At 37.6% G+C, this 576,716-nt stretch overlaps 6 protein-coding genes and 1 long non-coding RNA gene across 11 annotated transcripts; 3 read left to right on the top strand and 4 right to left on the bottom strand.

Moving 5' to 3' along the window:
* Positions 1–3,811: 3,811 nt before the first annotated feature.
* Positions 3,812–146,511, bottom strand: BTBD9 (BTB domain containing 9). Of its 4 annotated transcripts, XM_082756074.1 has the most exons (13): positions 146,480–146,511; positions 144,791–144,943; positions 138,548–138,758; positions 137,032–137,395; positions 134,977–135,241; positions 132,455–132,674; positions 128,687–128,806; positions 73,562–73,671; positions 64,850–65,039; positions 55,260–55,367; positions 34,058–34,136; positions 29,493–29,576; positions 3,812–3,922 (listed from the first exon to the last, which is right to left on the bottom strand). In XM_082756074.1, exons 2-13 carry the CDS (start codon positions 144,870–144,872, stop codon positions 3,911–3,913), a joined length of 1,845 nt encoding a protein of 614 aa, XP_082612200.1. In that variant the 5' UTR covers positions 144,873–144,943; positions 146,480–146,511; the 3' UTR covers positions 3,812–3,910. The 4 variants fall into 4 exon arrangements, with proteins under 4 accessions (XP_082612200.1, XP_082612197.1, XP_082612199.1 ...); XM_082756071.1 differs by lacking the exon at positions 3,812–3,922 and having other exon boundaries at positions 20,425–29,576; XM_082756073.1 differs by lacking the exons at positions 3,812–3,922; positions 146,480–146,511 and adding an exon at positions 146,301–146,320 and having other exon boundaries at positions 20,425–29,576.
* A 3,056-nt stretch (positions 146,512–149,567) lies between these two features.
* GLO1 (glyoxalase I) lies at positions 149,568–156,093 on the bottom strand. The gene is given in 7 exon segments (XM_082756585.1): positions 149,568–150,044; positions 150,047–150,115; positions 151,464–151,553; positions 152,624–152,691; positions 153,452–153,592; positions 155,151–155,233; positions 155,960–156,093. Coding segments are annotated over 7 exon segments (699 nt in total). The 5' UTR covers positions 156,041–156,093; the 3' UTR covers positions 149,568–149,877.
* A 9,983-nt stretch (positions 156,094–166,076) lies between these two features.
* Positions 166,077–297,894, top strand: DNAH8 (dynein axonemal heavy chain 8; the record flags this gene model as incomplete). The annotated part of the gene is made up of 89 exons (XM_082758173.1): positions 166,077–166,184; positions 166,842–167,031; positions 167,437–167,600; positions 168,764–168,940; positions 169,269–169,386; positions 173,765–173,868; positions 176,219–176,320; positions 177,694–177,840; positions 178,807–179,004; positions 179,893–179,969; positions 180,404–180,503; positions 182,611–182,730; positions 183,628–183,763; positions 184,745–184,932; positions 191,896–191,976; positions 192,603–192,719; positions 195,140–195,259; positions 196,045–196,186; positions 196,385–196,497; positions 196,777–196,883; positions 198,366–198,468; positions 200,880–201,075; positions 203,150–203,346; positions 205,010–205,136; positions 207,217–207,452; positions 209,337–209,441; positions 210,411–210,524; positions 211,154–211,216; positions 212,325–212,425; positions 214,328–214,465; positions 217,809–218,049; positions 218,977–219,176; positions 219,557–219,710; positions 219,812–219,975; positions 220,968–221,070; positions 221,755–221,859; positions 222,141–222,302; positions 224,281–224,505; positions 225,218–225,390; positions 227,217–227,395; positions 228,789–228,976; positions 230,955–231,041; positions 231,153–231,260; positions 232,065–232,199; positions 233,780–233,941; positions 235,381–235,627; positions 237,587–237,828; positions 237,908–238,048; positions 242,213–242,450; positions 243,283–243,425; positions 245,862–245,996; positions 248,071–248,193; positions 249,857–250,070; positions 250,600–250,709; positions 251,264–251,427; positions 253,508–253,697; positions 254,197–254,319; positions 255,951–256,081; positions 256,407–256,560; positions 257,039–257,203; positions 257,747–257,973; positions 258,373–258,491; positions 260,937–261,040; positions 262,751–262,927; positions 264,339–264,506; positions 265,817–266,029; positions 267,493–267,630; positions 267,955–268,082; positions 268,849–269,020; positions 269,809–269,964; positions 270,819–270,974; positions 271,649–271,831; positions 272,227–272,332; positions 273,223–273,475; positions 273,581–273,771; positions 278,200–278,321; positions 279,543–279,661; positions 281,417–281,619; positions 282,686–282,759; positions 284,968–285,120; positions 287,604–287,759; positions 289,862–289,978; positions 290,693–290,794; positions 291,160–291,320; positions 292,776–292,932; positions 293,360–293,512; positions 293,607–293,796; positions 297,019–297,140; positions 297,607–297,894. The coding sequence occupies 89 exons, from the start codon at positions 166,077–166,079 to the stop codon at positions 297,892–297,894; spliced, it is 13,503 nt and encodes a 4,500-aa protein (XP_082614299.1).
* A 9,262-nt stretch (positions 297,895–307,156) lies between these two features.
* On the top strand, positions 307,157–397,180 carry GLP1R (glucagon like peptide 1 receptor). The gene is made up of 13 exons (XM_082755567.1): positions 307,157–307,214; positions 338,011–338,107; positions 339,323–339,433; positions 363,310–363,419; positions 366,193–366,299; positions 369,864–370,017; positions 371,586–371,745; positions 380,771–380,831; positions 384,724–384,793; positions 385,493–385,581; positions 388,433–388,571; positions 389,459–389,500; positions 394,161–397,180. The coding sequence occupies exons 2-13, from the start codon at positions 338,038–338,040 to the stop codon at positions 394,326–394,328; spliced, it is 1,281 nt and encodes a 426-aa protein (XP_082611693.1). The 5' UTR covers positions 307,157–307,214; positions 338,011–338,037; the 3' UTR covers positions 394,329–397,180.
* A 193-nt stretch (positions 397,181–397,373) lies between these two features.
* On the bottom strand, positions 397,374–399,376 carry SAYSD1 (SAYSVFN motif domain containing 1). Its single transcript, XM_082755568.1, has 2 exons — positions 399,207–399,376; positions 397,374–399,126 (listed from the first exon to the last, which is right to left on the bottom strand). The coding sequence occupies exons 1-2, from the start codon at positions 399,354–399,356 to the stop codon at positions 398,830–398,832; spliced, it is 447 nt and encodes a 148-aa protein (XP_082611694.1). The 5' UTR covers positions 399,357–399,376; the 3' UTR covers positions 397,374–398,829.
* A 72,657-nt stretch (positions 399,377–472,033) lies between these two features.
* Positions 472,034–507,811, bottom strand: KCNK5 (potassium two pore domain channel subfamily K member 5). 2 transcript variants are annotated; one of them, XM_082757806.1, is made up of 5 exons: positions 507,341–507,811; positions 478,190–478,301; positions 476,617–476,783; positions 475,543–475,711; positions 472,034–474,803 (listed from the first exon to the last, which is right to left on the bottom strand). In XM_082757806.1, exons 1-5 carry the CDS (start codon positions 507,524–507,526, stop codon positions 473,983–473,985), a joined length of 1,455 nt encoding a protein of 484 aa, XP_082613932.1. In that variant the 5' UTR covers positions 507,527–507,811; the 3' UTR covers positions 472,034–473,982. The 2 variants fall into 2 exon arrangements, with proteins under 2 accessions (XP_082613932.1, XP_082613933.1); XM_082757807.1 differs by lacking the exon at positions 507,341–507,811 and adding an exon at positions 503,973–504,043.
* Positions 507,812–517,517: 9,706 nt separating this feature from the next.
* LOC309877216 lies at positions 517,518–533,635 on the top strand. Its single transcript, XR_014317334.1, has 3 exons — positions 517,518–517,634; positions 524,761–524,845; positions 533,522–533,635. It is a non-coding gene; the product is annotated as an uncharacterized lncRNA (long non-coding RNA).
* The last annotated feature ends 43,081 nt before the right edge of the window (positions 533,636–576,716 follow it).

The following is a 576,716-nucleotide window of genomic DNA, read 5'->3' on the forward strand; positions in this document are numbered from 1 at the left end:
CTACCCAAAAGTTTAGACCACGTGACTAAGTGCACGGTCCAATCGCTTCTTAAATTCAGACAGGCTTGGTGCAGTGACTAGTTCCCTGGGGAGCCTGTTCCAGTGTGCGACCACCCTCCTCTCGGTGAAGAACCTCTTGCTGATGTCCAGCCTAAACCTTCCCTGCCTCAGCTTAACACCGTTCCCGTGGGTCCTATCACTGGTGATTACGGAGAATAGGTCAGCACCTGCCTCTGCACTCCCCCACGCGGGGAAGTTGTACGCTGCAATGAGGTCCCCCCTCAGCCTCCTCTTCCCCAGGCTGAAGAGGCCCGGTGACCTCAGCCGCTCCTCATACGGCTTCCCCTCTAGGCCCTTCACTATCTTCGTCGCCCTCCTCTTGACACTCTCCAGCAGTTTAATGTCCTTCTTGTACTGTGGTGCCCAGAACTTCATGCAGTACTCGAAGTGAGGCTGCACCAGCGCAGAGTAGATCTTCCCTCGATCGACCGGCAATGCCGTGCTTGATGCACCCCAGGATATGGTTGGCCCTCCTGGCTGCTGGCTCATGTTCAACTTGCTGTCAACCACCACCCCCGGATCCCTCTCTGCGGGGCTGCTCTCCAGCATCTCGTCACCCAGTCGGTACGTATAGCCAGGGTGGCCCCGTCCCAGGTGCAGGACCCGGCACTTGCTCTTGTTAATCTTCATGCGGTTGGTGATCGCCCAGCTCTCCAGTCTGCCCAGATCTCTTTGCAAGGCCTTTCCACCCTCATCTGAGTCTACAACTCCTCCAAGTTTGGTGCCATCAGCAAATTTGCTCAAAACACCTTCTAGTCCTACATCTAAATCGTTTATAAAAACATTGAAGAGGACCAGCCCTAAATTGGAGCCTTGAGGGACCCCACTAGTGACCATGCGCCAGCCTGATGTGGCCCCATTTACCACAAGCCCTTGAGCCCTGCCTGTCAGCCAATTGCTCACCCACCGTATGATGTGTTTGTTATGTTGTATGCTGGACATTTTGTCCAGTAGGATCCCACAGGAAACCGTGTCAAAAGCTTTGCTCAAGTCCAAAAAGATCACGTCATCTGGTTTCCCTTGATCAGCTAGATGGGTGGTCTTATCATAAAAGGAATTCAGATTTGTTAGGCGGGACCTACCCCTCATGAACCCGTGTTGGCTGGGAACAATGACTGCATTGTCCCCCAGGTGCGCTTCAAGAACTTCAAGGATCATCTTCTCCAGAATTTTACTAGGCGCTGATGTGAGACTGACAGGCCTGTAGTTGCCATGGTCTATTTTCTTGCCCTTCTTGAAAATTGGTACGACATTTGCCAGCTACCAGTCCACTGGGACCTCTCCAGATTCACAAGATCGTTGAAAAATAATTGAGAGAGGTCCCGCGATGGCGTCAGCCAGCTCCTTAAGCACCCTGGGATGAATCCCACCCAGTCCCACAGACTTGTATAGATCCAGGTGGAGCAGCAAATCCCGCACATGTTCAGGGTTGGTTGGGAGTTGATCATTCCCACCATCGTGGTCCTCCAGCTCAGGGCACCTGGGGTGTATTTGCTTCGGCTGCGTAGAAGCTATCACGCATAAATGCCAGGCTCCGGATCCTCACTCACTATTCAGGTCAAGGACCGGGCTGCAAGTTTTGGCTTTAATTTGGTTATGTGCCTACATTGCTGTTTCCTGGCAGATCATGGGAAGGAGGTCGGCTGGCTTGCGGCAGCTTACGTGCACGTGGCTTTTAGGCTGCAGCCAAAGCGTTCCTCTAGATCTGGAAGTTTGAAGATGGTTGGAAAAGCCATCTGAGTGGTTAGAAAGCTGCCTGGCAGAGAAGGACCTGGGAGTACTGGTGGCTAGTCGACTGAATATGAGCCAGCAGTGTGCTCAGGTGGCCAAGAAGGCCAACAGCATCCTGGCTCGTACAAGAAACAGCGTGGCCAGCAGGACTAAGGAAGCCATTGTGCCCCTGTACTTGGCTCTGGTGAGGCCGCACCCCAAGTACTATGTTCAGTTCTGGGCCCCTCGCTACAAGAAGGATATTGAGGGGCTCCAGTGAGTCCAGGGAAGGGCAACAAAGCTGGTGAGGGATCTGGAGAACAAGTCTTATGAGGAGCGGCTGAGGGAGCTGGGATTGTTCGGTCTGGAGAAGAGGAGGCTCAGGGGCGACCTTATCGCACTCTACAGATACCTTAAAGGAGGCTGTAGTGAGGTGGGGGTTGGTCTGTTCTCCCACGTGCCTGGTGATAGGACGAGGGGGAATGGGCTAAAGTTGCACCAGGGGAGGTGTAGGCTGGATGTTAGGAAGAACTTCTTCACCAAAAGGGTCGTTAGGCATTGGAACGGGCTGCCCAGGGGAGTGGTGGAGTCACCATCCCTGGAGGTCTTTAAAAGACGTTTAGGTGTGGAGCTTAGGGATACAGCTTAGCGGAGGACTGGTTAGTGTTACATCAGAGGTTGGACTACGTGGTCTTGGAGGTTTCTTCCAACCTAGGTGATTCTGTGTTGCGGTCTCCAAGCTGGGATACAACCACCTGTTAGTTCGGCATAACTGAATTTTGTGTTCCTTGCACTAGCTGTTCCTTCACCTCCTCTTCAGAGACAAGGACATGCATCTCTTTCACGCTCCTTCATTAGTAAAGAAACCAGGATAGATTAAAGCCCCTTTCTTCACGTCAGTAAGATACCTGCCTTTGGTTTCAGTGAAAATTCAGGCCCTGGCACCTGAAGTTTCTTCTGGATGGTGTTTCTTCTATATAGGGTAATTTCATTTCCCTGTTGAAGACTTACAAGGACGTAGTAACAAAAGCAAAGGCATAAAACAGGCCAGGAGGCATAGGCTGCTTTTGAGCCTGCAGCAGACTATAGGTATGATATTATCATTTCAGACAAATACAGTCTACGTAACGTGAACAGTTTCAGCACGCTTGCACTCTGCCAAAAGCCAGAAAACGCGACCTTCATTTTATGACCAGATGGAAAAGAAAAACAACAACGACAAAAATTAAGAGAAGGAACTTTTCCTTCACCTAAATTTTATTATTTTGCAACTCCTTCAGGTGTCCACAAGGAATTATCAACACCCTCCTCTCCCCTCCCCACGCCCCCCCCCACCAAAAAAAAATAAAAAATAGAGGGACATTGTGGCATAGAGGTACAATTTCAGTTCACACCAGAAGACATTCTTCTCACTGAAGTACAGCTAAGCCCCACAAAGTATCAAAACAAAACAAAACAAAACAAAACAAAAAGAGATGTATTTATGAGTTAGTTTTATGTGCCGGCATTATTTCCTTGTCTGGTCTCGTATTCAGGGCAAGATCTATCTGGGGGGGAACGTGTAATGCTGTGCAAGGTTGTTTGGTGGTATGAGCGACAACATGACTTTAAAATTTTGAGCTGTTTGTATAGAAGCAAAGTACAGAAGAGTACACTATCCCCGAGGGCAATGTAGAAACTACCTGTTGCTTCTCAGGTTTAAAAGTTAAAAGGTGTAAGCAGCTGTTTGAGTACCATACTGACGTATACGTGAACATTTTCCTCTCCAATGTCCAAGTTGGAGTGCAACATTTTTCATCGTGCTCTCAGATCAGGATTCTGATTCTAACAATGGTTCCTAGTGCAAATTCCCAGAGAAGGGGGAAGCAAAGCAGTCCTGACTGCTTTGAATGAGATGGAGAGAGCAAACAAACGTAGACGAAGCAGATAAACCTGTAGGAATGTTTTCAGATAATTGCCACTGTCCAAAAGCTTTAGAGTGGTTGAATCCTTCAAAGTTCATTACTGAAAACTCCGGCAGCATCACTGAATTTGAAGGAGTTAGATAGACTTGCACCATTGCAGAGCCTCAGCCACAGTTTAAATGGGCACTGCCTCTAACTTCACAAGAATGAAAGATGTCATCTTTCTACCTTGTCAGCTACTGGCAGACCTAGAGAAAGAAAAAACAAGAGTTGTTAACATTAGGATTTAATGCTTTTTTTAGGACATCTCACCAAATGTGTAATATTGAGTAGTAACCGGACAACAAATGAAAGGGAAGAAGAAGGAGTAGAAGGTACTTGCATGGCCTTAATTTCCGTGGCAATTGACAACAACCACAATGCGCAATGATTTCTAAGTGCCTTACACCATTGACCCTTGAGGCACAAAAACGGGATTCCCACATTAGGTAAGGGGAGTAGATTCCCTCTCAAAACACGAGAGTCTGGGGACCGCGACTGAGTACTGAAAATCTTAAGGCTAGGATGTTCACGTACCAGAAAGGAAACTCACATTTTAGCACTAAACAACTACCTTTTGAGGCAGGCTGGGAACCGGTTCTTTTTAACCCAGGGTCCATTTCAGCATCTTCAAAGCTAAAGAAATGGTTGACTGCTCTGTTGAATTGTGCTCCAGGCAGAAAGACTCATGTTCCTATTAACAGAAAGAGCTTAATACCTTGCTTCCATCCTAAAGATGAGTTTTGGATTCAAACATACCCCATCCAAGATGAACAACTACCTTAACTTCGTGGGGTTTATATTCTGCATAAGAGATTTGTAACGTCAAGCTTCACAGCTTCTCCTCTGGATGCAGGAAGGAGGCTACAGATGTAGAAAAGGGCAAGACAACTTCCAAAACTAAATTGCATTGCCACAAAACTAATGTAAAGTATCCCTGCAAGCACAGAAACTCCTTTGCAAGCCACAACAGATTAGACATTAGGGCTAAAGAGTGCGGAAAAGATTGTTTAACAACTGTATGCATACTGCCAACTTTATGAGCCAGTCAAACGGAGATGAGAACTTGAGATGCCAACTGTGGCTTGGATATGCTGTGCACCATAGATTTGGAAGCGCCTCAATTCTGCGCCTCAATTCTGCGGTCCCCCGTCCCGGTCCCCTGTCCCGGTCCGTTGTGGCATCCCAAGCAAGCTGCTCCAATACCTTTCTATGGACAGCGGTGAGGCTTACTTGTAGTATCCTGGATCTTTCTTCCTGCGCTTCTTGAAGACAGGGGTGATATTGGCTATCCTCCTGTCTTATTGTCTTTATCCTCCTTATCTGGAGTCTTGTAGTAGACTCCCACCACTGTGTCTCCCATAGCAGCCTACCCTTTAATTTTTACTGACAAGTTCTCCAGCTGTCCATCACCCTCCCCCAGCTGGAGCTGGATAGACTCTAATTGCTCCCTCACATAAAGGGCAATCCCACCCCCTTGCTTCCCCAGTCTGTCTCTCCTAAAGAGGACATAGCCCTCAATGTCAGCATTCCAGTCATGTGAGGTGTCCCACCACGTCTCAGTGATCGCAACGAGATCGTGGCCCCGTGACCGAACACAGATCTTGAGCTCATCCTGATTATTTCCCGTGCTCCGTGCACTGGTGTACAGGCACTTTAGGGATGCAGCAGGTACAGTTACCCCGGGGGGATGCAAGAAGAAGATACTGGACGGGGGATTGGGAATGCTACCTTCTCTGAGGAGACCTCAGACAATCCTATGGGAGAGCTCAGAAGTTTTTCCCTGTCTTCAACAGTGGCAGTAGTGTGAAACGTGTTCATCTGATTCGTGTCAATATGGAACAATGCTAGGGCCGCAAGGTATGATGAATGTGACCTTCTGTCCTACAGACCCTTGTATAACCACAAGTCTAAGACAGACAGAGTGGTTAATGTATGTAGTTCTTGTACCTTGCAAAGGAATGTTTTAGCAATTCCTGTCAAGAGAGAGCTTGAAGGGAAATGCATTTGTAGGCTTTTCCTTGAAGTCTCTGGTATTTGGGGGAGGGGCGGGGGGGGTCAGAATAGCTGCTAATTATTACGACTATCGCATGGGACACTACGCAAGTCTCTGTTATCTGGCCAGGAGATTGAGACGGGGAAAGCTGAAGAACGACTGAAAGACAAAGCTTGCAGGGGATGCTGCACAAGTCTCTGATATACAGCCAAGTTGGACAAAGGAGAAGGACAAGAGGGAGGAAGACTATGAGCCTTCAGCATGAGAGACCCCCAGAGGGACCACCAGAGACTGATACGCATGCTCCAGTAGGAGGGTTTGGATTCTGGAAACTAATTATAATAACCCTGTTTTTATGGTTTTTGTTTGTTTGTTTGTTTTGTTTTGTTTTGTTTTAGAAGCAGTAATGAATATGTGTTAGCCTAGGAGCATAAAAATCAGCTGCTTGATGTAAGTGGTGTGCGTCTGGGTGGAACAGAGACTCCCGGTGCACGCAGCGCTGTTTGCTTACCTCTATTCCTTTTAATAAATTGTAAACTTTGATTATAGTCCTATTTTGAAGACTGAGCCATTTATAACAGTAGTGAGGACTTCCCCCACAGCCCTTCTTTGTCACCTTTAGCTTCCCCTCCCTTCCCCCATCAAACCTAGTTTAAAGCCCTGGTGATCAGCCCAGAGAGCTTGCTCCCCAACACACTTGCGCCCTACTTGCCCAGTCCTGGTCCCCAGATTTCTGCGCCAGGAACATGATTCCACAGACCCTTCAAGCCTTTCTGCATCTTTAAAGATGCTGAAATGGTCCCTGGCTTAAGAAGAACTAGTTCCCCGCCTGGCACTACGAATTGTTGCTTAGGGCTAAAAGCTGAGGCTCTTGCCTTTTATGTGAACAGCCAGGGAGACTCAGCCTTCCTTCTCTGTTGAGTTCGGTGCTGCCTAGCCTTAACATTTTCAGTACTCAGTAGTGTCCCCCAGGCTCTTGTATTTTGAGAGGGATTGCACTCCCCTTACATCATATGGGAATCCCAGTTTTCTGTCTCAAGGGTGAATGGTGTAAGGCACTTGTAAATCATTGCAGGTTGTTGTTGTCCACTGGCATGTAAATTAAGGCCAGGCAAGTACCTTCTACTGTTTCTTCTTCCCTTTCATTTGTTGTCTGGTTTCTACCAAATATTACGTATTTGGTGAAATGCCTTAAAACAACATTACTTTTTAATTAACAACTTATTTTTTTTTTCTCTCTAGGTCTGCCAGTAGCTGACAGAGTAGAAAGGTGCTTCTCTCTCTTTCTTGTATAGAGTTAGAGGCAATGCCTGATATGGGGATGCAGCTGGAGCTGGGAGGGGACAGACCCAGGACAGGTGACCCAAAGGGGCATTCCGTACTGTATGGGGTCATGCTGAGCAATATATAGGGGTGCCTAGCCGGGATGGGGGGGCCGGCTGCTCGGGGTTAGGCTGGGCATCAGTCAGCGGGTGGTGAGCTATTGTACTGTGCATCACTTATTCCGTACACATTAGTAGCAGCAGTACTATTCTCGTTATTGTTTGTGTTTTTTTTTTTTTTTTTTTTTTTCTTTTTTCTCCTGTCTTAATAAACTGTCTCTGTCTCAACCCACAGGCTTCGTTTTCCTATTTCTCTCCCCCATCCCAGAGAGCGAGGTGGGAGGGTGAGCGAACGGCTGTGTGGTGCTTAGCTGCCAGCTGGGGGAAACCACAACGACAGCAATGTAGGCATGTAACCAAATTAAAGCCAAAACTTTCAGCCCGGTCCTTGACCTGAATAGGGAGTGAGGACCCGGAGCCTGGCATTTACAAGTGATAGTTTATATGCAGCCAAAGTAAATACTGTAGTCGGAGGTCATGGCGCTACATTTTGAAAAGTCTGGCATAAAGAAGAGATCTCAGAAAAGCAAATTTAAGCAACATTAATGTCAATAAAAGTCTTTCTGATTGCTATATTCTTTATCTGTTGTGACTAGACAGATGAAAATCTATGATGGCAAGTTTGCCTTTAAGTTAATTTTCTTTTTTCTTTCTTTTTTTTTTATTTATTTTATTTATGTTTATTTATCTTATTTTAACAGGCTCTGTACTAATTTTCCTCACAGAATGACTAACAGAAATATGACCCTTGTGCACCTTTTGTAGTTAATTCATTAGGTCAACTCTAACCACTAAGCCCCTTGTCAGGTTATTGCTCTTAGTGATAAGGAGCAATTGACCTTAAAACATTGAAGCCAGGTAGATGAGCCTATTCCACAAGGTCTTTTGGCTCCACCTTTGATAAGTGAAATCTGCCAGGTGGGGATCATTTGGCCTTTGCTATATAGGAAGCATGAGGACTAATAGGAGTAATTGCCTCTTCAGGGGAGTTTGAGGCTCAGGTTACCTAGGGTGCTTTTCTACTGTCATGGTGAAAGGGACTCAGGGTTCCCCAGTAGGCTGCTTTTCCTCCATGTTTTCCACTGTCTCTGTGAAAGAGTTTTAGAGACTCTATGAGATAGCTATGCTGGTGGTGCCTTCTCAGTACAATAAAACCCTGGTGGTACTACTTCACTGGGCAGTGACTCAAGTTCAGAAGCTGGCAGGTAAGTGTTCCTGGGTTCTACAGTTGTTTCATGTTGGGGAGTTTGAGTACTTCCTTCACCTTGCCTGTTTCCATTGAAGTCACATGGATTCTAAGCTGCCTTCCCAGCCCTAAAAATAATAATAATAATGAAAAAAACTCAGAAGCTCAAGTGCATGCAGGTGAGGCTGACTTCAAAGAATATTTTTAAGTATTTGTTAAGATTGAACAACAGGCTGTATGGAAAAAGGTGCCTTACTGTGAATTCTTACCTTGCTTTGTGGTAAGAAGCTTCGTTGCCCTTCTCTGGACTCACTCGAGCACCTCGATGTCCTTCTTGTAGTGAGGGGCCCAAAACTGAACACAGTACTCGAGGTGCGGTCTCACCAGAGCCGGGTACAGGGGGACAATCACTTCCCTAGCCCTGCTGGCCACACTGCTTCTTATGCAAGCCAGGATGCTGTTGGCCTTCTTGGCCACCTGAGCACACTGCTGGCTCATATTCAGCCAGCTATCCACCTATACTCTCAGGTCCTTCTCTGCCTGGCAGCTTTCCAACCACTCATCTCCCAGCCTGTAGCTCTGCCTGGGGTTATTGCGCCCCAGGTGCAGGACCCGGCACTTGGCCTTGTTGAACTTCATACAGTTGACCTCAGCCCATCAGTCCAGCCCATCCAGATCCTCCTGCAGAGCCTTCCTACCTTTGAGCAGATCGACACACGCACCTAACTTGGTGTCATCTGTGAACTTACTGAGGGTGCACTCGATCCCCTCATCCAGATCATCAATAAAGATATTAAAGAGAACTGGCCCCCGTACTGAGCCCTGGGGAACGCCACTAGTGACTGGCCTCCAACTGGATTTGACTTCATTCACTATGACTCTTTGGGCCCAGCTATCCGGCCAGTTTTTAACCCAATGAAGCGTATGCCTGTCCAAGCAATGAGCAGCCAGTTGCTTGAGGAGAATGCTGTGGGAAAGGGTGTCAAAAGCCTTACTTTTAATAGTGTTTATTGAACATTTAGATTCCTTTGTCTCATGAAATCACCAGCTCTTGGGAAAAGACATTGCTTTCAAGCCAGGTACGCTCCACTGTTTCTGTGGATGCTTAATCTTGCCATTGCTGGGACACTGATATTTACTTCTGAATTTACAGTGTGTTTTATTTCGAGTTTTGTCTGTAATTCTACATGCAAGAAACAAATATTGATTCAGCCACAGAATTTAATGTTACCCTCCTAACTCACTGATCTAGCTAGACACATGCAATGCCCATTTTTTTGTTATCTGAATGCCTGGGCAGAAAATTCCACACCAGTTGTCATGAAGAGTAAATAGAGTAGCAACCAAACAACTGTGCAGTCATGAAATCAAGTTTCTCTCAGATGTGCTTAGAATCCACACTGGCTGTTCCACTCTTCTGATTGCTTTTTGCCAGAGTTCATTTTCTGGGTGACATGGGACAGCAAGAAGCAGAAAGAATTTCTGAGAAATGACTGCATCCTCAATCTCTGGGCAGTGACAAGAGCAGCACAAACTGACCTTATCTATCACTGATGAACGGTCCCCATAAATACAAACAATGCAGGAAAGCAGCTGATATTGCAGCTTCTTTGGTAAAACTCCATGATTTAGTGCGTAATACAGCGGCGCTTACTGTGTAACTTTACTACAGAAGTCCAGGATTTACGGCAGTTCACTCTGCAAGCACATTGCCGAACACTGAGATTGGTATGAGGGAGAATTCGAAGAGTAGAAAGCATGGGTAAATATAATACATGGTCTTTGCTCCTTTTAGCTGCTTTGTTTAATCTTTGATATGTATTTACCGGTTAGCTGAGAGACTTTTGAGGACCTAGATCAAACAAAGCTCTCACGTGTGTTTATTTTTAATACATGAGTACATATATTCACACATCTATGGCATAATTTATCTGGAAATGTGGATGAAGAGTTACAGGTTTGCTTGTACAGTGGTAGTTGTACAAGCAATATCTATAACCAGTTGATTATTCTTAGAAGAAACTCTGATAAGGATTTTTGTTTGGTTTTATTAGTCTACAATTCCTATTTTGTTTCATTAATGCTACTTTATATCTGATACTTCAGATGTCAGAAGCACTAATAGAATATAGGCAGTAACTATAAATACTGCTTGTGCCACAGATCTTAGAATACATCTTTTCCTGACTTACAGCCTTTGGTATTCACTGATCTGCCTGATTTTGCTTAACAGGGAGAGAAAAAAAGGAGAAGTGATATGGGGGTTGAGAGGCAGAACATGACAGCTGTTTGTGTATTTTCTGTTTTGAAACCATAAGGAAGACAATACAAAAGCAATTTAAGATAATACATTTCTCACATTAATGTTTTTTCTTACCATTAATTCATCTTTGTTGATGGTATGCACACACTGCTGCCTCTCAAAATCAGTGACATCTTTCTGTCTTGCTTTTTGACATCTGGCTGCATTGTAATAAGACATTGTATGGAATTCCTTTATGAATATGAATAGAAAAGTTGAATAGATACCTGAATGATGAACATTCATTGCAATAAACCATGCTATGCTGTGCCATAACATGTCTAGTAGGGACTGGAAAAAGCAGCATCTTCATTTGTTTATTTATTCAGCAATAGTCTGAACTTGTCTTTCTTCAGCACCAGAAAACACTGCAGTAAGCGTACTGCTAATATCCTGAGGAACCTCACTTAGTTTGCCTTTCTTTAGATGCTGCCTTAGGGTGTGTTGTCAGTGTGACTCAATAGCTTCATTGACTCCTGATGCCCTATGCAAGAGGAGCCTTAAGCAAGGCAAAGCACTTGCTCTCTTCCACCACAATCACTTCCAAAGATGTTCCCCCAGTGCAACACTGTGAAAAGCCATGGTTTTTAGGAAAGGATAAGTGAGACAGTGGGACAAGGAATCAGGCTTGTAAAGCGAATTTTTCATTGCTTTACTATGAAAAGTATGTTTTAAATTATTTTGTTCTTTAGTGGATGCCTTATGAGCGCTCAGATTTAACTTGGCAGCTTCATTGAGAAACTCCCATTTTCATATTGCATGGGTAGGACTATGGTATAGTACAACATTACTGTGACAGCTCAGCAAAGATCCTTGAGCATGTACCATGTTGTAAATCTGCTGTAATGGAAGAAAATGTTCCTGGTCACTTTAGGGGACATGGAGGTCTCTTTGCTGTCTTTCCCCTCATTTTGCAGTGGAAATCAAGGCATAGTCAGATGCAGGTCGTAGGATGTCAAGCTGCCTGTTAGTGACAGTTCCCATCTTAGCATGTTGCTATTTGGTATATGATGCCTTCTGCTCACTCTCTGGTGTCTATACAGCTTTCAGTATTCAGATATTCAACTTTAAAAGCTTTCCCCAATTTAACACAGAGTCCCTGATGCATCTTTAACTAGGGAGGATAATTAGATGAACCAGGCACACAATGATGTTCCACTAAGGATAGTCTCTGTGACAAACCTTTGAAAAGCAAAAGATAAACTCCCACTGGAATACATAAAGAAACAGTAACCATATGGGGATTGTGATGTTGAATATATCTGAGAAATCAAGAAAAAATATATATCAGGATAAGTCAACATATGGCAGGCATCAGCAAGGCTTAGGCATTCTCAGCTTGAACTGTGTGCTTCTTGCACAGGTCACAGAATAAATACTAATGCCAGGAAAAAAAAAAAAAAAAGAAAAAGATCAAAGTTTGCCCATGAGTTAAAAGTAACTCAACATGTGGGCACAGCAAGTAATTTGTGCAGCAAAATGAGCAGCGTAATATATCGCAAGCTGGTGCTTCTAACACCTGATTGCAACCACAGGGGTATAGCCACCTCAGTTCCCTCACCCTGCAGCTTGTTCCTCTGATCACCACTATTTGCATTTTGAAAAAAGAGTAATCAGACTTCATATCTCAGGGCAGTCAGTGATCATATGAAGGAATACTTAGAATTTTCCTTTGCTCAAATCTTATAAAATGCTGATCATCGTGGGTTCTGAAAAAGCACCTGAAACAAAAATTAAACCATTGTTTTTTTGTCCCATCATTTTTTAGGGATTGCTTCCTGACTCTTTATCATCTTCTGCTCAGGATTGTTCAACAGGTCAGGTATGTTTTAGAGAAGTCTTCCGTTCAATTGGAGCACCAGGCATCAGCCCCAGCCAGCAGTGTTGTAACTGATTTGACAAAGCAACAGTTGGGTGACATCATCTATGGTAGGAAGAGTTTCCTCTCTTTCTAGAGGCAGTTCATACATTCAGAACTGGTCAAATTTGTTTTGCAATGCACCAGTCTATCATTTGGTGAAAGTGAGTTAGCAATTTCCAAGGTAATTCCCCTATTTCCCTGCCAACAGCTCTGACAGGAGCCCCTGGGGAAATAACTATTAAGGAAACATCTGTGTGTGTCCTATCTGTCAGTATCTCAACAACTCCAGTAGTGGAGGCTGACATGAAGGACCTGCCAGCTTTAACAGAGCCCAAATTCTGAGGCAGCTGAGATTAGCACAAACTCTGACTCAAGAGTGATAAAGTCCTAGAGATATACTGAACAGTGCAAATTGCTGTTTTCCTAAATGTATTATGTTCACCTTGATACAATATATGTCAATTTTTACAATAAAAATCTCCCTTGAGAACTTACTGTAGGATTAGTATTGTCATCTGTCTAGTGTCATCTGTCTGGTGATGATACATCGTATTGTCATCTTGTCAAAATGATTAAGTGAGCTAAAAAGCCAGAATTTTAGCAGTTTCATGATAAATAAAATGCATGAAGTTCTTGTTTGTCGGCACCTGCTGTGTTTCAGTAATTTGGCTCTGAAGGGTGAGGGAAAAGAAAAAAGAGGGTGGAGAGAAAGACAGCTAAGGAAAACCACTAATCTTGAGAAAAATAAGATAGGCAGATTGCACAATCACCCTTAAAATTAAAATCACTCAACAAATGGGTAATTTTATTTATATTTGAGGATGAAAATGATAGAGCAACTTGCTACTTCACCTTCTTAGAAGTAAAATTTACATGACAGCTGTTACCTAATATCTTCTACAACATTTTCAGGGGAAGAGAATACATTAATATCCTCCTTGCCATAAAATGGACCAGTGAACAATTTCAAACTAAGCCTGAAATACAGCTTTGCATAATACCTAGGTCAGGACAGTTTCTTCAATTAGATCATGAGTACAACTGTGATCTGATGTCATCTTTAATATTTATTAAAAACAGGGAGATGTTGCAAGTGACATTAGTGACGGAGGCTATACTGTAGTTATCTTCTTATACAAACTTATAATCAAGTTGAAAACATTTGATATTTTGGATTTAGATATTACACAAGCATTTCCAATTGAATAAAATTCAACCATTAAATTTGATGTAGGACTGCTACAGGCAGTTGTGGGGCATACGTAATGACCTTCCATGGCATCTTAGATTTATATGCCTACTGCTATGTCACAACCTAAGAGAGCATGGCTGATTTGACCTGCTCACTACTGCAATCAGTGGGGAGAATCAGAAATCATATTTAGTCCACATAATATAGACACCTATTAATTTGGGTATTCAGCCTACTGCCCACTGACTGCATAGGATTTGGCAGCTTTGGAAAGCAGCTGTTACAGATATCAACCTTTCTTGTCAGTCCATTGGTCAATATGGTCCTAAATATTCATGTTTAATCTGCTCCTTTTTGTCTCATCTTCACACTATTAAAAACCCTTTCAAAATTACAAGAGCACCTCCTTGACTATGGATCATGATAGGCTAAAATGAAGGATCAGGCCTTTTCATGAGCTCCTTTAGGTCTGCCCAAAGGATGGTTTTCTGAAGATCATCTTTCTTCCCTTTTCCTTATCCTGCTGAAAGAATATATGAAACGTTAAACAGTTAAGCTTAGAAATCATTACAAAGAAGTTATTGTGAGAGTCATTTCCCTAAACTTCTACTACTGGGAGCAATTTTCAGAGTTGAAGCTTGAAAACACAAGAAAGAAAATGTCCTAGAATATAAGTAAACTTTCATTTTGCATTTTTAAGGTTGCAAGTATGAATAAGGACATGAGGGGAATAACAGCACCCTCTTTGAGAAGAAGTTTCAATCGTCCTACTCATGTACTGGAATGTCCAAATGCTGTTTCTCACCCAAAAAAGATTATGTGCAAGCATAATGAACCATGGAAGTTGTTAAACACACCATCAGTCACACCTGAGTCTTGCAAATGACAGAACGTTACAGGATTTCTTGCTCTCTGTCACGGGTAAGCTCTGCTCCTGCACTTGGCCTACGTCTTGCTCAGGCCTCAGTGCGATTGCTCCTCAAATAGGAGCAAGGGAGCCCCGGGCAGAGCTCATACCAGGACACAACCTGATAAGGAACCTGAGCTTGACTACAAATCAATCACTTTATCTAATAAACATGACAGGAAAAGCCTCATTCCTTTGTTATCTACAGAATGTGGTGAAGTCTGACACTGCCTCACTCCCTTGTTCAGGGTTAAGGGGGAGGAAGGGGGGGATTTTGCAACCTGATTCCTAATCCAAGTAGTGAAAGAACTGAATCCTGGAAAATTCCTGACCAAAAGACAATGGCCTTGCAATCCTATAAATAGGGATCCCAAACAAGAACCCATAGAGCTCTCCAGGGAGCACAGTGGGCTGCACCCTCAATCTCTCCCTGAGCTGGGATACCTCTCTGGGTACCCCTGAGGGGAAGCACATCACGGGGCTGACTCCTTGGGGAACAAGCTGATCTGAAGACAGATGCTGATGAGGGAGTAGGGCTAGTAATTCCTTCTGAAGGGGGATTTTGGAAGTGCATGACTGGATTCAGACCCCCAGGGACCCGCAGTAAGTCTTGGGTGAACCTTGCCATTCATGAATCTTTAACTAAGTCACTGTTTCTATTGTAGCAAATTCCTTTAGATCATGGCATTAATTGGCTGATACTTAGATACTGATTGAGTATAATCTAAACTTCTTATTTGTTATACAGGTATATAATAAATCTTTAATTGCTGCTACATTAGAATTGTGTAAAATCAAATTCTATGACACTGGCCTAGTCTAGTTTGCAACAGAAAGAAAGGTCAATCTAATGAAGAATTAGGAGCTCATAAACTGTCCAGGATGACCTATGCATATTTATACTATTGCTCCTGATTCCAGAAAAGTGGAAAGAATGCTGGAGCTGACTGGCTGTTCTAGTCAGGGGCTAATATTACAGTTGTGGGCTACAGCTATGGCAAAACTCTCCCCAGTTAGTTTTTAAGACTTTGAAGTTACCAATGCAGTATTCAGTGTTCTCTGCCGAAATATTTCTACACTTCTGCAGTTAGAGACATTACTTTTGACAATGGAGCTATCTATATTTCCCTGCATTTAAATAAATCTTTTCACCAGTTCAGTACAAGAACATGGACAAAGAAAGTGTTTGTATAGTAAGGACATGCTCCATTTCCCTCTCAACAGATTGAACTTGAGAGCCAGAGAACAGTGCTGTCGCTGATAGAAGCCCCTGCACGTTCAAGTTACAGTAACACAAAGAAAAGGAAAGCTGCTGGGAGCAGGCCAATGGAGCAGACCAAGAAATCAGTACCATTAAATATATGGGAAAGAGTTAAGTGTACATATCAACTGGAAAGCTGTTGACTGAGGATATTCATACACCACTACTGTTACGTCCTTCTGTGTTTTAAGCACATTTCTTCTAACAGCCTTAATCACAAAGGCTTTTCTTCCTTATGATCATACTAATAGATTTTAACCTAGACAATGCCATGACAGTGAGTAAACTATGCATTAATTCCTTTCCTCATTTCAGTCACTTACAAGGGTTGTTCTTTCTGTCTGATATTATCATTAATAACTACAGAAATTAAAATGTAACCATAATGTAAGCTTATGCATTTGCAGTGAACTTCTTCTGATGCCATACAGCTTAGAACATGGCTAAAAGCACCATGACACATTTTCCATTTATATCAATAAAAACCCATTTATCTGCTTATTAATAGTAAAACTATTAGCTTAAAAATACTTCTGTAAGAGAAAGTGCCACCTCCATTAAGTGATGCTGAAGTTTGGACAGTACAAGCAGCAATAAAATTACACTGTGTCAGCACCTTAGTAAAAATATCTTTTCACCCAGCAGTTGATAACAGAATGTGATAATGTCATGTCTGAATTAAAACAACAAGGATATTTATGCAGTGGTCTACCAAAGAGCACTCAGCATAAAGAACACACCTGTCAAATATATCTATTTGTTCTACATTCTCATTGCTTAAAAATACACATCTTACATGTCCATTTTCACGAAGACCTTTTGAGGTCCTTACAGTGGCATTGGTTTAATACATTGCAACAACGGATTGATAGCAAATTGCTTTGTTAAAATAGAATTGTAGAACTGCACCAGAGAGCTTCAGGCATTTCCTAAGCAACTTTCTAATACTCTTTTATTATACTCCTTATTGATATATTCAAGAGCACTTGTTTGTATATGATTTCTTCAGACATTTGTCTAAGGAAACCATGAAATCAGGCCACAAAATAGCTATTTCTCAAAAATGTATACTTCCAAATACAGCTCAGATTTGGTCTAACGCAGTCTCCAAGGCAAGGGCAATTAGGAATAGTTACTGCTAGAATCACTTTTACTTTCGTATGGTCATTAAGCAGAAATTTGAGAATCCTCAACAAAGATAATTAACTAAGAATACAATAGTCCACATTTTCAAAACTCACAATTTCTACAAATCAAATTAAGGCTCTCTCATTAGCCAAGCATGTGCATGTACATAACTCATTTGCTTGCAGCCATTTGCATACATCAGGTACGCAGAGATATGGGTGGATACATGACCTACAAGCAAAGAAATCTTTAGATTAAATGAACACATCTGTGTCTCAACCTATGTTGTTGCCCTGTGCATGAACTCCATGCAGCAAGGCACACAACTGGAGAATAAGGGAGGCGCAAGAAAGTAGCCACAAGCAGTCACTGGAAGCAGGTGCCTGGGAAAGCACTTGGCAGTGAATGAGGATGACCAAATTCCTGGGCTATCCCACAGCTACACTTCTTTGGCTGGGTGGTGGATTGATTTGCAGCACACAACACATGCACTCCCTGAGCAGTGGCGCATGTCTTCTAAAACCACACCACATGCAGTAGTGAATGAAACAGGGGACAGGTAAAAGCATATGATCCAACAGATCTGAAAGTGTAAAAACTCTTCCATAGGCCAAGAGATGAGCTGTGTTTCTGTGTTTCCCCTTTGGTAAACATATAAAAAACTCAAGATGTTTTGCAGAGGAAATAATTACCTCAGAAACTTGTTAGGTGCCTTGAAAAAGAAAACAAGTACAATAATGCATGTGATCAAGTTGGTATATTTAGGTTTCTTAAAAGCTTTAGATAAGGCTCTTCACGGCATCTCACTCTGCTATGGACTACTATTAGAGAAAGGATACCAGAGCACAGAGACTGTATCTCTCCAAAGGCTCAAAGCAGCAGAGCAGAACACAGAATGTCCTCTCTTAAATAATAACTATTTGAAAGATAGGAAGCCAAATATACCTTTTATATTCTAAAAATACCTCCTCTTGCCAGTTTGATTTTATCCTAGAGATGATGATAATTCAGTGCTAAGCGATACCACTATCTCCCCTACACACACACTGTGAATCTTAACATTCAAAACACACAGCGGTGTTTGATCAAACGGAATGACAGACGCTTGCATTTCCATGAATACATCGATAACAACTGGCCTGTGTCCTCTCTGCAAACCAGGAGAGAACCTGTGCATATATCTGTGAATATTTCAGTTCCCCCCCCCTAAGACTATACATCTTAGGGGGCAGAGAAATGATAATAAAAATAAAAGCTTAAATTTTTAAGCTTCAACCTCCAAGCTTAACATCTTAAAAACTAGACAGCAAAGCACAGTTGTTCATAAATGGGGCTAGAGTTACCACTCCACCATTGCATTGACTAGATGTAAAATTTCCCAATGACTCTGCTGCATTAAGGGATATTTTTGTGATGCACTCACTCTTGTTAAATGGGATACACTTTTTTCTTTGTTCTTCTGATGCTTCAGAGAGAAAAAACAAAACATAACACCAAACCACACTCCCTGGTATAGAAGCTTGGCATATTATTGGGAGAGAAAGAAGGGAAGAGAATGGGAAAGCACAGGAGTATAGAGAGTCAAGTAAGATATCTGATCCTCTCTCTTTTGCCTTAAGCTATAAGGAAACCATTGCCTACATACTTAACCTACTTTCCAGATTTACTTTGTTTAGTACAGCCTATGAGGATTTTTAAGTAGTAGTTTATAAAGGGAAAATTATAAAACGAGTAAGTAACAAAAATGTCAGTGATGTGTACTTTGCACCCTATTGTGAATACAAAACGACTGTGACTTGGTATATATCTGGTCTCTCCAACTCGTATTCAAATGATGTGACAATGTTTTAAGCTTAAATTGCTACTGCTCATTTACAAATGAGTCCATCCTTTAGAAACAAGTTAGAAATCAGTCCCCAGGCTGTGTAGCATACAACTGCCTCTGCTACTGTTTGGAAAAGTGTCTGCATTTCCATTTCAGTCTTCACTTCCTCACAATCCCTTCCTGTTAATAGATATTTTACCAGCCTAAGCACATAAACTGGATCCTTACCAAAGCAATGAGAAAGAATATTTCTTCCTAATTTTGAGTTCATCCAACCTTTTTCCTCTCCTATCCATGCTTTCTAAGTGTATTTTTCCTTCTAGTATAATATATCCAACACTCGCTATGAATTGCATTACCCCGAACATAACCAAAATTTTGCCTGCGGGCTGCAATGGAAATTTCTCCAAGCCCTCAAGAGGGCTTTGATTCCCCAGGATAGAGCAAAAAGCACTTACCTTCTTTTTAACTTGGCCACATAGCCTGGGAATGCAGATATTTTCAGCATGTACTACTTTTCACTGACTGGGTTATACAGCTTTCTGGCTTACATTTAGTCTATACTGTTTTAGGCAAACATCGTTTCCAAAGCATAAGTATCCCCATATGTTAAAAATGCCAAAATTTACTAAGTGAGGTGACAGGCACTTTATATTCCAACTTCTTTCTTAAAATAACTGGGCATCTACTCTCCAATCCTGACAACTGTCAAACTTCTTAACAATTATATGTCTAATCAGCATACAAAAGAAATCAGATCTAATTATATTACGCCATTGCATGGATTGCTACAGCACCTTGGTTTGATCTTACAATTTGTTATCATGATGCTTCTCTCTTTTGAGTTCGGCCTCTCCATTTTCTTGGTAACAAAGATCACACATTTCTGAAAGGAACAATGCTTAAAAGATTATACAGAAGAGGATTTGATTGTTGCTACTAGAGAACAGAACCTGCTTTGGGGCATGAGGTTCTGAAATTCAGGCAAAGCTTACAAAACTTCTGCTTAACAAGTGAAGTTGAAAAAACAGGTTGGCAAGGGCCTGTTTATGAGTCAAATGCTCAGCGTTCCCAACTTTCATGGGAGTCCAAAGGAAATCAAGTGCTAAACACTTCTGAAAATCAAACTTTTTGTTTGTTTGAAAACAAATAGATTCCCAAGTTTGCAAATAGTTTCCTTCCACCCCCCCCCCCCTTTTTTTTTTTGGTGAAATAAAGTAACGAAGTATCAATTCACACATGACTTTTTCCTGAGAGTACAGCAACACAGCCTGGTAGCAGCCTCCTGCAGCTGTTGTCCTCAACATTCGCCACAGCTTCAGGGAGTTCCATTAGACTGCAAGTCACTGTGAAAGTCACCATCATTTTCTATGTCATATTTAAGCTGCTGCATTATGAGTTCTACATCAATAATAGTCTTGCTGTGCTATGATGTGAGTCCAGTTCTGCCAGAAGTCTCCTATTCCTAAATGCAAAACACGAATGGCACCAGACTGGCTCTGCCATTACTTTAACAAAACTACAGACAAGTTGTTAAGCACAAAAGATCACTTTATTTCTCAAATCACACCTCTCTCATTCTTGAAAAGGTAGGCGTTTCTAATCATCACTATTTTAAATATATTCTTTTTTTTTTTTCTTTTTTTTCTTTTTTTTCTTTTTTTTCCTGTGAAGTTAAGTACTTTAAGGAAAAATCCACAAAGAAATAAATACAAAGCACAAGAGTTTCACTTGACGCTTTGCTTTGAGCATTGTCTGGTCCTGCATTCACTTTGGAGAATTTGGCTGCTCTTTGAACCTGTTAAATAAGAAATCCAGAGCTAGCTTTACTTGCTCTCCAGAAGCCTCTGCTTATCAGCTGTCAATACAAACTGTTAATACAACACTGGAGCATGCACAGAATAGCTTATAGCAGTTTAATAATTCTACAACTGTTACAAATACATGTTGTTACTATGAAGGATATAACTGTGATGCATCTTCTTCTAGATGTACATAGAAAATTTCATGATACAAAATGCTTGTTCGATGATGTGCATGTCTGCTGGTTAAAAGGAAATCAGTATGAACAAGGCTCACTGCCTTGCTGAGTGGATAACTTACAAAACCAGACAGTTCCCATAGTTATTGATTGGATCACTGCTGCACAATCTGCAACCAGCATTCTCCCTGAAACCTAATTAGCCCAAATGGTTGGCAATGCATATCCACTGCAGTATAAAATGTTACCAAGGTCATCAGAACATGCTGTGTGGGGGATTATTCTCATCTGATAAGCGCAGTCCAACACAACTGTGAAGTTCTTGCTAACAGCCAGAAATAGAGGTCTGACACCACAATTTTTATGATGGTTGTCACAGTAAAAGATAGGTAAAAGTAGTCCAGTGCAGGCAATATCACTTTTCTTCAAAGAGCTGAGACCAGAAAGTCAAAGCACTTCCCATATCAGAAGCTGTGCTCCTTAAATGTTTTCTGTGAAAGAGTTCTGAGTATGAACCTGAATGGGTGTGCCTCTGAATTCATCCCAGTTAAGTGTCTTACTCCAGGGAGATTGTGCTCCTGAAATGCAATTGCTGCCAGGCAGGCTGATTTAGCTACATATACGTGCATTTAGAGAACATTCAAAGGCCATGACAAAGTATTCACTGTAGCTGAAAATCTGTTCACAGCAAGGTCTGAGGTAGTTTAGAACCACGTTATGGGAAATCGATGTTTAGGAAACATGAGAAAGAAGGAAAGGGATTTAATGCACAAAACTGTCAAGATACAATGATAATTGCAACAGAAAAGGGGAATGTAACCATAGAGTTTTACACTCCTGTCTGCCACAAAAGAGGAGCACTGACAGAAATGAGTGGAAGAAGTTAATTAATAGCTGAAATTCTATTTAGCCTGGCTCCTAATATTTAATTTACAGTCTCTGAAGGAACAATATTAGCAGTCACTCCAAAAAGAAAACCAGTGATAATAATGAAATTGAGCAAAGAAAAAGGAAAGAAAATTTTACAATATATTGGACAAAGTTAATAGACATGGGCACCGAATTGTGAAGTAATGCTGTATTTCTCAAAATGAGCTCATGTACTCAGTGTGATGTTTGAATCCACAAGCAGCTGAAATACTTTCCTCACAGGTACTCTGAAAAGTTACAGATTCTTTCGAGGTTCATTTTGACAATGCAGTTTATTGAGAAAACAACACTTATATACAACTAACACAGTGAACAATGAAAAACTAACAAATTGAACATATATGAACATCATTTGAAAGAGAAACACGTACAATTATATTTGACTTAAATTGGATAAGCCTGCACAAAGCCTGACCTACAACTTAAGTCAACAGAAAACCTTTTAATGATTTTTCTCTTAACAGACTGCAGATTATAGAACTACAAGCTTGAAATGGGCTACTGTTTCCCATAGCCACAGCCAGCCAAATTTAAATTTTGCTCACTAGCACTTGACAGCCTAGCAGGAATCGACTTTAAAGTCTGATGTGAATGAACTGGGACTAGGATACTTTATACCACATAAGACAATAAAACAAACAAAACAAAATAAAAAACTTAATATATCACATTTTGGAGGAAAGTGCCAGGGTACATTGCAGCAACAGCAAAACAATTCTAGGTAGGGAGAAAAAGAAAAGGAGTAACAAGCAGACTGCAGGAATCCTGCAGGAAAAAGTAAGAGCTGTGAGGTCAGGAAACAAACAGAAGTAGCTCAGACTACAGGAATTGGACCTTCATGTTGCTCTTCCCATAAAACCTACTAAAGCCTTGCTGCCTACATTCTCTTCCTCTGATCAGTACTCATATTCAGCTAAATAATAGATTCCTTACCAAAACTCACTAAACTAAAAAAAGGCCATGTCAAAACACATCTCTTCAAAGTCACTTCAACTTATGAAACAGATACATTGTCTGAGCTATATATGCACAAATGCATACGAGTAACTACATAGCAGTTTTCTCCCCCAATTTTCTCCTCCTTGCAACTCCAACCCTTGCTCTAAGTGATATATTTCTAACCTAATCATTTAAGACCCACAAGCCTTCTACTACTGCATAAAAACATTTACTCAAAATATTTACCTCTCAAAATGAGTATGTTACCTCATTCCTGAAACAGACCCAATTCATGCAACATCACTGCATGTGCTGCTAAAAACAGCTCAAACTCCCAGAAGTATCCACATCGAATCCGGGACAGCAGAAGAAGCCCATTTCTGTGCTCCAGCAATGAACCCCTCTGAGATCGTTTCAAAACTGGTTTCTCAGTGTGAAAAATTAAGAGAAATTCTTGTGAAGAACTCTACAGTCTTTTAGCAGCTGAAAATAACAAAAATAAAATAAAAAAAAAAAATCCCCCACCAGATGAATATGGAAGATGCCAAAAAACAATTCAGGGGATTGACCGTGCTTCAAAAGCACAATCCAAAATCCTTCCTTAAAGACAGGACTTCTTCGTACCTGTTATTAAACACAGTTATTGGATTCTAGGCATTGACCATAATCCACCTAGCAATTATAGCTCAGTAGTAGAGAGACAACATATGTCTGATGCAGATGATACGAAGAAATATGAGGAAAATGAATGATTTCTGGAAGGCATGCAAGTTCCCTACTTCCTCTCCAGAAAGAAGCCACAAGCATTCACTCCAATTACATGGCACAGAGTTTTAGAGGTGCAAACCTTCTTCTCCACAATAATATAGCCTGGCTTACTAAGATGTTTCAGGTGTCACTTGATACTGTTTGGACAAACACTATTTGTTGTAAAACAGCACAGAGGTTAGTTTTGTAAGCTCCTTAGCATAGACAGTAGTGGTGATGCATCTGTTGGAGTCACTGGATAACCCAGAAGGTAGGTAACTTTCTTCTAACTGAGGGATGAGGATCTGCACAAAGAGAATGGATGCGTCAAGATGCTAAACACAGAACAGATGAGTAACAGTTCTAGTGAGAAAAAGTACTTAAATTTCACCAACAGTGCAGCTCTCCTTCCTCTAAGAAAGCCCAGGGCCCACCTGAAGGTGCAGGAGGAACTGGAGAGGCAGATTTGTACCTAGGCAGACTACCTCATCACTCATTCAGATATTTAGCTATAATAATGTAAATTCAATTCCCATAACATTTATGTAATGAATCAATTATATTTTTTTCTTTCAGAACACTGACCTGTGCTATTCTCTTGGGTAGAAGGAATGGGAAAATAAAGAATTCTGATGTCCTGGTGGGGTGATAATGTCTACAGCCAAGGGCATATTACTACCTAAGCACAGATCTGATTATTTCTTTATTTCCACCATTTGTATATATTACAGTAATTAAACACATATGGTATTACAAAACTGATACAAGTAGTTAATCTAGTTAATATTCAACAACAGATACTTGCAGTTTCCTCACATTAGACTACACCTGTTTATTTGGGCTTGCTTTATCTAAGAAAAGTTGCAGGATGATTTTTTAAACTATTTTTCCAGTAATCATTTGCAAAATCAAACATAGGCCCAGATTCTGTCATGGACTATTGGTGTGCCTTCTACATTACCTCAGTCAATGAAAGCAATGAAAGCTTGTAAAGGGCCAAAAGAATGCACGTGTGTTTTGAGCAGTTAACAAAACTCACCTAGAGGCTTGCTCTGTTAAGACTGCAGGCAATAGCATGCAGGTAGCTTGGAGGAATGTGCCTGTGTTCTTGGGACTGCACCTCCCTGAGATGAGCATTTGATTTGCTCCATTTTATTTACACCCTGCTACAGCCAAATTGCCAACTCCTAACAACTGGGCAAAAACAGCTTTGGACCTGCTCACCCATACCTTGTTTAGACATTTGCACATTTTAAGCAACAATAGAAGAGATTCTGCATCCTGCCATACCACATGGGTAACATTTCACATTTTATTTTATTGTTTGTTTTGTTTAGGAGCTTTAGAACCTGTTCTAAATTCAAGCTAAGTGATTAACCACTAGGTCAATTCAACACATAGATGAATATTTAGGTACTCCAATAAGACCTTGACCCAGGACTTCTATTACTTGTATCCTATACAAAGCTTCATAGAGCTTCTATATCTAATTTAACCAGCACAACCGATGACAATCAGTTCAGAGACAACTAAGGATTCTGACCTAAATACATCACTAATTAAGAGAAGGGGAAGGGAACCAGGCCTCAAGTGTCCTCTAGGATCTACAAGATATTGTTTTTAAAGCATAGTTTAGCCCTCTAGCAAGTGATCTGATGACATACAAACTTAAATATTTACTCTCAAACACATTAAGTATTACTGGCTCTGATATTTGCTGACTACTCCAGCCACAACAACAAAAATACCAATGCATTCATTTGCCCATTTGATGGTGCATTATTGACAGTTGTCAAAACACAAGCCATCAAAGACTTTCACAGAATAAAACAACATATAGCTTTTGTGCTTTCTGTTAAAACACAGCTACATTCTCATTCCATATTAGGTGTCTCTGAGTGGGCATCACTGTATAAGCAGAGCTAACACATAACAATCAGACAAAAATGGCATTAACTTTGCCTTCTAATCTTCACACTGATTCTAGATGTACAAAACATTGTTCAATAATGAGTAGATGTTACATGCATTTGGTTAGAAAACAAAGTGGAAAAACTACTGATATCATTGCCTGTCTTTTCTTTCACAGAAACTGACTCTTACCAAGTCAGATGGCAGACTGAAGACTCTCTAATTTGATGTTATGATTAGTAGAGATGAAGATGCATTAAGTTCATTTGATCTTTTCAGCAATGATGAGAAACACTGAGCTCCTTCATGAGTTATCATATTAAATAAGCAAAAGAGATTTGCACGGAAAAGGCATGAAATGGAGATGTAAAGGAAGGAAAGTGCAATGAAGAACAGATCCTTCCCTAAAAACACTGCTGATTCTTCCCTCTGTGCTCTCTTTTACATTAGTCTTGGATTACCTTCTCTTACTGTAATTCCTATTAATATACCATTCAATTTTGTTTAAGAGCTGCTTGACAATGGCTTGAAAACAGAGCTGTGCAATTTTTGCCCACTTCAGAAACTCATTTTCCCAGACAAATGAGTTTTACAAATACTGAATTTACTCTTGTTGAAGTTGATTTTGGGCCCTGGATTTCTGTGAATAAAAATATTTTAATTAATTTGAAGTTGGTTAATTAAAGAGACTTTAGAAAGAGCTTTGTTGAGCTCCGTGTGAGTTAGATCTAACTCTGAATTCAATCTATGGAAGAAAAACAAAGAAAAAGAAGCCTGGAGAATTTGAAGGTAACAATAACTATTGCTCAAGTAGTAAATAGAATTAATGGTTCAATGATGACAATACAGTTAGTTCTGTTACCTAGAAAATTAACAAGCAATCTATTTTATAGTTTCTGGCAAGAATATAATGAACACTCGGGCAGGTCTGCTCTACCTCTGTTGCAAATAAAATACAAGTTAAGTGATCATGCACTTCTGAATAATTATATTATTCCATGACCCTGATAGATCCTGATGCTGTAAATGCCCTGATGTTAATTCATGACAGCACAACTTACTTCCACTGAAAGCAAAAAAAAATTAATAAATAAATTTAAAAAGTCAGAAGAACATATAAGAGCTACATCTGATATTAAGAGTCAATAAATAAAGACAATAATTAGAAAGCATGAGAATACTCACACAAAAGCACAGATCAGTTCTGTGTGGTATCTTCCTTTGCCTCTAGTAATTATCTCTTGCTGCCACAATGTTTAAGGCAGGAAACTATACTAGGCAATAAAGATAGCAGGAGTGTCTGTAGGTGGATGATGTTAGAAGACCACGAAGAGTTCAGGTCCCTTACACATTTCAGGGACATTTAGGTCCCTTACACATTTCAGGTTTCATTACACATTTATTTCTTGGAATAAAAAGGTAAAGGATTCACTAGAAATTGTCAAGTTGTGGCAAGGCTTACCTTAAAGGCCTGAAAGCTCTGTGACACCTCAGACTCAGTCACAGGTTCTAAGAAAAACTTTAACAGACAAAAATAAAGATTGTAAGAAAGGCCAAATGTGACTGACAATACCTAATACTAAAATTTTTGATTTCTCCGTATGAAGGGACAATGCTAAACTGATTTTTGTTTTGATTTATTTTTGGGGGTGGGTAATGGAAATTCTGTAGGAGCTGATTTTTTCTGTTTGGGGAATCTCTCCTATCTGTTCATTCATATTCCTGGCAGAGAGCTAATGTCATGGGAATTACATAGACATTTCTCTTCAACAGTGAGTCACAGTACAAGATCAAAAAGGATTTGCAATAGCTTACGGTCTGTAAGGCTTATTAGTATCCTAAAAATTAATTGTGCACATCAAAGATTACAAACTGAAAATCCTGTTTTTTCGCTGAGTGCCTAAACTCAGAACAGCTGGCACAAACCTTCCCACACCCTTTTTTTCAAGCATTCCCTATAACAGTGACTATTAAAGGCTAACAGCTAGGAAGTTATGCCCTTTGCTTGCCCACAACTTGAGAAAAGCAAACTTGCTTGATCAAACTGCAAAGAAATACCACCACTGACAAGGAAGGACTTATCTACCAAAGACAAGACATGCTCCACGCATCTCAGTAGTTGCAGCATGGCTTACAACTAGAATAGAGGATTTCCTTATTTAACTTCTGAAATAATTAAAAAAAAAAAAATCCAACTTTTTGGACTTACACAAAAGAATTGCATCCCCAGTAGCTAGTCTCAATTTTTTCATGCTCCAAAGGCTGTTAGGCCATAAGGTAATCACAACCAAGACTAGGTGCTGGCTCATGAGCAACAAATATCCTGCCTCACAGCTCGGGGCTGTATGAGGCAGCCATGGCACATATTACAAGTGATATATAACGCAGTGTGCATGCATCTTCACTCACAGATATCACAAGTCAGAAACAGGCAGTGGCAAAGGAGGGGACTGCACGCAAATGTCTGAACCCAAAAGTAATTTGGCAATGAAAAATAGTGTAATACTATTGAGGAAGCCTAGCCAATTTTATTGGAAACAAGAAAGCAGAAGCATTTTTCCTTTGAAGTTTCTACTGATTCCTTGCTATTTTTTGTTATATTTCTTCCTGTTTTAAGCACAACCAGTCAGGAAATTCTTTAAAATTAAGTAGTGTGACAGATTAGCATACTATTTGCTGTATTGATATAACTCATTTTATCAGTATGGTTACTCAAAGGAAAACCATATTTATCCTGCACTAGCTTTCTTTTTCTCTGACAAGGTTATCTGTCACCAGAGGAGACTCCAAGTTTGTAAAACTGGTTAGCTGACATTTCCAACATAACATGCTTTATGAGGAGTATCAACCTCCTAAATAATTTTGCCAATTACATCACTGTCGCAATACAAAAACACTTCATCACATACTGAAAGACCAACACGGAGCTCTTCCTAAAAGTCACGTGGATCTGGAGAGTGAGAGGCTGTGTTCTCATCAATGTGGAAACACTCAGAACAAGCATAGTACACAATTTAATCCAGACATAGATCAATTCTGTGATGTAAAGTAGTAGCCAGATCCTTTACAATACTGTATAAAGGCATTGTATTTTTTGAAGATTATGAGAACAGTTTATGTGAGGCCTTTAAATTTTTAGCTCCAGAGTGTAAAGCATTTTGTCTTGGATACAAATAAGTTTCTTAAAATTCTTCTTTTAGTATTCAGAACAACTGCTTGTCAGTGACTAGATGCAGTTCCATTTTTCTAAGGCAAAAAAAAAAAAAAAAAAAAAAAAAAAGATCTGTTACAAGTTTTCTTAGAAACATAAGAAAATTTAAGTAATCATCTTCATGAGTGAAAAATAAGCTTTTCTCAAGACGAAAGTTTGATTTAGGGATTCTCTTTTTGAGTATAAGAAATGACAATTTTGTACTTTAAAAAGTTAACTAAGGTCAAGATTAACATAGCATCCATTAATTAGTTTGTTGATATCATGAAGGCTTTTCTTGTCATCCCACTGATGAATGAGGGAATTTGCATCTCAGCAGGTAAACATATTTGATACTTCCTTAATCTACTGCACAGCATTTGCTACAGCCAAAAATAAGAGAAAGTGGGATACAGAGTTAAAACAATTTAAAAAAGATTACATGATAAAAAGAAATATGAATGAAGAATAACTTTAAAAAATAACATATATTCTATACTGATGTGTTTCTTAAACATTTTATTTGCTAATGGAAGCCTTCAGGGAATAAATATTTGTTTCATATGCCTTCTATTCTGCTCAAGTCATTTTAGATTTTCATTGTAACTCTGTTTTTTTTTTTTTTTTTTCCTTCTGTTCTCCTTGCCTTGGTTAGATTAGAGAGGTAGGTGTTAGTGGGGTACTTGATGAAGATTGAAGACCTATTTTCTCCCCCCTTGAAGACCAGCCTGATTTGAACAAATTGAGGAGAGTGAAGCAGTCTCTTCATGTCCTTGGGAAAAGCCTTTGCCATTTCAGCATTTCCAGCTTTCAGACATGGTCCCCTTTGTTCACAGAGAAAAAGAAAGAAAAAGGTACCAGCACAAGAAAGTTCTGAATAATTTTATATAATGTCAATGGGGCTGCAAAAGCTCCCTTTTTCAACCTCCTTTATGGTTGGTGAGCATGTGAACGCGAGGTGGATCCAGGAGGGGAATGCAGGGAACTAGTGCTTGCAGCTCGAACAGGGCGAGAAACAAGCTGTTGTCCACCAGTGCCCACCTCTGTTGTTGCCACTTCCTTACAACCCTCATCCTTGTGGGTACCGTTTTGTGCTGGGCACTCAAAATGCACACAGTGAAAAACCTGGAGAGAACAAAAGATGAAGATAAAGCAAAACAATTAAATGCTGTCAAAAGCATGATCAAAATAAGATGAAATTTACTTGGAAGTACGCAGGCCAAATCAGTACTTGATCAAATTAGAATGTTTCAGCATGAGGTCAAAAACATCTTTCCATGTGTCATAAATATTGCAGTGACATAATAAGAGTGGAGCAAGAGAAGGCCTTCAAATTATACAAACCTTTACTTATGGCACCAAAATGCAGAAAAATGGTTCTATGGCAAATAGAGATATTTGTAAATGACTTTTTCCTTTGCCAAGTAGCATAAATATCTACTACATGCTATTGGAAAACAACAATTAAGTTAATTGTTTTAAACATATATTGTGATCTAATTACATCCTCCAAAGACTGAATGTTCATACACACGAGAAGTGAAATTTATATAATTACCAATATGATTCGATTTTCAAGATCTCCTTCTTCTATAATAGCAACGATAGTTCTACAGAGATATCCCAAAGTATGTAGAAATGTATTCAGACTGCCCAAGAAAGCTGTCGCTGTATCACATGAAATATGCCCTTTGAAACAGTGATCAGTTTCTGATATTTTAAGGCAACCTGCACCACTGTACAGGTGATTGTTTCTTGAGTAAGAAAGTCATCTGTTAAGTATTTTTTTTCAATATATTTTCTATTTTACTTTTACTTATACTTGTTCTTGAATTGCTTGGGAAGATAAAAGGGAGGAACACAAACTGTTACAAAACTTACTTCCACATCATTTCTCACTGCTATGAATTGCACAGCTTTGCCATATAGTAATTCAAGTATTTTCTTATATTGCTTTTAAAATTTTCTGTTTTGTCATTTATTGTAGTTTTATAGCTAAACTTTGATGAACATTTAAAACTGAATTTAAAAATGGTCTTAAGTTAATTATGTAACTTTGTAACTTTTGAATGACATCTCCTATCATTCATCTTGTAAGTAGTTCATATCTTTAAAGCTCTTCTCACAAACAAGGGTAATCTCTTATAATCCTAATTGCCCTTTCCCAGGCCCTTTCAAGTTAAAGTGGACAAAATCAAATACCATAAACAAAACACAGGTATACTACACATTCATAGAAGACTACAGACTATTGTATTTTCTAACCTTTCTTTAATACAACTGAAAATCCTATTATGCTTTTTGACCATCCTTGCACAAGTGTGTATAGCACAGATATCTACAATGACATGCCTAATGCCTGGGTCTTTTCTGAGGAGATAGCTGGTTTTTAATTCAAATACTGACAGCATGAATGGAATGAATAAAATATATTCTCATTCACTGTTTTTTGTATCCCCATTATATTTTCTTGTGCCTCTCAGCGTACAAGTTCTTGTAGTTTTTTATAGAGATACATAATGATGCATGTTTATATTTCCGCATATACACAGATGCTAACATAAAGATGTACTGCTATGTCTTCATATATATATATATATATATGTTCATATATATAATCTGTTCATATATATATGAACAGACTACAAATATATCTGCACCCATACCCCCCCACACACACACGTGCACAAAATGGCCTTTTCTCTGCATTGCTTCTGGTAAGCTTTTTCTGAAGCCAAACTAATTTCTACAGTGGCATGAATTCTCTCCATCTGTTACAGTTCTTGAGAAGCCAATTTTTGTGTTCAGCTACACTTCTTGAAAAGTCCCTTTTATACTCATCACACTCCTACGCTTTTAAAAGTAACAGCTATTGTCATTTTTCCAGCCACACTTATCAGCATCAGGATTTGCAGAAGAGAACAATATCTCATCATTGCATTTCTTTAATGCATTGCATTTCTTGAAAGGAAGTACAGTCTAATGAATAGGATGGAGATCCACAAGTCAGAAGATTCCATAACTACTGTACCTTACACCAATAAGGTTTTCCATATAAAATTTTGCTTTACATACTGATGCATGCTTTTTAAAATATATTACACTTACCACTGAAATTTAGCAGATACTAGCCTATAAAATCTGAAGTACCTGATTCTTAAATTATAGCTTTATTTTTTTACCATTTCTTTCATACTAAACTCTTAATGGTCATCTCAGCATCTGGAAAATTAACAGGCCTGTGAATTTACAGCATCATTTTCAGTTACTCTGCCACTTTAACATATAGAGAGTTCAGCTTATGAAAGAAGCAGAAGATAGAGAAGTACAATTGAGCTCATCTACTTAATCTAATATTGAAATTATGTATATAAGACCAGTATTACTAAAACAAACAATCCTGTATTTTTTACTTTAATAAGGCTGAGATCACAGTTCAGCATCATTCTCTAATGAATGTTATGTTATACTTCTCATGGATGTTTTAGGGAAGGTTTGACATACAAAGCAGGAAGGCCAAGTACACACACACTGGTGCAGTAATTTGTAAGACAAAGCTTTCGCGTTTGCAACTAGATGCTCTTTCCAGGTCAGTACTACTGAAGAGGAATAACAAGACAAAACTTATATAGTCAGTTAAAAGTATCAGGTGACCTGTTCTGACAAAGAAATGAACATAAGGACTAAGGAAAAATAAATCTTTTATTTATTAAAGTAGGATGTGTGTAAGTTCAAAAAAAAAACAGGTTACATTTTTATCGCGTTCTAACATATGAAAAAAACAGGTCAAGAAAATCTCTGTAGATTATGTCTTTCAATACATGAAAAATATGGTGGAGGAAAATACAAGTTTAAAAGATGAAAACATTCACAAAATGGAGAAATTTTACATTTTTGTTTGTTTTTGTAACTCCAAAAATCAGACTGTGCTTCAAAGTTAAAAGGTATGCTGCAGCTGTGTGCTCATAGAACAAATAGGGTATATAAAAAAATATAATAATATATGTATGTATATGCTAATAATCTTCCTCCAAGCTTTGGAAGGAATAAACTGTGTGAAAAATAAAATAAATTAGAATGGGGTACAATTTTTAAAGATAAAAGAGGGTAGGACTTAGAATGGCAACACGGGTTTATAGTTCCACTTACCCTTTACATGAATAGCCATAAACTCAATTTGCATATACAGATTTCACTATAGTTATGCACTGCTCCTTACAAATAACTACACAGGATATTAAATTCTTTGTAACAAGAACAAATTTGTAATTAGCATTATGTTTAAAAGCCCATAAACCTGTTACTCTTCAGGGCTTAAAGCTACCGTTAAGAATTACAAATTGGAGGTAATGTTTCTTATAGGCCAATTTGCTAAGTTTACACAATGTTCCTCATATTCTTTTTTTAATAAAGAGATGAGAAACTACAGAGATTGGCATGAGAGCAAATAGGACTGTCTATGCTGATCAGTAATGGAAAAGGCTTCTTCATGCATGCAGAACAACCCTGAAGGCAGTTTCTGATTACCTATTTCTGAGAACTCATTGATGAAGATTGAACCACACACTACAGGAGATGGTGCTTAGAAAGAAAAATGTTATATTTGGTTCCATGTACTGGTCAGCTTCTTTCTAATTGTCTGCTGAAAACTGATGTTGACATCTCGTATGTTGTCAATAGGAGCTCTAAAATTGGACATAATGCTATTTGACAATTCTGCCCATGCCTAAGAATTAGCTTTCCCTTATGCTAAATATGATCAGAAATACCAGAATGGTTAAGGTTAGATAGGACCTTTAGAGGTCATCATCTGGTCTCATCCTAACTTTTAATACTGCTGGAGCTGGCAACCTCTAATACCACTATCTACAGTTCATTGTAAAGGGTGAAAGTACAATGTTCTGAACTATGCATGTGGGCTGTAGACATGCATGCATAAAACACAGAAGCAGCTCTTGGTGCTTAATAATAAAAGACAGAAGCACAAGTAAACAGAAAGAGGATAATGTTGCACTGGGTTATTGTGAAACATTTTTTCTGTACAAAATTAATGGAAAAAATCTCTTTGGTCACTGTTAGTTAATTGATTTACTGGGTAAGATAATCAGTTATAAGAGAATCATATGCAAATAAGGTTTCTTATGAAGAATGAGATTTTTCTTATGTTTTCTTCATTAAAAATATAAAAGTCATAAAACCAAGTAATCAGAGCCTATACAACTTTCTCTAGTGCAGTAGAATTTTCATCATTCATCAAAATAAATAATAATTTAAATACTAATCAAACTTGACAGGAATGTTTGATGGCATTGTGCACAGGTCAAAACTAGAAACACTTTCCTGTACCTTGTGTGTAAAAACTAACCAAACAAATGTATTCTGCACACTAGCAACAGCCCTTCAACTCTGTAGAGTCTGGGAAGATGATAACAGTTCACTAATATTTAAATACAGAAAGCATTCATTCTTATTTTGCCAGATTGCCAGAGGAAGGGGGAAAAAAAGCACGTACACTTTAGCGAGCATCATTAATTTCATTGCAAGATATGAAAAACTATACGGTTATATATTCATGAAGAATACAGGCTGTCTTAGAAGTTCCTTACCTCATTAGCTGTGTTGTGAGTTCCAACTATTCTGATAAAAGATGCAGGCTGTTTATCAAAAGTGATTGTTTGCCAGGATCTACAAAAAATTCCAGAAAGACATACAAATATTAGATATGAACACAACAGCTTGAAGTAAAATTTACAGGGGATCCATTCAAATGACAGTACATAATCACTTAATAGGACAAACAGAAACACTTCTCATCACCTGAATTTCGAGTGCTATTTGTTCACATTTATTTTCAAGTGCCTTGACTCTGCTTATGTGTATTTATACATACCTTATACTACTATAATTTGTATGCGGGAATAACACATACTATTGCTGAAAGTTAAGAAAATGGTAATAGGAAAAAAATTAAAAAAAAAAAAACAATTCGAATGCAAAGTCTAAAATCCTTGACAGTGCTACTGGCTGTGTAAGATAAACAAAAGATCGGATAAATAAAAGTAAATGCATCTGTTAAGTACTCATGAGAAATCATCAATCATCAGAGCTCAGTTAAAGAAAATTACAGCTCTAGGAAAAACAAACAAGCAAACCTCTCCATTCCATTCTGTAACATGTAGTGGAGGCAGAGGATCCAAGCTTCCCTGGTATGGGCCACATTCTTCCAGGACACTAAGCATGACACAAAGCATTTTCCTCAGCTTGTGTTATGACAATTCACCATCCGGACACAAAGGCAGTGGGGAGACCAGACCACTCCTCCCAGAGCTAGAGTGTCACTTTTGGAGTGTAGGAACTACATCGGGAACACTATAATCTGCCTTCATTTGTACTTTTCTAATTTGGGTGAGATATGACACATCATATGGAGCCTCCTGAACAGCAGGCAAAGGACATCACTTCCCACCACAGCTTTGTGGCCACAGAACATACTAACAGTGCAACAGAGAAAAGAATGGGACCTGGAGGCTTCGGTTTGATGCCAGTCTTCCATTGCATTAGATTAGTGCCTAAACATATTAGAATGTAATGCTGTTTTTTTATTCATAAAACAGTAAATCTAGATATAGAATTTAACTGTTTAGAAAAACTAGACTCTACCAGGGAAGACTTCGGTGACAAAATGTACTTAAGTATAACTACATTAACTCACTGAAGAGGAAAAACATTGGATGAAATTTTCCTGAGTGTGTCCTAAATACCTTCAGAAATACTCACAGAAGAAATAAGGGACCAAAGCAAAACTGGAACAAAACACCACTCCCCATCAGTAGAGTGCACCAAAGCCTTGTAGTATTAACAGCTTTGCTGTCACGTACTAGAATTTTACCCTAGCAGAAAGCTATCATCATCTCTGACACAAACATAGCATTTCTGTGTCTAATTTAGTTGACTATTAGGTTTTCAATCCTGTCAGGTTATATTTGCTTAAAGAAGATTATGAGCCTGATTAAGACCTAATTTCACGTAGTTTACTGGTATTACTGCATGAAGTAATGGGTGTGATTATAGTTACTCATCGTAATAGAAGCACAAGGTCTGAATCAGGCCTCAGAGGTACAGCTGTTACCTTTCTGCGCTTCACAGTTTATTTATATCCCTTATGTGGCTATGTTCTCCTTATTTTAAAGCTCAGGCTGTTTCTTCAAGCTTTAAATTAAATATAAAGTGAGAACGGACTCCTCTTGACTGCTTCAAGATCTGAAAGGATGTCATGATTTAAGCATTTTTTTCCCTAAACAGAAGAACAATTCTTCTCAAGTTTCCTTCTCATATTTCTCTAGTACAGCCACTCAGTTAATCTTCATGGCCACATGTAGACTACATAGTCCCTTAGCTTTTAACCTTGAAATAGAGTCCCAAGATGAGTGGCTGTGACAATCAGACAATTACGACACTATTTCTCACAACAAAGTATTGCCACAGTTTACACAATGTATATGTTTTTACATTTACATGTGGACTCTGCAAGAAAAGTGATGATGTAAAAATCAGAACTCTCAATTCAGTGGTTTGTAAAATATTCTAAAGATGTTCTAAACAAAAAGGGTTTAAAACCCCAAGGAAGTTTCTGAGAACAGCCTATGCCTTCCTAGCCTCTAAGACAGAGCTTGTGTTCTGCGACAAGAAAAAAAGGTTAATTAGGGACCACGAAATAAAATATAAATGGGAATGTATTTTTTATAGCAATTCTGAGTGCTGGTCAAAAAGCACTGCTAGAGTTCAGTGCAGATTTTCTCAGGATGGCAGTAAATGACATTCTGTCATATGAAGTGACACCAAAGACAACACATCCATTCAGTAATAGAGAAGAACACGATGAATAGCAAGAGGTTGAGAAAAAGGCTTCTGAAAATCCTTTGACAACATTCATCTCGACCAGCAACTGCAGGAACCTCCTAAGTTCTTCCACTTCCCACTGCAAGTCCTTTCTTTTAGCTACACCGATCCAGATTATAAGTATTCTTTTAATAATACCAAAGCTTGATAAAAAATACTATAAATAAATAAAATTGAAAAAAAGAATGTGAGACTTGAAGGAGATAGGGTTTTCAATAAATTAGGTCCTAAGAATATTTAGTATTTTGGTGTGTGTCCATTTTATTCCCTTCCCATTGGAGAAAAAAAGACAAAATTATACACAGCTTGTAGAGGAGTTATTAAAATTCAAGAATATTGCCACTGGAGAATTAGTACTTGATGGGATAATGAGAACATCAGGTCTCTTAATTTATTTCCTTAGCAAAAAGGAAAAAGCAAAACAGAAAACAAGCCAAATGGATTTGGAAAAAGTCACTTTTGAAATAAGGAAGACAAACGTCCATCAGTAAAAATCTGCAACAATTTCATCTGTAACAGTATATTTGAGAACATCGATATATATGTATTTATAAAAAATACCTCTCCAGTACAAATATAATTGTGCAGCAGAAAGATAATTTATGCAGTATAACTATACCATATGGGAAGAAAGATTACTGACAACAAATTATCATGGCATATCTGCTTTCTTTGTATTTCTTTTTATTTTTTTGCTGATAAAATAAATTCACTAAGACTTCTATTGATGTATCAAACCATAACAATTGTTCAGTGGTGTTCCTCAATTAAACAAACGACATCTGAGGCAAGCTTTAAGTTTCCTTTAAATTTTCTTCTTTTGTTACAAGTTACCTCTTCTGGTACTCTTAAAATAATTTCAATTTCTCTGCAGAACTTTCATTTTGTAAAATGTTTTGCAAAGGTGTAGTCAAGCCATGTATATTTGCTTATTTTATTCTGTCCTAACAAGAGTCCTTCTACTCTCATAATTCCTTTTGATGGTCTTTACAAAAATTTTCTCCAAATTCTATGCATATCTCTGGTGTTGATGCATTCGTATGTCACTGTATAAAAGTAACAGTAGAATTAAAACATATCAAAAGCATCTTTTTTTTTTTTTTTTTTTTTTATCTGAGATTAGACACTTCTGTGTAGTAACTGTCTTTTCTTCACCTTTGCTTCCCTATACCCTTTCCAAGCATTTTCCCTATTCCCTTTCCAAGCAAATAAACCTTTCAAGCTAGTGGCAATGCTTTCATCGTTCTATACCTAGGACATGGCCATTACAAGGCTAACAGAACTTCTTTCTCCCATAAACAGACATTATCATCTGTGAACTTTTTACATCTCTGTATTCCTTATTAGTGACCCGTTATAGAATTGACTTTCACAGAATCTTAGAATGGCTCAGGTTGGAAGGAACCTTCAAGATCATCAAGTTCCAAGCCCCTTGCCATGGGCAGGAATGCCACCCAGGCTTTTCAGGGTTTAGCATTTTTTAATATTCAAGAAGTGTAGGTTGTTTTTTTTTCCTGATTTTGCATATGTCTTAGTGGTTGATTCAATTGGGATTTCCTGCTCAATCATCAACAGTTGTAGCTGTTACTTTGGGATGGTCATCTTTAAGAGAAGACTAGGGACTATCAGCCTATTCAGATTTATACTAGGGTCCTCAAACTGAAATGCAGAGCACTACATGTTGTTTGGCCAGCAAAGGCCTCCTGATAACACAGTTCAATTTTCCAAAAGAAATTAGCCTTGTTACAGCTCTATGGTGTTTTATTTAACACTCTACATCTCACCTCAGCCATCCGACTTCTAGCTCTCTTGTTCTGCATGACTCCCCTAAGGAGATGCAGTAATTGATGATTAGCATTCCAAAGCCATGCTTGCATCCTGTGAGCCTGTCATATTTAATTACATTTTAACTATATTCGTCTTCTATAATAGCCTGAACATAATTTAGATAATTATCTTTTGCTCTCTTATTCTCTGACTCTGCCCGTCTCACTTAGAGCTCCTTGCAATGAAAATCACTTTCTCTGCTCAAATGTATAAACAGGCTCTTGGGCCAAGTGCTTTCATTTCTCCAACAGCAACAGCTGTCACTGAAAACTCAATGGCTCTGTGCATCCCACAACCTATTCACCATATTATTCACAGGAAGAAAAAAAATCATTAGAAGCCCCTGCACTTTCATGTTTCTTCCTGTCTTTTTCTTTATTAGCCTATTGCAAGAAGAATGCAAAAAAAAAAAAAAAAAAGTCCACATAAATTATAACAATAGCTTGCTATTGCTTAAGCTATCTATAGCTCTAAAATAGCAATTCACTTCTTAGATAATTTAATGGCTTTTCTCAGCATTTTAAATTCTTGCCTAGTTATCTCTATGAAAACGTGCAATCTTTCTAAAGATTTATTATACACAATGGGATATAAAGAGTGACCCATCCCCTTTACCTTTATTTCCTCCTCTTCGAAAAGGAACAAATTAGGAAAGAATTGAAAGCTTATCTCTTACAGAGGTTTTCTAACAAGTCTCTGGCATTACAGAAATACTGCCACCAGAGCAGCTCTGATTATAGCTGACACCAAGCTCAGGCCAAAGACATAAGACCAAAGAGAAAGCTGTTATACAACATTCACGAAGATGTAATAACCATATCATATTCATATCATGGCTTGCTTTAGGCTAAACATGCGAGGTTCGTGTATGCATGCTGCAGCTTTGCATTTTCCAAAGTGACACACAAGCTCCGTTTTTTGTTCCTCACTCCAAGAAGAGAAGTGAAACAGTCGGGAAGCAAACGTGGAAATTAACCACACACCTTGAAAAATTCCAATTACCAGCAAGTAGCCTCCATCTTGTTTTCTAATGTTTGTCCACACATGCCTCAGTTTATCAGTGAAGAAGCTCTTCCTAGTTATTTGGATGTGGACTTTTTCATTTATGACTATCATTTTTTTTATTAATGAAATACAGCATTTGTTGTGATGAGCAAGGAGACGTTTGTAAAAGCAGATGAAAGCAAAAGGAAAGAGCAGTTGTGTTGTCTTTTCATGCATCAGTCTGATGACTACTGATGAAAACAAGACAGCAAGCTAGTAACTAGTAGGTGAAGCTGCCAAATAAAACATTTTGCGCACACAGAAGCAAGCCAACTGAGACTCGAGAAGTACCGTAGTATGTTCTGCGTGGTAAGTATTACACCTCCTGATTTGTTACCAACTATTATATTAACCTCTGCTATGGAGTACCTACGAAATAAAGACGGAAGCATGCACTAAAATTGCCCGTAACAGTTATTGTTACACAGATAATTTTTTCTTTATAAAATACCCCTAAGAAAGATCTACAGCTACCTCATAAATTGCCTATAAAAAACATGTTTTCCATTATAACAGTACTAAAAAACAAAGTGAAATAAAACTACCTCTCTGTTAAAGCTGTAATTTAACATATTAATTCAGAGGGTCAAATCCATAAAGCACAGAAGTCAGTCAAAGTTGGTATCTGGCACAGCCAACCCTTTTTCATCCTGCTTCCCAAGCCCCACCGAAGGGAAATGAGGACTATGAGAAAGCCTGTGAGGACTCAGAGGTCATCTACATTTTAGTTTTTAAGACAAATTAAGCACAGTTCTACCCCTTATCTTCTTCAACTAAAACCTGAGACCAAAAGCTGAGTTTCCATCTATCCTGCTGTCATCATGACAGCACACTCATAAAAGGCAGCTTTGAATACCTGATATTTCTAAGGATGCAAGGAAGGTGGAAGCTTGAAGTAACAGCTTGCTTTCTGCAGCTCTCTTAGAAACAAACTCACCTAATAATGCATCTTGATTATATTTGGTATCTCTTCCATGAACTATAACATACTTTATCCAGTGTCTACTAAGGGGAAAAAACACAAAGGACTTGCAATACTAACAGAAGAGATAATAAAATAAAAATAAAAAAATTTCTGTTGCAGTGTTTGTTACATAGCTGTGCTATATACTGACAAGAAAGTATGTAATGCCACCCACCCCCTTTGGGAAAACTCCCCAAAGTTTTATTCTAAATGTTTCCCATATTGAATAGACACAATTTAGAAACAATCTGAACAAAACTTGAGGTTACTTTTGTAGTTATGATTGGTCCCTCCACTGCTATGGCAAATCCAAACAAAATATCTATATATAGCTGTATACCTCACAGCTGTAAGAACACTTCACTAAACTGCGATAAACCTGTTATTGTACATGATTTATTCTAGAAACTAAATGTGGAGATTTATTGTTGAAAACAAATGTGGGCTTGATAAAGCAGACTTATTAAAAATTCTGACATAAATTAGATTTACTGAAGTCTATACTTAATTTCTGACTTCTTTAAGAGCCTTCTAATATAAAAGACTCCTTACAGAATTTCTGCTTTCACAGCTTCAGGGCTTACATTTTTGCTGTTTTAGAAACAATATTACATTAAAACCCACTAAAATATAGTCAAATTAAGCAACAGCAAAGCTAAATGTAGCAACTTTTGTCAAATATATCCACATGCCAATATAGGCATCAAGTAGCATTTTTATATTGCATAAGTTGTGTATTCATATAATATAGGTTGCTCAGATATTCTACAAATTTTAATGGGTTGTTTTTCTGTACTTCAAGAAATACACTTTATATTTCAAAATCCTACAAAAAAAAAAATTGATTAGCAATTTGCTGCTAACCTTCTGGCAAAACACGATGAGCTAAATTTTTATGCGGTGTCAGGAACTGTGTGTGTGGTATCTACACCTCCACCCTTGGTGGATGGCAGTGGTTGCATACAGAGGTTGTAGACTTGAGTATCTTGACCTAGGAATTCTTCTTATTTGCATACTTTTCTGTACACTATAGAGCATGCAAGCAGAAGACACACATGCACAATCCTAGAAGTTGAATTGGTTTTGTTGTGTTTCCTCATTACCGATATTTATTGCTCTTGATGTCCATTTAGATAGCAAAGATGAAGCACCATCCAACACATTAACATATCCAGTAATACAACGAGGTGGCTGTTTGTAACTTTGAGGGCTTCTTGCCCCTGTAATCCTATGACAGTCTGTAAGCTATTTTTATTATATAACTTCTTGTACAAATGGAATAGTTGATTAACAGCAAATACATAAAAATATTTTGAGAGATATGAGGCAGAATCATGCTCCCTATTAATCAGTTCCTTTGTAGCAAGTGGTGTAACGCTATTTATCGCTCTTCTCTCTTACATTCCCTTGGGCATGATTTCATGGACCACTCGTAAAAACTTCACATTTACAGCAACCACCCTTCTATTACTGTCGATAACATCTAATTGACATGTCAAACATCCAAGGAATGCAGTAAATTGAGCTGCAGCCTCTAAGAAGAATGAAACAGTGGAAAAAGTAAATCAGCATGTGCCTCCTCATAACAGCAATACAAATGGACCGAGGTTTGCTAATGGAAGGGAGGAAAACTGTAGCTCTTTATCCTACCACACTGAATTATCTATTAACCTCAAGGTCAGAAAACAAAGCCTGCTGACTTCAGGCTCAAACTTGCGTGGGTTGCCTAGAAAAAACTGTAACCTGCATCCAGGACTGCAGTCATTTTAGACATGAGACTAAAGTGAATTAAGACAAAATAGCAAGCACAACTTCTGCTTCTGTTATCATGTTATAGAACGGAAACAATGCAGCTGCCCTCCCTTGTGATTCTGATAAAACTACACTTAGTATTTCATTCCAAACTCTGTACCTTAACACTAAATATACAGAGACAAAGTAGAAGAAGTTGGGTAAGATTAATAAGCATCATTTTAAAAACTGAGGAAACAGACTTACGACAAATGAGCATGAAATAAAGTCAGGCAAAAATTGTTTAAGGAGCAAACAAGGTGACAGAAAAAAGGCAGAATGACTTTATAAATATATGGTTGAAGTGTATAAAAATCCATTAAGCAAGAAAAATTGCTTTATGGGGATAGAAACAAAATAATGGGATGAAATTAGGTAACACGATGTTCAGTACTAGCATCAAGAAAAAAAAAATTACTGTGGGAAATCAGTAGGAAAAGCAAAGAGCAGAATGGAAGCACTGTCTCTTAAAGTACAGGAAACAAACTGATGAAGTATTGCTGTAAAAAACACACCGCATGCCATATAGTACAGAAATCCCCAAAGGATGGGCCTAAAGACATTATAATTCTTCCTTTTTGTGATTCATGGATATAATCTGCCCAGGTACAAATACTACTGTGAATAAATCAATGGATTAATTCTGTATATATCTTTACACAAAATATTTGTAATGCTAACAACTATACTTGTTTTGGCCAGCAGAAGAAGACATGTACTTTTCAAAGTTTTAATGACATTAGATCCTGAATACCAACAATCTAATTAGTGCAAATCTTTAGAAAGAAAGCAGAATGCCACATTTAGCATATGATGCATTAACATCTGACTGACCTGACTATACAAGACATCAGCAGTTGCTATATTTAATGATTGTGCCTGCAAGAAAGGGAAACTGAAGACAGAATAGTAACTTAGCATCTAGTTCATGAACATTTGGGCATCTCCTATTCATTGGGTTGTCAGATGCAACAATCAACTTCGAAGTAAACAAACAGAAATGCAAAACAACAGTGGAAGTATTAGGCATCCCTTTTCAATCTCAAGCAGATAAATGAGCCAGTTTCATAGGAGATCTATTATCTGGATTACTTTTGTAGTGTTATTTATTTATAAAGGTACTGAGAGTGTATGTGTGTGTGGGCATGCGCATGCCTACAGGTATGTGTGTGCTCTGACTCACTGAGTGCAATCTGATGTACTGCCACAGGATCCTTCTGTAAAATAGAAGTGGTAATCAGCATCCTTGAGTTCTGACACAAAAGCTGAGAATTTGTGCTGATTGGAGGAAAAAACAAACAAACAAACAAAACTTTGCTTAACAGAATGCAAGAGAGGAGTAGTATTCTTCTCCTATTAAGAAAAATTGGATTTTTGTTACGTTGAGCAGAGTTGGCAATAGCTGGAGAAGAGCTGTTAAGACAACAGGCTTTTCCTGAATTGTCATAGGTCAAGAGGCTTTATGTCATAGGTTAAAGTGGGGCCCAGGTGCTTTATTGAGGGGAAATATTTAAGTCAATTTTCAGAGCCCATGCGAGCAAGCAACCACAGAAACAGGAGAGCAGGAATTTAAAATATCTGAGAGGGGCACAACACGCTGAGGTAAAGCTCAACCACAGTGTAAAAGAAAAAAGAGGAATAAACCTACTAAGATCAAGTTTTCTTACCCTATAAAATAGCTTTTCCATGGCAAACAGCAGAGTGTCAAATAGGCGAGACTGACCATCAAAAAACTGTAGTGCTTGTTTCAATACAGACTAACAGCCTAGATTCTGACTACAGTTTTTAATTTCATTTTAGAAGACACAATTAATGTTTACTTATAATTTCATCCTGGTAAATGACACAGTGATCATTTCCTATTATCTTCACATTTAGTCTGCACCTACTAAATAGTGTTATACAGTGAAAAAATATGCAATGTGTAACTCCCCATCTTACTGATATTCTTTAATATTAAAAAGTGACCACAGTGCAATCAGGCAAAATATATCCACGTATTCATGCTGTAACTCTCAAGGATACATTCATTTCTTGTACTTCTACGCTATACAGAATGTTTGCAGACCAGATACATTGCTTCAGAAAAGGGCTGCTCGGATCTCCATCTTAGTGTCTCAAAATCTTGCATTCATCAACATAAGCAAATATTTCTTTCAATTTAATTCTCTGCATTTCAGATTTTTTTTTTCTGTGCCCTTAGGCTTTCCAAAAGCATAGAGGTTTCATATTTCACTATTAAAAACAGTGCTTGTATCATTTGATTTATTTTTTCAGCCTGGCAGAAATGACAGATTAAGTCAAGAAGAAAAGGCACAAAGGGGAGAGGACAAAGTTTTGTGATTACATCTCAGGAGTATGAATACATAGACCAGGTCTCAGAGCTTCAGTATCCAGGAGCGTTCCCTACCTATAAAACACAAATCATCCTTGCGAACTTAGTATTGGTTCTGCCAATCCTGATTCATTAACACTGGTAATTAGCTGTTTTGGTGGCAGATACTGAAAACAGGCATGGTACCACATTCAAGTAAATGCAGAATAGAAGGAAAGTTGATAGTAAAGATGTTCCAAAATGGAAGGGGAGGAGCCCTTTCCCTCCTGCTGTAGAGTGGGATAAGGGCTCTTAACTTGGAGCACAAGAAGAGGGGAGGTCAAACTCCCTCTGCTTCCAAGCAGGAACTTGAAGCCAACTCTCCAATTGCCCAGGACAACAACCCACCCACTACACGGAGTGTGCTCCAGAATATGCATGCCAAATAGCTGAACATTCACTGAACTATTCACTGAGCTAAAAGGAAATATGAAGAAAAACATTGTCTTCCTTTTCTAGTGGGTTAGGTAGGTTGGAAGGAGGAAATTAAATCAGTACTTTAAGGGAAAAAATATATATTTTTAAAGGCACGGGGAAAGTGATGTCAGTAGTGGTAAGAACCTTCACTTCCTCTGAAAAAAAGCTTTCCCTTGCTCATACTGGTTTAATCTAGCACTTCTCTGCATAGAGAAGTTAATTTTCTGAAGGTGACAATATTCACACTGTTAAAATCTAAGTACTAGCTCTGCAACATCTATTCACCAAATATGATAAATATACAGAAACAGCCCCCCCCCCCCAACAAATATTCTGTCTATGAAGGAATGCTGTATCTCTGGCATTAAAGGAAAAATAAAATGGACTGAGAAAGACATTGACATTGAAGCATATTTGAATTTACCCAATGCACGTGAAAAATTAAACAAAAAGCCTGTGAGGTGGTTGATGTCTCAGAATGACAGATTTACCATAAAATGCCAAAGTGCATGTAATGAAAAGTGTACAGTAATGAAAAGGTGAAAGTGTAAAGTAAATTAATATAATCTTTGAAGAAAGAGGTAGAACTACAATCAAAAGTCCTACTGAAAAGCCCTAGAAACTGCTTGTTCAAACAAAAACTCAAACTGGTGTGCAACAGTCTTTCAACTATTGCTCAGTAGTGAGTTCGAAAAACTGCTGTGTCAGAATAGAAGGTGAAATTGCATTACCCAACCCATGACTTTGCATTGGTAAATTCTAATTTAAACGTCATCAATTTCTGCACATTTGAGAAATCATCTGGAACTGTATGTTGGATTAAAACTCACAGGCATCAAAAACAGGAGGCAAGGAATGTACAGGAAGGCCATGCTTCAGATAAATGACAGCACAGCAGCTTGTGATGAAAGCACCATGGCATGAAAGCATCGTGACCATTTAGATGGCAGCACAAAAATCAGCAACTCTGCCACCAGCTGGCCTTGCTCAAATTCAATAGGGATGAGTAGTCGCAAAGACGAACATATAAATGAAAGGATGGCTAGTGCAGAATATGCAAGAATAACAGCAGCCAGAAACCAGACAGATCTAATCTCATCCACATTCATAACACAGCAAACAAATCCCTAAGTGGCTAAACCAAACACACTATGCCTTATAAACAGGAGCCCAAAAATTTGAGAATCAGGAAAAGGAAAGAAAAGGAGAGAAAGAGCATATCTGATTATGAGGAAAAAAAAAATTGGGGTTCATAAAACAATTAAGACAGTCTCCCTCTCCCTTCTCTTAGGGAAGCACTTGCTTTTTTAAGTGCTTTCACCCTTCAAAGCAGAATGAAAATACACTTACTGAAAAACCCTGCTATATCCAGCCCTTGCAGTAAAGCAGCGGTTAACTGTAAAGAGTGAGAACTAGCTTATATTAAAATGTAATCTCTTACAGTAAGAATAACTTAAAAGTTTAATGTTCTATCACAAAACCATTAGAAAGCTATCTGGCAAGAATCAAAAAGGAAAAGACATTAGGAAGTTTAACTTCTACTGAAATGTCAGTGTAGTAAATAATAATTATTGCTATTTGATACAAATGAATAAAAATAAATAATTTGATTTCTATTTTAAATGTGAGACTATCTGGGAGATTATACAATAGATATTTTACATAAACTTAAACATTTTATTTGAAAAAACATTCAATAAAAAAGTGCTCACACATTCATTTTAAACTAAATTTCTTACTATGAAAATTGAACTTCCTTTTATTTATCAAAGAGAAGTAGAAAACTATTGCTTACTGCAAAGCATGATCAACAGAATATCATACTCATAAGTAGATTAAGCACTCATGGAGGAGTAAGGCCTATTCCTTTCTTCAGGATGTATCAGACTGTTTGAAATATTAAAAAAACAAACAAACAAACAAACAAAAAACAGTTAAAGTGAAAAGTAATTCAGCAACATAGGAATCAGGTTGCCCATTTCTAGTGAACACTAGGGGTTTGGAAAACTCCATGAGATTTCACTGTTGTAGGCTAAGGGTTTAAAGTCTTCTCTGTGCTTAGTCCCTCTAACCCAGAAAAGAACAAGAGTAATTTAGATCGGTCAGCACAGCTAGGCTCTCCATAGAGTTTCCTTTTATAAAGCTTTTTGTGTACATCAGTGACACACTTTGGGATAATAATTATTTAAAGTTTCCTTCTTCTCCCCTCATCAAAATGTATTTTTCCTAGATGATATATTATGAAATATTAAAACATACAATTATTTATATCAGTAGCTTGACAATTTTCAGAGGTCTCCAAAGACACACTCAAGGCTTTGATTGCATGGGAGAAAAACACCTAATAGAACTATCAGTATTATTGGTTATTGCTTGTTTTCTCTGAGGCGGAACTGAGCTGACATCCAAATTCATGACAGTGTTACCGTGATGTTTTCTGCTCCATCCTCACATTAACATCCTGAGAACATGGCAGTCACATGGCAAAGCAGAGCAAAGCAAAAAAGAGCTACACAAGCTTCAATGCCTATGGTGCATGCAGAGCTGCAGCGTGGTAAAGCATTCAATGACATGCACTGCAGTCTGCAACTCCTTATTGCTCTTTTCAAGGCTTGTTCAAAAAATCCAAGCATATTTGTGGCTGAAAAGCAACAAGGAACAGAAAATAACAGTGGAAAAAAAGCATAAGACACTAGCAATTTGAAAACCTTGTGGTCCCGAATCACTGTTAAGAAACAACTTAAAAGAAACCAGGCCTTTCTTAATCAAACTAGACTCAGCTAAAATAAAAGGCAGCAAATTAAATACTAGATGCAGAATTTTCACGCTTCCAAGAGCCTCCTAATGTTCTGAAATAGTATACAACTCCAGTTTGTGCCTGTGAAATCTTTGTGCTTAATAAGGCAGGTATGTGAAGCTGCAGCTTCTTTCTTCTTTTGCTTTATGAGAATCTTTCAAAATGCGAGCATATAAACACAAGGTAAAATACGTACTTCAGTGCCTCAATCGTTCAGGGCTTTTAAGCTCAATAATTACACAAAATGACCCTTTATATCTGTCTGACTTGCTTCAGTAGGCATTACTAGCAACATAATGAACAGATTAATGAGAAACCTCAGTTTATTTTTCTGAAGTGAGAATTGAAATTGAGCTTAACAATGTAGCAATTTCCCAGACATCTTGCTTAACTATATTTCATCTTTGTATTGTATGAATGTGGCTGCACCAAGACCTGGACTTAGAGAAGACATTCAGATTTCACAGAGTTGCTGTGAAATTAAACTTCATGTAAAATAGAATGAACTGTGGTCAAAATACACTCTGTTTGACATGAGGTACAAGAACATTTCTGCTGTGAAATTAACTCCGCGTACAATAGGATGAGCTGTGCTTTAAATACACTGCTTGACATAACAGGTACAAGAACAACTCTTTTTATCCTGTTCCACTCTGCCACTTGGGAGCTCAGGCATGAAACAGAACTAAGGACTAGACAAAAATTAGACAAAAATTTTATTTTCTCTTTCTTGGTATGGCAGGATAATAAATACATGCGAGACAAATGGGAAGCCACAGAAGAAACAATGTGAGCATATGGACAGTTGGAAGGGCAAAACAGTTAAGAAATGTTTAAGATATTTTATTATAAGAGAAGATGGTCGGATGAAAGTGGTTAAGGAGAAAGCAATGGAGGAAAGTGGGTATGAGTGAACTGCAGATGAGATCACAGAGGGGGACAAGATGAAAAAACTTCTATATTTGTGGTAAAGTATGAGGAGCTACATGTATGAGTACATAACTCTAAATCAAAAGAAATATCCATACTATGATAGAGTTTACTATGATTTCACATATGTATACGCAGGGGGAAAAAAAAAGAGTTTGTCACTAATATTTTGCAAACTGGAACTATTTTCTACCTTTAATTCCTCAAACAAAATGTAAAACACTTGTTGTGCATTAAAAAAGCTGTTTAGAGCAGTTAAATGCAATAGCTGTTTTTAGCCTTGGATCTCTCTAGAGTGTTCTTTACCTGCAACTTGATATCAAAGGAAATAAGCAGGGTCCGAAAACTCAAAAAGCACACAGGACATCATAGAATGAAAATTTGAAACACTGAACAAGAGCAATAAACCTCAAGGCTGAAAATTATTCTTGAAAAATTAACAGGACCAGTTAAAGAAAAATAAATTTTGTTAATGAAACTTGCATCCACATCCCAAAGGACTTTTCACAAGAAACTTCTAATTACATCCAGGCAAACTATAAAAAAAAAATGAGAGGAAACTGAGCTCGGAATTTAGGAATTGAAATACCTATTACATAATAAGATAATAAGATAATAAGCAATGGAAATAAGAAATTAAGTTTGGAAGTTATTAAACGTCTATCATAACAGCAGTATACTTTGCATAATTAACATGAGTCCAGCAGAAAAACAAGTTGATATAATGCAATATAGAATCACAGAATATCCTGAGTTGGAAGGGATCCACAAGGATCATCAAGTCCAACTCCTGGCTCCACTCAGGACCACCCAAAAATTCTGAGCATGTTATCTGAGAGCACTGTCCAAGTGCTTCTTGAACTCCTGCAGTCTTGTTGCCATGACCACTGCCCTGGGGAGCTTGTCCCAGTGTCTGACCACCCCCTGGGTGCAGAACTTTTCCCTAACCCCCAGCCTGACCCTCCCCTGTCCCAGCTCCATGCCATTCCCTCGGGTCCTGTTGCTGTCCCCAGAGAGCAGAGCTCAGCGCCTGCCCCTCCGCTCCCCTCGTGAGGGAGCTGCAGGCTGCCATGAGGCCTCCCCTCAGCCTGCTCTGCTCGGGGCTGAGCAAACCAAGGGACCTCAGACTCTCCTTAACATCTTCCCCTCCAGACCCCTCATCCTTGTAGCCCTCCTTTGGATGTTCTCTAATGGTTTTATGCCATTCTTAGATTGTGGTGCCCCAAACTGCACACAGTGAGCCTGCACCACCGTAGAGCAGGACAACTACTTCCCTTGATCAGCTGGCAATGCTCTGCTCAATGTACCCCAGGACATGATTGGCCCTGTTGGCTTCCAGGACATGCTGCTGATTCATACTCAGCTTGCTGTCTACTAAAACCTCCACATCCCTTTCCACGAGGCTGTTCTCCAGCCTCTTATCTCCCATTTATATTTATCCAGGGTCTCTGGTGCAGAATCAGGCACTTGCTCTTGTTAAACTTCATGCAATTGGTGATTGCCCAGCCCTTTAATTTGTCAATATCTCTCTGCAAGGCCTCCTGGGTAGTCTCAAGGGAGTCAACAGCCTCTCCCAATTTAGTGTCATCCACAAACCTAGTATAGCTCCAAGTCCTCCAACCAAGTCATTTATGAAAATATTAAAGAGAACAGGACCTAAAACAAGTCCAGCAGAACCCCACAAGTGTTATAAACCTTTTGAAAATGAAACCATGCCCTTCACCAGGAAAATGATGAATCTGTCCCTAGACAGCCATATAGACAGTTGATACCAATTGCCCTAGAACTGCTCATAAATAAACAATATTTATTGTCTCCCAAACTCTGTCAGAGTATTCAATTCCTTTTTTTTTTTCCTACAGGGAAACTTCACATTATACATCTACTATCATGGATTACATCCATTTTACAGTAACTATACAAGAGAACTTTAAAAATGATACTCTGTTGATAACCTTCATGATAGCCTGTTTCATATTTGTCTTCATGGGACTTATTTTATCAAAATAGTCGTTAACTCTGAGGTCTGACTCCTACTGGCCTTTGGTATCTTGGTTTTCATTTGACTTTCATCCCTTTTGTCAGCAAATTTTTTTAACAAGTGCACGACTATTATTCAACACTAACGTGCTCAAGCCAACTTATCATAAATGCTTAAAAAAATAGAACAAAACATGGCTGTTTTTCATTACTGTCATACTGTGTAGAGGAAAACAGTTTATTGTGGAAAAGAAAAAAAATGCCTACATAGGGCATTTTAAAATTGGCAATTAGACAACAACCAGTATGCATTAATTGGCTATCACTTAGGGGAGGTAAGGAAGCTTTCCCTGTGAAGATAACAGGCATCCAGTTTGTCATAAGCCTTTTTAAAAGGCTGTGAGAGATGAGGAGGTTAGAAGTAGTCTGTCAGGTTCTGTCTTTGAGCACTGAATTATTAATTTACACAAAATACTACATTGAAAATATCATTAGAACAACCCAAAGCAGCATACTGAGAGTTTAAAGGGAAACTTCATACTTCAGTAGACTGCCAAAATCAATATATGCTATTTAAGCAGAATTTGATTTTATTTTCTTTCTCATTGTTTTGTTTGCCACTTAAAAATCATCAGAGATGTCTGTTGAGGTTTGTGTTTGCTGCCTTTATGGGTCACTCTATCCCGCATGCCAGAGATGCAGCAAAATGATGTGGTGACCTCACAGATCACTTTGCAAGGCAGCACACTAATGACTTCAGCAAAGGACTGTAACTCCACTGAAAGAGTATGCAGACAGAAAGCCAGGCAGTGAAGAGCAAAGCAAACAGATCTTACCCACATGTCTTTGAAGACAGAAAAAGAGAATAGAGAATATAACTAGCAAAGTAAATTTTCTCATTGCAAGTATTCTATCTCTTTGAATATAGGCCCCTGTGAAATTCTCTTGAGTTCTAACTCCATCCACTTTCATTTGCTACTGCTGCATACTCTGCAGAGAAAAACAAGTGAGTTACTTTTCTAGAGTCTACTGCAGGATATTTACCACAGACCTAACGCCAGGAAGTGTAAGCCCAGGATTTCAAGATGTCATCAACCACCTAGAATTCACCCACATATCTAAAATTTTTAAAAGAAACAGAGATAATCTGGGGTATACTTTTTCAAAGAATTCGTATTTCAGCCTCACACAAATACACATATAATAATATTAAATAACAGATTCTCAGTAGACAGTTGCTCTGAGAGGTACCTGTAGTCAAACAGGCAATCATAATCCCAAGGACATACCTACATTTATTTATTTTTTTAACAAAGATATGCATAAAACTAAGTGATTAGAGTTCATATTTTTGAGTGCTAGGATGCCTAGCATTCACTAAAAAAATCAGGATTCAGATGAGACAAAAAATAGTTGCAAACTCCGAAGGAGAGAGAGAGGGCTGTTGCATTCATAAAAATAATGAAGACTGAAGAGACAAGGGTGTAGTTGCCTCTGTCCTATTATGCTGTAGTGTGGTTATGGCAAGTTGCTAAATGTGAGAATCCTTAACTGGTTCCTTAAACCCTAGGATAAGTCAGTCACAGCGCACAAACTGATTCTTGCTTGTCCTTGGGGAGTGCTTGAAATGCTTGACTAAAAGGCGTTCTGAGTCAAATTTCTCTCTTTTGGAACTGAGATGTTTGCATAATATACCAATGTATTCATGGTAAGGGGAAGGACAGAGACAGAATGAACTGTTAACTGTAAATGAAAAGTTAAAAGCCCTGTGGGAGGTGAGATGCCTGTACTCTGCACAAAAGTCCACAAACTACTTCATATAAGAACTCAATCTAGAACACATTAGATAAAGTGGCTTAAGTAAGAAACTAAAATCTCAGTACTAGAGAAAATAAATCTCTTGCATCTAACAGGAGTATTTTAACCATTACCCTATAATGGTAAAACAGACAAATTGCACCATTTCTGCCTTAATGCAGCATCTGTTAATCTTGGTTAAAATCCAGCTCTTCGTCTCCTCTGTAAAGCTAAAATAACTTGTTTGTTTTTCTTGTAGAAATAAATCCACATATTTCAATTATTATTATTTTTTAAGTACAGAAACTGAAAAATTGAAAGTGGTTCGATTTTCTCATCTTTATTAAGATGTCTCCTTCACCAAACTGAAACCTTGCCCAACAAGTATAAAGTGAGGGGCTTCATTCAGTGCATGAGTCACTGAATGATGATGTCTCTTCCACTCTACACTCCACCATTGTTGAACACCATAAAATGTTAGCTTTTTTTGGTCATAGTAACACCATTTTTCAATAAAATGGAAGTGGTCCATCTCTAACTGTAAGCAATTATGATCCTCTGTTCTTTACAAAAAAAGTCCTAATTTTTGTAGCCTTTGCCCTGTCTATAGTACTATTTATAAAGCTTTTTATTTTATGTATATGAATATGTAATGTATAAATTTATAAACATTTTATGTATGTGTATCTATGTACATATACATGTACTATTTAGATGTAGCAATCTGCTATTATAATCAAAGTAATTTTTGAGCCGAAGTCACTTCAGCATTTTTGAAAATCTAATGTATTTAAATAGTTTTCTTTGGTGAGGTGGCTGTAAAGATGTGATTTGCTGACCATAAAGTGCAAAAGATTTAAATTTAATAACAAAATGCTCTCAAATGCAAATAAATCACTTGAAAACCGCGGGATAGGGCTGGGGTGCATTCCACAAATCTTTTAACTTATCGCATTTACAGGTTATATAGTATTTAAATGTAGTTGCAGAGGATAAAAAGTTTTAAAATGACACATTTTTCAAATGAAAAAGATACATGAAAGATTTTTCAAATTGATCCTTTTTCTTTACAATTTTCTACTCTTTGCTAAATTGAATTGTTCTGGAGTTCACTGAGCTTTTGTAATTTTAAGTTTTAGGACAAGGGCATTATTTGTTGAGAACAGGTAGAGACAGTGTTACAACACTATAAATCAGTAGACTTTAAATTTAAGACAGTCATTTTGGAAGCTGGATGCATGTCTGTTAGAGCAAGAAATTAGGGAAAGTACAATTCTCTAATTCACATGAAAACAGTTCCTGCAGCCACTGCTTTGAGAACTGCCAGAGCACTTATGTTTTGAGTCAATAACTTGAAGTGTGTATCATGAGGCAACAGCTACCTGCAGTTCAGGAATGCACCTATATTTGTCCAAGGTTAAGGGTTTCAAAAACCCCTGGTTTGAACATTGTGAACAGATACTTGAACTGAGCAATCAACTGGCAATTCCAGCTGCACTGTGCATACTTAACAAAATGTTCCTTTTGGCTGGTCTAGGCTATTAGTATCAAAATGTACAAATATGAAGCGCAAAACATTTTTACTCTCTACTCCCACTGCTGGGACAAACAAAAAAAGAAAAAAGATTTATTTTTTTTTCCATCACACGGTGATATCTTTGAAAATGATTACATATTCTTCACACTTTCTCCAGAACTGAAGGCAGAACCCAGGATTTCTGCTCATCAATACCCTGTCTTTTACATACAGTGAAAGAATGTGTCAAGTTCTCCTTCACCCGCATGTCTAGCCTGCACTGTAAATGCATCTTTGAATTGGATACGTTAAGAGAAAGAACAAAAACTTTAGGAAATGTGCATCAGCAGTGTTGCTAGAAGAGGACTGAATAACTCAACCACTTGGCACTAATACAGGATGGGTGGCAGCTGTCACTACACAGCTGATGACTTCAGTTTTGTCCCACAAAAGAAAGAATGTCTTATCGAAAACTGACTGGGGAGAAAGAAGGAGAGAAATAAGATTTTTGTCAGTCTGAGCTTCCCTGGGGATCAGCCAGGAGATTATATCCTATCAACATTCACTGATTGCTGGGCATGCCTAGCTTCTGTATATGTAACATGTATAAATTTGCAGCCTATCTTTTCAGTCCCAGTTGGAATTAGAACTATCAAATTGTTTAAGTTTGCTATCAACACTGAATTATTCTTCCACATTAGAACAGGTTTTATCAGCAGACTCAATAATTACAGGAAAGCTGATAGAGAGTAAATATGTCGAGAGTATTCATACCTGAATTCTTCTGAGTGAAGCATAAAATAAAAAGGAAACTTTTTCTTCCCTTTTCTCTTTTTATGAAGCATTTTTTTTCCTCTCCCTATGGAAGGGGCGTGTTCAAAAGCAGAGTACGTGTCCTACGTGCACTGACCACATGGTCATCACTGAGAGAAGGCCAGGCTAGGTAACTGAGTTCAGTGGGTGATCTGTGATGGTTTTGTCCCAACCCTCACTTCCTCCATCCCTTTCAACTCTCTGTATCAAGCTTCTATGTGTTTTGGTAGGGGTGGGATACATTTGGTAAAGAAAATCCTTTACCAAGCTCTCTTCTCTCCCCTACCACGTTTCTCAACAAGGGGTGATTTAACCATAAAATTGAACTTTGGACAAACATGATTTAACTCACAGGGCTCACAAAACCAAATGTATGGAAGCCGGGCTGTTTCTGAGAATGAATGAAACTGGAAAACATAGTACTCATCTGGCTCTTCACAACTTGATCCTGGTTTGAGAGCCTAAATATTTAGCCAGATGAGAACCTACAACTTCCTGAAGTTGTACTTATACTAGTCTGGAATTTGTGATCTATACGTTATGCAGTGATCATTCTTTTCACAATCAAAAAGTCATCTATTTAAATACCAAACAAAAGGAAAATAAAAAGTTTTCAAGTTCCAGCTTTGTGCAAATAAGAGGAAAAAAGTTAAACTCACTTGCAGGAAATTTTTGTGCGATCAGCCACCATAGTCCATTGCTGCTGATTTGTTGAGACCTCAATATAGTAGCTGTAACTCCGATCATCACAGTCCCAAAGTAGCAACCTAAGTAAAGAAGTGGTTGAGTGATAAGTAAAATAAACATAAAGCCAAGTTGCTTAAGTTTTCTAATCCTGTATTTCCACCTCTTAAATCCTTTCTAAAATTACCTGTTTATTCTGGAAGGTGCCTCCAACACTCAGGAAGATCCTTACTGTTTCTGTCATCTCAAACTTGAGAATCTCTATTCTCATTATCCTAAGGCCAGTAACTGACTTACAATAACCACATTACTAACGTTATTCATGACATTCATCCCGTTACTTTTAATGTATTTGAAAGTCAATAAATGAGCTAGTCTATTTGGCATACAGCATTGCCTGCTTTAAACCTGCATCAAAGGTGTTTTGAAAGGACAATTTAAAAGGGGAAAGATAAAGAGATTTTAGTGACTGAAAAGATTGTACTGTATTGAGCTTAGGGATATGGTTGAGCTTAGGGATACGGTTTAGTGGGGACTGTTAGTGTTAGGTAAGAGGTTGGACTCGATGATCTTGAGGTCTCTTCCAACCTAGAAATTCTGTGATTCTGTGATTCTGTATTCTTAACTGTATTCTCTTGTTTTTGATAAAAACAGCAATTTTAAAAAGGAAAAGGCAAGTAAGAGAATTGGAATTCTCAGCACTGGTTCATCATAATATTAGGGAGAATTAGGGAGAATGCACTGAATTTTTTACCAAATTGGAAAAGTACAAACAAAAGAAGAAAAAAAATAGAGGTCTCAAGGATTCATTCCATACACATCCTCACAAATACTTTTATCTTCAGGAAGTGTGCTAAATGGTATAGAAAACAGTCTTCAAGTTCCATCCTTCTCTCACAGAGAAGAAGATCTAAAGCATCAGGGATGTGATTTTACCTGAGTATATAATTCTCAAAAAACACAACTGGCAAATGTTTTATCTTTTCTACTCCTTCCCTTTATATGGGGATTATCTCCCTCTTGTAACAGATGTTTGAAATGCCAAACCTTTATTTTATTTTTTTTCCTCCCCTAAATGAAACATCCACAAATGACAAGAGGGTATTTACACATCCTAAAGGGGCAACTGACTGGCCAAAGCAATGGCAGACACTGCTGCAATCTCTTCTTTAGAAGCACTTAAACATTCGCATTTTAATTATTATATGAACTTTTGCCTACATTTTACGTAAGTCCCTTAGCTGGCTTCATTCCATTGGCTAGCAGGGTACAACTTAGACCAAATAATTACCGTTTTCATACAAACTCAATGGCAAGCATGATATTAAAAACAAAATTTCAAAAATATTTTCTATTTTAGTTAGGTGGCAATATCAGTTTCTAAAATAATGTTTTCTCTTCAACAAATTTTTCAGATTGCAGTATTCTAAAGTGAACTATCCACATTATGCCTGCTACAGAAAATTAAATTTTGCTGATTATGTTGTTAAAACTCATATTCTCTGAACTCTTACTCAATACACATATGGAAAATAAATACCATAATACTGCAATGTACTGTACAACTGACAATCACCTCTTGATCCTCAGGTTCTCATCTTCAAAGCTAGCTAACACTTGCTAGCGTTGCTAAAATCCAACAGTTTGTTACAGAAGTCAATGAACAGGACTTCATGTCTACAGTGAATTTGTAGACCAATGAAAAAAGAGAAGCTAACCATCCAAAACAGCTACAACTGCATGGATGACCTGAATCATAGTAATTACAGCAACACACAACTAGAAAACTGTGAAAGCTGGGTGATACACCTAATCTGAGTTCGTTCTTCAGCTGTGAGGAAGAGCTACTGCAGACCCACACTTTTCAAAGTGCAATAGATAAGGATACAATAATGCAAATAGCTGAGACATTTGAAAAGAAAAGGAAATTGTGCCACACTACAGTCTTTCCCAGGCAGAGAGCTTCAGGCTGTCTCTATTTAATCATCTTACAGAAGAGTGTTCAAGTTTTATATTACGAATTCCCTTCTTCTAGTTGAGAAAATCTTCCTTGCTTTCAGCTGCTTCTTCTACTGGGAGAAATGTAACTGCAAACAATATTGCTCACTTTTAACATTGAAAAACAAGACTGCTAGAGGGGGAAAACAACCTTGCCATGTGCTGAACATAGAATCCTTTCTCTTATAGAGAAATGGTGTCCAAAGCAGAAGCTGGACTGTCTTTGGAATTAGTTAATTAAGGACATGTGTTTGTATCTTTGTCCTAAAAAAAAAAATAATAAAAAAATAAAATAAAAAATTGCTATTATCTTCTGTTCAAAGCAATCTGGTTTAGCTCTATTTCCCAGTTTGGAATCCCAGCATTTGAAGTGGAATTGGGTCTACAGGTCAAGCAGATTTAAAATAAACTCCCTAGATGCTCTCAACTAAATCCAGCACATTAATATTATGGAAAATAATAAGCTATCAAAAAAAGCTTTAGAAAGCTAAAATAAAACACTTACAGAGCCTTTTAGTACATATGAATACGGCCTATTTGCAAATTAAGAATTCAGAGCTGACATAGTAAAAAATAAAATAAAAGTAGTTGCCTACAGCATCGTATAAGACTTGGTTTAAAAGCAACAACAAAAACCTAACCCCTCTGTTTCATGAGATCTTCCCCATTCTGTTTTTCTACAGCTTGAGGGTGTTCAAATACTGAAGAGACTGAATGAAACACATTTCTAGGTAAAAAAAAAAAAAAAAAAAAAAAAAAAAAAAAAAAGGTTTATGGATTAAAATCCTGGATTTGGTAAATAAAAATAACAATAGATCCTGACTTAATACCCATGTTTAGACTAAACCTTCCAAATGATAAGAAGAGGGAAGAGCAAAAACATATGTAAACTTGTTTTCTTTTTAAAAAAGTTGTTAAAATGTAGCTAATTGTGGTTTTTAATAGGATCCTTTTCATCATGGGGGCTCGGTCCTGTTTCTTTGAACCAGGTTTTCAAAGCTATGATCAAGAGTTTGAATATCATAAGCACACTAGTGACTGTAATTACAATTAACAATGCAGTAATTAAAACACAACTGGCTTGGCTTTAGAGCAAAAGGCTAACAGGACATATGTATTATATGCATTCCTTTTAAGGACACATTTAATTGCTCTCTCCCAAAACAACCTAGCCCAAGTTAAATAGCTTGAAAAAGCATATGGCTTGGGATTATTACAAAACAAACAATGAGTCAATTAAAGTTAGAAGAATCTTTCCCAAAGCGATTTAGGGTGAACGTTAAAAGTAGATTTTTCTTGCTTTGGGATTCATGAAAGACAGAAAAATTCATACCTTATTTCATTATCTTTCATAAGACAGAAAACGGAAGGAGACTTGCCACAGAACCTATTTCAAATTTATTCTGCATGAAATGCCTTTCTGGATAAGTAGCAAAAAACTTTCAGATGATTTCATGAATATTCACCAGTGCACACTGGGCATAAGGACCACTTTTTATGCCAGTGCCAGGTACAATAATTTTTCAAACACATTCCAAGCAAACTACCAGGCTAAACTTTTGTAGAAAAACACTGTCATGCTATGATGGGTATTAAATTACTGGAAAGAGAATATTTCAGTGAAAAAGTCAAAACTATACTCATTGGATATGCATCTGTTTAAAACAAAATTGTCCACATTCCTAAGACCTTTGATATTAGAATAAAAAGCTAAATTAGCTCTTGTTTGTAAATCTAGCTCTCAAAATGGAGAAAGAAAAGCTGAATAAGCTTTATCCAGATCACTCCTGCAAGATCATGAGATTTAAATATATTTCTGATATGCCATTTCTTTGGGTATCTAAAGTGCAAGCCTGTTAATCATTTAACATAATACTGTTATTTACATAACATGCTGAAAACACCTCATTTTAAAAAATAAGAGCTTTTCAAATAGAAATAAAATTTCATGTTAGAGGTGTGGGAAATTGACTATATTGTCTGTTACATCAAAAGTGGCTGCAGTACTTTCTCAGCAGCATTTCCCTAAATGCCATGTGTTTCCCTGTGATTGATAGTTCTGCACATCCACAAACATTCTTGCTGTCTCTGCTTGCGTTTTATGTCAGAATTCTGAAAAAAAATGTCACTGTTTAGTTCAGACTGCTATATAACTATATAAACTGAAGGTGTTAGCAGAATACCAAACAGTAATAGTTGTGAACCTTACAGGATGATACCTAGTTCTTGAATACTATAAGGTCAGTAACACATACAGTATAACTATTTTGTAATACTATGTTCAGAAACTATATGCATGCTTATAGAAAGTTACAGAAAGCCAAAAGACTGTAGGAAATTAAAGCATGAGGTAACTACATTTGTTGAAAGATGGGGAAAAAAGAAAGAAATCCCACAGAATTAGTATTTTTATAAAATTTTCATTGCATTTTTGTCTCTGGTTGCCTATAATCCCTGTTCAGTTTCTGCAGTTACATATAGTTCAGTAATTACCTTGCAGAAAGTTAATCTTTTTTCTTCAGGATCCTGCAAAGGAGTCAAAATCGTGCATATTTCCTATATGCTTATATGATCTTATATGATGCTTTATTCTAAGTCATGATTTCATTCTCAGTTCAGGCAAGAATAGAAAATAAAAAGAATGAAAAACTTCATAAGCAGAAGTGGTATGGAAAATTAGAAAGTGTAAGAGATGTATAGGATGATGGCATAAGCAAACAGAAAACACATTAAAGCTGTCTGATATAACTTGTTAATTTAAGAATTATTCTGAATATGAAAAATACAAGTGTTGAGCCCAACGTATCCATGTTAATAATGAAGTCTTCAAAGAGATTAAACAGGGATTAGCGGCTAGTCTGCTTTTTACAGAGATGCAAAATATTTGTGTTTACTTCAGCTTGGAAATCACTACAGTACTGAAGAATTCTGTCTCCCTCTGTCACGTATTACTAAAGCAAGTCCCATTCTTTCAGGACTTTTCTTTCTTTTTGGAAATTCACAGAAAAAATAAACCTATAAGGTTATCAGCCAAAGATTGCAGTATAATAGTATTAGATTGCAGGATAATAGCACTATTTGTCTATTCAAGATAAATGCAGAGAGAGTTAGAGCTACTGGGATATGACAGTCTTTTCAATATTAAGGTATTAGCCATTTAAGAGTTAAATAAAAGGCACTTACATCATGTTTATAATGCTGTCTTTCTGTGTCTGGTTAAATATAACATTTTTTCTGTCATTGATAAGGACTTTTTCAGAGAGGAAAAAGTTTTTATGTTTTTGGTTTTTTTTTCCCTCTGTTCAGACATGCAACAATGTGGAAAAATAGCCAGTGAAGTAATGCACATGTATTTTCTCTGTCTACTGACTGATCCAAGTATCCTATAAGCTCTTGCAAGTAGAAGCGATAAACTTCTTAATTCATGTTTTATCTAAATTTTCATATGTTTTCACTAAAGACCTTATATAGTTAGAACTATTTTAAAATCATTTTCAGGTCTTTTCTAGTAGAATCTATTATTGAGCACTGGCTATTATTAACATTGTTTCAGAATTTCTGAGTAAAATTTGATGTGGAAGCCAAGAGCTCCAAATTTATACAAAAATATCTGAAAAAGTATTTGGTAATAACAAGGTTTCAACATGGTCTCCCATAGCATCCCCGTATCCTAGTTGGGATGTTACAGTTTAAATGGGTAGACTACAAAATGGGTGAAAATTGGCTAGATTGTTTAGTTGAATGTGTAGAGGTTAACAGTTTGTCTTTCTCCTGGAGGCTTGTTGCAAGAGTTCCTCCAGAGTCCATTCTGGGAAAGGGATTATTCTCCCTTTTATTCTTATATTCTCGTTATTACTTGGCACTCATTAGGTCCTAACTGGTATATTATATCCAGTTTTGGACCCCAGTACAACACTGATAAATCTAAGTGCCACAGAGGACCACCAAGATGCTCTGGAGGTTGGAGCACACAAACTGCAAAGAGGCTGAGGAAATTGGCTTGTACCTAGCAGCACTTTTCAATACCTGAGAGCATGTTATCAAAAAGGCTGAGCCAGGCTCTTCACCAAGGTGCAAAAGGGAAAAATAAAGACAATAGCCATAAATTAAAATAAGAAGTTCCAGGTGGCCTAGAAGCATGAGAAAACAGGAACCACATGAAAAGGAAAAACTGTATACTGCGTGAGGATAATTAAATATTGGAACAAGCTACTCAGAAAAGTTTTGGATTCTCTTTCCTTGAAGGTTTTCAAGACCTGACTGCATAGTCTTCAGTAGAATGGTCTTATGCCATAGACAACCCTGCTTTGATTAAGAGTCTGGACAAGATCACATCCTCAAGTCCCTTCCAACCTGAATGGTTCAAAGATACTAAGCAAACTGATAAGATTTTGCGGAAAACATGCAGACAAGATATACTCCAGAACCATTTAGCTCTATATGCATTTCTAATTCATATTCAAGTACCAATAGTTTTTGTTGTTGTTGTTTTGTTTTTTTTTTCATAATCAGAATTTAGTTACCATGAGAACACATTTTGACTTAGAGCCTCTCTTCAGTGGAATTCTGATTTCTATAGACTAAAAGTATATACTACCCCTCTTTACAAAGGAAAAGGAAAAGGAAAAGGAAAAGGAAAAGGAAAAGGAAAAGGAAAAGGAAAAGGAAAAGGAAAAGGAAAAGGAAAAGGAAAAGGAAAAGGAAAAAAGCTCATTTAATCTCTCTGACACAAATATATTCAATGGCACATTCATGCCTCTAAACTTAAAAGATGTATACTTTAATTTCTAATTATTAATTTAGGATCCAAACCCAGAGTTCTAATGACTCCGTTTCTTAGGGCAGAGCAACTCATGCCATTCTGCAGTGACTAGCCTACAGAAAATGCTCCTGGAGATGTTTTTCTCCTAGGTGGATGAATGAGATCAAGGGAGTTTTCAAGTGAGAACATGGCAAACAGGCAATGAACACAGTTCAATCAGCTGGGGAAGATCTGTTTAAAAAAAAACAAAATAAAATAAAAACCTACCACTTTCATTAAGATGAAATGTTAAGACTTTGCTTTGATCTGTGCTTACATGTAATTTGATCTCTGTACCAGCCATAGATTTCCTAGTGCTAAACACAGAGATCATTGTCACTGTCTTCCACGTTGCAGAGTAAAGGACATGTTCTAGACCCCTGCTAAAGCAGCAGCCGCTACATAGTGAAACCTTCCTTCCCCACTCAAAGGGGCATCTTTCCCTTGTCTGCCCATGTTCTCACATAGGCATGGAGGTAAGTCAAAACACTTGTTCTTCTAGGCAGAACGTGAAAAGGAAATGCTACAGTGCTAGCATTTCTGCCTCTAGGCAATGTGCAGGTCATCTCCTCTGTCACATCCCTTAGATGATGATGATGATGATGATGATGATGATTATTGTCATTTTTAAGGAAAGGTGTTCATCTTGCTTGTACTATACATGCATGAAAAAAACGTCAAAGAAAGATGAGATTCTCATCCCATATCTGTACAATGCAATACTACATAAATCATTAAGTGCCTATTAGTTTTAAAATATGCAATAATAATGTTTATTTTGTAATTTGCTTTACACACTTGCCAATTATACAATTATTATTTCCTGGCAACCAAAAATCTAGTTCACCTAAAACATTATTTAATAATAAGCCTTATTAAAAAAAATCCTCCTGCTCAAGAAGAATAAATGCTAGCATAGTATTTAATATAGGAAAGTCAATTTCTTACACTAACTTGAAGAGATGGTATGATTCATCAGTTGAGAGCAGAAAATTTTAAGACAGAGACAGAGGGACAATGAAGTGAAAACAAGACGTTTAGTTAATATATTCTTATCTTACTCCCTCACATAGGCAAGCCTTTGCTACTACTAAAAATTTAAGCTCAAAGTGGCATGAAAATGATGTAATTACATTTTCAATTACCTCTTTTAAGAAATCCAAGTACTGTGTCTTCCTGGTTTTCTACTTGAGATGCAATACTTAATTGAATAATAAAAACACCAAACTCAAAAGCGTAAAATATTCACTGTGGAAAGCTGCCAACTATACTTCTCATTCAATTTGTTTCACATAGTGAGAACAATGCTGGAATCCTGTTATGCATAGCTTCTGTAGCTGCTAAACAGACAAATTAGTACTTTTGCTATGGACAGAGATTTGTCTGGAAGTCTGATTTTAAACTTGACTTCAAAGTTTTATAACCATCGCAGCAATGCCAGAGGCTAAAACAAAAACACAGCCACAGCTTTGGAAGAAGGCAACAATTTATTTCCTTCAATTTTCATGATTTAGGGATATGGGAATTCTGTACTATTTTTTTTTCTCCCCGAACTCACTTTAAAAAGGCTACTTTTTAGAAATGCAAGCGTACAGTGAATTGATAGAGAAGAGGATCCAAGAAAACTAACCACACAGTCTCAGGCATTTCCTGATACCTCCCTACCAATACTCTCCTTCAGCCTGAACAGTTTCAGACTTCCTTTTTTCTTTGTTGGAGAACATAATTTGGCAATTTACAAAACCGACTTCAAATCTCACTTACTAATGGATTAATCCAGAAGCAACTCTAATAGGCAGATGGCACAGAAATAGATTCTAGCAATACATGCCTATGTATAGGGCCTCTACTGCTAGCCAGGACCTAACCTGAAGTTTCCACATTCACTCACTGGCATGGTAACTTCAGAAACCTTTCTCTTTTTTCATTGTTATGGAGAATACAAATTCAGTTCCCAGCAACACACTCTGAATTTACAGAGAATAGAGAGACATCAAGACAAGGTTCTGAATGTCTGATTTTGTGAAACAACATAATTTACAGTCAGAATCTGAAGTTGGCAAGAATATTTTCTTCACCTGTGAACAGTCCTGCTCTCCAATCTATATCCAAAGCACAAAAGAAAGGAAAACTGAAAAAGATTGAGTGTAAGAAGCTTCTGCACTAGTCAACAGCCTAGTCTTGTCATATATATATGTAACGCACACACACACTAACACATTCACTGGGGAAATGGCTCAATGAATTTCAATACAGATCTAAATACCTTCATTAATCCAACACTGTAAAGCAATATTCAAGTTCTCTGCCTTTATTATACACTCTGCGTTCAAGTTCATACTAATAGTGTATAGTGAAAAGGAAACCTAGATGACTTTGAGATGATGGCTTTCTTTAATAAATGTTTCTATTTTCACAATGAGATGCATATGAGGAACTGCACCTACTGTGATCACAAGTTAAGCTGCAATTGAATTTCTGTTCTAATATAAATATACATCTTTAATCTTACAATTTGACTATTACTATTATTATGCTTCTGAAATGCAATATTTTCTGGAATTGCACTGCTGTATCTTGACATACAATTCATACATTTAATTTTTAACATGCCTATTATACTGAAATAAAAAAGCCGAAGGACAATTAATAAATTGGTCCCCTAATTACCATCCTTTCTAAGTGTCCTATATTTTATAGAAAATAACTGTACTCAGCAAAAGTCTCATTGTTGCCCTTAGTTTGGAGAAAAATAAACCCTCTTACCGTATTGATCCAATCATGTAGGGCTGTGCTAGCTGTACTACAATAGCTCCACTCCCAAGCTGATGGCATGTGTACCCAGAATCCCAATCATAGTTTTTTGTGTCTCCATTCAACAAGGCATTGCGACTTCGACTTACACCCTCAATCACACTGGCACAATCTGCAATTGTTGCAACATTTTCAGCAGGAACTGCAAATTAAAACACAAAGAAGACAGACACAGTAATACAGTCAGAATACAGTTCAGATAATAATGGTCTTTATTTCTGGCAAAGAACTGAAAAAAAAAAAGGATGAAAGTATGATCAACACAAGGAAACATAACTCTTATTTAATATAAATTACAAAGCTCTGTTTTACAAGTACTTCAACACTTATTTTTTGAATTACATATTATTTTCCTCTGTTAGCATTTAACCAACCATGGAACCTTCTGTCTGCAATTCAGAGAGACTCACAAGCTTTTTGAATGTCACCTTTCAAGAAGATGATTGATGGACATAAAAAGAACACTATTCACGTCCAGCACTTTCTTTTAAAATATGATCTTTAGCTAACTTCCTTAACTTTTCAAACACGTCCATCACATACACCTTCTTTCTCCCTCTCTCAAAAAAAAATAAAATGAATAAGGTTGCAAAATGATGTTTTCTGAACATGCAAAAAAATCAAGGCTACCTGTTTAGCCATTTTATAGGGTACATAATATTGAAAACACAGTTTTTGCTAACTGATGACAAAAATTCTGTCTGCACAGGCTGTATAAAAAAAAGGTAAGATTTCCTATGTCAGCCTCTGATGAAGAATGACCAATTTGTATGTGGTAACACAATAAAAAAAGGAGAGGTAGAAATGTTACCAAATTATATGAAGGACAATGATCAATTCAACAAAATTTCCAAATTCACAGTATCTCATACCAAACAAATTAAAAAAATCAGAACAAGAACAATACCAGCCAAAACATGAAGTGCACAATTTTTTTTTTGTGGAATTTTTTTGTAGAAATATGTAAGATGTAAAACAAACACTGTAAATTTTCACACAAAAAATATGTATAGTATAAATGAAAATGGATTTATGCAACATTTTAAGTCCACTTTCAAATGATAACTTAATTGCAGACAATGATCGTCTCTAAAATATGTATTTAAACTACTACAACATCTGAAAATGGCTGAAATATAGTTATATGAAATCTCAGAGCCAAGTTCAAAAGTCTCCAGCATCCCAAAAAGAGCTAATTTTCCATGAGGAGGTAGGATTTCGGTACTTTAGGAAGGCCTACAAGAAAGATGGGGAGAGACTCTTTATGAGGGTAGTGATAGGAGAAACAGTAATGGTTTTAAACCAAAAGAGGATAGACTTAAATTAGACATTAGAAAGAAATTCTTTACTCTGAGGGTGGTGAGGCACTGGCACATGTTGCCCAGAGAAGCTGTGGATGCCCCATCCCTGGAAGTGTTCAAGGCCAAGCTGAATGGGGCCTTGGTCAACCTGGTCTGGTGGGAGGTGTCTCTACCCATGGCAGGGGGTTGGAGCCAGGTGATGTTTAAGGTCCCTTCCAACTCAAGCTATTTTATTCTATGACTATATGATTCTGCATTTTAAGTGTGCTAGTGGCGTTGGATGCAGAATCTTAAATGGTAAATGCTGAGGTGAAAAAAAAAAAAAAAAAGGAAATGTGTAAGTTCGTTGTCAAGTAATAATTCAAGGTAATGGAAAAGCAAGAGTTTCCTAAAGATCTACTGCACTATCAAATTTGATATCATCACTGTGTGCTCATCAAAAACTACTAATAGCACCGCATTGCTATCTTAGAAATGTCTTGATTCAGTATTACTAAAAAGAGGCAGACAGCAATTCCCGGATTCTTATGGGGGGAAAAGTATTGGACATGAGGTATACTTTGCTAGGAATGATCTGAATGAAACAAAGACCAACAATGCAAACTATGAGCACAGACATTAAAAAAAAGTTTGCTTTGGTTTTCTTTCCTTCCCCTTTTCCCTGGCAGTAAGGGAACTTCTTTGTGTATCCATTTTATACAGGCATTAAAGCATTTTTTATTTAGTGCCGCTTTTCGCAGGAAACAGAAGCTATGAATATCTAGGTTAAAAAAATATGTAAAAGATAAAATATCAAAATCAATTATCATATTAAGGTTCTGTGGCACATTCTAGACACCTTCTGAGCTATTTAAGGCATTAATTTAACATAATACTACTCAGTTCATCCAATATTGTACCTGCATGCCCTCTAAGCACCATCACGTTCTCTCACATTTAAATTTCTGCACTTATCCATGAACTCCTAAGACGATGTTATCCTGATTAGTCAAACTCCTTAACAACCACACAGAAATTGTCTTACTGTGCATTCAATACAATTCTGTGGTTTTCGCTCCAATGGTTAATTAGAAAGTGATTCTAACTAATTGAAGCATGCAGAAGGTGCCATACTGTTTCTTCTCTCTAGGGGGGTCTGCCACTCCCTATTTTGAATGTTTATCATCTTCTTTTATATCCGCTTGATAAATCTATTAAAAATGCCATCTGGTGGGGACTCTGATCTGTGCTGTATTTTCAAGTCCTCTGGTTCTCCTCCTTTTTCCCATTAGATTTTCTGCTACAATTTGGGTCACTTGTTTACAAAAATATACTGCCAAAAAAAAACAACAGTATTTTTTATTGTCGTTTTGCTTTGTTTCTTGATTTTATTTTTTTAAATCTACCAGCTATCCAGCTATTACAGTAACCAATGTTGTTCGAAAAAACAAAAGAGGAAATTACAAATATGGAAATTCTTCCTCCCTCTCCCCTTTGTTCATACTCTTGACAAATCTGATTCACTTTTATGGAACACAAAATATGTCTGTTAGCAAAGCATACACATTCCGTAAGCAAACAAAAGGAAAAGATGATTGAGGCTACAGTACAGCAGGAAAAAAACAGTTATTAAAACTTATTTTCTTGTTTCCTGGTCTTATGCTGAGGTATGGAGAGATGAATTGCTTGGCAGTATACTTAATTCCAGCAGTATTATTTTAAGGATTCAAGAAAGGGTTTGGATACTTTTTTTTTTTTTTTTTCTTATCTGTTCTTGTGGTAATAAGTACATCCACAAAGTTCTGACAAATCATCTGATTTAGTCAGTACTATTATCTACTACTAACATGTAAACACCAGGCTATGCCACAGATATTAGAACTGCTGAAAGATAAACATTGACTTATGCCACAGATACTACACTGGAACGTGAAGGTTTACATAGTCAAGTCTGCGATTTGGAAGAGAGGGCAAATTAGAATTTTGACCAATTTTAAAAGAAATTCCCACTATTATTCCTCAACTTGCAACTGTCAGTTTGGATTAAAATAATTGCAGAGAAGGCTGATTTTTGATTCCAAAAATCATACTAAAAGCATAAAAACCGTTAGAATTGAGCGCGTTTTTAATTGGCAACCAATTGGCTGACTACAGAGATCTTCAACTGAAATTTGTCTGAGGAAGACTTTAAGAAATAGCAGTCATTTCATAAAAGCCTTCAGAAGCAAGCATCCTTTGTTGCAGCACTGGAAATAAGGGGAAAAAAAAGTAACTGGCATCATATGAACAGATCTTTATTAAAGAACAGCGGTAACTAAACTGACCATGTGGCTGCCCTTTCCTGTAGAAAGAGGAAAAAAAAATCCCTTATTTATTTAGATGGTCTTAAAATTTTCATTACTTCCTAAGGCTATGCTTGCAATAGAGATGACTTGCATTGCTGGGGAAACTGCATGGCTTTGAAAGAAGACTAACATTTAAAAAGAGATGAAATAAAATAAATAACTTTGTGTGGAGTCAACATTAACTAGATGTGGAAATAGCACCTCTTGAGGCTTCCTTGGAGAGAGTCAGCAGTGTTTTACAATGCTGAACTACATACTAGGGAACTGATACAACTGGTTTCTCTTTGTTACACATTTAAGTGTTTTTTGTTGTTGTTTGTTTTTGCCTTTTAATAACTGCCAGTGAGTAAAAGACAAGTGAATGATTACATATTCATTTCATTTTTTCCTTTAAAAAAAGTACTCCTAAGGCATTGAACAGCACATAAATGAAGGTTCACAATGATTCATAAGTACTGAACAGCATTCCCCAGAGAGTGACCAAGGACATTCCAGTGTTTTATATCCATCTCTTGCTCTTCAGTCATTATTCACCGTTTCCCCTTTTGTTTGTAATCCACCAGCTTAAGGATAGTCTGAAAGACTGAGGCAGACCACAGATAAACACAACTTTGTGTAAAAGCCTTCCACGTTGCACTCCCTATGGCCCTCACCAGGCTCAAAGTAGGACTGTGGCCTAGTCAAACCCGTGTGCTTGCACAGTCCTTAACCGCACCTCAGCACTGGTTAAAGGTGTTTTTTAGCCACAGGACTTCGGGAAATTATCATTTTTTCCCCTGTGGCAGATAAACAGAATTGATTCCTATAAATACAAGGGAAAACAAAAAACAAGAGTGGCATTGCATAGGAGAAGCCCCTTGCCCAGGGCTGTAGCTTCTTGCCACTGGGCAGATTAGAAGCCATTATCAACAATTGCATCATGTTGGGTACTGCTTCTCCCTTGAGAGGAGCATGCCTCCTGCTTGTGAGAATCTTAATTTGTTTTGGATTGCAGATTAAATATTAACGACTACAGACCATTCAAATTTCAGAAGTTGAAAACACTGTTTTTGAGGTTTTAAAAATATTTGCATCCCTGTTAGGCAAAACAGCTATGTCAATCTAGGGAATCCAATACATAAAAAAAATGCAAACTTACAAACACATTTAGAGATAATATGCCAAAAGGAAAATTACATCTCAACCCTAACATCTGCGTTAGGGAATAATTTCCTATGATTGAATTCATTTCTGTCACTTACCTCATTTAACAAGACAACGAAGTGTAAACCAACACTAAAACATCAGACTGAAACATCAGTTCTAGAAAGAGCATATCCTGCTACTTTTACCTCAAAATTGCTAGTTAATTGCCACTGGGTCAATTCAGCATCACATCCAGTATTGTGTACTGGAACTACACAAATCTTCCATATTAGCTTTTAAATATAACATGTCAAGTTAATCATTTGTCATGAAAACCCTGTATGTAAAAAAAAAAAAAAAGACAACATAAAATTGCTGTTACCATGTGATGACACTTCACTTATATTATTTGTTTGGCAGCCTTCTAATCTTTGCTTTACAGTGACAGCCGTTAGATAGATACTATATATCAGTAATAATATACCCCTCTTTGTATATACAGCTTTCTGATCAAGCTGAATAGGTTTAATGAAATTAAATAATTACTTTTAAATCTCTGACTAAAATCACTAAACAGACACCTCAGTGGCCTTAATTCTTTGGAATGAGATTTGAGATGAGAAACTCCTTGTATACTATCTTTGGTGTTCTTTTTGTAAAAGTAAGGCTTTCTGAAAGGACCATACAGCCTTCAAGGGATGAGCACTTCTTTTCCTTAATAGAACGGATTATAGCAACAGCAGTAAAGGTATTAAATTAGGTTGGAACACATTTAATACCATACTGCATAAACAATGAACTCAATAATATTACCCAACACTGCTTTTCAAGGATAAGGATGAAAGCTTCTGTACTCAATCAAGCTTAGAAGCAACCTACTCTGATTATTGCACTTTCATATCCTTCACAGAGCTTTCCTAACTGCTTTCAGTTCACTTTACCACATCCTGTCACTAGAGAAATAGAAAGAAACATTATAAACCCTCATTAGAGCTATAAGATAAATCTGTGCTTATTATCCTATTGGTAGTCACACAAAATTTTTATGGAAGTAGAACTGGGACAGTCTGTTTGATAAAGGGAACCAGACAACACACCGTCTTATACAGGTATGTAAAACAAAGCACTAAATGCATATAAGGTCACTTTGCTGGATGAAGGCTTTTGAAGAGGTAACACTGTTAGCAATAAATTCTGGTGGAAGAGCCATTATACCCTTGCATTTCACAACTGCACTGCCCCCAACTTGTCTCAAAATGTTTCCATTTGTCCCTTCCTCTGCAAAGTCACATATTCAACTGTTGTTGCCTCATTTGCAATCAGAAATTGGTCCACATATTCCCTTTTTCATGGTACTCTGCCATTAGTCATCAATTTTCTCATCAGTTCACACCTCTAAACAATATCAAAAGCATCTCATAATGCAGTTCATTACACACACTGAAATTGCAATTCTACTTGTAGTTTAGGAGGGTAATCTGTTCTGAACAGGGAACAATATTTGTTTTTCAGTGACTTTGCATGCATCTGCATTACTGTTGGCAAGGCTAGTAGCACAATCTTATCTCTGATGCTAAGGTTTCTAGTAAAAAAGAGATGTGAAAATGATAAAGTGTTCTGTAGTGCTGGGAGGCAAGGAGCCTTTTCTGCAAGGGTGGCAGCTAAAATTGGAAACAAGCAGAAGGCTACCTACAAACATCTCCACAATTTAATAGACAGATGCACAAGGGGTATGGAGCACTGAAATATGAAACAGCAGGTGATATGCCTGTGGCATATGTTGGCGAGAATACCATACAGTTAAAGAATGGAAATTTGATCATAGAATACAGACGTATATTGGCAAGAGATGTAGCAATAAACTGACTTGGCTCGAACAGTCATACCCTAGCCTACATTTTGATTTACATAAGCATTTATAATATACAACTGATACTGAAGAATCTGAACTACAAAAAAAAAAAATCATGAACCAATACATTTTAAATAAAGCCACTTGAAGTCTCTATTCCCTAGATTAACCTTGAAAGTCATGATTTGAATTTGGAACCCAGTACCATGCAATGCTGAAGCAGATGGAATTGTTCACCTCACAAAAAAGCTCACTAAAAAACAAATGTCACTGAGTACCTGAAAGGCAAGTCAGCTATGGTACACACACACTCCAACAAGCCAACATGGATTCGCTACCTTGCCTATTGTTATGATAAAACAATCTTCAAGTTATTTAACATACACAAAAAAGGGGAAGGTATGTTATTTTGGTCCTAAATTATTTACTAAACAGAATTGATAATCTTAAAACAAATGTATAAAGATATATGCATCACTTACCTGCACAAAATAATTCTTATTTTGCATGAAGCTTTTAACAAATTCATAGCTAGCAGCAATACCTATGAGACTTAGCTCAAAGGTTTTTATCAAACTCGAAACATTTTGTCTCTCTGGTAACTAGCTTGCTACAGCTAAATGTTTCCTTTAAATTCTACCATTCATTACTGCTTGTTCTATTTTCTTGTCAGTAACAATTGCAGTACTACTTGCAAACTCACTAAAACAAAGGAAAAACTTTCTATTTGCATTATTTGACAGCCTATACATTTTCAGGCTGCATGATGTAAAAATCAGTAAAGTGTGATTTGTCAGGCAATTTTTTTATTCAATGATTCTACACAGATATCATGAAATCCCACAGCAAATCTCGTGAGACTGGGTTTAGTGATGTTATGCCTTTGTACAATGCATGGAGGAAGGGCTAAAGGAGTTGGGACCCATTTTTTTACAACCAGATATAGTTCTCCTCAGAAAAGAATTAAGAGAAGTATGTCTGACTATGTCTCACTAAAAATTTTCCATCTGATTCTTTTTCAAGAACTGTTTTTCCTTCTATCTACCATAAGTGCATGCTTAAAATTTAAATTCCTATTAAAAAAAAAAAAAAAAAAAAAAAAAAAGCATGAACTCTGACAATTTTGCTGAAACTTCTCAATTTCTTCCCAGAACAAGCAATAGTCTGTGGTACTAAATCATACACAACTGTAATAGGTGGTCTGAAAAATACAAAGAAGGACTAACTCAGAAGGACTGAATTAGACCAAAACTGCAAATTGGGGAAATCCCTCCTATAAGTACACAACAACTAAAAGGTATATAAAACTCTTTTTCCAATGAATTTCAAGATCTCACTCGTGAGCTTATACAGAAGAAAGTGCAGAGATCACCTTGTTTGAACTACTAAGAAATCTTTGACACGGTTTATCATTTTGTATTATTGATCTGTTTGGGATTTCTACCTTAAGTAATGCAATATTATGTAAATGTACTTAAATCACTGTAACACAAGCTGTCTGGAGCAGACAGCACCAGAAATAACAGAACATTAACACAGCATTCTGAGAATAAGGGTAGCCAATATGATGCTCTGTCATGGCTAGATGTGTCTATAATTCTTTGGTGGAAAATTAACACATTGGAGTTCACTTTCAGTAGTTGAAACTAGTCTGCATAAGAGGCCTTAAATGCCCAAACCCACCTTCAGTACAATAAATATCTCTGGTTACTCCATCCCAGTTACAGAGTTCAGGCTAACCTAGCTGGAGGCAAAAGCAACCCTACTATGACATGGAAACAAAAATCAGATTAGGAGCACAGAGTTATTCAATTACCAGTGGTTTTGTCAGCAGCAGTTAATTTAATTTGAACTTTAGCATTCCTGCAGCGTCACTAATTGATCCACAGCACTGGAATTTCAAAGCAGCCATGAGGACTACCCAACTAATTCTAAGCTTACAGCATGATTTAACTCAAGTTAGAGTGGAAGGGGAAGTACAGCAAAAGTGCAGTGATGGCCAGTCTTAAAAGGCAAGTGTTCACAGCAGTTCATATAAAAGGAAAACAGTTGCATCTCTTACCTATCAGACCCTTCTCAAGAGTAAAGGATTTGTTGGTAAACATGCATTCAAACGCAACAATGTGGAAAACTTTGTTCACCGTGTTGTGGGTCCCAACAATGCGAATATACCTATGGAGGGGAAAAAAAGACAAGCAGTACAAGTTAGGCATGATGAAATTCTATGCACCAAAACATAACTGATTCATTGGGACTGTATTGTGCAAAGCTGTAAGAACCAAGTAATTACTGGAAAAAAAAAAAAATTACGAAAAGAAACAAAAAGAGAGAAAATTCACAGCAAAACTTGCCAGGATGCTGGCTCCAGTACAATGTTGTAAAATTTAACAAAATCTTTCCAGGCTAATTTACCCAGAAAACCAACGTGAGACACCTTCTGTTTCAGAAGTAGACTGTTAGCACAAATGTGTGTTCATCAAAGCTTTAAAAGAAAATAAATGAATAAATAAATAAATAAATAAATATCCCCTAACCAACTGCCTTCTACCACAAAGAAAAACTTCATATAACCCGGACAAACCCAACAAATCTCCATGATTTCTCTGCAGAAGCCACTAATTATTTACCCTTTAACATGACTCTGTCAGTAATTCACTGGATGTGCAAAATACCAATGTCTTTGTTGGTGTATCTTTTATTAATAATAAGAAATATCTGAACAATCAAATATTTTGAAACAAAGCTAGTTCTGAGTTTCATTCCAGGTTGTATAATTTGTACTTTTAAACTCTAATTCAAAATCAAATAGAGCTGCTCTTAAACACCCTAACCTATTCACCTTTTATCGTACCCTGGAGGCTTCACTTTCTATAAACAGTCATTAATCTCAATTCAGCCTGATTCCTTCATTTTTCGGAAGAGACAACAGTTCTTATATAAGTTTTTATTTAAATGGAACATTGCACATCATTTTAATAAATGTTGAACAAACAACACAGAAAACAGTCTTGATCAAATACCATTATCTTACAAAATGGGTTACCCATGCTGCAGAAAACTTTGTATCAAATTCTTTTCAATTAAGAACTACCACAATATACAAATATTAAGCAATATCCTTTGTCTGCTATAAAAAAATAACCTTTCACTTATGCAATACAATTATAGTTCCAGCATAAAGACTGTTCACCAACAGAATCATTTTAGCTTGTGTTCTTTATCATACTGAGTTTGAAAGATACACAACTTTCAATCCTGACTTTTTAAAAAAACAAAACAAAAACACAATGTAAGAGCTCCTCGCTACATACCATCGTGATGGTATGTAGCTAGACTTATTACTGATATTACTTTGCCTTTAGTGTACATAGCAAGATATTTTAAAAATATTAAAAACCACTTATTACATGTAAATGACTGCAGGAGACAACTATGTTATCTGAATATCATAACATCACTAAAATTGACAGAGCTATTGACCTCTGATCCTTCTAGCTCATATAATCACTTCATTAAAACAAAAGAAAACAACAACAACAATCCCCCCTCAATTATTACATATTTCTTTTACATGTAGAAAATTGATATACAACATGGTCAAAATTTCAATTAATTGTTACATTTATTTTTATTATCACTGCTTGAAACAAAAAAGACTCGTGCTACGTGAAATGCCATATTTTGCTGCCAACAACATGATAATAAAACTGATACAAGCCTCAGTTTTTCTCATGCTAAAAATAACTTGCAGTGCAAGTGACACACATTTGGCCAGAGCAAAAGCACAACAAAGAAACAGAAGCAAGAGCCACCCAGCCCACTGCAGTGTGAGCTACCCTAAGGCTTCTTCTACTCACAGAGCTGATCTTCTGCAAAACAGGCACATACCTACTCAGTCTAGTCTTTTCAGGTTAGATTTTTTTTTTTTTATCAATTCATGAGTATAGCATGAACCCTAAATACATTGGCAATGACCAGCGTATTGCAATGCTTTATTTCTATTGAGCATTAGAAATGGAGAATTTAAGTGTTAAGACTAAGCACAGGAATAATCTTGGAACACTTTAAGATTATGTGGAAGGCTCATTTTACCCTAGAGACTCTTGCCTGTCTCAGGAAAGAAAGATATTGACTGAGTTGCCATGCTTGCACAAAACACACTTTAGGGTAACCAACAGAACATTACTACTTTGAAATACTTCAGTTATGTTTCCTTGCTTTAAAGAATTTCAGAGAATACACATAGTAAGAATACTAATAGGAACACAAGGAACTGCTTCACAACTGGCTTATTTATTTAGATTTTTTCATGTATTAGAAAACTGTAATACTTGGGCAAATATCTTTTTTTTTTTTTTTTTTTTTTTTAAATATATATACATCAAAAGGGTGAGAAACACACAAGACAGTTTGTCATTAGAAAAGTGTCTTTATCATACCACACACGAGTTAAGTAACGTTATCATTTACCAGTTAACACAGTTCTCTGTTCAACCAGTAGAAAGGCACACAATTTTTTTTTTGTACGCCAGATACTCTTATCAGTTATTTTGAATAATAGTTGACAGTATTGGTGGAAAGCTGGATTTTTGAAGTAATATAAAACAAAATCCCATCCATTAAAATAATTACATATAAACTAATCTTCTGAAATATATTATTTCAACGTGATGATATTATTGCAATGCAGAACATAATGATGAGGCAAACCTCATCCTTTTCACAATGACAATATATATATATCTTATTCCTTATTTCTCTCAAGGTGAATAATAAGCATGGTTTCCTGCCTGAACCTTATACACATCCACTTGGTGGAAAATAAAATTAGGAAATTTTTAATATTATGTTAAATACCTTAACTTCTAAAAACAAATTCTGAGATTTTAAATAAAAATTCTAATTTATTATTCCACTTGATGCAAGCTTGATGTAGAGATGTCCAGTACCTCTAGGTAAGCAAGTTGTATCTGAATTTTTAAATATCAGCAATGAAGATAGATATTGAAGATACATAACCTGTTTCAGAACATTAAACAATGGACTGAAAAGAATGGCTCAGAAATATGATGCTGATGAAAAACTGCAACGTGGGTGACTTTAATATGAACAATGAAGTCAATCAATTCAAAGCTTACAGATTTCAGAAATTTAAAATATCTATTATAGCTCATGATGTGCTTGAAAATTTGTAAATTTTCCTAAGCGCTTTCCTGACAGAAGAAAATGCAACATGATTAAAAATAAAAGGATCCTTCATGCAATCAGTGCCTGTGTATCACCTCATCATTTTGTTGGAACAATTTTTTAGATGGAATATGCAACTACAGGTAACAAAATTAGTATGTACAGTTATTCAGCACATGCACATTGACAAATGCTTAAAATGCACTGAATATGCTGTGTGTTCACTTCTAAAGGATACTTTCGAAATCAGCAATGTACATTACCAACATCACCAACACAAGTACAAAAGGAGTTTGAAATAGAGATTTTCTATTGAAGTGATGTATAGGTTATGGAATACACACTGACCTTGAAAACAAATCTCCCAACTTTCCTTTTGTTAGCTATATTTCCACAATCTCTAAAGACTTTACCATTGACTTCCACTGCTTACTCCAAGTCTTAAAAAACATTTGAATATTAGCTGTTGTTCTCCTCTTTATGTACATATTATTTATACAAAGCTGAACAAAATTATAAGAGCTGAAATTGAACTTATATATATATACATCAAAAGGGTGAGAAACACACAAGACAGTCTGTCATAAGAAGTGTCTTTATCATACTACACGAGTTAAGTAACGTTATCATTTACCAGTTAACACAGTTCTCTGTTCAACCAGTAGAAAGGTTTGTGTCATCATATATTAATATGATTATACAACAATATATTAATATGATTATACAACAGTATATTAATATGATGACACAAAAATCTTGCATTTCTTTACAATGAAGAAAACACGTATTTGTTCCTCAGTTGTCTTACACACACTTTTTTTTTTTAGGGGAGTATCACATTCCCCTAACAGAAACAAGAATGGTCTGGTAATAAAGTACTGTAAAATCTGTGTGGGTTTGAGGTTGCATATCCTGTGTGTGTGGACACCATGTTTCTGTAAACTATTAACCAGCTGCAACACAAGAATACAAGTAATAAAGTGCCATCAAACTGGGATGCTAATTCTGTGGCCAGATTGTCAGATCGCTCTCATCAATCATCAATCTCATCAATTGCTTACAGAAACACGGTGTTCACATGGGATACGCAACCTCAATCTGCAATGCAACAAAATGCAGAAATTCTGCGTTTTGGTTATGTCACTCATCTTGGTTGATGGTGTCATGGTCAAACTGAAAGCTGTATTGTATACCATAAATTTTAATGGATTTTTTTAACCAAATTTTTGGGGTTAATTCCCTACCCCTCCCCCCCCCCCCCCAAAAAAAAAAATAAAATAAAATACTGCTTTTGGGCTTTGAGTGGCAGTGCATCACCCGGTAAAACCTTCTGTATCTGTTAAGAGGTCTAAGGTACAGACAGCTGAGAATGAGACAGCATGAATTCTAAGAGCCTTCTGGTTGCCACAAGCGTATCTAGACCAAGTACCAAGAGTATAGCACCTGGAGATACTCAGTAATACGGACAGAGAGTAGCGTGCAACTGTCTACAGCAAACTAGGAAAAAAGTCCTTAGGGCAGAAGCATGTTAGAAAATCTGTCCTTCCCTCCACAAAGCGTAGGGAGTCTTCCATGAACTTGGAGGCCAAAGCTAAGAGCCTTTTCTGAGTAACTTCTGTGGGCACTGGCGCTGACAATCCTGCTTTGTACAGGAATCTGTTCCTAGACAACCACAAATAAAGGCTCCGATGAGCCCCTCTACCAGTGGACTTTGTACTCGACTGGTAGATTTGGCACAGGGAGAGAGACGGAAAGAGCACTGTCTCGTTATTCAGAAGAGAAAACCTTGATCACTTTGAGGGGTATTTTACTGGTAGGAAAACAGAACTGCAGCATGGGAGTTTTGTCGCTTTAGGAGACCTTTTACTTTGCTTTCTAGCCCTGTTTGAAAATAACGGATATTGATAGCATGGAAATGCTTTAAGAATTTCATCTACATATCACAGACTTCTCTAGTCACAGTTCGTCACGCTACCCTTGGCCTTGAGATCCCTTTGGCAGGAATACCAGAAAAGTCTGCACTCTCATTTTTATTATTATTATTTGCACTAACAAGAAAATTATTTTAACTAGAGGGGAACACTGTGTTCTGCTACATCTTTGTAGAAGCTTAAGGTATTAAAATTTGAATGAACTACCTAGCTTGACTAATTCGGCAGCTACATGGCAATGACCTCATCCATCCCCTTTTTTTCCCAGAGCAATCCTTCACCTCTACATGAAAATATGACTCGGGCACTTTGTTGCAACTACAAACACCCGTATTTCTGAACAACTACATTATGTTTTACTTCTGCTCTTTTCATTTGTACAGCTGACACATTTAATTCAGGTAACAGCTGCTGCTGAGCATACCATTGATTCAGCTACCCTGGAGGGCTACTAAAAACAAAACCAAGCTGCCTGTATCCAAACAGTACTTAGGACATGTGTGTCAAAGCATAAGAATATGCATACTCTAGGATCCTTTTTAATCCTTCATTATAATAGCACCAGTAAGATATAGGCAAAGTCTGGAATCTATTAAGCACGGAGTCTAATCCTGTAAGAATACTAAACAGAAGACTAAGTAAAGAGAGGTAAAGGAAATTAACAGATATTTTGCATTGATATCCCACTCTGAGTTACTGTCATTGCAAAACTGAACAGCAACAGGGAACTAAAATAAAGAACTAAATTCAACATGTACAAAACTACCTCCTCAGAACTTGGCCTTTTATTTACATTCATGGAGCATTTTGTATGAGACACCAGCGCTAACAATTCATATATCCTTTAACTGCTTAGAAACCATTAACATTTGTATTCTGATCATTGCCACAGTGATGTACGAGAAACAGCCCAGCACACAAGGGCATGAGAAGACATTTTGTTTGTCTTTTAGCGGAAAAGGAAACAGTGATATTCACAGCCATCTCAACCTCATTTATTCACAGTTCTTTAAAACATACAGTCCTGCACACATACACAGCTGAGTCAACAGGCTCATGGCAGAAGGATGGAAAAAAGAGGGGGGAGAAAAAAATCTGTTGCCAAAATTAAATTATGTGGAAAAGCAGTAGGCATAAATAAATAAATAAAATAAAGAATGAAGCCAGAACAAATGTGAAAAACATTCCTGTCTCCTAACGGGAAACAAGTTTTCCTGCATTTAGACAAGAAAGTCTAATAAAGTCTATTTTATACCAAAGGAAATCCCCACCGCAAATATACTAAACTAGGGTGACAGATCAAACCAAACACCTACAAGATCATTGAACTCTAGCAGGAAACATGTATGTAACATTTACAAAGCCTGTGCAGTAACAAACTTCCATCTGCATAACTGATGCAAAACAAACAACAATTACAAGGAGAAATGTGTTTTTAAAAATGTGTAGATAGTCTATGCTGCAGCATCCAAAAGGCTAAAAATATTGATATACAACAATTATGCAGGACACACAATTGTTTGTGTACTATATACAAGCAACACATGGACTAAGAACATCACCCAGTATTTCTGGGAATATTTAATCAAATTAATGCTGGCATTGATGGGAACAGAAGTAATATTTCCATGATGTGGAACATGTTTTGCATTCCACTTGTAAGAAAAGTGAGCTTGCAAAGCCGTATTTTTTCATTACTAGTTTCCAATTTTGCTTAGACAAACAAACGAACAAAGCAAAATTCGAAATCACTGAATGTGAGGTGACCTTGATTGAATCTGAATCTTCACATTGTGTGCATCTCTGGTTACGTTCAATTTCTGAACATGTCTCTGCAGGTTTTGTTTCAGGTCAGATCTCAACCCCAAATAGCTCTGTTTCCCAGAACCTGTCTGGTTATGGACAGGAATCCATAATTTCAGCTGATCTCTTAATAGACTTTCATTCATCATATAAATTCCACATCTGTTAGGAGAATACAATGAGATTTTGATGTCATGAAATCTGTCCTTAGATCCTATCCGTGATTCAGCTTTGCAGCCAAACCTTACTTAAACACCACCTTTGTTTGCCTTTGTGCTATCTCTGTTGAATACATAAAACAGGACTCTCAGAAATTAAATTTCAAGGACAACATTAGTTCTCTTAAATACAGAAGAAAGCAGCGGTCCTCAGGAAGCCTGGTTTTAACATCATGCACACATGGGATTTGGAGAAGAGATGTGGGATCCTGCTCTGCATCTCCTCCAGGCTGGTCTGACAGGGAGCCAGATTCCTTCCAAAAGGCTTTAACAGGACTTGTTTTCTTGAAATTGGCTATACCAATATGGTTTCATGGCTTTGGTACAATTTAGCTTAGACTACATTATACAGATCCATTGTAGAGTCCACATTCTAAACTTATTGAATGTACCAAAAGAAAATGTGTGAAAGTTCAGGGTGTTGAAATCTGAGTATGTTTTCCATTTTCCCCAGTTTCTCATGTTCCGTCAGCCTATGAATTTAACATGCAATAATAATTTCTTGCTCCAAGGGCACCTCAGCAATAGTTGTCTAGACTTAGACTGGAATCAGCCTATATAAGATATGACAAAGAGAAATATTTGGAAAGTATTAGAGCAAAGCGATCTACAAGTAAGCGGATAAAAAAATTAGATATCAACTTGCATTATGGAAGCTCAACAAAGAAGTAATTGTGTTTTTGACTTGTGTTTACAAAAGCAAGGAATTTGGAAATTCTTTGTGTAAATCTGTAGCGAAGGTACATAAAGAAAATTGTGTTTAGCTCGGGTGTCTCAATATCAGAAAGATGGTGGTAAAGAAGGGTGGATTTTCAAAAAAGGATGAAGATGATTAAAAAGGTAAGATGGCAATTGCTAAAATCCTTTTTATGTAATGGTTTTTTGGATGAACCATTACTAGGCAGAAGTATGGCAACTCTGTATTTGAGCACATAAGCAGAAGAGAATAAGAACTAGATGATCTTTAAGGTCCCTTACAACCCAAGCTATTCTATGATTCTATAAATAAGTGAAGACTTCCTGGACTCTTGAAGCAGGGAGGGTGGGGAGTCATAATTGTACACAAAGCTTGTAACATTAAAAAAGTAAATTAATAATAAATGAAAAAAGAAGCAGTAAAACATTTTATCTACTGATAAATAGGAGACCTGCCTATCACTATTTAAATTACAATGGAAATACGCTAAACAAAACTCTACTGGCAACAGCAAAGTACTGGTAAAAATGACTGGAAACATCTTTTCCATCATTATTTCTATGATTTGAAAATTATACATAAAGAGTCAACTCCACATACTTGGAGAAGATTAGAAAATAAATGCAAAGTATTGCTGGCTCAGTTTGTAATTTGCTGTGCAAACAGTTTTGGAATGCTGAAATGTGGTGCAATTCATTATCTTATGCTGAGTTTGTCTTATTTATTTTACACATTTATCATAAACCATTAATATTTAAATTGTTCAGATGTGAGGCTCTATTAATTGCTTCCTTGACTTAAGCTATTATCCATACAGTTGTTAATGAAACTGTTGTATATGAAAACCATTGTACTACCCACTGATTTACAGATAGAAGTGCCAACAGCAACTATGTCACTTAAAAGATTAACATGAATTCTTCAACAGTAGAGATTTTTTATGTTTGCAGGAGCTAATGCTCTAAACAAGAGGAACATCAGACCAGGCATTCTCCCTTACCACACTGCAAGGTCCTGCTTCCATGGAAGAACTGCAACAAACTTGAATCATAGCACCCCCCAAGCACCCCTCCACTAAAACAACTATTCATTATTTATGTATTTAACAGAAGCATTATGACAGACTTTATTCTGGACTCTCTTCTAAGCCAAAGTGCCCCTCTAACCATGAAGGTGTAAGAATTTTATTATTGAATTAGTTTTTCATTTCCATGCTTTGTCAATGTGTTACAAATACAGCAAATATATATTCATTTCAGCGAGCACTTACTCAAAAATATTTTATTAAATTCACAAAACTAAACTTTTCAAGTTTTAAGTCATGAAATGCAAACCTATGCACAATTTGTATGCATCTAAGAAGGAATTTTCTGTCAGATATCACACAGAAACCTTCTCTGTTATGAACAGTTGCACCTAAGAGGTGCAAAATGTATACAGAGCTGCACATAAAACCATTATTATAAAATAAAGCCTGACACAAGAGCATAACTTCTGCCAGGTGATATCTGCAGGGGATTTTTCATGTGTATACCTGCACAAATTTCATGCATGCAAGAGTCACACACAATACTTAGAATTTACAAGTAAAAATTTTATATGCAAGGCATTCAGCATATCACTACCAACTCTTGCTATAGACATTTTCATTTTATGATGAACAATGGCACAAACCAAAAAATTCAGATTCAATAAAGCTTTAACGCATTGCAACAATTAACAGGACACTGCTATAGTAAATTTTGAGCCTATATGAAGATGACTTTTTTTTTTTTTTTAAATAATGTAGTCTGGTGCACAAATAAGATTTAAATTCAAATTTAACATGGTACAATGCTCCATTTTAAGTGTCATACAAGTGCTATCTTGTCCAAAGTTTGTTCAACAGGGAGAGAACTGCAGATAGTTCCTTCTAGGTGGCACTTATCCATTGTAATAAATAAGCACCTGAAAATTAGTCATGAATTTCTGTTTCATTCTACAGAAACATAATTTAAGCATAAGAGCTGATATTGCTATGGTTTTAATAAAATTATAAAAAAATATAACTTTACTGGGAGCCAGTTTGGTTTTTGTCTTTGACTGGCACCTTATCTTTAAGGTGATCATACTCTGCACTGCAATACCAGCTAGTTGGTGATTCCAGGTAAAATGAAAGAAAACTGAACATCTTTACTAATAAATGCAGTAAAAAACAAGTTGCATTAAACCAAAATGTTGTGTGTAATCCTATATTAGGTAACTCTTTCAAGCATTTATCAACACATGACAATATATGCAGCCCAAACCATACAAAATCTGTTAGTGCCAGAGGTACCTTGAAAAAAGAGCTGAAGGAAAGAATGTTTTTATTATTTTTATTTTTGTCTCATGACATTAGACATATTTGCACTGAAAAACAAATAAGTTAGGGAGTATTTAAGTGCAAATAATGTTTCACAAAAGTTACTGAATCCTTCCAGGAAATCTGAAGAGTTAGACATTGTCACACATCTTCACTGGCGGAAGAAAGATCTGGCTGGGGCAAATGCAGCAATTTGTCATTTATACAATGCCTTCAGGCCACCACAGCTTCACATTAACAGGACACCAACAACACAATCACTCTGCATTGCAGTGAAGGGCATTACCATTGTGAACACTTCGAAGGAGAGAATTTTATGAAGGTAACTGAGGCCTGATAAAGAGAATCATATTGTATATTTTTATCAGTAACAACAACAAGTCTACCTTGATCTTCCTTAGTAATACATTTCAAATGCTTAATAACAGATCCCACAGAACACTGAAAGGACATGAAAGAGTCAGTATCTCCTTGTGCACAAGTATTTCTAGCAGTTGCAGGATGACTGCTTCTGCAGTGGAATAAATTTTATGGACATGGAAAAAAAAAAAGTATAACAACTTCCTTCACTAAAAACACTAGAAATGCAAACAAAAAGTGTGCACCCCTAACAAATCTTATGTGGCTGAAGATAATTTGGCAAGAGTTAATTTAAATATATTTCAAATTTATATAATGGTACATAACATTACATAGTATTATGAAATTAAAAATATTATGTACTATGAATTCTGTTGAGAGACGTTACTAAAATTAATAATGTTTAACACCTCTCAATACCAGAAACTGTTTTAAAATCCATTTTCAAAGAAAGATTACACCAATGTTTGGTTGAAAGAAGCTAAAACAAAAGGAGACTAGAAATACAGTGTTCTGCCTTGAGGTAGGAAAATATTTATTACTGAGATGATGCTGTTTCTAAATCCCTGAGCTAGATAACCTTAAACAAGAGGGGGAAGGTTGAAGGGCACTTTGAAGAAAAGTTAAGATTTACCTCACCTCTTTTATTTGGGAATCCAACAGAGCTCTGTCTGGATACCTACTTAAAGACAGAATGCATTAAACCATTATCCTTTTAGCTGTCTATATAACAAGTGCAAGAGAGGTGTTTCATCAACAGTTTCAAAAAGAGCAACATAAACTCACTGTATATAAAAATTGCAATGAAAATGCTGAGAAGTTGCAAAGATAGGCTTGGAATCAAGTTATGACAAAATAAAGTCTCTTTAAGTGATTTTAATAATCTACCTAGGATCCTATAATGTAACAAACTTACTTCTCCATATGCCTCTGCCTTCTTTAGTACAGAAGAGATGCAGTACTCAGAAAGGATAACCCTTTTTCCCAGTTTAATGGCATCACTGAAATGCTTTCATAACTGATGAAGCCCCCAGTTCAGGTAAATCTTCTTGATATTCTTCTCTATCATTACATGTGGTTCAATGCTCATGATGAAAACCACTAAAATGTAGCTCTAAATACCATTTTTTCCTCCCTCTAGAAAAAGAAAATGTGAAAGAGATCTTTAAGTGCTTTGATCAACCTAAACCTTTATCACAATTTCCCTGATATTGCCTTTTAAACTTAGGTGCCACATCTATGTTTTCACCTTGATAGCAGCCAGAAGAATCCTGCCCATCCTGCACATCTCTATCACTGACAAAGCAGAGCTCCTAAAACAAAAGCATGAAGGTTGTTTTAAGAGGAAATTGTTTTCTTTCACTTCTGTCTGCTTTTAAGTATTGCTGAATTTACTTAACTGAAAACACTTTAAGATGTGCCTACTCAATGAAGAAATAAGCCATTATATTTGAACCAAAGACAGAAATAAAATTAAAAAAAAAGAAGCAAATAAAAACCTTTTAGAATACAAACTGTTGTGGAACCTTACAATTGTAGTCTTTTCAATACTCCCTATCCTGCACATAGCAGATGAGAGGGTAAAAATGAAACTAGTGATTTAGGATATTAGCTCTAACCATTTTACAGTTGAGGCTATGCAAGCAAACAACCGACCAGCTTATGAGAAACCTGCAGTAATACATTTCTGTTGGAAGAAAAAGTGCTGAGCTAGTGTATTCATATGCTTGTTCAACCACACCTGTTCTGATATCTGATAGCTCTGCATTGTTACTACCTTGTATTTGGTCTTCCCAAAATGGCTATGTTCATAGAGAACTCTCTCATATTCAAAATACAATTAGACCATTACAACATCACCTTGGAACAACTGCCACTGAAGGGCATGAGCTTGTATTGTACCTTCTTCAAGAAGATTTTTTTCCTCTAAATAACATGACTTTTGCCTCAGCAGTGACAGCACTGGTCTGTGATAAAAAGCATCTTTTAAAGGAATCTTACCGTACACTAAAGTGAAACTTGACTCTACAGACATAACCTTCGTTAGTATATTTATTCAATTTACCTGATGTGCTGTATTACCTGCTAAACCATCCACTTCACTTTATTAAGCTGATAACGTGAACTCAGTAATGCATTATTTTGATATGCAGCTAGAAGATGAAGTTTATATATTGTATTCATATATATTTAAGTAGCAAAAACATGTTTCAGGAGGGAGCTTTTCATTGTTGTTCGATGTTTTATTCCTAGCTGTAATTGATGTCAGTTGAGACTAGGAGATTATTATCAGGCTAACGCTATCTCCAGACTATTATGGCTAACTCCATCGTATTATTATTCTAACTATAATGAAATAAATCTGTGTTTGGAAATAGAAGCAGTCAATATTATTTATTGCTGTATTTTGAGTAACTAGAAATTTACAGGGAATACAGGACTGTGCCTTAGTTTTGTCCTTCACAAAGTGGAACCTTTGAACTTCTAAACTAACTTTCCCTATTATGCCTTGTAACTTCCGTTACCTCCGCTCCAAATCAAATTTTCACACTTTTTTCAGAACTCTTACTGTACATGCTCACCTTCCTTTATCTTGGCAGCTTACTGCAGAGTTAGTGCTTCTGATTTCCCTACAAGATCATACGTCCTGAAGTAGATGATATATTCAGAATAAATCTTGATATACTTAGAATATAGCCTCCAAATTCAGACTGAAATTGATAACTGACCTGTTTACTTTTCACCATAAACTGTTTAAGAAGCTTACTGTATCCATGTGCAGCAGGCAATTGTGGTATTGATGTACTATTTGTTCTTTCCTGTATGTCTTACCCACCTACTTCAAATCCAGTCATAGAGCTTTCTTGACTTCGTACAACCCTCAACAGCTCAAACATGTCAAACACAAACTTCCTCCTTCTCATCATTATTATTTACATTATTTCACATTAGAAATCCTTACCTTCAACAGCACAAGTGTTGAGAACACATACAACTTCCTGGGCAGTTTAACATTCTCCCTCCTATTAATTTTTAAATAATTAGCATTAATACATTCCTCTTTGCATTACTACTAAATCTCCCTGCAGTTGCCTTGTAGCTTGGCATGTTGATGAACTGCAATCCAGTGCTTCACAAACTTTCTGCTGTATTTAACATCAGGAATGATGCGCACTGAGGTTCCAACTTTTCCATTTTTATTCTCAGCAGTGTATTTTCATGAAGATTGGAAAAAGTTACATTTACAAAAAAACTGCAATACAAGTTTATTTCAGGTTTCCAAGGAACCTACTCCATTTCATAAATTATTCTATAAATTATTCTACCATGCCTTTACCAGAACTATCTGAAAAGACAAAATCCACCCCCCTCCATGATCCCAAACCAACCGTTGTCTTTTATTAAACCTTTTTCGTAGCAATATTTAGAGTTCTTCAGGAAGAAAAACAAAAAACAAAACAAACAAAAAAACCAACTCTACTGCTATTCTAAAATATGGATACAGAATTGTCAAATTATGAAATAGCTATGATACTGTCCAAATCAAAATGGTGCTTTTTCAATGTTGTTCTTGTGGGAGAGGTCCCTGAACAAAACTCAATTACTTTTAGCATCCCAAGAGAAATTAAACTCTTCTATGCTCATTTTCTGTGGTAGTTTTTCCTTAAGCTGTAAATCATTGCAACTTTGGGGTAAAAGAAAATTATCAAAAGAGATTGCGAAGTATTAAGAAAGCTTTTTTTTTTTTTTTTTTTCCTTTTTTTTCCTCCAGCCATCAGTAGCTCAAGTGCTGGTCAAAGGTCTTTGTACTGACCAGGAAATCACAATTATCAGTTTAGTTACTCCCAGGAAGACTGGTCAGTGAGTCTACCTAAAGACACAGATAGCTCTCACTTTCAGTGTCAGCTCAGGAAAGGGGCAGATAATCCAAAGAAGTCAAGAGTCCCAAAATGTTTGTGAAACATTGGTTTATAGAAAAACTTTAAATTGATTTAAGGGAACAAGAGTCCGGGAACATGCTTGCTTAGCAAAGGTGAATGAACCACAGGGAAATGAAATCATGCTAATTTTAATGGCACATCATCATTGGTTTTACACTCTCTGATTTGTATTGAAGTGTATATAAGTCTTAAAAGAAACCACAGAGTTTAAATGGACGGAGGGTGCAACTTACCCACTGTTATTATCCATGCTAGCCAGGTTAAACTTAAGAAGTGCATGCCTAGCTCACGTTAGGATCACATTTTCATTTTACTATATACATGTACCATAGAAATGAGATTTCTAAGGGACCAAACAGCATTTATAATGATTTCTTATACTTAGGAATTCTACTGTATTTGCTGATTTTCCACAAATAAGTAAGTAAAACAAAAATAGAGTGGTTAGACCTGAACAAATTTCAGGTTCAATAAGTTTATATAGCTGGAATACTAAAATTAATTTGTCCAATGCTTGAATCTATCTTTATATGTAATGATAAAGTACACATATTAACCACTGTGTGAAAACTTTACAATGATATTATGTAAAGGTCCATGTCTAGGCTAGGAATGGCTAGGAATTTGGGAAACAGAAAGAGATAACAAAATGCATAATGCTCAGAGAAGATCAACTAGCATAAGAGACTTGGCATCTACTTCTGTTTCAGGAAAGGTATTGTTCAATACCTTAAATACAGGGTTTAAATACAGAGTTTTAGCCACCCCTCTCAAAACAAACAAAACCAACAACCAGAAAACAACCAACCAAACAAACAAAAAACAGCCTCCAAACATTAATATAGCTAGGGAAAGAAAAAGAAACAGTAAAAACTAATGAAGAGGCAACTCCACGTTATTCTACATTTATCTTATTTCAATGCATCCTTTTAAAGGAGATTGCTTTTTAGATAGTATTTTAACCTCATAGCAAAAAGTAACATTGTTACTTCATACAAATGAGATCTGATTTTACTGTGACTATTATTAGCATATTCAGACTTTAAAACATCCACCATGTTTTGTGAAGAAAAGACACTTTGGCAGAATTTATGTCCTCTAGCACAGCAACCTAATGCTCGAGTTTATCTGGTTAGAAACCTTCTGTTCCACATCACGCTATTAAGTAAACTGTAAAGGAGCATTACCAAGCTCCTTTAGTTCCTCATGATATAAAGCTTGGTCGTCCTGCACAAGTGCAATATAATTTTGAAATTATCTTATCAGGCGTGCATTGCCAATGTTAATTTGTAAGCATTTCAAAGATTACTTTTATTGCAAATAATATATTACTGTTGTAGGGTGTCAGTGCATGCATTTAGTTCCACTCCTACAGCTTCATCTATTCAATCTATTTCAAAGTAATAATAACATACACATATACAAAAAAGGACATCCACAACAAATAAATTAGATACGAAAGTATGTTTTATAACAGGGCAAATGGAGAGCACAGTTGCTGTATCTGAACTATGATTCCAGCCATGTTTTTGCTTGCATCATTGGTACACTATGAACGTGCCTATCCTACACCAAAAAATTTGACCTTGAAATGACTCTCATTCTCATAAATACTAATCCCAAAGGCCTGGGACACATTTAAATTAGAACTGAAAGTTAAACCTTCATGACTTTTGAAATATTAAACTATGATCATAAAAAATACATTTTTTTAAAGGCATTACCTAAATTTTATACTGTGATGTCCTTTCTCTAAAGTGAAATTCCAGACCTGCATTTCAATAACAGGCTTGGACTATAGACAGAACTTTATTTGAAAAAAGACTGAGACTGACAACCTGGTGAACCCTTTGCCCTGGAAATAACAGTCTTGCCTCTGAAGAAACATGTAGTTTCCTTATATTTGAAAGTGATTTCATACATGGCTGAGTTAGTCCTTTCCTTTTAAAAGAGAAAGATTGCTGGAAATACTCTGTTACCGATTTTCTTCTATATTTATACACACATTGTTAGTGCCATAGGATCATGATTAAAATCTGCTACAGTAGGGCTGATTCTTTTTGCTGTCAATGGATTGCTGCTCTTTGGCTTTAACTTTTTTTTTTCTTTTTTTAAAAAAGTAAAGATCTGCTCAAGACCTATATAACTTCAGCAGTTTCCACAGTATAGAGAATTTACTATATTATTTATAACCAACGTATGCTTAAATTCAGTGTTGTTACCCTATAACAAATTCAGCCTGAAAATTAATATTAAACCTGTCTCCACACTGTGTGAGCATGTAGTTAGTCAAAAAATACTTGATGTCAGTGCAGATTAGAATGATGATACATGCTAAAATCAAATACATTCAGGACAGAAGTCGCTAGCACCAGTCACCATCATCAGCTTCCTACACAGCTTCCTGGGCAGAAACATGTCAATTCTAACAATGACCTTTGGTGTCTCCACACTTGATATTTGGCATGAAGCAGAACATTTACTCAACACATTCAAACACACAGTTGTAGAAACTCTTTATCTGAAAAATAACCAATGGTGACCCCTAAAGAGTGCACAGTTACTTCAAAAATGTAGCACACCAAGAAGAGTCATAACATTTCCCACTCCCCCCACCCTTTATATAATGGATGATTATTTTCATTGGGGTTCCACAATGAAAATTAAATGGTATAAATACGTAAATATGTATGTACAAACACGTGTATATATATGCATACACTTAAAAATCAGCATAAAAGAAATCAGCATAAAGCCATGGTTAACAGCTAGAATAGTCATTACACACAAGGTTACGAGCATTGAATATCAAAATGAAGTGAATTTTGACATAGCGCTTTGTTACGAGGATCCAATCAAAAATGTTTTTAAAAGCTTGAAAGAATGGGATTATGCATCTCATCTGCTCAAGGGCAAACAAACTACAGGATGTTCATGTGATGAAGTTTAAAATGGTAACAAGCACCTGATGATAAAAAGGAACTTTGTATACATTTAGAAAAGTGCTCTTATACAGGTCTCTAATGTATTTGAGGTGGAAAGAGGGCAAGGCTAGCTTCCACAGACATGAGGGTAAATAAGACAGTAAAACTGAAAATATCAGATAAATCTTGCCTTATTGTGGCATAGGCATCCTACTTGGATATTACTATTTTGATGTTATACTTTACAAACATTTCTAAAGATTTTTGGCTTGCCTGCAGGGTTTTGTTGTTGGTAGTGTGTTGTGTTTGTTGTTTTGTTTTTTTTTTTTTTAAATAGAAACGTCTTGACTCAGACTTGAATGGATGAAACTTACACAGAACAATGCATTAGAATCTTTCAAGGAGGAAGGAGGCATAGAAGGGACCTTGAATTTAACATCAATAATACTGCCAGTACATGTCCACATTCAATTAATCTGTAAGTTAAAACATGGAGCAGGTAACCAGCTAACATTTGATTTTAGATGCAAGTTAATTCCAACCTGCAAAATATATTGGTTTTGACAAGGCCAAGACTCCTGTAGGAATCAAATCCATTCTATTTTAAGGACATCCACAGTAGGTAACATTAGACTTGCCAGAACCATAAAAAACATTTTATTAGAATCTCAAAATATTTGACAAACTTTCCAAAACTGTCACTAGACAAGACTCTTGTACTATAATCAGTTACAGAGGGGTTGGGCTCTTCTATTCCCCTCAATCGGAATGAATCATTTTATGAAGGGACACAGCCTCTGAGTTTAACAGAACAGAATATGAGGCAACAAGGGGGGAAGTTTTCAAATACCAATATGAAATTTCAAAACTGACTGCTTCCTTCAAATACATATGTTACATTTTGCAAAATCCCCAGTATCTGAAGCAGGACTAGTGATTAACAAATTTAAAGGACAAACAACAATGATTTTGTCATTCCCAATCTCACGAAAAGAGAACATGATAATGATTTAATTCTTTTCAACTATATTGGTTGTATTTCTTTTGCAACCTTAAAACATCAATGTAGCTCTTTTTCAATTCAAAGTCTCAGGCCTTTTTTTTTTTTTTTTTTTCCTCCTTTTTAATCCTTGCTCTGCTGAATTTAATTGCCTTGGCAATGCCAGAACAGTGTCTGATCCTAATAGGTCAGCATTGATCGCTCTAAACCAATTGGTTCCTTCATTACAGAGAAAATGAAGTAAAGAGAAAAGGCAGGTGTGCTCTCACACAGTCAGCTGGACTTCAGCTTCTCTTGCCCTTCTTCTCCCTCATTAACTAGCAACCAATCGATGAGGAACCTGCTCAGAACCCACAAAAACTATTCATCAGTTCTGACATCGAATGGTTTTAACAGGTCACTAAAGTAAAGAATATTTGAGGTATCTATCTTTAGAGCCTTTAGAGCCCATACAGTTTTTAAACTGATGTCCAAGAGAAAGGAAAAATCGAAATGTTACGTTCCTTATAAACTTCTAGTCTAAACCTTGAATCTAAAATAAAATTTCTATTAGTTATTTGCCCAAGCCGAGAATCCTTGCTGTAGCACAGATAATTTTAAATGTTCTTTATTGTGAAGATCTTTGATGATGGAGAACCAGGGAGACAGTAACCGGGAGAATGAGCACAGAGCCCCAGTCCCGGCATAGTGCTCATTCTCTCCTCTACTTCTGTAGGCTTTAGTTGATTGAATTCAAAATTCCTGTGAATCTTCAACCTTTACACAACATTTCTTCCTACAGCTCCACCTTTTTAAATATTTGAACAATGCTTGCATTTCCCATCACTTTTTCCTAATAGCCCTTTTTCCTATCATGCTCCTCACTGTTCCTCATTTGACCATACAACTACAACAGAAACCCTTTACCCTATTTGCCAAAAAACTAACTTTTCAAGTCACTCTTAAATTATTCTTCTTGGGATATTCAAAAATGTTTTCCCTGCTTTCTCTGACTGTAAATTCTATAGAACATGTTTTGTCCTTAAGGTTTGGTCACTAAAATGGGTTTGTTATTTTACATTACTATCAGCTCAAAATATTGCCACCAAGGCAACTCATGAGGAGAAGAAACCAAAGAGATGAAGTAATAAATATATAAGCAGGGAGCAAGATACTAGGAAGAAAAAAAGGCAAAAAACCCTCAAGAAGAGAGCTAAACATAGAATAGGGAAACAGGAAAAGAAAGGAAAGACAGCAGACAAACAAACAGACTGATGAAACAAACAGCACAGCTTTGAATAGGAAAAACAAAATTCCAATGAAAGAAAATAAAGCAAGCAGTCTGCAAAATCCTGAGGTAATGAGGAAGGAGGATAAAGAGATGGGGATGATAAGGTCAAAAAGAGAGAAATGGCTTAAAGAAGTTGTAATAAATCTTTTCCATAATAAGGCTGTGTCCCTTTTCACATTATGTTCTGTCTAATCAAAATCAAAACATCACATGGCCCTCTCAAGCAAAACAGAAGAGAGATCTTGTAACTCCTCAAAAACTACTTGCAAAGCCCAAGCACAGTGAGAATCTGTGGGACAAAAGAAAGAAAAAAAACCATTCATTCGCTTAAAAGTGAAATCTTGTGTCGGAGACAGCTGAGAGGCAGCATACACAAAGCACCTCACTTAACAGTATAATTATGTTGGTGATGGTATTCTATTGCAATTCTGGAAACCAGTCTATGCCACCATATTCCAGCAGTCCTGGGGATACAAGTGTGTTGATAAATGTTGATTCCCAACGCTGGCCTAGAAGCAGCTTTGCAGAATGAACCAGTCTGCTGCTGAATCCCAAACCCTGGCCAAAATATCCGTGGATTTAAACTGACTACAGAACCTGAAACCTCTTTTTTTTTCTGCAAGACAGTAAAGCAATAAAAAACAGACCTTGGAGAGAGAAACAAAACAAACAAACAAAAACAAAACAACAAAAACCTGAAAACTGAACATGCAATTGACAATTTCAAAGCTTCCTGTGCATTTTGCTTCCTGTACCCTGCCCCAGAGACCTTTCCAGAAGCACGCCACTGCAGCTGATGTGAGGAAACAAGTGCAGAGGTAGTGCCCAAACAACAGTGTGTTTTCATTAACAGTTTGATCTACCTTAGTTTTTTCTTCCCCCCTTGTATATCCAACGATGTGCAAAAACATTATAAAATGCACTACAGAAAGTACTCCAAGATTATAGCCACTTTAGCAAAACAAAGAGAAAACAGTGAGGGCCACAATTACAAGACAGGAAGGTGACCCTTAAAATACTAACCAAACCAAAATGAAATAACCTTATTACTTTTTCAAAAATGTTTTTACAGAAATGTGATTTTAAAAACCAACAATGCTGCCTACTATGCCTAAAAATTCAAGTTTTTGACAGTTTCTCAAGAATCTTTTATTTAGTTATTTACACTTAAAGGATAGTGCACAAAAATGTAACTTCTAGTAGAGAGAATTGGAAAACAGACAGAGAACCACCACATCACTTCATGGTACGATGAATTAAAGAGGAAAAAATTATAAGGGCAACAGCACATAGCAGTTTAATTCTTTTATGTGCAAATCACTGGAATAGCCATTTCTCTCGCAGTTGTGTCTGTTGTCTCACAAACTAGAAGAAAATGTTTAGGTTATTCTTATGAATAAAGCCATGGAACTGAACTGACTGAATCTCATGCAACCACATAAGAAAAAACAGGAGTTTCATCTGTGTTTTGTGTAATAGAAACATGATGTGAACAGAGAAACTCATTTCAGTTGGGAAAAATGTTATCAATCATATGCTATTTATCCCAGAGTGCTCTTACAACTGTTAATTATGCAGTACAATGAAATTACCAAGGACAAAGAACTTAACTAATTCTCTTGCTAAATTTTTCCTCTCTTCTAGTTGCATATTATTTACTTTGAAATACAATTTCCATTGTGAAAAAGAAAATAAGAAATAGCCCCTCTTCACCTCAAGTAATGGTAATATAAAGAATCAGTTTGCTTTTTGTTGTTGCAACCTTTATCCCTGTGTCATTCAAAAGCCTGGATTTCTGAAAAGTCGTATTGCTATTCAGGAACACAATCTCCTGGGAATCAAATCAAATTACCAATACAGTATACTACGAAGGGCTGTGTATATAGTACACATGACCTAAATTAGCAATTTAGATTCTACCTAAGTAACAGAGCTCCAGAGGGTGATTCAAGCTCCCCAAGTCTGGATTGTTTATCCTTTACCACTGAATCGATTTCTCTCTCTCACACACACTCATGAGTAGGTATCTAACTTAGACAGAAATGGGATGATTACACCAGCTGTGGTTGCCAAAGACTGCCTGCTATTTGGAAACAGACAGTCATACAGAAAAAAAAGGAAAAAGAAATATGGACATGCTAAACAATGATTTAAAAGCGTGAGTATGATGAGGGAACAAACTGATCTTTCCCATAACCAGTCAGAAATTATCTCCTAATGGTAAAAATACATTCCTGTGGATTTGTGACAATCCTACAAAAGAAAAAAAAATTATTTAAAAATGAATTTGACACAGCACTGCAGAAAATTATGCAGAAACACTTTTCCTTTGACATAAAAAAAATAAAAATACATATATCAATTAGACCAAAGGTTCCCAGTCTCTTTGGGCAAGATGACAGTGGCAATCCTACAAATTTGGTGACTGATTCTATCAAACCTGCAACAAATTCTCTTATGAGCACCAGAATATAAGGCCTGTTTTTCTACTGATGTGTGTCACATCTATTCTTTCACATTTTGACAGGCAAAAACCCCAAATTACCCCAGTTTTGGAGAAACTTATCTAAAAAGCTTTTTGCTTCCTCTGATTCCTTTCTCTAGAGAGACTCCATGATGTCTGATAATATTTAGGCCTTTTTTTTCTCAGCAGAAGTATTAACAACATCTCTTTCATACATTTGAGGTCTTTGTTGGAAAGAGAAGGGGGGACAAGGCATAAGGCCAGAGGGAATCATACAACCATAGATTATGGTGAGTTGGAAGGGACCCACAATCAAGTTGGATCATCGAGTCTAACTCCTGGGTCCACACAGGACCACCCCAAAATCAGACCATGTGTCTGAAAGCGTTGTCCAAATGCATCTTGAACTCAGAAATACTTTGGCTGCACCAGCGCAGAGAATAGCAGGACAAACACGAAAGGATACAGGCCAAAAATGATTGCACAGGCTTCATTTCGTCATGAAACCAGAGTACACACACAATAAAGGAAACGTGCTTCACCATACTATGTCTCCATGAACAGTAATCAATAAATCAAAGATTAGATACCACAGGGCTAGATTATCTCATGTATCACCTCCAAACTAACGAAACACATGCTGACAACCAGAAAGTAGAAGAAACACTAGGTTTTTAAGAAATAATGCCCTTGACCCTGCAGTCATTTTCATCCTGCTTTTAATCGAACTACCAATCTGAGTCATGTATAATCTAGAAATCAGAGACAAGTCACAGAAAAAAAGGCTTAGAAGAGAACTTAAGAGGTCATTTAGTCCATCACTCTTGTCACTCTGTCACAAAGAAAGTTTGAGCTACATTTATATTGTTCCAGACAGATAAACGCCTAACCCATTGCTAAAATCTTCCAGTCATGAAGCCTTCACAACCTTCACAGATAACCTATATTTAGCTATTGTGCATTTTCTTAGTGCCAAATACAACTTTTTCTTGCTATAACTTATCTAGTACCTTTCATCTTATTCCTTATGAAAATAAAGAATATGTTAGTCTCTTCTTTTGTACAAATTGATTTTTTTGTTTGTTTGTTTGCTAAGCAGCACTACAGGCTGGGAGATGAGTGGTTAAAAAGCTGCCTGTTGGAGAAGGACCTGGGAGTATTGGTTGACAGTGGGCTGAATATGAGCCAGCAGTGTGCTCAGGTGGCCTAGAATGCCAACAGCATCCTGGCTTGCATAAGAAGCAGTGTGGCCAGCAGGGCTAGGGAAGTGATTGTCCCCCTGTACTTGGCTCTGGTGAGGCCGCACCTCGAGTACTGTGTTCAGTTTTGGGCCCCTCACTACAAGAAGGACATCGAGGTGCTCGAGTGAGTCCAGAGAGGGGCAACAAAGCTGGTGAGGGGTCTGGAGAACAAGTCCTACGAGGAGCGGCTGAGGGAGCTGGGCTTATTCACCTGGAGAGGAGGCGGCACAGGGGCGACCTTATCGCACCCCGCAGGTACCTTAAAGGAGGCTGTAGTGAGGTGGGGTTGGTCTGTTTTCCCACGTGCCTGGTGACAGGATGAGGGGGAATGGGCTAAAGTTGCGACAGGAGAGGTTTAGGTTGGATGTTAGGAAGAACTTCTTTACTGAAAGGGTTGTGAGGCATTGGAATGGGCTGCCCAGGGAAGTGGTAGAATTTAGTGATAGTGACGTTTAGTGATATGGTTTAGTGGAGGACTTGTTAGTGTTAGGTCAGAGATTGGACTAGATGACCTTGGAGGTCTCTTCGAACCTAGATGATTCTGTGATTCTGATTTTAACCTCTTGAGAGGTTTGCCATGTCTCCCCTCAAACTTCTCTTCTTTAAACCAGTCAGACACAAGTTTTATCTTTTCCAGTAGGTCAAACTGTGCTGGGTTCTCGGTGGTCTCTTCTAGACTCTTCCCACATTTATTGAAATGTAAAATGGTAATCCCCTCAACAGTCCAAAATTAGTAATGTAGATATGACTGAATTGAATGATTGATGTCAGTTCATCTTACAAGCTATGCTCCTGTTTATATATTCAAATACATTTGTTTGTTTATTTTTGTTTGTTTTTATGCAGAAGTGCTGTTGAGCCATTTATTCCTCATCGTGCTTTTTAATTTTTTTTTTTACTTTTTTTTTTTTTTTTCCCTGCACAAGTATAGATTCTTGCATTTGTTCTTTGCAAACCGCATTCTACTTATTTCAGGTCATGAATCCAATTTGTCAAGATCCTTTTAAATTCTGATTTTGTCCTTTCACATAACTGAATATCCTCTCCATTTCATGCTATCCTCATATTTAAGAAAATATGTTTCTTTTTCACAATCCAAAGCATTAACTCTATATTGAGTAGTATGGAACATAGAAACGACTGCATAAAAAAAAATCCCACTTCTCCTACCTGTTTTCTATTTCGCTATAACTATGCTTAGAGGCGGCACTCTGGTTTTGTATTCGCTTTATAATATTTTCATCTAGACTGTTTCTCTTGCTTGCATACAGAAGTATCATGCTAGTGTCAAAAGCGTCACTGAAGACAAAATACAACATGTACTGATTTCTTATCCGTGCCCTGTTTTTCTGCCTCAGAAGAAAACTAAATTTACTATTTGTTTTTGAAAAATCCAGTTTAGCTGACAGTAATTTCCTTATCTTCTAGTGCTTACAATTTGGTTCAATTACTTGCTCCATTATTTTTCTGGGAACTGAAGTTGTGGTGCATGACAATTCCTTGGCTCCTTCCTCTTGCCCCTTTTAAAGATGGGAAAAGAACAAATTTTATCTTTTTTCTGTAAGTTCCAAAAAATTCATCAACTTTTCTAAGCTAGTAGATATAAATTATAACTACTAGTTCAAAAGCTGCTTTCTGAGGGTTTAGAATGAAAGGTTATATATTTATGTAATGAATAAATTAGGAATTAGTATACAAATTACAAGTGCTAGCACAACAACTTTATTTCTGTTTTTACTAATTGTTTTTTGCTATTATTACTGCCAGAAGATTGAGGGTTCACACATTGCAATTTTTCAAGGACATCTGATAGTTCAAGTTTAGATTATTAGTTTTATTTCCCAATTTACATAATATTTTATGAACAATAGAACAAGTACTTCCACCTCCCTAATACGATTATTTCTCCCTGCAGCTCAGCAGGAAAATAAGTATGAAATTTTACAATTAATTTTTACTTTCATACACAGTATGAAAGTAAACAAACTTCAAAAAGGAATTAGAAAAATATTCATCTAATGCTGTTCTCTAAAGCATATAAATCAATAACATATACAAAAAAAGGCAAACAGCATGACATACATTTATATATATACATATATATTTTACATATATATATACATATATATTTTTAATAGCATCTGAAAAGGTAGTTTGAAAGAAAGCATTCTGGTCTGAATATACAGCTCTAGTCATAAGGAGTGAACATAAGCCATAGATGACAATAGCTGTTCTGCTATGATGCAAGAGTGTTCTTTATGATACAAGACTGAGGACCTTTCAAGAGAGACCTCCAAGAGAAGGCAGAGGAGGGGAAAACTGAGATAGTGTCATATTATAATCTAACCTTCCTACAGAAAGAACCTAGACACAAAAAGATATAGGTCTCCTTGCTATAAAGTAAAAAAGACAACAACAAAAAAAGCTTGAGGACTTCTTGAGAAGATCCCATTTAGCAGGAAAAGCTCTGGAGGTAAGAGCTCATCTTACCTGAAAAGGACAGAAACTACAGCTCAATAAACACAATGACAGCAGCATCATAGCTTTAAAAAATAAGCTCACCTTGCTTTTGATTACAATGAGTGAAAGCCCTGAAAATATGATAACATATCTGATCTGTAGCTGATGGATTTGTAAAGTATCTATAATGATTATACATGTTCAAAAAAAAAAATTGGTAGAATTTTTCTCCAAAAAAACTTTGATTTAGCGCTATAGAAAAACATCTTTTAAAGTCCGTCTCATGGTACCATATACAGAGATTAAAATAAAATTAAGATGGGAAGTACCTAATTTTTTTCCTAAATGTAAATTGGTATCGGAAGGCATAAAAACCAATTAGCTATGTCTTGTTCTTTCAGTGTAAGTAAAAAGTAACAGTGTTGAAGTAAACAATGTGGAGATTGCTTTTGTTTATTTGAAATAGACATGTTATAAAACATGCCTAAATAGAAAGCAAAACAAAGAGGACAATACACTGTATTCGTTTCATGCAAATACCTGCCTGTTATTTATACTGTTGGTTTAAAATTCAGGGGCTCAAGAAAAGCAATTAACTAAAAATTCAGCTGTGTCAGTAACAACTCTTTTTATGCTTCACAACAGAGAACTGAGAACAGCCTTCCCCCTTTAAGTAAGTGGGGAAGAAAAGCTTACAATAGGCAACCACTTCAACAGCACCACCCTGTTATGTTGGTAACACGCATCAGCGTACTTCACATCAGCATTCTTGGCTTATTTACTTACAGAGATCTATGGCTTAAAGAGCAAAACCTCAAAACCTGTGAGACAAATTCTTATCCCAGTACCACTGGAAATCCATGCTCCAGGTAGATAGATACTTAAATTGTACTGGAGTAGCCGAAGTTACTGCCCCACAACCAGAAGTTGCATGCTGTTCATACAAAGCCACATGCACCTCGGTAGAGACACCAACCCTCCACCAGAGAAGAAATAAATAAGAATAAGATGAGAGATTTACAGCAGGAGATCAAAAGCTAGTTAGATGAGATTGAGATGATAATGTATGCACATACATTTGGCATATTACTAACAAAGCATATGTTTCAATGAAAAGCAGGAAAAGCTGTTTGCTCTTTTAGACATACAATACTGGTGAGGTATTTACTGACAAGAATAGACTCACAAATCTAGCAAGAAGCTACCTAAAATATACAGACTGAGATACCTCAGAAAAAAAGCTGAGCACTTCAGTAATTTCCATTTTCAAAATCATTATATCCTCCTTTTGTGGCCATGATCAGATAACAGAAGAATGCGCAGTATTCCTCAAGACAGATTCACTATCAGCTTTTCGCTTAAGAAGCTGTTATATAGCATTCCACATAACATGATTTTAACACCACATAACATGATTTTATAATACCATTTTAAAAATCAGCAGTCCAAAAAAAAACAAAAACAAACAAACAAACAAAAAAAGTAAAAATAAGTAAAATTAGAATTATGGGCTAAAGACTTGTATCTTCCAAACTCATGACCTCAAAGATACCTACAGTTTTCCTCTTTGCTTTGGGTGATGGGCCTACCAGAAAGACATTGCTTGGATATTTTTCTTGAGATATTCCAGTCCTCCTAATTAGAAGAGTTGTGAGGTGAGAGACAGCAACAGAACGATAGTGCAGGTTTTCAAAGATGACAGGAGTAGTCATAGTTTCCTACTGCAGTCAAATGAAGTACATAATCTCAAGTATCAATAAATATTCTGTATAAACGAAATTTGGTACTGTGCATCATATTGAACAAGTATTAAGCTAAGTCTTTCTAAAAATCTTCAAGCACTTCTAAGTTCTTTTTGAATATCTGATCCTTCAGAAGAGGACATATCTAGGAATTTCTATAAATACATAAATCGCAGAAAAATATTCAAATACTAAACATTTCTTTCTATTACTAAATTTTGCAACAGTAAACCATGATTTAGATATCAGACTAAAAATAGAATTATCCCTTTGAGGAATTTATGGAATCTATTTTTCATCTTATGAAGAACACTGAAATGAAACTCAAGATACTGGCCTGTAGTTAATTTTCACCCTGGGATCATACTTTCTTTTGGAGGAAATTTCTTCATTGAATTCAACTAAAATAGCAACATGTAGGTACTTACCTTACTATCCTATTAATAGCTCATTCTTTACTGATACAATCAATACATGATTTTTATCCAGCACACCATTAAAAATAAAAACCTCACATGCCACCATGCTAAAGAACAGTGTTAAGCATAATAACTATCCAAAATGCTGTATCATTCCAGGAAACAGAAAAGATGCTCTGCTCATTAATAACAACAAGGGACCTGTCTCAGTCTAAGATCAAACGGAGGGCACCAAGTCATACACAAAACAAAGATTTTGTTTTATACCAGATTTTTTTTTTTTCAGAATATGAACATGAAAACATGAATGTGTTCTTAACATTCAGTTATTGTCAACACATATGGTAGGACACTGAAGTATGGAACACCCTTAAAATATCTTCAAAAGTTAGATTAGCATAGTTCAGTTGAAAAGGATTGTACAAAGATCACCTAGTGCAACTGCCTGAGCACTTCGGGGCTAACCAGAAGTTAAAGCGTATGATTAAGGGCATTGTCCAAACGCCTCTTGAACACTGACAGGCCTGGGGCACCAACCACCTCACTGGGAAGCCTGTTCCAGTGTTTGACCACCCTCATGGTAAAGAATTATTTCCTCATGCCCATTCTGAAGCACTCCTGGTGCAGCCTTGTGCCATTCCTGCACATCCTGCCATTGGTAACCAGGAGGCAGAGCCCAGCACCTCCTTCTGTGCTTCCCCTCCCCAGGAGCTGCATGCAGGGAGCAGCAGGGTCACCTCTTGGCTTCCTTTGCTCCAGAGTGGACAACGCAGTGTCCTCCCCGGCCACTCAGCTCCTAGTTCACACCCGTGTCTGGCACTGCTCTGTCCCAGGTGCAACACCCAGCATTTTCCCTTGTTGATCATCATACCATTCATGATGGCCCAATTAGAAAATAAAATTCTCAGGGGTAAGACTGACCTGATATGTTGCCACCACCATTGTACATGAGCAGCTTTCCAGGCACATAAAACGTTCACAATATTGGGGAAATATGTAAGCCATGGACTTTGAATTGTAGTATGAATTAAGTACATTATGATGTACCTACTGTTATCTTATTAATGTATACATTTACAGGTTAGAAATGAATCCTAGCTTTTGGATAGCCTGGAGAAAGACTTAGTTCCTCCCAATTTTCTGCCAATAGATTACAGTCCTCTCTGATGAGCTCTTTTCTTTGATCACAGATTACTACAATCTGACAATCCAGATAACAAGAATTAAAATGAGACTGTCTAAATTCATCAAACTTGAATATTCAGTGCAGTCTGGCCATCACAAAAGGGTTCCAAAAATCAAAACTTCACCCTTGCTTCTTTGTTGAAGTTAATTTAGAAAAAGAAACAAAGAGAAAAAAAAAAAAAAAAAAAAAACCGGAAAAAATAAAACACCAAAATGAGCTAAGATTATAAAAATCACAAAAATAAAAATTGTGAGGTCATCTATGATTTCTTCTTTACTTACAGTTTTGTTTCATAAATGAACAAGAGATGGCAAACAAAAATCATCTTCTGAAAATGTATACACAGGCATATGCTAAGTTCTCAAAAAATCACATTTCAAAGTCAGTTAGATATTTTCACTTAAGATCTCCAATCAAAATATGTGTAATATGCCAAATAAAACATATTTAGGAATACAACCATTGAAGAAACTAAACAAAACCTTAGACATCTTCAAACAAACTGCTTGATAAAAAGTTTTGAGAAGACCCAGTCTGTAGCTTTGACATATTATAATTCTAATTAACATCAACAAATTCCACTTTTGAAAAAAAATAATTATAAGTCCACAAAAGGGTTTGAGAACTAGTTATATTAATTTTACCACTCTGAGATAGAGTAGAATAGACTTTCACTATTGATCCTTCTGCTTGCCCCACCACCTTTAAAGAGCAGTCAATAAAAAACGTTAGCAGTAGATTCAGTATTGTTTTGCTAGTTATAATATTGTCCTTGCATTTGAAACAGACACTGGCTTTGATATGATAAGAGACCACACAACAATTAATCTGTCCAACATTTGCCTATCTTAAAGATTTATCTATTCTACCCATTTATTGTCTTACTGATAATAAGGATGCAAGAATAAAATCAGAACTAACAAAACTCATTCTGGAGCTTCCAATAACAGTACTTCATCTCCACAGTTGCCGTTTCCAATTAGAGTATTTTTTTTCTGAAACAGTAGGAAAGAAATAGCTGGGCAGGGAAATTTTTCCAATCTAATTTATCCTTCAGTACTAAGACACCTTGATACATTTAATGTACTTCCAGACCCAAAAAAAACATGGCTTCCAAACTCATTAAATAGTACATTATCATTCCCTCTTTCAATATGTTCATTTTATCTCAAAGAGATAAGGGCCCAAAGCAATCACCTCAAATCCTTCACTTTCCTTATTATACAGTCCTCCGTCAGGGGTCAATGTTGGCAATGATATAAAAAAAAGATACTTTAACAGCTTCAAACACTATTGACTTTGCAGGAATAGCAATGACTCAAATACATTGGCCTCTCAGAGAAAGAAGGAGAAAGTTTTTGTTTTGTTTTGTTTTGTTTTGTTTTTAAGAAAAAAAAAAAGAAAAAAAGAAAACCCACCAAAGATGCAAAGAACACAGCATCATTACTAACATACTCAGAAAACCAAGATAGCTACAAAACTTGCAAACTAAGCATAAATGCCTAACTAATCAAACATGTTTAAATTACTTTTATTTTTAAGCTAAAATGGTCTATTTTCAATGGAATTCTCTATTCACTATATTGATTCAAAAACAGGAACGTCGCATAGGAAGAATTTTTCATAAAATACATTTGGCTCTGCAAGTATCAATTACAATTAAAAGCAAACAAACAAATAATCCCTTAAAAATGTTTCAGAACAGGCAGAACTTTGTTAAATAGATTTGTCTTTTTCCTAAGGGACTGCATACATCAGCAGTTATGGCAATGGCCTGCAATACCTACAAAAAAATCCCAAATTCACTAAATCACATTATCTACATATCTACATCATACCTACATTTCTGTTTTCTTAAGATTAGTAATGAGATAAGCCAAACTCTTGCTTTTCACCAAATTGTAAAGTTTAAAAATATGTTTCAAATACTTTCCAATCAACAACATAGTTTCTATGAAACTGTACAGCAAAAGGTCTCCATTTACAAGGAACTCAAGAAAAATAAAATTAAACTTCCAAAAGCAAATACAGGTACCCTTTGTTTGCTGTCATGCTAGCTTGACCAGCACTGTAATAATGAAAACCAATTATTTTGTGTAATCACACCTGTATGCAGAAAAATAAAATCAAAATCAAACTACACTTTTAAACAACATGTCTTTACCAGGTAGGAATTGTAGAATGGGTGTAAGTACAGCAGTGAAACTTTTTGTTAGGAAATTAGTATAATATATAGCAGAAAAATAATACTTCCTTTATGAAGGTTTGATAGGTGTTTTTCACCTGATATATTGCAAACTCTTTAAGACACAAACAAGCCATTAATATTTACTTGAGGGATTAAACAAGAGCAATCTAAGGCTTCTTTATTTCAGCAAGACAGAATCATCAAGATGATTTAAGATCCCTAATATATACTACTCTCTCACATTTACATTGATTACCGTCACAGTTCTCCCGGGCCATTCCCATGTGTGCAGCCTGAGCAGGAACTCTTTACACCTCTCATAAAGACTATTTCATTATACCACGTCCCACAAAGTATACTGTATTATAACACACTAAACCTGTGCCAGAAAGAGAAAATGCTGCTTACAAGCTACACACTACAGTAGATCAGTACTGACAAATTTCTAACAGGCAGAAAACAAACCACTCCACTAAAAAATGTAGCTTTATTCCTGAAAGAAATATTTATTTCCCTGTTAAAAATAATGGCAACAGCTACCTGTCACTTAACTCAAATTCTGGTAATTTTCCAGCGGACATGCATGCTCTTTTGCTCCTCTCTTGGATAGAAGAGTTGGTGACAGCCAAACCTTGTATTTCTAATATACTACTCATATTCTCCTGTCATTCATATTACAATTAAAATTATGAATACTACAGGTATTGGCAACGTTCAGTCATTTTATTTGATGTTTCTTCTAGATCAACAGATGCACAGTGAGCTCTTCCAATATGCCATATTTTATGAAAGTTAAAGATGTGACAAATTAGCAGTTAATCATTTTGTTATGCAAAATGTGCATAGGCCTGCTCTAAAGCTGTGAAAAAGTAACTTCTACTCTACTTACATGTAGTACCACCTTTGTCTGCAAATAATGGTGAATAGAAGCGTTAAAATCCCTGTATTCTGTACACAAGTCCAAAAAGTGCTGCATTTTAACCTGAAAGATAAGATTGCTGTTCATCAGATCCCTACACACCTCTATGCTAAAACAGATAATGCAATACTCTAAAGTTTAGACAGTGCTGTGAGTTCACCCCCATCTTTCTTTCTACATTTATTGTCCATACACCCTCCCACCAGAGATGGTAAAAATACATATGCATACACACACAAAATTCAGGAGAGCCTTTACAGAGCATTTCAAAGCACTGACTGACAGTAGCCAGTTGTTAGGGTATTAGTTAAGGTCTTCATTTTTGTCAACAGACTTCTCAATACAGTTTTCTATCCTTCTTCACTACGTATGTGTGTTTGTATATATATGTATATATTTGACTTTGCTGAAGACAGAATACTGATCGGATCAAGCACTAGATTTAAGCTCTAAATTCATAGGTATTTTCTTTTCCTTACGTTTAAATACTATTCATGTAACCAAACTTTTTACTGGTGACATTCTGAATTAATTTAGGAATTCCCATCATCTCTGGTTATCTGCTAGCCTCAAAATAAAACTGCTGGAGACAAATGAACTAGTCTAACAACTTCTCTACAAGTTGTAGAGAAGTTCTTAACTTCTTCTGCCAAGAAGTTCCACCTCTTTCCTTACAACACCTCTGGTGCCTATCAGATAGTGCTTATTCACTTAATCAATTCATTAGGAATTAGAAAACTACCTTGTCACATATCAGTGAGTTAAATCTGTTCATTAAGAGGCCAGACACACGTCAGAAAAAGTGCAATGAATAGAAGTGACTATGTTCTCCAAAGAATGGGGGAAAAGATGTTCCACTCTTTTCAACCTTCCCTATTGGGAAGCATCTAAGGATTTTACTTGCACTTACAGCTAACCACGCTTACAAACTAATTGGTTTCCTAAGTATCTTCAAAGTAGTAGTAAACAAACAGCTCCTCACAACTGAGAATTACTGTAAAACTGGAAGATCTCAGGAGATTGGAAGGGGAAATGCTATTCACCTAACAGAAACTTTGAACACTTCTCACAGCATTGTTTTGAAGCAGGGAATGAGCAAAATTCATGTGGTAAAGCTGTTGTACTGAGATACCTGAATGATAAATTACATACTTGAAACCATGAAAGAAATCTAAGGGAAAATAAAGAACTGTACTGAACAACTCCCATGTTAGCTCCTTAAGCAGAATACCCTGGCATCTTCCAAATAAACATGAAGGCAAAGGATCTCAATAGAGATCTGACAGATGCAACAACATGACATGATACATTTTGGCTGCAGCAAGCTTGAAATGGGTTTCTTTGGTTATCAAAGCCAGGCTGCTATACTTCCAAAAACACCTTACTCGCTCAAGTCACCAGGTCATATTATGCTGCAGAGCAACTGACCCAGATGGAGAACCACACACATGTTTCATGCTACCCTGTAAGAATGTGTAGAAATCACTAAAGTTGAGCCCATATAATCCTAACTACTGAAATGTAGTAAAATTATTTATGACTATTTATGAGCAGGAATTTCCTTTCAAATTGCTGAAATATGAGTGTAAGATAAATTGCAACATAAATATATCTGAATCAATGAAACAAATAGATAATATTAAAATATATTACTAAAGAGATCCATAACTAAGAGAATTTAGTAGCAACATTCATTAGTTCTTTCCTCATGACACAACTGCTCTTACTCATTCTATGCCATTTCAGTTCAGGCTAAAATAAAAAATCTCTTTAGGAAATGTTAAGACTACATTTTACTGCAATTTACAGCTTATCTGTCAAACTGTGGTAACGCTGCATTTCTTATCAAACAACCTACATGTCATCTATTACTATGTATGAAAACTTGCCCTAAAGTAACTTCACAGTTGTTTCAGATAATAGCAAAATTAAGAAAGCCCACGGTTAACTAAGACATGTACCAAGCTTTGTATCATGCACCTGTTTATGGAAAGACATTTGCAACATTCACTCCTATGTTCATTGCTCATTCTGTCTCGAGCTTTCTTAAATATTGTTTCTGCATGTGGCAGAAAAAAAAAAAAAAAAGAGACATGCTGAAGTGCCCTGAGCACCTGGAAAATTGGGTCTGGTGGCTGTACCATCACTGTTGTTCTTCATCTCTGACAAGAGCTTTAATGAAGGGAGAATTGAAAGAATCCTGGTTAACATAACTTTGACGGTAATTAAAACTGAAATAATAGACCCCATGCAAAGACTTATATGAATACTGAAAAAATGGCACACGGAACAATTATGAAGACAGAGTCAGTTTGATGATCTGGTTGGAGAGGCTAGAAAACAGAAAAGGACATAACTAAGTATTTGATCTCTCACAGAAATGTTTAAACTGGGGAGAATTGTGAGGGTTTTAGTATATATGAGACTTTCACTGCAGTAAAACACAACTAGTTTTCACTTTTATTCAGAGGTATCCCCAGATGACGCATCCTAAAGCTAACTAGACTGTAGCAATTAAAGAGTTATTCAACATGCCAATTTTTTTTTTTTCCTCTCTCAAAAGAAAATATATTTTTTTTTTCCAGGCTGTACTTTCATTGTTGATAATGAGGTTGGGAAACATTTTTTTCAACTGCTATAGCTATGGGCTTCTGGTAAGAAAATACTGTACTAGTGAGTTCTGACATAATGTAAGTTATTGAATTTCAAATAAGAAAAGTAGCCAAGCCAGTTACAACATTCAAGCAGTTGTCTAACTTCAGTAAATTTAAACTTTTAAAAACTGCATTATAAAAGTGCTTTTGCACACCTTTACTAGCTGAATCTCTACCAAATAGCAGAAACATTGCTCTGGGCTTGCACACTGAAGCATAACTTCAGCACTGGGAGACAGGAATGCAAGTACTACTGCTGTCAGCTAGGTCAACATTTTAGTCCCTTGTTTGAAAATTACCCTAAATTGTTATTTCACCAAACACAATATTCGCTTCTGATCAACAAGTGAATCACAGAGATTTTAAAAATCCTATACGATCAGTCTGAAAAACTAAGATTTAGTGGAAATGGCATCTACATCTAATCAAAGCTTGATTCAAATATTAGATATACATCTACCTAAAAAAAATGTAGAACATTACAGAACTGAAGAGATGACAGAAAATAACAGATTCAGTAAGAAAATATGATTTTTAAAAAAGAAAATCTTCAAAAATAAGTTTAGAGTCAAACTTTGTTTCCAAGTAACTTCTCATGAACCTGACTGCAGAATAAGAATTAGAAAGTCTTATTTTAGAGTTTTGGAGTTTTACTTTTTTTTTTTTTTTTTTTTTAAAGATGTAATCAAAAAATTAATGCTAAAAACAATGTCAGAAGCATTTTGTTTTGATCTAGTCAAATAAGGAATTACATGCATTTGAGTAAATTATAACATTAAACATTTAAATAACTTGCAGTAAAACCATTACTGTCATTCAACCAAGTTCCTACAGTTAAAGCCTGCATGTTAAGTGTAAACTAATCCGGCGTTTGAAGAATATCAATGGTTTATCCACTTAACATGAAGAAAAGATGCAATTGGAGATTTATTTTTTTTTTGGAGAGATAAAATTTTAGCGATTGTGTAGCACTCTCTAGTGGCAAACAGTATTTTAGTCATTTAAGTCTTTAGAACAGAATTTATCATTTAAGTTATATAATTATTTTATATGACAAAATACAGTAATTTTGGAAAAGGGATTGCATATGTGTTTTTTGTTTGTTTCACTACTTACAATCTCTCACACAACTTTTCTCTCTGCGATGTTTCAGATATCATATATGTCAATACTATTGATGCTGAATCTAATAACGTTTTAAAACTCTTTAAATAACGTGTTTTAATTCTTATCTTTGCAGGATATTACATGAACAAAAAAACAGAAAGCATTTGCTTACCTCTTCATTTACATTTCCTGTCTTCAAGTACAGTCCATAACTACAGAACACTGAACTCTGTGGAAACACTTTCTACAGTCTGCATGTATATTTCTTTCTGACACATATTTCCATAAATTAATCTGAAACTCAACCATATTTGAAAGGAAACAAATGAGCTTTTATTATTTAATGGGTCAGGACATGCTAGTTCCTAAGCTGTCAGTTTATGCTATAACTTCAGCCCAAACCCTTACTTTCTGAGAATAAGCATCTTTTCTGGCAGATTAGTAAAATTCTAACTTTAGTCTAGTGATAGAAAAAGCATAGGTGAGAAGATGAGCTAATCCATTTTCATAATAAAATTGTAAATCTTCTGGTAATAACTGTCTATACCAATTCTAAGCCACTGAAACTGAAGTTAAATTATATTAAAAAATCATTAAAAATAAATGTTATAAACCTCTGACTTCCAACAGTTTGTTATAAAAGAAACTGCAAAGCAAGATTAAAAACCTGAGCACAGATAAGCACTTTTTTTTTTTTTTTTTTTTAAGACATAAGAAAAGGATTAGAACTGCAGTCAGAGCACAGGAACTGTAGAAACTTGCCATAACTTTTAGTTCAATATTTTTAAAGGACTCACTCTTAACCATTATCACATGCAAAGTTTTTGTTTCTAAGCAGTTTCCCTACACAATAAACCTTGGATCAAGAAAGCAATCCAAAAGGTTTAGTAGTCCATCTAGTGCTGGACAAATTTAAAACTCATTGGAAACACCTCAGTGGGATTAATTTCTCTGTATGCATAAAATTTATGTGTACAACCTCTGAAGCATTACTGATTTCCAATACCTCTCTCCAGCCAATGTTACAACCCAGTTACTAACTAGAAGAGTCCTCATCCACCAGAAACAAAGCAGACCCTGGAGTTTCTAGTAGGTTTTGGATAAACACCTAGAATGCCAGAGAATTATCTTGAGCACAGCATCAGGACTGCTTTATGAACACTCAGTTTATGACAACTTTGGATGTACAGTTTCAGTTTATTCCTTTAACAAAAGTTTTATTATAAATATACTAATGGCTTGAAAAGTGTGGGTTTTTTGTGTGTTTTGTTGTTGTTTGTTTGTTTTTTTAATTTTAACGCCACAAGATAAAACACACATCACTGTAAAACTTCAACTTTATATGAGGGGAAGCACTTGCTTTAACTTTTCCTCCTATGTAGAAAGCCTCCACTAGAACAGTTTATACCATTTAGTTTTCATTTTTTAACAAATGAACTATACTTTGGAGGTTCCTAGCTGAAAAAGTGTTGTTTTTAATGCCATAAAAATCCATGTTAATCCTTTAAAAAATTTCACTTAAAAGATTTTTATAATCAGCCTGTAGTACTTTTACTCTAAATCAAAAGAGTTTCTGAAATATTTTTGATCTTTAAATTGAATTCATCTCATGGAGTGTGTAACAAGAAACATGCAGTTGTTTTGAGAAGTGAGGATTTAGGAAAGGAAGTTCATTACTAGTTTATTCTGAATTTCTTATTAAGTTTTTCATTAACAAACAAATTATAGTTCTCAAATATAGAGCTTTCTAGATAGGAAGAGCAATTTTAGTAAGTTATATTATAAAAGCAGATATTTTAAAACTATCATTACACGTGTTACCTCGCAAGCTAGATATTCAATATTCCCAGTTTGATTTCCATTGTGACTTAAGTTATATATTACAATTAAGAATAAGCTAAGTATTACCTTAGCATACAGTTACTAAAACAATCAATCACATTTGTAAAGGGTCTTTCCTTAATTTTCCTGACAGGAGCCTTCAAATCATTAAAGTGGGGCTGTGTGTGTTCATATAGATATATATGTATACACATCTATGTACGTGTAGGTGCTTTATAATGCCACTGAAAATACTGTTAAAAGATACAATCATTTCTACATTTGTTACACATTGTTTACTTACAAGACAATGCCAGAGAATAGCAAGGAAATCAACTGCTTATGTCATAAGAAAATCAGTTTTATTGAACTCCTACTTTATTTTGTTTCAGTAAAAAGACTTTAAATTAGAATTTAGTACCTACATGGGGTTAAATACATGAGATACATAGTTCTGCTTGCTAATCAAAAGATTTTACTGTGTACCTTTCATGTTAAACCTTATCTTACAGTAATTTTATTAATAGAATAAGTGGTTTCTCTCAAGCATATTGGCTTTTGCTGTGAAAATACATTGCACATACAAGATAGTTCTAATACACTTACTGCTCCAATATAATGTCTTGAACTACTGTGCAGAGTAAGAAGTCCAGTGTCTTGCTCCTAAGAGGTGCTCTAACAGTATTTTAATTGAAATAGGAATCTGAAATGCTAGCATTGTTTCTCAAACTGTGATTCAAAGTAATACTTTGCTGGCACCCTTCCTTACTGTCAAACAAATGGATATTCTACATATAAACTGTGAGAACAAAAATTATGAGACTTCCTTCTTACATTCCCATCTCAAAGCTACTTTGCTTCTGCACTGCAAATTTTACCATAACATTACAGCCTAAAGAGCAGCAGTTTTTTTGTTTTTGTTTTTGTTTTTAATTTGGTATCATCTTTTATTTTTTTTTTCTTTTAAACCAACAGGAATGCAATATAAATGTAACAGTTTTCATCCTCGAGACTCTGTACTCCTTTCCATCTAAGAATGCAAATGGCCCCAGTTCAACAGAAAGGCGTCCAACAGCAGAAACAGAAAACCCTTTTGGGGCCCTTAATGAGGTCTCCAGAGCCCAAGGCAAACCGATAACAAATTGTACTTTCCACATATTGGGAATGGGGGCTGTGAGGGGGGAGAGGAAGAAAACCCCTAGAGCCTGTCAACTGAAATTAATTGAACTTAGCCATGCCAAGAAAACACTGGTAATAAACCCTCCCCATCTAAATTAAGGTTTTACACCATAACAAAAAAATAGTAAAAATTTATGGCAGTAATTTCATCTTGGGTTTTTCAAGAAGAGCTTGCTGATTTTCTTGCACTCAATAGAAAAATCCCAGAGGAGCAATGCATGCAGCAATAAGGCAGACTTCTAAAAAGATGCCACTTAATTTCTCACTCTTTCCCTCGCACTATTGCTACTCTTCCACTTTTATTTAACTGAATATTAACTCTATCACTGCAATATGCTACCACCAGGTTTCTCACTGTACACAGGTAGTAACTCTCTTGCTTTGCTAGCCCCCTGAGAGGGCATTAGATCTCTGCAGGTTCATTAGTCATTCTATCATCCTAAAAGCAGTCAAGATTCTAGACAAGTTAGGATTAACAAAATGGAATCAAAGATCAAAACATAAAAGATTTTAAAATATTAAATCTCAATATGGGCCAGATGATAAACTTTCCATGCAGAAGTAACTGGCACTGTACTGCTTATCCCCTATATGCTGCAGAAATAAACTGATCCTGGATTTGACAGCTGCTGAATACATGTTTTGCTTCACCCACTTACAGACTACATCCTATTAAAAATCCAGCAACTAATACTCACTGCATCTATTTAATATAGAGTATCCGAACCCTTAACTGATGACTTTCTGGTTTTAGTTTGTTCTGCTAACAAAGGCAAATTAACATGTGTATTTTAGTTATACTGTCCTCATCTTCAAAAGGACATCCTTCCTTTGACTTCCTTTAACTTCAAGTTAAAGGATTTTTTCAAAAAAATAAAAATAAAAACTATAATCCATGCACTCTGTGAAACCTACAGAAATGATCAGTGACATCCTTTATTGCATCACTCTATCATCCAAACAGAAAGTGAAAATAACTATACAGCTCACATTTTTCTGCTGTGTCATTGAACAGCTTATACTGAAATGCTTTTGGCAGGTCAGAAAAATGACTCCCAAAGCTCCTCAAATCAATCATTTAACAAATTAAGTCTCACACAGAGAATTTTCACACTCTTTAAAATGCTTTGTTCAAGCCAACTGCAGCCAGACATTTCATGGACTTCACTGCCCCCATCTTAAGTCCGTTACCTCAAAGCTGTTCCGCACTGTCCGCAGAAGCACAGCAAAACCTCTCCTTCCTAATTCAGTCTTGAGATTATTCTAGCTTCACCATTCACCTGAAAATGGAAGCTAATATATTGTCTAGGCTGTTGAAGGGTTCGAACTATCCCTGGCATGATTTCAGTCCAGCCCAACTGGTCTTTCATTCTCAAGCACCGCTTCAGAGTCCACACAGCCCAGAAGCTATTCCCTGCCACAGGCAATGTGGACAGTTGATCAATTGTGGAAGCTGAAAGAGTTCAATAGGATGGAAGTGGCCAAATTAGGACACTTGTGACACTTCATTTCAGGACTAAAGACTGGTCCTTGACATTATTTAGTTCATCAACTTAGATGAAGTTGTAGACTATTTGAAAAGATTTCAAAAAGTCTATTATGACAGTTACTAGAAGCAAACGTTTTCTAGGCAGAACAATAAATTCTTCAGGATATTTCTTTGTTTAAGTTTCTTTTTTCTTTTTTTTCTAAGAATTCTCTATGCTTGTCTTGCACTGTCCTTGCACTTACCCACAAATATTTCTATATTTAACACGACACTTGTTCCAAATCAGTCCATCTTCCATATACAGCTTACTGCACCATTCAGCTAATGTGCTCAGTTTAAAAGGCTTTCTTTACGTTAAGAGCTTATCCTTCCATTTCCCTTTTCTGTCCAGGCTTTCTAAACCTCTGCAATCTCTTCTGAGACTCACAAGCTACACAATTCTTAAGATTTTATTTAATCCCCCTGATCGGGCTAATACCATATTTTTGAGGAAAGTCTGAAGAAAGCTGGCTGCTTTTATCTAGGTTGAACTAACTGTTTTGTTATTTCAAGTAAGAACCATAAAATTGGGATCACAAAAGGAAACTGTGTAGCATTTGTTTGCCTTTAAACACAGCAATTATCAGGCTGATTTTCTGATAGGAACTTTGAGAATAAATCAGTGACATTGAAACGAACCATATATCGTCCTGTATTTGTGTGTTAACACACTTGTATTATCCAATGATGCACAAAAATGCACTACAAATAATCTTAACTACCTGACATATATATATGCCATTTCATTTGCTGAAACAGTTCCAAATCCTACCTAGCAAAACCATCACAGTTTTCATGTCAACGGACATTTCTTCCCAATTCTTCTGATATCATTTGAACAATTTTACCTAAAGTTTCCACAGTGTCTACGAGCTGTTTTATGGAGGTTGACCACGCAATTCACCTAGCTGTCCAGATTTTTACAAGCATCTTCTGACTTGGGATAGCAATATGCTGCCACAATAACAGTCATTTCCAGAGAAGGATTAAGGCCTTTCCTAGGCCAAGTATGAAACTTTTCCTCTTAATTCTCCCTTCTGCTACCCCTGCAGCACAATCCAGCTCTCAGTTCTGTGAGAAATGAATGACAAGCTCTGGTTATCTCTACCACCTCTGTTTACATGTGGGAGTATATTTAAGCTACTAAGCCATACAGGGTAAACTAAAAACAAAGGAAAAGCAATAATGAGATTGCTTTAAACTATTACTACCTAGTGTTAGCTCAGCAGACAATTAAGATCATTAGAAATAGAAGAAAAAAGGTTGATGTGACAAGATACAGAAACCCTAACAAGAAGTGGCAGAGAAGATAGCAGCTCAGCGCAGTCAACTCTCTGTCCAAGAATAAGAGGTTAAGACAGGAGGGGGAGAGTCACCAGCTCAGCCTCAAAAACACCCATCTCAGCGCTAACCTTGAGCAAAGACCAGCAGGAACCACCCACCAAGTCCATTATGGCCTTCTGAAGGAACAGGACAAAGCGTTTTAGCAACTAGTCCAAGAAATCTGCTGTGTTTTAACATCTGATTTTCTGATACAAAGCAAATCACCTCCAGCTCAACCCTGGCCTGGAAAGGGGATGCAAATATTAAATATGGAATTAGGAATTAATAGCTTTTCTAAATATAAAGTTCTCCAGAAAGACAGAGGCATTGTAGGCATCAAGACATCACTAATGAATATGTGAACTGCTACATTTAACTTACTCAACAGAAAAATCCAAAAGAGGAAAGCAAGAGTCAAAATGAAAAAAAAAAAAAAAAGAAAAGAAAAAAGAGAAAAAACACTTTTTTGCTGATACAGCATGTCAGAAAGCAGGCACTTGTTTCATTTTCTATTTCTGGAAGTTGTGAGAAGTAGTATTCTAGAAAACAGGCCATAAAAATTACACCAGTGACCCTGAAGCATATTATTATTCATTAAAACTTTAACATTGCAATAACTATAAATGACTGGAAAATTATTCTAACACTGAAATGTGACCATAATTCTGCAGACAGTAAAATTTTCGACTTTATTTTTAAGGCCACCCTTCCCTAAAACTCCAATTGTGGCACAGCATATTCTAATTAGATTACAGCAATTAACTTCATAGAATTTCTTCCATATTCCCCTCCAAGATCTTAAAATTAAAAAATCTCTGATTCAAAGGAAAAAGCACAAATACATTTCAGGATATCAGGACAGGAATTCACTGTTTCATTTCTTGATATTGGTGGTTATAGCTTTATTTTTAGCTATCCACTGTAACTTCCATATAATACTTACATAGAACTACGAAAATATTTATCTGTAATTCTTATGGAAGAAGTCAACTCCAAAGCACCATGCATGAACACTTGAAACATCATGCACAAGAGAATATAAATTATTTAAAAAAACAAACAAACAACAACAACAACACTTTCTTACTCTACTGTGATACTAATTTGTTCGTACTCCTCTTTTATGACAAGTCTTGTCTTTGTGTTGTTAAGACGAGATGCATTAATTGATGCCATCTTCATGGAACTTTTGCTTGCTCAGTGTAAGAGTATTTTACTTGACTTCCATGAAGCCACTGTATGAATTGGACTAGAGCTTACTAATAACTCTAAAGCTGACATGTTTGTACATAGCCTGCTTGACCCATAAATCAAGATAACTATAATGCCAACATTCAAGTACTTCATAAAAGACTAGGTGGGTAAGAAAGCTCCATATTACTGTTAAGTCATTTCTGCTAGCCAATGTAGCTGAACTGATTCTGAAAACCAGATGCTACCAAGCGAAGGAGTAAAGTGTGGGAAGAAAAAAAAAAACTAAAGATATTCAGAGAACCCGAAAAAAAATACTATTCTCTCCTTTAAAAAATGTCAATACAAATAGGAGACTGCAGAGATAACCAAACAGCCCAATCCTGTCCTATCAGCCTGGTATGACGTGTGCTGTATAAAAGCACACTCCATTGTTTGTGACTTCTCCAGTGACCCCTGTTTTATCGTAAGTACTGCAACTACTTCAAGTAATTTCCATGGTAACTGTATATATGGTTCCTAATTTTAATACTCAACAAAAAATTATCTGAATGATTGAAATAAAATACATAATTTAGCTCCTTACTCAGATACAATTCACTAAAAGCTAAAATGAACAAAGATGTTCTGAAAATACATTCAAGGCCAGTTGTGCCTGAAGAAGAAAAGACTGTAGTTTTCTGGTTATGTAGCTGCTTTCAGAAGGATTACACTCTGCAGTTACTCATCTGCAAAATGTTACTTCTATTTCATAGATTTTGAATATGAACTATTAAATCTATTAGATCAACAGTGATTCCTCCCACCTGCACTTAAGACATTGATATAATGTCCATATCATTTCTGTATTGAAATATTTCCTTTTTAGGTAGCACAGGAGAAAACAAATATATTTAACTTTTTCAATTGTATCATGACAGTTGCATACAATGTAAGCTATGAAGCCACATAAAGATTAGATTATAAATTTCCAAATGACAATTTCAAACAATATACCGCTGGGCTTACTTTAAAAGAAAATGGGATAACAGATGGTTTTCGGTGTCTAGGTGCCTCCTTTCCCCCTGCTTTTTTCCCTGCCTTTTTTTTTTTTTTTTTTTTTTAATGTAATCATTAAATAAATTTGGTGGTTTGTTTCTGGGCAGCTCAAATACTGAGCAGCTCAAAAAAAGTAGAAATGTGAAAGAAAATGAGAAAAAGTGTCATATAAGTTCAAATGAAGTAAACATTTAGAGATCACCTCTGAATAAATATAAATATAATATATAGCATATATATATATATATAAATACATATATGTCACAAATATATATTATGTATTTTAGAAGCAGATAGCTCATTTTTAAATATTCATAAATGATACACCTGTGAAATCCTCCAAATACTCAAGGGGCTGGTCAAATCAGCACTCTCTCTCATTCTCTCTACCTCCCATAAAAAAACATTTTAAAAAAATCATCCTAAAATACACACAATAATGCATCACTAAGTGACATTTTAAACTAAGTTGCCACAGAGTTGAACCAACAGTTCCAAAGCTAATAGAGGAAACTGGCAAACGTGGGCTGACACTCTGTCTGCATTTCATGAATCACTTTAAGCAATTTTCCTTGTCAGATGATTTGGAAAATTCTTTAACTTTTTTTTTTTGGATGAAATACATGCTAAACAAGCAGAACAAAATGTTCAGTCAACTTCCAAGGTGCTAAATGCCTTTTTACATTATTTTAGACGCAAACTGATATTGTTAACCCAGATTAAAAAAAAATAATAATCTTTCCAAAATTCAAATGTCATTTCACTGGGTATCCCTATTTGAGATAATGACAAATACAACTAACAACAGAAACAAACACAGACATCCATTGCACCTTGAATAAACCTAGGCTCATCAACATTTGAAATATGAACTCCAGAGTCCTGCCTCATCCAGTTTGTCCAAACACAAGCCTAAACACTCTTCATTCACAGAACTCTTTTTCACACTTTTTTTCTTCACATTTGCTGTAACTAGTATTTGACATACAGAAATCCCAGGAGATTTCATAAACAGATTAGATAAGCAGACAAGCCATCCCACCCCCCTCTCTCTCCTACCAACATCCTTTCTACATCATTGGTACCATTTTTCCCCCTTTCAAAAGCTTTATCTAATTAAATTAGATTTAAATTAGAGCATTGTTCTCAACTTGTATTTAGCCATAAAGTTCCCTACTTCTATTTTAGCCCACAAAAGAGCTTGTTCTGAAAATATCTTCCAATACTTATTTTTCTCCCAATATCAATCAATATATCAGTATCAATAATTATTTCCTAAGCTTAGGCCTTACCTGCATCCTTTCCTTGCACTAACAGTCCTCCGAAGAAGCAGTATTACTCTCTTCCAACATGACTTCAAATCACTTGTGGAAATAAAGTATTCTAGATAGGCTGACCCCAAAGCTTATTCAATTCCAGACACCTGTGGTGAAGACCAGTTAGGAGCTGGATGTGATGGTACCAGCACAGGCCCATTGGTACTATGCTGGAAGACTGTACAGTATCTTCCTACAAATCAGATGATGCATAGCAACTCAGAGATAACTACAAGCCTTCCATAATACAAAGGACAAAAATGGTTTAAGAAGTCTGAAAAAAATAACTTTTCTAACAATGAACAGCAGCTTCTGTTAAAATGATGAATTACATGCTCTTCTGTGTAAATTTCACAGGAAAGTATGGTGAACCCCTCTTTCTTGACAGTACACACAAATGTGCCTGACTACTCTTGATGATATGAGGAGCACTGTCTTATTACTAATCTGCAGTATGTCAATTCACAACAAGAGGATAAAATAAATCTATAGTTTCTAGTTTCACCCCAGAGTGAATTATTTCAACTTCATTCATTTTCACTCAAAAGAAGTAATACAGATTTGCCATACTGAAACAATTTGTTTCCCTTTCATTTACACATTTATCTATGAAGACAATATAAAATATGGTATAGGAAGGCCTCTCTCTTTACATGTTACATATACTTTACAATTTCGTACAAACTGGGATCATCAGTGATAATGTCTTCTAGCCCTTCATTTTGTTTTGATCAACTGAAATTTTAAAATCAGTTTTCACCTAATTATACATTCCATCCTTAAAAATAAATAAATAAATAAAATAAGGCAGGGGGCGGGAATACAACCTGAATGGGAAGGATATCTATGCATATACATATAGTGTTCCACCTATCTTTAGTTTTCCTATGTATTAAATCAGAATTAATAATACTGTTACATTCCTTACAATGAAAAAACAAACCACACACTCCAAGCAAAACATTAACATCATTACTTAAACTGAAAAAAACAGTTTTCAGTTGTCTTATTTCAATTCAAGTGCTCATAAATACTCATTTTACACAGTAAATTGTCCTTCTACTGATACTTTAATAAAAATAATAATAATAACCAAAAAGCATACCTCAGCAGTTTTGAAAAGTGATTTTTATACATAATAAGCTTATTAATTCACACTGAAGAATATAACTGTAGCATGGAAATACCGTAAGACACAATTAAAATCAACTGTATGCCTTAATATTAGGTGCTTGTAAGTTACTCCTATTTTTTCAAATGTCCAAATGTGTGACATTTAAATTCTTAATTTCTAGACTCTAAAAAGCTTATTACAGAAACAGTAATATTACTATCTTTTGAAAAATAACTTTGCATTTAAAAGAAAAAATATTTCAAATCTTCCCAGTACCCAAATTTTTATCACATCAGAATAGAGAGGGTGTCTGATAAGTTAATGGGAAAATGAACTTGTAATGTCAAGTCACACAAAGTTATATAACTCCCTCCCTCCCACAAATCCTGCATGTTTGAAGAATCAACTTTCTCAAAGTTGAAGAAACCTCAAGTTGTTTAAATTCATAAGCGCTTTTCAAGATTTTTCCAGTTCTTAGCAACTTAAAAATACATCAGCAAATCAATCAAATTTCCCCACTCAACTCCAAATAGGAGGAGTTCGAAGAAAATAATGATTTTAACATCAGAATGTTTCACTTTTAAAAGTCTATATCCATAGAGCCAGAGAAATAGAATACTTTGGGTTGGAAAGGATCTTAAATATCATCTGGTTTCTTCAATTCATCAGGTTGCTCAAAACTCCACCTAACCTGAGATCAGTGTGGATAAATCCAAGGAAATAGATAATAATCTGAACAATGCTAAACTCAGACACTGAAAATTGCAAATTCAGGGAAGAGATTTTGAAGTAATCATTGTAAGTCTTGTAAATTAACAGTTCTTTGTGGAGTGACAGCCCAAGGGCCCAGGGTGGGGCGGAGTTCACTGCAATATTGCACACTATTAGGAAGGGTGTTGAGAACAAATAAGAGTGGTTTTCTGTCACTAATAGCTCAGTGTGCCCATATCTCAAATGCTTGTATGGAGTCCCAGTCTGCATACCTCAAGGTGTGACTTCTGTGACTCTACTGTGGCTCACAGTAGTGTCACAATACTGGGACTAGAAGACACCAAAAATAGTAAAAATAAAACCTCTAAATAGATAACTCCACTTTCTTCATGCAGTAGCTAATGGAGCTTTTGGAACATGTTACCACTGGAAAACGTGAATGCCAAATCAAAGATTGGTAACAGCCAATCAAAAATTGGTAACAGCCAAATCAAAGAAGGTTGCTAGATAAATGAATGGACAACAGATCTATAAACATATACTAACAAGATCAGGAAGAGTACAAGGAGAATGGAACATAGAAAATGGACAGGCTCATATGTTCTCCCTAAGCAGAATCTCCTGGTCTCAGGGTCAAAAATTGGATGCTGAGCTATCCAGCTCAGTTGGTCTGATTCAACAGGGCACTTACACTGTTAATGAGAATGCAGCTTGATTAACAAACTTTACAATTTTCAATTAAAAGAGACAGAGCAATTGAACTGAACAGAATACACATTTAGAAATCAATATTTAATACACCTTCCACCTACTGTTATTCCCCAATACAAAAAGAAAATTGTAGGAAGAAAAGTAACGTAGTCAGTACTGATCATTAATGATGTTACTTATACTATCTATACTTATATTTATACTTATCTAAGAATTCCAAGATCTTTGTTACACTTCAAGTGAAATATAGAAACATTTGTCCTAATCTTACAAGTTAACAACATGCATAGAAGTATAAACCTGTAAAAATTGCTTTATGGTGAAATTAAAACCCAAATGCAAAAACTGTTGTTTTACAAAGAACGCTTTCTCTCTTTTAGAGGACATAAGAAATAACAACCAACTGCTTCCATTATCAGCCTAAAAATGATAAATTGCACATAACTCTGCCTATTACTATTATCCCTACCGTAAAAAGCAATAGCATTTAAAAATATTTTTCATTTTGCTTTGAGATTTACTTTAAACCCATGCTGTATTTTCTGTGGTGTCTCTCTGTTCCGTTGCTTTCCTTCCTTTAATCATTCCTACTGTTGCAAATGCTTATGCAACCTTTCACAAATTGTCGTGTTCCCTAATAACTTGACTCTCTATTGCACCTGACTTGCTCAGTTTTATTTATCACTCTTTTCATCTCAATTTTTTTTTTTTTTTTTTTTGTTTCAACTGTTTGTGTCCTATCTTTTTGGCTTATGCTTCCCAACTCAAACTGAGATGAGAAACAGCAAGTACAGTCCAAGCTCAACAAACTCAAGTTTGACACAGGTTCTACAAGCTTTTTTAAAAGAGCAAAATGACACTGAATGAAGCACTTTACTTTATAGTTTTCTTATTTACACTGATTTATACCTTTAAAATGTGCTACACAGAAGATAACTTAAGGTTTGTGAATAGAGAAGCAAGTTTAATTACAGACGTGTTTGCTGTACTATGACATTCTTAATATCATCCAAATTATTCCACAGCAGAGCTTGGCCTAGTGTTGTTTGACAGATGGCTTTATAAACATAGAAAGTGAAAAGAGAATCCTTCTAAGCATATTATTTGGGTTCACATATACAATTTGAATATTAATAATGTGTGATTTTAAGTGTGGTAAAGTGTTTCAGACACATCAACAAACCATGCCCATTATCTGCTTAGAAATAGGGAAGAAGAGAAATGCTTTACACAATGACATCAAACAAATTTGACAGATGGCCACCATGGACAAACAAAAACAAACCAGAATGCTTACAAATATGGCAAAAACAAGATTTCCTCCTGTAAAAGTCTGTCTTCGGAAGCATATATAGCAAGGTTTCACAGTTAACCCTATCTCTTAGCATGCAACAGAAACCACAAAAGAGGATTTAAAGAGTGTTGAAGATACCTTTTTAAAAAAGGTTTGTCTCATGCAACAATAACTTTAAAACACAACTTGCTGCAGAATTATTATGAACAATTTTATAATTTAATTTATAATTTAAGGTGTATCTGCATATCGCTGTGAAGCTGAATGACTACTACTAATTTTCGCCTATGCTGGATTTCTTATGAGGTGAAACAGCTTGAAAATGGACCTAAAAACAATTTACAGTTTCTAAACTCAAAAGGAATACATAGAATTTTGAATACACAGAAATTCTAACCATATTACAAAAAAGCCTACTTAGGTCACACATAAAGAATATGTACTCAAGATATAAGTATATACACTTTTTCACTTTTTTTTTTTTTGAATTATATCCAACAAACTGAGCTGGCTCTTTCTCACAGTTCTCAGATATTTCTATACAAGCCATATTGACCCCTTTACACACACTTTCACAGAAACATTCGTTTTCAGAAGATGAGCTGTCTGGCAGATTGTCATCAACAGCTTAAATGCACACTAGATTTTTTGCTTTTTCCTCAAAGCTGAGTTGGGCTTTTTGGGCTGGGATAACTGAAACTGTTATGACAGACAGAGAAAGAATTAAGAAAAAAGCTGTCTTGATAAAGTTCTTGAAAAATGTTATTGATGATGCCTCTAGAGAAGTGAGCTTCTGTATCACTACGAATAAAAAGAACATATTTGGAGCCAAAATTAGAAGTGCAAGCTTCGGATCAAAAGAGTACATGAACTAAGATGAGAAAAAGAATATTTTAAATCAATAAGCATTCTGTCACGGACAGGCAATAGCTTTCTTGATCTCATGTAGAAGATCTATGCCATTTGAAAAGTCTGAGACGATCTCATTATCTTTGGAAAAGAAAAAAATACCAGACTGAACACATACTAGAAAAAATTGCTGGGAAAAAAATGAAAAAATGTGCAAAGATAGAAAGATAAGCAAGCAGCACCTAGCCACTAAAATGGAGATGTTAGAAAATAATTTCCATGCATTTCACAGGTATAAAAAGAAAGGTATTGGAAACATGCCAAGAACGATTCCTCAGTGTGATCACCTTCTACTAGAAAGAGTGCTTAGCTCTTCTCTCCACTCGCAGAACTCTCAGAAAAACAAGCAAAAGAAACAAACAATCAAAAAAAGAAAAAGGAAAAAAAACCTACACGCTTGCAGTAAAAGCTGATTTGTCAATCTAATAGCAGTGTAAACCCTCAAAGGTCTGGAGTGACATTTCAAAAGTATTTTCTTTTAATACTATTTTTTTGTAAAACAAAACAAAACAAAACAAAAAAACACAGCATATTTTAATTATCTCTGGACATTACATTATCACTGTACTGCATACGGTATTGAATTTGGAAAAGATTTTAAAAATTCAGTTATCCAGAGATGAAGAAAACCTTGTTTGTCTTGCCAAGCAAGATTTTTTTTTCTAAACTCTGAAATGTCAGCATATCTGCACAGTTAGAAATAAAATATTTTCACAGCAGTAAATGCTTCCCAAAGCACAGTGCAAATAAAATAACTAATCAAATTAACACGTTGCCTATGTAACCATTTATATTTCTCAAGTGCGGTAACTAAGGCAAAGATATTTCAGTCGGCCAAGATTAATCACTGCATTCACAAGAAGACATTTTATAAGGATATTAATGGCAGTCTTTTTTTTTTTTTTTTTCTCCTCTTCTTTTTCCAGATGTTTCTGGACATTCTGAATGCCTTACCAGAGCTCCTGCCAACAACTTTTGCTCTGTGTTTTTCAGTTAGGTCAGTGATATAGCAGAGTTGGATTTTAAGTTAAAACAATTGTTCAACAGTCCCTTTTGGATGTCTACATGCTTTTTGTAAACACCAGCCTTCTCTACCGGTAGATGTATAGGGAGGAGGAAGAATTACTTGCTTAAAAAAGCTAGTGCTGAATTTGAGTTGCAGATGATGTTTATTTTATGTACCCAGGAAAGTGTTTCAACTGCTTCTTCCTCAAGAGTTAACTTTTCTCTTGTTTCAGCATGCTCTTAAATTGAACCATATTCAGAATGTCATCTAGCAAGTTATTATCATTGCATTTCCATCAAGCAAAGGAACACTGCAAAATAGATACCTACTACAGATAGGGAATTCAGAGATCTACCGGTAAGGCTGGAAGTGAAACACTGCTGCTTAAGCAGTAGCTAACTTCAGCAAGTGAATCACAAAGCAGAAGAAAAAATGAAGCGACTGCACCATCACTATTATTAAGGACATGTATCTGAAGCTGTCTGGCCAAGAAGAGAATTAAGGGAAAAAAAACTAAAACTGTCTAACCTACACAAAGAGATGTTGTTTTCAAGCATGCCTCTACCTGCAAAACAAGTGGTCACGATTACCAACATTCCTTAGTTAAGAACTTTCCTACTGAAACTCACACTTTTTTATTAAAAAAAAAATAAATATATATATATATATATATAGGGCCTATATATATATAGGCCCCCTCCCTACCAAAAGCTCAGGAGACACAGGGCTTATAATTTTATTTGCCTGCACTCAGGCCGAGGATTACAAATGCTGTAATCACTAGTATTAAAAACTCTTGAGGCACTGAACAAAAAACACCCAGTATCATCATTGCTTAATAAAAGGAAAGGGAAGATATTCCCTCTGCACTGATAAATACATGTAATACACATCTTACCTTCTAAGGTAAAAGTATTTCTACGCTATAGTTTCTATAGCAGCTAAGTACTTCGAGGGAAACACAAAGTACTTAGATATATTCTAATACTAGCAGATTGAATTAGTACTGCTATAATAACAATTTTTTCAGTTTAAAATAAATTTTAAAGAGGCCAAAAAAGTGCAAAACATTTTCCACATTTACAGGGTTTTTCTACAGTCCTCTACCATTTTTTTTTTTGTTCTGTTTTTTAAACGTGTTTTAGGATAAAGAATTTATGTAGTAATAATTAATACTTCATTTTCATTAGTCACGTTATAATATCTCAAGAAGAAAAACAATTTCTATTTCAATAATTTCTACAATTAGTATTTCTCTAAGACAATAAAGAAATAGCAAATACAGATAAAATTTGACCTTTTCCCCCTTTCACAATCTTTTTCACATTCTGGTATTACTGACCAAATTTAAATTGGTCTGGTTGGACCATTACTCCCACAGTTAAAACTCAGCATCATCCAGTGGCAGATTAAATGTAAGAAAGCTAATGGAGAATTTCCTTCTGACTTGATCTCTGTACTGGTTCTCTCTACAGCTCAGAACAACAAACCGTAATGGTTCCAGAAACCTGGGAAGTTTAGGATAAAATCACAGCATACACTAGCAATAACACTTTCACTCAAGAGTTTACACACAGAAAAACTACGTATCTTAGACTTTTATGACAGTGACACCTTGTGGCTACATTTGATTTGGAATCTCTCAGAGGTTTCATTTTCTTGTAATTGCTTTAAAGAGGTTTTCAAAATTTGTGATCTAGGACAAAGAACAAAGATGAAACTGCAAAACAAAAATGAAAGGATGAAAAACTGAAAAGGCTAAAACACAAAACAGCACTGCCTATTCAAAGATCATTGGAGGTGTTAACATTCACTTGATGTACCAATGCCCCACAAATTATTTTTCATGGGAAGCACAGTAATGCCCCTAACTCTAAAAGCATTGCGGATACACGTTCACAATGCTTCATATATCAAAAATCAGTCATGGTAAGGGCTGCAATACACATAATGCAACGAATAACTTATCAAGCACACTAAATTGGCCTTAATTCATTGTGAAATAAATTGCGTGTATTTTATTCATCAACTAACTGCCAGAAAGTTGCATCTTTTTCATTCAGCTAGTGTGAAAGAGACATTGACTACAGATTTGAAAATAGATAATGACTCACCTAAGAGAAAAATGAAAGGTTTTCAAAAAACAAACAAAAATCCAACCCTGCATACATGCAAATAGAAAATACATTCACATTTTCTTCCTAATTAAATGCTTGAAGAGCTCCTTAAAACTCAGGTGAACACATTAATTCAGCTCTTGACAGCTCTCACCTTGCATAACTAATACTTATATGAAAGATGACTCAGAAAGGAAACTAATGTTGCCTAGCATTTCAGGGCTAATATCCTCTTTTTAATCTATGTTTGAACAATTGCCCTAGTGTAGCAGACAAAAACACACTGTCCTACAACAACACCTACAGAACCTGACACATTCCACTCCCTTCTTTTGAAAAACAATGTGTATATTAAAACCACAGTCAATAAACTTAGTTCTCCAGTTCTCCCTTACTCGTCAAAAAGTCATCCTATACAGTGATACTATAAAGAACTCTGCTTTATGACAAGCAGACAAACTAATGCTGAAATAGAAAATCAATTTTGGACAAGTCTTTGGATGAAGTCATAGAATGGCTGTCCTTTTGAAAGAAGATTAAGAAAAGTCCTGCCACACCACCTTAGATCTCTTCAAATTTTGTTAACATGATGGAATCAAAAATCACTGTCCTTAGTAACAAGCTGTCCACTTTGTACTAAGCTAAGGTCACAAGAAAAACAAAACCAGACAAAACAAAACACACCTATAAACTCCATGAGGCATTTCATCATTGATGGATGAATTAACAGAGACACCTTTAAGCAAGACTTATCAGACAGAGATACAAACTAGAGGACAGCTGCAATCTCAGAGTGAGAAAACAGTAAAATAAGAATCATAGAGCTTGCAGGGAAGAAGTGAAGATGCATTTGCCTGCATCAGGAAAAATACATTTGAAGCCAGTTACATTTAGTATGAGATTACTAAAGCAACAGGGAGGCTGAGAAAAAAGTTACCTGAGAAGGGGGCACACAAACGACCCACTAGAATTTTACCACATACGCTACAACAGTTTGTCTGCAATTCCATGTTGCAGAGCAGTGAAGGATCAGAGCAAGACGCCACTCTTTGAAGGAAAAAAAAAAGTGCTTCCCTTCCTTGGTGATTCCATTAATTGCTAAATGATTAAGACACCTGTGTCTACAGACTAATCACTACAACACTGGGTCTATGATACAAAGCATAGTGATCATAACATCTCTGGAATCTACAGATTACGGTTTCTCTGTTAACAAGTTCAATACAATTTTTGGATAGGAGAGCTTCAGTGTGATCACAAGCTTTTTCCAGAATTACCAGCACCTCCAACAAAAAGACATCATCACCTCAATAACGATTAAGCCCACCTAGCTGCTTTGTTTTACACATATCATTGCTCAAACCTCCTTAATCTTAACTTTCCTCTTTCTCGCTTTCATAACTTTCATACTCTTTCAGTGCAACAACAGAAAACATGTAAAATATAGAAAATACATTTCCAAGTTGTATAGCAAGCATTTAAAACCATAAAAAAAAAAAAAATGGTAGTAAACATCATTCCTTGACTGCCAAGTGAAAAAAAAAACCATCACTGTTGTCAGAATGCAGCTGCAAGAGGAAGAGAGTATGACTCAAAATAATAATTAAAAAAAAGAAGAGAGTAAGATGAAAAAATTGATACAAGGCCAGAGGTAGAAGAATCATAGTTTTCAAAACAGGATGCCTGTAATTTATCAACTATTTATATTAAAAAGCAAGACAGACAAGTGTTGGGATTTTTTTTTTGACAGCTTATGAAAGTTGTGTATACCATACACCATCAGAAATACATAATATAGCAACAAAATCCAGCAACTTATTCTGCTGTCTACATTATCGAATGACAGCCATGCAATGTTACATTGATGAACTAACCTGCAGACACGGGCAGGAAAATACAGGCTCTGCCAGGACCGACAGAGGTATTTAGAGTGATCGATAACTCGAATCCAGTCTAACTCGTCCATGGACACTTCAATGTAGTAGGAGTAAGACCTTTGGATTGTCAGGAGAAAAAAAAAATGGTTAGAATACAAGCAGTCACATATTAGGTATTAAATTCTACAATTTCTTCTCAATTTTTAATTGTGCTGAAAAGAAGGCTACCCACAGTCCTATGTCTAAAGTCTCTAAGAAAGATTCCTATTCCAAACTAGCTTTGAAAATAAATTCACATGCAGTTATATTTAGAGCTGTTTTCAGAATGACTTAAAACATCCCAACATCCACAATCTGCTGTAATCAAATAAGACCCTCACCTCTCAAAAAATGCAATCAAAACTTTCAAATTCAGTCATGTTTAGCCATAAAATACTAATTTGTATTCTTTCTTCACAGAATAAATCTAAAACACCAGTGATGAAGGTATTTCTATTGCCATATGAATGAAGAAAATCCAAAAAGATTTAGCAAATTGAAATGTTTTACTTGAAGAGGACTATTTTACTTTGTGGCATAATCTTTTTCTCACTCAAGCTCTTCTTGACCACTTTTGACCATCCCAGCTGTTTATGATACATTGTTAAGCCAGTGATGCATCATTTATACACCCCAAAATTACCTCATCAAAAATAAAAACAAAAAATATCTACAACACAATGTGTGTTCCTCTTGTTTATATTTACTCTCAATTACTAATCTTCCCCTCTCCTCCCCCCCCCCCCACGGGGGCTTAGAGTGGCGGTTGCCTCACGTATTATGTTTTAAACTCTCCTCTAGATAACATTTAGTTTCAATTTATGCACCTAGAAAGGTCTTTAAGATGTCAACTCATAATCAGCTTTCACATCCATAGTAATCAGATGCGTAATACTCACAACCCATATAAACACACTGTGTTTCAGCAACATGATTATTACCAGCCTGTGTATACTTGACCAAACTACGTTTCAGCATTTCAGAGTTTGAGCAGTGAGATCCAAAAGACTTTTCTACGTACTGTGTGATGAGAATTTAGAGTTCTCACACCACTATCACCAGAATAATGTACATTTGTAACCAATATACAAAATTTCTTTTTCTTTTTTTTTTTTTTTTTTGGGGGGGGGTCAAGGTTCTAAGCAAACAAAAATTATCTAAAAAATGCCTTATCTATTCTTAAAGATGGCTATTTTTTTTGCAGATAATTTGTACAGCTAGTCTCCTTTGCACATTTATATCTAAGATTCATCTGTTAATAACACCTCTAAATTATAGATGCAAAACATGCAAGTATGTATTTATTTTTATTACGAATGTACACTATATAAAGATATCCAATAGGCTAAAGCTTTACAGAGACAGTTGAAGTTAATGAGTAGTTTAAAAAGATGTTTAACAAGAAGCCACAGTAAACTTGTACAGTTGCTGAAACATCTCCTTAAGAAGGATATTTATGTATCCCATGAGAAAGATGTAGATGAGAGGCTGGCAATTCTCAAAAAAAAAAAAAAAAAAAAAAGGTTGGAAGGGATCTCTAGAATTTTTCCCAACCCTACAGCCAAAGCAATGCCAAACAGCGTGGGTTACTTACAGTCTTGGCTGGTTAATTTCTGCATACATGTAAGGACTGACATCCAGAACTTCTCTGTGCAAACCCTTCCCAAGTTTAACTACCCTCATTATGATTTTTTTTCCTAATGTTTAATAGGAATTTCCCTCACTGCTGCTCGTGTCCACTGCCTTTTCTCAGCACACAGTTGTGAGAAGAGCCTAGCCCTATATTCCTATATTAAAAAGGTGAAGACAGCAATAACATCCCTCCTCTTCTTCTCAAAATGGAAGAAGTTCTCTCAGGATCTCCTTGTACATAACATGCTCAAACCCTTATCATCTTGGTGCCCTTCTGCTGGACTCACTCCAGTATATTAACAATATACTGGACACAGCCCACAATTGGACACTACTATACATGCTTCCTTTTGCATTTATCTTAAGACAGTTGAGCTACTGGAAGAAAACAACAACAAACACACAAAAAAGACAATTCAGGTATCCTACCTAATAAGAAGCAAGAGAAAGCCCAATAAGAGATTTACCACAGGGGAAAAAAAAAAAAAAAAAAAAAAAAAAAAAAAAAAAAACGAACAACCACACAGGATAACACAAACTAGATATGAAATCAGTAAACCACTGTAGCCTCAGTATTTTATGAAGACAAAAAGAGGTTCATCTTGTCCAACTCTGCCACCAACAATGGTTTGCTCTACAAAGTTCAGAGGTGTCACGTGACACTAAGCAGCAGGGGAAAAAAAAAAAAAAAGCCACCCTTTATAAGTTTTCCAAATGCTTTTTCCTTTGTTTTATCAGCTGCTAGCTGATATATGCCTTGCAGATGAGGGGCATCTTACCAGTTACAAGCTTTCTGAAAATTGCAAGAGAACTACTCATTATTAATGGCTCTAATATTTTTTAAAATTTTATTAAATACTTGGTTTTCTTAGTTGATCTTCTGTGACAAATAGTTTAATATTGTGTGAAGTTGTACCTTGGGCCTTTGAAAGTTCAATTTTCAGTCTTTCCAAAAGGAAAAGAGAAGTGCAAGTTTCAGCTGAACTGAATCAGAACTTCAAATAAATAAATCGCTGTAAGTTAATGCAGCTTGTTTTGAATGATTAATAACTGTAATTCATATTTTAAATAAATTTTAATTTACAAAAAAAGTAAAAATAAAAATCTGTAGAATGCCTCCTGTTCTAAAATAACACAGCTTAGTTAAGAAAACAAAATATAACTGTTTTGCAATTCTAAACTGTTAATTTGAAATTACAAAAAAATCAACCTCTTATCAGAAAGGTGGTAAAGTATAGGTGGTAAAGTATAAATAGTTTCGGCTTTTGTTTTCATTTAAATAGAAAACTGCTTATAAATACCTGCATGAGATGTCTTCTAAATTGCAAAATTTTTGTGATGGCATGTTATAAAATGAATATATTGCTTTTGTGAGATAAAAAGAGCCTTGAAATATTCTTTTTGCTACTTAAATAGTCATTCATTTGTTGAAGTACACATAATTTGATCTTTCATGCGTCCCATAATAACCTAAAGAAGCTGAGCATAAATTGGCTAAGGCATCCATGATAATTCATACTTCACCAGTTCCACTACAAAGTGGCTTTTACTAACTACTGCAGTTAGCAGGCAAATTCTATTCTAAATAATTTTTTATTCTCTGATTTATTGTTGAAAATATGGTATTTCTTAACAATTTTGATATTGAAAAACTTTAAACAAATATTCTTTTAGTGTCTAGGACATAATATCTGAAAATATTCTGCAAAAGAATTAGAGTTAAGTGGCATGAATTAGAGCTAGTGGATATTAAATGGCAAATAGAAAAGCAAATTAAAGGTGTTAATTAAAGTATTATTAATTAAAACTATTTAAACAATGTAAGCTTTCAATAGTGATATAAAATATTTAATGAGAACACTGAGAACACACTGAAGTATTACGAGACACTTTAGTCTTGCAAAATAAAGTCTGTAGTGTAACTAAAACTCTATTTAAAAACCAGCCTTTTCAAATAAAACCTGTCACTGCCATCTCCAACACTGTATCATGCTGTTTCTATAAAACATTTATGAATAATTTGCATTTATATGTTATCAAAAAAAAAAAAAAAAAAAGCATCACCTTCCTTTTTTATGTTAGCTTGGCACCTACCGACTATCTCTGTCCCACAGCAGTATTCGTATGTGGTTGATTATTGATGGCTGGCCTAGTTTAATTTCAATACCAGAACGGCAGTCATCATCGATTGGGTGTCGAGAAAAGCCATGATCCAAGTCATAGTTCTGAGTGTCCCCATCTAATAAAGCAGACTTCAGCTCCCCTTTTACAACCTGGGCTCCATACTTCATTGTTGCGATATTTTCTCCTGGTACTAAGAAGAAACAGAAATAACTGCTTAGTACTTATACTCTCATCATGCAAATCAGATCTTCTGAACATCAACTGTATTAGGTCGGAATGAAGATTTATTGCCCGTATCGTTTCTCCAATGCTGGCTACAAACACATGCTCAAGGAAAGAAGAAAAAACCAGAGCCAGTGCAAAGTAAAACCTCCCCTGTAAATCCATTGCTTCCAGCACTCCACAGCTCAGTTTCCAGCCAAGAATAGTATACTTCACAAATTATTTTCACTGCCTTAATAAAAGCTGTTTTATTTTACAATCCTATAACGTAGAATTATGACCACAACGTAATTATACATTTTGAAAACACATTTTAGAATTTTTTGTTCTTCCATTTAATTTGATGCCACCTAGTCCTTGCATGGTAAAAGTAGTGATCATTTACTACTACATAGTCCCTATATGCTTAGTGCCTTTCATGATTTTACAGAATTCTTGCATGCGTTCCTTAGTCAACTGTCACTTTCCTTCTGGTTTGAAATTTTGGGTCTATTTAGCTTCTCTCATAGTAAGCCTTTCACTACACCTCTCATCACATTTGATCCCTTTTTTGATCCCCTTCTCTCTCTCTCTCTCTCTCTTTTTTTTTTTTTGGGGGGGGGGGGGAAGGGGAGAGGAAGAAGGGAGGACAGTAGGGGGAAAAGGAAACTAAAACCACATTAAAGACATGGAGGAATTATGAATGTGCAGAGAGGTATAGCTGATGGAATACGCAGAGTGGTATATAGAGTATATCTCAAGCTATTTTGGTATCTATATAAGCTCCCAGTACTCTGCAAAGCTAAATGAACCTGACCAAAAGACTAGTAAAGTTTATGTGAAATTTCCTACTGGCTTCTTAGGCTTTGAACTAACACATTAAAGCAAGCCTTTTATGCCTGCATTTCAGAGTAATAAACATGTTTATCCTAGAAACAAATCTCCCATCAAGACAACTGGGGATAACAATCCCTAACTCTACTACAAAACACCACACTGATGAAACACCCTGTTAAAAAGACATTGTTAACACTTTTGTTTCAGGACAGAACCTGGAAGCCAGGATCTCAGTGTTAAAAAATTAAATAAATGAAACTCTGCCCTGAACTTGAAGCACGTTGGGAAGAGAAGTATGAATTCTAACAGAATGTTATTTCTGTTATCTAAAGAACAGGATTTGAGGTGATAAAACTTTAACTGTATTTTATTACTACTACATAAAAACATCAAATGCACTAATATACAACTATGTAATTGCAAGTAACCATCAATGTTTCCACAAACAGAGAAAGTCCCAAGAGTTTGAACTAGTATTAAAACAACATAGAAATTCAATTCTTTATAAAGCTGTGATTTTGACAAAGCTAGAAATTCTGAGATTAGGAACACATTATTGAGATGTAAGGAAGCAGAAAAAGAAGTCAGAAGACACCATTTAACTTTATAAAATTTATCTAATAGACTGTCAACAGAACGTCCCATACCATAGGATTTTTACAGTATCCTAATATTAACTCAGATTTTTAAATATTAATATCTAACTTCTAAGGGAAGATGCAGTGCTAAAAAATCAGTTCTCTTTTTCAGGGCTCATCCTGAATGACTGACAGACTACAGTGCAGGCTGTCAAAGAATATTTAATGCTATTCTTTGTTGTGGGACAAATACTTTCTATACATCCCATGTTGTATGCAAAGTAATAGTACTTTTAAAAAGCTCAGCATCACATATTCCTGTTGAATTAATAGACAGCATGGATAAGAAGTCAAACAAAAGGCTTCTCATGGTTTTTATACTTCCCTTACACAATTTGGAAGACCTTTTTAGATTATTTGGGCAAATACATAAAAAATAACAGAAAAATCAAAAACACTGGAGAAAAGATGTATGAAAATTTTAATGACCTAGAAAACAAGTCAGCATCAACATAAAATCATTGAAATTCCATACAGCCCACAGCCAAAGCATTCTTGTTTATTGTTTTTGCAAAGGATTTTCTATTAAAATACTATTTCCTCAAGGAAAATACATTTTTATAACAATGTACATGTTTGAGCAATACCCAAGGCAAAAAAAAAAAAAAAAAGAAAATATGCTGACTAATGTTATTTCCTATTTGAGGAACAACAAAGTCAAGAATGTTACATAACAAGACATTTCATTACGCAAGCCTTTTAAAAACATACAGCAATAGGCAAAAACTCAAAGAACACATTAACCACATCATCCAGACAACTATAGTCCATCAATCACTAAATAAGAGAGAAGAAGAAAAAAAAAAAGATGCTTACTTAACATGCCCCTGTAGTTGAGGTCCATGTCCCGACTCTCAGAACGAATCTTAATGGCATCTAGGATGGCATCTGGTGACAACAGTCCAGAAGGTCTTACAACATTTAGCAGTTCTGTTAGACTCATTAGTGGCAAACGCACGGCTTGCATAATTTCAGCATGGTTTTCCTTGGGGTTATGTTTACACCAATTCATCAAGGCTTGGAAAATATCCTTCTCAGGAGCTGCAAAAGAGTCCCTCAATACAATACTTAGAAGAGCAGCCTGGAAAAGAAATCAAACAAAAAACAGCTGTATTTTAAGATACTTTATTTATTTATTTTTAAAATTTAATGGATCATTTATCTTGTACTTATTAAAAAGGCGTGACTACTTGAAACAGTAAGCCCACAATAGAACAATAAGTCCCTAAAAATTCCTGAATTTGAATCTTGTTTCTCAGATTCAAAATACACAAACACACAGACACAAAAACATTTTATTAGTCTACAGTAACTGCACTAACAGAACTCCTCAACTAGACTTAATCTTCAGTTTCAGTACTGCATTTATGGCTTGTTTTAGTTTCTTATGTATATATTAAGAAATAATACTAATCCACTATGAGAAATAAGACAAAGGAAAAACTATTCAAATCAATTTTATTCCAACTTAAATTAAGGTATATAATTTAATATATGATAATTAGGAATATAAGAACTCATTCGGGGGTTTAGTAGTATGGTTCAAAGCATTCCTTTAAGCTTAGGCTGACTAAGGTAACAGATGCAAAAAATCAGCTGTGGCTTGGAGTCACCTTTTTAAACTATTTTAACTACCTGAGCTTTTTTTTTTTCCCTGCCCCTCTCTCCTGGGACCAACTTGGTATCATCAAGTAAAAACCTGACTGACCCTTATTCATACAAATAACCAACAAATATGAGAATAATAATAATGAGAACAAAATATGAAGAACAAATGAGAACAAATAATGAGAACAAAAAGAACTGAATGGTTTTTGATTTTCATTTAGCAAGCACAATAATTAAGGAGTCTGCCTCAGAAAAGGACAAGTCTCTCTTACATCTCTTACATGCCAGGATTGGCTGTGATAAAGATTTTAGAAAGTACATGTTTCCTAATAAATGACATCTGCTTTTTTTTTTTTTTTTTTTTTTTTAATTGAAAATATACTCTCAGAGCTCAGATTTAATAAACTGCATGTGACAGAATACAGCAGGGGAAACGTATCTTTTCCCTACACAGCTAGTAAGTTAGTCAGCAGAGCAGAATGTCTTGTACTTGTTCAGGGAACAGACCCATCACAGCTTTTCCACTAATACTTATAACACTTTCTTCTTTTTAAAAATAAAATTAAACTATCATTCATTCAAGATGCTCTGCTGCTTCACCACTTGAAAACACTTTACCACTATTATATCCAGCTCAAAGGCTATTCCAGAGCAAGTGGAAAAATTCAGTAGCATAGGATCACCTGACTCCAGCAAATATTTATGCATCTAACAAGAATAAATACTACATATAAAAAACAACAGCAAAACCCACAGCCTACAACACCATCTTATTACATGATATCAGAACTTGACAATGATAAATCATACCAACCCCCATGAAACTCTAGCTTACACTGTAGGAAATCACCCATCACAGAGACTGCCTGTATCAAGAAATTAACAGAATGGAATACCTTCTGCTATCTTATCTTTACTTAATAACTACAAGATTATTCAGAAACCAAGTGATATTACTTCAAGGACTGATTAAAACCAAGAAGATAAGATTAAGTTACCTGTTCCCACTTAGTAAAATATTCTCATATTTAGCTATACTGACTTGTCAGAATTAAGTACCTAAAAAGTTCAGAAAAGGTCATCAGTATTTTCACCTCACCTTGCCTTGAATACTTCCAACTGCTTCAATTTCACTAGTATAACGTGTCACCTGTTATCAAACCTATAAGCTTGTATTTTATACCCCCATTAGTATTTTATCAAGAAGTGTATACAGATTAAAATTAACATTCCTGGGAAAAAAAATACGAACAAAAGATATACCTTAGAAAGTGACAGGAAGCCTTCACTGGAGAGCACCTCCTGGGCATTTCTATCCATGAACATACAGCACATAAAAGTTAATTTTGGAAGAGAATAAAGACTAGCAACATCAAACGTCATACAGACATTCTGAATATTAAGTATGGTGCAAAGATACTCAGATGTAGAATCTTCCAGTTCTGGAAACCCATATTTATGTGCCAGGCTTAGGAAGTCTAGGAGAACTTCCTCTTTCTCATCTCGTAGTGTAGCACGACCAGTGTAAATATACTTCAATAGCATGGTAAATGCTTCTGCAGTGGTGTCCTGAAGAGGAATTTCTGCTTCAGGCTGAGATTCTCTCATTCCACCATACAATAATGCTCTATAAGAAAGATAAAATTTGAGAAACTTATATCCTGATAATATCTGCATGACTAACAAAGAAAAAAAAAAGCAGATAAAAATAGAAAGAGAAAGAAAATGACAAGTTACAACAGAGGGGATGGAATGGAGATGCACATTAAGAAACTACAAAAGAAAAAGCCTTATGCTTGGCATTTAAAGTGCAGTTCTACTCTGAAAGCAGCTGCACAGGAACAGAATAATAGTCTAATGCATCATGCTTTTATCCTAGAGAACACTTGCTCTATCTCTGTTTTGAGCAATAGTTCACAAAGCAGAAATTCAGTTACCATTTAGCTAGAATTATTTTGTTGCAGATTTGTTTTTTTAATATAGTGCTATCAGTGTTAAAGAAAAAAAATGCAGAAAAAAACAAGTGAAACAATGAGTTCATCACCATAAAAACATTGACAGATTACAGTAAGGAATAAAGGATCAAAAATCCTAAGATTTGCTAAAACCAACACATGGCAACCCTGATGATGTCCTGAATCTTGAGAAAAATAAAAAAATAATAATAAAAAAAAAAAATGTGGGTATGCTGAATTGTTTTAAGTGTGATACACAGTTTGAAAACAATTTGCATTCAGTCTTGGTTTAGTTATTAACTTATCCCTCTGACAAAACTAACAGGAAAAAGATCATCAGGAAGTGTATCTAATTCCATTTAGATTGAAAAATGCCCAGCTCTTTAAAAAAGCTGGTTTAGTACTATTCCTAGTTTACAAATAAATATTCTAACCTGAATCAACCAGACCTTTTTAAATACTTAATTTAAATGTGTCAAAAGTAAACTTTCTAATTAATGTATTTCACAGAAGCATGCTATCCATGCTCTGAGAAATCAAAACAATTTTACCGTAGAATTTTCTGTTCCAGAAGTTACCTTTCTCTTGAATTTGTGAAAATAACTTCAAAGTCCAATTTAATGAAGGTCAAAAGAATAACATCATGACATGGTATTTATCTTTTTATATCTGGACACAATGATTTGAAGTGCTTGGAAACATTCACAGAGAAAAGGTCACACTCAATGGACAGATGATTACATGCTGAAAAGTTCATAGAGAAACAATGTTTATCTTATCTGCATGAAATTTTCCTGCGAGCCTGCCAAAAAGCTGTACTTCACCTGAAATAATGGCACCTAGCAGCCAGGATCACTCTGTGTGCTGGAAAACGTTTCTTTTCCACTATAAAGGTAACGTCGCTATATTCTTCCCCATTCATCAGAGCACCGATATGCTCTGACAGAATGTGAACATGGTCAATCTCACCCACAGCTGTGTAAGGACGAAGTGGATGGCTGTTACTCATCTTTGAGGGATGGGGATATTGGTAGCCTGAAGAGAAAAAGAAAACAACTAGGAATATAAAGAGCACAAATATTTAGAAATGGCAAAGACCAAGCTGCAATTATGAAAAAGTGTAAGTTCCCATTTATTACAATGAAAATGAAACAAAGAGGTTTTCAATTGAAGTTCATTTATGACAGGACTTAGTGCAGCTTGAATCAACAATTCTGTTCATAAAAAAAAAAATTAAAAAAAAATCAGAGAATTCCATCACCTTGCTCTTTTGTCAAGCCATTTACTTAAAAAAAAAAAACTTCCAAAAATGAATTAAAAATTAATTTAATTAAAAATTAAACAATTTTAATTGCAATTACCATTAGAAACCAATTTTTGTCTGAATTAAAATGCACATAATTAAAGAGAAATAAATTATTTGACCAATTAATCTTAGTCTTAACTCTGAAGTCTCTACTAAAATCAGTGAGTTTATAATAAGTAAAATTTATAAACTAGCAGTGTTTATAACCCATTCTTGCAGAACTGGGAGAAAATGAAGAATTGGGGATAACTTGTAACTATTAATGGATGAAGTCTGTCAAAAAGCAAAGCTTTACAATGTACATTTTTCTTATTCTTTCTACTCAGTTTTCTTGATGCCTTCTTGATCTCTTAAAGAAAATTAAACCAATTAAACCTCAAATACCTCTCAGTTATAAATGTAGGAAACTTTACTAATTTATAAAACAATACAATTCTATGGAATTATTTTGCTGCTACTTAATTCACAAGAGGTTTTAGTCTTGATGTTATTTTTGGCTTATTTCTGCAACCTTTCTGCAGGCTTTCCACAGACGCAATGGCAAGAGTATCCACAGGAGAATTTAGGTCTTAAATCAGCTTCTATTATTATACCTCAGATTCCTTTTAAATAAAAAGGTTACCTGTTTCAGGTAATAACCACCTGTATTTTCAGTGACACTTTCTGTGCTCCAGTGACTGACCACTTTTCAAAACGGGCATATACTTAGTGCTGAAGAAAGACAGTGTGCAGGAAAATGAACACATACCCTGAACACAGCTAACGCATTAAGTGAAAAACTCATGACAGGAATGCATTTTTAGCTGTATTTTAAAAGTATAATTAGAAAATACACATCTGTCCCCAGTCACTCCTATGGAAGAAGGAAAGGGAAATAGATGTACATGTATATAGGGTTAAATATTATTTGCACCTCCATAACACCTGGAAACACCTAACCCAAAATCAAGATACCATGGAAACACCATCCCGAAGAGCTCTAAACTAAACCAGAAAAAGCAGTAGAAAGTCAGACTGGAGAAAAATACAGCATACTAAATAGCTGATACAGATGACAGCCAGAGTGGGAGCAGACCTCAGCTTTCCTCAGGCTCCCTCTGCAATTTGAAGCTGCACGCCCATGGAGACATCACAGTGCAAAACCAGCACTGCACCTGAGAAGCCATCTAACCATGATAACACAACAACACTGCAGGAAGTTACTCTGCTATCTAACATACAAGTAAATTAGGTGGGATTTTTTAATTGTTTTGTGTGTTTGTTTTTTCTCCTGTCATAACAACAGATTGTCTGTACTGGTTTGCACTGATTTGCACTGGTTAAATTAGCTAAGGCAACACTGTAATGAACACATTTACACAACAGATCCACTTCCAGCAATGTTTGCTTGTATCAAGCAAGATTAATTTAATTCACATCAATCGAGCTGCAACTAGCAACAGCCTTTATCACAACATAATTATGTGAGAGTTTAGAGGCTACACTGAAATTTAAATGCCCTCAAAATGTAAAACCTTTTACTACAATAAAGGAGCAAACAAAAGAATACATTTGGTACTCAGTTGCAAATCTAAAGCCTCCATAGTCCTTCAAGACTTCTGTACCTTACAAGTCTGTAATTGCTGTTCTTGATCTTCATTGTTATGCACAATAGCCAGGCAATCCAATTACATGCGAGTTACATGCACATTATCAAGCAAAATGTACTCTCTCTCTTTTGCTAGTTCCACTTCTGATTAATTAGGGAAATTCATTTAAGACACTTAAGGTACATTTGGGTTTTAAAATCTATTTTACTTCCACTTACTCTACAGTCTAATTTATTGCTGTCTTCATTCACCCTTTTTTTTTTTTTCTGTAAAATTAAGACCAGATACTGTCTGAGAGACTACAAAAAATGCAGGAAAACCATTAGTTGCACACTAACTTTGCCTGCTGTAGCTGTGGATGTTGTCATGTGCCAAAAGGGTGAAAAGTTCAAGGGAAAACTGTTCCCATTTCAGGTAAACAAATAAATAAAATCAAAAGAACACTTCTCTCCCAAGAGTATATAACCCTACCTCTAAACAAAAATACACAAGAATAAGTGCGCCAAGTCTGAACCAGGGACACTTGCTAATAATCCCACGATGACAGTCTTTATGAACACGGAGACCTGGGACTAGATCAAGTGATGAAAGCAGAAATTGAGAAGTCCTTTTGTGTCAGCTGCAAGACAAGTTTGTTTCACAGATGTTCAACACTCTCCAAATTGCTGGTATTATTCTGAATTACCAGTTTCAAACTGGTCACTGGGAATATGGGACTCAAACAGTGGCTATGAGCCTCTGGCTGAGGAACCTTTCAAATGCTTGAGTGACCCAAACGGTTGAAAACTGGCAAGTCTATGAAAGCTGTGTACGTGACTTAGATGCTTTTGGTGGGTAACACTAGTATGAGGAAGAATTAAAATTCATTTACTCAGCCTACTACAAATTTCTATTGCAAGTTTCACCTGCAAAGCAAGCAACACTGTGAGAGCAGTCATGTCTTCAAAATGTAGAACTAAATAGTACATGACTCCAGAGCTTCCCAGCCTGGATTACTTAGCGGTATTAATTCAGTCAACTCTTGAAGCCATCTGCACAATTCTCATTTGAGGAAGTAAATAGTAATATACTGGTTTGGTTGTGGCAAATTGCTATGAGCTCATCGCTTACCTGTAGAGCTAAATATTACAACCAGCAATTCAAAGTTTTAAATAGAATAAAAAAAGGCAGAAGCTGCCTGCAGCTTAGCAAAACCCTTTATGATGATCTCTCTGGCATCTTCTATAATCATTTACACCCCAATCAGAGAATTCAGGTATTTGCTCTTCCCAGTGGTCAAAGAAGAACATTTAACTAACTGCAGATAAAAGGCTAAGCCATTTACAAATGTCCTGCCAGCACCATAACCTATTTCCAGTAGCTATTAAAAGCTAATCAGATGGTTCAGGAATCAGCTGCTGCAGCTTTGTTCATGCCACAGAAATAAGTATAGCATTCTCCTCGGTAAATCTGAGGAGCTATTAAATCTGCACCAATCTTAAATGGTGCCTGTGAAGTCAGTAAGGTATAACCTCTGCTATCCAAACCCAAATGGAAGAGCCTCTTCTTGGTTGCCATCTTCAATAGTAAGACTATGTAATAAATACTGGGCCACATTTTTCACAATGCAATATTATATACAGCGTGTCAACGTTAGAAAAAACTCTTTTCAGTAAATGATCTGTAACATGTTATAGCATACAATAACGTGAGCTACAAAATGCAGCAACGAAAAAAAACACAGTGACTTCTTTACTAAACTACTCTTGAACTAGAACTGCGATAAAGATCAGCACTAAGTCACTTTCCCGCCCCATTTGGGCTGTTACAAAAGACAGCCCTCTGCAACACAGTGCTGCTTTCATTGAAAAAAAAAAAAAAAAAAAAAAAAAAAAAAAGGGAAGAAATGATTTTATACAGCACAGAAAAGGGCATTTAAGAAATTGTCCATGAATAAGTTGGAATTTTTTATTTTATATATAAAACAGTAAAGAAATATATGTAAGTAATATACCTACTGGAAGTTTATAGAAAAAATCTACAGAAAACAAAATAGCAAGTAGACAGAAAAAATGACAGAATAGAAAGTGTTATGAAATAAATCTGGATTATAAACACAGAGAAAATAATTATACCCCTGAAAAACAATTCCTTTATCACCTATACCTACATAATACAGTTCTTGTTGGAATTACACAAAGGGATTTTTTTTTAAATATAAAACTCTTACACTGCTATTGTTTCTAGAAATAGGAATCGTGACAGTTCTGAGCTGATTCATTCCTTCATAAAGTACTCTGCTATGTTTTAACAAAGTTCCAGGGGGGGGGAAAAAAAAAACAACAAAAAAACCACACTATTTTAATCACAATTTCTACAAACTATTTTTGTTCTCAGTAGTTCAGGTGCAACAAACTAACATCTCAGGAAAAAGTTTGTTGTTGTTTGTACATATTACAATATAGAGTGAGGAAAACACAAGTAAATACTTAGACACTGTCAGAACCCTTGCTACAGAAGCTCCTTTGTACTTCTGAATAACAGTAACAATGGTGACCGAGTGAAAAATGTAACAAAAAGGGGAAAAAAAAAAGTTCTAAAAGTAAAACTGTTCTGGTTGAAGGACACAGAGGTTGGGAAGAATTCTAAGTTTGCTCTTGTGAAGTGTTCACAAGCACCAAGAGTAAAACAAAGTTTTATGGTTTGATGCAAACCCATAAAACCACGAAAGCCTGGTCACCATTTCCTTCAGCTTCACAACAGGTGAAAGGATTGATATGCAATAATGTTCAGCTACAACTGTTTGGGGGATTTTTTATAGTTTTTAATTTTAATCAAGACTTTTAAAAAAGAGAAGCATTGACATTTAGAATTTAGTTACAAATATCATTAATTTACTCTGTTTCATCAAGAAAAAAGCAATTCAGTACTGCAGCACAAGCCAAATTATACATCGGAGGAAAATAGTATTTGTTCTCTAACATTAATTTTCTATACTTTTAATCCTTTTACTTCTATATAATATTTCTAATAATATGGAAGTCTTTGTTCTACAGAGCTCTGGGATTGTCCATATGAGAGTCAAGCTACCATCTACAATATGAGGCACCAGAGAAAAAAAAAAGTTACTGGTTTTATATGAATGCCTCCCTAATGTAAAAAAAAAAAAAAAAAAAAAAAAAAAAGAGCACTGCAAAAAAAAAAGTTTTACTCAAGATGATCTTTAAGGAGAAAGTCTTCCTCTAATTTTGAACACCATCAATTAACTGATTCTCAAATGTCCCCAATTTTCTTGATTAGGCGTTTCATAAACATAGCTCCATGGTATTTCACAGAAAGTCTTACTTGTATGTAACAGTCATAGTAACACAGAAAGAAAGAAAGAAAAAAAAAGTTAAAATTTGACCTACAGCAATGCATTAGATCACATTGACTTATACATGAACAGCTCCCAGTGATAACTGCTTCAAAGCACTGAGAAAAAAAAAAAAAAAAAAAAAGATACTAACTAAATCAATATATCACACTAATGCTTTTACTGGAATTGCACGGTCTGTAGGAGACCTCCACAATGCATAGTCATTAAAAAAGTAAATTCTAACTTTAATCTAAAACCATCACCACCAACAAGCTTCTTGATGTCATATTAATAACTACCTCTGCATATCTGAGGAACTGATTTGTCCTATTTATCCAATATGCGCAAATACAATAATATAATCCACGTAGCATGAATTCACAGATACAAAATAAGAAAAAACAAGTACATGGAATTTTCATAACAGTTATCACCAACCCTTCTGTTGCGAAAGAACTTTAAAAAACAGAAAAACAAAACCGTCTGATGTTAACTCTATTTACCATGTAACTCAATGACAGCATTATAAATAAAAATGTAGTACTGAAAGTGTTGTGTCTTCAGACATACGTAAACTTACGCAGTAGTCATCTGCAAGCACATTCCCGTTCTTAAGCATTGTAGTGCTAATGTTTTACTTTCTGCTCAGAAAGGTATTCCTCTGACAGAACAGCAGGAATAAGTTTAGCTATGTACAAAGAACAATATACTAGGAATGGATGATTTATTAATACACATATGAAATCAATATTAATACACATGATGTGACAGTTAAAATAGCATGTAACTAAACCCTTAAACTAAAAATCTCAAGCAAATACATCAGTACGCTCACCAGTAAAAGTCTCTGAAGATCTACAGTGGACGTAGCCTGCTGGCAGATGACCAACTTCCTGAAAATTAGGGTTCTTTGCCATTCTGAACTGATAGATTGAACACCAAGCTCATAGAAATGCTGTTCAGAAACATCCAGCTGAATACCATATTCCTGTAACAACGCATAAAATATATACCATTAAAAACAGGTAGCACACGGCTACAGCAGAAATCGACTGAAATGCACATTTCTCAGTTGAAAATTTTGTGGAAATAAATTTTAAGAATCCCTCCATTCTATGGGAAGTGCTCTAATAACATTATATCGTTATATTAGAATTATTTTTTTTTATAAGTCATCATTTGATTTTTTTTTTCTTTTAACTGTCACCAAAAAAAAAGGTAAGAGTTGTCATTAATTTGTTCATTGTAACGCACAAATATTTCACTAAGGCTCTTGCTGAAACATCAGCATCCCTGAGCGCAGAGTTCTACCATGTGGGTGTCCTAATTAAACTGCATCTATACAAAGCGTATCATGCACGTTTCACTCCCTACACATCCAAATCTCTATAAGTGGTCTTGCCTAGCCTAAGGTGGTGGGCAGGCTTGTTTTTTTTGTTCGCTTGGTTGGTGTTTTACACTATTTTAGGCAGTGGCAGATCCTTCTCCTGGGCAAGCCTTTATTCTTATAAACAGGAAAACAAAACTGTAGAATGAGGAAATAAACAAATGAAGCCTGTATATTTCTGTAAACAAAAACTGACGCTGTAAACAAAAAAAAGTAAACAAAACTGACACAATGTTTTTATCTCAGCAGTATGAACTATTGCTGTTATTCTCATACCTGCCAGCAGGAAAGATGAACTGTATTTAAATTGCTAACTAGATGACACCTTGACCTATGAATTTTCACATAAGAGACAGCAATCTTCTCTAAAGCGTGTTTAAGGGGAACAAGGGAAGAGAAGGAAAAAGTATTTTTAGGTAGTCTCTTGAACAGGAAAGTAACCACACCTCCATCCAGCAACTTGAAAATAGGTATGACAAAGAAGTTCTCCTATTTTTGGAGAATAACAAGGCTATGTACATATTTATTCCCATAAGTATTGTGTATTAATGAAGTGTCTTGTATTGTCAAGACGTACTCAAGAGCAAATTATGAAAACTGGGGGGGTGGGGGGGGGTTAAAAACGTAAATATCGAGGCACAATCTCTGACAGAGCAGTACACTTCGTGCACCTGAGTTACGGACTTGTCCGAAGGGACATATCAAACGCATCCGCGCTGAGGGAAGGACCGGATTAAACCCTAAAACCCGCACCACAACACGGAGCCACGCCAGCGCAGGGCTTTGGGCAGGCTCTGCGCAGAGCGGGTAACACCCGGGTGGCCTCACTGCCTTTTGACGTGATAACGTGACAACAACCTCCCCGCCACAGGCACGGGCACGGCAGCGCCTGACCTGCCACAGGAGCCTCGCAGCACGACCCCGGCAACACCGCGCCGCGATACGCCGACCTAATTACCGAGGAGGGGGGAATAAAAAGCCAGAGCGGAGCCCTGGGAGGCGTGCGGCCGCCCGACGAGCCTCAGGGGGGGGCACGGCCCCAGCCTGCGCTCCGCGCGGCCCCAGCGCTCCGCACGCAGGAGGCGCCCCCGGGCCCCGACCCGGCCCCGCCGCCCCCTTCCCCCCCCCAGGACTCACCGGCCCCGGCACCGAGCGGGCCTCCACCCCGCCGCCGTCGTGACGCCACCGGGCGCCTTGACGTCACTTAGCAACAGCCGCCGGCCTCCTCCGTGCTGAGGCGGGGCCGCCCGCGGGGCGCATGCGCGGGGTTCGCCCGCCGCCGGGCCAGCGGGAGGGGCGCTCGGGAGACCCCCGGGCGCCTCAGGGCGCGGGCGGTAGGGTCGGGCTGCGCCCCAGAGCCTGAAGCGCCCAGATTCCACGCTTTGTTCCGTAAAAGTGAGCTTGGAAGATGTAAAAATGCCGCAGTCTGTCATCAGTGAGAGCCCCCAGCGTTTTCAGACGATTGCACGTTTAAAATCTGCACGTCGATTCTTTTCAGCCTGCTCCTGGTATTAAAGTGCACCTCCGTCTTGGCTTTCATAGCTGGCACCACTGCTTTTAAATAGTTCACAATATGTCAAGAAACAGTTGTTTTTTGTTTTTTCCCCTAATTAAAAAAAAAAAAAATGTACCTTGCCCACTTCATGCTATTTCTGCAATTACATCGGTTTTTGTGCTATCCTCTTTATTATTTCATTATCCATTGCATTGTTTATACTGACACATGCATATAAATTAAACTGAAGGGTCATCCCAAGATCAGCAGCCACAAGATCAGCAGCCACATCTGAAGCAAGCTTTAAGTGCTAAGCAGAGAACCTCCCTCCGACACAGCCTCCTGCTTCTCGTGGAGTTACTACTGAACTACATGTGCACACCCTTTGACTTATTCACGCAACTTACAACCTATCCCGCTTTTAATTACCGGATTCCATACAGTTTTGTCAATAGCATTTCCAGTCACACCTGCACTTTGAACTGTAATGACACAAGTCTGAGTGAAATACTTCATGTAGATAAAATATGAGCATGTAACTCCCAAGTTACACACTTGTAAAATGTAGGGATTTTCCTTGCCCAGACCTTTGTCACAAAGCTTTAGATGATATATCTGTATTGATTAAAATAAAACTAGTTTCAGACAACTTCACTTAGACTACTCTTAGCCTGTTTTATTCTACTCACCATCTAAAGCAAGATTCCGGATGGTAAGGAAATGCAGTTAGCCCTTGTGCTTCAAGTGAGTTTTACTTCATCTTAAGTTCCTATTTCAGCACACCAGCATGAGAAGGTACATACATAAGAAAGTTTAACCATCAGAGCAGATGTAAACTGCAGACAAGTGCATGCTTTGTCTCATCTCATTGCTGTAGCTCTCCTTCTCAGCAATATTCTCATCCAACTGGCTATTGACTTCAGAAGACACCTTATCATACTAAAACTACACTACCATAGTCTTCAAATTAAGAATTCTCTTAATTGCTGCTGTAAGATATCCTGCAATATCATGTACTTTTTTTTTTTTTTTTTTAAAGTAGGGTGAGGTTTCCTGAGTCACCAGAGCCAACCTAAATTTCTGCTAAAATGAACAGCCCGATTTAATTGTTCAGGAAACTACAGAGCCTTGAACTGGCTTCTCATTTCTGCTTAATAAACTTGGTATAAAAGTAACCCAGCATTTAAGCACATCAGTGCTAATTTATTATACTGAAGTAGCCTGCCTGGGGCTGGGCACAACATCAGACATGCCACATTTGTGAGGAAGATGACTGAGACAGCTATTATGACAGCTCAGTTTCTAAGATCTCACTGCAAGCAGTGGTAACTACATTGTCCCTATCAGAAGGGCCTAACATAAGAGAAAATGAAAGAAACAACACAGAAACAAGACAGTAAACAGTCTAGGTATTACCTCTGGAAATAAAGGAGTGCAGACAGCATAAGCTGTTTACTGTTTCAGAAAACAACTACTCGGCAAACATTCAAGAATGGAGAAGATTTGTGAACAACACTTATAGGGCACTACCTATAGTGCCCTATCTACTTAAGCAGAGACCATCCACAAAATATCATACAGAAGACAATTTGAAGTATTGGGGTTGCTTTATAAAATATAGGAAACATCTTTATAGAGTTGCTGTCTACTTTCCAATAAATTTGTAGGTTTTTTTGTACATCTGTAGGGGACAGTAAACAGGGCAATGCATTTCCCATTCTCTTTTCCAACAGCTATTAAAACTCAGATGAAGCATATAATGTTTTTTACTCATTTCCAAAGGTAAACAAAATATTGTAGACTACTCTTGGACAACGATGCTTTATATTTGTCATTAATATCTAGATTAGCATAGTAGAAATCAAATGCAGTACCTTCTATACTTTTTAACTGAAAGGACAGAGAGTTACTGAATAAGTTATCAACAACTCTGCACATCGCCATTATCCTGCTAATCAAGTTACACAGTTACCTTCATTGCTGTTCTCCCACTTATTCTTCTTTTATGACCAAGTCTCTCACCCCTCAAAAAAAAAAAAAAAAACAAACTAAAACAAAGAGCTTTTTGTTTATCTAGGATTCAAAAACTACCAAAGTAACTTGTCATACTGCTTTAAAAGTTGTTTTGTTATTTTCATCAATGCTTTATAGTTGGAAGTGAATGGAGATGCCATTGCACAGTTGAAGACTGAGTATGAGTTAAGTGCTACTCGAACCACAGTAAATGCAGAGAGATTTTCTTGGTTTTGTTAACAGGATTTCAGAAGTCAGTATGTTTTACGCTACTCATACCAGGTGAACCATGTGAAGTAAAATGATTTGTGTAACAGATATAAATAACAGGAAAATGTAGCATTTACAAGTATAATTTCAGTAACCATCACTCAGTTAGAGAGGGCAACCAAAATGCCTACTTATAGGAAGCCATTTCAAGTATTCTTCTTCATTGCACTCCTAATACAGGACTATACACAGCACGTAAAAAGAATATAGCCCCAGACTTGCATCAAAACAAGAACTATGAACAAGTTCCTTCTAGTGTTAAAAGACACTAGAAGGACTACTGTGAGACCTCTTATATTGTCTCCCAGTCAGCAGCCAGAAGTTTAAATACAGAATTCTTTCGGGTGAACTAATCTACAAAGTTTCTTGTTCCAGGCAAGGCTGCTTAACGGTGGCCAGACTTTTCCTTTGCATAATGTAAGATTAAGACTTCCATAAACATGCTACTAAAGCAAAAAGTTAGATACTTTATTTTCTAGCATACAAGATAGGGCATGAAGCCTTCAGGATCCTTTGACTTCATTAAATTTAAAGTTTCTTTTTCTCCTTGTTGAAGATCACCAGCAGTAATGCAAGATTTTATTTTTTCTTTTAGTTTAAATCTAAAGACTCTAAAGTGAAGTGAATTTCTGGTAATCTATCTTATGAGAGTGTTTAGTTAAATATTAACATAATCAATGTTCAAGAGCAGAGTACATATTAGTGCTCTTCCAAAAGACAGTTGAGGATTCCTAGTTGGAAGCAAATTGCAGGGGCATCACGGGAAAACAAGAGGGAATTCAAGTACATTGAGGTCCAAGGGGACAGTTTTAGAGGAGACTCTGAGCATAGTTGATTCCTCTCCATTAAGCAAGAAATTCCACAAATGCTGTTGCAGATTTTCTCCACGGAACTGAAAGTGTTCATCTAAGTGAGAGTCACCATGTGTTTAGGATTCAGAATTTCAATCCAGTAGCCATCAGGATCTTGAACAAATGCAAGTCCTTTCATTTTACCTATTTGAGAAAACAAAACACCAAAGAAACAAGGTAAGACTACATAACTAAGTCTTAAATACAAGAACTTCCACATTTTCTTTTTGTACTAGTTCAGAATTTGCTGTTTAAATTTGAAAACATCCAGATTAGTTTTTAATCAGTAAGATCTTTGAGTGCTGTGTTGTCAATCTGACACTCAATGAAGCTATAAAGTCACCTTGAAATCCATCTTCTGTTGACTTAAATCAATGTTCTTGCCCCTGTAAGTGTTCCTCTTTTCCTGAATTCCTTGCCCATGTAAATGTTCATATTTTCCTGAATGTATCAGGAAAACATTTTTGTGCTCTGAGATGTTTTGATACACTTTCTTGAACTGCCTTTGCTAGTAAAAAAAAATAAAAATAAAAAAAATCCTCTGTTCCTCTACCCTGCATTTTTCCCATGCCTGCCTCAACACTGAAGTTTTGTACAGTACTGTTTTTCAGTTGTTTGTTCCCCACACCTGACCTGGTTTACAGTACACACTTGCATCACTAGATAAGACAAATGCAGTAGTTTTAAACTGTTGGAAAAGAATACTACTCACAAAAACAGGGTCCCCAAAATCATTCTTTAACAGTTAATCAGGATAGCACAGCTTAACATGTTACCTTAGAGTGTTAAGTACCTGGTTTTAGTTATACTTCCTCTATTACCCTGTTCACTATAACAGAACCAACCTAATTCCTATTATATTCTAGTTAGAAAAACTGCTGAGAATAGGAGTTAGATTCAGTAACACAGGGAAAAAAAATAGCATTAACTCTCTCAGCCTGCCCCATAAACAGTGAATGTGAAGCCCCAAGCCTCTTCCTACTCTCTGGTACTTGCTGCATCAATTTTAATTTTTAATGTTAAAAACAGCTTTCTCTTTTTTTACCCTTATGCTTAGCTGATTCCAGGAGTTTACACCACTCACAGTCTAAGTTCCTTCTACATTCTTAGAGCTGTGAAGTGATAGAGCATTGAAGTAAAGAGCTTAAGTATCAACTCTCTCAAGGTTTATTAGGTGCTGAACAAGTAAGGGCTCTGAAACTTTAAAATCCTAGCAATATTGAGTTCAAATTTTCAAATAAGAAATCTACATTCAAGATACGGTTGCTACAGACAGACACAGAATAACATGCAAGAACAGACAAATGATATAATTCTGCACTGTCATTTTTGCCAATTGTATAAGAGGTAACGGGTAATTGGTTCCAGTACGTTTTAAGGAGTGACAACTACAGAGACAGATTGAGCTTTCCAGGAGGCAAAGCTACCAGACATAGTATTTTAAGAACAAGGAACAACAGCAAAATTACTTGCATTCCTGATTAAGTCTTACCATCATCTGGTTTCTTCACAAATTTCACTCCTAGTTCTTCAAACCTCTTACAAGCTTTATTGACATCAGGGACAGCAATTCCAATGTGTCCTGTGAAATGGGGTAAGAAGAGTCAGGTACACTCTCAGCATTGCTGGGTATTTGAGAAAAAAGTTTGCTCAGCATTTCATCCTGTGCAAGAAGTTCACTTCAGATGTGACATACCTAAGGAAATTATTGCTTCCAGAAAGAAGAGCATTTCAAATTTTAATAATATTCTCCTTCAGAAAATTAGCTTTCTGACAATGCTTTTAAAATAGGACATTTGAAGTAGCTCATGTTATTTAGATGAGAATATTATCTAGAGTAGGAAAGAAATAGGATACTCAAGCTATTTTGTGTATTGCTTTTCAAGAAGGCAACCACGTAACAGGATTTTGTTGCATTTGCTCAGTTCAACAATGCAAGGCATTTATCATTAATGCTGTATTTGTAGAGACTAACAGTAGCACCATGCAAGGCCTGAATTTACAAATCAGTTCAGAAGCTTTAAATGTCAAGTGGCTAGATTGAGTATGAGACTTATTTCACAAGCCAGTGACCTTTCAAGTGCTCAAAATAAAGTCAAGCCACATGAATACTACCCTCAGTGCTACATATGAACAGAATTCTCCTTCTAGCTCAAAAGGGGTGATCAGTGCATTACTGAATAGAAATCTGAATTTAAATCAGTCTGAACATCACAATCCAATATGCAGGAGCAATTATTGCACTTAATTGAGTAGTTACTATTCATGTGTTTGCTTGCCAAAAGATTAGACATATAAAAAGTGTAACTGTGGATCATTACTCTGAAACATGTTGACATATTTTCATCATCTTTCACAGTGTATCTTGCTTCTTCCAGCATGTAAAGGACAGGGATACAAGTTTCCTTATTTACCACTAGAAAAGTCTTCTCATCCACACAAGTTAAAATATTTTAAGATTTCTCAAAAAAAAAAAAAAAACAAAACAAAGCCTACTGCATAATTTTTGCACTTTAGTTATATAGATGTTTTCTAAAAAAAAAAAAAAAACAAAAAACTTTGAAACGCCATTCTTCTCCAATACACAAGAGTAAAAATATAATGACAATAAAACAAAACATGAAAATTACAAGCACTAAACAAAAGACCTACCAAATCCTCGAGGATCCGAATTACCATTGTGATAGGACTGATTTTCATCATTTTCAGTGCCCCAGTTGCTGTAAGAAGCAATTATTATACATTGAAGAAGACCATTGAAATCAACAAGTTCTGCATGTTCAGTTTCCATGGAAGTTGTCTCTTCTAAAAACCAGAAAATTTCAATTGCTGGCTGCATTCATTAAACTATCAAGATTTTCCCAAATCATAGGTCCTAGGGAGTCTTCAAAGCAGACAAAGGGCTAATTCAGTCAGGTTCATACCCCTCACTAATATTCAGGTTCTACATTTGGATGAGTTTGAGAGACACTCCTATCTCATTCCAATTACAAAGGAGAACAAGTCTCCCTGCACTTCTGTGCAATCATTAGTAGCATTAACATAATTGCCCTGTTCATGTAAAGTGTTTTTTTTCCATTTGTTTGTTTTGTTTTTTTTTTTTTGACTTAATACCTCTTTTGATTAGATTTCAGAAGCAATAGTTACCCAACTATCGGGATGCTTCAGATATCCCAGAAGTTCTAACCACATCATTTTTCCTCAGTTCCATGGTATCGCTCCCCAGGGAGTATGCATATTCAGAAGAGACAGCAAATACTATTTCATACTTACATACCACTGTTCATCCAGAAGTTTGGAAGAGCTCTATAAAGATGAAGACTAAGTCTCTAAGATCTCAGCCATATTTTAAGGCTATATAACAGTGAAGATGTTTCTACAGTAGTTACTGCATTTTCATTCAATCCAACAGGACTTACAGTCATCTGCTTCTGCAGAATCACCATTAATTAAATGTCATCTCTCACTATTAATACTTACTGTGTCAGTTCAAGTGTAGCTTTTCTAGAGAAGGTCCAAGGTGTTCTCTCAGCTTTATCTTTTGGGATATCATTTTTATCTTCGTATCCCAGGAAAAACAGCGAGAACTTCATAGTAGGGAAGTCAAATTTTTGAAGCAGTCTAAGTGGAAAAAAATATTTTGAAATAGTACCCAAAAAAGATAGTCGGGTAGCCTGCAAATAAACCAGTATTCTTCCCCCATGGAAGAATTACTGCCACGATTTTTGCCTGACTGCAATCCACACCTTAAAATAGCTGTTTTGAACTATCAAGTAAAAACATTCCAGAACACATCATAAACTTCCAAAGACTAGAAGAAACAGATGCTTAAAAGCCAAGCCATCAGTAACTGGATAGCAAAATCAATACAAAGGCTTAAGTCTGAGGCCACCACTGTTACTGGTATGTATTTCCTCAGGAAGATCCTTATGTTTATAAACCACATTACAGTATCACCACAGAGTAGAAAACATTTACTTTGAAATTTACTCATGCCATGGAACTTGCTGGCACCAGACCAAGTTTACAAACACAGGCAAGTTAAAAAAAAAAACAAACATATGGATGATTTTTTTATTATTATTATTTTATATATATATATATATTTTTTTTTTTTTTTTTTTTTTTACTATTTTCACAGATTGGTATAACCATAAAAGCCATTTCAGATGTGATAACTTAATCAACTACAAAATACCCTAGGTCGTAAAAAGCTGCTATATAAGCAGCTTATAAGGTTTATCCCTTTGCTAACAGCAAGAATTCACTCACTTTACTGTGACATATTTGATACATACACACCATTGTTCCATTGTTCTATAGAAAATTGCACAAGATAAGACTGCTAAGAGTGATCTCATATGATGCGTACAAAGTGTTGTAAGCTTCAAAGAACTTTAGACAAGACTCCGCTATTTTTCCCTTATTCCTAGAAATGTTGCATACTTCAAATCATTTTTACATAGGAAGTTTGATCAGAGCAAGCAAGCAAAACACACCTAATTTATTTTTCAGCTTACCATTTAATTACTTTTTAATTTCTATCACACACCTCTTCACTAAAGTTGAGGCATTTTATTTTACCTTAGTCTGGACTGATTTCAGGATGTTTAAAAATAAACTAGAATGTTGTTTTAAAATAAACTCTTTTCATATGACAAAAACGTGCACAGTCTTAGTACAAATACCTTAGGCTACTGCAGGGCATCTGCCTCCTCACAGCCTTCTCCAAAAGGAATTCAAACCTTGTCACCAGTTTGTGTCATCCTGGACTCTTACGTTTAGAGGTGGTTCTCAGCCAACTCTGAGAACTAGCAGAAAGTTTTAAGACTTATAGCAATGACTCCTGATTATAAGCACTGTCATACAAGTTAACTGGTAACTGCAGAATCAGTGAGGGGAAAATAAGCAAGCTGTATACTGATAATTAATGACCTACTTAAGAAAAAAAAAAAGTTCTAGCCAACACCAATTTTAGCTCATTTGTAACTTCGGCATTAATCGTGCTGTGGAAATTCTTGGAGATTGCCAGATTACCTAACTTGGCATTAGCTGATAGGCCAGCATTGTTGATGTAGTTAAAGCAATTAATATAATTACATCAAAATAACAGAAGTTTGTCTTTTCAAAAGGATAGTATGAACAAGCAAAGTTACTGTAGCATACAACTTCCACTCACGTCATTCCAAGAATTCTTGTATAAAAATCCAGCGACTTCTTAGGATCCTTTACTCTTAACATTGTCTGCTGAAACAAAAAGTCCTGGAGGGGGGAAAAAAAAGAAAAGAGTTTATATATGAAACAAATACATATTAACAAAGAAGTCAGTTAATAATTAAACTAAAAACAGCAGGTATAGAAGTAACAAATACAGTATTATATCCAGTGTAAATAAAATATTTGTTCTTGATACAACCGATGCATCTTCATATTAAATAAACATAGCTTTGTACTATAAGAAGACAAAAAAAATGCAGACATCATTAAATATGTAAATCAGAAATATCAAAAGTTTGTAGCATTCTTATTTTTATTATTTTTTTTATGGAGCTGTACTACACATGCTCTGTTCTGCACACAGGTACGCTAGCAGTTGGTACTGGGTCTCACTGCACGCTTACGCAGAACTTAATTGAAGCTAAACTGCTAAGCTCATGATTTCATTTCACAGTTGTTGAATCTCTGTCAAGCACAACGATATTTTGGCCTACCATTCTGTAAAGGTATTTTCTCAAGCCATAGCATTACTTTATATACCAAGGGCTACTGAACAGCTAGGTGGATGAAACGCAAGTTAGATATTTTCAACACATATTCCATGCAAGGGACAGACTTAGAAGCTAAGCTTAAATACTACTACCTATTCCCCCTAATAAAACAGCCCCCAATTCTCTCCCTTGCCGCTCCCCGCCACCCTCCAAAGGGGCAGGACGCCGCCGCTACCACAGCCCCGAGTTGCCCCCCACACTCCCCAGCCGCCCGCCCCACCTTGGTGCTGGGATCCGGCTCGGAGCAGGCGCCATAGGCTGCCTCATCGCTGAGGCCGCACGGCTCTGCCGGGGCCGCCATTTTACGGAGCTGGGAGAAGGGGAGGAGAAGGGAGGATGAAGGCTGCCCGGGGGAGGCAGCGCTCCGCCCCAGAGGTGTGGCGGGGGTTCGTGCTAGGGGGGTGTCCGCGAAAGGAGGACGGGCAGGGCTTTCCCCCGCCTTATTTATTTTATTTTGCTTTGTTTTGTTTTATTTACTTATTTATTTATTTGCTTGTTTATTTATTTATGTATTAAAAAATCCCACCAGTCCCGCTTTTGAGGTAGCGGGATTGGTGGCTCTGCCGTACTAATAAACGAGTGCTTTTAAATGTTAGTCAAATTTAACCTGCAGCGTGCGGCTGGTTAATTACCGCAAATGTGGAAGCACGGGTGTTCTGCGTGGCTGTGAAGGAGTGCCCCTCTCTGGATCGCAGGCAGAGGGGACCATAAAAGCCCCTGGGCAGGTTTACACATATAACTCCAATAAACAGTGCTTTATTCTGTAAACTCCTCCAACTGATGACACGTTAAGGTGGCTTGAAGATCTGACTTCATGCCTTTAGACTGTGAGCTTATAAATGTGTGGTTCACATATTTTAGTACTTACAGATGTCAGTTTCTGCTTTTACTGACAGAAGCTAAGGGAACATTTTGGATAGTAGTTGCTACCCGTTAGAGTTAGGTAGTACTGCTTTGGGCTAACCCGTTGACCCGTAGGTGTAAAAGATAAGAATATCCCATCTTTCAAAGCTAGGAATGGAAAACAGTTTTTTCCTTCCCGAACTGAATATTCAACATAAACTTCCACTTGTAATTAAGAAGGGGAAAAACAAACAAAGCAAAAAAACACGGCAGCACAAAAACTTTCTGTAAATCTTGTTACGTTTCTTGAGTTCAGTAAGTACACGTAGTGCATATGAAACAAATCCCTGATTTTATGATACCAAGCTGTGCAAGTCCCTTTACAGAGGCCTTTGGTGCTCTCCACAGGGAGAAGGCAGGGGCAAGGTTCAGCTCCTGGGAGCTGAGGTGCAGCTGGGGGCCCCTGAAGGGCGGCGGTGGCTGGAACCGAACCGAGCCGAGCCCGCAGCGGTTACGGGCGCCCGGTAACGGCCCGGCCCCATAACGGCCGGCCCCACAGAAGCCGCCGCCTTGCGCAGTACTGGCACGGTGGCTGGCAACGGCAGACGGGGCCGGGGGGAGCTCGCCGCGACGGGGCCGTTGTGCTGCCGGGGGGTCGCTCTCTCGGTCCCCGCGCTGTGAGGTATAGTTGGAGCCAGGCTGGTGAGGTGCTGCCTACATCTCTCTGCTGAAGCAGCAGTGCTGGTTTAGGCACCTCAGCTTGTCGAGAGAGATAGACATCAGGATCCCTGCTCCTCTACGCTTGGGGGGGTGGCTTCTCCTTCCCTTCCTCCTCCCCGCACCTTCTCAGATGTGCTCCTCTGGAGCAATATGGGGCTTTCCTGGCATCCCACTAACGGGTATCCCTGCTCCCAGCCATTTGGGCTGGCTCCGTTACCGTACTTGATTGCTGAAACTGGAAGGTTTAGAATTGCCCTTAGGCTGGTCCCCAAGGTGAGGCTGCCCCAAGGACTGTGGAAACCTTGGCAGCTATGGAGCAGCACTGAGACTTTGTTTCTTTCTTCCTCTCCCTAAGTCCTACTGTCAACTTGCTGCTGCTCTAAAGGGGTTGGGAGAGAAGTTGGGAGAATCACTTTTCAATGGACTGGTGCTAATGGTAAACAAGGTACCACCATTTTAATCTTATTATTTTATAAAGAACTAGTGCATTGGTCAACATTTTTCTACAGATTTGCTGGGATCATGTTGTTTGTTTATTTGTTTATTTATTTATTTATTTTAATGGCAAAACCTGTTATGAACCAAGCATTTGGGTTGGATCTTAGCTCTAGGATTAAGAACATAAGAAAATCAGAACTACCATACTATGTCAGACTAATGATCTTTCTCCCTTGTGTTCCCTCTCTAATAGTGGTCAGTAGTTGCTGGCTAATTTGGGAAAAAATGCAAGGACCAAGACACTATACAGACCAGGGGATATCTCCTGGTAGCCCCTTCAGATTCTGTCAAACAGAAGCTTGGGGACTACAAGTTTGCCTAGATTTCAGAGGCAGAGCAGTGCCTCATCTCTGAATCTCAGAGTTCAGAGGAGAGGCATAAACATTTTCTGCATAAAAATAAGAAAATTCAAATAACATTCTTCAAGCTGCTATCAAAACCAGAGAATGACTGCTATCCCTTTGCCAAAACTTTCGAGAAAGAGGGAGAGAAATACTGCCAGTGTTTGGAATGATGTAGAATAAAGGATACTAAATCTTGGATTTGAGTTCCAAGGAAAAGTGGAAAGATTGAATTTGTTGGTTTATGCTATACTTCAACTGTACGTAAAAGATGGTGCTGGAAACTAGGCTCACTATTCATTTGTTTTGCATGAATAGGCCCTGTAGACAAGGTTTAGGGCATCTGGAGAGTAGGAAAAGAAAGTTTGAACATAAAAGAACATCTACTGTTATAACTGGGATAAGTAGTCAGCTGGAGTTCATGCTGTTTTCATCTGAAGATCATGCTCTTCTCATGCTGAGATCTGAAAATCTCAGCCTAGACACCAGACAACTTGTGCATATATGTTTGGAGAGTGAGGGAGGATGCTGGTATACAATGTAGTCTTTGTTTCTAAAGAAAGCTGTGAGAACCCATCTCTCTAATCTTGAAGTTTAGGTTAAAGTATCAACATCATGGTACAATGATACATGTACAATGGTACAATGGCAAAAGGCAAAGAAATTAACATCCAACCTGAGTTTCAAAGACAAAAGTGCCACTGCTGACCTTATAGATGTCCAGCCCAGTCAGATTAATATAGAGGAAAATAAAGTTATTAATAAATTCAGACTTTACATCTTAAGGTTTTTTTCTGTTGTTGTTTGTTTGTTTGTTTTGTGTTTTGTTGGTGGTGGTGGTTTGGTTTGATTTGTTGGGTTTTTTTTTGGTGCGTGTGTGTGACTTTTGTGACTTTTCCTAAGATGTTTTTTCCTAGTACTTTTACTTCAGGAAAGATAATATTTTCTGTAAGAGATGATTACCTGGCCAAAGTCCACAGAACACTGGCTACTTTGCAAATCATGGGCAAAAATAAGGAGCTAGTAATGTAAAACCATCATTACTTTTCATGTCAGCCAAATTTTCTATTTCCTAAAGCTGGCAATGGTGTCTAAGAGCATTTAACACACAGTTATAACTGTGATTGGCTGTCTAAAGCCATCTGTAATATGAAATACTAGGTAATTTGTGATATTTATTTTAATCTTCATGGTAATAGTACACTGAGTAGAATGGCAATTTCCATGTTTTTCTTTTTCTCTGTTACCCTGGGTGTTTACACGGGTTCTGCAAAAATTTATCCATTATGACTTCCCCATGTGGCTGAACAAGCTATTTTTAGAGGACTAAACTAGCCACAAGATGATGACTTCAGGTGGAGCTCTACTGATGGTTACAATTCCTTAAAACTAGTTGTTGAATCCATGTGTAGAGTTGAGGGCACTGAACAAAACAATTATCTGTGTATTTAAGAATGTTAAGATTGACTGAAAAGGACTGATGACAGCTGGCAAATGCAAGCAGATGAGCATGCTTCCTAATAGGAAAACAGGTAAAGATGATTTAGATACTTCTTTGTAGCCATGAATTACAGGCTTGGGATTCACAAACCAAACCTTTATTGGGCTTTTGATGTAGTGGAGTAGAAAAAGGAAGAAAATGGCAGGGCCACCTTTGTATAGCAGCCAACTGCTTAGCTGTCATCCATGAATATATTTTGTTTTGGGCCGTTTTAGAAATCCTCATCTAAGAATGATTAACCTGCTAGTATTTTAGGCATCTGGGGTTAGTCACAGAATTAAGAGAAAGTCTGACTCTTGCACTGTGATGAAGTTTTCTTGATGTGTTCAGTGTTCTAGTAACTTTTAATGTACTGTGCAAAACTTTAAAAATGTCGTTGTGCAAAGAGGTTGCCAGTCGGTATATTTTTTTAGGACATTGCTGGTAACATTAGAAAACTGTGCAGTCTTGGGTGTTATTACTGTCTTGATAAGTTTTCAATGACAAAAAATCTTTTTTTCTTTTTTCTTGTACTAATTTAAATCAAGATAAAGCTTATAGTTTTACTATGTCTCTATTTAATAAAAATGCTTCTGCTGAAAAAAATACTACCCATACCCTCCATCTTAAATTATATCTGCAAACACTTAGATGTGTTAAGGATATTATGCATGGTGGGGCATATTTTATAAAAATACAGAGTAAATGCTTATGGGAGCAATGCTTTAAGACTTGATTTGGAAGTCTATACAAGCCTCTATGTAAGCTCATTTGCTGAGTATGTGTGCATATTTTACAACTTAACATATAAATAAAACATTTATATGTAAACCACTTCTAGTTCTCAGTAATCAGGTATTCAGTAAAAGTATTAATAGTTTGTTATTATGTTGCTACTTGCTCCTCAAGATGTAATTGTATGGTAAATTAATTTTAAAAATCTGTCTGTAATGATCTTCAGTATGACATTTGTGAACTATCAAAAAGCATATATATAAATCTTCTTAACAACTCAGAGAGGACTTGATGAAACTATTAAGTTTATATACCTGGCAAGTCAGTTTTGAGATGCTCTCATTTTCCTTTCTTTTATTCCCAGCATTTCCATTCCTCACAGTCCTCTTGAAAAGTTAGTCTTGAAAAATGTGAATTGTTACAAACACTCGCTTTTTGGCATATTTCAGAATGGAAGGTGTACAAGAAGGTAATAATGAAAATTCAAACACTGGGGAAGATGCTGGGCCCCATCCTGAGGCAGCAAAGAGTACTGTGGAAGACACCCTGTCTGTGCCTGCTGCACCAGAAAATGCTGGAGCCAAACCTGCTCGACAAATGGCCTTTTCCTCTTCCCAAGAGACTTTTTCTGCTGCCAGCCACAGGTTGCCTAAATTTTGTCGGAGCTCTAGTGGAGTTCTGTCCTTGCAAGAAGCTTTAAAAGAAAAACAGGTTTAGTATTCAACATTAGGTCTTGAAATATGTTTCTGGTTCTTTTCATAGACAATTAAACTCAGTATAAGTAAATTTTTTCTTTGTTGTTGTTGTTTCTTTGTTTATATTCAGTTTTTTTATTCCAGGTGAAAAGTTAATCTGTTCTTAGTGTTTTGTTTTGAAGTTATATTGGAAGGAAGCAGGAGATATTAACTGAGTAATTTACACTGAAGCAAAGCTTAGTAGGAACTGCTTAGTTCCTGCAAATATTTATCATCTCTAGATACTTTATTTTGAAGTTGCTAAATTTCTGTATTGATATAATAAAATGAAATATCGATTGTAGAAAAAAAACAAACAAACAAAAAAAACCAACTGGGTAATATGGCACACAAATATCTTGAAATCTACTGTAGTATATTTCATGTTTGCTTCTCCTTGTCATATTCTGAGTTGACTTTGTTTTATAATAATTCTTAGTATTTTGCTCTTTTTAGCTTCTGAAAACTCACATATTTTTTAAAAGATGGAGTAGTTATATATTCTTATAATACAAGACAGTAGCATTCAGCATTCGTTGCAAGTTAAGTAGCAAATTAGTGTTGCGATCAATTTCTGTATTTTTTTGTTTGAAAGATATTTTTAATGTTCTAGGCTCGATACAAAGAAGCAAGGGAATATCGAAGAACAAAAATTGATGCTTCATATAAATACGTGTTTGAAGTTCTCAGTGTCAGGCTAGGTTTAGACATAACAACTGTGGAAGAAATGATTTTGGATTCTCCTTCGGTGAGTCTGTTCTGTACGTTTGTTGAATTTTGGTTATTAGTCAAAATATGTAGCAGATTGCCCCCTTTGATATGAAATGTTATTCATCATTTAGATTGTTTCTACCAGAAAATGTGATTAATAAGGCACATGACTCATCTAAAATGATACCCGACTAAATCATTCAGCTGAGTTTCCTGGAAGATTTTCAAATATTCCCTGTGTTTTTGATAGCAGCTTTTTCATCTTTCTTACCTCAAGGAAAACATAATTATTGCTGTTATTTTGACCCAAGAGATTCTTGTCATATCCACCAGTTCCAACAAGTTTCATCCATCTCAGCCTGACATTATTATATTCTAAAAATAATAGATTTTGTTTGTAAAGCAAGTCTTGACTGAAATGTCAAGACTGCAAAAATACATGTAACTTCATAGAACCTTTTTGGAAAATATAGAATTTTATTTAGTGATGAGAGGAAGGATGAATAAACTTCATTAATGCTATTATATTTAGAAAGGACCCATTAAATAACTTCTGATTATGATTGCTTTAGTTTCTTTTAAATGTTTAAAAGAAGGAATAAAGTGAATTTATTGTGTGAAAAGGTTCCAAACTTGTGGGGCTTGTGAAAGCTCAACGTTTCAAAGTGCTTAAAAAATCAGGAGCAAACAGCTAAATTTCTCTTTTAGTAGAGCATCAAAATTCAATATAAATATATGTAAACTTACAGCCCTTGCCATCTCTGATTGCATGATTTTTTCGGCTGTTAGAGATTTGACTTAGCATTCAAAATTCAAACAGATACTGTCTCTTTTGATCAAATATATCACTTGTTAGAACTTCAGCTGTTCAGTTACAAGCTGAATGTAGTCCTGATCAAAATCATTGTTCATTGTTTCTTTATTGATATTTATACACCATAAAATGTTTTTAAAGTCCTTTTTTTTTTTTCCTAATGCTTACAGAATATAGAAGTACTTTAAGTTTTGTCAATCAACTAACATTTCCTTTCTTTGCATTTGCTAAATGGTACGTATTTTTTGATCATCCTGACTTCATATAAAATTGCTGTTCTACACTGATTAACTCAGACACATAAGAGTCTTTGGGTACTGTCTTTGATATATGTAAATTAAGTTTTATCCTTAAAACAGCAGCCTATATGGTGTATTCACACACCAAGTGTTTGTACTACATTCACTTGAACCAGAAGCTGTATTTGCAGAAGCAGTAGCCACAGAGATAGCTCACATCTTACCTCATTTATAAAATCATGCAAGCCCAGAAGTTACTGTTCACCTTTCTTTTGCTCTCAAGTTGGAGTACTTTTTGCTGTAGTGAATCTTTCTCTGATTTTCTCATTGACCTTTGAGCACTTTATCTATTTACTTTATATATAATATATATCTAACTATTTCAGGGGGGATTTTTCTTTTTTCTTTTTCTTTTTTTTTTCTTTCAGTTCCAACCCTGTTATCAACTATTGCCTATTAACCTAAGTGAAAGCACAGTGTACATTTCTTGATCTGCCTTGCCTTTAGTTCTTTTATTTTTGCACAGTGTTGTCTTCTCAGAAGAGTGGGTTTAAATTATGTCCATTTGGGTGTTACTTATTTTCCTACCTCACTTCTCATTCAAATTTTATATATATATATATATATGTATGTATATGTGTATATATATATATATATTTTATGGGAAGGAGGTAACTACCAAGTAGAGCCCTTTAGTTGGACAGTTTGAATGCCAAGCCATATCTTAGCGATTTCATCATCCTTGCAGATAAGTACAGAGGCTGTGAAAGAAGCTAGATTTTGACCAGATCAGTACCCATACTTACTCCATGCTCTGAGACCTTCTGATCTCCCCCAGGCCTTCTTTCAGTGCTTTTTAGAGCTCTGTTTCCTGTGAACCACATATTCACCAGGAGATTGCCTAGGACAGTTTGGAAATCCAGATTTTAGAAGCCTTGGTTATAATTTCAGGCATGTTTTTTGAAATGATTATCTGTATGCAAACAGTTTTCACTTCAAAGCTTTGCAATACAATTTGTACTTTCCAAAACACCTTGTATAACATGACAAAATCAAAACTGCTGTCCAGAGACTTGTAGGGTTTCAGAATAGTCACTTCATAGATAGGTACAGCAAGCTGATTATGGGTCACTATGGTTTCCCTCAGCTGAGATAATTGGCCGTCCAGAAGTCAGCAAAATCTTTGTTATCATGAAAAGGTTTTTGAGGAAATGTGACCAGTTAGTATCTCCAGGGTAAAATCCTAGTGTCTGATGTTATTTCAGTTTTACAAACAAATCTTTTACTTTTAAGGGAGTAGAGTTGCAACAGCAGGATATGTCAGGTCATGCAAGCCTGCTATATATGTTGCTAAGTGTCTTCATGACTAGTTACTTCCAGCTGATACTTGAGACTTGCAGATCTCTTAGAGTAACAGAATACCCTGTAGTTTCTCTGCATTACTTGTCAAGATCACAAATATTTGTTATACGATTATCGGGAACCTGTGTATGCAGGTTCAGTAATTGAAGGAAATAGTTGAATGGTCTATTATGTTGTTTTGCAACTTCTAATAACATGTTAAGTATAAATGCTAAATGCCATCAAAACCTTAAGCAGTGGCATGTTCAAATGATGCTGCACATCTTAAATCAACATAAAAATAATAATATTTTGAGTAACAAGTATTCACTTTTTGATTTAACAGTTGGATGCATTTGATTATTTTTTTGCCAAGGGAGGAAGTAAAGCATTGAAAATTTTCTATCAAGAAGGAGATGTACCAGGAATAGGTAACTTTTTAACAACATTAATACATTAAAGCAGATGTATACCATCTATATTGTATATCATCTATTGTTAAATGTGTTTAATATTACCAGAATAAAATCTGATTTTCAGTTGTTCATAATTTTGCAGGCTTTTGCTGTAAGGACTGAAAATGCATATTGTAAATGCTTGCTTTGTGAAATTGTCCAGAAAAAACAAACAAACAAACAAAACAAAAACAAACAAACAAACAAACAAACAAACAAAAAAACCACCAATTTCAGCCTTTCCTGAATGGAGGGCTATAAAAAGAGAAGTTATTTTGAAATGCTAAATTGTTTGCAACTATTTCTTCCAGGAATTTTGCCTTCAATTCATTAGAAACTTCTTTCATAAAACCTGTTTGAATTTGCATTTATTATGTTTTAAAATGTTTGATTTTCAAATGCTCAGTAGAGAATTAAAATTTGATGTCTAAAATGCATAATGATTTTCTAAGCTCTGAACATGCTGTTCCCTTACCTACTTATAAGAAACAATCAAATTGCAGAGGATTATATTCACAGAGGAACTGAGAGTATCTCACCCCCTTATCACCCTTTTGTATAGATGTATTATGCCCACTCATCTACTGCTAACCTTTATCAAAAATATAGAAGACTGTTGCAGCCAATTATTCCTCACCTACTGGCAGAAATGTGTGGTAAACCTGAAGGTTGAAAATCTAATGATGAATCTTATGTTAATAAGCTGTCACATGATAGAATTCGTCCTTTTTTTTTTTTTTTTTTTTTTTAGCATTGCATATTAGCTTATATTCAGATACTGAAATAATGCACAAGATGAAATATGAGCACTCAAAAATGAGGAAAAAATAGAATTCAGATTGCCAGAATAATTTTAATTAATTTTCTTTGAGTATATCAATATAATATGTTTTTGAGCAGGACATTAAAGACTGCCTCACTTTCTTCTACCATTTGCCTGTTTTCCATACACTGCTTTTTCTACCATTTCTGCTTCCTATGCCACTCCTCTCTAACTCCTTACTGCCTCCCTACTCATTTTTCCCTATTTTTTCACTTGGGTATGACATCTTTGATAGAGTGAATAAGAATCAGCCTATAAGGTATCTCAGCCACCAGCAAATTACCCCAGAAAGATGGACCTAAGTAAATTCCCTTTTCAGTGTAGTACAATAAACTGAAAGTGCTTTGTGAGGCATATATTGTAGGCTTGGTATAGATTTTTAATTGTGTGGATAACAACCATGGATTATTTACTTCTCTTACAAAAGAAGAAAATAAATAATTTATTTGTTGAATTTGATTTCACTATATTTCAAACAGTTTATAATACCTTACTTTAAGAAAAATAAATAAATAAATAAATAAATAAATAAATATAGTGATACCTGTGAAATTCTTTTCAGAATGTGGTCGGACATTTCCAGCAGTTGTAAAAGGAAGTAAAATGATGCAGTTGTATGTGGACAACACACCAGACAAATTTGTCGGGCTATGCTTATTTTTTGTTCGCTTTAAGAATGACAGTCCTATAAATGCAAAAACTATACATGAGGTATTCTTTCACATATTTTAAAAACTAGGAACTTAAGAAGTAGCTATTCTTGTTTCTTTATTTGTGTTATTGTTCTTACATACATAAAGTTACTGATTACTGCAGTTTTTCATTGTTAGCCTGTATGACACTCTGTGCTCCCCTCTTTGGGGAGACAATGATGCATTCAGCAAGTACTCAGAATATCCTGTGAATTCAGTGTCTTGCAGAGCTCTTGTTAAATGAGAAATCAACATTTAGATTAGTTTCTCATTCTCCTCCTTAACATTTTAGAAGAAGTTAATGACACTAAGTTCATTGTAGGTGTGAACAAAATCTCTAAACTATAAGGACTCACATTTACCTAGAAGACTTTATATACAGCAAACTCCAGGAAATAAAAAGTTTATTTGTACCTTTCTCTTTTATGTATCTTTGAATGTATGAAATGCAAGTTTATCCTAAATAAATCATGTGGCATGAGGTTTTCTGCTTTACAACTATATAAGACAAATTATTAGATTTGTATGGGATTCTCATAAATTATCAAGACTTTTATCCTTAAATTAAAGTTTTCATACACAAAAACAGAGTAACTTTATAAAAAATTGTTGGTTTTATAATACTGTTTACAGTATAAGTTATTGCATCACTAATGATCATTCTGTTACATTACAGGATATATTCTTTTGTGTTTTGGATGCTACTGAAGGACTTTTACGTGGTGTTAGGAATATGATAGAAAAGATTTTTCTCCCAGCTATCCTTGCAACAAATAATTGGGGTGTTTTAAGTCAGACCAAACAGGATACAAAAGACAAACAAAATTTTGTGGAAACAATTAACAGATACCTTTCATTTCTGGAAGGTAAGCTTTGCATTTAGGAAATGATCACATTAGAGAAATTCTATATAAGAATTTCCCTTTAAATGCAGTAGGACATAGGTAAGCAACTTACCCCATTCTTTTTCAAGGAAAAAAATAAAATGATCAATTAATTGCATACTAAATACATGGATAGATTATTTGCTTGAGAAAATTATCTAGTTATATGTTACTTCTAAGGAAGGACATACTGGATTTAAAAGAATTTTCTGTTTTATACAACTGCAGTGAAATGGCTGCTACATTAAAACTTTGGAAGTACATTTCTGTGATCAGTAAACTTAAATTGTTTACACTGGTAGAAACAAATTTTCAAGTTTTAATTGGTTCTGTATTGTAATCACTTTTTAATTTTGTATTAATGATTTTTTTATTTTTTTTTTTCAGGGGCTATAATAAGCATTGAAGGAACTGTTCAGTTGAAACAAGTAGATCATATTAACTTTTCTAAACTCCAGTCCTTTGAGGAAGTAACAGCAGCAGCAGATAATCCTGATATGGTTCACCAGCTAGAGGAAGTACTTATGATCTGGTATAGACAAATTGAAAGAGTAAGTTGTTTTAACACATCAGTCCAACACGAATGTGGATAGATACTTAAAAATGATATATGAAACTTGTCTGAAATTATTTTAAGGCTAAAACTGTGTCTTAGACATACTGTCATACTTACATGTAGACATGCTGATTGCTTCACTTCTATAGACAAATGAAGTTGAGAAGGCAGTCCTTTTCCATGGGTACTGGCAGTCTAGTAAGAATACAAGTTTCAGAACTGTTACTACACAAATAAGGAGGATATAATAAAGAGAATTATTATATAATATTAATAAAGAGGAAAGGACAGAGGGATGCAAAAGGAATAATGCTGATGCAGACTGCATACATGTATACCACACATATAAACATATATACATCTATACACACATATATACAGTGTGTGTAATATGTGATGACATATTAAGTTTCTGCTCCATTTGTGGCATGAGATATTGCTCTTGGAAGAGGCCCAGCATGGCATTTTTCATCTGGTGTTTCTGTGCAAATCTTAAATGGTGATGTCTCAGTTATCCAAGAAATTATTGTCTGAGATTTCCAGGATAAAGCACAGAACCCTTTGTTGTAATACTGAATCCGTATAAACTGGGCATGTAAATAAAAATATCAATGAAATGTAAACAGAGCTGTATGCATATTTATCTGTACAAAGATGAGTACATTTATGACTTTTACATCTGATATGCAACGCATTTATTAAATAGTTTTTCACTTTTTTATATATATATATATTTTTTTCTTCCCACCAAAACTGGATGCATTTCAAATTCTGATTACAGAAAAACAAAAATAAATAGAGGCGTATGCTGAGTTCCACCCAATTTTTGACAGCAGCTGAACATAATGCAGTTGTTGCTTTGACTTCAGTATAAGAATAGCATTAACTGCAATTCTGAATTAGGATTCTTTTACAAATCAGAACCATTTTCATGTGACACTAACGTGCTTGTTCCTGTTTAGTTAGTATCCTCAGAACATTCCTTCTCTTCTTTTTTTATGATTTGTCTATTCTCGACAATAGATTTTTATTTTATTTTATTTTATTTTATTTTATTTTATTTTATTTTATTTTATTTTATTTTATTTTATTTTATTTTATTTTATTTTATTTTATTTTATTTTATTTTATTTTATTTTATTTTCAAATTGTTTGCAGGTTCTGATTGAGAGTCAACAGATGAGGAAAGAAGCTGATGATTCAGGTCCACTGACTGAACTAGAGCACTGGAAATGCATGTCCGCTAAATTTAATTTCCTTATTGAGCAGATCAAAGGACGCAACTGCAAAGCTGTCATTAATATTCTGAATGTTGCACATTCTAGATTACTGAAGGTAATTCTTTTTTTTTTTCCTTTTTTATATTGGTTTTGACTATAGTGGACAAAGCTTGCAATATTATTTTTTTTTTATCACATTTAAGAGAGATTTCCTGAGGAGAATTAAGAGAAAAGTGCTAGTGTGTTTAATATATTGAGAGAACGAAGAAGATACTAGAGATCTAGGAAAAAAAAAATAATAATGAAAAAATAACTTTTTTTTTTTTTTTTTGTCAGGGCCTTTAAAATTCGATTTACCAAAGTTTGCTTCTGGAACATCAGTGCAAGCTAAAATAAGTAGTTCACTATATATAAAGTTTTTCACAGTCATGTTTTTCCTCTAGATGTGGCAAGAGCTAGATGCCAGAATAACAGATGCAGCAAACGAATCAAAAGATAATGTGAAATATTTATACACACTTGAGAACGTTTGTCAACCACTTTATAACTATGACCTTGTAAGTATGCCTTTCATTATTATTTAAGCATAGTTTAGATATTTACATAGAATGTCCATAAGACAAACTTCACAGCAAAAGAATACTTCTGTGTATTTGCTTAAAAGTACTGATTTTTCTAAACATCTGTCAAACTAAGTGTTAAATTAAAACATTTTATTATGTATTACATTGCAATATATTTAAAAATATGTATTTAAAAAAAATGTATGTGATTGCCAAGTTAGTCCTGCTGCCAATATTATTTTTAAATGAGCTGAAATATACATATTTTATAGTGCAATAATCTCAAAATACGTATTTAATTGAAAATTCCATATGTCAATGAATAATCACACAGCTGTAATCAAAATAACAAAATTTCAATTATATAAAAAATAATGAAACCTAATGAGGTCCCAAATGTTTCTCTCAGGGTAATACAATATTTTGGTGTTGAAAATTATATTAACTGTTTTTATTTGTAGAAGTAACAGCTAGTGAGAACTTAAATGAAAGATTGCCCATGTAGACTATTCAGCCCTAATTCAAAGCAAAATTTTAGGTTTAATTTTTAATACTTATTGTTATAACAAGGATTTGTTTCTAAAGGTTTTTGCAGAATAGGGTGGAAGGAGGAAATACCCTAGGAAAAACTGCTTGTTCCACCTTGTTTTCCAGTACTCTGTGTTTTGATCCTACCTGCCTCCTGTCTGCTGTCAGGGAGAGCTGCATTTTTTTTTTTCAATTTATTGCAGTTTAGGATCCTACTTCAAAGTTTTAACTGAGGGGAAGCAAAAAGACCGTGATAATCTATGATACAGAGATGATACTGGATGGAATAGAAGAAATGAGGACTCTAATACTAAGCAGTTTACCTTCAGTCCTTCAGCCTATCACTAGAGGGCGCCAGGAACCAGGGAATAAAAATCATAGTCAAGTGTGTACCAGACGAGCTATTTCATAGGAATTGATAGAATACTTTTTTTATTTTAAATAAATCTATCTGTGGGTAGAAACCCATTAAAGAGTTTGATTGTTAGTTTACTATTAGGGGAAAATGAACTTAGTTCTTTGTTTAATCTGGAACACTTTGGATAAATCTGAATTAGTTTAATCTCTTGGAGCATTGTTCCAGAGACCAAGATAATTTACGCAGGGTTTTCTGTTGTATCCAACATAAAAAATAACGACATCCAAGCTGAATATTCTCTCTTTTAAAAATAATTGCATTGTGGATTGAATTGAATTTAATATCTGGTACTTAAAATACATTAAATATTAAAAGACTAGGCATAGAATATATACAGATTTGATATTCAGCATGTGCATAAAATATGGTATTTGGTGTATGCAATGTCACATATCTATAGCTGAAGGAGACTACAACTAGCTGAAAATTTGGAATGAGTGTTTAATTCAGGGCTTTGAATAAGAGAAATCTCTATACAGTCCAGTATCCAGGGTTTTCTTTTTCATCGAGATGAAAAAGAGACTTTTCTCCCATGTGCAGATGCCTTCTCCATCTGTCCCCGGCATTAGTGTATTTCGAGTCTGCAGGCCAAAGTTAATTCCTGGATCTTGGCTTCTCTGTTAAGTAGTGACAGTCAAACTTACTTGCTCTTGATGATCTGAATTGCAGCTCTGCTAAGTTCCTAAAGAGGTTTTCAGCTATTTTAGAGCTAAATGGCTGAGCCAGACAAAACTGAAATTTTAATTTAATCCTCTAGTACAGTGTTTGTGATATCATTGTGATGTGCCACTGGTGCTACTTCTTCAAGCCTTACAGAAATTACAAGCAAGAGTTCAGCCTTTAGGGTATTTTGTGTAGGTGTGCAATGAAGGCTTCCTCCAACACTGGAACCATCAGTCATCCTTTGGCCAAAGTGAGTTATGCTCTGGTTCCTTTGGAGAGACTTTGGAGAAGGTTGTATTTCAGAGATCCTGGCTAAACACTCATCTGCTGTCTTACCTCTTGTGGTCTACAGAACTGAACTTTCCTAGGCCTGTGGCATTATGTTACCATTGTATTAGCTTCTCTCCTATTTGTTTAGACCAGTTGTTTGGTGACAAGTAAATCCTTGTCAACATTATTCAGGTAAAATGCTGGAAAGTCATGCCACTTACCTCTCTTCTAGCAACCTTCTGTTCAGTAGCTTTGGTTTCATTGCTGAATTCCTTGGTGTGGCTTTACTCCTGATCACAGGATCTTTTGGTTGGGGACATTGTTCTGCTCTTAACAATCCCTGCAGCACTAGAAGAGATGGAAATTCTGCACAAACTACCATTGGTCCTGAGGGCTGGCACCTGAAGTACACTGCTTCTGTAGCTTTGCATCCCTTCCTTAAACCTGAATTTGTCAGCAGCAGCACCAAGGTGCTGGGAGATGCAGTCACTCATTGAAGTTTGCCCTTTTAGCAGCACAATGAGATGAATCTTCTTCCTTACGCTTTATCAGAGCACGGTATCTCCACCAGAATGAGTTTGCAGTGGCACAGGTAACCAGCGGGCAACATTTTTCACTAGTATAGGGGTACTTAAAATGTCAGTTCTGGGCCTGTCTTTTTCTTTTCCAAAGTAGAACACAATCCCAGAGCTTTCTGGTTTTATAGTTAAAAAGTGCTGATTCTTGTGCTGATTCTTGACATTGAACCAAACCATCATATTGTCTTTTATTGTCTTTTTAGTCTGTGCAGGGTTGATCATCTGTGCCAGTCCTCTTCCTCATCCACGTTTTTGGTGGATGTGCCTTCTTTTACTTTGTGAGGAAGGGGAGGCCTACCCTCAGTATTTTCCAAATTCATATGAGATCTACTTGCCTAATTTAGAATAGACCACTTAGAGTGGTGAGTTTTTTCCCTTTTTCTTTTTTGCCTGTCACTCAAGACCAAAGGAATTGAGGAACTTCTGCTATCTGCATACCTCTTAAAATATTTGTATATTTAAGTACAAGGGCTCTTAAGTAACTATTCTCAATATTTGAATAATACGTTGGTTTCCCGGTTTTAGCTGGGATAGAGTTAATTTTTCTTCGTAGTAGCTGGTATAGTGCTGTGTTTTAGATTTATGAGGAAAATAATGTTGATAACACACCAACGCTTTTAACTGTTAAGCAGAGTAGTACTTATATGCTAAGTCAAGGACTTTTCAGCTTCTCACACTGCTCTGCCAACAAGGAGGCTGGGGAGCACAAGAAGCTGGGAGGGGATACAGCCAGGACAACTGACACAAACTGACTAGCAGGGTATTTCATACCATGAGTATGAAATTGTTGAGTACCAACAGTTGGTTGGGGGAGTTGGCTGGATGGATTACTATTGCCTGGGGACTGGTTAAGCATTGGTCAGCCGGTGGTGAGCAATTCCACTGTGTATCACTTTTGTGTATTTTTTCCCCTTTCCTTTCTTATTAAACTGTCTTTATCTCAACCCATGGCTTTTAACATCCAGTTTTCCCCCATTCCCACTGTAATGGGAGTGAGTGAAAAGCTGTGTCGTGCTTAGCTGCCTGCCAGGTTAAGCCACAACAATTGGAGATTATTTTTAAACCACACTTTTTGGTCATTTTTCTCAGTGTCACTATACCATGAAATTTTGTATCTGCATGAACGAACTACAAATAATTTGCTTCTAGTCTTGACTCATGACTGAAGAATGTTATGGACATAAAGAAATATTTTTAGACATTCCTTAAGCAGATACTATTCCTCCAGTGGTACCATATGCTTTGGATGCTTTCCATTTTTTTAGTGAAGTAACTTTTTTTGAACTAAGCCTTCTTTAGTAGTGATTATTTGACAAATGTGAAGGTCTTGTACAGTAACCTCTCTTACAAGACAGTGTCTCATGTATTATGTAATAAATGTAAGAACATCTTGGGAGTATTTGATATTTGCTTGGTAATTACAATTTCTATACAATTTCTGCATATTAGAACCACAGAACGGTTTGGGTTGGAAGGGACTTTAAAGGGAATTCTGGTTTCAACCCCCCCGCCATGGCCAGGGACACCTCCCACCATACCAGGTTGCCCAAAGTCCCATCCAGCCTGGCCTTAAACACTTCCACGGATGGGGCACCCACAGCTTCTCTGGGCAACCTGTGCCAGTGCCTCATCACACTCTGATGGAGAAATTACTTCCTAATGAATAATTTAAACCTACCCTCTTTAAGTTTGAAGTCATTACCCCTTGTCTTGTTATTACATGCCTTGGCATAGAGTCCCTCCCCAGCTTTCCTATAGCCCCCTTTAGGTACTGGAGGGCTGCTAAGAGGTCTCCCTGGTGCCTTCTCTTCTCCAGGCTGAACAACCCTAACAAATGCGATTTAGATATTGTCAATGTAATAAATACAGTTGCTAAGAATAGAAAGTAAAGTTTTTCTCAAAACTCTACTTTAAGGAAGCTATGACACGTGGAATACCGAACTTGATAAATGCTATACGGATGATTCACAGTGTTTCAAGATATTACAATACTTCTGAGAGAATGACATCATTGTTTATAAAGGTAAATATATTAAGTTTAATATTCATTATTAAAAAGCATATGATTTTTCTCTGAAAAAAGCATATTTTTTAAATTAGTAGGACACTTGCTAAAAACTGGTAACATAGTGCCTGTCTGTAAGAGAAAGGAAGAGAAGTATGTTGATCAAGAAAGGACTGAACTTGGAGTAGAGACTTGTCTGTTGGAAGGAACTTTATTATTCAGCAAAATTAAATTTTCTTATCTTATTGACAAATGATCTGTTATGATCTGTTGTTCTCTAAATCACCGCATTCCCCAGAATTCTCTTATTATCAGCCTTGGAGACTTGATTAAGCAGATGGCCCTCAGTCTGACTGTGTTATTCCTCAAAAAGATAAGAAAGACAAAAGTTTCCCGTTTTTAGAAGCAAGTCATACTTGAAAAGTTAACTGAATCTCAGGTCATAAACTCTTACACATTAAACAGAAAATTAAGACCAGCTAGATAATTACACTGTCTAGCTGGCAAAATCCAGGTATTCACTGTAGGAAAAGATGGTTTGTGTAATGGTTTTAGAACAAAGAAGTTCTTCATAACTAAAATACACTGTATGTATCTGCAATCTGGAAATGCAACGAATCAGTCTTCTAGAAACCTGCAGAAAGTAAAGTTTATCCAAAGGTGTTATCCTTGGCTCTCATTTTTGCAAAAGGAAATGGATGTTTAATTCTACTTTCTCCCTTTTTGAAAATATGTTTATTCTCCTAATAACTTTTTTTTTTTTTCCCCTCTATACATTAGGCTACCAGCTTCTGGCACTCTCTCATTCATGTTAGGTTTCTGTTAGTAGTTCATTTCTAATTCTGAAGAACAATTTTCACTCTAACTGAAGTTCAGAATCCTCTTAAATGTGGAGTTGTCTTAAACATGGATTTTCCTAGTTTCTTTCATTCTTAATTTCAGTTTGGATGAAAAGCAGAATTCCCACAAATATGGTGTTTTCATACCTCTTTTACACTTTGTGCTATGATATCGTACAGTGTTAATGGTCATTGCCCAGTTGACAAATTTCACTTTAGTCTTCTTATCTTTTCCTGTGGTTTTCAAAAAGGACCTAATGAGTGATTTTTTTATTTTATTTTCTCTCAAAAGGACAGGATTTAGAAGCAAAGAAACAAACACACACTAGATCTAATTTGATCATTTGATCATTCTCCTTTGGGCAAATGAAAATGAGAAGTTAGTGCTTTATTTATGATGCTGTATCACTGATTAAAATGCATAAAAGGGTTAAAGCTACAGATCCCACATTTTCACTTTGGGTCATGCAATATAAAACTGTTACGCTTTTTGAATCCATTTGAACTGTTTTTTCTGTGTTTTGTTTGTTTGTTTGTTTGTTTGTTTTGTTTTGTTTTTTACATTTTTGTATGTTGGCACGTGATAATATACTTAATAGTCTAAAAAATTGAGCATTTCACTGTAGAGGCTAGTTTACAGACAAGCTGGTTACATGAAACTGTAAACTGTTCTATGATGTAGCAAGAAATAATTGCATTTCAAGCTAAGCATTTTTCACCAAAGCTCAAGTGGCTTAACTGTCAGCCTTAGTGAGTACTTCCATTTAAAGATCATCAGAGGGGATACTGGAGGTCCTACCTACAGCCTCACCAGTAATTGTGTTACAGTGTGAGGCTGCTTGCAGTGGTTCAGTTTGCAGTCTTTATTTTTAAGGATTCTTAAGACGTGCTTACAGTACTCAAACATGAACTAATTTGAATTGTTCACAATATTTAACAGACAGAAAAGATTGTTTACCTGCTGCTGTTCTTCGAGATGTGTTTTTTTTTTTTTTTTTTTGTCTCTGCATTCATTCCTGTTCTCCTCTCTCTTTGTGTCACTATAAAACTTTGGATTTCAGTGGTTGAAAAGTAGAAGTGTATTCTCCCCTTTTCTTATTCATAGGAGACTAAGGCAAAGACATGCTGCTAATATAGAAAATTCTTTAAATGGCAGCATTTAAATAAGTATGCATTACAAAGTGTGAAGATGACAATGTAAGTGAAGAATAGTTAGGGTTAAATAACTTCTCCCTGTTCTTGTGTGATTGGTGATATTCTGTTTTTACGTATTGCTGTGCTTATAAATTACATGCAGTCATAAATACTTCTTGGGACTTGAGTACACTTCTGGGAAAGTTTTAAAACTTCTATGGATTTTTTTTCCCATGTATTACTTACATTATTTAGCCACTATTATTCCCATATATAAAATTTATTCAAACTCTGATAGTAATAATATATGCATGTGGAAATTTTGTCAGATTTTGTGAAACAGGTGAATTTCCATGTAAGCTTGAGACCTGTTTGTTTTCATTTGTTTGCTCTAGGTTACAAATCAAATGGTCACGACATGCAGAGCATATATTACAGATGGTGGCTTTTCTTGTGTATGGGAACAGGAGATACCAATAGTCATCGGAAAAATTAAGGTTTGTGTTTTAGTATTTTTGTTATTTACCTGTTAAACCTTTTGATTACGTATTGATATGCACAAAGAAGCACATACTTTCTTGAACTTACTTGTGCATTTCAATATGTATCAAGTATTTCACACCTCTTTCCTAATTTATTTCATGCTTCTGTAAGAATTTTTTCATTTCTTATCCCACTGACATTTGATGAAATTAGAATGGCTTCCTTTTCATCAATGTCGTCTGTCACTGATCTTGGAACTAGCATCTTCACCATATTTGCAAACAAGGAATTTCATTATCCTGCATAACCCACTGTCAGCGCTAAGAGTCCTCCTCTTTACCAGGTGATGGTGGTACATGAAGAACAAATTAAAGACATGAAATGTGCCATGACAAAATACCTCTAGCTGTGGGGTTACTGGTTGCCAATATTGACTCCGTTTGTACCTTCTCCTTTAGAAGACCTCAGCTACTGACTTCCTACCTTACACACAAAGACATATGTATGGGGTTTACATGGTAAGGTTTTGGTAGTGGTGGAGAGATGAAGGGGGGGCCTCTGTGAGAAGAGACCAGAAGCTGTCCTGTATTGGATAGAATGAGTTCCAGCTGGATCAGAAAGGGACCTACTACTGGCCAAAGTTGAGACAATGAGTGATCCTGGTTGCACCTCTGTGATAATCTTTAAGAAAGGATTGAAAACATGCATGGCAGCTGTGTGAGGCAGAGGAAGAAGAAAATGTGAGTGAAAAAACTACAGACACCAAGGTCAGTGAAGAAGGAAGGAGAGGAGGTGTTCCAGGTGCCAGAGCAGTGATTTCCCTGCAGTCTATGGAGAAGACTATGGTGGTGCAGATTGTCCTCTCCAGTCCATGGAGGATCAAAGTGGGGCAGACACAGTGCAGACTATCCACACTGCAGCCCATGGAGGAGAACATGTGGGAGCAGGCTCCTGGTAGGAACTGCTGACCACGGGGGAAGTGTGCTGGCACAGCCTGTTCTGGAAGGACTGCACCCTCTGGAATTCACCCATGCTGGAGCAGTTCCTGAACTGCAGCCAGTGGGAGGCCCACCTCTGTGCAGTTTGTGAAAGACTGTGTTGGTGTGGGAAGGACCCCACGTTGGGGCGGGGGAAGAGCATGAAGAGGAAGAAGTGGCAAAGACAAAGTATTATGACTGTCTTTCACTGGGTTGTGCAGTTGTATGTCAATATGCTGCAAGTGTTTGCTACAAATATTAAAAGAAAAGATTTCTACATAAGCCATTACTGCCTGTTGACTGAAGCTAGATTCTGTGATAATTACCCACTAACAGGGGGTTTGGATTCTCTAATCTCTTACCCGTGAGCATACCATAATGAATATGGTATTTATTTCTTCACTTTTTAGGAGTGCATGTTCCTATTGAAAGAGTATCAGAAATGCTTTCATGAAACAAAGCAAGAGATTTTGGAAACTCTAGGAGAAAAGTCATTTGAAGTATCAGAAATGTACATTTTTGGAAAGTCTGAAGCTTTTTGTAGGAGATTAGAAAAAGTGAGTATACTGTATGCTGTTAATATCAGTGGAGAAATAGGGTTCCTCCAGAGAACGTTTCACAAGGTGGACTCAACTATATGTGCTCTTAATTAACCTGTGAAGGAGCCTTTTATTGAGAGCAACTATGCACTTCCATAGAGTAAGTCATGGCAATATTTTAGGCAATTACCTTGCAACGTCCTATTGAATTTGCCAGTTTATCTCTGTTAATTAGCTGAATTCTCTCCATACTAATCTAGATGTACATTATGATTGTCAGAAGTTTAAAGTTATTTGAAAAAATATCACACCTTATCTTATTTGAAGCATGACTTAAGTCATTAAAATCTCCTGTTACTGCTGAACACAGTTATGCAGATGATTCCGCTGCTTGCTGTGGTCTTAACATTTAGCTAGCTAACTTAGCTGAAAGGATTTTAAACTAGCATTCATAGAGTTTGCATGGAAAAGATTACAGGTGCTCCTAGGTGCAGAATAAAGTCAGACAAGGGATGAAAGATAATTGGGCAGTCATCACAAGGTAGGAATTCTGTGATTGTTTGATGTTTTCCTTATGTGATGTATACATGCTAATCAATATGATTGTGGGTGTATTTTTTTTATTTTTTTTTTTTAATTCAGTGAAATATTATGTCACTAGTATGTATATGTCATGTTTGAACTATTTTTCCATATTACTCTATTCAACATAACAGTCAAATACAAAGAAGAAACCCTTCCCCATCAAGAAAAATGAAGATGGTTTTACATTGTATTTTGTTATGTTGAGAACTGATGTTGAAAACTGAGCTAGCTTGCTTTGTGTAAGGTATTTGACTTAAAAGTTGGAAGCAACACTTTTCTGAATACAGTAGTTAAATTGAGGGGACTGGCTGTTGTTTAGATTATTTTCCTCTGGTTTTAGTTAATACAGGAAGTAGCAAATTATTTCTTATGAGCATGAACATAACTTCTATATTTTAGATTACAGAGATGATAACTGTAGTCCAAACTTTTGGTGCACTGAGTATGTCTACTATTGAAGGGATAGATATTATGGCAATAAAATTCAAAAATATCTACCAAAGTGTTCAAAAGAAACAATATGACATCCTTGATCCACGAAAAACAGAATTTGATGTGGATTTTGTGGACTTCATGGCAAAAGTTGAAGCTTTACAGGTAAGTAATATTGCTGTCTGTAACTCACTTGAGGAATGATCTCATCATTACTTACTCTGTATCTTCCTGAATGTCAGTGAAATCTTGGACTGTGAAGAGAGCACATTATTATTTTTATGCTTTTAAAAGTTATTATAATGATATTTTACTTAACTCTTACATTGGTTGGTCATGAACATATTTAAAGAAAAGATCCTTACCTTCTGGAATATATATTTCTCCAATAATATTTAAATAATTCCCCATTTTCCTATCATTATACATACATAGTTCCCAAATTTACAAATCTGCCTTAATTTAGTGGGCATTCATGTCTAGCCATGGCCATGTCTGGAAAGAGAAGCATTAAGTCCCACTGTACTCCAGAGACCAAGTGGAAAAGTATTGGAACTCTTAATTCAAAAAGCATCTCAAGAGGATATATGTCTTCACAGCAAGTGGAACAGAAATAAATAGTCTGTAGTTGTCTGGAGGGAGGCACTCTCCACTCCTTCTTCCAAACAAAGCTGTAAGATATATCGTACAGTCCTCACTGAGATTTTGTCATTTTGCAGCCAAAATGACAAAAATTCTGAGATCTAAGAGAATGATCTAGATGGAGGTAATTTATTAGGCTGAAGACACATGGTTAGATTTTTCATGAGCAAAGCTCCTGTTTTTAATACATTGTTTTTGCTAAATATTCATTGTTTGCTAAATTGTTTGGCAATTTAAGAGATTGCTTGACTGACACTAGCTATTACCTTTATTAAGCATAGACCAGTGAAGGCTGCTGTTTTGTGTTTTAAGCAGTAACACTTTTAAATAGCACTATGTTAAGAAATGATCAGATGTAAAAATATTACAACATAACTAGAAAACAACTATACTAAATTACATATCCTTTAGGTACAGATACAGACATTTATGCGTACATGTTTTGGGAGAATATTGTCTTCACAGAATGCACTCCAGTTACTTCAAAGGTATTGGCAATTAAGCTTTAAAATATTTTAAAGCAACTTGAAATTACTGATTAGCACTATTTAAATAAATGTCTAATTTTAGAAAAAAGGGTCTAATAAGAATGTTTTTACTGTTGGTGTTATGAACGATGCAGTGTGTTTTAGCTTTCTAATACAAATCAACATACTTTTCTGTTTCTTTATTTCATTATGGTTTATTTTGTACATACCAAAAGTTACTAAAACAAGTCAAAGAAAAATATAAATAAATGAAGCCAGGGCATAACTTGTCAAATTGCTCAAAATAAACAAACAAAAAAAATTACACAGATTGAGAAGCATTTCCTAGATTTGTGCTGCTTTCATTTTATATAGTTTATGTACCCAAAGTGGAAGGGAGAAGAAAAAAACATGTGTTTTGGAAATGTCACTATACATACTCATTTTTAATACAGATTTCAAAATCTGAGAATGCCGTGCCTTCAAGAAGAAATAGTACATACAGTTTCTTGTATTCTTCAACATTATGTAGCAGAACTTGAAGCTACTAAAAAGGTATTTTATTTCTTTGCAGTAAATTAAAAACATTTTAAAATAAGAAAACAAATATTTTAATATGCTTAATTTGTATTTATTGTGCTGGTTTCACAAACTGATTGTAAATGTTTAAGTTATACTTCTGCTTTCCTGTTACAAGGAACACATCTGAGTGTGTAGGCAAATGATATACATGCTCTTCCAGGCAAATCTGTTAAAACACAAATTTTAATGTTAAAACAAAATCTTAGCTATTACTACTTCAGCAAGTAAATTATATGGTCTCTACTGACAAGCATACATCACTTGTATATAGTTTTTGTTTCGTTATTATATGGAGCCTCTGCAGTTAATTAGCCATTTACATATGGCTTTTATCTAAAGCTGCAACAGTATGTAATAGGCACAAAATTTTGGTAGATTGTATTTTTGTTCATTATAATGTCATTTATTATGGTTTGTGTAGTGTACTGTGACTGTGGTGTAAATGCAAATTAACTTTTGGGCACTGTTCCCATCATCTGACTTTTAAACATTTGGAGAGGAATTCATGTAATGTGATTTTGTATGTCTGCAAAGTAAACACCTGTGTCTGAGCTTGACATCCATACTCTCTACTCAAGAAAAAAAGTTCGTTCTGGAGTCAATTCATCTGATCTATTTCATATGCTAATTTGGAGACTAAAATAATTCACTTGAAATGGCCATTTTTCTTCAGTGAGAATAAAGGACATCTAGAAAACCAGACTAATATAAATATTTTTTGAGATGTTTAAAATTGGTCAGACAACTGACACGTTTACATGAGGTGACAAGTCTCTGTAACTGCACGTACTAGAAGATACTGAATTACTCCAGACAGTGACTTAAAAATGTAGCCTAACATAGCTGCTCTGAACCACTTTTGACGGTGTAGTTTCCCTGTCTACTAACTGTGTACAACACATCCTGAACCTCCAATTGATGTCTTAGTTTGATGAAGATATTTTCAGCAGCACTGACTGTTTAAGAAATCACTGCCTCCACCACTGACTTTTTCCAGTCCAAAAATAAATAAATAAATAAATAAATAAATAAATAAGTTTTCTGAGGGCTTTTCATCCAGATCAGTTCTTCTGTTAAGTTCACCATGAAGCTACTTGTATATTTTTGTTAGCAGCATGCAGGAGACAGTATTAGGGGTAAGAAGTGGTGCCAGGAAGTGAAGAGAGTAGTGGTTGCTTAAGCAGTATGTGTAATCACTGCATCAGTTTGTGTACCTAAATTTAAGTGGGTATAAATATTCCTCTTTTATCTGTTGAAGAAGCCGTCACCAATAAACTGGCTAGATATAATATTTTATTTGATAATACTGGATTACTTTTTATCTTTTCTAAACAAATTTTAATAGAAATAATGTACTTTAAGTGTACAAATAATTTGCCAATGCAAATTTAATATGTGATTCCAGGGCAAATTTTGCTTGACTGCAATGCAGGCATTCAGTGAGCAGAGCCTCCTTTTTTCTTAGGTTATGCAAAGATCACAGCATGGATTGTGTACGAAGAAGTCTCTACATGCAGATCAATGAGACGTTTGTAGAAAATAGCAGATATTAGCTATTAGTCAGATGAATACATCTGAAGAATATCTTGACGTTTTTACTCATGTAAAATCTCTCTTAACAATACTGGTTAGGCCATTTCTGTGGGCAATTCCCAAGGAGGAAAAGCCGCAGCAAGGCTTTTCATTTGAAAAGCCTTTATGACAAAGCTTCTTGACATAGCTTTTCTTTCACAGAAGGTGGCTCCACAGCTGTGCTATATCAGGCTTGGCCTTGAACACTGGTTGCTCAGCTCCTAGGTTTGCAAAACCTTTAGGTGTGCTTGGGGCTCTGAAATAAGTAAGATGAGCTAAGAAACAGCATAGAAAGAAGACAATGATAACAATGGTATCAATGGGTTCATCTCCAAAGCGTATCACATTGTCAACTATTAATTTTTTCTCTGTGGAGTGTCATGTCACTGCATACAAATCTAATCTGAGGGGAAGAAGAAATTGTGGTAGTAAAGAAAAAACAGTTTAACATTTTTCAACAGTTTAATTTCTTTAATTCATGTGTTTAGTGATATTGTTCTTATTGCAGCTTTACCAAATTCAGAAAGATGACCCTCCCCTTGCTCGGAACATGCCACCTGTTGCAGGAAAGATACTGTGGGTGAGACAGCTCTTTAGGAGGATAAATGAACCAATCGACTATTTCTATGTAAGTTGATGTGAGGAAAAATTAAGTGTTGTTTGTAACCATGACCTTACTTCAGTAGAGTGACCATACTGTTTCGGTTATGATGTAGTCACTTCTCATATGCTGGGCAACCTCTTTATTTGTATGTGAATTGCTATTTAAAACACACATGCTCCGTAATAACCACTATTGTACATCGAAGATGTAGCGTTTCTTTGACTTATTTCTGAACTAGCGCACCAAGCTGGAAATATGCACTGACTTGATCTGTTTTCACATCACCTGAAGAAATGTCTCACCATTCCAGCCAGCTGTGGATTTCTGCTTCTGTTTATAATGGAGCAGACTAAGGCCTGTAAATAAGACTTACTTATGTTCTGTATTTTAACTGAGTACCCACCCTTCTGTTCCTCTAGCCATGTAGGATTCTCCATGGAGAATCATGTGTGTTTACTAAGCCGTACTAAACCATTAGGAATAGCTTAAGGCATGAATGTGGACTATCTAACATCCTGGAATTGTCAATTGTGTATATTCTGGTACCCAAATCTACTCGAAAGAAAATAGACATAAGTATCGGTACTGATTACAAAAGGAGATTTTTTTTCTTTAAAAACGACATTTTTAGTTACTATTCATTTTTGATTTGAACTGAGCATCCATTTCACTGGTAATTACGTGTGTGTAACACAGTGTAATAAAGTAATTGTGTTATATATTTACTATTAATTACTCTACAAGTTCCTATTGACTTCACTCTCCTATAAACTTGATTAATAAATAATATTTTAAATAATTCTGTAACTGTAATTTTAATAACTTGCATACTGTATAATCAGTAGCTAAACTGAAGAAAAACCCAAATAGGATGTATTTCTTCTGATATGGTATTAATCAGAATGTTCTGTGTTTCACTAGAAAAATTCAAGTATCTTGTCAAGTCCAGAAGGTAAAGCAGTTGTTCGATTATACAACAGAATTGCCTATGTATTGGTGGAATTTGAGGTAGTCTATCATAATGTGTGGATGAAAGAAATTTCACAATTACAGTATCGTAAGTAATTGAATATGTAATTGTCTTCTTCTAACTGTTATTGAATGTTAAGATGATGCAAAACAGATAATTTTTAAGCCTTATTTATCATAAAAATGTGCAAATTAGATCAGGTTATGTTCTAATAAACAGGCCTGATAATGCAAATCTGTGTCTGTCCTTGAAACTTGGTTTTGATGCAGAGGATTGAAGTTTTGGTACAGTGTTTGACAGATAACTAGAAGAAATATACTGAAAAAAATTTAAGGCCCACAGTAGTTCATTTCTGAGTAATTCATATATACCATTTAAGAATTCTTTCTGTTTTCTTTCTGCTGTAAAAATTTATATAGTTACAGTGTAGAGTATCACGTTCCCTTTCAGGACCAGTATTACTTTATTACTAGGAAAAAAAAACTGTTAACGAAGTTCTAGCATTTTAAGATTAAATGGGAGTTGAAGATGATTATTTTGTTTGTTTGCTTTAAATAGATTTTTTAGCTTTAGCTTTAAATCTGCAAGGAGATCCATAAGAACAAAATTGTAATGGTGTCATCAGAGAGTCAACAAAGGTTTTAGTTTAGTGTTTATGCTTTTAATTTAGTTTGGTATTGTTGAAATATCACTATCTAAGCATTCATTTTCTGAACAAATTCCTTAAGATACTGAGCAGCTCTTCTATGTTTTATGTTTCTGGGTCCTTAGAAAATGATGTTGATAATTTTGTAACTCAATCTGAATATATATATATATATATACCAGAAATAATAATACTGGAACTAAGGCTTGTTTGGCTTACGAAGAGAGAGGCTATATGGCAGAAAACAAATATGGTGAAAATCAGTTGTATATTTTCTTTAACTCAAAACAGTATAAAACAATGTTGCAAGTAACCAAAAATGTAATCACTATATAATAACGTTAGAAATCTGTATTCCATGATAAGTTATATAACCAAAACAATAATTTGTCTTAGTTGCTGACATAAAAATATCTTTGCAGCCTTACAAGCTACAGTATTTGTGCGTCATCCTAAAACTGGAAAGTTCCTGGTTAATTTTGATCCTCAAATTCCAGAGACTGTCCGAGAGACCAAATGTATGATAAAGTTGGGCTTGGAAGTACCAGAGCAAGCCAAAAAGATAGTAAAATTAGAAAATAACTTGAAGTCAAACAAGTTGCGTTTAGAGGTAAATTAGAAATCATCATGATTACTTTAACCTTAGAAAAACAATCTTTTTTCTCCCAATGTTATTGATCCTTGTTCTCCTTTACATTTTACTTTTATCAATTATGCGGGTAGATTAAGATGAATCAGATGAAAAATTGTACCTTTTCCTTAGATCATCACCAGTGTTTGGGAATATGTAGATTTACACAAGAATTCAGCAGCTAATGCATCCTCAAGTAGGAGATGTGAAGTATTTGTTTAAAAAACAAAACAAAAACTTGTTAGACAATGTGAATGTTAAAGCTGGGTATAAGGTAGTGTCCTGGTTTCAGTTAGCACAGAATTAATTTTCTTCCTAGTAGCTGGTGGAATGCTGTGTTTTGGCTTAGAATGAGAAGAGTGCTGATAACACCCCGATGCTTTAATTGTTGCAGAGCAGTGCTTATACTAAGCCAAGGACATCTCAGCCTTTGCTCTGTCCTGCCAACGGGCAGGCTGGGGGGTGCAGTAAGAGCTGGGAGGGGACAGACCCAGGACAGGTGACCCAAACTAGCCAAAGGGGTATTCCATACCATCTGACGTCATGCTAAACAATATATAGGGGTGGCTAGCCGGGGGGAGGGGGCGGGACTGCTCGGGGTTAGGCTGGGCATCGGTCAGCGGGTGGTGAGCAATTGCATTGTGCATCACTTGTTTGTACATACTATTATTACTTTCGTATTATCACCATTGTATCATCATTATTATTATTGTTATTATTATTTTTGTTATTTTTTTTCCTGTCTTATTAAACTGTCTTTATCTCAACTCACGGGCTTCACTTTCCATTTCTCTCCCCCGTCCCAGAGAGGGAGGGGGGAGGGTGAGCGAACGGCTGCGTGGTGTTTAGCTGCCGGTCGGGTTAAACCACGACAGTCTTTTTGGCGCCCAACGTGGGGCCCGAAAGGTTGAGATAACGGCAGATCTGATCAGAGTGTGTTAAACTAAAATTGGTGGAAGGATTAGACCTGCTTAATAGTCACTTGTCATGATGCTGATTGCTTTAATCACAACTCTGCTGCGCCTGTTTTCCAAATTGAGTATTATAGTACATTATTTTCCGTATTTGCTCTCTGTAGTGTTGTTTCTCCTCTCCGGGCCCTGGTTTCAGACCATTATGGTACTAAGTGTTATAGCAATGGCTTATGAGACGATAAGATATCTGGTCATGACTCTAACTTGGTATTTATACTCAGTAACATCGTGGACTCTGTACTTTGGAAACAGCATCTTGGGAACTATTAGCAATTATACCTATTGTTTTTCTCCATTAGAGAGTCAATCTGTGGAGGGGAAAGGGGAGGATATTTTTCCTTACTTGCTTACTCTCCCTTTCTCCTTCACCACCCCTGTATCCTCCTGGGTCACTCTGCCTTCCTCCTTCACCACCCTCTTATCCCCTGAGCTTGTCACAATAGCTCTCCAAGATATTGAATATTTCTGGAATACTCAGAATACCATAGTCTTGTTGTTCTGCCTCATGAATGCACTTCAGATTCTGCTTAAAGTTAAACAACTACTTATGAAGCTCATCCGGAGATCTGCCCGGAGGCAATATAGTTGTGGGTGGCAGGGAGTATGGGTGGATATGGGCAGGCATCTAGAGCAGTTGGCACCCCCAGTGTGTTGGAAATTCACCCCTGAACAATGGCAAAATCCTCAAAAACTGGCAGAATGCTTGAAAAAAAGGTGTAATGATTCTGGCAGTTCCAAAGTAACACAAATCATTGTAACGTGCTGGGGCCTGGCTCATGCCTATCGAGCTGCCATTGATACTGCTGTCAACTTAGTGACAGACCCTGCGGCCACTCCAAACCCTGTGACAGATCCAACGGCCACTGTGACCCCTACGGTGGATTCTGCAGCCGCTCCAGTCCCAGCTCCTGCAGCCGCTCCAGTCCCAGCTCCTGCAGCCGCTCCAGTCCCAGCTCCTGCAGCCGCTCCAGCTCCAGCTCCTGCAGCCGCTCCAGTCCCAGCTCCTGCAGCCGCTCCAGTCCCAGCTCCTGCAGCTGCTCCAGTCCCAGTTCCTGCAGTCGCTCCAGTTCCAGCTCCGGCCGCTACTCCAGTCCCAGTTCCTGCAACTGCTCCAGTCCCAGCTCCTGAAGCTGCTCCAACTTCCAGCAGACAGTCCTTCAAACACAGAAACGAGGAAGATTCTGACCAGGATTAGGGGGGCCCTGCCTCCAGCCAGGGGGAGGAAAGGGACAATCGAGTTTATTGGACTGTGTGGATTCGATGGCCTGGCACATCACGCGCACAGAAGTATAAGGCTTTAGTAGACACCGGTGCACAATGTACTATAATGCCATCGAGCTATAAAGGACCAGAGCCCATCTATATTTGTGGAGTGACAGGGGGATCTCAGCAGTTGACTGTATTGGAGGCTGAAGTGAGTCTGACTGGGAATGAGTGGGAAAAGCACCGCATTGTGACTGGTCCGGATGCTCCATGTATCCTTGGCATAGACTATCTTAGAAGAGGATACTGCAAGGACCCAAAAGGGTTCCGGTGGGCTTTTGGTATTGCTGCCTTAGAGACAGAGGGCATTAAACAATTATCTACCTTGCCTGGTCTCTCAGAGGACTCCTCTGTTGTGGGGCTGCTGAGGGTCGAAGAACAGCAAGTGCCAATTGCTACCACAACTGTGCACCGGCGGCAATATCGCACCAACCGAGACTCCCTGATTCCCATCCATAAGCTAATTCGTCAATTGGAGAGCCAAGGAGTGATCAGCAAGACTCATTCACCTTTCAATAGTCCCATATGGCCAGTGCGAAAGTCTAATGGCGAGTGGAGACTAACAGTGGACTATCGCGGCCTGAACGAAGTCACGCCACCACTGAGTGCTGCAGTGCCGGACATGCTGGAACTTCAGTATGAACTTGAATCGAAGGCAGCCAAGTGGTACGCCACAATTGATATCGCTAATGCATTTTTCTCCATCCCTCTAGCAGCAGAGTGCAGGCCACAATTTGCCTTCACTTGGAGGGGAGTCCAATATACTTGGAATAGGCTGCCCCAGGGGTGGAAACACAGCCCTACCATTTGCCATGGGCTGATCCAGTCTGCACTAGAGCAGGGGGAAGCTCCTGAACACCTGCAGTACATCGATGACATTATTGTGTGGGGTGACACAGCAGAGGAAGTTTTCGAGAAAGGGAAGAAAATAGCCCAAATCCTTCTGAAAGCCGGTTTTGCCATAAAACAAAATAAAGTCAAAGGACCTGCACGGGAGATCCAGTTTTTAGGAATAAAATGGCAAGATGGACGTCGTCAAATCCCAATGGATGTGATCAACAAAATAACAGCTATGTCTCCACCAACTAACAAAAAAGAAACACAGACTTTCCTAGGTGTTGTGGGGTTTTGGAGAATGCACATCCCAAATTACAGTCTGATTGTAAACCCACTCTACCAAGTAACTCGTAAGAAGAATGAGTTTGAATGGGGCCCTGAACAACGACAAGCCTTTGAACAAATCAAGCAGGAAATAGTCCATGCAGTAGCCCTTGGGCCAGTTCGAACAGGACCAGATGTAAAGAATGTGCTCTACACTGCAGCCGGGGAGAACGGCCCCACCTGGAGCCTCTGGCAGAAAGAACCTGGGGAAACTCGAGGTCGGCCTCTGGGGTTTTGGAGTCGGGGATACAGAGGATCTGAGGCCCGCTATACTCCAACTGAAAAGGAGATATTGGCAGCATATGAAGGAGTTCGATCTGCTTCGGAGGTGGTCGGTACTGAAGCGCAGCTCCTCCTAGCACCCCGATTACCGGTACTAGGCTGGATGTTCAAGGGAAGGGTCCCCTCTACGCATCATGCAACTGATGCTACATGGAGCAAGTGGGTTGCACTGATTACTCAGCGGGCTCGAATAGGAAACCCCAGTCGCCCAGGAATATTGGAAGTGATCATGGACTGGCCAGAAGGCAAATACCTTGGGATATCATCAGAGGAGGAGGTGGGTCGTGCTGAAGAAGCCCCACTGTACAACCAGTTGCCAGAGAATGAAAAGAAATATGCCCTGTTCACTGATGGGTCCTGTCGTATTGTGGGGAAGCATCGGAGATGGAAGGCTGCTGTATGGAGTCCTACGCGACGAGTTGCAGAAGCTGCTGAGGGAGAAGGTGAATCGAGTCAGTTTGCAGAAGTGAAAGCCATTCAGCTGGCTTTAGACATTGCTGAACGAGAAAAATGGCCAGTTCTCTATCTCTACACCGATTCATGGATGGTAGCAAATGCCCTGTGGGGATGGTTACAGCAATGGAAGCAAAACAACTGGCAGCGTAGGGGCAAACCTATCTGGGCTGCTGCATTGTGGCAAGATATTGCTGCTCGGGTAGAGAACCTGGCTGTGAAAGTACGCCACGTAGATGCTCATGTGCCCAAGAATCGGGCTACTGAAGAACATCAAAACAACCAGCAGGTGGATCAGGCTGCTAAGATTGAAGTAGCTCAGGTGGACCTGGATTGGCAGCATAAAGGTGAATTATTTATAGCCCGATGGGCCCATGACACCTCAGGCCATCAAGGTAGAGATGCAACATACAGATGGGCTCGTGATCGAGGGGTGGACTTGACCATGGACGCTATAGCACAGGTTATTCATGACTGTGAAACATGTGCTGCAATCAAGCAAGCCAAACGGTCAAAGCCTCTTTGGTATGGAGGACGATGGCTGAAATATAAATATGGAGAGGCCTGGCAGATTGATTACATCACACTCCCTCAAACTCGCAATGGCAAGCGCCACGTACTTACAATGGTGGAAGCAACCACCGGATGGCTGGAAACATATCCTGTGCCTCATGCTACCGCCCGGAACACCATCCTGGGCCTTGAAAAGCAAGTCCTATGGCGACATGGCACCCCAGAAAGAATAGAATCAGACAATGGGACTCACTTCCGAAACAACCTTATAGACACTTGGGCCAAAGAACATGGTATTGAATGGGTGTATCACATCCCCTATCATGCACCAGCCTCCGGGAAAGTTGAACGATACAATGGCCTGTTAAAGACTACCTTGAAAGCAATGGGCGCTGGGACGTTCAAAAACTGGGATACGCATTTGGCAAAGGCCACCTGGTTAGTCAATACTAGGGGATCTACCAACCGAGCTGGACCTGCCCAATCAAACCTGTTACGTACTGTAGATGGGGATAAAGTTCCTGTAGTGCATGTAAAAAATATGCTGGGTAAAACAGTCTGGGCTACTCCTGCCTCAGGAAAAGGCAAACCTATTCGTGGAATTGTTTTCGCTCAGGGACCTGGATATACTTGGTGGGTGATGCAAAAGAACGGAGAGGTCCGGTGTGTACCTCAAGGAGATTTAATACTGGGTGAGAATAGCCCATGAACTGAATTGCACCATGTTAAATAGTATATTATACTGTATGTTATCACTACCATGATTACTATAGGTGACTAATTAGAATGTATGGAAAAGAGTGTAACCTGAGCATGACATAAATGGTATGGAATAAGGGGTGGATAGATGTCCTGGTTTCAGTTAGCACAGAATTAATTTTCTTCCTAGTAGCTGGTGGAATGCTGTGTTTTGGCTTAGAATGAGAAGAGTGCTGATAACACCCCGATGCTTTAATTGTTGCAGAGCAGTGCTTATACTAAGCCAAGGACATCTCAGCCTTTGCTCTGTCCTGCCAACGGGCAGGCTGGGGGGTGCAGTAAGAGCTGGGAGGGGACAGACCCAGGACAGGTGACCCAAACTAGCCAAAGGGGTATTCCATACCATCTGACGTCATGCTAAACAATATATAGGGGTGGCTAGCCGGGGGGAGGGGGCGGGACTGCTCGGGGTTAGGCTGGGCATCGGTCAGCGGGTGGTGAGCAATTGCATTGTGCATCACTTGTTTGTACATACTATTATTACTTTCGTATTATCACCATTGTATCATCATTATTATTATTGTTATTATTATTTTTGTTATTTTTTTTCCTGTCTTATTAAACTGTCTTTATCTCAACTCACGGGCTTCACTTTCCATTTCTCTCCCCCGTCCCAGAGAGGGAGGGGGGAGGGTGAGCGAACGGCTGCGTGGTGTTTAGCTGCCGGTCGGGTTAAACCACGACAGGTAGTTTAAGGTAAGTTTGTAGAATGGGGACATAGAGATTCTCATTTTACAAACCTGTAGTAACTGTAGTGTGTGCTATTCCATACTTAAAGTAGAAGCATTTATATTTCTCATACCTTGTGGTGTGTTAAATGTGTTCTGGTACTGAAACAATTAAAGCCATCCAAAATACATTCACTCTTTGAAAATCAGTAAAGAGTAGTTTTACATTGCTTCTGAGAAGTAAAGATTGGAATTCCTTATTTGGAAGATATGGTGAGCCACAAAAACATCAAGAACTTCACAGACTGTGCCAGAGAAGTCAGATTTCTGTTATCTGTTGTACCATTTGCCACAGATTTTTCAAGAAGCTTGTATTTTAGGGGTTAGGTATACTGTGTAAGATTTTGAGTGGATTCTTTCTGGTTTTGTTGTTGTTGTTTGTTTGTTTGTTTTTGTATGTGTATGTATATAAGACAAAAGACAAGAGGTTATTTTGAAACTGAGTTTATACATGATTTGAATTATCTAAAGCATTTAATAGTTTCAAGAGGGTATGGTCACTCTAGCCCAAGCTGCCTTGAGCTCTAGGGAAAGGCCATACTTTTTTGCCTATGGACTGGAAATGTGCTGTATGAAGGCTGCTTTTATTCTTAGTGGGTAGCATGATAAATCTATTACCTTCCAGGAATGGTGTACATAGGTATGTAATATCTGTAAAATACTACATGTTTTTCAAAAGTAGTTCTGTACTGTGTTTTTGGTTTTGTGATGATTTTTTTTTTTTTTTTTTATGTAGTAGTATGTTTGCATCAGTAAAGAAAGCACATAAGATACTCTTCTTGATATTACCCCTTCCTATTAATTAACAGGGTCTTCTTCAATGCTATGAAGATTTGTGTCAAGAAACACGAACCATTTTTCTAAATCTAATGGCACCAAAAATGCAGAAGGTTGGTATTGCTAAATGCACTTCAATACACTTCAGAAGGAATGTGGGTAATTTAATAATAGTTTATAATTTTAAAACACTTAATGGATCTGTACGTTATGGACTTAATGAGTTTTACTAATACCTTTAAGACCAAACATTTGCTCTTTGTATCCCACATATAACGCTCAAATAATGTGTATCAGAGTAGAATAATCTTAACGTCTTTGAGATATAAACCCAGTGGAACAAAGAATATGGACTTTGTGGGTGTATTTATCTACACAAGTCTCTACCTTTGATATGGAAGTAAATTATCACTTCTCTCAGTTTATAGGTTTTCACAGGAAATTGCATATTTAATTTAGCTCAAATACTAAAAGATACTATCCAAAAGAGCAGGAAGAGGAAGATCTTTGCTGAGTTTACAGTTATGGCTGTAGCATGCCCTACCCCTTCTCATCCAGTATTGCGTAAATTTCCTTGACATTTTTCTTGAAAATTTAAAAACTTCCTTACAAAACTTATACAACTCTTTCTCTCATCAATGACATCAGTGATTCTAATAACAATGGTATTTGTTTTAAATTACATTTCTATATATATATTTTTCTTTTTAATCTATGAAATAAATGTTTTTATGCTTAGATGGAAGCTGTGTTGAGGCAAGGACTTACCATGTTGACTTGGTCATCTGTGACACTGGACAGTTTCTTTCAAGAATCTGATGAAGTTCTGAATATGTTTAAACAGTTTTTGAAAAAGGTATAGTTTTGATGACTACTTAAATGCTAGTTTAGAAAAATTGCTCCAAGTAAACTGCTCTTCATATTGCAAATCAATCTGGGTTTACTTCTTGAAATATGTAGAAATTTTGCTTGCTTTTTCAAGTATCTGTTTTGTTTGTATGTTTGTTTTGTTTTGTTTTGTTTTGTTTTTCTTAGGAATGATGTACTTGGTGATTCTCTCCAATGAGTACCCTCATATGTTTGATCTTTGCTTCTGCTCTTGCAGTACAATATATTTCTGCCTGTTGTCCTCTTATTCTGTGACTATCACTCTGCCATGAGTGCAGTTGCCCAGAAGATACCTCCATGCAAATGTTATCCACTGGAGAAATTTTTAATGTTAACTGTATTCATAGCAGACATGCTGTGAAATTGTCTTCTGCTTGTACAGTCCACAAAATGATGAAGGGAAGCAAGTTTTTTCCCTCACATTTCTCTGCATGTTCACTGAGTCTGTGCTTTTTTCCTGTTGTAGTGATTGACACAGTTTAAGTTCCTCTGATTACATTAACATGCTTGAGGAACTGTAGTGGTGGTTCTCAAGCTCCTACTTCTCTGTGATATTCAGATCGTATTTCTTGCCTGATTATTTAACTGTATACTTACGATCTTTCTTACTTATATTATAAACATTGTTTTCTGTGGTAGAAAATTTCTGGTGAGTGTATCCAATTTGCTTTTTGTATGGCAGAAAAGCAATTGAAATCTTGTGCTTGGTTTGCTAAAGCTGGAAAAATGATTGATTGTGTAAGAAATTAATGATTGTGAGCCTGAGAATATCTGAAATAACCAGGTATTTTGTAGATACTCTCTATTTTCCTTAAATATGTAGGTTGTATATATTTCACATTTTTTTAGCCATCCCATATCAAAACAAAAAGATGTAAACTTGGTTAGACCTTTGTTTTCTGTGGATGGAGTATGGCAAACAAATAGAGAAAATGTGTTATAAAGCAAAGACTTGTGTGATATGCTGAAAAACAAGAGGGTATTACAGATATTGAATCTTTCAGTTAAAAAGTTAAAAATTGGACAGAAATCAGTTTTATTTGAAATCTGCCATGACAACTGAATCCTAAAAATGTTGTAAGTTGGAATCAAAAGCCTAGTGAAAAGCTATGTTGACTACAAGCTGGAGAAGCTTGTGGCCCCCTTGTCTTAAAACTGGAATCATGGCCAGCAAGATCATGAAAAAGAAGCTAATCATCCTATATTAGCATAGCTTGTTTGCTCTTGATCTAGTAGCCATGTAGGCTGTATAATTCCCATGGTTTGGGATGTAACTAACTGCTATTGCCTGTCTGCCTAAAACTGTTGTTAAAATCGCAAGGGTGCTTCAGGAATCTTTTCTTTATCGTGGCCACAAATTTCTCTGTAAGTCAAGCACAGGTAGCGTCATGGAGCAAAAGTTCTCATCTATTCCAGAAATTCCTGAACTTTAAGGACAGAAGAAAAACAAATTTAAAGAAGCTACTTTTAAGTCTCAGAGCCACTTTCTAATGATGTTCTTAGGGCACAGAAGGTAGTTCTTGGCATATTTGCTTATTAATCTACTCTCCAAAACTGACCAGCTCAAAGAGCTGTCAATGGAAACTCATGCAGAAATTAAATCATTGCTGTTATGCTGCAGAAGTAGTCTTAGCTTATCCTGTCTGAAGACAAATTTCAAAATATGATGCTGATAACTAGGAATCTGTGAGGAAATAGGTGGAAACATGCTTTCTCTAAAGATTTCACTTTCTCTGGGATTCATTTGTCTGATTCCCAACATAGAACCAGCAGATCTTATAAATTACAAGATTTTGTTTTTAATGAACTGTCTCAAATGAAACTGTGTACAGTATAATCCTTTTAAAACTGTGTTATCAAAGTGTGTAGGATTTAAATACATACACTCCTAGCAACCTAGTTTTGTTTTCTATGGCAATAGTAAACATATTTCCAGACTTATCTATCTGTTCTTTTTCATATTTCAGAATGTCTGCAGTGAACATGTTAACAAAGGCTGAACTTTTTTGTTGGGTACACATCTCCCTAAATTCTATCTGTACAAAATAGAGGATAATTCACAGTAAACACGACAATATTTAGCCACTGTAAATATTACCTAAGTTAACATAATTCAAGACATTGTTTTGCTTCCTTTTTTTGTCTGCTTCTGTCATCTTAATGTCTTGTGTGCTGATCCTTTTTCCTCCATTTTTTGTTGTTGCTTGTTTGTTTTTCTGTTACGATTCACTTTTTCAGAGGATTTTCTATAGTATAAAGCTTTTACGCTTTCACTGGGTAGAGACTGATTTTTCTTCTCTCTGCAAGACATTATATGTTAGAAGTCTCTAAAAGAATAGATTCTGCTTTACACAAATATATGGAGTTAATATGATTTTCTCTTTCTAGGTAAATGATTTAAGTGAAGTCCGAATTGATTTAATATTAAAGGAAATATCAAATACTCTTTTAATTGCCTTACCGGTAGATGGTCCTATCAAAGTAGAGGATATGTTGACACGGAATGAGGTATGTGCTGCTTTACATCCTTTAACTAGAATTCTTGAATGTGTTACAAGCAACCTCTTAGTACATTGATATAAATCTAAAAAAGAATTAATCTCACTGAAGGAATTCAAAAGACATTCATTTTGATTAACATATTTTGGGTAAAATATTTTGTGTTTAAATTGGCACTTAGGCATTTGAGGTACTTAAACTGTAGTATTTCAAACATATATTTATTTATTTAGCTGTTTTATAATCATATTAGATTTTTTTGCATGAAGATACTTGGGCATATACAGTCTTCTTTCATATTTTTTTTTTCTTAAACCTTTTTAAAGAAGAAGGTTAAAAAAGAAAACTTCCAAAAAGTATATTTGAGAATTTGAAAGTTTCCTCAACTTCAAATGAAATTAAATGTATTTTTTGCTTTATTTTATTATTTTTAAACTGAGTACAAGTAAATACATTCATTAAGGGTAGTTGAAGGACTTAATTTGGATAACTTCAGATTCAGATGATTACCTTCCTTCTGGACTTTAAAAATTTCATTGCATTTTGAAAATGGAAAAACAAACAAACATGAAAATATAATGTAATGTGTAATGGAACAGGAAATCCAGCAAATCTTAAAAACAGCAAAAAGATTTTGGTTTTGGTTTCCCAGTTTTCTTTTCAAAGAAAACTCCTTCAAACAGTCTCCATCTGAAGGATGGTATTCAGGTAAATTACTTGGTTCTCCGTGAAAGGGCAAGGTGATAAGATCATTAGTCGTACTAAGATGATTCCTTTTTATTTTTACTTAACAGACTTTCACTAAAGAATGTGCTGAGTTACTGAATCACAAAAGTATGCATATTGAAGATGCTGTTCAAGACTTAATATCTGTATTTGAAAATAATTATGAAATTAAACATTCTGAGAAAGCATCAAAAAAGCACACATCACCAGGTAGATAATTATAATTTAAATGGAAATTTCTGTCCCTATTTCTCTAGACTTAACTAGTACATATCAAAATTGAATTGTTTTAGCTAATTGCTGGAGCTAGCAATATCATTTTGAGTGTAAAGATGTCTGTAGCATGCTTCAAAGCAGAATATATCTCAGTTAACAAAAATGCATTCATTATTATTTTTTAATTTACAGTAAAAGAAAAACATGTATTGTTTGGAAATATTGAAGATGAGAGAGAAAATAATACTGGAGCTCCTCACTGTGATGATAGCAAAGGCAATGACAAAGAGGATGAGTTTAAAAAGGTATTTTGTGATCAGAAGGGAAACTTTTTTATTCTTTTTAGCTTTTTATATCCTCTCCGTGCAGCTTTTACTTCTTTACTCAAAAGCTGTTTTCCTCCCTGTCTCCCCTTGTGTTTCTCGTGTAGCTTTACAGCATAAATTTCTTCAGACTATTATGCTTGACGAATACACTTTGAAATAATCTTCATGTTCCTGTATGAATAAAACACTAAATAATGTTGTGGGTTTTATTGCTTGTTTTTTTTTTTATTTTTTTTATTTATTTTTTTTTTATTACAGAAATGTAAAGAGGTAGTTGCCTATTTCAGTCACCAGCTGCTAGATAGCCTCCAGAAAGCCACCCGTCTGTCTTTGGATAGTCTTAAAAAAAGAATACTTGTTTCAAAGTGAGTTGCAAATGGAAGATTTCTTCTATAGTATTACCAAAACAGTAATTATGTCTGTGTTAACATGATAATGCACTTATATTCATGTGGGGTGCATGTGTCATTAGTCATAGAGTTCCAGACCTTTTTTAGCTCAAGCAGAACCAGGAGAGTGCTCACTCTTTGTTGCAAGTGATGCCTTGGGCCCACACTTTCCTTTTATTCTTTACATCTTTACGTTGTTAGTTATATTCTATGCACTTTCTTTTGTGCAGAAAATGAAAGGTTTTTTTTTTCTACTTCTTTACCCTCAGCCTGTACCCTTTTACTTTTATTCTTATGTATTTCCCTTGGCATTACTTTCAAGATGTAAGTACAATTTATTGTTTGATGTGAATGATTAGAACTTAAGTGACTATTCTAGGTCATACGTGGCAGCATGCCAATATATTTGCCTTACTTCAGATTATTTGTGTAAACATGGCTGTTCACTCAGAATTGTTTCTCATGGGTTAAAGATCATTCAGGTATCGCTATTAATTTTATCTGATAACATCAAGATCCATACAGTTGTACCATTTTCTTCTATTCGTTCAGTTGTATCATTGTTTTCAGTATAATTTCAATAGATTGTTCTCTGCTGGATGAGGCATATACTTCAGAGACAGAATTTCTTCCATATAGTACATTGCATATAAAAAAGCTGTCCTACTTAGAATCCTATTAAGAATTTATTTTAAGCAGGTAAAGTTGACAATGTTTTGTTTTTAATATATGTGGAAGCTTGTGTTACTGTTTTGTTTTGTTATTTATTTATTTATTTTCTGGGGACATCTCTCATACAAAATGTTTTAAAAACATGGTCTTTTTTGGTTGTGTCCTTAACAGTTGTAATGATTAAATATCTTTTTCCTCTATTTTTGACTACAGTGTTTGCTATTGACTATGGTATTTACATTTGTTGAATGCTGCCTTTTTTGGTCTCTTTGTCATGACATAGCAACCAGAAATTGTATGTCACACTTTGTCTTTAGTGGACTCATTTTTATTTTGTCTATCATTTTGTACCAGCTTATCATCTTTGAAACTGTTCTGTTCAGTTGAACATTTACCTAAAATGTAATGAGGCAACTCTTACCCTTAATAGGTTGTTACATGAAATGGCCAATAAAACCTTTTTATGCCCTACTCATAACACTGGCAGAGTTCCATCATTCTTAAATTTGGAGATTAAAATCCCAAGTCGGAAAATACTCTAGATACAAAATTCCAAATTCAGTGCCTAGATCCAAAATAACCTTTGTCTGAGTGATGAAGTTCTGGCTATTGTTTTTACCCTTAAAACATAAAACTTCTGGAAGCTTTGTCAAATAGCTGGTACACTGATGTGAAAATTCTTCATGAAGGTTTCTCCATAGAAGGTACCTCAAACTGATGTTTCTAAGGTAATTTGAATGTGTTTCATGGTGAAGTACTTATGACATGTTTCAAAATTATTTTCAGCAAAACTACATTTGGGAGAACAATGTTTTCTGCTCACCCAAGCAAATCTGAAGAGATTGTGTCTTTTCTAAAAGCAGAAGTACACCTTGCAATTCCTAATGTGGTAAGTTATGTGTCATACAGATATGGTAAAATACACTATATTATGGTTATGTCTGCATTTGCCCAAGCACAGAATGCGGGCACTGTACTACTGCACCAGCACCCATTCAGGAAAACAGTTGCTCAGGCTCTTTAGTGCACTGGCAGTACAGATGAAATTTGCTAACATTACTAATGTTCCTTGTTTTTGTCTTAGTAATACTTGCAGAATCTGGCCTTTTATTGTTCTTGTGTATTTCAGAAAGTATATTGCAATCTATTCATCAGTGGTCTTTGTAGAATGTTCACCAATCTCCTTCACTTGTAGTGATTGAATTGTTGGTATAAATTTTTCATGGTTTCTGTATATTTATTTTAGCTGTTTTGTTCTTTGCATTTTTAAATCCTTTGTTGAGTAAAAATAATGAACATTATTTTTGTTCAGTTTGGTTTTAGTCACCTCAATAGGAAGTAAGATGACCTGAAAGAGGAAAACTCAACAAAAAATTAGAAGATTAAAAAGCAAGGAGTCAGCTGTGGATTTCTTTGTGCAGAGAACAAAAAGGCAACAAGATTGCAAAGAATTAATAGATGCATTTGTTTGCCTGCTGTACAGTAAGATAATTTTGTCAGCAATACGTATGTTGTTTTATTTTTTATGTGAGAAGATAATACTATCCAATTGTCTTACAAAAATTTAGTTTTACATTTGTGAAATGATAATGGAATAGAGGTTCTGTTCTAAGGTGATATTCCTTAGTTTGAACACAGTATCAATGTCAGACATTCTAATATACTTCACACTGTGTACACATTTACAAGGTCTGCAAAAGTGTGGAATTTTTACCTTATGAATATTTGCATAATGCTTCAGGCTTTGTCCTCTGCAAAGGGAAATGTACCTATCTTTCCTTCAACTCCTCTGAAATTCTTGGTTGATCCAGGGTAGCAATCAAGTAATGTTGGGTAAAACATACTGCTTTATGTTAACAAATAGGATTTTACAAGTTCCTTGCTTTTATGCATACAACTGTATGCATAAAATCTGTAAACTCAATCTGTAAAATTGATTTATAAAACATAAGAGTCACTTTTTAGTGTTTTTTTATCCAAGTTCTTTGTTCTGATGTTTAAAAACAAATGCTGTTTTTCTGTACTTTCCTGGATCACTCTCAGGTAGGTTCTTCCTCCTGGTAAGCATCCTGGAGGAACAGATGTTTGCATTTCCTCCACCTTATCCTATGTGGAATTCTTATCAGACAAGGACAGGATAAAGCTACAATTAACATTATTCTGACAATGCAGCTGTTTGTTCTGTGTTTGGGACTTTCTGTTTGTGTGCTACTAAATAAAAGTGGCTAAAGGCTGTTTTTTGACCTCAAAGTCAACTGACCTGAAATTTGTATTTGCATTTATTACTGTAAATACAACTGTTTGTATTTACAGTGGTAAATGCTTTTTCTCCTGAATCCAAGAGTTTGCATTCAAACTGGGTGTTAGGTTCAGCATTCATCATGTTTTATTCTCCGAATTGTGCCTGAATTTTGTCTGCTAGAATGCTATTTTGCATCACTTCAAACTATGCTAGGGAGCATAATAGCATTTATACATCATGGACAGCGTGGTTTGACCCTGTTCTGTTAGCTTGTTGTTTTTGTTCCAGATCAAGAATCCTCTTTTTACTCTGGTAAATGATAATGAATTCTCTACCCCTTCTGGCTTGTTACAAAATCCTTACCAAATATAGAATTTGAGGTCTTTAGGGCTACTGCATGGAGTTTCATTTATTTACTAAACACTGTGCTCTTGCAGAAGTTTGAAGTGCTGCTACTTTGGGGAGAAAAAATAAATATTTATTCAACTAGAACCTTCGGCACTTTGATCTAGATGACAGTTGCTTGTCTTATGTCCCATGGCATGAATGCATGAATAGATAAGCACTTAGAAGGTATATACTTGTAAATCTTCTTTGAAATGAGCTGTCCATATGTACTTTCATGACGAATACTCTCACAGTATTTACAATCCAGAGGTTAAGAGTAACAGAGAAGAGGAACTTGGCCTAACGTTTTTGATGCTTTGTGATTCTAGAATGTGGGAAATAAGGCTTGTAGTGTATTCCCTAGACTGTAAAAAAGTATTTGAAAAATGCTGTTAAAAATATTTTAGGAATTGTAAAAACAACTGTAAAAAAAGAACACAAAAACACACTACTAATACTTTCATGTCAGCTTGCCTACAATGTAAGTGTACAAATAGGTCAGTACAGTATATTTCATTTCTTTAGAGGCAATTCTGAGGGAGGCAAACTCTTAGTTACATTTTTCTCTTCTGGGGCATGCTCTCTATATTCACTATTAGAGTAAAACTGAAGTCTTGGAAAATGACAGTCACCTGCATTTGTTTCAACAATATTTCAACTATTTTGAATAGGTAATGGTTCCCAGTTTAGATGATATACAGCAAGCCATAAATCGTATGATTCAACTGATACTGGACGTAAGTCGTGGAGTTGCTCAGTGGGGACAAAGGCATTTGCAAAAATCTAATTTAAAAGCAGAACTAGACACACAGCAAGTATCTTCAGCAGGTTTTGGATTATCAAGAAAATTAACCAAAAAGGGGGAAAGTAAGTTTTTTTTTTTTTTTTAACTTACTTTAAACTTTGGATTTTAATAAAAATGCCATATATAAATATTTATGAATATATTTACTTTGTTTCAAAGAAGCCAACTGTGGATTCTTTTGAACTAATATGTTGTTCTTTTTTTTTTTTTTTTTAAATTAACTATATTTTTCAGAAATAGCTTTTCTGGTTTATGTAAGTATTAGAACCTTTAGAAACAATAATCAAAATTTTCTTTTTGAAAAATTGCTAAATTATGAATCTCCTATTTAATTGAGGCAAAGTAAACTCCTTAGGTCATCTTTTTTACTTACTTGTTATGTTATAGTTTTAGCCGTAAACAATTATGTAGACTAAATGTCATTGAAACATTGAGATAGAAAGAGTACAGTATAATCTGTATAGTATAGATTTCAGTGACAACGTTTATTTTCTGTCTGTATTCCCAAAATGGATTATAAAACGATTGAAGTGTTTGTTCATGTGAATATTCTCAATGTAGATAGACCTGCAGGCATTCTAGTCACATACTTTTTTTCCCTAATATTATTTTTATGCAGAAATTTCTGTTTCTACGATTAGATGTCCATGCTGTTTCTATGGTTAGATGTCCATATGAAGCAAGCACCCACTGAAACAACCAACCAAAGAAAAACAACAAACTTTTACTGTCAGGTCCTCTTTGTGATCTACACTGCAGTAACATCTTTGTTGTGATTCCTTTGGGAAATATTTAGTATCTTGGAAATTTTTTCTCTCGTAGTCCAGAGTTGGGATTTATAATCATTTGAAGCACAGACATAGAAAAATAATCTCTTAAGCAGGGTGACAGAAAATTACCAAGACTACTACTCATAAGACAGCCATAGCCTTTCCCTCTGCTGTGTCGAAATACAAAGTTAGTGAGTAATCTTTTTCATCACTTTAAAGCAACTCATCAGCAACACCCAGGAAAGGGTGTTGTGTGGAGGGGATATGTTATTACTTGGTCAGCTAGTTCTATGAAACAGATGGCACAGATGGATCAGTCTGAGACTCTGTTTTCAGTGACCAGATCCCTGAAAAAGTTTGCTGACCAGAAGAAAAGATGGCATTGCTTTAAATCCCCCCATTAAACAGCATGGATGGCAGGAAGAGATGGCAGAAGGATTTTCCTTCTCCATTCTCTTACATATGCTTCAAAATGCTCAGGCCCTTGTCATGGCAGATGGGCTCATTAGAACTTTAGGAACAGCAATGTCTACATTGATCTTGGTTGTATCAACAGCTCATCAGAGATGAAGTAGGGACATGATAGATTGTATTTTACTTACATTCTGTTTGAGTTTGTAGTTCTTAAAGGAGACTGGGATCCTGTTTCAAAATCAACAATATAACTGGAACAGCAGCTACGTTTGTGTAGCTTCTGTTTTCTTTCAAAATGCCTTTGGAAGCATATTCGGAAGTGAAAGGTTTAGCAGAATCTCTTTTCTCTCTCTCCCTCTCTCTCTCTCTCTTTTTTTTTTTCCTCTTCCTTCAGCTCTACCCTCTTTCAGACAAGACTCAAAAGACTTTGGTATCAACCGTTTTGAAGCTACATTTGTCTCACAAACTTTATTTTTGCTCTAATAAAAGATGCAACTTGGTAAAGTTTTATGTCTCTTTTGATATCACTAAAGATAGTTAATGAAGGGCTACTTAATTCAAGTATCTTAGAGTTCAAGAAATACTGTTTTAAGGGGTTTATATGATTTTAAAACCTTATTATATGAATTTAAAAAGAAAAAGCCTAAAATATTCATGAAGCCTTGTCATCTTCTAGTTGCAAGTAAACCAGAAAAAGGAAAATTAGTGAATAAAGAAGGATATTTTCTTTGCATTTTGAAACATCAATTCTAGGCTGAATTTGCCCTAACTGTATAGAGCTTAGACTGAACTAGTGCTTGGTGCCTTCATATTAAGCAGATAGACACGTAAAGAAGGTTATTCAGCCCTACTGAACAGCAACTGTGCTTAAGATAGCCTGCATAGGTTTAAAGAACTATAACTAACCAGACTTGTAATAGTTTATTAATTTATATATGATTTTATCTTACAGAAAGAATGAAAGAAGTTGTGATACAAAGAAAGCTACGAAATTTTTACTCAGGTGTTGCAGAACATGAAGATATTTCTAAATTAGTTGTGCTCCTCTCTTCTTCTGTGAATTATATTAGAGAAGTAGCTAGTGAAGCTTTGCAGGATTTTCAGAAATATAAAGAGCTGTGGACAGAAGATAGAGATGCCAAAGTTCAGGTGAGTTTAATGCTGATCTATAGGATTGTTTTTCATTAATCTAATCATTTGAAATTAGAAAACATTGATAAAAAAAAAAAAAAAAGATCAAGAAAAAGAATGTAGAAAAGATACTAGAAGCTCAAATTTTGATTCTGTCCATAAGTAGTCGTGGTGATAGTAGTAATATATTTCCTAGGCAGAAGGAATAGCATGCTACATATTTCTTACGTTGAAGGTTGGGTTTTTCTGTTTCTGTGCCTTTCTATATAATGATAAAGTGGTCCTAGGTTTTTTGTTTGTTTTGTTTTGCTTGTTTTTAATTTCTTTTTTTGTTTGTGGAACTCTGAATTTCAGGCCATAAGAAAGTACTCCAGTTTCGCACAGAACTTCTCACACTGTCAGTGTTGATACATGTGCATTTTTCTCTATGAAAAGTATTTAAGTTGTTATTTTGAGTTTAATACATATTTTTATTCACCACCTTTTCTTTAGTTAATTCGAGAAGGTGAGTTCTGCAACCTCTACACAACAACAACAACAAAAATCCTGTATTCCCTTCCTGGTTGTTTGAATTATTGTTAACAGGTTGTTTCCTGCAAGTTGAGTCCTCAGAAGCAGTAGAAAAATGTAGTTCCTTTTCGAACAGGAAAAAGCTCATTTCCAGTAATTAGAAGTCTCTGGGAATTAATCTTCAGAATATTCACACTGTTCTTCTACAACAGATTTTTAATTTAAAGCTTGAATTTGGAGGTTCAGTAGAAGAAAGTTGGCTACTATATATACTTCATTTAACTTTGGCTTAATTCAGCTTTCTATTACTTTCTATTTAACAGACTGCATTGTATGTAGATAAATCTGTGAATATCACATCACCTTGTTTGCTACAGGAGTACTAGGTCTCTTTTGGATATCACACTGCAACTTGCGCAATTTATGTGGGCTAAGAAATATACCTTATTTTGCTTGTAGTCTAATTAATTTTTTAGTTTAATCAAATAGTGTTAGCTTGGTCTAGTTAATGCTGAAGAAAAGTGTTACAGAAGAAGCCTCACTAATACTGCATTTCATTTTTATGCATGCATGCCCTTTTTTCCATCCCCCTTCTTCAGCACTGTACTAACTCTCCCACTGCCAGTCTGGGTGCTCTCACACAAAAGAAGAGGAAAATAACTTTCATCATTTATTGTTTATCCACGCAGTGTAGGTGTATTGAATACATATCTTGTGTAACATTTCCAAAATGTAGCTTTTCAGGATCACAAAACTTTTCTACACTTGAGTTCTTATGCTCATGGAACTCCTTACAAAATTTGTTTTACTGCAGTTGTTTTGTATGTTATTCTGCTAATGGTCTACCCTTACTGTAAGTGCAGACATATTTTTTGATCTGTTATGTCACATGTTTTTACAAAACTGGTAGGAACAATATGTCTTGGATGTCTGTTTCTCTGTTAAATTTGATCAGATTTTTCCAACAAGCTTGAGAATTACTGACGGAGAAATTCATAAATGTGAATGTCTACTCCTGTGCATTTTCCTAATTTAGCAAGGCCATGGAAGGCTAAATACAGGCATAATATCGATACGCATTTTCAGTAATTCCTGAATAAGTGTTGCCACCTTTTTTACCAAAAATATGAAAAAAGGATAATTGTTGATTGACATTTTAACCTTCATACAGCAATTTTTGGCTAGCTGTCCATCTCTGACTGAAATTAAGGAAGAAATACTTCACTATGCTATGTTTGAGCAAGAGATGGAAGATTTAAAACCCATTATTCTTCTTGGTCCAATTGAATTGCACACAGGTATGACATTTTCTTCTCTTTGTACATTGTAAGATAACGAATAAAATAGTCATAGGTTACTTGGCTTATTCTCTAAAATAAAATGCTTACAAATATGAATAGAAGTTATCAAGGACACTTCATTTTGTTTATATTGCTTCCCTGTGTAGTAGTGTTTGGATCCTAAGATACTTTTTATTTTTGTGCAGAATAGGAAGTTAGGCATGAAACTAATGAAAATACTACCATGACATTATGCAAGATAACGTCATGGTAGTTTGTTTCTTTAACAAAATATAGATCTTCAAAGATCAACAAACAAACAAAATCCCTTGAACCCTTGGGTTCTTGGTGAAGATTTTAAAAGACTTCTTCAAGTTTTTTTTTTTGTTTTTTTTTTTGTGTTTGTTTTTGTGTGTGTGTGTGTGTGTGTGTTTTTATTTAGGAGAACATGAATAAGGTGGTCAATGAGGCAGTATGAGAAAGGGTATATAAAAATTGAGTGAATTGTCTATATATATAAAATATATATAAAATGTATAGTTAATTACATGGAAAATAACAATTTGGAAAATAACAATTTTAACCCTAGTTAAAGGAAATAAGTTTCATAAAATGCATATTTTTGCTTAAGAAATCCACTGCTGCACAATCCTGTTTAGTGAAGACGCTGAAAGAATTAATAAGTATTGTAAGTATGCAAGTGCTTGTGCTTATGTTGTGTATGTGCCCATAGGAATTTACATAAATTCATATATACGAACAGTAGAGAGAGTATCACAGAATATTCAGAGTTAGAAGGGATCCACAAGGACAATTTTTAGATGATTAGCTCTGGATATCTAATGGCCTTTTGGAATCAGTATTTTAATACTGATAGCTGCATTACTAAAGAGGAAAGCATATCTTCTGTAAAATTTGTAACTAAAAGGGTTATATGGTGTTAGGACCTTTCAGCTTCTGTCACTAGAGTATAATATGTTGCTTATTAAAATCTGTCCTGGTTTCAGTTAGAACAGAATTAATTTTCTTCCTAGTAGCTGGTGGAATGCTGTGTTTTGGCTTAGGATGAGAAGAGTGCTGATAACACCCCGATGTTTTAATTGTTGCAGAGCAGTGCTTGTACCAAGCCAAGGACATCTCAGCCTTTTGCTCTGTCCTGCCAACAGGCAGGCTGGGGGTGCAGTAAGAGCTGGGAGGGGACAGATCCAGGACAGGTGACCCAAACTAGCCAAAGGGGTATTCCATACCATCTGACGTCATGCTAAACAATATATAGGGGTGGCTAGCCGGGGGAGGGGGCCGGACTGCTCGGGGATAGGCTGGGCATCGGTCAGCGGGTGGTGAGCAATTGCATTGTGCATCACTTGTTTGTACACATTATTATTACTTTCCTATTATCACCATTGTATTATTATTATTATTATTGTTATTATTATTTTTGTTATTATTATTTTCCTGTCTTAATAAACTGTCTTTATCTCAACTCATGGGCTTCACTTTCCATTTCTCTCCCCCGTCCCAGAGAGGGAGGGGGAAGGGTGAGCGAACGGCTGCGTGGTGTTTAGCTGCCGGCTGGGTTAAACCACGACAAAATCCTAACTTGTTCGCACAAGTTAAAGTGCCAACGATTGGCTTTTCTGTCTCTTCAGTGTCAGTTTGTGTTCATACATTAATTGTTCATGATCTGATTTGACACCTTGTAGCTTTAGTTACAAAGTGTTCCAAATCCCAGTATTGAAATCTCAAGATGTCATTTCTTCAACTGGTATAAGCCATTTAAATATCACCGATCTTCATGCACTTAGTTAATATATATTAATTAAAGATAATCTCTGAGAATGTAAATTAATAATTAGGTATTTTTCTTCTTTATTTATCATCTCTATATGTCGTATCAGATAAACTTAACAATGCATCTTACAGATGAAAATAGAAAAATACAAAAGTATTCAAGTATACTTGAAATTACTAAAAAAAATTTAAACTAGAGTAATTGGATTGCATTTCTGCTGATGTTATTCTAAATTGCTATAAAGAACCATATATGATGTGTGGATTTATATATTTTTATTTATTTATTTATTTATTTTTAAAACAGGACCCCTGAAAAAAGCTTTATCAGTTGAAGCCAAAGCCTGGAAGATGCTCCTCTGTCATTATTTAAATGAGGAATATAAAAAGAAAATGACAGATATGATGTCATTCATAACTACATATTTAAAGAAATTGTCTCGACCTCTGCGTGACCTAGATGATGTCAGACTGGCAATGGAAGCTTTATCTATCATACGTGATAATAAAATACAAATGGATATGACCCTGGGACCTATTGAAGTAAGATGACTTTAATTTTTTATTTTGATTAAAACAGTTAGTTTTATATATGAGGAGTCATAAAATAAACTGAGAACCCAAATAAGAAGTTTACTGTTATAAAAGGTCTACAATGAAGATAGGAAACAGAGCAGTATTTTTATTGCTATTTTTATTGTAAATTGTGAACCACTATTAGATAGTTTGGTAGGTACTGTATAAATTCAGAATAAAAAAAATAGATTCTCAAATAATTTACAACTTAAATACAATATAGGAGATGGCATGCAGAAATAAGCAGATGTGAGCACAAGAGACATGAACAATAATCTCCCTTTTGCTGTGTGCTTTTCCATTAGCCTTAATCTTTTTCCTAACTATTCTGTGTCCAAGAGAAAACATTGTTATAATCTAACCCCCTTGAATATAACCAGAATGCATTCACGGAGCCACACATCATTGTATGCTGTCAGAAATTTGCAGCATTCTTCCAGTTTCCCTGATTTAACTGGATAAAGAAGTTCATTAAGCTTTATATATACTTCGCTGTTTGTTTTTTTTTTTTTTATTATCATACTCAGAAATAGTCAGCTTAATATAACATCTGTTTTACATTTTTATCCACCTTTTGCAGAAGAAATTGTACTGCTCAATACTAACATTTTCCTTCTGGAAGACTGTTCTGTTAATGTGATACCAGAATGGACTTTCAGTGGATTGTTGATATTATTCCTAATATTAAGTTAAGGAAGTATTACTAAATGTTCTTTCTTAGGCTGAGTATCTTCAGACTACTTGTCAGGCAAAAGATAGGGATGTGATAATCACACACATAGATATTAAATAAAATAAGCAAGAGAAACTGAGTTTGGCACTGTTTCTTTCTCAGATATGTGGGAAAAGTGATGCAAAAATTGTAAATAATATAATAAAGATATTTTAATTTCTGAAGGAATAATATTTTTTACCAGTTTCTGGCACTTTGAGATGAATATTAGTCCAAAGATTCTTTCCCAAACCTCTCTACAAACCTTTCTACATCTTACATTCTATACAGTTACTCCTTTTCTTTACTAAAATAATGAGTTCCACTCTGTTCTTTCTTCATGAGCTTTCCTTAAATAAATAAGAGTTTATAGCTGATAAAATCAAGATCTGAATATAAAATAGTGTCACCTGATCAGTAATTTCAATTGAAAAAGTTCAATGTTTTGTCTTGTTTCCTTAGTGAGCTTAATTAGAACTTTTGGGGGTGATTAGGCATTTTATTTCTTGCTAGAACATGACTGAAGGAAGGAGGGCTTGATGTAAGGAAAAGACTGGATGTTTAAATAAGTTGTTCCCTTGGTCTGATAAGAGGGTCATAAAACAGAAGATGTGCAAACTCCATGGATGCAAACAAGTTACTAGTGTGAATAAATAATAAGAAAGGTTCATAATGAAATAGATACTTACGCAGACACTTGATAGCTTGAAAACATATAGTAAAGATTCTACGGGTCAGATGGCAAAATATTTCCAAAATCTGTGATTTAGTGAGAGTAATTCAGAGGTGGGAAAAAAAAAAATCAAAATATACATTCAGGTAATGTAATACAGATACCATTAAGATGATAAAATTTCATATATATTTAATATTCAATTTATTGTGTTTGTATATCTTTCTGTTATCTCATCCAAGAGAATTTTATTTAAAGAAACTCTTTTTTTGCTGTTTTGCTCTAGTTCTGATTTATTCAGCATCCTTTTTTTTTTCTTTTTTTTTTTTTTTTTAAGAACAAATGAATATTTTATGCCTAAATTACATGTGTAGATTTTCTTTGAAATGTTATTAACACATTGGATCTATATTTCTGCAAATGAACTTAAAATGGATTGTTACTAAGGTTTTCTTTTTTCGTCTAGGAAGCCTATGCCATTTTAAACACATTTGAAATTGAGGTTACAAAAGAAGAATCAGAAGGTGTTGATTCACTCAGATATTCTTTTAATAAATTACAGAAAAAAGCTGTAAGTATATAAAACTACAATTTAGGATATAAATGAGTGTGGGACAGGCTCTGGTTTGTATTCTGACTCTTGGTTTTAGTTGCTCACTAGTGTCTGTACCTTTGATTAGGACGTTCATTTTCTAATTTTATTTTTATAGAGAAGTTCTTTAATATTAAAATATTTATTATAGCTTTAATATATGTGCCTAAAATCTGCAAGAAAATGAGAAATTTATTTATTCTCTGATTTTTCTGGTGTCTTTCATTTACAGTTTTTGCTCCATTCTTGTCTGATCAAGATTACAGCTCTTAGGTTACATAATTTAAAAAATTGCATACTTTCTCACCGTCCTTCCCCTTAAATGATGACTGTACACGTCATTGTTTAGGACAGACATATCCCTCAAAAGCTCAGTGTCTGTTGGACCTTTTCCTGAAATGGGGAAGTTTTGGTGGAAATATGGAAATATTTTATTGTAATATTTACATCATATTCTGCAGAGTAATCACTGGCGTGAGTAATTTATATTTTGATTTCAGGCAGTTCTTGGTTCTCTCTCAAACTTTTGAACAAAGAATATTGACGTTTTTAAAGAAAATACTGAGCAATCCATGAGGACTTTGGGTTTTGATTATTTTTTTTTAGAGGGAGGAGAGGGATGGAGAGAAAAAGGATCTTTATTGTTCTGTTTTCTGTGTCCTTTTATTCCCTTCTCCCTTTTGTAAATATTCATTGTAAATATTCATTTGTTAGTAGATGGGAGAGAGTGTTGTTGCTGTTTGCACCTTTCATCTCAAAAATTGAACATGTAGCACCATGAAAGAAAATAATACCTGTTTAGTTTCAAATCATTCGTTTTTGTTCAAAACTTTAATACTTATGTATGTATGATTTTGGGTTATATATAGCTCAAATATCTGTTCCTGATTTAAAAAATAAAAAAATAAAGAAAATAATAATGTATTTCTTGTTATTCTTTTTTGTCAGACCAGAATTCAGGATGAGTTGGTTCAAGTTCAGCCCAAATTTAAAAGTAATTTACTGGAATCGGTTGCAGTTTTTCGGGAAGATGTGTCAAACTTCGAAACATCATATGAAACGGTAACTGTAATATTATTTTTTTAGTTATCTGAAAGACTTGTACTTGGCTTTTCAATATTTTTATTTGCATCAGTTGGATGCCAGAGTTTTATGCTGTTGAGCTACTGAATATGGTAAATATGTCATGGTTGTTAAGCAGTCATTGTTATAGGTCATCCTTTTCAGTCTGGAGAAACAGCAGTACAAACAACTCAGAGAAGAGAATCCCTGGTGGCATGATTTTTCATGAGATCTTAGTTTAGAAATTGCAGCACATTATGACATCTTTGATTGTATTCCCATGTTAAAGAAGTGTCGCAGGCCACACACTGGAGATATATGTATGTGTATATATATATATAATTTTTTTTAATTATTTTTTTATTATTTATTTCTTTCAAACAAACAAAATATGAGAAACGAAATCTATTGCTATTCAATTTAATAAAGCTAAAGACTTCTTAATCGTATAAGTGTTATCTTTTATTAGATTTACCACTGTAAATATTGCATTACCAACACATGTAACTTGATTGGATCTTGACTATCAAAAGGTTATGTATTTTGTGATGAGCTACTGTAAATATACAGTGGACTTCAGTCACTTTGAGAATTAGTATTGACGTTTTTGTTAATTGTTTCTTTAAAAGGAAGGACCTATGGTTCCAAATATTCCACCTCAGGAAGCTAGTAATAGGCTACAGATCTTTCAGGTAAGAAAATAAACAGTTACATTTTGAAATAATTAAATTTAGATCCACTGTTGCTTATCAAAGTGAGTTTAGAGAAAGACACACTTACCAAAGACTCAATCTCGGTGGGTATTTTGTTTAGTATTTAATCAGGCAATGTTTTCCTTTAAGTAGAAGGACTGGTAAGTAACCCTGCTCCACTTTTCATGTTTCTTGAGCAGAAATTATCTACCTAAAGAAATAAGAACAATAAAAAAAAAGGGAAGAGGCAAGTACAACTCGATAGTAGCTAAAAAGAAGCCAGATTATATATTGGTCACATAAACCAATCTTTCCCTCTTGTAAAGATCACATTTTCCATTAGAAACTTGCCTTTCAACTCAGTGTTTTGTTTTTGTTATGAACCTTAGTTCGTGGTTCCACAATGAGCTTTATTCCATTTTTTATCCTTCTTTTCTTCAAAAGTTGTAACTTGAAGATTCCGCCTCAGCCCCAACCCACACGACTATTGTTAGTATCTTATGTATTATATATTTATTCTGTAAAAAGTGAATTCAAAGTTCTTGAAAAGCACCAACAAAGTAACAAAAGCTTAAACTTCCACATGCATCTAATATATACTGAAAATGAAATGACTTTGTTTGAATTTCCTCTTCAAATAAATTTGTCAGATACATTTATACCGACAAGGTAATGCTTTTGTACCCAAACTGTTCTTTCACTTTCCCATGTTGATCCAATACTTTGGACAGCATTTACACTTTGTCTGAAAGTAGCTGTATTTTTGGCACTCTCTGATGTTTTTAATTCAGGACGTCTACTTTATCACCTAATACAAGTATTTACTTCTCTGTCTGCATGATATGGAATTAATTTCACATCCCATTTTTGTAGAATGTTTCTTCAAATTATTGCTTTATAAATATATTTACTAACTGAATTTAACATATGGAATTGATACTGCTTTACATGAAAACTGTTTAAAAAATTTAGATTAAATGTATTTTTCAGACGTTTATGCTTCTAATACAAGTGTTTTAAGACAAGTGTAGAACTGTAGATTTATTATGAGACTATTTTAAATTATATATATAATTTATTTTGTCTGTATGAATCTTAATGTCACCAGGCTAATTTTGATGAGCTTTGGAGAAAGTTTATCACATACTCATCTGGTGAGCAGTTGTTTGGATTGCCTGTCACAGACTATGCAGTTTTGCATAAAGTCAGGTAATTGTGGAAAGACAGCTGTCCTAGGTGTTTATTAAGTATATTAGAAAGGCTAAAGGTATACAAAAGGGGAATCATAGAATCATAGAATATCCTGAGTTGGAATGGACCTACAAGGATCATGAATTCCAACTTATGGCTCCACACAGGACCAACCAAAAAACCTGACCTGAGAGCACTGTCCAAGTGCTTCTTGAACTCCAGCTGGCTTGGTACTCTGACCACTGCTCTGGGGATCCTGTCCCAGTGCCTGACCACCCTCTGGGTACAGAACCTTTTCCCAACACCCAGACTGATGCTCCGCTGTCCCAGCTCCATGCCATTCCCTCAGGTCCTGCTTCTGTACCTAGAGAGCAGAGCTCAGCGCCTGCCCCTCCGCTCCCCTTGTGAGGGAGCTGCAGGCCTCCATGAGGCCTCCCCTCAGCCTCCTCTGCTCTGGGCTGAGCAAACAACATGGCCTCAGCTGCTCCTCATGTGTCTTCCCCTCTAGACCCTCCACCATCTTTGTAGTCCTCCTTTGGATGCTGTCTAATAGTTTTATGTCCTCTTTGCATAGTAACACCCAGACCTGCACATAGTACTTGAGGTGAGTCCAGAAGTTTTCCATCACCTTAAATTAAATACAAAAAAAGAAAAAAAAAATCAACACAAATTTTAGAGCTCTGAATAATTTGCTTATAATTGTTTGTGTGTGTGTGTGTGTGTGTATTTATTGTGGCAACCGAACAGATTATTTTACTCTGGGTATTGTACTATCCTAAGGAGCAGAATGCCCTGTCTTTGAAATATACTCGTATAAGTAAATATAGTTTTATGTAACAAGATACAGTACTAACAACTAGAAAAAGATGAGGAACAACCAATGTATGACCATATTTGACATATATTATTAGAGGTTTATCAAAGTCTAAATTTTTTTGAGCAGCTGTACTAATGAGCCTTTATGGCTGTTTTTGCATCAGCATTTTAGTTCAGATTCCTAGAGTTCTTCTGAAGTAAATTGAATAATCATCCTTGCTTGCCATTCCCTGCTTTGCACTACAGAGCCACCTCAAGGTGCATAAACTACCACAGAATCATAAAATATCCTTATTTGGAAGACACACAAAGATCACACAGTCTGGCTCTGGATTCCACACAGGGCAATTTAAGGGTGAAACCACATATCTATGGGGTTCATGTACTTGTTAAACACCAACAGGCTTTGGGCTGTGACTGCTTCCCTGAGGAACCTGTGCCAGTGCTTGAACACCCACCCTCTCAGTGAAGAACCTAATCCTAACATCCAATATACTTGTCCTAATATCCAGATCTTCCCCTGACTCAGCTTTAAGCCATGACCTATCACTAGTCACCAGAGAGAAGAGAACACCTCCCTCTCCACATCTCATTATGAGGAAGTTGTAGACAGTAGTGAAGTCACTCCTCAGTTTTCTCTAAGCTAAGCAAACCAAGTATCCTCACCCACTCCTCATAATTCATGCCCTGTAGTCCTTTCAACATCTTTGTTGCCCTCCTTTGAACATATCTTAATAGTTTTATATTCTTATATTGTGGACCACAAAATTTCACACAGTATTTGAGGGGAGGATGAAGATACTACTGAGTATTAGGGGGGCAATCATGTCTTTTGGATGAGTTGAAGTTTTATAGAAGTATACCAAAACAAAACTTTCCCCATATAAGTTTAGAGTAGTTAATAGGTCTTTAGCACCATCTGCTTCGTTGTTGTTGTTTGTTTCTTTGTTTGTTTGTATTAATGAACTGTTCTTTTCTAGATTAAGAAATAAAATCTAATTGATCTCAATTTTTGGTAGTAGTATTACAGATATCATGTATTTAAGTACTGAGAGATATCCAAATAGCTGATTGAAATTATTCGTATGACTTTTTTGGTTCCAGGAAGGAGTTAAACTTGCTTCAGAAATTGTATGGATTGTATGATACTGTAATAAGCAGCATCAATGGTTATTATGAGATACTTTGGACAGATGTAGACATTGAAAAAATTAATGCTGAGCTTCTGGATTTTCAAAACAGGTGTGTTCTTAATATGAACAGAAACTTACATTAAATTAATTAAGATTTAGGTAACTTTAGCGAAGCTATTTGATATATTTAAATACAAAACTTCCATGAATAAGGTTTATCATAAGGTGATCGGGTTCTTCAAGAAAGAGTGGGATAACGCTATACTTTTAGTTAACCAGTCTTTTATCTGTAGTTTTGATAACAGAATACCATATAATGAGTTGAAGTGTTGATCTCCTTTATTAAACCAACCAAACTGTTACGCTGAAAGTTTGTGAAAGGGAAATTAATCAACTAGGTGGATTAGCCTATTGACTTAAAGTGCTGGATACAATGATAACATTTCTGAGTCTTTTACAATATTTCATAGAGTCATAGAGTATCCTGAGTTGGAATGGACCCACAAGGATCATGAACTCCAACTCCTGGTTCCACACAGGACCAACCAAAAAATCTGACCCTGTGTCTGAGAGCATTGTCCAAGTGCTTCTTGAACTCCGGCAGGCTTGGTACTGTGACCACTGCTCTGAGGAACCTGTCCCCATGCCCAACCACCCTCTGGATGCAGAACCTTTTCCTAATATACAACCTAAGCCTCCTCTGCTGGAGCTCCATGCTGTGTCCCCAGAGAGCAGAGCTCAGCACCTGCCCTTCTGCTCTCCTTGTTAGGAAGCTACAGGCTGCCATGAGGCCTCCCCTCAGCCTCCTCTTCTGTAGGCTGAACAAACCAAGTGACTTCAGCCAGTCCTCATACGGCTTGCTCTCTAGACCCTTTTCCATCTTTGTAGCTTTCCTCTGGATGCTCTCTAATAGTTTTATGTCCTTTTTATATTGTGGCACCCAAACCTGCACACAGTACTTGAGGTGAGGCTGCACCAGCACAGACCAGAGTAAGAAAATCATTTCCCTTCTTTCATCCTTTTTTAAAACATTTCTTCCTTTTAAAATGCATTAACATGCATTAACAATAGCATCTAAATAGCATAGTTTTGAGGGGGAAAAAAAAAAGAAAGAAAAAGCAACAAACATTGCAGTAAGTTTGAAAGCTTAAAGTGGCTTTGTCATTGAGACTATTAAGATGTAATCAGATTGCTTCAGAAGTATTTTCTAACCTTTTCTAAAAAGTACATTTATTATTTTTGGAAGAAATACAGTATGGAAGAATAGGAGAAGAATAATTTACAACAGAGTAACTGCATCATTGAGACCTGTCCACCACTATCCTGCTACATAAGGCAATCCTGTGTCATGATAAGCTCTATTCTGAAACAACTCCAGCTTTCTTTGCACTTCTTTCCCCCAGTCCTCTTATTGGAGTAACATTCAAGAATCTGACTTTATTAATTTCCAAAATAAAGGCATAATGAATTGATGTGTATTTGTTCTTGTGCAAATATTTGGTGTTTTGGTTATATCTATACTATGATTATAGAGTAGAGCAGACCTACTAAGATAGCTTTACATCAATCTTAAATCTAGTTCCTGAAATGCAGAGTTTCTCAAAAGCTAAGTTATAATACTCTTTGAAATTCGTTGTTTAATGTAAAAGCGTATAAAAGGCCAATTACCTTTGTAGCTCCAGTGAAAAGTCTTCTGTATAAAAAGTTTTTCCTTAGCTTGTTAAGTACACGCCCCAATTATTGACTCATCAAATTCTTTAATCCTTTGCTTTGTCAACATATCTTACCACTTAGCATTGTTTTGAAAGTTTTTTTCATGCCTTATCTCACTGATGACTTCAAGTAATCCAAAAATAGTACCCAAACCTTCATAAACTAGACGGAGAAGATCTGTGCTACAAAGTGAGGATTTTTTTTTTTTTTAATGGGCATCAGGATGTCATGGTAGTCTAGAAAGTGTATGTTTTTGTGAAGCTTAACTGATGTATTATATCAAATATAGCATTATAATAGGTAAGTGAAAAATTTACATAGTTTTTTAACTGCACTTTTGACAGAGTGGAAGATTGGGTTTGAAATTTGTGTTAGTTCTGAATCTCTGAGTGGGAAACATTAACTGTGAACTGATAATTTTTCAAGGAAATATGTGCCAAAGGTAGTGGTTTTGTTTTTTGTTGGTGGTGGTTTTTTGTTTTGTTTTTCACAATTTTGAGGTTATATATACTGTTAGAATTTCAGAGATGAAGAGCCACTCAAAGAAGCAAACTCTTGACAGACACCTAATCTGTAGTATCTTGTCTTTGTGTAAAATGTCATCTTCTGATTTACAGGGCTCAGTAAGGATAACAAGGCTCACAGCTTTGGAACCTGCAGCATATTATTCAAAATATGCATCTTTGCCATATCTGATTCCTGTGCCCCAAATAACTGAACCTCATATGAATCCTTTATTAATGAATGAAAAGAAAGTCTGCAAACAGAGCAAATGATAAAATATTAATATGCTTTGTCCAGTTTCATAAGGAGAAATGTGATCTGTGATTTCACTGTCTGCCCAAGTCTATGCTCCTGAGTTTTTCTGCATTCTTGAATATATATATATATTTTTTTTTCATTATATAAAAGTCAAAATTTCACAAAAGTGCAAAAATGGACACAAAATACTGTCCTCCACTCAGGGAAAATCAGGCAGCTGTTCAACATTGTTTGACAACATCCAGGCAGCTAAACAATGTGCATGAATGTACTGACTAGCCAGAGTTCCAGCATAGCCCTAAACCAGACACAGAATGCTGTATCATAATTGATTATAGAATATTATTTACATTAGCAGATTTATGTGGTGGGTTGACTTCTGCTTAATTCCTAGCTCTGTGAGAGTGGGATAAAAGAAATGTTTATTTGTTTAACTGGTGATAGTGGTTGTTGTTTTCTTTCCCCCATTAGGAGTATTTAGTTTTCATTTTCCTTGCTAATACTTTCAGGACCACCAACCAAAATGAGAAGAGAAAGTGATCATATATTTCTAATTTCCATGAACTGTTTCTGAATTGATATGATAATGTGTATCGTGTATTACTGGTATTGAAATAAATATTGTATTTGTGCAAGGTTTACATATGTGAAGTTAACTAATTTGGCTTTGTTTTTTGGTCAATAAAAGTTTGTGATGATAAGCAGCTAATGAACTTATGTTTTAATGCAAGCTGCAATATTTCTGTTTATTAGCAAAGAATGCATCAGAGGTTAAAAATGTTAAGTACTATGTTTTGTTAAGAGGACTTATGGGTTTTTACCTAAAAAGATAGACTAATTTGACACAATTTTACATAAAAAATGTTGACCTCAATAGCAGCTATTTCATATTTCCTCATGTGTTTTTAGAATGTTTTTAAAATTTCCTATTTTGACAAAAGGACATTTACTACTGCATCATTTTAACTCAACTGCAGGTGTCGTAGGCTACCTAAAGGACTCCAAACCTGGCAAGCATTTTTAGATCTCAAGAAAAAAATTGATGATTTCAGTGAGTCTTGTCCTTTGTTGGAAATGATGACTGACAAAGCAATGAAGCAAAGACACTGGAATCGTATAGCTGAAACAACAGGACATCAATTTGATATAGAATCTGATACCTTTTGCCTTCGAAACATCATGGAAGCACCAATTCTTCAACATAAAGATGACATTGAGGTAGGTACATACATTTTTTTCTTCCTCCTTCATTTTATATTATCAGCAAAAATGCTATAAATTATAATTTATAAAATGTTTGTCTAATTATTTAATTATATTTCCTAGAGGAAAGGTAGGGAGGGACTCTTTTTCAGGGAGTGTAGTAACAGGACAAGGGGGGATGGCTTTAAACTAAAACTGGGTAAGTTTATATTAGATACTGGGAAGTTCTTTACTCTTAGGGTAGTGAGGCACTGGCACAGGTTGCCCAGAGAAGCTGTGTATGCCCCATCCCTGGGGCATACACAAGGCCAGTTTGGATGGGGCTTTGGGCAGTCTGGTCTGGTGGGAGGCGTCCCTGCCCATGGTAGCAGGGTGGAATTATAGATGGTCTTTAAGGTCCCTTCCAACCCAAACCATTCTATGATTCTATGAAATATACATGCAAATTATATCATTATATTCATACTTTCATCATACTTTGATTTATTTTTGATGTTGGACTTGATGAACTTCAGATATCCTTTCCAAGGTAAACTAATCTGAGATTCTATGATTCTATAAACTGAAATGTGATAAGATTAAGAGTTCCTATGAAAATGAGTCTGTCATTACCCAAAAATATATTGAAATAATGATTCAGAAATCTTATTGTGCAGAAATAATAAAACATGAAACTGTAGAAATGGAATGTAGAATGGAATAGAATGTAGAAATACTAATGCATTTACAATGGAGTATTTTTCAGTTATCTACATGTATATATTTAATTTTAGTGAGATTTCTGTAAAAATAGTACTGTGATTTCTGCATTTGTGACACAGCTGTACTATCTTATAAAATTTCATATATTGTTTTTAAATAGACCATTATTAGATGTATAATATCAGGAAGTGTTTAATTTATGAAGAACATAGATTCTAAAAAATTATTCTTTCTTTGCAGGATATATGTATATCTGCTACAAAGGAAAAGGATATAGAAGCCAAATTATCTCAAATAGTTGACAGTTGGGGAAACCAATTTTTGAGCTTCTCATCATTCAAAGGGAGAGGAGAGCTACTGCTAAAGGGAACGGAATCATCAGAAATTATAACTTTGATGGAGGACAGTTTAATGATTCTTGGCTCTTTACTGAGCAATAGGTACTTTTAAAATGAGTTTGTATGGTATTTTCAGTAATACACTGAGGTAGTAACTCAAACAGTATTAGCAGTAAGTTTGAATGGAGTGTAATGAAAAAAAGAATAAAAGCTAAAATTTCTGATTAAAAAACTTCAAGTGGCACACTTTCATGTATTAGCAGCAACCTATTGTCTTAATAGATTTGAATATAATCCAGTTGGTAGAAACTTCTTTTCAGGGAATTCTTCTTGCTCTCCAAGTTAAACAAGTGTGTTTTTTTTTTTTTCCACTGTTTTCACTGTTTTTTATTTTACTTTCTTATTTTATAATAGCTTTTTATTTTATTTTTATTTTATTTTTTAAGAATTAAATAATTTCTGTTTCTCTTCCATTATTTTAGATACAACGCACCATTTAAAAAAGATATTCAGAGTTGGATTTCTAAACTAAGTGGCTCTACAGATATAATTGAAGAATGGCTGGTTGTACAGAACCTCTGGGTTTATCTTGAAGCTGTTTTTGTAGGGGGAGATATTGCAAAACAGTTACCCCAGGTAAACTTATAGGTATTCGCCTATTATGTATTAATTGCTATCTGTGTAATGCTTTTCAACAGATGATGATATGAAAGCACTTATGTTTTTATAATATATAGGAAGCAAAGCGTTTTCAGAATATTGACAAATCATGGGTAAGAATAATGCAACGAGCTCATGAAAACCCAAATGTAATTACTTGCTGTGTTGGAGATGAGACTATGGAGCAACTTCTACCTCACTTACATGAGCAGCTGGAAGTATGTCAGAAATCACTTACAGGGTATGAATTTTAAACATGTATATGTGTGTTTGTATATATATATATATGTAATATTTTATTATTCTGTAAATAGTTTATACTAAATAGTCGGTCTCACTTCAGTTCCAAACTAAATATTTAAAATGTTTCAAAGAGCAAATCTGAAGAGTGAGTCTACTTTTTCTAGATTATACCTACACAGTTTCTGCTTACTTCTACTTTGCATCCTTCAGTGTCTAGCAACAGAAGTCATCCGAACTTTCTGTAATCAGGTTTCTTTAAAACTGCATGGGTAACTGGTGAAGATAATCTCTCCTGACTGGGAATTTGTATTGATAATACTTGAAAGGGAAGGCAGGAAGGCTTTATGACAGTTTTAGTTTTGTTGTTGTTGTTGTTGTTTTAAGATAAAACCAGATAGTAAATTTTCAGTTTCAGACATAGATTCAGCAGACAGAAAGGACTTTAGGGTAAACAAACAATGTCTGCTCATTGTTTACAATCTGCTAATTGTCTGCATATTCATTAAAATAGAAAATAGTATATATTTAAACAAACATAAAATAGCACAGAAATTTTATGTAACTGTGTTTCGAGAATTCTTTGTGGTAGGGAAGTTGATTCCAATGTCCATCATTCCAGCATTTGGCATATTTCTTAATTCAATTGTGCAAGATCATTTGCATCAAAATATGATAACCTGTAGGGAGATACTAAGGAAGTATCATTGCTGGTCAGCAAGTATTCTTTGTGTGTACAAGCAGGTAATGTTCTGTCACTGTGAAAAATGTTAAAATTTGATAGTCTTTAAAAAAAAAAAAAAGAATATTCAAAACTCCCCATTTTATCTTCTTAAAATGTTCACAGTTGAGATTTGCTTTAGCATCTGTCAAGTCTTCTTTTTTAAATTAAAGCTATATAGAATGAAATATAAATATTCCAGTCTTTTGTTTTTATGGAAAAAAAAAAAAAAAGATATAATATTCTAATGGAAATCTTGTTCAATTTTAAAGATATTTAGAGAAGAAGAGACTACTGTTTCCTAGATTTTTTTTTGTTTCTGATCCTGTACTTCTTGAAATTCTTGGACAAGCAAGTGATTCTCATACAATACAGGTACAGCCTTAGTGATTTTTTTTTCCCACTTATAACAAAAAGAAATTTAAAATATGTAAAAACACTCAATGAATGAAAACATTAACATTTTCTTCTTGCAATCTTTGGAGATTTGTTGTTGTTTTTGTTTCTTGCTCTTTAGTATTCAATAAAATATGAAATGAAAACAAAAATACGTAACTTAAAGGCAGTCTTCAGCATCCAGGACACTAAAATATGATTTAATATCCCATCACATGATTTAATATGATTTTTAATATGATTTAATATCTCATCACATGATTTTAATATGATTTAATATCCCATCACATGATTTAATGAAGGTTCCTTTCATGGCTAAACTGACAGAAGGGAACCTCTGAAACTGCTGATTTATGTAGTGCTAAATCAGTCCAACTAGTCTAGATTGTAACTGAGGGTTGAGATAAATAGTTGACTTAACAACTGACCTTTGTTCTGCTAGATTGCCTCTGGAAAATGTAAAACAAAAGAGAATTAACAAAAAATCTACCAGCAGATGGAGATATAATCCTACACAAGCATTTCAGCAATTTTTAACTTTAGATGGCCTGAAGCTTATCCGTAGGTTCAGACAAACCTTCACAAGATAACCTTACTTGAGATTTTGTTGTTGTTGTTTGCTACCATAATATATTTACTTTGACATTTTAATTGTCCTTACAGCCGCATCTTCCTTCCATTTCTGACAATATAAATGAAGTAGAATTTCATGCAAAGGATTATGATCGCATACTGGCAGTCATATCAAGAGAAGGAGAAAAAATACCAGTAAGACTTCGATTTTTTCCCCAGAAATTTTGTTAATAGAGAAATTGTTCAGTTATTGGACAGATAACAATAATTCAACTTAATGTATACTTAATTACACTGATGATTGAAATATTTATTTCTAATAAAATTGTCTTCATTAAATATTTTTCTACAATGGTTATAGAAATTAAATCTGTAATTGTGCATAAAAAATTAGGAACTATTTAGTAACTAATGGTGTTGAACAGAAGTTTAACTATGTCCTATTTTCTTCCTTTTGCTTTAATTAATTTTTTCAGTTGGACACTCCAGTGATTGCAAAAGGACCAGTAGAGCTTTGGTTGCAGGATTTATTGCGTGTGCAGCAGATTTCATTGCATGGTGTAATTAGGGCAGCATATTACCAAATTATTGACCCAGGATATAATTTGCTGAATTTTCTTAATCACTTCCCAGCACAGGTGAGAATACAGGATGTGGAAGATGTGTGTGTAGTCTAGGCTGTGTGTCCAGGGATATAAACAACATATAAGCTAAGGAGTTGTCTATATGAGGAAGTTTCAATAGAGGAAACAAAGATATAAAACTACCAGTAGCAGGCAACCTGTAATTATCTCAGTTTTGGTGTCCTATATGTAGCATGATATTTTTTCTCATAACACACTTTAAAATAATTTTGTCTTCTCTTGGAGAAGAAATAGAGCTTGTATTTTCTGTGATGGATATTGATATTGAACGTCTTTGATATGCAATGAAAATATCATATGCAGATAGATTTCTCTAAATTTATGCTTGCAAGAGCTATGATTATGATTATCTTATGTCATAATGATTTACAATCTCATGATGATTTATGAGTTTTTCTTCATAATTCCTGTATTTGTCATTAGGATAATGCACTCCTAGAAGAAGCCTATTTTGAAAGATTCTAGTTTGCCTAGATATTTCTCCATCTTACTGATTATTCATAAATTTCATTAACAAATAATGAATTGTTTCCCAGCCTTCCCAAATTCTGACCTGGTCATTCGCTAATCATTATAGCAGTGGGCATAACTGTTTAATAGAATTTATGCAAATATTAAAACTGGCCAGTACATTGCTAATTAAAAAAAATGTTGAGGACATTTAGATATTGAACAGAATTATCTTAAAGCTGTATTTATGATGCAATTATGCTGTATTTATTATTATTTATTAGCTGTGTTTATGATATAATTAAGCTGTATTTATGATATAATTATGTCTTACTTTAGTGGTATTTATTTTAAAGGTCTATTACTTTTCTTTAAAAAATAAGGACTGTCAGTCTTTTTTGCATGTCAAACATTTTGAAGTGGCTTTATTAGCATGTGCAAAGTAATGGTAATAATTGGGATCTTATTTCCCAATCCAAATGTGTTCATATTGAAAGAATTATTTGTGTTAAAACAGTGGACATAAGGGAAAAAAATAAGAAAATGGTCTTCTGTCAAGAAATTTAAAGTACAGAGAAAGAAATGCTTTTTTATAGAATAGAGAAGAAATTAGGCAAAATATTTGCAAATATTTGAAATATTTTCTTTCCTTCAAATTCCCTTCTTACTGTCTCAGATGCTTCTGTTATAGGCAGCATGAAAAAGTCACATCCAAATATATTTTTTTCTTTAACTGAGTTGTCATTCTAAAATAAAGTAATTTACACTCTATTGATGATAGCCAAATGATTTTAAAATGACAAGATACAGAGATTTTGTAGCAGGAAATAACCATGAACTCATTATAGGCATAGGGAGGCAAAAAAGTTGAAAGAGTTGATGAGTCAAATTTTTTGTCTTCTTGCATTGCAACGTGGGAAAGAAAGGTATTGTTACAGTTCTCATCTATCAGTTTTTGTCCTGGATGTGTCTGGTGTGGTAAATCGAAATCTGAGGCTGTAGGTTATACTCAATGTTTTTGTACCTTTCTAAATTAATTTGGAACCAAAATACCTTCTAGTTCAACGTGCTCTAATCATGGGAGCATGTTAGCGATATTGCAATGCATCCCATGTTCAGTAGTAAACACACACATTTTTAATGCTCTTTAATTAGCTGTGAACTGGCAGTGGAAAATTTCCAGCAGGACTTCTCCCCACAGTTGAATGTGTTTGTTTCTGATGCTGGAATACAGTAAGGGTTTGTAAGTGAAACTGAGGATTGTGCTTCGTTTGTATTTGTCTCAGTGTGTGACAAATTTTCGTAAAAGTTTTTAATATGTTTTCTAAGGAGTTTCAAATCCTACAACAGAGACAACTAATTTAGGCACAGTATTATGGTGAGATATTATCATAATGGGAGCAAGTGATAATTTGGAACTTTTTACCATTATTTTTTGTTCCTGTTATATCCAAGGCATTTAGAATAAAGCTAGTGTTTAACAAGTGATTCTTTTGTATTCGTTCACATAATAAATTTGCAGGTTGGATTACTGGGAATTCAAATGTTGTGGACACGTGATTCAGAAGAAGCTCTACAGAATGCTAAAGAGGACAGAAAAATCATGCAAGTGACCAATGGGAGATTTCTGGAGATCTTGAATATGTTGATTAGCCAGACCACACATGATCTTTCCAAGTTTGACAGAGTGAAATTTGAAACACTTATTACCATTCATGTACATCAGCGTGATATTTTTGATGATTTGGTAAAGTACAGACTTTGATTTAAGACAACTAAGCAGTATCTTCCATAACACCTATTTTTTTTCTAAATTTAATCTAATTTTAATCTAAATTTAATCTATTTTTTTTAAGAAGGTCCTGCTCCTTCTCTTTTGGGATTGTCTTTGTGGTTCCTAAGGGGCATACACAGAAGACAAACAAACCTACTAAAATCAACAGATTATGCCAATTCTTTCCCTGAACTTTTTAGACTCTAATAGATTATTTACACTCTTTTCTTTAGTGAGGAGTGCTATCCCTCAACACTATATCCTTCACATATTTTGATTGCTGATGGCACAAGCCTACTAGTTTCTGTGCAGCTTCCATGCCTCCCATGCCTCCATCAGATCTTTCCTGCATCGTGCCCTTTGTTCCAATGTGTTTGATGAACTCACATAATGTTTGCTAATTTCACTTGGCAGGTTAGCTGCACTACAAAAGCAATTTAAGCTGTATTTGATAACAAAGAGGTTATTATGATCATTTAATATGATTGGGACATTTGTTAATTGGCTTAATATACATTTATAAATATTACGCAAGACTTATATCTACTTCAGTTTACTTCTTAGGAACTTTAACTTGAGTAATCACTCATTATTCTCATGCAAATTAGGACTTTATCCTAGCTATCAAAGATAATAAACATGAATATTAAGTTATAACATATATATTTATTTACTTTCTTTTAAGGTAAAAATGCACATCAAATCACCAACTGATTTTGAATGGTTAAAGCAGTCTAGATTTTATTTCAAGGAGGATTTCGATCAAGTCTTTGTATCCATTACAGATGTAGATTTTATTTACCAAAATGAATTCCTGGGTTGCACTGATCGTCTGGTTATAACACCTCTTACAGACAGGTTAGAAACACGGTTATATGTCATAAATACTTTTTGTATATATATAGTGTTTATTTAACATAATATCTTCAAAGAGAGTCATTCTGAATTAAGTCCTGTGTGGGTTAGGTCACTGATGAAATTCTTTCATATATAACCTCACTAATCATGACATCTCACCTAGTCATTCCTAGAAGAGTTTTATCACTTCATAGTCTTAAAAGATTTAGTAACAGAACTGAATAATTTTAAGATTATATGGTAGATTATATTTTTGCAGTATTTCTATTCTGAAGATAAGATTAGGTCAAATATTTAAACCTCTGTAACAAAGGATTCTATAAGGGTTCCTGTCTGAAAGTCTAAGACAACCAGTCACTGCCTATCTTCTTATTAGTACTGGGAAACATTTTAAATTTGTCTGTAAGAATCTAGATTTTGACAAAGTCCCTGCTGAGCGTGCTTGCTATTATCGCTCTGTAACCAGGCAATCAAACAACAACCATTAATTTTGTTTTAAATAAATGTGGATTACTTTTTTTGTTGTTTGTTAAAATTCTTCCTCCACATTTTCCATTCTGGAGATGTTACTTTTGGCCAAATGAGAAACTAAACAGCCAAAAGATACTTCACTTGCAAAAAGATCCCCTCAAGAAGCAACAATAAATTCCACAATACCATTGCTATTATGTGGAATACCGGTCTGTACAGCTTTTTGGAGCATCTTTATTCTCCATCTTTATTTGCCCAGAAGCGGTAGGACTGCTATTGTGAAAACTCAGTCCATTTCTGCAGTAGACCACACTGCACCCAACAATCAAGTACTTTTTTTATGCAGAAAGATAAATTCTACCCTCATATTTGTCTCGACCCCAGTAGACCCTTAGGAGGAAAACCTTCATTCACTCGTGTTTCCTATCAGTTAACAGAATCACATAGAAAACATCAAGATCCTTACAGCGCAAATTTGGTGTAATATGTTGTGGTGATTCAAGCTAAATCATATCAACTAGTTATCTGTTAACCTCTATTTTCTACTCTATTTATTGCTAATTAAAGACAAAAATACATTTCACAGAATCACAGAATCAGAGAATTTCTAGGTTGGAAGAGACCTCAAGATCATCGAGTCCAACCTCTGACCTAACGCTAACAGTCCCCACTAAACCATATCTTGTTTGAGATGTACTCAAATTTGACTTTTTAGGGTTGATTTGACAGTGAAGATACCCCCTCATTTGTACAGAAACTTTGTCATTTTAATTCCTTGAGCATTACTCTGCTGTGACTTACTGTGACTGAAAATCATAGCTAAGGGTCACACACACAGCTAAAACAGCAATCTAAAAAAAAAATAAAAAATTGTCTTTTAAAATTTTAACCCATAATTATGGCAGGGGTCATGTAGACTTATTCTTTTATACTTCATGATTTAGACAAATGTAACCTAACCTAATGAATTATATAAAGATTAAGATACTGCCAAATATGATGAAGTAGCGCCATTCAACAGCAGAATCTATTTATTATAGCTTCAAAAAGAGTTAATTACAGTTAAATTCCTTTGTGGTGTGCATTAATGTGTTAACTTACTGAATATTCACTGTTTGTAATGAACTAGATAAAGACCAGATAAATACTTTTTGATTGCATATGTAATGTTTAAATGCCGTGTTTAATGACTTTTACCACTCTGATCTTCCTGAACTCAGTGAATTCAATGGAACTGCTTTATGAAGAAGTAATGCAAGAATATAGCACGTAGTTTGTTTTTTATGTTTGCATATGCATATATATGCGTAAACATATATATGATTTAATAAATCAATATGATTTAACATTTATAGGTGCTATATAACTTTAGCTCAGGCTTTGGGAATGAACATGGGAGGAGCTCCAGCAGGACCAGCTGGAACTGGTAAAACAGAAACGACGAAAGACATGGGAAAAGCTCTGGGAAAATACGTAGTAGTCTTTAACTGCTCTGATCAAATGGACTTCAGAGGTTTGGGTAGGATTTTCAAAGGTAAGATTTCATAGAATCTTATTAGGATGGAAGGGACCTCCACAGGTCATCTAGTCCCATCTCCTGCTCAGAGCAAGTGCCATTGTGGCAGGCTGAAAGAACCTTATTCCTGTTGGGCTTGAGTATCTCAAAGGATAACCAAAACGATTCAGGCCCCCTGTTCAAGTATTTGACCAACCTCATGGTAAAATTTTTTGTAAACATGTTGACTTGGAATTTTCCACATTGCAACATGTCCACTGGCTCTTCTTCCACTGTCCGTCTCACAATAGTTTGGCTCCAACTTTTTAGCTTTCAATTCGTGTGGACAGCAATAGACTTTCCCTTTAGCTTTTCTTTTCAGAATGAAGAAACTGTTCTCTTAGCCCCTCCTACTCTGTCATATCCTCCAATCCCCTAGCCATTAGGGCAGCCACCTGCTGGACTTGTGCTGCAGTGTCTTTCCTCTGATGGAAAGCTTCAGACTGGATATGCTACAACTGCTGTCTCTCAAGTGCAGAGTAGAGGCAAACACTGATTTCCTTCAACCTGCTGGATATAATCTTAATGCAACTGGGTTCATTTGTGACAAGTGCATAATTCCAATTCATGCTCTGTTGTTAAGCATGACACCCATTTCTTTTTTGCAAAACTACTTTGTAGCCAATGAGCACCAAGTTTGTGTTGTTGTAATGAGTTATTCTGTCCCAGATAAATGACTTTTTAAACTTCATGAAGTCTGTCAGCTCATTTTGCTAAGCTATGGTATTATACATGTATGTATTGAGAAGGGGTGAAACTATTCAAATTTTTGTTTTGTTGTTGTTGCTTGATTGTCAAAACAAGGAAATAATAGTGTCATAAAAGTGTCTAAAATAATGTGTTTCTAAGCTTGAAAGAAAAAACCTGAACCCTTTTCACTACGTGAAAGTAAAAACCCTTGAAAGTAAAAACCTGAATTAAAACAAAAACATACAAGCAAACATCAACAACAACAACAAAACAACAGGATTTTGTAATGTAACATTTTAGGGCTAGTCTTTTGAAATTGTGTGTCACTTATTTTTGATGTTTTTAGATGAACAGTGTTGCTTTTTGCAGAAGAATTGAATTGCTACTTTACAATAAAAGGCTTAATTTGTGGAAAGATCAGTACCAAAGATCCGCTGAATACTCCATGTTTTCAAAAATTTTTCTGATTTTGATTCACTATCAACCATTTTGTAGAAATCAACTAATATTAATTCAGTTTGAATATAAATATGAAAATAGGTAGACTGGAGGAATATAGGCCTTGGCCACAGGCCAATAAGATTAATTTTAATTATTTGAAGAAAAAAAAAAAGACGTAGTTCAGATATCTGAAATATGCATGAAGAAAAAAGAGGTAACAATTTTTCTGTCCCTATTTTAGGCCTTGCACAGTCTGGATCTTGGGGATGTTTCGATGAATTCAACCGAATTGAGTTGCCTGTCTTGTCCGTAGCAGCACAACAAATTTATATTATCTTAACAGCAAGAAAAGAAAGAAAAAAGCAATTCATTTTTTCTGATGGAGACTGTGTGGATTTAAATCCAGAGTTTGGAATTTTCCTAACAATGGTAAATGTCGCAATAATTCCCTAGAAGTAACAAATTATGCCATATACAAGTTAATAACATGACAAGGTGAAAATAACTTTTTTTTTTTTTTTTTTTTTTTTTTTTTTATGAATTAGGTGAAGCTGTTGCTGTAGAATTAGACTGAACTACCAGAACACAATATAAATAGTTGTTTGTGAATTGCTTGCCTTAATATTTGCTTTGATTATTCCTAAGGTTCAGTGCATTACATCCCCTTTACTGTGTTGCAATTCATTATGTAGCATACCTAAAAGTTTGGCCAAACTTCACAAATGCTCTGTAAATGAAAAGCTGTAACAGTATTAGTAAGAAAGCTACTGTAGGGGAAAAAAAGAGGACCTTCAATTAAGCCTGGAGATACAGGAAAGATTTTTCAAGGAGATATGTTTTGTCTAATGGGCATTTTATATGCATAAATAAAAATAAAATAAGAATTTTTAAAGCTGATTTACAGACCATAAGTACAATGATTCTGGAATAAACTACTCCCTTTGTACTGTGGAGACAACAGGTCTTTCCAAAACCTATGAAAAAATGATTGGACACTTTCATTTGCTGATACAGGATGTGTCAACACATCCACAATGCTAGATGTCCAGTTTTGGCCTTCAGTGGTAGAGGTGTCCATTCTGGTCTGTGTGTCAATCTGGGATTTAGCACAAGCATTATGACAGTACTGTGTCCTGCATTCTGGGTGGCATTTATGAGATGCATTGTTCCCTTTCTTATAATGACAACTTGTGAAAAATTCTTGCAATATATATCCATCAAAGATATGTTCTACATCTGAATGGATAATCTACAGAAAAAAAAAAAAAAAGACATGCAAGGTAGTATAATAGAATTTTAGACAAGCAGTTAGACAGGCAGTTACCAACCATTACTCCAAGGCTGAAACACAAACTCCTGGATTTAGATGAATTTTCAGGATATTCTGTCATGTTGCCACAGGATTCCTGAGGCTTTGCAGGTCCAATTCCTGTAATTTCATAGGCAGCAGGATATTTTCAAATGTATGTTTCCTAATGCCAAGGCAGATGGAAATTAAAATACTCATTTGCATGTTCAAGTGCAGGATAATAAGGAGGCCATAAATATGTTGACCACTTCTAATTTTGTAAATGTCACCTGTTTTATGTTAGAAGTATTCCTCATGTTTGCAGCAAGGTTCAGGAAAACCTCTATTAGTCAGAATTTCTTAGTCATTGATGCTGTATTCCATATGACTTTGTTGTGAAGTTTTCATGTTTTAATTTTGTTGAATGTGTTATTTTTACTGCTGTTACAAAATATTCTCTGCATATTCTTGAATTATTATTAAAATTAGTTCTATCACTAAAAGAATTCCAATTTTTATGTGATTCTTAAGCAGATGGATTCACTCACAATTAAACATTCAGTGAAAGTCTGTATTTTAAAAATAAACTTCAGACACAAGAAATATAGGAAAGAACACCCTTATATTTCTTCATTGTAGACTGCTTATTATTCTTTTTTCTTGACTCTTGCTAGTTACTGAATCTTAAACATGTCAGAAGATCTATAGAACTTCCTCTTCCCTGAATGCTTAAGGTTTGACCAGTGTCAGTCAAGCATGTATTTATTCTTCAGTTACCAGAAATTTCTCCATAATTACTGTTTTCCTTATGAACTATCATTTTATTAGAATTACCTTGCTACTGAGAGCTCAGTGTTTCTTCTGGAAATATAGTAGAAGCAATCAACCAAGTAGATTTTATTCCATAAAATTTTAAAATTATGTTTGCTGGCTGGCATTTGCAGTTATAACACCATTATGTATAAGGTATTTAATTCATAGTTCAGCTTAAGTTTATTATGACAAGGGTATTAACTGAACAGATCCAGGCATTTGTGCTTAAATTTACTTTTCTTGAACAGTAAGAAGAATGTTGTTTTGACTGTTGTAAATAATAATGCAGTGTGTCTTCCTATATAGAATCCTGGATATGCTGGACGTCAAGAACTTCCAGAAAATCTAAAAATTCAGTTTAGAACCGTTTCAATGATGGTTCCAGATAGACAGGTACAATTAATGAGTGAACTGAAAGAAAAAATGTTTTTATTTGACTCTTTTACTTTCCTTATCTATCTTCAGAAAAAATATTTTCTAAATATATATATATATTTATTTCAGATAATCATAAGAGTTAAGCTTGCAAGTTATGGATTTATTGACAATGTGGTATTGTCTCAGAAATTCTTTGTTCTTTATAAACTTTGTGAGGAGCAGCTCACTAAGCAGGTAATGTTATGCATTCTGTTCCTCTTTGTTTTTGTGTTTGTATATGTAAATATTTTTTACATAAAATACACACTTCAGTTTTGGTTTGTGCAGGTTTTTTTCCTGAATAATCACTTTTATGCTTCTAAAAAAATACTGAAGTAATTAAAATATAATCCAAGCATGTTTCTATTAAAATTTGTGAACAAATAACCATGTTAGTTCATGTATGTGTAGTCAGATACACTTATTTAATTGTTAAAAATGTTAGCATTCAGTTGCATATGTATGAAATTCTCTGCCTACACGTGGCAGTGAGGGAAAATTAACCTGGTGATGTCACTTTTCTGTAAGATTAGAGAAGTCTAGAGAAAGCATTGAGTTTGGAAACTGCAGGAGGAATGTCTGAAGTTTGATTTAAGTCGCAGTGCTGCTCTGCAGTGCACAGAACTGATTTCATCTGAGGTCCAGGGTTTAAGTTTCCTCAGTTGGAAAGTCCCAGTCTGCAATGGAACTATTGTTTTTTTTGAAAACTGAGACAAAGAGCTAAAAAATACTTGCTATATGGGTTTGAAAATGATGAAGTCAATGAAATTTGAAGTAGAAAACTTACACTCCCTCTCTTCCTGAAAATAATATTATTGTCCTTCATTTATTTTAATAGAATAATTCCTCAACAGCAACAATTCCTGTGTTAGCTACCTTTTCCAGGCAGGGTAACTACAATGTAGAAGGTGGTTAGTAAGGCAAGATTTGATATACTGATGAAATAAAGCTATAGAACTCATTACTGATACATAAGCCTTTTTCTTCACCCTCTTGTAGGTTCATTATGACTTTGGCCTGAGGAATATCCTGTCAGTACTTAGGACTCTTGGATCTCAAAAAAGGGCCAGACCAAATGAAAGTGAATTAAGCATTGTTATGAGAGGGCTAAGAGATACGAATCTTTCTAAGCTGGTAAGAATCTAACTTAAGATTTTAGCACCGTATTATGTGCAAGACTACTAGTAATTTCTTTTACTTTTTTTTTTTTTTTTTTTTTAATAGAGGTTGAGAAAAAAAAGCAAAAACACCCCTTTCTTTTAAAAAATGAAAAGTGATAAACATAATTAAATGCTAGTGAATGTTTATTGAACTTTAAAACAGTGTTTAGGGTGCAATGTTCAAGTAAGTTAATATTGGTTTAGCTGTGGGTATGACATTTCACATACTGACATCTGTATAGACTGATTACTGTACTATAAATAAACTGAATAGTTTGAATGTGAACTAAATTAATCTTTTAAAGTATTCCTGCTCAACAGTGTACATTGCTAGTTTATACAGTTGCCAGTAATGCAAGTCCTCAAGTAATGAAGTATGTAGTGTTCAGTCCAGTTAGCACATGCGTAACAACCATGTGCCAAAGATTTCTAGTTAATTGTCAGTCTGTTTCAATCAGGTTTTGCTTTATCAATTACTGCAAAAGCAATAGAAAATAAAAACAGAGTTAATATATAGACAAATTAATAGCGTGTATACATCTATCTGTGACTGACACCAAACAAACGTGTGAACAAAGGCTGACACCAAAACCAACCACACAAAAAAAAACGGTTGCTGCCTGTATGCCTTTAAATTGAAGACAGTATTATATGGAAACGGGAAAATGTATGTACTGAACATGGAGATTACTAGGAAGCAGAGATTCTAGTGTGTTGTAAATCCAATGTATGCATCAAATTTGTCAGTTTGATATCCAGCAGGTGTAAGAATTCTACCTTTAACACATTTTTTGAAAGGTTTTGGAGGTGTCCTTTAAGTATTAGGATTCAAAAATCATACATGCAGTGAATGTTTTAAATGTAGAATTTTGCTTTTTTTTTTTTTTTTTTTTTTTTTTTTCCAGTGATAGTGTGAGTTTTTTGGGTAGACAGGGTCTTGTTTAGTTCCACCAATATAGTTACCATAAGGACATTTGCATTGAATGGAGTGTTGTTTGTTGTAGGAATTGAAAGCACACAATCCTGGTATTTTTATGGTTCTATTACAGAGGTATTGAATTTAGTGGTAGTGGAAATGTCGTGACAAATTTAGCATTTTTTGCTCAGGTACAGACTAAATCTATTTTATGCTTTTTTGACTTCAGGGAGTTTGCTTCTGGTGGTGTTTGGTAATGCTGGGAGGAAAACTATTTAAGGCCTGGAAAAGGAAGTTATGGAAAGGTTTCTTTCCAGAAAGGATGTTCTGTCCAATATATGCTGTGACTGTTGGGGGATTTTACAGATAGATTCAGTGTGTACTCAGTGGGAAATTTCTTTCAGTTTTGAATTTATTTTTTTCATGGCATGGATGACAATATCAAAATGCTATCACCTTATTGACCTATCCTGTTGGTAGTACACATTTATGAACATAGGCATCTGTATTTAGAAAATATATTCTTACTGTTTATTATTACAGTAGAGATTAATTTTGGATTTTGGTTTGAGAAGTTTGGATAATCATTCTTTAAACACGTAATAACTTTTTTTTTTTTTTTTTTTCTTTCTTTCCAGATAGATGAAGATGAACCTTTGTTTCTCAGTCTTATCAATGATCTATTTCCGGGGTTGCAGTTGGACAGTAGTACATATACGGAGCTACAGGCTGCAGTAGCTAATCAGATTGAAGAGGCAGGATTGATTAACCATCCACCATGGAATCTTAAGCTTGTTCAGGTAAAACCTTTTTTTTTTTTTTTTTTTTTTTCCCCTAAAATCTTTTTAACAAACAGAAGTCAGAACACCATTTTAATGGTAAAATTTCTGTCTCATTTTAGGACCTGTGCTGCTAGTACTGGAATAAAATAAAGGTTGAGTGTAGACCACACTAAGGAATACTAAGGGTCATTTTTTTGTTATTATTATTACTTCGTTAAATTATTCAGAACAAACAAAAATGTTAAAGCATGCGTTAACCCAGCCTTTCCCAGATATGGTAGTGCATCTAAGCTATCTGAATGCAGAAACGAAGCACGTAAATGGCACCCTAAACACGAGTTTCTTAGGCTAGAGTAGGGATGGTAGGGTATAAGAATAGTTGGGAGGCATTTTGAAGGCCAAGGCAGAAAATAAATAGTGACAAGAAACAAAGCCAGGGCACAACTTCTGCTACATAGGGAATGAGAGCTAAAAGACCTATCATAGGGCAAAGTAGAAAAAAAAAAAAAAAAAAAGAGGTGTGTATTCATGACTGAAATACGTTTCTGTAATGAAGGATGGTCTTCATGACGGGTTTGAGCAGACATTATAGGAAATAAAGACTCAAACCTTATGTGAGAAAGAACCTGTATTGTTGGGTAATCATTCAGCTTAGCCATATTGGGTTAAAAGAGATAAAGTATGTGTAGAAGCCTCAGGCAGTCTTAGTGTATGCTAGGACAACCTTATTTAAAGCTATGACAAGGCTAAGTATACAAGTGAGCATGCAGGAAGTACTGTAAAATGAAAGAACCAAAAAACAGAAGATTGTTAAGGTGTTCTGAAAAATTAATTATTTTTGATTTTTGAAATATTTATAATACATTATGTTCAATAAACTAATGAATTAACGGTTAGACCATGATTTTGCATTATGGTAATTTTTTGTTTAGTGTGGGTTAATCGTATGGCATGTTGCTGATTAATGGGTATGTAGTTATTTAATAGGAAGGCCTTGAAGTGCTAGGTTTGTTCATAGGCTGTACAGTCTTCATATACAAAAACGTGCAGGAAGTGCTGCGCCTATGTTTATTTCATATACTCAAGATGTTTTAGCACTTTACTGCTTACTTATTTGTGTGTTAAATGTTTTGCTACTATTCTTTTTTTTTTTTTTTTTCCTTTTGAGTAATACAGAAAATCCTGTTTAAAATCTGGTTAAAAAAATAAAGTGTTGAGTTGCTTTGAATATGTTAGGCAAGATTTAGTTCGATAAACTGTTTCATAGTAAACTTGGTGCTTTAAATATTAGGACAATTCCACAACACACTACAAATTAACAAACACAGGCTGGTTTCAGTTCTGAGCACATAATGTTCTATGTCTAATATATTTATAATCACTGACTATCAAACATATTAAATGCAAGCCAAAATCTTCCAAAAGCTTATTTCTCAAAACATTTTAATTTTTAATAGTTGTATGAAACTTCTCTAGTACGTCATGGATTGATGACACTTGGACCTAGTGGATCTGGAAAAACAATGGTCATAACCATATTAATGAGAGCAATGACAGAATGTGGACAACCTCATAGAGAAATGCGAATGAATCCCAAAGCTATAACAGCTCCTCAGATGTTTGGGAAACTAGATGCTGCAACTAATGATTGGACAGATGGAATATTTTCTACACTGTGGAGGAAAACACTGAAAGCTAAAAAGGGTATGTAATTACTTTGTGAGGGGTGTCATAAAAATACCTCTTTAATTACATATTGAAAACAGAATCTTGAATTTGCAGATGTGGTTAAGTCCTTTCTTGAAAACAGCTATAGAGGACATAGCCAATGTTACAATTCATTTCTCAAGAAAGGGCAAGAGTTAAAAAAAAAATTATTGTTTCAGTATTATATCTATATGACAACTGTTTGTTTCCTTGCCACTCTAGTTCTATAGTGCAGATTGAGGCTGCAGATGGAGACTTGGAGGCTGATAAAATACAGTGAAGATTTACTTATAGAATCATAGAATCGTTAAGGTTGGAAAAGACCTTAAAGAAAGGGAATTCCTCTAGGGAACCTTCCCAAAAGGATGTTCTTTTCTAAAAAAGGAAATGTTGAACTGTTTGGTTTTTGGTCTTTGATGTTGAAATGGGTTTACATAGCAAGGTTTTAGTAGCAAGGGATCTGTAGGGCTGACCTATATGACAAGAAGCCAGGGACTGTACTGTGCTGGACGTGACCAGTTTTATCTGGAAAAGAACCACCACGGGACACGGCTGAGCCTATCAGTGAAAATAGTGGTGTCTTTGTGGTAACCCATATAAGAAAGGGCAAAACACTGCTCAGGCTGTGAGGAAGAAAAAGTAAGAGAAACAATCCTTTGAGCACCAAGGTCGGTGAAGGAGGGACAGACACCAGAGCAGATATTCTGTGCAGCGCAATGGAGAGGACAATGCCAGAGCACACTGCAAGTGGATATGCTCTGAAGGAACTGCAGCCCATGGAGAACCCATGTTGGAGTAGGCTTACCCTGACGGACTTCAGCCTGTGGAGAGGACCCATGCAGGAGCAAATTTTCTTGAAGAACAAGAAGGATCCATGGCAAGGATCCACATTGGAACGGGGTGAAAGTGTGAGGAGGAAGGAGTGGCAGAGAGGAGCTGTTATGAACTGATCACAACCCTCATGATCTGTATGGCATACATGCATGCCATACAGATGGTGGTGGAGGAAGGAAGAAGAGTTAAATGGGTTGGGAAGGAAGGAGTGAAGTTGAGCATGGACTAGAAAGAGGGTGGAGGGTCGGAGAAAAAGTTTTTTTCTTTGTTTGTTTTTTGTCTTTCTTTCTCATCATCCAATTCTATATTAATTGGCAATAAATTAGAATAGTTCAGCTGAAAGGGGCCTAGAAAGATTGAGTCCCACTGCCTGACCAATTCAGGGCTAAAAGGTGTTTAAACATTTTATTAAAGGTGCTTGAGCATCCTCATGGTAAAGACATTTTTCCTAATGTCCAGTCTGAACCTTCCCTAGCACAGCTCCGTGCAGTTCCTAAACATCCGGTCATTAGTTCCCAGAGAGAAGAGGCCGACACCTCTCTCTCCATTTCCCTTCCTCAGGAAGTTATAAAGAGCAATAAGGTTGCCTCTGAGCCTTCTTTTTTTCAAACCAAAGTGTCCTCAGCCCTTCCTCATATGACCTATCTTCTGGCCCTTCTAACAACTTTGTTGTCCTCCTCTAGATGCATTCGAGTATCTTAATATCCTTGCTATAAAGAGTAATTTTATAAATTAATTTTCCCCAAGTCACATCTATTTTTCATGATGGCAGTTGGCAAGTGATCTCTATCTTTACCTCAGCCCATGAGCATTTTCATCTTATTTTCCCCCCCTGTTCTGTTGAGGAGGGAGAGTGACAAAGTGGTTGGTTGGGTGTCCAGCAGCCAGAACAGGCAATCTCATCAGAGATGTACATTATAAAGATATAAAAAAGCCCTCATTTGCTTCTTTCAAAAATGGTATCTTAACTGGGTGTTCAACTCATATAGTAATGAGTATGTGTGGAGACAGCAGAATTTACAGTAAGCAAAATTTATTTTTATACATTATTTAAGTTCTGAGGTATTTTTCATGTTCTTTGAGCATGAGGATATGAACCATGTATTTTTATTTTTTTTCCAGGTGAAAATGTGTTTTTGATTTTAGATGGTCCTGTAGATGCAATCTGGATTGAGAATCTAAATTCAGTTTTGGATGATAATAAGACCCTCACTCTAGCAAATGGAGATCGAATTCCTATGTCCCCTACATGTAAGCTGTTATTTGAAGTCCACAACATTGAGAATGCCTCTCCAGCCACAGTTTCTCGAATGGGTATGGTCTATATCAGTTCCTCTGCCCTTAGCTGGAGACCGATATTGCAAGTAAGATTATCATTGCTGGCTACTCCTAATTTTACCTTGTTATATATTTATACAGAAGAATAATGTGGATGTTTTTCAGGCATGGCTGAAAAAACGTTCTCCTCAAGAAGCTGAAGTTTTACAAAGTTTGTATGATAGAATATTTGAACCAGCATATACATATATGAAACTAAACCTTAATCCCAAAATGGAGCTTCTGGAATGTAACTACATTATGCAGGTAAAACAAATACTGTGTAAGTCTGTATGAATTGACATAATAAGTGTGGAAAAATAGCAAAATGAACATTTGATTACAACAAAATTTTATTTGAAAAGATTGTTCCTGACGTAGGAAACCACAATCTCAGTATTTGTTTCTTAGGGAATACAAGAGGAACTGTTAGGGATGTGCAAAATAAACTTTTGCTTCTCATTGCTTTCTGTATAGGTTAGTCTTCTGTTGACTGAAATTTGCAAGCTTTAAAAGGTTTTCAGAAGTATGTGTTTTTTAAGCTTGTGGTCTCATTCCAATTCTTTAAATATCAAATATATTGCTGTAAGGATCAGACCAACCCTACTGGTACTGTCAGCAGAGACAGCAAAGAATAATTCTAATTAACTTTTTATCTAGATATGGTAGCTATGATTCTGTCAGTCAACGTTTCCAAGTTCAGCATAATAATTTTAACTTCTCCCTTCCTATTAATTGCAATTCTTCCTTGAGTGGGATCAAATCAGTTTTTATTATCAACAAGAATTATTTGCTTGGCAGATCTTGCAAAATTGCAAGTCCTATACTGCATGTCTCCAGCTGATTTGTTTATGAATCAGTTGTCATGTGCAGATTCTAAGTCTCCAGACTCTGCATTTGTCCATGTAATCTCAGCTTTATACTGACAGTCTCATATAAAAAATCAGTAGTGACTTTGAATAAGAGAGTAGACAAGGTAATATTTTGGCTAACACTACAATTAATATTAAAGTACCCAGTTAGAACCTGGTATATCTTTACTGTCTCCATAAATTTTCTACAGAGAGAGCATTTTTTTTCTTCTGCATTTTTTATCTGTGAGACCTTTGACTGAATTCATGTTGTATTCCTGGAAAACTTTTCCTGGGGCTAGAAGTTTCTATGTGATTTTTTTGTTTGTTTTGTGTTTTTTTTTTTTTTTTTTTTTTTTGTGTGTGTGTGTGTTTTGTTGTTGTTGTTGTTGTTGTTTTTTTAGTGTTAATTGCTTGCACTTCCTGAACAGGGAAATATTTCCCTGATTTAACCTGTATTCAATATTGCTTCCTGTGATGCAAATCTCTAGTTTCTTTCACAGGTGTCTTGGTAAATAACCCACACCAGATCTCCATGCTGGTGCTTACCTGAGATCTAGTGAGATCAGACCCTTTTACACTGCTTGATAACTTGATGCATTCAGACACTCATTTGCTTCCCCCCTCTAGTATTATGTTCAGTTCCTCTTCCCAGCAGGGATTTTGCCCTTGTTGTGGGAGGCTCCAGCAATAAGTCTCGTTAGTTCTGTGCTGAGCAGCCACTTGCAGCTACCAGGACTGGGCGTTACTTGACAAAGGTCCCCTGGCATTATTCAGCTTTTTCTCTCTGATCTCTACAGGATCTTCCCCGACTTCCAAGTTCTTTCCTCCAGCCATAATCTTAATTTCCTTCTTTCTGCATTCTCTTTTTCCAAGACTACTACTTCTTTTTGGGAACCGTTTTTTTTTTTTTTTTTTCTTCACCTACCACCTCTTCTTCCCCAAATTTCAAGGTCCTACTTTTCCCATAAATGGTCTAAGATGTACTGTACCTGATCAGCCTCCTGACTGGTGCATCTACCTCATGTCTTTTTACTAATTGCAGGATTCAGGATATTCCAATTTTATTTAGCCCAGATGTTATCAAAAATTACACCCCAGATCAGTTGTAGATAGCAGACTTGTACCTGAGAGTTCAGAAATCAAGTTTTGAATGTTCACCCACTCAAACATGTGTACCTGATTATCTGTTTTTTGTTAGCATTCACTGTTAAAGGTGTTTTTCATTCGTTTGCCCCAATCCTAACAGTATAATTACCTTATAATGGTATTATGTAAAAGTGATTCCACTGTTGCCTTCTTTCTTGTAATTTCCACTGTCTTTGATTTTCTAACTATATATATTCTACTGTTGATCCTAGATTTTTTTTTCTGCTGTTTTTACTTTTATATTTGAGTTTTGACTGTTCACCTTCCTCTGACCCACCTCATTACATTGACAAATAAAATTTACCTTAGAAGATTCATGTGGTTTTTGTTTAGGGATATCCTGTATTATAAGCCTATTGGAAAAGTCAATTAACTTGTAGCTAAGGATGGTCTGATTGATACTGTCTGCCTGAAGGAGCAAAGGTGTTCAGTGGAGTTCTTTACCAGATTTTCATGTAACTAAGCAGTCATAGCAGAAGACAGACAGTTATTTACAGCTAAATAATTGGTCACATGAAAGAAAATTATTTATTAAAGTAAAGGATCAGTTTTTACAAAGGAGAGACGTTACCACTGGTTCTGAGGTACCCGTGCAGGGATTAGTTCTGTTCAAAATGTTCATTAAAAACTTGGAAAAGTTGTAGGTGAAGAAGTTTACTGATGACACTAAATTATTGAGGGTGGTAAGGACAAAACAGCTAACCATGAAGAACTATAGACAGACTTTATGAGACTGAATAAATAGGTAATAAAATGGCAAATGAAATTCATGAAGGGGCTTGCACAGGATAAAACAAACTGTTCAATGCCATATATAGCACACCTATGGAACATCTTGCCAAAGGGTGTTATGGATGGTAAAAGTGTATGTACATTCAAGACCAATCCTGATCCTTTCATGGTAGAAAAATATATAGAGGACTAATAAACCTAGAAAAAGTGTATTTGGTACAGAAAGACATTGCACAGATTACCAGCAGGAAGTACCACTGTCAGTACTACTGCAACCCAAGTACCACTGGGATGTATCATATTTTTTGGTTTTTTTAGTCTTCAAAAAGTGTCCACTTGGTATTTTCATCTGACCTGTTACAACCATTTGTAGTATTTACAGTTTATCTTTATCTGTTTTCTTAATATATATATATATATATATATATATATATATATTGCTACAGAATACTGCTAAGAGCCAAAGCATCATGTAAAAATTTGCAATTGTTCATATATTTGAGGGGACAAACAGATTATGTTCAGATAAAGTGGGACAAAGCCTGTATCTGAAATAATTAGATAACAATCATCTATCATAATTAGATATCAATCATCTCCCAAAGAAAAGTTGTGGCATTATTTTAAAGTTATTAACTATAATTGATATTGGTTAATCATCTTTTTTTAAACTGAGTTTTAAATTAATCAAAAGTATTCTAACTACTTATGTCCTTAGGCTGTATTTTATATATATATTATATATGTGTATACATATGTATATGTATATATTACTACATTACTTCCTACTTCAGTATGAGATTGAGATCCAAGATAGCATAAAGAATACTAATTCCAGAAGCTGACTGAAAGTCTGATTCTCTGTTAGAAAGAAATATTTTGAAGCAATGTGTTTGATGCTGATTTGTACAGAAAGGGAATATGAGTGATGTTCTGTAAGACAGTCAAAATAAACATCTGGTTTTGTGAGTGATGACATAGATAGCAAGTTACTGGATTTCTGGAATCCAGTTACTTAAAAACAGAGGGTAGCAATCATAAAATTGGATATTTAGAAGGTTTTTTGTTTGTTTGTTTGTTTGTTTGTTTGTTTTTTACACAAAATGGAAGTTAATGTGCTATATGCAACATTTGAATATACTTTAAATGAATACATTGGAAAGTAACTGAAAATTCTTCCATGCTTGACAGAATTTTAATGTAAGAGATGCTTTGAGGAATTTTCAGAATTGAGGAGGCACATACATTATAATATTTAATTAAGGCCATCTAGTTTTGGAGTTCTGAATATCCCACTAGGTATTATAAATACCCTTAAAATGTTGTTCTGTTACTCTAGATCTTAACTTACATTATCAGGTAGGCATAATTTAAAAGGATATTTGACTAGCAAAGCACTTAAGTAATTTTGAAAATGTTGTCCAGGTTTATATAAATATAAACACATACATTAATAATAATGAATGATAATTGATAATAATAAATTAATAATTAATAATAGATTAAATATCCTTAATCTATTTTCTTGAGTTTGTAGTTCTGAATTTTTTATTATTCTTTGGTAAATCTGTATTTTCAATTTATAATTTAAAGTTTGAATACATATAGATAATGCATATAAAGGTAAGTATGTATGTATAAAAATAAAAAATGATTATGTAATATTTTCTTAATGCATAATATTTTAAAATATTTTCAGTCTATTAATCTTCTGGAGGGCTTGATTCCATCGAAGGAAGAAGGTGGTTTATCAACTATATCTCATCTGCATAAATTGTTCTCCTTTGGAATAATGTGGAGTTTAGGTGCCCTTTTGGAGTTGGATAGCAGAGATAAACTTGAAGCCTTCATTAGAGCTCATGATAACAAATTAGATTTGCCAGAAATTCCCCCTGGCACAAGTCAAACGATGTACGAATTTTATGTTACTGATTACGGTAAGAAAAAGCATTGGCAGTCGTTTTTTATACTGGCATTTTAAAACTGAATATAGCTCATTTGAAATTTAAAGTTACTTATTTAGACCAAGTTCTTTGGTAATTGAAGCACAGATTTTGACAGTACAGTAATAACACAGATTCTCCATGGCTTTTCAACAGCCATGGCTTTTTAATGGCTTTTCAGCTTTGTCAAGGTGAGATGTTAGAAACCAAGAATGAGTGTTCATTGGTAGTATTTTCTTCCTTTGTTTCTAGTTTCATTCGCACTTTTTTTTTTTTTTTTTTTTTTCTCATTAACTATAGTTAAACAGTCTACCATTTTTGGGGTAATTTCTGCTTAGGCTGTTCTAGCCTAAATTATTTTTATGTTTATATTTAATTTCCTCACAGCTAGATTTTTTTTTGTTATATTTTTAATCCAATTTAAATTCTACTTCATAATCATTGTTTATCCATGTCTGATGATCAGCAATAAATCTTAAATTTTATGGCTTCAAATAGTGTCATATTTTCCAGAAATAATTTATAGTTTAAATTACACACAAAACAAAATTTGCAAAGAACTTATTGTTCTTTCATATTATTTTCTCACATTAATGCATCTGCTTCTCATTTATCCAAATCTAGATTATTTTGCAAGCAATGTTGATTTAGTGTATACACACACAATCCATATTTTCACATTCTATACCTTTTCACCAATAAAGTAAAAACAAGTTTCCAGGTAAACATTATTTTGGCCTTTTTATTTAGGTAGCTACCTATAAATTTAAGTAGGACATATAGATTTTTTTTTTTAATTTATTTTATTCATTTTTTGTCATTTCAGGTGACTGGGAACACTGGAGTAAAAATGTTCAGGAATATGTTTATCCAACAGATAGTGTCCCAGACTATGCATCTATTCTGGTTCCAAATGTTGACAATGTCAGAACACAGTTTCTGATAAACACAATTGCAAAGCAAAACAAAGTAAGTGCAGGATTATATATTTATGTGTATATAAATAGAAATATAACGTAATTTGAGAATTGGAGTTGCAATCATCGTTCACATTCTCTGTCTGTAGTCGTGGCTTGCCAGCTGTATCATTATTACTCTATTTCTGTTTCCTTGACGTGAATTCTCTATACCTATTTCTGTTCTGAGAAAAAAAAAAAAAAAAGTGTTAAATATCCATTTAATAAGGTATTTTTTTCTCGTAGAAGTTTAACTCCAACAACACATCATTTTACTTGGAGAAAGACATAAAACCTTTTCCCTAGTCATTACACCATATTCCTCTTTCCAGTTTATGCTTTCTTGAATAGACAAATAAGGATAATAGACTTCACAAGTCAGTTTATGATAAACATGAAATTACTAACCTTTACTGTATTTGCTCCCTCTCAGTAGGAAAACTGTAGTTAATACCAACAGCCATGACTACAGAAAAGGAGACAATACTTCTTAGACAGATTATACCAGTAAGGTCCAATAATGGGCCACAGGCCACATCAAACAATAGTTATTTAATACATATATAGGCCTATTTGCCCAGTGGAAAATCTGCAAAAACAAACCAACCACCACCACTACCACCACCAAAACCGTTTGCATTACACAGTGCTGTTAAGAGCACTAGCAACCTTCCATGGAAACGTGCCAATCTGTGAGGTACAAGTCAGTATACTCCCATATTGGTATCTAGAACCAATATTAGAAATACCACAAGTGTATGAGCCAGTGCTGGAACTTGGCTTTTCTGTGAAATTAGGGGATTTGGACACAAAACCTTTTACTTGGGTTTGATGAAACTGTTCCAGAGGCCATAATTTGGCTCTCCCTTTGATCAGACTATAAAACCGCACAAAATCTTGATATTTAGAAACACGGTAAATCTCTGAAGGTCAATGCCTCAGAAGATACTTGTGGTGGTTTTACCCTACAGGGCAGCTGAGCTCCACCACAACTGCTCTCTCACTCCCCCTCTTCAAAGGAAAAAGGGGAGAAAATACAATGAAAAGGGCTCAAGGGTTGAGATAAGGACAGGGAGATCACTCGCCGATTGCTGTCATGGGCAAAACAGACTCAGCATAGGAAGATTAATATAATTTATTGCCTTTCACTAGAAGACAAGGCAGTAAGAACTAAATTAAACTAAAAACAGCTTCCCCCCATCCACCCTCTTCCACCTTCTTCCCCTGAGCAGTGCAGGGGAATGAGGAGTGGGGGGTGAGGTCAGTCCCTGGCTCTTCGTCTCCACCGCTCCTTCATGGTCACTCTGCCCCTGCTCCACTTGGGGTCCCTCCCGTGGGATGCCATCCTTCCCAAACTGAGCCTGTGGGGGCTGCCCACAGGCAGTAGCTCTTCAAGAACTGCGCACACATGGCTCCATACCACAGGGTCCATCCCCCAGGAGCAAACTGCTCCAGCACGGGTCCCCCACGGGCAGCAGCTCCCCCCAGACCCCTGTTCCTGTGTGGGCTCCTCTCCACGGGCTGCAGGTCCGGCCTGGGGCCTGCTCCTGCGGGGGCTCTCCATTGGCCACAGCCTCCTCCAGGCCACATCCACCTGCTCCACTGGGGGCTCCTCCACAGGCTGCGGTGTGGAGATCTGCTCCATGTGGGACCCATGGGCTGCAGGGGGACAGCCTGCTCCACCAGGGGCCTCTCCACAGGTGGCAGGGGAACTTCTGCTCCAGCACCTGGAGCACCTCCTGCCCACTTTTTCCACTGACCTTTCTGTCTTCAGGGTTGTTTCTCACTCCTCTCTTCCAGCTGTTGTTGTGAAGCAGACTTTTTTCCCCTTTCTTACATTTGCTCTCCCAGAGGTACAACCAACATCACTTACTGGCTCAGCTCTGGCCAGCAGCAGATCCCTTTTGGAGCCAACTGGAGCTGACTCTGATCTGACCTCTAAAATATCTGTTTTAAAGCATCTCTTTTAGCAATTGTTTAATTGGTTTCAGGACAATACCAGGAAGAAAGAATTATCCTATCACGAGCATGTGTCAAAAATGAACCAAAGATTACATTCAGATTAGACGTTCGAGACTGCTTCCCGTCATAAAAAGGCCTTCCAAGGGTCATACACTGCAAGAGATTGCTACAGCAGTCTGCAGTGAGTGTGTTAGAAAGTAGAAGGCACTAAGCTACAGAGAGGGAAAAAAAAAAATAAAGTAAACTCTCTAGTACATTCTCACTTTAATCCTTTCTATTTTGACTCAATACCTAATTTATGTTGGAGAATTGAGATGGGATGAAAGTACATACTGTATCACTGCATATGGAGACATAGCAAAACTACCAGAATAATATATCCTTCAAAATTAGGCACAGAAAGTATCCCTTTCTCTAAAATAATTCTGTTATGCATACTTAGTTAATAGTTTTGATGCTACTTATGCTATTCAAATGTCTGTTGCAGGCAGTTTTGCTCATAGGAGAACAGGGGACTGCAAAGACAGTCATGATTAAGGCATACTTGAAGAAGTATGATCCAGAAGAACATTTGTCAAAATGTCTGAACTTTTCATCTGCCACAGAACCATTTATGTTTCAGGTAAAAATATAACTTTTGCAAATCTTGTTTATTATGTCCTAGCTAAATATTTAAATGTACTTAATTCTGATGATAAAATAAGTGATGGAGAAATAAAGTTTAAAGGAACTTTTTTTCTCTACATCACTTAAAAACTTCAGAAAATTCTATTAAAATTATTTTTTTTTTCAGAGCAGAATAAAATGTGTTCACTCATATAGATGCATGATTACCGAGTGCTTTTTCTTTATGTAATTCTAAGAATCCATTTTTTAGTATTTTTATTTTTTTCTGAAAATTCTTAATTTCTCTTCAGACTAATGATTTTTTTATAATTCATCTTTTTTTTTTTTTTTTTTTTTTTCCGATTCAGTAGTTTTTAATCATATATATATAGTTTAATAAAAAAAAAAAGCAGATCATCTTATTTCTCCTCAGTTCAGGAGTGACTAGTACAATGACAGAGGGTTCTCTAGCACTGAAACTTTATAAAATTTCCCTTTCCTAAAAGAACTGCAAAAAATCCATATAAATATTCACAAATACTACAGATAGCTTTTCAAGTGGTAGAAAGGATGACGGTAGAAAAGATATACCACAGCACTATGATTCAATACTATTTTGCTAGGATGTGATCCTGTAAGTTTAGTTGGCTTCATTACCTCTTGAAAGCAATGAATTCATGGTGAGAATGCTCTGGTAGGAGAGTAATCATCGGGGAAGATTTTGTAATTGAAAAGCCTGCTCATGAAGCAGATTTTACAAATTCCATCCCCAAATCCAGTATTTGTTTTTAAGAAACTAATTCAAAATGGTATTAAGTAAACGGTGAGAAATCATAACTTCAATCACACTCTCTCACTGTCTCTTTTTTTTTTTTTTTTTTTTTTTTTTTAAATTGCAAACTCATAGAACACCTGCTGGGCTTTTCTGTTATGTGTAAGATGTCTGGCCATGGTGTATATATTAAACTATGAAGCAAAATAAGGCAGGCATCCTTTCATGCATGCAAGATTAATTGAACAGTCAGTATCTTTGTCTCAGTGTCCTTCACTTAGTATATTATGGGTTCCTCCTGTCTGGTACAAAGACACTATGAAAGGAACTTATTGTGCCTTGTCTCTGCTATAGTCCTGTGATACCTCAGAAGATATGCTTTTTGTTTTCAGCTAGCTAGCTCAGTACATAGTTCACTATACTGATTTCTAAGAGAGAAATGTAGCTGGGAAAAAAGAGAAAAAAAAAAAAACAGTTGAAATACTTCTAAACAGTTGAAAGAGCTGCATTCAAAATATTTTTTGAAGTTTGAGTTGTCATTCTGAGGCTATTTGAAAAACAAGTTGATTTTAGATATGATAGCTGTGAAACAAAATTTTTATTTTCTAATATAATCATTTTCTGTTTCTTAGCAGTTTCACTTTTATTAAATGTCTCCAAAATGATGTATTAATGCTAAGGATGTTCTATATGCAATTATCCTAGAACATGGAGCTAAATATTTTCCATGGTGAAAGACGCTGGATAAAACTTGTATCTGTTTTCTGTTTGCGATCTTTCCAAAAATGTTATTAATACTTCTATCTTTATCACAGTATATGCCATATTCCTCATATAGAACAACACTTATGCTTATAAAACCAAAACAATTATTTGTCTAAGGAAAGCATTTTCTACCATCTTTTAAGGTATTTTTCTGCCATTGTTTCTAAAAGTCCAAGTACCTTTAGAAAGACCATTGAGCTGAGAGCTTTGAAAATATATTCCAATTAAATATCCGTGTCTTACTTGTCTATCACATCCTGCTTCTTATTCAGTTCAAAACTCAGTGTAAAAGATTTTTGCTACCAAAATGTTAAAATACTGCTTTACTTAGTCTACAAGACATCTGGGAAATTATTGTAAAAGGAATCTAAGTTGCCTTTATATGGTCTGCTGTCATACTATAAATAGATGGATAGATTTCCTTCAAGATGAAAGCTGAAAGAGGAAAGATGAAATCATTGGTTAAGTAAAGTGACACTTTTTTTTTTTTTTAACAATACATTTTAAATATTGTCGCTTTAGATAAAAAACAAGGACTTTCTTTAATTTTTAGAGGACAATAGAGAGTTATGTGGACAAACGTGTTGGAAGTACTTATGGACCTCCTGGAGGCAGAAAAATGACTGTCTTTATTGATGATATCAATATGCCAATTATCAATGAATGGGGAGATCAGGTACATTGTTAACTAGTACAATTTATTATCATACTGTTGCTATTTTTGCATATATGTAGAAGTCTGTGGACATACTCAAAATTTTAATTTACTATTAATTGTTAATGCTTTCTAATTATGATGTATTTATGGAATGAAAAAAAAGAAGTAGGTTAAAAGTGTCATACCTTACATTATTCCACTTTCTCATATTTTTCTAAGACTAAATAAAAGCATTGCTGTACTAAAATACCATATTATTGTTAAAGTTTGACACTAATTTGATAGTACCAGTAAGCAAACTTCCTGCCAAACAGAAGTGTGATACCTTGCAAAAAGTAATAAAGGCTGTGTCCAACTTAAAAGGTAACAAATTGGCTTGCAAATTGATTAAACATTTTTGGCTTTTGATGAGCCATTGTCTACAGTTTGGGTTTGTAGCATTCGTATGCCTACACAGATCCCAAATCAGGCAAAACTATTCAATAGTTCCTTCCAATAGTAAGTCTGAAGTCTTTCTAGACCAAGATGCTAGGTTTTCTGGAATTACTATGATAATGTAAAGGGCCAGTATGCTTATCATTACTTTCTTCAATTTGCTCAAATGGGAGACCCATGTACAGATTTGAATCCTTTGGCTGTCTGGCTGTGAGGCTCTGAGCTTGGGTTAAGAGTAATTACAGCATTAAGCTTGTTTGTTTATAGTATGGGGAGTAGGTTTCTTTCTGAGAGTGGGCTTGAACAAATATTTAAGTGGCAGTAGGGATCTAAGTAAATTTGTATAGTCGAAATAGTTCCTTTTCTTCACTTTAGAAAGCTGTTTTTGTAAAAATTGAAGCCAAGTGTGTGTTTTTAGTCTCTCTGAACTGCAATTTGGCCTTTTACCTAAATGCTAGCCTATATCAATTATTTGGTTTGCATCATTTGCTCTCACTTAAGATCTTTTTTTTTTTAAATGATTATTATTATTATTATTTTAATTTAAAGTAGCATTACATAATCCACAACACTGACCTGCTTAACCGTAGTCTATAATGTGGGCAAGTGGCTGTGTTTGAGGCAAAATCCTTACAGGCCCAGGCATTACTCAGTAATAGGAAGAACCTCAGTTACGGAAGGATCTCTATCTTTGATCATGGTCCCAAGATATTTCTCCAATATTTTTTATGGGATGATGGTTTGTGATGAGTGCCCTGTTGCACTTCATGGCTTTGTTGGAGCACATAAGGCTTGCTAATTATTGTTGGAGCAGTTGCTATAGTGGTAACTCTATGGTGCCTCCAGATCCATACAGATGCTGTAGAGTAAAATACAAAGTGAATAGTCTTTTCAGAATAAGCAGATTTCTGTTTTAGAAAAGAATAAGGTGTTTTGCTTCTAAGGATTCCCAATGGAAGACTAAATGCACAATTTGAAACTCTGAAGCTGAACACCTGATAGCAAAATATGGAACTAATACGTGCACATTTTGTTTCATATTATGTGGTAGTCCGGTTCTGAAATAATATTTCTAGTTTTAGAATCACATAAACCAAGATCTTCCATATGACTAAGGAACATAATTTAGTCTGAGTTTAGATTAAAATTCTCTAGGGATTAATGGTAAAGTTACAAGAATAAACTAAATTATCACCGAGTACATTTTGGTTTGCCTTTCTAATGTGTATGTTACATAAACTTACAGATAACAAATGAAATTGTTCGTCAAATGATGGAAATGAAAGGAATGTACAGCCTGGATAAGCCTGGAGACTTCACTACAATTGTAGATGTACAATTAATAGCAGCAATGATACATCCTGGAGGAGGCCGTAATGATATTCCCCAGCGTTTAAAAAGACAGTTTTGTATATTCAATTGTACATTGCCATCCAATGCATCCATAGACAAAATTTTTGGTACTTATTTTTCTTGTTTTAGCATGGATTAAAAAAAAAAAAAAAAAAAAAAGATTTAAAACTTATAAAACTATGTTCTCTCTCTCTCATCATGCAAATGTAAAGTGCTTCCAGTGAAACAACTGAAGATATATTACAGCAAAATAATGCCATGGAACAGAAATGAACCCCTCTAACTGCTTATCTTTCTTATTAATGATTTTTCTTGTCTAAAATCAGAAAGTAATCGTGATTTCCTGGAAGATTATAAGCACTGCTGTTAACATGTAATACATCTGCATTGCCTGAAGAACCTTCTGTTGCTGGCGTTCTTTTAACTTTGTCACTATGGCATATTGTTAAATGTTAGCAGTCACCAACAGGTGTCCATGCTACCTGTTTAGAAAAGTCATGGATGAGAGAGACAATTATTTGATCTATAATTTAAAAGCAAATTAGTTTTAACTGTATTTTTGGAATATTGCTCACAACTTACTTTATTTTATCCTGCATCTTGAGATTAATTGTTTATTCCATTTTATCTTTTAAGGTGTTATTGGTTGTGGATACTTCCATTCATGTAGAAATTTCAGTCCTGAAGTATGTGATATGGTGAAAAAATTGATCCCGACGGGTAGAATATTGTGGCAGTGGACAAAGGTATAAATTATAGGGAAAATTTTATTATCAGTCTGAAAAGAGTGCCTGTTAGTCTAACTTAGGCACATATTCCTTAAGAACATATCTGTAGCAAGAAGAAAACAGGAGAAAGATGAGCTAAAAATTGTTGGAGAAAGAATCTGGAAAATACTAGATTTTAGTATATAAGGTAGATGAATGACCGTATCAGTTCATTCATTCCTATAGTTTTATTCATGTTACCCAAAGCTTTAATCACTACAACTTAGGAATAGGGTGTTTAATTCTTTATAATTGATCACTTTTAATTTATAAAGCCCAGAGTAACATATGAAATAATTACACATTCTAAGAGTTGGGTTTTTGCATTTAGTGCAAGATCATGCCTCCCAACAGATCAGATATTTTTGATGACTTCTTAGAAAGAGTTTGCCCAAACTATTATGTGTGAAAATTAGTGTTATTTTTTTTCTTATTTCAATAAGTAAATGTTTATTTATGAATGTACAAGTTTTGTTATTCTCATTTCTTTCTAAATGCTACTGATCTTGAATATTAACAATATTTTTCTTTAGACAAAGATGCTGCCTACACCATCTAAATTCCACTATATATTCAACCTTCGAGACCTTTCTAGAATCTGGCAAGGAATGTTAACTATAAAGTCAGAAGAATGCATGAACAGCACTGTCCTTCTAGCACTTTTTAAACATGAATGTACTAGAGTAATTGCTGACAGGTATCATTTTATATCGACTTAGTTTAACCATACATTTTATGCTCATACACATTACATTTGTTAACATGACAAATATTATTAGGCCAATATGAAACATGTTGTCTTATTCTGCATGTCTGCACTGTGGTATCGTCTCAACAAACATTATGTTATGTGCTGATAGATTAGACTAGTAACTGGTGGGAGAACTCTGAAACTTCAAATAACTGTTTAACTGAAACTCTTTTCAAAACTGTTTTTATTTTTTATTTTTATTTTTATTTTTTTTGGAAAACTTATCTTTGGCTACATGCAGTCAGTTCCTCTGTGAAAGAGAGGATTTTACAGTGTCCTAAATTTATACAGTGACCCATAGACTGCACTATAAAATTGCTCTGATCTCCTTACAGAAAAAATCATCACATCCATATGATTAAAAAAGTTTGTCATCAAAATCTGCCTTAAATGAGTGATAAAATCAGCACATTTGTCAGCTGTATGTTTTAAATATTCAGTAATGTTTTTGTCTACAGTTTCAATTTCTTGTGAAATTCCAGATAAAGTGATGTAGCTGTCAGTAAAAGTCAACATATATCCACAACTACTGTGGATTTTAACTAATACAATTATTTCTTATCTGAGGAAGGGCCTTCATATTTATTATAAAATTAATGTTTTAAAATTAAAACGGTAAAGCTAAATGTTTACTTAAAAATATGTATGTGTATTTCATTACACTGCATTTTCTTTTTAAAGTGAAAACAATGAAAAATATTTTGCCATAGATATAAAAAGGCATATTGTGCTGTTTTTGCTTTTAATTAAACCTAATGGCCTTGAAATATCAAGTGCTTAAGAATTGTCGTGAGTGGATATTTTTCAGTGCTGTAGAAGTCTAAAATGGGATTTATTTTAAGATGTCAAGTATATAAATATGTTCTGGTGCAAATAATTTGGCATTGTAGCTGTTAAGATTCATAATTGCATTGTATTTAAACACAGTCAGGCTTAGTCACTATTATTCCTGTAACCTGCAAACATAAAGGAAAGAGCAAAGGTACAAAAGAATTATCTCTTGAAAAAAAAGCTCCTTATAAAAGGACAAAGTGAAATCTTCATAAACATACTTTAGCATATGGACTTTTGCATGCACTCAATTGAAAGAGAAACAAAACAAGTAGGATACATAAAGCTTTGAGATATATTACACATACCTGAAACTAGTGGTTGAAAAACCAGCCCTTCATTACAGGTCAGTGTTAGAAAGAGTTCTAAGCAAAACTTAGGCCACTATCAAACAGTTTTAGTTACAATTTCTGCCAGTATCTTTTAGAATCCCTCATCTTCTTCCATGAAAGCTCTGAATCAGCTGGCAGGTGCCTTCTGATTTTTCATGGGAAGTTACATTAACAAATGGGAGTGAATACCAAGGAAGTAAAATTGCTTTTTATGAGTTCTAATATCCCAGAGGAATTCTATTTTGAAATTAGAAATTTCTAGTTTGAAATTTGAAAGCCCTACTCACTTTTTCCTCTTTCCTTAGATATGTTTGATGAGTTTACAAAATGAATGTAGCAAATCTAAAAGGAAATCTTATCCATCATTTTCCATCATTTAAAAATAAAGGCCAGAGTTTTCTGGTGATTGTCACCATTGCTTATCTCATTGCAATTTCAGAGGGAGCACTATAATAACATAAATTATGCTATTCCAGTGCTGGTCAAAAGGATAGAAGGGAAGCTTGGCCCTGGTTATTTGGGAAATCATTCAGCTTTTCTCATTCTTTTTCATCTGAGAAATTAAGTGTTTTGTCATTACCTACTTCTAGAGAAAAGCTGGAGATTAGTGTTTTGTTTTGTTTAGTTTTTCTCTGTTCTAGTGACTGGCTATGATACTTGCAGAACATTGAAAATATTTAATTTCTGTGAATATTGATTAATCATTTTTTGTAACTGTTGTCTGATATGTATTGCATATGTATTTTTTCAATGAAATGTTACAAAATTTGTTATTTTTTAAAGTATTTAATTATGTTTTCCTCCTTATATAACTAATATTTTAAAGCTATTTTTTTTTAATTATGCTAATCTATGATTTTTAGATTTATTACTCCTGAGGATACAGCATGGTTTGATAAAACTGTTACTAAAGCAATTGAAGAATATGTGGATACAGGTGTAACTGTTTTCCAAGAAGAGCGATATTTTGTAGATTTTCTGCGGGACATACCTGAACCAACTGGTGACGAACCAGAAGATTTTGTATTTGAAGCTCCAAAAATTTATGAGGAGGTATTTTCATTTTGCACCTAAAATACTCAGCACCGAAGTTTTCCTTTAATTATTAAGTACATTATATATAACTTACATCATATGGAAGCTTTGTTGAATACCTGCCACATTTTCTGTGAATCTGCTTATACATATTTTTGGGTTAGTATGCAATAAGTCATTTCAGCAACATTAAAATATATATATTAAAATATGTTTAAGTTAATGATGCTATACAAATGTACTTTATTCATTCCTTCTTTTTCCTTCACCTTTCCCCTTTTTTTACAGCATTAGCCAAAAAATTTCTGCTTACACACAGGTACAATCACTGAAGTGAATTAACAAGATAATTTCATGATGTGTGCCCCAAACAAGAACTCAAGTTTATGCATAAAGATGCCAGCAGCGTTTTAAGTTCTGAAGGGCTCTGCTAGCATTGTTGCTGATCTTTTCTTTTTTTTTTCTTTTTCTTTTCCTTTTTTTTTTTTTTTTTAATATATAATTTGTAATCTTTCAGGTTCCAAGCTTTGAATTTCTTTGTGAAAAATTGCAAATGTATCAGAGACAATACAATGAATGTATTAGAGGATCATTTCTTGATTTGGTGTTTTTCAAGGATGCAATGACACATCTTATTAAGGTTTGGGTTTTGTTACTTTTGTATTAGTTTAACTATTGCCATAGTGATCCTGAGTTGGACAACTTATGCTTGGGGTGCATAGTCTGAAAAGCAGCTCCTATCCCCAAATTTGTTTGCTTTCTTTCCCTAGCCATTTGAAGGAACTAGAAAAGGCCCACAGTCATTTTGCCTCTTTGCATATTTTGTAATAAATGCCTTATTTTAAATATTTTTTTAAACTTCTGGGTGTTCAGAAGTATACAGATTACCCTCAGTGGGAATGGTGAGGTCACAAAGAGGTACATTTGTCTTTTGTATATACATTTTTTTAATCTTTAAGAATTCAAAAGACACTTCAAAGGTAGCTGTACCTGACAAGTGACCAAAGCAGTGTGAGGTAGAATCTGACTGGATGAGAGACGAGAAGAGAGATAAATAAATAAGGAGTGTAGTGGAATGTTGTAGGGTATTCTCAGTTCACGATCAAATGAATCTTTTCAGAACAGAAGATACAAGGGAAGAATTCATACCAAGTCAAAATTGAATTTGGAGGGGAAAAAAAGGCTAAGTGTAGATTTTGTTTGAAGCAGTGTGCCTCTGGTTTAAGAAGATGTGTTAGTTACCTCAGAAATTTCTTAAACTTGGTAGTCTGTTTACTGAAAGACATGTAGAAGCTGTATGAAAACCAAAAAAGAAAAAGAGAGATGTTGTATTATTCACTGGTTAACCTAAAGTGAATTAAATTATTACATTTTCTTTGCATCTGAATGGGAAAAAAATATGTAATTCAGTTCAAGTGGTAGTAGGTGAAGCCCTGTTGTGACTGCAGTAATGATAAATTTTGCCACCCTTGTAACAATAATAAAATAGAAGTCTAAATATGAAATTGTCTAGGTAGGCTCAGAAGGAACTGCATGTAAAACCAAAATTAATTTACTTGAAGGAAAAAAATGAATATAATTCAAAGGCTTGATATAGGTGCCCATCTTTTCTTTTTGTACATAATTTATATGAGGAATGAAGCAAACTGTAGCATCCAACAGTAGTAGTGCACTAATAGTGCACTAATAAAACTGATAAAGCCAAGAAATGTGTCATGTCATATATATAGAGGAGTTCTGAGGAGGGGAAAAAAAAAAAAAAAAGCAATTAGATAATAAATTTGTAATCCAGCTTTTGTATCTGAGAGATTTATTAATGAAACTACTTCAAAGGAAATATTAAAAGTAAATAAAACAGAAAATCACAGTTAAACTATAATTTAGTGTTTCTTCAACTGAAAAATCCAAGTATTTCAAACTCTTAAAATTAATGTAGTATATTTCATTCTTCTACATTTTTTTAATTTATAGTTTTGAACATAGTCAGGATGTAGATGTAGATTACAGCTCAAAATGTCTGCCTTTATTGAAATCCTATTGATACCCTTAATTATAATCATTCTATAGTCTTACAAGAGAACTCTTTCATTTCAGTTACACAAAATTCCTAAAGAATGTTCCTCTGAGAAGTTGTCTTCAAAACTTAGTGTCTTTTTAATACTCTTTATGTTTAATTTGATTAAATTCAGTTGTTTTATAACAGAATTTTAATTTTGCTAATGAATATTTTTATTTTTTTCAATGTACTATTATTCTATTTTTCCAATACAGATATCCCGGATAATTCGGACAGCATATGGAAATGCTTTACTTGTTGGAGTTGGTGGTTCTGGAAAACAAAGTCTTTCAAGGTTGGCCTCCTATATTGCTGGCTATAAAATATTTCAGATCACTTTAACCAGGTAAGAAATGTGAGACGTGTATATAGGTGCAATTTATACTGCTGTTTTCTCTTTACACAATAATAATAGTATGTTTTTAACAGCTTGTCTTTTTCATTTTGTGACCAATTAAAAATGGAAATTGAAAAAAATAATTTATATCTGATTTGTGTACAATATTGGAGGAAGTTTGAGCTCTAAAAGATGAAACGTGTTAGCTATTCCCAAGACAAAATATGTGTATTTACAAAGGGGTCTTCCACTATCATTTGTAAAACACTAATCTGGAAATAGCAGTATTCTGTGTTATTTTGAACTACCACATCATGTTTCTTATTACTTGTAGATCCTATAATGTAAGCAATCTGTCAGATGATTTAAAACTTCTGTATAGAACAGCTGGAGCAGAAGGAAAAGGCATTACTTTTATTTTCACTGATAACGAAATAAAAGAGGAGTCATTTTTGGAATACGTGAATAATCTACTGTCTTCAGGAGAGGTAAGTCTCATTGTGACAGACAACGTACTTCACAAGCAGGAAACTGGAGAAACCATTCTCCTTAATTTCTATTTATTTTCATAATAAACTGTGGAATTGATAATGATTAACCCTAAAATGTGTCAACATTTAAGAGAAAGAGTGCTCTTGGTGTGGACTGCCTGTATCTGTATTTTAATACAAGGCAGGAAAAGACCAGAAAAGCATTACCTTGAGTATTTCAGTAGCTTTTGTTAAATGAAGATTCACTGGCCAGTCAAGATCTGTATTCTTTCTGAGTTAGAATTTTTAGATTTTAATGGAGTTAAATGAAGTATAAATCAGGAACAAATTTGTTTTTAATATGTCTAAACTGTGGAGTTTATATAGGCATATATGTTCATATATGCAGAGAGATATACAGGTGTAAACAGAAGAGTATTTACAAACTCTATATCCATGCAATTTATTTTCTTATCAATTTTAATTTTATATAAAGATTTCTAATTTATTTGCTCGGGATGAACTGGATGAAATCACTCAAGGACTAATACCAGTGATGAAAAAAGAGATGCCTCGGTGTCCTCCTACATTTGATAATCTTTATGAGTATTTTTTAACTCGGGCAAAGAAGAACTTGCACATTGTCCTCTGCTTTTCTCCGGTAAGTTTTTATATCTGTCTTCCTTGCTTCCATTAGCAAACTATCCTGTAAATTGTGAAATAATTATTTCAAGTTTGTATTTCTGAGGAGATATAAAGACACATTGAAAGACTACCAAAATCTGGGGTATAATTGCTGGTATAATAAAAGTAATAGTATAATTGTTAGAACTTAAAAGCAAAATACTTTAAAGATGAATCACTCTCTTCATGTTAGCTTGATTTTCATTTTTTTCCTCCTGCTGTATTCTTGCCTAATTAAAATCAATGTATGCAGATTTCTGAAATTCTTGCTTGCAACTTGAAAGAAGAATTTCATTTTGAAATATTAAGAAAGATTCATTTTTGTCATTAGCTTCTTCAAAATTGGTAAAATATTGAATGTAGCAAATGTAACAAAATATTTAACAGAAAAGCCTATGCAGGGTGTTCTAAATAGAAAATTAGCAAGAAAAAAAATAGATTACTAGTTTATATGCATTAAATATTTTGATCAACCTAATTTAGATATTGCATCCTAAATTAATAGTGTTACTCTCTTTAGGTTGGTGAGAAGTTCCGTGCACGTTCATTGAAATTTCCTGGGCTCATATCTGGATGCACCATGGATTGGTTCAGTCGATGGCCTAAGGAAGCTCTTGTAGCTGTAGCCAGTTATTTTCTTTCAGAATTTAATATGGTCTGCTCTGTATCAGTTAAAACACAAATTGTAGAAACCATGGGTCTCTTTCATGATATAGTTTCAGAAAGCTGTGAGAATTATTTCCAAAGGTAATATATTTATATAAATATAATAATCCCCCTAATATTGCTACTGATAGTGTTTTTGAATTCAATGTGTTGTATGAACCAGTAAGTCTCTTTTAAGGCTAATATGAAAATGAAAGTGCTATATCAATATATTCAAAGGCCATAAAAATAATTACTATCAAATCGCAGATTTGTTATCTTCCTTCCTACTATTCCTCATCTTTAAATTTGCTTATGTGGATAAAAGTAATACAACTGAATGTGAGGCTTTGCATTATGAAGAACATTGATTCTGACTGATTTAAGTGCTTGTTTTATATTACCATCTATTGCCAGATTGGCAACATATTAGAAGTAACCAAATTGCTGTATAATTGAATATATGTACAAAGTTGACGTTGCCAATATACCATGTTTTAGGTATCGAAGAAGAGCCTATGTAACACCTAAATCTTATCTCTCTTTCATCAATGGATACAAAGACGTTTATAGTGAAAAGTTAGCAAGTATTAATGAACAAGCTGAACGTATGCAAATTGGTAAGCAAAATATGGATAAAGATATGTCTAGGGAAATATGGATTTGTCTATGGATATCCTTGCTATACAATCTGAATGCCTCATTACAGATTTCTGTTGAGCAATGAGCTATTTTTACATGTGGTCATTTTATAAATGGGGATCTTAAATACAGAAAAGTATGGTTCATATTTCTTATAATTTTGAATATCTGTTTGAAATGATGTAATTTTTACATTTAGAATAGTACTTAATGGGTTCAGAGTATAGTTGCAGTTTTCTGCAATTTGCATCTAGACATATTTTTATAAATTGAAAAAACAGTAGAACAGCTCAGGAAACCTGATTTTTATGGGGGAAAAAAAAAAAAAAGATACGGTTTTTCAATTTAACAGCATAGAGAAACATCTACATGATAAGATTTTTCATAGAAAGGCAAAAATATATACTTTTTAGATAACGATTAATGATGCAACTGATACACTTCACATGAAGAAAAGAATAAGAATGTGATTGTGTTTGTCTTCTGCAGCACTGATGCTCAGAAAAATCACATCTGTCAGTTTATGGGCAACCATTACAAAATCACAAGAACACTTGGTCATCCCTGACTCCAAATGTGCTCCAGTTTACTACATTTTACAGAATGATCTCAAAAAGTTTGTTATTAATTATTTAGCTATTTCACGTGTCCGTACTTTAATCCTTAGTCTTTCATAACTTAATGTCAAATAGATTTAGAGGGTTAGAAAGATTAACCTTGAAAGTTGTTTCAAGCTGTTAGGAGATTATCCTGATAGGGAATTTAAATGTTATGTTGTCAAAGTCAGTTGAGATAACATTGCTTGTTGCATCTCCTTATTGAGATGTCGTTGCTGTACGTAATAATGTCAGGGCCAATTCAAGGTGCTTGTAAAACAGCAAAAAATGTGAGAAATTCCATGATCAGTACTGCTTTCTAGAAAAAACCTGGTTTGAGTACACTGAATGAGTGCTCATCAGCCCAAGCAACACATTTTGAAAGATATAAATAACTCTTTTCTTCTGCTTTGTCACTTTGGATGAACAATCTTGTAACACACATGAGGAAAAAAATATGTCTGGGGAAAGGAATGTTTTAAACAACTTTGTTGTTGTTTCACAGTGAGTGTCTTTAGTGAATATACCTTTTGACTTTATTGTTGAAAGTGGCAAAGTAGTGGCTCTTTTGTTAAGGAATAATAAAGAGCCCGTGGAATGGCAGTAGCTTGATTGTGAGGCAGCTGTGACAGAGAACAGGAGATGTCCTAGGAGAGAGTGCTTTTCTGTGTAAAATGTGGTAACAGAAGTGGAGAGAGAGAACAGAAAAAACACCACACATGAGATGCATCAAAGGTGTAATTGCAAGAGTGCTTGGACTCTAGTCTTTAAGGAGAAAGGATGCTGAGGAAATTGCTTCCAGGCAAGATGTAAGATTTTTAAGATTCAGTTGTGAAGAGGAGAGAAGAAGCTAGAGAGGATTCAGCATGCAGTGTGGAACTCAGCCAAAAATCAGTGCTCATATCTATGAGCAACAGAGGAGAGAAAATAGAGATGCGTGGGACAGACTGAATATGTAATAAGACTAGAGGAGCAAACACCTCTCTTTTTGAGCAGCTGCGTAAGGCTAAAAGGCCTCTATGGATTGTTGCTTCAGCATATATGGGAGTATTATTGGACTGGCCCTGAACTATGTGGACATAGGGTTTTTTTTTTTTTTTTTTTTTTTTTTTTTGTTTTGTTTTGTTTTGTTTTGTTTTGTTTTTCTGTGCTTTCTGTCACCAGAGATAAGAAAAGCTCCAATATGCACAAGCTGGAGGCTGTAATCTTGCAGTGACTTTTGAGCCTACTTTTGGTGACTCTGCTTTGGGGATTCGGTCATCTGTGCCTTCACAAAAGCTGCGTGAGATTCAACAGGTTGAATCTCACATTTCATGCTGAATTCCATATTGATGAAACTAGCATCCAGTCTAACTATAAAATTATCTCTGAAGATGGGCCATGTAACTTCTCACTTTCTGGAAAGAACTCCCAGTCAGAAGGCAATCATGGATCCAAATACTGATGTCATTTTCTAATTCAATGTTACAAGTGCAGTATAAGTCTGATTTTCTGATCATTTTGTGTCTTTTTGAAACAACATATCCTCAGCACACCACTTTTAGGTACCATTTACATCTATAACAAACCAAAACTAAAAATTTTCCGATTTCTTTTTGAAGACTCAAGCTTGTTTATTATCATTTGGTACCCCATGAAATTATTTATATCTATGAAAAATGAATTTAAAGCACAATCAAGTTAGTATGACTTTTATGCACTTTCTTTGTCAAGAAAATTTGAAGAAGAGCAAAAGATACAAGTTATTTGGTATCCAGAACTAGATTATATTATGTAATTAGGAAAAAATAGTTTTCATTTTTCTGATTTTTATCTTTTAATTAATAGGTCTGTCTAAACTGATGGAGGCCAGTGAATCTGTTGCTAAGCTCTCTCAGGAACTTGCTATTAAGGAGAAGGAACTGGCTGTGGCATCTGTAAAGGCAGATGAAGTAAGGATTAAAGTGCTAAATAGCAAAAGGCAGTGGATAGCATTAGGATATATAGTGGGGTAAAGTGGTATGGCAGAAGTCTCTCATAATTTGTATAAGTCAATAAATGTGCATTGTGGTCTAAATAGAGGTTTTGCCCCTGTGCCAGCAGTCAGTAAAGCACATACTTTTGAAACAACAGAGGCTGGGATTATACTGGCTGGGTGGGAGTTCATAAACATATTCAAAGACTGTGTTTCTTCCTTGTTTTCCTCTCATTTATTTCCACTCCTATAAGCATCGGGCTTAATTTTTTGCTTCACATGTTGTTTATTTCTCTGCGCGTTTGACTAAAGTTTATTAAATTTGGTGTTATAAGTGCACTTATTTGCCGATGAGTTAATGAATGGCAATGGCACTTCAGTATTTCAAAATTGCTTTTCATAATTCATCCAGCTTTAGTTCAGTTTCGTATTTTGTTTTTACATTACCAAGGTGTCCATATATTCATGAGACTGGTGGTCTGGCATATATCAAATATTACTTTAGGCATTCTGTTTTCTGAAAGATACCATAATATTCTGATGGTGCATATATAATATGCACTAGAGAGCAAACCTTTTGCCAGTGATTGCTAAGGGACAACCTGCATTCTTCATAAGATAGAAAATGACAGAAAAGGGATGAATTCACACTGCTCACAATTGAAGCGTATGATAGATATTTGTATTTGATATGCATTTTGGAATATCTGTCTGACAATAATTGTTTACATAGCCTCTGGGATGTCAACTTTTTAAATAGGGTACTGCCTATGAGTCATCATAAGTAGAAGATATATGGACAAAATAAAAGAACAGTTATTTATTTAAATTAAGTGTGATATTATTTATATGCCATATATTTTTTTCTTTCCACTTAGTATTGAGCCTGTAGAAATCAGAATTAGATTTGACCAAAAAAAAAAAAAAAAAAAAAGAGGGATTTTGTTTTTTATCTATTATTTCTTTTCACAGCTATTTGAGAACATTATTTATGTCTGGTAAATGCACTCAGAATGCTGGTCTAATGCTGACCCTACAGATAATCCTGAAAAAAAAAAATATATTCTGACACCAACTCTATGTCACATGTACAATAGAACTAAAAATACATGTACTGAAGAATAAAGACACAAATGGATAACAATTCTGTGGATTCACTGGGTTTTTCTTTCAATAGACTAGTTAAAAATGAGTTGTCTTAGACTAGAGAAGTAAAAGGAAGGCTGAATGTTCATGAAGACAGTTTGCCATCCTCCATTAGTTCGATTAGCTATTTTATTTTTATCTTTATTTGCAGAATTATTGTGGAAAAAAAAAAGCAAATAGTTATTGTATTGGAAAAGTATAGATTCAAATCAGATGAAAATCCATCATAGAATAAAAAGAAACAAACAAAAAACAAGCTTTGAAAGCCACTGAAAGGTCTTTTATCCATTTAAAAAAAAAAAATCAATTTTACCGTCTAACTCCTGCTGAGAGACTACTCCAATTTTTCTTTGTGAGGATTCTGTAAATGATAATCATTTTGATTCCATGCTTTATAGGATTAGGATTTATCAGATTTCTGGGGTTAGCCTTATATATATATATTTTTAAAATATCCTTATATATCTCTTGTAGCTGATATCTTAATCACTCGTTCCACCATTTTGATGCATGCTTTTCATGTGTTTATTAACAACTCCAGGTACTAGCAGAAGTCACAGCAAGTGCTGAAGCTGCATCTAAAGTAAAAAATGAAGTCCAAGGTGTGAAAGATAAAGCACAAAAAATTGTCGATGAAATCGATTTAGAAAAAGTGAAAGCAGAAAGTAAACTGGAGGCAGCTAAACCAGCATTAGAAGAAGCAGAAGCTGCATTGAATGTGAATAAATTTCTTACATTTTCATTGGCTTTGTGCTATTTGAGTCACCAGTGAAAGAAAGGCTAGTTTCACCAATGTGCAGTTGTCAGTTGTTTTTGACTGCTGACACCAGTTTATCACTGTAGGTGGTGATGTCTCTGAATGTTTATGGAGTGTGCAATTTCTTTCTAAAAACATAGAGATTATTTTGTAGTGATTGTCCCGTTTTTACCTTACTAATTGATCTTTGTCAGGCATAAATCTTTCCCAAAGTTACAGATGCATTTAGAATTTAGAATCTTGATATTCTGAATTAAAAAGAATAATTCTTGTTCTATTTTTTTTTAATTATTATTTTTTTTCGTACTTAACTAGTTGTATATTCCTTTTAAGAAAGAGGTGTATAAGGCTGTGTCAGCCTTCACTAAAAAATCATTAAAACTGGAGAGAAAGAAAAAACAAAGAGGATCCAGGGAATCAGAATCAGAGTTAAGGAATTTTGAGGCACTGCTGCACTCTATAATTTAATTTCATTATTCTCCTTTGAACAGGAGAAAAAACTTTAAAAACTTAAACTTTGAACTTAATAACTTAAGAGCTCTGAAATCAAAAATCAGTAATGTATTGCATGGTTAAGGACTTCTGTTCCACTTACCAGAACCTATGTGACAAAACCATAATGAGTGGAAAAAGTAAGGAAAAGTGAGTGTTGTTTACTCTTATACTGATAGATAACAATATAAATAAAACTTTCAAAACCACTCACAAAATGCACTTTTATAAAATATGTGTACTCCTGCGCTATCCTGTGGATTCTATATTTTATCTGTAACTACTCTTTCCAGACAGTGGCATGCATGTATTTTGCAGACACAAATTAATTCCTTAGTTTAGAAGTTTTAATCATTTATTATTTTTGTTTGAAATATTATTAAACTAAGCAAAGTGTCAGTGATGCTACTAGGAAATGAATTTAAAATAACAATATGTCATACCTATAATAGCTTAGAAAGCAACAAAATAGATCGAATTTATCTCAGAATAAATGATGACAACCCTTAAAAATCCAAAATATTGTTATACCAAGGAAAGTGTTTGTACTTAAGTACTCTGCAATTTATTATACTCTTCTTCAGTCAAGTAGATTGCCAAGTTAATGCTGTAGTTCTGTTTATTTAAAATTTAATTTTGAGTGCTATCTTTAACACTGAGAAAATATTCACATCTAATATGTATTTGTTAAAAGTATTTATGTTTTATATAACTATAACATTCAGTAAAGTAAGCCCAGTAACTCATATTTTGTATGTTCTTAATATAACTTACCTCAGAGAAAAGTATGACAAATAATATTAAAATCAAGATATTTAATAGGAAAATATGGCAATGGTATTGAGGTATACAATGTATTGTTACATTTTTCTTGAAATAGACGATCAAACCAGTGGATATTGCTACTGTTAGAAAACTTGCAAAACCTCCTCACCTAATTATGAGGATCATGGACTGTTGTCTGTTACTGTTCCAAAAGCCAGTAGATCCAGTTACCATGGATCCGGAAAAGCCTTGCTGCAAGCCATCATGGGGAGAATCATTAAAAGTAAGTGGAGTTTTCAAATTGTGTTTCTTAAAAATCAGAAGTAGCATCGTACATATCAGAGGATTTATGATGTCATTTACTCAAAGCAGGAAATAAGTTTGTAAAAATGCAAATGTGGTTTTAAGATGCATATAGAATACAAATAGAATTTGTTAGCAGTTAGTAAGAGAGTTGCTTAGAGGATTGTGTTGGTCCAGTTCCATGTGACCTTATACCTGAAAAAGAATTATTGTTGTCAGTAGTACTTCCTTCTAATGTTCTCATAAAATGTGTTTGTCTCTCATTCTATGTATATTTACCATGCATAAGGTACGGCTATTCTGGAACATCCCTCTTTCTCTTTGTGAATTTGCAGGCTCAGAATTAAACATTTTTTTTTCTGTTCTCCAGACTTCTTGATTGTTTGACTAAGAGATATAAGGTGTTTTTTTTTTTTTTTGCTTGTTTGTTGTTTTGTTTTGTTTTGTTTTGTTTTGTTTTTCCCCCATTCTGCATTTCAGTATTTTTGGCCCAGATTCCTTGAGCAGATGGCCATATCTTCTAGCCTTTATCTCTCTCTTCTCTTACGCTCTTCTTTCCACGCCTTTTCCTGCCATTCTTTAATTTTTCTTCTACCTCTATTAGTATATTAATTTGCAGTTATTGCTGCCCCAAAGTTGTCATGCAAATGAAGAAAAATTGCATACCTTGGATATGAATAGAGCTCTCACTTTTTGTTTAAGCTTGCCCAGACACTAAGAAATCACCAATCCTTTTCATTTTCCATGGACATAATGAAATGGGATAATCAGTTATTCCATGACTTGGTTTTAACATGTTAAGCATTTGTTAGAAATTTTTAAAACCAATGGTTTCCCTTTCCTGAACTTAGATCACATTTCAAAAATGCATAAGCTGGTTTTATTGGCATTCTTTAGGTAAATTACAAGTGTATTTTTGAGGCTGTATCTTGGCTGAAATTTTTACGAAATGCTGCTTTTTAAATGCTTCCTAAATGGCAAAGCAGCAATATGATATAGAAACTACATTCACTGAAGTATAATTTCTTAAAACTTTAGAATTGTTGAAGCATGTGGTAGGAGATAGAACTGAATAGAACACCCTTGTAATAATAACTGCATGAATTACCTCCTTTTTCAGAAGAATTTTGGGAACTCCCTTCCATCCTACATTCATTCCATCCATCCATCCATCCATCCATCCATCCATCCATCCATCCATCCATCCATCTGACATACTCACCTATAATCAACCTTTTGGTAATAAAATGAGTAAAGAGACTACAAACATCCTGCCTTCTTTTTTTGCAGCTTATGAGTGGCCCATTCCTGCAGAGTCTCCAGCAGTTTCCTAAGGACTCAATCAATGAAGAAACAGTAGAATTACTTCAACCTTACTTTAACATGGAAGACTATACACTGGAGAGTGGTAAAAAGGTGTGTGGTAACGTAGCGGGACTCCTGTCTTGGACACAAGCCATGGCGATATTTTATGGTGTTAATAGAGAAGTCTTACCTCTTAAGGTAACACATCACCTCTATCTTTGTGTTTTATTTCCATGTAATTTAATTTCATTTACTTTAATCATCATAATATTTATTTATTTTTAAATATGTAAATAAATTGATTCAGACATAACTGCCTGCAGAATGTAGTGGCTATGGATGATATGAGTAGGAAAAAAACAAACAAACAAACAGTATCCTCCTCTTGATTCTAGACACAACACAGAACAATTTAGTTTAAATGAAATTTAGGAGAGATTAACTATACGATGAAAAGTAGTATTCTTACTGTTCCATTGTCTTTCCAAGAGATCCCAAATATCTGTATCACACAGGAAAACAGAATTTTCTTAATGGCAGAGTGATCTCTTAAATTCACTTAGTCAGACAGATGCTCTGGTTTACTGTGTGCAGTGAAAACTATTTTCTTTGTTTTTATTGTGTTAGAATTGTTTTCATAAGGTTGTACTAGGATACAATCTTCATTGATTCTCAAGAGTCCTGCAAACAGATCTTTCATGCTGAAACTAATAGAGGGTTACCAGCTATTTTACTTTCTCTGCTTTCATGCAATAACTTAGAGCAAGTGGAGGGCTGATTTCCTGGCCAGATGTCGGCATTGTTGAGAGATTTGGGGCTCACATGAGTAAAGGAGTTATGTCCCAATGTATTTTAGGAGTAATTTTCACTTTTGTGTGGGTGTTCTTTTACATGTACATGAACATTTGAACATAATTTTTTTATCAGAGGTAAAGATAATATAGGAGCTCAAATACAGTGTTTGTTGTTTTTTGGATTATAAAACAAGTATTTAATGCCTATAGATCCCAAAGGGGAACAAATATGAGTGCTGATTCCAAATCTTATTAGGTCACAGGTATAAATGTAATTTAAAAAGCAACAGTGATGCAGGTTATGATTCAATAAATAAATAAATTAGAATCTAATGAATATCCTATATTTAGTATAAATATATGCTTATGGAGGATTCACTGTTTTAGGATCATGATTTTGCAGTGGATGAAAACTGTATTGTTAGCTGATCAAGGACAAATCTGTTGTAATTGTTGATCACTGTAGAATGCACAAATTAAAAAGAGAGACTAAAGTGTATAGTCAAGCAAGAAGATTATGAGTGGTTGTTTTTTTTTAGGCTAATCAATATTTACAGATCAGAAACCTTAATACCTTAACCAGCTTCCTTAAATGTAATTTTTTACTAAAACAAATATATATATATAGTTGATAGTAGTACTCAAGGCTCCTACTAGATATTTAACACAAAAGTAATATCTGAAGTATATATACATGTATATTGCACAGTTTTCAAAGGAAATAATTAATATTTATTCAAATACTAATATAAATATATTTCTGTGCATTATTGGCTGTTAATTTCCAACTAAGCAGGCAGAAAATAAATCCTCAAAGTATATTCAAATCCTGTACCATTATTGTTTTAATATTCATTTTCTTTGTAGGCTAACTTGGCAAAACAGGAAGGCCGCCTGAAAGTCGCTAATGCAGAATTAGCAAAGGCTCAGGAAGCGTTAGATGAAAAGCAAGCTGAACTGGATAAAGTGCAGGCGAAGTTTGATGCAGCAATGAAGGAGAAAATGGTGAGATACAAGTATTTCTATTATGAAAATGCTTATATGCAAAACTTACACTATCAGGAATTGATACAGACATTCACTTAGTACCTACCACCTTGAATGTCATGGATGAGGCTCATGCATAAAAATTAAAGAGATTTAAATCTGTTCTCTCATATTTTGTTTTCCTATGAATAGGCACATATTAGACAATAGATGCACTTACAGATCTCCAGAATGACCTCTAAATCGATTAACCATCATAAGGTGTTGAACTAATATATAAAATAACTCTTAAGATTTTTGCATTCTATTATTAAACGAAATAGGACATTCTTTCATTCTTAGGACTTACTGAATGATGCAGAAACATGCAGAAGAAAGATGCAAGCAGCCTCTGCACTTATAGATGGACTGAGTGGAGAGAAAGTTAGGTGGACTGAGCAAAGGAAAGAATTTAAATCTCAGATTAACAGGTATCAAATTCATCAGAGAAAATAAAATGTAAAAAATGAAGATCCAGCAAGCAATTTAATAACTTTAATAGTTGTACTTCATTTTCCTCCTAGAAATCTTAATATAATTGCACAATTAAGTGAATTGTCCTGAAATTTGAATTTCCGTCCCATAATTATTTGTAACTGAATGCTTGTATTTCACTTCAGAACAATACCGCACATTCCATAATTCATTGGACTTAATTCATTTTTAATTCATTCAAAAGGGATTATTCGAGTGCAGTTATGTACTTATGTTACAGCTGTCTCTCCTGTCCCCTTAACACTCTTGTTCTAATGTTACTGGGAGAGTGAAACCCTCAGATAGGTGGGAGATAGGAATGATCTAAGGTGACTATGTGAAGGAAGAGGAGAACGAATTCTTCCTATGAGGAAGAATTCCTAACCTGATACTAGTTAGGAAAAAAGCATCCCTTTTGATATTTGTTATGGTATATTTGAATGAAACAGGGAGTAGTAGAAACTGGACATTAGCCCTTGTCCTATAGCTGGTGTGTTGAAACACATGTAGGATATAGTAGGCCTTGCTCTGAGAAATTCAGAAACTTTGGAGCCCCCACAGTGTACCACTCCAAATGCAAAAATGTTGAGCACCAGTTCTTTCCTTAAATAGCCCTAAGAACAGAAATTTTCTAAGTATGTTTTAAAAGCTGCTTATCTAAATCAATAGAAAATGAAATTGCACATCACCTTTTATTTTTATTTTTTATTTTTATTTTTCCAGACTTGTGGGAGATGTACTGCTTTGCACAGGTTTTCTTTCCTACTGTGGACCTTTTAATCAAAACTTCAGGAAGCTTTTGCTTAAAGACTTATGGGAAGCAGAGATGAGAGCACATAAAATCCCCTTTACTGAAAACTTGAACCTGATTTCTATGTTGGTAGATCCCCCAACAGTAAGTTCTTGGTGATCAGTGGGTTTCATTTTAATTTCAGTGAACATATTTTTTTGCTGTTAGACAGCATTATGCTTACAACAGGACCATTATCCACAATATTGCTGTCCAGTGTAGTTCTGTGGTTTCCCAAAGTTCTTGGCAATTTCCACTAAACATCTGAGTACTGAGAATGTTTAGAATGTTTAGATAGATAAACAAGTTATGTATGATAAACAAGTTATATATTATACATGTACAATTGCATAATTGCCAGTAACATCGTGTAATTTCATGCATCTTATTTTGGGAATCCATAACCACATCTGTAGGATACATATCTACTAGGACAGTGTTGCTTGTTGATAGCTTTTGTTTCTGTCAATGTTATCTGGGTATAGTCTGAAAAAAGAAAAACAGATTTTATATCAAAGAGTTTTATATCAAAGATTTTATATCAATTTTTTTTAATATCAAAAAGACATTTAGCAAAGAATGTATGAAATATTTTCATGGAAGTCAGAAAGAGGATAATGTCTTTCCAGAGTATTCAAGTACTGTTCTTCAGATATTAAGTCCAAAACTCTCAGTCTGGTTTTCTCTTAATTAACCCCAGTGCTTAATTTGGCTGTCAAGTTTTCTTAGACTATAAATATTTTCTGTCCATATTAGTCATTTTTCAGGAGCTTCAGATATGCATCCCCTTTTGCTTGATGTCTCCATTGTTCCTTATAATAATCTTGATTGAAAGGTAATAGTTCCAGTGAGATTCTATTCCAAACTTTTTTATTTTTATTATTATTATTCAGATTAGCGAGTGGAATCTTCAAGGACTGCCTGGAGATGATCTCTCAATTCAGAATGGTATCATTGTCACTAAGGCAACTAGATACCCCCTTTTGGTAGACCCACAAACTCAAGGAAAAACATGGATTAAAAAGAAAGAACAGGATAATGAATTACAGGTGAACAATGTTTTAAAAACATAATGTGCTACATTATATTCCTTTAAATGTTATAGCCCAGCACTGGACTGCTCAGATGTTTCTTTCCAGTAATGAGCAGAGGAGAAGGATCACCTTCCTCAGCCTTCTGGTGATGCTCTTACTAAAGCAGCCCAGAATGCTGTTACTGTTTGCTGCAAAAGCAGCTTGCAAGTTCATGTTCGTATAGTCCACCAAGACTCCAGAGTGCTTTTGTGCAAAGCTCTTTTCCAATAGGATGGCCCTATTTCATAGCTGAAGCTAAAATCTTGAAAAAAAAAATGAGAGGTTTCTAAATTTTAAAATAATAAATACAAACAAACAAACAAATGTAGTGTTTTATTTACTTATTTTTATGGTTTCACATACTACAAGTTCCTTTTTTGTGCTATTTCAAATATCTGAGTTCATGGTATTGTAACAGTGATTCATCTATTAGACTGAATTCAGAAAGAATTTCTCAAGATTTAAAAACAAAATTAGGAAATCTTATCTGTGGACGTAGAATAGAAAATCAGAAGCTAGACGTGTGACTTCAAAAATGCACGTAACATTTTCAACTTTCAATAAGTTGTGCCAGTTTTCCTTGTGTTCTGATAATGAAGTTTTGCAGACTCCATTACAGCTGATCTTTTACTTCACCATTTACATTTCATTGTATACACAAGGAGTATTTTTTTCTGGATAAATTGCTGCATGGCCAACATTTGTTACTGCCTTTAAAATGCAACTAACAAAACCAATGAAAAAAATTTTTGTTGTGAGATCTGTGGTTTTCATGGAAGACTTTGAAGAAATGCTTTGTCCTTATATCAATATATAATTTATTTTTTGAGGTAACAACTTTGAATCACAAGTATTTCCGTACACACCTAGAAGATAGTCTTTCATTGGGACGATCACTTGTAATTGAAGATATAGGTGAAGAGTTGGATCCAGTCCTTGATAATATATTAGAAAAGAATTTCATGAAATCTGGAACTTCTTTTAAGGTTAGTAATTGAATGAAAGACCTGGAATAAGTAGTTAGTTTTGTGATGAATGATATTTTGCCCATTTATTCCAAACCTCTACTGCATCAGGTAAACTTTGTATTCAGTAGGGCAGTGTGAAAAATGAAACTGAACTAATAAAAAACAAGAGGCAGATCCTCGGCAGAGTAGTAAGTTGATGAGTCTAAAATTTAACTACTGAAGTTATTTCTGAAGTTTACAAACCAGAACCAATTATGTTTAATCTTTTGAATGCTTAGAATACTTTCTATTGATTTTCAAGCAATTTCATTTTACACCCTTTAACAGAGCTATCTAGGTTTGAAAAGATATTTCTGTTTCTAGGGTGGAATGCTGATGGGTAAGCAACCATGGAATATTTAGTCTGGAATATAACTGTTTTCTGAAGCAACAAGCCAAAAGTTTTATTAATAATATTAAGTATATTCCCAACCTTGAAAAATCATGAAAGTTTCTGACCTCCAATAGATGAAGAAATAACTTGCAAATTCTTAAACATCCCCTCTTCAAATACTCTGAACTTTCAAAGAGTTTCAGAATTCCTCTCTTTGGTATTTCAAATATTCATTTACTTATTTATTGCTTGTACATATAATTGATGTGAATAAAGTTCATTTTCCTCTGCTTAACATTATCATATACTTACTCCACAGGTGAAAGTTGGTGATAAAGAAGTAGATGTAATGAGTTCCTTTAGACTATACATTACCACAAAGCTACCGAATCCTGCTTTCACACCTGAAATTAATGCAAAAACATCAATTATTGATTTTACTGTTACAATGAAAGGACTTGAGAATCAGTTACTGAGAAGAGTAATTCTTACTGAAAAACAGGTAACCTAACAGTGCACGTAAACCATAGTGATGCTTAATTTTAAAGTGGAAGAAAAAGTCATCCATTCTCTAATTTTATTTTATTTTTTTTTTATGGAGATTCAGTATGAAAATTTTAAAATGGCAATAATATACACCGGTGATTTTCTACAGATGTCAATATGATAAAAAACTAAGCAGAAGTATTTGGCATTCATAAGATACTTCCAACTAAGTAAAAATGCTTTAAAAAAAAGATGCTACAGTAACATATTTTAGATAGCAGAAAAAAACAAAATGCACATTCCATGAACTTGAAAAATCAGCACCTGAATTTCAAGTATTATTCATAGTGTTCATTATTCATAGTATTCATATACATAGTGTCATGCCATTTCCTTGTCTTTTAATAACAGGAACTAGAGGCAGAACGAATTAAACTCATGGAAGATGTAATGTTTAATAAAAGGAAGATGAAAGAACTGGAGGACAATCTTCTGTACAAACTAAGTGCAACTAGAGGTTCTGTATCAAAGAGTACAATAACTATGATTTTAAAGGGCAAATTAGGCTGCTGTACAATACAGCCTTTCCATACAGAAATTGATTTATTTATTTAAAACACAATACATGAACATACAATGGTAGAGATTTGAAGTATGTGATTTACCGGAACATGAGGAATTTGGTACGATAGCAAGCCATTATATAGCTATTCCAGACACTAAATATTTTAAGCACCTACGCAAGTTTTGTGAAATAAACCAAATTCTTCATAGCTTTCTGCCCCTCAGATGAGGTAAAATATCTGATCATGGGCAAATCCTTAATCCACTGAAAATGCAGAGTTAAATGGGCTAGTTAAAATAGTGTTGAAAGTCTTTTGCATTACATTAGGAGCCTGCACATATTCAATTTTTTTTTTTTTGGGGGGGGGGAGGGAGGGGTGCAGGGGAGGATAAAAATAAAAAGATGATGACTTCCAGCAGATTGATTAAAAAGTACTTGAGATGGATAAATACTATTGTGTGTGTGATCATTGTCTTTAGGACTCTAAGTCTCTTTGACTTTGAATGTGACAATCAACAGACTAACAAAAATTGCATAACTCTGTATGAATATCATGTTATATGCCTGGAAGAGGTGACGTCTCTAGTAAATGGTGCAAAACTCTTGGTACACATACCTTCAACTTGACATAAATTGAATGCATTTGTTTTGCTTATTGAGTATAAAAATAAGTTTTAGTCTTATGTACACTGTCTGGTCTCCATTTTAAAATGGTTTCTGCAGTTCAGTAAAACATTTATATTAGGTATAAATAATTGTAACTTAGTCTTTTGATTTTTACATATATGAAGGTTTAAAAATGTTATAAAAATACCCTAAACATCCAATATTTGGCTTTTTAGGTTCACTAGTAGATGATGAATCCTTGATTGGTGTTCTGCAAACAACTAAACAAACAGCTGCTGAAGTAGCTGTAAAGTTGTCTGTGGCAGCAGAAACTGAAGTGAAGATTAACTCTGCTCAGGAAGAATATCGACCTGCTGCTACACGTGGAAGCATTCTTTATTTTCTTATAACAGAAATGAGCATGGTCAATAATATGTATCAAACTTCACTGGCTCAGTTCTTAAAGTTATTTGATCAATCCATGGCCAAGTAGGAAGACAGATTTTTCTAATATTCAAATGTTTGTCTTTCTTATGTGTTTCTTTTCAAGATGTTATTAACATGCTTTTCTTGTGTTTTGTTTTCATGATTCAGATCTGAGAAATCTCCTGTACCCCATAAAAGAATCTCAAATATTATTGAGTATCTTACCTATGAAATTTATACATACTCTGTTAGAGGCTTGTATGAAAACCACAAATTTCTCTTTACCCTCCTTCTGACATTAAAAATTGATCTTGAGAGAGGACATGTGAAAACTAGAGAGTTCCATGCACTCATTAGAGGTAAGTTTAAAAGTTTGTGTTATATATAGAGGTAATTTCAACCTTTTAAAGTTTTATACCATTTCAATGTATGTTTTGTGTATTATTTTTATTTTGGCTGCATGGTTTCTGCCAATAGTTCTGTTGGAGCTGGCTCTGTCTTATCCATGTTGTGGTCCGATGAAGTTAAAAGTGGTTTCACATCTCAGTTCAGTCTCTGCATTTTATCCAGGCTGTGTTCTTTCCTGAGAACATGGTGATAGTTCTGGTTCTCTGATTTAATTATTGGTTATTTTTGTATTACATTTGCATGTTTATTTTTATAAATTAGATGACTTCTTTTTCTTTTGCTGCTCACATTTCAAGGAGCTGAATAAAGCTATCTACTAAGGTACCATAATATCTCTACACATGGTCTGGAAGGTGCTACAGTCTTCTATGGGTTTCAGCTTAAGCTTTTTCTGACTCTTGCCAATCAACTAACAATCATTTTTACAGAACCTAACGTGCTTCTGTGGCCCAACTGGCCAGGTCTACCTCTGTACTCTGAATTTATGACTCTGCTGAAAAATGTGACCACAATTACTTATGCAGAGGTCCTTATAAAACCTGCTTGAATCTTATGATGATCAAATGAATTTTGCAAACATCTAATGTCAAAGTAGTGACCATGCTTTTGGAACTTCATTAGCTGCCTTTAATGAATAAAATGGATAGGAGAAAAAAAAGATTATTCACATACTATTTTGCTTTCCAGTTTGTCATAGTAGCTTTATCTTTTGAGAAAGGAATCCAGCTACCATTTTGCCACTGATGTCAGGCAGGGTATGCTTTGAAATGCTTTCAAACTGAACTATCTTCTCTAGTAAAGTATTAGACAAGGAACCTTATTTCTTTCCTCCCTAGCTCATGGATTTTTGTTTTGCTGGAAGAAGATATACCTTGACCATCTAAAGCAGAAAGTGGATGCTTATCACTTTGTTACTAATGAATATTAATATTATTCTATAATAAAATACAGGAATACTTTTAACATTTTTTTTTGTCTAAAATGTAAGAACACAGTTTCCCACCTGTGTTTATGACAGCTGATTTGATAATGAGAAATTCTTCTAGTGCACAAATGCCACCAGAAAAAATAATAACAGATTTTATTTCTATTATTTCCAATGATTATTTCTATAATTATTTGTATGCTCTTGAATCAGATGGAAAGTGGGCGGATGCCTTGCCAAATTGTCCTGGATGCTTAGGTATCTTCTGCAATGATTGTATTGTTCAAGTTTTTCCTCCTTGCATGAGCAGTTTGTTGGTGCAAAATGAATGCCATGTTACCAAATGTCATGAGGCAGCTGAAGAAAGCTTTCTCCTTTTTTTATTTTATTTATTTTTTTTTTAAATCCCTCTATCCCTCTACCTCCTTTTTTTTTTTTTTTTTTTTTTTTTTTTTTTTTTTTTTTTTTTTTTCCAGCAGGAGAGCTTTCATGGCTTATCATCAGCCATATTATCAGGGGATGTCTCAGTGAAAAATCATTTCTATTTGAAATTGAATGGTCCCTAGAACACATTATTCCACTGGTCTCAGAAGATTAGCAAGTCTAAATCTTTCCTCCTGCTGAAGTACATAAATTGAATTCCATTCTGCTTTTCTGTATTCCATTAAAGCCAAACAGGACCTTCCTGAATACTTTAGTGCTATAGCTTAAAGGTATCCCAAAGTCATCAAAACATAGAAAACAGGTCTCAAAATTGAGGGAAAATAGCCTCCATTCAAAATGTGTATAAATACATGTATATATGTACTTGCTCTGTTTTTCTGCCATGAGAATGGCATAGATTATCTATGGAAATTGTAGAAAGAAACAAAATCTGAAATATAAAAGAAAATCTAAGTTCGTTGACACTGCAGTCTGCTACGTTCTTTTCTATTAAAAAGTGAAGAACTAATGCAAATGAAGATAGATCTTTTCTAGCATAAAGTCTATTTTACTAAGAAGCTCCATAGATATAAAAGAGTGTATTACAGAACTGCAAAACATCTTTAGTTTTGACTTAAATAAAAACCAGAAATATTGCCAAGTATCTACTTTGTGAAAAACTAATGATTACATCTGATAAGTAAGAAAAGGCTTTTTGTCTAAAGTGATTGTGATAGTCACAGAATTCAATAATTTGCCCCCCCCAAAAAAAAAAAAAAAATCCAGTTGGACTATTGTATTAAATTTGTGAAAGATATGATTCTGGAAAAATATATTATATTGTAATAATGCTAATGCTAATAATGGATTACAGATTTGTGTAAAATCTTTTAGTTATCTTCTATTTGATTTCCATTATTTCAGTTTGCTGCGATTATGAAGTTCTGGGTTCCATGTGTGGATCCCAGTGTCATTTCAAGCCATATATCCTAATGCCAAGGACATGAGTAAGAGGATGCTTGAAGGAAACTTTAACAAGTACTTACTGGAAAAGCAAAAAAGACATTATTTTCACCCCAGATTTCATGAAATAGACTTTTCTTTGAGGTTACTGAAGCTTGCCTTCCATAGGGAAAAAGGAAGGAAAAAAAGTTCAATAGCAGGAAAGGTTCATAATAAAAGATCATGAAGGAGCTTAACACTTTTGTATGACAGAAATAATTTGGATTTTTATGTAGAAACTTCACATTCTTGAAGAAGAGTTTGCCCTTTAATCAACCCTGTTTCCTTATGTAAACATTCAAATCACATGTGATCTAATTCTGTTTCTTGATTATATCTAAATGTCTCCATATGTGGATGAAAGGCTTGCATACTTTTTTTAATAGATGCTGGAACTTTTGACTTATCCCTATGTATGGCTAAATGAAAACTAATAAAAGGAAATATGTTTCTAGGCATTGCACAATTAATAACATAACAAACCACTAACCATAAGACCTTAGCAGGATTTAGGAAAAGATTAAGTATGTATATTAACAGCAAGAATACCAAGCATTACAATGAGAAACACATTTTTTACATTTTTGGAATTCATATTCTTCATTGAAAATGCCTGCCTCTAAAACTAAGGTTTAAAAGAATACTTTCCCCAAAACAAAAACTTCCCTAAAATCTGTTTGATAGCCACTCATTGGAACTTGCATTTTAATTTGATGGTAATTGTTCCTGTTGACATACTATTGCCCGGATTCAGCAAAGTAATTCTTCCATTTATACTTAGGGAATATAGAAATAACTAGGAAAATACCTAGTCTTTCTGAACCTTCTGTTTATTTATCTCAATCTTTTAAAAGTGGAGTTACTGTTTCCTGAAAATAATCACTAATAATATAAATAAAATTCTTACATCCTGGAAGCCTGCATGAAAACCTTTCAAAAATCTTTCTCTGTAAAGTCTATAATGTAAGCAAAAAGAGACTTCATGCAATTCAGAAAGTATTTGTTGCATTATAATATTTGAAACACCATAATGTTTCTTATAAATTTGTCAGAACTTAAAGCTTTTTTTTTTTTTAAGCTTTATGAGAAATGCTATAAATAATTCCAATAATTTCTGAAATTAAAAAAGTGTTTTGTTTGTTTGTTTGTTTGTTTGTAAAGAATTAATGTTATGATCTCCTTTCACTCCAGTGGTAGGATTGTCTTCTGTTCTTTTTCTTCTTGCCTTTATGATACATTTTCTCTATATTCTATTCATGGAGAATTTGGGGATGAAATGGATGCAGAGTCAAGAAGAGTTAAATCTTCTTCAGAATTTATGGAATAATTAAAAACAGTTTGTAAAAGTATGAATATTTGAACTGAAAATGGATCAACATATATATTTATGTATGTATATTTTATAAGCATGTATGTATAATTTGAAAGTATTAATCAAAGCTTGTGTATGTAGGCTATGTTATACACACACAGGAGCTCACATACATATAGCTGCTTAAAAATAATAGTTATTATTCCAATATGCTTTTTTAGTCTGTTTGTAGCAAACTGGTGAAATTCATTATAACACTGTCTTAAATAAATAAATAGTCTTAGATCTGAGACCCCTAGAATAACAATGTCCAGTTTTCCTGAAAGGTAGCACTAATTAATTTGCAGAGGACTGGAGAAGATGCAGCTACAAGATGAAGAAAATGATAACTATAATACAAAACTAATTTGGAGTCTTTCTATGTCTTTTAGTCTGTTTAAAGCCAGGTTTCAATCTTACCCCAAGAGTATTACTTAGTCTTCTCTCCGGGTGCATATCGGAGGATGTAAAATGTGTGTGATCTCCTGGCTATCTGGCTTTACATCTACTACTTAAGATGATATATGCTCAATATTTAAAATGATTTGTACACAAGAGTGCAAATAGTATCCCAGTGAAAGTGACGTGGTCCAGAAAACATAATTTAAAAATCAATACCAAAAATATCTTGATCTTTGGACTGTCATGTATATTTCATCCAAATGTTTTTATCTGCAGGAGGTGCAGCACTGGATTTAAAGGCTTGCCCACCCAAACCATTTCGCTGGATTCTTGACATGATGTGGCTAAACTTAGTGGAATTAAGTAAACTTCCACAGTTTGCAGAAATTTTGAATCAGGTGATATTTATTAATTATGTTCATAGGCAGTTTCCTAATCATAATCATGCTCCTGTATTTCACATTGGGAGTGCACATGAGAGATGTCGTTAAAAGCAAAGAAAAAAAGAGTATAAAATTATAAAGGCATAGAAATGAACAGTTAGGCAAAGTCCTCCACTCCTACATATCTAGTTTAATTTAATATAGACATATTCCTCTTCAAACATTTAGATGACCCTGTTGCTTTTCACACTGTTACTGCCACCAGCTGTGATTGAGGGAGAGATGACATAAAGAGATAAGTAATAAAACCTTAGTAATTTTACTGAGTCAACAGAAGTCCCTTTTGTACAATAATCTATCTTTGGCTGTGGCCTTCAGCAGGTGCTTTGAGAAGGTAACTCCTCTGAATACTCTCCTAGCATGTGCTCAGGTTGGTGTTAATGTATATAGAACTGTTGTTTCTTTTTGTTTTCTCAGACTTGGATTGAAGTTCTAAAAGGGACATTTGTGTTGTTTCTTAATCTGAGATTATAGGAGATACATGGCTGGAAGAGGTTCTTGTATGTTCATTTCTCACTCCTTTCCCAGTCTATTCTTGATCTGTGTTGTTCTGAAATATCTTTCATGTAAGTCAACCAGCCAGAGCTTTGTAGTATATAACAGGCATATGGTGCTGTATTTCAGAATAGATGGCATCAGTGTGTTCCTCATTTTCATTCCAGTAATCTGAGAATATTGTATCTGATTCCCCTCACTCAACTGCATAGTAATTTTCACAATGTGGCATCCACCGTTATCCCTTGTCCTGTTAGGTCATATGTTCTAAGAGGTGCCTAAATAGCGGTCATATTTATGGTCAGATTTATTCTTTCTTAAATCAAAAGCTTTCTAGAGCCTGTTACTATTAATTTGTGATTCTTTGACTGTCTAGACTATACTGGGACAGAAAGCTTTTTCTCTTGTAGAAGAAATAAATCAGTCATGGTATGTTTTTTTTTTTGTAATATAGAGTCCTCCTGCTAATTACTGATATTTAAGTTGCTGCACCTTAATACTAAAACTTTTAATTGTAACATCTTAATAGCAATTCACATGGTGTATGTCTTAAATGTTAGTCTGTTAATGTTACTTGTAATATATTCTAATATAATAACAGAATCTTATTAAAGTATACATTTCCAAGGAGATTTTACTACAGCTGAAATATATTTGTGTGCATTAACATAATAAATTTAGATAACCAGTAATGAAAAGGGGTGGAAAAATTGGTTTGATAAAGATGCTCCAGAGGAAGAGATTATACCAGATGGATATAATGATTCACTTGATACCTGTCGCAAGCTTTTACTCATCAGGTGAGCATCTTCAGAAATTTGGGAAATGACATACATTATTGCACCATGTATCTCAGTTTATCTGTATGCAATTATTATATTAGCATAACTTTAATTGATTTCTGGGTGACATTAAATATAATTTAATTCACTCACATGTTATATTATTAAATTTACTTACCTCAGAGCTATTCTCTGAAGAATCTAAAAAAAACTTTTTCTAGAAAACAGTCTTCTGACTTCATAGAATCATAGAATTGTATAATAGTTTGGGTTTAAAGGAACCTTAAAGACCACCAAATTCCAATGCCCCTTCCTTGGGCAGGGACACCTCCCACTAGAACAGGTTGCTCAAAGCCCCATCCAGACTGGCCTTGAAGTCTTCCAGGGATGGGAGTCATTTCTGAGCAGCCTGTGACTCATGACCCTCAGAGTAAAGAACTTCCATAATGCCTAATCTAAACCTACCCTTTTTTAGTTTAAAGTCATTACTCCCTCTCCTACCACCACACTCCCTGACAAACGGTCCCTCCACAGCTTTCCCGAAGGTCCTCGTAAGGTACTTACAAGGCTGGTAAAAGGAATCCCTGGAGCCTTCTTTTCTCCAGGCTGAACAACCCTAGGTCTCTCAGCCTGTCTTCATAGGAGAGGTGCTCTAGCACCTTTATCATCTTTGTGGCCCTCCTCTGGACTCATTTAAATACTTCCATGTCCTTCTTGACTTTGCTTTTATGTCATGACCAAAGGAAACTGGAAATCACATTGCAGCCTTCTCCATCCAAAAAGACAGAAAAAGTAGAATCATCCAGATGGTTTTCAAAATGATTTTTCTTACTTCTTTTTAAATGAGCTATTTTAAATAACTTAAGTAATTAGAAATATTTAAAAAACTAGAAAGAGTTGTGAAAATGCAAAACAGGTATTCAGAAGTCCCATGTATAAAATGTGGCATATATGATTTTATTGCATCACCTAGGATATTTGTGGCAGGGCTTGGGATAGAATGGATTTCCCCAAAGCAGCATTTAGCTGCCTTATACATGAGACCATGCTTTTCTTTCTCATATCTTTCTGTATTCATTGTATAGGTTCCAAGTTCTGCAACAAATAAATCAAAGACTCTACTGAAAATAACATTAATTATTAGACATGACTTGTCTTTGGAATGGATTCAACCTGTTCAGTAAAAGACCTGATTCAGACGGAAGAAGTGCTACATGCTATACACCCTGAAGAGGGAGGGGTAGTCTATAAGTAATAAGCATATAAATTGAAATTTTGCATATCGTTTGGTCCAAAAGAAGGTTTTTGTTTGCTTTCCATGGGAGCAATAGACTCATCCCAAACATAAAAGCAATCCAGTGCAGGAACTGCATGCCCTAAAACACTAACATACCCAACGAAACATCTCTAGGATTATACCGAAGGGCTAATCTATCTAACATTTCCCTATCTGGGTTCTCAGATACAAAAGTTCTGTTTAAAATGAAGAATGCCCCACTGTGAGTACTCAGAACAGAAAATTCCAGTGCAAATAATTTACTTATGGCAAAATTCTAAGAAACTGGAAAGTATTGGACAGTAATAAATAGAGGGAAGACTACCAGCTCTGTCTATTATTATATTTGTAAAGACAAACAAACAGACATAAATATGAATGTGTATATATATAAAACAAAAGTATCTTTGATTAAAATGGAATTTATGATTTAAGTCTGGTCTTTGCAATGGGAAGCATCACTGAATTTGTATCTTGGTATAATTTTTTATTTGTAGGTCTTGGTGTCCAGACCGAACTCTTTCTCAAGCCAGGAAGTATATTGCAGATTCCTTGCATGAGAAATATACAGAACCAGTCATTTTGAATTTAAAAAAAACATGGGAGGAAAGTGACCAACGAACACCTCTCATCTGTTTCTTGTCAATGGGATCTGATCCAACTATTCAGATTGATTCCTTGGCTAGGAAGCTTAAATTGGGTAGGAAAATAATTATTCATTGTCTTGATTTGTTTAACATACAGAAGAGTAACATAAGTAACTTCAGATTTTTTTTTTTCTGAAAAGTATTTTTAAAATTCTTTTGTAACATTATTGTTCCTGAACAATTGTCTTAGAGATAAAACAATATTTCTATTACATGAGACAATATCTCTAGTACATCTCAAAAACAATATCTCTATTACATCTATCATATCTTTTACATGAAAGATGTTATGCTGAGGACTATTCAGTATGCAGTTGAACAGTAATGTCAGTTCTTTTTTGAGTTATCTAAGAGATGGCATTTTTTAGTCTGTAGCTACAAGACATATTTTTATTAAGTCTGGCATGATGGCAATATTGTTGCCTTGTTTAAAATATTAATATTGATAATAATATCAACAATAAATATCAATGTGCTTAAATTATACATTAATATAGGTTTAATATAATAAATATCAATAAACATTAAGTTCAGGTAGAGAAATCAGCAATCTGCTTACAAGCTTACTTTGTAACAAAAAACACCCACAAGATCTGCATTTCTATATTCTGGACTTTATATCTACATTATATGACAACATGAAAACTAGAAAATTGTGCATACAAACTGAGTTAGATGTAAATGCATTCATTCCTGATAAAAGTCACATTAAGATGTTCACAATTCAATTTTACACTTATGAATTTTGTTCATTTACATGGCTTCATTACCTACACTTAAAGAGAAATCTGGGTTCTTATTTCAAACTAAGCTGTGGCTTACTTTATTAAAATTTGGCTTAAATTCCCTTTGACAATAACATTAGTCACAGACTTTCACTTCTGCAAACACTGTAAACATTATGGATGTATATTTAAATGCTATTTTACAAAGTTTCAATGCTAAGAAAATATAATACATAGCATAATGTTTTAACAAAGGGATTTGACTTTAATAAGTATATTTTTTATAAATATGTACTTAATTGTGCTGAATTTATATCGCTTTTTTGACTGAATTGGAATTCTTACTTATTTATCAAGAATGTATGTTCATTGCTCATTATCAAACCTGTTACAGAATGTAGGACCATCTCTATGGGTCAGGGACAAGAAGTTCATGCACGCAAGATCATACAGATGTCAATGCAACAGGTGCGAAAAACTAATGCAATATAAATTGATTTTCTGTTTTAGCATTCTTTTAAAGCTTTTCCTGCATGTAATCTTTAATATTTTGCATTTTCACCTTACTATGAAGCATATAGTAAACAAGTCTCCTTGAGAGCCTAAGCCTGAAAACATTCCACTGTGGGATACATATGTGATAATGGAGTCCAAGTGAATACCTTTGCCAGCAGTATTGTTGAGCACTGTTTCAAAAGTGGCACATTCCCTTCTTATCACTGCATAGTTATCCAAGGTTACAGAACAAAAGTTTCAGAACCCACTTCTTTACTGGAGTTCCTTTTTTTTTTTTTCCCACTTACCTATGTTAGCTACCGAGAAGTTGCATAGATTATATTAGATAAAATGGAGAGTGTAAACACAGCTTAAAACTGTAGATATAGAATTCTGTGCTGGCTCCACACATATGTGTTATACAGATCCTCTTGCTCCCCAGCAATTGTTCCCCAGCATTTGATTTTGGTTCTTTGTTTCTTTAATTGTCAATTCTTTTGATTTTGAGTCTCAAGGATATCAGAATGTATTTTAAGGATATTCTCCGACATGTTGTAGTGTTTTTTGTTGTTGTTCTTTTTGCTTGTTTCTTTGTTTGTTTCTTTTATGGCATATAATATTCCCAGCAGTAAAAACATGAGAAGTCTAAGCAACAGCTCTGAAAAGATGGTAATTGAAAGCTCAGATACAAAATGAAAATTATAGTGCAAAAGCAGCACTGTCCAGTCAGCTGAATGCTTCAAAGAGCTGTGGACACTGTTCCACATGAAGACATACATACAGCCATAGTTGCCTGTAAACTCAAAATATCAGGAATTCTGAAGGACTAGAATATCTTTACTAGTTGAAAACAGAAGACTGAAAGAACTAGATTGAAACATGAAACAGTTTTTGTATGACCATAAGCAACCATTAGTCCTTACTAAACCAAGAGTACAGCACTGCTTGTAATATTCACCTAAAGTGACTTGAAGTGACTTCACCTGAAGTGACTTGTGTTCAGTAAAAGCTTTAATTGGTGCCATATTCCCTATCCATTATCCAGTATATGAACATGACAATCAAATTTGAAAGTAAAAAAAAAAAATGGAGTTTCTGAACATGGAGACAAATATCTTTGTTGTTTTTGTTTTGGTTTTGTCTTTGTTTTTCTCTTCTTCTGACCAAGCATATATAATATGATTAAAGCAAGCTGCTGTACTGTGAACTGATCCTGATTCATCTGGAAATGAGAGAAATTGATTAAAAAAAAAAAAAAAGTGGATACACATAAAAGAAGAAAAAAACCCTTCTATTCCTCTATTTACTCTTAAAAATATCATATTCATTAGTTCTCCATAAATATTTCAATTAGATTCAGTTACAAAATGTTATTTATTTGTTTCTAAATGGGTTAAACCAAAATTGCCAATATGAAATTACAAGCTGTAATGAAATCCACACATCACTGTTTAGAACTGATTAAATAATGCCAATTTTAATATCAGGCTTCTGATTCACTAGGCTTCTAAAGTGATGCTAGAAAAGCTGATTGAATTTAAATTCATGAGCAGACGTGCAGAGAGATAATAACAAAAATAGAGCTTTGATGCAACGGAGAGATGAATAAGATCAAAACTAATACGCAAGAGGTTGAATTTCATAAAAATGTATTCATTACAGATAAACTTATTATAGTTGAAAAGTTTGGATTCTTGTTACAACCTCTCTACCTTTATTTCAGATTATGTTATTAACAAGGTTTTTTTTTGTTTGTTTGTTTTGTGTTTAAAGATGTATTTCTTAGATTTCATATGTTAATTTTCACTCATGTTCTTTTGGATCTGTTTCTTTTGGATTGTTAATCACAGTTTTTTTCTGGATGATAGGAATTACTACTTTTTGCCACTAGGTAGCGCTGATACTTTACTTAGAACATTGGCTCTGGTTATGCTATTTTCATTGTGAATTTATAGGATGTGAAAATAACCCTTACACTAAATTTTCAATTAATTAATTTATTGGCTTTAACTGTGCCAATATCAAATCAAATGATGTTGCATATTTAGGAACCTACTAAAAGTCATACAACTAAAAAATTACATGCAAGACCAAATGTGATTCTAATACAGCTATTTGTTTTGAATGTTATAAATAAATCGTTATAAATTTTATGTGGTAATTGTCGATATTGTTATTTAGGGAGGCTGGGTGTTACTTCAGAATTGTCATCTTGGATTGGATTTCATGGATGAACTACTGGAGACACTTCTTACTGCTGAGATACAGAATGAGACATTTCGAGTTTGGATAACTACTGAACCACATCCTAAATTCCCAATTACACTGCTACAGGTTTGTTCAAATGTTTAGTTCAAGAACCTCAAGACATTGAGTTTCATTGAATTTATTTAGGGTAAGCATGTAAATGAAAAAGAAACTGTGAGTGGGGTGGGTGAATGAATAAATGAGCTTACTTTACAATACAAATGACACCAAACAGGAATGTTATTTACCAGTAACTGGAAGTTTTTCTCAATTAAAGATGTATTGTGTATGTGTGAATTTACACTAATTCTGTACACACACATTTTTAAGGCTTTAACTGTATCCTTTTTGCTCAGCTAGGTGCCTTGTGCACAGGGTAATGCCTACAGCTACTTTTAGACTCTTATATTTCCCTGACTGAAACAAAGGATAAAGAGAACAGAAAGCATATCGACAGTGCATCTCAAAGACCATCAGCTGACAAGTGACCTGTTTTTCTTTAGCTAAATTATAAATGGTTGTTCTGTAGATCTTAAGGAGATATCAATCAGTACCAGGAAAATTGCCTAAACTCTTACAAAGTGCATTTAAGTTACTTATGATGGTTCCTAGCACTCACAGCAGATCGTATCTAATATCTAGTGTAATGGCCATGTGCTGACACTTCTGTGTTCACTGGCACCTTTCTTCTTAAAAACAGTGGGAGTCTTCTCAGTGGTTCCAATTCTCTCTAATTAAAAACAGATACTGTGGATGATATCTAAGATATGAAGTGATATCTAAGATATGAAGGGGAACATTAGCCTAGATGTGTATGATTTAAGGCAGCGTGAAAGGGGAAAGGAGAAATTCCTTTCTGGAATGAATCTAGGAGATGACCTTCATCAAGAAATGTATGTCATCATGGGAAAACACTGTGTATGGAAGGTAGCTCTCAATAAAAAAGGAAATCTTTCTAAGTCTTCAAGTTTGAGAAGTGGTATATAAATATATAGCTCGCTAAACGTCACAATAAAGATCTGAGAGGGCTGCTAGATGAATCTTCACTGCATTTATTTCAAATGTTTCATTTGTGATATTTCAGTCTATAGTGACACGTTACCTGTTAATATTTTAACATGTTCACGGATACCAGAAAATGAGTAACTGACAAACTAAAGGTCATCTCTTTCTCAGAAGAAAGGAGAAAATCATTTGCGTTGTTGTTGTTGTTGTTGTTGTTATTATTATTATTATTATTATTATTATTTCATTTAAGCAATGTTCATACATAATTGAACAAGATAGCCTTTGAAATGTGTAAACACTGGTTAGTAAGTGTTCTCATTCAATCCAAAATTCTAGTGTTCATATGCAGATAGGTCCTTGCAAAAGCTCATGTCTCTGAGACAGCTTGCCTGGGCTCTGCAGCCCAGAAATACGACTCTGTGAGATGGAAGTTGAAAAGTCATCCCTTAAAAATAATTTAATTTATTTGCCACAAATATGGAGATAGTAAAACTGCCAGGAGAAGTACGTGTTCATGAGTGTATTCATTTAAGATTCTCTCAGAGGCAGAAATAGTTTGCAAACATGCTTGCATTCAAACCTAGGGCAGCCTGGCATTGACTATCCTTTCAAGTGAATGCTGCAATGTTATGCAGGCTAGTCAGACAAGTACTTACCGTTGGAGCAGAAAAATGTTTAGTTTTTGAGTTCCTCCAGCATTTGAAAGTGTCTCATAGAATAGAAATCTGATTATGGTAAGGCCAGTCTGTGTCTGAACTAATAGAATGTCCATGACCGTTACCCAGCACTAGAATGCAATCGTCCATAGGAGTACATAGTTAGAACATTCTCTAAAATGAAAACCTGTGGTATTAGCACTCTTTTAAAGATTTTTCAGGCATGGTTTGACAATTAAAATTTTCTAGAAACTATCCCTATTAGGAAGTTTGCATGAAGTTTCATGCAAAAAGGGGCTGTAGCCAAAGGAACTTTGGCAGCATACTACCACAAATGTAGATTTCATGCCTGCTGACCAGTGTGCCCAGAAACATTCTTGGGCAATCCTAATTTACTGCTGCAGACATAGCCACAGAATCCAGAGTGAACACAAAGATCTGAACTGAGGAGAGTTAAGATTTCTTTGTATTTATAGTGAGGTCTTGGGAACAGAAATATAACAAAGTTGTCATCCCTTCTGCATAGTTCTCTTCCACCGTTCAGTCATTGAATTGGAGATAGAGATATGACAGCCATATGATGCTTTTTGAAAAGCATGGAAAGTGCTTCCATGTTGTTGATCAAAAATCTTAGAACCATGGATGTCTGAGAGTGATGACTCTGAATGACATAAACAGAAAGTCCATGTTCAAAATCTTAAAGTATATCACAGGGTTTTGAGGACTAATGTAATGTGTACTCCTTTTATGTGGTAAAACTGTCAAATTGATTCAACTATTTCTGTTGTATCTTTTATTTATAACTAATAGCTGTGACATTTTTATATGTTGCAGTTTTTGTTTCAGGAAATAAATCCAATTCCTTTATTTATTTATTTATTTATTTTATTTTTTTTTACATAACAGATTGCTCTAAAGTTCACAAATGAACCTCCTCAAGGTGTACGTGCCGGTTTAAAAAGAACATTTTCTGGAATTAATCAGGATCTGTTAGATGTTAGCAATTTGCCTATGTGGAAACCTTTACTTTATACTGTAGCTTTTCTGCACTCTACTGTTCAGGTATTTCTTATAAGGTTTGCAAATAAAGGTGTGATTTAGGGATTCACTTTAACAAGTTTTCTCTATGGAAAATGTGCATTCTGATATTTATTGTAGCAGCATGTTGCAGGGCTAGACCTTTAATTTCTATCATCTGTATTTTGAGATAATTTATTCTCTTAATTGTCTTTTAAATTTTATGTAATTTTCATACTATGGGCATTTAGAATAAGGATTTTTCTTATCTAATTTTAACTATCCAAAAGTTAGTCATCTAAGTGAATAAGCTCTCTCTGTAGGTAATAGAAATAGATAAGCACCCAAAGCAGCAAATCAGCTTATCTCTCTTTGGTGGCTGTCTATAAAAATGTGAATAATTTTCTGGAGATATATCACTTTTTTCAGTCTATTGATTTTAAAGGCAGTTCATAGGCCTAGCTTAGGTTAGCTCTCTACCTTCTAGATGCCTAACATTAAATAAAATTCTCTTACTGTCTTGTTTTTATTTTTTTTGTGACATTTTCTACACTAATATGAAAGTGAGCACCATGGTGTGCATATTTAGTATGTTAAAGATATATAACTTTTCACAATAAATACCAAACGTCTGAGCATTCTGAATATACCTTATTTTAAGCAAAGATCTCAAAATAGATTTAAACAGTATTTAATCCTAAGACTCTATTTAGCTGCCTGTTTTTTTCAGTGCAGCAAAGACTGAAAGAGAATGGCCTTTTGTAAGAGGATCCCTATTAAGATACAATGTACTGCATTATTTTCTTCTTTCTACCTTTTATAAACACCAAGAACGTTGTTCTGTGTATCATCTCCTAATTATAGTGTTTTTGTGGAAGGAGAAGTTTATTCAGTCATCAATACTTTCAAAAAATATTATAGCTATTCTTCTGCTCTGAACATTTATTTTGGATTGTTAATCAGTAAGCAATATATACATTGTCCTGACTTAAACTGACCAGTTCCTAATATCCTTTGGTGACAAGATTGCTATGATAAATAGAGGTTACGAAGCTATTCAGAGAATTTGGCAGAAAATTGTTATACCTTTCTGCACGGTATTATTGGTTAAAGCTGTCTCATTTGCTTATAAACAATACTTGATTTAGGAAAAATACAAGGTCTTTTTTATTTCTTTCCCATTCTAGTTCTTTTTCAAATACTGTAATTAAATGCTACTTAACAATAGTATTGACTGTAAGTCATTGTTGACCTGGTTATTTAAAATCTAATAAATATGCTATCACTCTAGTTAATTTTAGAATATTAGTATTACACTGTTTATTCATTTAATAAATGTCAGCACTATTCATCAATTTAATTCTTAACTTAATGGAGTAATTTTTTCTACATTCTGAAAAAATTCATTGAGTGAGGTAACTTGTGTGATTATAAATAATTTGACAAATCTAGTAGCATTGGTTGTTCAAAATGTCTTTGAGCTGCAGATTACATTCACATTCTTTTATAGCCAACTTTTTCTGTTGCTACTAGCATTATAATTTTGAATTCAAATATGTACATAATGACAAATGCAGTGGTGGCAGCTTTAGTAAAGTAAATAAAGTTTTGAATTTCGAAAGACATATTAAAACTATACAATGAACCAATGAAAACAAAAAGGGCAACCTAGAAACCTTTCTAGCTGAGATGAGCATTAATAGATGAATTTGAACACTATCATTAGTAGAAAATATATATAGAAAAAAAAAAAGACAGTAGAGAAGATAAAATTGTTGAATGTGCTGAAAATGCAGAGATTCAGTGTTTTCTTTAGTTAATTACTTAGTATAAAAATCTTAGTATAAAAATTACATAGTATAAAAAACCCACATAGACGAGACATTTCAAACCTATGACTTATATATTGATTAGTAAAGGTAATTTACATTGAAAGTAAATAAATCACTCTTGCTTTTTCTATAAATTTTTAGTGCTAAGGTGTAACTCAATATCATGAATATCATGTTGTTTATTACTGATAGTTGTTTCCTAGGCTCTTTCTTCAGTTCAATTTTTTATTCCAATTGAACTTTGATAATGAAACTAATGATACATTAATGATACATTGTTTCATAAACATATTTGCTTTTAAATATATTCCTAAGGAACGACGAAAGTTTGGGCCTTTGGGTTGGAACATTCCCTATGAATTTAACTCAGCAGACTTTACAGCCAGCGTTCAGTTTATTCAAAATCACCTAGATGAATGTGACATCAAGAAGGTGAATACTACACTTTGCATAAATCTTATTTAATTGCTTTATACAGCCTCTGTAATTATTTTTCTTACTGTTTCTGTTCATTTCCATTCTTTCAGCACAGCTAGGAGTGATCAGAATTTCTTTTTTTTTTTTTTGTATCATCCATGTTAAAACAAATGTAATAGTTAAGAACTTCAGAATCTGATCTTGTGTTTTCATTACTATATCCAAAATAACAGTAAGTCCATACAAGATCTGTTTTGGAAAGGGAGCTGAAGTATTCACAGATTTTAACAAAGCCACTCAAACTTCTTTGTGGCTGCCAATTGAGCTTCTACTGTTTCACAGGAATAGTGTAGAAGAATAGCCATCTCTTGCAAAGTAGCACTTTGATGATAAAGTAACATAAGAAACTGGTGGGAGGGTGCGCATGTATGGAAAGGAGGAACAGAGAAGAAGAAAAGTAGCAGCTGAGAGTGATTTCACGTCACACGAGAAATAGTGGGATATATTTCCTGTAGCAGGATCAAGCCCAACTCTAGTTTAAAATTTCAGAGCTGAACTCAGGAAATACATTAGAAATCAAGGTTTATTTCTTCTTCCAAATATAATTTTTTCATTTTATATTTTAGAGCCAGATGAACTCCAGATGATATCCAAATTACAGATGATATCCAAATCACTATTACTTACATGTTGTAACTACAGTCTTTTATTTACTTTTCTTGCATCCAGGGAATATCATGGAGCACAGTACGCTACATGATTGGAGAAGTGCAATATGGAGGCCGAGTCACAGACGACTTTGATAAGCGTCTTCTTAATTGCTTTGCAAGGGTAAGAGGCCTTGAAAATACAGCTATTTGTCATTTTTATTGGTAGTTGCAATACAGAAATCAGAAGACTGTCTTTCTGCTGAATACACGCTTCTTCACCAGCATATAAGACCCTTCAGAGTAAAATGAATTTTTCAAAACATCATTCATTGCCAATGAAATTCTTCCCCTTGATTTCTCCTTAGTGTGTAGCAGAAATTATTAAAAAGACATAACTAGAACTCAGAAGACGTAACGTGTTTTACTCACATATTCAAGTAAAGATGGATGTAGCAGCTAAAGCAAGAACAGTTATTCTCCAAAACTGAGATTAGAAACTCTAAACGATAAAGTAATTTTGTGCTTTTTTCTCTGGATTTTGTGCAGGTGTGGTTTAGTGAAAAGATGTTTGACAGCACTTTCTGTTTTTACACTGGATATAAAATTCCCGTGTGTAAAACCCTGGGCCAGTATTTTGAATACATCCAGTCACTTCCTGCCATGGATAGCCCAAAGGTCTTTGGTCTGCATCCTAATGCGGATATTACGTAAGTAGCTCTCAATACATTGAAACCAATGACTCTTTATTTTAGAGCTATTTGGAAAAAAATCCCTCTGAAATATGTATGTATATTTTTCATAGCAAATATACAATCCATGTGAATTTCATTGTTGAGATGGAACAATTTATGTGCATGCACATGATTAAGAATGCAGTATCTTCAGCTGCATTTTATATGTTCTTTGAAAGTAGTCATTCTTATTACTTACTCATGGTTTTAGTGGTACGTATTTTTGTTTTTAAATATGAAAACATTATAAAACATTTATAATGCCTCATCATTCTTACATTCAGAAGCAGAAATTATATCTTCTGAGAAGAAAACTGACAGTAGGGTTTCTTCTATTTTTTTGATTTATAGTATTATAATTGCATTCACAACTTATGTTGTGAACGCAGTATCTGGTTTGTGTAGTCTTATGATACTGTCTCCAAAGCTAAGATACTGTAGGAGTTCACATGTTCTACCCTGTGGAATAAACCTTGGTTTCCTGTCTTATACAATCATATATTACAAAGTAATTGGAGGAGATGGGTGTCAGATGAAGGTTGAAAAATAAAAGTGGCATGTAAAATTATGTTTTGAGTCAGAATAGATTTATGTTCTGAGTCAAACTAGGGCTGTATGTTCCTAACATAGTTGATTCCATAGGGCAAAAGTAGGCAATGCCATCACTGCAATACCAACACATATGCTTTGTTTTCTTTCTTACTGCATCTCAGATCTGTGCCACTAGATAGCAGTACTTTTGTTATAATGGTATAATTCTGCTTTTGTTGAAGGACTGGCATGGTCTACTATCTTTTACCATCTTTTTTTACCTTTTACCAACACTTTTTTTGTGTTGACTCAGAACATAAATTTACATTAGCACTGCCCATACTGTACTATGAAATAGAAGGTTTTAATCTCCGATGTTGTAAATCTAGCAGGTTTACCATTAATCCTGAAATACCTCAAGGCCGAATGAATTTTCTAATTAACGAAGGGGGAGCTTGTAGAGTTATGCCTGCACCTTTTCCTTCTTTTGCATTCCACTTTTAAGAAGTAACTAAACGAAGGTAATAATCTTCCTTTTTACAGAACCAGAATCCCTAGAAATCATATGATAAGTTGTTCTGATGTCTCATTTTCTCAGAGGTTGAGAAGCAGCCTGTGGAACTCACTCTTTTTCTAATTCAGAGCTAAGCAGAAAGAAAAGATTATAACATGGGTAGACAGCAGATCGCATTTTTTATGATCACACAAAGCCAAATGTTATTCACAATGTGTTTGGCTTGGTGCAAGAAACAAAGGAAAACAATTCTTGTTGGGAGTTTCAAATTAAGCTGGTGACACTGTATTATTTCTCTGCACTTTAAGTTTTTGTGTTCTACCAAATATACATTTTAACTATTAAAAACCCCTCTGTAATTTATAACATATATCTTGTCCTCTTAGATATCAAAGTAACACAGCAGCTGATGTTCTAGATACTATTACCAATATTCAGCCTAAAGAAAGTGGTGCAGGACCTGGAGAAACTCGTGAAGCTATTGTCTATCGTTTAGCTGAAGATATGCTAGAGAAACTTCCTCCAGATTACATACCTTATGAGGCAAGCTAATCACTTTTATCTCTATCACTGTGAACAGATATGAAGCTTTTTTAATTATTTATTTATTTTAAAACAAGACATCTAGCACTGATGGTGGAGATATGTCTGGAGACTGTTCTTGCCACAGTTGTATGTGAAAATACAAAAAAAAAAAAAAAATCAGTCTTGTGATGGCAGTCTCCTGGGCCTTCTGGGTGAAATCTTACTCTATCACAATCATGAATAATCAGGTAATATCAGACAAAAAATACAAATAAAAATATAAACTACAACAGTTTGAAGGCGGAAAATTTTATGTGAATAATTCAAATTACAAGTCTACAATTTGCTTATCTCAAGCAAAGTTAGTTAAGCTGTTATATATGAGAACGGTATTTCAGCATATCATATTTAACTAATTTCATTGTTCTGGGATCCTATATTTTAGGTAAAAGCTCGTTTAATTAAAATGGGACACCTCAACTCAATGAATATTTTTCTTCGGCAAGAAATTGACCGAATGCAAAAAGTGATCACAATACTCCGCAACAGTTTGAGTGATCTTAAGCTAGCCATAGAAGGGACTATTATTATGAGTGAGGCAAGTATCAACTTATTTACTATGTATTGCATACTTTATTTTAAACTATTACCTTGATGTATTTAGGTCATTTATTATAATTTCACTCCTTCAGAATTTGAGAGATGCATTGGATAACATGTATGATGCTCGAATTCCTCAAATATGGAAAAGAGTATCTTGGGATTCTTCAACACTTGGCTTCTGGTTTACTGAACTTTTGGAAAGAAATACCCAATTCTCTACTTGGATATTTGAAGGCAGACCAAATGTGTTTTGGATGACTGGATTCTTTAATCCACAAGGTAGGGTACTAAAAGGACTTGAGTAATAATTTATTGTATTTTATCATAACTTAATGGTTTTTACTACATATCTAATTTAATGTTAGACCTAGAAAAAAAATGTTTTCATCACTGTCAGAATATGTTATAGAAGCCAAGATGATAAATGGGTTCAAAAAAGAGATTAGACAAAGTCATAGGAAAATGGTCTGATGGTAGATATAAACATGATTGTCCAAACTTAACCTTCAAACTGGGAGGTCCCAAAGCTCCAAATTGCCAGAATCTAGAAGAACACAGAAGGGAAAGGATTTGTGTGCCATTTTGCCTGCTCTAATAATATTTCATTAAGCATCCTGTTTTGTCTAGAGTCAGAGACAGGATGCTTGTATAGATGGTCTTCTGGGCTAACCCATAAACACAGTTTTTATATTACAAGACGAAAAACTATAGTTAACAAATGAAGTGCCTTATCTTGTTGGCATATAGTAGCAAATGATGATATGGCTTCTAATGAAAACACAATTTTCCTGCTTTTTCTGTGGCTTCAAACTGTTTTTCCAATTCCGAACTGCAAGTTTCGAGCATGGAAGAGCATCGTGGTGTTTATATACATGCATATGTACATATACATGTACAATAACAACATGCAACTATACCAGAATTATCTCTTTCACAGAGAATCATCAACCTGTCATTTTCACAGTGTCTTTGTTTAATGAAAGATCTGTTCAAATTCTTTGAAGGTCTACTGCAAAGTACAAGTAAACATGATCTATCATCTGTTATAGCTTGATATATTTATTGTTTTATTGGGAGGAAGAAAAATTATAACCATCTCCATTGTTAATAAAGAACGCTACCTTATTGGATGTATGTTTGTAGAAGAGTCTCATTTAGCCTACGCAGGTACCCATACAAATTCTCATGGGAAACTTTTCCCATGTAACAGATATGATTTTATATATATATATGTATATATATATATGTATGTATTAGGATTAATCTCTGAAATCCTTGACTATTTTATGAGTTTTCTTCACTTTGGAGTGTTTCTATTCTATAACTTTCCTATGACTAGCACTGTAAAAATACTATTATTCAAGCAACTCTTATTTTTCTCTCAGAAACAGTTGAGGTGCCTGGAGGGCATCTGAATTATTGTTAAAAGATGGTTTCAAGGCACTAGTCAAAACATCATTCCATTTGTATCATATATAACGTAGCTGGTAACGGTACTGATCTCCAGTGGTCCAAGAGTACCACTCATAGTGCTATAAAAGATGATAATGCAAGAGATTATTTTGATCAAAGAAAATATTTAACCTAAGAGCAAAGAAATCTGAAACACGAATAGTCTTGAACTTGACAATTGCTTAAACTTCAGCGATCTGAGAAACTAGTCCTGTAAATGTAGAAAGTAGTCCACTAAGCATAAAAGGAGCAGGATAGGATAAGGGGGGGTGTGGGGGGACGTAAATATACTTACTGTGTTAATAATAATGCTCACCGGGAAATTCTGAGTAAATCAAATCACAAAGTTTACAAATTGACTAGTGTGAGGCAATTCAGCAAATGGACTACCTTGTGCTGCCATTGCAGGTAAATCTAGACTGATTGCACTGGTGAATCAAGATCTAAATCTACCATGGTATTGGCAAATACATTAAAATGTTAAATTTAATATATTTGCGCTGATAAAATATATTTTATCAGTTTATTGGAAAAATCTCTCTATATGGTATTATGAAGTATCACTAATAATTGTATTTAAAATCTGTTGTGATGTTTTAGCAAGTATTAGCTTTTGTCTTCTATAAATTACAATTATTAGGAGAGAGCAGATGTTTCTAGTGATGCAATATTCCATTTAATAAACATGGCACTTGAACAGGCTTATAAATGATCATTTTTCATATATTAGTATAGATATTATTAATTTTAGTGAAATTTAGAAGCCTAGATCAAACTGTTTTATTTGTATAAGAATATATAGCAGTTGAATAAATGAATACATGTTCATTTCACATACTACATTAATGATGTTTACAACACATGAATATCAGTTGTGACACAGCTGCTATTTGACTTTATCCTAATTAGCATGTTAAACCACCTCTTACATCTGGAAATGCTGTCTTCCCCTGTATGACCCTGTCCTTTCATGATTTTCGTTCTGGCTTGTCAGTATTTCATTCAGTGGTTTCTTCCCTATTTATATACTCATCAGCCCACAAAACGCTGGTTTTCCTTTCCTTTATGCACAATCAAGGAGGAACTGATGACATTTCATCTTTAAGTCTTTATAATAATCACTCTCAAGTATGCAGTTCTCTGTTGTTAACTTTTTTCCCTTTCCCTCAGTCTCTGACAACTCCTAGTACTACTTCATCCAGTAGCATAAAATAGCAGCTTTTTTTTTTTGTAGCTGCATTGTCGTCTTCTGAGACACTTGTAACAAATACCTCGACACCCAAAGTTCCTTGCTGCCCATTTATGTCATCTTGTGCTTATACTATTCAGTCCTTCACCTCTCAAACCTTTTTCATCACAAAACTCTGTAAAGTCTATTCAAAACAATACATTGAAAATCACTTTACTGCTTATGCCATCTTCTACCTTAATTTCCGCCAAAGACTACCTTTTCTTCACTTCTTAAAAAAAAAAAAAAAAAAAAAAAAAAACTCCTTTATAAACCCGGTCTTGTTTAAATTCCCTAAGCATAGTCATTTTTATTATCACTTCGGACACACCTTCTGTGAACACACCATCATTGAAATTTTGCATCAGTAAAGTTTATCATCCTACTTCTTCTATAAAAAAAAGCCTTTTTCCTAAGTTGCTTTTGCATAAATACCAGCTCACGTAATTAATACCTCACTTGCCTTCAGCTTCTTTCTTGAAGCACAGATCTACTATGTATCCTGTAGTTGATTGTGTAATAATATATAAGCCAGTATCCTGAAAAAACTTTTAAGCCACTTAGTTGTTCAGTTAACAACAAAATATATTTGATGTGTCATTTAAAAAAATACTTCTCAGTGCAATGCCTTCTATGGGGCCAAAATAGGAACAAGAAAGTAGCAAAGCAAAGTTTGCTATTGTTAGTCAAGGCACGGGGTGTCATGAGAACTCTGAATATCTGCCTAGTAATGTTGAGTGCAGAACTATGCAGATAATGAGCAAGATTTTTATTTTTTCATCATGGGAGTATATACTAAATCCATGGCTTAATTTTTCAAGGATTCCTGACAGCAATGAGACAAGAAGCAACTCGAGCACATAAAGGCTGGGCTTTAGATACAGTTACTATACATAATGAAGTGCTAAAGCAAAACAAAGAAGAAATCACAGCACCTCCTTCTGTATGTATGACATGTGAAGATATTTTAGTATTCATTTCAGTATTTAATTTGTCATTTGGTCATTTGGGATTGCTAGAGGAAAAAGTCACTATTGTCTTCAGCTCATTTTTTTTTACTCAGCTTAGAAGATAATTATAGAAATTTTGTTTTGTATTTTGCATTTATAAAATTATTTTAAGAACCATTTCTAATCTTCATCCATGGAAAAATATACATGGATTTACTGAATACATAATAAACTTTAAATCAAATTACGTAATGTATAGGCTTTATTAAACAAGTTTTATAGTCATGAAGAGTAGCATTACCTTCTGAAAAAGATCGATATAATTTTACAGGTTGGAAAGATCCAACATCAGATACTTTATTGTAAAGGTTATATTAATTTTAATGGCTTAAGCCAGTTAATCATTTTACAAAGCAGATGTTTTCTTTTGTATAACATATCTGCTTACTCTCCCTACAGGAAGGAGTATACATTTATGGGCTATACTTGGAAGGAGCAGGCTGGGACAGAAGAAATAGTAAACTCATTGAGTCTACACCAAAGATTCTTTTTGTTCAGCTGCCCGTGGTACATATATTTGCAATTAATACAACTGGTCCTAAGGATCCCAAGCTTTACGTTTGTCCTGTTTACAAGAAGCCCAGCAGGACAGATCTGAACTATATTACAGTGATCTATTTGAGAACAGTAGTATCTCCAGACCATTGGATATTGAGGGGAGTGGCTCTCCTATGTGACATCAAGTAAACTGTTTTTCATAGTCTAACAGAAACAAAACATACAGCATATGTAGCCAGTTATATGTGTAATTCTGCTTTTTTATTTCATGGCCATTAGTCATTATATTAAAAGTTTCAGCATTGGTTTATGGTGTTTTGTTTTTTTTCCCTCTTTGATAGTTCTAAAATAAGTAAGTTAAGTGATTGTAATCTTTGATGTTTCCATTATATTACTTAAAAAGAAATAACTGGCTTAAATAATACACAATGTAAAATAAGACATTGTTAAACTTCAATAGAGAAAATCTTAGCTTCTTTGCATCTTCTTATATACAGTTTTTAGCTTGCATTTCAAGAAAATATAATGACAACAGAAGACAGTGTAAGGCATAATAAAATTTAGCTTCTCCCAGATACAAGTCCTTAAGTATTTCTGGATTGAGCATGGCACACAGATGATTTTCTCTGACTCATGTTTTTTGTTTGGGATTTTTCAGAGTTCACTTGTTTTCGTTAACCTATATAGATTATGCAAAACTACACCAAGAATGTTCATCTCTGCAATATCTCACACAAACCAGGAAGATCTGTCCAATTTAGCAGTGTGGGAATATAGTTATAGAAATAGAACAGTACTATTTAATTTGATGCCTTTGTAATTAGAACAGTGAAACAATTTATATATAAATATATATATATTTTTTGCTTTCCTGCATTTCATCTTAGCTCTTAAACATAGGCTTGAAATCCTTAGAGTGACTATCACAACATTATTTACTGATAGACATGAATTTTCTATACGTGATTAGTATTAAATTAATTCTGTGCACATAATTGTAAATAAGATAAGCACTCTACACTGTCTCTCTAATAATCTGTATCAAAATTGTTCCTCCTTCAGTTACGTCTGTTTGGCAACACAGTTTTTTCACTAACACCCCATCACAGAGGTATGTTCTTCCTTTTGCAATTTAGGAGTGATCAAAAGCATCTTCTGTGAAAAAGTGCAGCTACTGTTACTTGTTGAAGGCCTTGGGCATCCAGTGGGATGATAAAAGGCTCTTTCTTGAGCTGGAACTCAATTGCTTGCTGTTGGATGGACATCCTCTTGCAGAAAGTTAGTGGGATATAGGCTATTAAAATACACAGATACAAAATGATTATCAGAATAGTAAAAATGAAGATCTCCAAATGAATTCAAGAAGCTTCTTCTCCCTCTCTCATCTGTACACTCTAGATCCAAATATAACAATGAGATAGTGTTAGGTCACAAATACACAGAGATAGAAAGTTACAAGTTGTAACATTAAACTACATCTGTACAGAGAATAAACTATAATAATAAAAAGACTATGCAACTACAAGATATTCAAATCATAACAAAAATAAAAGCTAGTACTTGTGGTGAGTTGAACCTCACCCATAGCTCATACCCACCCAGTTGTTCACTCAATTCTCCTGCCCCAGCAGGATGGTTGAAAGAACTGGAAGAGCAGAAGAAAAAAAAAATACCTCATGGGTTGAAATAATGAGAGTTTAATAAGTGAAGTACATCTTCTACACAATCAAAGCAAAATAAGGAATTTGTTTACTGCTTCCCATCATCAGGCAGATGTTCATCCACTTCCTGGAAAACAGGGCCTCAGCATGCATTCCATTACTTGGGAAGACAGATAATGTAACCATAAATATCCTTGTTCCTTCTCCTTTCCCTGAGCTTTCAGTGTTGACCTTAACAAGGCTATGGAATATTCCTTTGGTTGATTTGTCCCAGTTTTTTTCTGTCCAACCCTTTTGCATACCCTACTCACTGCAGGGACAGAGCAGAATAAAGAAAACCTCAAAACCTCAGGATTCAGCAACAGCCAAAACACTGGTATGGTATCAACACCATTCTAGTCACAATCAAAACCACAGCACCATACAGCTACTGTGAAGAAAATCATTTCCATCCCAGTACAGCATTCTACCCCAAAATCTTGGTAACAACCTCTTTACACCAGCTCATTTATTAATATTTGGAAATATGTCTTATTTGGCAATGGACTGGGTGTTGGGGGGAAAGAAAAAATCTTGTTTGGAGTACAAAACATCTTAGTTCACATCAAAATGAAAAAGCACAACTTACTTTATTAATTTCTAAAGTTTCTTTCCTGGTCTGCCCTTTCAGCTTCATTACAGCGGGGACACTATGTGCAACCATGTGAACATTGCCAAAGGTGGAAGGTGTGCATTGCCTCATTTATAATAGTCTACATGGGAAAATATCAGGGAACATGTAGGCTAATAATGTGCTGTTTTGTAACTTACACTGAAGAGGGTTTCATTCTCCAACCTGTATAATATCAAGAACAGAGATTAATAATATATTGTTGATCTCTATTTCATATATTACATCAGATTTTTGACAGCATCTGCTTCTTCAGTTTGTCAGAGTCCATTCACCCTTGCCCATCTTTTGTGAGACTGTCTGGGGCTTTGTTTAATCATGTTGTTCTATTCCCTTAATAACATACATTAGTTCAATGCTTCCAGTTTACTCCCAGCAAAACATTCTTTACAATCAATGTTTATTTCCATATAGCTTTTCAGCTAGTTTGTGGAAATAATGTTTTGTAATAGTAACAGTCTACTGTCATTTGGAAGACTCCCTTTTTAATCTCTGAATGCTTTAAGAATATGCAAGAGATATTTCTGTCCTCATATGCGGGAGAGTAAATACTTACACTTTATTTGGTTACAGCCAGCTTTTCAAACTGCTAACAAGGTACAATTATTTGATTCTTTCTCTCCTAAGCCTCACTCATTCATCACAAGTCATTTCTCCTAGTTGACATAATCTATAAGAGCTCAAGGCCTCAGTAGAAGACCCTTCACTCCCAGGAATGCTTTATACGTCCAAAACAGATAACAAGCATTCAATTTCATAAATTAACCTGGACATGTTTTTTCTCTAGTTACTGAACAAGTTGCTATTTATTTTTTTATTTTTTATTTTTTAAATGGACAATTGGTATTCAGGATACTCCTGTTCAAGATGTGAGACAGTATACCAGTGATTGTATTGACAAAGACAAGAATGCCATATCAGAAAAACACAAATACTTAACAGATAACGTAAACAACAATAACTCTCTGAAAGCAAGGGCTTACCTCATGAATGTGTTTGAGAATTTGTAGCAGAATTAGTCCAGAGTTACTTTAGAGTGTGCATCCACAGTCTGTCAGATTCCTTCCTTGATCACTGGAACTGTCTCCCAGGAAGATTTTCCTATCCATTTCCTCCAATTTTCAGAGGCAAGTTTAAGCAAGTGAGACAACGTAAGGCACACACTCCTACTGTCTTAGACTGGAAACATTAATGGGGGTTCTTTGATCTGCTAAGTATGTCAAGATGATCACCTTGCACAGGAGTGAGCATTCTTCAGTGATGATTCACAAAAAGTCTGGAGCATGGCTGTATGGTGAGCTTTTATATAGCAGTGGATAGAATCAGATAGAATTAATGAAAACAAGAAATATAATGTGCAAGGGGATTCTGTAGGAGGCTGTAGTTAGGTGAGGGTTGGTCTATTCTCCCACGTGCCTGGTAACAGGATGAGGGTGAATGGGCTAAAGTTGCACCAGGGGTGGTTTAGGCTGGATATTAGGAAGAACTTCTTTACTGAAAGGGTTGTTAGGCATTGGAATGGGCTGCCCAGGAAAGTGGTGGAGTCACCATCCCTGGAGGTCTTTAAAAGACATTTAGACGTAGAGCTTAGGGATATGGTTTTAGTGTTAGGTCAGAGGTTAGGTCAGATCTTGAGGTCTCTTCCAACCTAGACAATTCTGTGATTCTGGGAGGGGAGATGTTTTCATCTCAGGTTGTTAAATCTCACAAAACCACTGACTGGTACAAGCTTGTTCCAAAAATATAACATTTTGGCTAAGCTTTCATTTAAAAGATTTATTATTTACAGAGAAACATTTTTCTTCCATTTCTGCCTTGAGATTCTGGTTAGTTTAACTAACATTTTTTTTAACAAAGATTCAGAATATTCACTTCTAAAGTGAAATATTTTATGGAAAAAAACTGTCATTTTCCTGTACTGTTCAGTAATCTTATTTGCTGACTATATCTGTTCTTAATATTGTTCATTTTTTTTGGGTGGTCTGGAAGAACATTTAGCAGCAGTATTTAACTGTAATTCTTTGAGGCAAGTAGTAAAAATAAAAAAAATAAAAAAGAGGTATAGAATGTGCAAGTTGCAGTTTTAAGTACCTTGATGTTTCTGCTGCTTTTTAAATATTGGAATGTAATTGTAGAGTTATGACAGATCTCCAGATCCAATTTCTTCAGAAGTCTGATGTTTTATTCCTAGCATAGACATCACATGGACTAAAGCAAGCACTGTAAGAAGTGATACATGCGTCTGCACCACACAAGCAGGGTATCCCTGAGACAAAGCTAGTTGTAGAAAAGGTATGTTTTTTTTTTTTTTCCGTTTGTTTTTTAAATTGTGATTAATACTGCTTTCAAAGCACAAAAGAAACATGCAGAGATTAATTCTTACAAAGTCAGTTAAAAAAAAATACTTAAATTTAGCAGGATTCCACTATCAAGATCAAATCCAGAAGGAACCCTTAGAAATTGAAACACCACAATTCTTTACATAGCAAAGATTAGGATGGAGAAAATGCTTGTCTCAGCATTTGGAAAGCTTTTTCCTGTGGAAGTCTGGGTCCTGTCTGCTCAGCATCTAGCAGCAGAGTGGACAGAAGTCCTCTCTACCTCTTTGGCAAAGACCAGTATTATGATCATTGCACAAGGTGCATCAAGATATACAAGGCAGTTCTCCTTTTCCATATCAGTTTCCCTTAGTGCAAAGATATTGAAAGGATTAACTTCTAAATAATTCCCTCACAGAAAAAGCTACTACTCTATAGTAAAAGGAGAGAGAAGACTAGTATTTCCATCAATGTTACTCCAATAAATAATAGTTTGACTTTCCTCCCTTGTTCTGTGATTCACAGCTTCCTGTGAAAAAACAAAGAGAGAAACTGAAAGCAGTACAGAATACTTCTTACTATTCTTTCCCTTGTGCTAGCATATTTTCATTTTGTTCACCCTAGCAATCTTCTATAGACCAAAATAGAGTTCTTAACAAAGCATTCTTGAAAATGAGATCTTAAACTAGGAAATCTGAATTAGGACTCAGGGACTGTGGTAAGAAATTCATACAATAATAGAAAAAAAAGTTATTTCCTATTGCACAACTAGACAGCTTTTACATCTTTGTACTTCTAAAATGTCAAGATGTAGAAACGCCTAGGACTGATTCACAGATTCCACAGCACAGGGCCACATAAGTCCTCTGACAACATTTTAAGGAAATGACTTGAAGCAATTTCTTCTTTAATAAGACAGAGAATGTATGCTTTGTATCGAAATTAAGCCTCGACCTGTATCATTTTATGTAACAGCTATAGGGAGGGAATAAATTCCACACAGCAGCTAGACCTCAAAAAGTAGATACAGCTATTTCCAGTCATTATGTATTTTACACAACTTAAGTAACAATAAATCTTTGTATTCGTTTCTCTGCTGTCATCAAAAACATATATATAGCCAAAAAAGAACAACCTATACTAAATGACAGCTGAAAAATTGATTTCTTTTGGTCAAGCAGTACTTGTACCTTTTATCTATTTACATCCAACCAGGCATTTAAGACTGGAACTACAAATTACCAGTAATTTCTGTTCATTCATTTGGAGTCTATATCTGCAGTACTGTACTTCACATTATAGGAAACCAGGAGATTTCAACCCCTGCTGCGTAGCTAATACAAGACATTTCATGTCCCGATCCCATTCTCCTACATGTGAACAGGAATCTGAACAGAATAATTAGTACTTACAAGAATAAAACTAAAAATAATTAGATTTAATGCATAAATGTGTACTATAGCCAGTAACCAAAAGAAATTATTCTGCTTTCTAATGCACTACTCTCCCAAAAGTTTTGTACATTAATCTGCTATATAGTTATTTGCTGTAGGCATGTTCTGATATAGTGTACTTTAAGATCATTTTGAATGTTACTGAAATACTTAAGTTTAATGCTTTCCAGTGTCCAGGTTTCAAGACACAATTCAGACAATTTAGTTTCTCTGAAGATATCGAAGTGCATATAGCTTCAAGACAAGACGACCTCTTCTAAGTACCTACATGCTTGTAATCATAACTATAGATTATTTGTTTGTAACATACATTTGCATAATACTGTTCAGTTACTTCCCTCCCCCTCCCCCCCGTCCTGGGAAGCATAAAGAAGGATTTGGCTTAGCTGAGTTTTATTTCAGTTAAGCAGGTATCTAATGAATTCAGATTCTCCAGACACATCCATATTCAATGATTCAATACTAGAATTCTTCTGCTTCATTTCTTAAACACCTATTTCAAGTTTGAGACATTTCTTTGAATAGCTTCATAGGTACTGATCCTCACCTCAGAAGTTTAAGCTTTCACTGAGCTTGCAAAGACCTGTACTGACAGTTCCTCTCAGCCTTTTTTTTTTTCTGCTACACTCTACAGTTACAAACCACAAGATTAAGCCAACAGCCTTTCAGGCACATAGGCAACACTTACAGAACCATCATACAGGGCAGCAAGGGCAGCAGCTACCTCTACTCTTCTTATAAATCCTGAGTTTAGGTGAAATGCTTAGTTCTCAAAGTTGCAGCAACCTCTTACCTTAAAATATCACATATACATATGTGAGCTAGAAGGAATTGAAGGAAGGAAAGAAAAGTTACATAAGTCCTACACTTTAAACATCATCTGCAGTTGTTCAGCTACACACACACACAAAAGAAAAGTCTCTTTTTTAAGAGAGCAGCTCAAAGCTTTCTCAACACATGCTGTGTTTTTCAAACTGAAAGGATCTCAGGTTCTTTTAAAGTTAGATCATATCATTTGAATACTTCACTTTGCTCTCTATTTTCAAATTGCCCTTCTCTAATGTTAACACCCATAAAAGATTAAATTGGGTTTCAATGTTAATAAAACCACCAATAAACATAACAAAAATTCAACAGATGCAGGTTTTAGAAACAACTTTTGTCATTATTTCCCCCCCAGAAATATTTGGATTTGCGTAACAAATACCTTCCTATTTCTGGGAAAGCGGCCTTTCTTTTAACACAATGATATAAGTCAACAGGTCATTTTCAGTCATCTGAAATGACATAATAGCTTCCAAATGGGCATAATAAAAACATACCTGTTTAGAGTTTATTGTTTACAAATAATCCTCTTGAGTTAAGTCAATCAAGGAGACAACAAAACAAATTAATAAAAATACTTATTTGAATATACCTACAGTTAAAAATGAAACATTTAGATCCTCCAGAAACATTCACATAGGTAACACCAGCGTAAAATTCATCACGTCTAAAAAAAATAGATCTGATTATTTCTGGAAAGTAGGATTAGCCTAAAGTAATACTTCTATTTCCAAAGGGACATACCTCACCCTCATAGGCTGATGAGGCTCTTAAACAGAGATATTCACTTATTAAATTCCTGTGAAAGCAGCTGGCCACCTAATAAGCACAGGTGCTGGGAGTCATTTTGGCAGCAGAAGTCCGAACTGGGAAACTTAATAAGTCTGCTGCAGAATCAGGAATGGAAAGTAGTGGAGACATGCATGTGAAGTAGATGCACCCTGATAAGGCTGGTGGTGCTATCTAGGTGGAGGAGATTTCTTTCCCTGTATTAAGGCATTCTGTTGCCTGGCCTGAATGAAACCGGAGAGTATTTTGCTCAGTTGCCTGGTGGTTTTATTGGTTTACTGAAAACACCTGTAACATATTTGGTCCTCATAGGCACTTCAAAATGGAGTCAGGTGTTGGACTTCAAGTCAAATATTCCTGTGAGGTGTAACCAGGCTTCGGGCTAGAGTTTGGGCTAGAGTCTTCTCTCAGCCTTTCAGGGAAGTAAGACCACATAAAACTATAGCAAATGCTTGTTTTTCCTAGTCGTGCTTCTCAGTAGTCTGGCATAATAGATGCTCTCTCTGTTTGCTTCCTTCAAGGATGTGTGATAATTGCAGGTAACAGAAATGCAGTTTTTTGCAGGAATTTCTTGTAGTTATGTGTAACTTATCTTAACACAAATGGATACATATGCCTTTAAGGCAAATATTAGATATGGGCTTGAAGCAAAGGGATCACCGATTTCCATAAAAACCAGCTTCTTCATTGGTCTAGGCCACATGGCTGTGCTTGAACAGGATTTCATAATTTTATAATTTTATAATTTCATAATTTTATTGTTTATATATATATTATTATTTTTAATTCCTCACTGTTCTTTAAGTTAAGTTCTCAGCAATGTCTGTGACAGAAATATTACTTCTATGGCAATGGAGAATCTCTTACTGGGACAGTGAAAAATTAATCTCAAGATAAAAAGCATCACCTGAAGCAGACATTCGGGAATTTCAACTAACTTGAGGTGTTTGAAGGTCATCTCTCTTAACCCAAATTACATGCTCTTTCTTCTTTGGGAGCAATTTTTCCAATCTTTGTTTTTTTCTCTCACTTCAGAGAAGTTGAAGGAAATACCCTTTTTGGCTTCAGTTAACCAAGTCACTTCAGTTAATGCTGCCTGGAGTTAGCTGTTGAGGTGTAACTGCTGTCCTGGCTATACTCATGCTACGGAATTTCATGATCCCATGACATGGATGCTCTGGATAGTCACGTTCCCAAAGCATCAGCCTGTGGTGTGTTTGAAATTAATGCACATCATTAATATTTGGCTCCTTCACATTCTAATAGTATGTAACAGTCCAATCCGAATTCTTTTCCCCTGTTCTCACTTCAATTTTGAGATTTCCTTCCAGACCTGTCAGGTCTTCAGTGCTTTCTTCTTACCAGAAGACTTTAGCTCAGAAACCTGCACCGGATCTAGCATCCAGCTCTGAAAATTCACGTTATCTACGGCTGACCGCACTCACTTCCTAAAAACTAATAAAACTTAGAAAACCGCCTGGGCGGGGGCTATCTTTCCCAGCCCTCCCCAGGCAGCAGAGCAGAGGGCCGGGACCCCCTAGGGGCGCTTCCCCGCTCCCCCTTCTCCTCCTTTTGCTCCCCTCCGGGCCGCACCTGGGCCGGCCCCGGCCCGGCTCCGCCTCCGCCGCGGCTACAAAAGCGGCCGCCGGAGCCCCGCCGGGAGCGGGCCCCTCGCTCCGCCGCGCCCCGCGCATGGGGGCCGGCCCCGGCCATGCCCCCCGCCACCCTCCTCTTCCTCCTCCTCCTCCTCCTCCTCCTGCTGGCGGCGGCCGGAGCTGCCCCCGTGAGGCGGGTGAGTGCCCCCCGGGTCCCCACCCGCGCGGCTGTCCCGGCTCCGGGGCGATGCTGGCAGCGGGACGTCCTGGGGCTGCGGGTGGGGAGCGGGTGCTGCTGCCTCCCCCCGTGCCCTGTCCCTCTGTGGGGCGCGGGGGATCCGCTAGGGGAGGGTCCCGGTTGACAGCCAGCAGCCAGCGGAGGCAGCGGCAGGGTTGTGGCACGGTCCTCAAGGTAACTCTGCTTCCCCGCGACCCTGGGGATGCGCTGGAGTGGGTGTGTGGGCACAGCTCGGGGTGGAGAGGTGGGTTTTAGGGCAGGCTGAGAGAGGGAGGGAGGGCGGCAGCAGCCTGGGACACAGCCTGAGGGGGAGTGGGTGAGAACACCCGTCCCTGATGCTGAGCTCGTGGCTTGAGTTTTCCTAGATCTTCAGTCAGCCTTGTCTCTGAAATGCCTGTCGGATTACTCGAATGCTTCTTCTGGCAGAAGCAACTGAGGCTGTTGGGGTTTCCCTCTTCTGCGGGTCTTGTGGGTGATTTGGGGCTGCTGGAACCAGAGGAGCCTGAAGCAGTGTCTGTCTCAAGGAAAAGGCCGCCCAGGCGGGAGTTGTGCAGTGCACACATGGCCTGGGGATGGGGAGACAGTGGGTGGTTTGAGAAGAGCAGTGGGAGGTGATGGGGAAGAGGGTGACAGGTGAAGAAGTGTAATCCCATTTCTGTGGGGATGGGGAGGGAGAGAGAGGCTGGCTGTGGGCTGTAGAAGGGAGGGATGGTGAAGCTGACTGAGCCTGCTAGCTGTGCAGCTGCTTTTCTTCCAGTTGCTGAAAGTTTATGGGGGTTACTGACTTACAGAACACTACTCAGAATGATCCGTTTAGTTCCCAGCTAATCAAGGGGGTTGTCGTAGCTACTGGTTTCTGGGATTTCTGGTTGTCTTATGTCTTCCTTCTTTTTGACATCAGGGCCTTGTTAGAGGAGTAGCAGGCGCAAGTTGCACCTGGATAAAAATCCAGTCAGGAAAACCTCTTCACCCTGAAGGTGGTTGAACACTGGCACAGGGACCGGGGAACCTCTGTCCTTGGAAGTGTTTGCTGCTTGATAATGCACTGAGCAGCCTGAGCTGCTATCAAAGTTGGCTTGGCATTGGCTGAACCAGATGTCCTCCAGGAGTCCCTTCCACCCTGAGCTATCCTGTGGTTATGTTAGTGATGGAGATCAGTAGCATTTGCTTGTAGTCTGTTGGAGTGCTAGAAATGTCTGAATTTTCAGGCTGTGCGTTGCTGCAGTTCATGGATGAGTTTGGGGTGAGCAAGGGATTAGCATCACTGAGGTGTGCTGCTAGGTAGAGCTGTGAAGCCAGCGTGTGGCTGGGTACTCTTGGGATCGGGCTGCCAGAGGCTGAGAAACAAGGTGAAGTACTCTTCCTAGCAAAGGGGGCTCCTTTGGCTGGATGTAGGACTGGGGGAAGATGAGAGGGAAGAAGTTTATCTGGTCTCAACACTGATTTCCCTCTGACTTTAGTGTCACAATATGTTGTGTGCTTTTTAGCCTCTTCTGACACTAGAGGGTCTTATCTGACAACTTGTCTCGAGCAGTGATTGTGTCTGTTCTGTGCTGGCAAAATGTACAAAGTACTCTGCTCGATGCTAAGCATGCAGAAGTGTGGGACTTTTGCTGTCAGGAGTCTTTTCAGATTCAGTTCAGAATGGTGCTAAAGGTAAAATCTAGGTGATAATCTGCTACTGCTTAAGCAGTGTCAATTTCAGTTTAAATACTCTTGGCTGCAAGATCTTGGCTTTTCTGGTTTAAAGAGGCATGACAGATGTGAGGGGAAGGTAGGATAATGTGATAGGGAGCTGGGGGAGAAAATGTTTTACTGATGTTGTGACTATTGTTTTACTTTGAACTTCCGCATCTCCTCAGTCCCTCACATGAGTGAGAAAGGGGATTGGGAACAAGACAGGAAAGGCAGAAGAGGAAGTTGAAGATGTATGTGGAAGGAAGAAAAAAGTCTGGAGTTTGAGTTTGCGCTGCAAACTTGACACCATCTTAAACACAGGATGACTGGCAATTGCTTAAGTGTTTAGATTGTTTTTGCTGCATTGAGGGTGGTAAAATGACCAAGAGCTGGTAGTACACGGCTGCAATGCAGAATCTTATTAGTCATGACAAGCCTGTGTCCTTTCCCTGCTTGGCCTTGAGCAGCGATGTCCCGCTGCTGACGGAGCTGACACACAGCTGCTTGCTGGTTCTCAGCCATCTGGTTGTATCCTGGGTTTGGATTTTAGACCCCAGTTTTCTGTGTAGTGTAAATGTTCAAAGCTTTGATAGGATAGTCTTGTAGAAAGTCATTTAAATACCACTGAAGAGAAGGCAGGAGCTTTACCCCAGCTCTTAATTGGCTTTCTGTTCTTCAAACTACCCCCGGTGCTTTTGTTCCTCAGGCTAAAATGTGATTAACACAGCTCCTGGGTAGAAGTACAAACAACTGAATCCAGTGGAAAGGTTACAGATCTTTTGCTGTCCTCAGCTCTTAGTTCTGAAGTGCTTTTGCTTGGAAATAGACAAGTATTCACATCAATATCAGCACTTTTGTTAATTAGAGTGTATGGATGTTTGTGTATGTGCGTGTTGTTGGCACTCAATTACTATTGGGTTATTTAGGCTTCTTCAGATACAGTTGCTAATCTGTTCTCCCACAGTCAGCATGGCTCCCTAGGCTGCAGGCATTAGGGTCTTGTATAGTTCCTGCTACTTTCTCCCCCTTTGGAAGGCTGTCACAGCTGCTTCTAGTTCTGCAGCCCCCACTTCCTCAATGGATATCTAGGGTCCTGTAGTGGTCTAAGAGTGCTAGCTTTGAGCTTTGAAGAACCACAAGTGGGAAATGCAGCTTAGGGAGTGGTTTCAAATGTCGTAGTCTGTTAGATTCTGGCCTGGACAGCACAGAGGTCTGTGTCTGATTGAATGTCTGAACACAGGCTTGCAGGGCTGTGACTGTTTTTGACTTGTCTTCTGCTGCGTGTCCTGATGCTGAAAGAACTGACCTAAGGCTTCCAGTTACTGCTGTCCTCTAGACCTGTGTTCCTTAGAAGTCATTATGGTGGGGAAAATGGCTATAGAACTTGGCTGAGAAATGGAAGAGTGCTCTGGAGGCTAGTGGCTCCAAGCATGGAAGCAAGCATGGAAGCATGCACATCGAACTGCATCTTGACTTAGAATCATAGAATCATTAGGGTTGGAAAAGACCTCCAAGACCATCTGGTCTAACCATCCCCCTACCATCAATGTCACCCACTAAACCATGTCCCTAAGCACCACATCCAACCTTTCCTTGAACACCCCCAGGGCTGGTGACTCCACCACCTCTCTAGACAACCCATTCCAATGCCTAACTGCTCTTTCTGAGAAGAAATGTCTCCTAATTTCCAACCTCACCCTCCCCCTGGTACATCTTGAGGCCATTCCCTGTAGTCCTATCACTAGATACCTGTGAGATGAGGCCAACCCCTGTCTCCCCACACCTTTCTTTCAGGTAGTTGCAGAAAGCAATAAGGTCTCCCCTGAGCCTCCTCTTCTCCAGACTAAACAACCCCAGTTCCCTCAGCCACTCCTCACAGGACTTGTGCTCCAGGCCCTTCACCAGCTTTGTAGCCCTTCTCTGGACTTGTTCCAGGGTCTCGATGTCCTTTGTGTGTGGAGGGGCCCAAACCTGAACACAGTACTTGAGGTATGGCCTCAGTAGGGTCGTCTCCTGAGCAAATTCCCCTCTCTACTTACACTGACTGGAAATTCTTTCTGAGGCTTTTGTTCTCCTGCTCCTCAGAGCTCACATAGCACTGGTTTTCTTTGTTGCCTGCACTTTCAAAATCAAAATGTTCTAGACAAGTCTCGGCTTATTAATGCTCTGCCTGTTATTAGCAGCACATACTGGCGGTGGTATAGAATGTAATTGAGAAAAGGATGATCGGACAAGGTCTGACACTGTGCCACCTTGCTATAGCTGTTATCAGAGGACACTTTGCCAGCTTCTAGGTAATGGGCTCCTTTCCTGGGAACGTGGCCAGGTTTTTCAAAAACTTAATACTTGCAGTCCACATAAATTCATGCCTGTATTAATATGGTATAAAACTTCAGATTGCTTAATAGTAGATGAAATCAGTGTCCCAAATGAAGGCTGACTAAAACACCTGTTATGTATTCAGAAAATGTATTTTTCAGAAAAAATTCTTATTTTCTGTAAATTCTATAATGCTAGTAATAGCACATGTGCAACAAAATCAGATGCCCTAATGCAGCAAATATGCGTATATGAGCTAAAAAGAAGATACTTAATTGCTTGTTATAATATTGTAAATGTACCTGTATGTGAGTGTGTGTGTGCAGACATTTCAGGCTTAAGGAGCTTAGGATATCAGATATCCAAAGAAAAGGACTGTGTTTAACACAGCAAGACAATGAATTGGCCTTTGGCATTGAATTTTAAAGCTCTGATGTCTGGTCAAAGCAAGTTAAACTTAGTGAAAGGGTTGTCAAATCTTCCAACTTTCCCTGCATTTCTAATGCCATTACTGCACCCTCCACCCAACTCCCAAACTGGGCAGCAGTCTGAAACAGTTTAGCCAAAAGTATTTGAAGTGAAGTGTAGGCAGAGTACAGCTGGGCATGGTAGGCTGTGTGTTATGGCTATATCAGTGGTGAAGCATGTGTAGTTCTCTTCTCTTGTGAGGAAAAAAAAACGTACTCTGAAAGTGACAGAAGCAGGGCTAGAATAACAACTAAAGCTTTTGCCCTCCAAAAGTTGTAGCTCTATAGATGCAATAAAATTCAGTGAAAGTGGACCTGGTATACAAAGCATAAATGGTTGCCTGCTGGTTGTCAAGTGGATTTTTCTGAGGTATTACATTACAGTCTGTTTCTGTAGGCCTGTCACACTAAATGGAGCTTTAATTTGCTTTGCTGATTGATTGCCAGTTACTTGAGAGGACGTACCAGCAGGAGCTGTTGCTTCTGACATCAGAAGGCCTTCACTAGCTTATAACTTGGAGCACTCCTTTGGAAAACTGCTTGTTTCCTTCTGCAATGCTGTAGGAAAATTATCTTAGTGTTCAGCTTCTTTTGTTAAAGGCTTTTGTATTTCTTATTCTGTGATAAACCAGTGCATGTACTATTAGCCAGGGCTGCTAAAGTTTCCTTGGCACATTGCATCAGTTTTATTAGTTTGTGCCTTAACAAAGGTAACTTTACACAATGCAGATGTGTCTTTGCTATTGAAAAAGTTTTTGGTAGATAAGAGACCTTCTATTTAAGCCTTACAGTGTTGTTTTCTTGTGAGGCTGAATTAAAGCATTGGGCAGGAGCTCCTTTAATTAAAGCAAATCTTCCTAACCGAGCTACTGAAGAAAAGACAAAACTTAATGTTTTCAGCCAGTGCTTTCTATCAGAAGAGGGATAGGTAAACAGTGTCTAGGGATCTCCAGCCTCCCAAGTGGAAGGTAGCTCACTCAGGTGTTAATGGTATGTATAAATGCAGAGAATTTGAAATTATGGTATGTTCATATAGGTTTGCGGCTGGTGGCTGAGTATTGTTCTTCATCATTTGGTTCAGTGCTGAAAACTGATATTTATAAACTGCAACCACGTTGACCTGTGATCTGCTATATTCCAGTTATCATTTGGTATGAACATGAAGGAGCTTATGAAAAGTGTCAGTCTTCATGGACAGTAGGAGAATCTGTAGGCAACGCAAGTGTCATCTGCGTTTTGTAAGCATAAACATGGAAGGTCCTCCTCTTCTACTTCTGAAGGAAAGCAGATGGTTCTAACTGCAATGAATATAGACCCATGCAAAAACTCCCTGCAGTTTTAGTTTCAGGGATTTAGTAAGCCCTGCAGTAGTGTTTCTGGGGTCCAGCATGGCAGATCTCCTGATGACAGAGAACAAGAGTGGCTATCCACGAAGTACTGTCCTGTTAAGAATACTTAAGGTCTTACCATCTTAAAGAAACAACCAATCCCATGCTTGGGTGTAAGTGAATGCATCATTAGAGTTTTATATGTGCAGACACAATATTGTAAGGATCTTTCTCAAATTCTTACATGAAAGGCTTGTGAGGAACACCCCATACCCCAAGCTCAAGCGTGACTTTAACAGTCTCGTAAATATTGCAGCTATGTATAGAATGAACGCATCTTAATTGAATGAACAATTAAAAATGGCAAGTAGGTAGAAGAAAATTGTAGTTTACGTATGTGGAAAAGAATAGTTTCTTCAGCTGGCCATTGTACTGCCTACATCTTATTGCTGTTTCACTATAATTGACTGTTAATGGATTGCCATCCGAGTGCTGTCTGGTATCGACTGTTACTTTTCTTGCAACTGATTGCTTTTTATTGTTAGTTCACCCTCTTGCCATCTTTTTCCTTAATTGTTTTATGGTAGCTTTCCCAATTCCAATATTTTCGTATTGTCTTCAGTTGTCTTTTCTGTTCTTTGAGTTCATCTGTATTCTCCTGTTCTGTTCTTGCCTTGTCTCACTTCTGTGCTTACTCCCCCCCCCCTCCTTTAATGCCTTTAGGACTCTTAAAAACTTGCATTCTTGTAAGATGTGATGTATAGGTCTAGGTGTTGTTTGCTGCTGCCCTTTTCCTTGCTCTGTTGCTGCTCCTAAGTTCTCTTCTGTGCTAAGGGAGAGGTTCAGGAAAGTGAACCTACTTTCTGATTGCATCTTGGAAGTAGATAAAGATTCAAGATCTGTGTAGAAGAACCCTCTGCAAATGGTAGAAGATGAATTCCTTGAGCACAGTTGAGAGGCCTGAGGCTGTTTTGGTCTCCTGCCTTCTTCAGCACCCTCTTTTCTTAAAGGACAAGTGTACATGAATTAGCATGTCATCCAAATTTTGTTATACTTAAGGCATGTTGTCTGTTCACTCACTGAAACCTCTCACCATTATTTGTATTGATTTTTCTCCTCCTTGCTCTGCAAAACTGTACTACTTTGTTGTAATTATTATTTCCAGGAAATACTGTTCTTGCCAATTTGTTAGACCTGTTGTCTTCAGGACAAACAGATGTGTGTAAGGATGTATCTGCATGGGACAATCTATGAAGCTTGCATGTGGACAGTCTCTGAAATCCTGCTCTGATTAAGAGCTGCAGTTCTGGCTAGCACATTTTGGTCTCCGCCTGACATGCAGTTCTAGTGCTGCTGAGCATATCAGTCTGAAAACTGAGCCATGCTGGATACCATAACTTCAGGTTAACCAAAATACTTGTGATGAGCCTGAGGGAAAAGTTGGAGGAGAAACAGTGCTCTCCCATGTACCCTTTTCTAAATGGGAGGAATGACAGTCACTGAGATTTTTGTATTAAGTAGGTCTCTGGTATTTGGCAGAAGATTATGGCAACAATCCTCATTGTCCTTAGCAGAGTTTTTGTGGTAACATGAGCAGTTCAGACTCTGGCTTGTCCACATGTAGGAGCAAGTCAAATGCAGACAGAAACAAGGGAAGTTACCAGAAAAGGTGCTTCAGGAGTTCTCTGGCTCTGTTCATAATGGGTGTTTCTTTGGCTTGTAAGGTGGTCCAGCTGCTTTTGAGTGTGTGCTGAGACAAGCTGCAGAAATGCAGTTGACCCTGTAACAAGCTTTATGACTGTCTGCTGAGCTGTGATAATAAAGGGAGATGTACTCCTTTGGAAGGAGTTTTGTATGGGAATTGCACCCCTTAAAAACAGGCTCAGGATGTGTAGCATCAGTCTTCCTTTCCTATTGAATTATGTTAACACCAAACTTCTACATATTTCTTTCCCACAGGAAACACCTGCCTTATTCTTCCTAATGTTTCTACTTCCTTTCAGCTCTGTAGATATATTGCTTGTGGTATCAACCACAGTCTCCTGGATTCTGCATTCAACCTTAGAGCAAATAAATTGGAGAATTAACTTTTTACCCTAATGGGTCTTGAGCCCCCCCTCCCCCTTCAAAAATACTGAAATTCAACTTCTGTAGCATTGTAGAATGTCCCTTTTCTTCTTTGAAATTTGCTGTTACTGTATAGTACATTAGGTGGAACAGCAGGTGAGAGGGTACGGTATGTCCCAGAAACTGCAGAGATCTCATTGATGATTCTCTTCTTTTTCACGATGCCATAGTTCTTAATGCAGGGGAAAAAGGACCAAGTATGTGCTCAAATATATGGGGAGGTGCTGTTCTTAAGCTAGTTGCTAGCTTTGAAGCTAAGCGTGCACACAGCATACTGGAAGGCACTTCATGGGGTGGGTTGTGTGTTAGCAGGAACCTTGGTGGATGTTGCTGAAGACTGTTCTAGGCTACATTTCATCTCTAAAGCCATATCAGTGGGGAGGAATTGGAGAATTATACTGGCTGTCTTTGGCTTCTGGACCATTTTTCTGCTTTTGCAGGTGCCTGGTAGAAGTTCTGGTTAATGCAACTACTAAGTTGTGGTGTGAATAAGTAATAAATTTTTTTTTTTTTTTTCAAACCTTCTGGGAGAAACTGACATGGTTGGTATCCAAGGGCTTCTATCATAAGATACACTTCCTAACACACAGGGATTCCAGACCTCTCTAGAGTGCTGTAAAGGAGCTGCTGAAGAGTTATTGTAAGACATTTTGACATACCAAAAAGGGTTACATGTACAGAAACATCGACAAGCTCTCTAAAATGTCAGGTGCCTTACTTCATGCTGACTTGGATGGGAAAAACAAAACGATTTCAAAAGACTTGGTTTATAAGTTAGTGCTCTATTGAAGTTACTGCGTCATGAAATGAATGAATTTACTCAACCTGATTTGATCTTTGTGGTGTTCAGAGACTGTCACAGTGAGCCATGCGGGACCCGAGATGGGGTGGCAGGGCAAGGTACAGGTCTGGTTTGGGAAGTCCAGAAGCCTGTTACCTTTATGGCTGGCTGTGATGTGACTCATCTACAGACCAATCACTGTTGAGGAGTTTTGTACACAAAATCCAAATTCTTCTCCTTTTTGTTAGAGGGAGAATCTGGGCGTCAGCATATTTTTCCATTTGTTTCAGTAGGTGAGGTGAGTAGGAAGTGCAAGGCTTAAAAGGAGCACCAGCATCTAGGAATGTAACAGCCTACCTCATATACTCCAATGTAACCAGGGGGCTCCAGTGCTGTTTTTGGAAAAATCCAGATCCTGAAAATCCTGCAAGTTCCACATACTTCCTCTGCAGAAATGCTGTGGCTATTGGTACTACTGTGTGTGGGTTACAAATAACAGATACAGCATTATATAACTGGATCAATGATGCTCAGTTAGGTCAGTCTTCATCTTCCTTCTTTAGTCCTATTCCTCCAGAATAAAAAAATATATATTCTGCTGTACAATGCTAGCTATACATAATGGATGAGGCTTTTGTCCTCAATATGTGAAAATTAAAGGTGGAGCATTTAATCTGAATGATTTGAAATAGCCATTGGTCTCTGCTGTTGTCAGATGTCTGCTGTTCTCTAATTTATTGCCCTTTTCATTTACAAACCATTAATAAAGGATTCATCAGGTACTGTTTGAAATGTAGCATTCTAAGAATGAAGAAGATCCTATTCCTTTTAAACTCAGTGACACTGCAAACAGTGCTCTCTTGAAAAACGAAAATTGACAGGAAGTTATATGCTATTTACAATGTCACTGTGTGGTTATAAGCTGTACATCAAATAAATGAAGCTGTATTCATAGTGTACTTCTTTCAAAAGCCCCAAATTCTTCCTACATACAATTTCTCTAGCAGAAATGTGAAGCATCACGGAAATGGTAGAGAAGGCACTCGGGCATAAAGGTGGTCAGAAACATTCTGTTCAAATAGTACTTCAGAAAACTAGCATCCAACATATTTAGTGTTGTAATAGATGCACTTTAAGTCTACATCTCAGTACTCCTGTGTTAGTTGAATCTAGCTAAGAGTTGACACATACTTTTAAAAATTCCATTCAGTATCACACAACTTAATTCCCTACGGACTTCTAGGGCCAACTAACATTAGCTAAAGGATAAACCTCCATAAGATATCTTCTGTCTGTAGAATAATTCAGTATGTTCTGAATTTGTTCATCGCTCTTTGGGGATTAAGACACCTGGTGGTAATGAATGAGGCTATTAAAGCTCTCCAGAATAAAGCTGATTCTATTACTAATGAGATGTAAGGGTAAAAGAATGTGAGCTTTATAATCTGAACTCTTAATGGCCTTGCAAAGGTAGACATGGTTGTAAATCACAAGAAAGTAAACTGTAGTTTGAAACCGTATTTCTTGATTTCTTACTTGTTTTGGTGTCTGAGCTACACTGGTGTCTCAGTGCTGGAATGTGACGAAGTTTTATGTATTTGCTTGTATAGTTAGATAGCATCCATGTGGATGGGTCATTGAGCAGCCAAAGATTTCTTCATTTCCTAATCCATTTTTCTATTTTCTTGCTGTTTAAAGTAACTGAGTAATGGGAAATCATTTAACACTTCAGGGAAGCTTTCATCTTTGTCATAATTCCTATGTTCTTTCCCACTTTGCCACCCTACGTTCTCATTAATTAATTGTGAGACTGAATTTAGATACTGCATTTCATCAGTCAACACCTATTTTTTTGAGATGCAAACCTCTATGTATCTACTGACAACTGATTTATAATCAGCTGATTAGACCCAGGCACTTTATGTAATCACAGTAGAGATGAAATATTATATCAGTAGCAAAGTGGGCAATTACATGGATTAATTTATTTCCCCACATATTAATTCTAGAGGAAATTGTTACAGTAGTGGACTGTTAGTTTTCTGGAAAAAAGAAAAAAATCAACCCATGAGTTAGGGCAGCTTTAACTACTTTAACTACTTCTACTTAGTGGTGTGTGTGTGTTTTTTTTTTTTTTTTTTTTTTTTTTGTTTGTTTGTTTTTCAAAAAAATGTTACAGGCTTTCAAAATGGAAAAAAATGTTCTCTTGATATTTCTTTTCCAAGAAAGAAGATGATATTCAGGTATTTTTCTGTGTGTGTATTGTGGGCAAACTCTCCAGACCTGTTCTACATAAAATGTTTCCCGTTTTCAACAATGACAAGAAAAAAAAAGTTTATGGGTGGGAATTGCTGGGAAGAATCTGCCTTCAGCTACAAAGAGTAACTGGGGTCCTATATGGGAGCAAGACATTTGTGTACATGGGAACTGAAGGAGGAGAAGATGGGGAACAAACTGTACATGCTGTTGCTGTAGTATTCATGGTTAGTCTGGGTGATCAAAGGAGATGTGCCATTCAAGATAGAGGTTGTTGAAGCCAAATTGAAAGTTGTGGCTCACTCACTAACCGTTCTCTCTTTTTGAGTTTTGTTTTAAATGGTTTTAATCAGTGTCTGCTCTTGCAGATAAAGGCTTTCTCCTAGGATTAAGGGTGGAATTGTTAGGTAAGAGAAGCAGGAGTAGCTCAGTTTGTTAGATGCATCTCTGTGACTACTACATAAGTCTGAGGGAACATCTAGTGGCTGATAGATGACAAGAAACATTCAGGTTTGTGCTTGAGTGGGTTCACTCTGTTCTTTTTAGATTTTTCTGTGCAAGATAGTGAATTTCAAACTTTTAATAGCATTCTCTCTTCCATTTAGGGAAACTGAGTTAGGTGATAACTCATTAAGTGTATGGAATGTTAAAATAGGAAGATGGATTAGTGTTGTCTTGCACTTTCTATAGAAAGTAAGAATGGTTGTTACTACTACTTAACAAGATAGGATGGCCATGTATGTATACATGCACATCACCATAATCCATGAAGAAAAACGACCCTTTCCAAATTCCTGGTTTGGAGAAGAAATGATGGTAATTGGCTTCCTCCTGCGTGCACTTAATTCAATAAGACTGGGTGCTTGGATACTAATGCAACAGGTATGTTGGAAATATCTGTAATGGCTACAGAAATCAGAGTACTGAGCCCTTTCTGTAATAGAGTCAGGGCTGAAGGTCTATGTTTTTCTGAAAATGGTTTTTAGTTACTGTGTAATTGATTTGGAGGGTGAGGGGAGGAGGGCTTACAGCTGCACAGTAGACATCTTGATCAATGAGACTATTTGTACTGTTAAACAGTATACTCTTTAAAGCTGGGCACTTAACGATGAACTAAGCTGTCAGTTGTTGCTACACATACTATTTAGTGAGCTTAAATGCTGACATATTGAGAGAACAAATCTAATATAAACATCCTTTAAAGTTCATGAGGTTAACTTTCTCCTTGTTCAAGCTTTCAATAATTAGTTCCCTTCATGTCTCTACTTTGTATTGCCCCTTGCCTGAACCTCATCAGGTTCCCCTTTTCAGGTCCAGCAACTTGGTTTTAACAGCCTGACTTTAATCTTCGCAGTGTGTTGTCCCCTGTTGTTTTTGAAAATACTCAATAGTTTATCTTCAGTAGAAGGACTTAGAGTTGTCTTTAATCTCGGCTTTGCCAATCTGTCTGAGCTGCTTGGCATAATGCTTAAAATAAACTTTAAAGAAAATTCATACCTTCAAGTATTTCATGAATATGATTACTTCAGAGAAGAGGAGGGAGAGGATGCCTTGTGTTCTAGCTAATCAAAAGAAACTAGGCTTTCAGTTAATGTGCTGAAAAGAACTTACATAAAAATCCTGTATTCCAAATGCTTTCTCTTGTCCACAAATTTCATCAAAGGCAATGATCTTTATGTTAATGCTACTTAATGGCCTCTGCTTTTTTATTGTTTTTTTTTTGTTGTTGTTGTTTTGTTTTGTTTTTTTTTTTTTTTTTTAAATTTATAGCTGTTCTTATTCCTTACTCTTTCTTTATTTTTGTCATGCTGGAAATATTTGGAGCAAAATCAAGCTCTGGAAATAAACAGATTTATTACGCTGTTCAAAGTGTCTGTATCCTGCTCAATGGACAGCTGGGATCAGCAAAGGAGAAAAGTGTTTCTTGAAAGGCAACATGTGCAGCAGATTCACTGGGAAATGAGAAGATCATTTCATAGCAAATTTGTAGCAAACTTGGAATACCATCAAGTATGGAGTGATAGGCATCTGACAGAAGAATATTCAACTTCAGTACTATTATGAGCTAGCTGTTTTGTACTTGTTTTGCAATGCTTGTCTTTTGCTTAGTTTTATGACACAAACTGGTATCTATTTGAATAGTTAGGAATGGAAAGTGTCAGCCTACTTTGGTCTTGACTAAGTCTTTTTCTTTAGGCTTCTTTTCCCTCCCATCTGTCTTTTCCTCCACCCTAGTGCTGCCTTTAATTTTTTTCACCATTTCTGGTCCAAGTAATCTGACAAGAGAAATGTTCTGTGGGTTAGTGTTCTTTCCACTGAAAGTTCTGCTAGAAACTAAGCAGACAAGCTGGCCAGTCTGCTGTGTGTTTGTCCAGCTGCCCAGGCTGCTTATCTAATGGGCTCCTCTAGAGATCATGTCCCAGCTCTGGCCAGAGTCGTCTTACTGTCCTCCATATATTGAGTTACTGTTTTTTTAGGTTGTGTTGTTTTTCCAGTTGAATTCCATAAAATAAACCCTTCTGAACAATTCCTGTTTAGGCTGTGGCTCTTTCAGGCAAGGCAAAAAAAAAAAAACCATGAAACATTTATATAGTGGTCAGTCTAGTGAGATCCTGTACTGAGCTGGGGCCTCTCAGGGTTTTAATGAGTGTCTGTCTCTTTTGTTTTTGAACAGCTAATAAAATTGCACCTCCTCCTGCCCTTTTAAAAAGTCTATATAGCTAAAAGACTCTCCTTTTAGGAGAAAGGAAGTACAAAGGATGAATCTTTAATGAATTCATGATGCATTCATTTTAATAATTGGAAACTGTTATGTAAAGAATGTTGAGAGAGATTTGCATGCACAAAGGCTTATCATGAGGTCTAAATAAACCCTGGTTGCTGTAGGAGTGGAGGAGGATGTACCCAACAGTGACCTGAACATGCAGGTTGTTGGAGCACAAGGTTTTCCTGTACCTACAATTTCTATTCTGATCTTTGTGGCTTTTAATGTAATCAACACTTTTTTTTTTTCCTCTGTGCACTTATTCTTTCCACCAACGTAGAATTATGCTTATCTCACTTAGATCTCTTGTAAATTAAGATTTCATCCGTATACTTCATGTCAATCTTGGATATCTCTGTTAGCTACTGGCTGGAACTTCACAGAGTTTAAAATTTGCAATTCTAGTACTTAGTGAAAACGAACTTGTTTGTTTGATCAGTTTCAGCCTGTTGAAAGCTCTGTGACGTGAAGAGAGAAGTTGTGGTAGTGGGTTTCTTTTTAAAAGGAACACTTCTAACAAAATTGCAAGAGTGTCATGGACATCTTAATATATTAATCTTAAAGTGGAGATTTGCTTTGTTTCCATAAGATTTTATATTAAAATATATATATATTTATGGATGTATATGTATGAATGGAGGATAATAAGGATGACAAATTTGGGTAGAACCCAATAATTAAAGCCAGGAAGTGAATGGTAACTACTAATGCTTTCAAACTGGATCCTAGTAAGGTCTTGTGCTTTGAATCTTGTTTTATACTCCACATATGAGTGGTAGAAGGGAGAAGAAGAATACAGGAAGTCAGAGGAAAAAGTCACGTGAGTTCTAATGCTGTGTTCTCTGGGTTCTTTGGAAGGATGTAAGAGGGGGTTGCATGGGTGTACACGTGCACGTGTATGACTGGTGACATTTGTACAGAACTTTAACATACGGTGAATAACGTACCTATTTTAAACTTATGTAAGTAAACTTTCCGTTCTCAAAATTTATGCTACTAAGGCAAGAAGGATACCAGAGGTGACAGAGGCATTGCATCTGTACAGTATACAAAGTATCCTGCTTTGTTAGCTGTGAAAGCATGAAAGCTTTTACTGATCTCTAGAAGCAGGTGTGATGCACAGCCCTGGTAGCATAGCACTTCCATCTGCATATTTTTATTTGTTCATTCAATAAATTCCTTCTTCTCTATGGAAAAGTAGAAAGAAATGTGAACTACCATCTGAAGCACAAGGCTGGAAAAGTAAAAATGATGAGAAAAGAAAATATAAAAGCACAAATACTACTAACTTTGAGGTGTTCAAGATGTTGATGATGTACCCAAATCCATTCTTTTAAGAAATGGAAGGGACAGCCAAATTAAGTCCAGGAATGACCAACAAAAATGACCGACAAAAAGAAAAAAAAAAAAAAAGGTAAAGCTGATATCAACAAGTACAAATCAATCAACAATTAAAAAATGCTATTTGAGATTAGAGTATCTGAAAAATCTATGGGTAATGGTGCTAAGGACAACTATGTCAGAAACCAAATAAATCCTAACAGTGATGGGAAGTAGAAATCAGGTCTTCCCTCCCTAGGGCACCAGGGCAGAACATTATCATGGTACTGCATGGTAGCAATATTATAAAAAACTTAACTTATGTTTGCCTTCACTAGTAATTAATATCTTTTTAATCTGATACTCGCACCACTATATTGTGAAAAGGCTGAAAAATAATCTAACATAACTAATACTAACCAGCTTATTATTTAGAGGAAAAAATATGTGTATTTTCATGACATTAGCCCCATTCTGATGAACAAAATTGCTGATATACTTCATGTTTTGTGAAGTCATTCCTTTTAAGGAAACTTATTTGCATGATTGAGTCTACTCAGACCAGAAACAAGCCCCAGAAATAATTCAGTAGTGAGTGTAATTAGCCATAGTAGCAGATTGCCTAAGAGTGCAATGTATTCTCTATCACTTTAAGTCTTTGAACCAAGATTAGATGTGTATGAATAGTATTTTCTGGTTAATATAGCATGTGTGAAGCTCTAAAAGGTGCTACAAAGGAGGGCAATGAAATTTTCATCAGCTGTGAGATTATCATGGTTTCTTCTGGTCTCAAGGTCCCTGTGATTGCCATGTACTGTTCCTGGTAGAAAACAAAATGTGAAAAATCATCAGTGCTCTATTTAGTAATGGGTATCAACAAAGAAATGTGAAGGGCTACTTCTTCAATAACTGAAGTCTTCAAGTCTTTGTTTCCTTGTGAGTAATAAATACTTGACTCCTAGCATAAACATTTTTATACAGGGAGTGGGCTTTGTTTTAGGCTCCTCTTAGTTCCAAGACTGTGAGTAAGATTATTCTTACATTTCCCTGTGAGCTATACTGCTGTTGCTTGCTTCTGCTTTGCAGCAACTCTTATCCTCTTGAATATTTTGCCTATTTAATTTTACCCTGGAGAGCTTGCCTGTCCAGCTCAGTGCAATGGCATGGATACTTATGCTGGCACAAGGAAAAGAGAGGAGTAGAGGGGGGTGGAAATAGCAGCCACTTTTTGGGAACAGAGAAATAACTTATTTCAACAGCAGTGCTGGTTTATGCTGTTTTAAATGCTGAGAGAGTTATACTGCAAGATGACTCTGTGCTCCAGAAGTGTATCTTAAGGATGAACTGAAATCTAAAACAAAAATACTTTGCAGAGTTAGTTCAGAGAACAAATTCTGTCTTGGGAAAGACGTCACATACAGCCACTGCTATTTAAGTTCTCAAGTGTTTTCTCTAGCCCCTTCTCAGTGGATCTGTTCTGTTCCTACAAGTGCTGCTTGATTTAAGGTTAGTGTCAAATAGGAAATATGTGGCCGTGAAACTACTAACATGGAACTAATGGAATGATTTTAATTCCTTTAAGTGACCTATCTATTTTCAGCTGTGAGTGGTTATTACTGCATGGTCACTGCTTCCATTGGTGCTTTGAAAATTGGAGGTGGAGGAGGGGAAGCTTTGTGTATAAGTTAAAATATTCACTTTGGCAAAAGTTAGGGACTTGACCGTAGGGGCAGCTCTTTCTTCTGTGTTTCTATTTGTTCAGGCTGGACAGTTTTCTTGAGAAGAAGCTCTCCGCGTGTTTTTTCTTTTTTTTTTTTTTTTTTCGGTTGGCTTTTGAAGTTGTTTCACCCTGCTCTTGGGCTTTATCACATCTGCTTTTTGAGAACCAATGTGCTTGTTTGCTGTCTGAACAGAAGTCTTCATCTTGCTGACCTCTCCCTCCTTTTTAAGGTCTCCCCACACAAAGGTGAGGAGAAATCTGTCCATTCAGTTTTAACATCAACACAATCACAATTCATTTCTGTAACTTAAGCCACAAATGTCTTTAGCTCCATATACTCCTACAAGAGTATGGTAAGAAAAGAACCACCAAGGGGGAAGCAGGCAAGGATGGAGATAAAAACCTGCTAGAAGTGGTCTGAGGATAGGGTGTGGGGGAAAACTTGTGTTGTAACCTCCAGTTCTACTTGTATCTGACTTCCTCTGTGCTATTTACGGGAGGAAGGAGTGTAGTAGCATGTGGGATTGACTTGCAGGAATAATGCACAGAGCCCTGGCTGCTGAATCTGTGTGCAGGTTCTCTGCACAGAACAGGGACTGAGTATTAGTATCTCAACATAGCGTGCACAAGGTTAATGTGCAACTACGTGGATGTAACTGAGGTAAGAATGTAGACAAGGTGGGAGAACATAGAGTAGATTTATGCGTTATACTGAAATGGCATGAAGGCTGCCAATTCATTTCCTTATCCAAATACTGGGAGAGGGAATTGAGGAAACTTGCTGTTTGAGAGGGTTGCAGAGGAGAGAATTGTAGGGGAGAATAACTTATAAACTGGCCCAATATTGGCTACTAACAAATGCTGGAGGGTTGTTTTTCTTTTTTTTTTTTATTAAAACTCAAATTTATAAAAACCCTCTGAGCTCAAAGGAGGGGATTACTAAAGCAAGATCTCAGGATTAAGCATATAGAAAGGTTTTTAATTTAACTTCATAAACCTCTATATCATCAACAGATTCAGCTGTACTGTTAGTAACTTCAGAGAACTGATATTGTTGTCTCTCTGGGGAACCAAGGCCAAAATTCCTCAGGTCTACTTCTTGGTCACCCATTTGCTTCCACCCAAGTGTTATATGCTTGGCATCTCCCTTAATGTCTTTATTTCGCTGTGATTCCAAAATAAAAACACTACAGTCATCCTTTTGAAAGAGGTTTTGTGGTAACCTAATTCCGATTTGAGGAAAAGTTTGATCTGATTCCTGTGGTTCATAACTTGCTTTGCAGCTCTAATTTAAGAAAAAAAACGTGATCCAACTTGGCTTGCTTGCATTTCTGTACTTCCTTGGCAGAGAAGGGCTGTAGGGAAAAACTGAGACAAAAACTCATTCTGGGTAATCTGATAGGTATTTTTACCTGGGTGAAAGGGTGATTTGGATCCTGCTGAATCATTTGAGTCAAGGGTAATAACATAACATTGTTGCAATGGATTAGCGAACAGTTAGCTAAGCACTATTTGGAATTTTGTGATTTTGGAGTCTTCAGCCTGCTCCTACACAAAGCCTTAAATAAAAGCATCAACTTTTATTTAGGTTATTCCTGTATTTAGGATACAGGAAAAATAAAGAGGTAAAAGCTAATATCACGTAGTGGATTAATGCAACCTTTTTAAAAATTGATTTAACTCCTGTGTCCTGTAACTAGCTGAAGAGTGTCTTTAAATACTGTTGAAGATAGTGGCCACTGTTCATGGAGAATGGAAAAGATTAAAAAAACACAAGATACAGTTTTGGTTTTCTTATTTTTATTTGTTTTCATTCAAAGAAGCTGAATTGGTCTCTGCAAATAAAACAAAGGTAGAACTACAAAGAGGTAAAACCAAACGTGTCTCTCACATCTGCTTTTGATTCATGCTTGTAATAACGCTTGTGAAGGAAGACTACCATACAGTCAGCTAACAAGACCTCACAAATACAACAGACTGTTGTCAAGTTAAGGTGATGCTTTAAATTGGTGCTCTCATTAGAGTCTTTCAGGAGTGTAGCAAAAACCAGCCCTACGTAGGAATGCCAAAATTTTCTGTGCCTTGTCTAAAAAGAAGGTAGAAGGAAAAGGATGCAAGAGGTGGCACAAACATGGGAATGTAAATTTCATGTTGGATGGTTTCAAAATGATAACACCACCTGGTTCCCTCCACACCAGGAACATGGCTCTGAGGATGCTGCTGCAGTCCTGCTGCAGTGTGTTGTGCTAGATTTCTTCTTCTAGCTTGTATTCCCTATTGACTCTGGTGTCAAGGACTGCAAGATATTTCCATCACACTTTGGATAAAGTAATGTGAAGATCATCCAGTATGAAGTTAACTTTAGGCATGCTGATTTGGTCCTTGGTTGTGGACCTGTGTTACTTCTGTTTCATATGATCAGAGTACAGTCCCTGGGTAGCATCTCAGTACACCTTTTTCATTTGTCTCATGACTTTTTTTCTTACTTCAGTGTTTCTCTGTATTGGGATGAGTTAAGACCAGCCTTTATGCAGCATTGCTCCTGTCTTGTTTTTGACAAATCAAGCCCTTGGACTATAATGTTTGGCAGCTATGTGGGTTGAATGCTGGAAATCATAAGATTATATGCTGGCTATAAAACACAATGCTGCATCCAACCAAATAAATGTGAACACCATTGTATATGCCGTGATATCACAAAGATACTGTTGTAGGAGTTCTGGTCTGTCTAGGTGTGATAGACCCATGTCATTGTGTTATACAGAAGTGTACCTCTGCATTATCTTCTACGTGACGTTTGGAAAAAAGACGGGTGACGTCTGGAGAATGAGCTTCACTGGCAGAATTTCCTCTTGTATGGTCTGTTCGCAAATGCGTTGTAACTGTTGATGAAAACACTAGCAATTTGCAAAGGCACTACATATAATTGTCTTGGCAGAGGGGTGGGTAGGAGGGAAGGAGCAATATGGCAGATAATGGGACAATGGACCTCGAGCCACTGTGACAATGAGCTGCTGAGGGAGTTAAGTTGGCATTAGTTAAAACTGAAATAAACTGATGTCCTCAGCTAGAACTGTAAAAGCCATACAAATTTGATTGCTAAAGAAGAAAGCAATCTCTGAACAACAGTAGATGCGCAGAACCCATGAAATTATGTACTGGAGGTTGTTTTTTGTTTTGTTCTAATAGCTTTCTGGTGATTGTTTTATACCTTTTTTTTTTTTTTTTTTTTTTTTTGCGGGGGGAGGGGAGAACCAAACTTATTTTAAAAATATTAAAAAGAAATGAGAAGGTGCTCAGTGAGAAAAAGGTCTTTGAAGGTTAGTATGTGTACTTTTTTTTTTTTTTTCTTTTTCCTTGCTATTGAGCCTATCAGAGAGGTCATAATGATGGGCTGGCAAGCTAGGGAAAAGCCTTATATTGCTATATAGGATTGGTAATCCTGGGGAAAAACAACTAAATGTCTACCCGTTGCCTTCTGATCCTGTACCATAGCTCTGAAAAAGAGTGAGAGACTGGTAGTCATTTCAAAAGCTGTGGATCCCTTGGGACACTTCAGTGTGAAAGGTGAAAAGACTTGGTGTGTTTCTTGCGCAGTGAAAATACAGGTTTTATACAACCCAGTGATGTTGTCTTAGTCCCTAGGGTTGTGATGTAGATTATTGCTTCTGTTTTCTAGTGAAATCCTCTTTGTGCTTGGAAACTCAAATGTTGTGATTTCCCAGCTCTGCAAGACTGCAGGCTCTGTCCATCTCTTTGCTCAGCCAGCTCTGGGATTGGACTGTTGCTGGCTGTTGCAGAGAAACCAGTCAGTTACCATCTTAAACAGATTTATTTTTTTATTCTTTTAGAATGCACTTGGTTCAGTATGTCACAAAGAACCAGCTTAGCTAATTGCATTTTGAACCACAGTAAGAAGAGCCAGAAGTCCAACTTTGACAGATGTTCTTTGCTTTGTTTTGCTTCAGCAGCTCAGACATTCGGGATGAGTCAGCTGCCCAAATGCAGGCATCTAGTGCTGCTGAAAACGTCCTACAGTATTCAGGGCCATGTGTAGGACAAGCAGGTGTGTGGTGCAGGTTGTAGGGGAAACATGAACTTCTGCAACTTCAGCAGAAGCCAAAGACAATTATGCTTACTGGGAGGAATAGTAGGTGACCATGATTAAGTATCTGAATTCCACCTTAAGTCTCTTCCTACTTTTTCAGTATATTTCTGTATATTTCTCTGTATATTTTTCTGTATATTTCTCACTGCCCATTGTGATAGTAGGCATTATTGTAATATTTTTAATGGAAGGCTGCTATTCTTCCAATACCACAGGCTACACTTTAATCTCTAAAACTGTGAGGGTAGACTGAAGAACTCCTCTCGTTTTCTACTTTGTAGTTTCCCGTACTCCCATAACATTGCTTAGCTTTGTCATCATTCCTTCCATAGTGTTCTTAGTGCTACGCATTTGTATCTGTCTCAAAATGAAATTTCAACTCTACAACAGAGCAAGCAAAACAGAGTATAACCGCATCCATAAATGTCTTCTATAGAGCACTTCACAAGCCATGTTCCTAGGTTTGCAATGCATAGTAAAATCTCTTTGTGCAGGAGTTCTATAATTTAATTCTCATGAGTGTTGGCACATAGTTCCTTCAACTAAAATTGTGGGATTGTTTTCTGCTGTCCAAGAGTTTGGTAGTTTCTTCTGAGTTTTTGCATTTTTCTTCTCTCTGCGTAGTTGCTCAGTATTTTCTTCTGTCATTTTTATGACTGGCTCATGTAGTAAGTCCTTGACAGCAACATTTACCAGAACAGATGAAAGAAGTAGTAATGAAAATAACATTTTTCTGGAATCAATGACGGTCAAAGTAAATATGTATCTGTTTCAAATGTGTAAGCATGTGGATTCATGGGTCCTACAGTAATCAAAGAAGAAACCTCTATCTGGGCTGGGAGAAATTCTTTGTGGGGCAGAGAACCTTTGTGGGTAAGTCGTCTTCCGAAGTATGTCCATCAATGAAGACAAATGATAGAATAATCTTTTGAAGGTAGGTTAGTACCAAATTTTCAGGCTGCCCTACCTGACCTAAGGGAAGTTTTTTGTTTGGTTGTTTTTTTTTTGTTTTTTTTTTTTTAACATCTCTAGAACATAATGCTTTATTTTGTAGCATGCTGAAATATTAGGCTCCACTTTATACCCTTGATTTTATTACAGTATACTATGAAAGTTGATTTAGGTATTAAAGCAGTTTGCTTTGACATCTGTGCCTTTGAATGCCAAATACTTTGCCTTGATCCAGAAAATAATGGGAGCCAGGAGATATTATTCTTACTGAAATATGCCTTGTCAAAACAAAATTTGAGGATAGGAAGAGAGGACTGGTAGGTTTCAAAACATGATTGAAGCATCGTAGGACAGACCTGAGATGTTTGGTCCTGGAGAGGAAACCACTGTGGTCAGGGCTGAATCCTCCCACCTGTTCAGACAGTGTATGTATTTGGAAGAATTTGTGCAATGATAAGTCAGTTGAACTGGGAGCTGCCCCTGCCTAGCCACCAGAAGTACTGAAAACAAGAATATGTCTCAAATAGGGTTTTTTTGGGTGTGTGGGGGGGTGTCTTTAAAATGGCTGACCCAAATCTCCGCACAGATGCTTTCTACATTTGGAAACCCGCAGTTCCTAACCTTCTTTGGGAGGTGTATATGCTTATCCTCTTTTGTAATTCAGCAAGAATTGGCCTGAAGAAAATGGGGATGAGGAGCAGAGGGGGAAAGTGCTCTGTGCTGTTTGCCTTATAGGCTCCCATGGGAGCACATTCCGCCCTTCCTTTTGAAGCTGTGCCAGGATGCATACAGGCAGGATGACGTGCAGACACTATTTTCAACTGGGAGAGAGGAATGCCTTGAGATTATGCCTCTGATTTTAAATAAATTATATGTATTTTTGTCCTTGACTGGGGTGCTGTTTGCACTCTGAATGCTGTTTGGATGGGATGTTTTGAAGCTGCTTGGGTGGAGGATGAAATGGAACTGTTGGGGGGAGGGGGTGCTATTTTGTGTGTCTTTATTGAAAGCCCAGTGTTACTGTTCACACCAGAGGTGTGCTGTCAAATTCAGGTGAGTACCTCTGAAGAGAAAGGTTAAAGCAGTGTCTCTTCTGTGCATTGATAAGCTTTAAGTGGTGGTTGAGTTTGCTTTTGAAGCTTTGAGTTCTAAAGGTTGATATCATAAAATCTAAGAGGGGTGGAATAGAGAGAAGGGTCTCCAGGGTTAGACAGCTGGTGAACATTGTACTCAAGATTTCTGTTTATCCAAGTCCTGGGACTTCTCCTTCTTGAAGGTCTCATTGTAAGTGTAATGCTGTTGCAGCTTAGGAGGAAGGTCAGCTCCTTATGGTCAGGGAGTTTCTTGCTGAATTCAGTAGCACGTTTTGTGAGGAGCTCATAATTTGCTGCATTTGCTATCAGAGGATGTTGAAAGGGTGTTTTTTCTGTGGTGCTCTTGAGCTACTGAAGTCATTGGCTCAATTAGTAACCAAGGAACAGAAGTGTTTACAGGAAAAGCTCCTAGAAGCTGGCAATAGACTCTTCTCTGAAAGAAAAGCTGTTTTGACCCACTGCTTGTTTTTTTCTGAAGAATGAGGGACTTGTGCAGAGTGATCCAACTGCTGACAAAGTATCTTGTAAAATATGACTTGGGAAGAATAATGAATGTTATATTATCTGGTCAGTCAAGCAGCTCTAAAGAAGGGGCTAAGCATAATGTCTTTATCTCAAAAGTGTCACTTAGTCTTCCATAATGTCAGATAATTACATTAAACTCAAAATTGGGTGATGTAATATGTGAAGAGAAAGTGATGAGTATGGAAATCTGGGGGATATCAGATGTTCTGAAGTGTGATCTCATTTTATGATCTCTGGTAAAGGTATTGCAGAGGTATCGAATGATACTTCTCTGGTACTGTATGTAATACAGGTAGCACTGGTGTTGTTTTATGCACCTCCCCTTTGACATGCCTTCAGTCTTTAAAGGGAGTGGACTGTTAGTGGTGTTGTCAATAATGGATTCATTAATCTCTTTATAAATCATTCAATGTCTGTGCAGTGGATTAAGTAGTTACAAAATCAAGTTAAATTGTGTATATGTGGGGTATTTGTGGCAAACCATAAAGCCTCCTACTATGCTTACATATTTCTAGACTCTTGTTTTTCAAGAAGCATTGCACTGGAAGGACTGATCTAGAAGGTTGATTTCTCATGTCATGAACAGTGGGGCAAAGCACTCTAATAAGGAGAAATTAGGTATTTTTGCTGTTGCTGCAACTGCTGAAAAACTGTAACTTATTCAAATAGGCAGTTGAGCATCAATACTCGCAGGACTTCTCTAACAGGTGTATAATAACAGAAGTTGGGTCTTGACCAATGTGTTTAGGGAGCTAGTAAGAACATCCTGCCATTCATGTGCTTTCGTATTTGCTGTAAATTAGAAGTGGAGAAAAATTATGATAAATTGCAGGGGGAGCAACTTTGTCCTCTGATTAGATTGCCCTGTTACAGAATTTTGCTGTGCTACAGTCACTTGTTTTTTTTTTTAAACTTCTGCTCCCAGAGGTACTGTTGAAGGAAAGTGTTTTCCCAAAGCTTGACTGTATTTAACCTCTACAGAAATTAATTTTCTCTGACATTGATGAAATGTGTAAATCATTCTTTCTGATGGGGGAGACTGATCTGTGGCAGCTTACTTCCTTCCCCCACCCACCTTTCACCTGTGACCTTGGTTGGGCAATAACCATCGGTGGTGGCAGTGATGAATGTGTCTGGTTGTGATAGCTGAACATGGCTCAAGGCTCATTTGGGAGAGATGGATCCAAGGAGCATGCTAATGGAGCATGCACCAACCAAATATGGCTGGTATGTGAATATGACAAATGTTCAGACATCTTGCCCCACAAATTCTGGACAGCCTGGAGCCTGTTGAGCTCTCCTGTATGGCAGATCAGGCGGGCTGCATACCAGGATTTGCATACCAGGATCTTCTTGAGCAGGGGATGCCTTCCAAGGTTACTCCTTGAGGTTGAGAGATTCCTTGCCTGTGACAGATGTTCGGTAAGTGACTAATAGCTAGCTTGTTGAAACTTTGCAAGTAATTTTCTAAGCATGCTGAAACTTTGTTATCTTAGCGAAGTGATATAAAGGATTGATAGTGCATATAGTCCTTCAGGCATAAATTGTTAGCTCTGTGATTGGCATAGGATGTGGCTGTATCTAGACTTCTTGGAGTTTGGATGGCCAAATGGACTTCATTATGAAACTCGTGACTCACCATGAGGGTCTTTCTGATGTTTTTAGTCTGACCCTGTCCCCTATGCAGTAAATAATAGGTGACCTTGCCATCGTGGATCTAGTTAATGTCACATTTAGGACTTCTGTTAAATTGATGTCTGAAAATTAAACCCTGTTAAATCACCATTTTCATCAAGATATTGATTATCTCTTATCTGTTACAAGTCAAGTGTGTATACTTCCTTTTGTGACATAATCACCTTGAATTTTCTGGGATGAAATGTCACAACAAATATTTCTGGAATTGCAGTGTTGTGCTCTCCCCAGTTTGGGCTGTGAGTTGAGGACAAAACTGTTGTAAATCCAAGCCTATGTCTATGCTAGGAGTTAGAATAAAGCTGCGAGATGACTAGCTTGCTTCCAATTTGCCTTTCATTGCAGCAGATGCACAGTTTATACTGACACAACAGGCAATGCAAAATGATTCTTATTATACAAGAAGGAATGTCAAATCGGAATGAACACAAAGCTAGCAATGTGCAGTCTTCAGGTATCCTGGACTCTGCTGTGCTGATCCTGAGTGGTAAAGCCTTGAATTAATGTTGTATTGGATGTTTTATTGGCCTCTTCTTAAAATAAATAAAATGTTAAAAGTAACTCAACAGTATTTCCAGGATAAAAGGAAGTGTTGCCATTTAGAAGATAATAATTGAAGAAAACAAATACAAACATGAAGAGGTATTTTGCTTTCTATCTCCTGTAAGATGTTTTATATGGTGATGGGTGAAGAGGAAAGATGGTAATCCTGGGAGTTGCTAGCTGTATCTGAAACTGAGAAGTTTCCCTTCCACACTGAAATTTCATGGTGTATTTTATCCAGTCTCAGCCCCTTCAAGCCTTATATCCTGTGCTCAGATTTCACTATATTAAAGTAGTGCTTTTGTAGCATGGCTTTCCTGGGATCTCCATGGATGCTTTTTCTGTCAGAGCAGGAGTAGTTTCAAAGATGTTAGAAAGTGATTAAAATGCTTTCTGTTACAGTAGGGTCTATGAAGATAAATGATGGCTACAGAAAGAGGATTTTCTATAAAAGTGTTAAGGCTTTGTAAATAATTCTGTCTTCAGACTATTGAGTGAGCTAATTTATCACTAAAGATTAATTACGCTTAATTATATACCTACACTGAAAGCCTCACAGTCTGTGTGCTCTTGCCTGTCTTAATTTTCCTGCATCCACTTTATGCTACGTAGGCTGTGCCATTACTCACCTCCTTAATGTCCTTCATCCATTCTTGCTTTCTGACTCCTCCACCTGAACTAGTCAGCCATGTTTCCATCCTCTTCCAGAGACTCTCTTTGATATATCCTCATCCAGCAAAACTACTGGTAATGCTTTTCTTCCTGTGGCTAAGTATAACTGGAGGGTGAGGAGAGATGACACAAACAAAATACAATGAAGTGGCACTTTTACCAACAAAAATAAGTCCTATGATTAATAATGCGATATTGCATTTGCTCCAGATTCTGTGTACTGACCCAAGGGGTCTTGCCTTCATATCAGCATGTTTAGTACTTTGATATTGCAGGAGGAGTTAAATCACTTACCAAGATAATATAGTACCTCTTAGTTGAACAACAGCTCTCACTGTAAATCTGTGTGTAAGTGACAGTTCGTGTTCATGTGAGACAAAATCTTTGGGAATGGGGGATTAGGATATAATAAAATCAAATTTAAACTAATTTGGTAACAAAATGTGGCATGTAGTTGAAGCAAAGTAACCTGTTCAATAGAGAGTTCAACCTATGTATTCCTGAGACTTATATTTGGTTGTCTTAATATTACCAACTACAGATAATAGGAACTTATCTACCAAATCAGTCATCTTCACAAAAAGGCATTTCTAATTATTTTACTCTTATAGTTTACTAATCGCCTTCTTAGAGTTGTCTTCTCCCATTATGAGAAACCCCTCTAAATAGAATATTTCTACTTTTTCATTAAATGAAGGAATAGAGGCTTGCTTTTTTTCCTAAACTGTAATTAAAACTGGTTATTCCTGTGCTCATGAAGACAATAGATGAAAACTTGATTTAGAAGAAGGTATTTTGTTTCAAAGCTTTTCTGACTCCAAAGAGCTAGTTTTCTCTTAGCTAATAGTTTTAGGTTTATGGCAGTATTTTAAAAAGTAGTCTCTAAATTAAATCTGTATGCATCTTTCTTTTAATAATTTAAAAAGCAAAAAGCAGAACTTGGATTAACTTGATATAGTCATTTGTGTGCACAATCAACAGCTATCTTTGGGGAAGATGTGTGACACTGAATAGATTGAGAAATTATTCTGAGTCATAATTTAAGAGTTCGTTCTGAATTATGATCTTGAAAAATTAGCATGGTGATGAGAGGGTGGTAAAACAGTCTTGTTCAACTTCAATATCTACCCTTGTAAGATGAAGCATTGAACAATACATAACCTGAAAGTTACTTTTAAAATCCTATCTGGGACAAACCTGGGTTTGAAAGTTCTTCTGTCTCTCCATACCAGTCATTCATTTGTTATTCAGCCTGTGTAGATTTGTAGATGGAATTTTAGTTCTGGAGTTCTTGGTTGTATGTTTTTCCATGTGCATCCCTAACCCTAATTTAGATAATGTTCTCTTTGCCCTTCAGGTATGTTGAGCATAAATCACTATGCTGCAATTTCTTTCATTCTGTACACACATGGGGTTAACATTTGTTAGGATGCATTCATTTTTATACTGAGAACTTTATTACAGACAAACTTTGGCAGTGTTTATTGGCGTAGATAAGATGTGACCAGGATGATTTAAATCGGGGAGACAAGGGTCAGAGTTTGAAAGATCCACAGGCTTATACTTGTTTTGACTTCAGTGGGAGTTGGCTAAATTCTTCAAAAATTATGGCCATAAGGCCCTAGTTACAGTTAAAAGTTGCTTGTAATTGCAGGCAGCTACCATTCTTCAAACGCAACACAGATATCTACTACATGTTGTACTTCTCATCACATGTCCAAGAACATCTTTGTAATTAGATGTTGTGGCTTAATCCAGGCAGAAGCATGATGCATGCGGTGGCGGGGCTGTTTGCTTTTTTTTTTTTTTTCCTCCAAGCTTTTTAACTGGAAATACACAAGAAAAGAATAACGGATTTGAAGTCTATCATCCAAAAATGCTGCTTTTACTTCTTTTGTATCAGAGTGATTACACTGCCATCTTTTAAAGTCACATTAGTTGTAGTGGACAGCGTTCAGTTTGCCTTTCCTAAAATGTGGTGTAAGTTTAAAACGACAACATGGTTTTAAGCAACCCTTCCCATGCCCTGTTTTTTCTAACCATCTGAAAAAAAAAAAAAGTTCAGGAGCACAAAGGAAAACAAAAATTAACAGTTGAAGCTATGAGAATAGAATTACAAGGATTATCAACCCTCACGCTTCACTTCATAAACTGATCAACAGCTGGGATTAAATGACTTTTCCTCCAGTCACTATTAGTGTTGTACCATTTGGTTCATGCCGTTAGACTTATGTCTGAGACATCCATGCTGGGCTTTTCTCTGGGATAGGAATGCTGAGTTAGCTGCTTTATCGATTGTGGACAGCCCAGTAATCCTTACGTTTGTAATTCAGTTTGCATAAATATAGGCAGGGGAGAGCTGCTGTCTTTTTCCTTAAATGCAGTGGATGAGCTTGGGCCTCTGTGAGCCAGGTGAGGCATCTGTTAGGGTTCAGTGAGCAACCAGCACTATGTTCTGTAGTTTAAAAACAGCTGGTTTCACTTGTGCTCGTGCAGAAAATGTTTCTACTGCTCCTGCCCCTTGGTACTTGGGGAATGCGACACTGCAGTCTGCAGCCTGCCACACTGTGCCAAAAGGAGGTCCTTGCTCTCTGTGCCTTCAGGAAAATACGCTGGGTATATGGAAAGCTGTTGTTCATGGGAGGAAAACTGAGCTGGAAAAGCTTTCTTTCGTGTTCTGGAATAGTGCTTGGGGAATATCAGCTGAATATAGTGAATTTTCTTGGTCTCATTTATAGGATAGCAGAAGTATTGCTTTTGGAAAGAAATCTTTTTCTAAGAGGACTTGCTTCTGTCCCCGTCTTTTCATGAGGCAATAAATCTCACAGTTGGGGCACATCTAGGAAAGCTAAAGCCCAGATAGAATTAAGTCTGGCCAAGGATGTCAAAAGCAACAAGAAATGCTTCTACAAGTATATCAGTGATTAAAAAGAAGACTAGGGGAAGCATGGGGCCCCTCTGCTGAAGAAATGAGAGACCCGGTTACCTGGAATGCAGAGAAGGCTCAGTTACTCAATGACTTTTTTGCCTCAATTTTCACCAGAAAGTGCTCTAGCCACACCGTTCAATTCACAAAATCCAAAGGTGGGGACTCGGAGGATGAAGAAACACCCATGGTAGAAGAAGATCAGGTTTGAGACTAAGGAACCTGAAAGTGCAGAAGTCTATGGGACCTAATATGAATCTGAAGGTCCTGAGTGAACTATCAGAAGAAGTTGTTAAGCTGCTGTCCATCATATCTGAAAAGTTGTGGTAGTCTGGTGAAGTTCCCACTGACTAGAAAAGGGGAAACAGCTCCAGTTTTTAAAAAGGGAGGAAAGGAAGATAGAACTACAGGCCAGTTAGTCCTACCCTCTTACTTGGTAAAATCCAGGATCAGAACCTCTTGGAAGCTATGCTAAGGTACACAGAGAACAAAGGTGACAGCCAGCATGGTTTCACTAAGGGCAAATCATGCCTGACAAATTTGGTGGCCTTCTATAATAGGGTTACAGTGCTTGTGTGTAAGGGAAGAGCAACTAATGTAATCTGCCTGGACTTGTGCAAGAATTTGACACTGTCCTGCACAATCCTTCTCTCTAAATTGGAGAGACATGGATTTGATGGATGGACCACCTGGGTAAGGAATTGGCTGGATGGTCACACTCAAAGTTGTGGTCAGTGGCTTGATGCCCAAGTGGAGATCAGTGATAAATTGTGTTTCTCAGAGGTCTGTATTGGGACTGGTATTATTTAACATGTTTGTAAGTGGCATGGACAGTGAAATTTAAGTGCACCCTCAGCAAGTTTTTGGGTGACACCAAGTTGAGTGATGCGGTTGACATGCTGAAGGGAAGAGAGACCATCCAGAGGAACTTTGACAGGCTTAAGACATTGAACCCATGTGTACCTCAAGAAATTCAACAAGACCAAGTGCAAGGACCTGAGTCAAGGCAATTTCAAGCATTGGTGAGGCACTGGCACAGGTCGCCCAGAAAAGCTGTGGATGCCCCATCCTTGCAGGTGTTCAAGGCCAGGTTGGATGGGGCTTTAGGCAACCCGGTGTAATGGAAGGGGGACTGGAACTAGGTGATCTCTGAGGTTCCTTCAAATTCAAACCATTCTGTGTTTTGAAATGCCAAACCTAACTTAAAGATGGCAAAGCTAACTTAATTTGGTCTTGCTGAGTGCACAGCACAGCTGGTTGTGTTTTTTTCTTTTTTCTTTTGTTGTTGTTGGTGTGTTTTTTTTTTTCAGTTCTGTGTGGTACAAATAGAAAGTGACTTTATTTGCAATTAAACACATAACAGCATCTTGCAACATTTATCATAAGCAGTGCTGTTTTGGTGTCTTCACAATGACCTACTTAGGCTACATAAAAAATGGTATGTAAATCCCTACAATGTCAGACTCATGATTTCTCTTTCAGAGTTCTGATGGATCCCTCTCTGGTGTTATGCAGAAGTGGAGGGAGTACCAGCGCCAATGCCTGAAATATTTGTATGAGGCACCCCCCATTGCAGCAGGTGAGCTTCCTTGGTAGGATAGGATGTGTTATTAAAATTCATGCTAACAGTAGCAAGGGAGTGATTGTGAACCTGAAAAGACTTCTCCAGCTTATTGTCCAGTCTCTTCTTTATCCCGTTTGCTTCAGCCTGATCTCTTCCCTCTCCTGAGAGGAAGCATTTTGTAGAAAGAGTTTCATTGTGAAGAGTGTCTTGCAAGAGTGGCAAATGGTGGTTGTAGTGTGTCAAAGTAGCACACTAATACAATTCTGCAACTTTTGTAGAGGGTCAGGGTTGGAAGAGTATAAGTGTTAGGAAACCCAGGACCATGTTGATCTCGCTGTATAAATTATGCTGAGCACTGAAAAATGTTGAAATGGATTTTAAAACAAAAAAATAAGATACTTTAGAGCAAATGAGAATGCAGCATGTCTTAGCAGTTGAATTCCTGTAATGTGCCGAGAGCAGCTGTGGCGTGCCAGCACTGTAGTGTTTAGAGGACACTGGTGTCTTGTCAGTGATGCTCACAACTGGGCACAGTACAGGCATTTCTATGCTTCAGTGCTTTTGTGACACACTGGAAGAGATGAATGGGTCTGAAGTTATGTCTGTGAAGAATTATTTCAAAACTGTTAATTTTCCTTCTCTTAACTATATTATTATGGCAGAGTGAGAGCAGTAGCTGATGACAACAGTGGCCAGGAAACATTTATCTCCCTCTGCTCCATTATCCTGCTGAGCGGTTGAATGCTGCCCTCTAAGAATGACAGTTTAATAAATCTGAAGTTGAAGTATTCTCATGTTGATTAAGCTGTAATGCAAAGTTATGGTTGTGTGTGGCTATTTTGTTGATGGATCTATGTATTAGGCTAGACTTTCCAACTGCATGACTCTGAGCCAGTTCTCAGGAATGGTTATCTACAATATTCACAGCAAAAATGATTTTAAATCCAACTGAGACATAGGAGAGTGCAAAAGAGAAAAGATAGGAATGGACCAATATTGATCTGCCTTTCTTGTCCTTCAATTTAGTCAACTAATTTTTTCAACTTTCCTGTTGTATAGGGCTAAGTGAGACACATTTGTCCAAAATTTTTTTTAACTCCAAAGTTTAATTGTGTAATACTATTATGGCTTAAATGCACATGCTCATTTTATCTCTTGCTCTTCAGCCTTTTCCTCATTGCACTATTAAAGCAAGGCCGTGACATAATCCTCTCTTCCATCTCTCTGCAGAAGGCAAGTTCTGCAACAGAACATTTGACAACTATGCCTGCTGGCCTGATGGATTACCTGGCACTTATGTGAATGTCAGCTGCCCCTCATATTTACCCTGGGCTAACACAGGTAAGAGCCCTCCCTTATAAACACAGCTTTAAATCAACCCTGCTTTACTTACTCAGTGTTTGAAAGGATAAAATTAGCTTTAGCAGCCATGAGTGTAGTCAGTTCTCTGTAATACAAAGATAGGAATGGGGCTCAGTAAAATACATTCTTTATCTCCATCTAACAGGAGGAAATGAGATAAGAGGCAGTTTTTAAGGGCTGAATTTAGCACAGAAATCCAAGCTATCATCTGCTTTTGTTGTTTGAGTGGTAGTGACTATTAATAAAATAATACCAGGATGCTTGTTGGTGAAGAATAGATAACAATAATAATGGTACAGTTTGAAAACTGAGATAACAGCAAAGCTGTTAGGTCTTCCTCTAGTAGGTATAGACAAAAAGGTTTAAAGTGAAAGGTGTTTCATGTTGCTTCCAGAGAGTTTTTTTTTTTTCTCAGAATATCGTAAGGTGAAAGTATAGATGATGGCAGAGACTTTCTCTACAAGACAATGTTAAATACTAAGGAATAAGGCATGGAGACTGCACTGTGTCTGGCTGGGTTGGAGGAAATTTTCTTCATAGCAGTCTGCATGGTGCTTTTATTTGCATCTGTGGCTGAAATAGCATAGATAATGCACCAGTGTTTTAGCTATTGTAGAACAGGATTTGCACAATATTGAGGCTTTCTCTCTTCCCCTGCACCTGCTCTGCTGACCTTGGTGAGGGGGAAGAGGTTGGGAGGTGAAAAAGCCAGGCCAGCTGAACTTGATGTGACCAAAGGGATACCTTGTGTCATATAGCAGTGTGCTCAGCCAAAAAAACTTGGGGAAAAAGAGAGGAGGGAGGAAGGGGAACACTCGTGGTTATAACATTAGTCTTTCTAAGTAACTGTTTTGTGTGCTGGGGCCCTGCTTTCCAGGAAGTGACTGGACATCTGCCTGCCAATGTGAAGAATTGAATAAATTCCTTATTTTGCTTTGCTTACATGCACAGCTTTTGCTTTTCTCATTAAGATGTTAGCTTGAAAGGGAAGGAAAAATCCTCACTCCAAAATCAAAATATTATGATACCAGAAAGGTGGACAACTTGCATGCACAGAAGATCTCCACTCTTCGTCCCGTTACCACTTTACCACAACAAGAGGTGGTTTTTTTGTTGTTGTTTTTTTTTTTTCAGTTTTTTCTACTCTGTTAGTGTCCAGTCCCAGTTTTGGCTCTTACCTCTCCCAGTTACTGTCTTGATCTTGAGTCATGAGCTTTTCCATCTTTATTTTCTCCCCCTGTCCTGTTGAGGAGGGGGAATGAGAGAGCAACTGGATGTGTGTCTGACAGCCAGCCAAGGTCAACCCACCACATCTACTGTGATGGATCCACAGGCTCCAGGGGAATCTCCAGGGGAATCTCCAGGGGAATCTCTGCTCCAATGCCCGAACACCTTTTCCCCCTGCATCTCCTCAGACTTCGATGTTTACAGGGTTGGTTCCCTCACTCTTTCCCTCAGTCTACATTGCCAGTGCAGTGTTTTGCCCTTTCTTAAACACATGTTCACAGAGATGCCACCAGCTTGGTGGCTTGGCAGAGCTGTTGGAAACATCTGTGTCCAGCATGCGGTGGCACTGGCCTCTCCTCATTGAGACCTCTGTAGTCTTCTCTCTGCTGACACCTGCCATGGATGCCCTCTATGCTTGATGATCTGTTGTAATGCTTTTTGTGGATTAGGAGAGATGTTTAAATCCAGGGGTGTGGGGGAGGGTGTGAAGTGTCAGGCCAACTGTTGTGACCCCTTAATTTCCTGGCTGGTTTCAAGCTTGTCTCAGAGGTAATCTCTAAAACAAAATTGCTGAGTCTGGATTCACATTTTCATTTTGAATTGCTGTATCTTTTCTATTAGGGCCTCAAGGGAAGACATGGAAACCACCATTGTGTGGTTAGGGATCCTTGTGGTGTGGGACAAAGAGTGGAGATCATCTCTTCCCTGCACACCATGGGTCCTACTGCCATGTAGTTGCCACTTTTTTCCTGCCTGCTTTCTGACATGACCTTTTGACAGTTTTGCTCCTGTCTCGTTCCTGCTAAACATCTGTGGTGAGGTGATGTTGTTTTTTTTCTAGGTGCATTAATCTGTAATTTCCTAGGTGAGCATTATGGTCTGTATTTCAAATTTCTGAGTATCTTTTGTATTGTATCTCAGCTGTAGTGGTAGTAACTGCTAATTTGATAACCTCTGATGTAAAAATGCTGTTTGCTTACCCTTTTCAAACTCGTAGTAAAGATGCTGCATGTTTAGAATGGGTAAACGTGTTTTATAAATTATGGAATCAATATTTACCTCACAATTAATTGACATAAAAGTATGTGCTGAAGAACTCTTTCCAATAAATCTAATCTTTCTGGATATCTAAAACTCTTTACAGGATTAAACTCTTTTCCTCTAAACCTGTTTACTTGCAATCTTTAAGACCCTGGACACAGTTATTTGACTTGCAACTGCTCTTGAAATATCAATGCTGGAGGTTTCATAGAATCATAGAATCATAGAATATCCTGAGTTGGAAGGGACCCTTAAGGATCATCAAGTCCAACTCTCGACACCGCACGGGTCTACCCAAAAGTTCAGACCATGTGCCTAAGTTCACAGTCCAATCTCTTCTTAAATTCAGACAGGCTCGGTGCAGTGACCACTTCCCTGGGGAGCCTGTTCCAGTGTGCAACCACCCTCTCTGTGAAGAACCCCCTCCTGACGTCCAGCCTAAATTTCCCCTGCCTCAGCTTAACCCCGTTCCCGCGGGTCCTGTCACTAGTGTTAATGGAGAAAAGGTCTCCTGCCTCTTGACAACCCCTTACGAGGAAGTTGTAGACTGCGATGAGGTCTCCCCTCAGCCTCCTCTTCTCCAGGCTGAACAGGCCCAGTGACCTCAGCCGTTCCTCGTACGTCTTCCCCTCAAGGCCTTTCACCATCTTCGTAGCCCTCCTCTGGACACTTTCCAACAGTTTCATGTCCTTTTTATACTGTGGTGCCCAGAACTGCACACAGTACTCGAGGTGAGGCCGCACCAGCGCAGAGTAGAGCGGGACAATCACCTCCCTTGACCTACTAGCGATGCCGTGCTTGATGCACCCCAGGATACGATTGGCCCTCCTGGCTGCCAGGGCACACTGCTGGCTCATATTCAACTTGCTGTCTATCACGACCCCCAGATCCCTCTCTTCTAGGCTGCTCTCCAGCGTCTCATCGCCCAGTCTGTACATGCCGCCAGGGTTTCCCCGTCCCAGGTGCAGGACCCGGCACTTGCTCTTATTGAACTTCATGCGGTTGGTGATCGCCCAGCTCTCCAACCTGTCCAGATCCCTCTGCAAGGCCTTTACGCCCTCATTTGAGTCCACAACTCCTCCAAGTTTGGTGTCATCAGCAAACTTGCTCAAAATACCCTCTATTCCTACATCCAGATCATTTATAAAAATATTGAAAAGTACCGGCCCTAAAATGGAGCCTTGAGGGACCCCACTGGTGACCGCCCGCCAGCCTGACGCAGCCCCATTTACCATAACCCTTTGGGCCCTGCCCGTTAGCCAATTGCTCACCCATCGTATGATGTTTTTATTTAGCTGTATGGTGGACATTTTGTCCAGTAGGATCCTATGGGAAACCGTGTCAAAAGCCTTGCTGAAGTCCAAAACATAGCAATACAGATACATAGCAATACAGTTTAACATAGCAATGCAGATTAGTAAATTATTGGGAAGTGCAATATCTCTCATATTTTGAAAATAAGTTTATTTTCATGATAATGAATTTGTTTTAGTGTTTTGTTTCAATCAAAGACTAGCATCATTTGGAAAAAAACATAGAGCTTGGTAGGGAGCATTGTAAAAGTACTTCAGAAAGTACCTTTGGCTGCAGTTCCCTTTTGTGTATACTGTATGTGTGCCTCAATCTCTTTTATTATGGAGAAATAAGAATGGAACAGAGGTCTTTTGTCCAATACAAAACAAGAAGGTTGGTATCAGTGCCAGATAGGCAATTTAGGAGCCTGATTACTGTGACCTGATACTTTTTTTTCATGACATCTTGTGGAATCATGTTCAGAGTGAATGCTAATGGACAGCCATAATGGAGGGGTAACATCTTTATAATGGAAGATCTGGAGCCATAGAAAATTTAACACCCTGTGACTTCCAGTAATCACTGAAGCATGCTTATTACTTGTTCTTGCTTAGCCCCCTACCTTGAAAGTAAAACTGACTGCAGGGGTTCTTTCTCTTCACATGATGAAAATGGTGAAAATGTATAGATGAGACCTTGTTTTGAAAGTACCTTCAAAACATGTTCAGTAATCGTCGTCATTAAGCATGAAGAGCTTTCAATTAAGCTTGCTTTAAGATTATTCTTCCTTTGATTCAGAGTCAGTTTTTCAAATGCATAAAAAGCCTGCTGTGGAACTTTATGCTATACCACCTAGAAGATCCCCTGGGTGCTAAACTGAAACACATAATGCTGAATATTGTTTATGATAGGGTTCTGAGATGGAGGAAGTGTTGAATGCTCCTCTCTTATGACTTACCAGCTTCCATAAAAGGGGTAGGAGAGTTGGAAACAGAGACAGGTGACGTAGGAGGGCAGCTAGCCAGTGAGCATTTATGGTGAAGTTTACGAAAGCCAAAGCCTATCCAGAATCTGTTGAGCAACAAAAAAGGTCTTCTAAAGCACTGGCAACAGCAAGGGGACAATAAGAGGAAATGTGAGTCCACTGTGTACATTGTGGCAAAGGACATGGAAGTGGCTGAGCTACTTGTTGCCTTCTTCACCATGGCTTTTACAGATAAGACTTGTCTGCAGCAATCCCAGCCGCCCTTCAAAATCAGTAGTATAGAGCAATGAGGAAGATCAGATTAGGTGACACTTAAAATGGATATATGCAAGTCTATGGGACATGGTGGGATGAACCCACACATGCTAAGCAAGCTGGCTGATGTCATTGTAAGGCTACTCTTGATTATCTTTGAAAAGTTGTGGCAATTAGGGGAAGTTCCTGCAGACTGGTAGAAAGCAATTTTTACTGCTGTTTTCAAGAAGTGTAATAATCTGGGGAGATATAGGTGGTCACCCTGGGAAGGTGATGGAGCAGATAATCCTGGAAATTGTTCCCAAACGCATAAAGGACAGGAAGATGATTGGATATAGTATGGATTTATGAAAGTGAAATCATGCTTGATGAACCTGATAGCTTTCTGTGATGAGATGACTAGCTCAGTAGATGAGGGGAGAGCAGTGGATGTTGTTTATCTTGACTTTAGCAAGGCTTTTGGCACCATCTCCCATAACATCCTCATTGGAAAACTGATGAAGTGTGAACTACACAAGTGAACAATGAGATGGGAATGAAAACTGTGCTACCAGGCTCAAGGGTTGGGCTCAGCTGCATAAGGTCCTGTTGAAGACAACTGTCTAGTGGTACACTCTGGGGACTGAGAGAAGGGCCAATACATACATCTCTATTGATGATCTGGATGATGAAACTGAATGCATCTTTAGCAAGTTTGCAGATGACAAAACTGGGAGGGACAGTTTCATGCACCGCACAATTGTGCTTGCTATTCACAAGGACCTGGAGAGGCTGGAGAAATGTGCTGACAGGGATCCTGTGAAGTTCCACTAAAGGAAATGCAAGGTACTTCTTCCAGCACAAGAAATAACTGCCTGTGCTGTCTGGAAAGCAGATCTACAGAAATGGCCCTGAAAGTCCTGGTGGACACCAAACTGGACATTAGCCAACAATGTGCCCTTGAGGCAAAGAGGGCCGACAGTTTCCTGGGCTGTGTTAGGAAGACCACCACTGACTGTTCGAGGGCGTGTTCTATCCCCTAATCTCTAGGGGGTGAGACACAGTTGGAGTGCTCTGTGCAATTCTGGGTTCCACATTATGGAGGAGACATGGACAATACTGAGGTGAGTCCAGCAGTTGTAATTGAAGGTGATTATGGGTTAAAATGTCTCTCATATGAGTAGAGGTTGAAAGAGCTTGGATTCTTCATCCTGGAGAAGAGAAGGCTCCGGGGTGTGTGTGTGGAAATCTTATCAGTTTGTATGAGCACAAATTGAAATACAGGAAATTTCCTTTAAACATAATTATTTTACTGACCACCCGGTCAAACACTAGGACAGAGAGATATTGGATTGTAACCTTGGAGACAGTCCAAGCCTGACTGGATGTGGCCCTGAGCAGCCTGCTCTAATTCATCCTGCTGTGAGCAAGGGGTCATGCTATGAGATCTCCAGAGGCCCCTTCCAATGTTGGTTATTCTGTGATTCTTTCTGTTGAATTTTTTATAATGATGAGATTCTGTACTTATTTACTGTCAAGTGTTACAAGTTTCCATTGGTATGAGCCGGAGTAGGAGCTTGGGAGAAGAATTCGCATGGGAAGTTTGTAACACTGGAACTCTCTTTGATCAATTTCAAATTTTGCAAACCTTGTCCTTTAACAGCTTTTGTTCTTGTTCCTGTCCCTCTCTTTATCTTGTCCTAGTGGTTGTCAGTCTTCAGACTACCCTTCTGCAAACCTCAACAACAGATGCAGCTCAGCAGGTTGCCTAATAGGGTTGAAAGCTGCAAATGATTTGGAGAATGTTGTTTGGTTAGTTTTGTTTTGGTTTGTTGTTGTTTTTTTTTTTTTTTTTGTTACCTACTTAGCAGATATGTGCTGTGTCACTAGTCCAGCCCTCCATGATGTTAGCAGGTTCTCATCTCTACCTGCTGCTGCAGAGCTGCTCTCCAAGGTTCAACTTTCTTCTTGCGTAGTTGGTGTGGCAGCATCTGAATCACTGCCCACTTTGTGGGGGTGGGTTCAGCAGTAATGCTTTGTTCAGATGTGGTCTTCAGATTGCTTGTTAATTTCAAGAGAGAAAAGCAATCATAGGGAGGATCTGGTTAATGAAAGACTAGAGGTGGAGAAAAAAAAAAAAAAAAAGATATTTTCAGACCTCTGCATCCATTCAGACTTGTGTGCATATGGAGCCTCAAGAGCAGTCTTTCTAAAGACAAACCTGTGGATGATGGGCCTGCATTTCTGTTGTGCTAAGCAATGCCTGCAGTTGTAAGGTTTTGTCTCACAGCATCACTCACCTTGTGGTTACAACTTTTGTCTTCTGCCCCTTATTGAAAGTGCTGCTTGTAAAGGCAGCCTATAAAACACAGCAGAGAAAATCAATACTGTCCCACTTGTTTGTCAGATCTCTTTAGAAGTGCTGAGCCTGACTTTTTCCTGTTGTGTTACCCAGTGTGTGTGTCAGCACCCCTACCAAATTCAGTACTGGCACAGTGTCTGCAAGGATGGAGTCTGAAGGCTCAGAATATGCTGGTGATGATTGGATAGAAGAAAGATCACAACATTAGACCAAGATTTTATGCTTGAACCCATGTATCTCTGTACTGCTATGGACTTGCTTTGTGACAGGCAAGTAAATTAAATCTGAATCCTTAGAGGAATTCATTTTGTAGCTCCCAGTGAAATACTGGGCATTGAATTGTTAATGAACTTAATAGTATGTGACCTGCATATGCTACATGTTTCTCCAGTGGTGCTTCACTACTTTATTTTGTACGTCTAGTTGCTAAACAATCTCATCTATTTGTGTGGCTGTGCAGCAAACTAGATTGGGAATTCTACTCAAATGAAATGTTGTGGGCTTTTTTCCCGCAGTCTTTGAGTCATGTTTTCCCATGCAGGTCAGTTTCCTGACTGATGTGATTGCAATTGTATTAGCATTTATCTCCTTCAGGTAAATTGGTCATTATAGTATTGTCCTAACTCACCAAGGAATTGTGAAATAAGGATATTAAAAGTATCTGGATACTCAATATTGTACTGAAGCCGAAAGAACTGATGTTTAGAGTAGCCTCTGCTTCAATGCAGGTTAAGCTATTGTCACTGGAATGAGAAATAGGTGGCTAATATTTCTCACAGCACAGTGCAGGGGTTTGGTGGTATAGCAAATGTGGAGCCCAGTTACTGCTGGGCTGTACTACTACATAGTAGGAATTCATAAGTCACATGTTCCTCTAGAGCCATACAAAACAGCTTTGTGTGTGTTGGGGAGAAACCCTTTGGAACAATGAGGAACAGTGACATTGGGGAGGGGAACAAGGTGGAGTGACAAGGTGGAGGGGAAGCTACCTGCAGTCAAACAGTATTCTGTTCAGGACTCCGGAGGTGAAATTCTAAAGCTTTATCTTTAAGAAGACTTCTTCTATTCTGAAGTAGTATTTTGAAATGCTTTGAAAATATTAAATGAAAATATGTGAATTATCAAAACAAACACATACTTACTTTCTTCTATGTGTTATGTCCCTCCTCCTCCACCAGAAAAGCTTTTGGCAAGACAAGATTATATTAGCACTTCTAATAACCTGCTTATGTGTCTTTGAAACAGTAGACTTTAGAGCAATTTCATACCTGTATGGGCTATTACACTCCAGATCTTTGTTTTGCTTCTCTTTGTGCTTACGCAACTCCTGCTGTTGGGCAGGTCATCATGGGGAGATGCTAAAGTAGCAGGAGGGAAAGGTTATTGCTAAAAGGATTTGTTCTGTGAAGTCTCCAGCACAGATTTTGGACCCTCTCCAAAGCTTGTTGAAACTAAATTTTACGCACTTCTGACTGCCCAGGTCAGAACTTTTTTTTCCCCATATTTGCATTTGTCTTGGGCCAGATCTTGCCTTTAGTGAAAATGCAAGAAGTCTACTCAGTTTCTGATAGCACTGAAGTTTAATTGGATAAAATTTGCACATCTTACTATCCACACTGTAGTCATCAAGACTGCCAAGTTATGCTTGGGCTGTGGCTGTCTCAAAGGCCAAAGCTCCCAGGGGAGCAGTATTCCTTTAAGGGATGGAGGGCACTGCAACTTGCTGTCAGTGGCTGTGTACTTTTTCTTGTTACCTTTCTGTAATTGAAGGCTAGCTGCCAATAACACTGTGTGGATTTGGAAACCTTGGAGCTGCACAATTCATTTTACAATTATACCTCCTTTGGGGTTCTAATATATTATTGTTTAATAGTACTAAATCCTTCTTAATTAAAAACCTTCCAGGGGTACAAGTTTCAGATGAGTTTTGTGAACAGTAGCCACATTAGTTGCTCCTATATGCCCTGGGCTGCACAAAGGCTGGCCATAAACTTGTGTAACACAGATGTAGCTTAGTCCATAGCAGTAGCAAATATTACTAATTTACCGTTATTTGCATAGATGAGGTGGTGAATGTATGTGTGATGTGTGGGTATTGACTGTATGGAAACTTAAACCTTGGGTAACCTATACTGAAATGCAAGATTAAAGATGCTGTAGATATGAAATGGTATACATTCAGGTGACCAGTACCCATAAATAAAATACATTAATAAATGTTATTCAGATCTCTGCTCAAAATCTTCTCTCTCTCTCTCTTTTTTTTTTTTTTTTGTTTTTGTTTGTTTGTTTTTAGAACATGTCTCTAGTTATGAGACATCTGACATCTGAACTGGCTTGACTGCTGGGCTGTATTTTGGTCTGGCACAAGTGAATTTTGAAGCAACCCCTTTATGGTCTTTCTTTTGTCCTGTCGTGACTAAGTTCAGTTTGAGCAGTTGTGGGGTGTGTTTCTTTGTAGAAAATTAAACCAGAATCAGTGCCCCAGGTATCCATTGAATGTTCTTCAACCTTTGATGGAGACATAAGAGCTGATGATTTGTCTATAGTACAATGAAGTTCACCAGCATGACCACACAGGAGCTATTAGAAAACTACTGAGTTACCAACCTTTCATTAAATTCTGAACTTCTCTTGTGCCAGAGAAATGACCAAATGGCTCATATACTTTTAATTGGCATTGGCCATGTGGCCTCAATGCTTTGTAATTCCCATGTGCTCTGTAGATCCACCTTTCTTAGTTTTAAATCCTTTCCTTTTATCTAATAACTTCTGTTGTCATTAACCTCTGTTTGAATCACTTCTCTCCCATAATTCACTTTTATTTCTATGTTATCCTCCCTTTACTAGGTTATGTGTCGCAATAGTGTTACCTATTCCTTTGCTCTCCCAAAAGATCAGGCAAAGTACACCTCAGGGAGCTTTGTAAACAGCATAGCTTTTCAGTCTGTGCCATGAAAGAGCTAAAAGTCTCTCAGGCAGAAGAATAACCTAGCAGTAATACTGGAAGATCTCTGCTAGTAACCTCGTGTCTGCCTCTGGCTACTAGAGACACAGTCAGATGACAGCTGTACTTTGCACAACAGCTTTACCCAGTCACAAAGATATCATGAACCGAGCTTTGTGTAGAGGTGTGGCAGCAAATCTGTTGCTGGTGAGTTTGTTTGGGTGCCTGGGCTCTGGGCCTCAGTATCACTGTGTATAGGAGACCAGAGTACTGGTTTGCTGCTCTGAGTTACCTTTAGGTGCAAGGACACATCCAGGTCAGCTCTTTCCCATTTCCCTTCCTCCCATAACTTACATCTGAGATCATTCCTCCAGCGCTCACCTTTACCTCTCTGGTGTCAGAACTGCGTTTCTTGGTGTGTCTTTAGGTAAGTGCAAGCTGTGCGTGAGGCTTTGGGTGGAAGTAGGGCATTGCCTCAGAACTGCCAAGTGCCATAAGTTACCAGTCCAACCATAAGGCCTGTTATGCTTTTACATGAAGGGCTGGAAGGTATAGGCAACGCTTCTTCTGGTACAGAAGTGATGATGGGTATTGTCTGCACAGTCCCAGCCCTGTACTAGTGTCTAGCTTAGTCCTGGCTACTACTTTTAAACAATGAATGCAGCAAGCCCTAATACTTTCCTCCTGTGTGGTGTCTTACCCAAAAGCTGTGACTGTAGACTTACACAGCTGTAATGGCATCATGCACAGCAATACTGCAGATCCTATTCCCTGCTTCCTGAACAGTAGAAAAATAACTGTTGAAAAGTATTGTTTTGTAAACTGAGGGATTCACCTGTGGATCTTGGGGCCGCGTAGGAGAAGGGCTGAAAAAGGAGAGAGGAGCCTTGTCACTGCTGTGCTGCAGGAGTAAATCCACTGCCCTGGTCACTTTCCCTGGGGTGCCTCTGTTTGGGCATTGTTCAGACGTGGGGGGAGCTTGGGATCTTAGTGCCATAGTGCCCTAAACAAGAAGCAGAATGAAAAATGATGTTTGCTTTTGTCTGAGATCTCACAGCGGTAATGATGCTGGGGGAGTGACACGCTGCTGTTGTCTGTGCAAGGCAGACCAAAGGAAACTATATATATTGCTTTCTAGAGCGGTCTGCAGAAAGCTGTACAACTGAGGAAGGAGGAGTTTGTGTGAGAGACCTCCTTCAGACAGTTTTGCCGTATGTGTTCATGGCTTGAACATTTAGTTCAAGGGACCAGATTAAACCTTGTCTGGTTTAATCTCCCTTACTTTTTGTTTAATCATGCAGTTTCCTAGTTTGAGATCTTCTTAAAATCAAGATAGTTAGCAGATGGCTACGTGAGCATATAGCTAAACTGCCTGTTTGCCTTTTAATGTAGAAGGAAATAAATTTCACTTCAAATATTGGGTACAGTAAAGATGATTAGACATTTATTACATTTCTTCTTTTCTTTGCTCCAATAAAACCGAGTTTCCAGAAAACTCCATAATGCTGGAAAGGGGTGTGACCTTTTTTCAGTGAAAAAGATGCTGCTCTGAATTTGCTAACCCTTAAGCAACTCAAAATTTATACTTCCTTTCTTGCAGTAAAAACTGTCTCAAGCTAATTGGCAATCTCAGTTTGCTAAATTAAAAAAAAAAAAAAAAAAAAGTCTCAAGTTCACCTCTGCTTCTGTTTGCTAGTCTCCATCTGGTAGTAAACCAGAAAACTCTAGAACATATGCTGCTCATCTCAAGGGTATATATAGGAACTGTTGGGAAAAATAACTTTATAAATAATTTACAGATAGATATTATTGGCATGTGTCTGTTGTGTACTGTGTAGCAATGCTGTTCTACATTTTATGTATTTAAAAATATGAAGTTTATTTTTAGATAAATTGATGTTTAACTTTTAGATTGAGGTGCATGCAAATAGAGCACGAACTGTCAGCTGGGATGAGTTATATGACTTCATTTAGGGACTGTGAAAAGGTATACACTCTGATTCCTCTTCTACCACAACCAAAACGTGTGTCCCCCTTCAAACGTGTGATGGGAACAGGAGACTTTTGATATGGCTGAATGTTGAAGTGCACCTACCAGAAGATAGGGACAGCTGCGTGTTGTTCATATGGCAGGTACAAACCTGATCACCTCTAGGAAGAATGTGCTTTTCTGCGCTACTGAACTGAACATAAAGGCTGGACACCCTTGCTGTAAGTGTGACTGCATCTTTGAGATGTAACGTAGCTGGCAAGAAACTGCAGGATTTCCAGCATTTTCTTTTTCTTATAACTGTATAATGTTTTTGTTTTGTTAAAGTAATTGCTTGAGATGTGTCAAGGATATCAAGGCACATCTCTGCATAACTGGGCCTTATTCAGCATCTGCTTGAGAAGTTGCCTCTAGCTGATGTGACTGCAAACAGGTCCTTTAAGTGAGAAAAAAACATCACATCCAGCTGCAAGGAAGCTATTAGACTACCTCTGTGCTTTGCCCATGCAACTCTAGCAGATTGCTTAACTAAGCAGACAGGTTTAAGCTCACGAATTTCTTTAACTTCATCTATGCTGTCATTACAGGTCTTGTGTAATTGAAGTATGTAGTATCTCCACACTTTCATTTGTTCACAGCACCAGTATACTCTAAAGGAAGAGACCTCAAACCCTTCTTCCCATTACTTTTGTTTTAAAACTGATTATCTTACACTTAAGCAGTTGCAGTTTTTAATTATAGTGGTCAAAGAGTAAACTGAAATAGTTAAGGGTCTGAATAAACATGGTACTTATGTATGCTAAGTAATTACATGCCTTGCTGAGAACAGGTTACTATCATTCTGGTTTACTTAAACATTGCTAATTAGTCAAAGTATTTATTTTATTTTTTTTTTTTTCAAGTCAAAAAAAGGGATAAACCATGAATACCTGATCCTACCTGGATAAGTTGAGAACATCTTGCTAGATGAGCCACGTGACCTACAGCCTCCTTTTTCTGTGATTCCTGGCATTTTACCTTTGTGTGATGGGAAATGCTCATCTTACATCCAATGTGTACACGTTCTCTCACATAACAAATGTATTTCTGGTAGTGAACTTGAGGGGCTACTTGCTAGTCCCATGAACCTTAGCTGAATTCAGGTGAAGATGCTTATGTAGTTCAATCTGCTTAAATATTACAAATGTAAATATCTTATGTAGAAGGCAATCATGCTGTCTGCCTCTTGAAGTTATTAACTATGTTTGTATTTTTTCATATTTTTGATCGGCAAAGTAGTCAAGCAAAAATGTAGACTGACTTAAAAGGTGTCTGCATGTGAGTAGCTTAATTATAGAACATCCTTCCTTTCACGCCAGATTCACAAATGCAGCTTTTAACTTGAAAATGTTCTAAGCTGTACAATGATTGCACTTGTTAATTATGTACACAGCTTTACTTATTTGCTCTATTACCCTTTTCCATTTGAATGTCTTGCTGGTAACTTTCCCCTTGAGAGTTTTCTGTGGTAGACTAGATTTTCCCTCAGAGAACCTGGTCCCTGCTATGAATTTCGAAAGGACGCCAAATCCTCCTCAAGCATGCTCCAAATGTTAACTGTTAGTATTCCCATATATCACTTTAAATTTTCCGTGAATAAGAATGAAGTTTTTCTGGACAGCATGTTTATGAGAGAACCTGGGTACTTGAATAGTTCAATGACAATAATAATGATAGTGGTGTCTGGTGTCTGGCCAGATTCATCTGACCTTTCTGGAACTAATTTACTTTCTGACAATTGGAAAAAGCAGAAGGCAAGAGAAGGATCAAGCACTCATCAGCATATTTCCTCTGAAAGCAAAAAACTGGCTTCCACACGCGAAACCTGCCTGATGATTGCCCTGGAGCCTAATGAAGCAAGGTATCAGTAATTTCCTTTAAACAGAACTGGAGCATGGGCAAAAATGTGGAAAATACTGGTGTTATGTGGATGATGAATGACAGTGAGCCTCTCTAAGCTTTTAAAAATGTGAGGTAGCATTTGCAGTGGATGCTCCAAGACAGGATTGCACGTTGGCATGAAAATAAAAATTTAAGTCAAAAAGATTGTATGTCCATCCAAATACTTTTCAAGCAATGAAAATTTAGTGGAAATAAAAATGGAATATGAAACTTAAGGAAGATTACTAATGGAAAGGTGTAAGAATTCCCAATTTTTAGATCAGGGTAGATCTCAACTTTGGGATAGAGAGATTGGTATAAAGATTAGTTGTAAAGGAAAGGTAAATCCAGACATAACACTAAAGTTTTAGTGACCTTCAGTAACTGTTGACAAGAGCAACGGTGATTTCTATAATGAAATCACTTGGTACTTTTGTGTTTTGTTTTGCTTATTTGCTTTTTCCTTTAGAAGGTTGGTTTTACTAAAAAGTTTTTGCAAAACTTTGCTTGAATGAGATTTAACACAATAGAATAGACTTCTCATGCCCTTGCTGGCCATAGTAGGCTCCAGAATGGAGTGCAAAGGAGTATCTTGATTGCATTCCTCATCACTGTTTATCTGGGGTAGGAGAAGCTGCTTGGATATGATGAGGAGGGCTGGGGAACAGGTTGATGAGAAAGGAGATGTGGGAAAAGGTAAGAGGAGAGAGGCTGGAATCAGTGTGCTATTTGATTCATCTCCATTGTTTATGGAGGACAACAAACCAAAGAGCTGAGAGGAACAGGAAAATGCAGAATGAAGGGAGAGGATCAGCAACAGGTGTGTTGATCAGTAGTGCATGGGTAAGCATTGCAGTAGTAGGGAGGGTTGGAGGAATAAAGCTGAAGAGGAGAATCAAGGAGAGGAACAGGGGAATGCGAGTGGAGGAGAAAGAGGAATGGTGTGACAGCAGCTGAAAGGAGATGGGCAAAGAAGGCAGAGGGAAGAGGGTTGGGGAGGAAGGCAGACAAGTGTTGGTGTTAGGGTATGTCTGCTACAGAGTCTGAAACAAAACATCAGTATCCTCATGTTGTGTAACAGAGAAACCCAATGGCAAAATGTGTGAATATACTGATGACACGGGGCAGTGTCCTGAGCTGAAAAATCAAGGGCTGTGTTTCTTCATACACCTGAACTAGTTGATTGTTGGTGTTTTTTTGTTTGTTTTGTTTATTTGTTTTTTTTTGTTTGTTTGTTTTGTTTTGCCTAGTACTACCTCCTATAATGGTCACACAGCCTGCATCTGTATAATTCCAGGTCTGCAGAGTGTAAGAGCTATTTCCATAGGAAAGCAAGCTTTTACCAGTTGATACAGTTTTTCTTTACAGCTTCATGCTCAGTTATACAGAGGTAAAACCTTTAACCAATGTGAGAGTGGACAGCTTGTTAAATAAAAATGTCTCCACTCTTTGAAATGCACAAGATGCTTCATTTTATTTGTTCTGATTTTAAGTATCCAGTTCCTTTGCTTCCTGTAGGTAGTGGGTAATACTTGTGGAATTATAGTTGTCTCTAAACGAAGTTTGATTCAATCCAGGTTTGGATTCCCGTTTTTTGTTTGTGTATCTTTATCAACGTCCATTGAGAGGTGATAGCCAGTGATTCAATAAACCTAACTTATGCTGTTGTTTTTGAGGATAATTAAATACCAGTGATTTTCCTATTGACAAGAATTGGCAGCTTGTTTGCAGTGCTTGGCACTGGTTTCAGCCTGTGTCTTCTGGAGCTTCATGTTTTGCTCAGCAGCTTCATCAAACAACTGTTTACTTGCACGCCTACTCACCTTTCCCTCCTAGCTATGCATATTTAACATACTAGTTATCTGTTGGTTTTTCTCAAAATTGCTTCTTGCTCACCACACATCATGCTAATGACTTGCCTAGTTGTTTCTTTTTCTTTTAGCTTATTTTTCTTTCACTGTATGCAAGTTTTGTTTGTTAGTTTTTCTTATTTTTTTATAAATTCTTGGAACATGGACATAGCAGAGGAAGAGATCCATTTTACTCTGCAAAGCCTTTAGTTTTGTTGTACAGCCTTTTAAGATAACTTTTTATTGCATTTTTTTGCTTTATTTTAACATACTTTAATGAGATGTTTTATATTAATTACATTAACTTACTGATCCAATACCTTTAAAATGCAGAACCTCTTAGCAGTGTTTTTACAAGTTTATTTTACATTAAACTTCCAATCACGTTTGCTGGTGCAATAAATTTATTTCAACCCACTTTTATTTATTCTGAGAAACTTTTAATGGTGCTTTTTGGTATCTTACCAAACCTTCACAAAGCTGTACCATTATCATAAAGATTTGTTTTTCATAAACAGCCTTCTTTTATTACATTAATTCATATATCTTTTATAGTTCATAAACACTCTCCATTATTAAACCTAATGCACACATACATGGGTGCATTTTTATGACTTGGTTTTTAAAGTATATTTCAAAAGGTTATGTTAGGTTTCAGTGTGGTCTTGCATAGTCAATACAGCTCTTTCTCAATACAAGTTACTCAGCTGAAATGCTTAGAGAGTATAATTGCTCTTAGGGTAATATTCTGTGTTGTTTTTTAGGATGGTATGGTTTGTTTGTTTTTTTAAGATATTAATTCCTACCTAATGATATATAGGGTTACAACGTAATGAATACTTCATGATTTAGTGCAGTCTACTTTGCTCACACAACATTTATTGGCAACCAGTATGGAAATAGTTCTTAATTATGAAGCTATATTCCATCATTTCTCCACAGATTTCTTATTCCTTCACTATACAGAATGGATCTGTTTGTGAGATATGCAGTAAAAAGAACTCTTCTCTGAAAGATCATTGCCTCATTAACTGTGAGAGTTTATGTTGAGTGAGGCAAGATATTGCAGAGATGGCAAGGATGATCCCTTCACTAAGAGAACTGAATGTCCATGGAGAACAGATTTTGTGGCTGCATAATTTTCTTTGTTGTATAAATCTGGCTTTTATATATGACTAGAATATGCACTTCATTTTTGGAACTCTGGGAACAAATATGAGAAACCAGCACTCTGTGTTCATTAGGAAGCCGAATTGGTGGTTTAAGAAAACAATGAATTTGTTGGCAGTATGTTTAAATACAACTTGATGTCTCACAGTGGTAAAGAGGACTAATCTCTTGTTAAATGACCCCCCTCTATTATTCTTCACCCTGAAGAAAAAAAGTGGGGAGAGGGAGAGAGTATCAGTGGATTCTGGGGAAAAAAAAAAAAAAAGCATGACTGCATACATAGAAACAGTTTTATTGTCTGGAATTAAAAAAAATGCATAAATAGGTTTAGGTTAGCATTTCTTAATTCTTGAGTGATTAATCTTGTAACATTAATATAATTTCAATTTGAATATTTTAAAATGAGAATTTGTGTGCAGGCAGTATCCCTTGGGTGATGCAAGACATCACCTCCATGAGCAGAGTCTCTGATTCTTCACTTTTGGTAGCACAGCACAAAATTCATGCACTGAGGTCTTACTGGGCATGCAGGGTGGCCTTGTACAGTCCATGGCATAGCCTGCACTTGCTTAATTGGATGTCCCCTTGCAGCATTTAGGGGTATCTGTTAGGTCTATGTAAGCTTGCATCCATCTCTTGGTAGCATGGTGGGTACATGACTCTCTTTTCATTGCAGTATTTTTATTTTATTTTATTTATTATATTAGATTTACACTGAAAGAGGCTGGAGGGGTTCTTGGATCTCTTGGGTTAGGAGCTAGTGATGTTATATTCAGGTCTGTTTCCCCACTTACCCAAACTGTAGAATATAATTGAAAATGAGTTTCTTCCTGCTGCAAGAACTTGCAATGACCACCAGCTTTCTGCCTCCAAGACAAAATGCAAGACATATCTGTTTGTCATTGCTTTATCATCACTGAAACGAAGAAGTTGAGATGACTAATACTCTATGAGGGAGCAGGAGGAGTGGGAAGGGGTACTAAATAAAGTACTTGTAGTTAAACTGCTTGTTGAGGTAATATAATTTCAGACGTTGTGGCAGCAAGCCCAGCATAAATGGACATTTAGATGAATGTGGTTCTTGGACAGTCGTGCAGGCTGGAGCTCCTCCTGCTCCCTAGAGGCTTTGTGTTCAGGCTGCTCCTTCGTGTCGTATTTCCAGCTGCATGCTCACAGGCAAGTGCATGAATCTTGGTTTTAGGATGTGTTCGCTGTACAAGACACCAAGGAGTGTCTTGTACATGTGTGCCTACACGACACACAACTTTTTCACACAACAGTGACTCCTTTGAGGTGAGTAGTGCCTAGGTCAACCCTTTGAGAACTGAACAGGGCTGTTGGGAGGTGCAAACTCCTATGTTCAGGTAAGCTGCTGTCCCCATCAAAGGGCATTTCTCTCACTTCAAGAAAAAAACAGTCTGCTGGAAGACTTGTGGTGCTCGTATACTGCAGAGTCCCCTTTTTATGGAGAAAATTGTTATCTTCTCCTAAACATTTACTCCTGCTTGAAATAGAGAACAGCTATTAACAGAGGAGGGTTCTATAACACTTTATACACAGCAGCTAGGTGAAACTCTTGGTCTCTTGTCCTTTTTCCAATCTCTTTTCTCTCTGCCTGAATAAATGCGATTGGATAGGACATGCTGTAATTTGTTTTTAAAATGAATAATGTTCCAGTTTATCCTCAGGGACAGTTAGGTGAGTAATCTCACACTGACCTTGACACATTGATGTTATAAAAGGCAGATCAGGTTGGTCATTTTAAGCAGAGAAATCATTTAATTTGTTTTTATTTCTAGTAAAAGGAGGCTAGTAAGGAAATGTTTGTGAGCCTTTTGAGATGTGATAACGTATTTCCCCCATGTGTAAAAGTGTTTAGCTAGACATTATGTTTGATTTGATTTGAAAACTCATCAGAGAGCAAGGTAGATGATGATATTAACTTCAGTGCTAACTCTTGGCCTCTCCTCTCTGTCTTTTATCATTCTACAGAGCCTGTTTTAGGTATCAATCCATATTTTAACATGTAATTTTAATGAGGTGTGATTGACACTGTTCAAATAAACTGGCTTCATTAAGCTCCTGTTCCAAAGGTTGTGCAATTTTGTCAGTGAATGCATTAATTTACAAGTTAAATAAAATCATACTCCCCATACGGTGGCTGTAGCTTTTATTTATTTTTGTTGCGGAAGATGATAGCCAATTCTAGAATGTGATAATTAGTGTGAGTTGAAACATTGACTGTATGATAATGAAAAGCATTATGATACTGGAAAGGGGTATTGTAGGATAGCAAGGAGGCAGTAACCCCCCAAACATTCTAAAAATGTTATTCATTACGCTAATCTGTTCAAACTGAAGCTGGTTGTTGTACATTTGGTATTTGCACTTCATGAAAGGTAAGAGGGCTTGAGTCACTGCAGAATTCAGGCATGGACAAGTGTGAATCACCTCTGACTAAACCACCTGCAAGCAAGAAACTAAAACTGCTCAGTGACTGACCTGGAAGCTGTGTGCATGCCTCTCTTCTGTCACGGCACACAGGCATTTTCTAGCAAGTCGTCGTCGGTTTGCTTCTGAATGTATTATTAACTGATCTTTTGCAGTAAAGGCTCTATATGAAGGCTAAAGGACAAGAGACTCCTGCTGACTTTAGAGCTTTGGATCAGGCCCACGCAAAAAGAAGATACATACACATAGTGTCCTTTTATCAGTGTAGGAGATTGAAGATAGGACAAGGAGTAATGGTTTTAAACTTTGAAAAGGTAAATTTAGATTATATATTAGAAATAAATTCTTTACTATGAGAGTCGCGAAGCACTGGAACATGTTGCCCAGAGAAGCTGTGGATGCCCCATCCCTGGAGGTGTTCAAGGCCAGGCTGGATGGGGCTTTGGGCAACCTCGTCTGATGGGAGGTGTCCCTGCCCATGGCAGGGTGTGGAACCAAATGGTCTTTAAGGTCCCTTTCAACCCAAACCATTCTATGATTCTAACATCTCTGTCATCTAAAGCCACAGTCAGCTGTGCAGAGGGGCAATCATAATAAACCCACATGAAAAATTGTTGTAAGAATACTGTATTTGTATATACTTACAACCATAAACATAAGTACCTTTAATACAAACCATTTGCTTTCCTTAAGATAGTATCTTGAATCAAAATGCCCGTGATTCCTTCAAAATTAGTTGGAACTGCTTTCACTAAGCAAAGGTGAGAACTTAGCTTGTATGTTATTAGTTTTAATCAAAATTTCATTTAATAACAAGATCTGAAATCTCCACTTAGGGTTTTTATCAGTTGCTATGCAGACATAGCAGAACAGTTTTCGGCACTGAGACCCTTCTCTGCCCCTCCCTTCAGTGAGGCATGACCAGGGAAGAGCATCAAGTTAAGGCAGCATCTCTTCTGAGCTGTCAGTCACACATACAAAGCTTTTTTTCATGTTTATGAGCAGTAGAAGGTGGCAGCTTGTGATGGAGTCTGTTGACAGGTGGATCAGTTGACACTGACTGGTTGCCCTGTTCTTCTAGGAAACTGAGAGAAACCTGGGTGGGACCAGGAAGGGCCTGCCCTGAAGGTGCGCCCTGCAGCAGCCGTGATGCATGGAAGCTGGGGCTTGTGAGGCTATGGCCCCTCCTTTTTGGGGGACCCCTGCAGCTGATCATGTGGCATGTGAAGACACCAGTGTCCCATTGGCTGGGTTTGTCTCCTAGGTCCTGCATAGTGCTGGTGCTGGATGAAGGGTCTTGTGTGCAGTGCGTACCCAGTGCCAAACCCTTCAGGGCCCTTACAGTCAACCTGCGCTAATGTCATGCGAGGTCATTGGTGTTTTGCAACAACTGAAAATAATATGTGTCCATAGTGGAGAGACTTGATTTCCCATTCCTGAGGGTAGCTTTTTGCCTCCAATACATCACCCCTGTACCCTCTTTATGTCATGGATTGCATAGTCTCTCAGCTCTTTCATGAGCATCTCTCCATAAATCAACCAGAATCCTAATGCTGTCTTAAAGACTCAGTTGCCTTCCCCTTCCTTTCCTTTCCTTCACTTCCTTTCTCATAAATGATTCCTGAGACAAAACATACATACACTCTCACATTCATGCGTGTGGTCTCATCTATTTAGGATTTTTGATTTGATTGAATCTTTTTGCTTCTTAAGACTCTTCCTGAATATAGACAGATCTTTAGTTGATTTGGGTCCTGTACTGACCACTGCTGTCTTGGCAAGCAGTGAGGCTAGAACAGCCTGGTGCAACTGGCTTGCTGCTACCCAGAAGACCGTAGCAGCCCTCAGTCCCATTTGTTCTTGACTCCTAAATATGGCAAGAGCTCTCCTTGCCAGTGTAACAGGGCTAGTCTCCAATTATCAAATGAAAGAATGTGATTGGTTTTCTTAGGTGAAAGAAATCTTGTACAAAAAGATCCAATAGCATAGTAAAAAATAGTCACTTCAACATAATCAAAATGCTTTTTTTTTTATATCCAGGGACGTCATTATTCTTTTTCCTTAACTGACTGCTTTTCAGTCTTTAATTTTAAGCTACATGACATAATTAGAAAAATTTCAATTCAAATACTTAAGTTACAAGATAATCCAATCTATATAAGATGGTGATAACTGACATTTGTTTCTCTTCATAACTGAAGGAATTGCCTTGTCTTTCTGTCTGATGGCAAATTTCATGTTCCATTTGCTTTTCTATTCACTAAACTTTTCTGTTCTCCAATAGGTGCCAGGCTTCAGCATACAATACATTTTCCTCTATATTTTTCAAGAGAATTGATATCAATAAAAAGAAAAATAGAATTAAAGTGTGTCACAGATTGATTTGGAGAAAAAATAAATGCACCAAGGCCAAAGCTTTCATTTTAATTAGACCCTGACAGTAAGAAATAATTAAAAAGAAAAAAAAAGTTTCACAGCTTCAGAGAATGTGAGATAATGTTTAGGGGAAAAAAAAAAATCAATTTTCATCTAGCAAGTTTTCTCTCTTCAGGAATATAGTGAAATTTGTTTTTGTGTGAGATTGTTCTTGTAGTAATTTTGTCTTATAATACTTGGTTACAGCTTATTGCATTGGCAGTCAGACTGAGTTTTGAAGTCCTATCACCATCCAGACTTTTAACTCCCTGGTTTTCAACTTCACTGGCTTCTGTAATAGAATATTTGCTGATTCCTGATTCCTAGAGCTGTCTTTGCATAGAAGTTTTAGATGGATTGCTTCAATTTGATGTCCATTAAATCTTAAATGGAAAAAAATGTTGGTTTCCAATTTGCTATCCTCCATCACACGAGATATCCTTAACATTGTTAATAGTTGTCAATGTGTAAGTGCACTGGCCCAGTCCCTCCTTCTGTTTGTGTTTAAACATATGCAAACAGAAATGCTGAAAAGGAAAGAAAATCCTCCACCAGGCATAACTTTATTTTTACGTTATCTCAAAATACATTCAATACAGTAATTACAAAAGCAAATAGACTATGCTTATCAAAACTGTTGTCAGTTGCCATTTAGTATACTAATTAGAAACAGCCCATTAGAATATCAAAGTCTAGATTATTTTTAACACATCATTCTTTACTTACAGCGCCTACTACTAATATACCACTGACAAATAATTATTGAACAAATTACAAGCTGTCAGCTAGTATAACAACCCAGTAGGTTATTTTCGTAATTACAAATAAATTTTAATATTTGAACTTTTGTTAAATGCCAGAACTTTCCATTGAAGAGAACAGCCAAGCTCTAGAGAGTTCCAGCTGGAAGTAAGGATGGGGCTGCCAAGAGGAGGCTGTTTCAGCAGGCAAAGATGGAATTGAGCAAAAGCTGAAATCCAGAGGTGTTTGGTTACCCATGTCAAGTTGAATTTAAACTCAGCTCCTCATACCTCAAAATATAGTGTCTGCTTCACAACATTGCCCTGGTTGAGACTAACGCTGGTGAAGGGATTGACCCAGCACTATTTATTGAGGTGTAGCTTCATAACCCAGAATATGTCAGTTTGCTGGGTCAGAACTGTAATTAGCAAGGAACTTCATTTGCAAAGCCTCAAGCACCGTTACCCTTAACTATGCACTGATATTGGGGCAGCTCCAGGTTGCTTGTGTGCAGCAGTAAGAGTTGTTAGGCTTCCCCAATACTTCTAGCACCAGAGAGAGGGTTTCCTTTTATATGCTATGGTTGAGTTCTCCTCACCTCTTGTACTCCCATTTTGGTGCCTCAGTCTGGTGTAATTTTATTATGAGCCATTTTGTCATTCCTGCTTTTACAAGATCAAGCTGCTAACAGCTTTTGAAAGGCATTTTATTTATTGCTGATTTTGTTATCCAAACATGTAGACAGAAGGAGTAAAAAGACTGCATGGGTAGTTTAGGCAGAGATTTATGGCTTTGTTTTATAGCACAGGTGTTTGCGTAGGCATTTACATTTTGGGGAGCTAGTGTTAGTATACTTTCTCTGAGGTTTCTTTATTCATCATTCTGCATGATTTCAGAAAAGAATCAGCACTTTTACTCTTTCCACGCTTTCTCTTCCCTTTGAATTTTGTAGCTGAGGCTCAAAATTTCCAAAATTTGTGAGTCTTAAACTCTGATATTTCAGAGAACTGGAATGTACACCTGTTGTGAAACACATACAAAGAGAGCATCAACTGCTTGAGATCATTGTTGGTTAGTGTTTGTCCAGGCACATGTGCCACTCATTGCCCTTGCAGCCACATCCTTGCAGGCTGCTCTTGTTCCTGGGAGGAAGGAAAGTTGCACCAGCTTGCTTCCCTGTGTTCAGGCTCCCCTCCAGCCAACCCTATGGCCCCTTTTGTTTCTGGCAGTGCTGCATGGGCAGGTATACCGGTTTTGCACCTCTGAGGGGACGTGGCTACTGAAGGAGAACTCGACCCTGCCCTGGAGGAACCTATCGGAGTGTGAGGCCTCAGACCAGGTAAGAGTTTCTGACGCTGGCTGCTGCTGTTGATTCGAACCAAACAGAAAAGGACAAAATTATTCATTGATGCCCACACATTTTTAACCAGTCAAAGAAATCTTTTTTTGACTTATTCTGGGTGCCTCGTTTCAATGGGCCTGGTAATATGGGACCACGCATCTCCTCTTCAGCAAAGACAATGTATGAGGTAGATGAGCCCAGGTTCAAATGTAGGTGGAACAACCAGGAGATGCAAACTGGATGGTCCTTGCCATGGTGCAGGGAAGCCTGGCCAAATGCTGTGCTCAGCCAAGCCAGGCTCTCTCCCTACAGTGCTCCTGAGGAAGACAGAGGTCTTATCCACAACAGGGTAAACTCAAATTGGAGAAGTCATCCAGTATTGTTCCATTGCCTTTCTTTCTGTCGGTGGAATGTTGCAAGGATAAAATTACTGTTTGTCTTCTCTGTCCTGTAAGCAGCTATTAAGATGAATCGAACTGAAGGATATTGTTTTTCAGCTTTGGATAGGAGACAGTTCCTGCTTTTGTGTGGGTGGGTGGGTTGGGGGAGAGTGTTTTGTGGCTTTTTTTTTTTTTTTTTTTTTTTAATTAATTTGACGTGGGCTATGAAATTAGGCTTGTCAGTTTATTTTCGTGCCCTAGTGGAATTAGCCTTGTCAGTTTATTTTCTTGCCCTAGTGCTTTATACTCTGCAGGGAGCTGAGACACCTGGCATCAAATAAATGAGAGCAAAGGGATTTTGGTCAGCCATTGGCGTCAGCTAGTGCCCTGCATGTGTTCCCATGACGTGATATCATCACAACTATAAGCCTCCAAGGGTGATCCTTTTCATTGTATAAATTGGGTGTACGCTCTCCACCCCAGCATGCTGGGGACTATTACATACCTAGCCAAAACTGTTCAAGTATATGAAATTCCCAAGTGCCACGTCCCAAGAGGGTGTGTCCTCTGGAGTACGTGGAACTCAGTGTCTCATTCTTCAGGAGGAATAGATGGCTGCAAGCTAGGAGGAAATGGGAAGAGATAATTTCTAGTTATCCAAATACATAAGATTTAATTTTTCCCTTTAATTCACAGTCTTATTCCATGTCCATAGCACATTCTGAGGTACCCAAGCAGAGAACATTATCATACTAGCTAGTATAAGCCTGATCAATTAACTTTTCCTGGTTTGCCATTATGCTTTCTTCCAGGGCTTTTTTGGGTCATACCAAGGAGACAGATACCTAATGATAACGCTTGGTCATTTGGAACCTACCTCCAAATTTCTATGAGCTGATCTGGATTTTGAAAACCTGCATGCATGGTTTCAGTTCCCAAATATGAATAGCTGTGTTTGCTTTTCTAGCTAATGTATATAGAGCCCCCAATAACCTACTTTACTATACCTCTTGTGCACAAAGACGATTTTTTTTTTTATAAGTTTACTGCATATTATAACAGTAGCTAAAACAGTCCCAAGGGTTTATGAGCGAATACTTATAAAATAACGTGATTTTCTTTAGGTATGAGATGTGTTTTTGATCTGTGTATGAGATGTTTTAAATTGTCAGGCCTCAGTAGTTTGCCTAAGCTTCTTTTTGTTGAGCTTTGACACTGAAGAGATATTTCTTTTCTCTTCGTAAGACAGCTCTCATATCATTCCTTTTAAAACATTAACCTATCAAATCCCTGAAGAACAGCTTGTATGTTCACATTAAATTCTCCTAGCTGTGCAAAATGCATCTGAATAGCTGTACTTATTCTTGAAGTACAAGGAATATATTCCTTTGTACGGCACAAATCTTGGGAGTCATCTGCTTATTCAGTAGCTTGAAGTAGGGAAGTAAAATGCTTGAATCTCTTCAGACAAAGATATGTGCTTAGAAATGGGCTAGAATAAGAGAACATTAGTGTCTTGGAGTCAAAGCAACAAGCCTGTGTTGTATTTCAGATGTGCCCATAGCTTTTCAGACAGTTCTCTCCCTAAAGATTTTGTCCAGAGCTTTCAAGCTAGGGCTGAAGTGGATGCATCTTCAACAGGAAATCCAAAGAGAGCTGCAGCCTGAGACTGGGACTGTCGGGAGGGTGCAAGCATCCCCGCTGCTCTGGCTTGCATCAGTTCATTTACTCTCAGGCAGTGCTGTAACGTGTAGTTCATGAGTCCCTTCCCAGGAGGTGGTATAGTTGAGGAAGAAGAGGGATAATCTGGGGGCAGAGAAGAGTTTAGTTATATGAATGCAAGGCACACTTTGCCTCAGAGCCAGCAAATGGGACCTGGCTTGTTTTATTTCTAAATATAACTGAAAGAACACCTCCATTACAGCGGTAAGGTGACTGGCTCAATGTGTGCAAGTCTGAAAACATAAGCTTTGCCATTTTTACTGCAGAATTGAGTTGTGTCTGTTCTTCCTGCCATCTGTTTAACACCTGCTTGTCTGTTAAGTCATGCTTCTCCAACTTTATTATCAAATAATATCACATGATCTATTTTCTAGCCTGGCTGCAAAGTCCAACTGTTTGACTGAACACCTGGGAGCATCTGGGGAATTCAGATTAAATTTTTATTTCCTTAGAACATAGGAAAAATGGAAGACTTATTTGATGAATGCATTTAAACTTGAAAGTAGGAGAATGACTTCTGGGTGTCATTAAGAAAAGTTAGAAAGCAACTGGGAGGAAAGAACTGAAGCCCATGAGCTCTGTCTCTCCCCTCAAATCCCCCTCACTTTTTTTTTTTTTTTTTTTATATATACTTTTCTCCTTTACTTTTCTCCTTTATATGCTCTCAGGATGCACCAGAAGAACAGCTCCTGAATTTGTCCATCATATACACCATTGGATATGCTCTTTCCTTCTCTGCCCTTGTAATTGCAACTGCCATTCTTCTTGGATTCAGGTAACTGTCGAAGCTCTGAACAGAGTGGAGAAAGGTGTTATGTTTTTCTATATGATAGTATCAGACTGACAGAAACTTTTGAGTTTTCCGTTCTTCTATCACCTTATTTCTCTATCTTGTGTTGCCTCTGTGTGCTTTCCTACCATCATTTCTTCTCAAAATGCAAGAAAAATTCCTAAGCTTTTGTAGTGTTACTAGTATGTCTGTGGATATGCTTTTTTTAGTTGGATTTTTTTAATATACATATTTTTGATTCTAATTAAATTGCCATTGGAAGAGATGGGAAAAGAGAGATTCCAGCATTCCCTCATGTTGTCACCTTGGACGTGGGGCACTGGTATGGAATGTGAGAGGTCATTCGGGACAGAGGTTAACATCTTGCTTTATGTGGAATTACCCAGAACATAAATCTCAGTCTCAGTCATTTCTCAACAACCATGTGTATGGTGTATTTCAGTACAGAAATGGATTTTTTACACAATTTCTCTTTTTGGAGAACTTTCAGAAATTATTTCTTTTGCAGTATGGAAGGGAAACTAATTACGAAATTTGAAAATTTTCTATGAAATACGTTGCTGTCACCTGGTCAGTTTGGCATGCTGGATTCGTCCTGGTATGCACCAATGAATTGCACGAGGTACCTCAAAATTAAGAGGTTGCTGGTTGCACAGCCTTCCCAAGTTGGATACGTACTGATGCTACATTGTGTAGGTTTGGTTAAAAAACAAACAAACAAAAAACCCTTTGGGCTCCAACAGAACAATCTCTCTTTTTCCTTCTCTAAATGCAATAGATATCTCATTTATTTCAGCCCAAAATTCCTATGGTGTGGGGATGCTGAGCACAGGAGACTGATATTTAGAAAACACAAAGACGTGAAACTAATCTGGTGTGGAAGGAAAAACTATTTGTCATGCAGTCCTGCTCCTTGCTGCTGTGTGCATCCAGGTCCCATCATCCCTCTTACAGGCTGGATGAGGCTGCCTCTGAAGAAGTATATTTCCCCATCTTTTGGTTACTCTTTCTTGAAATCAGGTCTGGAACTTATGTGTCCTGGTCCTTAAGAAACTTTTTTCCCTGACTAAATATTTCTCATTGCCAGTTAATGATCATTTGCCCTGGAGGCAGCACTCTGTTAGCAAGGCAGTCCCTCTCCTTTCCTCCCTCCGAAGTGTATGTACCCCTCATGTATTTGAAAAGATCAGTTGTACCTTCAGCTTCTAATTTCCAAAACTAAAATAACCCAAGTTTTATACTACTGCACAACACCTTTTAGCATTGTATTATCCCTCCTTCCAGTGGAGAATTGTAAGGCTATCTCAAAGATTTAAAATGACTGCAGGAATGTAGAGACATGCTCACCCTCTGAGTGCTGTGTGATGATAATTATGATTTGTTCATGTAGTAGCTGTGCAACTTTGGGACTCATCCGACTGAACAGCATATGGTCTTGAATTCTCCAAATGTCTCCCAGGATAAGAGCTTTCTCCTTGTTTCACCCATCAATGACACTTTTTGAATAATCTTAGCAGCCAAAATGTAAAGGTCACAGAGCACAACCATATACATACTGAAGGAAGGTTTGTGCATGTTTTTGGCAGGAAACAAGGAGCAACTCTGTTGCAGATGACTGGTAAAAGAGAGAAATTTAGATGCTCTGACTGTTTGTGGAGAGATCCATTAGCATTTTTTCCTTTAACTGTGAAGTGAGGACTGGAAGAAATGTGCACAAGTGTGCATTTCTGATTTTGAAAATGAGTTTTCAGAGATGTTAATGGGGCTCAGAGTCTTATTACAACTATGCCATCAAACCATTTTGTGTTTTCCTGTCTAAATCATCAATCTGGAAACAACTTCTTCCTGGATCCCATAAAATACTTAAGAATTTACCCCTATTTGGGTAAATGCTTGTGGCCCCAGTAGTTGTGCAACCTCACCAAATAAGGATAGAAATTTAATTCGGTGGCACCAAAAGACTGATGTTATCCACTTCTGCAATAGAAGGAGTTAATGAGTTCTTAGACTACAAAATAACCTTTATATTTGCTTTTAATAATGATTCAAGAGAGGAAGCAATATATCTCTAGTGTCCAATTTTGTATCTTCTGAAAGAAATGAAAGAAAAATCTGTAATTTCAGTGAAGCTGAATTAGCCCCATAACTTAATGACTGAAACAATTTGAATAACTTGCATTGCCTGCAGCAGAAATAGTCTGTAACTACTTGCAAACTATTTTCTTCAATTGGCTAATTTACATAAATTTGTCAATTGGATTTAAATGCATGGCAATTCTGAAGGGCAGCAGCAAATAAGTTTTAAATTAAAGGAAAATAAACATTTATCATAGGTAAGTTTTGAAATAGGCTGTGACCTTAAAGTGATGCAAAAAATTATATTTAAACTATACACACAAACACACATATATATATATGTTCTCCTTTGTCTTAGTTTAAAACTGATAGCTTTGAGACCAAGTAAATAGACGTGGACTGTCTTACCCAAATTTATAGAGCAATAAAATCAAACATCTAAAGCAGAAGTTCACTGAAACTTCTTAAACTTCTTCTAGAACAATTTTTCTTGTTTTTTCTTGTTGTTTTGTTTGTTGGGTTGTTTTTTTGTTTTGTTTTGTTTTGTTTTTTGTTTTGTTTTTTGTTTTGGTTGGTTTATTTGCTATCTGAATTTTTTAGCATCAAAAAAAGAATTATATCCAGTGTAGCTTCCTTTGAAGCAAAGTGTGTATCCTTACAATGCTGGAAGAAAAACGTTTGTGGGTGAAGCTGGTAAAACACTGACAGCACTCTGCAGCTGGGTGCCATTTACATGACTGCAGTTTCCTTTGCTATCCCTTGATGTGCTCTTCTCAACAAGTAGCAATTTTGTTGTCTTTGCAGCTAGCTGATGAAATTCAAGAGGATTTTTTTTTTCTGTTTTGTTTTCAATTCTGAATGCAGAGGTGAAAATTGTGTTCCTTTTAGTTCCACAGAAGATACTTCCAATTCCCCTGGGAGGCAATTTGAATACAGGTTTTTCTCTTGTCACATTGGTAATTTACAGGTGGATTTTTAATTAATTAATTAATTCATTATTTTTTTCATTGTGGGAAGGGATGCTTGAACACAGCCAGAAGCTCTGCTGCACATTTCCTGAGCTTTGCCAAGGTAAACCTGTGCAGTGACATCAGGGTCAATTCAAAGAGGTTAGATACAGCATTATGTGAAGTTTGATATTATTATTTTTTTTTTAGTCCTTTCAGATATTTCTTCTGAAAATTACTTTAATTTTACACTTTTGAAACCTTTTAAATAGTTTTTCCTAATGTGGTGATCTTTTCCCTTCCCTCACTCACCCTTAGGGCTTAAAGTTTTGAATATCTTTTCCTTTATAGTGATTTCTTCCCAAAGACAGTTTGAAATACCCTCAGCCATTCTTAAGTTACAGGATTTCCTCAGGTACCTCATGATTTTCAACAGGGTCCATTGTTCCCTTCCTCACTCCTACCCGTGATATTGCAGTTTTTACACCACTTGTGGATCATGACTGATTCTTCCTTTTTTTTACAGACATCTGCATTGCACAAGGAATTACATTCACCTGAACCTCTTCACCTCTTTTATCCTCCGTGCTATATCCGTCTTCATTAAAGACTCAGTGGTGAAGTGGATGTACAGCACAGCCACACAAGAACACCAGTGGGAAGGACTTATCTCCTTCCAGGTAGGGGCAGACACTGTGGTGGTTCTGAGGATATTGGAGTCATCACGGTGGTGTGTCTGCATCACAGCAGGTAATTTCAATTTGTACACTGAGGCTTGTCCAAAATGCTGTTTTCTTCAGTCCATAGAGTTTCTCTGAATCTTGTATCATAATGTATGTGGCTGTGCAAGCTGGGGCTAGTTAGAGAGTAGTTGGTGCCATGACATGTTTGCCTGTGATAGGTTTTCCCCTTCTAGATGGAACAAACACAAAGAGGTGGATTTTTGGCATATATACAAATGACCATTTCTTCTTCCCAAGCTGCAGGTTCTGTTCTTCAATAGTGACAAGAAGGTAGTCATTTTCCTAAACCAACACCTTTTGTGATAAGACTGTCCCTCTGGTATAATGACCAAATTAGTTGGTCATTCTTGGAGATCTTTATAATCTTTTAATGATGAAAAAAGGGATGCATCTGATTTAAATGCAAATTTAATTTTAGAAAAGCTTTGGAGCAACAAACTAATTAAATACTTCTAATCAAATGGAGAGGATATGCAACTCTTTTGTGAATATGATGAAAGCATGCCTTTCCCTCTTCAGATCTGGAATACAAAATGTAATTGAATCTTTAAAGAAAGGGATTTCCATTACATGTATAACTCTTGTGATTCTAGAACATGGGTGCAGTGGTTGCTGCTGGAATACAGGGTTGAGGTCATAAAATGTATGTATTCTAATACATACTTAGTGCCCATCCACCCATCCTTTTCTGGCCTAAGGCTTAAGTGCCAATACAACGAGTGAATCTCTAATGACGGTTGATTTCTTTGCATCTGCAACGTATTGGCTGGCAGAAAATAACACTGTAATGCTAATAATAACTAAATGCAGGGTTTGGAAATGTTCACAATAAATTGTCAGTCATTTCCTCCTTTCAATAAAATAAAAAATAAAAAACCTATGTACTTTCACACATGGTTCATCCAATAGTGGTTTCATCAGATCTGATGGATATATTAATTAGGTAATCAAGTTTCATCCTTATCTAAAGCCTGGCTGCCCACTTCTCTGTAATTTACCAGCCAAGAGATTTTGCACTTAAATGTGATGCGCTGGACAGTATTGTGCTTCTATCAATTTTACTTTTTTTTTTTTTTTTTTTTTTTTTTGCTTTGGAAGATAGTTAACATTATGGAATGCACTATTTGCTCTTAAATAGAGAAATTCTCAGCTGCAGAAAAGAATATTTGGGGAAGTGAAAAGGTTCACTGATTGCAGTTGATATGGACACTACCTTTCATTTGTGATTCTTTTCATCTTTCTGTGCTGCTTTTCAAATTATAATCCAATGCATATTGAAGGAAAATACGGATTTTTTATTTTTTTTAAGGAGCAATGCTGTCTATCTGCTCTGTATAGCACACAGTGCTGGCCTCTGTCCTTTCAGTACTCAAATGTGATGAATTTAGCAAGTGTTGTTTTGAGGGGGAAGTAAGAGTAGGAGACCAAAAACAACTTTTGGGTTAGTCTGTTTTTTCTTGTAGCCCCTGTTGCATTCATTTGGGCTGTGCTTTCTTCCATCACAGGAATCCCTCATCTGCCGCTTGGTCTTTGTGATGATGCAGTATTGTGTGGCTGCAAACTACTACTGGTTGCTGGTGGAAGGCATGTACCTGTACACGCTGCTGGTACTTTCAGTGTTTTCTGAGCAAAGAATTTTTCGTCTTTATCTCTGCATTGGCTGGGGTAAGTTGATCTTTCCTTATGTCCACCACTGGCTGTGTGTACCAGCAGATTGTATGACAGGAAAAAATACTGTGTGTCTATTGTAGCAGTGCCCAGTTCAAGTCCCACACTCCATTCCCTTTTTATTCCGGATCCTTGATCTTGCTTAGGCTGGGCCAGCACAGCTCCTGGATGCTTGCAGTGTAGAGTCTGTAGGTTCATAATGCTGGGGCTGTGCTGTACCACAGAAACAGCCCAAGCCAGTGACAGGCTCATGATACTTTTCCAGCAATACATCAACTTCCCAATACATGAGGTGTGTGGGTGATTTCAGGTGAGCAAAGGCTGTTCTGAACTGCCCTGCTTCAGTTCCTGGCAGTTTCTCATTACATTCAATGACATGTTAGCTACTTGTGGTGCAAAATTGCGGTGATATTGTATATCTTGTCAGGAACAAAGGTAGAGATGTGCTGGCAGCATGAGCAGAGGGATGCAATAGGGTTGACAAACAAGAGGCTGCTAGCAGGGTGTATTCAGGTTGCTTTTGTGGGAAGAGCAGGGCAAATAACAAATGTCAAGTGAAAGAGTTGTCAGGGTGCATATACCGTGCGACATGTGTGTCTGAGATTAAGGACTGTGATAGTGTGAAGTCCGTTCCTTAAGCCAGAGCTGCCTTCTGTAGAAATTCTAAAGTTCTGGTTCTTCCACTCTCTGGTTATATGTAATTGTATTAGTGTTCAAGACTGATCTTATTTTTGAAATTATCTCCAAAAGTTTTTATTGCTTTCACTTTATTCCCCTTTTCCTGCCTCCCCTCACTCTGGCTTAAAGTAAATCCAGGTAAATACTGCAAGTGCTTTCATAGATACTAGTTTAAGCATCTAAATTGTTTTGACTGTCCTGTTTATATGGGTTTGCTAACTGTGAATATTTATTAGTGAAGTAATCCACTGGTAAAATACATATAAATGGCTTACTGTGAATTGTTCGACCAATTATACTGAACAGAGATATATGAAGAGTAAGGGCTTTCTGACATACTGATGGGAATAACTAATTGCAAGTAATAGCAAGTTCCTGCTGGAGAGTATTAGTTAAAAAAATTCCTTTTCTTCCATTGTTGTTTAATATAGGGCATACAGCAAAAGCATTTTATATAACCAAAGAATCATAGAATGGTTTGGGTTGGAAGCGACCTTAAAGACTGTCTAATTTCACATCCCCTGTCATTGGCAGGGACACCTCCCATCAGACCAGGTTGCCCAAAGCCCCATCCAGCCTGGCCTTGAACAGTTCCAGGGTTGGGGCATCCACAGCTTCTCTGGGCAACCTGTGCCAGTGCCTCACCACCCTCATAGTTAAGAATTTATTCTTTATATCTAATCTAAATGTATCCTTTTTCAGTTTAAAACCATTCCCCCTTGTCTTATTACTACACTTTCTGATAAAGAGTCCCTCTCCAGCTTTCTTATTGGCTCACTTTATTGAACTAGGTATGTTTTAATCACTCTACCCTTGATATTTTTTTCTTATTATTATTTTTAAAGAAGGGGGAGTATCCTGAAACTTTGAAGTCATGAGAGTAGATAAAAAAAAAGAAATGGGAAAAAAAAATCAGTGCAAAATTTTATCCAGCCAAATCCTGAGGGTACTGTGTTGTTTTATAAGCAAAGGATAGGATGGTTTTGATCTGAATCATTTCTAATTACAGTTTGTCTCTTTCAAAAGCAGAGGGAAGAAACAGAAGACACCATTTTGATTTTGTTCTTCCTTTAGAGTGGAAGTTTTGCTACTGTAAGCAGAATTTCTGTATGAATTTGTGGAAATAAGTGGCAGTGTCAGAAATTGACACTGGTTATATGGTCTTCATCCAGACTTCCTAGAATAGCTTTGCCAGTGCCATTCAATCCTCTTCTGAGTAGTTTCTTGCTACTCCAGCCATGGCTGTATGTGCAAACCTTGCCACTAATTCTCTGTCTTCAAATGCAGAAATATCTGCTATTGCAGTCCTGTGAAGCTCTCAGTGCTCCCAGATCAGTTATAACAGGTAACAGTTCAGTCTTTAACAACTTCTGGGAACAGATGAAGATGTTTTTTTCTGTTTTCTTGCTTCTTCACTGGTGTTTCCAGTTTTTGGGTGCCCAGGTCCCTCACCAGGTCCCTTTCTGCTGTGAATTCTTAGGTATTTTTTGAGCAGTATGACAGCCTCAGCATAATGATTTGCTTCAAAGAGACAGTAGATTCCTGTTTGAGTTGAGAGCGTCCTGCTCTTTGTAGTTCATCAACTGTAAAAATATCTATTTGATTGTGTCAGAGCTGATTTGATACCCCGACCTGTTAATGAAGTGTCTTCAGGATGATTTTTTTTTTTAATTTGTTCATTACTCATCTTTTGATGAATATTTATGTGTTAAGATTTCATATCTGTATTGTTCACAAACGTAGTGGGTGTTACTCATATCGTGTTATTTCTTCTAATTGAACTTACAGACATGAGCACTCACAGACAATATGGTGTTCTGCTGTCTGAGTAATTTCTGTAATCCCCCGTGTGATAAAATATGGTTGCACTTGTACTTCTCTCAAAAGTATGTATGAATAAACTGTGTATTCTCTCCGAGGTTTCTGTCTGTCTGAATGTTTGTGCATACTCTTGGCCATGATATTAGCCCTGTTGTACTACTTTTGAGGAACAGCAGGTCTCAGAACAAACAAGAAGCTAGAACTAATTCTCTGGGTAACCCCAAGCAAAACTGTAATACGTGGACCAGCTTTCAAGCATGCAGAAATGTCCCAATACGTATTTCTCTTCAAGCTTTTCAATTATCATGTTAGACGGTGTTATGGTTTGTCATTGACAGTGGAACAAAGTCCACGTAGCTGTGTAACTAAAAAAAATGTACTTTTCCCATTTCCTGTCTAACATGAACATTTAATTTCAATTCAAAACACAGGAAGGGTAAAACTGCTTTTCAAATAGAAATAAGTAAAAGATACCATACTTACTCTGTGTTTTCCTAGGAAATGTTAACAGACAGTGAAAGGTGTTACAAAAATTAATAAATATTTCCCAAATCTATTTTTGCTATATGATAATGTTTTTAACATTTCAGGTCAGTTCTTAATGTTATTAGATGGAACTCCATTTATTACCAGTTCAAATGAGTAATTGTCTTTGCTATTAGAAGTTTTTTATGAGGGGAAAATATATCTGTTTACCTCATGTGACTGTACTTTGCAAAAGCTAGGGAAGTTATACAATCTTGATAGACCAAAGCAAACTATAATGTTTTATAAATTGCGAGTCATTTATTTTGATATCATATATACTGGTAAGATTCTTTAAACATTCCTGATTGCTTGTGAGGTAACTGTATTCCTGTAATGACCACTTCCTTGTCAAGATTTCATGCAATAGTTGGCTTTAAGGTAGCCATGTTATGTTTTTCCTAATTCATTTAATGTGGAAAATTACTTGCTTGACTTCTTATCCTTTGAAAAAAAGACTTTCATACATTTGTTTTGACCCTGAGTCCCACACATCTTACTGCAAAAACAATGGCTTATGGCATTTTCACAGCTGAGGGAAGGGGGAAGAAAACAGAAACAGTAACAGCATTAACAAACAGAATTCTGTAAAGTGTCTTAATAAGCTAATGGCAGAGCAGGTAGATGAGTTGTTTCCTTCGGTCTGGAGGTCAGCACAATGGTAGCTAAGCAGGATGTTGATTCAGATAGTCATTATCACTTGCGGGGAAAAATAATCTGTTGCTATGCAGTGCTGGTACCCAGTGCTTCCTTCCTCTAGCATAAGAGAAACCCACGGATCTCCCCTTCTAGAGAGAACAAAATTGTAGAAGAAAGGCGGAAAGAAAACAAAACTAAGGAGGTCAAGATGATTACTCTTTTCTGTTTTGTTTGTTTCTTGGGATGTTCAGACTGCTCTTAATCAGGATGTCCAGAACACCAACTCATTGTTCTTCTTGTCTGAGCCCAAGCGAAGAGTCACTGAGCTAGACATTGACTTCAAGCAGTTGTGTCAGTGCTGTGTGGTCTCTGGAAAAAAGCAGCAATGCCATAATGCCACTGTATGCATCTTTCAGCAGCTACTGAAGACAGGAGCTCTTTACACTTAGAGCCAGGGAGGAGGGAAGAATAGGAAAACAATGTCAACCTCCCATAGTGACTATGCACGACTTCCAGGCTGGAAGAATGACAGGAGGAGACAATTTTCAGCACTAAAGACTAAGAAGAAAACGTTAATAAAAAGCTAAACATCCTCCAAACTTCTATGGTAATTTTACACCCAGCTGCACTTGCAGCAGGGAAACTGCCATAAAAAATAAATAACTCCCCTCCTTCCAACTCTTGGTAATCTAGACTTGCTCTGAGGAAGAATATGCTGAAGGAATGAAGCTATTAAAAGCAGGTAGCCTGGCTAGGGTGTCACAATCTATATTCTGATTGCAAGGAAGACAGGATGCATGCATTATACTAGCCTTCTCTTACCAATTTTGAGTGAAAAATGTTTCAGACAAGGATGTGAAAATGGGCTTTGTGTCCAGACTGAGATTGGTAGGAAATTAATCAGTCAGGAGTTTCTCTTAATTCTCTTTGCACTTGGTCTTCTGCATTAAACTCTTTCATGACTTTTCTTTTTTTAGGAAGAAAAATATTTCATTGTTTCTTCTCACATCTTCCATATTGAGACTCTTTGTACATCTGGTCATGTTTATTTATCCCTAATTTCACTTCACTGATCTCGTATTTCTTGCATTCACACATTAACCAGCTGGTAAAGTCAGACTGTCCTGGATGGGTTCTGAGAGAAAGAAAGGGGTCTGGAGTTCTGACAGCAGTAGTGCCCTTCTGGTTTGTGTGCCTGGTTGTCTCAGAAGCTGAACTTCTCACCAAGTGGAAGCCAGTGATACCAGGTTACATAGAACAGAAACGTAGAATCACTTAGGATGGAAAAGAACTCCAAGATCATCATGTCCAACTGTTGACCTAGCCCTGCCAAGTCTACCACGAAACCATGTCCCTAAGCACCACATCTACATATCTTCTGAATGCCTCTGGGGATGGTGATTCAACCTCTTATCTGGGCAGCCTATTCCAACGCATCACAACCTTTTCAATGAAGAAATTTTTCCTAATATCCAACCTAAATCTGCCCTGGTGCAACTTGGGTCCATTTCCTCTTGTCCTATCACTTGTTGCTTGGGAGAAGAAATATGAAACATCTGAAATTTGAGCTTATAAACAAATTCATCAGTCATAAAATGCTCTGTGCAGAATATGTCCTTATTTAATGGTCTCAGCAGGAGGGCAGTGCTCTGGTCCTACAGAGACAAATTTCCATCAAGAAGAATCTCTAATCAGCGAGTGAAGATGAAGGAAGCCTCTCTTGCTCCTCACACTTTTCTCTCCCTTGAAATTGTTTTTGCATAAAATGTTATACAACGCAAAGCTAGCTATAGCATGTGTCTGCAAGAATGAAAACTTGCTTGCATATCGAGGTGGGGGAAGAAGGAAAGATGGCATGGAACATACCTGGTGTCACCTTTCATAGTAACTGCTACTTCATGGACTTCATGACTGCCTGAGTTTTTCTGTTCTATTACCAAAATATCTCCGACCCACTAAAGAAGAGACTGTTGTTACCAGGACATGGTAGCTTCCATTTGCAGCCCCACTAGTGATTCTTCTCTCTGCTTATTAGGGACAGTGAACACTGTGAAAATGTGAACCAAATGGTGGATTCCTGAGCAGAATTTCTCACAGCTTTCTTCTCTTACCTAACCCATCCTGATATTGTTCTGTATAAAACTGCTGAGATTTTTTGGGTTGGATAATGTCTATTTTTCATTTTTCCTTTCCTTTTTTTTTTTTTTTTTTTTTTTAATTACAGTTGTACAGACACCTGGGCAGGTGCAGAATGTTGTAAGCTAGGGTGAAAATAGATCCTGCTGCTTAATTATGCAGTAGGGTGTTAAGATGTTGACTTGGCAGATCCATTACTTTCTCATCATCTATAATATATATAATTATTGCAGCCTATTATTTAGAAGCCCCATCCCTGTCATTTGAAGTTGAACTTTATTAGCTGAACTGTCAGCATGCGTATTTCATAATACACTTGATAGGTTTCATAATCACAATGTGGTGTTCAAAGACTTTTGGTCAGTTATGCTGTAAACAATAATATGGCAGAATTTATTTTGAGCAGATTTTTGCAGTCTCTGGCATCTTCAGCACTGCTTCAGTACAGACAGAAGTAGACATTAACATTTCCAGAATTCAGAAACCTTTTTGTAGCCAGTTAATCTGGAAAAAAAGATTTTTTGTGTGAGGACAAGCAAAGTCAGAAAGAGTTCAGCTTGTGTCTTAAATAAGCATACCCTATAAGTGAGTGCACTTTCTTGTCAGATACCTGATCTTCTTTGAATAGCTGCAGGAGAAAGAGTTATAAGACTGAAATTCAGATGTGCCAAAAGAGCTGCATGTTGGGAGTCTAGGACTGGAATACAGTGTTGATTCTGTTAATAAATAATTCGTCTGTATATTTTATTCAAGGAGCTGTATAGAATTTGCTTCTTCTGCCTTCTCAAGCTAGCCAAATTTCCCCTGAGTAAAGTAACTGTAATGACATTTACATTTGTGCCTGTTAACTGAGGTTAATTAGGTGTCAAGATTATAAAGCAATCTATGGAGAACCTCAGTGATCCTTGCAAGCCATAATTACTGCAGAGATGCTGCAAACTTGCTCTTTTGCTGTTTAAATATCTATAGATTCGAGGTGGATTAGGGAAGGATGTTGTGGCATTCTCCTGTTTAGATCTTGATTAGGGCTTTGGAAAACTGGATGCAATCCCATCTGCTGAGATTGTCCCCCAGATATTTTTCAGAGCCACCATTTTCTTAGGATAGGACTTTATGAATTAGGTAGATGTCAGATGGTGTTATCCATGTAGTATTTGCACTGATGTTCAAAGCTCACAACTATGCATTGCACTGTTACGTCTTGGTGTCTCATGTGAAAAGTATGTTGCTGGAATCTAATGTCTATAATGTGACTGGCAGTGTTGCAACAGAAAGGCACCACAGGTCTGTGTCACAGGTGGGAGGGGCAGACGATGTTGTACATGTCACCATACTATCTATTAGTTTGTATATTTGTATGGTAGAATGCTGATGTGGTTCAGTAACACCAGCCTTGAGGTAGACCCTTTTAAAACATAATAATAACAGATTCTCACTTAATGCAAATGTCAAGTAATGCAATTAAATCTGGAAAGATTTCTGATTTATCAAGAAGATGGAGATATCCACAAATACTTGTCATTATCACTCAGAATATCTGTTCCCTTCACTGACACGCAGCCTTTGTGCTCTTGGTGGTTGTGCGTTGTCCTGCAAATTTCATATTAAAGTGTCTTAATTCTCAGCAAAGTCAAGAAAGGAATAATTCAAACTATAATTAGTTTCTATGAATCAAAGGCTCATTTGTGTTTGGAAATGATTTGCAATGAGTCTGTTCTTAATCTCTTATACCAGTATCAAAGCAACACTGAGTTCTCAGTAATTTTGCTCCCAAAATATTGTGCGTGCTCAGTATCAGGTATGTCTGTGGAATGTGATTCAACTGCCTGCCCAATAATCTCTACTCAATTTATTATCTTTGCTATTCTAATTTTTGGTATTGTTCTGTGATTTTATATTGCTGCTCTTTATTCTTTTTTTTCCTTTTTTTTTTTTTTTTTTTTTTTAATGGATTGAGTAGAATAACAGGTCTTTTACAGCTATAGTATTTAGCTGTTCTAATAGTAGAGAAGTAATACAGTACAACAAAAGAGTAGGTTTTTACTGATAATGTATGCCCACTACAGATACTGCTTGAAGATTTTCAGTTTGCAAGAGATCACTGATTTCCCTGTAACTACTTTTGTCAGGAACTGTGTATCTACTCTGTGCAATGCTCAGTGTTGCACACTGATATTCTTATGATCTGTTACCAATTGGCTCTAAAGAATGTAATAAGTATATTAAATATTGCTCTTCCCATATAATATATGTACAGCATCTGATACAGTCCAATGAGGTACACAGAGGAATTGTAGACCATGTCAACCCGTCCTTAGGCAGAAAGTCTTCATCCTTCTTCATGAGTCTCAACCTGCTCTCATTCCTTGCATTATTTTTTTGGCTTTCCCTGTACTGAATATTGGTTGGTAGATGCACCTTAAAATTACTTTTCAGGACCTAGGAATTTAATACGTGGAATAAATTTGAGAGTCCTTGACATAAAGCAAATAATCACTGCCAGCTTATTTGGCTTTTCTCTCTTCCCCTTACACCCCAGATAAACCATGAGCATCTGTAACACATACTCTGTCAGGTAAGCATAGGATCAAGCCCCTTCTCAAGACCAGATGCATTTGCTTTGTGGCAACCCCTCAAGTCCTTGCCAGCACTACAGCCTAAACTCTGGACTTCTCTCTGAGGGAGGCCTGAGCACACTTGCTATGTGTGGTATGCCCATTCTTTCATTTATCATTAGGGTATGTGGAATTGAGTGTACTCAAACCCTGATCCCAATAGACAGCCTGTGCTTGGTGCTACCTTATTGCAACATATAGCAGACCTGCAAAGAGAAATATGGATGCAAAAGGTTTGGTTCTGAGAACTCTGCATTCCTCCTCTCTAGCTTGAATACAGAGGCTGATGGAGACTCCATAAATTTAGTTCTTTTGGTTCCTCCATGAAAATCTCTACAGAAAAGCTGTTATATTCCAAGTATAAGGCCAACGGTCTGTTGTTTATTGCTTGTGCTCACTAAGTGGAGGCCCAGGCAAAACACACTACGTGTATTAATTACTTGCAGGTTAGATTCCTCTTCCCACCATTCAAAGCCACCTACACTGGACAGAAGCTGCAACCTTGCTACCGGACAATTATGTTGCTCATCATTATGTGGGGGTTTTTGTCCTTTTCTATTTCCCCTGTCCACTAATTTCAGTGCCAACCTTGTCTCCTCTCTTCCCAGGTGTGCCAATGCTGTTTGTTATCCTCTGGGGAACTGTCAAGTACCTTTATGAAGATGAGGGGTTGGTTTAGTTCTGATTTTCTAGCTCTCTCATTTGTGCTGCGTGTGTGCACTGGCAGGTCATTGTTTGCTTTCTGTTCAGTGTGGTTTGCTTTGGCAGTGTGCTGAAACCTCAAAAAATTGCTTCTGTTTTGTCTGAAGGTCTTGCATGACATTTGAAGAAAGAGCTTATGTTTCTTTCTGATAAAAATTTTCTGCATGTCTGAATGAATCTATTCTTTTGCAGGTCAAGGAAAGGTACATTTTGTTTTTCTGTAGTTACAATATCAGCAGTAGAAGTCATCATACCCAACCAAGACCTCGCCTGACATTGTGCCTTTGGCAGTAGCCTTTACAGTTACGCTTCAGAGGAAGGCAAAAACTTCCCACAGGATTCTGCCTGTGATTCGTAGCGGTTAGCTTATGCCTTGCAGCAGAGATGTGATTGCCTGTTCTTGTTTAAGCTTCCATTATTTAGGTCTTCATAAAATAAAAACACAGTCTTTCTGAAGTCAAGTATAGCACAAACAAAACTGCTGCAAAACACAAAATACATTTTGTCCACTTTTACTATTGTGGCTGTTCTGAAAAAAAAAAAAAAAAAAATTGCCTTTGATACACTTTATGTACCAAATAGCATTGTAGTTTAGTATTTGTTTTTCTTTAAAAAAATAAAAAATAAAAACTAGAGTGAGGAAAATGACTTCCTTTTTAAACTTTATGCCGTTTTCTTTTTATTCTAAACGAACTATTTATCAGGTATCTTACTTAATTTCCAAACAGCCCAGCCAGCGTTTTTGTAGAGATTGTGGGTTTTTTCTTCAAACACAATCCTTGCTGGAGAGATGCTGCAGTGTGAAAATTCAGCATAGTCAATCATCCTCAGAGGGTTTTCTGGTGCTCATGAGTATTAAGAACCGTCTTTTTTTCAGTGTCTTTTGTAATACTGAAATAATTCAGTCAAGTTGCCTCTTCTGGCTGAAGTAATGCTGGGATTTTCTGACTTTCCTTTTCAAGGTTGACTTGGTATTATTCTGTAAGAAGATCGTGGTCACGGTGATGTATTGCTAGTTTTGTTGAAATTATCAAAATAGGTGTAGAGAGCATATAGCATCTGAACAGGCAGTAGTCCATGGACATATCTTGCCATTGATGTAGAAAATGTATTCAAAGTACTCATGCTGAGCCTCCTACGTTATGCGATGCTCAAACCTGATTTATGTTTTCTATTATGGAAAACTGTCATTCACTGCCTTTAGCGGACCTTAAAAGGGACAATTTCGCACCTTATTGAATTTTCTAAATCTTGTATAAATATTTGTAAAATACGACAATAAATAAACACATGCAGTAGCCTCTCTGAAAGGCAAGATTTCTGCGCCTTGGGCAGACATTTGTTGGAGCAGCTAGGGATATCTTTCATGCTGTTTGCCACAGCACTGTCACCACGGATGTGCAGCAGGCTGTAAATTTCATTTGTGACTCAACTACTTCCCTGGTTATGAGGAATAACTGGAAGTAGATGTGGTCAGGGCTGGGAGTTTGAGGCAGTCCTACAGATGTAGCCGTTTCGATGAAGGGCTGAAGAGACCTATTGAGCTATTGCTCAATATCAAAGATATATCAAATATCAAGACCTATTTGCAGACTGGCTCCTTCTTTCTTTAAATGTGCTTGTGTGAACTCCTTTATAAATCAGTTGCTGTTATAAAAAGTGTGCTATTGAAAAACACTTTGTCTAGATTACAAATCAAATTAAAAGCAAGCTGTGCTTGCTTAATCATTAGACTGTGCCTAAAGACCTGATACTTACACATCTTTATTTCTGCCTGCAATTAATTATGGGAGGAAGACAGCCAGCCTACAGATTTATTTATTTATTTATGTATTTTAATGGAGCTATTCAGCTACGCTTCTTTAAGGAAAAAAATCAGTGTTTTCATTTTTAGAAAAAGACTACCAGGTCGGTAAATAAAGGCAGAAACTTCCCAGTAGCATCTGTTTCACTGGACCAATTCCCCATTCACGGTTCTGATGCTATTTAGTTGTCGAGCACCTTCTAACAAACTGCAAGGATAGATTCCAAACACAACAGCTGTTGGTGTACTTACCACTGTGACAATCCCAGAAAGCACAAATTTACAAGAAATCATGTACATATCTATCAGTTTCATTTTCTGTACTCTTTAATAGCTGTGACACTTTAATTGGACTCTAGTGGTCTTTTTATTGCACATATTTGTATAAATTTAAAAGTAACTAAATCTCCTCTGTGCCACAGGAAGCAAATTAATACACACAGAAATGCAGCAGGGTTAATGTAAAGAACCATTTCTCAACCTCTGTCATTATCAGGAAGTTTTAAAATTGCCTCTGCTTTCACTGCAGCTAGTCAGAAAATTAGAACTCCACTCCTAGCCATGTCTATTACCCAGCCTGTCTTGAGGGGTTCAAGTAAAATTATTTTTAAAGGCAACACGAAGCCAGTTTCTAGTCACACATAGCAATTAAGAAGTTCTTCTGTTATTCAGATTCCAGCTCAGGTACACTGTCTGCACACAGTACCTTTTTTCTGCAGTACCTAAAATACAGTTGAATGTAGTCAGGGATTGGAGCTGGTGGTATGCATCAAAATGAAATTGAAAACAAAATGGAAATCCCTAGCCCTTCTTGGGCTTCCAGTACAACCAAGGGAATATGGAATTGCTGCAGCTAAGCTGCTTCACTCTCCTCTGTAGTATGCATAGAGTGTGTGTAAGTGTTATTGTAGCATGGACCCCCAATATGTTTTCTACAGTTTGCTAGTTTCTCTCAAGTTGACTATTCCACAACAAGGTTGGGTGGGTTTACTCTCCACCAACATCACCCGTGCTGAAGTTTCACAGGCCTATTAAGAAAACTTAAGGAAAATTGAGTATACATATGTTTTGGCAGCAAGTGAAGTGGTATGTGAAGACTGCCCAAACAATGGAGTTGTTGTGTACACAGCTGTTGTGTTGGGGGACCCAAAAGAACTAGATGTATTTGTCAAGTTCACTTCAAACCAGTGATCTCAATCTGTGGCTTTCAAACATCACATTCCTTGTGATTGCTCTCCAGTATAGCTCAAGGACACAAGAATTTAAAAAGCTAAAATGAGGCTTATGGGGAGAATAAAGTATTATATTGCCTGCAGCATGTTACCTTCTTGGCAGAGGGCTCAGTTGGCCAACAAAAGTTAGGAACTATTGCTCCAGTCTATGATTTTGCTTTCTTACAACTTAACACTTCCTTTGAGCCTGAAACTTGTACGTATACAGTGGTGGAACCTTAATTGCTTAATTGCCTTAATTGCTTTCTCCTGGTTGAAATTAGTAGGTCATTTTTGAAAATAATAGCAAATAAAATAGATGATTGATCTAAATATTGATAGGAAAAAAGTGATGGTAGGTAATGTGAAAAAGAACTAATGAGCAGCTAAGTAATATGACCTAACATTGGAGACTGCAGAGTAATAAAAAATAGTACAAAAAGAGTAAGATAGGAACTACTCAGGAAAGATCTAACTCGAATAGATTCATCCTAACCCTCCAGCAAAGTGACATATTTGGACCTTGGTTTTAATGGAGTAAGTCTTTACAATTAACCAATGATAATTCATAGCAAACTGTGGAGGAGAGCTAGCCATTAGTGGGCAAGAAAGGCAGACAAGTAGTATCCAGTTGTATTATGATAGCTGCAATTGCACAAAGCATTCAGCATTTCTAAGAATCAAGCCACTGCATCTGTTTCTATGTCAGCATGATGTGCTTTCCTGGTATCTAGTCATCAGTATTGTTTTCCATCTGCATTGCTGTGACAGAATGAGAAATGGGAGAATTTAGTAATGTACTGAAACTTTTTTTCTTGTCTTCCTCTTTTTGCCATCTGCCTAGCTGCTGGAGCAGAAACTATAACATGAATTACTGGTTGATCATCAGACTGCCCATTCTAATCGCCATTGGGGTGAGTATAGAGTACATGCAGTACTGCATGATGTACTAGAAAGAGCGGAAGTGCACATGGCTATTGTGCATGTCCAAGGGCTAATAACATTTGGGGGTACTGAAATTTTGATTCAGAAATGAAATTTTATGAAACTGAATTGTTTTCTGTCACTGGAATTCCTGACTGGCATACTGCTTGTTTTGGCCATGCTGTCATGTTGTAGTGGCAGTGCATGATAACAAAACAGCATGCCACAGTAATCCGGTTAGGTGCTGCATGGGAAAACCTGCAGCAGGTAGCACAGAGAGCCAGATGGTAATATTCCAAATACTGGTCTCCAGAAAAGAAGTAAATTTTGTGGCATTGCGGAGAAATGCTGTGTTCTGCAGCTGCAATACTGTGATGATGTCAGACCTCCAGCTAAGGCAGACGGGTCAGCCCCCACACCTTGACTGTGCCTCATTCCCAGGAGATGTAGGTATGCTCCTCTACTTTGTTTAGTGAACTTCCTGCATTTTCAAAGGTGACTTGTGCGTTCACTGAGGTATATTTTAAAGCATGATAGCTTAGCAAAGAACTGAAATCATTGGCAAATGCTGCAGCTGCAGAATAGCAGGATGCACAGGGATCTACAAATGTATACACAAACCAACTTTTTGAATACTTATGCATATGTATTTTTTGATGATGACATAAATCCTTCTTTCATCTCTCCAGGTAAATTTCCTGATCTTTATCAGAGTTATATGCATCATCATCTCCAAACTACAGGCTAATTTGATGTGCAAAACTGACATAAAATGCAGGTATGTCATTTGTTGGTCTGACGCTTTTTTTACCTCTCAAAATGGAAGTAGACAAAGAGGTATATGAAAAGGAGTGGACTGACAGTAGCAGTTAAAGATCACAGACCCTGGGCATAGATTATGGTGTACATTGGTATGACTCTTGGACAGTCAGTCTCCAGAGAAGCCTCCTGGTGAAGCCAGCGCAGGTGTTGTACCTTCATTCTCATTTTCGGCATCCTGGCTTGTATAAGAAGCAGTGTGGCCAGCAGGGCTAGGGTAGTGATCGTCCCCCTGTACTCGGCTCTGGTGAGGCTGCACCTTGAGTACTGTGTTCAGTTTTGGGCCCCTCGCTACAAGAAGGACATCGAGGTGCTCAAGAGTCCAGAGAAGGGTGATGAAGCTGGTGAGGGGTCTGGAGAACAAGTCCTACGAGGAGCGGCTGAGGGAGCTGGGCTTGTTCAGCCTGGAGAAAAGGAGGCTCAGGGGTGACCTTATTGCTCTCTACAGGTACCTTAAAGGAGGCTGTAGCGAGGTGGGGGGTTGGTCTGTTCTCCCACATGCCTGGTGACAGGATGAGGGGGAATGGGCTCAAGTTGCGCCAGGGGAGTTTTAGGTTGGATGTTAGGAAGAACTTCTTTAGCGAAAGGGTTGTTAGACATTGGAACAGGCTGCCCAGGGAAGTGGTGGAGTCACCATCCCTGGAGGTCTTTAAAAGATGTTTAGATGTAGAGCTTAGGGATATGGTTTAGTGGAGGACTGTTAGTGTTAGGTCAGAGGTTGGACTCGATGATCTTGAGGTCTCTTCCAACCTAGAAATTCTGTGATTCTGTGATTATAGAGAAACAGAAGGCTTGATCTCTTTGCTCATGACATTAAACTGGAAGAATATTAAGTAAGTAGATATTTTCTAAATACTTTAAGCATATGCAGGTACTTACATAATTTGAAAAAAAAAATATATGAGAGAAAAAATAAAACCTTTAACTTCAATGAATATCAAGGTGTGGGTCATTTTGAGTACTGCTCCTTATTCTCCTTGCCAGTTGTTACTAGGACAAACTTTTGATCTTGGATTTACTAAGAATGTATATGATGTTTCAAGAGAGATGTTTCAAGATGTCAAAAGTTATCACTGAAGCATTCACTTCTTATTTTGCAGGCTTTGCCCTGTCTGTGTCTGTGTTACTCCTGTTATTTTATTATCTTGATAAGATTCTTAGTCACATCCTTCATGTCTACATCTTGGAGAATATTTCTGTATTGCAGTCTGAAAAATACAGTAGAAAGAACAAGTCTGCAGCAGGGTGAATTAACGAATGTGGAGCTACAAACTGTGGTAGCTGTTCTACTACAGTTCTACTAGAGTTAGCTGATTTTGCTGGCTTGAAGTTGGATATTTCTACATTACAGCCTGCTAAGCTAGACACACCATGTATTTTTGTGTCTTCTCATCTGACTGTAGAGTTGACTTGTATGTTACCTGCCTTCATTACCTCATGTGAAATTTTGGAAATCCTTTTGTGTGTTTGGAGCTAAAAGCAGAGAAAAGTACTCCTTCTAATGTGCTGCGTGGTTTGCTTTTGTTCATGTTGAATATATATGACTTTCATTTGACAGAGTAAAATTTGCAGGGTAGAGTGTGTGTGGGGGGCAGAAGCAGTTCCGTTGGCATGGGGCCATTTAAAAGTCTGACTGTAAAATTATCTTGCCCTTGCCCTCAGGACTTCTGTAAGCAGCACGTAGGTTTGATACACTTGAACCATTTCTTAGAGGTGCATGTTAATTCTGTTATTCATACTACATGTTCAAGAATCTGCTAATAAAGCAGAGAGAATTTAGCAAGAAAGCTTGGCTGGACGCAGCCTTGAGTAACCTGCTGTGAACTAGAACTGGACTAGGGGCTTCCAGAGATCTTTTCCAACCTGAGCGTTTATGTGATTCAGAGTAAACAATCTAGGGCACACAAGATTTGCTGACAACCCTGCTGGTCAAGTGATTCTGCATCTACCAGTGTCTCATGGCAGGTTGTCGGGAGACACTGGCAGTGTCGTCTGGTTCTGTGGCCCATGATAGTCCTATAACCTCCCACGTGGGGTTCAGGCCCTTTTCATTATCCTGTTGGGTGATTTAGTGTGTATACCTATCAAAAGAGAGTTAAAGACCATTCTTGTCAATATTTTTTCTGTAGTTGTAACCCTGAGCATTGCTCTCCCACTGATGAAAAATATTTTACTTCAGATTAGTGTTTTTTTTCGTTTGCTAGCTGTGTCTTTGAACTTGCCATTTAAATCAGGGAGTCATCAGTCACTCTAAGACAGTTTAACTGCTTTTACGAAGCGTTGTGCAGTGACAGTTAGTTACAGTGTTTTGAAGATTTAACACACCACGGAGGTGGGAAGGAATACTCCTCCCTTTGCCAAGGTATTTTTAAAAGATTCCAGACACTGATAGACTGTTTCTTTCACTGTTTCTATCAACAAAGTAGGTTTTGATCATATTTCCCACTTATAGACGGGGAAGAGGGTACATGGGAAGGCATCTTGGGGTACAAGGAAGCATGTGACCTGCTCCTGAGTTTGGCAGGCTTTCTAGGTGAAATACAGCCAGGAGCTGAACAGATAGCATTGGTGAGAGCAGAGAGTGGTCTGCAGTGGAATGGCAATTAAAACATACTGAAACCTACTATGGTTCTGTTTTGAGGATTTTTTTTTTGTATTATTATTATTTTTCTGCAGCTTCTGGAAGAGGACACTGCAACATAAAGTGGTGCAGTGACCAAAGTTCACAGTGTGTCAGAAACAGTGGTGATCACTGGGATCAACAATGATCTATTCAGTGGCATTGTTTTTTTCTTTCTTTGTGATCTTAGGCTGGCCAAGTCTACGCTGACGCTGATCCCACTTCTGGGGACCCACGAGGTCATCTTTGCCTTTATTACTGATGAGCATGCCAGAGGGATGCTGCGCTTTGTGAAGCTTTTTACTGAACTCTCCTTTGCTTCTTTCCAGGTAGCACTCACACTCTGCACCTGTGGATAAGATATTTTGTAACTGCTGCTTGGGGAGCTGCTTGCTCTCTCAATCATTGCACGCTCCCTGTTCTTCATATTTCTCAATTTAGCACTGGATCTTACAGGTTTATGACAGTGGAAGTGAAAGCATGAGAAGTAATTTTTAATAGCTAGTTTAGATGTTAGTGTCACTTATTTTCAATAAGTCTTACATTTCTCACAATAAACTGGTATTGCTATCCTTGTATTAATCTCTGCTTCCTATGGGACACCTCAAGGCAATAACAAAATTATCTGTGATTTCCTGTAATTGTATAATGGCATTGCTGAAAGCAAATTTTGTGCCTCCTCTCGTGTTTTTGATACTCCTTTGAAAATCTGTGCTGTGAGAGGTAGTTGTCTACAGCTGCAATTGCATGCGAGGTGAATGTAGATTTACAGTGATTTTTATTTAGCCGTTGCCTTAGGTAAAGCCATTTTAAAAGAATCTCCTTGTCTAAAGGAATCATTATTCTTCAAGTTTCCCTGCTCACCCACTCAATCCTTGTTTATCAAGCACAGAGCTGTACTTGAGCTCACTGTGAATTGTTCATATATGAAGTGTATATGGCTAGAAACGAGGTAAGGAAAAAGAAGGGGAAAGAATGGTTTGGAAAAAATGACAGAGCCTGAAGAAAACTGCAACTTACTTTTCCTAAGACTGTGTGCTTTAAGACTTTGTCTGGTCAAACTTCTCTGCCGTCAGATTGTCTCCATCTTTCAGTCTTGTTTTTCTCTAACCATGGAACATGCTGGTATGAAGCTCACCCCTCTGCAGGCTTGCTTGGCAAAGTGGGACAACTGCTCTGCTCTACTCACTCCTCTTCTGTTTTTTGTTGATTTCAGGGGCTGATGGTTGCAATTCTTTACTGTTTCATCAATAATGAGGTAAGAGAGACACTAGGAGCTGTTCCAATTTGCCTTATCAGCATCCACTGTAGAAAAAGGAAATTGAAAATGGTCTTGAACTGCTAAATGGTCTTAAACTGCTAAAAGTTGTGTTCAGAGCTTTTTTTATTATTATTTTTATTTTACTTTTTCTGCAGATCCTCCTCTGTACAATTACACAGAATAACTCTTCAGACAAATGTTGGAAGGAATTCAGGCAGTATAATTTAGGGACACTATTTGTAGACATGAAATCTTGCAAGTCTCTTGCTCACAGTTGTATAGTTTTCACTGCTAGAACTTTCCTTTTATTGAGAATTAGAGCTGCTCTCCTTAATCCATCTCAAAGTGCTTCTGATTTGCTTGTTTTGATGAATGTGGGAGTAGAGCCCTTTTTATTTTGAGAACTCATCATCTAGCTGGTTAGGTTGTAGTCCTCACGGCGAATGTATAGTTTGGTTTAGTTTGGTTTCTGTGTGGCCCAGCTACTGACGATATCATGAAGCCCTCATTGAAATGGAGCACTGAACTTCAAGAAGTAGTGAGCCCTCCCAAAGGCTCAGAAGAAATAAAATCAGGGCTTTGAGTTAATTTGAATGAGTACTATCTTCTAGGGCATCTGCTGAATCCCAGCCCTGTTAGGGTAGAATATTGTTCAGTTTCTGTATTGCAGGAACCTCTCATGTTACCTTGTAAGTGATTATTATTATTCATTCACTCAGCAGCCAAGTTTGCAAGGGATGCAAACACCAGTAATTTGGCAGCACATTATTAATTCTAACGTACATCAGTGTGTTTTGCATTCATGCTAAACCTACTTTTAAATATGACACTGTAATCTAAGATCATCCATTGGGAGACAGGCTTCATCAAAAAACTGGAATCAATAGAAAAATATTCTAATTGTGTCATCATGGCCTGGCTGGAGTCAACAAAAAAGCAGCAGGCATCTTGAATGAAGGCCTGCAGGAGACTGTTCACTTTTGTAGCTGTGGGTTAATTTGGTTTAAGTCAATGTGTTCATTGTACTGTTTACAAAAATCAGAAGTGGGTAGCAGCAGGATTTGATCAAGTATGAGTTGGAGAATATTTGTTTAAAATTCCTTGCACAGCTTTACAGGTGTAAATCTTGAAATGAAGCACCGTCTGTTGCTGCATCATGCATTTATTTTGATTCACTTTAGCCTTTGCTGATACATCCCCTGTGCAGCTGCAGCCAGGTCTCTAGTGAGTAATACTGAATAATTTCCTCCATGAAATTTCATTCCTACAAGGGCAAAGTTACATCATAGCCCAATTGAATACAAACAAATTACCCGATACCAGGTACGCTTGCTTCTTTTGATGGACCTTTCTGTGAAGTAGCCTTCCTATGTTTCTAAGGGATCCTCCAAATCTCATGTTGTTCTACTTCTCTTGGGTTTGTAAAGTAACTAAAATGTAATCATAATGTGTTCAGCTTCACAGAAAGCTGAACAACGATCTAGGTTGAATTCTTTTGTTTGTTCCAGCTCTTGTTAAAAGAAGGGAAAAGAATTTTGTCAAGCTCAATCATCAACCCCCATAAAATAAATCCATGCAAAGAGTTTGATTATATTAAGTCTTTTCTATTACTTTCTTAAACTATATGCGAAATTCTTGGTTTTCAAACTATTATTCTTCTGACAGACTGTTTGTGCCTGAAGCCAATCCCCATTTGCAGTATGGACTGTATTTTTATTTTTGTTTGTGACTCAATGAGAGCTTTTTCCTTAACTATACTTCCTAAGGTTTTTGCAATTGCTGGTACCAGATCAGGGGTAGAAATAAAGCTAGAAGTTTTATTAGTTTCCTTTCATAGTATCTACTTAAAGAAAAACATTAAAATATGTTCATATTTCAGTCACATTTTAGCTGAAAGAATGGTAGTATTGCTCTGAAACAAACTGCAGGATCTCATCAGATTGCCTGTTATCACCAGTGTTATTTTGAAAATGAGCTGGGTTTAATATGATCAGTTTTTCTGCAGTTAGTGTTGCTTTCTATAAGAAATATTCTACCCAGAGAGATGCTGTGTTTTTCCACCAGAGTTAGTTTAAGCTGATTCGGGTTGCGTTCTCTATAGTCTTGCTTCTCTTTTTTGCCTTCTTCCTGTTGCAGTGGAAGTACACTCGAGTCTCTTCCACATTAAAATAACCTGTCCTAACTCTAGGACTCCTGACTTTTTTATTTACTGCCAACTTTTTCTTTTCATTGAGTATTCTCTATAGAGACTATCTATTGAACTCCTCCACCAGCTCCATTCCCTGTCATTTCAGATCAACTTTCCTTTCACTGTGATTTATTGACATGTTTTTTGCCAAAGTTTAACTTCTCTGCAATCACATTCCAGGCTCATTGCCACACTCAACATCCTTGCCCAGCAGCTGCATTAGTCTCAATCAGCTGCTCTCTGTGAGATACCTTTCCATCTTTAATCTCCATGACCGCCTTTTCCAGGTTCTGATACCTCTTCCCTTTCTCTTAAAAAAATTCTTCTTCCTCTTTCTTGTGTGAACTTTGCTCTTAGTTCCATTTTCCCTATATAGCTAATTTATGGGGAATCTCATCCATGCACAGAAGCTACTAGGCTATGATTTTTTTGCTGAAAGATTTGTACATCAGCTTCTGTGCTTAAGATCTACAAAATAAATCTTAACCTATGCTGCTGGTCACATCTTCACAGCCACTGAGGCAAAAATTCAGTTCAACGCTGACACCAAAGCTGCTCTTTACCCTTTTCCTAACCTCTGGAGAGAAAATTAATGTTGTCATCCACAGCCATTCCTAAGACATCATCTCTGATATGGTCTTTTATTCAGGTCTTTCCATTCACTTTATCTCAATCTTGCAGGCTATTTGTATCATAGCTCTAGGATACAACCTGTCACGTCCAGCCGGACTGAAGACTCATTTCCTTCCTTTGTCTGACTCTAAATACCCACTTGTATTGCTCATTGACTTAATCTGTCAGTAAGTACATTCATGTGCTCTTTCAGGGTCTACCTGTCAATGTCCAAAACTGCTTATTCCCAATGCTACCTATTAAATCAGAGGTTCTCCATGCCAACAACAGCGGTGGTAGTATGATCAATTATTATCCTACAGACAATATAGTCCTTGCATTTCACTGTTTTCTGTTCTGTCTTTATCAAGATGTTCTTCCCAATTCTTATACGGCAAGGTATCTCTCACACACTATATTTTTCCTCGTGTCTTTGTGTAGCTTTTGACACAACCACCACCCACAGTAATCATGGTACAATACAAGTTTTTATCTCAGCACCTTTCCTTCTGTCCCATTTGGTTGTGATACCAGAGGGACAGATTCCACCCTCAGTAACACAGAAATGCGGTTGGTTTACAAACGCCTGTGTCAGGATAGTGCTTGTTAAAAGGGCTGTGGGTCAAAGTTGACAAGCACTGCTGGAGGTAACCATCAAAGGAAGACAATTGCCTGTGTAAGACCTTGCTTCTTTTTCTAGGGCTGCTTCCCAGTTTTAGTACTTGAAAATAAGCAGAGAAGAAAGCTTTACAGTAACTGGTTCCCTAGGAAGTTTCCCTCAGAGTATGAAGGTTTCAGCAGCCTGCATAGGATGACAGGCCTGTGTTGGAACTGCCAGCATTTAGTTAGTCTCTTAGTGGTCAGCACCAGACCCTAAAAGGAAGATAACAAAAAGGAACTCTCCAGAGAAGGCTCGCTTAAGTAACCTGCCCATATTGAACTTACTTCCAGGCTGAAGTACACACCCTAATGAATTGATTACTGTAGTTACACTCCTGCCTTTTTCTAAATAGAGTAAAAAATGTTCAATTTTATGTCCTCTGCCTTATGTGTTAAAAGCTAATGGAAGTTCTTACTTCAGTCAAGTGGCAAGAGCTTTGCCCATGGAACAGGAAGATCTAAATTCTGTTCTTGTTTGTGAAGTACAAAAAGCTGAAACCATGACAGTTGCAAAACCCTTGGTAAACTTCCATGTGAGTACAGCAGTTACACAGTTTAACCCAGAACCTATACCAGCTAGGTATGTAACTTTAAAAAAAACAGTACCTGCAAAAATACTCTAATTGTTATTTTAAAGGGGAAAGAATATACAGACTTCAATGAGCTAGTTTGTTGGTGTTTCAATTCTGAATAATCTTTGTAAAACAAACAAACAAAACCCCTAAATATTCAAAGAGTAAAAATAATCCCACACGATACTGTTCAAATGAAAACAGAAATTAAAGCAGAATTCTAGGAATACCTCTGGTGGCAGTACTAAGCTGGAAGCCAATCTTGTCAGTCATTTCATGACTGATATGCAGAATCAACTTAATTGTTAGTAGTGGTAGGGCATAGAGTACATTCACTATTGCAGCTGAATACTATTTAGAATAAAATACTGAAGATAACATTTCCTGGGACAATGTAGCTTTATGCAAGTGAATACCATCATTATCTTAAATATGGAATATCTTATGATGGACTAATGAGATAATTAGCTAATTTAAAACAGTAATATTTCAGATTTAAAGCATTGTCAGCTTTTCCGATCAGTGTGGTATGCTTATTTTTAACTTGCCCTTTTCTAATGGAATCATATAAAGGTCTGATTATTTCTACATTCATTCTTTTTATTTCCTTCTTTGGACCTATTAGGTTCAGATGGAGTTTCGGAAAAGCTGGGAGCGCTGGAGATTGGAACATTTGTATGTCCAGAGAGACAGCAGTATGAAACCTCTGAAGTGTCCAGCCAACAGCATCAGTAGCGGAGGCACAGTAGGCAGTAGTGTCTATGCTGCCACTTGCCAGGCCACATTCAGCTAAGATTTCTGAAGGTGAATCAGACTGAGAACAATGAACTGTATAATATACCTGAAAACCCTTAAATACCCAAGCAAGTGGCTTAAGTGTGTCATCTCCAGCAAGAAACTTAAGTATATGCTGCTCATTGCCTGCAGGCTGTTGGACAAAGGTTTCTAGGGAAAGCAATCTGCTAATATAATCAACACATCAGAGGAAAAATCGATCATGTCTAAAGTAAGTTAAAAGAGTTTCTTCCTATTTGCATGCAAGGCCTCCAGGTGTCCAAAACTTAAGCATAGCATTGATCCAGGCTGAAACCACGGGGTCAATGGCTTATTACTGTTGAGTGGGCGAGCTGAGTGATCAACTGATTAAATTACAAGGATACAGAATATGATTATTGCCAAAAAAAAATTTAGACTTTTATGGGGATAGGGTAAGGTGCTATTACCAGTTTTAGAAAGAACTTAGTGGGACACAACATGTGTTTCAGGGGAGAATCAGTTTTGTAATACGCTTTCCAAATCTAAAGTTCAAAATATGCTTACCTGTTTTACTAGGTAGGTGAAGAACAGCATCCTGAAGATCCGTAACTGCAGCAGGTAGTGTGGTGTATGTTCCCGAGTGCTCTTTTTAAGCTTCACTTGAAAACCAAAACCAGTATCTAGTGGGGGGGCTCTTTTTTATTAATAGGTCTCTGTTGACACTGATATAAATATCCCCTGTATGCACGGTCCTTCAGCTTTTACATGGCACTCTGCCTCTCCAGTTGGGTGCAGAAGTCAACCTGCAGTCACAATTGGTCTTACCAGAGATCACCTGCTTGGGACAGATTTGGCACTTCGCATGGGCTCACTCTTCTCTGTTTTCTTCCCTAGCCCCCGTCTGATTTCTGCAGGCCCACGAGCTACCTGTCAGGTGCCCTACCCGGGGTGGCAGGCAAGTGGGTGTGTTTCACCGGGCACGTCAAGGGCTGTGCTTTCAGCACAGCGGACAGCTCTGGCTGCACACCACCTCCCCAGCTTGCCCTCAGTGGGGTTTGGGAAGCCCCCATGGTGCAGCAGCCCGAGCTCAATGGGCTTGTGTCGCCTGCTAGAATCTGTGAGGGCTCTCGCAGAATATGCATCTACACTGCTAATTAGCGGTTACCCTTGCTGCTGTTTACATGAGTTGCTGGAGAAAAAAATGAGGTACCTTTACAAGCAGACCTCGGTCCATTGTATCACTTAATAACAGACATTACGTATCTTTACTCAGCTTAGATATTCAGGCTCCCTTTACAACAGAGACAAGGTGCGAGATACGAGGTCAGAGAATATCCCTGCCCATAGCCTTACTGTAATGAGTAACTGTTATAGCCTAGCAGTTACACTGCTCAGCAGAGAGAAAAAGAAAGTATTTTCAAGTCCCTCTTTGCACTTGGGTTCACATCCCCCAATGCCAAGAAAATTAACTGGATATGCTGGGATGTAATTCAGCATCTTCCCTGCCTGAAGCTAGATTGCTTTGCATGGAATTATTTAATCATTGTATTAGAATTCAAATTGCCAACAGGGTGGATTAGTTTTGTAATCAGCAGGTTAGAATCAAATTACAGAGGATAGGTTACCTTCTTCTGCTATAATGCTTATAATTTTGCTCCAGGGAAAAAGCCAGACACATTTGTAGAAATCCACCACAGTTCTCAGGCTGGTTTCTGGCTGCTTAGCATGCTGGCTTCTATGCAGGCCATTCCCAGGCTGTCCCTTCATAACTTCAGCTGCAGAGCTGACCTTGGAATGAAGCACCTCAGGTTCGTCTGTAAATTTAATACCTAGTTTCTACATTGACACCATTAATACAATGCCTGACTACTACATATGTAACCTAATTGCTGTCCTGAAATTTAATTAATTAGCTTCTTGTATGTTGAGCATACCTGATGTTTCTACTTAACATCTACCATTAAGTGCTTTGATAGGAAAAGTGGTAAAATTAGTTATTGGTAGGTGAAAAGGTGGTAACAGATTAAATAAATATCTGTGTGATAATGCACACTGAAGGGACTGATTTCACCCATGAATAGTCAAGATAGGGTGCTAGTTTTCCAGGGCCCTGCTTGGTTGTGTGCAAACCCAGAAAAAATGTTCCTGCTACTTGCACAGCTGTTAGCAAAATTAATTTTGCTATAGCAATAGGAAGTTATAGATGCATTGTAACACACTATTTTGCTGGGAAAAAAAAGTATATATACCAAATGAAAGCGAATAGACAGGAATAGACAGCAAAGTCCTTACAGGTGTGGCACCAAATCTGTACTTAGTTGCCGTCACAAAACTTGACATGCTTTTGAGCTACTAGGCTCCTTTTACCCCTCCCAGTGTCACTTAAAAACTGAGGGCTTTGGGCCTATTGGAATAACTCCGGCACCAGCTGTCAAACTTACCTTCTTACATTATGACTTGTTAGAAACCAGGAGGGAAAAAAAAGGGTATGTTAGATGACCAGAGTTTTGATGTTTTTGTTTTTTTTTTTCCTCTCCAATTAAGCTCTTGTTTCTTCAAGCCCTTTAATATCCCCTTGACACAACAGTGAAACAACTCAGTGAAAGGAATTGCCACCAAAGCAGCGTAACAGTAATATATTTTGAGAAATACTTCCAGCAAGGCCTAAACAATGATTTCTACATCACACTTTATCTACTTCAGTAAAATCTTTTACAAGCCTATGTTGTTATTCATGACATCTCCATTTCAGAATTTATAACATGCATTTATTTGAGTAGCATGAAATAAGCAAAGCAGCACAAAGCACTGGAACAGATGAATTGTATTTTTATTCCTTGTGCCTTTCAGCTTCATGCTCATTTACTGTGGTAACGTGTTTCATAAAGTATTAAATAGAACAGTCTATAAATTCACCTGGACATTATGTAATTAGTTTATAGCAAATGAAAACTTTATTTCCATTATTGCTGCTATAAAGTTTCATAATTTCATGGATGTTACCTTATTTTTAATATTTATTTGCATGTCTTTCCTTGTTTAAAAGAACACCCACAGGATCTGTGAAACATGTCAGATTACCAACTTCCCATAAACATGTTTATTTTTATCCTTGTGAATAAAGATTCAACTCACAAAATTCCGTCACTTACTGGTGTATTTATTTTTTTTTGTCATGTGACTATTTCTTACTTCTTAATTACTATAACATTTTCTAAGAACGTAAAGGCTTACACTTCATGGAAGCAAAGGTTTTATTTGTACCACCATGTCCAGTACAACTGCTCTTTACCTGCAAAAGCTGTATTAATTAAGAACAAAATGCAGCACATTATCTGTACAGAGTCAGAAGGAATCATCAGAAAGAGTGAGAATTCCGCAGGTTTTTGCATCTCAGCTAGAGGATGGCAGAACATGTGGAAATGAGAAAATTCTGTGCTTGGCTTTAAGAAGCGGCATTTGGAATTTATACAACAGACCAGTACTAGAAGTACTGCGGAGAGGTATTGAAAGATGCTTGGCATTGTTAAACATATTATTTGTACTTTAATCTATTACTCTCCGGTTCAACTGAACTTGACAAATGCTTCCTTTTGTTTCCTTAACAAATGACAGAACCTGTAGTAACTCAATCCTTAACACTGTAAATCACTGTTAAAATACAAAAGGCATAATAAAACAGGATTTGAAAGAGCAAGCTGTGATTTTTGTTCTTGACTCAGTACTCAGAGGCATAAACTCTATTAGCTGCTCTTCACTATAGCAATATAAATGATTTGTTTCAATGTTTTGTTCCTATATTTTAGAAATACCAGTGGATCACACAGAAAGTGTATGGAGTGATTGGAAGAGGCATCACCAGCTGTGCTATGGTGTCAAAAAAAAAAAAAAAGACAATCCAGTGACAGGGGAAATCCCTTTCTATTTGAGGGCTTCCTGCATTTCCACATCTGCTGCAAGTTGACCCTAAATTTAAAAAATGATGAATAAAAAAAAATACATTATCTGTCAGGAATAATAATCAAACCTTTTGCCCTACACTGCAGATGATAAAAGCTGTCACTTGAAGTGAACAGGGAACTTGCATCAAAATCAGATGTGTTAGATGAAACTCACGAGTGTGAACAGAAGCACCAGCCTCAGTTGTACTTATACTGCCTCATGTCTTCAACAAGTGGGTTCCAGACAGAGCTGGGAAAGAAGAGGAGTTAATCACTTTATTAAAGCTGTTGTCGAGCAGCAGCCTTCCTGCCACCACTGTTAAGGCTTCCAGGTGCAGAAACTGACCAGCTTCCAAGCTGTCGGCCAGCTGCGCGAGGCCGTGCCCCTCGCAGCCCTTCCAGCACCGCTCAGACCAGCTGCCTGCCGCTTCGCTGCCTGCCAGCCGGGCCCGGGGCCACCCCCCAGGAAAGGAGACCAGAGCTACGCTTTGCTACGGCTTTATTCGAGTCCGCGCCGCGCTCGGGGTCGGCCCCTTCCCTCCTCGTCCCGCAGCCTGTCGGTGCGGAGGCGAGGGGGCCGTGCCCGCCGGCCAGGCGCTACCTCCCGGCGGCCGGCCGGTAGTGCAGCTCCCGCTCCAGCTGCTCGGCCGTCAGCGTCCCGGCGATGGGGGTGCAGCCGGGGTTGAACACGGAGTAGGCGCTCAGCTCGCCCGGCCGCCGCTCGCCGGGGCCGCGGGTGCCGGCGTACATCCAGTAGAGGAGGGAGACGACGAAGAAGGGCAGCCCCAGCTCCAGCTCGGCGAACAGCGCCAGCAGCACGGCCCACAGCAGCACCTTCAGCGCCAGCACCAGCAGCGGCCGCGCCGGCTCCGTCGCCGCCGGGACGGGACGGGGCTGTGGAGGCAGCAGCGAGGAGCGGGGTCAGGCACCAACCCTCCGCCGCACGCCCCCTACCCGCACACCGCTGCGCTCACCTGGCCGCCGCGATCCGGGCCCTCCGAGGCCTCCCGAGCCGCGGCCTTTCCCGGCGGCTCCTCGGAGCGCGGCGGGAGGCGGGCGGCGGCAGAGCTGGTGCCGCGGGCGGCCCGAAAGCGGGCGAGGCGCTGCTCCACGGCAGCCGACATGGCCGCCCCGCGGCTGCGCAAGGGCGGGGCAGCGGCCGCGCCTGTGACGCCTCAGCGGAGGGCGGGCGGGGCACGGGGGCAGGGTCGTGCGCGCCGCCCTGCGGGCCGGCCGGAGCAGGGAGACAAATTGCGGGGGCTCCCAGCGCTGTCAAAACCGAATTTCGGAGGTTTTGGGCCTCTGAAAACACGGGGAGACGGACAGATGGGTCGTCGCGTCTTTCCGTGCAGAATGGGTAGCAGAGCCCACCACGTAGCTCTGAAAAAAAGTTGGAAGTGACTGAAAGCCTCCCCTTTTTCTTTCCTTTTTTTTATTTTTAAACCTTAAAGACTAATGTCAACACCAAAAAGAAGAGGAAACAGAGGGAAGAAAGCACGGGGTGACCAAAGGACGCACAGGGAGAATGAGGGGTCAGCTGCTGTGGTGACTCCAGCATTTGTATTGACGCCTGGGCGGCCATTTTGTGAAAACGCCGGGCAGCACCAGAAGGGGCAGCAACATGGCGGGCACACGTGTTGGGCCCTGCACAAAGTCCTGGTCATTTGGCTTCTCCTAGGTGGCTGCTCCTCTCAGGAAGGCTGAGAGGCACCAGGGATGACCCAGCACCACCCTGCTCCCGGCCATGGAGAAAAAGACATGATGGCCAAGCCAGCAGGGCCCCACAGAAGTAGGCTCTGCACGGTAGCACATACAGACAGGCCCATCCTTCTCTCTGTTTAACCAAAAAAATTAAACTCAGGAGAAGCAGCCCTGTCACATTGTCTTTCAGCTATCATTACAGCTGAGAAATAGAAAATTATTTACAGGAGCTTGCTCTTAGCCTCCAGAGTAAAGCATTTATCACTTTCCAGCAGTAATAGTTACCAATGAGACATCATTTCATCCTGCAGTGCTGTTTCCAGTCACTTATAGCTTTCTCAGAAGTGACCTTTAGGGCTGAATATCTCATGCATGTGTCAGCCTAGAAGTAAACATGAGAAGTCTAATAAAAACAATTTGGGTGTTCTTAAGTTATCTTAATGTGGAAAATTTTATTATTATTTTTTTTTCCAACTAAATCATTTTTCAAATGCCTATTTTATGCTTGGTTACAAAATAACTTCTCTTTCAACCTTCAGATTTTGAAAAACGTGCCACAGTGAATGACATTTTTCTCTTTATTTGTGGAAATTTGATTTTGAAATCACAATCCAAAAAAAAAAAATGCGTTAGGATATTCTGCACATGACATTATTCGATTTTGATTTTTTTTTCTTCCTCTTACACTACTGCTCATGAAAACAATGCCTCCAAGTGATGGATAATTCCATACTTTATGCTCTGCATGTGTCATTAGTCAAACTAATAGTTAAAGCTGAGTTTAATTTTACTCAAAATTTACTGTTTTAGCATGTTTTTGCTCGCATGCAAATACCTATTTTATGGCTTTGTTGAGCTACCTATATTACCATGTATTGTTAGAAAACACATAAAAGAGTGCCATTAATCATGCCTTTGAAGTGTAAGTGCACTACAGTAACATCATCCATAAATGAGTTTTACACAGGAAATACCTGAACAAATTTTATACATTGGGTCTTAATGACTTCAGCAGATCATCTTTGTAAATGAACAGCTTCATTTAATAGATAGGGTTTTTTTGTTTGTTTAACAAACCATCTGGACAATTTATTCCCAACTCCAATGCTTACAAGGGTTCTGGACATTTCAGCAAGCCCTATCTTTGTATCCTCTGCTAGTGACTGGAAGGGCAGGAGAGTGCATTGAGAATTGGAGGAACAATTCTTTGCGATGTTCGAATTGCTTAGTGCCTTTCTCCCTGTGTATAAGAAAAACAAGTTAACCATAGGTTTTTGTAGTGTGTAGTGTTTAGGCAAGCTAGACGCCTGGAAGTCTCTGGGCCCCAATGGGATGCACCAGAGGGTGCTGGGGGAGTTGGCGGATGTGATTGCTGGGCCACTTTCCATCATCTATCAGCAGTCATGGTCATAGAGATTGGTCCCGGATGACTGGAGACTTCCTAATGTGACACCCATCTATTAAAAGGGTCATAAGGAGGACCTGAGGAACTACAGGCCTGTCAGCCTTACCTCAGTGCCAGGAAAGGTGATGGAATAGGTCATCTTGAATGCAACCACAGAGCATATGTGGGACAACTGGGGGATCAGGCCCAGTCAGCATGGGTTCATGAAAGGCAAGTCCTGCCTGACCAACCTCATCTTCTTCTATGACCAGGTGACCTTGCTGGTGGATGAGGGAAAGGCTGTTGACGTAGTCTACCTAGACTTCAGCAAGGCCTTTGACATGGTATCCCATAGTATTCTAGAGAATCTGGAGGCCCATGGCTCAGACAGGCACACTCTTTGCTGGGTTAGAAAGTGGCTGGACAGCCACGCCCAGGCAGTAGAGGTGAACGGAGTGAAATCCAGCTGGCGACAGGTCACCAGTGGTGTTCCCCAGGGGTCAGTGTTGAGGCCCGTTCCCTTTAATATCTTTATTGATGACTTGGATGAGGGAATTGAGGGCACCTTCAGTAAGTTTGCAGACAACACCAAGTTGGGGGGAAATGTTGATCTTCCGGAGGGTAGAAAGGTCCTGCATAGGGACTGGAACAGGACAGGTTGATGGGCAGAGGCCAATGGGATAAGGTTCAACAAGGCTAAGTGCCGGGTCCTGCACACTGGCCACAACAACCCCATGAAACGCTACAGGCTTGGGGTAGAGTGGCTGGAAAGCTTTGCAGAGGAAATGGATCTGGGGGTATTGGTCAACACTTGCCTGAACATGAGCCGGCAGTGTGAATAGTGTGGCTGGCAGGACCAGGGAGGTGATCGTCCCCCTGTACTCTGCTCTGGTAAGGCCGCACCTTGAGTACTGTGTTCAGTTTTGGGACCCTCACTTCAAGAAAGACATTTAGGCCCCGGAACATGTCCAGGGAAGGGCTACAAAGCTGGTGTAGGGCCTGGAACACAAGTGCCATGAGGAGCAGTTGAGGGAACTGGGGTTGTTTCGTCTGGAGAAGAGGAGGCTCAGGAGACACCTTCTTTCTCTCTATCTACAATACCTGAAAGGAAGTTGTGGGGAGCTGGGGGTCAGCCTCTTCTCACAGGTAACTAGTGATAGGACTAGAAGGAATGGCCTCAAGTTGCGCCAGGGGAGGTTTAGGTTGGACATTAGGAGACATTTCTTCTCAGAAGGAGCAGTCAGGCATTGGAACGGGTTGCCCAGGGAGGTGGTGAAGTCACTGTCCCTGGGGGTGTTCAAGGAGAAGTTGGACCTGGTGCTTAGGGACATGGTTTAGTGGGTGACATTGGTCATAGGGCAATGGTTGGACCAGATAATCTTGAAGGTCTTTTCCAACCTTAATGATTCTATGATACTAATATTGTGGGACAAGTCTTGCACCCATATGCTGCAGCTAAGTAAATGTTTAATCAAAAAATTGGGGTGCTATTGATAGACCTCTAATGCTTTATTCTTGATAACTGAAATTCTAGAACTTCCCATAAGCTTCTAGGAGGCAGCATTAAGATCATCTCAAAAATGTGCAGTTCTTTTGGCTTGGTTTTATGCTAAATCATAATCGCCATATCTTGTGCAATATTTGTCAGGAGAAAAAAAAATGTTATTCTTTATAAATTTCCAACACAACAGTTCTGCCTTTTCCTTTACTCCAGCTACCGACTTTTCATTACTTTTTAATATTTATGGTGTAAAAGAATCTGCCAATTCAACGTCTTCCTCTCAGCCAATTAGCAGCAGCTTAAGGGATCACCTTTTTGATAGTTGGGAACTGCCAAACCATTAGCAACTGTGGACATTGCAAGATTGACTGCAAGTCAGCAAAAGAACAGGAGATGAAGCAGCTGGTGAAAAAAGTGACACAACTAGAAAACTGCCAAAGCTGTGTCCAGAGTACACTGACTTTATTTTTGCATGGGGCAACTGCATACTTCTTCTGAATTAATATTCAAGCTTCTCTGCTCCTTCTAGCTCCTTCAGAAAGCAAGAAAACCGAAAACTAATTTGGGGAAATATTTTACATGACAGAAGGCATTAGAACTCTTTGTGGCAAAATATAAAACCAATGGAGTTGATAAGAGCTAAGTGTTGATAGCAATGTTTGGATCCTGTGGCAGCCTTTGCTTTTGTCACAGCAGCAGCCTATCACCAGCACATCTTGGCATCAGCAACCTGTTTATTCAACATTACAGGCTCAGGGCCTTTGCCTAATGTTGCTTCTTACTTCCTACAGCTGCAGTTATCTCTTTGAGTCAAGTTCATGCACGCCAGCTTTTTCAGATATATCAACAGTAATCAAGTGACATTAATTCTCTTGATGGATTAATATAATTCATTGACAGGAGCTTTCTCCTTCATGATATAAGCATCCACACAACACACTGGCTTGCTAAGTGCCATAAATGCAGACAGAAGGGCAACCCATTATTAATATAATGACCTAACTTAATTAGTTCATTGGAGCTGAGGGAGCATTAGCTTTGGTTGTTGAGGACTTGGGGAACATGTATAAAGTAGATTGGAGTGCACAGACTCATACTTGTCTAATTCCATACAGAGCTTTCTGCATATCCATTTACTAATCATTTCTAAGCTGCAGATTAGAGATGTTTCCTTTGTAAAAAATAGAAACTAATTTTACTTCCTAAAATAGCAGTATGAGGGTACTTTGCATTTAGACTTAAAGGAAATATTTTGTCTGTCTTTTTATTTAATCAGTTTAGGTTCTGAATTGCAGATTTCCACATCTGCATGGTTTCAAAATGTGTGCACTTGTGTATTCAACAGTGCATACTAAAAGGAGCTATTAGCACTTGCATTCCTGCTTTATATGCCAAAATGCTTTATATTTAAACACATTAAAATATGGGCATAGCAGAGTTATTAATGTTTCCATCACAACTATCTGAAATGTTCCTTATCATTTCGTGGGAAGCTTCCATTTGAAGAAATGAACACAGTAAATATCCCTTACTATTACAATGTCAACTGTAGATTGGAGACGTTTAGTAAAGTTGTTTTAACAGAAAAGGGAGAAAAACTATTTTATCATTTTTTGTGAGGACTGCCTCATTATATTCACAACGTGAATATAAAAAGGCAAAAAAGGCAAAAGGCAAAGTTTTGAAAATTTGTATAAAGCTTCAAAAGATCATAATGCAGCCTTTTGATTTTTATCATATAACAGATAGATTGGGGAAAAAATGCAGCTGCTGCCTGAAGTTCCTATTACTCAGTTAAGTGAAAGGAACCCAAATTTACGTCATCTGTCTGTCAATATTGATATGTCGGCTTTAACCACTGCACTCTTCTCAAGGCTTCTTTAAACAACAACCACCACAAAACTTTGTAAATTAACTATCAAAGAAATATATCAGACTTTCACTTTGGAGGGGAGGGTGATTTTTTTGTTTTGTTTATTTTTTTATGTTACCACAATGGTCCATAATGAGAACTCCTGGACGTTGCCTCAGTCCAGTTAACTAGCAGCATTATCCTCACATTACAGACAAGGAAAATAAAGTAAGAGAACCTCAGATAACTTCTTAAAACCAGTTCTAGCCCTGAGTTCTGGTTCAACACCTGTTTCCTTCAAGTCCATTGGAGTTGAAAGCATAGAAAATGCTATACAGCAGAAGATGGATAAAGACTGAGGAAGGCAAAAATGTAATACATTACCTCCCTAAACACGTACACACTGAGTCTCCAGGAGTCTTTCATTAAGAATACACCATAAACTTTAACGGTCGCATTGGCTGCTTGTTTCATATAGCCACTTCCATGAAAGCACGAAGAGCAGCAGAGCACTGACAGATTTGATTTTTAGAGGATCAGAATGCTCAGAAATTCTTTGCAGCATTTTCTCCTGCCTTCCCATCACTGCCTTGTATGATCAGGCAGATCATCATCATCCAAAACAGATGTTCTGTCATCACATTTGGCAATGTACATTCCAGTCAGCTGGTTGGAGCCTCAGGCTCTTGCTGACAGATTTACCTATAAGCAATCCAAATGTGGGTGAGGCTGCACCTGCAACCCTGAGATAGGTATACCAGGCATTAGGGCTTAATGCTGTTTCTTAATTCCCACAAATTATTCAGCACAACACAAGATGAAGGAGGAAGACATCATGGCAATCCTATTCTTCCTTGGCTCTAAATGAAAGAAATTATCTTACTTAAACCAAAATAGTTGTATGTGTACATCTCACACAACCTACAGGACATAAATCCAAACTATTACATCTGACAAACTATCAGATTGTTGGGAAATACTATCACTTTACTCTTCTTGCCAATTTCTACTTATTGTCAACTCATCTTAGCCCCAACACTTGCACTGGATTTTGGAATATTTACAATGATTACCATCAGAAGTGAAACTCCTTTGTAAGATGACACCTAGTAGATGACAAAAGGTTAGCGGTAAAGCGTTCCCTATTCTTTTCAAAAATAGGAATAAACTAGCAAATCCACCAAGAGAACAGTATGACCTAAGAAAACACGTTTCCAAGTTGCTATTTAAATGCATGATATATATTTTATTCCAAAATATGCTAGAGAATAGTCTGTTATTTACAGTATTTTTCATATCAGTATTTGTTCTAACAAATGGAATGAAGGTTTAGAAGGAGACCTATGTGAGACAAATTGGAAAAAGAAAAGCAAGAACTAAATAAGTCTTAATTCCATGAAAGACAAAGGGAGTCTTTACTAAATGCTGAAAGCTAGTAAAAGGCAATTTTACCTATTGATACAGATTAATAACTGTTTGAATTAAATACATTGCCAACCCTGTATTGAAAAAAAAATAATAATAATCACCACACACACACACAGAAAAAATAAAAAAGCCATATTCCAGAATCCAGTGTGTAATGCCGGAGCCTACCTTCAACATCTTCAGAAATGCAAAAAGCCTCAGCACGCCACCAGTTACCACTTTCTCTTCCATGCCTTGCGCTGGAAACAATACAGTTGTCCTCAGGACCATAACAAGTACCACATCAAGCAGAGATGCAGTAGCGATTGCCACTGGTTAGTGATCAGGACTCAAAATCTCAGGCATAAAGCCAAGTAAGGTGGACAAGGTAGAAGGGGAAGAACAAGGGAATGTGTGTGGGAACTGCAGAGGCAAGAATAGAGACACTCCAGTGGGTCTGAGAGAAATGGAGACACCAAATGAGACCTTCAGATTTCCTGAATTGATGAGGCCCTGTGATGTGTAATCCTGACCCCACTGAAGTCAATGGGAACTTTGCCAGGGCTACACTAGGGTTAAGATTAAATCTCCTGACAGACTGAAGTCATACCTCACCTTCTGCTTGATGAGACCTGCGGGCATCCCACAAACTTGCTTCACTCTAATTTTATTTCCCTTAAATAAATAGATAAATAGATAGATAAATAAATATAAGACATTAATATTTTTTGTTTGTTTGTTTTAACACGATGGATACAGCCAATTTACTTATTGTACTATAAGTATTCCCCACAAATCTTGTGCCTTATGCATGCGCAGTTTTAATAAGATAAATGACACGGCAAAGATAATTGACTAAATTAAATTATATTAACTAGACACAAGCAAAATTCTCTACATTTTATTTCTGTAAAATCAAAGTGCTTGTTGCAGAGCCTTCACATTTATAAGTTGTGTTATGGCCTTAAATACATACTAGTGTGTATTTTCATTCTCCATCGGTGGTCTGTAACTCCATTATTCAAGGTGCTTGAGAGTAACTACACAAGGGGTAAGAGATCCATGGACTCGATGATGGCACCATAAAACAAAGAAGAAAAATAGCACCCTCTGCTGTCATTTTATGTGATTACTTTGAAGATATCTGTACTAAACTTAGCAGTTTTATTTTGTCTTTAGAAAAGCAGACAGAATATTTGGTTCAATATTTTCATTCATGTTAGAAAAACTGTGGCTGGCTTGTGATTTATTTCTCTTTTATTGTTTTGTAAATGTGCAATATTTCACAATCCAGATTAGTCTATCATTTGGGATCTAAATAGAACAGGAATTTTAAATCCATGCCATCTGCTTATGTGAGATAAGATTCACCTTTCAAAATATACCGATTCCTTCAATAAATATGTTTTTTCTCACATACACACTGAATTTCAACCTGCATTTTTTAAAACCCAACCTCTGATTGACAACCTGAAGAGCTAGACAACTTTAATCTTCACTTCTTTATTTCATATATCTAACATCGGTAAGCTGCAAAATACGAGTTTAGATTACCTCTCTCTTTTCCCTGTTGCAGTCAAATCTAATTCTGAGTCTGATCTTCCAAATACATATTTTTTGGGGGGTTGACTAGAGAAGCCTGAAGGGATTTAACTCCAGGATTAGGGACTGAAATACAATTTACATTACATGAATACTCGCTGTGTTTGTCTCTCTCATTCTGGTTTCCTTTCTGGGGTGGACAGATACTTGTGGTTCTAGGGTAAATAAATTGAGAATAAAACCACATATATAAAGATTCTTCCTTTATGCCTTTATGGAGATGTACTTTTTTGTTGTTGTTGTTGTTTTTTGTTTTCCTGCAGAACTGATCTGATAGATCTCAATTCCTTTAATTCATTCACATGTGTGAACAGAGGGAAATATATTGGGTTTATGTTACTGAGATCTGCACAAAGCATCTGTGTCTGTAGACCGTGGGATCGAAAGGGAGCTCTGGACCATTACCAAGAAAGTCCTTTTCTTTCGGAACTTTGTGCAGTGCATTGAGCCAAAAACAGATCGAGTCTTCCTGCATATTTAATGTCTCTTTCATTAAATGGATTTCAGAGTTCAATTTCATGTTTTCCAACTATTGCTTTCCCTTTTTAGAGGACATCTGGTATTGACCTCTCTCTTTTTTATTTATTTATTTTTTTCATGTTCAGTATCAACATTTAAATTGAACTTCAAGGGGAGATTCTCCTGTCTGCATTAAAACAAACTATTCTGCTTGTTTTGGTTTTAAAACACTGGGTATCGGTACTCTGAATCAGTACTCTGAATTAAACCTTCAACAAACGTGGTTTTAAGTACTGATCATACACTTGAAACAGACTAGTGACATTCTTTAATAGTGGACTTGGCAGTTCTAGATTGAAGGTTGGACTAGATGATTTTAGATACCTTTTCCAGCTTAAATGATTCCATGATTCTAATAGAGCAAACATAATTATCCCAGTGTTGCTTTTACTTTGTGGCGTTGTTGCCCAGATTTGTTAACATGCAACACCAGTGGTTAAAACAGGAAAACCGATGGGAGTCAACTGGAGAGAACCAACTAGGTTCTCAGTGGGCATCAGCTCATGCGCAGAAGTCTCTACAGCTGTAGTAACATGGCAGGCCGGCTCCCAGGTGAGGGCATGCCACAGCCCTGCCTTGGCCTCCCTGTGCTGCACTGTGGACCAACAGTAAGAGCAGCAGGATCAGGGCCTGGGAACAACAAAGGCAAATCCAAGAAATTCTGGGGAAATTTCTGTAGACAGCTCTCCATGTTCTTTGTTGCTAACATCCACCTCTCTACGTCTTTGTGCTATCACAGCTGTCGATGACCACTAGATGGTAGCAAAAAGGCGCTATTGGGAGAGGAAGGATTTCCCGTGCGCCTCTCTCCAGCCAGGTGAACGCTCCCTGTCCCTGCTCCCTCAGCACCCCTGGCTATCTGCAAAGCAGACGTGCAGTCAAGCTCCTGCTGCTGGTGGCTAGGGGGAGGAGCTGCCCCGAGGAACTTCACTTGTGGTCCTGGACTAGGCCCTTGCTAAGACTAAATGCCTCTCAAACTTCAGGAAGGCGAGTTTTAGCAAAGGTTTTGCTTTTTCAGAATTACATGACAGGGAGAAGGGCATGCTTGAGGACTTTCTCATAGAAAGCATCACCAGAACTTGCAGAGATATTCTCTGGTGCTGTTTTCCTCCAGCAGTACTGTCCAACACACCAGTTGTCAAATGCGTGAAGGTTTCCATGCTCAGCTCATTTCTCCAGGGTCCTCTACATATGGTAAGGCCATACCTAGAGAAAGCCCTAGAAAAGGCCGAAGAGGAAAGTAAAGTAAAAGCAATTCATGGTGTTCTGATGGCATCATTACTTCATTTTAAAACTGAATAATTGATAAATTAACTGAACTATCTGGTAGGATAAAAGTCCAGGCAAAAGCTTAAAGATCCAAATAATGGCCTCCTTCTGTTCCACATATGTACTACTGCTAGCACTAGAGCTTAGTAAAGAAAAAAAAAAAAAAAAAAAAAAACTTCTCATTCCGTAGCAGTTTTCCATATGGGGACAAACTCAGTATTTTTGAAATGGAAGGTATGTGTTGTGGTGCGTGGTGTTTTTGTGAGGGGGAAACAAACAGAGAAAAAGAATTGCCTCAAACTAAGTAGGACATTTGCATGGGAAATAAAATAAAATATAGAACAATATAATACAATAAATAAAACAAAACAAAACAAAACAAGAAAGGTCTCCCACTCAGATCATACTACTGAATCATACATACATCAGATCATACATACTGAATCAAGTCCTACTTGATTCAGGGCAGGTGTTGATTTCAATGGGCAGCTTTACCAGAGACACTGCCGTCTACATCAGTGCTATTGGGTCACATCATGGCACATGATAAAGCAGTCTCTCTACCCAGACTCTGCTTATTTGCAGGTCTCCCTCAGCTTACTGATCTAAATTACCAGGCTACTGGAAACTTCTTCTGTTGAAACATTCTTGCAAGAAATTTGGATTCCAAAAAAGTGTCTTTTATTTGGAAAATTGCTTCAGGAACTCCTGACCATCTCTGTTCAATGGAGCAGGAAGGTCATGATTTCAGAGGAAAAAAGGCAAAGCTCAGCAAACTGCCTGACCTCCTCTTATGCACGTACAACATCCCAGCTCCTGCTGGAGTCCAGCAGAAAGGGTGGCAGCATGACCGTGCACTCATTTGGTACCAACCAAGAGGCACTGGGAAGGATGCAATTTGCTGTTTTTTGTTTGTTTGTTTGTTTGTTTTGTTTTGTTTTGTTTTGTTTATTTGTTTGTCTGTTTTGTTGTGTTTTTTTTTTTTTTTCCAGTCCCTCCTTGTTTAATCCTCACCAGACTGCAACTTAGTTGAGTTCTTATTGTTCCATAACAGAAAAGCAGAGCAAGGAAAGAAAAACACACACATACACCAAAAATGAAATGAAATGAAATGAAATGAAATAAAATAAAATAAAATAAAATAAAATAAAATAAAATAAAATAAAATAAAATAAAATAAAACAACAACAACAACAAAACAGTAACTCTTTATTAAAGTGAATTTAAAGTGAATTGTTTCAAAAGCAAAAATTTGGAAAATGTCTTAAGTCAGACAGGACCAACTATATTAGATCTTCATTCTGGCATTACTGCAGGTTTGATTCACAGGCAAGGTACATATTTTTCCTGATGTTAGCAACATCCTAGAGGTAGTACTTTCACAAGGATAAATTGTTCAGCAATTTCTTCAATATATTAATCATAAAAAAAACCTTTCTTCAATGTCAGGCAGTCTTGGACTTCTGCTATTTATCTTTTCATTTTTTTTTTTATTATTATTTTTTAACAGGCAATAAAAAAAATCCCTGGTTTCTTTGCCCATTACTTAGCTTCATATCCTTTTCATATGACAAGTGTACCTCAGGACCCTGTGGCACTTCCATTTCCTCATATAAATAGTTATTTGTCATAGTTCCTGCATTTAAGTTATTGCCCAGTCTTGTTCCATTTTTAGATTTCACCATAAAAAACTGCTTTAAATCAAGGTGAATACATTTCTGTAACTGTAGTGGACTTCACAAAGGCTTTTCCTGGTGTCAGATCTTCCCTAGTCTCTTGACAAATACCATTGCTTTTTGTAGATGAAAGTTTTCCCACTAACAGGATATGTAGCCTTTCACCTCTAAGATGCTGTTTTGAATCCTGCCCTTCTCAGTTGCCAAACAAGTGTCAAAGAGCAGCAATTTAGATTACAAGAGCTGAAGGATCTTGATCTATTTTCCAGGGAAAAGATGTTTGCAAAACATAGAAGGAATGAATTTGTCCCCTTTCTTTTGAGACTGACCTTGCTAACCAAAGAGTTAACAGTCAGAAACTAAAAGATCGGCTCAGTTATGAACTGAAGTGGACATTGTCAGTAACTCATGCAATGAAGGGGCTTACAGATGTAGCAGAACCTTTTCTAACTTTTACGACTTGATAGAGAATTAAAATAACATCTATCCTTCCAGGAAAAAAAGCTATGGGATATATGGTCAGGGAGAGGGGCCAGAGTCCCGTGACCAGAAGCATGCACTGCACCAACTATGCTAGCAGAAGCTTTGATACCTGCTTTTTCACTCTAGTCAGCAAGAAGGGGCTTGAAACAGTTGCTTCTAACTTCCAAACTGTTTGCTGCCATGCTGGTGACAGTCAGTATTTTCTCCAAATTAGGGTTTGCATACAAGCAGAAGAAAAGGTTCCCTTTCTGCATGCCCTTGTCATACCTATTCCATGGCTAGAGATTCCTGTTTTTCATGGATGATGGTCCAGGAGCAGCAGTAGCAATAAACTCTCTTGCTCAGTATAATTGCATTAACCTTGCTCAGTCTATGACTGTGAGTTTGGCAACCCCAGCTGTCCATTTTTTCCCATCGGATGGACAAATTTTTATTCACAAATGTAACATAATCTTGTTCGTTGGATTCCCAGGGCTTTGGGGTGAGCACAAAGTCTAGACAAATAGGCATGATGGTCCTGAGTGTAAAATCCAACATTTTTTGAGCACAGTGTGCTGCCTGAGTAAGAGCAAGCAAACATCCTAAACAGAAGGGAGACCATAACGAAAGGAAGGAGGACTTAATTAAAGTTTAATCCAAAGGTTTTGCACACAGAAAGAATTAAAACCAAAACCAAAACCCATACACACCATGAATGCAACCTGTACTGTGCTGGGGCGATGCAGACACTGCAGCTTGCTCTTGACAGTCCTCCTGTTTCTGCTTGCAATTTCTACCTATTTTGGGGTGTAACAGAAGATGCCAGCTCTCCGGGACCACTCTGCTGAGCCATGATATTGTTCTGTCATCTTCAGTGGGCAGACTCAGTTTTCAGTCATTTTCCATATTTTGCTCTAAAAAAAAAAAAAAAAAAAGTAATTTTGGTTCTGGCAGGTTTCTCCCTTTTCTTCCTGGTGAACAGTGAGGCAAAGAAACTGCTCTGTTTCCCAGAACTGTCTAGCACTGTCATGAACAACTTCCCCTTGGCTTACACAGTCCCTCACAGACCTTTTGTTCCTGACATACTTACAAAAAAACTGCTTTGTCTTCACAGACAGACTTTAACACTTGTTTGTCGCATCTTTGTCGCCTTCCTGATATTTCTGGTTTTCGTGACCTTTTTTCCATCATTTTCCCACTTTTTTTTTGGCTTTGTGATGTTGCCTTGATCCTGCTGATTTATATTCTTTACTGTATCTTTATCTATCCCTCGCCCCAACATTTAGATAACTGGCCATTTGTTGCTCGTCAAATACTTCTGACTTGGTAATAAATATCTTGAAGTCCCTATTAGTTATTTAACTTTCCCACTCTAAGCCCATGCTATTCTTTGCTGTGCTAAGTGAAGTGCATAGCCCTCCCTCCAAAGGTCAATCAAAGTCATGTTTGTGCATATGACAGAATTTGGCAAAAAAAGCTTCAGTTTTCCCATGTTTTACTTTGCGGAAACTTAAAAATAGAAATATAAAAAGACGTGAAGATTTTGCCCAAGTCACATTCCTAACCATATCAGGGATGTTTATTACTGTATAGATGTGCATATTCTCTTGTATTCACTATCCTGAAAGCTCCAGCTAGGTATTTCTCACTGGAGCAGGACGCATGAAGTCAGTGAGCATTTTTCTGGGCTCTGAGCATTCAGTTATCTGAAAACCTGAGCATGGTTGCCTTGAAAATAGTTGGAAGCTAAAGGGAACAATATGTGTTTGGGTAGATATTTGCATATAAACACACAGTAATTTTACTATAGAACAGAGTTGAATTGAGAGCTTCAGTCCCTTGTTCTGTATTCCAGCAACAGCTTACTGTGAGACACTTGAAACACTGGAAATGTAGAAGATTGCTATTCTAACATGAAGGACTGCAAGATCTTGAATTGAAAGATCCTATAAGAAGACAACAGGTGATTGATTAGCACTATGTTATCCTACTGCTTCTGGGTTTAATGCAAGGAATAGGTATAGTACAAACCAAGGTCTTGAATGTAGCTTTAGACAAGTAAATGTTTGGAGCTGCCATTCAGTCCAAACTTTCCTTCCTCTACTCACAAAAAAATGTGGTATCTACAGTATTCTAAGCCTGCTGGTGTTCTGTTCTAGAAAATTTGCCCATTGAACAAGGTCAGCTACTTCATCTCTTAAAGCAACCTTAGCTGCTGCTGCAAAGGTTAGTCTTTAAATGAGAGAGCTGTTAGCAGCTTTGAGCACATAAAAATAGTAATAAATTCTATTGCCTAGTCATAAACAAAAAAGTACAGGATGAAATGGTTGCTCACCATGCAAACATATATATTGGCATCCTAAACTGTGCCTTAAAAAAAGTAGCCTGCTGGATAGAACAAGATGTACACGGGAAACAGAAAGGTATTCACTGAAGCAAGTCTTGAAATTCATCTTCAGGGGAAATTGTTTGATTTTCTTATTTTTAATTACCACTGCATCAAGTAGATAAGTTTTCCATTTTAAACAACATAACATCCATTGTTTTGCTTTTTACTCTAATTCAAAACAAAACAAAACAGTAGGCATCTTGCCTGAATTGCTTAGGAAATTAAATACATCATAGATACAATACCAACTGCAATTTTTTTCAATACTGGATGCCATTTTTCTTAACAGAACAGTGGTTAGGGCAAATAATTAAGGCCAAGAGGATATGAGAGCCTTAACAGTTGGTTAAAATGTTGTAAGATCAACAAGATAGACCTCAGGCTGCTGGATTAATTGAGTCCCATTGGAGAGTTTCTTACTCCATATCCAGTAATCACATACCATCTGAAGGCAAACCTTTATTTTTGTGCTCTGGGCCATGGAAAAATAAAAAGTTTGCAATATTTTTTGAATTACTTTACCTGCAGATGTGCTTTGCTGAGGTCACATACATGAATCTCAGTAATTTTTCATCAACATTCTGCCCAGGAGTCTGTACAGGATCCTTTATACAACACCAACAGCTCCCAAACTGGTTACTACAGGGTACATACACAGGCTAACCTTCTCAGATAAAAGATTTCCTGTTTTGTTCACTTTCTTGCTCTACTTTTACAAATGGTCTGTTTTAAATTGCCAGCATTGAAATGCAGAACGTAGTTGAAACAAACAGAGATATAAAGAACAGGCTAATGATAAAGAAGGCCTCCTCCTACAGTCACTGCAATGTCTGTAGGTGCAGCCTACGTGGGAACTACCCAGTGCCCTGCCAAGAGAAATACATTGTTTTCGAGAAGAGCTTATACTTGCTGGAGCGTGCACCACACAGGCATTTCTTCCTATCCAGATTTTAGTAAATGCTTCTAACAAACCACCCTACTGCAAAAGAACACAGATTAATTTTAAACAATGCACAGTATCTTGTTGTATCATGCACATTTAAAAAAAAAAAAAGAGTTAAAAAACATATTAATATTTTTTTCAAGGCCATAGTGATACTCTCTCACATGACCTGATAGCAAGTTAGCAGGCCACATTTTTGCAATTATTGCATTTCATACAGAGTTTAGTAACTTCTGTAAAATTCATTTTAAAGACTCACTAAAGCACACTCAGACTTTACTAACAAGAAGTATTTAATCTGTTAGTGAAAGTGTAGTGCTTTTTGCACCTGCAATAATGAAAAATGATATGGGAGTGTACAGAAACCTGGATGAAATTGTTCTTATCTCCTGCTACCATGGTTTATATTTAGAAACACACATACACACAAATCATGATCAGGGCCATTGTTATAATTCTGAACTGTGCTCTGCATGTTTGAACACGTGTTCAAAGACCAAGTTTACCTAAAAGAAGCAGTCAACCAAAGATCAAACATTCCCTTGTAGGGAACGGGAAGCACTGAGAACTTTGGACTCGGTGAGTTTGAGTTTCTGCTGGGTTGCTTGGTGTGCCACCTCCACAGCATGAGCGAAGCAGAGGATGGTGAGAGGGTTTTTCAGGTGACTCCTGATGGTCTGAGCAAGTGGAAGGGGCAGAGAGGAGATGCAAAGAGGTGGGTCTAGATGCCTCTTGTCCCTGAGTCATCCCTGAGTTCTGCTTGTGCCTAAGTGCAAAGAGTGGATGAGGAGGGACAAGAATTGCCCATTGGTAATCACAGTCTGTCCTAAGCCAAAGGTCCCCATTAAATCCTTCTGTTTCAAATTCTTAGCTGTGACCTCAAAACCCACCCTAGAACCTTTTACCACCACCTTCTTGCTCTCCCCCACAAACTTCAGAGTCCTCTGTCCTGCTCCCAGATTCTTTTCCAGATAGCCCCACCCCATACACACATTTGCCCTTATCTGCAATTCCTCTTCCACTTATGTCCCTGCCTCTCATGACACAAAACCCACTGCAGCTTTTTCATTCTTCCTGCTCAGCTTTGGTGATATCTCCATCTCTGCCATGCTCTTCCCCAGTAGCTGGGTGGTCAGCAAAAGCCTCTCCCATTCTTGGCTGACCTTGCAGGAGAAAAGGAAGGGATCAGATCTCCTCCTTTAGCCATGATTTCAAAATCTGAGCCTGCACTTATCAGACATCAATGAAAACAAAACAGTATTCAGAAGAAAACACTAGGGTGAGGAAGAGGATGTACGGGTGGTCATATTGATCAAGAAAGGTATTTTCAGCACAGGTCTCTGCCCTAATTTGTTATGGGAGTGGAGGGTGGATAAGGGAATTCACCTAGAGGAAGAAGAAGAGCAGAAATCTTCAGAGGTCAGAGGTCTCATAAGGCAGTCCCTGGAACAACTTAAGGGCACCAGATCAGAACTTTCTCCTCAGATCTGCATTACACCTGTGGTCTCCTTCACATCCAGAGAAGCACAGCCCAAGCTGTCCCACAAGTGGCACATTTGAGCTCCATCTCTAGATAGAAAGAAATGGGGCCCTAGACCCCCAAGTTCTTGGGAACAGAATGAAGCAAGCCATCAGAGACCTAACTGAACCAACAGGGAAAAATTCCTGGTTTGGATTTTGAGAAGATTGCAAAACAGGCAATAAAATTTTCCCCAGAGCTATGTATGAACAACTGTACTGCAGCAGCACAGTGTTATTTGCAGGACATTAGGATATTATGATAGATAGTAACAGGAAAATTCTTTCACATATATTGTTGCAAAATGGCACTGAGCACGAACATATCCTTGAACATTTTTCCACCGCTGACAGTGACTAATCCTGCGCAGTTTTAGCCAAACTTTATCAGAATACCAAGCAGTGCAGAAGAGCAAAGCAGAGGGACCATTGCATGAATTACTGGGTGGTTGTTACCAAGGACAGTTGGCATGAGAGTCTAAAACCCAGTCTCTTTGCTGCTTGAACAGAATTTCTTGACAATGTAAAATTCTTTCCTTAGAGAATACAGAAGCTATTCAGGATGGCTGAAGAAGTGTTGGTTTTGCTGACAACAGCTATCCAAATTGTGGAGGAAGAACAAAACAACTCCCTTATCAAAATATTGTAAAGAGCACTACTTTAACACATATGTCTACTTAGATGCTGCAGACATTGCTTACTTGGGCACTGGAGCGCTGCTGATTTATTTTATTTATTTTTTTTTTTTGTGTGTGTAAACTGATAATTTTTCTCCATTATTCCTGAATACCTGAATCTTCCTCCTGGTTCCTTGCTTCCCTGTTCTGCTGAAGAAAGCAAACACAGGATGCAAAGCAAAATGTCAATATCTGAATATAGTAGCCCTTTGGAAAATTTCAAGTCCCTACTCAAATCCAGGGATTGTTAACCTGTCTCATAAAGCTCTATCAGAGTTTGCAATGAAAACAGCAGCAATAAAGATAACCATTATCAGCACTGTAATTCATCTTTTTTAAACATACTGTTTGCAGTGCGCATAATGTGTGCATACAAACTACTGTGTATGTAATGTGTACATACCATTGTCCAAAATGCTACCATTTTGGAAGGTATCAGAGAGTTGGGACTGGCAGGTTGGTGCGGTCATGTAGCTCCTTCAGACAGAGAAAAAGGAAAATGTTCAACAGGGCCTTTTGTAAGCACAACATTTCTTAAGTAGAAACAATCTCGCATAATGTACATGTTTCTTGGGTTGCAAACCTGCTACACACCATGCCCAAATGGAACTGTGAACCGGGTAGAGCTACTGTGAGCAAAAGTATCAGAAATCAAAATCTCTCAAAAACTTACATATTTACAGTATTTGCAGCTAGGACATGCTCAGTCACTTCAGATTCTTTCTTATACATGTCACATGCACAGACACTACTCTCATTATTACACATGTGATTTACAAATTCCTCTTCTGGTATTGCTGAAATATCAGTTTTAAAACAACAACAAAAAAATTCTTTTCCATGCCAAAGGAAACAGGAATTTTAACATCTTAAGCCTTCCCTAGAGATGGCAGGATTCCCTTGGTTTGTGTGTCACTCCAGAGTGCATGTTGTGCCCGTGTGAGGGAGGGATGAGTACTCTGTTTTTTTCCACTATTTCCCAGACAGGAGCTATTTGTCCACAGGCTCCAATGATCTCCTTGTTTCCCAGCTGTGCTCACCATTCACTTTCAAATCTGCTAGGTGGGGTGGTGTTGTACAGAAATCTAAGTAATTTCTTCTGCACGGAGTCTTGTGGCAAACAGCAGCCTTGAAAGGAGGAGGCATGACGGGGGCGGCTACTTGGGTCTCCCACAGTTTTTATTCTCCTTTAAGAATCCTTCTTCTTCCTTTGAGGTAAATGTTCCTCCTCATCTGCTCCATGTAGTCTCTGGTTTCCTTCTGTCACTGAAATCTGTGTGTGGGCTGCTTCTCATGAAGGCCTGAGTCTGACTCAGAAAATGCTGGGGGGCCCTTCTACCCTTGGCACTTGGCTCCTCTTGCCCCAGGTTTGTCTCCCATCACACGATGCCATACTTGGCTGCCAAGTATTCCACTTAGGTAACACTTGGCATTTCCAGCCCCAGGGCCTCAGCACTGATGCAATTTCCAAAATTATTTTTGAAAAAGCCACAAATATTTTGAATTCCTAGCAACTGAGAAACCCCAGAAGCAACATTCTTCTGCCAGGAAGCAAAGAAGAAAGGCTACAACAGGGAGAAGAATGATAGATTGAGAACTCTCCTTCTGCTCCTTCCTTCTCTTTAAACTGGCGGGTCATGTAAGGTGAGGGGAGAGGGGAGAAGGAGAAGGATGAAAAACTTAGGTAGGAGGAAATCTATTCTGGACTCATCTGTCCAGGAGTGGAGATGGAAAAGATCACAGAAAGCAATGGCTGTGTCTTTCCCTCCTCTAGCTTCCCATCTCCATAAAACCCATATATGAATACAGGTGAGAAACAGATGTTATCTGTTTCCCCTTTTCTTCTTTCATTAAAAATAAACAAACAGTGTCATAGTTAATGATAAGTGCTGCTAAGTTCATGGAACAAACAGTTTTATTTTCCTATCTTGCCCATAGCTTAATTATGAACTTAAGCTGCCTTCAGGCTACAAATGGCAGGAAAGCAGAGAATACATACACAGAAACGCAGTCAGTGTTTGATGTCCCTGATCTAAAAATAAAAATTTAAAAATAAAGAGAAGTGGATAATAAAAGCAATATGCAAACCACAGAGCTTTTTTGGATTTAAGAGGAGGACAGGGGAGGGAAGCAAAAAACAGGTCTGAAGACAGGTGAGAAACATGCAACACAGAGGACTTTCATATTCAGCAGTCATACTAGAAAGTTGTTGCTGTGAAGGCTGTTGGTGAATAATCTTCAAAGTAGTCACAGATGGGAAAAAAAAAAGAAAGAAAATAAAAGGATAAAAAAAAAGAATGAGCTGTGGTTACTATTCCAGCTATGCCAGCACTGAGCAAGCAAGGCAGGAGGACAAAAATCAAGTCCCCCAAGGAAAGAAAAAGGAGGATGACAGAGAAACCAGAAACCCATGGAACTTTTCTGTTCTGGAAGCACAGAAGATCCGGGTGTAGTGTTGTATCCCTGCTGTCCTACAAAACACAAGGGTAGCCATGGAGCATGTGTAGCCGCAGAGCATGTGGTACTCTGAAAGCCAAAGCTGAGTATTTATCTGTCAGGGAGGTGAAAGCAGGCTGGATAATGATGCTAGCACAAAGCCAACGTGTGGCAGTGCCATAAGTAGTCACGGTACATCTCCATAGCCACAGAGACCAGGCTCCAATTCATGATGCTGAAAGAAGGAGATGACAGCTTTCTGTCTGGGCTAATTCATGGTAGAAGAGGACAGAGTTTGCAGATTTGAAGCTTTACTGCAAATCAAAACTAGGCCCCCAAATATTTCCCTTAAGCTTGATCCACATTTTTCTATGGCCCAAAGTGAATTAGATGTCTTGATCTTCATATCACTGCTAAACACCGGAGATCAAGGAGCTGATCAAAGTTCAATAAGCATCAGGGAAATGAAATGGCCTGGTCTTTGGATACTATAAAAACCAGGTGACTGTACTGTATTTATAAGGAATAAAAGGCATACGCAAACAAACTGACTTTGTGAATCATATAAGGTCACTATTATTTACAGAAGTCATAAAATATAGTCAATAATATAGATATGCTAAAATGGTTAGGAATGCAAAATTAATAATTATAAACACTGATAACACACGGAGAGCTCACTTTTCAAAAGTTAGGCAGGCAGGTAGTCAGGCCAGTCCCTAGGAAAACTCCAGGGAATATCTCCCATAGTTTAGCACTAAAAGAATAAGATACCCCAGACTGCTGCTAGAAATACAGTGCTACAGCCTACAGACTGCAGGCTCTGAAAATGTCCAGCTGACACAGAGTTAAAAAAAAGATACTCTAATTTTAACCAGCTTGTAGAACTGAGAGAGCTGTCTTCCTGGTCTAAGTTTTTTTTCTTATATCACCTAGTGAAATCCCCTTGTTAATCGCCACATGACATTTATGAAATAACTATTTGATGAACACTCTCTATAGGAAGGATACTATTTTGAGAGGAATAATAATAATAATTAAAAAAAGACACAAACAACAACATAAAATAATATTTAAGTTTAGATTCTGGTGTTCAGATTACAGGCACTAATATTTGCATATGTATCCCAAAACCTAAGTTGTATACAGGAAGGGTCAGGAAGGGTTGTTAGGCAACACCAGGAAAAAAAAAAAAAGGAAACTCATGGCTCAGCACCTCATCACCTCTGATAGGTGACATACATTTAAAACTAAGACTGAGCAATAAGGAAAAAAAAAAAAAAAAGCTTTCAGTGCTGTTAGAAGAATATACCTTGTTGGTATAGAATAACTCTCCATTTTTAAACAGGAGCCAAAGAAGACTATTCAAGCCCCACTGCACATTGATGGTTTAGGAAATAAAACCAAAAACACTACTGTGAAACAAGATGGAGATAATATGTACTCCTTTCTTTGATTTTGAAACCATTAGTACAGATGATCAGATTATGATTGGGATGAATTAGCTGGGAAAAAAGGAAAACCATAATGTAAAAAGTGCATAAAGTAAAGCATACTAATGCATGGTCAAACCATAACATGTCATTAATCTAATGATATCCTTATTATACCACTAATTGAAATACCTTATTTAATTCAATAAAAATATAATATTTTTCCTGTATGTAAGCTGACTATTGAGATTGTTGTAATAGCTGCTGTGATTTACATGTATTTTTATTAAAATGATTATCTTTTTTTTTTTTTTTTTTTTTTGGTCAGAATACCAAATTTCATCTCTTTGAAGAATCTGACCACTAGTTGGCAGTGTTACTTCACTCAAATAAATAGCTTTTGAACACCTTCAGCTTCAAGAATAGAGCTCTGCTTTCTTGAGCTGTAGGTTTCATTCAGTAACATCTGGGAAAGCTGGTGAGGGATACATTGAGGAAAAAGTAATAAATGATCAGAAAATTATTTCCCTCTCTCCATCCCATAGTTCTCCATCAATTTTTTAGTTCTGCCTAGAATTCTGAAAATAATAATAATAAAACAAACAACAACAAAAACCATAGCCATAGCCACATGCACTTAAGCATATATCCATGCAGTGAATGTTGACCCAGTGGTATTCTCAGGATGTCAGGCTTAAATAACAGAAACAACTGTTAACTGCAAACATGAAATAAAAGGACCTTATATCACAGTGAGCTGCTACTTCTAACACAAACTTTAAGGCAGTGCTTTATGCTCTGACTACCTGCTATGAACTGCTGATGATACAGCAAGTGACACTTTTTGGGGATGGGGTGGTTTTTCTGTCATTTTTAGAATTAAAGGAGAGATTTTTTCCTCATCTTCCCAGAAAGAATGGGGTGCTACCTTTGGGGGTTGGAGTGCCAGCAGGCCCTTTGGGCAGTGTCTGCCTGTTCTCACCCCAAGAGGCTGCTCAGCCCCAACTGCTCACACGAGAGCTCATTAAAATAACGATTCCGAGGCTCTGAGGCTGCATTTACACACACTAGACACGATGTCAGATGCGTCCTAGCTGTGCTGCCCTTAGCCCTGCCTTGCAGGGCTGGTGCACATCACTGGGATTCAGCAGCACAAGTTGCTTCAGTTATTCCCTGCAGACAGGGAAGTGGAAATGAGAACAGATTGTCTCTCTGCTCTGAGTGGGAGACGGAGAGGGGATTTTCACCTTATGGAATCTAACTTCTAGTGCTGACACTGAAATAATTAATATTTTGCTTTACCTGTAAATCAGGTTTCCTTTCAAGCAAAGTTACTATTTCAGTGATCTAGAAGCAACCTTTTAAAAATATCCACTTCTCAAAGGAAAAATGAACACAACCTGAAAGAGCTGTTTTAGAACAATAAGAAAGATGTAATCTCTATAATATTGCAAATCCTGGCTCATACACAAAGCCCACAGACTGACACTAGCACATTAACTACAGTGACTCATAGAAGATTCTCAAATTAAATCCTCATCTACACTACTGACACACTTCATGGCCTTAGGTATGTCTCATCAACACTCCTGAGCTCTAAAATACACATAACACTCCCTGAGCATTAGGGAGATTAATTCATTAGTAACTGCAAAGTGCTAAGTAAATGTTTACAACAATTAAGAACCAAGTAGGATGTTTTCCTCACCAAAACAAGAGGAAATTTAAAATGCTAGCAACACCAATGTGAATGGTGGAAAATAAAATTAAAGCAAAACTCCCTTTCCTTCTAATGATCCCTAAAGACTTATTTGAAAGCCAGAAAAACAAAAAACAGTCAACCAACCAGACTGTGGTTTTGAGTAACTTGACATCACCTCTTGAAGTAAGCGCTGTAGGCTGATACACAAGAAAATTAAAATAGTTAAAATTAAAATTAAACCACTCACTAGGTTATGCTGTGCCACAAGGCAATGCACAGATGATCACAGACATAGTATTAAACAATCGCCAAATTTCTCACTATCAAATATCTTAGCAATTGTTTTCTTTTGAAAATGCTGTACATTAGAAACACTCAATGGGTTGGAGTTAGCAGATGTGATGCTGCTTAAAACACCCATGTATATGCATGTAATCTCACTCATCTCAGTGAGAAGCAACTGAACTATGCATGGTGTCTCCCAGTTTACAACACAGACTGGAGACTGATATCCAATTGTACTCATTACCAAAATCTATATAAATTTTGTCTAAAGTATTTAGTGTTAAAAGCTTCCATCCTTTGAAGATAAACAGGTTAACAAGCTTTAAAATCATTAATGAAGTAAGGCTTGAAGAATATCCTTCTGTGCAGCATAAACATTGGCTCAGCTAATATCTCATGCCATCAACAAGGAAAGATCACTAGCAGACCCAGGCCAAGATGCTGTGGGAAATAAGTGGAAGGCAACAACAGCTGGAAATATTTGGCTCATACAATAACGTTTTGAAACCCTTTGGATACTAGGTTTCCAAGCTTCTTTAAAAAAAAAAAAAAAAAAAAAAGTGCATATATATATATATCATTAACATTAACATTTGCATGCGAAACAAGGTCAACAGCACCCAGGCATGCTAGGACATTATTATCTGCCATGAGATGGCAGGCACGAACATCCCTATCCTTCCTCCTTGTCCCCCTCCAGCTATCTATTTGCAGAATGCATGAAGCAGCACATCTTCAAAGTTAAGATTATATATCTGGCTAGGAATAGATACATGACTCTGTATTACACTTGGTGAAAGTGAAAAAAGTGAAATGGCAAACAGTTGTGTATTGCAATACAGGAGCCCCAGGCACTGCAAGGACCTGGCTGTGTTCTATCCACAAATGTAAACAGAAAAGATGATTCATGTCCTAAAAAAATTGACATAAATATTTTCCTGTCTGCCCTAAAATAGTTAAACCCAAACTAAACATAGACAAACCACCCTCTCTAATGGTGATTATAGTCTTGCTGGGTTCTCTGCACAATAACAACAGTTTGACTGTATGAAACATTGCAAGGAAAAGTACAGCAGCAAGACCTTGTAGTTGGCAGTGGGTTTTTGTTCCTCAGCTTAAAGCATGCACAGCAGCTGGCTGCATAACAAATGATTTTAAACAACAATCTCTACAGAAAGAAAAGAAAAAAAAAAAAAGAATTAACTATGCATTATCGAGCAATGTAAACTGGTAGATAAAGGTATGACTGATACTCTTTGAAGTTTCATAGCTATTTCACCTGGGCAAAAGTCGAAGTACAAAAGCTACAAGAGAAGAAAAGTAATCAGCTTTGTTCCTTGCATATCCTGAGGTAGGGGGTCCCTCCTGCTGTCCTCAGGCAGCTCTGCCAGAACTGGGATACAATGAGCATGTAAGGAATCCAGAGAGTACTCCTCTCCCATGATACAATTTATTATTTTTTTTTTCCACCGGAAAGGAGGAATAACTGAGGCAAAATAAATTTGGATTCAATCAGTACAGCACGACAAGGACTAAGTTGTACTCCAGGCCTTTGCTTGAGTAAACAGTGATGTGTCTTGTGAAATGTTCAAAACAACAAAATAAATAGCCTTTAAAGACACAAGCTGTCTGTATAAACACAGGGTGGGGGAGCACTACTGGGTGACTAGCACCTTTTGAGGGAAAAAGAAACCAGCATTTCTCCCTCTTAGCAGGAGTGGAGAACTGGGCCACATGTTCTGTAGTGAGACTTCCTGCAATCCCAAGACAGCACTCAACAGACATCCAGTTACTGACTTCCACACACTACCTGCCTGATATTTGTAACCAAAGCCTCGAACACCAGCTCAGCTGTAGACCAGAGACAGCCAAAGAAAGACTGAAGGCACTACTGATGTGCTAGATCCCTGCAATATGCAAGAAATCCCTTAAACAGAGTTTAAGAAACCATTTGAGGGGAACAAATCTCTGCTGATCCCTACAAGAAAGGGGCAGCAGTCTTAGCATAGGATTACCAAAAATAAATACAGTGCAAGCAGTGATCTGGTTTCCTTTTGAACCTAGCAGAGACACATGGATTCTTATCTCCAGGAGTTCTCAAAATCAGTTACACAATCCCTTCCATAGGCATATCGTGCTCGATCTTCCAGAAATTTGAGCTCCTTCTTCCTCTGGTCCTGCTTGGAACACCTCTCTGGAAGTCTTTAGGAACCTTCCAGTTTCTAGCCTAAATGTATTCATGACCAGATAATGAACCAGAATATGATCTAGGGTTCATATTATCCTCTCATACAGGATTTTTCCCTCCAATCCATTTACAAATACTTGCCTTATCCTCTTTTAAGTTTCTGCCTGCTAGGCTAAACACATCAAGGCCTTTCTATCTCCTTATAAGGAGTAACAGGAAAATGCTTAGTCCACTCCTTTCTTCTAAGTAGCCTGCTAATCCTCATCTACACCTGTCTGAATTCATATTAAGCTTTTGTCAAGCTAGGTGATCTCATTTGAAACTTTATTGTTGCCACAAACAATGGCTTGGATACGTCCCTATCTCAACTAAAAATACCCTGCTTAGTGTGTTGTATAAGCACATTAGGCTTCTCACTGCCACTTCAATTGGCAGTTTTGGGCAGAATTGGCAGAATTACTCAAAGGCATCTAAAATTTTTATTAAGCATTGTGTTCTCTCTCTTTTCTCCTACACTCTTGTTTGTTTCAAAGACCCAGCAGTAAGAATAAGCAAGGCAGTTCAATGCAGAAGATGGTGGCTATGCTCCGCCTGTCAGGCCACAGGGCCTGAGGTACATCTTTTATTCTGTGCCACTTTCCTAAATCAAATGATGAGGTTAGCATGCTTGGTGAATAGCTTATTTCACAAGATGTAGGTATTGAAGAAGTACAATACTGCCCTGCAGTAAGAGATTTAAATTTCTCAATGTTTCTCCAACAGCAGATATTTGTGGTTGCATGTAAATTGAGAGGGAAAGCAGCAAAGAACCGCCAAAAAGAACTTTTGCTTCCATGTAAGAAATTTATTGAACTACACTAGAAAGTGTACACTTGCTTATAGATTTAAATAGGTAAAAAATAAATAAATAATATAAATAAATTAAAAAAAAAAAAAAAAAAAGCAAACAGAACACTGTCAAGATACTGCTGAATGCTTTGACAGTCAGTAGCCTTGAAATCATGGCACAGGTAGAAAGTTCATCCAAAGCTCTACCTCAAGTAGCAGAAGAAAGCCAAAGAAACAGAGCAATGCCTTTTTTAGGCCAGCCTCAAGAGTGGTCACTGTATTTATTACAAAGTGTTCGAAAGGTGACAGGCGTCAAGAACAAAGGCATGTTTTTACTGCTATTGAGGGAACATATTTGGTCCATCCCAAAAAAGACCCCCCCCCAAAAAAAAAAAAAAAAAAATATATATATATATATATATATATATATATATATATATATATATATATATATATATATAAAATAAAACAACAGAAAAAACAGCTTTGTGCAGTGGTATTTGGCATTGGCTATCTCCACCTGAGGTTTAGCAGGCCGGTGGTGTGATCAGAGCTGGAGGTAATAGCGTCACTGGAACTGTGCAACTGGAAAAAAAACCAACAAACAGCAAAAACCAACAGCCCGCTCCGAGAAGCCTAAAATCCCTAATCCTTAAGAGGAATTCTGCAAGACAATTTCAGGAACGGGTAAAATTAGATTAGTACCACTTCATGTCAGATGAAGCATTTATTTTGGTAAAGTTGTATCAGTTCCTTCTAATACAGGATTATGGTTCATGGCTTGAAAGGCTCAAGGAGAAAGCTCAAGCCCATTACCAACAGTGGTGAGGGAGGTAAAATGCAAAGTGTCTGATCCCAGAGATCTTATAATCTTTAATGAGACCCACAGGGATGTGAAGCAACAGATGGAACAAGTGCCTGATAACAGAGAAGACACGAAGAGCAGGAGAAGCAGAAAAATTGAAAGTCATAGTAATCTACAGGAATGTGAAGGTCAATGTCTAATGACATCTTTCGAAAAGACGTTTAAAAGTGCCAAATACAAAATGAGTGAAAGTTAAAAAAAAGGGGGGCAGAAAAACACTCACTGTATTGAAAATCAGCCTGCCAGCTGCACTGCCCACATATTTCATGGCTGCTGAATGCCACCAGAAAGCTCTCAGCCATGACTAACGGTGCAGTAGTAAGAACAAGATTAATTGCACAATTTATTTTTAGATTTTTTTTTTATTTGCTAAGTATTCAAATATGTAAAGTTGAAGTGACACATTTCCTGCAAAACTGTTTCATTTACTTTCAATTCGCATGCTCAGAATGGTCTCAGGGAAAAGTACAACTTTTTACCCTTCAGGGAGGTCAAGAACATACCAAAAAATTATTAAAGAAAATGAAGTAAAAGTTGAGAAGAGACAGAGGTAAGGTTTTAGGTTCTTCTTAAATCTGAAATACTTCCTGCTTCTAGATTGTATGGCATCACAGGGGAAAAACGATAGATAAAACCATTGCTTTCAAATGGGTTTAGACACCTAGCTCTTGATGACCTGCAGACAATTGGCTATGAGAAGTGATTTGCTGTAACTTTTGCCAGAAATTGCTTTACTCACAATACAGCACTACACATCTAGGAGCCTAGGAAAGCAGAATGCCTTCCTGGACACCTTGCTTATCGGAGGAATGCACTAAAAATGCACCCTACTACTTCCCTGTCAATTAGCTAGAAAAAAGTGGTTTATGTTTCCCTGTGTTTGTGCAGATCTTATACTGCTACTAGCTTCCCATCTTTCTACCTTTGCATTTATTGACAGAGTACTTAGGCAGAGCACTAGAGGAAGCACTTTGCTCTTACTGCCAAGCTTTCTTCCAGCTTGCAGCTGAACCCTGAGAACTCTTTATCCTCCTGTCTTCATGCTTCAAATAAGTCTGCGTGATGCTTCTGCAGGCTTACCTTGGCTGCTGCTCTCCCAGACCATTTCTTTTCTAGGAAGGCCAGCATTGGCTTTGGTTTTATTCAGCTTCTCATAAGCTGTCCACGCAGCTCACATCATCACTGAGCTGTCTGAGACCTACACTTTCGGACAGTGATGCTCATCATTTAAATCTCTCACCACTGATTTTTCCACAGACTCTATTTATACCTTCCCCCAAGTTACAGACCATTTCTGATGGCCAATTAAAAGACAAGGCTAGGAAGGACTAGCCATTTTTCACCTTTGCTTGCTGCTGTGATTATTTTCTGCAAAGGAATCAAAAGTGACAAACCCGAACTTGGGTTTGAATTTAGAGCCAAGGCAAGCTCTGTGTTCCTTTTCTTTGAAAAGGGATGATCTGCACAGAGACCAGATGCCAGAACTACTAAGAGCAATGGAGTTAGGCAGGTCTGAATTAATTCCCCTTCCAGGCCCTCCACCCCGTCAATAAAAACCTTGGGAAACCTCAAATCCAGGCTTGATCTTTAGGTACAATTTGTTTCAAGGCCACAGTGTGAAAGGTTGCAACTTAAGGTGCTTTGAATACACAACAGATTTACCACATGGGAATTTCCTACATTATTATTTTTAATTTTCCATTTCCTAACATTCAAATACCAAAGAATACATCCAAACGTATTCAGCTTTGAAGAAAGCAGTTAAGCAAGGACTAAACTAGGAAAGAACACTTGGCTGTCTGCAGCATGGCCATTACATTAAGTCCTCTGAGAGCTGGTCTTTTGAATCCAAACACAGATTGTTTTTTTAAAGTCACTGGTGATTATCAGAGGAAAAAAAATAATTGTTGGGAAAAGCTTGGTTTATTCACTGACCAACATAACATTTAACTCCATCCCAAGTTCTCTTCAGCATGATACATTGCAAGATGATGGCATGTAGCGCTCTGAGGTCAGCTTCAAGGGCCAGGAAAAAACAGTCACCCATAACTTGAGTTCAAAGGAAAGGCACGATTTGTTTTTGGAATGGAATGACTGGTGGGCACACAGCATTGGGATTAACCTCTGGCAATAGAAAGAGATTTATTTTTGTATATAAACTAATTTTATGTGCACGTTTGAATAAAAAAAATGTCTCTTCAGGCTGTTCTGTGGGTTCCAGTTTTTAGAGTAGTATTGTAAAAAAAAAAAAAAAAAAAAAAAACTATTCAAGAAACCCTAAAGATTTACAGATAAAACCTTAAATTAACATTAAGCTATCTCAGAGTCTCCTATTTCTTGCCTGTGTTATCTCTAAACACCAGGCAGGATAAAAAGAAGAGGGATAAACAAAAACACAAACACAAACAAACAAACAAAATCAGACAGAAAACTTTATCAGCACAAGTTGAATGACAGCAGATCAGGACTGTTGTGGATCAAGCTGTATACACAAACTGAGGGCTTCCAAGACTTCCTCCTTTAAGCTGAGGTTGTTCCAGTTCAAAACTTTCTACAATCTCCAGTTAGATCAGAAAGATATGGCAAAGAAGCAACCTCCAATATAATGCAAACCTAAAGATAACTTGAGGTTTTGCTAGTCAGACCTGTCTTTCTTTTTTTTTTTTTTTTTTTTCCCCTGAAAGGACAAGCACATCAGTGTCAGCAAAGTCTAAGCTTTCAGGTTAACTTCATATGTAACTCTTCTCCACCCAAACTGAGGTGTAAGCAATGAATGAGGCTATGGAGTAAATGTTTGGCAGCCCAGGAGAGGAAGCCAAGCTCTTCTAGGCCCACAAATCTAGAAGTTTTATCAAGTCCCATATTTTATGGGAAGTCCCAAATTTTATGAAGTCCCATAGCCTTCAAAAAATGCAAAAATGTTACATGGAAATGTAAACCCAGCTGTTTGCCTGAACGTATCTCCATGGTAAAATGCACTTATAAGCAGAAAACTTGATCCCATATTGGGAGATGTTAAGAACATTGCAATAACAGGATGCTTCTACAATTCTAGGGCCATATTTAATCAGATTTACCAACCATGTTTTACAAAATGGCCAAGGAGTGTTGAAAGGGATTCTCTTCCACTTCATGTGCCTCTGCCAGCATAACACTTATTGCTGCACAGCTAGGAACTGCAAAATATGGTGATAGGAAGAAGCTCTCTCAATCTGCATGAACGAAAGGAAGGAAAACAGGTGAATCTGCTCGGAAGTACTATTAGAGAGGAAAAAGGATTTCCTCTCCTTGGAGTATTTCTTGTTTTTGTATTTTTATTATAGTTCAGTTTGTTTTAAATAGCAGAAAATGTCATTCCCAGGGTGAAGTGAAACTGAAATCCTGAAGAGTTCCTCTGATCTTGGCCCATCAGTGAAAGCAGTTTGAAATGTCTGCTTCTACTAAATGTTTTGTTTGGGTAACTTCCACTAGGGATTAAGTCTTAATGCTTTATTTCCATTAGAATGTCCTTTGAACAGGATTTTATAAAAGCTTAAACAAAATGAGAAAACACTTAGGTCAGAACTTGTTCATAGCAATGTTTCTTCAGGGCTTTAATAGCCTGGGATTGAATGAACTGTATTGTATCAGCCGACAATCAGTAAATAAAAGTCTGGGTAATTCTTTTTTTTTTTTTTTTTTTTTTAGTTCAGTGACCCTTTCACAGCAACGCTGGCAAGAGGGCTTGGTAAGCAAGAATGCAATGTCATTCATTGAGAGACAACCTGAAAGGGCACATTTGCTTGGTGGTAGATCTACCGCCATGCATACACAGTACCTCAGCAAACAGGCATCTGAAAACAAGTGCAGCAGATATTGCAGTTTATGGGACAGATTTTGTTCACATTTAGACAGGTCCATATCCAGGTCATGTTTATAATTGCACTGAATTTAAAAACACAGCTAATCTTTAAAGCATTGTCTGGGAGTCTGAATCCAGTAGAGAGAATGAAAAGGTGTTTTGAAGTGTTTGAAAAGAAAATCCTCCTACTTTAGCACTTCATTGAATGGATTAACAAATAAATTAACAAAAATTTAATGAAACTGACAGTAGGGAAGTGTGAGAGAATTTCACTTTCGCTGTCTCATACACTTAGTCTTAATCCAATCTCTAGCTGCCAGCAATTGTGGTAAATCCTGGGTATAATGTCTACTACCCTCCCCCAACTGCTGCTTGTATTATTTCTTATGCCTCCTCTGGTACCTTTTTTCCTTTACATTGTGGGCTGTAAAGAAGTAAAGTATGCAAACATTCCAGTGGCCACAGCAGACTTTAAAAAGCACCTTGTACAGAGCATTTCATTGTAGGATGCTCCAGCTGTTTTACACTCTATGAATGAGATAGATGACCAAAGTGGTAATGTCTAAAAGGGGGAATATTGTCATGAGAAATTTGTTGCTAGAGTGCACGTGCTTTATAACAGCACTGAAGAGGTTAATCATAATGGCATAGGAGTGTGCGACTCCATGGTTACAGCCCTGAAAAGTCATCCTGCTATAAAAGCGTCTCTGTATTTCTTGTAACGGTCTAATCTTTGGAGGAAAAATGTTACTCCCCTGATTTGCAGTAAATTACAGCTCCAGGCAAAACTTCACCAGAAGAGAAATGTTTCTGTCCATCCACTTTTATCTATGCACAAGATACAATCAGCTGCTGTTGCAGAGAGTCTCCAGAACATCCAGTTATAATTTCAGCCAAGGTTAACTTGCAGCCCCTAACCCCCCCCCGCCCCAAACCCTGGACTTGCTCTGGAGGTGCAGTGTTGCTCTGGAACATGCCAGTGATTTTCCACTTGCTATGCAATACACATACTCTCTGATGTTTCTCAGGTGTCTTAGCTACATGGCTCGGGATTTTCTAACAGCACAAACATACTTCTTCATGAAGGACCGTGCTTAAAACTCTGGCACCTACAGAGAAAGCTGCAGGTCCTCACTTCTGAATTTGTCCTACTTATTTGTTCATTTTTTTCCCAAGAAAATAAGTTACAAAGTTATTAAAATAGCCCCCCCCACCCCCCTTCCTCACTAGTATTGCTTTTTTGTTGATAATCTTCCATGATCATCTGAATTCTTCTTAAAATCTCTGCTTTTTGCTTCTAGTTGCATGTCGGGGGCATAGGGAAAATATTAAATATTTTGTAGGGCTACAAGTGAGGGCTACAGAGGTGGCTCAGTTTTGCAGTGCGGTAAGAAAGGCAAGAGAAAGACATGAGAAATTTGAGACTGTTTTCTTGGGGGAAGGGAGAGGGGAAATGGAATTAAATAGAGGCCCTCACCTAATAGCCCCCTCCTCCCCGTGTTTGCCCTTCTCTCCCCCAAACAGCCTTCAGCAACTCCAGAAGTGCAACCTACCCTTAAGAAAGTGAACCAAAAAAGTGTCATTTCAGCTTGTCCTTTCCTTTTCCGTCGCATCCTGACACCACTATTTTTTCCAGCCTTGTTTCCCTCTCTCATCCAGCACAGTTCCTCTGCTTGACCATGAAACGTTACAAGCAGCCTCAATCTTCCTGATTGCGGGTGAAGATAGAAGAGATTAGCTCAAAAACAGTGTCACATCCCCAGTCTGAATACTGTCCTAACAGTATGAGGTACATAAATGACCTTGGTTGTCATTGTCTTTTACCTGTGCTGTTCCCAGTGCCTGCAAAGCACCTCCAGAAACTCACATGGAAGGCAGAAAGACCTGTTGGAGATAGTTCAGTGAAGTTTTCCCTGATCCTTGAAAAGGTCTTGTAACCTCTGACCCATACTAGTCCCCTAGTATGGATTAGGAGGAAGGTACCTGACCTGCGTCCCAACGTTTTGCCATATTTGACTGACGGGCTCACAGGACCTAAACTTATCTGGAGATGTACGCATTCAGAAACATTTAACTGTTCTGAGTTCAGAGTCAAAATCTTAAGGCATAGTTTGTTTATTAAACAGCATTACGATGTCCTGGGAAACTTTTAAAGTTGCTTATATCCTATGAAGTGACATCACTGAAATGAAACAGTGGGTCACAGTGTCACAGCTGGAAACCTTGAATCCATCATAACAAGATCTCCAAGTTTCCAATTCAAAAGCTCTGGGGTGCTAAAGTATTTTTCCTCCTAAGGGTATTTAGCTTAGGGTTCTGCTTTCCCTGGTTCATTGTGAATAGGATTTGATGTTCATTGAGGCAGAGAATGAGGCCACGCAGACAAGTGCTTGGAAGAATATAGAAACATACAGAAACATATATGTTATGTTCTTATACAGAAACATCTTACATTCACCTTTCTCCTGTTTTACCAATGGATTTCAACATCTTGCATGTTTATGAGGTTACAAACAAGAAGAGTGGTAGAAGAATTATGCTGAAGTAATTTGGATAGACCTAGGGATTCAAGCCTTCAGGTTTTCCAGAAAATAGGTAAACTCAAACAATGGTGCATGCACTTCAGAAATGCCATTTCCTGTGAGTGCTTCTGGATGAGGTCATCTGCAGGGAAGGAAGTTTAGTCTGTCTAGCATGAGTTGTCTAAATATTCTCTTCTGTACTGAGACTGCTAACGGGGACAATGCTTCTGTTAATAGAACTATCATTTAGCTGATGTGGAAGCCCAAATCCAGCAGCAGTTTTAATCCCACACCTCAAAGGTACAAAATCCCGTGTCTCTTGCCAATCACAGAATGGTCAGGTTTCCCTCAATCCCTTCAGCTAACTACAGTTCACTTCTGAGATTAACATTGTCTTGAAAGTCTACACATGCATCTGTTGAGGGGATAAAAAGTAAATATGGGTTTCACACAAAAGAAGTTATGGAAAGATGACAAAGATGCACAGCAGAGTATTTCTTACATGGATTAACGGGACAGCTAGGATTAATCTGACTAACCAGAAAGATTGTTAAACACTGTTAAACCACAAAAACTACCTGTGAAATTTCCGTGTGATCTGGAGGAAGAAAAGTTAAGCAATGAGTATTCTTGCCCTTGCATATAAGATAAAAATAATTATTTCTTAAAAGCCACAAGAAGAATTATTTTAGTGCCAGCTGTTGCTGCAAGGAGAACAAGGAGTAACTTGATACAATCTCAAGTAAATCTGATACAGTCAGATATCCATATACTGTGGCCACTTGTTATTTTTCAGACCTGCAGGCTATGTCCCAGGGAAACAAAAAGAAGAGGGAGATAGTGAGAATTGAAAGTGTCCTGCAAAGAAGGAAAATGAACATGAAGCAGTCAGGTGAGTCACTAGGAATCACCTTTTGGGCAGAAAGAAGGAATGAAGTCAGTTCTGATCTCAACAGACAGACTGAGACAGAAAACAGTGATCTCTTTCCTCTCGGCATTCTGTATCTGAAATCCTGGCACCAGGACCCACCACTATGTACTGGCAGAGAATTCTGCCTATAGAAAACTCCAGAGGGAAAAATAGTTGAACACTCCATTTCCCAATACGTTAGGGTAAAATTAATATCAAAAGATAATTTTACTTCTTGAAAAATGAGAAAGATGACTTTATCCTTCAATACAGTACAATCCTGAATTAATAATAACAATAATAGAATAAAAAAGAGAAAAATATGAGGCCCTCTCTCTGCATAGTTCTGAAAGAAAATTTCTTCAAGAACTGCATGACATTTACCTCTCTAAAAGCTATCAAGAGGATATGAAATAAAATCTCCTCCCATCAATTCATGCTGTTTTGTATAAGACATTTAAAGAGAAACAAACAAGTTGTATGGGATATCAATGAGCCCCCAAATAATCTCTCTTTTCATCAGGATCCAAACTGGGTTTCAAAAGCTGCTTGGGACATGCCTAGCTATTTCTGTTCTTCAGCAATACAGTCATGGAAAGTTTTCCATGTACCACAGCAAGGCCACAGAGCAAACAGTTTATCACTGGAGTGCCTGAGCTTGCGCAATAAAAAACAAACAGGGAGAAATATGTGACAAAACCTTGAAAGCCGAATTTTGGACTCTAATTACCTGTTCAGAGGCTCTTTTGAATGGCTTGTATGGACTAATAAATTTGCTTAGAGAACAAGAACAGTTCTACTTTGTCTGGACTCTAATCTTGGTTTTATAGCAAATTGTTATCAGTGCTTTTTCCCTGGAATTTAGTTTCTCTGCACAGATTTAAAAAGAACAAGTCTTTTTCTATTCCTTCAAGGCAATAGCACATTATGTAGCTGCTCCTGGATGTTTTTTTCCCATATTTGGGGTGAAAGGCAACTGGCTTGATTCTCAGCTATGCTATGGTTTCCTTCAGTTCTCTGGCAAGAAGACCCTGCAGAACACCCACAGAAAGCCTGTGTCAGCACCACTGAATTTCCATTGTGGTGCTTCAGTGTTTTGTTCCTTTCCTCTTCTCCTGTGCCCCCTGCCCTAGGGCACAAGCGTGCGATATTGCAGTCCCTTGAGGTGCTGCAATGGTGAGAAGTTACAGGCCAAACAGATTTTGGTGGAGAGCCACTATACCCCATGCCCTGTATCTCCAGTAGCTGGCAGAGGGGATCTCAGAGTAGATCACGGGCAGACTGTGATGGGGCTTCTTGTGGTTCAGAGACATTTCTCAATGGGATCAGCAGGCAGCTGTGTTAAACAGCAAATGAGCAATGTCAAGCTCAGTGGGTCCTGCTGTGCTGTATCTCACAGCTGAGAACCTGCAAAACTCACAATTGCCCGCTGGTATACCTTTGCTAGTCAGATGCCAGTGTGGGAACAACATTGCCTAAGAGCTATGGGTTTGACTGTTCCCAGGACATAATGATTTTGAAGCATAAAAAAAATGGTAAGAATCAGGACATGGGATTTATCTAATTTTAATTAAGTCCAGTACAAATCCAGAGGAAAAATCGCAGAAAAGCGGGGATGACTTGTCACACTTCCTTATCCACATTAAAGATCTATGGAATCAAGAGGATCAATGGCCTCAGGTTTTCATACATCTCATTAAAGTCATTCCATTTCTTCCCCCTGTTTGACTTCCTATGACAACTTACTAAAGTACTTTGGGAAGCTCCACTTTACCATTTTGTGACCATGTTATCACAGATGTAAGACTTCTCCAAAAAAACAGATGTGCCAAACCAGCCCGAGGATGCTGAGCTGAATGGAAAGTACACACTGATCAAATATTTACTATTGTTACTGGGGAGGGAGCTGAGAGGTGGTGTTTCCATGACATTTTGTTCCTGTAAAGCCAAGAACTGTTCTGTAAACTCTGAATGTCATTTGTAATTGTTCATCTCACATGAGAAGCAAGTGGAGAGATTCAGAAAGGTTGAGATTACTTATTCTGAGGGAATCAAGCAGAAATAATACTTACTAGTGACTGTCATTAACAAATCAATCCTCATTATGACTGCAAGAAGTAAGTGATCATAACAAAAGAATTTACAGCATAAGAGCGGGGTGACATGGAGACTCAGTGTAAGGTTATCTTGCTCTGTTTTGTTATAATAGGTGCATGTGCTTAGCTGAAAGTTTATTTTAAAAAGAATATTCATATTCCAAAAATCTGCTAAGAATATTAGTCTGTAAATCCTAGGTGTTTCCATATCATCCATTAGCCAGAGCTCCCAGAACACTCTATAATTATCAGTGAATTAAATAGTTTTTACTACCTCCAGCCTGAATCAGGTTGTTTCTCATCATCCCTTTCAAAAGCCACTGTTAGAGACATAGCCTGAGGTATAGGCTATTGGACCTGCATAAAGAGCAAACAGGGACAAGAAATATGAAATATATGCCACGTTCAAGGTGAGATTCAAAATACAGATAAAATGTTCAGTGCAAGAGACTAAAATAATTCCAGCAACAGATTTTTCTGGCAGAATGAAGTCCAAATTATTTCTTTTCAAAAATGTATGTACAGCCTCCTTCTGAAGCAGCCACCTTCACCCTCTTTTCTATTCCTTTGTACCCCTTATGGGATGCAGTAGACATATATACACACCTTCTTTATCCAGCATCACAAAATACCTCAATTCTATCTAGTTCTTCTCGCTGGGAAAATTGCAAGACTGCTACGTACCCTACATTTATTTATATTTTGTCTGATGCAGTTTGGGGTTGTGCCAAGTCATTTAAAACAATAACAAGAGCTGTCATGGACAAGAACACAGTGCATTCAGTAAATGCAGGTCTTGTGTAATTGAATAACAGTGTAATTTTACTAAAGGGATAGATCTGTTATGGAAGGAGAACCCTCCACCTCCTGCCCCTACCCCTGAAACCTCTCTCCCAAAAGAAAAAAACACACATGACAAAGAAAAAAAAAAATTTCTGCACAGAGCCTAGTAAGTTGCACCTGCAGTGCAACTACAGCTACAGGTTAAACTGTGCTTAGTTTTGTGGTAGATGGAGATTTCACTTATCCTTTTATACATGAATTTATACACAACCTACATTTCATTATCACAAGCATCACAAGTGTTATAACACAGAAAAGAAAGTCAGGATTGTTGGGATGGCTTTATACAACTGTTTCTACTCTGTCTCCGCAGAGATGCATAATTTTTCAGAGTGGGCAAAGTACTTTTAAAATTGCTGTTAACAAAGTGCAAGTCCTACACTGTGATTTACCTGAGTCTGAGCCTCCTCCAGAACAACTTCAAAACTGAGAAATTACATAAAATTGCTTTCATTCTGCAGAACAGGAGATAGCAACAAGACTAATACAAGAGAAAGATCTTAGATCACAACTTAATTGTAGATGCTGCCTACTTATCACAGCAGCCCAGCCCACCTACAGCTAGCGAACATCACCAAGTTGTTTTAGAAGAGCACATGTACCTCATCATTATATTCCAGTAAAAGTAAAAAATAAAGTAAAAAAGAAAAAAGAGTAGATACAATGAAGTATTTCTCTTGTATTAACCTAACCACAGAGCACCTGTTTTACTTGAACATTTTCCAGACAAGCCTATATATTCATCCAAACTCATGCATATAAATAAATTTAGCTGTTTTCACTAACATCTGATTTAAATGTGACCATTAACTTCTGGAGGCTACTTTAAAAAGCAGACTAGAAAATCCCTTCTTGTTGTTGTTATGTTTAAAGACTCTTCCCTCTGGGAATTTGCTGTGGTCTGAACTCTTCATCACAAACTCACAATAGTACATTTGCTGTAAAAACAAGAAGACTGTGCCTTCTCCATTTCATTTTCAAGAACTGTGTTTTATTATGTTTTAATTATTCTCATTTTAGCTTAACAATTTAACAACTAAATTGAACATGTTTTCATTGCTTTGTTACCACAAGTTCAAAGTCCCAGTAGCTGGTTATAGCTACATAAGTCTGGATGCTCATTACATATCCCTAGATGGATTCATTTCTGGATGTATCATGCAACGACCTCTTTTTCTTCCTTAAGATGCTCCTGTAACACACAGATCCTTAAATTTTAACAAGCATTGAAAGACTAGAAATTTCTCTATCTGCATCATAAGATCCTGGGGACTCCAAATAAAATAAAAGCAATTCAGACTCTACCATACAATAAAAATTATTTGTTTCAAAACCAATGGTGAGACAGCTTTAATACTTTCAAGGGTTGACTTAAGTTGTAAACCTTACAGTGGTAACAAGGCTGTAAGATTGCCCAGAATTCATAGCATTGGCAAAGCTCAAGAACAAATGGGAAAGAGAAGGTAGCATTTCAGATAAGAGTGAGAAACATAAAGCAACAAATCCAACTGCAAAATCTGGTAGCAGAGTAACTGAAGGGTGAGAGGAAGCCTTCCACTTTTTCAGTCTCCCAAGAATCAGAAGTATTTTGGCAGATGCTTGAGACAGGAAACAAATAAGTTTTATTTGAGGCCTCAAACATTATATATAAAAAAGTCAGCTTATAGTAATCTTCCATGAAAACCTCATACTATCACAGTTGTAAATGTGTATTTTAAGACAAGACTTTGGCATATCAGAGTTGCCTAACATATCTACATCTCTAACTGTCTCTCATATGTATGCATATCTATAAATGTGTATGCACATATATATGTATTTATAAAGCATTTTTTTTCTTTTAAAATATATTACTGTTAAGTCAAAACATCCTCCTGATTGCACTAAATTGTTTGGTTTAAGCATTGATCTCTAGAGCACTGACAAACATTATTTTTGTGGTTTTGGAGGAGCTGCAAATATTTGCATTTCAAAAATCCCATATTGCAAAAAAGCAATGTTTCAGCAGCTAAGCACATGGCCATTCTCTGAGCGTGATTCACTTTAGCTGAGCCCCCAAAGAAGCAGAGCTGGTGGATGGCTGCCAGCAGCAGCATATTCTGGAAAGGTTAAAAACAAGCCCTGAAAACAAAAATAGGTGCTGTTCAAAACAAGTTGTGCACCAGCAACAGCAACATGAAAGACTGGCACTCAGTGTTACACCGTCGTCCAGATACAGATTAAGTTTCCTCCCAGCAAACAGGAGCGCTCCTGTTAGATGTTCTCAGCCAAAGCAACAAAAACAAATCGGGGCTTGATATAAAGTGTGGTATGGCCTTGGCGATGTGTAATCTCTTTTGGGGACCACATCCTGCAAGTGCCTTGTCCTGTTTGCTCCCACAAGCAGCAGGGGAAGAGCAGAGACCGGCCACCTGCACAGGACCTACAGCTGGCCAAAGGAGGATGCTTGCTTGGCTAATACTGGCCACCTCAGGCACTTGCTGATGCAGGAGGGATTTTGGCAGCACTTTTGCACATCTGAGGGCTGGCTGTTTAACAGCTGTGACTCCCAGCTACCTACCTCCTTTTGGCCCAGGCTCAGCACAGTTCAGTGCAGCCTCAGCAAACAGCACTTGATATACAGCCATGCAAGAACACGGCACCTGAAGGTTTTTACCATAAGCCGTATGCCAAGAGACGCACTACAGAAACTGAGGAGCCATATAAGGCACAATCCTGGCCCCAAGCTGCTTTTCTCTCTTAAGTCTCCCACACCTCAAACTGCTGCAGCATGGTTTCTTCCCGTACAGACTCCCACATACTTTTTTGTTACACAAGCCTGGGTTTAAGAACAGGAGCAGATGAACCTCATAACCCAAAGACCAGTTCAACAATCTGAAATTAAACAAACAAGAAACATAAATTAAAAAAAATAATAATAATGAAAAAATAAGAAGCCCCTCAGTAGGTGCTTCACTGTCAGCCCCAGTGCATTTGCACCAGACACTCCTAAAGCCATGGCAAGGCCTGGTTTTTCCACAGTCCTCAAACGAAGTGAGCCTATTGCTCCCCTCTCATCACTGGAGCAGCGGGGGCTCCAGCACTGCTGTGCCTGTGGAGCAGAAGGGCTCCAGGCTGAGATCAGCCTGGGCTGAAGCTGCCTTTGTGTAACCCTTCCTGTCCCAACCTGCCCAGAAAAACAGGTCCTGAAGAGCTTGTTCCTCTGCTCCATTTTCATATGAGAGGAGAGCTAGTTTTGGAAAACAGACTTGACCAGGAAGGATTCTACCCTGCCTGCATAGCACCTGTAGAAAAGTGTGGATTATAGAGATGACCAATATGTTCAAGGAAATATTTCCTGCCTTGTTTGTAGGCACTCCCACACCTCACATTTCTGTAAGGAGAGCACCAGCTTTTTCCTGCACTCTAGAACATCTGGGGCAAAAGGCAAGAGCAAATAACCACTTACAGCACAGCTTTGTTGGTCTCAGGAGTCTTCCAAGTCAGTGCAATACAATGCGATGGAGCTGAAACTTGCCTGCTCTCTCTTGGTCTCTTTGACAAACCATTGCAGCTCCTACAGCTCACCATCAACAAAATTAAGTATTGAAAAACAAACAAACAAACAAACAAACAAAGCAGACCTACCTCTGTGCATCCAGAACTAAAAATTTGGTTGGACTGAGGAAGAAACAGGTTTCTCACCATTGAGTAGAAAGTATGACAACCTGTAGAAGAAATAGGTTATTTATGTGGTCCATTGGCAAAATGCCAGTTTGAAACCTGGCTGTAAGCAAGAGTAGGTAAGTAGATGCCCAGTTAGCAGGAATCAAAGCACACAGCACAGTTAAGCCTGGCCAGCCTGATACCTGGCCTTAAGCCAGGCAGTCAAAGTCCCTGCAAACCTGGCATCCCTTGTTCAATCCCTCCTGGGAATGACCAAACTAGCAACGACAGCACGGCTACAAGGGGCAGGCCAGGAGAGGTTAGCATTGCTCACTAGAGAAGAATAGCAGCAATTGTATCTGTACCCAGTCAGGCTATTTGTGTGGGCACAGACATTGTGTAACTCTCAGCAAAGATGAATTTGTCCTCCTCTGGACCACTGTGCAGTGAGGTGAACCTCTGTGCCCATCCTGGGGTGAATATTGCTGAGAAAGTACAAGTGAATGAGTTTTGCCATGGACTAAAGAATATAGAAAGTGCTTCTACCAGGGGAAACACAACTCTACTTACATTTTAAACAAGCAGCCAAATGGTCTTTATCTCCCATATGAGAGGCAGACAAGGAAGAACTTGTTTATTTAAACTACAAAATTTTATAGACGGCCTGAAGTTGGGATGAAGCATTTTAACCAGCTGAAGCCGGAGCTGCTCTAGGGCTGGGAAAATACTTTATCTTCCATGTTTGATCTGGGTCACCCTAAAAGAATGGGAAGGTCTGATTTTGCAATGCATCTAGGCAATCTTGTTGTGAGTGTCCCAACACCAAAAAAAAATTTAGTCTGCAAGTTTTCCTTCCCATTGACCAGTTTTCATTCTCATATATTCATAAACCTAGTTGTCCATTTCCTTCCAAAGTCAGATTTTGATGAACTAAAATAAAGCCACTCCACATTTTTATGTGTCCCAAAAGATGCTCTCTCTACTTCCAGCCTATCTTACCTGGACAGATGCATGGCTTATCCCGTTCTAAGTCCAGCAAACTCAAAGGGTGCATGTGAGCTAATGCACATCTTATCTGAGACACTCTGTTCAAATATTTCACTCATGAACTGTCTGCTCCTAGAGGCTGAGGTCTGTCATGTGTTCGTATCATCTTACTAAACTATTGCCAGCAATATCTCTGAGATCGTTTTTATCATTTGTTCCCTCCATCATATTTGCATACTTTTCTTTCAAACCTCCTTGTCTTCTCAAACTTGACAGCCTTACACATAGTTCCAGTGCATGATATCATCAGTAAAGTAAATCTTCAGGTGAAGGAAAACCTCACCAATATTATCCTTTTTGATCAGAAAGCAAAGTGGTACATGACTTTCTTTTACCCTAACTACAGTAAATATCTGATAATGTTAGGTATTTTCAGCAGCTCTAGAGAAATGCACCATGTTTTTCCTTGAATTTATCAGTAAACATTAAAAAAGCTCACTCATAAACAGATGAAGAGATTTTTGTACTCTCTATTCATGTTTTTCTCTTTGACTCCTCTTATTTTCTTATTTTATGAGTCCATCAAAAATAAATATAAAAAATAAAATGAAAAATAGTTTAAAAAAGCAACAACAAGAAAAGCCACCTGAAAGGCTTCTTAGACTCTGCCAAGATTTGAGGCTTATATGTTCAAGGCATGAATTTCAAATAATTCAGATGTCTCTACAGTTCCTTTAATTGTATCTACTGGATACACGTGCCTTTCAGCTAGCAAACTTCCCTCCTATGTGTTAGCTGTGGAAGAGACTGGATAAAGCATGTGCCACTTGAGATGGTATAGCTTTACCAGGTAAAAAGAAAACTTGAGAGGGAAAAGCTCCTTACAGTCTTTTATTGCAGGTCCCTTTGTGTATTCATGTTCTGTGCAAAAAGGGCAAAATTATGTACAACGGGGAGAGGCTCATGGCAAAGCCTTTGGTCCCATGGCAAAGCCCTCTGATCCCATCCCTTGCTAAGTAGCCCATCTGAGACAAAAATCCTTTGCAGTATTTCTTTGTTACCGACACTTGAATTTAAAAATAATTTTATTGTGTGTATAGCTTGGCATGCTGTGATTCACCGTTACCACCAAAGACTTTAGAAAACATTTTCAATGAAAGTGTTGTGCCTAAGGAGCTTTCCTCTGTGCTGCTGTCTTAGACAGGAGGTGTTAAGAAGAGTTAGCCTACTGGGAAAGGTTTCCTGTTGAAGTACACACATGGACAGATGGGTATGGATTGGGTGAAAACTAAAGAAGACAAAATTCTGAAGCTACCAGAAGAAAACGGGGCAAGAAGAAGAAACTATTGAGTTTGTATAAAGGAATATAAAGACAATGAAAATATTTAGGATGCCAATATACCTACTGATACACTTTCTAGGGTCCAATATTCTTTGCACTGTCTTTACTTCTGACAGCTACTCCCATCTCTGTCCTCTGGCACTAAACCTATATATGCTAGGGGTGTTTAAACTCTCTCCATAAATGACTCGTAAGCTTCCAGTCTAGCTATTTCCTCTGCCCATTCCACAAGAGATTGTGACTTACCCTAAAACATTCCCCCAAATCTCACACCTACTCATCAAGGAAAAGCCTGACAGACACATTTTTATTTTTATTTTTATTTTTAATTAGTGCTCCTCTTCATAACAACTTTTAAGAAAATATGTTGTTCAGAGATGCTGGATTGGTCACCTTGGACACAGAAAGCCTGTGCAGAATCAGGAGGTATGCGGCTGTCTGTTTTGGTGGAGGTTCCTTAGGAGCTAAAAGCATGGAGCATTGAAATATGTTTGCATTTTTGTAGGAATGATAGTACAGAAAGGAATGAATAAAATGAATAAGCCTTTTTGTTGTTGTTGTTTGCTTGTGTTTTTTTGTTTGTTTGTTTGTTTGTTTTGTTTTTGTTTGTTTGTTTGTTTTTAGGTTTTGTAAGAATTCTCTGCTTCCAAGCATGTTAAATGACATTTAAAAAAAAGCGATACTTTTCTCAGTTTATCTTTTTAATTTTTTTTAACCCATTAAGTTTCAAACATTCTGCTAGCTTCATTTTTTTAGTTCAATACAAGAAAACATCCCCAGTCCTTTGTTGACAACTACCTGTGCCCCAGTTTAAAAAAAGGAATTGGTCCACAGGGATTCAAGAAGAGGCTTTCTCCCTGTCTCTCTCTTCTCTTACTTCTACCATACCCACACATTTATAAAAAAAAACATAGTTTTGACTTTTTTTTTTTTTTTTTTAAATTATTGTTTACTGTCATGTGGTTGGATGGTGCCATTTCCAAATTTGTAAGCTGACCTGGCTCATTACCAATATTCCTAATAGTGCTGCTGCACTGGGGAGAAAAGCTTCCCCATAAACCACCTACACGCACAAAAATTCTCTTTGGAGAAGAAGCAAAGAACTGAGTTGGGAAAGGATAAAGGTCAAATCCGTAGCACATAATTGCTCAGCAAAATCATTTGAGGTTTTGTGTTATGAAAGTGACAGTACTCTTTTTTTTATAATACAATGGTGCACTGATGCTGCTGTAGCTTTAGAGATTATTCTTCTTCTTGACTCAGCACTGACAAATGACCCAGAAAGCAACCTCTAAAGGAAAAAGCAAGATCCGTGTTAACTTAATAGTGGATGACAACTATTTGAGCAATCTGAGACACGCAGTGTCCCTGCCACAAGGCTGCCACCAAATGCCATTTCTTGTCACCCCATGACTCACTTAAGAGTCAGCTATGAAAACTATAAAGCTCTCTTACCCCTGAAGCTTGGATCCATTTATAGAGAACTTGGATGATAGAAGAACTAATATTAAGTGGTTTATAGCATCAGACTACTTAGGAAATGTAAACTAATGCTAGCTTCCTCTGTTCAAAGACATTATGATAAAAGTTTTAACGTAAACCTCATTAAAGCTAGAGTTGTTCCATGAACAAGAGGGACTGGGCATACCAGCAGTTTCATGCTTGCTATGTGTGGGACTTGCAAAGTTAGTGCCCAGTTTCCAAAACATGCTGTATTTCACATCTTGTTTTTCTACAAAGAAAAGAAAGGAACAAAGATTTTTTGTTGTTGTTGCCTTTTTTTTTTTTCTTTGTTTGGTTGGTTTCTGAAATGAAGCAGTCGGTGTTTCAACAGAGGATGAAGCACTTGCAGAAATATGGGGATGTACACAGTATCAGGAAATAATATTCAGGTTGTTGAATTGCCTGGTGTGGACCTGCTGCTGGATTCTAGGCCATCTCATCCTGAGGGATGCTGCTCTTACTGAAAGCTTGTACATTAAGAAAAGACTTGTATGACTGTCTTGTAACTTGTTTTGGGAGGTTAATGAGATCAGATAAACCTCTCTGCAAGCAAGAGCAGCTGCTGCAAACACTGTCTACAATAAGAAGAGAACAAGGCACGAAAGTCACTGGACTGGGGGCTTTAAATGCTCAGGTCCTGCAAATTGCACTGAACCATGCATGACAAGAACAGGTAAACACCAAATGGAAGAAATGTTCCTTTTGTCTGGTCTAGTCAAGAGCTGAGGCAAAAGTCAACACAAGGACCTTGTTTTAGTCATAAAACCCCTCAGTCTGTCTCAATGGTTTGTTTGTTTTTGTTTTTGTTTTCCTCTTTCCTGTATAATGTTGTTATTACATGCAACAAAGAAAGATTTCATGCAGTTTTCTTAAATATTAACTACTTACGATTTGAGGAAAAATCACCAACCATGGGCTTTGAATAAATAACCTGCTGCTATAAGCCAATGAATGACACATACTCTATCTTCTGCAAGGACATCACAATTATCCTTTTTTATTACCATGCAGAAAGTCACAGCTCCTTGGTGGATTGGAAGAATCACTTTGTATTCCTACTAAGAGAGGAACTAGAAAATTACGGAAACATGGTATGCTAAAATATAATATAATGGACAAAAATAAATGAAAAAGAAAACACAACACTGAGAACAAGAACATTAATGTCTCTGTGGGGAAAAATAAAAAATAAAAAGCTTGCAGATTGTATGCAGTGTACATTGAAAATAGTGAAGCATCATAGAAAGAAGATGAATCTCATCTAAACTTCCTTGGGAAGCAAGAAAATACATTTCAGACAGTTCTGACATGGAAGTCAGGAGAAGACATCTGAAATTATGAAAAATATCTGTGCTATGCCATTTTCTTTACTCTTTTCAAACTGCAGTAAGGGTTTCTCCTTTGGGCAGTTCATCTAATTCTGCACTTGCGAAACATGAATGAGCATAATTGAAGTGACCTGGTTTTTCATTATATTACCACATTTGCAATTGTGTGAGCAGTCAGTTAAGGCACCAGTTCAGGGTCCTTTCTCTCCAACTAAGTCCACCTCTGGTGGTTCAGACTACAAAGGCTACAGTGGATACAGAGAATTACCTCCTCCCAGGCGCAGAACAACTGCGGTGCTTCCCACTCAGTATTTGCTCCCTGACCCCAGTGATGGAGGCGGGCCCAAAGCACGCACTGCATTTTTTATGACCATCAATTTGAGCTTAAAGCCATATGGAAATTAAAACAACCCACCCAGAGTTCCCATAATGTACACAGGAGTGAGTGGGTGAGTGGGTCCATGGGGAGCCACGGCTGTAGGTAGCTCAGAAACAACATCATTGCTCTTTCCTTGGGCTACATCTTTTGTGCACAGTAAAACTGCCTGAACTTGAAGTAAAATAGCTTAAAGACTACCACATTATGGTGTCCAATCATAGCTATATAAATGTAATTAATGAATATTATTTAACTATTACATTCATCATGAACATATTATATGACCACATTATTGCATGCTTCGGTTTTTGCTTACGTCCTTGCTGTTTCAATACCATGACTCAGCAGTAAATAATTCTTAGCTTCTTTTCCAACTTCTTTGTGGTCTTACTCATTGATGCATGTACAGCAACATAGAGAAAAGACAGCAATGAAAGAGCTCAGACCCTGCCACCATACACAGATCTGAAAGCCAAATCTTTGGTCATTTTTGTACCAAACGTCATTCACTGATGGGAACTGTGGTGCTAAGAGTTTGGCCCTGGTCTCTCTTTAAGGTCTGCCAGAAGTGGAAAACTGGAGGCATTATCAGGCACAGATGCTAGAAGAGTACTCAGAGTATCCTGGACAAATCTCTACATGTTCTCCTAACGTCAAAATCTAGTGGCACATTTGAGCTGTGTCAACAGCTCTGTGAACTATCAAGAATGAAGTGACATGTCTTTCCCAGGCTTTGTATGTTCACCAGATGTAGTGTCTCCATGAGAGAGACCTCAGGATATGATGCACCCTTCCTCACACAGACTTTGACTTGGACATCCTTACCCAACCAACCCCTGATCAAGTATTACTTCTCCTGAGTCAAGTCCCTGATGATTAACCCCTTCCTGGACCACCACGCTGACTGGTGAGTTTTACTCCTTCCTCCATACCCACCAGCTTCATGGTGGATTCTCATATGCTGGGAGTAAATGGTGCAGAGTGCATGCAGCTCACCATGGGCACTGGCTTTGCCATCTACAGAAGGTGGTGACTTGGATGCCACAGACGTTGAGAACAGTAGATATAAATCATTCCTGGATCTCTGATTTTTATTGAAAGATTGAATCAAGCCTTTGTGCATTTTTCATTACAAGATTTCCCCAGCGGTGAGCTTCTTGAATCAGGCCAATGCACCATGTAATCCCATTTCTTCAGAGCTGTCAGCTGGGTCACTGAGACTCCTCTACAAACAAGCATTTTTGAGAAGATATGTGTGTGCTTGAGATAGCTATCAAGCTGTACAGTCCTAGGTGTCACTGACGACAGGGAGAAATGGACAACAGCTTTCTGGGCATTTTGATAAGAGACGCCTCTTCTTTTTGGTATGATTGGAACTAATTTAACAAGCAAGGCAATTAAAGATAATTCCCTCCTTTCGGATTGCTTCAGCTTTCACATATTGCCAGACAGCTACACCATTTTCAGTAAATTTAATAGTATCACACATACCCTAATCCTTGAGGTTTTAAAGTCATTCAGACAACTGCCTCAGGTATGAAGACTAAGAAAGAATTTATTGCAGCAATGCTCTTCAAGGGTTTTACAACCTGCTTGGTTTCAAGTCATTTACTTGGAGCACATTTTGGACATATTTCCTCCATCTGTGATGGCTAGACTAAATATTAGGTTGTACACTAACAGGAGCTATGAGTGGAGCGCAGGAAAAAAGAGCAGCTGGAGTGACTACTGCTGCTGAGCAGCCATCCAGCTGCACTTGCTGGAGGCTTCTGTAGCCTTCCGCCTGGGGAGCAGCAACCACAATCAAACTAGACTCACTTCCTGCTTACGGAGAAACCTCACAGCAATATTTTCTATGCTTCCCTCATGCCAAAAAAACATGAAGACAATAGGAGGCCATTTTATATGGCTTTTAAAAATATATATTTGATTGTTAGTGAAAAAAAGTCAGAAAATTGCAAATATTGAAACTGAAACTTGAGAAGAGCATCTGGGAATCACAGAGGTTTAAGTCATAGAATCATAGAATGGTTTGGGGTTGAAGCAACTGTAAAGATCACTTAATTACAACTCTCCTGACATGGGCAGGGACACCTCCCACCAGACCAGGTTGCCCAAAGCCCCATCCAGCCTGGCCTTGAACACCTCCATGGATGGGGCATCCACAGCTTTTCTGGGCAACCTGTTCCAGAACTTCACCACCCTTAGAATAAAGAACTTCTTCCTAATATCTAATCTAAACCTCCCTTCTTTTATATTAAAGACCTTCCCCCTTCTCCTGTCACTATACCCCCTGAAAAGAATCCCTCCCCAGCTTTCCTGTAGGCCCTCTTTAGGTACAGGAAGGCATCTCTGAAGGTATTTCTGAAGCCTTCTCTTCTCCAGGCTGAATAATTCCAACTCCCTAGCCTATCTTTGTAAGAGAGGTTCTCCAGCCCTTTGATCTACCTCATGGCCCTCCTCTGGACTCACTCTAACAGGTTCCTGTCCTTCTTGTGCTGGGGGCCCCAGAGCTAATCACAGGGCTCCAGCAGGGGCCTCACAAGAGCAGAGCAGAGGGAGAGAATCCCCTCCCTCACCCTGCTGGCCACGCTGCTTTTGATGAAGCCCAGGACATGGATGGCTTTCTGGGCTGCAAGCTCGCATTGCTGGCTCATGTTGAGCTTCTTGTCAACCAACAAGGACTACAAGATATTGCCAACATCTTGTTTGATCTGGATGAGAACAACTGTACCCTGGTACATATCTCAGCTGGTTTAAGAGAGAGATACAGAGAGAGAGAAGTCTCCAAAACCTGCTACATAGTTTATTCCAGAATTTATGAAGTTCTTGCCCAATCTGCAGATGTATCTTGATCTCTACACATATATGTCCTGCCCATAAGGACATAGAGGACAATTTATCAATCTTATCTTTGCAAAATCTTTTTCATGTGTTCAAAATCTGTTACCAGACAACTTCATTTCTTTCACATAGGCTAAATTTGTTTCTTCAAACTTTTTTCATTTTCTATGTAAATCTTATAATCTGTCTTTATCATTCCAATTCATTTATCTTCACTAAGTGTGGTGCCTTTGTCAGGAGATGTTTGGAAGCATATGACTCTGTGGATGCATTTTTATAATGTCTTCATTTTGTTAAAATTTGAGACCGCAATTTGGGGATACTCTGTTTATCGATGAGGAATATTATTTCTCATCTAACTGCAGATTTGAGTTTCTTTATAAGCCCATCTAACATTAGAGTCTCTAATAATATAGTTATTTTTGTTACTTCAGGTTGAAATTACTTTTCTTCTTAACAGAATACATAGCTGTCTGTGTAGAAAGGCTGATATGCCCAGCAAGATCTTAACTACACCAAATTTCACATCAATTTTGTTTGCTCAACACAACACAAGTCAGCAGAGAGATATCACAGATTAATGTTTCCACTATTTAAGGTGTCTAAGTTGTACATCAGCGGACTGGGTGTTTATGTGATGTTTATTTGTGGTGCTATTACTGAGTTGCTGTCCACAGCAGCGGCAATTCCTTGATTTTCCATACCTCTATCTAACATGGAGTGAAACGGGACTAATAATACAGGCATGTTGCAGAGATTTGCTAATGATTATGAGTATTTCTTTCATCCTCATTCTTACACAGCATTTGGGCATCTGTCAGTTGAAAATATTGTGCAAGTGTTTGGCAACACTGTGTTAACCATCCCCTCATGCAGTAAGAGCTATTGGCATTCTCAGTTGTAGTCTCTGTTTGTTTAATGTAGTGATCAAAAGGCACATTGTATTGCCACCAAACTCTGAGTCACCCTCCCCAAGGAACAATCGCCCTTTCTTTCCGTTTGGGTGGAGATAATATATTTCTTAGGGAGTGGTGCTCTCAATCCCAAATTTCTTGATAATATTTAGTAAGCTGAAGCAGGCTAATTTATATTGAGGAGACAGAGAAAAGGAGGCTTATTGCATACATGCTGGTAAGCTTTTGTCATTTCACTACTATGATGACAGCAGCAGTTAGTGTGTCTTATTTTTATTTATTAATTTTAATGGAGGGAGAGGGAAGGAATTTCAATATAGGTGATGTAGTGAACTCTGCAGAAACATCTGGCAGACCCTGGCTTTAGTAAAGGGATAGAAACATTTCTCAGTCTTTTGCAGATGTGTTGCCTGTGTGTTACCTCACTTTCTAATGGGGACATTTTTCTGTGCCGTCTTCTTACTTTTTAATGTTAAGAAGATACGGTGATATCAGGGTAACTTCCCTGATAGTGGCTGTGTGCCCACTGTGGACCTGGTAGCTGAGGGAAAGCGTGTGTGGGGGAGTGGGGGACGACGGACCATGCTGCCTGTGCTGGACTAGGAGGCAGGGTTTGAGCATGGGTTATCCTCTGGTAGAGAAGGTCAAGCAAGACTTTGCAGCTAGACGCCACTTTCTTATGCCCCAAGATCAAAAGGAGGAGGGAGGGAGGAAGGGGTGGAAAGGAAAGGTTCAGAGCCAAGGTTTTGACAGAAAAAAAAACTGCTAGCTCCCCATTTCTGTCCCATAACTACCATAACTCTCTCAGCACACTGGACAGGCAGGAAAGGGAAGAGAAGAGAATCTGAAGGAGAGCACAGGGGAATGTAGTGTGGCATATTAGAAATTTGCTGGAATAGGTCAGTTGGACAGGAACATGCCTGGGCTCTGGAGAGTTAGTCATGATACGAAGTTTCGAAATATGTACAACTCATACTCAAAAAAATGGCTTGTGTCTGAGGGTGGGGAATGTTTTTCCCACCCCTTGCTTGCAGGACAAATAGGAAACTGATGGAAAAAATACTGCCACTGGAGTAAACTGTTTAAGTAAAGATAATTGTACTGAAGTTTACTCAGGTAAGGATCATTCTTACTGTGTGCATCCTAGAACCTATCCTGGACAGGTACCTGACAGCATGTCTGGGTGCTAGTGGAGCATAGGCACAGAGTAATATGCTTGAATGCTTGAGACTAAATTTTGTAAGGCCAATGGTGAATTTATTTTTTTTTGTTTGTTTGTTTTTTATATGAATCAGGAAAAGTGGCACTTAGTACCAAAAAATGCTTTGCAGTTGGCTGCAGTCAGAAAGACTGCAGACAGTTAATTGATTTTAGCTACCCGGGGACAGGAGCTGGTAGCTGATAGCCTTTAGCATATATTTTTTTCTTAGATGAATTTTCAGTTTTGTTTCTGAACCACATAAAAACATGAATCTCCTTATACACACACTTCTGTACTATCTATATCAAAAAAAAAAAAATAATAATAATAATAATAATAATTACTTAGATCAATAGCAGTAAAGTCTTCTGATGTCCCATATCCAACTTCCTTTAAAAAAAATCATTGAATTTTACAGCTGGTCCAAATGCCTGTCTGTGCTAAACTGAGTACCAGTGCCAGTGTTTTACCATCACTGACCCAAAGTGATCCTCTCAGAGCCATTTCTGAATAGACACCTCTTGGGGACTGCAGATAATTTACTTGTGACAATTGTTGCATGAGTGTGGTGTGACTGAGAGCCACCAGTTACCTGGATTTCTTGTGGTTGCAGGAGACAAATGACAGAATCGTGTTTAAGCCTGATGGGAGGAAAGCTTCTTCCCAGCTGGTCTAACTATAAAAAGGTCTTTGCTTTTCTCAGCTGCGTATTAAGTCACTCTGACCTGCTACATTTACATAAATAAAATCTAAGAAGGGAAATATTTGCTCTAGCTAATGCTGTGGGAAATTACAGGTCAATTAATTTATCGTACTCATCAGTAAAATAGAACCCTTGGTGTGCACACTATTCCTTTGATTATTCTGAGCATTGTCCTAAATCACATAGTACTCAGGACACATTCCTACAGATAGCAAGAACCAGCAAGTTCAGGCTAAATAAGGGACTTTAAATTTACTGTCTCTGTCAGTTACACTGGCAGCTGTGAGGAAGCCTAAGCTATGGTGAAATGGGCTCTAGTATTCTCATCAGTGTAAAACTAACCTCCAGGTAACATCCAGATTAGACACATGCCAGGAACCACTGCAGGCTAATCTCATCTGAAGTGGAGATGCAAAGTAGTGAAGTGTTTTTGCCCCCTGTGTCTGTCTCTCTCCCTTCTATTTCTTTCTACCTTCACCTGAAACCACTGACAAGATTTGTGGTACCTGCATTGCCTTTTCTGTGGTTGCCACCCTGGGAAGAAAGGGATAAGAAGCAATCAGAAATTAACACCATATACAAGGAGTTTGCATCTGGCCTACACAGCAGAGTAACTAAGAGAAAGTTGAATAATAACATAGCCAGACACATCTTTATATGTTTTTTATGTGTTTACAAAGATTAGTTGTAGTGAACATTTTGGTGGAGAGAAAGAATTTCTGATGTTTTTTAGACTTTTCACTCTAGAGCCCTATGAATTTCTGTACAGTCTATGCACTGGCTGAGGTCAAATTTAAAAAAAAAAATCCTAAAAAACTATTTAATCTATTTGCCACCAAAACCCTGTCTTTGTCTCAGTGAGGCAAAAAGCCTTTGCTACAGAGATCCTGACAGTGCACTCATGCTGGATACTTACTTAGATCAACAATTCTTTAGCAAATTAGACTCATTTTTAAGAGCATGGTGTCTAGCTGCAGGAACATATCAAATTGAAAGAGAATATTCAACTGCTGATTGATTAAAAGTGTACTTATATACTGACATAAGCATGTAATGGAGAAAACTAGTAAAATGTTGCATAAATAACATTTGTTTTAGATGTCCTCCACACTTTCAAAATTTCAGTGCACTGCAAAACTGAGTTGCAAACTTGTAGCTATATTGCAGAATTATCAGGAGGGGAAAGAACAGGAATAAGGACAGCTGCTATGAAGGCATGGGAGGCAGCACTGAACGGGGGTGATAAACAAGCTACTTGGTTCCTCTTCCTGAGATCTACCAGTATTTCGTTGTCATCACAAGGCACTAACACCTGTATATTGCTAAGGTGAGCAGAGTAGATCAGAGTGCCATTTTTCAGATAATAAATACCAATGTGTCAGCTTTCGTTCAGGTTTCCTTGCAATCACAGGGATTAGAAACTAATTTTTAAATAAATTAAGGCTTATTTCTAGAACAGATTTTGCACCAAACATGAACGCCATATTTTGGGGTCAAAAACATTGAGCAGCATGCACAGGTCTTGCATGAGAAGCCTGGCTGATTTGTTTCTGAGCTTTTTTTGAGATTAAGAAAAACACACTCAGTGTGTGGGATGAGGGACCGGTCACCAGAGCTGCAAATCTTGGCAGGGAGTCCTGCTATCAGTGGCACAAAGCATCACAGGGAAAGCAGTTTCTCTCTGTGTTCCAGTGACAGCATTCCTGTTTATAAGGTATTTTCAGAGCTCCTTAGGAAAGGTATTTCAGGTGCGCCAAGCTTTTTTGGGCCTGCTTTTTGTCCCCAGCTCCCACTGTAATCCCAAGTATTGTTACTCTGTTTTAGGTCTTTTCTTCAGACATAGGATTTTATTAGTGACTTCCATCCATGAAAGAAGGCACAGCACTGCAGTTCGTTGCTGATACAGCTCCAGTCAATTCCCCATGCAATGTAAGCTATACCAGAGACACTTCATTGCTAGTACAACTCTGCATCAACATTTTTGCAGCCATAGTTACCCCAGCTTTCCCTCCTGCATTTCTAATTGAGACATGAAACAAAATTTTGGCAAAGTAGATCAAGTCTTGCTTTCAACCTCTCTTCTTTGGTACCTTGTTGGACTGTCCCCTGACATGCCTTGAGTTTGGTTTTGTCCCCCAAGAGAAGCTCAAGCAAGTTCAGCTAGATTCTGAGTTAAAGTTGACCTAAAACATGATGCCATCTCTCGTACACTGAAGTGTGTTAAATACACTGTTAAGCATTAAGAAAGAAGTGGCTCCAGTTCTGGGATATGGAAAAATGAGAGCCAAAAAACTAAGGCCTCACAACAATACTACAAACTTGATGCATTTTCAGGGCACATTGCAAAGAAAGAACTAAACGCATTAATTGATTACAGTATGAACAGGAGATACTGTATAGTTTATTACTGTTCATATAATAGCAATAGCATTAATAGCAATAGTATCAAGGGTTTGTTGCCATAGTATAGTTTCCCTTGTTCAATTTCCTGGAGTGAAAAGGGTATTTTCAAGATGATGAGGCTTAGTCAAGGTTTAATCTCTAAAAGTATCTCTTAATCTAGATACTCCTATGCACACAGGAGAGGAACACAAAAAAGACAAATATGCTAGCTAAGAAGAAAATAAAGGAAATCAGCTTGTTTAGTCTAGAAAAATAAAGACAAATTAGTGCAGCAGAAATACAGTAACTATGAGTAAATATGTTGGAACATAACATGAGGAAAGGAAGAGAACACTTCAGCTATCAGACAATGTTATCACAATAAAAATAGGTAAGAACTAGCCAAGAATAAAGCTGTGCTGGACATCAGGTTTCCCAACCCTAGAGGAATGAGAATTTAGAGCAGCTTTCTCCTAGGGGCAAACTCCTAACTACTTATAAAAGAAGCTAGATATATTTGCAAAAAGGATACCTGTGATGCACATGGAATATGCCTGATCACATAGGTGATACCCTCTGCTCTCACATTTTATTTTCATCCCTTCTTTTTGGACACAACATGAAAATATTTCAGAAAGAGTACAGTTCAATGTATGCCCTGGGATGTCTTTGCTACATGGTTATAGGGCAGCATGTAAGCATGTCTTCCATATCCAACAGTTTCAATGTGGCCTTACTCAAGCTCAGAGCACTGAAGCCATTTTTCTGCATTTTCAATGCTTTGAGCTTTAGTTCAGATGTAGAATCAGCAGCCTTTCCATTCTGGATGTTATCAGCCAAACTGAGAAAAAAACAAATTTTCAGCAAGTGAAAAAAAAAGTCACTTGTTTCTCTCCATGTTGTATTTTGTTTTCAAAGGAGAGAAATCAGGAATGCACTCCCACAGGAGGAAGGATAAAAAGGAAAAACTTTATTGCTTTGAAAATGACCTTGATGAGTTCCTCCAAGATAGTATTGTTTTACTTTATTTTATTCTTTTATCTATTGGAAAGGTTAAATTATTAATACACATTTATAGGAGCATAAACAATCCTCCCTAGCATGCCTGGGCAGCAAGGAGATAGAGGAAAAACAACTTAATTTTAACTGAAGCTGGTGAATCTGAATGGCAGAAGAGTCAGTCGGAAATCAGGCCTGCCAAACCTTTGCTACACCAGACTGTTGAGGTAAACTGTCTTTTCCATTTTTCTGCTGCCAACATGATTCCCCAGGCATCAGCTCTGGTGAGATTAGTAGCCTGAACAAGGTATCTGTCTCAGCAGAATTAAGTAACAATCCCCCAGACATTCAGAAATAATGAGTCAGGACTCTTAATGGCACAAGACTTACCTTTAAAAGGCCTTAGATTTGTTAAATACATGTCAGTCTAATCTGATAAAACTTTAAATGCCATTTTACCAGTCTTTTGCATAAAAGATCAGGATAGATTAGGATATGCCTAATCCTTAATGTGAAATTCTGACCATGCTGCAGGCAATGGGAGTTCTGCTGATGACTTCAATGGACTGACCAGATGCTTCTTTTACTTTCATCTCAGGACCTCTCACTACTGGTGAATAAAAGACTTGTCTGTGAATTACAGAGGAAAAAGTAGTTCTCTTCCTTTGTAATTGAAGAAATTGGTGACCCAAGGGTCAGTTTGAAAGAAATTGTTACTCTGCACAAAAACAGAAATAAAAACTTCCAGCTTCCCAGCTGCTATTAAAATTAAATTAAGCCACCTCAGACATAATTTCTTAGATCCTATGGAAGCAGGGAACATTTGGAGCATATTATAGGCAAACAAAGAAGCAATCCAGGAGATGTTTCTTGATAAATAAGATGATTGTGATTCATTTTTATGCCTATTGGACTACCTTACTCTCTAATTCGTTGGCCAGTGGGCTGCCTCTCCCATGGAAGTTCAGGTAATTAATGCAAGTCTACCAAAAGACTTAGATATTTCCTGTGGTGAATCTTGATTTTAATGTGAACATTCATATCCCTGAATGGGGAACTTCTCCACTACTTCAATGCTGCAAAGAAGCCAGGATAAAAGAAACATTTCAGTGCAGTAGGATCTTGAGTGAAAGGTCTCAAAATTGGAAAGAGTGGAAGATTATAAGCTGAAGATAAGTATCAAGGTGAAATAAGTGATGTAAGTAGCTGAGTACCTACACCCATAGCTCTCAGCTGTATGTATTTGTCTCTTTCTTGGTATTTCTGAAAGTCTGTATAAGTAAGACATGGCCTTTTGGGTAGCTGGTTTGAGTATCTCAGATACTTGTGTTTGTAGTTGAGAGATACCATCATATCTAAAGGGTACAAGGACTGTAGTGGAGTGATTTTGGTAGTAATTCAGTTTCAAAAATTCTTTATGATCTGCAAATGGAAAATTAATGACAGAAAATAAGCAGCTTTTGAAGCTTATGCCAAGGTCTGAGCTCTTGATGTATATGATCTTCCTGTGAATCACCAGAGCATTAGAGATCCCAAGGGCAAAGCCATTTGGGAATGATGTCTGGGATGCAAAATTAAACAGTGTGGCTCTGCCAAAATGTGTTCCAAAGACTAGTATCTGTCACTGTAGACTGAAGAGAGTTTCCAAGGAGAGTGGGGAATACAGGTTTCCAATAGTTTCTAGTAGGACCCAACAAGTTCTTATCACAACTGTCTCAAACCCAAATTTGGGTGACAAGATGATAAGGGTTAGAGAATCCAATGTAACTGCAGAGTCAGATAAATCAAGGTAGTTTCGAGGTAAATGCTTGTGCTGCAGTTAAGTCACTGTGGTAGTAAGCAGGAAAAAAAAAAAATACATTCTCCCAGGCTGAGCAGAGAAACCTTTTGCTTTAATGCTGGAGAAGAATCCAACGGCACCTTTGATCTTCTCTCTCTGGCTTAGGATTGTAAAGCACCTCAATTGGCTGTAAAAAGCTAAAGCTGAAGGCAAGATTTTGTTGCCTCTGAGGTTGAGAAATGTTTTTAAGCTTTTTAGGTCAACTTGTGGCTGCAAAAAGCAGAAGTAGAAGGAAAAGATGGAGACGAAGTCCATCCTGAGTGTGGAGGCTGAAGACTGATCAAAATGGGTTGCAGAAAAGCAAACTTGAAGGTGCCTGAGAGAAACTGAAGAATGGAGAGTCTGGACTACCCTTCCTGTCTTCAGGGCTTAAGGAGCTGCTATACATGTTCTTTAAGGCGAAAAGTCTGAGCTTGGCACATGGTGTGCACATATATACACAGTACTGTGCGCATTGACATTGACAGGTTTTCCATTTGCTGCTTTAAGCTATGATTAGTTATTCTGATTGCTTTGTTTTTAACATAGACAGCTGAAGCACAAACAGCATCACAGGTTGTGAATTACAGATGACATTTGAACATTCCTTCTCAGATAAAACAATTGATGTTCTTTGTTCAAACTATTTGTGTCATTTCTTGTGTTGTCCCTCACTAGTTATCACTGACATGCTAATTAAGGGAAAGAAACAACTATATACATTTTCTGAAAATTGTTACTCATATACAGTTTCATATTTTAATCTGATATGTGGAATATTAAAACATTTAAAAATATTACAATGACTGACTTTTGCTTGTTTAGAATTAGCTACCTGGTTATTGCAAGCTATTTTATGTTAACAAGCTCTCCTGTGTTTTCATAGTGTATCTTAATAGAAACATGAGGTTATTGGATTTTATAGCTAGGGATAATATGGAAGATCCCTCAAAACCTTGCAAGACAGGAATAAGTCAGCCTAAATTATAAGACTGTGATATAGATTTTCAGAAGTGTTGGTGTTCTGGCTCCATTTATTCAGTAAGCTGCTGCCAAACTGTAATGTCCACATATTTTCAAGTGAATGAAGGACTCTTTGCTTTGTCTGAAAAGTTCACATACTGATGAGCAGTCACTGCATCCCACCCTGAAGTTAGCTCTTCAGTAGGTTTAACTGCAATGTTTCAAGCCTCTGCTCTGTTCAAGCACTGCTTGATCCTTCATGACTGAATTGGCAATTTGAGGTTATCATCATCCTACTCTCGCTTTCATGATAACCATTCAACTCATTTTCTTAGACCACTTGCTTCCATTCCCCAACTTGCAAACCAGTTGGAATGAATTATACCTAGAAATGAGAGAAAGAAACATGATGAAGAAAAATTGGCAGAGCCAATTCCTAGACTGGCTTGTTCATAAAGATCCTAAGATCAAAAACCACTTGAAAACATGACAGATTTTGACTCAGTAAATATCTGGAGAGTGGGAGGAAGGGCTTGCCATGCCCCATCTCTCCAAGAGGTTATTGCATGAGGAGCTGTAGGCAGCTGTGTGCTCAGCTTTCACACAAGGTTTGCTGCTCCCACCCCAAGTGTACGGTCCCACCACTGACTGCATGTCGTCTCTGGGTACCCTGTTTCTCTGCCTGGCGAATTTGAATAGCTGAAGTGATGGAGCTTTAGCCTGACGTGCTCCTGTATTTCTACAGGATGCCAGTAGAGGGCAAAGGTGACTTTAGGCTTGATGTCTTGATGTGAGAAATAACACGAGTTGCCCTGTAGAGCCGAAAAATTGCATGAGTTAGGAGAAAATGCAAAAATAAGTGGGAGTTTGTCCCACTTAAGAAGTGTCCCAGGACTGCTTTCTTAGCACTTTAACTTGCCTTACAGCCACAAGTTTCCATGCGACAGAGGGAGGCACTCCACAACCTGGGCTTCAGCCTTGGCCAGGAGTGGTGGTGGGCAGCCAATGAGCCCCAGGCTGACAGGACACCAGAGGCCCCAAAGGCCATCATCCCCAGGCCCCAAGCATCCTGTCGTCTCTCAGCATGCCATGCACATGGATGGAACAGGCTCTGCTGAGAACAGAGCAGCTCTGTTACGCTGCTCCAGCTCTCGCTTCTCCATCAACTTTCTCTTTGCCTTTCCTGAGCAGCCTGCTTAAAATGGAATACAAGGAAGGGTCTCCCAGCAGTAGCACGTGGTGGCTTGTGGCAGCTGAACAGTTACCCCCCTCCCTTTTCTTTAACAGGGAAGCTTACATACAAGAGTAAAATTATTTATTTATTTATTTATTTTTGGCTCTAGTCCAGGGAAATGCAATTTGCTGTAATATCAACAATCTTTAAAGGTCTCATAATCCAAAGAACTCAAGAAATTAAGACTCAGAAATGTAGATCTTATTTAAATCCTTTCCTCAAGCTGAATAGAACATAGTTTAAGTCACAAAGTATTTCAGATAGTCTCTAACATACCTAAGTAAAGCAATTTTTTTTCTCTTTTCCCTGAAAATCCATGTCCATTGATTTGTTACTTCATTATAATATGTTACTCTTATATACAATCAAATCCTAGGTTTCTGAGAGGACTTTTTGTTCTTCTGCTTCAGAAACAGAAATAGCTTAACATGTTGTAAAATTGTAGAAGTCTCTCTCAGGAACTGATGTAAAACTTTTCACACACAAAAATAAAAAAAAAAAAAAAAAAGGGATAAAATTGGAATTGAATTGTAAATAAGCTCCTTGTTCTTTTTCCTGAGAGAACTGCTTTTATAAAACTCCCCAACAGTCAGAAGTTTTGCCAGTTCTCTCACCCACTAAGAGAGTGACGTTCTTTTCAGATACCAGTTGCTACTTTTTAGCTGTGGCTGTGCAAAGCATCTGTGCTATGCCAGAGTGCCAAGCCTTTCACAGGATTTGTTACCTCTTTATCCTTCCCTTCTGTTAAACAGTGGCGTAAATGAATAGAGACCTGCCACACAGCAGTGGAAGGATACCGAATTCAGAATCCAGAGGACTGTAATCAAGACACAACATTTATACAGGCACGATAACTGACGTACAGTACAAACATTTCATCCAACTCACAAAAATAGATACATGTGGTTGAAAAGCAATGGAAGCTGAATAAGGACTGAGAAGAAAAGCTAGGCAAGGAGGACAAATTGTTCAAGGAGAAGCTGCATGAAGAGAAAAATCCTTGTTTCTTTTCAAGAAGAGAAACATCTGGAATACACTGGCCTAGGCACAGCAAACTTAGCCTTAACACTATGATAACCAAACACTCAGCAATGGAAAGGGGAGCCAGGCAATGAACTAGAAAATCCCATACAACATCATTTTCCAGGGGCCTTCATTACAAATGAAGCTTGGGAAGTAGAACTGTAATGATGTGAATTACCCCCATTTTCTCATTATTTACCAGGTTTTATTCTTTTTTATTTGAGTACACTTGAACCATGTTAGAGCAGCCAGTTAATCTTGGTAAGTGGACAAGAACACTTTATTTCTTAGACACATATGAAATATTACAGACATCCAGTGTACTGGCTAACACTAATTATAGAATATAGGAATAATGTTACAGAAAGATAAAAGTATAACAGACCTTTTAGAATGGAACTAAAACCCAGAAATGTAAAACTGAACGAGATTACTGAGTCTGTCCTTCTATACCAGGCTCAGTAAATATAGCAAGACCATCCCTGACAGCTGGGTGCCTAAACTGCTCTCAAATTCTCCAATAGTTTGAAGTCTACATCTAGAGAATTTTATTGCTCTTGCAGTTAGAAAATATTTTGTAGTTCCAAGCTCAGTCTTGTTTATTGCAGTGTAGAGTGATTTCTAATGTTGTCTTTCTCCAGAGTCTTCAGGAAACAATGTGGTCCCCCCTTAGCACTCTTACACAGCCTTTTACCTGTCAGAAAATTTATATATGTCCTTTGTTTTTTTCTTTCTCTCTCTCTCTCTTTTTTTTTTTTTTGTTGTTGTTGTTTCCTAGTCCAAATGAACATTTTCAGCCTTTTCTAACAGTTTTCTCAAAGATCACATTTTTTAAAAACTTTCTTTTTGTTGCTGTGATATGGACTTCTCTCATTTTATCTAAATTTCCCTTAGAATCTGATGACCTGAGCCCATATTATATTCTCCCTGTCCTACAGAGTGAATAATACCTCCCATTTTTTACATATGCTAATTCTGCTTATATATTCCAGGATAGCTCTCATCCTTTTTGAAGTCCTGTTTGGTATTGGATCTCTTATACCTCCCAGGTCATTCCCTGTATTAGTAATTCCAAGCCAGATCTTTTATTTGATTTAATTATCTTTGTAGAGTTTGGGATGACTTTCTTGAGGTAGGAGGGTTAGATTTTAAAAATCTCCTTATCTGGGTTCTATCCTGACTCATACTGCTTTTTTCTAATTAATTCTGTTTTTAGTTTCTTCATATTTTGCTGTCCAGAGGCCTCTGCACCCAGGGCAGTAAAAAATTAAAAATAAGATGAGAACAGGAACTAATTATTTCTACTTGCTAATGAGAAAAGAAAAAGATCATGAAATTAGACTTCAGAGTATTGCATATTGCATATAATAATAATTAAACTAACTGGAAAATAAACCTGTCAGTGGAGGTAGTGGAAGCATCACCAGTAGATCTCTCCAAGGCTAAGGCTAACTGGCTACTTGTTGTCAGCACACAGTTGTATGGGTTTGCAAAAAGTTCTGAGTTACAGAGGAAAGAGATCTGCCCATGCTCTTTGGCCTTCCAAGGCTATAAATAGTACTGAATAGGTGAGGAAAACTATGTTTTGTTAAGATCCTTCTGTGAAGGAGACCTGACTAGGTTCTGGTCTCATCCTGAGGGAACCAATACCACTGTCTCCTGTGAGAAGGTGGGTGAGTGGAGAAGCAGCAACAAGAGATGAGACACCTCATCATCTGGAGCAACAAGGAACAGGCCATCTCCTCAAGTAAATCTCAGCTGCCCTCTTGAAGACAATCTTCTCAAAAAAAAAAAAAAAAAAAAAAAAAGAAAAGATTGTATGCTTCTTATGAAGAATATGCACATCAGTTTTGATTTAAGTTTCACATAGTGAAGACCTTCATTAAGAAGGTGTAGGTTTAGCTCCTTTTAACCCTTGAAGATCACTGTGCTGATTGAGTGAAAGAGAGGGAACATTTCTCCCTACTGCTTGCTCTTAGTAAGTAGATACTAATTTTTGCTCCCCAAACTCCTTTCCCACCAGGTGGCATATGGCAGGATGTGCTCTGTCCTCCTCCCTTGCCTATTTGTCTTTACATAGCATGACACATCCTTTGTGCAGAAAACCTAGAGTGTATAGATGCTCAGAAGGAAGGGTCATTCCCCTGTTCTCCTCCTTCTCAGAGCCCTAAATGACTTTTACCATCTAGCCCTTCTTCTCATTCCCAGGGTTACAGTTTTGTATACAAATACAATTGTCTTTGCTAGTGCTACCTATCCCTAGTACTTAAATATGACTCCTCTCCTGTTTGTGACTAGCCAGCCAAGAGGTATGCAAACTGAGTCGATGCCACGGGTTACTCTTCTGGGTGCCAAAGGTCCCAGATATTCATGACTTCTTCTTCCACGTCTGTAGTGAGTTGACTGGCCCTATCTAAAAATGTTCCATTTTCACTTCATGGCTCCAAATGCACTTGAATTAAGCTATGGTACAAGGTTTCAGCCACACCCATGCTATGTGCTTGTGCTTTCATGCATGACTACTTTTCCATAAAGTCCTTAATAAGACAGATGGTAAATCTATTGATGGGGGCTTCTGTGCAGATGTGACATGAGGGCCCATTCTTGCTCTTGCCCTCTCACTAGCATTTGTGGGCCTTTTACATTCAGGTGTTATGAAATACACAAACTGTTCCTGACATTGATCTATGATATTTCTAAAGTTGAAGTTTTGGCATTTATTGGGAATAACTGTAATTGGAAAAGTAGCACATATGGATTTCTGTAGTGTTCAAAAAAATTCCACCGTGGGAGTTTTCTGTACCCTAAAGACTCAAAACGTAGGCTGTCTAGGTTATATTGGTTGCCATCTGGCTGAATCCCACTCTTTGTTTTCAGTCTCCAGGCCATTATGTCTTTAGTAAATAATCAAACATATTTTGTTCTATTCAATATCTTTTCTTCAGTTGAATTGTTGGTTAGGAGCCAAAGGTTTATTTAAACAGGTGATAACTTTGCTGCTTACTTGGTATTACTGGAATATAGTTTTAGGTCACATCTGCATGACAAATGCAGTCATGTCAAGTAATCTGAACACACAGCAATGAAGTGAAGTGTTTCTAAGGTTTTGAGAGCCTCCTGGAGAGTTCCAGTGAAAGAGGGCCAAGATTTCACTGTGCAGAGAGGCTCACAGTTCGTGGTCATGAAGTGGGATGGGGAAGTTTAGGTGTAGTGGTAAAAGGGAAACAGGGTGGGAAGAAGGAGCAGGGCAACACAGAGCTGAAAAGGGTGCAAGTACAACAGCTCACATGAGGCACAACCTCTCTCTGAAAACTTTCAAATTGCAGCCTTATTAACAAGTCTCTGCAAGTGTTTAGATAGGCTTGCCTAGCCCACTCGGTGGCCCACTTGGTGCCCTGTGGTGGAGCTCTACCCTTGCTCTTCCCAAACCACATCACTGCAAGGCTAAATCCACATCAGATGATATAAATAACACAGCTGAAAAAGTGCAAAAGCATGAGCTTCTTCACTGAAGCAAGCCATGATCACTCAGCTGGGTGCCTTGGTTGTTCAATTGCTAGCTGTCTCTAGCTTGAGCAGCTTGGGCCAGCACTCTTTGAGCCGGGGAAGCAAGATCCATCTCTCGGCTGTCAGCCTGGAATGCCAAGTGGCTGCCGTGTCCTGCCTGCAGGCAGCCGTGACGTTCCTAGGGGCCACAGGAATTGTATGGGGTGGATGCAACCAAGCAGAGGAAAGGGAAAATTAAGACATATAAGCAAGGAGGAAAGTGGTGGGAGCCAGAGGAGGCAAACAAAAGAGGTGGAAGTTATTGTATCCTTCCATGAAAAATGAATTTGGTCATTATTGCGTAGATTGGAGTAGAAGATTCACGCTGAATCTTGTTGTTGTAAAGAATGGTCGCTTTGCAGTAAATAAACTGCAATAACCCCAAAGCCTTTGCCTCCCTGTCTGTGCCAGAGGAAGCTAAGTTTATCCCAAGTGTTTCCAAAACCACATAGCATTTGAAGGCACAGAAATATATCGTGTCAGAAACTTTTAAATGAAAGTCAGTTAGAGCTTCAATGCCTTTCTACCTTATTTTTTATTTTTGTTGCATTCTCTGAAAGAAAAAGTCTGTCTCAAGCCTACACATTTTAACAGGCTGCCAGTTCTTTCCTGCAGCTTTTTCAGCTTTCAAGTATTCATGCCCCCATAACATTATATTTCTTAGTTACTGATAAACATCATAGAACTAAACTGCTTCAGAAAATTCAGCATCACTTAGCCAGACAACATCTTCAGAAAAGTGTTTAAAACAATCTGTCTGAAAACTTATTTCCTAGTGTTTTAGAGCAGGTCTCTGAATTCATCCTGCACTTGATATGGATTGTGTCTTTTGCCCTAAAAAATTGTTCCCAATTCAAAACCCTCTCTTTAATTTTGCTTGAACATGTGCTGGAGTTATCAGAGTGGATGCTGAATACCGGGCTCTCTCTTCCACTTAAGCTGCTGTAAATGGTGAAGAACTTGCACCGCAGAACTACAGAGAACTGAGCTTGAAGTTTAAAAATAGGTGTTCACTTTATTTTGCCTTCATCTGATACCTATCTTAGAGACTAGCCTGATATTTTACATTAATTTAAAGACTTGGGAGCTTCAGATTCTGAAAAAATGCAGCATGGAAAAAAAAATCTTAAAGCCTGTCCTGCTTTCCTTTTGTAAATGCCCTCCTTGTAAGCCTTTCTCGCTTTGAGTTAAGCCACCAGATTTCTACTGCTTATCTAAAAACTGACAGCCAAGAAAAACAGCCAAAGAGGGCACTGTCCCCCCTCAAATGTCCACAGCAAGCGGCATACTCCTGCTCTTGTGTTCATTTCCCATTCTAATCAGCAATTAAAAAGCAGACCAATTAGCTTGCTATTTTTCCTTCCTTTCCCATTGTGCCAGAGATGGGGTTGGCAAGAGTCCCAGGCTGAGAGGAATAGAAAGTATCAAAAGAGGTTGTCTGTGCCTCAAGTCTTGATTTGTTCCTTTACTTTTCACTAACTGCCAGTGTACCACAGGTAAGAAGCAAATATGAAGGCTGACAGGAAAGGACAGCACAGCTTTATGAATAAACACTTATCCGCCAGCTTCAGACGTTTGTGGTTTCTATTTCAACCTGAACATGGATGAATCGTCCCCCTGTACTCAGCTCTGGTGAGGCCGCACCTCGAGTACTGTGTTCAGTTTTGGGCCCCTCTCTACAAGAAGGACATGGAGGTGCTTGAGCGGGTGCAGAGAAGGGCGACAAAGCTGGTGAGGGGCCTGGAGAACAAGTCCTACGAGGAGCGGCTGAGGGAGCTGGGCTTGTTCAGCCTGGAGAAGAGGAGGCTCAGGGGCGACCTTATCGCTCTTTATAGGTACCTCAAGGGAGGCTGTAGCGAGGTGGGGGTTGGCCTGTTCTCCCACGTGCCTGGTGACAGGACGAGGGGGAATGGGCTTAAGTTGAGCCAGGGGAGTTTTAGGTTAGATGTTAGGAAGAACTTCTTTACTGAAAGGGTTGTGAGGCACTGGAACAGGCTGCCCAGGGAAGTGGTGGAGTCACCACCCCTGGAGGTCTTTAAAAGATGTTTAGATGTAGAGCTTAGGGAAATGGTTTAGTGGGGACTGTTAGCGTTAGGTCAGAGGTTGGACTCGATGACCTTGAGGTCTCTTCCAACCTAGAAAATTCTGTGATTCTGTGAATTTCACATTAAGGGATGCACAAATTTTTCACTTGTGCTCAGCAACCAGGATTACTTAGGAACAAGTGCTCCCCTGCACCCAGTTTATTTCGATCAGCGTTAAGTAGGGCCCAACCCACAAACAAGCACACAAAGGGATTTTCGTCTCTGATCTTAACAACATTAGGAATTAATTATGATACTTCCTTATACACCCAGAAACTTAACTAGATGATAAACAAGAATGTGATCAGCAAGAACCCAAAGCTGTAAGTCCATAAACCAGTGCAAAGCCTTCAACAGGATTTTTGTTTTCAGTGCAGGACAATGTTCATTCATACTGTGTGGTCATTCACCTGAAAAGGCGTAGCATGGTGCCACGTGCCACTCTTACATTCCAGAAAGATTAAAAGTGTGTGAAAGGACTTGCTTTTTCCTGAATAACTGGTGCTTAGATCTAATTGGAAAACGCAAGTGCTTCTGTTCAGCATATTTAGGGAAACATCAAAAAGAATCTTCCTACAGTTTAGTATGGGAAATTTCAAAAAATGTCTATGGGGAAAAGAAAAAGTTAAGTTTGACATCAGATTCCTTGTGTTTTAAACCCCTCACTCCAATTTCAAAATTAGTGTACTCAGATTTTTTGATCTTCTGTTGCTATCATTCAGAGTCTTACCCTAACTTGGAAGAAAAGGGGGACAAAGCATATTTGCCACAACTTTATCCTTATATAAAAAGAAAAAAAATAAAGGTAACATGCAAAAGATGTGAGTTGTCAACACATCTCCTCTTATAAGCAGCTAGGAGAAACAATAGGGAGGCAAATCCTGGCACCCCATAAAAATAATTCTAAAAATAAAATCTGAAAATATTCTGTTCATGGTTGCTTCAGTTCAGTTTGTAAATTTTAAGTGCGGTGTTTTTTTGTTTGTTTGTTTGTTTGTTTGTTTGTTTTTTTAAAGTATTTCCATCAGAATATTTATCATATATGAAAAATCTTTTTCATATGTATATATATACACGTATATATACTTAATAAGAAGGAATTCTGGCTACAGGCTGTACTTGGAAACAAGGAGATGAGAGGAAGCCCTTCTTGCTAGGATGTGTTACCTGTTTTTCAGAGCCCTTGTGATTTGAAATGGCAAATTTCCTTGGCCAGTGAGCTGAAACTTTGTGTGCATTTTGTTTTGGACCTCTGCTCTCCACTCAGTCCTGGTACTGTTCTCTATTGTAGGATGGCTGTATAATCCTAAAATATCACTATGTGAATTTGGTTTCATTCCAGGACACAAAGCACCTGCACACATCACTGTGTTCTGACAGAACATCATCCCCCCGCATCACCCCTATCAGTCCAGTTTTTTTTGGAACCAGGGCACAAATCAGGGCAATAAAGGTTGACAACACACTTCTGAGCCCTTGCCTGCATGGTGAGAGCTAGCAGACATTGCATTAGCTGCATCTCAGCAGAAGGTATCTACCAACATTAAAGTGAAAAGCAATCCTTTAGCAAGCTCTGTATTTCATGCTGTGCAAGAACTATAGGTGAAAAACACATCTGAGCTGAGAGGTAAACAAGGCATTGGCCTGCCAGAAAAAGGCAAGGCTGAGTGCTCACTATGAGGACATCGGTGAGGTGTGCTGGGAAGAACAACAAATCCTACTCCTCAACACCCACAGGCTCACTAAGCCTCACTCCTTATAGGTGCCCCTTTTCTTCCAGCTATCTCCGTTCCCTTCCCACTCTTACTCCTGCTCTTTTTTTACCCCTCACCCTGCAAGGAGACATGTAATAGGACTGGTAATAGGACTGCCTGAAAGTTTGCTGTGGGGAGCGCGGGGCCACATAGATGCAATGTTGGGTGCTGCAGCAGGGCTGGGGTTGCTTCCACCCACCTGCTCCCTGCTCCCCCTTGTTCCTCAGGCATGGAATACAAATAAAGCCACAGCCTGCTATAGGGCTGCAAAGCTCTGCAGGCTATGTGAAGGAAGCATGTCCTCTCTGCTTGCAGGTCAGGATAATTCTCCATATTTTTTATTTTTTGAACAAAAAGAAGCCAACATCTAATGAAAACTTTACTCAGCCCAACCTGTTATTCCTAGCTATATAGGAATAGAGTATTAGTTATATTACCAAGGATAGGTTGAAGCTAAAAAAGGTTAAAAACAAAAGCACAAAAGACCCTTTCTGAAAGGCACAAGGTATAAGTCATGAATTTAAAAGACAATTCTTCCTGCTCAAGCTGCAGAGCAACAGTCCTCCCCCGCCGCCCACTAGATCCTTGCATAAGTGTTGAAAAAGAGATTTTACAGAGTCTTCAGGATTTAAGTCTAGCTACGGGAAGCTGCCCTGAAGAGACTGAAGTAGCATTTTCCTGTATAAAATGGCCCCAAACAGAAGCTCTCTACCTACTGTGCCACTGTCTTCATCTCCCAGAACTAAAGGTTCAAGTTCTGCATTTCCTTCAGCTACAGATTGCTGGTATCACGTTGCACCACATATGCTAAAAACTAAATTATAAATAAGTGTTCAGATTTCAATTTTTCTAAGTGTCAGCTGGTCTGCGATTACATCTATTAAGCTATTGTGTTCAGAGGAACCCACAGCCAGGCATGGACTATAGAACAGGCTCATAACAGATACAGGTTTATCCTGTTTTCCTACTTCTTGCTACCCTACCCCCTTGAAATTACTCTCTACTAAAATACCGAGGGCAGTCAGTGAACAATACAATAGTCTGGGGACTCCAGCCTGCTGGGAGCTGATAGAAATATTAACGGGTGCTTACCAGACTCAGTTATGTCCTACCACCATGAGGGGACACCACTTCCCTCGCTTTGGCTGTTGCAGGCAGCAGCCACCAGCCAGGCACCTCTTCCTCCTCCACCACTTCTGTGAACTCTTCTGGGGATGGAAGGAGACTGGCTAGCCTTACTCAAAGCATGTCAGCCTCCACCTTTCCATCCTGTGCCTCACGCATCGTCCAGTTTTCCTAGCTCACACCTCAGGGATTTCACTCAGGTGCCCAGAAGCCAAGGTTCAGTCTGCACTCCCCCAGGTTGAGGCCATTCCAGATGTCTCCACCTCTATCGTGGGCATCGCTGACTCACATTTTGCTACCCATTAAGGCAGGCGGTTATGTATTTTCTAAGGCATTTTAAAGCAACTTCTGTAGTTGAAAGACTGTAAATACTTCTAGACCTCCAGACTATGAGCACTGCTGCTAAAAATCCTGTGAAAATTCATTAGCAGCCACTCAGATATTTCAATAGCTCTGGCATGAGATGCAGACATCAGCTATAAACATCTCTTATTTTATCATAGTACTGATCAATTCTAACACTTCCTGTCTCACTGCATCTTATTTAAAAATAAACAGCCCCTTGAAAAGACACTGTTGTAAAATAAACTTTTCTACCCCCTTCAACAGCTGTCCCAAATCCTTGCTGCATAATATTTTGCTATGCTGTATTTAACTGCAGACTACATGCTGCTGGTCACCAATGCTCCACACAAGTGTTGGCATCTGCTTGCATAAAACTGCTTTATCATCTCCTTACACCTTCAAGCTCTTTGGAACAGGACCAGTCTCATCTGTGAGATGCCTTACAACTATAGGGAGCTGTAAAAAAATTTCATTTCTTGACTGAGAGGGTAAATTGTAAAATTTTTATTGCAAAATATTAAAATAAATTACATTTTACAAAGACTTAGCAAATATTTACATACAGTGTGATTCCAGTGACGATCAGCAACAAAGAATAGACAGACAGGCATATTATGGAGTGATAGAGTCAGAACTGTACAAACTTCAAAAGCAATTATGAAAGACAAGCTAATTTTCTAAAAGGTAAATCCATCACAAGTGGAATGAATCCAATGAGGCACAAAAATCACAAGTCTAAAACAGAACTCTTGGTTTTCTGTTTAGGTCAACAGACTTGTGTATTGCTTTTTGCTCTCCTCATCAGCAACGCTTGTCTGTCTCTACTTGTACTCTCCAAGCTCAACTGGAGAAAAATATCTCAATATATACAGCTGTGTCACCACGGATCTGTTATCAGTCTCTATGGTTTTATTTCTGCATGTTTTGTGACATCTATCGCCAGCAACAGATTCACAAATCATTAGGTTCAGAAAAATTTAACACATCGCTTCTTGTATTCCCTCAGTGATTTCGTACCAGTGTATCAGATGTGTTAGATTGCCTGCCATGAGATATGTATTTGAAAATGATGCCCTTCTGGTAAAAACAGGTTTCGATAGCACAAGAAAAAAGCAAGAAGTGTCACAATCATGTCATAAAGGATGGGGTCACCTAGTCTATAACATTTAAAAGGGCCTTTATAGGAACAGATTTTTGTCACATTTCAAGGTTTATTTTTCTATTTTTTTAAAGTATTGGCTCATCTTGGCAAAATTACTAAGTTACTATTGTGAAGCATAGGTCTGCATTCACATCATGTGACTGGAAATACAAGCTACTTATAGGCAATAGATAGAAAGAAGAGTTTTCACTTCTACTCCATCTTTTCCTTACATGTGCTTTTAAAGATTAAAACAATAAAAAAGACTTCCCTTTCCTCTCTTTCCAGTAAGAGATCTGCCTCACCTATAAAAACTAATTACACAGGAGTAAGGGAGCTCCTAACATCACTAGTTAGCCAAAAGAGATCTTACATGGCATCCAAAGAAAATGTTTCCAGGTTGACCAGATAATTGAAATGACTACAAAACCTTACCTAATAGCACTAGGGAATTCATTCAAATTAATTGGAGGCACTTTTGAGGCTGAAAAGCTCAAAATCCAGCCTGGACACCCCTCTAACTCACTTTTCTCAAGACATGGAAGACAGGAAGACAAAAAGCTGTCTTGCTTAGCACTTCGGTACTTCTGAGATGGCACCATAATATTAAAACCCTTGGGAAATGGTACAATTTTTTGGAGAGCCAGCATGAAAATCATGTGCCAACCAAATCCCTCCAGAACACTGAAAACAAGTAGGGCTTAATTAGACCAATTATGTTGGCCCCTGTATAAAGATTATTTTTCCACCCAGTATTAGAACTGCATTAAGGCACATGGTGGGGATGTCTTGAGAACAGTTTTGTGAGGTGTGATCATGGTTCCCCAAAAAGTGAGATTTTTTTTTAAACTATTACTTTAAATCCCATGATGATGATTATACATACTCATAGTCTATGCTGACTACACTGGGAAAGGCCAAAGAGCTGCATCTAACATGATAATATGAAACAGATCCCGTCCATTCTCAGCTCTGGCATACAAGTGCACTTCATAACGGAGAATGGAGAATCTGGGTTCCAGTGTGCAACAACCCTCCAAATCAAAGGAGTCCAGCCAAGTATCTGGGTCATATTATTTCTGTCTTAAAGAGAAATTTATTTACTTATTATTTTGCAATTTAGATCAGACTTTGACTATGCTTTTCCATTTCATACAATTTCAGCAAGCATTTTGTCTCCTTACTGTCCTGTAGCTTCTTAACTGTTGGTAAAACTTTTGATCTTTGCATCAATAATGGAAGACAAGTCGGAGGACAACAAAAGCTATATGGAGTGCTTTTTCATTTTCTTTCAAGCTAATATAAACATTTTTAAATTAAAAAAAAAATGCAGGCCAGACTTGTTATAAAAACACCCTGTGTATCAGGTATGCCAACTTACCTAAAATTTCTTAGGGCTACAAGGTACAGCTGTCAACCACAACCCTTCAGATACAAAGAAGTAGTTGAAGAAGGGCTCGGAGTCATTTTAAAACAATGCAGGTGTGTGTGTGTGTGCATGGTGGGGGAGTCATTTAAAAGTAAGTCAGAATCTTCTTGATAGTCCATCTCCCTCTTTTACTTCAGATGCAATAACATAAAGCAATTGAATTTGAAATTAGAATCTCCCCATAGCAATATTATCAAATACATATTAACTACTGATTCTAATGATGTTGGTTTCACATTTTTGTCAGTATAACAGACTTGGCCGTAGTTCACTTTCTATTTGAAAAATCTCATACGTGGAAGATGCTGAAAAGAAATCAATACAGACAATCTCGTATTTCACAGTAGGCAACTTCAAAACTTCTTGTCAAGAGGACATCCAACCAGACTGCCAGTTTCCAAAGAAGAGACCGGCAATTGAAGCTGCAACCCGTATTTGCAGTTATTACAAAAATGCAGTAATTCAAGATTAGCACTGTAAAATTCCATAAGCTCATTTTACAGAACTAGTGAGTCGGCCAGCTTTACACTGAAAATAAGAATGAAACAACTTAACTGTTCACTGAACTTTGGAAACTTGAGGACATACTGGAATGACTTAAATACAGTGAAACTATACAAAACAACAGAACTTGAGATGTTAAGGTTCAAAGGTCTTGGCTATTTTCTGTTCCAAGTAAATTAGATACAACCAAAGTCAGTACTTTTTGCTGATGCATAATCAACAGCCTCATTTGAAAGAATTGTCCAGGTTAATGCAAGGATACGGAAAAAGAAAAATCATGGTATAATTTTCTTTGTAGCCAAAATGTCTTGGGATTAAACTTTATGAAAAAGACATATTTCCTTCTCAGTGAGAAGCCCATTTCCAAGCCACATATAATACTTTCAGGAGCTTACAGCCAAAGTCCCTTTTAGAAAGTGCTTTATGGCCTTAAGTCACTTGATCACATCTCAGCTTTGCACAAGATTTGACATTGTTCAGCCTTCTTGAAAGTGGGATATAATAACCATTATGTATGCACATAGATCAGGCTTTAAAACAAAACAGACAAGCAAAGTATAATCAACTGTTTCAAAAATCATCTCTCATTCAAGTCTAGTCTGAAGTACCAAGGCAGGGAGGAACATCAAACAACAATACTGACTAACACACTGCACAGGTTAGCAGCAGTGCTGCAAGTCTCTTCTGACAGGCATTAGGGCATTTAGAGAATATCTGTGTCTCCAAATGAATTTTTTTTCCCCTCAGAAGAGCAGTGTCACTAAAACTTCACCTGTACATAGATACTGTATAAGATTCATTCAAGTATTTCCTCTAGGAAATGGACAGTGGAAGGACACTTTCAGCATTAAAAAAGTTTGTTGCATCCTGCTTGTGCTCGTACATGCTTTGATCAATAGGTTTTTCAGTCACCTTAATCTTCAGCAGTTCTGGGGATAACGTGCAGTTTAGCAGCCCAATTGGTGAGCTTCATCCCAGAGGATTTTTGCCTTCTCAATCCATTCCTTGGAATTTTTAATTTGAATATTTTGTTCACAAAGCTACAATTATAATTTGACAAGCACTGACATATTCCAGACAGATGTTTTAAAAGCTTCCTCCTCTCCTCAGTCTGCCAGTGCACCTCAGCTCATATCTGTGTCCCTGGTATTCCATCTAAAGTTTCTCATTAAGAACCACTAGTGGTTGCACAATTTTTTGTGGTACAAACTTAACAATGGGTAGTAAAACAATCAAAAAAAAACAAACAAGCAACCCTTGCTTTCATTTTTGATCAAAGCAGGATTCAAATCCAGGTTTTCAGAAAGGCTAGTGGAGTAACCGAACACATTTGATGCCCAAACCAGTCTCTTTGCAACAGTATAGTTACACTCCCAAACTAATTCCTCAATGAAATGCATAAATGCAGAGCAGGTCCAGTGTATTAACTAGTCTTTTTCTTGTCTACTTTGTTCAAGAACCATAAAATCCCAAGACGGAGCAGGACTCCTGATTCAACTGTTATTTTACAAGTCTCTTCAGATAAGCAAAGCTGATGGGCTCAGAAACCAACTTAGGATAGGAAAAAGACACTGGAGGTCATTAGTTTGGGTCTTGCTTTTGTTTTCAAAGAAATAGGAGAAGTTGCAAAAACATGCTTTTCTCCTTGCTCTATTAATTTGTTCAATATGCACTGACCATTTTCAGAAAACCACTGTCAAGCATGCTTCACGTTGCAGCCTTCACATTGCTTACTGTATTATATTCATTCATCAGTTGTTCATAAGGCACAGAAAGTTCTAGCTCGTTGTTGGTAAAGGTAGATTCATCAGAGGATGGGAATTTTACCAGTTTTTTTTCAGTTTCAGGTTCCTCTACAAGATTATCATCCATGGATGATTTTGAAGTTTCTTCATCATCTGAGATATCTTCCTCTTCATCATCATCCTCATTTACAAACGTTATATTGGCATTCTCAAATATTAAGGGTCGATAGTCTCTGGAATCCCATACTTCACCTTCTTCTTCACTTATCCTGTCTAGCTGGTTTACAAACATGGTTCCTTCTAGAGGGCTGTCTCCAATACGTTTATCATGGAGGTGCCTGAGTACATGACCATTTTGAATGTCCAGGGAAGACTCATCATACTCAAATGACTCTGTCTTTGTGTAAGTCACCTGAGCATCTTTACTGGCATTCTGCATATTTTGTTTGGTATTTTCTACTTTGATTATCTTGTCATTGTTTGTCTTCAGGGCCTTCTTCCCAATTTGTTTAATAAGATCATTGTAGGTCTCTTCCTTCTTTGAAAGGAAGCTGAAAATGTTCACATCCTTTGAGGTACCCATTTGAAGGGGTTTTTTAGACCTAGGATGGTTGTCAAATGACTCTTTTCTTTTTTTCCTCCGTTTCTTGATTGCTTTGTGAACTTCCACAAACATACTGACCTTCCAGTTGACAAAGAGTGAAAGCCAAGCTAGTCCCAGATAGATCCATAACTCCACAAAGTATCTGTAAAGGGCATGATAGTTTGCATCTGGATTTACGCCTAGAAAGAATTAAAAACAAGAACATTACTGAAAGAGGACTCTCAGATGAGAAATCTTAAGTTATTACCCTGAGAGGTACTCCATTCTGTATAGTCTGACCACTGGGCTACAACATAAAATGGCAGCACGTGCTCCTTGTAAGCTATAAAAGTAGTTTCTTCTTTTTGAAAAAAAATATATAAGCATTCTATTCTCCCAGCCCTTAAAGTATAGATATAGGTACTTTCTTTGAGATAAGGATCAGCCTCAGAATTCCACTTACCAAGGACCATCTCCAAAGCCCCAAATAACATAGCAGATTTTAGAGAAAGACAGGATTTATGAGGTAGACACCAGTATGGTCAGCATTTCCTGTTGACAAGTTCTAGACAGCTGCACAGAGAGTATCACACAGCGCTGATGCACTCTGCTTAAGTTATGTGATCTCCTTTAAAGATGCTAAACTGTCATGGTGGATAGGAAAGCTCCATGCCTGAAATAGGGACCTGGGGCAGCTGGAAGGATGACCAACGCCAGAATTCAGCTCCAGACTAAGTCCAGTAAAGGTCTTAGGTATCTAAACTAAGATAGAAGAGCCAGATGCAGTCCATTGGAGCAGTACTCAGATTTTATTAAACCTTATATTCAGAAAAATGTTTTTAAAAAGCTTAGAAAATAGTTTTTAGAATTAGAATTTAGAAACAGAATTGCCACACATTGTGCATGTAGCAAAATAATACATAAAATATAATTACTTACCAGCAACAAAATCTCCAAACCCTATGGTGGTGATAGTGATGAATGAGAAATAGAGACCTTCAATGTAATCCCATCCTTCAGTCACCATAAAGACAAAAGGAGGAATAACTAGATGGACTAAGACACCCCAAACGATGAAAATAGCTGTGCATGTAATTTGTGCTTTCCTCTGGAAAAAAAAAAAAAAAAAAAAAAAAAATGTCAGGGAAAAAAAGATGATTTTCTTTTCCTTCCATGGCATAGAGTATCATTGGAGAGTATCAGTCATTTCGGAGTTTTGTACTAACAGTTTATCAGCTGTAACTGATAGTCACTGACTGAAGTGAACACAACTATTTCTTACAACGGTTCATTTGTGCATAGAGGGTCAGGACTGCTTGTTGCTTTTCTCTTATTTATGCTTCCTACCTCTTTTGGCACTCATCTAACCTCTGCACAAACCCTGCTTCACAAAGCTGCAAACACACACATTTCACCATCATTTTCTGTACCTTCTTGGGTGTTGAACCAAGGAAGTCAGTGCTGTTTCTGAAACTAGGGCCCAAACTAGTCCCACCATCCTCCATACACTCCGTCCTGCATTTGATCCCACCTCTGTGCAGTTAGAACTGAGACAAAACTTGTCCAACACCAAACAAACAAACAAAAAAACAGTAACTGAGAATAAAACAGTATTTTACTCTTATGCAGCGAATCAGTTGAAAGTGCTTATGCTAGCACACAAGCAGGTAGGAGCAAGGCAGGACAGCTTATTTCCATGACAGAGGAGCTTATAAGGAATGTTTCTGAAATTAGAGCCTCACCTATATTGATCTTATAGGTTTCTCATGTATGGAGATATATGTCTTCAAAGAAATTACAGTATGTATTACCAAATGCTTCTGCAAGACCTCATTTTCTTAAAACTTCTGGAAGAATTAACATACCCAAAATACCTCCCGGTTATTTCTATGCAACAACCATTTGGGAAATTCATATTTATACAAGTGTTTGTTTATTACTACAATTAGCAGATGAATTAAGCTTATACTTTATGCATCAAAAATACACAGCAGGACGATAAACAAACCTTACCAGGCTTACTCCTCTTTTTGTCAGAAACTGGCCTAGCCTCTTTGCACGTCCTCCAAAGAACTTCCCCAGAGCACTGATCCATGTCAAACAGAGAGGAACTCCAAAGAGCCCATAAAATATGCAAAAGAGACGCCCAGAGGGCGTCTTTGGTGAAACATTTCCGTAACCTAAAAGAGATAAGCATATGCACAGTCTGTCTTTGTTGTACAGAATTCAAGGCAATTCTACCTATACATAGAACAACATTGCATGGCCTTCTGCTGTATCAGATGCTCCTTATTTCACTGTCTATGAGAACATTAGCCTACTCCAGCTGATCTTCTGAATCTGGATGCCTTCCAGTGCTACTTCAGAAAATGTGTATTCCATTACTGCAGGCTGAGAGGAGGACTACATTTTAAGCGTTCCCTGGATAGCGTGCATCTTTTTCCTTGACAAGATGAGATAAATATGAGCTAATACTCATCTCAAAACCTCTAATAAGATTCCCCAGCCTTAAGCAGTAATGTTAAAAGCTTGAGTTTGAATCAATTTTATGAAATGAAATCTCAAAATTTACCCTGAAGTTAGCTTTCACATGAAAGATCCATTAATGCATATTTACTTTCTGACCTGTTACCTTCCCAGGGTAAGGGTTTGAGAGTTAAGTGGAAGGTGAGTTATGACACTGCAAGATATTTCAATTGAATTTCATTCCTTGCTGGTCACAGAACCCAAAACGACATTACAAACTCAAAATGAGAACCCTCTCTGAACAGATTTTTCTTATTTAGGTTCCTGACTTCTTTGTGTCACAAACTAGATTATAAGATGGGTATTGTGAGTTTCAAATAATAGAAAATGCAGTGCTGTATGACCTAACAGTAAGGCTTCCACTTACATGTACCTCCAGTCTTCTCTGGTTATTTTGTCATATATATTCTGCTTTTTTTTTTTTTTTTTTTTTTTTTTTTTTTTTTTTTTTATGTTGTAGGTGTAACCAGGGTGTACCAATACCTTGTAGCAAAGATTACTCCCTAAAAGATGGCAATGTACCTTCTGTATGTCAATGCAAAGGGTTTTATAAGCACAAATCAGTAACGAGATTTATAAGACCACACTTCTTGTTCCTTATATTCTTTAAGAGATTAAAAATAGCCTAGATTGTTCTGTAAGCCAAGAACACTGCTAATTCAGTAGCTGAAGAGGATGAATGTGAGCAACAGGACAGTTATACAAAAACCTTATATGTACGTGCTTTAAATATTAGTTTAATGAAATGTCTGGTAATGCTTTCGGTTAGGGAACTTTATGATTTGTTAATTTAAGTGCATGAATGAATGAAGAGAACTGGAATGACCTCAATTATCCCCATCAGCACCTTGACTCAGTTACTTATTAGAACGACACGTTCTTATATACACCCATGAGCAAAGTGTCCTAAAATATTTTTCCTCTACAAACCTGTGTATTCTACACAACTCCAGCCATAGCAAGCTTATTATTATTAGCCTGACACAGAAATGGAAGAGTATAAGCACAGTGGATCATAAGAAAAACTACAGTTAGGACAGTTGATGTAGCAAATGCTTACCGATTGTAGTGATTACTGTAGCAGCAAAGATCACAGCATTAGGCCAGTTCCAGTTGTTGAAAGTGTTGTTCCCAGTGATGGCAACCCCCTGACCAGCAGCATTTGACACAACCTGTAGGAAACAGTTTACAGTCATTCTTGGGAAATCCTGGAAGCCTGAAACAAAAATGTGTCTGTCCCTCTGGGATTTTCTCCCTTTGTTCACACTTGGAAAATGACTACGTAAGGATTCTTTTTGTTATTATTATTTTTATTTTATTTTTATTTTTTTTTTTGCAAAGGCTGGCCTAATAAATTGACAATTTTATGAAATATTAAAAATTTGCTTCAGCTAGTAAGAAGTAGTGCAGATGCTCTGACATTTAAATAGGGGCTTTAATCAGATAAGCTCTTACTTGATTTACCAGTTTAACCCAAATGGATCTCTTCCAGATGCTCAACACACTCCTCCAGGCTGAGCTAGCATTTAACCTTCAGTGTAGTTCCTGAACTTGGTTTAACGTTTGGGACATCGTCAGAACTACTATCCATTTCAAAACACTGTTACACGTCCCAGCTTGACTTAGGTATGAACAAGACGTCACAGAATCCTTGGCAAAAAGTGTGTGATTCATGTTAATTCACCTGCTATTCCTGGCAAAGTCAGACCATCTACAAGCCAATGTAACATTGTATTTTCAGTGAAGAAAGACAAATTAACACTTTTCCAAAAATTTAATGTAACAAGACTAATTGATTTTGAATTTGGTCCCTATTTCATTCCCCATCTTCCCCGTAGGAAGCGACTCTGAACACAGCCTCCCCTGCCTTTCCAAGACTAGACTATATAAAATACAGCAATACAAGAACCTGATAATTTAACACACAAAGTCAAAACTTCAGATCAACATTGTACATCTTGCTGATTTGGATGTGTATTTCCAGCTCCCTGACGTAAAAGAGAAGTATGGTTTACCACATTCTCTCCTGAAAGTCCCTAGTTATATAAATCTTTTCTCTGCCATATAATGCTGCTATTAAAGCCTTATCAACTTGCTCTGCTTTTTTTCCCAACTGTAAACCAAGGTGGTCTAACCTTGTAAGGCTACATCCACACACAGAGAGCTGAAGGTGCCACCAAAAGATGATTCAGAATATCTCACTTTCCATCTCTCCCTTGATAAGTCTGAATACAAAAACTAGCTTGAGCTAAATATCTAAAATTAGAGGGTTCATATATATATGGGGGTTCATATATTCATTATACAAATATAAATATATATATATATATATATATGCATTCTTTTAACATGACAGGTGAGGTTTACCTTAAACTGGTAATAACTTATATAGGTGCCTACAACCAACCCTTCCTTCCTTCATTTGCCCCTTCTTTCCTTCCTATTTGATTAAGATCTGATCTTGTACCTAGCAAAGACTCAACACAAAGTTCAATCACTGTTAAAAACATACACAAGTTAACACAAGTTTTAATTATTCTTGAGACTTACATATCACCACCCTTCTACTGCAATAAAAATGCCCTCAAAGTGAATATATTGAGCATATACGAGATGCAAACAATTTAATTAAAAAAGCACTTTCAACACACAAGCTATTATGGAAGATAAAAGGAGGAGCACTGGAAGTGAATGAAGGTACAGAACTAGACCTTTCTGCTGGGAATCTGAAGGTGTGTGCAGAGCTGCATGCGGTCTTTCCATAGCCTCCAGGCTCTCAACAGAAAAGGATGCAGAGGGAGTTCTCACCAAGGCAGTCATTTGTCAAAAGAAAATAGCACTTAAGAAATAGCCCTAAAACGGGCAGTTTGACAGCAGGCAAGTAAGCCACCCCCTTCCAAAAAATATGTGAGGCAGCTATAACAGATCACAATGTTCTGTAATCTGACTGAAGTAACTTCATACTTTTCTGTCACGCTCTGTAGATGAATTTCCTGAAAGTCCCAAAAGATATCCAAAGCACCCTATAGACACAATCCGTGATCTATCATCCCTGAAAAGATGCCTTGACTTCTTCCACTGCCCATCAAAACTGCACAAAATGGTAATATCAAGTTCTCCAGTTTTTTTCTGTGCTATAAACTCACTTGGATTTCTATTTTTTCTCACAAAGCAACTGATCTCATATGAGATGCACTGAAGTATGTTTCCATTGTCACTGGGCCATTATCTCATTGCATTACTCCACCTTCAGTTCATGAGCTCAGTTCCCCATTAAGTATGTACAGTTACTTCAAGGTCTGCCAAGGTCTGGATGTGGCAAGAGGGCCCAGATCCAAGGGGAAGAAGCTGCTGGGATGGGTAGCACATGGCTGCCCTTCACACCCAGTCAGCTGGCATTTCGGACAAGATAGCAGCTCTCTGAGCTGTGTTAACACTTAACATTAAGAATCACAGCTACTCTCCAGCCAAAGCTGCCACCTCCTTCTTGTCCCTGTTAGCACAGCTATCTGCTATTAGCATATGTTTGTCTGCAATTTTCAGTCTAGCCTTTTCAAGTTACTTTTATCCCAGCTGCAAGAACAGAGACAGTCACAAAACAAGCTTTGATAGCTTTGGTGCAGGAGGGAAAATGTAGCTGCTTTCCAAGCAGGAAAACTTTTGCCCATACTGAAATGATTAAATATTTTGGCTTCAACAAATAATGCATGTACAAGTGGACACTGTACAACTGAACAGCAAATATGTTCCTCCCCACCCCCCTTGGTAAATGTTAGGCACTGTCATAGATTATCATAATCTAGGATACACAATGTCCCGGGTTGCCTGCATTGGAGTTCTTAAACTACGGAAAATTTATTTAGAAGGCCTTCACATACAAAAACAGAGGGTAGGGAGGGAAAAGAAGAAGAGAGCAGATTGTTTAGGTACTCTCAATGCCCTGAGAGATGTCGTTTAGAAAATACATTTTCAAGTATGCCCAATTTCAAAAGCTGAAAATGGTTTGCTAACTCGGAATTTACGTCTCTTTAGACCCCACCTCATGATGGTTTGGTACGGAAAAAGTGAAGAAAACTTATTTAGTGTCGAATGACTTTTGCCTCACATCAGTCAAACCTCCTCCTCTCCTCCCTCACTCCCCACCACCCCAAATCTGTAGTTTGGCAAGTGAAAAAGGAAAATAAGTAAGCGCCAGTCCCTAGAGCTATTGCTGAGAGTAAACAGACATTGCAACTGCAGAGCAATTCTTAAGATGCAAATAAAAGTAATGCATCTTCTGATTACACTAACACAAGTAGAAACCAGGAGGTCATCTGAATATAATCAAGCAGACAATTTGCTCCATTTGCAGGTACAACCCCAACAGATAAACTCCAGGACTGCTCCACTACAGGTTTGAGTGTCTCCTGGGTTTGGTGACATTTTTACAGGCTCTCTGATGATCAACTTTGCTCAAGATTTACCAGAGCACACAAGAACAACTTGTTATATCTCCTGTATCTCAGGCAAAGGAAAGGAGCATCTCAGATGCTTTGGGAACATACCACTTACATCCCTCTGTACAAGTAACAATATGACTGAAAGTTCTCAAAAGCAACTTGAACAGAGAGAAAACAGAAAGGAGAAGCCTTGACCCACAGAAATATAGATATGTTCCTACTTCTGTTTATATACACAGGAGGCATGGCGAGTTTGAAATCTGATCAGTAGCACTTCAAGGTAAAATCAGTCACAGCAGAATGACATTTAGTCCCTCTAGAAGTAATGCAAAGGTATAAAACTAAAGGAATTGGCAAATTGGAGTCTGTCTGCATGCTTAGGAGGGAGTAACTATGTGGAATGTGCCATTTTACTTCAGCTTCTTGAACTTCAGAAGAAAGGAAAATGGGAGAAGACTATCACCTTCCACCATTTGACGTGTGAAGAAATACACAAATACACAAATTTTCTTCTTTCTAGGAAACGTTTAGAAAGTGGCTTCCATCCAGTACTAAGTCCCAAGTAAAATGTGCAAGCTGTTAAAAGTCAGTTTTACAACTCCATTACAAAAATATGACTTGCAAGTAAATTCTGATCTGAAATCTCTTTATAGTGGTATCTTTGTTCACTCCTAATAAGAAAGAGGTTGCAAAGAAGGTTGTATATATACACCCTTGTCAAACACCAGTACTGATTTTTGAGCCAATTCATCATTATCCAAACCCAGTCATATTTCATAATGGCTATAGTCAGGTTGTTATAGCTGTAGTTCACACAATATTATCTGAATATGAGTTTGAATGCATTTGGCTTCTCTGTCATGGACCATATTAAACTACCGAAAATTTCCTTTAAAAGGCCAAATGGACCATAAGGCTACCTTTGCTACAGCAAAAAAATGACTTCCGCAAGTACTGACAGTTATTCCTGCAGTCTTTGGCACACAAGCAATTGCATACAAGTGAAAGAATCACAGAATGGTTGAGGTGTGAGAGGACCCACATGTGGTTAGTGATGTTATACTAAGTTAAGGAGTGCAGTAAAGCTGTGATACAGGTTTTGCATATCAGGTAGGCATAATTTTATATTTTATATATCCTAGACACTTTAGTATGGATTGCCTGAATCTGATAAAAATAAGCAATAGGAAAAAAAAAAAAAAAAAAAAAAAAAAAAGAAATTCCAGGGGTGCTTACAGCAAAATGAGCTAAAGACACAGAAAAATAAAGGGGCTATGTATACTAGAGCAATAGATCCTGCCCACAGACACCCTATTACATACAAAAAGAACAGCCAGATACTGCTTAGTGCCAGGTCTCCTTTGAAGAGGCTGAAGCCTGTGTTATTTAAAGCATTCCCTAGAGATCCGACACATAAGCCTAAGGGTAGCTTTAAAGTTCTCTAGGTGGTATGAACAATTCCCCTTTTCTCCATAAGAAAGGAGATGTGATTGAACCATTAAACCCGAAGTGAGAACCGCTGGCTTTCATTCTACTCATGAGTATTATCGTGTATTTCCTACAACATAGGCAATCACAGGTGTCTGGTGCATCCAAAGCAGAGCATTAAAGCAACAACTGGTGCATCCTTTCAGGTCCCCTGGGCTTTATCCCCACTTCCGAAAGACTGTGAAATCACCTTCCTTCATCTAGGTGTGAGCATTTAAAGCACAGATAAACACTGAGAACTACAAATCTACCAAGATGATCTTCCTACAAGGCATAAAGCTTCAGCAGCAATCTCATTTTTTACATTGACATCCAAATCTTTTACACAATTTGAAGAAGTCTGGAAACTGTGGAGTAGTCATTTAATCACAGGTATGTATAATACAGACAATTTAGCCAAGCATAATAAAATTGTCCAGAGTTGTAGGGTTTAGATTTACAATAATCAAATGAAACTCTATATTGCTGTTCCTTTTTAAGCAGTTTTTAGTTTTAACCAAATCCAGCAGTAAAAGAGTAACATAGCAGGATTCAAATCCACTGGCAATCACAGCACTGCTTTGTTGTCTTTGATTTACACAAGGGATTTGAGTGATTAAGAGTGAAAGCTACCTGAAAACAAATAGATAAAGTGGTGCAAGAAGCTGTATGGATATTTTTCATGGCTTACAGAATCAAGAGTGAGCTTTGGACTTCTTAATGACTTTAAAAATGAATAAATAAATAAATCCATATCATGCAACCTTCACACCTTTCTTAGGCAACAAATTGCCTACATTTTTTGTACTTACCTGGCTTATCTGGCTAGAGCTATAAAGTTACAGTAGCAGTCAGCTGTTTACAATAATCAGATTTTAAACGCAATCAAAACATATTTAGTCGTTAACGTTTATCTTAGCAATATTTTTTTTTAAGTCTCTTTTTTTTTTTCTATGCTCCCATGCCAGATCTACGTTACAGTTTGGCTGACCTAGATAATATTGTCTTCGTATTATGTGCAAATAGAGAAAAGAAGGCCACTACATCTGTATTCTTTTTCAAGGGGAAAAAAAAAATGCCCATGTGTGGTCAGACCTACACTGACAGAAGAACTTCATCAGACTCCTTGTGCAGGCAGGCAACACAGTCGCCGTGGCCAGAAATGTCCTGCTCTGTGGGCATATTGCACTTGGACATCTGTTTGCATATTAAAAGCACCAGAAGCAATTTCACAGGCACAGCCTGAATTTCTAAGTACTGTAGAGCTAGATCAATAGTAGTGGATTCACAGTCAAACTAGGAATATATGCCATAAATTAAAAAAGAGCCATAATCTGTTGTTTTGAGTTGTAGTTGTTAAAGAAGGGGGGGAAATAAAAGGAAAAAGATTCAAGGCAACTGCCTTCCTCCTCCCCTTCCCTGATGTGTCCTCATTGAATGGAGGTTAGTGCACATCAGAGAAAATATTTTCCTCACTGAAACCTCTTGGCAGCGTGGGGTTTGGGTAAGGAAAGGGAAAGAGAAGCCAACTATGCAACTAATAGTTTTACCAATGAGTACAACTCAGAGAAACTTTTTCCCCACTTTTCATGTCTGTATATACGAGGTATATACATGTAATGATTTATGATTTTTTTCTGTTTGAGTTCTCCAAAACCTTCACATTAACCTATATATTCTTGAAACTACATATTTCAAGCCAGCCTTCGCTTCCAAAGATAGCTGCACTACTGCTACAAAAACCTTGCTATGCCACGATGCTCGCTTTGGTAGCCAGAGATGCAACGTGGCAGAGCTGCAGAAAGACAGGAGAATACATGTAAATAAGACTAAATGATCTAGGTAGCTCAAATGGCAGCTCTTCCAGTGTCACCTTTAGGAGGGCTGCTGTGTACAGAGAAATCAAAGCTCATCATTGTTGGGAGACATGAGAAAGTCTTTAACAAAAATCCATGGCCCAAAATACAAAACAGCAGCACCTCGGTTGGACTGGTGCATTTCTGACAAACATTTAGCATCTGGCAAATTCTGTACGTAATCCACTCAGCTCAGGAATTCGCAGGAAACCATGTCTGTAACTGTCGATGACTCCAGAAGAGATCTAAGTCACCAGGAAAAGCACAGATCCGTGGTTTCTGAAATCCGTTTTTCCCCACTCCCATCTCTAGTTAGGGACAGGCTTGTTCTGAAGCTCACTTAGACTCCTAGATCCCAGCTGACTGAAATACGCTGACATACAACCAGGGCCAACACAAAGGGCCAAGAGAACAAGCCTTTCAGACTGCCTTAGCCACTTTACAGTCCACGCAGGACTATGCTAACTAGCAGGACTTTGGATGGTTGACCTTTCATTTCCCTCTCAGCATTATCTGTGTTTGCAATATGAATTTGATGTTTGTCAGGACAAGAACGACGCCAGATGTGAAAAGAAGACTTTTAGCTGAGTCCTGGATTTCCTACTTCACTTCTGTGGGGAATGGTTTGCGACCTTTTTTGTAGAAAGAAAAATAAGACAAGTGAACCATATTGTCTCGATCTAACAGGCAACACCCTTGTGTCTTGCTAACCTGTCAAAGTTTTACTGTCCTTTACTGACCTATGCAGAGAGTAGAGTTAGAAGGCGGTTGGGGCAAAAGGTACAGGATATGAGTCAGCAGCACCTGCATGAGAGAAGGATGATGAGGGTGAATAAAACAAGAAAAATTCCACATTCAGATGAACTGAGCACATGTAAGTGAATCCTCAGTTAATTCAGCTGCTGTGTTTGGCATTTCTTCCAACCTGTCCTCCACTAAAAGTTGCCAGGTTCTCCAGACTCATGAAGATCCTAGCACTTGTACAGTCTGTTGTAATGAGTGTAAGATCCAGCGTTGAAACAGGAAGCTTTTAATAGAATAATGTGATTATGGGCAGTAGCCACCTACCACAAGTGAAAAGTTGAAATTTGGTCAACCAATGGGAAGTAGTCATTGAGGGAATAATGTCAGCTTACTTCTAAAAGAATAAAAAAACCACATATTTTCAAATAATAAACCTAAGCAAAAACATATATTAACAGCACCTAAAAAGCCAGAGACCAATATTAGCATACAAGATTCCTTCCCCCTTATCTATGAATTGAGCTAGAACAAAAATAAAATCAAACCCTGCAAAGCAAGTGTTAGTCCCACTGTTTACATTCCTACATAGAACAACTACAAACAGCAGGGGACACAATTTTTCTCCTTTCTGTCATACGCTGCTTTAAAAAATGGTTTATTAAGTGTTATTGCAAGTAAAAACATATTTTGCATTTTTTAATCAACAGTTTAATCTTAAAATACTGTTCCCATCAAAGGGCACACTTTTGAAAGTTACAGCTTTGAAAAAAAAAAAATCCTGGCAAAATATGCGTTTACATACTTGAGGGGAGGGTTTTCTTTCCAGCAATGCCAAAATTTAAGCCTGAACAAGATGGTATTTTCACACTCCTACTGACACAGTAGATAGAATGTCTTCAGAGAAAGGAAAACTAAGTTGTCCTTAACTCTTCTTCTTACTTGCTTCAATATATCAGTTGGCTTTTTTAACAAGCCAATCATAAAAGTTATTTAAATTGGCTAAAGGTGACTTTAAATGATCTACCAGTATCTTAGCATAGAAAATAGAAAGGTACACATATAGGTCAAATGCACTGTAGATACTACATTTTAATCAAAAGGATTATTAAAAAAAAAATAATAATAACTTGCTCTGCAGAAAAAGTTTAACTATCTTGTTGATTCTTTATTCACCCAAGCAGCTTCTCAGTGTTTCATGCTATTTATGCAATGGCGATTCCTTATGCACATACAAGTTGTAGATCCAAGACACTTTACAGTTGTTATTACTTTCCCTTCATTAGGCTTAATTTTGGTCTGTCAGCAACTTGGACTTCCATCTAAGCATACCTCTTCTTACCCAATAGAGCCTCCAGCACATGCCACTTCATACAGAGCTGTCCCTACATCTAAGCCCGATATATAAAGAATGCACGTAAATACATGCCTGGTTTTCACTTTGCATAATTCAGTTACATAACAGGACAGCAAACCAAACATTGTTTGGATCTGTTAATATAAAATACAGCACACCCAGAGGGCTCTCTTGATTTACTAATTAGTTTGTTTTGTCACAACCCTTTATTGAAAATACTGGGGAAATTCCTGTTCCTAGACTTCAGTGTGCCTAGCACTAATTGATTTGTTTTAGCAGACGTACTGGTTTTATTTGCTGGAGAATGCAGAGTGGGCTATGTTGTCATGCACTGGACTTTGAAACCAGCCAGATTCCAACGAAAGCCTGCACTATGAGGAGAGCCGTGGATTACAGCTGCTGATTCCTTTACATCTACTGATCAGCCCAAAAGCAGAACAGGCTGTGCAGTTAGAACACCTGAAGATCATGGTGCTGGACATAGGCATACAAAATAAAACAAAGCAGAATTGGCCTTTAGCGGGGGAAAATACTCTCATCTAAGGGACTGCATTACTGTGCCATAAAGAAACTCTATGTACATCCTCGAAAGGACATGAAGCACTGAGCTTGAAGACTAGAAGGCACTCTGATCTAAGCCCTACATACTTTTACACTAGAAAATATTGCTATTTGGTGTAGTTCTCAGGAAGCTACATGTGACATTTATTTAGGTGCTCAGAACTGAGGAAGAACACAGAAATACCCCAAAGCAAACAGGAATTGCTGAACAGCAAACATTAAGCTGCATCAGAAGCAGCATGGACAGCAGAGTGAAGGAGGGGATTGTCCCCTCTGTTCTGCTCTTGTAAGGCCCAACCTGGATCCCTGCATTCAGCTCTGAACTTCAGCACAGGGATAGGGACCTATTAGAACAAGTCCAGAGGAGGGCCACCAGGATGATCAAGGGGCTGGAGCACCTCTGCTATGAAGACAGGCTAAGGGAGTAGGGGTTGTTCAGCCTGGAGAAGAGAAGGCTCCTTAGAGCAGCCTTTCACTGCCTAAAAGGGGCCTACAGGAAAGATGGGGAGAGACTCTTTATCAGGGCACGTAGGAGATAGGAGAAGTAGTAATGGTTTTAAACTGAAAGAGGGTAGACTTAGATTAAACATTAGAAAGAAATTCTTTACTGAGAGGGTGGTGAGGCCCTGGCACAGGCTGCCCAGAGAAGCTGTGGATGCCCCATCCCTGGAGGTGTTTAAGGTCAGGTTGGATGGGGCTTTGGACAACCTGGTCTGGTGGGAGATATCTCTGCCCATGGCAGGGGTTTGGAACTGGATGATCATTAAGGTCCCTTCCAATCCAAACCATTCTGTGATTCTAAGATTCTGAGAGACAGTTTGTCAGATAAGCCAATTAATTCCTACTTGCACCTAAGTTATATCATGTTAGCTGTCCTTTTCAAATTTTACACTGCCCACCCCCAGAATAACCTGTATGTGCGGAGAGAAATTAAACAAGAGCATCCTTCCTACAGCCTAGTACACTCCTGCATACAGGCTCCAGGACTTTTCAAGAATTTGAGGAGTGGAGTTTCTCAAAAGCACTTGTTTTTCTATGCAACACAATCATAAATAAATCACAGGATAATACTGTTACAGGTCTCTACCTTTATTAGGGTAATGGCCTAAAAATCCATCCTGCCCTTGCAGATGGGACCTTCTCTCTAACTATTCTGCTAGAATGAAAGGAGTTGTCCCCCCATCTCCTCCCAAGCACTGATGGCAGCTATTTCCTCCTCCTGTGGCATCGCTATTTTAACTCACCACCAATTATACATATAAAACCAGGCAGGAAGTTCTCAGGTAGATTGAGTCTCAAAGGAAACAGGGCACAGACTTACATCTGGGCACTGGATTTTGTTTTACATTCTTGGAAGTGCAATGTATGTGTGAGAACAGTATCAAAAAGTTAACATTTGTAACAGAGACCAATCATCAAGCTTTTTAATCCAAAACTACTAGCACTGACAGTGTGGAGAAGAGGGGAAATAATTTTCTCTGCTTGCAAAGGGCATTCTCAGTGAAGACAGCATTGCAGGCACAAGCATATTAAACCACTGTTCTCTTACTCCACACCCTACCTAGCTGGAAAAAAGAACCAGGGTAAAGAATGCACATTTGTCACAGATAGGGACACTTGTTACTTCATTCTGCTAAGTGCTCATTTGTTTTCTTCTTGTTAGCTTACAATTTAACCAGATTAAGTGATCCTTTGAAAAGGCAATCTGTTGATTAACCCATATTGTGCAGAACAAGTCATGCTCTTCAAGAACAATCTCAATTTATTAACCAAAAATAGCTCTAATTGGTCAGAGACAAGGAGGGAGGAGAGAGGAAAGAGGTTTATACATGTAAAATTAAAAAATATATGATTTAGTCTGGCTTCAGCTTGTTATCAGAAGGCCAGGCAATAAATCAAGATTTTAGAGGAGACGTAAAGAACCATCTTTGTACTTGCTTGAACCTGAAAGACTCATAAAAAATTCAATTGTAGCTAGTATTTATGAGTCCAGAGGCCTCAAGACACAGTCCAGTGGAAACAATTTGTGAGTCTACGGTCAAATTAATTCCACATTATTTCTTGGGTATAGAGAAGGTAAGCAATTGTGCCAGCAACTCCCTGCTTGGAAAGATAATCAAAATTAGACAGAGTATGAGCAGGATTAAATTCACAGGATACAGAAAAAAAATAAGAAGTAATTTCTTGGGCATTTCTATAGTGCCAGCATTAGGTCTTGTGAATATTCCACTCTCCTCCCTCTGTCTGCCCATCCCCAAATTAAAGCCAGATGTTCGTGAGCTGACCATTCCAGTAGTTAATATAGATGTAAATGCTGATCTCTGCACTGAATTCTGCCCTACCTACAGCTAGCCCTTATGTTGCTTCTATGTGGAAAAAGTGAGTCTTAGTATTCCTGTAATGCACTGGAACACTACCTTCCCAACCAGCCTTATTTACCTGGTCAAACAGCAACTTTCACTGCCACCCTGTAACTAGAACCACCGCCTCTTCACTCCCACCAGGGTGAGCACCAGCTTTGCAAAGTTTATGCTCTGCATGGAAAGTTACAGCTCAGTAATAAATCTAATTGAGAGAGCTCGTCTGAGGACAGGTTGCTTCCCAAGATGCAAGCGCACTCTTAACTTTTGTACTTTGGCATGTGGAACAAGGACTAATAGTTAAAAGAAATGGCAAATATCCTGGGAAATGATCACCACTAACATGACAAAAGAATTGTCTTTTGTGGGACAAACAAGTGAGAAGGGAGTAAATGTACCACTTAACACCCCTGACTTCCCAACTTCTAAACCTGCAAAGCAACAGAGAAAGTAGTTCCAGGAAAGGGCATTGATTTAACAGAAACATACACAATATGATCGCTTGCCCACACAAGAGAACCACTGGAAAATCATCTGATTTGGCTGAATTACATCCTCCCACAAGAGACAGCAAGCTGGCAAAATGCAGCTTAACATCTGTCAAGTTGGTACAAACTCCTTTTCCAGTATACGCTATGGACAGAGGTTCTCCTTCAATTAACCTAAAGAGGAGCGTTTCAGAACTTCTGTATCTTGAAATTGGACCTTATTGCCCTTGAAAGCAATATAGGTTTTGTAATTGATTTTATTTAGAGAAGATAAGGTCTTATACAGGTAGAACATGGGCTGCGATAAGCTCCAGCAGTGCCGTAAGCACAGAAGTAATGACATAGAAGTAGTGACAAAGCAGTCAGCAGGCAGACTGGCCATATCTTCCACAGTTCCAGTTTACTGTTCTCAGTTTACAGTTCTCAGTCCTTATAAATGAAAGATACGATGCCATCCTTGCCATTACCTGTGGACTTGGGCACCCTGTAAATCTGGTGACATTATAGACTTTGACACGTCTTAAATATACAAACATCTTTTTCAGATATTTATTGCATGGCTGATTTGACAGGCCTGCAAACAGTCCTGACCAACTGTACACAAGTAAATCATATTAATTTGTTGGCTTCAAGGAAAATATATCTTAATGAAGAACCTTTTTCAAAACAAACAAACAAACAAACAAAAAACTTGGCAATTTAAAAGCCTGAGTTAAGATGTTCTAGACACCTACCACAATTTATTGTGCCTTTCCTTTCCCATTCCTTGACATATGCCAGCAGCAGTAAGTGCAGGTGAAATACCTGTTTTTCATTATTTCTCACGCACCCAATCATAAATTTTAGGTATTTCAAAACCAGAAGCACATCAATAAAGACAAAACAACAAAATGTTAAATGGTTGAAATTCCTTTTCCTTGATGTATTACTGTCATTCAGAAAAACATTGGTGAAACTCAGCTGTCATGATTAGCACACTTCTAGTCATCCACCTTTAAGAAATGGGAGCAGAAGATGATGGGATAGAAGAACAAGGGGACCCTAATATGGGCCAGTCAAAGCAATTTGGACAGCAGAATTGAGAGCCAAGAAAGGATGGCAGTGCTGTCTTTGTACTAAATCAGAAACAGGAATGTAAGACAGTAAATAACAAAAGCCATTTAAATGAAAAACAGTGTCAGTAAAAGAAGAAAATAAATTGAGCGTGAGCAAAATTAAACTGTAAATTAAAACAAGTTCTCAACCTAAGTAATAGTTTTTAATCAACTCATTAAGCGTGGTAGTGTAGATGAACTTCCCCATCTAAACCAAGCTCCAGCTTAACAGTGGTTGGTTAAGTTTAATGAAAATATTTCTGTGATGTGGTGTTGCAGGTAATATTTCTGATTTGAAATCTGTATTACAATTACAATGCATTGGGAAGAGTGTTATTGTCCTACAGTAACATCCTCTTAGTAGTAAAGAAAAGGAGTTCTTCAAAGGCTGTAAGAAAGCAAACAACCATTACCCTTTTCTGTTGCACCATCCAAAGGCATACAGGAGTTTATTCTCAAGGACTGGCATAGACTGAGATAAAGGCTGAAGAATAAAATAAGTTTCATGGGAAGAAACAACCATACTGTTAAATAGAACAATAAAACTTCAGCAGCACCAGCATGACTTAGATTTTTTTTTTTTTTTTTTTGTGGAAGACTTCTAACAAGCCTCAAGTCTCTCAATAAGGTCCAACCAACATAAAATACTTGTTTCCTTTACTGGGTGCACTAACGTTCTACAAGGTGGAGATAACAACTTCCTGATTTTGTAAAGCCTCATCACAAGATCTCACATTTCTGAGAAGCACAAGTCAAGATTACTGATTTTGTAGTGATAATATGCACTCATTGCTTGTACAAAGTGCTGTTTTACTGAAGGTTTACAGCTGGCTGTTATGTCTACTGCTATCGGACAGAACACAAGAGCTGTCCTCTTCAGATTAAGCAAATTTTACATGAAAATATTCCAGCTGATAATGTAAACAGAAGCCTAATCAAGGACTGCAGTGGAAGCACTACACAACTCAAAGAAAAGTGGAAAAGAGTAGGTCTGCATCTTTTTGTTTCATTAAAAGCAAGAGTTTTGTTTGCCCTTGCAGCTTTCATTTATAAACAACTATTTTACAAAATAGTAGTTTAAAAATAGACAGCTTGAGAAATTTTCAGTAAAAAGGCACATAAGCATTTAAAAAAAAAATCACATTGTGTACATGTGTTTGTGGAAACCTACTGTACTTGGTCCAACACAGATTTGGATACTGCTTATTGATTTCACGGTCTGCAACAAGTTCTGTGTTTTGCCGTTTTCTCCAACCTCATAGAAACTCCCAGTTGTATTCCCAAACTACCTCTACTGAAAAGAATGTCAATGTCTGAGGCTTCAGTTTTCACACAACAAATTCAAGAATGAGGCCACAAAAGGAGGTTCAGCCCAAACAAGGCTGGACCTAGGCGTAAGCCCTTTCTTCCTTACCAAGGGGAATGAGGCCAAGCAAGCACTGCTCATGTGATTTTACAGAAAAACTGTGAGTAGTCAGGTCTGTTGAAATATCTCGTGCTGTTTCTGTGTCTTAAGTGTGTAATAGTGAAGCCTCTCATGGCTACATCGGCAATTTTCATTTGTAGATTACATCATATAATCACGTCTCTAAGAAAAGCATAGAAAAACTTAAAGCCACTGTTTGGTCAGAAATCAGGTAGTCTTAAGCTACTACAGGATGATTTTTTTTTTTTTTTTTGGCAAATTGAGCAATTATTGTTGAATAGCTAAAGTTTCCCCTCACTACCAATGCCTCTCAAATACAGCACTGTAGAAACTTAGATTCATGTGTCTTTTGCAGGTTTTAAATGGTCCAAATGACTTCATTTGCCAGTCCCAAGGAACTACAAAAGACAACTTTCACGTGCAGAAGTCAGCCAGCAGATCCTGCTGCTAGCCTTCTTTTTGCATTAAGATCTAGCTAGCAGCACTCTCTATTAGTGACCTCCCAGCCCAGATACAAGAAAAAATGAGACTAAGGGCAAAGTACTGTAATGAGAAAGAGAATTAATTCCCCTGCAATAAACCCAAGTTCTGTAATATTTTCTATTTTAGCACAAATAAAATCATACTGATACTTAGGTGGTAAGACCCTGTTAAAAAAAAAAAAAAAAAAAAAAAAAAAGAGCTGTACTTCCATTCTGCAGTAAAACTAGGTGTTACTGTTTCCTCTGGAAAAAAAGTTCTAATTTGTAGGGATATTAACCTCTTGGAGGCATGTCAATATTTTTACAGCATGCACTGTTTAAGACCTGGTTGTGTATCATGTATAGCATGGACAGTTAATTTTCCTATAAGTCATAATTCATAGGACAAACAATGTGAGGGATATTAATGGAAAGAGATCAACAAGGTTATTTCCTTTTGTGGCTTTCTGCAGGGTTAAATAATAAGTGAAACTCATAATTCAGCAAATTAGTTAACTGGAACGATTTTGTCATAGCAGAATTGAATGCTAAAGCTTACCTAATTGTGATACTTGCAGATCCTATGCTTGAATGAACTAAGTGCTCCTTAACTTTATTTCCCCCTTTCACTTATGTGCAATGGACTTAAACACCAACAGTTTTGAAAAGGCAACTGGCTTCTTTGAAAGATCATGACTACAAAGTTTGACATTTCGTATGGATTTTTCCCCGCTATTAATTTCAGGACTAGATTCCAGTTAAATGAACTAGTTAATAAACTATTTTGATGAAAAGCACATTCATTGCTTTACCAGCATGCCCTTGCTTTTGTGATTAATACAATTATAGAACTGTTTCCTCTTCACTTTCCCAAGTTCCACATAGACATGTTTTGAAGACAAATTAACTAAAGGTTACTGCTGCATGAGAGCTGCAGCTGTTCTGCAGATGCCGAGTGCCACAACTTTTCTTTGGCCTCAGAAGATTACTGTCACTCAGAAATAAAATGTATCAGAGGATTTCATAGCTTTCATTAATACAGTTTAACTTTGAGGGCTCCTGTGCAGATACGGTTATACCACTCCTTTCCTTGGTTGGAAAAAAAAGGCATTTAACAACTCTTACATTGCATCTACTGCTTCAAGAAGCTGGAAAGCACTAATAGCAGATTAGGCTTCCTTCCTATCTGAATACATACATGGTGACTGATGGAGCCAACTCCCCTTTAGAAGGGCTTTGGAAAATGCTGTTGTCCCCATTTTACAGATAAGAAAGTGGAAGCAGAAGAGTCAAGAGTTTAATCTAGCCCTCACACCAGCAGTTGGTGACCTATGTTAGAACCAGACCACATTTACATGAGGCTATTGCAACAGAGCTGTTACCAATTGCATAAATAGATGCTAACCCGCACAGCAGTCTGAATTTCCAGAATAATGTTTTTCTGTTTAGCTAAAATTAATTTAAGTACATTTAAGTTAAATCAAAACAATAATTTTAGTGTCAATGAAAACAGTTTATGGAGATTAATTTACTAGAAGGAGAGAGGTTGGACCATATTTTCGTAGTACTGCTTTTTATTTTTATTATTTTCTTTCTACAGGCAAGGCTTCAAGACCTAGAGCAGCAAACAGATTAATCTCTGCAGATTCTACCCACCTATAAAATGGCATAAACTGGAGTATTTCTACAGAAAAATTTTGATATTTCACAAAAGAAGTAAAAGGGGAAGTCGAGTTTAGTTCGAGTGAAGCTTCATTCCCACAGTGCCTTCAGTATAAGAATAGTTCATCAGTACAAGACAAACACAGGTGATCCAAGCTTGATAATCTTGCTTATAGAAGCCTAAAAATGTTTTTCAACTCATTGAATGAATTGCAGCATAAAGTGATATCGCATTAAGAAGCTTATTATACCACCCCCACAACCCCCATTTATAGCCATGTATAAGAACATGCATCAGATTAAGGAAATCTCAACAGCTTCTAGGATCAAAATGTTACAGGCTTTTAGATTTCATTCCCCAAATTTCAATACAGCATTAAAAGTTTTGCTTCTCTGAAGATAAACTAAAAGGTGCTGCTGGAGAATGCTGGTAGCTTCACACATCTCATTTTCTATTTAACAGCCTAGCTTAAGGAAAAAGAAGGAAAAGAAAAAAAGCGGGTTCTAGTAAAACAACTTATGCTGGTCTGACACTTCAGTGAGCATGCACATGCTCGAATAAAAATCTTATTTTTCTTCTGACAGCACCAACTCAATGAAACGAAACTAAAAGTGAACAGACTTAGGTGGAGCAGAGCACTTAGTAAGATGTCATTTTTTAATCAAGCAGACTTTTGAACTACACAACAGGAGCAAGAGCCACGCTGTAACGCTGTAGGCCATTAACTCTTTGGGGGCATAACCTTTTCTAACTCACCTCATTAAGCCAAACAAACAAAAAGGTTTCCAGGGTAGTTTTAAGTCAACCAAAAACTTTACATAACCTCAACCACACTGATCTCTCTCCCTGTATCATTCCATCAGACAGCAGGAGGAGGCAAGGCAAGGCAGGCTTCCAACATCAACTTGGACAGGATGCTTTGTAAGAACAGCAAGGTGATGGGTTTATGTTAGAGGAGTAGCAAGGGAAAGAAACTGCCACAGAAACAATATTTGCTTCGAAACTTCTGTCATTATGTATTTAGCTTTATCTATGGCATAACTTAAACCAGAATTTGGTTATGTACTACAAACACCCCCATCCATCTCAAAGATCAGTCTTGAGCTAGTCTACCATTGAAGGAAAGGAGAAGTGGCTACTCTGGACAAATGTTTTCAAATATAAATACAGAGATCTGCCAGCACAGTTACGGCAGGATATGAAGAAGTGTGATCAGTAACTAAGATAACTGTGCTGGGGAAGGGCCTGATCTAGACACTCTCAGACCTGTAACAGAGTAAATTCCTGAGTGTATCTTGTTCCATGAGATGGGGGTGTGAATTTGACTGGTAATAACATCACTTCGTTGGTAAGAGCTGCCTAGGCATCAGAATATTTCTTAAACACGGCTATATCAGCATACATAAAACATATTTTTTCAGGAATAGCAGAACATTAAAATCACTTGCACATGTACACTGGAGCAGTCTTTTGCTATTTTATTATGTTCAATGCTACAGTGTTATGTACACAGAAGAGGATCTACCCATGTGAGCTTCTAATCTGTAACTTGGACCAAAACCAAAATAAACAACAAAAAAGAGTACATACAGAACTAAAAGATTATCAATTTTTTTTGAGGTAATATCACATTTAGTTCCTAAGCAAAAACTGATGGCAAAAAAGTCACTACATATATCCTGTATAATGTGTATTGAATAAACAAAGTTTTTCAACTGAAATAAGCAAACTTGTTTCACAGCTTGAATTTAGCTTGAAAGTTTATAATTGTTTTTGATGTAATTTTAAGCTAGCAGCTCTTGGTGATTAATTAGTCTTCAAATTGCACTTTAGCAGTACAAAATTTTTTCATGCCATTTTTACATTTTTCACTCCCAGCCACCTCAATATCAAACCAGCTTTGCTTAGACGTTGCAGTGGCTGCATCATACAAACTAGTTCATTAACTGTGATAAGGACATTTGCCACGTCATTGCAATGCTGTTTTGCATCTTACTACTGAAATCAAAAGGAAGATGGGAAATGCTCTAACAATTCTCAATATGAGAACTTCCCCACTAAAAACAGAGAAGAAAATGAGTTTATATGATGCAGAACTGAGAAGGTATGGGAGCCCACAAAGCCCAGCTTCAGCCATCATCTACACAAGGCATTGGTGACTTTGGAATGAATGAGGACACGGCTACTTCACCTACTGCGTTTTACATATAACAAGTTGTATTCAGTATTCACTCAGTTTCAGCAGAATTACTGCACAGAAAAATTCTGCTCATTTGGTACAACTTTAACCCTACCTCACACTCAGCATGCCCCCATTATCAAACTACCAAACTGCACACATCCAGATTCAAAATTTTCCATATAATTGCAGGTCACTCTGCTGTGGTTTAGTCCCAGCAGGCAGCTCAGCACCACCCCGCCACTCACTAACTCTTGCGGGGATGGGGGAGAGAACTGGAAAGGTAAAGGTGAGAGAACTCAGGGGCTGAGATAAAGACAGCTTACTTGGTAAAGCAAAAGCTCTGTGGACAAGCAACACAAAACAGGCAATCCATTTGCCATTTCCCATCAGCAGGCAGATGTTTAGCCACGTCTAGAACAGCAGGGCTCAGCATGCATCATGGTTTCTTGGAAAGACAAATGCCATCACTCTGAATGTCTCCCCCTCTTCCTTCTCCATTCCCCCTGGTTTTATTGCTGAGCCACATGGTGTGGGACATCCCTTTGGTCTGTTGGGGTCAGCTGTCCTGGCTGTGTCCCCTCCCAGCCCCTGGTGCACTGCCAGGCTGCCAGCTTAAGGAGCAGGAAAGGCCTTGACCCTGTGGGAGGGAGGTAACAAATAGTCTATGCCCTGCTATTTCTCAGCTGCCCCACCCTGGGGATGTACAAAAGCCAAACTACCCTGCTATCTTCTTGATACTTTATTACTGGAAGAGAATCAACTTCCCAAGAACTGAAAGCTGTTACCAGTTCCTCAGAAGCTGTAGGCAGAGACACAGCACTTTGCTAAGCAGAAAAACCTCCAGCTTAAAAGCTGCTTAGCGTCCAAAACGCTCAGAAAGCCATCAAAACCACAGGAAAACTTCAGTTACCTTAAATAAGTGAGACAGTTTAAGATGCACAAAATTCAGCTGTAAGCACCTAGTCAACACAGTGTGAAACTACTTGATCCTCAGTACGAAAACAAAAACACAGCTGTGGGGACATCTGCCCAAATTACCAACTGTCTACACTGTAGCAGAGCTGAGCAAACAAAGCCAAGGCACTCTCAAAGTGTGAACTGTTATCTTAGATTTAAGAGGTAAAACAAAGACATCCAGGTTCATTTCACTCATCAAGTTGACAGCTTTAGGACCTTGTGAAGACTATGTAGAAACTCCGTGAGAAACTGCCTTTATGCTGCAGATACAGCCAGCTACGATACTACTTTGAAAATCTGGTGCCACCATAGTAAATTACATAGGGACACAATAGTTAACCTACTGCTGTGCTGCTCTGATAAAATCTAATTCAAAGTTCCGTATTCTTCCTTTCCTTCTCCTTCCCTCCACCTCAAAACCCACCAAAAAATAAGTTGTAAACATGGAAGTATTATTCTAAAAGGGCAATTGGCAGTGATCATTTGAAAGAGGTGAAAAGCTTTCAGACTGCACTGATACCAAGGAGAAAGCGTGATTTTCTAAACATGAACTCCAATGCCCTTCAAAAACCCTTGTGCCAAGGTGAATGTTGATTACAGAATTGCCCTCGATGACTCTGCAGTCACGTACGCACCACTTACACAGGCCTGAAGGCTGAAATTCTAACTTAACCAGCAAGTTATCATAGTCCAACTATTTAAGTTGGCTTTAGCATATTAGCATCCCAGTCTTCAGAGCTCCTCAGCAGTAACTGTAACAGCTGCATCTGTAGTAGAGTATTGCAGCCAGACAGCTGAAAGAGAAGCTGTGGAAGAAGTCAGTACCAGCACTAAGACCTCCCTGTTCCTTGGGTTCCTGGAGGAGGCTCATCAGCCTCACATCCCTTGAAGGCCAGAGAAAACTTTGTCTCTGGCAAGGGACCACACATGATTCTTGAGCAACTTTCCTTCAAAGATTTATTTATTTATTTATTTATTTTTACTCCCATAGAGTAGGCTGGGAATAGGAGCACTTGGAAGTTATGCACATTATTCATCACATTACAGCATTAGTGAATAGGGGAAGAGCAACTGACATCATCCACCTGGGCTTGTGCAAAGCATTTGATGCTGCCCCTCATGACATTCTTGTCTCTGGAGGGAAGAGATGCCATCCTGAGGTACCTGAGCAGGCTTGAGGTGGGCCTGTGAGAACCTCAGAAAGTTCAGCAAGACCAAGTGCAAGGTCCTGCAGCTGGGGTGGGGCAATCCTAAGCATAAATACAGGCTGGGCGGAGACTGGATTGATAGTAGCCCTAAGGAGAAGGCCCTGGGGTTGTTGGTTGATGAGGAGCTCAACATGAGCTGGGAATGTATGCTTGCAGCCCTGAACACCAACCATATCCTGGGCTGCATCAGAAGCAGGGTAGTCAGCAGGGCGAGGGAGGGAATTCTCCCCCTCTACTCTGCTTTCATGAGAGCCCACCTGGAGCCCTGCGTGCAGCTCTGGGGCCTGCAGCACAAGAAGGACATGGATTTATTGAACATGTCCAGAAGAGGGCCACCAGGAAGATCAGAGGGCTGGAGCACCTCTCCTATGAAGACAGGCTAAGGGAGTTAGGGTTGTTCAGCCTGTAGAAAAGAAGGCTCCAGGGAGACCTTAGAGCAGCCTTCCACTGCCTAAAAGGAGCCTACAGGAAAGCTGGAGAGAGACTCTTTGTCAGAGAGTGTAGTGATAGGACAAGGGGGGCTGGCTTTAATGTAAAAGAAGGGAGGTTTAGATTAGACATTAAGAAGAAGTTCTTCACTCAAGAGGGTGGTGAGGCACTGGCACAGGTTGCCCAGCAAAGCTGTGAATGCCCCATCCCTAGAAGTGTTCAAGGCCAGGCTGGATGGGGCTTTGGGCCACCTTGTTGGGTGGGAGGTGTCCTTGCGCATGGCACGAGGTTGGAACTGAATAGTCTTTAAGGTCCCTTCCAACACAAACTATTCTGTAATTCTATGATCACTGATGACTTTGACATTTTAGCCAGACCACCAAAAATACTGTGTCATAAATGACTATTATTTCCACCTTAGGATCTTCACAGACCTTTGCAGAATTACTTTCAGGTTTCATTATCTATGTCACTTGTAAGCCACCATCATCCAACAACTTCATGCCTTCTTCTGGAGTCCAAACTAATGTTAAAGAACATATACCTTTGCTATTAAGAAGGGTCAGAGTTCAGAGACCTGCGATAGGTCCAGCTGAGACTTCTTTATTTGCACCTGTTGTAACCTCAAAGAGGTTGTTGCTGGGTTTTGTTTCTGAGCAGCTGGAACTTGCTTACACAACATTTGCAAGATGCTGGCACAGAACAAAGTCAATTTAGTACTTGCCAATTTGCTCAATACTATCTGCTTCAACCTTTTTGCTAAGGCAGAAATATAGTCCTACAGATGGGTACAGCAACAACTGGTTCCACAGCAAGGATTAAAGGCAGGTCAATCATGAGTACCATTGCTCGTGTTGGCAGAAAAGGAACATGGAGTGTGATTTCCGATTCAGCAGAAGCTATGATATACCACTTGTTACTAGTTTCTTACTCCCTTTTCATTACTCATATTTCTTCTTAAGAAAACAGTGTACAAGACTTGAGTTTAAAACATTTCATAAGCTACTTCACACCCAGCAGTTCCTTTAATCCACTGGAACTCACACAACACATATCAAAAAAATATATATATTATATATATATATATATATATATATATATATATATATATATATATATATAATCATTTCCTTACTCATTTGACTGTAAATGTAGCTGCTAGGATAAGGCATGCCTGGGAGGGATTTCTCCTGCCTACAATTAAGATGTTGGTAAGTACATAATTAATACTGTAATATCTAAGACCTCTAATATAAAAGCATGATAAAGTAAGATAGATGGGAACAGAAAACAAACTGCATGTCCGAAGTTCCTTGCACTTAGTGTTTTACAGAGAGGATCTAATAGTACTAGGTCCTGCTGTTGAGGAACCTGAATCAGAAGACAGGAAACAAAGCAAGACAAAGTTATGCCTACAAACTTATGCCATCCCTTCAACAAACAGATCTATTAGAGACAAGGAGTGCATATCACATGCCATGCTTTTAGGGGTTTAATCTGACTTCAAGTATGGCTCTCCTAAAGATGTCTGTAGCAGCATACAGAACTTCAGTATTTTAATTTAGATGAAGAATACACAAGAGCACAAGACTCCCAGTTGTCTTCTATCAATGTCACGCTTCTCACTATGAAAAAGGATCAAAGTATATAAGCTGAACTCATTTTGGACCAAACTAGACCTGAAGATGTACTCCATGAAGAGATCTAATACACATGACCTACTTGCTCATGAGCATTCAATCCATAGAATCATACAAGAGTCAGCACAAAGTAAAAATCTCTGCAAATACAGACACTCAGCATCACGTCCATAGCACCAGACATTTTGTTCTCTGGGTCTGCTCTTATTGAACTGCACTACCTGCTGATATAGACAAAACATTAGAGCACTTAGTTTATAGTTTTTAACAAAAGATCAAACACAGAACAAAATGAGAAAAAAAAAAACATTATCCCAGTGGCATAAAAACTAAATAGATTTTATAACCTTCCAAAAGCCCTTTCCGGATATAGTTGGTTCATTTTAATTATATATATATATATATATATATATTATTTTATATATTATTTCAAGCAATAGCATTCTTTGTGGCTTCCCAGCTAACCAAACTATTGACTGCCACTTGCAATCCAGCTTGGCTCTGGTTTTACGCCACTACATTAACATCTATGTGCAGTGCCAGCATGAAATGTGATTGCTTTGAAGGTCAACACCACCCAAAGAAAAGCACAGCAATTCATTTTGTTTAATTAACATTAATAGCAAAAGCAATAAATTGTTTTAAAATGGAAATCTACACGAAGTCATCTTTACACTATTTTCACTGGGTACGTAAGACATCTTGCAATAAAAACACATACAGCATGAAGCAAAGCAGGGGTTTCATGATCTTTTAGGACAACAGGCTGTTGATAATTGACGAATATACTTGCACACCATGCTCTCTAGAGCAGAGTTTGCCAGAAAACACACCTAGCAGCAGAAGGAAACATGTCAGGTAATACAAACATTCCATCCCCAAAAGAACAGAAGGACAACATACTAGAAGCACTCAAGGATTAAGTCCGTAGCAGGAAAACTAGAACTTCTGATCGATGGCTATTGCTCCATCAGCAGAGAGAGTTGCAGCATATGCACTATCAGGTTTGTTTAACTATGTTCCAAGAAAGTTTAAACAATGTAATGGTTAAACAGGGAAAAGCCTGGAGGGACAAACAAAACACAACAGACAAGCATGCTTGGTTACATACAACTTTGCATGGGGGTGCACAGAGAAAAGCTATGGCATGAAGGATTACTGGCCTGTCCTCAGTTTTCCTCTTCTGATGCTGCAGCAGCAATAACTCACAGGCTGAGATGCCACAGATACACTGTGGGCAGCAGTCCTGCATTTTAATATCCATTCATCCCTGCTGAACTTAGAGTATGCAGAACTGAAGTTACACATTTGGAAGCATCTGGCAATAGCTATTTCTCAGGCATAAGCCTTGGCTTATACTGTTGAGTTTTCAAGTGAGAGGTATTAGGTACCAGCTTTAAGCTGTTAACAGCTGTTTAAGCTGTTAACAGCTTTGCCATTGAACATTTTAACCGGCAATCACTTGCCCTTGTTGGGTAGCTGCTCATTTTTACTTTGTTCAGCCCATACAAAAGTCTTTGGAGGACAGATTGTCTGGCATTTCAACCAAGAAATGCAGTATACAATTAGTCTCCCTCACCTTCAATACCTTAGATAGAAGGAATCAGGAAGTAAAAGCCCAAACAAACAAACCCTAGAAGCCTGAAACCATTCTAATTGTATTTGTGCACCTCCTGAAAAACAGAGGGGAAGGGAAAAATTATTAAAAATATGCCTGCATTAACTTTACTCATGTGACCAAATCACTCTACAAACAATGAGGAAAACCTATAGTCCCTTTATTGAATGTTGAACTAATGAAAAGCATTTCAAACTTAGCTTTTTTTTTTTTTTTTTTTTTTTTTTTTTTAATTTGAGTTTGGAAGTGCACCTGTCAGTATTTGCAAGAGGACAAGATACCATGGCTTAAAAAAAAAAAAAATCAGAAGAGAAACTACTATTAACCCACTTGAGGTTATTTCCTTTAGCATAATCCTCCTGTGTGCCAAGTATATCCTAGCAGAAGCTCTCCTTGAAAGTCTTCTAAATGTTTGTTCACAGCACTGGGCTCTAAGTCTAAACATTTAGTTTCCTAGAGCTCTTTGTCAGGCCTGTTTACAGTCATGTCTATTTTTCAAATAAAGACCTCAATTATTTGTTCTTATACTCAGTAAGTTTGTGTGCTTCTCCTAAATTAAGACAGTTTCTCTTTTTTTATTACTTTTTTTTTTAAGTTATCATTTTCATTTCTGTTTAAATTCTGCCCTTTCTTTTCACCAGCCTTGAGGTTTATCAGTGGGAAGCATTTAATTTATTGATGACTCTGGTGGGCCAGTAAAAGAGACTTCCCAGTAAACAAGATGTAGCTCAATGTTGCAAACCTTTGCTCATATGAATAGTGACGTGAGGGTCAAGAGGGCTCCTCCTTGGATGAATAGCTCCTTTATCATTAAGCTGATGTTTCACAATCAGGATGGAGCAATAAAGAGTAAAAGTAAGGAACTAGAGAAGAGGGAAACGACTGCATTGCCTTACATTTGCTCTGTCGTCAAAACTCATTCCTACAGCAGGGTAGGCAAAGGTGTCATCACTGTGGGTCTCACAGCCTTCTTCCTCTTCTTCCTCCCAGAGTCCCAGGACAGATTCTGGGCCACAGCAGCAAGGCAAGGATAAACCGTAGAGTTATATCAACCAGCCTCTACACAATCCAGAGTCAGTCACTTTTGACATAAAAGTTTAAGTAGCATTACTCCAATAAGAGTTTAAGGAGTACTTCCATTACACTTTATAGTTAGGGTAAGTAATATGGCACTTAAAATAATTGAAAGCAAACTGATTCTTCACATGACTTCTAGGTGATCTTTTTAAGCTTACTTTTAGACTTTTAGGATTGGGAGAAAAAAAGACTTTCTTTCTAGTATACCCTAAAACACTCAGCTTGTGAGCTTTGTGAAAGTGTTTGTTAAACATTTCAATAAAAGTTTATTGCAGTGTATTTGTAGTGTAATCAGGTGTTGTGCAATCTTCTATCACAGAATGCAAGCTTTAGACAGTATTTGACATAATACAGCCCCCTTAATAATCACTTGAATTGTTGGTATAAACATACCAGTCCGTACATGAATTGAGTCTGTGCTGATAAAAACAAAAAACAAAAACGAGTAGGTTAAGTGGTTAAGATCACCCTACACATCTAACTTTGCAGCCATTCCACACACTTTCCATTACACTTACAGCTAACATAAGGCTGAGATGAACACATGAGCTAACCTGGGTGGGGAACAAGGGCAGCAGAGATCTGTCTCTGAATAAGTCAGTCCTTGTCACCTTTCAGCTTGCTTCTGTAAACAAAATTGAATTGTTAGTTCAACTTGAACATTTCTTGGCATCCTTGCATTTTACCAACAACCATTTAAAGTCTTATATCTGGTGATATTTGCTTAAAAAAAAAATCTACTGTGTTTTAAATTGGGATATTAAAGAGAATATCAAAGAAGTAATTAGAAAAGCTGAATGTGACTCCACAGAACATTAGTGGGCACTACAAGAAGAGAGATAAAAGGCTTTGAAATGAGCTGAAGGCCATGAAACAGGAGGCAAAAGCTGAAAATGGGCTAAGTCATGCAAAATCTCGGGAACTAGTTTGGGGATTCCATGGAAGAAGCTCAGAAGAGCAAAACAGAAGTGTGGATTAGGAAAAAAACTACATGTTTTAAAATCAACAACATTCTGGATGAATTGTAAGAGAATAAATTTGGGGGGTTAATGAGAGGAGGGTGATCGGGATTTGCCAAAAGAGAACAGAGATTTATAATGTTTAAAAGAATTAGCAGAACCCAAGAGAAAAAGCATATAGTGCTTGACAAAGGACTGTTACAAATAACTATTTACAGTATACTTCACAGCTTATTCAGGATGAAAACCTGATGCCCTTACATGATTTTTTTTTCCTCACCTCTTTGTATCAGCTGGGCTAGATTTCACCCTGCTGTTCTCCTCTGCAGGAAGCGCTACTTCCCTTCTCACTACTTCTCACACAAAACAAGAACAGCAACAAAAGTACAAGTCTAGATGAAAGCAACCAGTGAAGTTTCCAGTTACCAACAAGAGTAAAAGAAGACCAAGCTATGTTTTATGTTTTAGCTAAACTGGGCTTAAGAAGACAACAATATCTAAAAGTGATCATCAGACCAGCAAGGTCAGGCATGGAAAGTAAGGTATAATTGGAAGCAGTACACAGACAAAACAGAAATACACCAGAAGCTAACATAACACACTGAAGAGGGAAGGCCCTCCTCACTGAGGTGTGCAGAGGTACTCAAAACAAATACTTTGATCTGCCCACAGTTTGCCTTGTACTACTTCTCCTCACTAACTCTGCACCCATCACCACTCTACAACGCGCTATAGTCCATCCTAATGAACTAACCTATAACTTTTTCCCTGATCATTTTATATTTTAGGAAAAAAATCTTTCTGCAACTTCAGGATCATTTGTGATAAAGGTCATGGAAAAACACTAGCTACGTGATTCCCTCATACCAACGTCAATTTCATCCCAAACTGAGCCAGGGTCTGGATTCTGAATGATATCTACAGCAAGTCAAGCACACTAGGCTTAAGCTACACCACAATCCAAATAAGGTTTTTCTCTCGGTGATCTTGGACAGTTTTAGGACAACCTAGACTAAGATTTCACTGAGATTCCAGTACAGCAAAGGCATCCTTGAAAGCACAGCACGTCTTTCATTCTCCTGACATCCTTCCACAATTTCAAGCCTCCATCCACCATTCCACTCTATCCCACAAAATCGTATTTAATGGGGGTACTGAGATGGTAACAACAAGGACACTGCCAACAGAAACCTCTGCTATCTGAAGCAGACAGAAAGCAGCCACCAACCGAAGGATGAAGACTTAAACCACAAACTTTTAGAACGGAGAACCATACCCTCTCCTAAGCTTGCACAGTATTGATTACACCAACAGTTATGAGTCATTTTCCCCATCTTCTGTATTTTAACATTTTAGTAGACTTTTTAGTGAATTTAAAAATAAAGTTTTTAAAAAATCTGAAACACAATGAACATGAGGTCTCGTCAATATAAACATCTCCGAAATAACGTCCCAAAGGGCTCATTTCCACCGCTGAGGCCCCGCGTATCTGGGCAGCCTATTTTCCACAGTTCACCGTTGCTGGCCACAATCTTTTAATGGACACCACGTCCATAAAAAGACGCTAACCAAGTTCATATTACTCTGCGATTTAATACATGCTATTGATTAATTAGATTTGAAGAGGCGTTCTGCCAGATAAGAGGGAGAGGACGATTAATCCGCCCCGCATGCTTAGAAAGAGGTCTTTAGGCTGAAGTGGAATAGGGCTGCAAGCATCCCTGGGTGCGAGGCGCTCACCCCTGGGGGGCCTGAACTCTCCTTCAGCTGCCCCGACTGACCCCTCGGACCTGCACTCAGTGCTCGGACAACTCACAATGAGAGCATTCAGTACGGGGGGGTAAAAAAAAAAAAAAAAAAAAAAGAGAAATAAATACGAGTCCAGCCCAAATAGAAGAGGCTCGAGGAGCTCTGCTTCACCTTCCCCTCCTTAGACACGATGGAAAGAGCCCCCCTGGGTGGTCCAAGAGCCGCAGCGAGCACCTCGGTGCTGGGCTGGCAGCGAACCGGGGGCTCCCTTCTCGCCACGATCGCGGGCCCCCGGGGCTCGGAGCTTTCCTCGGGGCGGCTCCGAGCTCGGCGGGGACGGGACCGCCGCTGGCTCTCCCCGGCGACCCCGGCACTGCCCCTGCCCTGCTCCCGTACCCGGTCCCGGTCCCGGTCCCGGTCCCGCTCCCGCCCCGGGGCGCCCGGCGGCACCTGCTGCCGCCCCGCCGCCAGCCCGGTACCTGCAGAATCTTGTCTAGCCCCTCCTGGCCCAGGCAGGGAAACTGCTTGAGCAGCTCCGTCTTCTGCCTCTTGTAGTCGTCGGTGGCCGAGCGCCAGTGCGGCTCCTCCAGCACCTCGAAGATCGCCGCCCCGATGGACAGGTAGAAGATGATGGCCGAGGTCAGCAAGGGGCCCCTGTCCACCATGGTGCCGCCGGCGGGGAGGCGAGGAGAAGAAAGAGGAGAGGAAGAAAAGGGCCGGGGAGGGAGGGCGGGCGGGCGGAGCGCGGCGGGCGGACCGGGGAGGTTGCCCCGCGTTGCGGCCGTGAGTGCCCGCGGCCGCCCCTGACACCTCTGCCTTGCCCCGCCGTGCGCCGCGCCGCCTCTCCCGGCCGCTGCCGCTTTCCCTTAGAGCCTTCCACACTCCCCTCCCACTCTCCTCCTCCCTCGCTTCTCCTCCTCCGCTCCGCTCCTCTCCCCCCGGCTTGCCTCCTTCCCCCGTTTTTGTTTTTTCGTTTCTTTTTTTTTTTTTTCTTTCTTTCTTTTTTCTCTCCCCTCCCTCCTCAGCAGCGTTTTGAATTTGGTGCCCTCCCGCTTCCTCTCCCCTTCGCCCAGCCCCAGCGTGCGCATGCGGCCGGGGGAGAGGCCGGCGGGGCGCCCCGAGGTGCTGCCCCCGGCTGGCCCCAGCTCTGGTCTCGGTCCTGATCCCAATCCCGGTCCCGATCCCGGCTCTCACCCGCCCATGAGGGGCCGCACAGGGGAGAGGAGGGTGCGCGACCTCCCCGCCGCCCTTGGGAGCGGGTGTGGGGGCCGTTGAGGTGAGCTCGGCCCCGCTTCCCTCAGTGACTTTTTGTTATCGTCGCTGTTAACTTGACTCATCAGGCCAGGTTCCCCGGAGATTTTCGTTGTCGACGCTGGAAGGTTTTGAAACGAGGCGTTCGGCAAAGCGCTGGAGGAGAGGCGGCAGCTGCTCTTGAGGACAGAAGAGGGGTGACAGGCAGGCGTTGCCCTTGCCCTGGGATGTTGTCCCTGGGTATTATGGACCCTTCATCACAAGAACAGCATCTCCCTTTGGATCATGCATTTTGTACACTCAATAAATCACACATTTCTGTATGCACCCATGTGTGTGGGCCTGTGAGTTTCATGAGATGTTCAAACACACTGGGGTGAAGTTCGCCAGCTTGCCATACTCATGGAGCCCTTCCCAAGAGTCTCTCACAGCCACACTCCTCCACAGTTGTACATCAGGGCAGCTGGAAGTGGAGTTGAATGGTAAGAGAAAGATCAAGTCAGTGACAAGATAAAGCTGTGTGTTACACAACGTGGCAAAGGGCTCCTGGTGTGCATGCAGTTCGTGTTAGGAATGCTGTTATTGTGGCATAACTTAATTCCCCGATTCCCTTAACCCTCTTCCCCCTGGACAGCAAGAAAATGGTCAAAAATGCAGAGATGTCCAAAAGATTTTAAGGTGCTTAGGTATGTCAGATGGAGTTCACACACCAAAGGGCTGAGGTTAGTCTGATGAAATTCTCATGCGACCCTAATTGAAACAGGGGGAAGGAGAATGGAGAAAACTGGAAAGAAGAAGGAAACAACAGAGTATGAGAAAGGAAAAAGGAGAACATGCAGAAGGCAAAGGAACTGCCTTGGTTAGGAGGTATCCAGAGACACCTATCTGTAAAACTTTGGCTCATGCCAAATGGATGCTCTTGCGAGACTGCCCACAGAAATTTACATGGCCCTTAAGCAGTCCTTCCTACTAGCTTGTACAATGCTTGATGAAAATACATCTGCCAGAGGTTCCTGGCAGCTTAAAAAGCAGGACTGGAGAAACCACAAAATCCACAAGCATGTTACGTGATCAGCATCGCCTTTTTTTTTTTTTTTTTTTTTCATGGGATTCCCCAGTTATGTAAAGGCAACATTAAGAAGACAAAAGGATTGCCAAACTGTAGTAGTAAAAAAAAAAAAAAAGTAATCGTGCTAGAAGAGAGATCAAGTAGAAGGTGCATAATACACATTTTAAAAATAATGAATGGTATAGGGAAACTACAATAACTTATTTTAAAGCAAAAATGGGGGGTGTTTCATGAAGTTGTAAGACAGAACTCTTAATTAAAAGGAAAGAAGGGTTTCATGATGCATGATTATTGCAGGAAAATTATTCCCAGGTGCTATCATTTGGCTCAAGAGCTTTGCAAAACTTGAAAAGCCATTGGCCATATAAATGAATAATGTGAACATCTATCATTGCCTTACTTAAGGATTTAAAATTAAAGTTAAAAAGGTAAGGTATGTAAAAACTCAAAGCAAGTGACTGAAAGCATTAAGCAAGAAGTTTCCCATAGGGTGAACTATGATATAATTCTACTTCTGGTGTTCTCGCACCTTCTTCTGAATCACCTGCAAGTGGTTAGGATATTCCAACAGCAGGAACAGTAGTCTGACACGTTATAGCAGTGTTTCACTTGTGTGTTCCTGACCCTGAACATCTGTGCTTCATAACTGGAAGGTATTTGATTAAATTTTGAAACTGTACTCTTCTCCATCTGTCTCCGAGTCTCTAAAGGCCCATTTATACCATTGAAACTCTATCTTAAAGGGATGAGGAATGACACAAATGACCCTGAACCTACTGCAATTATACAAGCACGGATGAGAACACTTTCAGGCATATTATAGAAAGTTTGTTTGCAATTTTGATTCAACATTTCTGCTTTCCACTCTAAACTCTCAATCACTGATTGCTTAATTAGTGCTCTCAGTAACTGAGTCAGTCAGTGTTTAAAAACAAACAAACCTGTAGATCACGCACCATTTTTCCGCATGTTGAAATGCTATTGCACTTGTTAGACTGTCTCCTTGTGTTTCTCCAAGTTCCAAAGAGATGATCCTGGTAAGGATAATACCGTCTAGAAGAATAGCTTATTCCCCAATGAACAGTAGCCAACTACTACTGCAGTTAGTAGTGATCCTCTCAGTATCAACAAACTTCTTGCATTAAGGTGTTTTACTTCTTTTCTGCAGAGCAAATTACAAGGCATTTTTTCATGCTGCTGTCCAAGTGAGTGCGGCAAGAAAGAATGTTTCTGTAGCTGGCCTCTCTTTGCACCTCCTGATTTAAAATGCCTCTCCTGACCTCATAAAAGATCCCATATCCTTTTATTCATGGCCCTTTTATACTCTCTGTTTCCCTTGGATTAAACAGTACCCCTATTGTTAACCCACAGCACCTGCCACATAGGCCCCACAGCTTTTCATGCTAGCTAAATTAATGAAAAGTCTAGGGTTATTCACTCAAAGGCTTTTAAATCTCATTAAAAATCAGGGGAGAAACAGCAGATAGCACTCTGGCGAGCAATACCACAAGTATCAATCATTTGTAGTATTTGCATAGGTCATTATTCAGGCTGTCCAGTCCAAAAGGAAATCTCTTTCATCCAAGCTGTATGTCTAAGACACATTTGCTGTACAGATGTTTCCTAGAACAGCCTGAAATGAATGAATAAATGTCAAAAAATGTTTTAGATGGAGCAAATAGAAGACATTATTTGGGCAAAGGAAACCTGTCATGTAGTGTCAAAGACTGTGTATTGAACTGAGTACGAACAAGGAAAAACAATTAGGTCTCTTCAAGCCTGTGCTATTTTTCACTTGGAAGTCTATTTTTGGCTCATTGATGCCCCTGGTTGAGATGATACCTGTCAACTCTGCGTCTTTTGGTTTTCTTTATCCATCACAATTTGGGCACCTCCAACATCGCTTTCAAGTGTTACACATCTAGCCATAGTTTTAAGTAAGCTGAGGGGTGTACTATCGTGACTAGCAGTTCTGCTTCTTTAGTACAGTTGGGTGTGTACAGAAAGGGTAAGGCTGGTCTGCAGATGATGCAGAATTTTATATGAGACATTTGCAGAAAGTTCAAAATTTTTTCCATGCATTCATTCACACCTTTTGAACTAAATATTTATACATAGCACATTTTGTGCCCATGTGTACCATGAACGTACAGTAACATATTCTAAGTATGAAAAAGAATGAAAACCTTACCAAAACAATGCACATACCAGTGCAACAGACTTCTTCACCCATGGGCAGATAATGAGTGAACAAACACCACATGACAGATGTTAGTCATACTGCTTAATGAATAACTGGTGATGAGTACAATACCTGTGTGGAATGGCTGTAACGTGTTCAATGAAAAATACACATTTGGACCTTGTCTTTTGCACTGGGATACCCACAGTGTTCGAGAGAAATGTCTTCATCAGGAAGCCCAGATATTTCAACATTTTTCGGTGTGTACTTCCTCGACTGCCTTGCTCCTCAGCCATCCACAGCTGTCTTGGGATCTTCACAACTGGATGATGAAACCTCATTTCTTTCAAAATATGTTACAAAGAAAGACTCTGGCCTTGTATTTTGACTTTCCCGTGGCCTGAATCTTGCAGCTGAATGCTGGTAGTACCAAATGCTTCTGATAGTCCTTGACTTGGACATGTATGCCAGTGATCTGGAAAGTTCAGAGTACAGCTTTATAAAAAAAAATAAAAAAAAATAGTTTGGATAGTTTCAGTCCTGGACAGGGTTTCACCATCACGATACCTGGAGCATGTTAGTATTCTAGATGGTGTGCTTGAGGCTGGCTGAGCACCATGGCAACAGAATAATGCAATGTTCTGTGATTTTGTTATGTAAAACATCACTGCCAGGTCTTATTTTGGAGTGATTAAGAAGGAGTTAAATTCTATTTGTGTACAGTAATATGGATGTAACATTCCTCTGAGACTTGCTTCCCAAACCAGTTTAAATTTGCTTGCATCAATCTTGTGTCACAGCATGAAAAGGCTTCTCCTGTGTTATGGTGAATGTGCTGGGCAGACCACAGGGCAGAATTCAAGGAGCTGTGACCTCCCCTGTCTCCCAGTGGGGTTGCTCAGCGGCATGTCTGTATACCAGCTTGTGCAATGGAGGCCCTTGTGCGGGACTGGGCAGTTCCAACATCCACGCTGGGCTCCATACCTTGGCTGGCATGTAACCCTCATGTTTCATTAGTCAACGTTACCACCTGCTACAAGGAGCTGTTCCCACCTACATCTTCCCTTTATAGAAACAGAAGTTGCCACATTAATTTTAGCAGAGGAAAGGCAGAGAGGTTGATGGCTTTTCTTATCCATCTTGAGCGAATACAGTCTTGTAGATAACAAATGAGGACAATTACACACCTCAAAAACATTGAAAAGGAGCACATTTTTATCATATATTCTATTTGTCCAAATCCTGCAGCAACAGCTTGTTAGGTTAGCCTGGGTCATAGCTGGGGAAAAAAACAAATAAAAGAAAAAAAAAAAAGTTTGAATGAGCAAGTGAGAGAGTTGGTTACATGCTGTTAAAGTAATACATATTTAAGATTGTTTTCTGTATGGACATTTGTTGCTTTTGTGTGTGGTATCTTTTAATGGAAGAAGGGTCACGACCCATGCTGTCTCCAAGTACATGCTTCTTCCTTTGAAGCTGAGTCTCTGGCATAGTCTACCTCTGCAACCTGTGAACATCTTTGCTTGTCACATTACATTGTCCTTTCTGATCCCTCCTCCATTGTGTGTGGTATCAAAAAAATGACAGCAAAGGCTGAACCATAACACCCACAGCTGTCCTGCATGAGAGTCACGATGCAGGCTGCTTGTGGTTCATAACTAACAGTTAGTATACTTCTGGACCATTACTAGGAAGGAAGTACTGAGGAAGTTGTGGAGGGAACTTGGATTTCAGTGTTTGTTGCCCTCCAGTGGTGCCTTTCACATGCCAAGACCCAGTGTAGAAGTAGCAAGCAAGCCAGGTCACCAGTAGATATGAATTTAGGGAAGCAACCTCAAGTTAGAACAGCAGGAAAACCTCCACCTGGTTCTAGTGCCTCATCAACAATCAGGTTGTTGTCATGGCTGCAGGCAAGAAAGCTACCTGCAAGCTCTAACTTATACTGGGTCTGGTCTCAAGGTGAGCACCATGCTGTTGGTTCTCAGTGGCTTTGCCAGGATGCATTGTGGGGTCACAGTCAATTACAAGATAATCCATGACTGGAGGCAAGTCAGCTGCTGAAGGTTTTCCTCATTTTGTGTAGCAATTTAGTACTGCTCCATTCTTCTTTCTGTCCAGTGGCCCTGTTGGTCTCAGAGCAGAGCAAAATCTGAGGAAACTGGGAAGCAGTGTGTGAAAGGAAGCAAATTAAAACTGGCCACGCTGCTGCATGTGACAGTGGTGTTCCCTTCAGGAGCTCTTGGGGAATTCCTGGTAACTCAGATCGGAACAACCTGTGGGAGCGATGAGGTGTGGGAGAGGCCTGACAGGAGTCAGAGTTGAGGAAAAGCAGAGAGTATGTGAATAGACAACCTTTAACGACACCTAAGGATCTGCTAAAATTGTGAAAATCTTCGGAGCAATTGGTGGGGAAGGGGGAGAGAAGACAAAAGGTCAAGGAAACTTTAAGATGAACTGAGGTGGTGCTCTGTAAGGCACCCAAATGGAGGTGAATATCTGTACCTGCTTCTTTCTCTCAAGAGGAGTGTCTGAGCTGGCCAGAAGTCCCCAGTGTATATTGAATTGCCAACAAGGGTTATAGAAACTAATGGTTAGCATGCTGTTAGAGGTTTCACAACTCACTCCCATTGAATATTAGTTATTTATTTTGCCAAAGAGAGAAGGGGAAAAGGGGAGGAGGAGGAAATAAAAACTACATGGTGTGGTTCAGTTATTTGAAAAGGCTGAGTCAGTAAGGAGATGGGTGAACTCTGTAGAAGTCACTGCTTCAGTCAGGAGAGAAAAATCAGTGCCTTCCTTGCATGTATTTAAAATTTCTTTGGAACAATGAATCTACGCAAATAATGTAATCTGTAAACATTTGCACAGTTTAGCAGCCTTTGTTCAAAAACTCTCACTGACAGGGAATACTTGCAATGATAGATTCCCCAGGCTGGGAGCCTGTCTCTTGGTCTGCCTCAGCTTTTCCCCTTGCTTCACTCCCTACTCTCACCCCCAATCTTTTGCAATTCAGTGACAATCACAGTTAATAGAAGGTGTGTCTGTGATCCTATAAAGCAATTTGCATCATCATCTTTTGTGATGAAATTTTCACAGGGAAGGAGGAGCAGCAACATTTTGCCCAAGTTAAGGTTACACTGGCAATATACCAAGCAGCCCGAAGCACTTAATTTTCATGAGAGATCTGATTACAGCAGCCCGTATTTGAGTACAGAAGTTTGTCCTGCAGAATCTGCAGCCCATGTGCTGCTTCCAAGGTAAGTCTAAATGCAGTCTGGAGTTTAGAGTCTTGCATTACAGCCATTGTGTCACAAGCACAGGGACATGCTAGGGTTGCCTTGCTGAAGTTACCACACGACTGCCACCTTTGCCTTACCACAAACACCATTTTTCTTAGCTGGGTTGAAGAAACTGCATTGCTTTCACTAAACACAAGCCACCAGAACCTGATGGCTGACGTTAACCGTGTTGTATGTTATTTCAGTTTGTGTCTATTATAAACAGATGACAATGCAACTCTCATTTTAACTAAAGGAACTGATAATTGACAGTGCTATTAAAGCATAACAAACATGCAATGTCTCAGCCAGTTGAATAAAAGAACTGTCAGAAATGTCTTTCTTCTGCTGGGCTGCCTAGTACAAATACAGCAGCCTTGCTTGTTAAAAGGCCTCATTTAGTTTTGGGCTTGTCTCAACACTAGTTTTACAAGCGCTTGGGACAAGATCATTAAACCTGCATATATCAGCTGAAGACCTGCCTCTCAAATTTCCTTCTAATGCTGGGAAAGGCCCTAGTTACACAATAATATATTAACTAACAAACAATTATTCTCAGCAGTGGGAAGTGAGGTATTTTGCAGCTCTCTGGTGGAGTGTTCAGATACCTTATATGAAATCTACAGAGATTAAATTCCTTAGCCCTTCTTTATAGTTGGACAGCTTGCAGGGCATGCTGCAATGTTGGCATCCAAATATGCTTGGGGAGCAATGTGGAAAGATTAAAATTGGAATACCCATTATCATGATAATGTGTGGAAATCTGGCATCCCTTAACAGAGCAGTGTGGGAAGTACATTACTGGGGCTTACAAGTAAGGCAGAGAACAGATTTTGATACCTAACGTCACTAATACAGAAGGGTGGGAAAAGCCTATATAGTCCTTCATTGGCAAGGCACAGTGGGAAGCATGCTTTAGCAGGGAATGGATGGGCATTGTGAAGGAAGATGGAGCCTACAGGAAGGGTTGTGCATGGGTGAGAGGTCACACTAGCAGCTTGATAGTTTGCCCATGCGTGCGGAAGCAATATGCACCCTTCAGTTAGTCACTGCACTGAATTATGTTTTCAGTTGTACCTTGTGGAGTGAATAGCAAATAACTTTAGACTATAACACTGTCCAATCTGTTCCCCCATATGCACTCCTTTTCCAAAGAATACCCCGTACCATGCAGTAATGAGAGCATTCAAATAACAATGGAAAAAATGACTCTGATATTCTGCTGAACTAGCTTGAAAGCTGCATGTCCAATTCTCTGCCTTTTTTGGTCAGTCTCTTTACACCATTTATGCCTGGTTTTAAACAGACTGGATACGATAAGAGATTCCAGCACACCTGATCCAGTTTTTAAGCTGAACTCCACAGAAAGGCAGACATTACGCAGTCTCAGAGGGAAAGGAAAAAAAAAATAATAGAACTTTCCCTGTTCCCAGCACATTTATATTTCTTAAAACCATCAACATGATATGAGAGTGGGAGTCTATACATGAACAGGAATTCAGGACACAAGAGGTCATGTCTTTCTATAGCACTATTATCTCACATATGGGAGGTGACTTCCAGGCAATATATCAGAACTCACAAGCTGTCTTCTAAGCACCTGTGAAAAACCACTGAAACCAACACAGGCCACCTGTGAAGTGCAAAGCCATCAGCCAAAATGCCACATTCACAAAGCTGAGTTATAAAGCCCTCTACAGTCCTCCAAATTCTAAAGGTTTATTGTTCTTCTGGGGTGAGCTTCTGGCACACAACTTACTCCCTTTAAGTGCTGAAATTTTCTCATATTCTTTTTCTTTTCACTGTATCCTGTCTGTGGCCAATCCTGAAGCCAGTTTGCCTTCTGGCTGGATAAATTGCCTCCACTGTAATCCCAACATTTGCTGGGCCAATGGAAAAGATAGCGGAGCCAGATACATAGGATAAGAATGGTATGGACATTCTCACCACAGGGTTGTGCATAGCACAATAACAAGTGAAGTTCTTCCCTGTGTGCATGGCCACAATACAGTTTATACAGCACTTGATCTCTACTTAAATCACTGCTTGGCTGTAGATAACACATAAATCTTACACTTCTGCACGTGGAAGAGTTTTGATTAAGGATTACTGGGGGGGAGTAGAGATCTTTATTTTTTCTTCTTGCTGGGAAGTACCCCTGAGGTACTTCCCTTGTGCCCACTGAACTGCAAAGATAAAGAATGGACATTGCAAATACTACAGGAGGAGAAAGCTTTTACATCACCCCTCTGTCGTGTTTAAGTGGTCCACCTCCATGCATTGTTCCTGCTTGGGCAGTGCAGTTTCTATTCAGAAATGTTCCTGCTTGAGAGTTTGCTATGTGCAGCAATAATTAACAGAACATTTGTCATGTTCAGAGCCTGGCATGGTGCATTGTTCTGCCTTTCCAACCTGCCATGAAAGGGCTCAGCTGAGTACAGTGGCTGCAATGACATGGGTCAAGGCTCCCAAGTACACTCGCTGAAGCAAATGTATTTCTCCAAAAATAGTGCTTCAGAATAGGAGAATCAGAAAACAGCAAGCATTTCACTGAAAAACTAACTGCCTGTAATTCTTTCAGTTTTTTGTTCTCCTTTTGGTCTACAGAGGAACCTATTTCCTCTGTTGGAAGGAACTCTGTTTACGCAGGGTTCGGGTACAAGTCTTTCATGCCTCTAAAACCCTCCACATCTTATAGACAGACAGGTGTCATACTGTCTTCTCAGACACTTTTTATCCTTGATGTAAAGCAAATCTCACTCAACCCTTTGCAGACCTCTGAACTGTCAAAGGTCTGGAACAAAGAGACACCCCGGTAATTGCATCACGTGAGTGGGGAGGAGGTTGGAGGGAGTCATCACTTGAGAATGCATGCCCGCATGTCAGCTCCTATACGGGATCTGGCACTGGACATGTTAGATCACGCACGGAGGAGATGCACAGGGTACACTGCTGCTGGCAGATGCATGCTGCTAAGCCGGGTTGCTTTGAAGGTAAGTCCTGGCAGGGTCTCTTCCACCTGCACCAGTTCTGGTCTCATTTACGCATGGGGGTGCCACCAGGAGGGATGAGCACAGTGGAGGAACAGCAGCAGAAGCAAATCTCACCCTAAACACCTCAGGCTCAGCAGGGCTCCTCTTGCCATCTAACAGTGGATCAGGTCACTGCCATCACAGTCACAGAAATAATGACCAAGGTTGACTGTTCCTTTAGAAAATGTAGAGATTTCATTTTGGCATGGACTGAAACACATATCTTTGATGTTATTTTACTTGCCAAATAGCTGTAACCTCTCAGCCTTCAGTTTCTTTTTACCAGATCAACCCAACACCTTCTCTAATACCCTGAATATGCTGTTTTGTATCTTACTGTTGTAAGGCTAGTCTATTTGTGCTAGAATAGAGTTCTCTTCATGAGAAACTTACCATACAGGTTACTAAATTCCATGTGGCTTCCTCACAAAGCAAATATTCTTGCCCTTTCCCTAGAAAAACATTGAAACTGTCAAGGGATTAGTGTACATTAAAGAAGAAAAAAAATGTAGTGAGAAGGTTGGAGAACACAGGCACTCTTTGGGTTCCTGTGGGGCAGAGCCAGAGTACTGAAGAACACTTCTCTTCAGGCTCAAACACATAAACTGTGGCTCTCTGTACTCTCAAAGTTGTGTCAGTAATTGCAGAAGTGTGGAAAGGGAGAGGAAATCTGATGGTGTAAGCCAAAGGAAGGAGAGGCACTGAGATGAACAGTGCCTCTTCAACCAGCAAGAAAAAGAGGAACCACCAGCTCTGTTTCTGTGCTCACAGGATGCTCCTCCCAACCTCAACTTCATTTAAACTCTTTTTTTTTTTTTTTTTCCAGAGTTACACATATCCAAAGAGAGGATTTATTTGTGCCACAGAAAAGACAGAGAACCCCTGCAGTCAGGAAGGGAGGGACATGAGAAATAGCTGAGTTTCGTTACCCCACATTTTGCTTTGAATTTGATTAAATCCATGTACATTCAGAACCAGAGTTTTGGAGCAGGCCCATCTCTGTTCTCAACTCACTTAGACTTTGTTGTTATGGACAGTTTATCAAACAATACTGTGTGCAAGATATCTTCAAGGTAAAAATCATAGAAACAAAGATTATCCCAAGCTGGAATGAACACACAAGGATCATCATGTCCTACTCCTATGTGTAGAAATGTAGAAAAATGAGTTGAAAATGCTGTTAATAATTTCATTGTTTAAAACACTTTAAATAATATGGTTAAGAAAGCTTAACCATGGTTAAAAAGAATTTAACCATGTAGTTTTGCACACTGGTACAGATAACCATGTCTTAAGCTCAAGCACTCTTATGTTAAAGGGGTTAAAACAAGCAGGAGTTGTCAGGAACTCTTTAGTTGTGGACAGAATGTATTTCATCAAGTGAAAAGGAGTACAAAGTAATTAAGGGCTGAAAAAGCTTTTACTCTGCTCTGAGTTGCAAATAGAGCAAAATTTTCCCCAAAAATATACTGTCAGAAGCTCTTTGAAGGAATATAACAGAAATGAAATTACTAAATACTTTTATACCTTTTATATATTGATCCTAAAATAATTTATAAGCATTATTTAGCACAAACTACAGCTTTGTGTTATGTGAGTGCATTTTCCCTAGGTCACGAGACTGAGAAAAAGAAAAACAACAACAACAACAAAAACAGTACAACAAAAGTGGACAGGAAAGGGGAAGCAAGAGAAGGACTGTGAGAAAAAGGCCAGGGAATCCATCAGGACTGGGGCCTGTTCGTGCTGGATGATATTCTCTGTCACCATCATTCTCACTAATTTACCTCAACAGCATGATGTCAGGTTACATATTGTTATGACTCTATACAATATCTTTTTTTAGACTGTTAGCTGCCTTCTCTTTGAATGCTCACCAGGTTTACTCAGGGGGGTATTAATGTCCCCCCTCAGAGAAGCCCAAGCTGTATTATCATGCTCTAGGAATAGTTTCTGAACTCAGTTCCAGTTGCTGCTTAGGTACTGTAATAGGCTGTGTCTGTCAAGCCATCCCTTTTAACTTTCCCAAGCAGTGAATGTTTGTGCAGGCTTTTACATGTAAAATCTCAAGAGAGATTACTTCAGTTTCAGTCTTGCCACAAGAACCTTCCATATAGGAGATATATGGGTCTTTTCATATGGGAGAAAAATTAATAAAGGGAACATTGTAACTAAGGAGATGTTGTGAGATGAGCGACCTTTAAAGGCTCTCTCTGATAAACCAGGGAAATGATTGCCGACCACTTGTTGCTCTGGGAAAGATGTTCTGAGTTTCCCCACCCAATAAAGGCTGGGTCCGAATATTTGTTGTCAGTTGCTAGAGAGCCTGTAACTTGACATAATCATGCGCTGATGTCAGGGCTTCATGGCTAATACTGAGCTAAGATCTTGCCAGCATTTATAGTTAACCTGTTTGTACTACAGATTGATAGCACGAAGCAAACTTAAGTCAATGTTTACCTCTACTGTTAAAGGCAAGGAGAGAGAGGACAGTTGGTGGCTCAAAGAGGGCTTGATAGCCAAAGACTAGTGTCCTTGTAAATCTGATAAATAACAGACAGTCCAAATTTTTGTAAGAGCTCCAAGGTTTCCTGTGGGATTCCTTTAGATAAGAATTTGAAGGGCACTGGTCACTTCTGAAGGTACATTCCCCTCTCAAGGTCCAGCATATGAGGAGAAACAACACTTTAAAAAAAAAAAAAAAAAAAGAGATAAAGGATTTGGCCCCTCATTGCATAGGGATGGGTTCTCTACAGTCTCTACAGTAGAAGAAGCATGTCATCAGTGGACGTGTAAAGCAAGAGGAACAACTAAATGTGATAGTGGTGAGTAGAAACATAAAAAGCAATGGAACTGGGAGGAAAACAAAACAAAAAAAATAAAATAATAATACAAAATAAACAAAACAAAACACTGAAATATATAGCCTCCTCACTCAGAATCATGCCCTAAATACACAGTACTGTCTGAAAGTCGTGTGTGTAGTAAAGTATTTAACCACACTTACTGCACACTTAAATACTTTCCAGATCCAGCATAATATCCTTTAATAGGAAAGAGATGCCAATCCTGAACCTGCGATCAGAGCTCAGGGTGATTGTCTTAGAGAAGCTTCCTGAAACCTTCTTGCCTCAGGTTCAAAGACTGATCAAATGTTTAGGCTCAAACTAATCAAGTTTAGTACATTCTTGACAGATTATTTTCTCTCTTTCATAGCTCTCCCCTGAGGTATATTAGTCATAAACTCAGAAGAACACCTACATTGCATCCACACTATTTGAGGTAGATATTAAAATTGTCCCCCACCTGAGCACATCAACCTAGTAACTGTTCAATTAGTTATCCAATTTACATGTGTAGATCAATTTTGCATTCATAGATGGATGAGCATGTGTATTTAGGAGGGGAATCTGAAAACAGTTCTATTACATTCATTTCACCTAACAAGATTTTATCATGTTAATTTATAATCCTATGTGTTTATATAAAGTGCTTTTATATATATATATATACAACTAGACAGTTTTTTTCTGTGTTCACTTTACTCCTGAAGCTGTAACAGTGCTTAGCCAATTGAGAATTTGATGGTAGAGAGATGTACAAGACAGTCTTTGCTTGTCACATCTTGGGAAAGTGATTGGGGCAGCAAGACTGGCAACTTTTACAAACTCTGCTGTCCTGTGAAAATGGTTGCTTCCATACGCTGGGTGTTTGCATTTCAGTTCACTCATCACTGCAACTTTTACTCTTTTTTTTTTTTTTTTTTTTTTTTTATACAAATGTTCAGGTTATGCAATGCACTGTTCAGATTTTATATTGTCAGAGTTTAGAAAGGAAATGTGTGACCAGTCCCACTGGCCACTTACTGGCACTGAGTTGTTAGCAAAGCATTGCATGTGTGCTGAGTTTCTGGCACCAATTTTTTGCATTATTTTTTTTAGAGAACAGACAAACGCAGTTCTGACTTTTACAGCCAAATGTAGGAAAATAAGATGGCTTAACATTTGAAACTGCCAACTCATTGGCAGTACTAACAGTTGATGTAGTACTGATGTAGTGATGAAAGTACTTTTGTGTGATCAGGCCAGGATAAAATTGGGTGGTTACTATAACTGACAATTCACTTAGAAAATTCAACAGTCATTGATGCCTCATGGACACAGGCACTTCCCTACAGTCAGATGCTCTAATTACAATCTTCTGTTTACAAAGAAGACCCCCAATATTATTTTCATTTTCTACATGGCTAAGAGGTATTTTTAGAAGTCATCCTACATTCCACGTTTGGTGGTCAGGTTGAAGTTTAGGTAGCAGTAATGGCACACCTAGGCTTTTCAAATTCTTCTTAGGAACCACAGAGCTACTACTAGGAGCTGTGAATATGGCTTTGTCTATATGCCTGTAGGCATGGGTTTATAGATTTATAGATTTAAATATTGCCTGTCAGATAAAGACAATTAGTCAATGTAAGATGTTAGGAATTGATCAAACCACTTGACTAACTCTCCAGTGGCATCTCTCCAGTGTCGATCTGATTTTGGATTAAGGGAAATGTCTTTAAATCTAATTATGTTACCACATGGCTTTTTAAAATCTAAATCTCAGGGATTCCCAGCAAATGTTGGGAAAATATAAAAAGATCTACAAAAAGTCCTTCAATCATAACCCCAGAAACATTTCAGTACTTTTTCCTTTTAGAAAAAAAGGCAAAAGTACGCCCCCCAAATTCATGGATCCTCTTTGCACACACATACACATAATAACAGAAATTTAGGAAAGATAAAATTTAGAAAAAAATAAAAATGTACCAGTGAGCAGACACCCAGTGTAGCACTTCAGCCAACTAGGAAAAGGAAACTTGATTAACTGAGGTGATGAGGGCTCTTTTCTGCCTCCTAAGAACACATTTTCATGGTTTGCAAATTTCCAATTCTAACACCCTAGAAGGTGTTAGGAGTCAAAAAAGTCTTTGCTAAAGACATTATGTTTCCTTTCCTCCTATCTTCTCACATCATTTAATCAGAGACTGATGCCAGTAATTCAAATAAACAGAAATAAAAACCTCACTGTAAAACATCCAAGATTTCCAAAGAGTCCTGAAGGTAAATCAGTCATAAAAAAATAAAGTTGACAATTCCACTTGGCTTCAGATTCTCACAAAAAACTAGAGAAACTATTGTTTTCCCTTCGTAGATCACTTTAAGGTCAGGGTATGCTACTTCACTTGAAAATTTCAATTCTAAAAAAGGAATTGTCAAAAAGAGTATTAATCTTGCCCACTGATTATTTCAAAAGGCATGCTGTTATGGGTACTCTCTGTCCTTTTCTGGGTTTTGGCTGCTGCTGGCTGCCCTTGCTTTTATTGCTGGGATATAGCTTTATCATAGGAGCTTGCTGTGTTATAGTGCTGCTTCCTACTGGTGTGCTCTTCTTTAATTTCTTCAGCTACTGTCTAATGTTTATGTCACTTACAATATGTGAATGGAAACTGAAACCAGGACATAAAAGATATTGATACCTTCTTTTATTCCCCTACTTCTTCTTTACTATCACATTTATTTTATTTTGCTATAGAAATGTACTGCATTTGTGTTTACTCTGAAAGAGCTTAAAATTTTGGGAACCCTTAAGGAACTAGGAATGTTTTTTCTGTTTATTTTTTTTTTTTTGAGCAAGTGTTTTTCCATCCAGCACTATCTTCACAACCTCATGATGTCTTTGACAGATGAGATTATTCATTTCACTGTCTCTCCAGTGTGGATTACCTAGGGTATATTGTGATATTTTGGTCATAGGCGTGACTTTTACCAGCACAAACACATAGCTGAAACGTATAGGAAGACTGCAACTGAAAAAAAGTATATATGATGTTCTTCTTTTTCTATGGTATTGACATACTCTGACATAAACACTTCACTACCCATATAACTTCATCCACACTTCAGAAGATAGTTGAAGAAGTACAATTTCTGGGTGAAAACTTGGCCCAAATGGCTTTTTCATAATTTCTTTTAAACCTAGTTGGCTATCCTGGTCAAGGCAAAATTGTGATTCAGTTCCATTACATATATAATTTTGTTTAAGCGTTTTCTTATAAATAAGTGTATTTTAAACCCTGAGTTAATTTCAGATTAAGTGTTCTACTGCATAGGGATTTAGGTAAATGCTTAATAGTTCTGTTGAATCAGAAGCCAGTGAGTTAATGAATCCTTACATGCTTTTATAAGTTCTTCTTTTAGTCTACATATTCTCAGGCTCAAGAACTACTGATGATTCAGCACAATGATTATGACACTTATTTTATACCAGGAGATGCATTGAATGATAGCATACATTTAAAATAGAAGCTGTATTATAAAATCCCCCACTATATGATAGAAGGACAGAATCAAGAAAAGGAGCACCCTTGTACTGGGAAGGTAATGGTCTGAAGACAAACGGAAAACAAGAATCACGTGCAGAGAAATTGTATATATTTGGATTAACCATAAAATCTCTGGGAGGTGACCTGGTACTGAAGGGGAGTGTCATTAGCACCTAAAAGACAATTTTATCTACTCTGACTTCAAAGGAAGAGAACAATGAGAATCTTTTTGAGGGTTACCTTTAATTTTTGATAGTCCTTCTTCCTTGCAAACGATTTTAGGTGATCTTCAAGTAGCAACAGAGTTAAATTAACATGTTGGGATAAACTATGTGAACATGTAAAAGGTGACTGGGAAAATTTAACTGTTGAGAGTAGTGAGAAATCTACAATGTAGAAGGGTTTTATTAGAAAATATATACTCAAAAGACCACAAATATTTCACCAAAATATTTTCAGTGAGTTTTGGATGGAATACAGGCTGGATCCAATGGCAGCATGTGGCTTGCTCAGAATCCAACTAGCAGGTCTGCAAAGCAGTCAAAAACTTGGGCTTACATGTACATGTCTTTAGCTCCATGTCAGCATCACAAGGCTGTTTCTGCAGCTCTGTGTCTCAGGTTTAGCCTCCAGACTCTTCCATATCCCCTGCTATCAGCCCTGCTTTCACATTTTGTTTCAGAACTAATAGTCTAAAAGTTTTCTTTACTCCCTGTCTTCCAGGTCAAGTCTTGACAGAGACCATTTCTGAGTGTTGCTGTTGGAAATATGAAAGTCTGTAAAATGAGGTCTCTCAGCTGGAAAGAACGTAAGGCTCTCAGAAGTGGTGGGTGATCACATTGTGCCACATCAGTATTCCCATTTTAAAAGTATGTGACACCAAATGGTATAAAAAGTGTTAGATGCCAATGGTATGAATAATGTTCTTGGCTGTACCAGTCCTATCTGATTGTGCAGCATAGGAGAAATTTGATATTTGTATATTTAATTTATTTATTGAGTGTAACCCTTTTCTCTTGCAGAATTTATTGCAGCTAACTCTAGTAGAGAGAGATCAAGGGAAACAGGTACTACATATGCAAGTCTAGGCTCTGGTAGATAAAGGGAACAACAATTAAATTAATGAAATGCATGATGATTCAGAAGTTTACTCATTTTCTACTCAACACTTGCTGAAGAACAGCAAGTATAAAGAAAATAATGGGAATTTATCTGTGCTAAGGTCTAAGGATTTGTTCTTAGATACAGAGAAACCATCTCAATCGAAACTAAAGTGCAACAGCTACATCTTTCATCCCAGAAGGGGTGACAGTGAAATCAAGTATGTGGTTATCAGAGCAAGCTGTTGCTGCCACTTCTCAGCTAAGATAGAAAGAAATTTGACCAAAGAAAGCATCCCAGACCACTTAGCTGTAAGCATATACTACTTTTATTGTTCCAGGTGGAAAATGCTCACCATGTGTGGACAGTCTGATTGTGTACACCGATTTGAAATCAACTAGACATATCCAAGCCCTCCACCACCACCACCACCAAAAAAAAAAAAAAAAAAAAAAAAAAAAAAAGAGCAAACAAGGATTTAAGACTTAAGACCTTACTGAAATTTCTCATTTCAGTAAGGAATTAGCATTCTGTGTCCAAAAGTCATTTTATTTTCCCAAACAGAGGAAATAATTTTGCAACTAATGTTCACAAAAATCTAAACATATGTCCTCCCTTGTCCTAACACTTTCCACTTCTTGGAGCAGTTCCTTAAGTAAACCTACATTAACACAGCTATAGGTATGTTAGGCAAGTAAGCCTTATACTGGTATAGAAACTGGTGTTAAACCGATGTAATCTGAGTGGACATAGCATTCTCTATGTTGATTTAGCCTCATTTAATTGCCTACTGCCTTAAGCCAAATCCTTAAAGACACTCTTAACTTCTTACACATTGGGGTATACTCTGTCTAATCATTATGCTTTTCTTTTCTGGAAAGAGGCTAAATCTTCAAATGTACCTCAGGGATTTAGAAGCCTAAGACTCCCTTTAGAAACAGCTTGCATGTCTAGCAGCCTCAGTTAGTTTTTTTTCAAGTTGCTAAAACTTAAGCTTATCTTGAAAATACTATTGGCAGTCTTAAAATGGCATGAGTCTGCACCTGCATTATGCAGCTTAAAGCCTTAGATTAGAAAACAAATCCAAAGTAAATATTTAATTGAGGATAAACAATTAACAGTTCAGAGAGATCAAAGGGAGAATTCACACTTCTGACTATGATTGTTTAAACTTGCCCAGCTGCAGGTTAGGAACAGTGACCACGTCAAGGTTGCCTTCACAGCCAGAAGCGACAGGAACTTTATCATTTAAGCAATCTCAGGTCTCTAGGCATAAGATCTGTGGAGAGACCTGAACTCCATGTTAGCTATACATTTTCCATGCCTGGGGATTTCTAGCATCCCTTTTAATAATGAGCTCCAACCATAAAAGCCAGTGGTGATCACAAATTCTTAAACTGTCAGTTATCTGGTATTTGCACCTCTTGTTGAGGGGAAAAAGCAGAGTGTAGAAGGGGAAAAGATGGCATGCAAGGTGAAACCGAAGTCAAAGAAAGATCTGCAAACACAAAGGCTGAAAAGTCAGCTGCTAATCTACCCTTTAATACAGAGACTCAGGAAAAGTTAGGAATGGTGAGATATCTTCTGGTATTGTCAATACACTGAGAAAGGAAAATGTTAACATGGCTTAAGACTGCCTAATGAGGATAACTCGGCTTCCCTGCCTCATACATCCATTTGATGAATTTAGTATTTTCATCTTCTAACTCACTTGGACATGATGATATCAACTCAAAATCTGAGACACAGATGTACATCATCATACATTCTCTGCTAAACTTAGAGACCTCAAATTTTAACACGAGTAACAACAATTTCAGTATTAATCCTAGCTTTCTGAAAAGCAAGTGTTTTTCAAAAGAGAGAAGATGATTTGGAGAGAAAATATCTAAGTATCTACTTAAGAGACTTAGAAGATATCCTTTATCTGTGTCTTGTTAGTGAAACATGGCCAAAAGTGTCAGGCCTTGCTGATAGACTTGGTGGCCTCACCACAACAACCCTTTATATTCTGTGCTGTGAAGCTTTGGAATTATGTTCAAGGCTCTGGGACAGCTGGGCAATGCTGCTCCAGTCATTGTTCCTCCCCAGTACACTGCCTTGAAAGTATTAACAGCAACAAGCCACTTCTCTGTCAATAGCAAGGGCAATCATACAATAAAATGACTGCTGAAGGTCCAAAAAGCCCCTAATAAATCTGAAAGCAAAGACTAACCTCTGTGTGAAACAGTGTGAAAAGTACAGAAATTATGTGTGTTTTTTTTAAAAAACAGTTCAGAATGGAAAAGTTATGCCTCCAAAGTCATGATTAAAACAAATGTTTGTGTTCTTGTGCATGTTGTACAGTCTTTATTCCTGGTCTCATTCACTCAGCATATATGCCAGCACGAATGAGAAGACACGATAGACAGCTCCCATGTTTCCCTAAGATTACAAAGTCTTACTGCACTAAGGCTCTACTTCACATCCAGCATCACTCTCCTGTCTCATTGCCATGGCTTTTGTGGCTGCAGGTATTCTTTACCTTTCCTTTTATCTTAGGATAGTTGATGTATGTCAGTAACTCTAAGGTTAAAAAAAAAAAAAAAAAAAAAAAAAAAAAAAAGCAGCTTTTAGCACTGAGGACAAGCCCTAAAGGAGATACTGACAAGCAATCTGTCTTGGGGGTAATTTCCAGATGGATCCAGTGCAGAAACCACATTCCTGAAACTAGTAGATGAAAGCATGGCAGCTGACACAGCTTAAATTTGTGACTCAGGCAAATCTGTGTTTACCCAGGTAGGATTAATACTCATACCAGCCAGAACTGCAGTCACTTAGTGCCAACATTAATGGTTCTGGGGTTGTCCATCTAAACTGACTACTTGCTCTGCTGACTGCTATGAATATGCCATTGATTTCTTCATTTATTTAAAAAATGGCAAAACAAACATTCCCAATACAATCTAGGCTTTGACTTGCAGGAGGACTGAGCTGGTTCAGTCAGGTTATGGTAATTTGTCTGTTGACATTATTCTGATGGATAAAATGCCTATTATAAATATGTTTGTTGCTTCTCCTACTCTAGTGGCCCCTAGCCAAAAGTATGGTCTGATTTGGGCTTTAAGAGTTTGTTCTGCAGATGCAGTGCAGCTCCAAACACTTTCTAAGAGAAAATTAATTAGACATACCACTAAGTAGAACAGGGAATCTTAGAAGGTGGAATCTTCCCACAGCTCAGTAGAAGAAATAGGAGACCTGCATCCTTCTGTAGCTGATGAATTCAAAGCCTATTCTGCTGTATGTACCACTAGAAAAGGATGCAAATAGCCCATAGGCCCACAAGCAGCCTTGGCAGTTTCAAAAATAAATAAATAAATAAATAAATAAATAAGCAAATAGTTAGACAGGTAAAAATAGAAATAGTTTAAAGTTATTATCTTTAAACCAGATCATTTCTAAAACAGATCCTTTTGCAGGCATACAAATATTTGTTCTAGCATAAGGAAGAAGAAGGGAATACAAGGCTGGAAAGGAGAGAAGAAGATTAAGACTAAGGCAGCCCAAACTTGAATCATCTCAATGTGCCTGGAACCCTCCTCAGAGTTTCAGCATATGCTTTGAGACCAATGAAAAATGAACTGAGCCTGCACATCGTTATTGAGCTGATCTATCTGTAATTTTAATAGTCATATCAGAGAAGCCAAACCTTATTTATTTCTCAGGGTCCCTGTGTCCTTCAAGTTACATCTATCACTAATGAACACTTCACTCAAAACCCCTTTCCATGTTTCTTTACAAACTGTTTTTAGGATCAAAGATTGCAGCAATAAGATAACACATGGTGACAAAAAGGAACCAGGAAATTCCACCATCTCCTTGACCCCTCTGCTTACTAGTGGGAACCATAAGTAGGGAGGCACTCTGCTGTGCCAGGTACCAAGCAGGTTGTTGAGGTGCTGAAAAGCATGATAAAAAGGATCTGAAACTCTCATGAGAAGAGAGATTGGAAAGGATGGTATTTTCACAGAGTGAAGGATGTACAGGAGAAAAAAAAAAGTATGTGTAATAAGGAAAACAATTTGGAAAAGGGAGACTAAATGAAAGACACAGGAGAGTATCTTTGATCTTATACCCCATTATTCAAGCTACTCTGGAGCAGATGGACTTCCATCTGCCTACTACATGCTTCTTCTGCCTGCATCGTGAAACGCTGGTCTGACCTCTGTCTCAAGTGGGCTGGGACTAGCTGGATGTTCAATCTGATTTCTCGTAGAAATTCCAGTGTTCTTCTAATTGAACAAGGCTCTTCAATCAAGATTCAAATCTGATTGCTGTGGTGATATTTAAACACATGTTTAATGATTTGTTAAACCAGAGGTTATGTTAGTACCTGTTCTGGGCACTGTAGAAGTTGCACCACTCTTAAGAACAGACCTCTGGCTACTCTGGATGGGAAAAGATGCAGGCACATGACTGTTAGCTCTGCCGGTTTGATTAGCATATGTTAACCACTTGGGTGGATGTTTATTTAAAACCATCTGCTCAGTTAATCTGTGTAACTATCTGAAACAACTCCTGAGGTCAGTCTTTTAAACAAAGGGATTGGGCAGATGGTCAGCTTTGCAATGCAGGTGGAACACTAGAGGTTTGAGGAAGCAGATATAATTCCAATATAAACTTGAATTACCCACTTTTCTTGCAGTTGTTGGATTGTTAGAGCTGTTGCATCAGTTCCCAGGCAGTGCTTCTACTAACCCAACCATGTTAATTCGTGCTGCTGGTAAGGTCTACTATCTGAGGCCAATTGTTGGGGTATGTGAATTTGTAAAATAATTTCACTGCTCAGCTTCCAACTACCACCCCAAAGCTAGTGCCTACTGCCCCTTCAGCTGAAAAAAAAACAACAACAGCAACAGCAAAAACAAATCACAGAACTATTTGAGTCCCCTTCTAGAGAATGTTTAAATCTGCTTAATTTGCATTGCTATGTCTGTTATGATGCCTGTGGTCATCTACTGTACCTTAGCTGAAATTAGGTGAAATTAGCCTGTGAAGACTGGTAACTCCTGTTGAGCATGAAAATCACAGGAGAAAAGGACAAGCCTCATATGGATTTTTTGATTACCCTTGAAATCTTACAAGAATGTGGGAGCCAAGGGGAAGGTAAATAGTTAAAAATATTTGTTTGGCAATAAGGTTATCTATTCACAGAAACAGAGAAAACCAGCATAGTTTTTCAGTACTTTCTTTGGTGATCATTTTCATCAGACACCTCTACTAGATGGCTGTCCAAATAATTGGTTTTGTGGCTTGGCAGTTAAATAAAAATCTGGGGGCAAATTCAGCTGGGATCAAACAGAATTCTAATCTGCTTGCCAAACAAAAATTAGAAATTTATTTAATTTGATATGTCATGTTCCAGCTGACACGAAATATTTCATTTGAAGAATTCACACAGAAGTAGAAATATGGAGAGAAAGAGAAGTTCTAGGAACTGCCACTGGGGAGGCAGTTCCCCCTTTATTCCCTGTCTCAAGGGCTGTCCCACTTACAGAGGGTATGAGAGATTCAGATTCAGCTCTGTCCTGTGTCTCCATTACTCATTTGCCAGCTTAGTGGAATAATCAGCACATATGGTTAAAGAGCAGATCTCCAGTTATGTGCTGATGCACCTTTTCTTTGCTTATTCATAGGAGCAAGGACTGGAGCTCCAGTTTTCCAGGGAGTTTATCACTCACCAGGTGGAAGCACATTCCTGGATACTTTTCTGTGGTCTTCCCTTTGTCTTATTTAAATATTTTATGCAAAGCGGAGTTGAGGTACTAATACCTGGGTTTCTCACAGCCCAGACGAATACTCTACTCCCAGGCTGTCAGATAAAAGCGATATTTGTTACATCCTCCTTTATCTTTGTGGTAAAAGAAGAGGAGGATCAGGTTCTGGCCAAGGTATCTAATGATTTCAAACTGAATTTGTAAGTAACCTTAGGATAAATATTCCAAAACACTTTGCTGAAAGTTTGTCTAGCTCCAGTAATTTGTTTGCAAACTCTTGGAGAAAGAATGCCTGCCAGATATATTGTGTGGCATGGGAAAGCTCAAAGGATCCAAGAAGATGGATTGTGGTCAAAACGTTTTAGTTTTAACTTCATTGAATATACGCAGTATATAGTAGCCTGCATGAATACAAGACTGTTACACAAATTAGATATAAAATACATTCATGTGCTTGGAAAGACAAATTTAATGTAAAATCTGCATTAAACTAACTGTTACTAGCCATTTTTGCACTTCAGATGTACAGAGTCATATTTCCTTAAAAAAATATTCACACAAATTTGTTGGAAATACAGTGATTCTAGCCTCTAAAATACAACATCTCTGTACTCCTCATCAACTAAAATAGTCATTTAGCTAAATTAAAATGGAAGAAACTGTATAGAGAAGAAAAATAGAGGAAATCTTTAAGGGGTTACTTGAAAAAGATCTAAGAAGGCATGCTGTCTCATGTGTTGCTGATGATGCACAAAAAGTCTCTGTGGAAAAGTTCAAGACAGTGTCAAGAATGCTGGCATAATTAGATAAATGACCAGTGCCTCTGGGGCATTGATGTTTTGTTACATAGAAAAAATAGACAAGACCATCACATGAATTCACATGTAGTAGGAATGAGTAAAATATCTAATACTTTCTTAATCTCAAAAATCTAAGCCAGGAGACTTTCTAAAATATGCTGATAGATTACAAAATAAGGAGGGAAAAGGGGAGCTTAGAGTGGCTTTCATCTTTTTTACTACTCCCCAAATCAATCAGTCAAGAAAATGAAGTTGTATTTTAGACCACACTAGAAAATGACTGCAGTCTACTGCCACCAACATTAGACACAAGCTGAAACACAAACTTGAAACACAAACTGAAACACAAAAAGTCACCATAAATAAAAAAAAAAAAAAAAGGAAATCCAGTTCATTGGCCAGCCAACATACCTGCTCAGCTACAAGCAAGGAAGCCAAGCAGTTGGCCAGTTCCCAAAGAAGCTGGCCAGGCTGTGAGCCCATCAAGCAGTTATACCATTAGCCAGGCAGCCAACTTGCCTGACTTCTGACAAAAGCTTTCCAAGTAGCATTGTGTCTCCAGGAAACAACAACAATAACAACAAAACCAAGAAGTTAAAAAAAAAGTGAAAAAAAGTTATTTTCTGGAAAATGTGTTTTGGTGGAAAAATTGTGATCAGGTCAAGAGCCAATTCTCTCTGAGGTGCTCCAGCAGACTCCATTGCCTGAGGCCTGGAATCATTACAAAACATTGTGGATGCCAAAAGGGAGGTACACACTGGAAATAAGGTCCATAGTGTTGAAGGACCGACCCATGAGGTGAGACAGTAGTAGGATTCAAAAGGTTAGCCACAGATGAACAGAAGCCTACCCTCCCTGTAACGGTACTCCACTAAATAAGGAAATACTGTTGCTCATATTCTCATTACCAGCTACTGCTTTTACTCATGGGACTAAAGCACTTGGGAAATTTTGTCTCTAAATTTACATTCTTGCACATGCAATGGAAAGAAAATAAAGAAAAAAAATATTTGCTAATATTTACAAACATATAAATGGTATGTTTGATATAGATCAGGAGTACACCAAGAATCACATATGTCAGGCATAGATGACTGCCACCGCAGTCCAAGAGCTGGACATTTTATTGCTGTAAAACAAACCCTGTATTATTACTTACCCTTGGCTTGCACACTTGTGTGTCCTGCATTGACCCTCACTGGGGTGAGTGTTGGATATAAAGCTTCTTTTCTTGTTGGCTTCACTGTCATCTCTTTCTAAATGTTCCTTTTATGGTGATTTTCATAACATCATAAAGATCTAAGAGCTCTCACAAGACCTTTATGGGACTTGATAGCAAGAAATAAAAGGGGCCATTGAACTGTGATGGACTACTTATGGGCCTTGAGTACCTTGTGCACTTCCACCGACAGAAGCCAGCAGGAATATACAGCAGAGAGAAGACATTTTCTTTGCAGCACAAATCACACAACCATGACAAGTTAGACACTAAAGAGCACTGCATTACTGAGAAATAGAAACTGTAGATTTAAAGAAACTCTTCACAAGTGCTAAATATTATTCCTGCCCTGATCAGAATTCACAAATCCTGCCAGATAACCAAAGGCCATCCAGTTTCCAGGTCCCAGAGGGTCTGGAGTTGGCATTGGAGCTTTCATTTTAGCCAGGGCAGACCTTGGCAGTATCCCCATTTTCATAGTTGTGTAATAGAAATATTTTGCATTCTTCTTCCACCTTTTATCAGTGGATTGATCTCCTCTAAAGATAGTAATGAATCAATGTTCATAACGCCAATGTAAACTGGGATTTGTTTTCTGTGTTCTGCAGATGGGAAAGAGTGAAGAACAAAGATGATGCAACTTATTTAAAGAAGGCTTGGGAGAGTGAGACAAAGAATTCAGATCTGATATCCAAACCACTGCCTTAAATTTTCTGTCAATAATCTTCCAACTTCATGCTATGCAATAAACATTCAAGCTGGGCATAAATACAAAGAAAAGCTGCAGCTGTTTTTAAAAATGGGTGCCTAAGCTCATGTGTTCATAGATAGACATGAATAAATAGCTAAATGTTCAGGACATCTTTAGGCATGTGATTTCACTATATCTGTGTATTTTTTGATTTTTTATTTCTCATTTTATAATAAACACTTCTATGTGGGTATACTGTATGAAACTATTACTGAAAAGAAAAAGGTACTCTACAGAGTACCTGTGCATGTAGCAGCATTTAGGCAGCAAAAATTGCTCATCATGGGAACACTGAGGTTAGGAAAGCAGGTCAACAATAAGTTGTTTCACCTATGGCAAGGAACAAGTTGTCTCTTTTTGGCCTAGAGAGCATCACACAGTAATGATACAGTTTCTGGGCAAAAGAAAACAACAGGGAAAATAAGCATAATTTTTTCTTCAGATACTTGTCTTTCTAGAGTACTTTAGTCCAGATTTTTTTTTATTTTTTTATTTTTTAATTTTTGCTCATGTCTATTTTTTCTTTTAGGTCTCACTATTTAGCTTTCAGGATAATATTTCCTAAAGAGTTACTATTCAGCTCATTTTTACTAATCAAGCCTTTCTAGTGCTTTTGATTTAAAATCCTGAAATATCTCTTTTAACAGTATGTTTAAAGCTCATAGTCATAACATAGGAATATCTCCAGACCATAACGGAGACAAGATATATATACCTGACTTTAATCCTATTGCCATGCAGCAGTTTTCTTTCCATGGCAGTCTGAAGTGGAGTTTCCTTTAAAAGCCCAGAAAAATATATGCACATTTTTGAAGGTGAACTCCAGGACAGGACATTCAGTGCAGCTGGGCACCGATGAAGTATAATTGGTAAATGCAATTCCAGCCTCACCGTTCATAATGTCTAAAAGAACAAGCAGAAATTTGCCATCCTGTTAGTTAACTGTGGTAGCTAATTGTAGTTCTAGACTATGTATATAGCAAATCCTCATATGGAGAATGTGAGGCTTCATGTTTGAGTTCTTTTTGTCTAAGACCACCAATGGGTTAATTCAAGTGTGCTGGCTAAAAATCCCTGTTGAAAATCAAGGAGTGGGAGGTGGTAGTGACAAAATATATGGTTTCTGTTTTGTCAGGCAAGGTTGTGGGACTACTAAGGGACTTAAGTAGCACAGACAGGAATATGTGATTTCTAACATGCAATTATGAGCTACAACTGTAATGGATCTTTATACAAATCTGGAACAGTGAAAAATATGTCCAGATTTTCCACTGCTTGGTCTTGCATTTGTCAGAGAAATGCTCTTCATAAAGACTAGATTTCTTCTAGCCAAAGTATACAGCAATACTAAGCAAAGACTCTCCCAGATAGATCCCTGTAAATATTCGTTTCATCAGAATGATTATGTCTATGCTTTTGGTTCTGCAAGACACATTTTAATTTTGTTTATCTTAAGGCACATCTATATTAAATAATGGAAAACAGTTCAGCAATTCCTAATTTAGCATGCCCATATGGCTCTGTGCGGAGGACAAATGCTCAAGATAGTTGCTCAGGACCAGAAGCTGAGCAAGTAGGAGCTGAGTAAGCTGCTATGAGAACAAGGCAGTGGCAGAGCCAGGCTGGGAGACCTGGGGTCTCTTGGGAGACCTGAAGGTAGGAGGGTGGAGGAGCTGGAGCCTGAAGGTGGTAATGGAGTGAGCCATAGGAATGTGAGAGATGTGTGATGATGTTTTGGAAGAGGTTGTTGAGGACTGAGATCTGACACAGTTTAACGAGGGATAATTCCTGTGTCCAGAATTCTGGCAGCTGTAAGCACCTGAGTGGTGGCTGAGTGCCTTCCAGACAGCCACAAGCAACAACAGGTCCAGCTCCTTTCCCAGCTCTTTGCTGTGTGCCATGGACATGGTACCCACATAGCTGCATGAAAACTAGTGGTCCCACTGCAGACACCTGAGAAGAGATTTAATCCCATGTGTTCCACTCACAAGCCTCATGACATATGTTGTTCACTTATCTGCAGCTTTTCTGCATTCAGCTGGCTATTTGCTGGATATGTGTGCTTTACCTGCCAGGAATCCAAAGCATTCAGTGGCGTGCCAGCATCTGGGTCATTTCTGCCAAGCTGGAGCTGCCCCTGGCTCTGTTGTTATATCCTGTCTGAACAGCTGCCAGAGCTTTGGTCTTCACATCCTCTTGATCCATCTGAATTCTCAATATTAGTTAGAAAGTGAGCTGAGGGCACATCATCTTGTGCCTCTTTGAAAAGGTCTGTGTGCTTCCTATGCACTATATGATTCTCTTAGTTTCATCCACCAAATAATAGTGGTCTTTATGTGACCACATAAGAATGGCTTGAGAAAGCCATCCTAGTTTAACTTGAAAAGTAAGTTTTGCAGGCAAAGCTGTACCACTGTAGTAGGTGGGCCACTGGACATCTGGACAGAAGCTCTGGGCAGAAAGAGAGGACACACTGGGGAGGATGCGGAAGTATGGAACTCCTAAAACTGAGACATCTAAGCTAGATACTTATGTGTGTGTTATTAGGAAGTCTCTAAAGCATAATTCAGCATGCCAAGGTTGGATGCATTGGTTATGGAATTGATTCCCTGGACAGCATTCCCTCTGGGTGCCTACATGAGGAAACTGTATCAAGTTTTTCATTAGCTAATTATATGAAGGTAATGAGAAAAAAAAATCCACCATGTAGGCAAGTACTTAGACAAATCTTTATCTATTCTTAAATTAACTACCAATATTCTGAAATAAGGTTACCTACTGTACTGGGTCTGGCTGGAATGTTAACTTTCCCGGCAGCAGCCCATACAGTGCTGTACTCTGTACTTGTAGCTGGAACAGCAGTGTTATCACACCAGTGTTGTGTCTACTGCTGAGCAGCAGTGGCACAGCATTGGGCCTTTCTCTAACCCTCCTAGGGGGTGGGCAAAAAGTGAGGAGAGAAACATCACTAGGGCAGCTGACCTAAACCAATCAAAGGGATATTCCATACCATGTGGTTTCACACTCAGCAATAAAAGGTGGAAACAAGAAGAAGAGGGGGGGGTGGGCTCTCGTTGGGAAAACGTTGGTCCTCCTCTCGAACATTGGCTGCGTGCGTTGAGGCCTTGCTTCAAGGACGTGGTCAATCATCGCTCATTTGTGGGAATTAGAGAGTAATTTCTTTCCTGTGCACTTCCATATAGCCTTCATTTATTTTGTTTGTTTGTTTTCCTCCCTTCTTTTTATTTTTCCTTTTCCCCTCCCTTTTCCCCTTTCCCTTTTTATTTCCCCTTAGTTAAATTGTTTAGTTCATGGTAGTCTTTATTTAATTATTATAATTATTTCCCTTTAATTAAATTATCCTTATCTCAACCTGTGAGTTGTACTTTGCTTTACTTCTCCCCCTCCTCATCTAAAAGAGGGGGAGTGAGAGAGCGGTTGTGGGGTTTAGCTGCCCAGCACGGTAAAACCACCACACCTACATAACCTTTTATGTTGGCACAAAATCTCTTTAAGTTATATGAGAGTAGCTTTCTCTTGCAAGCAAACCACGAGTTTCATGTTGCAGTGTAGATGAGTTCCTTTTTTTGGTCTTTTATTGTCATTAGTTTTACATTCTCTTCCTTTACGAGATCCTGTATTATTCTTATTTCCTGATTTAGATTTTAATCTTTGGGGCAGAAATCATGTTTGTGGGTGTTTGTACAGCAGAATCGGGTCTTGCTTTATGGCTGTGGTTTGTAAATGTTACCGCAATATAAATAGTACATTAATCATTAATTATATTGTTGATACATTGCTATGTCCTGAGTGGTGGCACTGTCTATTACTCTTTGGCTCCTCACAGAGATGATGTCAATACATTTCCATAATCAAAACATTTGTCTCAAGTCATGGCTGCACTAGATCCTCCTGGAACAGATTCAGAAACAGGGGCTTTGCATTGTGAACTTCAGATGCTTAAGGTAACATCCATGTCACAGACTGGTAGATTTTTCATAAGGTTAAAAGTACTAGCTGAGGTACGTGCATTAAGTCATGTGCATTTATACACAGTTTGACGCATCTGAGAATCTCCAACTGCTTTGCCAACATTATTTGGCTTCCTACAAGGTACAAAAATGTTATAATCTCAGTTTAATTCCAGGATAAACCAGCAAGTTTTGTCAGCACTGTTACAAAAAAATGAGAAAGTAGATAAACCTGTCTGCATGTTGCTTATAAGAAATGAGTAAATGCTGGACTCTACAAATTGAGTACAGATATATGTCAATTTCTTGTGATAGCTAATGACTAAAGCATTGAGTTTTTTGACCTGAATTGATATGATTGTTGAGGTCATGCTGGAAATTTGTGCATACAAATATATATATATATATAATAATGATAATAATAATAAATAAAACAAAACAAAACAAACCCCCAAACCAACCAACCGACCAAAAACCATCAGATTTCCTAACTCAGTAAATTACAATTCTTGAATTACAGCAACTGATGGTGTGTTCCACAAGAGCATTTAACTATATAAAGAGCAATTTAAGACAATTTCCCAGCTATCTGAGGCAAGTGAGTCAAAGCTTATCCAAACTGCCTAGGGATTAAGACACTCAGCTTGGACTCAGTTTTGTAGTGTTGGCTCCTTAACCTCAACAGGAGGATTGGAGGTGTCAACCAGGAATGTCCTGTGCCTGGTGACTGGCTGTCCTGCAGAAAGGGAGCCCTGGGTTCAATGGCCCTGAGGCTGAGGATGGCCAGAAACTGACTGTGCAAGAGGTAGCTGCTGGAATGGGCTGTTCTACTTCATATGTTTGTGTTGTTTATGTTCAAGTGCATGACTGAGATGTCAAAGCTCAAGAACCAGTTTCAGGTTCTGTCTCACAAAAGCTTCCTCCATAGCTGAGTTAAACTATGAAATTAAGAGACAGAACTTCAGACACATCCTGTTTTTCATGCTTTCTTCTTGCCTGTCTCAGTGCTCTCAGTACTGGAATGCCTGTTGCCAACCTCAAAGTTAAACATTTGTCTCTGCTTGCTTGTTGTGTGGGACACCTAACTCAGCACCAGGGGTTCACTTCCCAGTAGTGGGCACACACATTTTAGGTACCACACATCACAGATCCCTAAAACTTTGTAGAGAGGGTCTTCTAAGATTCCTTAGAACTGACACAGCTCAGGTATCTAAAATCCTGTTTTTATACAGGTCATCTAGAAAGGACTTTAATATACAGAGAAGATGCAGCACTTTAATCACCAGGGAAAGCAAGAAGTAACTGTGGAAGAAATGACTGGACCTTCTGATCAGGGACTCAGAAGACCTTGATTAATGTTATTAGTTCTTGCACAGTAAAGTTATAGGCAAATCTTGTCTCAGTGCCTCAGATGACTACTGCTGTGACCCACAAAAAAGTGTGAAGGATGGGAACAAAGGTCAAAGGCAGAATCAATAGCCTGGGTTATTATAATTCAAGTTAAAAGAACTACTCACACACATGGGGAGAAATTACTGCTAACAAGCCCCCCCTTGTATAAGGCTTCCTAATTTGTCCAGGTACTGTCATATTACAGCAGTTTATTTGCTTCTGGGAACACACTTGGCAAAATCAGTGGTAAATTCTTTGAGCTTTACAGGGAAAAAGGATCTCCACTCTGGAGCTGCGCCTGTCTGACCCTTTCCTTTCTGACTGTCATGATCATCTGCTACTCTCTGTGCCCCAGTAATACTACGTGGCTTCATATGAAAACTGCAGTTCTGACTCACATCACCGTCAGGCTGTCTCCAAGTCGGGTGTCTCTAGAGCAGAGAGACCAGGTACAGCTATTTCACGGGTAATGTGAAAATGTTGATCAGCAGAACATTAGGACCTGGATGAATGTTTGATTTCTTTTCCAGCCTTATCAGGCACATGACTCTGGGACTCTTAAAATCAAGGTGCAAGAGTAATTCCATTGTTTATTCATTATTAGAAATAACCCTCCGTCATTCAGCAGATGTCTTGATGTTTATCAGAACAGGTCAAGTATGGCCATGTGTCTGGAATGGCTTGTAACATAAGTGTTAGACATTAGACAACCAGTGAAAGAAATTAAGCAAATGGAGGGAGGGGAGAGGTAGGACAAAGGTGACATTTTTCAGCTGGGCTGCTAGAGAATGTGAATATCTGAGTACTTTTCTTCCATTTTAAAAGTTTTCTTTTAGTAGATAATATTAGAGAAACAAGTTTCTGGGAGAGGTCTGGAAGGAAAGATTGCTGTTTTAGTAGGTAAGGAGAAGGGAAGGTGTTTCATGGAGGGGGTGGAAAAGAAAACACAAAGGTGAGATCAGCAGAGACTTTTCACCAGTGAGACTTCATTTACAGCATGCAAACTACCAGCTGGCCCTTGCTATTCATTTAGAGGAAACTACAGAACTTTTCTTTAACCACAGTCATCCATTTTATAGGGGTGTCTTAAATTCACATGCTTATCATATGCTGCAAATGTACTAGAAGATAATTAACCAACTCTAATGAACCTTGGCACAATCAAGTATTCTCTTCCAAGATTCAGCTGGGTAAAGGTCACAGATTCTGAAAAATTAACTGCTTGATCTAATAAGACCCTGCATCACCTCTCACTTCAAAGCTGAACTTAAGAAATCCTCAGATATTGTTTATCTATCTGTTACATAAGAGCAAGTCTATCCTGACATTTAATTTAAGCTCTTTTGCTGCATCATTTTCAACATACAAGTCACCTTATTCCTCACAATAAGTCTTAAAAATATCTTCTCTTTCTGCTCCCACAAAATTGGAACATTTAGCATTGAAGTCCTGTAAGGACAAGGTGCTCCATTATTGGAAATCACAGTGACATTACAGCAGCAGTAGAGCAGCAGCAGCATGCTGGATGCCCAACAGAAAATTCATAAGGGAAAATTCCTACCACCGTGGAGGCTGGAATACACCCAAAAGCAGTGTGTTACGCTGTGCAATCTGGTTTTGCATGCAATCTAACTCTAACCAGTACAGAGAGATGGGATTGCATGGGAAAAGTCCATGGTTTTAAAACATTTAGGTGTACAAAGTAACAGAGGGTGTTATGACACTTGAAAGAAGTAGAAGATTTAAGCATAGCTGCAGTGAAGGGGGCGAAGCGTATCATTAGTACATTAATGGGTAGAAATTAGAAGACCAGAATAGGATAGACACAAAGGAAGTGCATGAAGAAGGAGAAGCCTAGGATTAGGTGTATGTGAATATCATGGGTTAGCCTGTTCTTTAAAGATGTTCAGACTTGAATTCTTCATATGAGCTACTGGTGGACAGTCCAGACTTGTTTGATACATACCCAGGTGGAAACCCTGATTAATTACGCCTGTCCCTGACAAGAGCCCTAAAACCCAGACATGCACAGCAGATCTGGAAGGCCTACAGTCATCAGCATAACTCTGAGCTAGAGGTGCCTTTGTTGCAGGATTTAGCTCAAAGTTTCTAAGTCGTACAGTAGTTATCCCAGCTAGTGTGTATCACTGTTCCTTTAAGGGAAGCAATATCAGCAACCCCAAATATGTCAGCCCCCACTCCTATAAATAACAAAAGAATCACTTGGAGATTGCATAGCTTCCTTCATATTTAACTAGTTGCCATAGCATCTCTGCTGTAAAACTATGATAGCTACAGCTGCCTAATGGGTCTCAAAGCTCTGTCAATCGCGTTTCTCTCTCTGCCTGGAGAAAAGTAGGAAACTAAGCTTCAAAGAATTTTCTTGGAGTATAGCTATGACTATCTGATAATGTCTCATGCCTTTTTAGAAAGTCTTTAAAGTCTTTAGAAAGTCAGAAAAATACCAGCTTATGAAAACCAGGAATGAAGAATTGAGGTACATGTTCAGGCAACCTCTACTCTGCCTGGCTTGTGCAGCCCCCACTACACAAATAGCTCCCCTGGATACCTTTGAACAGTACAGGGGGATGTGGTTGCACTTGCCTTGCAGCCAAATTCCTGGCGCACCTCGCCCCAAGAACACCAGATCTCTTACATTTGATAAGCCCTTTGCCTCTCTTTTATAGTCTGTTCGTCTTTATGCACTTGACGCAATCTAACCCCACACTCACCTGTCATTAAACATGTCAAGCACAGACAGCTACCAGCGAGCTGTTGACATCCTCATTTCTACCACTGAGGTGTCTAGGAGCTCTTGAAGATACACAAGACTCATAAAACCCTCCTTTGATCAAATGAGGGTCCTGTCAAGGAATTTGCTCTCCCACCCTGAGATGGGAATGGTCCATCTGGATGACCTTTCAACACAAGTTGCAGCTATGTTGAAAGACTGTGACAAATCCTTTTGGCTAATCACACAGGGAAGGTAGCTGGAAGATTTGCATCTAGCCCCAGTGCTACTGACAGAGAAGGTTATAACTGTCAATGTTTTGCAGAAATAAATCTTCTATTGCCAATTTTTCAGAAGTGGGAGTTAGATCTGAAGGGATGCTTGCTTTCAGTGCATGTAAGATCTGTCAATGAATTTATGAACTTCCCTCATGTGAGAGCCGGGTGAGGATCATGCCTCCCACTCTACAAGTACTAAAATGAGGCAGAAAGTTGAACTGGGAAATGCTACATCATCAAAACTTCATTCATGTGGTGTAAAGATTAGAATACTGGGGGATCGCAGAATCAGACGTACACATTAATTCTAATTAATATGGTTTGAGCCTATAAAGATTTTTTTTTTTTTTTTTTTTTAATGAAGATACCTAATCCCCAATAACTCTAAGGCAAACCTTTTCTCAGCATTGTTGTCTAAAAAGAAGTGTTCAACCATCTGTCTCTTAGCAGTAAGTTGTTTTTTTTTTTTTTTTTTTTTTTTTTTACATAAAATTAAATCTTTTCATGAGTTTCATGCTTTAAAAGTCTCATAAATACAAAAGAGCATATGTATGTCTCCTGACTACAGTTCAGTTCCTCACTATTTTAGACTTCACCCTGCTTTTGGAGTAATTGCTTTTAAACTGTGTGAATGGTAGTTTGGGTTTCCTCTGTATTATGTCAGTGAGCACTTTGAAAGCTCTGTCAGCTAAAGAAATTATAAGCAAAACCAACTGTTCAGAACAATAAAAATAGCCTCTTGCTCTGCCTCTGTGTTTCCATCACCTGGTTACTTGCTGGAGGCCTCTTTCTTATGAGTCACTGTGATCAGAACAGTTTGCTCAGCTGGATTATCTACGAGAGCTCAGGCTGTGTTATGAGCAATATAAGTTATAAATTAAATTATAGGCAATGTGATGCAACCAAATATTTGCATACCACTGAGTTATATGCTCTATAAATACATAAATACAAACAGCCATGATGTTTTCTTTGTGGTTACATTGGTTATTTACTAGAGTAGGTGTCAGTTTCTTGAACAATTAAGATATCAAGTAAGTTTAGAAATGGCTTGTATTTATTTATGTCGGTCAGATGCGTGGGTAATATTGAGAAGTACCTACCATTAAAGGGCACTAACCATCATTGCCTTTTCAAAGCTAAGTCTGCTAGATGACAGCAATACCCTTCCTGAGCTGTTCTCCTGGTATTTCAATTCTTCATTGGTACATAAGAGAACATTCAGGAGCTGTTATTTGTTTTCCAGCTGTTGTGGGCACCTAATGAAAAGCAGGAGAAAAACTAAGAAGATCATATGGAAATTGCTAATGAAGTAATATGAGCACCTTTCCAGTAACTATATGTTTCAGTTTAATGCAGCAAACAAACTAACAAAAACCCACAAGAGCCAGGCATTCTCCTGGTCTTTGTTCTCTGATTTGCTGCTAATGCCAGGCAGCCTTGGACAAACCCCTTGCCAGCCTCCTCGGGTGAACTCCTGGCAGCAGGGCAGTGTGTTTCTATCTTCATCCACCACGGGTGCATTTCAGAGACACAGGATAGGCTAGTCCTGATTTCTTTGAAGACAACGTGGTCTGAGGAAAAGGACCGGACAACTACAATGTATTGTTAGGAAAGCAATATGTGGGTGTGCTCACAGCTAAGTGTTCAGCTTCTTTGCCCACTCCCCTTTCAACACAACAAAAAAGCAATAATCACGACAGAATCAGCACTAAAGTCATCACTATAGGGTTATCAGCATCCATGATTTCCTTCCTATTTACCACATTTTGAAGTAGAATCACATTTTAAAGCAATGCATGGACTTAGTCAGCAGATGAAGTACTTCAAACGATTAAGTCCTAATTGTGTATTAACTACCTAAAATACATTTTAATATCATAAAATCTCATTACGGACTTAATTTTAATGACCCTCCAGCTAGTACCAGAGCTGAAATTACAGCTGTTTTCCCAGCTATCTTCATGGTAACTGGAGCACAATGATAGACTTTTTGGCTGTTGTAAGCGTTTTATCTGAAATTTTGGTGTGTATCTGTATGCCAGACAAAGATGTAGGTATTGTTATTCTTTTTGAGAACTAGATTGCCCCTTCCCCCCCTTTTTTCCCTGTTAAACTGGGAAAAAAAAAAATTAAAAAAAAAAAGGCAAATAACCCCCCAGTATTTTGTCTGTTTTGAATTATAATACCTTCTTTCCTCTTTGCTTCCGAGGTAAGCTGCAGAGGCAATGTCTTGCAGAAATAATTCGCTAACAGTTTGAATTTGCCCTGGGAAAGATTTAAACTTCTCTTTTCAGAAGATGTGTACCAGCATCTTGTGCTGGTACAGTACAGAAAGAACTGCATAAGCTTAGGCCGGAGATAAATTGGTTGAGCTAAGATGAAATTCTTCAGCTGGATTTTACAGAAGTTAAAGAAGGGAATTGTTGCAATGTCTTCTTCCATCATTATCTATTCATTTGTAAACATGGATTCCTCAAAAGTGTCTAACACTTCCCAGCAGCAAAGATTTAAATCCAAGGGAAGATGAAGCCTTTTATGAGCAAAGAGGGTAAAGACATTCAGGCAGCAAAATATCCACAGAAATAACTTTCCAGCCCAGTGGCTGGAACACAAAACCCTCACGAAGAAGTGAAAAGGGAATACTTTCAGGCTTCCTAACATCTCTCAGTGTCATCCATTCACAAGCTCTGCTGTGGCTGACATCTGTCTCTCTTCCCTCAGGTAATTTCCTGTACTACTTCAGCAGGCTGTACGTACACTGATTTCCAAGCTATGATCTACCATTCACGGCACTTGGACCAACGTTATCTGTAGGGATTATCACAGGCAACTGCAATGATATAGAAAACAATTATATCTATTTTGTTGTTATTATTAACTACATCTACTATGTAAATATAATTCTATAAAGAGGCAAAAGAAACATGACCAATGTCCTTTGCATTCAAAGCACATGTTTGGTCAAATATCATGAAGCCTATGTGATTAAATAACTGGTCCCTGCTCATTCATTACTAGTGAGTTCAAAGCAGCCCATCTGGGGCAATAAAATTTGTAGGGTTGCTTTGGCTTCTGCAGTGGCTTTGTCTCCATGACTTCACTTGCTACCAGATTTTAACTTGTCTCACAAAACACAGTGGTTCCCTAATAGTAGTGTAAATTGCGTGTAGCAGTTTTAGAAAGTTTAACAGACTACTTTTCACTTTTAGATAACTTTCAGATCCTCCTTTTCTTCCAAAATACAGAAAGGAGGGCTATTATCATCTTTCACTGGAAGCAAGACAGAGCCCATGATTAAACTAGGTGTGCTAAAGTAAGTAGAAAGATTAGCAAAGCCTACCAAGACCAACTTGATGCCTGAACTGATGGCAGTATGTGGGGAGGAGGACTGCTAAGAAGTCCACAGTAGCAGAAGCCGAGTTGGTGATGCGGGAATCTGGGAGCACATGAAAAGCTCTGCATTTTTTACTAAAAATGTGCAGTTTCTAATGTGAATGCCACCCATGTCTAAATATCAGTATATCCCTGTGTCTGTCTTTCAAGATGCTTAAAAAGATTTTTTTTTCCTTCTGTTTCAAAGCACCTACAAAGCCTATCTCAGCTGCTGTCTGTCTGTCTGTGTGGGGCTGGAGCTCCTACCCCTGCAACCCAGAGTGGAGGCTCAGGCCGAGATGGGGCTGAAGCTGCCAGACCTTCTTCAGAGCTCCAGGATCCGGAGCCAGCAGAGGAGTGTCTGGCAGTGACAGCACAGCATTCAGCTGTGCAACACCCCTATCCTCCTAATGCATTTCACACTCAGCAGATTGAATTGCTTTGGTCGTCTCATTTATTTTTCTTCCAGCAAACAAAACAACTTTTTCCATCCTTTTCCTTGACAAAGACTTTTGCCATATGCTCCAAATCAATTGCAACCTTTCTGATGCTTTGTTACCGCCCACATCTTGGGCTGTGTTCAAAAAAATGGCAGCTTAAGCATTTCTGTTTCTGCTTCAACCAAACTAAAATTGAAACATTCTGTTCACTAATTCAAGGGTTAATGTGTCTTATCACTCCTCTCTTACTCTGTGTATGAGCTGCCTCTTAACTAGAACTGAACCGATTCCACGCTGTAAATAACATCTATCTGACACATTTTTGTCTTTCTGCATGGACAGTTGTCATGAACAGAAAGGAATTTGCTCATGTTCATTCACTGATCAGCATTATTTAATGACTTAAGATTCCCTGCTTATCGTTATTTGATTTAAGGTTGAACTTCATGCATTTCACTTCATGCATTTCTGTCCCTTTCAATGCGCTGCCATCAGTTCTTGTGTATGGACACAGTTGGCTGGGCTATGGGGCTGGTCCAGAAGGAAATAAATCCTCCTTTTTTCTTTTCTTCTTTTTTTTTTTTTTTTTTTTTTTTTTTTTTTTTTTTTGGTAGAACTCATTCTGAGCAGGGGTTGCTCCCCTGCTCCCATGTCTGCTTAGTGAGCACTACCATGGCCCAAAGAATGAGGCAGAGGTAGAGGAGCCCTCTGCTTTCAGTGGCAATGGGAACTTATATGAACTTCAGCTTCTGCCCAATTCTGAGGGTATCTCTTGGGCTGTTATTCTTGGAGTTGAGTAGGGCATAAGACATCCATGTACCACACCAGCTTCTAGTGAGGACATATTTATAGCAGCAGAACTGTTCTTCATTCAGGTATGGTCACACACCTATCAAAAAACCCTGCTGCTAAAAAGCACTTTGCTCTGTGAATAATTGGGTCAACCCTAAGGTATCTGCTATCACAGCACATACTGGTGAGGAATCATGCCCCTTTTCTCCCCATCTGAGAAATCTGTTGGCTAGTTCAGGATCTGATTTATTTGGTGGGATAGTGAAAAGAAGGCAAATATTCAGAGCATGAAAACTGCTTTAACCCAAGATTTGTACCTCCAGTACCTCAATTCTTTCCTTCCCCCTCTTCTCCAAGAATGCAGACCACTGGGGAAGTCACCTGTGCCCAGAGATGATTAGAAGCAATGCCAGTGTGGTCCTCCACACTGTGCATCTAGCCTTGGCTATTGCACATATATACAAATAGTCATCTAGCAATGACTATTGCTTTGTAATTCCCAGATGAATTGTGTTTTACAGGTACCTGGCTACTACTTTTCAACCTGGGTTTACTGAAACTTTAAAATTCTTTGATATGCTTTTTATTTCAGTGCCTGTGGGCACTCATTAAGTCATTATTCTGTGAATGGAGAGTTGTACTTTCAAGTTCCATATTCTCTCTCTCTCTCTTTTTTTTTTTTTTTTTTTTTTTTTTTTTTTTTTTAACGTATCTGATATTTGCTGCAAATTGACTTTGTTTCTATTAACCCACTTGAATTTGCTGGTGAGAATTTTCATTAAAAGCAAGACAAGGGATGCAAAAGAGAAGGGATGCAAATGCAGAAGAATGAAAGATAAAATGCAGAAGAATGAAAGATAAAGTCTCTACTGATACAGATGAAGTTAAAATAAAGTAAGAAAAAGCAGGAAAAAAAAATCTTTGGGTCATCTAATTTATTTAATTCTATTGATTAGTTTAGATCTATAAGGTTAATCTCCAATAGGAAAACTGTTGGTATAGCTAACCTAGTAAACCTAGTATAATTATATTCAGGGACAAAATCAATTACATTTTTAAATGAAAAGCCAAAGAACATTTTTTCCTCTAGTACTCCAAGTCTGCTTTTGCAGTATAAGAGCAAAAGCAGCCAAAGTAACCTAACTTAGTTCAATTTTCATCATGTGATAGAAAAATGTTACTGTCACATTCTAAATCATAGAAGTTTTTTTTAATGCTCTTAGTACTTCCCTTAGCTAAAATACATAAAAAGTTTCCCCTATATTAGTCCTCAAAGATACACCATAGGAATGTTATATGACTGCAAAGAGAAGAAAGCAGTTTTGATTGAAAGAAAGGAAAAAGTGAGCCATTCACTGGAAAATTTTAGAACAGCTGAGTTTGATAGATAACACCTTGTGAGGAGATGAGAATTCTCCCCACTTCTTTTCAGCTCAACACCCATCTGATCCCAGCTGATCCAGTGGAGATAAAACCTATGGAGCAGACTCTGATTATCTTTCCCTTGCTGCCAGGAGTGTTAGGAGTTAAGTTATTGCTGTTAATATAGTCCTTTGGCTTCTGGAGACACAGGCCCCATAGGAGTATTACTACTTCAGAGAGGCTTAAAAAAATGATGAGCCAAAATGACAGGAGATAGTGGGGTGAATCTGCACTCATCTGGGTGAGCAAAGACAGAGATGATTTGGATTCATTTCAGGTTACTACATTGATAGGGGAGCATTCATAAGTAAAAAAAGCCGTTCAGGTTGATTTCAGTCCAGCACTTGTTTCCAATGGCCATTTTCATACATTTGCCATTGACCAAACATAAAGTCTAAAGATTTAAATCCATAACACCAGATTGCATGGATTGAGGTTTTTGTTTGAACCTCAGTTCTGGAGTTATTTCCCGAAGTGTTTTGTTCCACAAATTTCTCAAGAATTCACTGTCCTTCGGGCAATTTGCACATTGTAATTACCAATGGACTGCACAGGTGTAAAGAGGAAGCTACACTAGGGTGGATCATGCTAGCAAATTTCTAGTTTCAGATTTACCAATTCTGGTCCACCCTGGACAGGTTATAAATATATAGATCAGAGGTGCACTTTTTTTTTTTTTATCAGACAAATGTTTATTCCAGTAGAAGCTATTGTTTCTCAAGCCAAGTCTGTATCATTATATTTATAATAAAGCTTGGGGAAAGGTTTATTGCTTTAACTATACAAATACAGTAAAAGCTGCAAAACATCCCAGCACCAAGAAGCCTTTGCTCGTTGAACCTCCTTTTCCTTGGTGCAATGCTTGTTATGCTGCCAAGATTTTTTTTTGTTCAGTGTAGATAAGGCTTTATCATCCTTCTCTTGAGTGCCAAGTGGAAGGGCAATTGCAATTAACCCTTTTGTTGGCTGAAGGCAACTGCAGGGAGTGTCCCTACACTTTCCAGTTTTCATAAGCATCAAAGCTGGAGAAAGAAATGAGTCTCTGCCTGTTCTCTAAGCAATAACAAACATGGAAGAGGAATGCTGTTTATTTGGTGCAGCTGGAAAGAATGGAGATGATCTTCCTTTATCCCTTTCAGGAATTCAGACCGTTGTTAGGTAATAAGAAAACTATGCTAATAATTTTCTACCTAAGTAAGCAATCATTTCACCACTGATGCTCCAACTGGCTTCTCTGCTGCCACCAAGATGCACAGGTAAACGATGAAGCTCGTATAGTGACCACAGATCAACAGAGAAACTTTTCTGCTTAAGTGCACTATAGCGATTAATGCATTTGAAGACACTGAGCAGAGGAATTTTCAATTCCCTTTTTAATTTATGCGTTTTTAAGAGGGCTAATAAAACTTCAGTGTTTAGCTTTAGGATAAGATCCACTCCTAGACTGTATTCCTTCCCTTGCTTGGACTAGATTCATTTTTAGGCATAAAACTTAGGTTTCTATTCTTCAGGAAGTGGTGCTCAGAAGTAATGTTTTTAAGTTCTTTGCTCAGCTCTCTGTTTGCATTGGACTCAGGGAGCTGGGGCTGGAAGTTGCTCTCAGCATCACGACAGCTGGACATTAGAGACTGCACAATAAAGTCCCATTTGGCTTTTCAGTTTGGCTTTTTCCCACTAGCACAGATGAGGCTGTCTCTAGACAGACTGGTGCAGGCAGTCCCAGGGCTGGTCTGCTTGCTCTCCAAGCTGCCTGGACATGAGGCAGTTCTGGTACAGAAGCAACAGCCTTATCGTGGGACTTGTGAGTGAGCTTGTCCCCTCTGCCTCTCGGCAAAACTGCTGCTGGTCTGGGCACAACCCCGTGCTAACATGACTGCATGGTTTCTTTCAGTTTGGCTCTGGCAGCCAGGAGAGACCATGGGGATAGCAGATGTGTGGATGTTTGCACCAGACTGAAGCAGTGCTTTGGTTTCATCTTATTACCAGAGGGTTCAGTTTTGGAGAAACCTGGGAAGGCTGACAGTAATATTTGGTTTGGTGGTGAGCAATGTTAATGTATCCCAAGCTGCAATGTGAAGACGATGATTATGGAAAAGCAGTGATGGGGGGGGTAACATGCTCAGTAAACCAACCCATGAGCCAGTCATGTGGGCCCCACTATCAGAAGGCTGAGGCATGGAAGGGAGAGTCTCACAGTGAGTTATGTGAGTGCCAGTGGATGTTAATGGAGGTCTGGAAGAAAAGGACCATTGTAAGCAGGAAGTAATACTGATCATAAAAGATTCTTTGTCACTCCATAAGATAAAACAGCAATAAAGTTTCAGGAACCTGGGATATTCCTTGTAGCTATGTCTGTGACGGGTTAGGGCTAGAAGAGAGAAACTGCATGGAGAGATGCTGAAGTGCTCTGTCAATCCCTTTAACATGCAAAAGAAAAGACTGGTTCAGGGCTAACAACCTCAGTTCAGTGCTTCTGTAATTGCAGGTAACCCTGTAAGACTCCTCTCCTCCAAAAGACTCCACAAACCATGTGCATCATCACCTACCACAGACCTTTCTATGGCAAACTTCTGCAGAAAAGGCCCTGACAGAAACTGGGCCATAGGAGGACTTCAGGGTATCAAAAGGTGTTACTAGTGCCCTGCATTTTTGTCCTTGAAAGATTATGTTTGGTTAAAAAAAAGGATGAAGATTCACGAGTGTGTCCCTATGTTACAGGACTAGAGTAGATAGATAGGTAGACAGACAGATAAAATCAGAAACAGTTTTTGGCAGGCTGAACTGAAGGAAAGTTCCTTCCAAACCCCATACTTTGTAAGTGATAGACGTTCTGGTGGCACTTGGACTTTGAAGTGCTGGTCCTGCTGGGAGTAATATTGCATACCACTGGCCAACTGGCCAAACTGGGGGTCACCAGTAGAAGGCAGGGACCTAACCTAGCCAAGTGACAGAGACGGGGAAACTTCTGAAATGGGAAGACTGAGCTGTTATGTTTCAACCTTCAGAGTTAGTTTACTCCTCTGCAGTTTGGGTAGAGTTAAGGGAAAAATACAGTATTTTCCATCATCTCGTTCCAACCTTTGACATACTTGAAATTGGGCCTGTCTTATTCTCTGCTTATTGCTGTTTGGCAAAATGGCATTCTGCTGTTTGTGTTTCTGTAATGCAACTCTGTATCACAGCACAGCCATTAAAGCACAAGTCATTTTTTCCCTCGGGACCTTTGCCTGATAGACCGTCTCCCTATCATGGGAATAGCCCACATCTTGCCCTAATCTCTGCTGAGTCAATGTGACCCGCCAGACCTCGCCTTCAGCCAGGACTGGGTGTTGGTTCATCAGCATTCTCTGCCCAGGCTGCACTTCCATGGTACGAGGATTTCGGCAATGATCCCGTCTGGGAGCTCCTGCTCCTCATCCCACCCATCTCCAGCTGCTCCTTCACAGCAACCCCTACGCTGTCACCACACTGCTGAAATGAACCTCAAGGGGAAGGGAGAGAAACACCTATTTACAATTCATCTCTGCCAAGGGGTCTAGTCCTGGCATAGCCTCAAGAACAGGGACCAGTCTGTAGGGATAGGGCTCCCCACACAAACACAGACAAGGCCACCTTCACCTGGTGCTGATGCCAAAGCTCTTATGTCGCCGAATGATGGCCTCTCTTTGTGCTCCTGCTTCTTCCAAATGCAGGAAGGGGAGGAAGGAAATTTCTAATGGTCATCTTGTCAGCATGTGTGAATTTGTAAGAAAGTCAGAGTTGTCAAGGAACTGTGACGTACAGTTAATTACTTCTTTTTGTTTGACTATAAATAGCCTCAACTCCCATTACCAGGTTAAGGATAATCTTGCACTTCATTATAAGAGGAATGTCTTTGCTCATGGTTTTGTTATGTGGATGGTTTCATTAAACATGGGCTGAAGTAGTACACAAGGAAAGTTAATTAAATCTGGGTGTGAGAGTGGGAAGGGAATAGTCAGCTTTAAACAGGAGGGTGTACAAGTTTAACTAATGGTAGATGCTGCACAGATTCAGCTAAACAGTGCAATTCTGCATAAGGACATTCTGACATTGGCTTATGTCTTGTTTACACTGGATGTATGCCACAGGAATCAGATATAAACTAAAAGTACATGTCACACCAAAATCATAGCTTCAATTTATATAAAGCAAACCCCTTGAAAGACACATGTTTTAATTCTCATGTATGTCAGGAAACTGCATCTTTTTGTGTGATCTGATTAACCTTAGTTCTTGATATAGCTAGGACATAATTTGATCTTGCATGAAATATTTTTATGAAGTACCTTTTAGCCAGGTACTTACATCTTAATGCAGCCATGTTAAAATCTTCATCTACAGAACAGTTTAGAAACATAACTAAAATAAATCTGAAATCTGATTGTGCTGTAACCAGGTTTAGTGCAGTGTGTGAAGTGAATTGAATCTCTGTCAGATGAAAAATGTCAGAAAATGAACCTACAGTATGCTAGGTTTCTTTGGTCTGTAATTCACAGAGAAAACAAATGCACAGAGAGAAAAAAAAAAATAAAAAGGAAAAAAAAAGTCATAAAGTCACAGCATGTTATTCAGTGGTCAATTAACAAACAAAATCATTTTGCTTGGCTGATGGCTGCTGACAGTTCTGTGGTTGCAATAGCTGGGTGGCCCTTTTTAAAACTATATAAACAAACACTGCACATTCTGATATGGCTGGGCCAGAGTGTCTCACAGTAAAGAATACAATGCTTGCTTTGCCAGCAGACATTTCTCAGGCTGGACTTCCCTGAGATGGTAATTCCACTTTCAGGGTGCATGGTTGAAACAATTGTGGTCTCAGGACGTGAGGCTCTGAACTAATACTTACTGTTTTTGCTGGCTCTAAGAAGTTTTAAAATATTTTGGAGCAGTAGCTCAGCAGGTGAGATCTGCTCTCCTGCAATCAGTTAGCTAGAAATGTTATCTCATCCTCACGGCTCATCCATATCAATTGTGCACTGCCACATGGCCCTGCAGAGCACAGAAACTGGTACTGATGAAAAAGGAACTGCAGCCTCGTCATTTCAGATAAGCTAGAAGATGACAGAGTGCAATTTCCCCTCCTCTGCAACCAACATTGCATTTAAATTACTGAAGGGCCATTCTGCTGCAGTATTCAGGGCAGAGTAGGAGCTGGGTAAGCAACCTGTAACTTGTGTCACCTTGGAGATGAAATGAGGCTCACAACAGACTAAGAAAAGTTCACCAAGAGGAAGACAAAAAAACATGTAATGGCAGACTTTAAAAGACTGTCTACAGTAGGTAGGTAAGGAGACAGGAGCCTATTTCAAACATTGTATAATTTCTGAAAATAAAAGAAATGGAGATGAAAACTGTCTGGGCTGATAATGGTAGTTATTATTTGGATTCAAGTTTGTTAGCTGCTCAGTATTACAAAAACGTTTTGTGCTCAGGAGCGTGGTTCTGCTGTTTTGGCAGGCTCTTGGCACAAGAATGAAAGTTATTTCCTTAATATGAGGACAGCATGAGGACAAATGCCTGGAATGGTGGAGGTCTGGCTTCAAGTCACTGCTTGCTTTGGGGGTATTTGTGTCGTGTAACGCTGCTAAGCACTTCACTGTCTGGGGTCCCGCTATAATCAATGACAAGAGATAACAAATCCTGTTCTCCATCACTTTGAAAGAGCTTATCTCTCCCTTGTGACCACAGAGAAAGCCCAAGAAGATGAGCTAACTGACTTCGGTTGCATTTTTACATTACAAAGCATTTCACAGCTATTCTGGTTTAAAGCATCATCTCCTTCCTCTCCCTACAGACCCCTCCCCAAAGATTTCTTCTCTCATTTACACCCCATCCAGTGGCACGCTATCTCTTCAGCTGTGCAGCTGCACTGTAAACAGCCTTGTGCAACCACTTGACTTAGAAAATAACACAAAGAAAATTATTTTTCAGATGGATTCTTCCAGTGTGGTTCTAGAGTGGCCACACAAGCAGCTCTGCCAGCACAACTGGTGCTCTCTTGTCAGGGGCAGGATAAGGCAGCAGAGGGAAGAAGCAACTGCACTGGCTGAGGGTACTCATAATGTCACTGCACTCTGAGCTTCTGGAAAACATGTCCACACTCCTGGGGCACGTCCCAAGCTGTGTCCAAGCCCCTTTACCAGGGTAAAGCTTGAACAAGCACCAGCCCATCTCTCTATTCCTTCCCATTGTCCTTGTGTTCATGGGAAAGAAAGCCAAAAGTCTCTTCTTCCCATCCAAAAAAAATGATATGGGAGCAGAGATGTGCTCCTCCACAGTGGGTTGGGAGCAAGATCCTCCAGCACCTGCTGTTGAATCTACAGGTATCTGTTGTGAGCCAGGTCAAGGGACTAAAATTTAAGTTGAACAATTTCAGTCCTTAGACTTATGTATGGCCTTGGGCAGACATTTGCTTCATAACCTTCTCTTCCCATATCAAACTGGAACAACAACGCTTTTGCAGCTTTCCAACTCATAGCAAGAGCTGCTATGAGGCCAGAGGCCATCAGATTTGTGACGAAGTTCAGGCAAACTCAAAAAAACTAGAAGAAGACTGTAGTGTCTTCAATGCCAGATTTGCTGATAACACAATTCAGACTAAGCAGGAGCCAATTTCTGCTGGCTTTCTCTCAAAGGCAGCCTCATGACAGAGCTTTCTTGTGATGTGGCTTTACTCTAACTGCTGGTTGTCAGCCTCTATTGTAACATCATTCTGCAGTAAGGCATCTGTTGCTTGGGGGCAACAGAAAATGGATGCTTCTTACAAGTAATAGAATTGCCATTGATTTTGGTGAGGGCTGTTATATGAATTATAGAAAGGTCCCTTCAGACTTGCACACTGGCACATGAGGCAATGAAAATCAAAATTACCCTCTTAACTGCAAACATGTAATGTGCTGGAAAGGGGATCAGAGTAGTGAGAGTCAACTAAAACAACTATGTGGTCATATTCTGAGATACTGCCAGAAGTAATGTTTGTAGGGGCTTTCAGAAAAAGAAGGGAAATGATGGCCTGAGATTGATTATAGGCCCAAAATGTATCACAACAAAAGCACCAATTTACAGCAAAAATCAGTCATAAAGTTTTAAATAGCAACAAAGTCCCATGCTTTTGAATTACTCTGCAATTCAATAGCTACAAAACATGTGTATAAAGTTCTATGATGGGAGGACAGCTGTGGCAATAGATCTTCAAAAAGGCTTCTACAAGGCTTCTCTGCTGCTTGAGCCAGTCACTGGATAAATAGGCATGTACCAGGTGCAAGTTCTTACTTCATAACAGTTTTATGCAGAGATGTGGTCAAATGCATGCAGAGAGAAGCAGAAAAAGGTGAGCAGCAGTTAACTTTATGGTTCTGTGTCACTTGACCAGGAGCCTGCACACCAGGCTGCATTATGCCAATGAAAAGAGCACACACCTGCACCCTGCTACAGCTGAACAACTACCCTCCACCAGCAGAAAGAAAAGCACAGCAAGCCAGCTAGAGTGGTCTCTACCGAATAGCTGGACTTCTATTTTCTGTCTGAAGAGTGAGCTAATACAAATGTACCCAGCTACGGTGGCCAAGAGCACATCCTCTGTGGACACTGGCTTAGACTCAGAAGAAGCCATTCACAATTTGTAGGAATCCTTGATGCAGCAACACAGAATTGTCCCCCAGCATTGTCTGCCCTTTTTTACGTATGATTGAGAAGCTAAAGGCAGTTCTAATCACACAAGCATCAATACAGAAACAAACACCAGTGACCGTCTCTTTTTATTTGGTTCTGAAACACATCCAGATTTACCCCAGGGAGCTAAGACATTGCCACACCACTGTACAGAGCTGCTGCAGACATTCATCGCCCATCTGGAAGTGACCACCAGAGGGTAGTGGACTTGAAAAGCTATTGCATCCCTGTTGATTTATCTTCTTTTCAAATGAGACTTCTGCTTGTCCAGTTGCCATTTTAAGTTTATTTAATCATAACTAATATATTAGAATTTTTGCCTTAATTTCCTTACAATACCAGTTTCTCACCAGGACCTGTAGTCCGGACATCATATTCAATGTGATTATTTATTTTCATAGGCCGGTTGAATCTATATCTTGCAGCTTCTCATAAATTATTCCTTTTACACAGCAGATGTTCTCCTCCAGGCTATTGTTATCTCACACCTTGATGACTACTATTTCACCTTTTCCTTTCTCCTTTCTTTTAAAAGCACTTTCTTTTGAGTCCTGCTTATTTCTAGCATACTAATGGCTTCATCTTTATTTAATGCTACGAGGGATTCATAGAGCATGTTGCCTCAGCAGAAACATACCTTATCATGGAAGTGCTCAAAGGACCAATCTCTTACTAGCACTCCAATCCTGAGATGACTTTTGCATATTATGTTTGGATCCGTGCAAGCCTGTAGATTCTGCCTGTTGAGTGGAGTTGCTGGCAGTGTCAGCATGAAGAATCAGTGCTTGAGAAGAGATCATTACAGAGAGTACCCACAGTGGTACCAAGGACTGCAAATAATGATAAGAAAATGGGGCAGAGTTTAAAGGATAATGCACAAGATCGGATGCTTCTGCTTCTTTCAAGATAGTCTGAAGATATTTTCAAGAAACAGAAGTTCACTGTGAGCTCAAGTGCTCATAGGTTTATAGAAGGAACATAGGCACATACTGTCCAGCACATCCCCCTTTGCTTGTGGCCTTGTTACAGCACAAGGATGCCTGCACAGAATACTAGCAGAGTTACTGCAATTGTGTAATTACATTGATATGGAAATAGCAGTAAATTTTTGCATAGACAACTCCTAAAGTAATCAAATAACAAATGTTCAATATGTAATGAACCCTAGAGTGAGAATTAAATTGAACATAAGAAATTGCTGCATATGTTGTTGCTCCTGCTTCTTAAAACATCTTCTTAAAACATATATATATACTATTAAACTCTATACAGTATTGTAAAAGAGAGAATCATTTGGTCCTTTGGTTGAAAAAGAAGTGTAGGGCTGGAGAGGCTGCTGCATGCAGTGTAAAGCAAGCAGTCTGTCAGCTGAAGCTCCAAGGCTCACTAACAGGGTTGGATTGTGCACTCCAGCTCCCAAGTAATGAAGTTGTTGTCTGATGCTGGTCTGAGACTGATGATTGTTTGATACCAATAAACACCAAGAAGTAATGTGAAGCACTGAAGTTATGTGGGGGAGAAAAAGGAAGAATAAACAAGACACCATAGTTTCTACATATCAGAGGCTCCCCTCCCCCCCAAAAAAAAAACAACAACAAAACACCCAAGAGAAGACAACAACCTTACAAGAATGGGAATGTGTCAACTACGGAATATGAAATAGCAGGGCAACCATCAGAAATGCTGAGGGCATTGCAAATGAGCTGATATCTCTTGTTTGTAACATGAAGTTAATTACAGAAGGGAACCTCTGTCCTAACACTAAGGAAACCGTCCTGTTGGCAGAGGTATCATGTTGCAAGGATCCCCCTTCAGGGACTTTCTTGCTGCAGGACATCCCCATATTAGGTGAATGACAATGATGTCACCAAAACTTTGATGACCCAATGAGAGCCAGAGCAGAGAGCTCACTGCCATGTGGGAACTTTCAGGTTTCAGGTCTGTGTAATCAAAACTGTGCTGCAGTCAGGAGGGGAGGAAACTGGGCTCTGCTCTAGCATTGCACTGCCAGCCAGCTAAGGACAAAGTCCTAAGCAGCTGTTCTTGTGTAAGACATCTGGGTTTTGGCAGCTTTATATACAAAGAAAAAAATAATAAAAATTTGTAGCTAATTTCTGGGCCAAGAGATAAGATGAACAAGAAAAAATTGAATTAACCTTTTCATAGAGAGATTAATCATTACCAGTCCACAAGGCTGCTGAAAGGGGATTTTCTGGACTCAGACCCTAGGGTAGGCTTTGAGGGTATTAATATAAGGTGGAGTACAAGGCGTCATATCACCAGACATGCTGGCAAAGCAGGATGAATCAAAGGATGGGTCAGGGTGTGTGTAAGGGAAGTGCATGGGAGCGGCCCTTTCCGTGACAGAAAATAATGATTTAATATTTTGGTAGCAGATTTAATTCACGGGAAGGCATGGAAACTGAGGCTGCTCAGTGAGGACTGAATTTGAATTTGGCCAATGGGAAGAAGTGTGGAGGTGAGAAGGATCGGTCTTGGGGGCAGGAAGGTGTTCAGTCACCACCAAGGAGCTAAGGTAAGCTGGCTGCTGCAAGGACTGCCACAGCTCCACGGGCGCAGAAGATAAACGTGGCCTGGGTCATCACCTATATTTGCCCTGTCATAAAAGGGTGTCCTAAGGCCATTCCTGTGCTTTGCAGAGTACTAGCCAAGAGTGACATTCAAGACCGTTGGGAATACACCTGTCACACCTTCAGTTTGCCATGTCCTCCTAGTCCGGAAGAGTAGCTGAAACACAGGCAAAACTCTCCTAGACACACGAATGAGTTTGGTCCCATTTCACATTCAGAAGGAAACAGACAGAACAGCCTTCAGAAAATGAGTCTGTTTCTAGAGAGGTAACTTCTCACTTTTGCACTAACACTGGTGCAAATGTCATTGTGGCTGAGGGAATACCTGTGTGGTGGCATTTGTCACTGTGTTAAGCTGATCATCTATCTCAGTTGGAAAACCTGTGACTGTAAATATGAGACCAAATAGCATATGGATAACAACTATTAATGGACTATTTTGCACTGTGCATGTGTATGCATGTGTTTGTGTGGGTGGTGAGTGCATACAAGATGTTCCTGCAGATTCTTGTAGAATGGAAATTTGAAAGTGGAATTGAAAGCGATGAAATTGCTGTGTGCTGCATTAAAGTAAAAGAGATGTCGTGCAACCAGATGGTTCTCCCAGAAGTCTTTGCTATAGACTGGTTTTGGCCTCAAAATATTAGTAAGATTATGCTTGCTGGTAAATGTCCATACCAAACTGATGATGCATTAAGGAGCAGTGTTTTTAATCAATAAGTGTTTGTTTATCATGTTGATTTTATTCTCCCCAGCATATTCACTGTCATAGTGAAAAGATCCTAAGATGAATGAGCTCCAGCATCAAAAGAAGATGTCAGAAGAATCTTTAGAGTTTAGCATCTTCTTATGTGGATTTGGAGGTTTTAGACACTTGCTAAATTTTGGAGTTAAAAGAGAACAGCTTTGACTGATGATGCAATGTAATGTTGGGATTGCAGGAAGAGAAAATCCCAGCAGAAGGCCAGCACACAGATGTGTCAGATGATACTGCATTCCACACACTAGAAGTCATGATCTCCTCACTGAGCCATCAGCAGCTTTGCTTTGGACTTCCCTACATTTGAAAGCACTCAGACACACTGGGAGAAGTTCCAGTCATCGTAAATAAATTTAGCCTACTGCTAAAAAGCTAGGAGGTGCCTCAAAATCATAGCACTTTTACAGTAAGTGATAGTACCAGGGCTCTTCACCTAGAATTATATTCTGCCAAACAGCATTAAGCTATTTAAAGAACAGAGTTTGGTCTTTTAGAGTAAGTGTTTTACGTTCCTTGTTTGATTTAACGGGGCAAAGGAACTTATATGTCACTTAACAGTTAAGGGTACTTTCATGGCTGTTTTGTTCTCTGATACTCTTAGGAAATACATATGGGTATGAGCCCTTGAAAGGCTATCCAGCCCCATGCTTAGAGTCACAGAATCATGGATGAAGTCAGACTGTAAGATACCTGGAGGCCATTGGGCTGCCTACCTCCTTGCAGCAAGACCAGCTTCAAAGCTAGGTGAGGTTGCTCAAGGCCTGGCCTGGCTAAGTTTTGAAAATCATCCAGGACTCCACTGCCCCAGGCACCAGTTACAATGCATAATCACCTTCATGATGAAATTTTCTTTCCTTATATCCAGGCAGAGCTTGCCTTACTGCAGCCTGCATCCATTTCCACTCACACCTTTCCCAGTTCATCTCCAAAAAGAATCTGTCTCCTTCTCCCCTGTATTCCACATGGTAGTGGAAGATGGCAATTAGCTTACCCCTTCCCCTTCTCTTTTCAAGGCTGAACAAACCTTTCCACCTCAGTGTCTCCTCAGTGTCATGTGCCCCAGCCCCTGTCATAATTCTGGTACTCTGCTGGACTCCCTCCCATAAGCTGGGAACAATCCTCCAAATGAAGCCTCATGAATACTAGATAGTGTGAACTGTCCTGCTGGCAAGTTTCTTGCTAAGAAAGATCTTCTTTCGTGCCTTTCTTGGAGATGGGTGTGTCATTTGCCTTTCTTCTTGTCATTGGGGACCTCATCCAATTGCCATAATCTTTCAAATATGATAAAATGTGGCCTTGCAATGACATCAGCCAGCCCTCTCATAACCCTTGGATCCATGCCATCCCGGCCCAAGGACTTGTACATGTCCCCATGCTTATGCTGATGTATTTGTTTACGCAGTCTCTGACTTAATCTTCCTCTACTATTAGCAATATTCATCTCCTCCAAACTCTGCCACAAGGCATACAGGTCTGAGAGGCTGAAGGCAGTGAAGACTGAGGAAAAGAAGGAATTGAGATCTGCAGCCTTTTCTGTGTCCCCTGTTCCCAGGTCTTCTGCCCCGAACAGCACAGCATTCTCTCTGGTTTTCCTTTCACTGCCAATTTACCTACTGAACTTGCACCTTTTATGTTAGGATTGTTCTGATCTGGTAATATTTTCTCCTGAGGAAGTTTGAGCATCCAAGCCCTGCAATAAATTTCTAGTTTTGAAACTCTGGTCTGGTTCTGGCATTATTTCAATAAATGTTTTAGTATGATAAAAGAAAGCAGGAGGCTGTGAATATGAACATCTGCAGAAAAAGACAGCTATGGACCCAATCAGACAGTCTCTTGCTGAGCTGTTACCAGTCAGATTATTCCTCACATAATGATAAATAGTTCTTTTAAAAAATTAATAATAATTTCATTAAAAAAAACATTATGCACTGAAAAACAAAACAAAAAAATCAACTCTTAACTCATTCTCCAGACTGTAGCTCAGCACAAAAAGAAAACACAGATGTTTCATAACACAGCTGTAGAGTGAGCTTTTCCAGGTTTGAGAATTTGGCATCCTCCTGCCTCTTTGGGACTAGAAGTAATGGCTCAGGGTGGATGTGGCAAAGCATGGGTGTTCATGCAGCCCCAACTGCACTGTGGCAATGTCACGGACATCCAGAGGTAAGGATGACACCCACCAGCAAAAGCTCCTAGGATTCATTAGGGACTGAACTAGAGATAATATGTGCCAGGGGGGTTGATTTCTAGGTTATCCCACAAAATCGTAAGTCATTTGCAACTACATAAGTGATTCACTCAATTCACAGCCTTTTACAGGCTACCCAAGTTAGAAATTTGACATAGGGGAATGCACAGGGATTTTTAGCAGTTTAATCCCTTTGTAGAATATATGTGGTAGAGAATGGGTGCAGCTTTTGCTCAATCTCTTATACATTGGTTGTAATCCATTTGCCTGAGTGACCATTGTTGGTATAAATGTAAATTATTAATTGCCTCAAGAAAAGGAAGAAGGCTACTATTATCCAAATGGATATTACTGAAGCAAATTGCCTTGATCGTTCCTCATAGGGCAATGCTGTAAACATATATTTCTTCCTGGAGGCAGGTGTATCTAGTGACTGTGGCTGCCAAACACAAGGTTGCTTCATACATGCATTCAGTGATGAGACTCAGAATCTCACTGCTTTACAAAGCATCAATTTCCAAACCCCTTCTGTTCCACAACTGCAGGTAACATCTTGTAGCCTCCTTCATGTATCAGTTCCTGCAGCTACTTCCTTTTGGATGCAAAACCTGCAGTCTCCCTCCCTACCTCTCCCAACCCATATATGGAATGTAACACAAACTCAAGTTCACGTGCATTTAAATATACTTTTGTCATAGCTAAAAAGACTAGAAGGCTATTTAATAACAGTAACTAACTAAATAAACAGAATAACATTTGCTGTTGAGGGGCAAATTACAACTGTTAGGGTAAATTCTCTTCCGTGTGATCTAGGAAACTATTAAGACTATTTATCGATTCCCACTTCTCTTCATGAGAATGAAGGATTATTGGTGTTTCATGGTTTCAACCATACTATGTTACAGAACCAAAGTACAAACAAGATTACCCACTGTTCTACGGTACAAAGATTTCCTCTGTGAAGAATTAAGATGAATAGAATTAATGATCTGTAGAAAGGGAGAAACTCCAGTTACCAGGCAGATCCCCTATTCTGTAGCCACTCGAGTTTATGCAAAGAAGCACAGCAATGCACTAAGCTTTCTCCCTTTGGGACCATGGAAATGGATCAGTCTTATTTTTTTTTTTTTTAAAGTGCTTTATCCAGATCTGTTTGGCACAACAAATGGATACTTATTGATTTTGTCTGAGCTTACAGTTTTGTCATAATAGGGTCAGATTTTTCACAGGGGATTGTTTAGTCTCGAGGGACAGAAAGGGACAAGAAAACAACGCAACATTTTTAAGAATTTAAGAATTAAACATTGCTTTTCTGCTACAAGAGAGTGCGATTAAAGCAGGTTTGATTTGTTTCTAGAAAATCAGAAGATGAAGAAAAAAAAAAGGTTTGGATCAAGCAGAAAATAACGGGATTTGCTGGTAGCAAATAAACAGCATTTTTCACCTCCTAAAATACCTACCATGCAATGATAAGTATGATAATAGTGAGCCCAGAGAGTTAGGAGAAACTATTGTCTCTCACTGGATAATTAAACTTCCATTACCATCCAAGAGGGTGGGATGAGATAAGCTGTATGGTAGGTGGCAAGAGCAGAGCAAAGAGGATCAGAGATGTGTGAAGGCAAGAAGCTAACAGGTATGGAACAATGAGACATAAAGGTTTACTAAAAAGAAATGCTTCTACTCACTGCCTCCTCTTTTCCCTGTGGCAAGACACAACACTAGAAACTAGGATGTTCTCAGCTTTCCCAGATCTACTCATCTTTCTTTAGCAATGCTTATGTTCTAGACCTGCTTATTTCCTAGCAAAATCTTGTCATTGTCCCCAAGGAAATAAGCAGTTCTGGTAGCTTCTATCTCACTTATGGGGTTAACAGAGGCTGAGAATGTAAATGTATGCAGCTACAGAAATCTACCACCTATGATTCTTTCAAAGCACTATATCATGTGGCTGTTGTTTGATTCAATAGAAGTTAGACATTAAAAGACTTTAGAAGTATCCACTAACCACGTGCTACCTTTCCAGGCACATACATGCCTTTAAAACTGAGACACTAGTTCATTTCTAAAAGTGATATGGAAGTTTAAGGTTATGCCTTACAGTGGGTCTCCAGGGAGAAAGGTCAGAGGAGTTAGGCTGGGGTCTTTGCAAAACCTTTGTAGGTCTTTCTGATTTGCTTTCATCTTGCCTGGTAGATCAAGTTGGGTGCTGAGTAAGAAACCTGAACTTGATTGTTCATTGATGGAAAATAAAAAAGTCTGGCTTGCATTAGACTGCATAACATCCACAACTCAGGGCCCCTCTTTTGTCTAGAGAACAGCCATGCCACCTTTGACATAGAGTGCTCTACCCAAACTGCCTAAAGGTTTAGTAAGTGTAGAGTAAGGGGAGCAAATGTTACAAGGTCTAGATTATGAATAAGAGATGTTACAAACAGGAGAGTTGATTCATTTTATCTGGCCACCTCTGTGGACCTGAGGGAGGTCTTTCACAAGGACTCACTTGGCCTGGCTTTGTGTCTTCAGTTTCCCAAGTCTGCTTTATAACAATAAATTCAAGGTCTATATTTTATAAATAACTGCTTTACGTTCAATATATTAATCCTGTTGAAAGCGCAGATGTCCATTTCTTCAATGGAATCATAATAATAGCTTGTCTTCCTTAGAAACCAGCAGAGTGGTGTGAATAAAAGAGCTCTGCTAGACAGCAAAGTATGCCAAATGGGCATATTTTACTAGATGAGAAAACAGCTTGTCACTTCTAATTGTTCAAATTATGTGTGATTCAGTTCTTCCTGTGGTTATTTTAAAAATGTTGTTAAGAGGGTATAATGTGCAGCTAAGAATAAAAAGGGTGTGAAATTGCTAGCTCCCCTGGTAGGTAGGTGGTGATAATGAACATTTCATAAAGTTCTTGTTAACAGATAAATCTCTGTAGCTCTCAGGAAGTCTCTCATAGTGTTAATAGTCTCTCACTAAAGTAATGGTTCTTATGGAATAAACACAGGTTTTTATCTGTTGCCTTTTTTTTTTTTTTTTTTTTTTTCCCTTTTCTTTTGCTTAATTATGTTTTATAGAACAGAGCTAAAGTCAGAGTGAGGGGGCAGCACTCCAGGATATGAACCATCATGCAGGTGTCTCAAAGTGACATCTGAAGCTGCTGGTCAGGGTCCCTGGGCATGGCCTGCAGGTGGCCCACAGGCCATACGCCTCTCTCTCACCATTAGAGTAGCTGCAGCAGACACTTCTCTGGTTACTGCAGACTCCATAACATGTCTTATTTTCACAGCTTAGTCCACAAATCCAGAATTCGGGAACCATTGACATATTTTTTTCTGGTCTGTTAACTACTGTTGTTCTTAAATGGGTATATAAAAGGTTTGCTAAAGTAGCCAGATTTCTCTGGGATATCAAAGGAAACCAGATCACCCTAATTAAGATGTTGTGCAAGATTATTTACTTATTGTTTATTTATTGAACAACTACAACCGACAGGCAGATCTCAGCCCTAGGCCTCTGCATAGGCAGGGCCTGGAGGGCAGCAGTCCTGAAGCAGGTGGCCATGCCAGCAGACACCTCTCATGCCAATGAAGTTTTAGCAGCAGAGCTGTGCTTTGTCAGTAGAGCTTGTCTTGTCTCTGGGACATCATCTGCTGCTCTTTGACCAGGCCATGGCCTGGTCATTTCTTCTGCGTGGAGAAACTGCTGTTTGGAGATGAGGTTGAAGGAGGGTACAGAGAAGAGAGATGGAAATGAAGTGGAAGAAGCAACAGGAACTTCAGTTCCACTCCAGCCATCACAGCACCCTTGGAATAAGATGAGCTCTTTGCATGGACAGAGAGTGAAACCTGTCAACGCTAAGGGGAACACTGTGTTCTCACACATGTGGGTGCTCACAGGGATTGCCTGCACTTCTGACATAGAGGAATTTACAGATGGAGCGTATCAGTCTTGTAAACATGCCCTAGTCTGACTAAATGGCTTTGTTTGCTGGGCTCCTGCATAGCCTTATCCTGCTGACCTTTGTTCTTGTTCAGTTAACTGACTTGGTAGATAACCAGAGCTCCTTCAGTCTATGCCATGCCTTGCTTTGCTGGCAGGTATCTTGGAAGTCTTGTTGCTGGCATTGTAAGTGCAAGATTCCAACAAGCACCAGGGCTTCTGACAATGGGTCACGCAAGTGGTAAATTCTCCAGAATCCTGTAAACATAATTTCTTCCTGACTTTGGGTCTGGCACTATACAGTTCACTTCACAGGGTGACCTCCACATTTGTACTCACTTTTTTGTGTGGTATCTCATCCTCCAGTGGAGCTTATCTCATTCACCCGCACTTCGAGTACTGTGTTCAGTTTTGGGCCCCTCGCTACAAGAAGGACATCGAGGTGCTTGAGCGGGTGCAGAGAAGGGCGACAAAGCTGGTGAGGGGCCTGGAGAACAAGTCCTACGAGGAGCGGCTGAGGGAGCTGGGCTTGTTCAGCATGGAGAAGAGGAGGCTCAGGGGCGACCTTATCACTCTCTATAGGTACCTCAAGGGAGGCTGTAGTGAGGTGGGGGTTGGTCTGTTCTCCCACGTGCCTGGTGACAGGACGAGGGAGAATGGGCTTAAGTTGAGCCAGGGGAGTTTTAGGTTAGATGTTAGGAAGAACTTCTTCACTGAAAGGGTTGTGAGGCATTGGAACAGGCTGCCCAGGGAAGCGGTGGAGTCACCATCGCTGGAAGTCTTCAAAAGACGTTTGGATGTAGAGCTTAGGGAAATGGTTTAGTGGGGACTGTTAGCGTTAGGTCAGAGGTTGGACTCGATGATCTTGAGGTCTCTTCCAACCTAGAAATTCTGTGATTCAACTTCAGATGTTTATGATGTGAATCACTATCTGAGGTAGTCATGGTAAGCTCACTTTATAGCTAATGGAAATGGATACTTTTATAGTGAGATTTATCTGCAATCTGCACTTCATCTTTTCATCAGAAACTTAAGAATGAAATGGATCATGCCTTAGCCATGTCTTTTTTTCTCTCCATTAATTATCAGGACTTGGTACCCTGTTCAGATGTGAGCGTCTACATTTAGTTGGTGAATCTTGCCCAAGTGATTCCCTCTGCCAGGTGTCTATAACATCTCCTCATTGTAATTTAGTTTGCACTGACATATTCATAACTAAATTTTTCATCAGGTAGGTCTACCCTGAGGTTAATGAGGAATTTTCTTCCAGTGACCAACTTGTCTACATGTAGGTATTGGAATTGATCTGACCTACAAAGCAGACTGAAAGAGTTCTTGAGGCATGGGAGTAGGCTAACATTAAAAAAAAAAAAAAAAAAAAGCCACAACAACATGTCTCTTTAAAGAAATCTGGATCACACGTGTTTGAAAAAAAATTGCCCTAGATTTTCACTGCAGCATGAAAAATGAGTTACAGCAAGGAAGTGTATAGTAAAATGTTAAGACTGGAAGAACTGTCATAGAGACAGGAGTTTTACTCCTACCTGTGGCATTGACTTTGTGGCCTTTTTCAGGTCACTTATAGCCAGCCAGTCTCCCAGCAGATAACGTGCACTTGTAGCAGAGTCAGTAAAGAAATAAAATGAATTTTCAGCACCTTGAAAGTTAGTCTAATGAAAGTCCCGTGCTCAGTGCAAAATCTTGGTAGAAAAAATTTAGAGAACTAATCTGAGGCTTAATTATCACAGCCATAAAAGAGCCCGTGACTTAGACAAAGACAGAAAATAGCAAACTCAGTCCTAATCTCACTGGTGTTAACAGTTATAGCTAGCATGACTGGAGTATCCAGACTTTGTTTTAACCATTAGTTACTCTGAGCACCCACAAAATGCAAGGTACCTTATGGACAATTGGATAGATATTCTTATCTTTCTTTTGGAAGAACTCTAGCAGCCTCACACATTGGCAACCTGCCATACCCTGGGAATGCACCATTCAAGAGCCAGCTACTTGTATATTAAAGGACTTTGGCTCTCCACCCTGTTCTGTAGAAGCAGTCATTCTTGGCGTCTGTCGTTTTTAGTGGTGCTAGTAGTACCACACAATCTCTGGTTAGCAGCAGGAAAGGGAAAGGTGTGTATAAGAGCACAACCTGAACAAAATCTACAATATCATTTTTTTTGCACAGCAACTTGGGAGGAATGAGGAAACAGCAGTTACTTGCCTTAACTTTCCAGTCATCATTCAGGTTCGTGGTTCACACTCCAGATAAGGGTTAAATTATAATCCAGGGGCAAATGACTTTGAAAAGAGTGATTCATTTACTATGCTGAATAACCGATGTTTGTTTCATGGACAGAACACATCACTGGTCAGATTCATATCTCAAATTCTCGAGGTCCCTGCTTAATAGTATCAGGAAACAGCAATATTTATGGCCAGATAACAGGATTCAGGTGGGTGCCCCTGTATCTCAACTCATCACCAAAATTGTCAACAACTGAGACAGTTTTAGAGTAGGCAAAGCGAGTAACCTCTTAAACCAGCTGAGAAATTAGGGGCAGCAAAAGTGTTAATTTGCAGACATGAAATACTTAATATTCACCAGTAATAACTGTTTATTGACAAAAAATAAATAAATAAAATAAATCTGCATAGTGATTAATCTTATTCTCTTAAAATATTGTTGGAGTGTTAAGAGCAGCAGCTCCTGTCCTGCCTTGCCTAGAAAAGAGATTCAAACCACGACCGGTCATGGATGGTTCTTGTCAACCCAAGAGCACACAACAAAAGCTGTTCTCAGGAATCCACCAGTTAGCAGCTGGGAATAGCTTGAGTTTTATCACTTAATCCAAGCCATGCAAGCAAGCAAGCTTTTTGTGCACACACAGCAGGGGATTTAAACAAATGCACAAGCAGGAGCACAGTTTAAGATATACCCTGAAACTGTGATTCCATTAACTTGAGTACTTACATCCAGTAACAGGCTGTGAGTGAAACCCATCAATCTGAATAGACAAGATGAACAAAGAGAAGTCCTAGGGTCAGGCAGCAGGTCAAAAGGAAAATGGAGAACAGAAGCCAGACCTCTCGACTACCAGCCAACCACCCAGCTTACTGGTGTGCACTCATTGTTTTACCACTCGCCTTTGAGGTTAAAAGGAGAAATGATCTGCCTCAAGTAATGCAGGCAAAGGAAAAGCTGGGATTTGGTGTACAAATGCAGAACTCTTTGGTGTAGGTTCACGTGTAGGCATGCATGCTTTTACAGCTGAAAATATGATCCAAATTGATCGTTGGTTTGTGTGTGTGTGCATGTGTGAGCAGTCAGTCCCAGCACTCATGAGTGACCCAGGAATAATAAACTAATCCATGGGTAATTCAGTATTCAAGAACAATAAACCCTTCACACTGCCAGTTCTTGAGGGCAACTCTGTAGTATCAAAAGGGCCTGTATAGCCCAGAATCCCAAAATCACCTAAAGGCAATAAATATGAATAGCTGGTACATATGACTTGCCCACCAACAGCATGAGAAGCTTGTGCAGCTCGTCTCTAATAAGTAACCTTCTCATCCTAGAGTATCCAAAAATTCCCAGCAGAGACAGGAGAAGCCTGGATAAGGTAACTCTACTGTTGCAAGGCAGTGAAAGACTGTAGAAAGCAAAGGGAAAGAAAGTCGTATTGAAGGCCTGCTGCAAAGAACAGTATGTTTTGTCCTTGTATCAGAGCTTCTGAGGCCAGTAACAATAAGCAGTGGGATAAGAGCAGGCCTGAGTCTGAGCACAGTAAGTAGAGCAGTGAGGAAAGAGAGCTATGTTTATGGCTGTTGCGTGGAAGCCATTTAAAGGAAAACTAAGGATTTTACAGCTTGGATAACCCACACTGCTTGAAGCTATATAATGCTACCACACACCCTCACTTCTTACTTTGTAAACTCTGGAAGAAGTCAAGTTGAATTAGATTTCATCACTGCTTCACCAACACAAGTGCCCTTTGCCACTGGCATTACTTTCCTGCTAACTAGCAATTACCAGACTCTTGCTACGCAAAGCATCCTTGGTTGGGAAACCAATGGGTGCTGCAGGGCCTTCAGGGTGTCAGGTGTGGGCTCTGTAATGTCTGGCCTGCCCCAGGGGGAGGCTTGCCCCCCCCCGTGAAGAAGAGCAGGCGTTAAGTGACCTGAAGGAGCCTTCAGGAGCCTTCAGCAGCCCTATAGTAGCCAAAATCTCAGGACAGGGACTGATTTCAGGCTCCAGGGGGAACTCTTGTCTTTTGGTGGGCTGATCAAGAGAAAGGGGTAGATCTAAAAATGTCACTACCATCATGGTTTAATTGGTATCCATGTGTTTTGCTCTGGATTTTCAGAATCCTTATCACAACACTGTAAGCCATCACTAGTTTCTTTAGTGAATGCTGTCCTTTGAGAATATAGTCATACAGCGGCTTGCTCCTTTTGTGCTTCCTTCTGGTCAGGTAACCATGACTTCTCTGCTATACTCAGGTCTTACCCATTAACCTGCTCATTCATCCATCTGCTTCCCAATCTATCCACCTTTAAAATCACTTAGAAACTGACACAAGAGCATTCACTCAGATATTTTAAATTAATGTTAATTTAAATGAATCAATCTGGATCATCCCCTTGGGCCTGACTCTCATTAATATTTAAAATCACATTTCACAGACCCAGGAAATGGAAAATTAGATCTTTCCAATTAAATTGACACTTTCCATTAATGACATTGTTCTGCTGTTATTACTGACAGTTTAGTGCAGCAGCAATCTAACCAGCCCAACGTGTTGATTTCTGCTTTCTCCAACACTGTGAAGAAAATAATCTTTAAAGACAGAAAACATTTTAGCTGAAGAAACAGAAGAGGCTAAAATATTTAATGCATCTATATTTATAAATAAATAAATAAAACATAAATAGGACCCACACATAAGGTTATTTACTTTAGTGCCTGATGGTGTTACCTCTGAGCTGATTTTTTCTCACCTGCTTTTTTTCATCTTTGGCGGTGCTAAAATTGCTATGTCTTTCTTATCTTGTCTTGATTACCCTACACAGGAGAAGTCCATGCTCAAAAGATACTGAATAGTAAAACCTTTCAACAGTCATGGAATATGGTAAACCAAGTAAGAATCAAAACAGGTATATTCCTGTAACTTGTATTTCTACCTTCAAAAAGACCAGGGAAAACAACATAAATCAGGTTTGTCTAGCTTTTTATGGTCATTATATGGTCAGATAAATACATATTTTAAAACCATTTGATTAAAAAAGAGTAACTGTTCAGGGTACAGATAGATGCATCAATGGTTTGGAATTGGCTCTTGGGCTGCTTACGAGCACCCCTGTAATTTAGGATATACTATGCAAATGAGAATGTGCGCACCCGGTGTGAAACATCCCTTGACTATAAGAGCATGGAACTACTGAACTATTTCAAACAGATGGGTGGTCTTTTTCCAGACCTGGTGCCTGCTTTGTGTCACAGGGGGCTTCTTTTGTTTCAAGGGGTGTAGCATCTGCATCCACAAAGGAGAAGGAAATGCAGAGGTGTCCCATCTTCACTGGGAATGTGTAAATCACCTCTGTTCTTGTCTTGGAGCTTACTGGGAGGAGCCCAGAGCTCTTATTTAGCCTCTGGTATGAGAAAGACTGGACAGCTCTGATTGCTGTGATATCTAGATGTCTCGTGTTAATGAGTCAACTTCCAATTAAGCTGAAAATGTGATTGTGGGCCTACATTCTTCGCTGCCATAAATCTGTTCAAATTTACATAATTTTAAAATACTCACAGTCTGCTCAGTTATCCCATCAAGAATGTGTGTATATTTACAGAATCTGGTGTATATTTAGTGTCCTTCCATTATCTTAATCTCTAGAGTTTATAAGGTAAGGGGGAGGAAGCAAGGAGATTGAGTCTGCAAACAGCCTCTGAGATAGCCAGTGTAACTGAGAACTTCTTGAAGGGAAAGTGGTTGAAGTGATACTTAGCTTTTTAAAACAATTTACAGTCAGTACTGGCTTTAAATCCTCCCTACGATAGCTCTTTAAGAATATTAGGTGCATAGGAAGGCTCTTAAGTACAGCACTCTCAATTGAGTGGTAATGAATGGGGGTGACAGCAGTGTCAAGTGATGCTTGCTGTCATGTCTGCATCACACAGTGCAGCCTAGCTGCAGAGACACCTTAACCAGCTGTATTGCAGCTAGCAGCACAAGCATGATAGCCATGGTGGGACAAGGGAATGATGGCCTTTCCAGGAAAACCTACTGCTTTTAAGCCAAAACTGGTTTCTCCAAAGAGCTGCCGTGCACCATACAGACATGCCAGCTTGGGAAAGCACAGGTCACTGTGCCTGTATTGCATGGTATAGACATGACCATCCTTGTTCCATCTCTGAAAATTACTGGCCTGTTAAAGAACACTTTTAAAAAACTTCTACCTCCAACCAAAACAGAACACAGAACTACACAAAAATCCCAGATGAAGTGTGGTTATAGGAGATTTTTAAACATATAGGGATAGAGGAATAAATAGTTCAAGCACAGAGCTTACATTTTGGGATGGGAAATCAGAAAAAAAAAATGTTTACAAAACGCAAGAGTAAAGAAAAATGTTTGAGTTTTTATCTCTTTGCAAAGAAAGTTATTGGCTTGTATTGAGACTTTCCCTGGGAGTGTTTGCAAACCAAACATTATGCAGCTGCCAAGTGCCTGAAAACCAAAATGTAAAACTGACCTAAAATAAAAGCAAAAGTGAGTGCTTTATTTTCATCAACACAGAAGAAGAGAAATGAAAGGCCAAGATGCACGGCGAGTAAAGACCTCTAGGATGTGATTAATGTGCACAATGCCAAGGCCACCTATACAAGCCACTGAAAGTTATACACACTGTTCAGGTGAAATTTGTCCTAGTCTAAAAGTGGGTCAGACAAATCATATCCCTGAAGTGCCTTTGACCAGATTATACATAAATGCCTAATATTGGATGACATGACTGCTTTGCCTAATCTTTAACATAAATCAATCTGCAACACTATAACGCCCCTTCCAGTTAAACTAAGCATTTTAGAGAAAAGCAGAAGATAAAAAAAGAAAAAAGATGTTAGAGACAGAAAAGAGAAGGGAAGGCTAGAGCTGTCATGTGTTATCTGTGCAGCGATGGTGATTTCCCAAGTTTCTTGTACACTATGGATAGTACTGAAGCTGTGTTTCACATGTCACTCAGGGCTCATGCCTACAGCCACACACACTAGCTAGAGCACACTGTGAAATGCCTGATGAAGTTTCAGGTGTGCTCAGATGTTTTTCCCACAGAAATGAAATAGATGGGAACTAGATTACCTCTGGGAAACTGGCAGTCACGCCACCAGTGTCTCGCTTTCTTCCATAGCTGCGTGGATACTGTAACCAGCTGGAGACAACACCTAGGTTACCGAGCTGTGTGGGTGTTGACAGGGTGCTTGCAGTAGTCAATGCATTAGTGGAGCATATTATGGGGCTTATTTCTGAAAATATCATGCAAATCTTAAGTAGTGACTTCTCTCAGTATTTCTGGGAGCTACAGAAGAGGGATCATTAATTCCATTTTACAACTGGCAAAGTCGAGTTACAGAGAAGTCTAAAGATAAGCTGGCAGACTTTGAAGGAGTGAAGACTAACTATGTTGGTCAGAAATTGAAGGCAGCAGTTATTCCAACGAGATAAACAACCCTTTATGTCCTTGGGGAAAGTAGTATGAGCTTTATACTCATTAGGAGGGTTTCCTGGTATAACAATACCAATTGGAGTTAAGTGGCAAATACTTCCTTGTGCCGATAAGGTTTGAATTAGTCCAGAAGCACGTTCCTACAACATGATCGTATATTCCCCCCACTCTGCTTCACCGTTTCTTATATACATAACTTACTGCATTCATAATCCTTTTCCTAGCTTATTGTGTGCCCCTGTGTGTCTGTGTGCATGCAGAGTTTCAACACCCCTCATTGCTCAGGTTAGAAGTGCCCTGACCCACAGAGAGTTAGCAGACTGCTAAGCCAAGATCTGCAGCAAGCCACCGGTGCCTGTCTGGGCAAAGGGGTCTGGGGCTGCAGACTTGAAAGCTAGCGCCTGTGTTTGTTAGGAAGCGTGAATCAACAGATGATCCCATGCTGAGCAGATCTGAAACCAGATATACGGTCAGTCACACCAGGCCCTGCTTAATCAGCTGGTTTTGCTTGGAAATACGATAAGGGAGGGCAAGGCTGGGAGACACAGCTCCTATTGGCAGTCTCTGACAGCTCCCTCTTATTGCAAAGCAAGTGGTGTGGAAGATTATAGGTGCGAAACCTGCTCACCCGCCCAGAGACTGCACAGTTTGACTTTTTTTTCCAGCACGTCATTTATTTGTGTAATGCCATTGCACAGTTGTTCCAGATGTATGTAGAGCTACATTCTTTAAAAGAGATTGCTCAGGTCTGATGTAACTTAACCAGATGCAGCAGAGCTTGACCATGTTCTGCAGTTCTACATCAGAGCTAGCATCCTTAGGGCCCTCCAGTGGCAACCTCTCCAGAGGTGCCTCAGTCCCCCTGTTTAGAGGCTAGACACCTTCTCAAAATTGCTATTAGCTACTCAGCAGGTACTCACCTGGGATCTGGGGCCAAGCCTCTGCGCCTCCTAAGCTCCTGGGTACCCTAAGGCATACTTTTCAAGCTCTGCAGGTACATTTGTTCCATATGGTGAGGCTATTTCACATTCAATGGATCCTAGACACCGCATTTTAATGTCCCCAGACGTGCACAAGTGAGTTGTAGAGTCAACCACTGCCTCTCTCTCCTATCTCTGCAACAAGTATTTAGCTCAGGAGGTTGAGAAAGACGTAACTTCTGCCTAGCCTGGGGCCTTAGCTGTGATACAGATTTCAGTCCCTTGATTTTAATCACACAGAAATATGAACCTGTGTCTCCTTGACCTAAGTGACTTCCCCAACCTTTTGGCTGCTGGCTGTTTTTTGAGGCATCTCTGGTTTCCACAGACAGAAAAGCCACACACAGGTGCCCGTCTCTGCTGAAGGAATCGTGGCTGAGCGCTGTGTGGAAATGGGGGCCTGTCCAAGTCGGTCAGTCATTTCTGCATGCAACATTTTGCTCTTTCCATCTGTATTATTTTTCCAGCTTGCATGGACAATTCCTTGCTAGGACAAGGGAGGTCTCTGGTTATATATGCAAGAATTCCCATATATTATAAGGAGAACATGCATACTTTTCTCAGGGTTAAGGGCTCCACTCTGGGACAAGCCCACCTAATTCCAAGCTTTTACAGTGCCTGAGGACCAACAAGACAATGATATCTGTGATAGCAATTCCTTATGCTGCTGGCTACTGCTATCCAAGCACTGGACTATTCTTTCTCTTCCTATTACAGTCATTCCCTAAGGGCTAGATATGCATAAGGACTTAGGCATGTAGTGATTCACCAAGCAGCAGAGAGGGTAGGTAATAATTCCCCACCTTACGGCCAGGTTAATAATTTATGAACAGTGAAACAGCTTCAAGAGTGGCTGAGATGGCCTGCCCATGAACCTTTGGCAGATGGATTCATGTTGTACTGCTGGCTACTCTACTTGAGGCAGGGTGCTGACTTGAAAATGAGTCCCTGTTTCCCACATAAGACTCCCAATCACTTTTTCATTTTTTTTGAAACAAAGCACCAATTTTGCATTTAACATCTCAACATAATCCAGATTAACACCACTTTACAATGCTTGAATAAGACTGGGGTCCTGTCCACATAGTGGTTTTTTTTTTTTTTTAAATTTATTTTTATTTTTTTTGATTGGCTTATTTTGCCAATTGACTCCATTATTTTCTGACTTCAGTGAATTCTACTTGTAGCTAGCTACTCCATGCACAGCGGGGAATATCTGACTGCTACCCTGAGAATGTGAAATTTTATAGGGGGTGATGCAGACAGAGTGGTTAAGTATCCATATTTGTGAGGCCATGCAAAAATTCTGTGAAAGGTCTCAAATTTTCCAGTGTCCAGTGTCATAAGAGGAAAAGTGCTCAATACACTCTTTTCTGGTGAGTAGTTATCAGTATTATATTTTGTCACATTGAAAGGTATCTTCATATTCATTCCTCATGCCTTCATCTTATTGTTCAGCTAAAACATTCAGTTTGGAGTTCAAGAGGCAACACTATCATGGAACAAATAGCAAAAACATCCAGAATTTCTGAATTTCAAGAGAGGTCCCCAGGGAAAGAATATTCCCTGCTCAGTTCTCCAGATCACTCACTGCAATGCAGTACTTCCTGGATTACTGCAACTAGTGCTGTCTCAGAAGAAGAAAAACTTGTGTGAATCCATCACCACCACTTTCCTTCAGGCTTTAATGAAGCTCTGAAGTGTTGCCAATTCCTTCAGAATCTCTGTAAATTAAATGAGTTTGAAACGTCTGCAGCCAACGCCAAAATCTTCAGCTTTCCAGCAAATTACAACCAACCTGAAACACGGCTAACAGACTGTCTGGCTCTCCTCGTGGAGAAGACAAGCAGCTCAGAGCTGGTGCAGATAAATGGGGAGATCTCAACCCTCTCCAGAGTCAGGAGCCTGAAGTTAACATCATGGTGAGAAGAGAGTGGGAAATCCTGCAAATATTCTGCTTCTCATGCTTTGCTTTTTATGCAATGCTGGTCCTAGCATAGCACAGAAGAGGACTCTGCTGCATGCACTTCTTTCTTGCACAGGAGAAGGGTTGGAGCATGTAGAGGAAAAGCAAGAGGAGCTGGGCTGATTTTAGCCTGGGAATGGTAAGGGAACTCACTCAGGAGCAAGACTGATTAGGCAGAAGCAAGACCAGAAGCAAGGTTGAAGAAGAAATGGTTTATGAAGAGGAAGCCATGAGAAATTATCTTTTTTTTTTTTTTTTTTTTTTTTTTGCTGGCAATGGGTTTGGAGCCATGTGAGGAATGTGTTGTACGAATTAATGTGCCCTTAATGTAACTGGGAACACTGGCAGCACCATTTTTTTCTTTCTTCCTTTCACACAAATGCACAGACAACCTATTGTGCATTGCATGCAAAATTCAAAGAGCAAAAGTCTGACTCAGGACTTTTTAATCTCTGGGCTTGATTGTGCTATAAGACTTAAAAAGTCCTCTCGTTCAAATGGTGATGGTGCTCAAGCCTCCTTATTAAGTGAGATCTGAGATGGGGCATTATTTTGGGTGTACCCAAACTAGTTTTGTTCTATTAAAGTATTGACTTACCTTCATTGGCTTCTAAGGAACAATTCTCCCTTATTTTAAAGTCCATAACTTAGTAAATTCCTCATCAATTAGAGATTTTGGAAACTTGTGTTAATTAGCTTAATGTATGTTATCTGTTTATCTCGGAAAACAAAATAAAACAAGACAAAAAACATGTTTCAATCTCAGTCCTGAAAGACAGTAATTTTAATACCACAAATATTGTTCCATTG

This window comes from Aythya marila (genome assembly GCF_965140915.1).
Source record: "Aythya marila genome assembly, chromosome: 3".
NCBI lineage: Eukaryota > Metazoa > Chordata > Aves > Anseriformes > Anatidae > Aythya > Aythya marila.

Bases quoted from the DNA above. Each gene is read 5' to 3' on its own strand.
- KCNK5 (XM_082757806.1), bottom strand. From the start codon at position 507,526: ATGGTGGACAGGGGCCCCTTGCTGACCTCGGCCATCATCTTCTACCTG. The intron at 476,784-478,189 runs GTAAGCATTTGC...TATCTCTTTTAG, and splicing joins TACAGTAATCACTACAATCG to GTTACGGAAATGTTTCACCA. The intron at 474,804-475,542 runs GTAAGTAATTAT...AATTCTTTCTAG, and splicing joins GTTTGGAGATTTTGTTGCTG to GCGTAAATCCAGATGCAAAC.
- SAYSD1 (XM_082755568.1), bottom strand. From the start codon at position 399,356: ATGTCGGCTGCCGTGGAGCAGCGCCTCGCCCGCTTTCGGGCCGCCCGC. The intron at 399,127-399,206 runs GTGAGCGCAGCG...CTGCCTCCACAG, and splicing joins GCCCGGATCGCGGCGGCCAG to CCCCGTCCCGTCCCGGCGGC.
- GLP1R (XM_082755567.1), top strand. From the start codon at position 338,038: ATGCAGAAGTGGAGGGAGTACCAGCGCCAATGCCTGAAATATTTGTAT. The intron at 338,108-339,322 runs GTGAGCTTCCTT...ATCTCTCTGCAG, and splicing joins GGCACCCCCCATTGCAGCAG to AAGGCAAGTTCTGCAACAGA. The intron at 370,018-371,585 runs GTAGGGGCAGAC...CTTCCATCACAG, and splicing joins AAGGACTTATCTCCTTCCAG to GAATCCCTCATCTGCCGCTT.
- BTBD9 (XM_082756071.1), bottom strand. From the start codon at position 144,872: ATGGCAAAGAACCCTAATTTTCAGGAAGTTGGTCATCTGCCAGCAGGC. The intron at 128,807-132,454 runs GTAGGTGCCAAG...GACAATCCAAAG, and splicing joins CTGTGGGACAGAGATAGTCG to GTCTTACTCCTACTACATTG. The intron at 29,577-34,057 runs GTAAGGAACTTC...TGTTCTCTCCAG, and splicing joins CTCACAACACAGCTAATGAG to GTTTTTCACTGTGTGCATTT.